Below are 563236 nucleotides of genomic sequence, written 5' to 3'. Positions count from 1 at the left end.
TGGAGGGTAGGTAACCTCTGAGGGACGCAGTGTCATTGCTGGGTTGGTTGGGAAAATATAATGAAAAAACAAAACCTTCCAACCCAGAAAACCTCTCTACAGAGGTGGTAGAGACAGAAAACCATTTTATTATTAAATAAGCATTAAACAGAATGTGATGCATGTCACAGGCAGTCCCCTAAGAGACTGATTGCAAAAGCCGAAAGAAATCTCACACTTTCGTATAAGCCAAGCAGGTATAACCCATTATCCTCTTTTCAAGATGAATATTCAAAACCATATCCTGTTTCCAATGACTAGACCTCAAGAAGGGGACTTGACTTCACCTTTAAGACATACGTAGTAGATCACCCTTTCTCATGGCGATTGGCTTTTATCCAAGGGTGAAACAAGCTTCTAGCATCTTTCAGATGGTAGGTGGTTTTGTATATTGCAGAAGAGCTTCTACAAGTTAGGCTGTTAGTCTCCCGTTGGAGCTGGAGCTATTTCCCCTGACACTTGGCTTTCAAAAAGATGGCTCCAGAACTTATTTACAGAACAGAAACAGACTCACAGAAGAAAAAAACAAGTTCATGGTTACCAAAGGGGAAAGGGTGCGGGGTGGGTTGGGATCAATTAGGAGTTTGGGATTAGCAGAAACAATTACTATATATAAAATAAATAAACAACAAAGTCCTATTGTATAGCACAGAGGACTACAATCACTATCTTGTAATAAAGTATAATGGAAAAGAATTTGAAAAAGAAAATATATATAAAACTGAATCAAGGACTTCCCTGGTGGCACAGTGGATGAGTCTGCCTGCGTTAGCAGGGGACATGAGTTTGATTCCTGGTCTGGGAAGATTCCACATGCCACGGAACAATTAAGCCTGTGCACCACAAATACTGATCCCATGAAACCCATGCCTAGAGTTCTGTGCTCTACAAGAGAAGTCATCCCAGTGAGAAGTCTTGGCACCACAAATGAAGAGTAGCCGCCAGCTCCCCCCCTCCCCGCACTGCAACTAAAGAAAGCCCGCACAAAGCAAGGAAGACCCAGTCCAACCAAAAATAAATAAATAAAATAAAATGTTGATGTAAAAAAGCTAACCTTAAAAAAAAAACACACAAAACTGAATCACCGTGTTGTACACCAAAAACTAACACAATGTTTTAAATCAACTCTACTACAATTAAAACACATACACACAGATTTACAAATTTTTAAAAGTTGCAAGAAAGAAATTCTGAAAGAGTGAAGAAGTCATGATCCTTATTTTCAACAGGGAGAATTAAACCTATTTTTCATTTGTGTTTGCCCTTCCAGGTTTTTTGCGAGGCGGGTGTTCTGAGGTGTATATCGAGGGAGTCTTGCAAGAGCGCATGTTGTGTTGATATGGCCCGTGTAGTGTCTGTCGGGACGTCCTGTGTGAGGAACGCTGGAGGAGGGAATTCGGAGAGTTGTATGGTGTTGAAGTGTGGCTCCGGGTGTGTGTTGCGTGGATTCTGTACATGAGGAGGGGCGTATGCGAGGTTCGGCGTGTAGTGTAATTACTGAGCCCACCCCGCAGTTGGGGGAAAGGAGAAAGCGGACACCCATGAGATCCGCGGTGTCTGAAAGCTATTGTCAGCCCGATTTAGTCTACACTAGCCTGAGGGTTTGCGGACTATAATTCCCAGGATGCCTCACTCCTCCACCAACCAGGAAAAAGACTCCATTCAGTGGGCGGGCCTTGTAGAAGGCCGGTCAGGCCAATGGGTGAGCCGGACCGAATCGAAACCTACGACGATTGTGCCAAGGTTGATTGGAATATTTGGCGCCTTGGTTTCAGTGGTGAATACGTGATGGGCGGATGCAGCGACCAATGAAAAGGCGGAGAGGTGGAGCCAGAGGGCGTGGGCGGAGAGAGGTGTTGACTAGCAGGCGATTCGCCCAATGAAGGGCGGAATCCGCTGGAGGGGGCCGGGCGAGTTGACCAGAAGCTGGCTACTGTAGAGTCCCGGTGTGTGCCATGGCGGAGCCGCTGAGGAGACCGGGCCGTCCCAGAGGCGGCGGCGGCGGCCGAAGGACTCGGGGATCCCGGGGCGGCCGGAGCCGATGTCCTGGCGCCCAGCGATCCCCAGCTCGACGCACCTTGGACTCGGTGCTCGTGGACTTGGTCAGCGACAGCGATGAGGATGTCTTGGAGGTCGCAACTGCGCGCGACGCTGCGGCGGCGGCCGAGGTCCCACTCCCTGAATCCCCCGTGCCGGCCGCGTCCCGGGACGACAGAGACAGTGACAGCGAAGGGGCGGACGCAGAGCCGGGTGGAGCCCCTCGGGTCTTGGTCAGGCGGCGGCGGCGGCTGCTGCTGGATCCTGGGGAGGCACCGGCGGTTCCAGTGTACTCCGAGAAGGTGCAGCCGGGTTCCCGGGAGGGTTAGCGCGGAGGGACTGGGTTTAGGAGTGCTGAGGTAGAGTTCTAGGGTTGGTCTTGGGAGACGAAATGGAAGCAGGGCCTAGGGAACTGGGAGGCAGAAAGATGCAAATTGGGGAGGCTGAAGGGGTTTGGAGTGTGCTTGGAGTTTGGGATTGCCAGGAGCTGGAGTGTCGCGGGGGGGCCGTATAGGGAGCCTAAGGGGTTGGGATCCCTGATGGTTAAGGGAAGAGCTGGAGGACCTAGGGCTGGGATTTGGGGCATGTTGGGTTTCTCGATGCTAAAGATTCAGGAAGATGGGGACGGGGGTCCATGGAAATTCAGAGAGGACTGGGGTCCCCACATGGTATGGTGAGCGAGGGGCCTGAAATTGCCAAGGATCCTAAGACAGCAAGATGGCTAGCTCCTTCCTAAGAAAGGGGAATGAAACTTGCATCCTTAGAGTGCATTAGGAAAAGGGTGCTCCTCATCAGAGTACTCCTGCATTTTTTAAATTGAAGTGTAGTTGATGGACAATGTTGGATTAACTTCTGCTGTACAGAAATTGACAAAGTGAATGTGGCAAAGTGACTCACATATATGTTCAGTTCAGCTCAGTCGCTCAGTCGTGTCTGACTCTTTGCGACTCCATGGAGAACAGCACACCAGGCCTCCCTGTCCATCACCAACTCCTGGAATTTACTCAAACTCATGTCCATTGAGTCGGTGATGCCATCCAACCGTCTCATCTTCTGTCGTCCCCTTTTCCTCCTTCCACCTTCAATCTTTCCCAGCATCAGGGTCTTTTCAAATGAGTCAGCTCTTTGCATCAGGTGGCCAAAGTATTGGAACTTCAGCTTCAGCTTCAGTCCTTCTAATGAATATTCAGGACTGATTTCCTTTAGGATGGACTGGTTGGATCTCCTTGCAGTCCAAGGGACTCTCAAGAGTCTTCTCCAACCCCATGATTCAAAAGCATCAATTCTTTGGCATCAGCTTGCTTTATAGTCCAAATCTCACATCCATACATGACTACTGGAAAAACCATAGCCTTGACTAGATGGACCTTTGTTGGCAAAGTAATGTCTCTGTTTTTTAATATCCTGTCTAGGTTGATCATAACTTTCCTTCCAAGGAGTAAGCGTCTTTCAATTTCATGGTTGCAGTCACCATCTGCAGTGATTTTGAAGCCCCCCAAAATAAAGTCTGCCACTCTTTCCCCATCTATTTCCCATGAAGTGATGGGACCAGATGCCATGATCTTCGTTTTCTGAATGTTGAGCTTTAAGCCAACTTTTTCACTCTCCTCTTTCACTTTAATCAAGAGGCTCTTTAGTTCTTCATTTTCTGCCATAAGAGTGATGTCATCTGCATATCTGAGGTTATGTGTATGTATATATATTCTTTTCCATTATGGTTTGCCCTAGGACATTGACACTGTGCTGTACAGTAGGGCCTTGTCCGTCCATTCTATATGTAATATGCATCTACTAACTCCAAACTCCCAGTCCATCTCCCACCCCACCCCCAACTTCCCCCACCTCCCTGCTTGGCAACCGCAAGTCTGTTCTCTAAGTTCTGCTTCCTAGATGGGTTCATTTATGTCATAGTTTAGATTCCACATACAAGTAATATCATATGGTAGAGTACTCCAATTTTGGATCCTGGCGAAGCTGAGCTCCTGAGTTCCTCTGGGAGAGTGGTAATATCTACATCCTCGGGGTGGACTTGGGAGCTGGAGGAGGCTGGGTGTGAGAGAATTGACCCCAGTTTTCTCTGTAAGTCGAGGGAGCATTTGGTACTGATCTACTTTTTCTTTGCAGGTGAAAAGCAGCCTCCATCTTATCCCAGATAACGTGTCCCTCCTGAAATTATGTCCCCCAGAGGCTGAGGAAGGTAAGGAGGGCTTCTAGGGAGAGGTGTCCACCGCTGGCCTCTCTGAGAAGACTTTCTGGAGTTTACATTCCTGCAGTTAGTTGTTTCCTGAGGCTCAAGAGGAGGACATGAGAGAGGCGACTTCTGCGTCCTAGCCAGAAAAACCTCCAGTCCTGAAAGGAGCTGGCTTGTTAACCAGAAGACTCAGAAAGTGTTGTCCAGACACTTTCCCCTAGCTCTAATAAGCATCACAATGTGCTAAAATTTTTTTGGCCACATTTCGTGGCTTGTGGGATCTTAGTTTCCTGAGCAGGAATTGAACCTGGACACTCAGCAGTGAAAGCAGCGGAGTCTTAGCTGCTTAGCCGCTGGACCACCAGGGAAGTCTCTCACAGGTTTCCAGGTGTTATCCCCAGAGACTCTGATTGTATAACCTTGGGAGCAGTGGAAGGGAGAAGTGTTGAGAATTTGTAACATCTTTTTACATCTGTAGCAAGTTTCCTGGGAACACTCTAAGCCAGCAGGGTGTTCTCTGAATCTTATCAGGGCTGCCCAGCCTTTGTCCTCCTGCAGTGACGTGATTTTTTGCAAACTGCTCAAGGGCAGTGAATAGAAATCAGGTCTACTAGGGAAGAGATCCAGTGAGCAAATGCAGACCTTGGACTAAGACTTTTGTGCCATGAGGGAGTATGGCAGGGTGATGAAGAGCTGATTTAGGAACCAGCTCTCCCCCTTAGTAGCTGTGTGACTTTGTGCAAGTTAATCTTTTAAGGCTTCAATTTCCTCATCAGCCAAATGGGGATAAATAATGGACCTGTGTCAAAGGATTCTGGTGGAAGTTAATTAAAGAGAATATATATTAATAGAAAGCCCTCCTCCCGTGGGCTACATATATGGTTTACATATATGGTACTTGAAACTATATATGTATGTGAAAGTCACTCAGTTGTGTCCAATTCTTTGCCACCCCATGCCACCCCACTCTTTGCCACTATACAGTCCATGGAATTCTCCAGGCCAGAATATTAGAGTTGGTAGCTGTTCCCTTTTGCAGGGATCTTCCCAACCCAGGGATCGAACCCAGGTCTCCTGCATTGTAGGTGAATTCTTTACCAGCTGAGCCACCACCAGGGAAGCCCAGTTAAAGAAAATATGTGTTAATAAAATGTTCCCCCTCCCACCTTGGGCTGCATATATGGTTTACATATATGGTACCTGGAACAGAAGTACCAAGGCACCTCTGTCCTTGCCACTCAAAATGCAGGGCCCAGGAACTTCCCTGGTGGTCCAGTGCTCGGGATTTCACCTTCCAATGCTGGGGGTGCAGGTTGAATCCCTGATCTGGGAGCTAAAATCCCGTATGCCCTACACGGAAAAACCAAAGCGTAAAACAGAAGCAATATTGTATCAGATTCAGTAAAGACTTTAAAAATGGTCCATATAAGAACAATCTTTAAAAAAAAAAAATGTGGGCCCAGGAGTGTTGGGTATCTCCCAGGAGCTTGTTAGAAATGCAGAGTCTCAGGCCAATGGCAGCTCCTAGGACAGGGTTTCTCACCCTTGGTGCTACTGCATTTGGACTGGATCCTTCTTTGTGTGGGGCTGTCCTGTGCCCTGTAGGGTGTGGAGCAGCAGCCTGGCCTCCACCCAGCAGACATCGTCATCCCCCGCAACTCCTTCCTCCCTTGGCTGCGACAGCCAAAATTGTCTCCAGACACGGCCACATGTGCTCTGGGAGGCAAAACTGCCTCTGGTTGAGAACCACTGATCTAGGATTTATCATTGTTTTGTATTCACGGTATTTATTTATAAAAATAAATAACGATAGTTAATGATCTGGTGGCAGGCAAACGGAAAAGAGCTTCTATGGTCTAGAATAATATCTGGTTTCCTTTTCTAAGACATATGAGTGAAGATGAGTGATTTAAAGAAACATCACGTAATACGGAGATATGGCAAAATAAAACAATGACACTCACATGAATGCCATTTGAGAAGCCTGGACTTAGAGGGCCTGTACTTAACTTCTTTACCAAAGACCCTCCCAGCCCCCACCCCAGACACATCTTTGTGCCCACCAAATTGAGTAGGGGCAGAAAACAAGAGAAATAGTCGGGGGAGAAAAAAATCATCCTTTGATAGCATTTGTTTTAATGTATGATTCGTAACATATATAATGGTTAGTACATGTATAGTAAGTGAAAGTGAAAGTGAAGTTGCTCAGTCATGTCCGACTCTTTGCGACCCGATGAACTGTAGCCTATCAGGCTCCTCCGTCCATGGGATTTTCCAGGCAAGAGTGCTGGAGTGGATTGCCATTTCCTTCTCCAGGAGATCTTCCCGACCCAGGAATCCAACTTGGGTCTCCCACATTGCAGGCAGACGCTTTACCGTCTGAGCCACCAGGGAAGCCCATAGTAACGTGTATTAAGTACATACATGTTTCTGGGTTGTGTGCTCAGTGTTTTTGATTTGTGAGGTGCAGGTGATCACAATGAGAAGAGCACGCGTTAGTTGCTGAGCCACTTTCCGTGAGTCCACTCTTGCCCCGTGTCATGCCCTAGTGCGAGGTGTGGACACTTTCCTGGTCTCATCTGTCAGACTCCAGTTCACGCCTCTCTCTAAGGCCCCCCTTCCTTTTTTTTTGGCCACACGCATGTGGGATCTTAGTTCCCTGACCAGGGGTCAAACCCATGTCCCTGCATTGGAAGGCAGAGTCTTAACTGCACCACTGCAGTGTTGCTGGGGAAGCTCTCTAGGCTTTTCTCTTGATTCATGCCCCCAAACCCTTCCCCAGTGGTCATGTGTGTCCGGGGTCCCCTAATCTCCTCCTTTTTCAGAACCTTCTGAAGCCCCTGCCTTGTCTCTCCTTGGTCTCCCACTGCCTTCTCTTGGCTAACCCTTTCCACTTCCTCCTCCCCTGTCCCCAGAGGCAGATGTGGAAGATGCCAGCAGTCCTCATACAGTGGATTTTCCATGTCCCAGTTCCCCCTGGAAGAAGAAGCTGAGGAGTAAGGATGGAGAAGAGAAGAAACAGATGTTACTGTGAGTGAGGCAAGAGCACTGGGGCCACAGGAGCAGAACGGGAATCGGAAGGGTGGGCTGAGGCAGGCAGGACCCTTGGGTGGCTCCTGGAAGGGTAAGAAGTTTCCCAGAAGGCAGCCTGAGGCTTGGATGAGGAATGAAACTCTTGGGAGAAGCAGTGAGTCCCACTGGAGGATGACAGCGGATTCTCTAGACTGGCCAGGAAGTGGAGGGGCTCCACTTTGTGTCTAAGAAGGTAGTGATGCAGAGCTGACGGGTGGCTCTGGAGACTGCCCTGTGCTTCAGACCCTGTCTTTGGGCCAGCCTCTCTCTCTGTTTTGGCTGCAAGGGGTCTTCGTTGCAGTGTACACGCTTCTCTAGTTGTGGCATAAGGGCCTAGTTGCATGTGGGATCGTAGTTTCCCAACCAGGGATCGAACTTGCGTCCCCTGTATTGGAAGGCAGATTTTTAACCACTGGGCCACCAGGGATTCCCTGGCCATCCTCTTTGTGCTCCAGTTTCCTCTTCTGTAAAATGGAGATAATAGTGATACTTGGGTTAGAATTTTAGGGTAAATGAAGAGTTAACCCTTAGCATGCAGTGTTTGGTGTCATTTGGATTTTATCAGATATTCACCTGGAAACCAACTTATCTTAAAAGTGAGGCATTCTCCCTCATATTTGGGCCATATAAGTATAAAAGTCATGACTCAGGTTTTCCCTGTCCTTCCCTACCCCTCCACCCCTCCCCACGCCAGTCTTCCAATAAGATGGATGTCACCAGAAGTGCTCCCAGTTGATCCCCCTGGTCCCCCTCTGGTGCCCAGGGGTCCCTTGGAAGGAGAGGTGTGGGTGGGGCTGGGGTCTCATCTTATTTCTGTCCCTCTCTTCTGTCTGCAGGGCTCAGGACACCTCGCCTTTGCCCTCACCTCTGCCACGGACCAAAAGCAGGAAGCATACTCAGGCACTCCGGAAGCTAAGGTACCAAGGGCAGGGGTAGGGGGCTGTGCTCTGCTCTGGGCTAGATTGAAGAAGGGGCAGTCGGGAGGGGGCCCACCCTGACTGACGCACAGTCCTTTCTGCACCCCAGGGAGGTGAACAAGCGTCTCCAAGATCTCCGTTCCTGCCTGAGTCCCAAGCAATCCCAGGGCCAAGCCCACTTGAGCCAAGAGGATGAGGTGGTCCTAGTGGAGGGACCCACTCTCCCAGAGCACCCTCGACTTCTGCCACTCAAAATCCGGTGCCGAGCTGACCTGGTCAGGTTGCCCATCAGAATGGTAAATGCCTGAAGAGTCTGGGAGCAGGGTCCCAGGAGCTGCCTGTGGAGAGACGAGTGTCTTCCTTTGCGCATCTTGCTGTCTGAAGCTGCCCAGCGCGCTTTCAGCCCTCTGCGCCTTTGCACTCGCTGCTCCCTTTGTCCGGATCTTTTCCTCCCTCTGCTCTCTCTATCTGGCAAGCTTCCCACCTATTCTTCAAGGCTCCACTAAAACATCCTAAGAAACTTGGCTTGGTAGGCCCTCCTCAGGGGGCATCCCTCCCTCCTTCCTTCCCTTGAACCCTGTACTTCCCTCCTGTGCTTGTTCTGACTGCCTCGGACACCCGGGGGTCACTTGGTCCTTCCAAGCTCCCCTAGCTTCCTGGTGAAGACTACTATTATAGGGATGACCCTCATTCCAAAAGAGCAGAAATGACTACTTATTGAGTAGCAACCGTGCATCAGACAAGCAGCTAAGCCAGAACTTGCCAACTAGCAGCCCCTGGCCTTGCCAACAATGCATCTTCTTCTGTTTTTTTTCTGTCCATGCGAGATCTTAGTTCCCCAACCAGGGACTGAACCTGTGCCCTCTGCATTGGGAGCACCTGGCCCACCAGGGAAGTCCCATGCATCTTCTTTCGAGCTGTATGGTGATTTTAAAACCAAATAGTTCATTGCCAACCTTTGCAATGGGTGACTGGGGACTGAGGTCCAGATTTCTGGCTTCTCTTAAATAGGAAGATGCAGTACCTGGCCCATATTCCCACCTGGTACCAATTAGCCAGAGCTGCGGAACAGCTGCCCAGGCTTAGATGGGGCATATCCGGTTCTGGTTGGCCACAACCCCCACCACTCCCTTTTTTTCCCTCTTAACTCATGGCTGCTTCGTGTCTGTGTCACTTGCCTGAACCTCTTATTGACGTGATTTTATTTTGTGCCTTTCCAGGTAAATATGATGGAACTCACTGCTGAGGAATTCAGCGAGTGGTTAAGGCCAGAAATTGGGGGTGGGGGTTGGGAAGCAAGTCAAGGCAGGAGTGCCTGCTTTACTTTCTGTCCCCCTCCTAGTCGGAGCCCCTTAAGAGTGTGGTGGACCACATGGCCGCCCACCTTGGGGTGTCCCCAAGCAGGATCCTCTTGCTGTTGGGAGAGACAGAGCTGTCCCCTACCGCCACCCCCAGGACCCTAAAGCTCGGCGTGGCTGACATCATTGGTGAGGGGAAGGAGGCCTGAGGAGGCTTTTGCCACAGGGAGGGGATGTGGGAGAGGCCCAGAGGGGGCCCAGCTTCCAACCCTCACTTAGGCCTGGCTTCCCTGTCCTGCCTGCCACAGACTGTGTGGTTCTAGCAAGTTCTCCGGAGGCCGCAGAGACGTCGCCACTGCTCCAACTTCGAGTCCAGGGCAAAGAGAAGCACCAGACGCTGGAAGTCTCGCTTCCTCCCGTGAGTGGGGGAGCCGGCTGGCCACGCCCCTTGCCCTGTTGGAGTCCCTGCCCTCTGCGGTTGATCCTAGAGAGTTTATAAAGTTCAGTGTTCAGGTTCCCTCCCCCTTCTTCTGGGAAGCTGGCACTGGTCTCCTAACTCCTGGTTAAAGCGGAAATCATCCTTGAATAGTGACCAGTAAGACCAATCAAAAGCACAACAGAAGTGACAGTCCCTGTGCTAAGGCTAATTACTTCACATTCAGGATATTGAAATTCACAGCAGTCTTGTATGAGAAAGCACCCTCATTTAACAGATACGGAAACCAGCATCTGTAGAGGTGGAATAACTTGCTGTATTTGTTTCTGAGAGCTGCTATAACAAACTACTACAAACTAGGTGGCTTCAAACAATAGAAATGCGTTCTCTCCCAGTTTTGGAGGCCGCAGGTTTGAAATCAAGCTGTCAGCAGGTTCTTGCTCCCTCGGAGACTCTGGGTCCTTGCTTCCTCCTACCTTCTGCTGGTGGCCAGCAGTCCTTGGCTTGCAGCTGCATCCCGCCTCTTTTGTCATAGGACGTTCTCCCTGTGTATCTCTGTGTGTGTCTGTTTTCCCTTCTTACAAGAACACTAGTCCTGTTGCCTTAGTGCACACCAAACCATGACCTCATTTTTTTTAAGAGGATTAAAAATGTTTTTTTAATGTGTATTTATTTATTGAGCTGCACTGGGTCTCAGTTGTTGCAGCATGCAGGATCTTTAGTTGCAACGTGTAGCATCCAGTTCCCTGACCAGGGATTGAACCTGGGCCTCCTGCGGTGGGAGCGTGGAGTCTTAGCAGCTGGACCACAGGGAAGTCCCAGCCTCATCTTATCTTGATCATATCTTCCAAATGAGGTCACATGCACATTTCTTAAGGGTTAGGACCACACGGTATGTTTTTCGGGGGATACAGTCAATCCACTGTCGTTCAGTCACTAAGTTGTGTCCCAGTCTTTGGGACCCCATGGACTGCAGCACACCAGGCTTTCCTGACCTTCCCTATCTCCCGGAGTTTGCGCAAACCCATGTCCATTGAGTCGGTGATGCCATCCAACCATCTCATCCTCTGTTGCCCGCTTCTCCTCCTGCCCTGAATCTTTCCCAGCATCAGGGTCTTTTCCAATGAGTTGGCTCGTCTCATCAGGTGGCCAAAGTATTAGAGCTTCAGCATCAGTCCTTCTAATGAACATTCAGGGTTGATTTCCTTTAGGACTGACCTTGCTGTCTAAGAGAATCTCAAACCCATAGCACTTGGCTAAGGTTACACATGTAGTTTAACACATGTAGTTTAAGGCACCTGGCCCCCAGCTTGGGTCATGCTTACTCCAGAGCCTGGCTGGCTTCCTCCGTGTGCTTCACGCCTCCACGTTACATAAGGAGACCGGCTCTGGAGAATGTATCCGATCCAGAGCCAACATCTCAGCCCTGGGCTCCATGGCCCAGCTCCCTAGAGAAACGAACCAGCTAGCTGCTGGCTTCTTCGTCCACTTGTGTTCCCCTCGGTGGGCTGCAACTTGACATGTTCCCTTGTCCTCCCTGTCCCAAGCTCTCTGTCCCTACAAGTTTTCCACAGTCTCTCTTTTCAGATTCTCACGTCTGTGTTTTTTTCTTCTCCGCCCAGGATTCTCCTCTCAAGACCCTCATGTCCCGCTACGAGGAGGCTATGGGACTCTCCGGCCACAAGCTCTCCTTCTTTTTTGATGGGACGAAGCTTTCAGGCAAGGAGCTGCCGGCTGACCTGGGAATGGAATCTGGGGACCTCATCGAGGTCTGGGGCTGAAACCCCTCCCTGTTTGGAGGCCCAGCCTGGACTTGAGGAGAATGGGCTGCCCCCTTTTGGCCCGTAAGGGCTTGCTAGCTGCAGCTGAGTTAGAACTCGTCTTCAAGCTGAAGCAAAATCCAGAAGTGATCTTTGACTCCCTCTCCTTTGACCCCAGTTTCAAGCTGTTAGCTGCTGCTGCTGGTTTAATTGTGTGATGGTCTTTGCTGCCTTAGGTGGACTGTGGCTCCATCCGCAGGGTGTGCTGAATTTTACCACCCTCTGGGACATGGAGAAAGGTATCCCTCACCTTCACCTGTCCACCATCACTCACTGAAATGTCTCGTATATGAAACTTCTCATACTGAAAGAGTGAGTTGAAATTAGTAAGGGTTGGGTAGGGGACTCCAGGCTTCGGAATTCTGCCACATCTGGGACCAGCCGTGGCCTCAAGGTCATCGGGGGATGGAGGTGAAGTTGACTTGAGGCACATACAAGGGTGTGGTTCCTCTGCCCGGCCGGAAACTAAATGATCAACCTCACAAATGCATTAGCTTCACCAGAGGCAAACAGTGGGTTATTACTTTGAAGAGTACAGTAGATTCTCAGGCTTGGGTGTCTTCCACACCCTAGGACCCTTTTGAGCCACCTTCCCGATGCACACGTGTTGTTTAAAGCATAATTGAGCACCTTGAACCTTTTGGTTTTGATCTCAGGATCGCAGTCCACACAAGGCTTCTTTGGTTTTATGGCTTTTTCCCTTCACGTCATCCTCTCCTGTAAGCATCCATTCGAATGTGTTGATTCCATGTCTTTGAATATGAATGTTTCCTTGAACATCCTGTGCTGAATGTGTGCGTCTACTTTGCCCACATGTAGTATAATGCTGTCGATCTTGTCCTATTGCTTCTCTCACTCAACATGGGTTGCTTAGGCTACATCAGCTTTATTTCTTTGAGCTGCTCTAAGATATTCTATGGTGGGTGTTAAGTGCATTTTTTTTAGACATTTGGTAAGTAGTAGACACCTGGGTTGCCTGCAACTCCTTGGCCCATATGCACGGCCACGGTGAACATCTTTTCCTATGTCTCCTCCCGTACTTTATGGACAGTTCTCCAGCAGAGGTACCCAGGATGGGATTATGCATCAGACAGCTTAATTTCTCTATTGTTTTTTTAGAATGATTTTTGACTCGCCCGCTTAAAGCTTCCTATTTCTGCTCACCCCCACCAGCATTTATTACTGCCCAACTTTCTAACTTTTGCCAGTCTCTTGGTTAGAAAGTGGTGACGTGTTTTAATGTACATTCATCTAGTCACCAGTAATTTGAGGAATTTCATTTTCCTGTCCGCCTTTCTGGTGCCCCTTTCTGTGAATTCCTAATTTATCTTTGTTCCTTTTCTCATGGGGGCTTCGCACCTTTTTTTTTGTTTACTCTCAAAAGTTCCTCGTATATTCCTGGGTAGTTGCAGAAACTCTGAAGATGGCGCTTGTGTTTGTATAACCAGGGGTCTCCTTCACTGAACAGACATTCTTAATTTTAATGTAGGTGGATTAGCTATTTTGTTATATCATTTGTTGCTTTTTTATTTCTTATTTAAAAATAGTTAACAATATTTTGCAGTTTCTTCTATTAGTTTTATTAGCTTTTCTTTCACATCTAGGCCACTAAATATTGGGCTGAAGTCCAGCCAGTACATGCTGGTATGTGTACTGGCTAGCATCTGCCCTGCGTGGTCAAATATTTGTTTTCATTGCTTGATGCCAGGCTGAAATGTTGAATATTAAACTATTTAAAATTCACCTTTGTGTATGAGATCCAAGTTTTGGTTTCACTGTATAATGAGCCAGTTTTCTCAGCGCCATCTACTAATAAAGCCATGAATTTTCCACTGATATGTGGTATGATTTTGGCAAAAGCACATCACTCTCTTTAAAAAGTTTTAATTGTTGTTGGAATGTAGCATTCGTTTGAACTTATAATGTGGGAAATATAGAAAGACAATTTTTAATATTTAAATAATCCATGGTATGGTATAGCTCGTTTTTTCAGATATGATATGTCCATTAATAAGTCTGAATACATTAAAATGATAGGTTCAGTATCAACAGAATAAACGGGAATATATTAAACTTGTGTATATTTGAGGATTTCTGTCTCTGCCCCCACCATGTGACCCACCGCCCCCCATGAATCCCATGGCTGAGACCATCAGTTGTCCCCTCACATCAGTTCTTCAGAACCCCCGGTTTTTAGCAGAGCACAGAGTGTTCAGGGTGAAGACGGTGCCTGCCAGCCTCCATTGTAGCCTAGTGTGGCCAAATGCCAATACAGGGGAATGGGGTTTGACTTCCAGGATCAGTCCTAAGTGGGCAGCGTGTACCCTTCTCTTTGGCTTTTTTCAAGCTGCTGACTGGAGGTGGAGCATCCCTGTGGACACCTGGTGACCCTGGGGAAGGAAGCCACGCAGGGCAGGACAAGGAGAGGAGGCACCTGGGTCTCAACTTCCATACGGCATCTTACTAGCCCCGCACCACTGACCTCTGGATTTGGCAGGAAGGGGAACTTCCTGTCTTATTTAAATCACTGCTATTGGATGGGAATTCTCTGGGAATCCAGTGGTTAGGACTCTGCACTTTCACTCCTGGAACCTGGGTTTGATCCCTGGTTGGGGAACTAAGATCCTGCAAGCCATGTAGCAAGACAAAAAAAAAAAAAATCCCTGCTTTTGGAGGATTTCTGTCATTTGTAACCAAACCCCATCCTAGCCCCAGGGTGGTGCTATTGCTAGCAGTGTTGTAGTGACCCTGAGTGGGATTTCCTCAGGTTTATATCCAGGAATGGAATCACGGATCCTCAAATGTGCACCTACACATTTTCACTTGAGTACAAGTGGCTGGACCTCTTCATGATAAATGCATTAGCAGGTACTAGAAGGTTCCGGTTTCTTCTTTTCTTTCTCAGCACTTCATCTGGGGAGGATTCAGGAAAGATTCCTCATTGTAAAAGGATTTGCAGTTCTTCTCTGATGAGAGTGATTATTCATCCTTCTAATCAAACAGATTGATCACCTTTCTAACACTTTCCCAATGAGAAAACTTCACAATTTGAAGGAGCCCTAATCTGGTACCACATACCAAGCTCAGCACTTTTCCTAATCACATTCATCCTCAGGGTGATCCTGGGAGGTAGGTGTGATACTTCCCACTTTACAAAAGAGGAAGAGAAGCTTGGATGAAATAACCTGTCCCAGGCCACACAGCCACAGAATGCAGAACAAGATGGAAAACCAGGTGGGCCTGTTGATGACTCAGTTAAGGAGCTATGTGCTTTTCACACTTCCGTGTGCATGCAGATCAGGTGGGGAGCTTGTCATGATGGAGGTGGGGGACCCACAGTTTGGAGGTGGGGCCCGAAATGCTGCATTTCTGGTTTAAAATTATTTATTTTTGGCTGTTCTGGGTCTTCTCGCTGCATGCCACCTTCTCTAGTGGTGAGCGGGGGCCACTTCTTATTGCAGTGCTTGGGCTTCCTATTGTGGTGGCTTCTCTTGTGGAGCCACGGGCTCTAGGTGCGTGGGCTTAGTTGCCCTGTGGCATGTGGGATCTTCCTAGACCAGGGATTGAACCCATGTCCCCAGCATTGGCAGGCATATACTTATCCACTGGACCACCGGAGAGGTCCGATGCTGCATGTCTAACAATGCTCCCAGATGCTGCCACACCGCTGAGTGGCAAGATACCATTTTCCTTTTTTGTTATAGCTTCACATTTTTAAGGTGACCTGGTGGCTCAGACAGTTAAGAATCTTTCTGCAATGCAAGAGACTTGGGTTTGATCCCTGAATTGGGAGGAGCCCCTGGAGAAGGGAATAGCAACCCACTCCAGTGTTCAAAATCCCATGAACAAAGGAGTCTGGCAGGCTACAGTCCATGGGGTTGCAAAGAGTCAGACACGACTGAGTGACTAACACTTTCACTTTCACAACTTTAAAGCTTCCCATGATCCACCCTTCCCATTTCCTCCATAAAAACCCCCACAGGACTGGTCATGTTCTCTCCTGTGTCCCACCTTAGCCTGGACCAAGGATCTAGCTCAAAACTCCTGAGCTGTCTTTCTTGGTCTATGTCTTTCATCCCTACTAGACTGTAAGTTCTTGAAAAAAAATACTGTATCTTGTTTTTCCCAAAGATTCCCTAGCTCTGTGTCTGGCACACAGAAGTTACCTAACAAATGTCTGTTGAATAAATATAAATCCTTTGTCTCAAAGAATCCCATTACCATTCATGAGCCCAAAACCTAAGTCTCACTCTTTTTTTGGGCTGTACTACACGCTTCCCTGGTGCCTAAGACAGTAAGGCGTCTGCCTGTAGTGCGGGAGACCCAGGTTTGATCCCTGGGTTGGGAAGATTCCCCTGGAGAAGGAAATGGCGACCCACTCCAGTACTCTTACCTGGAAAATTCCATGGACAGAGGAGCCTGGTAGGCTACAGTCCATGGGGTTGCAAAGAGTCGGACACGACTGAATGACTTCACTTCACTTCACGCAGTATGTGGGGTTTTAGTTCCCTTGACTAGGGATTTAACCCAGCCCCCACTGCAGTGGAAGCATGGAGTCCTAGGAATTTTAATCACTGGACTGCCAGGGAATTCCCTAAGTTTTGTTCTTTTTTTTAAGATTAAAAAAAATATATGGACCATTTAAAAAGTCTTTATATTGAATTTGTTACAATATTGTTTCTGTTTTCTGTTTTGGTTTTTTGGCCACAAGGCATGTGGGGTCTTAGCTCCCTGACCAGGGATTGAACCCCAACTCCCTGCATTGTAAAGTCTTAACCACTGGACTGCCAGGGAAGTCCCTCTAAGTTTCATTCTTGATACCTCTTTCATGGAGCCACACTCAGATGGTAAAAAATCTACCTGCAATGCAGGAGACCGGGTTTGATCCCTGGGTCAGGAAGATCCCCTGAAAAAGGGAATGGCTACCCACTCCAGTATTCTTGCCTGGAGAACACCATGGACAGAAGAGCCTGGTGGGCTATATACAGTCCATGGGGTCTCAAAGAGTTGGATACGACTGAGCGACTAACACACACACACCTCTTTCATTCCCATAGCTTCTCCATCACCAAATCAACTGCCCCAAAGCAGTTCACTTCCCTGCCTCTGTCCCATCCTGGTACAGGCCATCACAGCCTGCAGCCTAGTGCCACGGGTTGCTGCACCTCTGAACCCTTCCCATCCAGCCAGAGTGATTTTCTCAAATGCAAATCTGACTTCAAATGAAGGAAATCCTTAAACATGGCCCAGGCGCTGCCCAGCCTGCTCCCCACCTGCTCCCTAGCCAGCCTCCCGCTCTCACTGCCCTCCACACTGCCCTTTCAGATCCTTGTGTTCATTGTGCTTCCTTTTGTGACAGGGCCTTTGCACATGCTCTTCTGCTGCCTGACTCCTCCCCAACAACTGAGGTTTTATTCAGGAGCTTACTGAGAAACTGCTCCAAAGAGTGAGCAGGCAAGGTCAATTTACATGTATATATTTTGGTCAGGAAATACAAGCTGTAAGTATGCTTTTTGGTAAAAGATTACTGCCAGTCACAAAGAACACTTTGCTATTTCTCAGGGATTTCCCTGGCGGTCCAGCAGTTGGGACTCCACGCTTCCACTGCAGGGGGCACGGGTTTGCTCCCTGGTCAGGGAACTAAGATCCCGTATGCCCCAAGGTGTGGTCCCAAACAAACAAAAACAGAAAACAAGAACAACAAAAAACAAAGAACAGTTTTCTCAAATTAATGATTATAGTACTTTTCTATGTAAGGGAAGATGCAACAATCAGGGTTCATTAAAATTCTTCTTGAAATGAGAAGAAGCATACCTAACAACCTGTTTATTCAAATCACAGTGCATCTTATTATCCTCAATTTCCTCTGTCTGGAGTACAAAGCACTTCACCTGACTATCAACTTAATCTCTTCATCTGAAGCACCGAGTGTGTTGTTGGTCAGCGGCTGCAGCAGCTTAGACTTTGTAAGATGTTGAGCAAAATGCCTTTTTTTTTTTTTTTGTACTTTTTCCCCGCTGCAGTAGGTCTTCAGAGTGGCCCACAGACTTTTCTCTAGTTGAGGCACACGAGGACTTCTCAAGTTGTGGAGCATGAGCTCTAGGCTCGAAAAGTGAAATCAAAGTGTTAGTCCTTCAGTGCTATCTGATTCTTTGTAACCCCATGGATTGCAGCCCATCAGGCTCCTCTGTCCAGGGGATTTTTCAGGCAAGAATACTGGAAAGGGTTGCCATTTCTTTCTCCAGGAGATCTTCCCGACTCAGGGATTGAACCCCGCTCTCCCACATTGCAGCCAGATTTTTTTTACTGTCTGAGCCACCACGGAAGCCCAGGCTTGAGGGCTAAGTGCTCTTATTTTGTTTGCAGAGCTCAAGAACCACTTCCTCAGAGAGGCTATCAAACTTCCCTGACCAGGTCAAATGCCCCTGTTATCAGGTCCTTATAACACCATATGCCAGACTTTTTTGTGACACTTGTCATAGATGAACTTTTTTCCCCCCAAAATTCCACATGTACTTACATTTCACAAACCACAATTTCCAGAGCAAAAAGTTGGGGTCCAGTTGAAACCAATAGACCTGTATGGATGTATTTATTTATCTGATCTTAAAGGAATTTTAATCTTACTTATCTGACCTTAAAGGAATTTTAATCATGACATCCATAAAATTAAAGGACAGCTGGGGGAACTCACTGGCATCCAGTGATTAGGACTCCTCGCTTTCACTGCAGGGCATGGGTTCACCCTCTGGTTGGGGAACTAATATATCCCACGGCCAAAAATAAAAGGTACCTGTACTTGGTGAAGAATCAAATATTTTTCCCATTTGCCAAAACCAATTAGCATCAAAATATTTGACTTTATAACCAGAAAGTTTTATTTTCATTCATGTCCAGAGGTGCTTAATGGGATTTAATTTACAGGTCTAAGCGTTTACTTATTTTAAATCTACAGTTCAATGAGTGTTAACTTCCTGGGTAGCTAAATGGTAGAAAATCCACCTGCAATGCAGGAGACTCCGGTTCAATCCCTGGGTCAGGAAGATCCCCTGGAGAAGCCCCAGTATTCTTGCCTGGGAAATTCCATGGACAAAGGAGCCTGGCTGGCTATGGTTCATGGGGTCACTAAAGAGTCAGAAACAACTTAGCAATTAAACAACAAGACTAGTTTTACTTAGAGTGTATGTTTATTAACTGTAGCTTGGCGACTGGGGTGAGCAGATGCTTAACAACCAGGCTGTTTTGGTGCCAGGGCTCTGTTGTGTTCAAGTCCCCTTGGGGCTAGGAGTCTCCTTGTTGTTGTTTATTCACTGAGCCGTGTCTGCACTTTTCGACCCCATGAACTGCAGCACGCCAGGCCTCCCTGTCCATCACCAACTCCTGGAGTTCACTCAAACTCATGTCCATCGAGTCGGTGATGCCATCCAGCCATCTCACCCTCTGTTGTCCCCTTCTCCTCCTGCCCCCAATCCCGCTCAGCATCAGAGTTTTTTCCAATGAGTCAACTCTTCATATGAGGTGGCCAAAGTATTGGAGTTTCAGCTTTAGCATCAGTCCTTCCAATGAACACCCAGGACTGATCTCCTTTACAATGGACTGGTTGTATCTCCTTGCAGTCCAAGGGACTCTCAAGAGTCTTCTCCAACACCATAGTTCAAAAGCATCAACTCTTCAGCGCTCAGCTTTCTTCACAGTCCAACTCTCACATCCATACATGACCACAGGAAAAACCATAGCCTTGACTAGACGGACATTTGTTGGCAAAGTAATGTGTCTGCTTTTGAATACGCTATCTAGCTTGGTCATAACTTTTCTTCCAAAGAGTAAGCGTCTTTTAATTTCATGGCTGCAATCACCATCTGCAGTGATTTTGGAGCCCCCCAAAATAAAGTCTGACACTGTTTCCACTGTTTCCCCATCTATTTGTCATGAAGTGATGGGACCAGATGCCATGATCTTCGTTTTCTGAATGTTGAGCTTTAAGCCAACTTTTTCACTCTTCTCTTTCACTTCATCGAGAAGATTTTTAGTTCCTCTTCACTTTCTGCCATAAGGGTGGTGTCATCTGCATATCTGAGGTTATTGATGTTTCTCCTGGCAATTGATTCCAGCTTGTGCTTCTTCTAGCCCAGCGTTTCTCATGATGTACTCTGCATATAAGTTAAATAAGCAGGGTGACAATATATAGCCTTGACGTACTCCTTTTCCTATTTGGAACCAGTCTGTTGTTCCATGTCCAGTTCTAACTGTTGCTTCCTGACCTGCATATAGGTTTCTCAAGAGGCAGGTCAGGTGGTCTGGTATTCCCATCCCTTGAAGAATTTTCCACAGTTTATTGTGATCCACACAGTCAAAGGCTTTGGTATAGTCAATAAAGCAGAAATAGATGTTTTTCTGGAACTCTCTTGCTCTCTTGCTTTTTCCATGATCCAGCAGATGCTGGCAATTTGATCTCTGGTTCCTCTGCCTTTTCTAAAACCAGCTTGAACATCTGGAAGTTCACGGTTCACGTATTGCTGAAGCCTGGCTTGGAGAATTTTGAGCATTACTTTACTAGGGTGTGAGATGAGTGCAATTGTGTGGTAGTTTGAGCATTCTTTGGTATTGCCTTTTTTTGGGATTGGAATGAAAACTGACCTTTTCCAGTCCTGTGGCCACTTTTGAGTTTTCAAAATTTGCTGGCATATTGAGTGCAGCACTTTCACAGCATCATCTTCCAGCATTTGAAATAGCTCAACTGGAATTCCCTCACCTCTAGTAGCTTTGTTCATAGTGATGCTTTCTAAGGCCCACTTGACTTCACATTCCAGGATATCTGGCTCTAGGTGAGTGATCACACCATCGTGATTATCTTGGTTGTGAAGATCTTTTTTGTACAGTTCTTCTGTGTATTCTTGCCACCTCTTCTTAATATCTTTTGCTTCTGTTAGGTCCATACCATTTCTGTCCTTTATTGTGCCCATCTTTGCATGAAATGTTCCCTTGGTATCTCTAATTTTCTTGAAGAGATCTCTAGTCTTTCCCATTCTGTTGTTTTCCTCTATTTCTTTGCATTGATCCCCGAAGAAGGCTTTCTTATCTCTCCTTGCTATTCTTTGGAACTCTGCATTCAGATGCTTATATTTTTCCTTTTCTCCTTTGCTTTTCGCTTCTCTTCTTTTCACAGCTATTTGTAAGGCCTCCCCAGACAGCCATTTTGCTTTTTTGCATTTCTTTTCCACGGGGATGGTCTTGATCCCTGTCTCCTATACAGTGTAAGGAACCTCTGTCCATAGTTCATCAGGCACTCTATCAGGTCTAGTCCCTTAAATCTATTTCTCACTTTCACTGTATAATCATAAGGGATTTGATTTAGGTCATACCTGAATGGTCTAGTGGTTTTCCCTACTTTCTTCAAGTCTGAATTTGGCAATAAGGAGTTCATGATCTGAGCCACAGTCCTTATCCCCTGCCTATCTCAAGTGAGACCATCTGAGGGCGCAACGACCTTGGTCCCGCTGGGAGGTGAGGAAACACTGGCTCCAGAAGCCGCGGCTGGAGTGTGGGGACGCTTTCAACATCCGCTGGGAAAGTTCAGGGGTTTACCGGTAGCTGGGTTGGGGAACTGGAAAAGTAGGGACGGGGTCGCGCTGTTCACCGCTCATTCATTCATCCAACAGGTATGAACGCCCCAACCTGGACACCGTGGGGGAGAGAGTCAGAGCTGTTTGTTGGCAGGTCTGGAGGCCATGGGGTCGCAAAGAGTAGGACACGACTGAGTGACTGAACTGAAATGTGAGATGTTTACTATTTCCAGAAGCTTTTAAGGCTCCATTATCTCGTTAGATCTCCTTCTACAAGAGGTCTGCCCAGTAGCGCTGCAGATAAGGAAGCCAGAGATTCAGAGCGGGGAGGCGCTGCCCCAGTTCACCCAGACACCTTTAGGTCGCTGGTCACGGCGGGAACGCAGCCGGCGGAGGACCCCAGCGAGCGGCAAGAGTCACCTGATGTGGGAGAGGCTGCGAGGCCGCAGGGGCGCGCTCGGCCTCCGTAGCCGCGTCGGGGCGCCAGAGCGTCTACCGCCCCAGCCCCTACTCCAGGGTCACATGACCGGCTCTTAGGCAACATGGCGGTGGCCGTATTGCAGCACCCTGGCTGAGTGACCGCGACTGCAAGTGGGCTCCTACCCGGGGCGAGGGGTGGCCTCAACCGGGGAGCAGAGGACCACAAACTCTCCTCAACCCGTTCCTGTCTCCGATCTCACCCGAGTTCCACTGGTCCCCTCCGCGCGGTGTGTCCGCCGGCGCGGGGACGCATGATAGAGCCCGGCTGCCATCCCCCGGCTCTGTGCTTCGGGGCAAGCTCCTCTTGTGTGTCCAGGCACATCTCCTTCGCCTGGGTTCCCTCCTTTCTCCAGCCTCCTCCCCTCGCAGGTGGGATCGTCGGTGGGACCGTAGCGAGGGCGGGCGCGGCCCACCGGGGCCATGTCCGGGTCCGACAGCGCGCCCTTCCTCAGCCAGGCGGATGACACGGACGACGGGCCGGCGCCCGGCACCCCAGGGTTGCCGGGGTCCATGGGGAACCCGAAGTCCGAGGATCCCGAGGTCCTGGACCAGGAAGGACTGCAGCGCATCACGGGCTTGTCTTCGGGCCGTTCGGCTCTCATAGTGGCCGTGCTGTGTTACATCAATCTCCTCAACTACATGGACCGCTTCACCGTGGCTGGTACTGACTCTTGGGAGAAAGTTAGAAGAGGGGAAGGGAGCGGGGTCCTGAGTGGGGCTGCCTCGGACGGCCCATCCTGAGTCTTCTCCTTCCCAGGAGTCCTTCCGGACATTGAGCAGTTCTTCGACATCGGAGACGGTAGCTCTGGCCTCATCCAGACCGGTAAGTGGAGGCTAGGCACAGGCAGCAGCTCTTCTTTCTGTCCTGCCCTCCTTGAGGCCACATGTTGGCCTGCCTGGGGCCTCATTTTTGGGAGGTACTGTGACCAGAGCTAGGGGAGATGGCCTCGACTCTACCCTGAAGCTGTCTTGTTTGAATAGGACACCACATTTAAAGAGATTTCAAGAGGGAGTCATTTAGTGTGATGGTATTTAGGCAGACATGGGTTTAAACATCAGCTTTTCACTGAATGTGATGGTAGGTAAGGCCCTCAGTTTCTCTAAGCCTCACTTTCCTTGTGGGTGAGATGGAACTCATAATAACCAGACTCACCTCCTAGGGCTGATGTGAGGATTAAATGTGGTAATGCCTGTGAAGTGGCTTGTGCAATGTCGGCAAATGGTAGGCACCCAGTAAATAGTGGCAGGAGGGGAAGAGGTGAGTGTTACTTGTTCAGAACTTCGGGATTCATGGGAGAGGCAAAGCCAAGACCTACTCCTCTTTACCTTCCTTCCCTCCTTCATTCATTTCTGAGCACCTACCTGTGCCAGGCTCTGGAGGAAGTGCTGATGACATCCAAAGAGCATGGCAAGACCTCGTACTCTCATTGTCTTCTAATCCTTTTTATCAGCCAAAGAATCTGGGTTATTATTCTTATTTTATAAAGGAAGTAGGTAGTATTTTTATAAAGAAAAAATATTTTTAAAGCTATACTTTTATAAAGAAACTGAGGCTTGGAGAAAAGTTAAGACTTTCCTAGGGTCATACAACAAGTTTGAAGCAGAAGAGGAGTTTGAAACAAGGTCTTGCAGTGTTTCTTGCTCCACTCTGGGCCACTAAGGAAATGGAGATATCTAAGCCAAAGTTGGATGGAATGAGAACGGGATCACAGGTCCAGTTCTGCCCAGCTCTAAAGAGTTGTTGAGTTAGAGAAGAAACAGGTCTTTCTTGGCAACCGTGTTCCCGTTTTCATTCAACTCATGTTTGCTGGGCACCTGTTTTGTGCCAGGCATTGTGTTAAGGGATGGAAACACAGTCATGCCCATTACAGGCAAGGTCTTTTTCTTCCTGGAGCTAACGTTTTGCTGCGCATGAGGGGGCAACAGTCCCTAAACTACAATGAGATAGTGTTCTATAGGAATAACTGTTATGTCAAAGAAGACAGAGTAGATGAGATAGAGAGAGATTGGATATGTGGTGGTTGGGAAGGTTTCTGAGCCGAAGGTAAAGGAGCTGAAGTCTGTGAAGCTCAGGCGAGAGGGAGATTGTTCGAGATGGAGAGGACAGCATCTCCATAGCCTTCAATACCAAAGCCTTAAGTTGGTACTGAACTTGGCAGTTGGACCATTGGGGTGCAGAGTGGAAATGTGGATAAGCGTGAGTTTGGAGAGGTAGGGAGGGGCTGGATCAGATAAGATTTCGGGCCAGGGTATGGAGGATAGGATAAGTCAGCTGGGCCATCCATTCTACAGTGGACGATTTGAAAGACATTACAGATGGGGTTGGACGACTACTCCCCCTACCCCAATCCATCCACACCCCAAAAGGAAGCTGTGATGGTTTCAGGATCGGGAGTTATTCTATCCCTCTTCATCCTCCCAAGCTGGGGTGGAGGGTCGGGTAGGGGTACTGAGGCTGGGCTGTGACTCTCTGCTTCCCCCCAGTGTTCATCTCCAGTTACATGGTGTTGGCACCTGTATTTGGCTACCTGGGTGACAGGTACAATCGGAAGTATCTCATGTGCGGGGGCATTGCCTTCTGGTCTCTGGTGACACTGGGGTCGTCCTTCATCCCCAGAGAGGTGAGGTCCCATGCTGGTTCCTGCTTCCACCCCCATCCCCACCCCCTGCCCCAGCCCTCGCATCAGTCTTTGCTGCTGCTCTTTGGAGTCACTGCAGAGTGGGCTTGGGGAGCTTGTGTGCTTCCCTTGGTCCTTACCATCTTTTATCCCTTGCCTGCCTAAATCATCTGCCCACCCCATCCTCTCCCCTGTTCTTCCAGAACCTTCTTCTGTCCGTCATCCCCTCTCGCCCTTTGACTGGCGATTGACTCCTTCCACTGCGTACCAAACGCTCCCGTTCCTCTGCCATGGGAAAAACCTTACCCAACTGCCCTCTGTTTGTCTTCCTATTCCTAGCCAGACTTCCCCAAAGGACCCCTTACCCCAGCTCCAGTCTGGGTGAAGGGGCAACCGGTCAAAGGCTCTGCTTTGCCTGTACTTCCTCTCCTCACACTCCCGCCTTGAGCACCGCTGGCTTACCTGCCCCCACCACTCCATTGCCAAAGTCAACGGGGCCCTCTCAGTTGCTAACTGTAGCTCCCAACTTCCTAGGCCTGTTCTCCCTTAATCTCCTGCGAGCCTCTGGCTCTGTTGACCCACTTCTTCCTTCCAGAAACTCTTCTGACTTCTCGGACTCCCCTCTTCTGGTTTTCGCCCCGCCTCCCTGGCTGTTGCTTCTTTACAGAACTCTCCTCTGTCTGTCGTCACTCTCTGCCCTGGGACTCTGTCTCCTCAGCCCCAGACACTATGTACTCTCCTTGGGTGATCGTGCCTTGTCCTTAGCTTCTGGTGTCTTTGGCAGACAAATAACCCCCCCACCTAAGATCATTATTCATTGCCGCGGTGTCTTGGATGGGTGGATGAGATAGAAATAAAGATTTATTTTGCACCAGTAGGTGCAAAATAATGAATAGACCTTTTGTGGTCCAGTTCTCACAGTAGTTATGTGAACAAGTTGTTGTTATTATCCCCTTTTGCAGATAAGGAAACTGAGGCTCAGAGAGGTTAAGTTGCTTTCTCACAGTCACAGCTAGTAAGTAGTGGAGCCAGGATTCAAGCTCAGGTCTGTTTGCTTCTGAAACCCAGGCCTCTCCTGCTATCCCCGCCACCTCCCCAGAGCGGGCTGGTGAGATTGGCGGGGAGGCTGGCCGCAGAGCAGGGTGCCACCTCCCCCATATCTCATTCCCCAGCGATTCTGGCTGCTCCTCCTGACCCGGGGCCTGGTGGGGGTTGGGGAGGCCAGTTACTCCACCATCGCGCCCACCCTCATCGCTGACCTCTTCGTGGCAGACCAGCGGAGTCGGATGCTCAGCGTCTTCTACTTTGCCATCCCAGTGGGCAGGTGAGTGGACCTCGAGCCTGATAGAGAGGCAGGAGGGCCTCACCTGTGATGTGACTGACCAGCTGTCTCCTCCCCCACCCTCTTTCCCCAGCGGTCTGGGTTACATTGCAGGCTCCAAAGTGAAGGATGTGGCCGGAGATTGGCACTGGGCTCTGCGGGTGAGTTGGGTCACAGCCTGGGAGAAGGTCAGCAATATGCTCACTGATTCACCCTTTTTTACCTTCAGGCACCCCCCCTTTTAAGGCATTGCTCACTCTGCTAAGCCTGCGGGAAACCTGCCCTCACCATGAAGCCACATACTAGATAAAACTCTTGGTTACAGGTGACAGAAGCCACTGTAAACTGTAACCCCCTTAATGGGACTGTATTGGAAAGTCCCAGGGTGAGCTTCAGATAAAGCTGGATCCAGGACACCACACTGTCCCAGGAACTTGCTCATCTTTTCTCTCAGCTCTACTTTCCCCTGTGTTATCTTCATTCTCAAGCAAATGAAAGCTCCACATGTTTATCTTCCCATTTAGAAACTTTAGCAGCCTGGGTCCTTGAGCAGTAGTCCTGGATGGTGTCTGATTAGTTGAATGCAGGTCACATGCCTTCCACTGAATCAACCACCAAGGCCTGGGAGGTTAACGTGACTCTTGTTGGCTAAGTCTGGGTTTCAGGCCCCACCCTGTTTGAATCAAATAGGGAGTGGTTTCCCAAAAGAAAGTTAGGGAAAGTCCGTTGTTACCAAGGAGGGAGCAGTTAGGCTTGAAGAAACGGGGTCCATTGACAGTGACAGTCATCCCACCCCTCAGTCACAGGTTTAGCTTCCTTGAGCCAGCACTCACTGGTTGTTTGAGGTCTCGGGCCCTGAGTTGCCTTTACACACGCGTATGGTCTCTCATTCCCCAGGGTTGAGCACCTCCCCGCCTGTTCCCTTCCTAAAGCCCACTCTTTCCCCAGGTGACGCCAGGTCTAGGAGTGCTGGCTGTTGTGCTGCTGTTCCTGGTAGTACGGGAGCCACCAAGGGGAGCTGTGGAGCGCCACTCAGACTCGCCGCCCCTGAACCCCACCTCGTGGTGGGCAGATCTGAGGGCTCTGGCAAGAAAGTGAGTTTCAGTTCAGTCGCTCAGTCGTGTCCGACTCTTTGCGACCCCAGGGACTGTGGCATGCCAGGCTTCTCTGTCCATCACCAACTCCCGGAGCTTGCTGAAACTCATGTCCATCGAGTCGGTGATGCCATCCAACCATCTCATCCTCTGTCATCCCCTTCTCCTCCTGCCTTCAGTCTTTCCCAGCATCAGGGTCTTTTCCAGTGAGTCATTTCTTCAAATCAGGTGGCCAAAGTATTGGAGTTTCAGCTTCAGCATCAGTCCTTCCAATGAATATTCAGGACTGATTTCCTTTACTGGAAACTGACTGGTTTAATCTGAGTTTAGTTGGAACCTAACATCTGAGGCCCCCAGGGAGGCCCTGGGGTCGGTTTTGAGATTTACATGGGTGCGGTCTTTGTTGTGTTCTATCCGCTGACCCTACCCCAAGGCAAGGAATGCTTGGCCCCTTTGTGGCAGCTGCTTGAATTACAGGCCCAGATCCTGGAGCTGGAACCACCATTATACCCAGTGCCCAGGCAATTCAAATAAGCCAGAGAAGGAGAACAGAGGTCTCTGACCCTGATGCCTCAGTGGAGTCTAACTTCCTCCCTCCCAATTGTCCGCAGTCCCAGCTTCATCCTGTCTTCCCTTGGTTTCACTGCCGTGGCCTTTGTCACGGGCTCCCTGGCTCTTTGGGCCCCTGCTTTCTTGCTGCGTTCCCGTGTGGTCTTGGGGGAGACCCCACCCTGCCTTCCTGGAGACTCCTGCTCTTCCTCTGACAGGTACCCGGATGGGGACTGGGCTGGGGGCCCCTGCAGGTGGCAGGGGATGAAGTGGAGAGGGTCTGTGATTCAGACTCAGGCAAGGAGAGTCTGAATCCTGACTTCACAGCTACTTCCTCTCGCAGAGTCTCAGTTTCCTAGTCTGGGAGTAGGTGTCTTCCTCTTGGAGCTTTGTGCGCCATGGGGTTCTGTGCCTAGATAGACCTGGGTTGTGAGCGTGGCTGTGATGGACCATCTCTGGGCCTTGGGGGTGAGGCTAGGGGGCTTGGCAAGCAGAAGGGCTAGCCCCCCTTTTCCTCCCCGTCCCCTAGTCTCATCTTCGGACTCATCACCTGCCTCACTGGGGTCCTGGGTGTGGGCCTCGGCGTGGAGATCAGCCGCCGCCTTCGCCGCACCAACCCCCGGGCTGACCCGCTGGTTTGTGCTGCTGGCCTCCTGGGCTCTGCACCCTTCCTGTTCCTGGCCCTCGCCTGCGCCCGTGGCAGCATCGTGGCCACCTATGTGAGTATCCAGCAGGTGTCTAGGGGGGTGGTCTAGGTCCAGGGTGGAGGGATGGTGCACTGAGGGGCAGAATTGGGGTCAGAGCCGACTCTGGAGCAGGAATGCCTGGATTTGCATCTCAGCTCTGGCCATTCTTAGCTGTGTGACATTGGGCAAGTGACTTAACCTTTCTGTGCTCAGTGTCAACTGCTGTAAAATGGGAATGCTAGTAGCACCTGTCTCCAAGGGGTGTTGTGAGGGTCAAAGGAGTTAATAGAGGGGCCTGGTACCTGGTGAGCCCTCCACATGTCTGCTCATGTTGTGGTGAGACCCACCCCATCCCCCCTCCTTCACCACCTACCTCCCATCCTTCAGATTTTCATTTTTATTGGAGAGACACTGTTGTCCATGAACTGGGCCATCGTGGCTGATATTCTGCTGGTAAGTAGGTGTCTGGCCCAAGGTTACCCCAGTGGCTGATGGGAGTGGGCGGTGGGTAGGAAACTTCATGTGTGCTAAGTCACTTCAGTCGTGTCCGATTCTTTGCGACCCTATCGACACTGTACCCCTCCAGGCTCCCCCGTCCATGGGATTCTCCAGGCAAGAATATTGGAGTGGGTTGCCAGGCCCTCCTCCAGGGGATCTTCCTGACTCAGGGATTGAACTCACGTCTCTTATGTCTCCTGCACTGGAAGGCGGGTTCTTTACCACTAGCGCCACCTGGGAAGCCCCATAGGGAACCTCACTTGTCTTGAATTGTAGTGGTCATCCCTTTTTCAGAACCTAGCCCTGAGACTTGACTTCCAGCCCCAAGTGGGCCTGTAGTTTGGGCCTGCCCTGCCCTTCATCCCAGCCACACCTCTGAGCTGTGGTTCCCCTGATGTCAGCCTAGGGTGTGCCTTGCTCCTCTCCTTACCCTCTGCCTCCTGCTCCTCTCTCCCACCAGTATGTGGTGATCCCCACACGACGCTCCACTGCTGAAGCCTTCCAGATTGTACTGTCCCACCTGCTAGGTGATGCTGGGAGCCCGTATCTCATTGGTTCGGTGAGCAGGACCTCTTGGCCAGGCCTGGGCTGGGCTTCAGGGGGACCCTACGTTCCTGGCACCAGCCAGTCACCAGCGGCCGAATTAGAGGGTCCAGTCCAAGTGAGGCATCCGAGTCCCTGTGCCACGCACCCCTCACCTCGAAGCCTCAGCTCGGCCGGCAGGATTTTGTCTTGGTAGATTTCCACCGGTGAGGTCCTGGCTTAAGTCTTCTTCGTTCTTCTGGAGTTTGGGGGTTTCCTTTCCATGCCTTCTTCTGACTTTTCTTTTCCTTTTTTTTTTTTTTTAAGATTTTTTTGATGAAAAATTCTGCTAAGTCTTTGTTGAATTTGTTACAGTATTGCTTCTGTTTTATGTTTTGGTTTGTTGGCTGTGAGGCATGCGGGATCTTAGCTCCCCGACCAGGGGTCAAACCCGCGCCCCCTGCACTGGAAGGCCAAGTCTTAGCTACTGGACTGCCAGGGAAGTCCCTCTCTTGACTTTTCTTTCCCTGTCTCCCTGCAGATCTCTGACCGCCTGCGCCGGGACTGGCCCCCCTCCTTCTTGTCCGAGTTCCGGGCCCTGCAGTTCTCACTCATGCTCTGCGCCTTCGTGGGGGCACTCGGGGGCGCGGCCTTCCTGGGCACCGCCATCTTCATCGAGAGCGACCGCCGGCAGGCTCAGCTGCACGTGCAGGGTCGGTCGGGCCTCCCCTCTGTCAGTCCACAGTTCCCTGTCTAGCTTCATGATGCTGCCTGCTTGTCTGTCTGCCTGCCCGCCCAGCCCTGTGTACCTGGCCTCTCTCAGTCCTCAGCCCTCCCCTTCCTCGGCTTCGGGGCTGCCTGACCCATGAGCTCATGCCCTGCTGTGTGCCCATCAATGCTGCCCTGTCCATTTGCCACTGCTTGTTCGTCCCCTTCCTGGGCCTGTGTCTGTCTGTCCATCCAGCCCTGGCTCTGATTCTCTTCCCTGGCAGGTCTGTTGCCTGAAACCGGGCCCACCGATGACCGGATTGTGGTGCCCCAGCGAGGACGCTCCACCCGGGTCCCTGTGTCCAGTGTGCTTATCTGAGGGATCACCGCTTGCTATCTGCAGACCTATCACAGCTGGCCCTGGGCCCACCCCAGGAGGTGCCCAGGCCCCAACTCCTCGGCTAGCCCGTTTTCCGGGAGGGGCCTTGGGCCGTGTTCCAGCTCCCACACACTACATGGGTAGCCAAGTGGGGACACTGGGGGCTCGGGACGGGGGAGCCCCTGCCCCTGGAGCAGCCCTGGGGGCTCGGTGCTATTTGTAACTGAATAAAATTTGTAGCCAGAACCCCAAGTGCCTGCTGGAGTCTCTCTGGGTTAGGGACCTCTGATCTCTGGATGGTGGGGGATGCCCCCTCTCTAACCCCAGGGTCCCAGCGGCTGTCGGGTGACCCCCGTGGGCCCTGGGGCAAAGCCCTGTCCTTCTGGGCCGGTGAGCATTGGGGTGGAGTGAGCTGGCTTTGTGTGACTGTGAGTCATGCCCGTGTCTCCCCTAGAGCCCGCCCTCCGCGGGCCAGCCAGGGCGAGGTGGGGGTGGGCACACCCAGGGGCCCCTCAGAATTCCCGGTGTCGGAGCCTCTCCTTGCTGCCTCCGTGAGCCACAGCTGTGGAGGCCGTGGCCACTGACTGGCCTGGAAGCATCTTTCCCTCCTCACCCCCGCTATGAGTTGCCCCTTGCCAGGGAGACCAGCTGACCCTTCTGGAGGGCCCAGGGTGGCTCCTGAGGTGGCCTCCTCCCCCTCCTCACTGGCTGAGTGGGGGTGGGAAGGGGGCGGGTGCAGCTGGCTGAGCCCCGATGATTTCCTGCCCTCACCCGGCGCTCACCACAGCTTCCTGCCACAGGCAGGCAGGCGCTGAGGAGAGGCGGGCGCGGAGCGAGGGGCAGGTAGGGCTGGGGCACAGGGTCTGTGTAGGGGTGGCTGGTGCCCCAGACTCCAGCCCAGGCCCTGGCCTGACCACCCTGGGGTCCAGGGTCTTCCAGAGCCAGCGCTGACACCCGCTCAGCCCAGCGAGGGGAGGGGATCCAGAGGAACCCCTGCCTTCAGGCTCTCAGCCGGCCGCCGGTACCCTTCCCGGCCTGGCCCTTGCCCGCTGCTTCTCTGTGTGGAGGGGTGTGCAGCGAGCAGCTGGGCCTGGTCCAAGCAGATGGAGGCGGTCAGCCTGCCTGTCTACGTGCTGGGGCCCCTGCTGCTGCCTCTCTTGGCCGTGTTGCTGATGGCTCTGTGTGTCCGTTGCCGGGAGCTGCCAGGTGAGTGGGTGCCGGTGGGTTGACCAGATGCCCAGACACACTGCTAGGGATCCTCACTCCATTCTCTGACCTCTTCCTTCCCTTTAACTGTCTGTAACTCTTTCTTGCACGCGGAGACGCTGAGAGCCCCATACTCCATCACCCTCTGCCCTCGTCACCCTCTTTTCCTGCCTCACGGGCCCTCTCTTCCCCAGGCTCATACGACACTGCCGTCTCCGATAGGTGAGTCTGCCTTGTCGACCCCGTTTGACTCCCTCAATGCCCCGTGTGGGGCTGGGCCCCTGGGGGCCTGGGGTGGGGTCCAGGGCCTCTCCCAGCTGCTGACCTGAGCTCTGTCTCTCCTGCCAGTTTGACCCCAAGTAGTATCATGATCAAACTGCCTCGTGAGTACATGAGTGTCCCCTCCCTTGGGTGCGGGGAGAGGGTCCCCTGGCCTGGGAGAGCGTGTGCTTTTGTTCATTTCCCCGCTGTGGCCGCCCACATGGCCTGAGCTGGGGGTGGGGAGGGAGATCGTGTCTGCCCGCCCAGGACTCTCCAGGGCCCTGGGGGTGGCAGGGGTCAGTCTGCCTTTCGAGGCCTTGTCCAGGGTAGGGGTGTGAGGTGTGGAGTCATTCCTTCAGCTTGGTCCTGTGTCCTCAGCCACACTCGTCCCACGACCATCGACCACTCCCTACCCGCTCCCGAGCCAGCCAGATCTGCTCCCCATCCCGTAAGTACCAAATCCCCTCTTTAACCCCTCACCTCCTTGGATTGGGGGCCTCTTGCACTGTTGCAAGCCCTCTCCCCCTAGAGCCCCACCCTAGTATGACCTCTGACCTTTGACGCCCAGAAGGTCCCCGCAGCCCCTCGGAGGCTCCCACCGTATGGCGTCGTCCCGGCAGGACTCAGATAGCGGTAAGCCTGGAGCGGGACCCACAGGGCTGGGACCACTGGGCAAAGGCCCCCTTCGAGCTGATCAGTCTCCCTCTTGCGTTCTCTCTGCAGCCAACAGCGTGGCCAGCTACGAGAACGAGGGTGTGACTGGGACCCCTGTGGCCCCGGCTGGGAGGCGGCTGAGACCCGTCCTGGGCTCCGCTGACCCTGTGTCGTTACCCCCAGAGGCAGCCTGTGAGGATGCAGACGAAGATGACTATGACGAAGACTATAACAACGAGGGCTACTTGTGAGTGGCCAGGTGGGAGGTGGGGGCCGAGGCCAGGGCTCCTCGCTCACCTGACCCTTGACTCCCGCAGGGTGGTGCTTCCTGACAGGGACCCGGCCACCAGCACTGGCAACGCCGTCTCACCAGCTCCTGCGTCCAGCAAACCCGGCCTCCGAGACAGCGCCTTCTCCAGTGAGTCGGCCGTCTGACCACTCCCTACCCCTCCATGCTGCGGCCCCTCGGTCTTCCCTCTCCTCCTGGATCCTTGCGCCCCTCCATCTTCTCGCTTCTCTCTTTCTAGCCCTCCTGTCCTTCAGCTAGGGGACTTCCGGCTCCAATCTTCTTTTCTTTTCTCTCCTCTTCCCTCTTGATCATTTGCCTTTTTGTCTGCAAGATTTCCTTGACTCTATTTTTTTGGCTCCAAGCTTTTGTCTTTCTTGTCCAAAAGCTCTTTCTTCATCTCTGAATATTCCTTTCTCAGAGCCTCCTCTCTTGTCTTATGAAGGTGATATCATCTTGCAAATCTCGAAGGATAGTGATGATCAGCTGTCTTTTTTGGGTTTCTTTGGAAAGTTTTCTTCTGCTTCCAGTGTTGTTTCAGTTTCCTTTGGGCTACTTTTCGCTCTTCGTTTTGGTTTCATCCTGCCTCTTGGAGGCTTTTATCAGTGTCTTGTGATCTTCAGTGTCCGTTACTCTTTTCCTTCTATGCTTGCTCTGTGCCATCATATCCACACCCTGGCTTAATTTGCCATCTGCATCATCCCTAACTCATGGCCTCTCTCTTGGGCCCCAAACCATCTGTCCAAGTGCTTATTTTCATTCATTCATTCACTCACTCATGTTTGTCCATCTACTCACACAATTCAGCCATCATACTTACTGGTTGCCCCTGAAATAATCACTGCTAATGAGTCTGAGTGAACTCCGGGATATGGTGATGAATAGGGAGGCCTGGCGTGCTGCGATTCATGGGGTTGCAAAGAGTCGGACACGACTGAGCGACTGAACTGAACTGAACTGAATGAGAAAAAGTCATGATTAAAGCAGCTCGCATTACTGAGGACCTCATACATTCGCAACTAAAGAGTTTTATGTGTATTTGTTGTTGTTATCTAGTCACTAAGTCATGTCTGACTCTTTTGCAACCCTGTGGACTGTAGCCCAGCAGGCTCCTCTGTCCACGGGATTTCCCAGGCAAGAATCCTAGAGCGTGTTGCCATTTCCTTCTCCGGGGGATCTTCCCAACCAACTTATTAATATTAAACCTCACAATTCCCAGGGGCTTTTGAGCTTCTCCCTTCCCCTCCTGCCTCTCACTTATCCCATCTATACAATGATTTGTGTATTTAACAGAAGCTTGGCAGCACTTACTGTATGACAGACCTTGTTTTATTTAACTCACCATTTTCACAACACCCCTCTGAGGTGGGTACTGTTCCTCACCCTATTTTACGAAACTGAGGGCTGGAGTGGTTAGGTAGATCATCTGAGGTTAGTTAATGCTGAGGCTGGACTTGAACCTGGGCAGTCTGGCTCCGAAACCTGCCTGTCCACAGCCTCATGGAGAAAATAAGTCAACCCCTGAAAGAATAAGATGGCGTCAATGGCGCGTGGCACCAGGAAGGGATGAGGACAGGGGAGGGGGTCAGGGCAGGCCTGGCTGAGGAGGAGGAGCCAGTGGGGCTGATGACGCCCCTGACACCACCCAGCCTTGCGTGCTGTCTCCTTCTCCACACGTGTCGCCCTGCCCCGCCGCCCCGAGCTGCTCCCTGTGTCCCTGCTCACCAGCCTGGGGGATGCGCTGGGATCTGTTGCCTTTCCTCCCACAGTTCTCTTTCCTCTGATCAGTTCTGGTTAAGTTGCCCAGGTTCTTTCCACGGCCATGGGCGTCACAGGGCCGGCCTCCCTGTACCACTCCGGGCTGACGGTGGGCGTGATCTCTGGTCAGGGGGAGTCTGTGTGCAGGAGTCTCGGTCTGGTTACGTGGGAAGTTTTGGGTATCTGCATTTGGGGAGTCTGGGTAACAGTGCCCGGGGCGCCCGTGCTTTTCCTCTAGTGGAGTCGGGGGAAGATTACGTGAATGTTCCTGAGAGTGAGGAGAGTGCCGACGCATCTCTGAGTGAGTGTGGGCGGCCCTCCTGATGCCCTCCTGGGGTCTGCCATCCCTTGCTCCCTCCCTCTTGCCCCCTACCCCATCCTTACTCCCATGCCATCCTGGGGTGGGTGTCTCCAGTCCCCTGCCCCCCTTGTGGCCCCCTCGCCCTCTGCCTGGGTGTCCTCTTGCTCTCGCATCCTCTGTGTGACCTGTCCCTCTTTGGGTGTGGCTGTCCCTCCTTCTGACCTGTCCCCACAGATGGGAGTCGGGAATATGTGAACGTGTCCCAGGAGCTGCAGCCCGGGGCGAAAACCAAGCCTGGTGTGTGTCTGTGTGTGTGTGTGTGGAGCGGGTGGGGGAGGTGGGGCAGACCCTGAGGGAGCCGCCTTGGAGATAGGGGTGGGTTCGCTTTAGGAGCTGAAGAGGAGCCTCCCCTTCCTCACAGACACCCAGAATTCCCAGGAGGTGGAGGACGAGGAAGCTCCGGATTATGAGAATCTGTAGCTGAACTGAGGGCCTGGTGAGAGGTCCCATCCGGCCCAGCCCTGCCCTGCCCTGGGCCTGCAGGCCCTTGATCCTTCCCACCCTCTCAGCCCTCTCTGTCTGACTCTGGGGACCCCCTCTGACCCCACCGATGACCTCCCCCCTGACTCACAGCCCCTCCCCATATCCCCGTCCTCTTGTGTTTCAGCGTGTGGCCGTGCCTGTTCTGGAACCAGCCTCGCCTGGGAGTGCTGAGCTAGGAGGCTGGCGGTGGCTCTGCGGGGCCCTGCTTGGCACCCTGCCCTGGCTGCGGGCTGACAAAAGCCTGAGAATTTTCCCCCTAACTTATTGTCACTTTGGGGTCCAGTCTCTGTGGCCCCCGAACTCTGCACCTTCTGACGCAGCCTGAGAGTGAACGACCCCGGCCCCAGCCCTCCTCTGTCAGAGAATAAAGGCTGGTGTAGTCTGCAGTGCTCTTGGCTTTGGCTGGCCAGTGGGTCCGAGTCAGGGTTTGGGTGGGCTGTGTCTGAAGGCTTGTGTGGTTGTGTGAATGCATGTGTGTTTCTGGATCTCCATTCTCACAGGCCCTTCGTGCTCCCAAGGGTCCCGACTGCATGTGTGAGTGACTGCATGAAGCCTGGGGCTCGTCGCCTTCTGAGTGAGGCTGTTTCTGACCCCGGCTGGCACTCTTGGGGCTCGGACATGTCTCCCCACAATAGTCCTTGGAAGGGGCTGGCGACGACCGTGATGATGGGAGAAGGGGGTGTGAGGAAGCACTGGGTGGGCGTCTGGAGCAAGACTTTCCCCGCTGGCTCCCAGTTTCTCCATCTTTAAAACAAAGGAGTTAACTCACTGACCTCAGAGGACCTTCTTAATTTTTGTGGTTCTTAATAAAACAGAACTTTAAAAAATTGTCTAAGTGCCTGAAAATGTTAACGGGCAGCACAGTCTTCTTCAGGCTTGGATGTACAAACGGGGGGTTTTGCTAAAATGCAGATTCAGATTCAGTCAATCTGGGATGGAGCCTGGATGGACTCTGCATTCCTAAGGAGCTCCCAAGTGGTGGTTCTACGACTGCTGTTCTGAGACCCTGTTCCAAGTCGCAGGGTCTGGTGGATACCCTGGTTGCTGTGACTGGCTTCCCTGCGCGAGCGTGTGACAGCCTGGCCAGAGTGAGGCCCAGCGCTGGATGTGGGCGAGAAGCATCAGGAAGGAGCTTTCTTGTTCATGGCAGTCGTGGAGCAGGGAGAACGTGGCCCTGGAGCCCCCCCGCCCACCCTGGAGAGTCTCCCGAGAATGAAGCCAGCGTGGAGGGGAGAGACAGCCTGGAGATGGGCAGGGCTGGCTTCCTGGTGGTGTCAGAATGCTTGGACCCAGTCAGAGCTGAAGCAAGACATCCCCTCCAACTGCCAGTTACTTGGGCCAATAAATGACCAGTTTCCTTCAACCGGCTTGATGGGGGGTTTCTGTCTCACACAACTAGAGTAGGCCTGAGTGAGATGCAGAGTCGTTGGCATCCTTTGCAAAGCTGTGGGCTCCAGATGTGATAGTCACAGCTCCTCTATGGAGCGCCTGCTTCATCACCAGGCTTATTTTATCATCATCACGCCCCTGTTGTCAGCGAAGGAGCCTATCCCGTATCCCCATTTTGCAGGTGAGGAAAGGCAGGCTCAGAGAGGAAAAGTGGTTTGCCCAGAGGCACACAGCCAGAATGGCAAATCTAGGGTGAGATGTTTGCCTGTTGGTCTTCAGAGTCATTGCTGGCAACACCTTTGCTCTGGGTGTTATACTAGCTGCTGGCTGCCCCAGGCGGGGAGGTTGTGAGAGGCCCATTATAAAAGTGGAGGAAGGAGGTCTGGGGAGGGGCTTGACAAGCTAGATGTCAACAGGTGGTATTAAGTCATTTTGTTTGGAGATAGTTAAAAGGAAGAAGGGTACTTCCCTGGTGGGCCACTGGTTAAGACTCTGGATTTCCACTGCAGGGGGCATGGGTTCGATCCCTTGGTCTAGGGACTAAGATAACCACAAGCTGTTTGGGGACTAACATCCCACATGCCATGCGGCATAGCCAAATAAATAAATGAAACAACCCAAACCTGAAATAATTCCAAATGCCATTAAAGGGCAGAGGCACCTTCCTGCCTGGGCTGAGGCACAGAAAGAGTTTACCAGAAGGTTATGTTGGTGCGGTCACCCTGAGGGTCATCTAGCAGCATCTGTCAAGCTGAAGACTGTGTGTCCCCTTGCTGAGCAAAATCCCTGGATATAAACCTGCACAAACCAGCACGTGGGCTAAGGGGGTGGGCCCCAGGGGCTCAGGGCAGGTTGTAATGGCCCACAGTGGACACGGCAGAGGCCATTACTGGGGGAGTGGACGGTGGAGGTGCAGTCTAGTGACACGGTGGAAACCCACCAGCAGAGAAAACTGGATTGGAGAAACATCTGTCAACTCCAATGAATATCACCAACAGGATGTGGAGTGGGCAAAGGAAAACATTGTTTTATTTATATAAACTTAAAAATGAAACATGAAAGATCTGTATATGTTGTCCAGAGATACACATATATGCAAAGATACCAAGACAGGCAAACGAGGGAATTCTTGGGTGGTCCAGTGGTTAAGGTTCCATACGTTCACTGCTGTGGGCCTGGGTTCAATCCCTGTTCAGGGAACTAAGATCCCACAAGCTATTCAGCCCAGTCGAAAAATAAAAGATAAACAAAGGAATGAGGAATACCAAACTCAGGAGAGTGGTTGTTACCACAGGCCAGAGGGGGAGGGTTCCTGGGAAGGGGTTCAAGAAGGCCCTCATGATATGTATAATGTCTTGTTTTGAAACAAGGTTGGATACATAGGTGTACGATATGTGAGCCTCTGAAGTGTTTGCATGTCTGAATGATTTTATAGTAAGAAGAGAGACCTAGGCTTAAGGGGGGAATGGATGGGGGCAGGAAATAGGGCAGCTTTAGGAGGCAGAGAACAGGAGGCTGAGAGGCACCAGTCTGTGCCAAGTAGGTGAGTTGCATATGGCACTCCAGGCCTTACGGTCAGCGAAGGCAAGGCCCTGACGTGGGATCAGTGAGGCGGCTGCTGGATTCATCTACATGAGAAACGGCGGGCCAGCTGAAGAAGCGGCAGGGACAGTGGTGAGAGGAGGTAGAATAGGAAATGTTTGAGAGGCAGAGGCAAGGGACGTGGTGATGGGTTGGTCATGGGCTGTGAGGCTCAGGGAAGCCCAAGGTGACTCTGGCCCTTGGCTTGGTGGATTGTGGGGGGCGGGGGTAGGTGTTCCTGGAGGGACTGAGCAGCTTCCCGTTGATGTTTCTTGGATCAGCAAGAGAATGTGGCTTTGCTTCCACCAACAGGTGAGCCGGGAAGAACAGACAGTCAAGGCCAGGAAGTCTGCAGCGCTGAGGCTAGGGTTCCCACTTCACACCGTGGGGGTGGTCAGGAGGTAGAGTCCTAAAAGCTGGGAAGCAGAAATAATTTTTTTTTTTCCTTTTAACTCTGTTGGAGGAAAGGTAGATTTAGTGATAAGTCAGAGAATGTTTTCTAGAATTGCTGGGGAGACAACTGGGTGTTTTAAAGGCCTTTGGGGACTTCCCTGATGGTCCAGACTTCCCTGATGACTAAGACTCCAAGTTACCAATGCATAGAGCCTGGGTTTGACCCCTGGTCGGGGAACTAGATCCCACATGCCACAACTAAGATTCCCCATGCCTGAACTGGAAGACTCCGAGTATTGCAGCTAGAGATCCTTCATGCCGCAAGGAAGATTAAAGAGGCTGCATGCCGCAACTAAGGTCCGGCACAGCCAAACAAATATAATTAAAAGTCTTCAGGGAAATCCGGCCATCAGGAAAATATATAAGATCCACTGGAGTAGGGAATGGCAACCCACTCCAGTATTCTTGCCTGGAGAATCCCATGGACAGAGGGGCCTGGCAGGCTACAGTCCATGGGGTTGCAAGAGTCAGACATGACTCAGTGACTAAACAACCACCACCATAAAATTAAACATTAAAAAATAATAATAATAAATTAAAAGAAAAAAGGCTATCAGGAGGTAACAACTCTCTTGATTTAGGGTCAGAAGCAGTCCTTGAGACAAGGGTCCCAGTGAAATAGTTTATTTGGGAGGTGGTCCCAAAAACAATGACAGGAAAGTGAGATAGGAAAGAGATGGCAGCTAACAAAGGGTGCATGAAAGAGCCAGTTACCCCTGCAAGTCACAGCCCGGTGAGAAGAGGAGCGGGGGCAGGCTGGGAGCCTAGTGGAGTGGGTGGGTGTGAGCCATGCTGCCCCGGGAGGGAGCTGCGGTGTTTGACAACATCTCCCACTAGTTACCACTGAGGGAAGTTCCAGGAGAGGCCAGGGCTGTTTGTTCTCTAGAACTTCTGGCCTCCCACCTATGTGGACACAGTGGGCTCCATGGCCCCAGCAAGCCTGGAACAGAGGAAGGCAGTTTCTGGCAGGTGCGTGGGCCACTGCACCCTGAAATGGTGAGGAGGTGCAGACCGACAACGCATTGTCAGTGCCTGCTACAAGAACTTGGGCTGAGACGTCCCTGGTGGTCCAGTGGTTAAGAATCCACTTGCCAATGCAGGGGACACAGGTTCGATCCCTGGTCCAGGAAGATCCCACATGCAGCAGAGTAACTAAGCCCATGCACCGCAACTATTGAACCTGTGCTCTAGAGTCTCGTGCCCTGCAACAGAAGTCACTGCAGTGAGAAGCCTGCTCACCTCAGCTAGAAGGTAGCCCCACTCAACTAGAGAAAGGCAACTAGAGAAAGCCTGCGTGCAGCAACAAAGACCCAGTGTAGCCATAAATAAAGAGCTTGGGGCAATCCCGTTTTTCTCAAAATGCACTGTGTGGCCCATGAATCCTGGGAGAATCTCCTCGAGAAAGTATTCTGCATTCAGAAGAGTTTGGGAAAACCGCCTTCTCTGAATCCTTCTGGCAGGGTCGGATGAGTTCCTGGCTCTGAGGGCGCCTATGACTCTTTGTCTAACTTAGTACTCCCCAAATATGCTTACCTTCAGAACCTTAAAAAAAAATTATTATTAGCATTTTGCTGGCCACCTTTTTAATGTCTATAGAAGACCTCTTTTGTTTTCCTTGTCTGTATCCATGCCTTCTTCTTTCAATGATGCCACCTGGATTTCAAATGTCTATGTGGCTCAGGTGGAACTGAAGTCTTAGATGTGCCTATGACCCAGAACTGGCCAATCATTCATTATATCCCACCCCCGACCACACCCATTGGTTGATAGAAGGGCACATGCCCAAATTTAGGCCAATGAGACACATTCCTGAGACTTTGGGTAGAACTAATGGGGAAGAGTTTCTAGTAGGTTGTCCACCGGGGATGTTAAGCCCATAAGACATAGACCTAGAGTTTTTGCAGGCTTCCACTTGGAAGGAGCCTGCCTGAGAATGAAGACTCCGGAGAGGAAAGCAGAGTCAACAGAAATAAAAATAGAAAAATTGAGTCCTAACAGCTGTATAAACTCCCACATTCAATGATCCATTGTGCCTGAAGGCATTACTCCTTGATGAGTCTTTTTTTTTATTCAGTTAAGCCAGTTTGAGCCTGGCTTTCTTTCACTTGCCACAAAACGATTCCTAGTGGATAGCCATGGCTCCTCTCATTTCCACCAAATCCCAACCACAATCAGGCCAGCCTGGGCTGGTGATCAATGTGTGAAACTCACCTTTTTTGTCACCTTCTAACTATCCCTCAGAGACACCTGGGTGCACACTTTATGGCTGGTAACCCATCTGTCCGTGCCTATCTCCCTCCTCAACCCTGCAGGGAAATACTTCTGTATTTTTCTGAACTTTTTCTTTACTTACTTGGTATTATTAGTCTTAGAGCTGATGAGCAAGAATTCCAGAAAAAGAACCAAGTTTGGTGGCAAGAGCACTGGAACACAAGTGAGGAGACTGAAGTTTGAATCCTAACTCTGCTACGAGATTTCTGGGCTTTGGGAATCTTTGAGGATGTTGAACTTAAGTTTTGGGTTTTTTAAAATATAAATTTATTTATTTTAATTGGAGGCTAATTACTTAAAGCATGATTTTTTTTAAAAAAAGAACTTATTTATTCATTTGGCTGCGCCAGGTCTTAGTTGTGGCATGCAGGAATCTTTTTAGCTGTGTCATGCAGAATCTTTAGTTGCAGCAGGTGAGATCTATTACCTGACCAGGGATCGAATCCAGGCCCCCTGTGATGGGAGTGAGGAGTCTTAGCCACCAGGACCACCAGGGAAGTCCCGAACTTAAGTTTTAAAACATTCTCATTCTGGGGTCCCTAGCCCCACAAGGTGTCCCTGAAAGTAAAGAATGGAATCCCTTGTTGCTGAGAAGGGCTTCCCTGGTGGCTCAGACGGTAAAGCGTCTGCCTACAATGCGAGAAGGTTGGAACTCAGGTATGGCTGGAGTCAGAGGCCTAAGTATCACCACTAACTTCTAGTTCCTCTTCATCTCTCCTTTCTCCACTGATTTTGTTTTATCTTCCTTGTGGTCATGCGATGATTCGAGCAGCTGCAGGGAATATGTCTTTCCAGTTTCCAGCCTTGGGGCAGTGGCAGGGTGGGGGGAGGGGAGGGATGTCCCAGTATCTCCAACAAAAGCCGTAAACTTACTCTAATGAACTTAGCTTGGGTCGCAAGACTCCCTGGTCTTCCCAGGTGGCACTTAGTGGTAAAGAACCTGCCTGTCAATGCAGGAGACCTAAAAGACATGGGTTCAATCCTTGGGTTGGGAAGATTCCCCTAGAGAAGGAAATGGCAACCCACTCTAGTATTCTTGCCTGGAGAATCCCATGGACAGAGGAGCCTGGCAGGCTACAGTCCTTGGGATCTCAAAGAATCAGATATGACTGAAGCAACTTAGCGCACACGTACGAGACTGCCTGAATCAATCATTGGCCGGGAGAATGCCATAAGCTGACTGATTTGGGTCCTATGCTCCTCTCTGAGGGATTGGAAATGCAGAAGGCGCCCAAAGAAAATTAGGGGCTATTGCTGGTAGAAGGGAAGATAGTGGTTGGGATGACCTCTCACATTTAGGGTTCTCACATTATTTTGAGAACCACACTCATGATTTCACTGAGTCTCCCAACACTCAGTGAGGAAGTAAGGTATGAGGTATGAGGAAGCCCCTCTTGTAGAGAAGAGAAATAGACTCAGGGAAGTTAAGTGATTTGCTTCAGGTCACACAGCAATCCCAAAGTTACTTATGAAAGCATGGCCTACTTTGGAAGGGAGGGAGGGAGGCCATATTAGAAGTTCATGTCTGAGCCACCAGGGAAGCCCCTAAAAGTTGATGCAGAAGGTGAAAAGAGAGAGGCAAACCAAAGGAGAAATTCCACAGAGAGTAAATTCTGCTTGGCAGGACTTCCCTGGTGGTCTAGTGGTTAAGGATGCACCTGCCGATGCAGGGGACATGGGTTCAATCCCTGGTCCAGGAAGATTCCACACGCTGCAGAGCAGCTAAGCCCCACAGCTACTGAGCCCGAGTCCTGCAAGTACTGAAGCCCATGTGCCCAGAGCCCGTGCTCCACAACAAGAGAAGCCGCCGTGATGAGAAACCTGTGAACCGCAACAAAGAGTAGCCCCCGCTCGATGCAACTAGAGAAAACCTGCTCACAGCAAGGAAGACCAGTGCAACCTAAATTAATAAATAAAAGTAATCATAAAAATCATTGGCGTAGGGACTTTGGCCAAAACTTTTGGAACTAAGGCTGTCTCTTTCTCTCTCTCCTGTGACCCCTCAACAGGGAGGATGTGGGCTTGGAGCTGCCAGGGGCCACCATGTGAAGGGCACCTGTGAGGGAGAAGGCAGTACAGAGGTGAGCAGCACCAGGCAGGGGGAAAAAGACTTCTGAGACTGTGGGTTGAGGTCCTGGATCCATTCGTTCCTGAAACTGGCGCCACCCATGAACTGCTCAGTTACAGGAGTGAATAACCACCCCTCACTTGGCTCGGCTCCAGCTGGGTTTCTGTCATTTGCAAATGAAAGGGCCCTGACTCATCTAGACAGGATGCTGTGGATCATCGACCTTCAACAAGGCCCACCTGCAGGCACTGAATAGGCCACGCGAGATGCCACACACTTCACATATGTTCGGTGGCTTCTGTGACCCTGAGTAAGTTCTGCTCATTATCACCATTTTACAAATGAGGAAACTGAGGCTCAGAGAAGGCAGGTGGCCAGACCAAGCAGGGGATTGGCCAAGTGGTCCAAGCAACCCCTGTTCCCGAGTGCCTCCATCTGTACCCACCAAATGCCCCCTCGGCCTCTCTGTCCACGTCTGTCTCTCAGCGGGTAGACGAGGCCACTCAGAACTCACATCCTGGCAGGACTTCAAATGGGCTGCTAGCTCTGGGGCTGTGAGCAGCTGGGCCTGAGCTGAGTCCTCTTCTCGAGGACACGCGGACTACTTGAGCCTGAGGAGTGGATGCTTGGAGCATCTGTGGCCCTGTGGAGGCTGGGAGTCCTCTGAGCTCTGCGCGAGAGGGGGGCTCAGAGCCCCTCCTGCCTCCAGCGTCCTCGTGCGCCCTGGCAGGGCCTCTGAGCGCTTCTCACCCTCTCCCACTGGCTCTCAGGCCTGCCTTGTTGTTCTGTTTCCGGGTCCCCCCCAACACCCTGCACCCCAGGCTCTGACTCTGGCCCCCTGTCTGCCTGTGCCACTTGCCACTTTCCTCTTATGCCCTCCCGTCTCGTCTCGGGTGCTTCTGGGTCCCTGTCCCGTGTCTCTGCAGGCCTCAATCTGTTTTTCTGTCTTGAAGCTGTTCTCTTGTCTGTCTCTCTGCCCTGTCTCTCTCTCTCTCTGGTTCTCTGTCTCCCTCCTCCTCTCCCTGCCCCTCCCTCCCCACATCCTGAGTTGTCTTTGGGGAACCGGAAATTTGGGGGATCAGAGAGATACCAGGAGGCTCAGCTGCTGCCGCCTAGAGATAAAGTGCGTGTGGGGGGCGCGGGCTGGATGGGGGATGGGGGATGGGGGAGCCCAGAATCCACCGCGTCTTCCTCCCGGCCCTGCTGCAGAGACTGACAGGAATTATATCACCCCTTCAGGGCTCAGCCCTACCCTCTGGGGACTGGGCCTGATAACCCGCTCCCCTTTCAGGGTTCCTGTGAGAATTCAACCAAGTCTCCTGGCTGGAGCAGGGGCTTGGGGTTGGGGGGCGGGAAATGGGGCCAGTGAAGGGGAGAGAGAGGGCTCGGGGTGGGGTGAGGCTGGCTGGGTCTGGTGAGGGGCTGAGGGAAGGGGGCTTCCAGATGCTCTGAGCTCCTCCATTCCCCTACCTGCTCCTCAGGAGTCCTGCCTATAACGCGGTGGGCTTATCTATTTCACAGGGATTTCTCAGCCCTTTCTCTAGCGCAGGTTTTCCTATTCATGGCTTTAATCTTCACAGCACCCTGAGGAAGTGGGTTCTGTTATTTACCCTATTCTAGTGAGGGGGAAACTGAGGCACAGAGAAGTTGAGTGACCTGCCCAAGGTCACTCTGAAGGAACTGTTGATGTGACAGGACTCTGGTTGGATTAGACTGGTCGTTGCCAATAGCTAGGTGCACTGCATACGCACCTTTTTAAACAGTGGCAGCATTGTCCTTGTTTAGTCCCTAAGTCATGTCAGACTCTCTTGCAACCCCATGGACTGTCACCTGCCAGGCTCCTCTGTCCATGGGATTTCCCAGGCAAGAAGACTGGAGTGGGCTGCCATGCCCTCCTTCAGTAGCGTCATTAACTCACCTTAAATCCTGGGGAAAGAGAGTAATTTTCTTCTCAATTCTGATTATGGCTATGGAGAAAGGTTAATTATCCTTAGACACTTGATTTGTTTGGTCACGTTGGAGTCTTTGTGACCCCATGGACCATATCACGCTGGCTTCCCTGTTCTTTACTATCTCCCAGAATTTGCTCAAACCCATGTCCACTGAGTCGATGATGCCATCCAACCTAGACACTTGCTAATCTCCCTTTTGCAGTGAGAGGAAGCCTCAAGCTCCATGCCCTGTGTAGACAGCTGGATAGAATTTAATCATTTTGATGGATTTGTCTTTTAGGGTTTCCTTTTGTTTGAGGAAATTAATACAGGTTTTCCATTTAGGAATATAGCACATAGTTGACTTTTAAATGAATTTGAGTTTTTTGTTTTGTTTGGGCTGTGCTGTGCAACTTGTGGGATCTTAGTTCCCCAATCAGGGAATGAACCTGTACCCCCTTGCAGTCCAGTACCCCTTGTAGGGAGTCCTAACCGCTGGACCACCAGGGAAGTCCCTGAAATTAAGTTTTAAAAGGAAGTCATTTTAAAGCAAAATGGGAAGACTGAATCCAGGCAGTTCTGGATACGGTAAAGATCCTTAATGTGGGTTCAGAATTTTAGGAAACCCAGAGCCAGTCAGTGACTGAGAGCCCTTTACTTGCTCTGCCAATGTCCCTCCGAGCCTGGCAGAGCCCGAGGTTGCCTGTCCCAGACCGCATAGCCAGTCAGTAACAGAGCTGAGACCCAAGCAGCCGTTGAAGGGGCTACAGGACTGATGATGGAAGCCCAGCAGCTTGGGAGACCCTCTAGATCATGCAGAGTTCCTGACAACAAGCAACAGAACCCAAGGGAGAATCTTGGCTTCAAAGAGATGCACTAGACGGGGTGCCAGGCCCAGAGGATCACGGGAGAGGGCCGAGGCGGGCTTGGAAAACCAGCAGGAAGTGAGGCGAAGGTCTAGGCACAAGTGGCTGTGCTCAGACACTCCCAGCCCTGCCAGCAGGCCACTAGCTTGACGCTCAGCTGTCCTTCCCAGGCCCCACACTCGTGCCCAGGCTGTGGGGGTAGGTGAGGGAGAGGTTTCTCCCCATACTGGAAGTGGGTTCAGGGCCCTCCAGTGTCCCACCACTCGTGGCTCCTACCATGAAAGTAAGGGTCATAGGCTGTGGCCTGCGTCCTCTCCCGTGCCCACCGAGCCCACACTGGGGAGAGGTGTGCCTCACCTTCAGGCCTAACTCCTGCTCTCCCCTGGCCTTACTTGGAGTTCCTTCTCTGCTCCCGGCCTCAATACACCCAGCGGTTGACTGGGGGCAATGGGACCCACACAGATCAGTGGTTTTTAAATTTTCCCAAGGAACTAGTTCAGAGATTCAGCAGACGGTGGATGTATTGAGGTAAACAGCAGACTTTGAGGGGTGTCTGTTGACCCAGTCTTTCTCTAAGACAAAATTATTGTTATAACTTATTTTTGCCTGGTATTTTTGTTGTTGTTTTAAATTTATTTTTAATTGAAGGATAATGGTTTTACAATATATATTTTTACCATAAAATTTAATGATATATCTGAACTCCCAAATCAAGTTTATGCTGATTTTTAAAAAAGCATTTATGCTGATAAAACGCTGCTTTTTCTCTGTTTCGTATACGTGGGCTTGCTGCCAGTACTTTAACCATTCACCTCCCCCTTGCTCTCTGAGTCAGTCACGCAGCCTTCCTGCCTCATCCTCCCCAAACAGGCCAGGCTCATTTCTGCCCCTGGGTCTTGGCACTTGCCCTTCCTTCTGCCAGGAGCCCTTCTCCCATGTCCTCACATGGCCCCCTCCTTCCATCATTCAGATCTTCAGGTAATCATGTCCCCCCTCAAAGTCACCCTGGTTCCCGTCATCCCCCTGAATTGGCTGAAAAGTCAGTAACACTGATCTTTTTATGCAGTTGGCGTTTATCATTTGTCCCCTCTCTAGACTGTGAGCTACTTCATCTCTGTCACTCCAGGGCCTGGCATAGATATTTGCACAGAATAAGTGCTCAATTAGTACTGTTGAATGAATGAATTAAAAGGGAGCTTAAGGGCCTTCCCTGGTGGTCCAGCAGTTAAGACTTCGTCTTCCCACGCAGCAGGTGTGGCTTCAATCCCTGGTCAGGGAGCTAAGATCCCGCAGGTCTTGTGACCAAAAACCCAAAATATAAAACAGAAACAATATTATAACAAATTCAATAAAGACAGACAGAGAGAGCCTCAGACAAGCATATGCGCCCCTAAGAGACAAGTTCCCCATGGCTCTTGCAGTCCTAATACATCCAGCCTCAGGGAAGCACTATCTAAGAGAAGGATGGCAACCTGCTGACCCTTTACAGTGTTTATTTTTTTTTTAAACTTGTAGTTATAAAAAAATAAACATGTAACAGAAGGTTCACCATCCTAACCATTTCTAAGTGTACAGTTGAGTAGTGTTAAATAAATTCACGTTGTTGTACAACAGGTCCCCTGAACATTTTCACCTTGTAAAACCGAAACTAGGCCCATCAAACGACTCCCCATTCCCATTCCCCCAGCCCCTGGCAACCGCCAGTTTACTTTCTGTTTCTATGCATTTGACTTGAGCGATCTCATATCAGTGGAGTCATACAGTATTTGTCCCTCTGGGATGGTCTTATTTTACTTAGCGTAATGTCCTCGAGGTTCATCCACGCTGTAACATGAGACATGATTTCCTTCCTTTTTTTTTTTTCAATAATTGTATTTATTTATTGTTGGCTGTGCTGGGTCTTGGTTGCTGAGAGCTCTTTTCTGTAGTTGTGGTGAGTAGGGTCTGTTCCTCCGTGTGGTGTTCGGGCTTCTCATTGCGGCGGCTCCTCTCGTTGCACAGCACAGGCTCTAGGGTGCGTGGACTTCAGTAGTTGCAGCACGGGGGCTCAATAGTTGCAGCTGCTGGGCTCTAGAGCACAGGTTCAATAATTGGGCCTATAGGCTTAGTTGCTTGAGGCATGTGGGATCTTCCCAGACCAGGGATCGAATCCATGACTCCTGTATTGGCAGGCGGATTCTTTACCCCAGAAGCCCTTGATTTCCTTCCTTTTAAAGCCTGAATTATATTCCATTGTATGTATACACTACATTTTGCTCATCCGTTCATCTGTTGATGGATGGTTCCTTCCCCCTCTTGGCTATTGTGAATTGACGGATCATATGCTAATTCTTGGAGAAGGCAATGGCAACCCACTCCAGTACTCTTGCCTGGAGAATCCCAGGGACCGGGGAGCCTGGTGGGCTGCTGTCTATGGGGTCGCACAGAGTCGGACACGACTGAAGTGACCTAGCAGCAGCAGCAGCATGCTAATTCTATTTTTAATTTTTTAAAGAACTGCCATATTGTTTTCTATAATGGCTGCACCATTTTGCATTCCTACCAACAGTGCACAAGGGTTCCAATTTCTCTACCTCCTCCCCAACACTTATTATTTTTTATTTGTTTGCTTTCTGGCTGTGCTATGTGGCTTGCAGGAACTTGGTTTCCTACCAGGAATTGAACTGGGGTCCATGGGCAGTGAAAGCACCAAGTCCTAACCACTTGGACTGCCAGAGAATTCTCTATTTTCTGATTTTTTAAAAAAATCTTCTTTATAGCAGCCATCTTAATAACTGTGAGCTGATATCTCATTGTGATTTTTCTGCATTCCCCTAATGATTAATGATGCGTATTGGCCATTTGTGTGTTGTCTTTGGAGAAATGTCTATTCAAGACTTTGGCCCATTTAAAAAATCTGGCTATTGTTTTTTTGTTGTTGAGTTGCGGGATTCTTTATATATTTTCTCCCATTCTGTAGGTTGCCTTTTCACTCTGTAGATTATACCTTTTGAGACGCTGAACCTCTTAAGTTTGATGTAGCCCCTTTTATTTTTTTTTTTTTTTGCTTTTTATCTTTTTTTTTTTGCTGTGCTTTTAGTGTCACATTCAAGAATTCATTGCCAAATCTGATTCATGAAGCTTTTCCCCTATGTATTTTTTTTCTAGGAGTTTTTTCAGTGTTAGGTGTTTTACCCAGTTTGAATGAATTTTTGTATATGGTGTTATGTAAAGGCCCAACTTTATTCTACTTCTTAAAAGATTGGTGTTTATTTATTTTTGACTGTGCTGGATTTTCACTGTGGTGGCTTCTCATTGTGGTGGCTTCTCTTGTTGCAGAGCATGCACTCTAGGCACGTGGGTTTAGTTGCCCCTTGGCTTGTGGAATCTTCCTGGACCAGGGATCAGAACTCTGTCTCCTGGATTGGCAGGCGTATTCTTAACCACTGGGCCACCAGGGAAGTCCCCAATTTTATTCTTTTGCTTGTGGACATCCACCTTTCTTAATACTATTTGTCAAAAAGACTATCCATTTCCCATTGAATGGTCTTAACAACTTTGTTGAAAATCATTTGCCCGTATATCTGAGGACTTATTTTATTTCATATATATGTCTGTCTTTATGGCAGTACCACACTGTTTTGATTACTGTAGCTTTGTAATAAAACTTGAAATCAGAAAGTATGAGTTTTCTAAATTCGTTCTTTATCAAGATTGTTTTGGCTATTCAGGGTTCCTTGACATTTCATATGAATTTTAGGGTGGATTTTTTTCTATTTAATTTTTAAAAATTAGTTGCTGGGTTAGTTGGATTTACAATTGATTGAGACCTGACTATAGTAGCTTAGGCAAATAAGAATCTAATTCTTTGTGCAAATTAGAGAAAGATACCCCATTCTCCAAGACTGTTTTCCACTTGTTGAAAGACATTGTTGTGATTATGCTGATTTTGTTCAAACAAGACTTTCCACTATTGTAGTCTAGAAAATGGTGACATGCACATGTGAACGTGCCATGTCTGCTATGTGAATGTGCCCTACAAGGCAAGTAGGCCCAGTCCAAGTGTGTGTGCCAGCTCCACAGTATTATCAAGAACCCAGCTTCCTTCTGTATTTCTGTGTTACCATCCTCAGCTCTTGGCTCCATCCTCAGAGTCACAAGATGGCTGCCAGTGCTCACATCTGTGCTTCAGCAGGAAGAAGAAGAGCAGGGTGAGGCAAAATGGGCATCTCTCCCACCAGCTCAAAGCCCCTATTCCAGATTTTGTGTATCTCCACTCAGGGAGACCACAGATTCTATTTCACTAGCTAATCCTAATGGCAGAGGAGGCCAGGAAATACTTTTTTTGTTTAATGTGATCATATCGTGACTTCAAATCAGAGGTCTGTAACTAAGGAAGAAGCAAGTAATGAGAGTGTCATAGTGGGCTCTGCACTGTTGCCACCATGAAGAACACAGGTAATTTCCATACGAAATTCAGTTCCAACTTCTTCTAGAAGCATGACAGGTCTAGCAAGACTGGCTTTGCGTTACTGTGTGGCAATCACAGGCCAGAGTTGGGTAGAGCCTGCCCTGTTTATTTTATTTTCAAAGTTTTAAAATAAAAATTTAATATGTTTTAAAAACTAGGTATTAGATACATATACATGTAGGGCTGAGTCCCTTCTCTGTTCACCTGAAACTATCACAATATGGTTAATCAGATATGCTGCTGCTGCTGCTAAGTCGCTTCAGTCGTGTCCGACTCTGTGTGACCCCAGAGACGGCAGCCCACCAGGCTCCCCCATCCCTGGGATTCTCCAGGCAAGAACACTGGAGTGGGTTGCCATTTCCTTTTCCAATGCATGAAAGTGAAAAGTGAAAGTGAAGTTGCTCAGTCGTGCCCGACTCCTAGCGACACCATGGACTGCAGCCTACCAGGCTCCTCCGTTCATGGGACTTGCCAGGCAAGAGTACTGGAGTGGGGTGCCATTGCCTTCTCCGGTTAATCAGGTATGCCCTAATACAAAATAAAAAGTTAAAAAAAATAGGTATTAGATTTCTGTGCTTCAAAATCCCAAAGGTACTAAAGGGTATACAGTGGAAAGTCTTCCTCTTTTGCCCCCATACCCTGCCACTAAGTTCTTGACACAAGGCATGGTAGGTGTTATGTTACCCGGAGATCTTTCACACATATATAAGCAAATACATGTATGTGCATATTATCCACCCCTCCTTTTTAAAATAAAGGGTATAATTCTATATGTTCTTTGTATGTTGCTTTTTTCATGCAACAGTGTGTTAGAGGTTGTTCTGTGCATATCCCCAAATTTTGCTCATTCTTTGTTGTTTTTTTTTTCTTTTAACAGATCCATAGTTTGTCACTATATAGATGTACTTCAGTTGTTTAGTGATAGCCACTTAGATTGTTTCCAGTAATTTACTTTACACACATTGAGAGGCAATAACGATCTTATTCCTGGGAGTATCTCTGCATAACAAATCCCTAGAAGTGGAGTCATTTGATCAAAATGAACTAGCAAGTGTGATTTTGATAGATATTGCCAAATTCCCCTTTGGGGGAGGAGGGCAGTTGACACTCCCACAAGCGGTATCCACAGCGCCTATCTCCCCACATCCTTGCCAACTCAGTGCGATAGAACCCTTTCATCTTCTGCCAAACTGTCAGTTAAAAATTGGCATCTAACTGTAGTTATAGTTTGCATTTCTCTTATTATAAGAAAAAGCTGAGCATCTTTTCATATGTTTAAGAGTCATTTGTATACTCTTTTCTGTGACTTGTCCATTGCCAAATTTTGAGTAGTCTTTCTTATTTATTTCTCAGAACTTTTTACATATTGGGGAAAGACACTTCACCTATGATATGAGGAGCAAACATGTTGTCCCAATTTGTCATTTCCCTTTAAAAAAAATAAAAACGTACAACATATTGTGCTGTATTGGGCTTAGTCACTCAGTCGTGTCCGACTCTTTGGGACGTCATGGGCTGTAGCCCACTAGGCGCCTCGGTCCATGGGGATTCTCCAGGCAAGACTACTGGAGTGGGTTGCCACGCCCTTCTCAATGTATAAAATACTTGGTGTTAAATCAGAAGTGTGCAGCTTGATGAACCTTCACAAAATGGGCCACCTGTGTCCCCAGTTGTTTATGACATTCATCATCATTTATCCTAGGCTTTGCCATGAGAAGTTTCTTATTGTTACACAGGTGAGTTTATCCATCTCCTATTTTATGACCTCTAGGTTCTGTGTCATAGCAAGATCTTTCCTACACTGAGATAAAAACATTTTTTCTGACGATTTATTTTAGTATTGTTGATGTTTTATTGTTTCCACTCAAATCTTGGATGTAATTCATGCTAGTGTAAGGTATGAAGTATGGAGCAGTCTCATAATTTTTTTCCAGGTGGCTAAATCTTATCCCCATGCCATTTATGAAATAATCTATTTTTTCTGTCTATGGATTATACATATAATCTGAAATTGTGCCATATCTTATACTAAATTCCCTGGGCCTGTTTCTGGATTTTTGGTCTACTTGTTAACATCTTTCTTTTCCTGGGCCATTTCAGGTGGTGATTCCTGATGTGGAGGTGTTTTTGAGCACTTCTGTGCTATGCGGTTTATACATAAGAGCCCTGAGCCCTGAGCCCTGAGAATTACTGTGACCTCAGTGACCTTGAGTGAGTGACTTCATCTATCTGCCTCAGTTTGTTTCTTTCCTTTTTTCCGACCATGCTGCACAGCTTACAGAATCTTAGTTCCTCAACCACTGATTGAACTCAAGCCGACAGCAGTGAAGTGCTGAGTCCTAACCACTGGACCACCAGGAATTCCCTCTGTCTCAGTTTCTTCCCAGATCCTGATGCTGGGAAAGATTGAAGGCAGGAGGAGAAGGGGACGAATCTGCATCCCCTGCTTTATAAGTGTGGGGTCTTAACCACTGGACCTCCAGGAAAGTCTCTATTTATATTATTTAAGGCCATTTTTAACCCTTCCTTCAGCTCTGTGATGTAGCAAGTATTGCTGATCCTATTCGGGATGAGAAAACTGAGACTTGGAGTCATGAAATGACTTTCCCAGGACCTTGCTGAGTGGCGGCACTGCTTCCAAAAGGGGGCTTGTCTGCTCCTGAGCCCCACACACAGATTTCTCCAAGTTCCCATGGGTGCAAGGGGCCTCTCTTCCTCCCTCTCCCCCAGCCCCAAGGCGGAGGCTGATCCTCAGAGAGGAAATGTCACTCGAGGCCCCAGCTGCAGGGGGTGGGATGAGGCTTCACCAGGTGGCTGCAGCACCAGCTCCTGTGTGAACAGACCTCGTGGGCTGAGGGGCTGGGAGCCTCAGCCGCTCAGCCCCTCCCCTCAGGGCTTGGTCACCTCTGCGGGGAGCCTAGCTCTCCGAGGAGGTGAGAGCATGCTCTGGGCAACCCTGAAGTCCTTGAAAGTGACCTCGGCTCACCACTCACCAGCTGTGTGACCTGGGGCGAGGCCCTGACTGCTCTGAGCCTCAGTGTCCTCATCTGTCAAATGGGGACAGGTTGTGGGGAGACTCAGAGGAGAGGATGTGTGCAGAGCAGGATGGTGTGCAGGGGTTGCAGGGGTTGATTTGTGGCGGCCTGCTCATGTGAGGCATCAAACAATGTGTTGATTTCTACCCCCACCCCCCCAACAAAGGCAGCTGGGAATGGAGACTGAGCGCAAACTGCCAGTTCAAAGGACTGTGCCAGGTGTGGCCCAGAAGGGATCGGGGAGGGGAGGCCAAGTGGGAGAAAAGGTTTTCTCCTTGCCGGCAAGTGAGGAAATGTATCCGATCCAGAAAGGGGATGGACAGGGAGAGTTTGAGGTGATGGGGAGCCTTGGTGGGGTTCTTCCCTCCCTCTCCTGGGGAACCCATCCAGGGGTGAGGATGGGGTGGGAAGAGGGCAGCCCCCCAAGGAGTTTGGGGTCTTTGAGGAAGAAGAAAAGCAGCAACCTTCTCAACTGGATTTTCTGGGCCGGGTCCTTCCAGACAAATCCAGTCCCTTCCCTCTGAGTTGTGCTGCCAGGGGTGGCAGATAAAAATATAATATTTGGGCCACATTGACACAAAAACATTATTGATTTCCTGAACTTTGAATTATTTAACAAGTCTACCATGGGCTTGAAAGGAACAGGAGGGCATTTCTGGGGGGAGGGCGTATCCCACGGCCTATGCCTAGAGAAAAGGCCTTCCAGAACTTTCTGCGGACTCCCAGGGGGACATAGAGGAAGCTGGAATGAACAGCTTGGGTGCTTGCCAGCAGGGAGGCTCTTGCTTCTTGGAGGTGATGTGACCGTGTAGCTGAGGGCTGGTACCAACCAGGTATCGAGCAGAGGGTTGAGAAGCCTCAGCAACAGTGAACCCAAAGAAGAAAGCCTTGAAGCTGTAGGGGAAACCACAGCGTTCCTGCTCATCCTCTCCCCAGGGCAGGTGGGAGGGGGTGGGGCAGAAGCACCAGCCAGGCCCCAGCTCAGCCCGACCAGTCCTAGAGGCAGATGATGGGGGAAGAATCTCGTGACCACTGTCATAAAATGGCTGAGACTCAGTCTTCACCATGATTGAAAGTCACCAGTCTACACTGGATTTCCCTGATCCCGTCTCCATTGTGGTGTCAGAGGTGATGCAGAGGGTGGGGCATGGGAGGGTGGGAAGGGTCCAAGTCAAGAAAATTAGGTCCAGAAAACAAAGTTATACTTTCTTCATCTGCTCCAGGATTCTGTGATTTTCGCTTCTGCAGGGAGCGCCTGGTATGGAGCAGAGCACCCAGCCCCGGATCTGGGGTAGAGGGTCAGCTGGAAGCAGGGCTTTGAGGGTGATGGATCAACCAGGGTGTAGTGTGAAGGAGTAAGCGGCCCGGGAAATAAGGGCCCTGTGACCTAGACCTTGAGGTGGCTGGGGCAGGGAGTGAGAGCTGGCCAAATGTGGACCCTTGAAGGGGATGTAGTGGCTTATTTTTATTCTGACAACCCTCACGCAGCATTGCTGTGGCCAGCCCTGCCTTAAGTGCTTTATAAATAGCCATTTGTTAATCCTGGTTGGAGCCCTTGGAGGTAGGACGACTGTTACCCCTACATGGCCAGTGGAGACACTGAGTAACTGAAAGGTTAACTTAAGTGACTTGCCTGAGGCCCAGAAAGAGATAGTCCCCCTCTCGTTGCAACATAAGCCCAGCCTGCCTGTTCAGGCAGCTCTGGGCCCCAGCCTCTAACTGCCATTCACCACCAGGGAGCTGGACCTCAGTCATTCATCCAATAAATCAGATAAGTGTTGAGTTGGCCTCCAGCGAGGGCCTTGTGCTGGGCTCTGGAATTTCTGCTCTTGGGGTGCACTCGGCCCAGTGGGAGAAACAGACAAACACAGTGTCCACAAATCAGTGCCATAAAAATGAGCCTGCTGTAACGAACATTCACCGTGGGGCAGGCCCTGTCGTTAAGCCGGTTACCCAGCTTATCTTTTCATCTTTGAAGAACCCCTTGAGATGTTGTTGGCCCCATTTTGTAGATGAGTAAACTGAGACTTAGAGAGATTCAGTAATTTGCCTAAGGTCATAGCAATAACGTGACAAATTTGGGACTCACTAGGGGAAGTTTGGAGTTCTATAAGGGCATATCCCAGAGGGCTTCCCAGAGGAGGTGTCCTGCTCTTGCAATGTACCAGAGAGGGAACTGGTCCAGTGGAGAGAAGGAGGCAGGTGATTCAAATAAAGGAAACTCTCTGCAAAGGCCTGGAGGCTGAGCAGCCTGGCATTGAGGGAAGCTGCAGGCCATTCTCAGGAGCTCTGGCTGGTCTGAGCTGAAAGAACCGGATGAGGCCCCAGGGCAAAGACCCAGCCTTGCTGGGCCCTTGGGCAGTGTTGGTGTTGGTGCTGATGCTGATCATGGAAGGGAGGGCCAGAAAAAGTCACCAGGCCAAAAAGGCAGGATCGTATATTGAGTCTGTGCCTGGACTCGGGTCATGGGCCGCCTGAGTTGGATTCCCTCCTGTGTCCTTGTCTGGCTCTGTGACCTTGGGCAAGTCGCTTCCCCTCTCTGGGCCTCAGTTGCCTCATCTATCAAACAGGGACCATAGTACCTCATGGCCTTTTATGAGGACTAAATGTCTTCATGGATGCAAAGGGCTTGGAGCAGAGCCTGGCTGAAGTCAGCACTCCAGAGGTGTCAGCTGTTATGAACACCGAGGCTGCATTTGCCTGGCGGGTTCACTGCTTTCACTTAGGGGGAAGGAAATGAAGAGTTGTTAGAGAGCCTGGTGCACCCCGACCCTCACCGGCCACCCTGCCCACCTCTCAGATCCCGGCCTCACCAGCCCCACCACCGAGCCCCCACCACACTTGGCACCAGAACCCACTGGGGGTGGCCCTGGTGGCCCTGGGGCCCTGGCGGCCCTGGCTGGGGAAGCAGAGGCTCCCGGCTGTCGGGGGAAGGGTGGGAACCAGAGACCTGGTGACTAAGACAGAACCCGAAATGCACTCTTCTGTGGGGGGTTGAGGGGAGGGGAGGCTTCTTTCACTCTGGCTTGGGGCGAGTGACTCATGCGGGGGCAGGTACGGGAGGTGCCAGGGCGCAAGGGGTGATGATGCATGTGCCTTCCAAGAAGCTGGGGGTCCAGTGGGCTATGGAGGGCTGGGGTTTCTCCCAGATTCTGGGGTTTGGAGGCTGGATAGATCCTGTGACTGAGAGGCCTGGAGCTGGAAAGACCTAGGTTTGGATTTGGGCCGTTGCTTTGTGGCCGGGTGAACTAGGGCAAGGGATTTCCCCTCTCTGTGCCTCAGTTTCCTCACCTGTAACATCACGCTAATTAAATCCACTTCCCAGCATTAAGCCTTTTCTGCTGTGCTTTTATTGGGGACTTCCCACCTCAGAGCCCTGCAAAGGCTCCCTGGTCCCCACACAGCAAAGTGCAGACGGGGCCCAAGTGCAGCCTTCCATCAGGGGGAGCTTGGGACAAGGGGGAAAAGGAGGAGGCACATTTTGGAAGGTCTGCAGACACTCACAGCCTTGTCTTGGCTAAACTTCACACACATCTATTTACAACTCAGAAACCCACTGCCAAATGTGCGTATGCTGAACCTTGGGAACACCGAAGAGTAATTTATAAATGTACCTTAACTTGGCTCTTGGGTCTTCGTTCTGTCTCCAAACTTAACATTTATGTTACATTCCCTTTTTTGAATGTGTAAAATTGTTTGTAAAGGCACTAGGCCCTGGCGATTTCAAAGATGAGTCATCAGACAGTTTAAATTGATGAAATTAAAGGTAATTTCAGTGTTACTTAAACTATTCTAGGTCAGAGAAAAAGATGGACACTCTCCATTTTATTTTATGAAAGGAACATGACATTAATATGAAAATCTGATAAACATAGTAAACCAGTAAACAGATTACAATAATAAAAACAGAAAGACAAAACCCAAGCCAATAAATTGTAGACCAATCTCTCCACAATTTGGATGCAAATCTTATAAATAAAAAGCTAACATGCAAAATAAAATTATATATCAAAAGAATAACATAATTTGAGCAGATAGAACTTTATTTCAGGAATGTATGGCAGGTTTAATCTCAATAACTCAGTTGGTAAAGAATCTGCCTTCAATGCAGGAGACCCCAGTTTGATTCCTGGGTCAGGAAGATCCGATGGAGAAGGGAAAGGCTAGCCACTTCAGTATTCTTGGGCTTCCCTTGTGGCTCAGCTGGTAAAGAATCTGCCTGCAATGTGGAAGGCCTGGGTTCAATCCCTGGGTTGGGAAAATCCCATGAAGCAGGGAAAGGCTACCCACTCCAGCATTCTGGTATGGAGAATTCGAACACAACTGAGCAACTTTCACTCAAGCCAACTGATCAATGTAATTCTTTACATTACATTAAAGGAAAGTAACAATGTGATCATATCAATTGATGTAGAAAAGTCAGTTGAAGAAATTCAATAGCTTCTTCAAAAAATTACTAAAAAAAAAAAGAAATTAAAAGAAATAAAACTACTTAAAGATGATAAGTTTTCTCTGCCAAACATTGACAGCAAACATTATTCTAAATACTAAAGCCATTCCCTTGAAATCAAAATAAAATAGTATTTTGGAGACTCTATCAAATACACCAGGATTTTATTATCATTATTATTTTTACCTGCTGGGAAATGTTTATTTGCCACTAAATCGCCCAAGCATGCTACAATTATAAGAAAGGTACAGGCCATTTTTCCTTTCCATAACAATATCCATAGCATCTCCTCAATCATAAATATTACAAAAGAAAGTAAAAAAAAAATCACATTTTACAGATCTTAGACTTGTCTTTGGAGAAGGCAATGGCACCCCACTCCAGTACTCTTGCCTGGAGAATCCTATGGACGGAGGAGCCTGGTAGGCTGCAGTCCATGGGGTCGCTAAGAGTTGGATACGACTGAACGACTTCACTTTCACTTTTCACTTTCATGCATTGGAGAAGGAAATGGCAACCCACTCCAGTGTTCTTGCCTGGAGAATCCCAGGGATGGGGGAGCCTAGTGGGCTGCTGTCTCTGGGGTCGCACAGAGTCGGACACGGCAGCGGCAGCAGCAGCAGCAGACTTGTCCTTAGTATTTAGCTCAGATCTTACCATCTCCAAAAAACAGTTCTGTCAAACTCATCAGCTAAAAGCTCTATCCAAGCAGTGAGAAGATGGCCTTTCTTAGCCCGTGGCAATTTTTTTCCGATTTGTCCTAGCTTGTTAATGCTGAACGGCAGAATGAGGATTAGATTGCAGGGGTGGGGGTGAAGGGGTAGCAAGAGTTAATTTCCCCCAGTACAAGATGGCATCTGAAGCTTGAATGGGAGAGCTGAACTGGAGAGAATTGAGGGAAGGGTCCAGGCCCTGTATTCAGTCAGAGTTACTGCTGGAAGAGGAGGAGGAGGAATGCTTATCATGCTTGTGGTGTTTCTGCTTCTTTTTATGAGCTTTCTTCATTTTCTTGCGCACCTTCTGGTCAATCACTATTCCTGGTCCTACTATACCCGGAACCAATGGATTCACAGGACGCATGCCAGGGCCAGGTATGGAGAAGGGTAGGGACCTGAGGGCTGGCATCCTGGATATCCTGGCTGTGGCACAGGATGACAGGGCCCACAGGGGGAAAGGCTGGATTCCCCTGGGGTGCTCCTGGGGGAGTGGGAAAGGGGCCTGGAGGAAAGGGAGCTTTGGCAGGTGGTGCATGGCTAGGATTGCAACCTCCAGGATGCCCAGTGTTAGGGGGGTGTGGATATGGTCCTGGATGCCTGGCATTGGGATTCCACATGTTCAAATGTTTCCTTCAGCCCAGGAATTGAGAAAGGAGACTGGGGTATCGAGATGACTGGTCACCCTTACACCCCATACCAGGATTTTAAAACATGAAATGCTCACTCTGGACGAAGTAATTTGATATTGTAAAAAATTATTGGTAGAAATGGGAAAAGAAAAATATTTCATTCACAGTTATATTATCAGAGGATGTAGGATCTCTATGAAGGAAAAAAATGTCTTGAAGGAAAAATAAAGAGGCGATATCAGAAAACAGGATTTTTTTTTTAAGAAAATAGGGTTACTTAAAACATCAGAAAATATGAATGCTCCCACATGCAGCTCCCATTAAAATATAAATGGGGTCTTTTCGAAATTAGGTAACATAATATAAACTTTAATATAGAAGTTCACATGGAACATGTTAAAATCTGCAACCAGGACAACTAAAGAGACAACCCAGAAATGGATCCCATTATCTATAATAATCATTACAAAAGTGGAACTTCACATCAGTCAGAGAGGGCAGTTTGTTTATTTTTAACTTTTTTTTTGGTGCACACTGGTGGCCTGTGGGAGCCTAATTCCCTGACCAGGGATCGGAAATCGAACCCTTGCTCCCTGCAGCAGCACCTCGGAGCCTTAACCGCTGGACACCAAGGAAGTACCAGAAGAGGGCAGTTTATATAGTAATATGTTCCAGCACAACTGGCTGTTTGGAAGAAATAAAGAAATAAAATTGAATCAATATCCCCTTATATCATAGGCAAAAGTAAATTAAAGATGAATTAAAATCTTAATAATAGTCTTAGAAGAGGGACTTCCTTGGTAGTCCGGTGGTTGAGAATCCTCCTGCCAATGCAGGGGACGTGAGTTTGACCCCTAGTCCTGGAAGATTCCATATGCTGTGGGGCAGGAGCCACAACTACTGGGGCCTGCGTGCCCCAGAGCCAGTGCTCTGCAACAAGAGAAGCCTCTGCAATGAGAAACCCAAGGACTGTAACCAGAGTGGCCTCTGCTTGCCATAGCTAGAGAAAGCCTGCGGGCAGCGACGAAGACCCAGTGTAGCCCGAAAAAAGTCTTAGCGGAAAATTCAGGAAATTAGATTTACAATCTAGGGCTTGGGGGACATATTTTCAAACCAAGTCAAAAAGCCCAGAGGCCGCCAAAAATCTTTAGATGATTCTATGTTAAAATTAGAGGGAAATGTATGGGAAGTTACCATCAGCAGAGTTAAAAGAATAATTAGGGACTTCTCTGATGGCTCCAGGGTAAAGAATCTGCCTGCCAACGCAGGAGACAGGGGTTTAATCTCTGATGCAGGAAGATTCCACATGCCTCAGAGCACCTGAGCCGGTGCACCCTAACTAGTGAGCCCCAAGTGCCCTAGAGCCTGTGCTCTGCAACAAGAGAAGCCACCTCAATAAGCCTGCACATGGCAACTGAGAGTAGCCCCCTACTCATCACAACTAGGGAAAAGCCTGAGCAGCAAGGAAGACCCAGCACAGCCAAAAATAAAGAAATAAAAAAAAAAATTTTTTTTTTTAAAGAAAGGGATGATTTGTATTTACAAAGATGGTCCAGGCTTGTTCCACTCAGACAGTCCTTATAGGTAGACAGCAAATCCAAATGGCAAATCCATAAACTATAAATGTTCAATCTCATAGGCAACAGGGAAAGGCAAATTAAAGCTCCAATGAGCTGGCAATTTATACCCAGCAGGTAGGCAAAAATGAAAGAACTGGAGGGGTCTGGGGTTCCTATATTGCTGATGGAAATGCAAACTGTTAACAACTCTTTTAGAAAGCAATTTAGCAACATCCCATAACAATTTTTGCAAGATTTTATGCACACTTTATTGAGCAACTGCAAAAGAATGTGCTCCACCAAAACAAGAGAGGAAATCAAGGAGGCTAAACATAATTTCATATAGAAATAGGAGCTCCAACATAGAAAAGAGGGAAGGGACTCCTCTGGGAAATATTGAGAGACAGACCCCAGGATGACATGGCAACAGGTTCAGAGAGTGGTCAGTCCACCTTGGAGCAGGGCGAGGGGCTCCAGCAGAGATTTTCTTCAAGAAGATTAGATTTGTAAACCAGTTAATCCAACAGAACATCTTGAGAAACAATTTAAACAACTGGTGGAGAGTCTGAGGTTGAATTAACACATGCATGGCTTTTTCTAAGCAGATGGGGAAAAAAGAAAGAAAATTACTAACACCAGGAAAACCAAAAGTGCAGAAAGGGAAGGTAATTATGATTTACTACTTCGCTCAGCACTGAGTAGTGTTTACATGTCTTAGCGACATTGGCTGAGATTCTTGGATGGACAGATTAATATCTCTTTCATCAAGTTTAGGAAGTTTTCAGCCACATTTTCCCTCCCTGCCCCAATATGTTTTTCTGTTTTCCCATAGTTTATTTATTGATTTTCGACTGCACAGGGTCTTCGCTGCTGCTCACGGGTTTTCTCTGGTTGCAATGCTGGGGCTTCTCGTTGCAGCGGCTTCTCTTGTTGCGGAGCACCGGCTCTAGAGTGTGCGGGGTTTCAGCAGTTGTGGGGCAGGGGCTTGCTTGCTCCACCGCACGTGGGATCTTCCGGCACCAGGGACTGAACCTGTGTCTCCTGCCTTGGCAGGCAGATTCGTTACCACTGAAACCACCAGGGAAGTCCCTTTATTATTTTTTGGCTGTGTTGCATGGCTTGTTAGTTCCCTAACCACAAATTGAACCGGCACTCTCAGAGGCGGAGGCACCAGTCTTAACCTCTGGACCCCCAGGGAAGTCCCTGTGTTATTAATAATAAGTTATATGTAAGTGATTATGAGATTTTGTTTTCATGCAGCTTTGGGGAACCCAAACCCTAAACCCAATTTAGTTTTATTCAGAATGATGAACACATGCAGTGTCTTCTGGTTTATAATTTGATAATTATGCTTTCCTGGTGCAAACTGGCAGCTCTCTGGGGCTTGGCCATGAACCATTTTCTAGGTCATCCATTTTGCCAAGCCTCAAAAGGAAAACATCTTTTTTTAAAACTATAAATTAAAAAAAATAAAATCAGATCATGTCACACCCTGCTTGAAACCTTCCAGGGCTTCCTCACGCACTCAGGATAGAATCCAAGGTCCTTAAATGACCCAGAAGGGCTGACAATAGCAGCCTCTACTCAATTAGGCTGCAGCCATACCTTCTCCCCAGCTTTTTATTTTTCAAATATTCAAACACGGAGGAACTGAAGGAATGGTATAACAATCACTCATCGTCTGATTCAATAATTACCAATAATTGCTTTACTGCTTGGGCCATGTGTCTGTATTTTGCTAAAACATTTTAGTTAGTTGCAGGCAACATGACGTGCGTGCATGCTAAGTCAATTCAGTCATGTCGGTCTCTTTGAGACCCTATGGATTGTAGCTTGCCAGTCTTCTCCGTCCATGGGATTCTTCAGGCAAAAATACTGGAGTGGGTTGCCATGCCCTCTTCCAGGGGATCTTTCCAACCCAGGGATCGAACCTGAGTCTCTTACATCCCTTTCACTGGCAGGTAGGTTCTTCACCACTAATGTCACCTGGGAAGCCCAGAGCTCATGACACTTTACCCTTAAAGACCTCAGCATAAATCTGCTAAAAACAAGCACATCTTCCTTCACAGTCCCATGCCCTCATCATATCCAAGAAAATTAACAGTAATCCTCAAATATCTTCTAATACTGAAGGAGGAAACAGAACAGGCTCTATCTTGAAAGCATGACTCCATCTTGGGCCAGACTGTGGACTTTGAGCTATATGTCCAGTATCTATGGAAACGACATACCGACTGGAAAACCAGGCCTCCAGAAGGAAGAGCCCCAGGGCTCTCCATAACCTAAAAGAATACCCTAATTATCTGTGTAATTGAATAGAATCATACATTCTATTATGCTTACTGGGGTATGACCACAGGCCTATTGATAATTGTCCACTGTTAACTACTTAGGCTTAAGGCATATGATCGTGGGTTAACTTTGTATCTTTCTTTTTCCTTTGTTCAGACTAGTTTCGGGGAACCTTATACACTTAGGGTATATAAGTTTTCACAAAAACTGGTCAGGGTCCTTGGCTAAGAGGAGACTCTGTCTTGGGCCCGCTGGTGTGAAAAACTGCACTCCACCATCTGCATTGTCCTTCTGAGTGAATTTGTTTCCCGGAACCCATGGCTACAACAATACTGAGTCCACATTCAAATGAACCCAGTTATTTTCCAAATGAGTTTACAGATGTTTATTTCTTAAATCAGGACCCAGTAAGATTAACATGTTGCATTTTTCCCAGTCTCTGGTAGTCTAGAACAGTTACGTGTGGTGAGGTTTGGGACCGCAGATTAGAGCACCTGGAACCTGTTAGAGATGCAGCTTCTTTGGCCCTGCTCCTGACCTCCTATCTCCAAACTCGGAGTGGAGCCTGGGAATCTGTGTTTCAACCAGCCACGTGATTCTTATTCATGCACAAGTTTGCGAATCACTGATAGACCAACCCAACTTTTCTTCCCCCTGCTTCCTTGTCCTTCACCATCTCCTGGAGATTGCTCAAACTTGTGTCCATCAAGTCGGTGATGCCATCCAACCATCTTGTCCTCTGTTGTCCCCTTCTCCTCCTGCCTTCAATCTTTCCTAGCATCAGGGTCTTTCCCATTGAGTTGGCTCTTCACATCAGGTGGCCAAAGTATTAGAGTGTAGGAATTTAGAACCAGAAAATTGTTAAGTACCCAACCAGTTGTCTTCATGATCATTTCTGGCCATTTCGCTCCGCTTTACTCTATCAGTTTCCTCCCTCTTGCTCTCTCTCTCCAGTCCTGTAGCAGAGAAATGTGGCTCCTTTCCTCTTGGGCATCTATTTCCCAGCCTCCCGTATGGTTAGTTATTGTTTAGTCGTTCAGTCATGTCTGACTCTTTGCAACCCTGTGGTCTTTAGCCCATCAGGCTCCTCTGTCCATGGAATTTTCCAGGCAAGAATACTGGAGTAAGTTGCCATTTCTCCAGGGGATCTTTAGGTGTGGTCATATGACCAGTTCCAGCCAATGGGATGTGAGTGGAAGGTGTGTTCCATTTCTGGGAAAAAGAATTTATCCTCTCTCTATATTGTTTGCCATCTCCCAACTGAGGCCCCAGGGGGAGCAGAACCACAGACAGAGGTCCTTAAATCACCATGCAGAAGACCAGCCTCAGACTGTTCGGTGAGGCAGATATAATGTTTGCCACATCAGTTATGATGTTAAGCCACAGAGATTTAGAGTTTCATGTGTTACAGCATCAGTTTAACCAACACATTGACTGTTCCTGCTGCTCTAGGCTCAGATTAAACACAGCTGCCCCATGACTTCTACGCACTCATATTTTATTGAGATATTGAAGCAGGTATTGATCAACTTCTCAGTTTCAATTCTACACCTCTGGGAGAAAGACTCAAACTGGCCCAACTTGGGACAGCTTGAGACTACCCATAAGTTACCAGCTATGGCACAAACATGGCAGCGGACCCCTCCATTGCCAGTGGAGGGACAGGGCCATTCTTAAAGAAGATAACTATTTCAATACTTTCTAGTCCTTAAAAACATATGCGTATGCAGATAAGGAGTAAAGAAAAACAGGGGGTGAAACTCCCTGGTGGTCTGGCAGTTAGGACTCTGTGCTTTCACGGGTTTGATCCGTGATAGGGGAATTAGGATCCTGCAAGCCATGTGGCACAGCCGAAAGATAATAAAAATAAAAGATGACATTCTGATGTTAGTTTGCAGGCTTCCGTGTGTTGTGCTGTGCTTAGTCACTGAGTTGTGTCCAACTCTTCGCGAACACACGGACTGTGAAGTAGTACTTAAAAAAAAGAAAAACGGGGAAAAATACAAAGGCAGTTATCCCAGATCCATGAAGAAGAAACAAACATGGTTTCGTTGCAATAGGAGAAAGTAAGAGACATTGAGCACCCAGGAGCAAACCCCCTTTCAAGCCTCAGGATCACACCTGGGCTCACATTGGGCTAATACCTCATTAACTGCAAGTCATGTGCTTTGACCCCAGATTCAAGAGAATGGGAAGGTCATCCTGCCCGTGGTTGGAAGGCACTGCAAAATAATCTGGCAAAGGACGTGGGTGGAGAGAAGGGTGAAGAATTGGAGGCAAAGGATACATTCCCCACACCCCATCTGAATTTTCCCTGGAAGAATACACCCTCTCAGTCAGTTCCTTGAGTGAGGTTCCACCTCCTGCTCAGGGGTGGAGTAGCTGACAAGGCGTCAGCCAATCAGAGAACTTCATTGCCCTGGCTACTGGTGATTGGCTCATCCATGATACAGGATCCATTCAGGACCAACCAAACGCAATGCAAACACCAGCCAGGACAAGACTGAGAGGAAGGGGACTCACACTGTTTCCAGCTGGGAATCACTCTGAGATGACGCTGGCTGGGGGGACTGGCAGCCATCCTACACCACCGGCAAAGAGGAAGTCCGGAATAAGTTGACACAGAGGGGGCTGAGCTGGTGGAGAGGGAAATCCATCGCGGTGTTGAAATTGAAGCCTCTGCATAAGCTGACCCTGATTTGTGCTTCACTTTTACAAATCAGTTTCAAATCAGCCAGTCTGTGTTGGTTTATCTATTCCTGCTGCTGCTGCTGCTTCGTCGCTTCAGTCATGTCCAGCTCTGTGGGACCCTATGGACTGTAGGTCGCGCCAGGCTCCTCTGTCCATGGGGTTCTCCAGGCAAGAATACTGGAGTGGGTTGCCATTCCTTCTCCAGGGGATCTTCCCAACCCAGGGATCGAACCTGGGTCTCCTGCATCGCAGGCAGATTCTTTACCACTAAGCCACCAGAGAAGCCCCATTTATCTGTTATTCCGGATCAAATAGATCCTGATGAACACTCAGGTAATCTCAGCCTGAGAAGTGAGAATCTAGACCCAGAAGGGCTCAGTGGCTTCTAGAAATCAGTGTTACCTATGTTGATCCGTGGCTGCTGTGGGACAGGACCCCATAGATACTGGTGGTTTCAGGGGTCTTACAGATTAGGTTTCTCTGCCTACCAGTCAGAGCTCTCTCTCTCTCTCTTTTTAAACTTATTTGGCTGCATTGGATTTTAGTTGAGCACACCAACTTAGTTTCCCTGTGGCATATGGAATCTTCTCGGACCAAAGATAGAACCTGGGCCCCATGCATTCCAAGGTGGGTTTTTTACCATTGGGCCCGCAGGGAAGTCCAGTTAGAGCTCTTTGTTTGCAAGGGATAGACAATGAACTCAAATAGATTTGTGAGGATATGTTGGCTCATGTAACTGCAAAACCTATTTTGATCTAATTTCAGTCATGGAAGCATGCTAAGTTGCTTCAGTTGTATCGGACTCTTTGCAACCCTATGGATCGCAGCCCGGCAGGCTCCTCCGACCGACTCTTTGTGAGCCTATGGACTATAACCTGCCAGGCTTCTCTGTCTATGAGATTCTCCAGGCAAGAATACTGGAGTGGGTTGCCATTTCCTCCTCCAGGGGATCTTCTGAACCCAGGTGTTGAACCTGTGTCTCTTATGTCTCCTGCACTGGCAGGCAGGTTCTTTACCACTAGCGCCACCTGGGAAGCCCATGGATCATTCATGGATCCTTGTATTCAAATAATGTCATCAGAGTCCATCACTCCTTGTCTCAACTCCGCTTCACTCACTGTGTCGGTTTCATGCTTAACGAGACTCTCCCCAAGTGGTGGCAATGATGGCCACCAGGCTTACATCTCACAGGTTACAGCTCTAATGAAAAGAGCATACTTTCCCCCCTAATAGGTGCGGAGAAGAGCCAGGAGCTGCCTAAACGTAGTTATACAACCTGGGCTGTATAACCCAGTTCTGTAAACCTGAGCCAATCGCTGTAGCTCATGAGTAGGAAGACGCTGCTTGACAAGACCTGGGTCATGTGATCATCCCATGGAGCCAAGGGATGGAGTAAGCCCCACTGGAACCACATAGATCAAGAACATGCAAGGGAAACTTGGGTTGCTGTCACCCAGAGAGGGGCAAATGAGTGCTGAACAAGAAATAGCAGATGTCCACTAAGTCTTCTGTTATTCTTAGCATCCCATGGTCCTTATCACAGCTGTAATTAATTATAAGCCCCAGTCCTCTACTTTCTGCAGTTGCCCCCATTTTCCTTAAATATCAGAATAAAATGTCATGAACCTCTCACCACATGCTAAGGATATCCAGGCCGCTCCATGATCTTTCTGAGGATTCCCAAGTTGGGGCTCACTGTCTCTTTTTTTTGGTTGAACCACCTGGCACGTGGGATTTTAGTTGCCTGACCAAGGATTGAACCCACATGCCCTGCAGTGGAAGCCGAAAGTCCTAGCCACAGAACCACCAGGAAAGTACCAGGGCTCACTGTCTCTTGAGTTGGGCCATCCTAGTTTATTACTTTTTTCCCCTTAGCTTTATTGAGGTTTAATTGACAAAATAAAATGTGTACAATGGGGCTTCCCAGGTGGTGCTAGTGGTAAAGAATCTGCTTGCCAATGCAGGAGATGCAGGAGACATGGGTTCGATCCCTGAGTTGGGAGGAAATGGCAAACCCACTCCAGTATTCTGGCCTGGGAAATCCCATGCACAGAGGAGCCTGGAGGGCTGCAGTCCATGGGGTCGCAAAGAGTCGGACACCACTGAGCAGGGACACACGCCATGTATGCTGTACAACTTGATGTTTTGAAATAGGAGTATATTATGAAATGATTACCACCATCTAATTAATATATCCTTCAACTCCCATAGTTCAAATTTTACGTGGTGAGAACACAAGGTATACCTTTGTGGCAAATGTCATGTATACAATACAGTATGTTAATTATACAGCCTACTCTGTGGCTGTCCCCATATGCTCTCGGGCTCTGAAGCCACCATCCTCTTTCTGCCCTTTTGTTTCCACATGGAAACCCCTGAATTCCTCCACTGCCCCAAAGCTCTGTTAACCCAAGGCTGGGTGATGAATATTCTCCTCCCCTCAACTTCTAGTAAATACCTCAAATTTACTTTTCCTCCACCCACATTTCCACCCCAATCCAGGCACTAGATGGCTGGGTAGGGCTTGACATTTTTGAGACAGAGATGCTGTGTGGGGACTGTCTTCCTGAGTGATGTAAGTTGAGTAGGCATCCACTGTCTGGCATGAAGGGTATACTGGGAGCTTTGAGGTTGCCCCCGCCAGTGCTCCTTGTCTTGACAGCCTTAACTGTCACTGGCGAGAACTGGGGAAATTTTGCCTGGGATTCAAGGAGCACCTTGGGGAAAAAGGAACCAAAGAATAAAGTCTCTTCTCTTCTAAAGTTCAGTGTCATAGGAAATCTTTTGAGGGACTAAATTAATCTAGACTGAAGACTACGGGCAGGAAAGGACACTAAATGCTCTGGAGAAGAAACTTTTCACGATCAAGGGGAGGTTCAGTTCAGTTCAGTTCAGTCGCTCAGTCGTGTCCGACTCTTTGTGACCCCATGAACCGAGTGTGCCAGGCCTCCGTGTCCATCACCAACTCCCGGAGTCCACCCAAACCCATGTCCATTGAGTTGGTAATGTCATCCAACCATCTCAGCCTCTGTCATCCCCTTCTCCTCCTGCCCTCAATCTTTCCCAGCATCAGGGTCTTTTCAAATGAGCTAGCTTTTTGCATCAGGTGGCCAAAGTATTGGAGTTTCAGCCTCAACATCAGTCCTTCCAATGAACACCCAGGACTTCAAAAGCGTCAATTCTTCTGCACTCAGCTTTCTTTATAGTCCAGCTCTCACATCCATACATTACCACTGGAAAAACCATAGCCTTGACTAGATGGACCTTTGTTGACAAAGTAATGTCTCTGCTTTTTAATATGCTGTGGCCTGGGCTAAACAGAAGGATCCAAGGGATTTCCGGGGGTTGATTGGGTTCTGAAACAGTGTGATGTTTTTATGGAAACCCTTCTTGTCAAGCGCCTTTGAGCTGGCAGGACGATGACTTCTATCACCCGGAGGATGCCTGAGTTCAGCAGTGACACTGAATGGCAGACAGAAGCAACAGCGCAGAAAACCAAGGCCCCCTAGTGGCAAGTCCTGGCATTCTCTGACACATTGTTCAGTAGCTAAGCTGTGTCCTACTCCTTGGGGCCCCATGAACTGCAGCACACCAGGCTTGACACATTGGGGGTTACAAAGAGGGGATATTTGTACATTAGTAGATTTCCCTTCCATCTCCATGTTGTTGTTGTTTAGTTGCTAAGTCGTGTCCAACTCTTTTGCAATCCCATGGACTGTAGCCTGCCAGGCTCCTCTGTCCATTGGATTCTCCAGGTAAGAATACTGGAGTGGGTTGCCATTTGCTTCAGGGGATCTTCTTGACCCAGGGATCGAACCCATGTCTCCTGTATTAGCAGGCAGATTCTTTACCACTGATTCACCAAAGTGTTCTGTTTTGTAGGGGACTATTGCCCCCAGGTATCCACCTTTATCATTGCAAACAAATAGCAGACATTTTCAAAAAATTCTTGGGTAGGATTCCTTCCCCATCTGATCTAGTCTGGGTGGATTTTTTTTTCCCCTCGCTGTCTCAATTTTTTTTTTAATTTGTTTTTATTTATTTATTTGGCTGTGCCAGGTCTTAGCGGTGGGATCTTCCATCTTTGTTGCCTCTTGTGGAATCTTTGGTTGTAGCATGCAAACCCTTTAGTTGTGGCATTTGGGATCTAGTTCCCCAACCAGGGTCCGAACCCAGACGCCCTGCATTGGGAGTGCGGAGTCCTAGCCACTGGACCACTAAAGAAGTCTTTTTTTCCACTTATTTCCCCCCTTTCTCTTTTACCTCCATGCCTCTCAATTTCATAGATAGTTTTGTAACCTATTTAATGCCTGTTTTTAGGAAGTAAGCTTCAGGAGATATGGATTGTATATCTTGTTTATTGCTATATCCTCAGCCCGTAAAATAGTATTAGGCATTCATTCACTCAGTTGACAAATTCTTATGGAGTGTCGTGTGCCAGGCCCTGTACTAGGCATTTGGTGGGGGTGGGGAGGGGAGTAGCAATTTGCCAAATACTGACTCTGCTCTTATGGAACTTATGTTCTAGTGGGGAGAGATGGAGAACAAACCAATACTTGGTATCCGGAATGGTGGGGCGTGAAGCAGGGTGAGGAGCATCTGCTCCAGGAAGTGGACTCTGATCATTGGCATTGGAGCAGGGACCTGAAGGAGGGGAAAGGGAGCTACAGGGAGATTTGGGAGAGCCCAAGGCAAGGATTCAAGCCCTGAGGGTAGAGTGTACTTGGCTGACCTAGAGGCCAACAGGGCCTGAAGGCAGCACAGGCTTGGAGTAGGGAGTGGGACCTTTGAAGGCCACTGTAAGGACTTCAGCTCTGATTTGGAGTGAAGTAGGGAGATTTTCTGGGGCTTCCCAGGTGGTGCTGATGGTGAAGAATCCCCAGCTAATGCAGGAGATGCAGGAGACACAGGTTCGATTCCTGGGTCAGGAAGATCCCCTGGAAGAGGGCATGGCAACCCATTCCAATATTCTTGCCTGGAGAATCCCATGGACAGAGGAGTCTGGTGGGCTGCCATTCATAGAGTTGCAAAGAGTTGGACACAACTGAAGTGACTTAGCATGCATGCATGCAGGGAGCTTTTGTAGGCTTTCCAACAGGATGACAGGTGTCACCTATGTGCAGACTCATTCTGGCTGCTGTCCTGATAAGACCCTGAAGAGGCTCAGGAGAGGAAGCTGGGAGTGAGTGAGGAGCACCAGGCAAACGAGGGGTGCCAACTTCCTTGCTGGCAGTGCACGCACTCAGATTCTGGGTAGAGCTGTGGCTGAAGGCAGAGCCGACAGAACTGTTCTGTTGTCACGAGTACGTAATTAATAAATATTTGCTGAATGAATGTCGAATCATGAAACTCCTCATCGCCCGCCTGACTCCCCTGCGTTAGAATGTCCATTTGCCTGCTGCCTCGAGTCTGCAGCCTCAGCCAATCAGCTTTTTTGCACCCGCTGTGCCTGCCACCCAGACAACAAGCCTCTGGTCTCCGTCTTTGGGGAGTTCCTGCCGCCTCCGAACTTGACCGGCTTCCCGGTTACGTAATTTCGCAGCCCCCAGCCTTCCACGTGGGTGATGTCTGCTACATCAGTAGACCACTGGCTGCCCGAGGATGGGGCCCCATCTGTCCTGTTTACTGGCACATCCCCAGGCCCATCTAGGAAGCCAGGTGCACAGAACGCGCCCCAGTAAACATTTGCTGCTGGGTGGCTGGCTGAGTCGCCTATTCTGGTCCTCTGGGCTTTTTGGCCGCTGTTTCCTGCCCAGTCTGTAGGGCTCCACGCTGAACCTGGAGTCCAGTTCAGGGAAAGCTCCCTACTTCTCCCCCACAGAACCCAGGTCCTTGTTCCTTTCATGCTCCATCATCCCTGGCTGGGGCCTCCTCTAGCTCACACAAGAGGTCGCAGGAGGCCTGGGGTGGCTGCCTTTGGACTCTGCAGACCCCACCTTAAACCATGTGTTGTCTTGTTTCCAGAGTTAATTCTGTGTATCTCCCTCTCTAGGCCCTATCTGAGACAACACAAGACACCCAGTGGTAATTTTTCTAAACTTTTCTTTATTTTATAGCAATTGTCATGATTAGAGAAGTAAATAACACATTTAAAAACCTTCTCAGGGCCAAAGGATGCCAGAGTATTTACAAACACATGGTGGAGGACGGTGGCAACGTGAGGGTCTGGGGCTGCGGGGCTGGGATCCCACCCAGGCCCCGAGTCAGGCTGGAATGCTGACACCAGCCACCAGGACGGTCCCACCGCCACAGTGTGGGCCCGGGGAGCATTGGCAGCCTTAGGGCTCTGCTCAGCTGGCCTGGTGGCAGACGGCTTAGCTAACCTGTGGCCCTGCCTCCTGCCCAGGGGCTCACCACACCCCACAGGCCAGCTCCGAGGGGCCTCTGGGAAGCACCGAAGGACAGGGGGCAGTGTAGGGGGCGCGGGGCTGGGACAGAGGTCGGGGATGACCCGGCCAGCCCCGGGTGGGACAGAGACACGTGCGCGTGTGCGCACACACAAACACCTGCACAGAAGAATCGCGAGGGTTTTTTTTCCTAAGTCTTCAGGTCTACGGCGTGATTCATTTTTTTGCTATTTACTTGTTCTTTGACAGTGACATAAACTGAGGTAAACATCTGTGACCAACACCTCTCCTAAGGGGCAAAGGGTCCCAGCCCCCACAGCAGAGGAGGTGGTGGTGGTGGCGGCGGCAGCAAGGCCCCGACGTGGAGGGCGGGCACAGAACCGGTTCCAGTCCTGCTTCGCTCTAGGCTGCCGCTGCCCCCCTCTGTGCCTCTGACAACAGGGGCTGGGCTACAGAACTACGGTCCCTTCCCAACTCTAACATCCTAGATACTACGACAAGGGAGAGACTCTCAAACAGGATCTTAACAGAGAGAGAGAGAGAGAAAGAGGGCGCACGCGAGGGGTGTCTACTTGGAATCTCGCTTCCGTGTTATTGCAGGAGAGACGGGATGTCGAGAGGCCTAAGGCAAAAGGAGAAGTTGTGGCTGGGAGAGGTGCCCAGATGGGCTCCAGGTGGGCTGGGGCAAGGGCAGTGATGGGGAGGCAGGCCCTGCTCCAAGGCTTGGCCCTTGGTGGGGGGGGGGGTTGCTACTTACCTGGCATGTGTTGGGCCCCCATGCCCGCCGGGGAGGTGGGTCTCTAGATGGGCGGGCACACTGAGGAGGGAGGGGGACCAGGCCCTGGGGCAACCACACACTGTAAACTGGACCCGGGCAGGGCGGGGGGACCTATAGCCCTTTTGCGTGGTGGGAATGAGGGTGAATGGAGAAGTGGGGGCTCCTGGCCAGAGGGTCCCCTCTGGTCAGCGTGGCCCACTAGGGAGCCCCCTCAAATGGCCGAGAACCCTGGAAGGGACCCTGGAAGGTGTGGCCTGGGACAGCGGGTAGGGTGCTGCCAGGCAGAGGGAGCAGCCTCTCCCAGGATGAGGTTATTGCAGGGTCCCAGGCCTCCACGGACAGGGCAGGAGTTGTGAGGGCGGGCTTTGTGAGTCTGGGCTCCTCTGGCCTGCGGGTGCCTCCTTGCCAGGCTCCCTGAGGGGTGTGCTGAGCCGGGGGCCTGAGCGCCCTCTGGCAGCTGCCCGCTGAGAATCCTGGGGTGGAGTGACTGGGGTGTCTGGATGCAGTCACTGAACACACGAGGCTACACGCACACAGGTGCCTTCTGCATGTGCTCACACTGCACAGGTACCTGTTCACACGCTCACTCCCTCCCATTTCCAGGGCCTCTGTTCTCACACCCACACCCCAGTAGGAGAAACTTGGGAGACATGGGGATGGAGTCAGCCCCAGGCTCAGATGTTGGACTCCAGCAGAAATCCGGGAGAAATTCCTGGCACAAGTAACCTCGCCGCCTGCTCAAAGTCCAGGCCACTGTCTGGGCTGGGGCAGCGAGGATTGAGAGGATCTGAGCAAGGTTTCCCTGGCCTGGGGAAGGTGCGGCCGGGCTCTGAACTCATTCCCCGGGCCTGGTGATGCAGGGGCATGAGGCCCCTGGCCTCGGGGACCAGTTGTCCTGAAATCCCTGTAAGGGGAGGGGGAGGGCTGCGGCCTCTCTGGCTGTGTGTGATCTTGGCCGGCCGCCCTCCTTTTGGGCTCTGTGTCCTCATGGGTTGGGGGGAAGGACTGGGTGGTGTGAGAGTCACTGGATTCTTGGGGCCTGTGTTTACACACACACACTGCTGTGACATCCAGACGTTTGCTACATTTTTGCAGGGGGCGTGGTCCCTCCCCTCTAACCCTCCCTGGAAAGGGGCCGGTCTCAGATGAGCAACACCCCTGCCCTCGGCTCACCGCCCTCCTCCCAGCCAGTGAGTGCCTAGACGCCCTAAGCCCTTTCTCGGCCCCAGCATTCGAGTTCCTTTTCGTTCCCAGGGTGGGGGTGGGGGCGGGATGGTTGGGAGGGGGGCAGGAAAAGGGGTAGGGCTGCTGGATGGTCTGCCAGGGGGGTGCAAAGGGCCCGGAGCCACTAGGGCCCTAGGTTCAGGGTCCCAGGTTCAGGGAGGTGTGGGGGAGTCTGCCGGCAAGCTCCCTTGCTCCTGGTGTCGGGGGTGGGGGGTGGGGTGGGGGCCTCTGAATCCTCGGGTCTGTGGGGCTGGGCTCCTTTGGTGGCATCTCACCGGCCCGCCGCCGGGCCGGGCGCCTGCCTCGCCTACCACTACTCCCTCCTGCCGCCGCAGGGGGCTGGCCGCTTCGGCCAGGGCGGCTCCCTGCGCCCCGGCCTGGCTGCTGCTCGGCGCCCGGGCCCCGAGGGCGGCGGGGGCGGCTCAGACGCAGATCTCGATGGCCGTGGCCAGCACCACCTGCCCTTTGCTTTTGTCCGGGCGGCCGTCGGTCCTGCCGGGAGGCCCCGGGGGGGCCAGGCCGGGCTCGGGCACGGGGACCGGCACGGGCACGGGGACGGGGACCGGCACAGGTCCGGGCCCGACGGTGGGAGGCGCGGGCCGAGAGCCGCTGCCGCTCTCGGTCAGCACCGTCCGCTTGAGCGGCCCGGGCGCCTCGAGGCGCAGCGGCCCGGCGGCCGGCGGGCGGTCCCCGGCGGGCTTGCGCGCGCGGTGCGAGGGCCGGCGCCGCAGCTCGGACGTGAGCTCGTGCTTGAGGAAGCGGAAGACCTCCTTAGCCGGCCCGCGGCGCTCGGGCTCCAGCGCCAGGAGCCGCTGGAACATGCGCAGCGCTGGCTCGGTGAAGCGGCGCCACTGCGACGGCAGCCCCGGCAGGCGGCCCCGCTGCCAGCGCACGAACTCCTCGAAGAAGGCGTCGGCGCCCGACGCCGCCTCCCACGGGAAGTTGCCGGTGAGCACGCAGAAGATGAGCACGCCGAAGGCCCACACATCCACGCCAGTGTCCACCGCGAAGCCGTCGGCGCGGCCCGCCTGGCACACCTCGGGCGCTGTGTACGGGATGGTGCCGCTCACCCGCTTCACGCGGCAGCCCACGCGGCGCGTCATGCCGAAGTCGGCCAGCTTCACGCGCCGGCACTCGCGGTCGAACAGCAGCACGTTCTCCGGCTTGATGTCGCGGTGCACCAGCTGCCGACCGTGCATGAAGTCCAGCGCCAGGCCCAGCTGCTGCACGCAGCGCTTCACGGTGTCCTCGGGGAGCCCCACCTGCGGCCGGAGGAGAGGGCGGGAGGGCGGCTCAGGGGCGCGGACAGGTTCCACCCGGCCCTCTCCCTCCACCCCCGCCCCGCCCGGCCCTCTCCTCCCAATCCCCGCCCCCCAACCGCCCCCTCCTTCCCATCCCCGCCCCCCAACCGCCCCCTCCTTCCCATCCCCGCCCCCCAACCGCCCCCTCCCTCCCATCCTCGCCCCTCCCTCCCATCCCCGCCCCCCCAACCGCCCTCTCCTTCCCATTCCTCCGCCCCTCCCATCCCCGCCCCCGCCCCGCCCTCTCCTTCCCATCCCCGCCCCCGCCCCGTCCCTCAACCCGAACTCCTTGCGGGGTCCCTTTCCTGGGCAGATCCGGGGCCAGCCGCCCTTCCTTATCCTACTTGGGCATCCGCGGCTCCCTCCCTGGCCCCCGGGTTTTCACATACCCCTCGAACCTTCCCCACCTTCTCCCCCAGCACCTGTACGGAGCGCCTGCTTTGGGCCAAGTACTGGGTTAATAAGGACCCTATCCGGCATGGTCTGCTGTATGCCCATCTCACTTAAACGGCAGCTCTGAGAGGCCTTGTCACTTAATCCGGTGAGCGGCAGGGCAGTGTTTCATCCTGGCCGACTGCAAAGCCAGGTGCCGGGAATCCCCGGGAGCAGTCTCCCCATCCCGGGCACCTCCTCTGGGAAGGCTAGTGGCCCTGCCACCTTCCCTCTTGGGTCCCCACCTCCCATACAGCAGCGGAGGAGGGGGCTGCTGGACTTCATCCCATCCACCGGCTGGTCCTTATCGCAGTACGGTGCCTAAGTCAATTCAGTCGTGTCTCTTTGCGACCCTGTGAACTGTAGCAGGCCAGGCTCCTCTGTCCCTGGGATTCTCCAGGCAAGAATACCGGAGTGGGTTGCCATTCCCTTCTCCATCATCTTAGTGCCTCATGTGGCCAACTGTGAAGTGTGTTTCCCCCACTAGGCCCATAGCAGGAGCTTTTGTTCACTGTGTATCCGCAGCCCTCCAAACAATGACTGATACACAGTAGGCGCCTAATAAATGATTTAAGCGAGTGGCCTGACTCCTCTTCAGCTCTCACACTCGGGGACCCAGCAGAGCCTCTCCCCTCCCTCAGCCACCCCCCCAGTACCTGAGGAGGAATAATGTCGAACAGGTCCCCGGCGGGCGCGTACTCCTGGGCGAAGACATAGCAGTCTTCCGTCTCAAACACGACGTCGAAGACCTTGATGATGAAGGGGCTGGAGGAGAGGCTGTTGGTAATGCTCACCTCCCGCAGGAAGTTCTTCAGCTTGGTTTTGCTCTTGTTCACAAACTTCAGCGCCATCTTCGTGCCTAGCGGGGCGACAGTGAGAGCGGTGAGGACCCCTCTCCCTGCGCCCCTGCGCCTCACACAGCCGGGCCTGTCTGTGCAGCCTGTCTGGGCCACAGCGCATGACTTGACGGGAGCCCCAGTGGGCAGGCTGTCATTTCACAGGTAGGAAACTGAGGCCCAGAGAGGGGAAGGCCCTGCAGCAAGTCAGGCGTCAGCCTGGGTCCTCTCTGCCCCGCCTGCAGCCCTCCATGAGGCGGGCCTGCTGCTTCCTCCACCCTCTTGTTTTTCTCCTGACACACTGTGTACTTACGTATCTTGTCTGTCTGCCCCTGGTCAGAAGGCCCTTGAGCACAGGAAACTATCTGGTTTTTTTTTTTTAATTTTTTTGTTGTGGACCATTTTTTCAAGTCTTTCATGAATTTGTTACATTATTGCTTCTGTTCCTTGGCTGTGAGGCATGTGCCATCCCAGTTGCCTGACCAGGGATGGAACGGGCACTCCCCTGCACTGGGAGCTGAAGTCCCAACCACTGGACCACCAGGGAGTCCCAGGAACCTGTGTCTTGTTTGCTCTTGTATCTCCAGTGCTCACAGAAGAGCCTGGTGCACTGCAGGTGCTCCGAAAACGTTTGTTAAGCAGACGAATAAATAAGAAGGCAATAGACACACAGAGGTGAGGGCCTGCAAGGCACGTGTCCCCGACTCTGAGCTTGAGCAGCCATCTGTACCCATCTGGGTACAGAGCTGTGTGACACGTGTGTGTTCACAGAGAGCTTACACATTGCGGGTCTTGCCTTCTGCATTTCATGTTCGCAACTCACTTTTTATAAAAACCCTATCAACTGGGCATTAATACTCCTCTATTTCACAAAGGAGGAAATCTAGGCACAGAGAGGTTAAGTCACTTGCCCCAGGTCACACAGCAAGCAAGCAGCCAAGCTCAGGTGACCCCATGTCCAAGGTTCCTCCTTCTGGCCCGGTCCCCTCTGAATGCAGCTGTGGGCACCTATGAGCCCCCATCCCTGGCTGGCTGATGGGCACTGCAGTGAGCTTACACTGTGGGGAAGGCATCAAGTTTAGCAGTTAAGCGAGAAGGCCCTGGAGCTGATGACTGGGGGCTCATCCTAGGTCACACTTTCTGTAGCTGCATGACCTGGGCTGAGTGATTGCATCTTTCTGGGTCTCAGTGTCCTTGGGATCTGAGGAATGGAGCAGCCACATGGACCTCACAGGGCCCTCTCCCACCTGCTGTTAAGCATGGTGCTCTGTTCGCGAGGACCCCAGTTCAGTTTGGTCCACCCTCCCGGGGACAGCTATCACATATATGCTGGTCATCCCCCAAACACCACTGCCAGCCCTGACCTTTCCCCTGATTCCACACGTCCCCAGGCACACCTCCTCGACTGTCCTGAGGGCACTTTTGTTCAGTTGCTCAGTTGTGTCTGACTCTTGGTGACCCCATGGACTGCAGCATGCCAGGCTTCCCTGTCCTTCACTATCTCCCAGAGTTTGCTCACACTCATGTCCATTGATTCGGTGATGCCATCCCACCATCTCGTCCTCTTTGGCTGTCCTCAGGGCACTGTGGATGGCCCCAGAGCAGCCCACTTTCCCCAGAGATTCCTCCCTTGTCCCCGCTTTCCCGGGCTGCTTCATGCCACACTCTCTCCACTGGTAGCACAGACTCTCCTTCCCTGCTGGCCTCCTGGCCCCTACAGAGAGCCCCCACCAGGTCCCCACTCCTGTCTTACAGCGGGCCGCCCTGCAGATACTCACCCGTGCCCTTGTAGGCCACGAGGTCGACCTTCCCATAGGTGCCCTTGCCCAGCTCCCGGACGAGTTCGTAGTGCTTGGTGACGTCGCTCGCGGCCACTGTGCGGAGGGTCAGCGCCTGCATGTCTTCGGTGAGGAGGGGAACGCCGGCACCCAGCCCGGGGGCGGTCCCTGGCCCGCAGCAGGGCAGGGAGTGGGGCGGCTCGGGCTCTGGGCAGCCCACGCTCATCTTCTCCCTGGTGTGGGGGTGGGGAGAGGGATGGAGTGTGACATCAGACCCCTCCACTCCCCACCTCCTCCCCATCCAGGGCCCAGGATGTCTGGGGCTGGGCCCGATGCCAGGCCTAAGATGACCACCAGGCGGCGACAAGCATCTTTGCTGCAAATGGTTGGTTGTTTAGTTGCTAAGGCGTGTCCAAACTCTTTGAGACCCCACAGACTCGTAGCCCACCAGGCTCCTCTGTCCATGGGATTCTCCAGGCAAGAATACTGGAGGGTGTTGCCATGGCCTCCGCCAGGGATCTTCCTGACCCAGGGTTCAAACCTGCATCTCTTACGTCTCAGGACAGGTAAAGCGGGTTCTTTACCACTGAGTCACCTGGTTCAGTGGTAAAGAAGAATCACCTGGGAAGTCCCCATCCTTTCCCTGAAGCTTCAGGGTCAGGCCTGAGCCAGCAATCCCCAGAGACACGGCCATTGTCCCACCGCTCCCTACTTGGGCGTCTCATGCTATCATCCAGACACAGTGTCAGGCAAGGCACACGTGTTTATGTCACACAAAGACATGCCACATGCTGAGTTCACACGGGTGCTCCCATTCACAAGTATTGATCAGCACCTGCTGTTTGCCAGGTGCGGTTTGGAGCCCTGGGGACACAGCCCTGAACACACAGACTTATGTTCAAGGTGGGGAAATGGACAATACACAGTAAGCCCACAAATTATATATTGTGATAAAAGGTGACATTGGCTATAGAGAAAATAAGGCTGGGGAGGGGCAGGGGGGGTGTGAGGGGAGGTTGTTCAGTCACACAGTCGTTTCGGCTCTTTGCGACCCCATGGACTGCAGCACGCCAGGTTCTGCTGTCTGTGGGGTTTCTCAGGCAAGAATACTGGACTGGGTAGCCATTTCCTTCTCCAGGGGATCTTCCCGACCCAGGGATGGAACCCAGGTGTCCTGCATTGCAGGCGGATTCTTCACCGACTGAGCCTCCAGGGAAGCCGTAACAGGGGGCAGAAGTCTCAGATAAAACCCTGGCAGGGCGGCGCAGGCTGGCCACATCCCCACCAAGGCCTTATAATCTGTCCCCCGACCTCAGACGATCACACACAGCCCAGCTCAAGTACACAGCTGCAGCTGTAGCTCCTGGGTCCCCGCCCAGGCTCCTCGGATACAAGGACAGAATGCCTGTTCCACCATGACCCACCCTCCACTGTCACCGCTGGTCCCCTTCCGTGTTCACACAGGCTGGGGGAGGGGGCTTCCTGGACACACCCACCCCTTCGGGGGGTACTGAGTTTGCCTCCTGATGGTGCTGGGGGCACAGAGAGCTGCAGTGGGAAGCGTTCAGGGGTGGGTGACAGCGAATGCTTATCTGGGGGTTGCATTTCTCGTCCGTCTAACGGGGGGAAGCTTAGACCAAGGAGCCAAGCAACTGGGAGCAAGTGTCTGTGTGCCCATGTCTGCCTATGCACCAATGAAGGAGGCCGCCGATGAACCCCCTCTGGGCTGAGCCTCAGCAGCCATCCCCGGGTGCAGCTCCTCCGCCCTCGCTCCCTTCTCCCTCCTGTAGGTGGACCACCAGCGCTCTCAGTACCCACAGCCTGCCCCTCAGCCCCCAGCCCTGCCCTCGTGGTTCAGAGTGAAGGCACAGACTTGGAGCCAGACTGCCTAGTTGGAAGCCGGGCTCGATGACTTGCTAGCTGGATGTCCTTGCGCAAGTTACTTCCTGTCTTTGTGCCTCGGTTTCCCCACCTTATAAAAAGAATACAATAGTATCTTTTCCCTGAGGATTATAGGACATGAAGTGGTTGGTCCCTGGTGCACAGTAAGCGCCCCCCAAGAGGCAGGTGTGGTTGGGTTCTCATTCCGATGATGCTCGCCTGCTCAGCTGGGGTGAGCCCAGCCCGGGAGCCTGGTGTCTCTACCCTGGCCCGGCCGCTCCCCTTCCAGGCCCAAACCCTGTTTTCCTCCTCTGCTTTCCCCTTCCCCCTCGGCACGACCCAGCCTCCCACTTCACGCGGAGAAGAAGAACATCAGGAGGGAACTTCCTGCCTCCCACCCAGCCCCAAACAGAGCTCCATCTGCACGTCCTCCTGGCTGGCTGCGGGGCGAGGGGGGGGGGCGGGGGACGGTGGCGGGGACAGGGAGGGCAGTGCAGGGAGCCATCCTCCCCTCCTCTGCTCTGGCTCCCACCCCCTGCTTCTTCCTCGGTATCCGGCTTCCCCACACAGGCCCCTCCCCTCCATTCATGAAGTCCCATACGGTGCTCTCCCCACCGAGTCTCCAGCGAGAACCTAGGACTCCTAACCCTGCTCCCTCCACCAGCAACAGTGTGTCGAACCCAGCCCTGCCTGGCATGGCCACCGAGTCTATGCAGTGCCTGCTCAGGGCAGGACAGCACTGGGCATCTCCCTGCTGCAGGGCTAAAGTAGGGTGACATCTCCCCATGACAGTCTCCGGGCTAAAAGGGTCAGCTCTCCCGATCCCGGTCACATGTCCGCCCACTGCCTAGGTGGAGAGGACTCCAAGAGGGAACAGCCAGGTCATGGGCTCTGGTGCAGCTTGGGGAGTAGGGGGGTCAGGCTGTTCCTGTGGAGTGAGTGGGGCTCCCCCTGCCCCCTGGGTGCTGATGAGTATGCATCCTCTTCACCTGGAGCTCTTCCCCCCTGCCCATCAAGAGACCCTGGGCTGCTCTGCTGACCTACTTCTGATGTGTGTGGACTCCCCAAGGGCTGCCTCGTGTGTGCAGGCACCTGTGTGCACACGTGTGGCGATTCTCCCGCTTCGGGCTTTGGTCCTGTCAGGTCCCCTTGGGGCTGTTTTCTGCATCCCCTGGGAGCTTGGCAACTGCAAGTTGCTAGAAGCCCTTCTTCCCTCCCCCAGGGACTGTGGGGTGCCTGCTTCTCTCTGCCACTTTGGCCTCAAGAGTTGCCCTGGGCAGGTTCCGCGGGCTGGGTGGGGGCCACACCAGCTTCCTCATCCTCAGGGTCAGCCCAGGCTCTGCCCACTGCCCAGCAATGCTGCTCATCAGCTTGAGTGTGCCTCTCCAGCGCCCTCTGCCATTCCTGCTCACCTGGCCTGCCCTCCCCGGCCCCTGCCCCTTCCCCTTATCTCATTATCCTCAGGTCCCACTCCTCCAGGAAGCCTTCCCTGCTGCCCCAGGTATCAATTCCTGTCTCTGAGGGGCCCCAGGGTTCAGGCAGGGTCTGTATGCCTCTCTCTTCTGGCCCCTGTTGAATATCTTGGGTGGTCGCAGCTGTATCCTGTCAGTCCCCATCAACAGGCCAAGACTACCCTGGGGGCTAGTGCTACATCAAACCCAACTCTCCATGGTCCCTTCCCTTGGTTCTGAGGGTCCAGGTTGTGGGACCTCCATTTCTTTCCCCCACTCACTTCTTCAACCCCTCTTCCTCCAGGCCTGTTCTCTGCAAGGTGTCAGCAGGAGACAAGGGACTGACCTGCACCCATGCCTGATTGATGCTGCCGCGTCATCCCCCAGGTACGCTGCCTCTGACCCAGTTACTACGCATGTGACTTCAGAGGCGCAGTGGGGAAGCGATGGAAAGAGCACGGGCCTTGGGGCTCAGCAGGTTTGGCCTTGATCCTAAGGTGTGCCACTTTTTAGCTGGGTGACCTTGAGTAAGTCACATCCCCTCTCTGGGCCTCAGCTTCCTCATCCGTAAGATGAAGAAAATAACAGTAGTAACGGGGTGACGGCTGACACTTAAATGTACTCACTGCATGTCAAGCCCTGTTTGGTTGGAGGCTGACCTCATCTCTCATTTTCACAATTCCAGGCGTGCATGCATGCTGAGTCCCTCCAGTTGTGTCTGACTCTTTGTGACCCTGTAGACTGTAGCCTGCCAGGCTCCTTTGTCCATGGGATTTTCCAGGCAAGAATACTGGAGTGGGTTGCTATTTCCTCTTCCAGGGGATCTTCTTGACACAGGGACTGAACCTGTGTCTCTTATGTCTCCTGCATTGGCAGGCGGGTTCTTTACCACTAGCATCACCCGGGAAGCCCACAATTTCATGAGGTAGCTGGTATTATCATTATTATTGTTACTACTACTATTATTATTTTTGGCTGCACTGCACAGCTTGTGGGATCTTAGTTCCCTGACCAGGGACTGAACCCATGCCTCCTGCAGTGGAAGCATGAAGTTTTAGTCTCTGGACCACCAGGGAAGTCTTCAAGGTAGGAATTATTAGTATCCCCATTTTAGGGGTGATGAGCACGAGGCACAGAGACTGTATAACTCGCCCAATGTCATCTCGCTAGTGCTGGCACTGGCTCCAAAGTTGGTGCTTTTAACCACCTCTATTTTTTGCCCCAAGACAGAATGTGGGGACATCACCTCCAGCTCCCTCAGTATCCGAGCACGGAAATGGAGGCCCAGAAGGGGGCACGGCCTCAGCCAGGGAGCACATGCCCTCCTGGAGCTCCTGTGGCGAGTCGACTGGGGGCCAGGCACTGGTCCAGATATTAACTCACTTAGTTCTCACAACAGTCCCTGCGGCAGGTGTGTGTGCTTGCTCAGTCGCTAAGTCGTGTCCAACTCCTTGGGACCCCTTGGACTATAGCTCTCCAGGCTCCTTTGTCCATGGGATTTCCCAGGCAAGAATACTGGAGTGGGTTACCGTTCCCTTCTCCAGGGGATCTTCCCGACTCAGGAGGTTGAACCATGCATCTCCTGCACTGGCAGGCGGGTTCTTTACCTCTGAGCCACCTGGGAAGCCGAGGTATACCAGCTCCTTTTTTCAGGTGGAGACTTGAGCCCTTCAGCCTCGCTGGGTGGTTGAGGGCATAGATGTCTGGTATCATGGGGAACTTGACCTTGAGCTATTTCACCTTCAGCATCATCACTTCCTCCCCTTGGAGGAGCAGCTGAGAACTTGGTGGCCGTGAACTTCCCAGCACCAGGCGTGGAGGCCCTGGCTGGCCTCCGTTCACCCTGTGTAGCTGGTACTGCATCTGTGCACACTTGAGGGCTGTGCTGCCCTTGGGGACCCCATGTGACCTGTACCTCCAGTGTGTGTCCTTGCTGATCCCAAGGGAGGCCCTCAATTCTCCATCTGTGGTGAAGGCAAGAGGGCCTCGCCCAGTCTTCATGGCAGCGGTGGTGGCCCTGACCACAAAGGCTCCAGCCCTGTGGGCTGGGTCTTCCGCCACAGGCTGGGCGGGCCACGGTGGTGGGGGAGAGTTTCCTAAGCAAGACCGAACCACCTACCACTTCCTGTTGGCAGGTGGCTCGAGCTGGGTTCCACCTTTGTGAAAACAACACCCAGTGTGTAACCCAAGTCAGGTCTACACTGGGACCCCCTTCCCTACCATGCGTGCGTGCGCACGCACACACACACACACACACACACACAGTGCCAGACTGGCAAAATTTCACTCACTGAGTCCTCATAAGTGCCCTCAGAAGGGGGCAAGATGCCTCCTATTTTTAAAAATCTGCTCAACTGAGGTGTAACTGGTATATCTAGGCTTCCCTGGTGGCTCAGTGGTAAATAATCCACCTGCCAATGCAGGAGTCACGGGTTTGATCCCTGGGTTGGGAAGATCCCCTGGAGAAGGAAATGGCAACCCAAACCAGTATCCTTGCCTGGGGAATCCCACGGACAGAGAAGCGTGGTAGGCTATACTCCGCGGGGTCGCAGAGAGTCAGACACGACTTAGTGACTGAACAACAATTGGCAATCACAAAATTCCCCCATAGCAAGTGTACAATCCAGTGATTTCAGTAAATGTACAGAGCTGTGCAACCGCTGCCTCCATCAGGTGATCTCCCTCATGGATGAAGAGCAGAGGCCCAAGAGGTTGATGACGTATTGTGGTTATCACAAAGATGGCCAACTGCCTGTCAGAGCTTTGTGCTCCCTCCTGTGATACAGAGCTGTTCTGGAGGGTGGCGGTCAACAGGGAGCTACGTCCCTCCCCTCCCTTGCATCCAGCTGTGGTCACCTGTGGCAGGTTTTCCCCAGTGGCATGTGAACAGAAACGAGGTGTCACTTCTAGGCTGGGGCTTTTAAGAGTGGCTAAAGTGTCTCTCTTCTTCTGTGCCTTGATGCAGAGGACCCCAAGACTCTAAAAGATGGTGGTGGAACTAAAGATGGGAGGAACCTGGGTCCCCAGGTGTTGGAGGCCCGCTGCTGACCAGTATTACCTGCTCTGGTATTTTGTGAGCTGGAAGTAAAATGCTGTCCTGTTAGGCTGCTGACGTATATGAGATTTAGTTGTTAAAGCAGCTGACATCACCCTGACTCAAGGGTTATGCTGCAGGTAAGCAAAAGAGCTGAGATTCACACTTCAGTGTTTGGACTCCTGGGATGTGGCCAGAGAAGGGAACCCAGATGGTGGTAACACTGGCAACCAAGCGACAAGAATTCAGTTACTGGATTAGGTGGAGGGTGACCAGTCTGTGAAGGTAAGGGAATCTGCTCTTCTCCTGTCTTGTGGGAGAATAATCATCCTGGCAAATATTTACTGAGTGTTGACTGTATGCCAGGTGGTATGCAAACAGTGGATTAAATCATTTCATCCCAACAAATCTGTGAGGTGGGTGCTACTCTTATCTCCATTTTATAGAAAGGGATACTGAGGCACAGATGGGTTGAGTAACTTGCCCCAGAGCTAATAAACAGCAGAGTGGGATTTGAACTCAGGCTATGAGGTTTTAGATCCCATGCTCTCATGCGCTGTGTCCTGCGAGGCTCCTGTAGGCAGACAGCAACTCAAAAATGAGACAGTTCTCACAGTCTCACAGTCTCACAGCAGGGAGGAAGTGCGTTCTTCATCGCTGGGAGCAGAGAAGCAGATACTGGAAGCCCATCTGTTGGGGGGAGTTGGTGGGGGGTGAGATTGGACCGATCCAGCCCTCTCTAACTGTCAATCTGGGATTCTGAGATTCTCAGTCCCCATGCCGGGGCCCCTTCACTCAGGTCACTGGACCCATGCTCTGCCCTTTGCACAGGCAAACCCCAAGGGTGTCCTTACAAAGCCCTGGCCTGGAAGGATGCCATCAAGCAGCGACTGTGCCTTGGGGGACGGGTCCCCTCTCTGCGTCTGCGCTACCACTGAAAGTTCCCGTGAGAAAGCAGCCGCAAGGTGGAATTTCAGGTGATGAATCGGGATGGAAGTTAGCCTCTCTCACCTGCTTCACTTTGCTTCTGTGTCAAATGAGAGGCTGGGCTTCCCTGGCGGCTCAATGGTAAAGAACCTGCCTGCCAATGCAGGTGACCTGGGTTCGATCCCTGGGTCAGGAAGGTTCCCTGGACAAGGAAATGGCAACCCACTCCAGTACTCTTGCCTGGAAGACCCCATAGAAAGAGGAGTCCGGCGGGCTACAGCCCAGGCTTAGAGACCAAACAACAATAACACCAGCGAGCGGCTGTCACTTCATTCCTTCAGCCTGTGTGGCTGAGCCAGCTCGCTGCACCCCACATTCTCCCCTAGCCTGTCTCCAGGTTTCTCCCCTCTAGTCCTCCCGACCTGTGGGGTCAGATAAATTGTCTCAAGGCCAGAGTTGACCTGATCCTTGCCTCGTTCACATTTTTGGTGGTTTCTTGTGTTGGCTTCTAGTGTGGTCTCCTGTTCAGCATCACTTCCCCTTTCTCTGGGGAGTGGTTCCCTCCTTCAGTCCACTGGTTCAGTAGGGCTGTCCCCACCCTGACTCTCAGCGCAGAGCTGGTCCAGGGCCAGTCAACCACGGGGTGCCTCCCATCTGCAAGGTCACTCTGGCAGGTTCTAAGATGAACATGTGCTCCAAGGTGACCCACTGAGATCTCACTTTAGGACTCTTGCTTAAGTTTTGAGAAAAGAGATACCTCTGACCCCTGGCCTACAAAGCTGGAGAACACAGGCCTGGAGCTGCTGGGGGCTGGCTTGGCCAGCATGAGGGTAGCCTGAGAAAGAAAGCAACAAAGAGATAAGCAGCGCTGAAAGATGGAGAGATTTCTGATGACTCTGAGCATCTGGCTCCAGATATGCCTAAAGTCAGTCATACTCCTGAAAGTTTGTTTCCTAAATCAATACATTTCCTTTCAGCTTAAGCCAATTTGAGTTGAATTTATGTAGCTTACAGCCTAAAGCCTCCAGACAAGTACATCTGTTCAAGGCCAGGCACTGTGCTGGGTACTGGCACTGGGTGAGTAGGTTAGATAGAGGGTATGAGCCTACAAATCAAGGAGGCAAACCAAAGAAGGACTCAGATAATCATAAGGCCAGGAAGGCCATGATCAGTGCTCTGCCATTTCCAAGAAGGACACTGGCAGTGGGGATCAGGGTGCCTTCCTGGAGGAGGTGACACCCAAATGGGCCTTGAAGAGGACTGACAATCTAGCAAGAAACCCAAGAGCTCCTTGAAAGCAAGCCCCATGCCTTAATCATCTTGCTATTCCTAGCTCTTAGCCAGGGTGTGACAAATGCTGGGTGAATAATTCTTTACGTGTTTGGGAAGCTGTAACTTTTTATATCTTGGCTTTCCTGAATGTGACCCTGCAGGCACATAGCTATTTTCTCAAGGGTCTGCATGAGATATCATTAGCCCCATTTTACAGGTGCAGAGACTGATGGCCAGAAGAGGACAACGATTTGCTCAAAAATCACACAGAGTCAGTGGCAGGGCTGGACTAGAAGCCAGGGCGTCTGCAGGACAAGGTGCTATCTCCCTATAACAGCCCCCAGCCCCAAACACAGCAGAGATGGGAGTGGCGGTGAGCGACACTGGTCACTGTGAACAGAGAGGCTGGGGTGCCACGATCAGAATGCTGCATACAAGGGAGAGGAAGTTGACAGCAACAGCTAACACTTAAGGAACCCCTGTCCTGTGCCAAGTCCCTCATGTAAATGAACTCATCTACTCTATTATTCACTCCAGTTTATAGACAAGGACACTGAAGCATAGAGCAAGTCATGTCACTTTATCAAGACCATCCATCCAGTAAGTGGTGGGGCCAGGATTCCAATCTAGGCATTATCACTGCAGTGTCCAAACGCTTCTCCACTATGCATTACAGCCTCTAAAATGATTAATAATCAAAATGACTATTTATTTTCTCAATTGCCAATGCTTTACATTGCTGCTGCCATTCAATCTTCACAGCAACCCCATTTTACAAATAAGGATCCTGAGGTTCATAGAGGTTAAGCAGTTTGCCCAAGGTCACCTAGCTGGTAAGAGGAAGAGCTGGGAATTGAACCTTGAATGCTTCCTGCTCTGTCTCCCTTTTCCTATCTTTGGTCTCTGGTTTGCAGCCCAGACCTCCCTCCAGCTCCATTATCTTCAGCACCACAGGTGTGGACAGCACCCGGGCTGGCATTAAATGCAAGGCTAGGGGAGGTCCAAGGAGGCTGGACTGCAGGACAGAGGAACTGCTGACAGACCAAGGCCCCCAGGGCATGAAAAGGTTTGTCTGAATATAGGTTGTTGCTGTTGTTTAGTTGCTAAGTCATGTCCAACTCTACTGCGACCCCATTGACTGTAGCCCGCCAGGCTCCTCTGTCCACGAGATTTCCTAGTCAAGAATATTGGAGTGGGTAGCCATTTCCTTCTCCACGGGATATCCCTGACCCAGGAATCAAACCCACATCTCCTGCATTGCAGGTGGATTTTTTAACCACTGATTCACCTGGGAAGCCCATGGATATAGACACTGCCATTTATTTAACCAACTGATAGATGCTGACTGTGTACATTCAACCTTTTGCTGCCACAAACAATGAGCAGCCTTGTACACAAGTCCTGTGGCAGTTGGCAGGTGTGTCTGTAGGATCGATTCTAGAAGTGGGTTGCCAGGTTAAAGGATGAGTGCACCTGGGATTTCTATACAGAGCCTGATGTCCCCCAGGGGGCTGTGCCACTGGCCCACCCCAGTCATCAGGAGAGGGCTGTGGGACACAGCAGCTGCCACCCGCTTCCTGGCTCTCTCTGGGCCTCCATATCACTTTGTTTAGTATGTTATTTTGAAGTGAGGGGGGAAACAGGAATAGGTTTCTTATTTGCTTGCATTTGCATAAAGTAACTCTGGATGCAACCAGACACTAATGAAGGTGCTTGACCATCCTCAGCACTCACTCCTACTGTTCTGAGCCATCATCAGGGCTCAGCTACTGTTCCCCACCCCCTCAACCTCTCCTGACACAGCACCCAGGGAGCCCATCAAACACCAATCAGACCACATCACTCCCTGGCGCATCACCCTCCAGGGGCTCCCAATCTCAGTCCACGTCCTTACAACAGCCCTTGATTTACCCCTCTGACCTGTCTCATCCCTCCTGCTGCTCCAGACACACTGGTCTCTCTACTGTTCCCTGAACACGCCAGCTCCCCACCCGGGAGCTGTTCCCTCTGCCCCCAGACATCCACGTGGCTCATTTCCTCCAAGTTCTGTTCCAACAGCATCTTCTCAACTAGCGCTATCCTACCGCACTCCCCTTTTCCTGTTTTACTTTCTCCCCCAGCAGAGCGTAGCCCTGTCTAACATAACGTCTATTGTGGATGTCTCTCTTCCCCACCTGAATGTAAACATCAGGAGGGCAGGGACTCTGTCAGGCTGGTCTCGTTCACTGCTGTATCACCAGCTAGCACAGTGCGTGGCACATAGTAGAAAACTTAATAAATTTTGGTGAACGAATGAATGAACGTCTGGGGAAAGAAGTGGGAACTGAATGACCAGGAGCAGGGTGAGAATTAAATTTTCACTGGGTACAGTCCTGTTGGATCTAGGGGGATATAAGGAACCAGGCATGGTTAGGGAGCCAGACAATCCCAAGGGAGAGTGTGAGGGGAGATGGTGCCCACTCACCCAGGCTCAGCACCCTGGGATGGGCATCCCCAGAGAGGGGCCTGGTAGGGAGGAGTGGCCCAGCTTGGTTGCCCTGAATCACCACATGGAGCTGGCCCAGGCTCAGGAAGGTGGGGGAGCTGGGAACCCCCCTGACACTCACCCCCAAGGGGAGCCCGCCCCCCTCCTCCCCCACGGCCAGTGCCCCAGTCTGGTTCTCTGTCACTTAACATCTTCTCAGAAGGGTGTCCCTGACCCTCCTGGTTTTTACCCCAGGGTAGAAATCAGTTCACACGTGGGCTCTCCCATCCACTGCAAGTGAGGCGGGGGTGGGGGAGGTGGTCCAGAGCTGGGTCCTCTCACCCCAAAAAGAGAAGTGTGAATTGCCTGGGAAAGCTCTGGCCTTTGCTGCTCATGCCCAGGGAACCTTGTGCAGCCCTGCCCCCAGACCCTTATCTGCACAAGTTTCCAATCTAGGAAACGAGCTATTTCATGTTCCTTCATGGGTCACCAAAGTCTCGGTTCTCTTTACCCTGAAAAATGTCCCCAGCCACCACCTACACACTTCTGCATATGACGTCAGGGCCCTGAGAAGCCCGTAAGAGAGGCCAGGCAAGTCCTCTCCCTCTCCTTGGTCCTTTGACACAAATAACAGACTCCACCAAACATTCCGTTCTGGCTCAAGAGGAAGAGGAGAATATTCTCAGATCTTTTCATCTTCCCCTCGTGGTGCATATTCTGGCTGTATCCCCTGCCTAAGCCTGACTAAGCCTCAGTTTGTCCATCAGTAAAATGGGATGAGAATGCCCATTTAACGTGATGGGCTTCTGTGAGAGTTAAAGGGGCACTTCCTACAGTGCTTGGCACAGAGCAGATGCTTGGTAAGAATTTGCTGCACGGAGGGGACTGAGACCTTGGTTCCATCCTGGACCCTGAAGACGCTGTACCGTCTTGAGTGTCTTGGTTTTCTAGGCTGGACATGGGGGCCATACTAGCTCTGCTAAATCTCACCCCCCAGACCTGCCTGAGCCAGGAGGGACCTTGGAGATCACGTAGCACAGCCCCCCCCGCCCCTCGCCACACATCTCCCAGGTGAGGAGACCGAGAGGGAGAGCTGAGACTGACCCGAGATCAAGCAGCAGAGGCTGGCAACGGCCTGCTTCCCGCTGCCCTCCCCACCAGGGGCAGCCTGGGGTTCCCTGTGCTGCCAGGTTGCTTCTGGCTCCAGCCTTTGCCTCAGCCTCCTGCCCAGCTGGCGCAGTCTGCCCCTTCCCCAGGGCACAGCCTTGGTGGTTATTAATAGTCTGTGCTACGCCTGCCTGCAGCTGGTGCCCAGAGCTGGGATAGGCGTTCTAGCCAGGCCCTGAGGGGAGGTGGGAGCCCTGGGCCTCCTTGTTCCCAACCTGCCTGTGGCAGCCCCTATGGGTGCGGGAGGAGGCATGAGCCTTGTTGCTGGGTGATGTGGGCAGCCTGGCCCTCAGGGTCCTTGGCTGATCGGCCACCAGTGGAAGGGGGCAGTCACTGGGTGGGTGAGCAAGAGGCTCCCTGCAGAGCGGAGCCCTTCCCCAGCCCTCTCTGCGGCCTCCTGCCCTGACCCCTAGCGAGGGATGGAAGGGGAGATGCAGCCTAGCTTGGGAGCCTGGAGCCCAGTTTCAGTCCCCCCTGGGTGGAACCAGGTCACCACCACATCCTGCCATGAAGAAGTCACTTGGGTAAGTCACTTGCTTTCTCTGTGCTTCCATTTCCTTGTCAGGAAATAGGGTTAATAGTGGTCTGGGTTAAAGTGTTATTAATAATAGCTGACATTTATGAACCACCTAAAGTACTTTAGACATATTGACTCATTCATACTTCACAACCATTTTAGGAGAAGCTGCTCTTGCTGTTCCCATTATATCCCTCACTGCGCAGGAGACTTGAGACTCAGAGATGGGGCAGCTAAGTGACGTGTCCAGTGGCACGCATTTAGGGCATGGCTTACAGAGCTCTGCCTGGCTCCAGAACATTCAGCAGATGTTTGCTGAGCACCTACTATGTGCTTGGAGGTGGAATACATTCATGAACCAGACGAACAGCCCTGTCCTCAAGGACGTTACATTCTTATTTGGAGACAGACAATGATAAAGATAAGTAAGAGGATTTTTTTTTTTTTTAAAGAGGATGTTCTAAACAAAAAAACAAAGCAGGGAGAGGCAAGGAAATGCTGGGGGTGGGGAATGGAACTGTAGGACAGGGGACGAGGGGGTCAGGAAAGGCCCTACTGAGAAGGGTGTAAGCACATGGAGAACTGTAGGCCTGTGAGTCTTTTTTAATATTTTATTTGGCTCCACTGGGTCTTGGTTGTAGCACACGGGGTCTTTAGTTGCAGCCTGTGGGATCTAGTTCCCTGACGAGGGATCGAACCCGGGCCCCCTACACTGGAAGCTTGGAATCTTAGCCACTGGACACCCAGGCAAGTCCTGTGGAGACTGTGGATCTTGTAGGGGAAGAGTCCTCCTGGCAGAGGCATGTGCTGTGCTTGGTGTGCTCAGGGAACTGTGAGGAGGCTGGCATGGCTTGAAGTAGTGGGTAAGGGACAAGGGCCAGAGGGGATGGCAGAGGTAAGGGGTGGGGGGCAGTGGACAGGGCCTCGGAGGCCGCAGTGAGGACCTGCCTTTCACTCCAAGTAAGATGCGTGCCAGTCTCTGAACCTGAGCAAACCTTTCCTGAAGCCAGCCCATGCGCCAGGCCCCGAGAGGCCAAGAGACAGCAGGAACCTGACCCTGCTGCACTCAGAGACCCCTTCAGGCCAGCAGCATCCCACCACTGTCCTTGGAGGGGCCAAGAGAAGAAGGAGTGGGGAGCCTTTCAGGCTTCCTTCGAAGATTCCTCGGTGCTGCAGCTCTCAGCTGCTGTGGCCCCAGGTGAGGTGTGAGGGCAGTATGTCCAGGAACATGGCCAGAGCTCAAGTTAGTGTCTGCCGGTTCCTTCTGTCTGGCCATGCCCTGTGGGCTGTGTGTGAATGATGGAAGGATGGATAGAATCCTCTCTGAATCCTAGATATGGACGCTTGAGTAAAGACCTTTAGCCCAATCATCTTTTTTTTTTCCCCACCTGTAAAATGGGGCTAACATTCCCCTTCTGCTCAGGGCTTCAGGGGGCTGATATTAACAGCAAAGCATAGAGGGTACTTGGTGCCATTCACAGCACTTTACACAGCTTCATCACTGAGTCTTCACTATGACGCTACAAGTCAAGGACTAGTCTCATCCCCTTTTTTTGTAGCTGAGGGATCTGAGGCACAGAGAAGCTAAGCACCTTGCCCAAGGTCATACAGCGGGTCGAGAAGTTGTGCTTTTGGCCACTAACCCTGTTAACTGCGGGTCCCGCTGCACTTCCTGGAGACATGTAGGATCAGGGCTGGCAGGTACCTGAGCTCTCAGAGTGGGATGATCTGATCTGCCTTAGGACTGTGGGCCCCCAGTTCGAGAGAGCAAGACACCTTCTTGCTATGTTGTGGGCCCATCAGATGAGGAGCTATCCTGGGGTGGAGACTGGTACAGCCTCTACAGGGCCTGACCAGGAGGAGGCTCTATCCTGTCCACTAACCAGTCCCCATCCCTGCCCCTCAGGGTCATCCCAACATGCAGAGGCAGCTGGAACATTCTCTGCCTCTCCCAGGACTGGCTAAGGCCACAAGGAAGGGAGTCAGAGTGGCTGGATCCACTCATCGCGGACCCTGCAGCCAGTGGCAGAAGTCATAAGCAAATACTTAAGTAGCAGGTGCCATTATAAGTGCTCGATCATGTAAACCTCCCCACACTAGGAAGGAGCTTGTACTATTCCCATTCTTCATCAGAAGAAATTGAGGATGGAGGAGACTGCCTCATCCAAGGTCACACAGCTGGAGAGGGGTAGAGGCAGTTCTGATGTCAGTTTCACATGAACCTTTGGGAGTTCACAGGGCTGGGCTCAAATCCCCACACTGGGTTAATGAGGTGCTGTTCTTCGTGCTATGGGAGAGGGGATGTCCAGAGACCGACGTGGGACACTAAAAATGCTTCCCTGAACCCTGATATTACATGGCTCCCTGAATCGGGGCAGAGCTGGGAGTCTAGACCTGTCCCCTCTCAGGCTGTGGCCAAGCTATACGGTGGGGGGAGAGGAGGATGGGGAGAAGGACAGGAGAGGAGAGGTGCTCTTAGGGCCCCACCAGACTTTATGCCACAGCTTTCTGAGACCGAAGAGGGACTAAGGAAGTCGGGGAGGGAGGGGGAAGCCTGGAGCAGAACACATCTGTTGGAGATGCTGGTCTGGCTCTGGCCAGAGGCCCATCTGCCTGGACAGGAAGTCTGGGGACACAAGCCTGGCAAGTACCTCACCTGGAAAGCAGCTCTGGTCAGGAAGAGGACCTCAGCTACAGCTAACATAGATCCCACCCCTCAGGCTTGACTTTCACCCTACCCCCACCCATAGCAGGGGCATGTCATTAAGCACCACACAGAACTACTCAAACACCCACCTCCCCTTTCCTGAGGGGAAAAGCCCTCTGGCTTCCCCAGTAGGAAAATCAAGAATAGTTTCTGAGCACAACTGGCTCCTATTGGAAAGGGCATTGGCAAGTGGATGAGTAACCCTTGGTGGTAATGCCACCTGGCAGATCCTGTCCAAAGCCCTTTTCATGCTTTAGTTCACTTAATCCCCCTGCTGACCCTGAGGTAGGTATTATCCTTGTTTTCCACATAAGTAAAATGAAGCTCAGAGAGGTTAAGTGACTTGCCCGAGGTCACACAGTGGCGATTCAAACCCCAGAAGTCCAGAGCTCAACTACAGAGCTCTGCTGATTCCTTTGGCCTCAGGATGCTGTTGACCTTTATCCAGGAAGACAGCACACCCTCTTCTAGGGACATGCCCTGTGCCTGGGGCCCACTACTGATTCCTGACCCCTGTGCAGCTACTTAGTATCACCCCTTGGTTTCCTCAATGTTTAGGGTAGGTTAATATTTTTGCATGACTTTGAGACCCCCCCCCCCGCTTCTGCCTGACCAAAACTTAGAGCACTTTAGATTCAGTCCTAGAGTGTTAGAACAAGGAGGAAGATTATAGCTGACAGAACCTCTAGTCCAATTCCTCCCTGACACATGGGGAAACTGAGGCCTGGAGGGCAGTCCTCCCCCACGAGGCCTCAGCAAGACCTTGGTCTAGCACCTGGGACTTTTGCTCCTGCGTCATGTGGGACAGTTAAAACAGGATTTTGCTGGCTGAATCCTTCTAGAAGAGGGGAAGGGGCATAAGATGGGGCCCAGAGTGTAAAGTGAGACCAGGGAAGAGATGCTTCTGGCTAATGGAGGAATTCAGGCTCACTTCATCTCTTGGCCTAAAAGACCTTGGAGAGCTGCTGCTCTGTGGTTGTTCTAACCTGGCCACACGGGAGGCAGGGAAGACCTGAATGCACAGATATACAGAGACAAAGGTCACCCGCTGAGCAAACATTTTCCGGCCTCTACCTTAGGCCTGCAAAGCTAGATGCTACAAGAGGGACCAGCAGGTCATGTAAATGAGTGAACAGGCCAGGTGGGGCCTGGGGCCAGCTAGATGATGACAGCTTGCCTAAAGGAGGTCATCATTCTTCAGCTCTGGTCTGGGCTTGTCACAGCATTTGATTTTTCAAGAGGACCCCCAGATCAATATTTGTATGTGACACTGCATGTTTGTTTAGCATTGGCAACAAACAGGAGAAAAACACTGTTTGGATCAACAAAATGTGTCGAGAAGTTGTGTTTGACAACATGTGCTATACAATATGCTGGGCTCTGGGTTAGGCAAAGCCGATGCTGCGGGGAGTGGGGGACAGACCTGGTCCTGTCTCCTGGAGTTCGGAGTGTGGAGATGGAGATACACTCTCACAGCCACCAACCATCACCCAGCCCAGCTCTGCTCTCCATTCTGTGCCAGCCCAGGTCAGAGCCAAAGGGGAGGGTGGAGACAGAGCGCTGCCCGTGAGCCATCCTGCAGTGGGGCTTTTCAGGTCAGGGAAACAACACGTGGTGGAAGGAAGGAGCTGGGGGACAGAGATGAGCCCGAAGTAGAGGATGGAGAGTGAGGAACGAACAGGAGGTGACGCTTGGGAGGTGGTTTCAGGTCACACTGCAAAGGGCTCATTCCAGACTCAATGGGGAGCCATCGCAGGTGAGCCTGGAGGGAAGAGCTTACTCTCTGTCTCCCTCTGGTCTCTTGGTGGTTTTCCCTAGTCACAGTGACTCAAATCTCCACTCATTTAGCCACCGACTCCACTCCTTTGCCGGTGAGTTGTCTGACAAGGCCCTGGGCTCTTGGGAAGCCAGTGGGGGAAGAGGAGCTCCTTTAGAGATGGAGAGGGCACACCTGGATACTTCTGCGGGCCCAGGTGCGATCCACATCCACCCTGCCAGCTGCAGAGTAAATGGCTTGCTGTCGTTCTCTCTGGGAGATGCCACTTGCTTGCCCAAGGTCACCCAGTCTTCAGGGCAACTGGCTCCCCCACAGCCTGAGCTGAGGCTGGGGGCTGTCTCAAATGTCCTTGAATTTGAAGGCGGGGCCGCCAGGGGTCTGACCTGGAGCCCCCAAGCCTCTTCTCCTGCTGACCACATCCCACCCTTTAAGTCAACACCAGTAGCACGTAGGGATGGGGGCACTTGGTACTGGGAAGTGGGGAGAAGAGGAATCTGCTACCCAGGCTCAGACGCTTCAGGTGTGGGATCAGAACTGACCAGACCCACCTCAACTGGTCCAACCAAGTACAGGCAAATTGAGAACAGCCCAGAGACGTGATGAACAGGAAAGATCAGGAAAGGGGATGAAGTGGGAAAAAGGACCTTGACTCCAGTACCTGGTACCTCACAGACACTAGCTAAAAGGTTTGTTGAATGAACCAGTGAACAAAGGAACTCCTGGTGGGGCTACCTGTACCCAGAGTCGTACCTTCTTCAGCATCACTGTTCGCATGCAGAGGGCTGAGAGAGGAGGCTGGTGGACACCCCAGTGGCTCCGTGTGTTCCCTTGCATGGTCCCGTCCCTTCTCAGGACCTCTGATCCAGAATTCAAGGATAAAACATCCCCTGGGCCTCTCATCCTCCCGTGAGCTGCAGGGGCTGGGGTTCCGGACCTCACTGATGGCCGGGCGGGGATACTGCTTTGTACACCACCTGTAAAGCTGAAGCCGGAACCTAGAATGGTTCCTTGGTTGTCCAGGACACACTGACCCCACCTGCGGTTTGGCCCTGGGTGTCCCAGAGGTCAGGAGGACAAGGGAGAGCCTTGGCTTTGCTGCCCCTGGGGCAAATGGGGACAGAAAGTTGCCCTGACCTGAAATGGCTCCTTGATCCAGACTTCTTCCCCTCCCCAGAAACCAGAGCCTCACTTTAGAAAGGGCTTGTCCCCTCCTCCTTGTCCTGCAGGGAGCACAATGTATGGCCTGGGTGAAGATCCCCCCACGCCCCCTGTAGTTTGGGTGAGGGGAGGTGCAATGGGATCATAGAGAAAAGAAGGGGATCCCACTCATTCTCTCAAACACACCCCTTCCTTGACTTTCACAGACAAAGACACACACCCAAAGCCCCAGCCATCACCCTAGGGCCACCCACTGCAGGCCCCCTCACCTGTGGACACCCCAAATCTTCTCTTCCCAGGAGAGGACTTCACTTGAGAACTCAACCTGGCCTTGGGAGGAGGGGTGTATATCCTCCAAGGACCAAGGGTCCCAACAGCTCCAGGCTCACGATTTTGGGGGTGGACTCCCCACCCTCTTCTCCCTTCTTCGCGGCCGAAGGGTCTCTGCCACCACTCCCCCGCGGTCTGGGGAGCTGTGCCCGATCCCCAGGGATAGGGTGGGGGGTGGGGGAAGGGAGAGGAGGAGGGGGCGGCTCCTCCAAGCGAGACACAAAGAGACGTCCTTCAGCCTCGGCTCCATGGCGACGCTGGGGAGGGGGCCGTGCGCACCCCATACTTCCTTCCCCACCTGCAGGACTAGGGACCTCGGAGGCCACTCACCTGCTGCCCCTCACCTGGGCCCGGCTTACCTGAGCTGGGGCCGCGGGGACGCCGCGGCAGGGGGCCTGGGCGCCGTCTCGGTTTCCGTCGTCAGCCCGGCCCGGGGGGCTCAGGGCGCCACGATCATGGGCCGGGATGAGAAAGGGGCTGCGAGGGGCTCAGTCGCCCCGGTCCTGGAGCTTTCAGTGGGGGTCCCCGAAGCCTCTTGCTGGTGAGGGATAGCTCTTGCTGTCCTCGGGTCCCTAGATTTGGGGTTTCTGTGCGCCGGAATCGGGGGATCTAAGACCCCTGATCTAGGGGCGTTCTGAGCTGGATCTTCGTGTCTTGAGGTGTGGAGTTGTAATGGCCAGGATCTTGAGAAGGGGTCCCCACAATCCCGGACAGGGGGTCACTGCGTTCTAGGTCTTGTGGGGGCCCAGACTGAAGAGGGGGAGTCCGCGGAACCGCAGGGAGGTCGCTGTCTTCTGAATACGGAGGTAGTCTCCGCTTTCCCCGGGTGGGGAGTCGATCTCTGTTGGAGCTGGGGGGCCACTCGCTTTCCTAAAGGTCTCTGGGTCCTGGATGTGGTGGTGGGGGATCCCCGCGCTCCCCGGCTGCGGGGGCTTGCTGAGTCCCGGCCACCGGCAGGAGCTGGGAGGAAGCCCCTCAGCCGCTGGGGGGCTCCGTCGCCGCCGCTACGAGCAGCCCGGCCCTGCGGTCCCGGACCCCGGCCTGGTCCGGGCTCCGGCTGTGGCTCCGGCTCGCGCTCCGCCCGGTGCTCGGGCCCCGGCCCCGGCGCCCGCCCGGGCAGCGCTCCATCGCGGCATCGCGGCTCCGCCCTCCGGCCTGCGCGCACCTGCCCGCCTAGCCCGCGGCTCCGCCCTCCGGCTCGCGCGCCACCGCCCGCCCCTTTGTCCGCCCCGCTTGGCGCGCGCCCTCGCGCACGCGCACTATCCCCGGCGCGCGCTCGCCCTCCCGCCGCGCCCTCCTGCCGCGCGCCGCGGGGCGCAGATTTTCCCCGCTCGGAGGGAGTGGCGCGCGGAGCCCCCACCCCGCCTTCCGGCCGCGCTGGGTCCTAGCGCCCGTGGGCTGCTTCTCTCCTTCATCCCCGTCTTTTCTAGGTCAGAGCCCACAAGGGGGCGAGAATGAGGTTAGAGGGGACTCGGGGGAGTCTGAGAGGGTCACCTGGTCCACCCTCCAGGCCCCTGCGGGACCAGACTGTCTCAGACTGTCCCAGTCTGTTGTGGGGCGGAGCCTGTGTCTTTTTCAAGGAGGGAAACATCTAAGCTCTGCAATCCGATATAAATTCATCAATCCGTCCATCCATCCATCCATCCATCCGAGGAGGACCGCAGAGAACTAACTCAGGAAATCCTACTTAGGAAAGAGGTTGTAAACTGGGGCTTTCAGGGTCAAGTCAGCCCAGGTTGCGTTTTCGACCCCTATTGTAAACAGGCAGTAGCCAGTCATGAGATGCAGCTGGGATTCACAGAGTTCACCAGACAGAAGGGAGGGAAGGGGATTCGAGGCAGCAGCATGTGCAAAGGCACTACCCAGGTATGAAGGACCACTGTCTGGTAACTGGAAATTGATGACCTGGAAGGAAGCGGGGTGAATGAGGATGGAGATGAGATGGGAACAGCTCACCCTCCCAGCCTCTATTTTCCTTTCTTTCTCAGCCTCATCCATGCAGCCTCACCCACACTGTTTCCCTAAGGAGAAAACCCCTGCACCTTTCCTGTTTGTCCACCCAGCACACTCTTTCCAACCACACCTCTCCGTTCTTCTAGAAGCTTGAGTTTGTTTCTGGCTGTGCCACACAGCTTGTGGGATGTTAATTCTCTGACCAGGGATTGAACCCTCCTAATTACTAGTCTGCCAGGGAATTCCCCATTTCTAGAAGTTTGAGAGCCATTGATTGCAAACTGACTAGGTTCAGGTGTGACAACATAGGGAATGGTGGCGATGAAGCAAACTGAAGTATCATGGGCCCTGTGCGGACAGATGACTTTTCAAGCAGGGAATCCATATTCTAAAATACAATTTTGGCCATGCCACACAACTTGTGGGATTTTATTTTCCCACCCAGGGATTAAACCCAGGCCCTCAGCAGTGGGAGTGTGGAGTCCTAACCACTAGACCACCAGGGAATTCCCCAATTGTCCAACTTTTAAATGTTTGAGACGAATTCCCCAAATTCAGAAATACTGAATGGGTCAAATGAAACACTGGTATTTTAGTTGCTAAGTCGTGTCTGACTCTCTGTGACCCTGTGGACTATAGCCCACGGGGCTACTCTGTCCATGGGATTTCCCAGGCAAGAATACTGGAGTGGATTGCCACTTCCATCTCCAAGGAATCTTCCCGACCCAGGGATCGAACTCTGGGCTCCTGAATTGGCAGATGGGTTCTTTACCACTGAGCCACCAAACATTCTTTGGGACCAAATCTGGCCCAGGGCCATCAAACTTCTGCCGGGAAGAATATTGCCTGACTTTCTATCTTGTCTCCCTCCAGCTTCTATCGAAACTTTAAAAAAATAATCCAAGTCTATGTGACCATCAGCTCCGTAAAGTACATAGTAGATTGGGTTAGTCCCCTTCATAAAATTACCAGTAACTTCCTGTTACCTCTGAAAATACTTTCGAATTGTGATGCTGGAGAAGACGCTTGAGAGTCCTTTGGACTTGGAGGAGGTCAAACCAGTCAACCCTAAAGGAAATCAACCTCGAATAATCTTTGGAAGAACTGATGCTGAAGCTGAAGCTCCAATACCTAGGCAAAGAGACAATTCACTGGGAAAGACCCTGATGCTGGGAAAGATTAAGGGCAAAAGGAGAAGGGGGCAGCAAGGGATGAGATGATTAGAGAGTGTCACAGACTCAATGGACATGAATTTGAGCAAACCCTGGGAGATAGTGAAGGACAGGGAAGCCTGGTGTGCTGTAGTCTTTGGGGTTGCAAAGAGTCAGACACGACTTAGCAATTGTACAACCACCACCTCCGAAAAAATCTAACCTTATCCTGGCATTCAAAGCCCTCAGCCTTTTGAGTCTCCTACTTTTGCCTCTTCTCCATTTGGCCTTGACCTCAGCTGGTGTTCCTAGAACGTCCTAGAACCCCTCTCTGTTTTTCTGTCCCCTCTGTCTAGAACATCTTCTCTTCCTTGTACTACAAACAGCTTTCCTCCAAGCTACCTCCTCTGTGGGGATTTCCCTGGTTGCCCAGTGGTTAGGACGTCACGCTCCCACTGCAGGGGCACTGATTCGATCCCCAGGCAGGGAACTAAGATGACCCCACACGCTGTGTGGTTGGGGGGCGTGGGGATTGAAGATGTCTCCTCTGTGTCTGTCTGCTTTTCCTCTCTCCTCCCTGTCCTGCCAGTGTTTCAGATTTCATCCTAACTGTGTTCTAATCCTTTCCACCTGTGGCCTTATTGCCAAAATCAAATGAATGGAGGGGTTTGAGTTACTGGGCAGCTCATAGAGGGAGACTAGAGAGGGAGGAAGGGGGAAGGGAATAACTTCCTGGGTCTAACACCTGAGTCCCAGAACATTAGCTTTTAGAGAGTACTTCCTCTTTTTGCAGATGAGGAAACTGAGGCCTACAGAAGGGCAGAGGTGGAATTGAAATGTTCCCAGCCATGGTTATCAAGGGTAGTGCTGTTCAAGGCCACTTTCAGCAGAAGCCATCCCTGATTCTTCAACTGGGGATTTGATTCCTACCACTGTGATTAGTGGGTTTTCCAGGTGGTGCTAGTGGTAAAGAACCCACCTGCCAATGCAGGACACATAAGAGACATGGGTTCGATCCCTGGATGAGGAAGACCCCCTGGAGTAGCAAATGACAACCCGCTCCAGTATTCTTGCCTGGAAAATTCTATGGGCAGAGGAGTCTGGCAGGCTACAGTCCTTGGGGTTGCAAAGAATTGGACGCAACTGAGCGCGTGTGATTAGTAAGTTTGCCAAAGTGCATTGTGGGTAATCGGCCTCCCTACCCCCCAGCTCTGCAGGGTTGGAAGTCCTGGTCCCTAAAGGGGGCAAACTCTTACTAGGGGACACAGCATGGGTCTCATTAAAATTTAAGCAGCTATGGTTGCTGCCAGGACACTCTGGAAACTCTGTGTTGTGGGACCAGCAGGTAAGAAGAGAAGTCACTGTTCTGGTGGTAGACACCGACCCTGATTGTTTAATAGAAGTTACTAGAAGTACCCTGGCCAATTATTAAAGTTGGTAATTCTAGTACCAATTAGGTAAAAGCAGGGCTGCTTTTACAAAGTGGGAGCAGGAAGATATACACGTGGAACCCAGTGAGCCATCAGAGTGATCTATTGGTTATGCTAACCAAGAGTTTGGGTTTTTAAACTTTTTGTAACTTTTGTTTTTGGTTGTGCTGGGTTGCTGCACGTGGGCTTTCTCTAGTTGTGGCACACGGGCTTAGTTGCCCTGCAGCATGTGGGATCTTCCCGGACCAGGGATCAAACCTGTGTCCGCTGCATTGCAGTGTGGATTCTTAACCACTGGACCACAGAGAAGCCCCTAACCTGCCTGGGCTTCCCAGGTGGTGCTGGTGGTGAAGAATCCATCTGCCAGTGCAGGAGATGTAAGAGACCCATGTTCGATCCCTAGGTCAGGAAGATCCCCTAGAGGAGGGCATGGTGACCCACTCCAACATTCTTGCCTGGAGAATCCCACGGACAGAGGAAGCCTGGCAGGCTACAGTCCATAGAGTCAGACATGACTGAAGCAATTTTCCATGCAACCCAGAGTTGAGACCCTTCAGGACTAAAGGTCACACCACCAGGTAACCCACCAAGATCTTCCCAGGTGACAGTTGAGTGTTCGGATAATTGAGAATGGGTGGTGGTGGGGGTGGGGGAGATGAGTACCACTTATGTCCTCAGGTCAAGGGCAGCAGAGGGCAGGGGAGCTATAGTTCGTTCCACCATGCTCCCTCTTGAAAGTTTCTGCTTGGAAAGAGAGGCTCACGGCCCCCATGGAAGAGCTATGCGGCACAAGGGGCGGGATGGGGCAGTCCTGAAGACGCACCACCCAGAGCTCTGACGGCAGGGCTGCTGACCCTGGGGGCAGCAGTCGTGGAGTCTGCAGAGCTCACACAGGAGGTGCCTTTGATCCCCTCCAGCCCATCCCAGCTAATGACTGAGTGTGGCAGGGACTCTCAAACGTCTAGTTCTGGGAGACACAGGGCTTCTCTGATGGGCCCCTTGAGATCAAGGACTCTCCATTGGCTTTGTGGGAGCTTTCTTAACCTTGCACTGCAGTTAAAGACTCTTCCTATCCCCTATTCCTTCCTTCTTTCCCTTTGCCAAATATCGGCTGTCTTGCAGTCCGATGGTTCTCCCAGCTTCCTCTGGCTCCTTCTGTATGTTCCTTCTCAAGCATTCCCTGCCCCGTACTGTAAATCCCTTGCACATCTGACCCCATCATGGCTCGCTTCTTGGAAGGCTGAACCAATACAGTGTATCTGAAGAGAAGAACTAGAGCATCTGTTTGAATGCTGCAAACATTGTTTGACATTCAGAGACAATCCACCTTGGCCCACTCACAGTTTTGTATCCACAGCAAATGCTGCCTTTGCAAGAGAAGGTCTTGATGGCTGCGGTTTTCATTTATTTATTTAATTTTATTTTTGGCTGCACTGGGTCTTCGTTGTTGCGCTCAGGCTTTCTTTAGTTGAGGTGAATGGGGGCATCTCATTGTAATAGCTTCTCTTATGGAGCACAGGCTCTAGGGCGCGCAGGTTTAGTGGCTCCGCAGCATGTGAGATCTTCAGGGACCAGGGATCAAACCGGTGTCCCCTGCATTGCGGGATGGATTCTTCACCACTGGACCACCAGGAAGTCTGATGGGGGTGATTTGAACACAAAGTAAACTTTGACTGTGACCTCCATAGCGACACAGAAGAAACACTGGAAAACAGAGATCTCCATTTAGATTTCCTTGCCCATATCCCTCTCCATTGCTGACATGTCCTCATTCTCCTGGGCGGTCACTTGCTGATCTCCTTGCAGGGAGGCAAGTGAGACCAGGAACTTCAGGATTTCTGATGATTTATGCACCTTCCCCCCAGTTGGCTGCATTTTATATTCATTGATGTGTCAGAAGTTCCTGTTACCACTGCGGGAAGCAGAGAAATCGAAATAGAATCCTTGTCCTGTAGTAGGAGGAGGGTCTTTGTGGCTCAGATCATAAACAGTCTGCCCGCAGTGTGGGACACGATATCGTGTTTCAAACTGTATGAGTTTGGGTCACTCTACCAGCTGTACTGAAAGGGCTCTGTTGGGACAGTGTCTTGGCCATATCGACCGTCTCCATCAGTGGAACAACGATGGCCCTTGTGGTCTGTGTTCTGCGGTGCTCCTTATCACGTCTGGCCCCCGTCAGGATAGGGAGAGGACATTCCTGGCTTGTTGATCTGCATTGTGATCGGCTTGTGCAGAGACAATCTCCTCTCCTGGATGGCCACCATCGAGTCCAGGACCTTGCTGGTGGCAACTGGCTGGTGCCGCAGGATCAGGGACCCTGGTGGCATTGGAGGCCGAGTAGCTCAGAGCTGATCAGGCTTAGGATGCTGAAGACAACGGCATTTTAGGCAAAGGTCCAAAAGCTTCTGGGGCTTCCCTGGTGACTCAGTGGTAAAGCATCGGCTGCCAACGCAGGAGACACAGATTCAGTCCCTGGGTCGGGAGGATCCCCTGGAGAAGTAAGTGGCAACCGGTGTTCCAGTATTCCTGCCTGGGAAGTCCCACGGTGAGAGGACCCTGGAGGGCTACAGTCCATGGGGTCTCACAGAGTCAGGCACGACTTAGCAACTGAGCATGCGCGCACCAAAGCTGCTCACAGCCAGGAGTGGGAACATTCAGGGCCACTGGGAGACACAAGTCAATTTGTAGCTGATAAGGAAAACCATGAATCCACCAGAACCCACGATGGATCAGAGAGAAGGCGGCGGGGCAGCCCAGGACATATGGCAGTTGGAGGCCATGGATCTTTGAATCTCTCATCACCTTTCGGGAGAATATATTCTGAAGTGAGAAACACTGTGTTCAGCAACAGTCCTGATGGGCTCCACACCTCCCCGGTGGAAATACAACTCGGTGATGGCGGCCAGCAGGATGCCAAGGATGACGGGAAGTACAGAGAGGAAAGAACCCGCTTTTTATGACATCGCAGAGCTACTGAGTTGTACTTGGAGCTGCTTTGAAGGGAATTCTGTCCCTTGCAGCTGAAAGCATGCCAGCTGATTTGAGAAGACATCTGTGGTTGCCCCTTAGGGATGGAATCCAGGAAATGGGACTGGGGCTGGGGCAGATCATGGGAGTTCACTTTTATCTGTTATATTTTAGTCTTTTTTTGTTCAAAACATCTGACACAAATACAATAAAATGTTACCATTGATTTTAGTTATGGATAGGCACAGGGTTACCCTTTTCTCTGTTTTCTTTTTCTTTTTTCAAAATAAAAATTACTAACTGGGAATGCTTTTAAATGGGATCTGGGAAAAAGAGAGGAAGGGGACTTCCCTGGGGGTCCAGTGGCTGGGACTCTGAGCTCCCAGTGCTGGGGGCCTGGGTTCGATCCCTGGTCAGGAAACTAGATCCCCCATACTGCAACTAAAGATCCCACATTCTGCAGCTAAGACCTGGTGCAGCCAAATAAATGTTTAAAAGAGAGAGAGAGAGAAAGAGAGAGGAAAAAAAGAACTTTTTCACTGGGGGATTCTGTTTTCTAAAGTCAGGTCTAAGAGCTATCTGAAATGATCTCACCTCTTGCTCTCTGAAGGCAGAAGAGAGTGACAGAGGATGAGATGGTTGGATGGCATCACCAGCTCAATAGACATGAACTCAGGCACACTCTAGGAGATGGTGAGGGAAAGGGAAGCCTGGTGTGCTGCAGTCCCTGGGGGTAGCAAAGAGTCAGAAACAGCCTGGAGACTGAATAACAACAACTCGACCTCTGAGGATTATAGGAATGGGTAGTATTGAATTGGCCAAAAAGTTCCTTCGGGTTACAGAAACGCTCGAATGAACATCTTGGGCAACCCAATACATTTGGCTCCCGGGCCCCCAATACCAGTCCCTACTGCTCACGGGAGATGAGGACACTCAGGCCCCTTAGGGCTGGATGTGGCTGCTTCCCTGGAGGTTGTGACCTGAGGATCTGAGAGGTCTTTGCCCCTCCCCTGTCACACTTACTGCAGGGGGACCAGGGAGCATCCTTGGAGCAGAGGCTACTCAGAGCCCATTCAGTCTCTGCTCCTGCCTCAGGAACGTGGACATTCTGAAGGAAGCCAGTGCGGTCTGGTATGCATCCCTGGGGGGCTGGCTTTGATGATGTCCTAGTTTGGGTTTCCTAGAAACAGACCCTGAACCAGGAATTTGAGATCAGTTTTTTTTGTTGTTGATGTTAGGTGATCCCAGGTAGAGGGGTAGAGAAAAGAGACAGGGAGGCAGGGAGGCACCTCAGGTTACCACTGCGGGCAACTAGAGGTGAACCCACTGGAGAGCTCTCAGAGATAGTGTAGAACACACACGGACACACACTGAACACGTATGATATCCCATCTCGTGTCAGTCATTGGTGAGAGCTGCCGGTTGGGGGGTGCAGACTGGAACAGAGGAGGTACTCAGGAAGAGAGGCAAGGATGCATGTGAGTAGAAGTGGGGAAGGGGCCCAAGGAGATCTGAGGCTCCCCAGGTGGCACAGTGATAAAGAATCTGCCTGCCAAGCAGGAGACCTGGGTTCGATCCCTGAGTTGGGATGATCCCCTGGAGGAGGAAATGGCAACCTACGCCAGTATTCTTGCCTGGAGAATCCCATGGACAGAGGAGTCCGGCGGGCTACAGTCCATGGAGTCACAAAGAGTCAGCCATGACTAAGCATGAGCATGCATGAATTCCAAGGAGACTCAGGCAGAGAAAGGACAATGCCTGCCACAAATAACGAGCACTTAGAACAGGGCCCTGGGGTTGACTTGATGCTCACCTGTTCCAACTGGAGTGGAATTCTGGTACCCAGTATCACCTGTCCCTCATTTTTACCAACAGAACCCCAATTTTCCTTTGGGGACTCACATTCCTTGACATACCTTTCCCTTCTCACTAGGGGTTCTGAAGGTGGGGCTTACCTCTTCGGCTCTAGGGCTAGGCTTGTGACCCCAGCTCCCATCAGTTAGCATATGCCAGCCCCCTGGCCACAGTGATTGTTTCTGAGATGGGTCTGTGATCCACACCAGGCTGATGTGCCAGAACTTACTATTGCACTGAAAGAGGGTGGGATGTCAGCCTGGAGTGGCTTCCACCAGGGAGAACCTCCCAGAGGAAGAAGCCGACATAGCAGAGAGCAGTCAAGAGATGGAGAGTATCAGAAGCCACATGCCATCATTTGAGCCCCTGGATCCAGCCATGCCTGAAGTCCCTGGACTTTTCAGTCTTGTAACCTGATAAAGTCCCTTTCGTGCTGAAGTCAGTTGGAATTGGGTCTCTGTCACTAACACCTCCAAGTGTAAACTATGTGTAAATGGGGGTTTCTAAAGTGTTTAAGGATGCAGGTGTAAGTGAAAGGTTCTCCTCTCTGTCTGCCATAATCGCTATTTGCTCAGCACCCCAGGATGTCTGGGGAGATTCTCAGAGGGAGCTCAGTGTGTCCAGGAACAGGGGTTTGGAAGCCTGGGAGTTTCAGCTCCTGTCTCCTTAGGGTATGGTTCTTGGGGTCATGTGAGGAGCATGCAGGGTGGGAACCTGGGCTGCCATGTGGCCCACTTCCCTCTAAGCATCAGGAACCTCTGGGTTCCTGCATGCACACATGAATTCATACATTCACACTTATTGGTGGGCACCTACTGCATAAAGGGGGCTTCCCCGATGGTTCAGGGGTAAAGAATCCACCTGCAATGTAGGAGACCCGGCTTCAGTTCCTGGGTTTGGAAGGTCTCCTGGAGAAGGGAATAGCAACCCACTCCAGTATTCTTGCCTGGCAAATACCATGGACAGAGGAACTTGGCGGGCTACAGTCTATGGGGTCGCAAAAGAGTCGGACCGAGTGACTAAATAACAACTGTAAAAGTGTACCAGGATAAAAAGGTGGGCTAAACAGACAATCCTTGCTTTCAGGAGCTTCCAGTCTAGTGGGGGGTGGGGGTGGGAATCTCTATACTAATTACACCAATAAATGTCAGATTCTGAGCTAAGTAGGTAAAGGGCCATGCCAGTGTTCAGGGCCTCATCTTACTCCCTTCTGATCCTTGATGACTGCCCATCTCTCCCCTGAGCCCTCTCAGCAGCTCAGACACACTTTTTCTCCGTCACACCTTCCGGATCTTGTACTCCTCAACCCCGGAAGTCCCACCTCAAGTCTAATCTGCATCCTGCCTGCTGCCTGCTCAGCCTGCTTTCTTTGCTTTGGTCCCCAGGGAGGTGAAGGCCATTGAGCATCTTTTTGTGTCACCTCACTGCTCAGGGATGAGTCTCTAGACATTTATCAAGCATCGAGGGTGTGCCAGGTGCCTGCAGAAGGCTAGACCTTCCCCAGATGGAGAAACTGGGGCATGACCGTGGCAGTCCTGCGCTAACAAGGCCAGCCTCTCCCGTCCCCTGGAGTAGGAACGGGACACCCTGTCCTGTGCCCTTCTTGCTACTTGTCCTCTTAACCTCTCCCAGGCCAAGAGTTTCTCTAGATTGAGGGCAGGAGGAGAAAGGGGCAACAGAGGATGAGACTGTTGGATGGCATCACCGATTCAATGGACATGAACTTGGGTAAACTCCGGGAGATCGTGAGGGACAGAGAGGCCTGGTGCACTGCGGTCCATGGGGTCGCAGTCAGACACGACTTGGCGACTCAACAACAACAACAGGCCAAGGGTCCCTCCCAGTTGGCAGCCCCTGCTTGCAGTTCCCAGGCCCAGTCCACTGCCTGCACCCCAGAGCCTGCCTGAGGGTGGGGGGTCTCCCTGGCCCCTGAGGATGGCCCCTTATGCCTGTCTCCTCCCCTCCTCCAGCCCCTCCTACTTATTTAACAAACACACATTTGGCCAGATTTGAAGCATTAACTCATTTAAACCTCATAATATACTTACTGTGTGGGTGAGTGACCATTTTGTATCCGAGATGCAGGGAGGGGAGAGGTTGCCGAGGCTGACCCATTAGCTGGGGCTCGAATCCAGGCCGGCTCTGGAGTCCAGGCCCCTAACCACCTGGCTGCCCAGCCCCTCCAGCCCCCACCATCCTGGCCTCCTCTCACCTGATTCCACTGATCTCACCTGCATCCCTCTTCCCACCCACCTCTCACTCTCGATTTCCAATCCTTTGGTCCTGGGCTGCAGCCCGGGGAGAGGCACTGGGCTGGTCCTACCAGAAGGAGGGACACTGGGTGGAGGCCTGAGAGCTGGGGGGCCCAGCCCCGCCCCCACCGGTTCCCAGTCCTGAGTGGATGAGAGGATGGGCTGTGCCAGGGCCCTGGAGGAGGTGGGCAGGGTTGCAGCAGGGAGGGGAGGCTGGGTGGAGCCAGGCCTGCAAGCCCTAATTAAGTCAGTTAATTAGGTGGGGAGGAGAAGCCTGTGGGAATTAATGAGCTTGGCTAATTAAGTGGATCTGGCAGAATAGCTCCGATCCTAGCGGCTCCAGAGAGATGGGGGCTTCAGGCAGGACACAGGGTCGGAGGCAAAGTGCTGGGCACCTCCCCTTTCCACCAGATCTGCAGCCTCCACTGGGCTAAGGCCACTGCCAGGGCCCGCACTGACCATCAGGGTCTGCGGCCACCTCCTGAAGGTACGGGCCATGCATGCTACTAATGCTTGGGTTAAAGTCCCCATCGACAACCTGGTGCCCTGTTACCCATCCCTCAGGGGTTAAAGCTCTATCCCCTCTTTGAACATTTCGGAGATGGAGGCTGAAAATGAGCCCCCACCAGGCTCCTAGCAGAGCAGCCACTACAATCCCTGACCGGGAACCATGACTGCCACCCACATGTCCCCCAGGTTTCAGAGGGAAACCTGCCTGGTGCTCTCCCAGCTCACAGATGTGGCAACTGAGGCCAAGAGGGAGGGGCGTGGCTTGTCTTCCACCCATTGCTTACAGCAGCGGCTGGCCCCGGGAGCCTGGGGGCTTTCTCTTGCTGGGCACTATTTCCCTCTGCTCGTGGGCCGTTGAGTTACAACAGCAACAGTGCCCATGGCTGGAGTACATACTGTTTGTGAGGTGTGTGTCCTTGACACAAGGGCCAGCTACAGAATGTGAGGCTTCTTATCTAGAAGGCAGGAGAGAAGCTTTTCCTTCCTATCCAAACCTCTCTCTCTGCCTGCCACAGTGTTCTATATTTGCTATTGAACATGATGCTGCCTTGGGCATCACAGATGCCTGGGGCCCCCTGATGCACACCCAACGTGGAACCTTCCTGGTATCCAGGCCGCTGCTAGACCAAGCACATCAACCTTGACTGTGGCATGCAGGACCGTAGTTCTTTGACCAGGGACTGAACCTGTGCCTCCTGCAGTGGAAGCACAGAGTCTTAACCACTGGACCTCCAGGGAAGTTTTGCTTGTGCCACCGTTACTCAGACTTCACTTACACTTGAAAGATGATATGATGAAGAATGGCAAGCTGCTGGGAATACCCGGGCAGTCCAGCGTTAGGACTCTGTACTAACCTGAGGGCATGGGTTCAATCCCTGTTTGGGGAGCTAAGATCCCACAAGTTGCATGGCACAGACAGAAAAAGAAAAGAAAAAATTCTAAGATACCAACCACAGAGCATTAGAGCCCAAGTTTGGGGCCCTGAGTGATACATATTAACTGAGTTCTCACAGCCACTCTGCTTACTGGGATTGTTACTGCCCTCGTTTCACATATTTGTTCATTCATCCATTCAATTGCTAAATATTATCAAGTGCCTCCTATGTACCAGGCAACATTTTCAGTGAACAAAACAGAAAAATCACTGCCCTCATCCATTGTAGTGAGGGGAAAAGACAACAAACAGGGTATGTGAAGAAAGGACTTCACAGGATTTATGGAGGGAAGACATAAAGCCGGGAGGTCTTCACAGAGAAGGTTCCTTTTGAGCAGAAACTTGAAGGAGGTGAGGGAGGAAGGGAGCCATGCTGAAATGAGGGCAGGCAGGCAGAGGGAAGAGCCAGTGCAAAGGCCCTGAGGCCAGAGTCTATGCTTGGGGATGCTCAGGAACAACGAGGCTGATGGGGCCGGGGAGGAGATGAGAGGTGATGGGGACAGTTCATCCAGGGCCACAGTAAGCCTTTGCCTTTGACTCTGAGAGCAGTGGCAGTCCTTGGAGGGTTTTGAGCAGAGGAGGGAGAAGGTGGATTATAGGTTTTAACAGGCTCCCTCTGGCGGCGCAAGAAGGGAAGTGAGCAGGCTCCAGTACCCAGTGAAGTGAAACAAGATAGCAAGGGACCAGGTAGTAGGAACAGAAGTGATGAGAAGTGACAGGATCTGCTGACAGACTGGACAGTGGGGTGGAGTGTGTGTATGTGTGTTATTTGCTTTCAGCCTCTGGACCGTGAAATTCCACCAACAGCCGAGGACACCAAGCAGCTCTCTGGACCCTGGATTCCTTGCCCCTGAAGGTCTGCTCTCAATTCTGGGACCCTACCCCTCTCCCTCTGCATTTCTGCCTGCCTGGGGCCAGTGGCTGCAACATGGACAAGGTACATGAAGCCTCTCGGGCACAGTTCTCCTTTCATGGAGTCAGACTGAGACACTGAGTCCCCAGGGAGGGACTGTGAATGGGGTGCATGACCTGGGTGGGGGACAGTGGTGAGCGGGAGAGCCCTAGCCCATCTGAGTGGTGGCCTCCCCTCCCCTGGGGCCATTGCTGTCACATGGGAATGTGAACTCAGGTTTTCAGAGCTTCTTATTTTCCAGGAGAAGTTAGAAACCTGGATCTGATTTGTAAAATGTTAGCAAATCATTGATTAAAAAAAGTCAGGAAGGCTAGACCCCCTCTGAGGGACCAAGGATAAGACAAGGGGGGCTGCTTCTGTGGGTCTTCTACACATCGCGACCTCCATACCAGTGGCCTCGGCCAGCCTGGGAATACAGATACACGAAGACACTTCTCCCCGAGGTGTGGCCTCGTAGGCCAGCTCTTGGCTGGTCTGGGCAGGATCCTGGAAGGACTGGGGCAGTTAGGATGGAGCACCCCTTCTGAGCCCTTGGTGGGGGCACCAGACAGTGACATTTCTCAAGGATGATATGGCTGCCAGGCAAAGGCAACTGCTGGTCCCCTGGCTGCCTGGAGGAGCAGGAGAAGGCCTGGGGTCAGAAGGAGAAGACCATGGCCAGGAATGAGCCACAGGGTGAAGTCTGCTCCCAAACAAAGAGAACCAGCAAGACTAACAGGAACGGGAGGCACCCAGGCTTGTTCCTGCCTTACAGGCCGCCCTTAACTCTGCCTCTGCTCTGGAACATTCCAGAAGCTGACCTCTGTTTCTTCCCCTGGATCTAGGCTGGGCAGGGCTGGGCTGAGGGGCTGCAGGAGAAGCAGAGAGAGACAGAGGCGGTGGCAGAACCTCCGGCACTGTCAGATCGGGTTAGCCATCGCCCAGTGTGGCGCAGCGCTTCACACGCCTGACCTCATTCATCCTCTGAACCGTCTCAGGTCAGAGTTACAACTGTACGGAGGACGAAACTGGGTCACAGAGCGGTCGGGTAACTGGCTAAGGTCACGCAGCCTAAAAGTAGCGGGACCTGGAGTTAAACCCAGGGGTATCTACCTGCAGAATCTGAGCTTGGACATAAACTCTGTCAGAAAAAGACCGAAGCAGCACGGACAGACGGACGGAACGAGCGGTGCCGTCCCTGCATGTGAGGGCGCGGCGCTCCCTCTAGTGGCCAACTCGCCGCAGTGCAGGACAGAAGAGGGGCTCGCCGGCCGCCGGACTCGCTGTCTCTGGGTCTCTGTCTGTCTCACAAGCCTGCACGCACGCACGAGCGCGCACACACATTCAGTTTTCCAGCGGGAAGACCGCAACATCTCCACCTTCTCACCTGCCACAAGCGGCCCCTACCCGGCTTCCCCTTTCCCCCTGGTCAGGCTCCATCAGCGATGCCAGCCCCAGGGAGCCTTCCGGTTACTCCCCTGTGTCTCTTTCTCTCTGTCAGAACCTGGGTATCCTTGTCTATACCCGTGGTTCTCAAACTGCTGCACATTCTAGTCTGGCCGGGAGCTTTCAGAAGTCCTGATGCACGGCCACGCCCAGAGCAAAGGAATCAGCCTCTTCTCTCACCATCACTAGACCTTAGGAGTTCAAACCTCAGGTGGAGGGTGGAGATCTCAGCCTTTTGGTTCTCTGGCCTTTCCTGACACCTTTAACCCTCTCTGCTCCCTTCCACCTCTGAGGCTCACATCCCAGACCATATAATTACCCCACACCCCACCCGCTCTGGGATTCTGTTTTGATCACCTCCCTCTGTGTTTCCCTTCCATTCTCTTCATCTGGTACCTATAAGCAACAGTTTTTTGACCCCATCGAGGCCACCAGTCCGCGGGCCCCATGCCTTTCTCACTGCCCATCAGCCCCCTTCTGCTATGATGGTCCACCGTGCCCTGCTTGGGCTCTGCACACCATCACCAGGGCTGCTCCCTGGCACCTTCATCTCCACCCCGCTGTGTCCAGCTCTCCTGTTGGAGAACCTGCCTGGCAAAACCCCAACCATCACCTGCTTTCTGCCTGCACCATACAAGCCAGCACTGGTCCGAGGGTCCCCCACTAAGTAGAGAGTTTCCCTTCATGGTCTTCAAGGGGCACTCGCTGCCCCCCACAACCCCAGTATGCCTGCCATGGCCCTTCCCCACTCTCTCTGACCAGGCCTTCTCAAATTTTAATTTGCTTGCACCTCTCCTAGGAATCTTGGTGAGGCCTGAGCTGCATGTCTAACCAGCCGCCCAGGGGTGCTGATGCTGTTGGCCTCTGCACCCTCCTCTGAGCGGCAAGGTCCTCCCACCTTCTCCTCACTTCTCAAACCACGGTTCCCATTTCACTGAGAATACAGGTGGACCGGATGCAGTTTCATTGGCTCCTTTTATCAAAGCACAAAGCCACCCAGCCCCTCACTCTCACTTCTTCCAGCAGCTTCAGTGAGGGTGGGGAGGCCCTTCTCCCGAGGCCAACCCCTCCTTTGGGCCCTGGACTCTTCAGGACTCCCCTCTACCACACGTCTCCATCCATTTCTATCAAGAAACACGGGCAGCTCCCACTCCCATTTCCCACTGCTTTGGGACAATCATTTCCATCCTTTTAGCTGGGTATTAGTAATTTTCATTCCTATGTTTCCTGCGTAGCATGTTTTAGGTTATGCTTTTCATCTCCACTTCTCATGCTGGAAGATGAAGATGGAGCCACTTCCTGTCTCCCACCCTCCAGGAACAGTTGCATCATAGTATTGATAAGATTGGTAGTGTTGGCGGGACTTCCTTGGTGGTCCAGTGGTTAAGAATCCACCTGCAAATGCAGAGGACATGGGTTCGATTCTTGGTCCGGGAAGATCCCGCGTACCGCGGGGCTATAAAGGCCATGTGCCACAACGACTGCACCCTCCTCTAGTTTAGACCTCCTTTAGACCGTGCCCTAAAGCCTGTGCACCGCAATCAGAGAAGCCACCAAAGTGAGAAGGCTGCATCTCACTATGGCATCTAGAGAGTAGCCCACACTTGCCATGACTAGAGAAAGCCCTCGTGCGGCAACGAAGACCCGGTACAGCCAAAAATAAATAAATAAATAAAATTTAAAAAAAAACGATTGATAGTGTTGGGGACTTTCCTAGTTGCCCAGTGGTTAGGGCTCCGTGCTTCCACTACAGGGGGCGTGGGTTCAATCCCTGGTTGGGGAACTTTGCCGCACAGCCAAAAGGGGGAAAAAAAAAAAAAGATTGGTAGTATTTACATAGTGTGGAAACACAGCTTTCTGTGGGATACTGAGTTCTTTCCCCCCTTTTCCCTTTTATGATAGATTTTCTGTTTTAGTTTTAGATTTATAGAACAACTGAACACGAAGTACAGAGACTTTTCATGTATACCTCCCCCCTCTGCATTTTCCCTGATTATCAGCATTTTGCATTAGTGTGGTGAGCTTGTTACAATGGATGAACCAGTGCTGATAAACTAATATTAACTAAAATCCATAGTTTACATGAGGGCTCCCTCTGTCGTACAGCCTATGGGTTTTGACAGATGGATGGGGTCACGGACCCATCTTTCCAGTATTGTACAGAATAGTTCCACGGCCCTAAAAATCCTCCGAGCTCCACCTACTCACTCCCCGCTCCCCACCAGCCCCTGGCAACCACTGATCTTTTTCCTGTCTCTAGTGTTGACTTTTTCAGAATGTCATAGAGTTGGAGGCATACAGCTCATAGCCTTTTCAGACTGGCTTCTTTCACCTTGTGGGGTGGTTGTTGTTTAGCCGCTGAGTCATGTCTGACTCTTTGCAACCCCATGGACTATAGCTTCTCTGTCCGTGGGATTTCCCAGGCAAGAATCTTGAGTAGGCTTCCTTCTCCAGGGGACCTTCCTGACCCGGGAATTGAACCCCCGTCTCCTGCATCAGCAGGCAGGTTCTTTACCACTGAGCCACCAAGGCCATATGCATTTAAGATTCTTGTATGTCTTTTTGGGGCTTCATGGCTCATTTTTATCAGCAAATGATATTTCATTGTGTGGATATATCATAGTTTGTTCATCTATTCGCCTGTTGAAGGACATTTTAGATGCTCCCAAGTTTTCAGGCAATTATGAAAAAGAGCTTTTATAAACATCCATGTGCAGGGTTTTGTTCAGACATACGTTTTCAACTCATTTGGGTGAGTACCAAGGAACGCTATTGTTGGATCATATGGTAAGACTATGTTTAGCTTTGTAAGAAACTGGCAGACCGTCTTCCAAAGTGACTGTATCGTTTTTGAGTTCTCACAGCAATGAACGAGAGTTCCTGTTGCTCCACATCCTCCCCAGCATTCGTAGCTGTCAATATTTTGGGTCAGTGTGTAAATGTATCTCACTGTGGTTTGAATTTGCCATTTCCTGATGACATCTGATGTTGAGCATCTTTATAAGCTTACCTGCTGTCTGTATATCATCTTTGACCTAGTGACCGTTCAGATCTTTTGCCCCCTTCTTTAATGGGGCTGTTCCTTCCCTTTCTTCCTTTTCTCCTTCTTTCTTTCTTTCAGCTGCGCTGGGTCTTCATTTTGGCACGTGAGCTTCTCATTGCGGCGGCTTCCCTCGTTGCAGAGCAGAGGCTCTAAGCTGCTTGGCCTTCGGTGGTTGCTGCGTGTGCGCTCAGCAGTTGCAGTTCCCGGGCTCTAGAGTGCAGGCTCAGTAGTTGTGACGCATGGGCTTAGTTTCTCCTCGGCATGTGGGATCTTCCTGGACCAGGGATCGAACCCGTGTCTCCTGCATTGGCAGACGGATTCACCGCTGAGCCACCAGGGAATCCCTGTCCTAACTGTTTTAAATGTTTTCCATTTCTGCTCTGATTTCCTTTAGGATTGACGGAAATCAGTCAGTCTTAAAGGAACATCAATCCTAGAGGAAATCAGTCCTGAATATTCATTGGAAGGACTGATGCTGAAACTGAAACTCCAATACTTTGGCCACCTGATGCAAAGAACCGACACGTTGGAAAAGACCCTGATGCTGGGAAAGATTGAAGGTGGGAGGAGATGGGGATGACAGAGGATGAGATGATTGGATGGCATTACTGACGCGATGGATGTGAGTTTGAGTAGGCCCTGGGAGTTGGTGATGGACAGAGAAGCCTGGCATGCTGCAGTCCATGGGGTCGCAAAGAGTTGGACACGACTGAGTGAACTGATCTGAACTGAAATCTGCTAGGATACTTTTTTTTGAAAATTGAAGTACAGTTGATTTACAATGTTGTGTTAATTTCTGCTGTACAGCAAACTTATTCAGTTATACATACATATATATGTACATATATACATTATAATATATATCCTCTTTCATATTCCTTTTCATTCTGACTCACCACAGGATATTGAAGATAGTTCCCTGTTCTGTAGAGTAGGACCTGTAGTTTATCCATTCTATGTATACTAGTTTGCATCTGCTAACCCCAAACTCCCATTGCTATAATATTCTTAAATTTTAAGAACTTTTTTGTTTTGTTCATCCTCGGAGGTTTGTTTTCTTTCAAAATAGCATCTAGTTTTCATTTCATAGTTACAATATATATTCCTAAATCTCTGAGTATTGTAGTCGTTTTTTGGGGGGCGCTCTCCAGGTGGCATTAGTGGTAAAGAACCGGCCTGCCAATGCAGGAGACGTAAGAGACACAGGTATGATCCTTGGGTTGGGAGGATCCCTTGGAGGAGCTCATGGCAACCCACTCCAGTATTCATGACTGGAGAATTCCATGGACAGAGGAGCCTGGCGGGCTACGGTCCACGGAATCTCACAGAGTTGGACAAGACTGAAGCAACTTTGGGTGCGTGCGGGGAGAGAAGAGAACTAAAACCGGAAATAAGAGACCAGCAAGAACAAAATACCCATTGTCAACATATTCCGAGGCTGAAGGGAGTGAACTCTGCTGTGTCCTGCCTGGAGAGTCTAGACCAGATTTCACTGTGCTGGGAGCCAACGGGGGAAGGACGCTCCAGGTGATGGGGGCAGGGGCAGGACACCCCGCATTCAAGATGCAAATATTCAAATAATCCCTCCAGTAGAGCATAGAACTCCTCCTTATCCTCATGGTGCCCTGTCCTCCAGTTCACAGACCCTGTGTTTTATCCTCTCTGGGGAATAAGCCTTCAGTCTTTCAGTCACGGTGGGGGAGGGGCAGCTGCCCTGCGGAGCTGAGCAGAGAAAGAAATCTGAGAATTAAAGCCCTTCTTAGACCAATCCTCCTGGTTTTGGCCCTAGCTTTACTCCCCCTTCCAGAGGTACTTAGTCCATTAACACTAGGGCCTTTTGAGGTTTTGTGGTGGAAATTGTGGTGCCCCTTGTTTTTTTTTTTCTCATGCCCAATTTAGGGTTCCCTTGAGGTGCCACGTCACCGGACCGCTATATCCCTCACCATGTTCATCTGTTTTCTAGATTCCAACGTCGTGTTGCTCTTGTCTCCTTTTTTGCTGTTTAAGTTCTTGCTGATTCATGCTGTGGGAGGCAGAATAATGCCCCACCTAATTCCATTAATGTCTATGTCGTCATCCCCAGAACCTGGGAGTATGTTACCTTAGGTGACAGAAAGAGGCTTTGCAGGTGTGATTAAGGTTAAGGACCTTGGGATGGGAAGATAATCCTGGCTTGTTCAGGTGAGCCCAAGATAATAGCATGCAGCATTAAAAGCTGAGAACCTTTCCCAGCTGTGGTCCAAGAAAGATGTTGAGAAAAGCAGGGCCAGAGAGATGCTGCCTTGCTGGAAGGAGGGGGGCCCTCTGGAAGGCGGTACCTTGGAAAAGATAAGGGGGTGGATTTTCCTTGGAACTTCCAGAAAGTTCTTCCAGAAAGAGTTCCCAAGAGCAGCCCTGTCAACATCTTGACTTTAGCCCAGGGAGACCCATGTTGGACTTCTGACATATAGTCAGTAAGATAATCAATTTGGTTTTAAACAACTAAAGTTGCAGTAGTTCGCACCTTAAAACCCACTCACACGTGGAGAAAAGGGCTTACACTGTTGGTGGGAATGTAATCAATGCAGCCACTGTAGACACAGTATGGAGTTTCCTTAAAAAGCTAAAATAGAGTTGCCCCACAACCCTACATTCCTACTGCTGGGCCATATATTCAGGGAAAACCCTAGTTTGAAAAGATGCAAGTGCCCCCAATGTTCGTAGAAGCACTGTTTACAATAGCCGAGATGTGGAAACAATCTCGATGTCCACTGATAGACAAACGGATAACTAAGAGGTGGTATATTATGTGCAGTGGGATATTACTCAGCCGTAAAAATGAAATAATGCCATTTGCAGGAAAATGGCTGGATCTCGAGATGATCGTCCTAAATGAAGTAAGTCAGACAAAGACAAGTATCAGATGATGTCACATATGTGAATCTGAAACATGGTACAGACGAATTTATTTGCAAAACAGAAGCAGACTCACATAGAAAACAAATTTGTGGTTACCAAAGAGGAAAGGAAGGGGGAGGGATAAATTAGCAGTTTGGGATTAATTGATACACACTACTATATATTAAATAGATAAGCAACAAGGTCCTGATGTATAGCACAGGGAACTATATTCAATATCTTGTAATAAACCATAAGGGAAAAGAAAAAAGTAAAACCCACTCGTTTCTTTTTCATGAGGTTTCAGGACGCAGAGAACTTAAATCTGTGTATTCAATCCACCATTTTTAACCGGAAGTCTCCACTCACCCCTGCTCCCGTCTCCACCCCGCCAGGAACTGTAATTATCCAGGTCACTTTCGACTTCTGTGCTGCTAGATCGATTCTCCTTTTCCTTGGCTGTTCAGCATCTTTGAAGCCAGTTGTCCACCTCTCTCTCTGCCTTGAGACACTCGTCTCTTGGTTTCCATGGCTACCCACGCTCCTGGTTTTCCTCCTACTTTATTTCTCTCCCGCCCTGTTAGCATCTCCTCCACGTGACCTCACATTGGTAGTGTTCCTCCGGGCTCCATCCTGGGGCCTCTCCTCTGTCCCTCCAGTGTGACCTCATGGCTTTCAAAGCCACCTTCATGCCACAGTCTCTGATATCTCCTAGGTGGCCCACAGACTCCCGCTTTGAGCTCCAGTCTCTTAGTACCAACTCCTCCTTTGACATCTTCACTTGGGCGTCTCATGTGCTTCCAGGTTGAAAACCTCTATGGCTGAATTCCTGAATTTCCCGTTCTCTCTCTTCCCGCCCTTGAGCCTTCCCCTCATCCACGCATTTATCCAACCTAGAAACCTCAGATTCATCCTTGATTCCCTTCGTTTAACCCATCAGCAAGTTCTGTCTCCTAAATCTATCTAGAAAGTGTCTATTTCTCCCACGCCCTAGGGACACCTTGGTCCAGGCCGACACCACGGCCCCCCTCCGTCACCACCGTGACTTCCACACTGATTTCTGGTGTCTGCTCTGGCCTGGCTGCCACGGATTCTCCCCAGAGGAGCCCAAGTGATCGCTTAAGATGGCAATCAACTTATGCCACTTCCCCCCTTTCCAGTCACATTTTATACCAGAATAAAATCCATCCTCCTCATGAAGGCCCATAAGGCCTGTATGATCCAGCCCATCCCTGTCTCCCTTCATTGCCCATGTCTCTCTCCCCATCACTTACCTGCCCTGGCCATACTGACCTGATATTTCCTCACATTCCCCAAACTCTGACCTGCCTCTGGGCCTTTGCCCTCCCTATTCTCTATGCCGGGAATACCTCTCCCTCAACTCTGCTTGGCTCCTTCTCTTTCTTGAGGTCTCAGATGAATTGTCCCTACCTCCCCTCCCCCTTATGCCAAGTGGTGTTTCCCTACCATGACTCTGGTAATTTCCTTAACAGTATCTTTTTCTAAAATATATAATATTTGTTTACTTATTTGACTGCATTGGGTCTTCGTTAAAGAACGCAGGCTGTTCGTCGTGTCACATGGGGTGTTTTTGTTGCGGTGCGTGGACTCAGTAGTTGTGGTACCCAAGCTTTCTTGCTAGGCGGCGTGTGGGATCTTAGTTCCCTGAACAGGGACTGAATCCATGTACCCTGCATTGCAAGGGAGATTCTTCATCACTGAACCACTAGGGAAGTCCCAACAGTGGGTGATTGCATTTGTTTGTTTACTTGTGTTTTGTTTGACTCCCACTTTGATAAAAGCTCAGTGAGAGGGAATTCCCTGGTGGTCCAGTCATTAAGATGCCATGCTCCCAATGCAAGGGGCATGAGTTCAATCCCTGATCAGGGAACTAAGATCCTGCATGCTGCACTGCAGGGCCAAAAAAAAAAAAAAAATCCAATGAGAGCAGTGAGATGTGTTTTCTCTGTCCAGTTTCTAGGACTAGTCCACTGAGGGTGCTCAGTGAAGTCTGCAGAATTTCCGCGCAAACATGCTGGGCACCTCTTCTGTGCCAAGTGCTTTCATGTATACCAAACATATCATCTTCACAACAGGATTATGTTCCCGAGGTTTCTCTTGTAATTAGCTGCCCTGGCCACACAGCGTGGGCAGGAGTGAAGTAGGCCACTTGCAGCTTTGGTTTGGAAAACCCTTCCATGTGATCTCCACCCTTCTTTGACTGCCTGTGAAAGCAGAGAATCCAGTGGATTCTAAAGCCCTGGGTGATGACGGCATCACAGGTGGGCGGAGCCTGGGTCCCCAAAAGACAGAGTGGAGCAGAGTCTCCCCCGGCCCCGCCCAGCCCTCTCTGGACCTTGCCTGAGCAGCCAGGGAGGGTCTGCCCTTTGAAGCACATGTGGTTTCAGTGGAGCCTCACCTAATCACGCATCAGACATCAAATAGAGATGGCTGGTGGGCGACGCTTTTGTTGACAAGTTCTCATTAAATGCAGATGAGTTCTTGGTGGGGGCGGTTTCTCACTTCAGCCCCAAACAGAAACGGAGTTCACACCTCAACGGCAGCACGTGGCACTGCAAGCCATTGTTTCAGCGCGTGTTCCCTGGCTCTTCCAGGGAAATGCCTGATTCGTATTCATCTCTTTGGCCTCAGCCTCTAGTCCTGGGAAGCCTTGGGGAATCTTTGTTGAATCCACAAATGAGGGAACTGGTCTCCCTACATTCCTTCTTGCATCTCTATCCCTAAAAGCGCCCCAGCAGCTCTTTAATTTTACAGAGGCTCAAAGAGAAGAAAGGACTTCCCCGGCATCCCAGAGAAGCAGGATGCTGCAGAATTAGCACGCCCTGGGGCAGCTAAACACGGCAGCAAATTGGGAGTGAAACCTGGCGCCTTCCAGGGGCTGGAGAAAGGCTGAGAGTGGTGGGGGTGGGGAGCAGGCTCCTCTAAACCCCCAAGGTGACCCCACCAAACCTCACTGCTCACTGCCCCTCCTCCACTAGGGAAAAAAACACTCCAGAACTTCCCCCCGCCAACACTACCCACTAGCACTGCCTGGCTCCTGCAGCCTGGGCGTCCACATCACTCAGTATTTTTAGCTTCACCACCTGGCACCTGTGGTCACTGTCTTTGCCCAGCCTGGTGGTGTCCCCTCTCCAGATCTTAAAGGGCCAGTACCCACCAGCTGGAAAGGAGACCAGATTCTGCCAATGCAGGTCACCATACTGCCAGGACAAGAGGCTGAGGGGCATGCCCTACAGGAGGAGTCCCCAGAGTTGGAGGAGGAAGATGGGGAGATGAGGGAAGAGGGCAGGATCTCATGACTGCCTGACTCTAGAGCCCATCCCTGTCTCATTCTGGGGTTTCCCAAATGCTGGTTTATTCAAGCTGCCCACCTGGTGGGGGTTGGTTATTGTTTAGTCACTCCATCCTGTCTGACTCTCTGTGACCCCATGGACTGTAGCCCCACCAGGCTCCTTGTCCAAGGGATTTCCCAGACAAGAAAATTGGAGTGGGTTGCCTTTTCTTTCTCCAGGGGATCTTTCTGACCCAGGGATTGAAACTGGGTCTCAATCAGGTGGATTCTTCACCACTGAGCCACCAGGGAAGCCCCACCTGGTGGGGGGCTGATTAGAAATATATATTCATCCCCTCTGAGACGTGAGGCCACGAAGTCTCCAGGGCAGGGCCTGGGAGTGTGTATTTTTTTTAACAATCAGCTCAGTGGTTCTGATGTTCCATCTCCTCACATCTCATCCATCCATCCATTCATTCAATCATTCAACGAGAATTTTGAGTTCCTATTATGAAAACAGTGATGCTCTCAGGAGTCCATTGTTTTGTTCAGGAAACATTTCCACACCTGTGGTCTCACTGAATCACCTAACTCGTTCCATTTTGCTTCAACACCCTCCCCACAGCTCGCTCTATCACCTATAGATCAAGTCCTGGGCTCAGCAGTCAAGACCCCTGGTGACCTGACCCCTGCAGACCCTGCCAGCCCCATGCCCACCATGCCCACACAGTTTCTTTCTCACGCCACTGGGTCTTTGCTCTCTCTCCATCTCCGCTGTCTGGAATGGCCTTTCCTTAACTTCATTCCTAGACTCACAGACGTGGAGAACCATCTTATGGTTGCCGGGGTCGGGGGAAGGATGGGGGGAAGGGATAGTTAGGGAGTTCGGGGAGGTCACGTACACACTGCTATATTTAAAAGGGATGACCAACAAGGACCTACTGGGTAGCTCAGGGAGCTCTGCTCAGTATTATGTGGCAGTCTGGATGGGAAGGGTGTTGGGGGAGAAAGCATGCATGTGTATATATGTCTGTCCATCAGAAACTAGTACAATTTTGTTAACTGGCTATACTCCAATACAAAATAAAATGTTTTTAGAAAACTTCACTCTGTACCTGGAAGAGGACCTGTCCTTTAAGACAGGCCTGCAGGGGCTCCCAGGGTTCCCGTGGGCCGGGGTGGTCCGGCTCTCCCCCTCACTCCCTGAGCACAGTGCACTCATGCCCAACCAGTGCCCGTCACCGCCAAACTGATCCGTGTGATCGAGGTCTCTCCTAGCAGGCTGGACCCCAAGAGCCCTGGGGTCCTGGCGCTCTGAGTGCCCAGTCACTGCTGAAGGATGAACCGACCACCATGCACCATGCACAGAGGAGCCCACTGTTCCACACGTGAGAAGACAGAGGCCCATGGAAGACAAATGACCCACCCAGGCCCACCAGTGAGATTTAGGGAGGAGCCTGTCCCAGGCTGCAGGAGCCCCCGCCCTCCTGCTAGGGGCCAGGAGGGCACACCTGGGCTGGCACTGAGCCTGCCCTTCTCCCCACCCAGGGCAGTGCTGACTCAGGTGGTGATGGAGGTGTGGGCGGGCTGGGCTGGAGCAGAGGTGACCCCTGTCTCCCCTACAGATGTTGCATCTATTCCCGGAGCCTGTGGTCACAGCTTGGGAAATGCACTTGGCTGGAGCCTGGGTTTCCCTGAACGTGGGGGTGGGAAGAGGTGGCCAAAGAGACGCTGATCTGTAGGGCATGAATCCCTCACCCCTCCGGGCCCAGTGCACACCCTGCCCCATACCATGAGTACATAGAACTCACACCTAGTGCCACAAACATACACACACACACATACACACTCACCCCCAAATACCCAATCACCTAGACACACAAGCCTTCCATCCCCTCCCCTCCCTTTCTTTTATACAGACACACACACACATGCGTGAGTACGCACATGAAGACATTTCCACTTATTAATTCAACAAAAACCTAACACTAAAAAGTGTCAGTGCAGTGTAGGTAGGAAAGGTGACTCTCAGCTTGGGATGGGGCAGGGGCTTCCTGGAGGGCTTCTTGGAGGAGGAGGTATGGCAGCTGGGCTTGGAAGGAGGGGAGCTAGGGGAAGGCAAGTCTGGGCAGGGTTTCATGGAGGGTGAATACAGGGGAGAAGAGCGAAGATGAGGTGGGTGGGGCTGATCTGATCTCACAGGCCTTGAATGTCCAGCTGAGTGTTGACTTCACTGTGTGGGAGCTGGGAGTCACAGAAGACTCTGAGCAGAAGGGGCATGACCACAGGGGGAACAGACAGGAGAGTCACTGTGGGGGCAGGATGGGAGAGACAGGGAGGAGGCTGTGGGGTACCCTGGTGAGAGATCTGGGAGTCTGACACAGGAAGGAGGGATGGGCTGGTAAGCAGTGGACAGAGGAACTCAGAAGCAGGACCCCCGGCCCCCAAGGGGCCCCTTCCCAAGCCCTGTGCCCTCACCTTGCCCACCCACTGCCCACCTCGGGCACTGACCTCTGCAGTGGGACCTCTTCCAGCAGCTCCTCCTCCTCCTCCCTGTGGAAACAGACGAAGCAGAAGGCTGGCACATCCTCCTTCCCACAGCGCAGGGGCCAGGCCGGAGGCAGCTCCAGGACGGGGCAGGGGCGGCCGGTGGCGGCCTCGACAGCATCGTCCCTCGCCTGGGCAGGGCTCCCCGAGCCAGCGTGCTCCAGGGTCAGTAGCCTGTTGGCCTCGGGACCCTGTACCTGTGCTTGCCCACCTGCCACCTGTGCCTTTTCGCTCAGGTTACCCGTCGCCTCGGTGAGTGGGAGAGCCCGTGGCTCTGTCTGATGAGATCGGCTGTCCTGAGTCACGGACCTTCCAGCCCCGCGGCTGGGCCCTCGGAAGCAGCTCCCGGTCGCCTGGACTCAGAGGCAGCTGGCCGGTGGACAAAGGTCCAGCAGGGCCCCTCGCCACCCCTGGTGGTGCCTGAGGCTCCTCGGCTGCCTGCTCCACTGCAGCTGGTCAGAGGCGTGACCCGGAGGACAGGCTCACAGATGCCCTGTCCATCTGTTCATCTGGCTGTCCGGCTGTCTGCTCCTTCCCGGCCAGCCAGCACAGGCGATAGAGGTGGTTTCTCCAAGAAAGTTTGTTCTCCCCGGGGGGGTGGGTGGCATGGGTGGCCTCCAAGAGGGAGGGTCGGGACCTGAAGCTGAAAGGTGGGCGAGGACCAGATGAGGTTGGCACGGTGCCCACGCTGTCCACGAGAAAAGTTCTGGTCCCTGGACTCCTGGCTCCAGTGCCAGCTCGGACTGGAGCTCCCTGGGCTCAGGGCTCCTCCGGCTCCTCCAGCGGCGGCTGCTCTGGCACACCGGCTTGGCTGTGGGTATTAATAGCTCCACATTCACGCTGAGAAGCCGGGAGGTTAACTCCTTCTCTGCCGGAGCTGGGAGGCCAGTGGGCGGATGGCCATAGGGAGCAGAGGGAAGGCGGTGCCTGAGATCTGCCCGCGCAAAAGCCTAGCCTGGCCCCCTCATCCCCCCTGCGGGACCCTCTGATGCCACCTCCTGCCCGTGAGTGACTATGCAGCGCTCAGCATCTGGATTTCGAACAGAATGCCCTGGCCGCCTGACCCCACCAAATGCGCCTCCAGGAAGCTGGATTAGACTGGGGGCTCAGGGCAGAGTCCCTGGCAAGGTCAGGGCACTGAGTTCTAGGGAGCATTGCCAGGACTCCTTCATTTACACATCCCACTCCTGGGGCCCCTTGGCATTCTCTTAACAAACAATTACCGTCACCAAGTCTGGGGCCAGTTTTGTCCCTGGCTTCCTGTGGGATCCCCCGCTAGATGAACCATACACAGCCCCAGAGATGGACCACATGCGTGGTGCATTCTACTGAAGAGTGTAAGGAGTGGATGGGAGTGGAGGAATCTGAGTAAGGTTTGTTTGCTTGAAAAATGTTTATTGCAGGACCTCCCTGGGGTCCAGTGGCTAAGACTCCACGTTCCCAATGCTGAGGCCCAGGTTCAGTTCCAGGTCAGGGAACTGAAACCACATGTCACAACTAGGAGTTCACAGGCTGCAACCCGTTGCAGCCAAATAAATAAATATTTTTTTTAAATGAAAGAAAATGCTTGAGCACCGGCTATGTGCCAGGCACTGTGCTGGGCACTGGACATACAGCAACGGAGACAGCAGACACCTGTCCTGTCACAGCTGGAAGCCACTGGGGCTGAAATTTGTATACCTGGTGGCCTGGCAGTGTGTGAATTAGGGAGGGCGCTCCCGCTGGGCAGGTGCAGCCTTTTCCACAGCCCCCAACCCCTCTCCCCAGCACCCAGCTTGTAATGTGAGTCGCAAGGTGGCCTTTAGCCTCACTCACCTCCTCTGCAACTTACAACATGCATAGCCATTCATTGTGGACCTGGAATCACCAATAAACAAAGGAAAAATTCAGCTTGTGAAAAGGCTTATGAAAACAGAAATCAAGGAGAGGTGAGGGAGACTAACCAGGAGGTGGTTGGATAGGGTGTTCAGGGCAGACCTCCCAAGGGGTGACACTGGAGCTGTGACCAGCGCGAAGAGGAGCCAGTGGAATATCTGGATGGAAGAAGGGTCAGCAGCTGCAAAGGCTCAGAGGCAAGAACTAGCTGGTATGTTTAAGGAAGAGAGTGAGCAGCAGCGAAGGTCTTTAAGCTGAGTTTGAGCGTGAATAGAGTTTCCCCAGGGGCTCGAGAGGTGGGGTATCACCAGCAGAGAGGGCAGAGTCCCTGCAAAGACTCATGAAAGGATGCATAGGGCTTTCTTGGTGGTCCAGTGGTTGAGAATCCACCTGCCAGTGCCAGGGACATGGATTCGATCCCTGGATTCGATCCCTGGTCTGGGACGATCCTGCCTGCGATGGAGCGACTAAGCTCATGCACCACGACTCCTGAGCCTGTGTGCCGTAAGTGCTGAAGCCCGCACTCCACAACAAGAGAAGCCACCACAATGAGAAGTCTGCTCGCCGCAACTAGAGAGTAACCCCCATCATTGCAACTAGAGAAAGTCCATGTGCAGCAACAAAGACCCCGCCTAGCCAAAAATAAATAAATAAATCTTTAAGAAACAAAAAAGAAGGGGGGATGCATGGTGCCTTGCAAGGCAGGAAGAAGATGCAGGCACGGTCAGAGATGTAGGAGGTATTCATTCCCGAATTGCTTCTCCTGGGGCTCTGAGGAGGAAGGCTGGGTGGGAGGAGGATGGAAGCAGGGACCTGGGCCAGCCGAGGGGCTGAGGCGGTGCGTGGGAGATGGAGCAGCTTAGAAGGAAACATCAGTTCAGTGAATTGAATTATGCTGGCTGGGAGGACAGATCTGGGTCTCCCTGGCCCAAAACGGTGGAGCCCCCACATACAGTTGTTTAGGCTCCACACTCTGCACAGGGCACCCTGGCAGACGGTGATATCCAGCCCTACCTCTTGCTCTGCCAAGCCTTCCACCTTTAAAACTGTGACCTCATTGTGGGAGGGCACCTTTTTCTCATTGGTCCACTCAAAAGAGTTCCTGTTTCTTATTGGTCAGCCTGAAGAGGGTCTTTTTAAAAGTTAGTCCAAGGATCTCCCTGGTAGTTCAATGGCTAGGACTCTGAGCTCCCAATGCAGGGGGCCGGGTTTCGATCTCTAGTCAGGAAACTAGATCCCACGTGCTGCAACTAAGCGTTCGCATGCCACAGCTAAAGATCCTGCATTCCGCAAAGAAGAACGAAGATTCCCAGGTTCTGCAACTAAGACACCAGTGGAGCCAGATAAATAAATATTAAAAAAATAAAGGTTAAAAAAATCAGTCCACTTAGAGGGATCTCTTTTGAACTAGCCTCTTCAGAGGGCACACTTTCATCTAATTGGTTCCCCCAGACAGGTGCCATTTTCCAACTGGTCAATCCAAGGGGAGTGACCTCTTTTTTTGGGGTTTGCATAAAGGTACCCTATAGGCTGGACTGGGAGCGAGGATGACTGGAGGCCCCAGGTCCTAGTATGGGCTCTGTTTGCAGACCTGCTGTGTGTGTGCTTTGGGCCAATCACTGTCCCTCACTATGGAACCACAGATCTATAGACTTAGCCAGAGGAATGAGCCCAGAAAGGGGCAGACTCCCCCGAGGTCACACAGTGACACACAGCAGAGCTGGGCAGACCTGACTCTCCTCTCAGCACTCCTGTCTTCCTAGGTCGCTTGCCTTGGAGACTTGTTTCTTTGAGACAGGAAATGAGAGGGGACAGGAGGACTAGTAGAGATTCATGGAGGAGAGGAGGGGAGGTCAGGCCAGGCCAGGACTCCCGGGGGGTGGGAGTCATAAGGGGTCAGGTGCCCCAGGCCTCTGGGCACCCCTTCTCCCTCCCCTGGGCCCCCTGGGGTTGTCATTTGTGGATGTTAATTATTCATGATGCTGGTGCTTTGCCTGGTTTTAATGCACTCTGATGGCCTTCTCTAGCTAATGGGGAAAATCAATAGGTTTTAATTCTCAGTGGCTGTGAAGCTCTGTCTCCTGTTTGGGTGGCTGGGTCTGGCTCTTGGGCTGAGGGTGGGGGATGGAGGCTCAGACCCAGTTCTCAGGAGCCTGAGACTCTGGGTCCCACCCGCTCTGACTTCAGCCTGGAGAGAGAAGATTAGTCATCAGGCATCTCCAAACTGCCCCGGGCATCCTGGGAAGAGTCTGAGCACTACATCTAAGCCATTTAACCCCCTCCCAGAGAGACTGCCCCGGCACCAGACTTATGGGCCAAAAATGCATCAGCAGGGGCAGTCCCACCAGCTCTGGGGGACTGGAGTCAGGCCTGCAACCCTTGGTACTTAGGGTCAGCCCCAGCCATCCTCCTGGGCTCAGGCTCCGCTCACAGAACTGTCTCAGGCGTCAGAGGAGTCTGGCCCAGGCTTCTGAAGAGACTTAAATGTAAGCTTCTGCTATGGTTTCTAGATGCAGTTATATATTCAGGCATGACAATTTTCTGATGGGGTTGATAACCAAGAACATTTATGGAACATTAAGAGCTTGTCCCATCTCAGATTACACTCTCCCCTGACCTCATGGGTTATCCCTGAGTCAGTGTCCTTTATGAACCCTGTCGTTGTCTTGTGAGTGGAATATCTGTCTTGCACTCTATTTGTGCGTGTGTTAATTAGGCAAGTGTAAACATTTATGATGGGTTTCCCAGACGGCGCTAGTGGTAAAGAATCCGCCTGCTAATGCAGGATTCATAAGAGATGACAGTCGGATCCCTGGGTCAGGAAGATCCCCTGGAGGAGGAAATGGCAACCCACTCCAGTATTCATGCCTGGAAAATCCCATGGACAGAGGAGCTGGGCAGGCTACAGTCCATGGGGGTCGCAAAGAGTCAGACACAATTGAGTGAACACACACACACATAAACATTTACGATATACCGCGGTCTTCATTATACTGTTTTTGGCATTTCTGAATGTTTCCAGGACACAGTGAGCCTCCCAAAAAGAAGGAGTCCTGGCACTTCCCTGGTGCTCCAGTGGTTAAGAATCTGCCTGCCGATGCAGGGGACCCAGTTCAGCCTCTAGTTGGGGAAGATCTCACGTGCTTCGGGGCAACTAAGCCCGTAAGTCGCAACTACTGAAGTCAGGGCTCTGCAACTACAGTCTGTAAGCTGCAATGCAAGATCCCATGTGCTGCAACTAAGACCCGACACAGCCAAATAAATAAACATCTAAAAAAAGAAGTGAAAGGAGAGAGGCTTGCGATGTGTTCACCTTGGAGAGGCCCTGCCTTCTTCTCTGAGAACCTGGGCCTTTTCTGATGGACTCTGGACCCACGTCTTGCTGTCTGGAAGCACTCAGACAATTTGCTGGGTTCCCAGCCTAGTACCCTGGCCTTTGGAAACCAGGAACCAGTGTGAATAGTGAATGCCAGGCCTACAACCTGTCCTGCCTATCCAGGCCCCATGCCCCGTATTTTCCATTTGGACCCAGGTATTCAGAAGGCAGAGTTCGTTCTTCCCTTCAGTTCATGGTGGGGACTTCCTTGGAGGCTCAGATGGCAAAGTCTGCCTGCACTTCAGGAGACCTGTGTCTGATCCCTGGGTGGGGAAGATCCCCTGGAGAAGAGAATATCAACCCACTGCAGTATTCTTGCTTGCAGAATTCCATGGACAGAGGATCCTGGTGGGCTACAGTCCATGGGGTTGCAAAGAGTCGGACACTACTGAGAGACTAGCACTTTAATTTTCCCTTTCCCTTTTCAGCGCATGCACATTGTTATTCTGTCTATGCAGACCCCCTTCTCCCTTGTTTTGATTCAGTTCTCATTGTCTTTCACCCCCAAGGATGGTGAGCAGGCAAAAGCTGCTGGGTTTTTTTTCCAAACACCCACCTTGTGGGATTGTGGGAAGAAATGTATGAGCCAGTCAAAAAGAGGCCTCCAACTACAGTGGCTCAAAAAATCTTCTGACAAATTAATTAAGAGCACATGCCAGAGTTTTACTTCAGGTTTGCCATGGAGAAAGAGGCTTATGGCCAAGTTGATTCAAGGAGAACTTTCCCTTTCAGAGGAAAGAGACTGCTGAGATATTTGTTGTTTGATTTGTAGAAGCAAGGAAGAAGAGTGTCTGATATTAGAACATTAGCTCCCTGAGTGACTGACAGCTGAGTAGATAGGAAGTTCACTTCCTAGAAGAGGTCTTACTCGAATTAAGGTTTATCAGAATATTGCTTAAGCATTTTGCCACAAATGCCAATGTTTTCTCAGAAGGATCTTGAGAATTATATCACATGGAGAAAGTTATATCTCAAACCCAAGTTTGTTCCGGGTTTTGTTTATTACAAGTGAATTTTGTTTCTCTTTAGGTAATAGTCTAGAGATAGGTGGTCCTCTGGGTTGAAGCTGGCTCATGGGCATCATGCTGAATTTTTAGTCCTCAAGAAAGAGGAAAGATAAAAAAAAAGAAAGAAAGAGGAAAGATGGAGTGATGCAGAAGGGGCTTTCCTCACCTTCACTGTATTCTGTCAGCAAGCAATAGGTCCTTTAGCTGCAAGAATGACTGGGAAATTTAGCCCTGAACTGCACAGTCATACGCATTTTTAAAAACCAGGGCAGGGGTTGGGTATTACGAAAAGGGAGAAGGGAATCCAGTTTGAAGTCAAGAAGGACTAATTCATAGCTGAGGCTCTGAACTTTCCTTTCTGCTTTCTGCCATAAACTCTGTTTACCAGTCCACCTTTTGATCTTTTTAAATGAAAAAATAGAAGGGGTAATCAGTCTATATTGGTCCAAGAGGACAAAGGTGCCAAGATGTAGATTATATGATGTATGTTTGGATCTATTAAGAAGAGACTTTTCATTTTGTCAAAAGGGTTTGAGTATGCATTAAGGAAGGTGAAATGGAAAAAAAATGAAGAAATTATTAACTCCAGGGAAAACAAAAAGTTGCACAAGAAAGGAAATGTAATCAAGGTATATTATGTGACTGAGCTGTGAATATTATCTATGAAAGTAAAAGTGTTAGTCACTTAGTCTTGTCTGACTTTGCGACCCTGTGGACTTTAGCCTGCCAGGCTCCTCTGTCCAAGGAATCCTCCAGGCAAGAATACTAGCGTGGTAGCCATTTCTTTCTCCAGGGGATCTCCCTGATCCAGGGATTGAACTTGGGTCTCCCAGGTTGCAGACTCTTTACCATCTGCGCCAGCAGGGAAGCCCATCTATAAATAAACGTAATGTAAATAACAAAACTGTTTTAAACAAAAAGGTACCTAACTGTATTGGGAGGATGGGGATAGGATCCACATGTGTGGGAACAGGGGGAGAAGAGAACAAAACTTTCACTTTCTATATTAGGAAGTAAGATCAAAAACAAAACATCAAGAAATAGCTATATTAGCATGTTAGTTAGAAAAACGCCCAAAGAATGATCCATGGACAGGTAGCATCAACATCATCTGGGAGAGCTTGTTAGAAATGCAGAATCTTGGAGCTCGCCTCAGACCTGCTGAATAAGAACCTGTATTTTAACAAGATCCCAGGTGATTCATGTGCTCCTTGAAGTGAGAAACCCTGACTTAGAGAATGGAAAAGATAAAAAAAAAATTAAAAAAAGAAAGAAAGAGCGGCAACCAGAAGGGACAGCTGAAAGATTTGAATTCATCGCCTTTAGGAAAAGACGTGGAATACAAGAAGGGGGAGGGTAGGTGACTGCTAATTTTTGATATAATCCCTGTAGCTCAAACTGTGTGGAAGATTTGCATTGCTGAAAAAGGTAAACCATGTGTGTAATTTAAAATCCCCTAAATATCAAATGGTATACAAAAGTTTTCTCCCGCATGAGACCCCAGGCTCCCTTTTGCCTTGTCAACAGTTTCTAGAATATTCATTCAGGACATTTCTCTGCACATCCAGCCTGTGTGCATCTGGTCATCCTGCTTATTTCGTACAGATATGAGCCCATGCAATGCACTGTTCTGAGTCTTGCTATTTTTACTCAACAATACCTTGGAGGTCATTTCAAATAAGCACATATAGATCTGCTTAATTCGTTTATAGGTTGCTTTTATAGACTATTACAGGATGCCTAATACTGTAATTTATTTAACCGCTCCCCTACTGATGGGAAATTAGGTTGTTTCCAGCCTTCTTCTGTTACAGACAGTGTTGCAATATAAGCATTTTGTAACTGCAATAAGGGCACAGGCCCTGGATGAAGAATGCCTGGGACTGGAGACAGGCTGCTGCTACTAAAGCCAGTTATTTAACCTTTAATTTCTGTAGCTGTGAAATGGAGATAAAAATACTGGAAAAAAAAATATATTGGGATTTCCCTGGCTGTCCGGTGGTTAGAACTTCACCTTCCAGTGCAGTGGGTGCAGGTTTGATTGCTGGTCTGGGAGCTAAGATCCTGCATGCCTCGTAGCCAAAAAAACAACCATAAGACAGAAGCAATATAGTTACAAGTTCAATAAAAACTTTTAAAATGGTCTACATAAAAATATTTTTAAAATTTAAAAATAATGCTTCTGAAAGTGGTTGGGAGGAATTTGGTCAACAGATATTTTTTGAGCACTTACTTTGTGGCAGGCACCGTCCTAGACACAAAGGACTCAGTCATGATCAATGATAAACATATAAGATAAAGTAAAAAGCAAGATCAATTAATAAAATAAGCATATAAGCAAATAATAAAATAAAAAGCAAATCAGCAAATAATAAAACAAGCATAAAAGAAATAATAGGCTTGTATTCTAGTGGTAGTAAGCATATAAGAAAGATAATAAGCAAGATCAATTAATAAAATATATGATAAAATGTTCTAGGGAAGTGGCGCAAGGAAGAGGGATGCAGAGGGAGGTTTGCAATTTTAGATAAGGTGGTCAGGAATGGCCTCCCTGGTAAAGTGACACTTGAGGGACAGACCTGAAGGAAGTGAGTGGTGAGTTATGTTAATACTTGGGAGAAAACCATTCCAGAGAAAGGATCACTGATGGGGAACTCACTGCCTCCCAAGATGGATTCTGGAAATGGGAAGGGCCCCTGTGCCTTCTACCCACTAGTCCTGTCTACCCCTGGGGACTCAAGCTAAAGAAATAAAATCCTTCCCCTCTGTATAGCAGCCCTTCCAGCAGATGCCAGCTAGAGAGCGGCTGCCTCATGCTCCTGTATTGTCATGAGCTGTCCAAAGAACTACCGTAGTATCAGCCATAGCTGAAGAAGTCTGGTGGCCTTAGAGATGTGACTGGATTCCCAGCCCAGCATGGTCAGTCCCTGGCACCAGTGGACTCTGCCTTCAGGTCTAGGTTCTCCTTCCAGAGTGGTATGTGGTGGGGAGGAGGAACCAGAGAGTGGGAGGCAGGGAATGTTGTCTTTGGGTCAATATACTGGGTGGGCTCAGCTTTGTGGAGAAGTTTCCTGGGCTGGGTGAACTGCCGGCAGGTCTCAGCAAGGTGGCGGCTTCCCAGGTGGCGCTAGTGGTAAAGAATCCGCCTGCCAACGCAGCTGATGCAAAAGACGTAGGTTCAATCCCTGGGTTGGAAAGATCCCCTGGAGTAGCAAAGGCAACCAGCTCCAGTAGCCTTGCCTGGGCAATCCCACGGACAGAGGATCCTGGACCGCTACAGTTGCAAAGAATCGGACACACTGAGTGACTGAGCACTCAGCAAGGAGGGTCTTGGACCTGGGAGAGCAGCCCCCTTAGATCTTGATGATCTCTCCTTCTGAACCCAAGTAAGGTCAGTTTCATCATTTCTCCATAGACATCTTTGGGAAGGCAAGCTGATTACAAGAGAAAGAGGAGCTTGTTTAGAGGCAGCGATGGAGAACCAGGCTGCCGCTGAATTTTGTGTTTATTTGCGATGACTTTGTAGGGGGTGATTGATGAAGTGGTGGGAGAGTTTAAGCCCCTCAGTCACCCGTAATCATCACCATTGCCCCAGGATCCATGTGGGTCCTCTGTCCTCCAGTCCCAAAGTGTGCCTCTAGCGCCCCCTATGGGCAGAGTTTACCACAGCGCGCTCACCCCGGCAGGACTGCAGCACGCCACGCTTCCCTGTCCATCACCAACACCCGGAGTTTACTCAAACCCATGTCCATTGAGTCAGTGATGCCATCCAACCATCTCATCCTCTGTCGTCCCCTTCTCCTCCTGCCTTCAATCTTTCCCAGCATCAGGGTCTTTTCAAATGAGTCAGTTTTTCATGTCAGGTGGCCAAAGTATTGGAGTTTCAGCTGCAGCATCAGTCCTTCCAATGAGCCTCAGCCTCTGCAAATAACTTCCCAGGTGGCTCAGTGGTAAAGAACCCGCCTGCCAATGCGGAGAAGGCAATGGCAACCCACTCCAGTACCCTTGCCTGGAAAATCCCACGGACAGAGGAGCCTTGTAGGCTGCAGTCCATGGGGGTCGCTAGGAGTCGGACACGACTGAGCGACTTCACTTTCACTTTCATGCATTGGAGAAGGAAATGGCAACCCACTCCAGTGTTCTTGCCTGGAGAATCCCAGGGACGGGGGAGCCTGGTGGGCTGCTGTCTATGGGGTTGCACAGAGTCGGACACAACTGAAGTGACTTAGCAGCAGCAGCCGCCAATGCAGGGGATGTAAGAAACACAGATTCGATCCCTGGGTCAGGAAGATCCCCTGGTGGAGTGCATGGCAACCCACTCCAGTATTCTTGCCTGGAGCATTTCATGGACAGAGCAGCCTGGCAGGCTACAGTCCGTGGGGCCGCAAAGAGTTGGGTACGACTGAAGGGACTTAGCACACACGCATCCTACGCATTGCAAAGTCCAGTACAGCAGGGGTAGATTTGAGCTCAATGCCCGGTCCCTGGGACATTTCAAATTAGTGAAAAAAGATGGCTTATTAAAAAAAAAAATGGGCTTTTTGATAGTCTTTGAAAAATAGAAATCTGGGCCCTCACTCATTGGATAGCTCACTCGTTAAAGCATAGGAAACAACAGATGGATCAGAGATCTCAAAGTTAAAAATAAAGCTATAAACGAATTAGAAAAAAAATACGAATGAATTTAAAAAATAATCTCAATGGGAAAGTGTTTTCAGGGTGAGAAACCAAGTTCAGAAATTATAAATTTGACTACCAAAAAAAAGAAGTTAAAATTTCTACACAGCAAAAACTACCACAGAACAAACAAACACAAATGGCCAACTATTTTTAAAGTATAGTACAAATGACAAATAAAAGCTAGTGTCCTTAATAGAAAATTCACTCTTACAAATCAGAAACAAAGGACCATGAACCCAATAAGAGCAGGAGCACAGTCTGTAAACTGGCAGTTTCAAAACAAAGAAAAAAAGAAACAGCCAATAAGTACATGGGGGAAGATATTCAACTTCTCTCATCTCCGAAGGGGCTCTGCATTTCCTGTTCATTTACCTGGAACACTCCTCTAGGTAGCAACATCGCTTTGCCACAGGGGCCCTCAAGTAACAGTATTTAAGCTGGGGAGGCCCCTGGAAGATCATCTTTGTGAATTAAGGCCAACAGGGACCAGGCTGTGCGAGCGGGTGAAGGGTTTCGATTTGATCCTAAGAGTAAAGAGAGGCTAGTGACGGGGACAGATTTGTGACTTGAAAAATTCCCTCTGGCTACTGAGGGCAGGATGGGGGTGGGGAACTCACGTGGGAGATGCTGTGGTGGTCCAGGTGACAGTGGCCTGGAGCGGACTGGAAGATGTGGATGAATGTGAAAGCTATGTTGAGGGTAAATCTCGGGGTATGGTGAGGTTGGAGGACAAGGGGCACTTCTGGGCTCCTGGCTCATGTATCTAGACTGGCAGTTTCGCCAGTCACTGAAACAGGGAACGTGGAAAGAGAATTGGTAGGAGCATCAGGTGGGCAAGCTTAGCCTCATGGGCCCTGCGGGTGTGGGAAACATCCGGGTGGAACTGACGAACAGGAAGTTAGGTGTGCAGAACCAAACCTCAAGGGTGGGTTTGGCCAGATGGTGATTAAACTCAGGGAGTGAGTGACATCAAGGAGGGTTGGTGCGGAGTGAGAGGAAAAGAGGGGCTAGGACCCCATCTCGGGGAACGCCCACGTTTAATTGCCACATAGAGGGGGATGAGCCAGGAACGGGAATGAAGAATGGGAAACCTGGTCACAGAAGTCAGCTTTTCAAGATGCAGGGAGGGAGGGTGAGTGTGAATGCTGCTGAGAGGCCAAGAGTGATGAAGACTGAGAAAAGTTCCCCTGGATTTAATATGGCTGGCAGAGGCAACCTCAGGGCTGGGATTCTCAGCCTCGGCCCTGTGGATGTTTGGCCTGGACAATTCCGTGTTGTGGGGCTGTCCTGTGCCTTGCAGGGTGTGTAGCGGCAGCCCTGGCTGATGGGGTGGCAAGTTTTTGACCGTCCTTTGCCACTCCATTTTTGGCGGTGGGGGGCTGTGCTGGGTCTTACTTGCAGTGTGCTGAATCTTTGATCTTCACTGCAGCACATCGGCTCTTTAGTTGTGGCCTGTGAGATCTAGTTCCCTGCCCAGGGATCGAACCCGGGCCCCCTGCACTGGTATCTTGGAGTCTTAGCCACTGGACCACCAGGGAAGTCCCTTTGCCACTCTCTCATAGGTGAGAAATAGCCTCTCAGTGTGATTTTGATGTACATTTCTCTTATTATGAGTGAACATGGCATCTTTTCATAGGTGGAGGGGAAATTTCTCTTTAGAGATTCTCTTTGTTTTTTACATTTTTACCCATTTTTCCTATTGGTTCATTGGCCTTTTCTTATTGACTTTAGGAATTCTACAGATTAGGCAGAAAGTCCCTGCATTTGTGATATGAATTGCAATAGTTTCCATTAGTATGTCATTTTTCTTTAAACTCTCGTGAGACAAAAGAGACATAGGCCCCTGTGTATATTTCCGATAGGCTGTGCAAATTGGTACAATTCTTGTGATCGGTAATTTGTCATTGTCTATCAGAATTAAAGATGCCTTGGCTGGGGGACAGAAGGATTGGGAGTTTGGGATTAGCAAATGCAAGCTATTATACATAGGATGGCTTCCCTAGTGACCCAGGTGGTAAAGAAGCTGCCTGCAGTGCAGGAGACCAGGGTTCGATCCCTAGGTTGAGAAGATCCCCTGGAGAAGGAAATGGCAATCCACTCCAGTATTCTTGCTTGGACAGTTCCATGGACAGAGGAGCCTGGCGGGCTACAGTCCATGAGGCCACAGAGTTGGACGTGACTGAGTGACTAACACACACACACACACACACACACACACACACACACACACACACACTCACACTGTATAGCAGAGGCAACTATGTTCATTCTCCTGTGCTAAAGCATAATGGAAAATATTATAAAGAGAATATACACACATATAACCAAATCATTTTGATATATAGCAGAAATTAACACAGCATTGTAAATCAACTATAGTTCAATAAAATTTTAAAAATTACGTGCGCTTTCATCCTTTGATAAAGAAGTCTCACCTCTGAAAATTTGTGCTATTGAGCAACTTGGCATGGATAAAAATATGTGTGTGTGTGTGTGTGTGTGTGTGTGTTGGTTACTGTTTCTGTTGACCATTTGTCTTACAAGACTGGAAATAGCCCAAGAAGCCATCAATAGGGGACTTATTCACTGCGTAAGAATTTTTGATAAGAAATAAAAACACTTATCAAGCTTTTAGAAATTATAGCAGAGGAAGAATAAGATAGTATGAAATTTGAAATGATAAATATTATCATAGTTTTAAGCAACTTGGAGGTTGTTGGATTGAAATTATTAGTCATTCATTCAAATAATAAACATTTTATGAATACTTGCCATAGACTTTTCAAAAAGACTGAATCACTGCTATAAAAAAATGAAAGTTTCTATGTACTGTAGTGGAAAGATCGCTGGGATACACTGTTATGTGAAAAAAAAGCAAGAGAAGAAAGAGTATATTTATAGTGCCATCTTTTGTGTAAGACACGAGGGAAATGGGAAATAAGAAAATATATTTTATTTACATTAAACAAAACGCTGAAGGGAAATAGTAAAAAGTGATTACCACAAAAGGTTGGGACACAGGGAGGGTGGAAAATAGAAATGACAAATGGAAATTTATTTTGTGTTTAGCATTTTTTTTAAACAGTAAATTATTTACTCAAAAAAATTAATGGGATGGATTTCATTTGAGAGAAAGTGTTGGAAATATAGAAGAGATGGGTTCTCAAAAAAGTAGGAGGGTTGGGGGACTTCTCTAGTGGTCCAGGGGCTAAGACACTGTGCCCCTTATGCAGGGGGCCCTGGACTTGATCCCTGGTCAGAGAACTAGACCCTGCATTCTGCAACTAAAGTTCCCACATGCTGGAAGAAAGATCGACGATCCCACGATCTGGAGCAGCCAAATAAATAGATTAATTAAAACAAATTTTTAGAAAATGTCTTAAAAAAAAGAAGGTAGGAGTGTTGGGATTCAAGGCCCAGGTGTAAACGTAGGGGTTTGCCTCAGTTTCTCCATCTGTACCATGAGCTAACCAGGAAGAGCACTTAGCACTGAGTTTATTGAATGGAACTCTTGCTTCTTCTCTGAGGCCCTGAGTAGGCCAGCTGCAGATGCCAGGTGCGGGAAGAGACCTTGTCCATACCTCCTCCAAGTGCATCCTGGGAGGACAGTCAGCAGTCAGTGCGGGGCCTGAGCCGGTCCCAAGCCTCACTGTGGGAGAGGGAGGGAGACCGTGAGTGAGGATGAGGGGCGGGGAGGCTGCAGGCCTGCAGCCATCACTTCACGAGTCCACCCACACCCTTCTCCAGCTCCACAAGCCCACGGTGGGGACAGATTGGCCCTAAATTTAGCTAAAAAGCAGCCCCAGGGGGAGCTTGAGAAGCAAAACGCACAACGGCAGACATCAGCAGGTTAAGCCCCTTAAGAAAGGAGAAACCTATGGTTCACAAAAGAAGAAACTGAGGCTCAGAACGGGCAGAAGGCCCAATTACCCAGAGCTGCACAGCAGGGTGGGTCTGGCCCCTGCTGGCAAGTGTGTGTTCTGGAGTGCTGTCCCTCTACCCCACTTCATACGTGGTGTTGGAGAAGACTCTTGAGAGTCCCTAGGACTGCAGGAGATCCAACCAGTCCATCCTAAGGGAGATCAGTCCTGAGTGTTCTTTGGAAGGACTGATGTTGAAGCTGAAACGCCAATACTTTGGCCACCTGATGTGAAGAGCTGACTCATTTGAAAAGACCCTGATGCTGGGAAAGATAGAGGGCAGGGAGAGAAGGGGACGACAGAGGATGAGATGGTTGGATGGCGTCATTGACTCAATGGACATGGGTTTGGATGGACTCCAGGAGTTGGTGATGGACAGGGAGGTCTGGCATGCTGCAGTTCATGGGGTTGCAGAGTCGGACACGACTGAGTGACTGAACTGAACTGAACCCCAGAACCTTAGACTGTCACAATGTCTGATGCACAGTGAGGCCAGACAAAGTATCGGAGTTTGGAACAGAAGAATATTTATTGCAGGGCCATGCAACAAAGGAGATGGCTCGTGCTCCTCAAGCCCCCAATTTCCTGAAGGTTTTCAGGAAAGCATTTTTATTTTTATTATCATTTTATTATTTATTTATTTTGGCCAGGCTACTCGGCAAGTGGGATCTTAGTTCCCTGACCAGGGATCAAACCCATGCCCCCTGCAATGGAAGCATGGTGTCTCTTTTTTCCCCCTTTAAAAAAATTACTTATTCTTAATTGGAGGATAATTACTTTACGATGTTGTATTTGTTTCTGCCATTCATCAACATGAAGCAGCCGTAAGTACACCCACGGCCCCTTGCTCTTGAACCTTCCTCCTACCTCCCATCCCTCTAGGCTGTCACAGCGCACCAGGCTTGGCTCCCTGTGCTCTACAGCAATTTCCCATTAGCTATCTTATACGTGGTAGTGTATATATTTCAATGCTACTCTCTCAATTCACCCCACCCTCTTTTTCCCCTGCTGTGTCCGTAATTCTGTCCTCTGAGTCCTTATTCCTGCCCTGCAAATAGGTTCATCAGCATCATTTTTCTAGATTCCATATATAGGTGTTAATATATGATATTTGTTTTTCTCTTTCTGACTTACTTCATTCTGTGTAATAGGCTCTAGTTTCATCCACCTCACTAGACCTGATTCAAATTGGCCCCTTCTTATGGTTGAGTAATATTCCATTGTATAAATGTACCATAGATTCTTTATCCATTCATCTGCTGATGGACATCTAGGTTGCTTCCATGTCCTGGCTCTTGTACATAGTAATGCAATGAACATTGGATACATGTGTCTTTTTCAATTCTGGTTTTCTCAGGATATATGCCTAGTAGTGGGATTGCTGGTTTTTAAAGAAATCTCCACAGTCTTCTCCATAGTGTCTGTATCAATATACATTACCATCAACAGCGCAAGAGGCTCCCCTTTTCTCCACATTCTCTCCAGCACTTAGTGTTTATAGGGAAGCACAGAGTCTTAGCCACTAGACTGCCAGGGAAGTCCCAACAAAGCATTTTTAAAGGCAAGGTGAGGGAGGGATGTGGTTGGTTGTTGCAAACTTCTTGGTGTTGGAATCCTTTCTTCTTGCAGTTGTCCACATAAGTCAACTCAAGGTGTTCCTGTAAACCTCATGAGACAAATATTATTCTCTGTCTACAACTTTTTATGTCTGTATGAGTGGAAAAGTGTTAAACTCTTAAAGGTCAGAGTGTTGAGAATGGGCTGTTCTCTATATTTCAGGCAATAAGCAACATGCTTAACTGGAAGTAAAGGCTATAGAACACAAAGTTTAAAGCAAAAGAAACAGGTCTAATATGGAGTCAGATTTGTTCTTCCCTGTTACAACTGTATTTGGAGATGGTGTCTTTAAAGAGGTAATTAAGGTAAAATGAGGTCATTAAAGTGGGCTAATCCAATGACTGGTGTCCTTATAAGAAGAGGAGATTAGGACAACACACAGAGGGAAGACCAAGTAAAAACAGGGAGAAGACAGCTGTTTATAAGTCAAGGAGAGACAATCCTAAATTTCTAGCCTCCAGAACTGTGAGAAGATACATTTTGTTGTTTAAGCCACCCAGCCTATAGAACTTTGTTATTAGTCAAGCAGACTAATATAGTTCATTTTCCATTCATGTCAAATAAGCCTGGAGTAGGGCAGTCCAAGATGGTATGGCCACTTTTACTTCACTGTTCTCCACTTTTACTTCCACGGTCTATTTTCAAGGTTACCTCTTGGACCAAGATGGCTGCTGCAGCTGCTTTATTCCAGGCAGCATAAAGGAGGAAGGGATAAAGGATGGGTCCCTCCCTTTTAAGGCAACTTCCTTCAAGTTCCATGGGGCAGTTTTGATTACATCTTATTGGCTGTTTCTTAGTCACATGATTATACCTTGCTGCAAGGGAGTTTGGGAAGTATGCTAAAAGCCAGGGTTTGTTCCTAAGGAGCAAGGGGAGAATGGATGCTGGGGGAAGCGACCACAGACCGTGACCTCAGTCTGTGTACTTACTCACGGGTACATGAAGAGCTTTCTTTGCATTTTCTGTATCTTAGCATAATTTCTATTGCAAGCCAGAATGACACTTAATGTCACTGTGTGAATGTCTAATTTCCTGGGTGGTTTTTGAAATGCCCAGCAACGCTGGATGATATCTGTCCTGAAGTCCTCTATCTATGTTGTTTTTGTTAAGTCACTGAGTCGTGTCTGAATCTTTTGCGACCCCATGGACTATAGCCCTCTAGACTCCTCTGTCCAAGGGATTTTCGAGGTGAGAATACTGGAGAGGGTTGCCATTTCCTTCTCCAGGGGACCTTCCTGACTCAGGGGTCTGCACTGCCAGGTGGGTTCTTTACCACTGAGCCACCAGGGAAGCCCTCTGTCCATGTCAGTGTGTCCAGACATCAGCTCTTAGGTATCTGCCGCTGACTTGTTCAGGTTCTCTTGTTTCTGTCTGTGAGTTCTTCTGGACCGTCCTCCAGGCTCAAGGATCATTCTGTTGCTCACATGCCTGCATTCTTTCCACCTGCTCTCAAAATCTCTTTCTGGGGTACTTCAGGAAGTAGTTCTCCTGGGTTTCCTTACCCTACTGCCCTCCACCCGGGTACCCTTTCCCAATAAAATCTCTTGCTTTGTCAGCACATGTGTCTCCTTGGACAATTCATTTCCGAGTGTTAGACAAGAGCCCAGTTTCGGGCCCTGGAAGGGGTCTCTCTTCCTGCAACAAATGGTGACTCTGGTGGGACTCTTCTTCGCCAACACTGACATCCTGACCACTGGGGGTACTCAGGGGCCAGCTTGCCTGCCAATGGACCAGACCCAGCAGCCGCAACTGGGACCCTTTTGTCCCTGGTCTCCTCCTGATGCGGACAATCGGCCAGAGTGCCCTGACCGGTAAGGAGCAAAAGACTTTATTGCTCTCTCTCCCCTTCCCTCTCTCTTCTCCTTAACCCTTCCTATCCTTCCCTGTTTTTCTAGTCCCCTGGTCCTGGACGCAGGAATCTGGTTGAAGGGCCCTCAGCCTGAGCTGAGGACTGGAGACTGATCATCTCCTCTTGGCAGAGAACTCAAATTCTGGTTCTGGTCTGGTCTGATTTCTGGTAGGGCCGAGTTCCAGTCCTCCCTTCTCTGGAGGCCCAGGGAAAACTCCCATAACGCCTGGGTATCTGTAGGTGGCAGGAGATGTCTGTAAGGCCACCCCTTTTGCCCCCCTCTCCCGTCTCCCCTCTCCTGTCTCCTCCCCCTTCTTCTTTCAACCTGGCTTTCTTTCCTCCCTTGAAATCTTTGATGTTAGTACTTGGATCTGAAGTTCTGTGTCTCTATAGGAGGTTTTCTGAGAGACTGTATTCTTGTATTTAAGGGCTTCCCTGGTGGAGCAGAGGTTAAAGCATCTGCCTGCAATGTGGGAGACCTGGGTTCGATCCCTGGGTCGAGAAGATCCCCTGGAGAAGGAAATGGCAACCCACTCCAGTATTCTTGCCTAGAGAATTCCATGGACGGAGAAGCTTGGTGGGCTACAGTCCACAGGTCGCAAACAGTCGGACACGACTGAGTGACTTCACTTTCACTTTCAGGAAGTACAGTTCAGGGCCTCATCCCCAGAGACTTCCCAAACTCTCTCTTTTTCATTACCTCTCTTCTGCCTCTCTCTCTTTTGTCCCATACCTCAGGGGAATATTTCTGATCTGAGGTTGGCAAGCCTCTAGGTTTCTCCAATTAGGACTTAAGCGACTGGGACACAAAAGCCAGATTCATGACTTTTTACTGCTTTCTACCTGCTCACATTCCTCTCTTGAGGTGACAAGCACAGGTTTTGACTTGACAGCAGGAAAGAAAAAAGAAAATATCAAAGGACAGAAAAAAAAAAAACAGGTTAATATCGCCAAATATTATCCTGCCACATGTTCAGTAAGCTTTCCTGTGCTTGACACTATTTGGCATTCTTCACCTCCTTCTCTCTTGTCACTACACAGTCTAGAAAGGCGAAATGTTTTCTCTCCCAGCCTCTCTTACAGCTTAAGGAAGTTGTATTTCTCAGTTCTCATCAATAAGATGAGAGCAGAAGGCTGTTCAAGGTTTACAGGAAGGCTTTAACTTTATTAAAAAAAAAAAAAGAGGCAGGGGCAGATGTGGCCGCCACCACCATCTCTTTCCCTCTGCTTCTTACTTAGGATGTGAAGACAATACCTGGAGCTGCAGCAGCCTTCTTACCACCATGAAGGCAAATCTAGGAGAATCGGAGATGCTGTGGAGCCATTGAGCAGCTGAGTCTACATAGCATCACTTATTTACTGTTAAGCAAGAAAAATGTCTTTGTATCTTGCTGCTGAAAGCACTTCTAATGTATATACTATCGCTTCCTTCAAGTTAGCACAAATGAGCTTCTCTTTGTTGTTGCAGCTGGTCCCTAGGCAGTGACAGCGTCTTAAATTCTGGGCCATGCGGATACACGAGAATTCCTAGCCACCTTCCATCACGTTCAGCCCAGACCCAGCCAGCAGTTCTGTACTCTGGTGTTCCCGACACTGGGCTCTAGGTTTCAAAGGGAGTCACATGGGTAACTAAATGCTGCCCAGCAGTAATGAGTGGACAGTCTTGGTTCTTCAAGTAGGCTGAAGGGTAGAGATAGTCCACCGACTACTGTCAACCTTGGGACCCACCACACCTCCTTGGCCTTCCTTCTGGGAAACAGAGGGCCCATTCAGTGAGTATCCGAGGAAAATCCAAGCATTTCTAATAGGGTCTTCTCTAGGGTGTGTCATGATATGTCAGGCAGGTTCCTGACTGCTCTGGAGAGAGGTCCCAGCCTGAGGTCTGTCTCCCTTTCTGAGAGGGCAAGTCCTTTTTCGAGCCCCTTCCTTCTGCACCTTCTCTCAACTGAAGTCATTAAGGCCTAAAAATAGAGGGGTGACAGAGTACAGATATGGTCAGCGTGTGAAGCCTGTGTACTATCTAGAACTTAAATCTGACTTCATACAGCTCAAGAGTGATGGCCCAAGCCTAGCCAATCTAGAATGAGCTCTCAGACTCTTCCAAGAACAATTCAGGAGGAAAATCTTTCTTTCCTTTAGAATTATTCCTGAGAGGATAATAGTCTGGAGCAATCAGGGTCCACAACTAGAGGAGACTGTGGCCAAGTGCAAAGCAAAAGTGAAGTAATAGAAAGATAATTGATGCTTTTGAATTGTAGTGCTGGAGAAAACTTTTTGATAGTCCCTTGGACAGCATGGAGATCAAACCAGTCAATCCTAAAAGAAATCAACCTTGAATATTCATTGGAAAGACTAATGCTGAAGCTGAAGCTCGAATATTTGGCCACCTGATGCAAAGAGCTGAGTCATTGGAAGAGACCCTGATGCTAGGAAAGATTGAGGGCAAGAGGAGAAGGGGGCAAGATGATTGGATGGTATCATCAATTCAATGGACATGAGTTTGAGCAAATTCTGGGAGATAGCAAAGGACAGGGAAGCCTGATGTGCTGCAGTCCGTGGGGTCACAAAGAGTTGGGCATGGTTGGGCAACTGAACAACAACAAGAGAAACCAAGGATGTGGGAGGAGCCCCTGGATCAGGCTATGCCTGGTCACCTGCACCTAAACTTTTAAGAATATATGTGAGTCAGAATACATCACTATTTTCTTAAAGCCAGTTTGAATTGCTTTCTCTCATACAAACTAAAACCATCTTGAGAATTTCAGCTCATGATGAACAGTGTGGCATGTAGGCAGCTAGGCTGAGACTTAAGGCCCACACTGTCTGCTGTCAAATCCATTGCAATGCAGTGATTGACCAGAGCTTGATTCTAAAGTGTCCCTGGGAGAATTTGTGAGCACAAAGCTTCTCCTGATGTTTGAGCTCTGCTTTGTCCCTGAGGATTCCCCAGGCCATTGGTTCTAGCCCAAAGTGCATCCCTTAGCCCTCCACACTTATCTGTGCAATGCATTTGGCACTAAAGTGTATACCACTGCATTTGTTGCTATCCTGAATGAGTCTTTGAAAGTGAAAGTCACTCAGCTGTGTCCGACTCTTTGTGACCCCATGATTCTCCAGGCCAGAATACTGGAGTGGGTAGCCTTTCCCTTCTCCAGAGGATCTTCCCAACCCAGGAATCGAACCCAGGTCTTGTGCATTGCAGGTGGATTCTTAACCAGCTGAGCCAAAAGGGAAGCCCAAGAATACTGGAGTGGGTAGCCTATCCCTTCTTCAGTGACCCTTCCCGACCAAGGAATCAAACCAGGGTCTCCTGCATTGCAGGCAGATTCTTTACCAACTGAGCTATCAAGGAAATGTCCAGGGAACTGGTCTTTAAATCTTGACAAACTTTGGCTGCTCTTAGCTTTTCTCTTTTTATGTGAATTCCTCCAGGCCAGGAACTGGTTTAGACAGCTTAGGGCTCTGCACACAGACGAAACTTTTGGATGACAGCATGGAACAATGAAAGATACACTGGCTTTGAATCCTGGCTTTGCCACATACTAGCTGGGTGACCTTCAGCCAGTTACTTAACTATTCTGAGTCTTATCAGGGTTACTGTGAAGACTAAATAATATAAAATATCATTCATTTTTTTCGCCATTCAATAAATACTTATTTGAGTGCACACTCCGTATCAGGCATGGGGCCAGGGGCTAAAAATACAGCGAGTGAGTGTACCAGTCGAGCTATATTTTGAAAAATCTTAAAAAAATATTTGTTTGTTGCTGCGTGTGGGCTTTCCCTAGTTGTGGCAAGCGGGGGCTACTCTCTAGTTGCAGTGCGCAGGCTTCTCATTGCAGTGGCTTCTCTTGTTGCAGAACATGGGCTCCAGAGCACACAGCCTTCAGCAGTTGTGGCCTATGGGCTTAGTTGCCTTGTGACATGTGGAATCTTCCTGGATCAGGGATTGAACCCCGCGTCCCCTGCATTGTCAGGTGGATTCTTAACCACTGGACCACCAGGGAGGTCCCAGTCAAGATATACTTTGTTTGGTAGTAAGTGATGGTGGCTAGCACAGTTTCTTTGTTCATCCTGGCACAGAGCTAGACTACATTTCTTAGTTTCTCTTGCAACTGGGTGGGGCCATATAGCTAAGTTCTGGCCAAGTTTGCCAAGATTTAAAGACCAGTTCCCTGGAAATTTCCAGAAGTGATATATGACACTTCCAGGGCTTTCTTCTAAAGTACCTCCAGTGGATTCCTCTACTGTCTATTTCTTTTTGCCAGCAGATGCAGAGGATCTGAAAGACTCCAAGTTCCTAAAGGTGGGTTGAACCCCAAGATGCAGGAAGTCCTGCTACTGAGATTTTAGATTATTTATTACAGCAGCATAGCCTACCCTCACATCACCTGTGGCCAACTTAAGGAAAAGTGAATTTCTTGGAAGGAAATGGGCTGCTCATGGAGTCAACAGGAAGCTTGGAGATGGGCAATTCCAGAGACCAGGAAGGGGAACTTGTTACATGAAGTGGGCACCGTATCTGACGTCACAGTCCAATCATTTCACTCTCTTTGTCCCAATATTCAAATTCCCAGGAAGAGGGCTCCTTCTGGCCTGTGTGTGTGCTCACGTGTGCTCAGTTGCTAAGTTGTGATCCTATGGACTGTAGCTCACCAGGCTCCTCTCTCCATGGAACTTCCCAGGCAAGAATACTAGAGTGAGTTGCCATTTTCTCCTCCAGGGGATCTTTCCAACCCAGGGATCGAATTTGTGGCTCCTGTGGCGTCTGCACTGGCAGGTGGATTCTTTACCACTGAGCCACCTGGGAAGTCCATCTGGCCTACTTTTAACCATATGCCCCTTCCCTTTGCTAGAAAAGAGAAACCTTTTCTTTAAAATTTATTTTTGGCTGTGCTGCGTCTTCACTGCTACATACCGGCCTTCTCTAGTTGCGGTGAGCAGTAGCTACTCTTGTTGCGGTGTATAGGCTTCTCACTGCAGAAACTTTTTTTGTGGTATAGCATGGGCTCTTGGGCCCTTGGGTTTTAATAGTGGCTCCTCTTGGGCTCAGTAGTTATGATGCATGGGCAGCATATGGAATCTTCCTGGACCAGGGATTGAACCCATGAACCCTGCATTGGCAGGGGTATTCTTAACTCCTGGACCCACTAGACCACCAGGGAAGTCCAGAAAACCTTTGATTTCAATCCCTATTAATTGTATTTGTTGCCAAGCAAGGGCTCATGTATCCATGGCACAGAAAGCCAAACTCTGAGAGTGGATGTTTGCAACAAAGTAAGGGTTTGTTTGCAGGGTGCCAAGCAAGAAGAAGAGGTGGTAAGAAGACACAGAAGAACTATACAAAAAAGATCTTAATGACCCAGATAACCACGATGATGTGATCAATCACCTAGTGCCAGACATCTTGGAGTGCAAAGTCAAATGGGCCTTAGGAAGCATCACTACGAACAAAGCTAACGGAGGTGATGGAATTCCAGCTGAGCTATTTCAAATCCTAAAAGATGATGCTGTGAAAGGGAGGCACTCAATATGCCAGCAAAATTTGGAAAGCTCAGCAGTGGCCACAGGACTGGAAAAGGTCAGTTTTCATTCCAATCCCAAAGAAAGGCAATGCCAAAGAATGTTCAAACTATGCACAACTTCACTCGTTTCACACCCTAGCAAAGAAATGCTCAAAATTCTCTAAGCCAGGCTTCAGAAATATGTGAACCGAGAACTTCCAGATGTTCACGCTGGATTTAGAAAAGGCAGAGGAACCAGAGATCAAATTGCCAACATCTGTTGGAAAAGCAAGAGAATTCCAGAAAAACATCTACTTCTGCTTTATTGACTACACCAAAGCCTTTGACTGTGTGGATCACAACAAACTGGAAAATTCTTCAAGAGATAGGAATACCAGGCTACCTTACCTGCCTTCTGAAAAACCTGTATGCAGGTTAAGAAGCAACAGTTAGAACCATGCATGGAACAACAGACTGGTTCCAAATTGGGAAAGAAGTACGTCAAGGCTGCATATTTAATTGTCACCCTGCTTATTTAACTTATATGCAGAGTACATCATGAGAAATGCCGGGCTGGAGGAAGAACAAGCTGGACTCAAGATTGCCAGGAGAAATATCAATAACCTCAGATATGCAGATGACACCACCCTTAGGGCAGAAAATGAAGAGGAACTAAAGAGCCTCTTGATGAATGTGAAAGAGGAGAGTGAAAAAGCTGATTTAAAACTCAACATTCAAAAAACAAAGGTCGTGGCATCCGGTCCCATCACTTCATGGCAAATAGATGGGGAAACAATGAAAACAGTGAGAGACTCTATTTTCTTGGGCTCCAAAATCACTGCAGATGATGACAGCAACCATGAAATTAAAAGATGCTTGCTCCTTGGAAGAAAAGCTAAAATAAACCTAGATAGCGTATTAAAAAGCAGAGATGTTACTTTGCCAACAAAGGTCCGTCTAGTTAAAACTATGGTTTTTCCAGTAGTCATGTATGGATGTGAGAGTTGGACCACAAGGAAAGCTGAGTGCCAAAGAATTGATGCTTTTGAGCTGTGGTATTGAAGACTCTTGAGAGTCCCTTGGACTGCAAGAAGATCAAACCAGTCAATCCTAAAGGAAATCAACCTTAAATATTCATTGGAAGGACTGGTGCTGAAGCTGAAGCTCCAATACTTTGGCCACCCGATGTGAAGAGCTAACTCACTGGAAAAGACTCTGATGCTGGGAAAGATTGAAGGCAGGAGGAGAAGGGGATGACAGAGGATGAGATGGTTGGATAGCATCAGCAACTCAAAGGATCTGAGTTTGAGCAAGCTCTGGGAGTTGGTGATGGACAGGGAAGTCTGGCATGCTGAAGCCCATGGGGTCACAAAGAGTTGCACACGGCTGAGCAACTGAGCTGAACTGACATTCCACAGACAGAGTATGGGACATCTTGGAAGGCAAGAGGCCTTAGGAGAAACACATTCCACAGAGTATGGGCCATCTCAAAAGACAAGAGAGGCCTAAACTTTCATGTTTTGAGACAGTGAGATTTGGGGGTTGGTTTGTTACTGCAGCATAACCTGGCCTTTCCTGACTGATACACATGACCATGTGTGCAAAGATGAACCCCCATTGAATCATATCTATCAGTATTCTCAGCCTTATGTAGTCCCCTGCCCTAGAACCTGGACTGGCCCTGTGAATTCACTTCTGACCAATGAAATGAAGTAGAAGGGAGCATGACTTCCAAAGTTAGATCTTCGAAAGCCTACAGCTTTTGCCCAGGAATATTTCCCTTCAGAGCAAATCAGCCACTGTGTAAGAAGTCCGGTTACCAAAGACGGCCATGCTGTGAGGAAGTTCTGGCAAGCCACATGGAAAGGCAGTGGGAAGAAGGAGACAGTTGGCTGACCAGCTTCCAGCCATCACAGCTGGCCCAGCTGAGGGATGAGGCCATCTTGAATGGTGGAGGCCAGTCAGAACTTGGGAAGACTTCAGGCCCAGCACCTCTCTGACTGCCGCTGCATGAAAGACCCCAAATGGGCCGTCGCTCTCCAACGCCAGTGCCACCTCAAGCTCGCCGAGCTCCAGCCGAAGGAGAAGCGGGGTAAGTAAAGAGGTCTCTATACCATGGCTCGTACAAAGCAGACTGCCCGCAAATCGACCGGTGGTAAAGCACCGAGGAAGCAACTCTCTACAAAAGCCACTCGCAAGAGTGCGCCCTCTACTGGAGGGGTGAAAAAACCTCATCGTTAACAGGCCTGGTACTGTGGCACTCCGTGAAATTAGACGTTATCAGAAGTCCACTGAACTTCTGATTTGCAAACTTCCCTTCCAGCGTCTGGTGCGGGAAATTGCTCAGGACTTCAAAACAGATCTGCGCTTCCAGAGTGCAGCTATGGGTGCTTTTCAGGAGGCAAGTGAGGCCTATCTGGTTGGCCTTTGTGAAGACACCAACCTGTGTGCTATCCATGCCAAACGTGTAACAGTTATGCCAAAAGACATCCAGCTAGCACACTGCATACGTAGAGAACGTGCTTAAGAATCCACGATGATTGGAAACATTTCATTCTTTAAAAAAAAAAAATTATCTTCTTCCTGTTATTGGTAGTTCTGAACGTTAGATATTTTTATTCCATGGGGTCAAAAGGTACCTAAGTATATGATTGCAAGTGGAAAATAGGGGACAGAAATCAGGTATTGGCAGTTTTTCCATTTTCATTTGTGTGTGAATTTTTAATATAAATACAGGGACATAAAGCATTAATGAAAGTCAAAATGTTTCAGTGAACAAGTTTCAGCAGTTCAACTTTATAGCAATTATAAATAAACCTGTTAAATTTTTCTGGACAATGCCAGAATTTGGATTTTTTTTTAAACAAGTAAATTTCTTATTGACTGCAACTAAATGGTGTTTGTAGCATTATATCATGCAGTAGATTCCATCCATTCACTATACTTTTCTAAGTTGTCCTACATGCAAGCACATGCTTTTAATGTTGTCTGTCTTCTGTGCTGTTCCTGTAAGTTTGCTATTAAAATACATTAAACTAAAAAAAAAAAAAAAGAAGGACCCTAAATGATATCCAGCTAGGGCTGGTCAATCCACAGAATTGTGACAGATAATAATAAGCTGTCTTAAATCATTTACATATTGGAAGACAACAGTATATACCCAGTACCTGTAACAATCCGGAACCAGGACGCTATAGCAAGGTCTGCCCTTTAAGGGAGCCCTTAAGGGGCCATCACAGCTCCTTGCTTTTCAGACTATGAAAACCAGTTGACCATAACCCCAATCAACCACCAGGCAACCCCTTGACAGGAGACCTGGCCCATTTTTTGTTGACTGTGTCCTTTCAAAGACAGAGAGTGCCTGAGGCTCACATCTTGGAAGATCAAGACCATCCAACCTGGAGACACTCCCAGGTCTCCCACAGCTTCACTGAGCCCCAGGCAACCTTCAGATCAGAGCCCTCCAGCTCAAACCCAACCCCCCACCTTCACCATCAGCTACTTGCTGACATGGATTTCTCTTTGAAAGAATGAAGCAGGGCATATGTATTATTAATTTAAAAAAAAATTGTGAGGTTGCAATACCTTGATCCTGAGCAGTGTATGGAAGAGATATATTTTTTTTGTAAGAGATATTTTTATCTAAATTATTTCTTCAACATCTAAATTTAAGAAACCCATAAATAACTTGCTTTTTTAAATGGCAAATGAACATGGGGAGGGTGGTAAAAGATCGCAAATGATTTCCCAAAATATGGTGCTGACAAAAGAGAGGATGAGCCCTGGTCTGTAGACGGGTAAGAACAAATTGTGTGCAAAACACCTCTATTTTATATGCAGATTAGACCTAATGGGGGGGAAAATGTACAATGCAGAAAACTAAAAGGACAAGTTACGGTAATTCCCTGGCGGTCCAGTGGTTGGGACTCTATGCTGTCACTGCCAAGAGTGTAGGTTTGATCCCTGGTTAGGGAACTAAGGGTCCACCAGCTACACGGTGCTGTAGTCAGAGTTTTTTTTAATTAAAAAAGAAAAAAAACTTATTATGAAGCAGATGACAAAGAGGAGATAAATCTAGGGCTGTAATGAAGGAAGATATAACAAGAGAAATTAAGTGATGTAGCTACAATATAATCAAAGTCTTAAACACAAGTGTAACCCAAGTGCCTGCTGTGTCTTTGTCCTCTGACTCCTGTGTGCTCTCCTTTTTTCCTTACATCAACCTGGATGCAAAACCCAAAACATCTTCAAATTTTCCCAGACAATTCACTCACACCAAAGCAGTGTTTCCAGCTGGGGGTGCAAACAGGTCATGTATGAGAAATATCTCACTAGATGGCATGATCCTGGCCACGGAGACAGTAAGGATCATGCCCTCACTCCTGGCAGTCACCGTAACCAGTAAAAAAACCAGCTCCCAAGTTTTGGTGGCACTAGTGATAAAGAACTCGCTTGCCAATGCAGGAAACATAAGAGACGTGGTTTCGATCCCTGGGTCGGGAAGAGCCCCTGGAGGAAGTCATGACAACCTAGTCCAATATTCTTGCCTGGAGAATCCATGGACAGAGGAACCTGGCAGGCTACAGTCTATAGTGTTGCAAAAACATAACTGAAGTGACTTAGCATGCACAGGGACAGTACCATCCTCAAAACAGCAACTGTGCACCAGAGCCACGAGGACCCATCTTTACTAAAATTTTCATAAGAATTCAGAAGAGGGGACTACATCACCCATCCCAATGCAAAATAACCTAAGACCTTCATTCACGCTTTCTGCTTTTTTTTTTTCTACAATTCTTGCATCAGCAAAACTGCTACTGGATTATTTTTTCTTTAGCTCATATCTCTCATAGTGCCTGGCAGTCTAGTTTATTTCTCTCCCTCCAGAATTTCATTCCAAATCCCAAGTTTCTCTTCTTAGTATTACACAGAGACGAGACATATCACTGCCCTGGATGCTACCCCATGTTTACATATCCATGCTCATCGTTTGCTCAGCAAAGCAAAGGACCCTCACGTCGAGAACCCGTTATTCTTAAAAGGTGTTTTTTTTTGGGGGGGGGGTGTTGTTTTTTTGGCCACACTACCCAGCTGGCAGGATCTAAGTTTCCCAATCAGGGATTAAACTGGGCCCCGGCAGTGAAAGCACCCAGTCCTAACCACTGGACCAATAGGGAATTCCCTAGAAGGTGGTTGAGCCACTATCACTGGTTACCTGAAAACATCTTGAAATCATACCACAAGTGCCATGTCAGCTGTGTTTGCTCTGGAGCATTCTGACAAAGGCAGCTGTTTGTACCTTGTTACACAGGAAGAACATGGAGGGTGCAGGACTGTCATTTTCTTCCTGTCCCTTGCTCTGATAACCCCAATATTGCTCAGACGGTAACTTTCCTCTCCTCTCAGTGAAGTATGGCTGGACTGATCCCACTCCTTGGTGTCATGTGACCTGAGGGGTAAGCATGTGACCCTAGATAATATATTTTCCATTCTTTTAATAACAAAACCAATGCTGTAAAAAATAATCTTGTGCATCTATGCATGTAAGTGGACTAGAGGGTCTATAGACTAAATTCACCAAAGTAGAACTGCTGGGTCAAAAGGTGTTTTTGGTGGACTGTGCCAACTCACTCTCCGGAGTTGTGGACTCCTACCAGGATATGTGCGTGCTAAGTCGCTTCAGCTGTGTCCAACTCCTTGCGACCCTATGGGCCATAGTCCTCCAGGCTCCTCTGTCCATGGGATTCTCCAGGCAAGAATACTGGAGTGAGTTGCCATGCCCTCCTCCAGGGATTTTCCCAACCCCACATCTCTTAAGTCTCCTGTGTTGTCAGGTGGGCCCTTTACTACTAGCGCCACCTGGGAAGCCCCCTACAAACTACACAGAGTATCTATTTCCACACAGATTGGCCAAAGGCTATGTTGTCAAACTTTTGAATTTGGAGCTAAACTGGGAGGTGACATCGCAATTTTTTGGTGAACTATCAATTTACGTACTTTACCCCACTCTTTCTACTGAATTGGTGGACTCTTATCTACATTTCTAAGAGTTCTTTTTGTAATTAGGAGATGATTACCTCTTTGTGACATTGACTTGCAGATATTTTCCCCAGATTGTCATTTGTCTCTTGACTTTGCTTATGCCTTTACTTTGCCAGGAAGTTTTAAATTTATTTTTTACAGTTGAATTAATCAATCTTTCATTGTTTCTAGATTTTGAATCATTTTAGGTAATGTCAATGTTGAAAGTAATTTGCTCAGGCTTTCTTCAAGTACTTTTATAGCTTTGAAAAAACAAACCAACAATAACAGGTAAAACTTTGGTCTGAGTGAGCGAGTGAGTGAAGTTGCTCAGTCGCGTCTACTTAGAGTTTATTTCTGTGTACAGTGTGAAGGTGAGGTATGAAGCCAGATCTGGCTTGAGAGAGGAGAAATAAAACCCAAACCAGGCACAAACTAAGGTGACCTCATTCGCAAAAAGAGACCAAGCCAGTTGCCAGGACCTGGTATACAGAATGAAAAAAGTGCCCAGAACTGACCAAGGTTAGACTCTAGGACAGCAAGAGCCAACAACAGGTCCCAGTAGGAAGATGGCAAGAAGTGGGATCAGATGGCACGTCCAAGGTCCCAGGCAGCAGAGGAACAAGGAGGCCAGGAGAAGGCCTGGGTAGCTGCCTCTGGAACTCCAGACAAAGCCTGCATGTAGCATGATCCCCGGGAAAGCCTGTGACTCCAGGCCTCCCCAGCCTCATGGTCAACATCAGCTTGAACCCTACTAACCTGATACATGAAGGGAGGTGGGAGAGAGTCCTTGCCCTCAGTAAAGTCCCCCTTAGGGGCATCCACAGGGAATTTCCTGGTGGCCCAGCAGATAAGACTACAAACTTTCACTGCGGGGGACCCAGGTTCAATCCCTGGTTAGGGAACTAAGATGCCAAATGCCTCCAGGTGCAGCAAAAAATCAAAGGAGAGTCACAGCTGTCTGCCACTAATTCTAATAAAGATTGAAAGCAGAATAAAGATCAAGGAACACTGATCGGGTCTCTGCTGGTGGTCCAATGGCCAAGACTCTGAGCTCCCAACGCAGGAGACTGGGTTCAGTTCTGGTCAGGGAACTAGATTCCACACACTGCAACTGAAGATTCTGTGTGTTGTACTTAAAACATGGCAAAGCCAGATAAATAAATAAATATTGGGGGAAAAAAAGGAACACTGAGCAGTGCATTCTGACCAGGGGTGCTTCTTGTAGGAAGGCATTTGAACTGAGACTTAAAGAGTGATAAAGAATCTGCTTGCCAATGCAGGAGATGCAAGTTCAAGTCCTGGGTCAGGAAGATCCCCTGGAGGAGAAAATGGCAACCCACTCCAGTATTCTTGCCTGGAAAATCCCATGTACAGAGGAGCCCGGTGGGCTACAGTCCACGGAGTGGCAAAGAGTCAGACACGACTGAGCACACATGCAGACACATTAAAGAATTAGTGAGGTCTGAGCAGATGGGATGGAGAAGGCAATGGCACCCCACTCCAGTCCTCTTGCCTGGCAAATCCCATGGACGGAGGAGCCTGGTGGGCTGCAGTCCATGGAGTCGCTAGGAGTCAGACACGACTGAGCGACTTCACTTTCACTTTTCCCTTTCATGCATTGGAGAAGGAAATGGCAACCCACTCCAGTGTTCTTGCCTGGAGAATCCCAGGGACGGGAGAGCTTGGGCTACCATCTACGGGGTCGCACAGAGTTGGACACGACTGAAGCGACTTAGCAGCAGCAGCAGCAGCAGCAGCAGCAGAACAGATGGGAGTTTTTTTTTTAATTACAACAATATTTACTATATAGATCATCTTAGGAAGAAGTGGCATCTTTATGCTGTTGACTTTTCCTTCAAGGAAAAGTTTGTCAAGTTTGTCAAGACCTGACTTCAGTCTTCTTTAGCATCATTCAGCAATGTTTTAAAGTTTCCTTCATAGAGATTTTATTCATTTCTTAGTAAGTCTATTCTTAGGGTCTACCTTTTGCGTTGCTGTTGCAAATGGGGGTCACCACTTCCATTATATCTTCTAAGCAGTTGTGGTTGATATAAATAGGGAAGTTATTGATGTCCTTAGTTTAATTTTGGACCCAGCCAAGTAACAGAAGATTTTTATTATTTGTTTGTTCAACAGATTCACCTGGATTTTCCAGATATACGACTGTATCATCTATAAACCATGTTTGTTTTACCTCCCTTTTTCTTTTCTAGAGATGACTGAAAATCAAAGAGGGCATTCCTCCTGGTTTAAAATCCTGTAAGTTTGATAGTGAGGAAGACAAGAGAAATTCACATCTTCTGTAGTACCTCATAGCCTTTACATACATTTTTTCCTCTGCCATCACCTCTCCTTTTACATTGGAAAAGGAAATGGCAACCCAGTCCAGTATTCCTGGGCTTCCCAGATGGTGCTAGTGGTAAAGAACCCACCTGCCAATCCAGGAGATATAACAGATGCAGGTTCGATCCCTGGGCTGGGAAAATCCCCTGGAGGAGGGCATGGCAACCCATTCCAGTATTCTTGCCTGGAGAACCCCATGGACAGAGAAGCCTGGTGGGCTATAGTCCATGGGGTTGCAAAGAGTTGGACATGACTTAGCAACTAAAGAACAACTCTTTTACATAGGAGATTCTGATTCCCATTGAGACAGGAGGGAAGGGGGTAGGGCCCAACTATTAAAAGAATAACATAGTTGTTGAGGATACCACAAAAACTGGTTAGAACCAACTAGCTCCAAGATGGCAGAAGATCTGACTTCTAGTAGACCTTGAGCTTCACTATACATTTATTTTAATGCATTAGTATCTAAATGATATCAGCTTCCCTGGTAGCTCAGCTGATAAAGAATCTGCCTGCAATGCAGGAGACCCTGGTTTGATTTCTGGGTCAGGAAGATCCGCTGGAGAAGGGAAAGGCTACCCACTCCAGTATTCTGGCCTGGAGAATTCCATGGAGTGTATAGTCTGTAGGGTCACAAGGAGTCGGACACGACTGAGCAACTTTCACCTTCAGTTTCACTAAATGACACAACCACAGGTCCCATGACAGTTCTGAGGCTAACCATAAAAGGCCAAAAAGTGGATGGCGACCCCCAAATCTCTCTAAATACACTTGGGCTTTCACTTTACTGTGTCTCATTCTTGAATTCTTTCCTGTGTGAAGCTATGGACTGTCACTTGGCAGCTGGCCCCAGGGACTCCCCTGAGACCTGGGAAGTGACCATCCCCTCGCACCCCATTTTTTCTTGCAACACCATCACTCTTCAAGCCTGAGATGAAGTGTTGCCTCCTCTGGGAAACTCTCTCTGACTACATAGCCCAAGTCTAGGTGGCTTGTACTCCTCCATCATGGAGCTCACCCCAGTCCATTGTACTGCCCTATGGGAGGATGTGATTAGCTTCCTGTAGGCTGGGATTCTTCAAGGGAAGAGAGTGCTCATTTGAGGAGCACTTGTTTTCAATTTACTGAAAATTCATCTCCCCCTCAGTTTCCTTTTGACGTTTTCTTCCTCTTACTGAATATGAAACTGAATCTCCCTCAAACTAAGTTCTGCTGAGTTTCTGATTAATCTCTCTATCCAAAACTGTATTCCCTTTCTTGTCCCAACCCTGTTCCCTTCAGAATTGAGGAATATCGAAGAAAAGGCAGGGATTGAAGCCAAGCAGGACCCTGCGGGCCTTCTCCGGCACAGAAGTCCCTCTGTGACCTCCATTTCTTTCTTTTTCTCTTTTAAATACTTTTATTCATTTATTCTTGGCTGTTCTGGGTCTTTGTTGCTGCACGGGCTTTTCTCGGGCTGTGGGACGCAGAGCCCACTCTCCGGTTGCCGTGCCCGCAGGCCTCTGATTGCAGTGGCTTCTCCTGTTGCAGAGCACGGGCTCTAGGGCTCTCAGGCTTCAGTGGCTGCAGTGCGTGGACTCCGTAGTTGTAGCTCCCAGGCCCTAGAGCACAGGTTCAACAGTTGTGGTGCACGGGCTTACTAGCTCCGCAGCATAGGGGATCTTCCCGGATCAGGGATCGAAACTGTGTCCCCTGCATGTGGCAGGTAGATTCTTTACCACTGAATCACCAGGGAAGCCTCCCCTCCCAACCTTTTTAATGTAATAATTTACTTGGCTGCAAGTAAGTAATTTGCAGCTCTTAGTTGTGGGTCTTTGCGGGATTTAGTTGCAGCAGTTGGGATCTTCGGTCTTCCCTGCGGCATGAGCTCTCTTAGTTGCAGCTTGTGGGACCTAGTTCTTGATCAAGGGTTGAACCCAGGTCCCCTGCATTGTAAGGTGGATTTTTAACCATTGTGCCACCAGGGAAGTCCCTCCATTTCTTGTTTGTAGGAGAAAAAAGGCTTCAGTCTCCAAGGCCTTCCCTGAATTTCAAAGAGCAGGCTCAAGCAATCAGTGATTAGGACAAGAACCACAGGACTCCTAGTTCCTTCTAAAAGGAAACAGATAACAATTTGATGCATATCTTTGGGTTGTTCTGCAGAAACTAAGACCCCCCCCACCCAGGTGGAGGATGGTGAGTTCATGCCGCTTTACAACAGACCCCCTGCTGACTGGAACCAGAAGGTTGAGATTCCTGAAACATCACAATGTTACCTCACCACCAACCAGTCAGAAGAATGTCCACAAGCTGTCCACATACTATGACCCTCCCCTCACCACCATCTTTAAAAACCCTTGCCACTGAAACCACTGAAAAGTTTGGGTCTTTTGAGCATGAGCTACTCATTCTCCTTGCTTTGTTGTCCAGTCACTCAGTCAGACTTTTTGCAACCCCATGAACTGCAGCACACCAGGCTTTCCTGCCCTTCACCATCTCCCAGAGTTTGCTCAAACTTATGTCCATCAGTCAGTGATGCCATCCAACCATCTCATCCTCTGTTGGGCCCTTCTTCTCCTGCCTTCAATCTTTCCCAGCATCAAAGTCTTTTCTAATGAGTCAGTTCTTTGCATCAGGTGGCCAAAGTATTGGAGCTTCAGCTTCAGCATCAGTCCTTCCAATGAATATTCAGGACTGATTTCCTTTAGGATTGACTGGGTGGATCTCCTCGCAGTCCAAGGGCCTCTCAAGAGTCTTCTCAAACACCACAGTTCAAAAGCATCAATTCTTCAGTGCTCAGCTTCTTTATGGTCCAACACTCGCATCCATACATGGAAAAACCATAACTCTGACTAGACGGACCTTTGTTGGGAAAGTAATGTCTCTGCTTTTTAATACGCTGTCTAGGTTTATCAAAGCTTTTCTTCCAAGGAGCAAGAGTCTTAATTTTGTGGCTGTAGTCACCATCTGATTCTGGAGCCCAAGAAAATAAAGTCTCTCACTGTTTCCATTGTTTCCTCATCTATTTGCCATGAAGTGATGGGACTGGATGCCATGATCTTTGCCTTTTGAATGTTGTTTTAAACCAGCTTTTTCACTCTCCTCTTTCTCTTTCAAGACGTTGTTTAATTCCTCTTCATTTTCTGCCATAAGGGTGTTGTCATCTGCATATCTGAGGATATTGATATTTCTCCTGGCAATCTTGAGTCCAGCTTTTGCTTCATCCAGCCTGACATTTTACATGACGTACACTGCATATAAGTCAAATAAGCAGGGTGACGATATACAGCCTTCATGTACTCCTTTCCTGATTTGGAACCAGTCTGTTTTTCCATGTCCGGTTGTACCTGTTGCTTCTTGACCCGCATGCAGATTTCTCAGGAGGCAGGTTAGGTGGCCTGGTATTCCCATCTCTTGAAGAATTTTCCAAAATTTGTTGTGATCCACACAGTCAAAGGCTTTGGTATAGTCAATGAAGCAGAAGTAGATGTTTTTCTGGAATTCTCTTGCTTTTTCTATGATCCAGCGCACGTAGGCAATTTGACCTCTGGTTCCTCTGCCTTTTCTAAATCCAGCGTAAACATTTGGAAGTTCTCAGTTCACATACTATTAAAGCCTGGCTTGGAGAATTTTGAGCATTACTCTGCTAGCGTGTGAGATGAGTGCAATTGTGTGGTGGTTGAACATTCTTTGGCATTGCCCTTCTTTGGGATTGGAATGAAATCTGGCCTTTTCCAGTCCTGTGGCCACTGCTGAGTTTTCCAAATTTGCTGGCATAGTGAGTGCAGCACTTTCACAACATCACCTTTTAGGATTTGCAATACCTCAACTGGAATTCCATCACCTCCACTTGCTTTGTTCACAGTGATGCTTCCTAAGGCCCACTTGACTTCACATTCCAGGATGTCTGGCTCTAGGTGAGTGATCATACCATTGTGATTGTTTGGGTCATGAAGATCTTTTTTGTATAGTTCTTCTGTGTATTCTTGCCACCTCTTCTTAATATCTTCTGCTTCTGTTAGGATACCATTTCTGTCCTTTATTGTGCCCATCTTTGCATGAAATGTTCCCTTGGTATCTCTAGTTTTCTTGAAGAGATTTCTGGTCTTTCCCGTTCTATTGTTTTCCTCTAATTCTTTGTGAAATGTATTTCTCTCTAAATAAATCCATTTATTACCTATCACTTTGTCTGAAAACAAAATCAGCTCATTCTGCTGGTCTCGTGTGGGTCAGGAAGTGGTTCTGTCCTGTGCAATCACTTCATTTCATGGTGCCACAGTTTCAACATGGTGCCTCAGGGTTCACTATGGTAGGGGAGAGCAGAATGGAAGAGAATCACCCACGCAAAGAAATGCTCTGGCCCAGCAGTGACACAGGTCACTTCCACTCAGTCAACTGCAAGGAATGGGGAAGTACAATCTGTCCTTGACATGGCTGGACATTAGAGGTCTCTCTTGCATAATACTGTACCCATGGATGATTCCTGTTGGATATTTCCAGGGGCTGTTACAACCAGGTAAAGCTGCAGGCAATATTTCTCCAACGTCATATTAATGATGGTTTATTAACTCCTTTTATTCAGGTGGCTCAGATGGTAAAGAATCCGCCTGCGATCCAAGAGACCGGGGTTCGATTCCTGAGTTGGAAAGATCCCCTGGAGAAGGGAACGACAACACACTCTAGCGTTCTTGCCTGGAGAATTCCATGGACAGAGGAGCCTGCTGGTCTACAGTCCATGGAGTCACAGAGTTGGACAGGACTGAGCAACTAGCACTTTCACTTTCATTTTCTTTTACTCCACAGGAAGAGGACGCTCTGTGGGGGACATCTGCTTTTGGTCTTTGGGATGAATAGGAGATTGAAAGGGGTCAGGAAAAGGTCATCCTAAGATGGAACAACATGAGCATAGGCGCAGAGACATGAAAGAGCCTACTGTCTTCCAGGAGCCATGAGGATTTGAGGAAGAGGAGTTTGAAAGGAGGGCTGGAACTAGGATGGAAATAGTAATTGCTAGCTAAAATGATTGAAAATCTTTAGGGACTTTCCTAGTGGTGCAGAGGTTAAGAATCTGCTTGTCAATGCAGGGGACGTGGGTTTGATCCCTGTTCCAGGAAGGTCCTGCATGTCATGGGGCAGCCAAGTCCGTGAGCCACAACTAAGTGTACACCCTAGAGCCCATGTTCTGCCAAAAAACAAAACCAAACCCAACAACAAAAAACTTTAAAATTTTAAATGCCAGGTTTTGTTCTAAACACTTCATGGTACTCTGCTCGTTCTCTTCTATTCCCCTTCTCTGCCTAGCCCTGGGTCTAAGAGGTTGGTCTCTATGAACAGTATCAGCAGCATCCCTTGGTCCCTGGCTTCTAGTTGGATTTATGCAATGGGGAGTCCCAGCAGGAGAGAGGGGGAGGGAAGACAGTGAGGTCAGCGTATTTATTCCACTGGCTTCTTCCCTGCAGGATCACCTTGGCTGGATGCTTACTTCAGCTGCTTTCACATGATTCTCCCTTGTCAGAGTCTGGCAACCATCCCTCCTCTTGCCCTGTTAGGTCTAGAGGTGCAAGTTGTCCTACTATTGCTAGACTTGGGGTACTGTATTACCCTTTGTAGGGTTTCCTTACCCACCTTTGAATTACACCCTTGTCAATCCTTCAAATCTAAACTAGGGTTTCCTGATAGAATCTGACTCACACAGGTACCTGTACTGATGTTATTCCCATTTCATGGATGAAGAAACTGAAGTTCAGAGAGTTTAAGTGACTTGCTCAAGGCCACACAGCTAGTAAAGGGCAGAGTAGAGACTCAACCCAGAGAGTCTGGTTATACAGTTTCAGACTGTCAAAGGCCTTGAATGACAGGCTAAAGACAGTTTTTCTATCACCTATAGAGAGTGCACACACTTACCCTTTTTTTCACCCCCTTCTTTCACCAAGTCCATACTGAGTGTTACTGTTAACACACCTTTTGAGAAACTAACATGTTTCCTCATCTGCAAAATGGGAGAATTCTCCAGGTTCTAACAGCCTGGCAGAATTGTGGTTGGGCTCAGACAGAACTTGGCCATTCCCTTGAAAGAGACATTGTGGAGCTTGGGGTGGAGCGTGTGACCAAAGTCCAGCCAATCACAGCATCATATTCACCCCTGGTTGGAATGATTGGGTCATAGTGAGCCAACGAAAGCCAATGGGATTATTTTCCTGGAACCTTTGTAGGAGAGGCATACTCTCTTTTCTACCAGGCTTCCATCTGGGAGAAGATAAAGCCTGGGTATGCAGGGCCCACCACATGGGTCTTCAAGCAGAACCAAGAAGTGGGGAAAAACTGAGTTCTGTAACATCATTTCAGACCCAGAATTCAGTTGTGACTGAAATCCATGCAACCCGTTGGATCTCTCCTAGAAACAATACAGTCCCTTTTTTGTTATATGATAGTTGAGTTCCAACTCTAGGGTCCCGATGTTGTCACTTGTAGTGGAAAGAGTCTTGTCACAGTAGAAGACAGCTTCGAGTTGGAATAGGAGTTGGGGACACTGCTGCATTCAGGTGAACTTCTATTCATCCCAGAAGATCCAACTGAAATGTTACCATTTTTGTTTAGCCTCACAACTGCTTCCCCTACTATTGCTAGAAGACTTATGAAAGTGTGTGTGCTCAGTTACTCAGTTGCTTAGTTGTGTTCGACTCTTTGCAACCCCATGGACTGTAGCCTGCCAGACTCCTCTGTTCATGGGATTGTCCATGGGAGTGGGTGACCATTTCCTACCCCAGGGATCTTCCCGACCCAGGGATCGAACTTGCATCTCCTGCATTGGCAGGTGGATTCTTTACCACTGTGCCACCTGGGAAGCCCAGAAGGTTTGTATCTATCTCTATTATAGCATCTCTCACACTGTGGTAATTGTTTGGTGGCTGTTTCTACCACGAGGCAGTGAACAGTTTGTCTGAATCTTATTCATTTTGGAAATCTTAGGTTTTGCAAAAGGTCTGGCAGAAAGTTGATACTAACCGAATATTGAACAAATAGCAGAGTGAATGAGACCAAGGTAGTGGCAATAGGAATGGGCAGAAGGAGATGGATAGGGGCCATCCCTGCAGTGCCAACAAAAGGTAAGAGCAGCCTTAAATCTTCTTTTGGAATAGACACGCTTGAGATTAATATTAATAACAAAATGTTATTTACTTGACTTGGACAAAATCCCTGGAGTAAAATTAATAATAGCTGTGATGTATTGTCTGCCTTATGTGCTAGATGTTTTGTGTACATTAAATTTAATCTTCACTCTAGCCTGGCAATGGAGGTATGATGGACATGGCGGTGACGCCAACAAATCCACTTTATTCTGGGGAATTGAAATCAGCCCCAGGGGAGGCTTCTTTAAGTCAGTCTTAGCAATTCCATCTTCCTCTACATGGCTAGTTCAGGGATGGGCAGGCCTGGGTCAATTAGGACCAGAAGTGTAAAACTTACTGCCATGAGATAAGACATGGGAAAATATGCTCTCTCTCTTTTTAAAATATGCATTTATTTGGCTGTGCTGGGTCTAAGTTGTTGGACGTGGGATCTTTAGTTGTGGCATGTGGGGCATAGTTCCTTGACTAGGGATTGAATTCTGCTCCCCTGTACTGGGTGCACAGAGTCAGCCCCTGGACCACTAGGGAAGTGCTCTCTCTTACTGGATGTGAACAGGGAATTGCGTGGCCCTGGATGGCACTGGCTGCCATCTTGAGGACAAGGCTGATACACCTAGGATGGCAAAGCCAAGAAAATCCTAGATTAATGGATCTGGGACACCCATTACTCCCAGCCTGAAGCTGACTTATTTCTGGTTGTCCAGGTTTGCGAATCATGTGAGCCAAAGGCATACGTCTGTTCTTTTGCCATGTGGCATACGGGATCTTGATTCCCTGACCAGGGATTGAACCCACAGCCCCTGCATTGGAAGCACCGAGTCACGACCGCTGGACCGCCAGGGAAGCCCTGGAGTACTTCTTGTTGAGAGTGAGTTGACTTCCTGTTGTTTCATCTAATTACACAGTGAGATAATTGAGACTTTGATAGTCTCTTGCTCAATATACCTCAGCTAGTGATTAAGAGCGGAGAAGGCAATGGCAACCCAACTCCAGTACTCTTGCCTGGAAAATCTCATGGATGGAGGAGCCTGGTAGGCTGCGGTCCACGGGGTCGCTAAGAGTCAGACACGACTGAGTGACTGCACTTTCACTTTTCACTTTCATGCATTGGAGAAGGAAATGGCAACCCACTCCAGTGTTCTTGCCTGGAGAATCCCAGGGACGGGGGAGCCTGGTGGGCTGCCGTCTATGGCGTCACACAGAGTCGGACACGACTGAAGCGACTGGCTCAGATGGTAAACCGTCTGCCTACAATGCGGGTAGATCCGGGTTGAATCCCTGGGTTGGGAAGATACCCTGGGGAAGGAAATGGCAACCCACTCCAGTATTCTTGCCTGGAAAATCCCATGAAGGGAGGAGCCTGGCAGTCTGTGGGGTCAAAAAGAGTTGGACATAACTGAGTGACTTCACTTTCACTTTCAGTGATAAGAGCTGGGTTTCCCACTCCAAATCTCTCATTCCAAAGTCTTGGCTCATTTCACTACACTGAGCCAAGACAGGGCAGGCCACTTGGCATCCATCCTGATTCATCTGTTTATCTTCTGAGATGGCTTCTCTTGTACATACAGTTGGAGATTCTTTCCCCTCACTTTGCCTAGCTAACTACAACATGTCATTCAAGCCACGGGTAAATAAATGTCACTTCCTGACTGCCTCCCCATCCAAACCCCCAAGATTAGCTTAGATCCCTTGGCTATTAACCCTCAAATGGTTTGTATTTTTCTTCAATGCTCTTATTGCAATTATAAGTGATGACTCATTTGGTAATACTTTTAAAATAATTCATCTCTCTATTCCATAAAGGCCCAAGTGTGTCTGTTTTATCAGCACTGAATCCTCAGAATAGTGGTTGTCACTTAGTGGGCAACAGTAAATATTTAATGAAAGAATAAATGAGAGCCATTGCTTTCTGTGGCCATGAGTTATGTCAGCAGTCCCCCAAGGGTGATGTCCGGACCTGGAGCATTAGTATCACCCAGGAATTTTTTAGAAAAATTTATGAGCTTCTACTGATTAGAAGCTCTGGGAATGGGGAAGGACAATCAGTGTTTTAACAGGCCCTCCAGGTGATTCTGATTCATGCTGGAATTTGAAGGCCACTACACAGATTTCCACAATAAACTGTGGAAAATTCTGAAAGAGATGGGAATACCAGACCACCTGACTTGCCTCTTGAGAAATCTGTATGCAGGTCAGGAAGCAACAGTTAGAACTGGACATGGAACAACAGACTGGTTTCAAATAGGAAAAGGAGTATGTCAAGGCTATATATTGTCACCTTGCTTCTTTAACTTCTATGCAGAGTACATCATGAGAAACACTGGACTGGAAGAAACACAAGCTGGAATCAAGATTGCCCGGAGAAATATCAATCACCTCAGATATGCAGATGACACCACCCTTATGGCAGAAAGTGAAGAGGAACTAAAAAGCCTCTTGATGAAAGTGAAAGTGGAGAGTGAAAAGGTTGGCTTAAAGCTCAACATTCAGAAAACGAAGATCATGGCATCTGGTCCCATCACTTCATGGCAAATAGATGGGGAAACAGTGGCTGACTTTATTGTTTTGGGCTCCAAAAATCACTGCAGATGGTGACTGTAGCCATGAAATTAAAAGACGCTTCCTCCTTGGAAGAAAAGTTATGACCAACCTAGATGGCATATTCAAAAGCAGAGACATTACTTTGCCAACAAAGGTCCGTCTAGTCAAGGCTGTGGTTTTTCCAGTAGTCATGTATGGATGTGAGAGTTGGACTGTGAAGAGGGCTGAGTGCGGAAGAATTGATGCTTTTGAAGTGTGGTGTTGGAGAAGACTCTTGAGAGTCCCTTGGACTGCAAGGAGACCCAACCAGTCCATTCTGAAGGAGATCAGCCCTGGGATTTCTTTGGAAGGAATGATGCTAAAGCTGAAACTCCAGTACTTTGACCATCTCATGTGGAGAGTTGACTCATTGGAAACGACTCTGATGCTGGGAGGGATTGGGGGCAGGAGGGGAAGGGGACGACGCCAGAGGATGTGATGGCTGGATGGCATCACTGACTCGATGGACGTGAGTCTGAGTGAACTCCGGGAGTTGGTAATGAACAAGGAGGCCTGGCGTGCTGCGATTCAGGGGTCGCAAAGAGTCAGATACGACTGAGTGACTGAACTGAACTGAACTGAACTGAACACAGATTTGGTTCAGCCCATGACTAGCAGCACCTCTGCTGCTGGGCATTGTTTCTTGCTTCTATTTCTTAAAGTCACTTCTTTCACAAGTAAAGTAGGTTGGAGGATAGAAACAGGAACCAGAACCCACCACGTCTTTGCCTTGTTAGAATCTCTGCAGTTGCTGTTCCTTAACTTTGATCACGCTGGCGGCTATTGACTTTATCCTCAGGCTTGTTTACATTTCCATGCCTCCCTTCCATGTTTTATCTGGGCATAACACTCACAACTCCTCGTTTCTTACAATTAATTTATTCACTTGGTTGCTACTTGCTGCTTATCTGCCTCCTTGAGTGCAGGGACTACATTGATCTTCTTTACGGTACTAGTCCTGGCATCCACAGCTGAGCCTGGTCCACAGCAGCTAAAATGTCTATGGGCTGAATGGATGTAAATTCCACAAGGGAAGAGGCTGCGTGCCACCGACTTCTAGCCGGGTGCTGGGCAAATAGAAGGTGCTCCTTCAAGATGGGTGGAATGAATGAGCTCAGGAAATGAAAGAGAAACCGCCCCTTTACCAAGATGGCAGGGCCAGTTCCCTTTACCAACATGGCCGCTTGCCCTCGTGGACCGGCGGAGAGCGGCGGGCGTGGGGCGGGGCCGGGCGGGGGCGGGGCCAGAGGGAGCCGTCAGGTGCGGCCCCGCCCCGCGCCCCCCAGCCCCCGCCCGCTCGATTCCGGATTGGTCCGGTTCCAGCGCCGCAGCCCGGCGGCCGCGCCGTGGGGCCGCGCCGAGCGCTCGCCACTTCCGGCGCGTTGGGGCTGTTGGTCGGGGGCGGCCGCGCGGCGCGAGCGGGCAGCTCCGGGGCGGGCGCGCGCAGGGATGCTCCGGGGGGCGGCGGCAGCGGCTGTGTGGGCTGAGGCGGCGAGGATAGCGTGGGCTCCCGGGCCTTTCCCCTGAGTCGGCCGCTCGGACTGCGCCGCCCAGACCCCTTCAGCCTCCGCCCCTTCAGCCTCCGGGCCGGGCCCGCCGCCGTTTCTGAACGCGGGGGCCGGGGAGCCCCTGCCTGGGCCCGGAGCCTCCCCTCGGGGGTCGGGCCCGGGCAGGGGGCCCCGAGCCGCTGCCCTCCTCGTCAGCCCTCCGAGCCCCATTTCCTGCTTTTTTCAGTTTCTTTGGGGAGGGGCGGGTGGGTCTGGATGAATTGTTCCGGGGGTCCCCGATGAGGCAGGCCGGGGGGCCGCACTCTTTTTAGAGGGTCCCCGCGAGGCTCGGGGGTGGGGAAGCGGTTGTCTTTGCATGGGCGGGGGACTTCCCGAGCCTGCGGGACCATGACCTGAACTGTGCAAGCCGGACGTGTCCGAAGCCCGAGAGCCAGCTCACCTGAGCCGCCCCCTCCCCCGGCCAGCATGGTAAGTGGGGTCGAAGCCCCTTCCTTCCCGGGTGCCAAGTCTGAGCAGTGGGAGCGGGCCCGGGACTGCTGAGCCATCGCTTCTCCCTGGGGCGGGGAGAGGCGCGTGCCGAGTCCGGCAGTGACACATGCGTGCAGGGTTTGCAGCCGGGCTCTGAGCTCCCATCCCCCCCCCAACCCCCCCTCCACCCCGCCTCCCGCCCCAGGGATGGTTTAGGACTGGGAGGGACCTGGACGCGGAGCAGACACAACCCTTGCATCTGTTGTTTGCCTCTCGTACATTGTAGCTCATCACGACAGTAGCTAACAATTCTGTGCTAAGTGATTGACGTGTGTTATTAGTACACCAGCCCTGTGTTCTGAAGTAGGGAGACTGAGGCACAGAGCAACTAAATATCCAGCTCAGGGTCACTCTTACGTGACAGTGGCGAGGTTTGAACCTAGTTTGATTTCAGAGCTCCTAATAGAACACACGTGACAGAGCTGGAGTGGATCTTGTTTTAGCCGGTTCAGTCGTGTCCGACTTTTTGCGACTCCATGAACTGCAGCCCGTCAGGTTCCTCTATCCATGAGATTCTCCAGGCAACAATACTGGAGTGGGTTGCCATCTTGGTAGAAGCTTATATACAGGGCAGCTGAGAGGGTTTGTGGTTTGCAAAGGTCACTTAGCTAGATGATAGCAAAGTCAGGAACAGTACTCTGTTGACACTCACCCTGCCTGTCTTTCTACTACATGCCCTGACCTTTGCCCTGGAGTGCCTGGAGATCGCTTCATCTTTCCAGATCTGGTTCAGAAGCCACCTCTTCTGAGGATAACATTCCACATTTTCCAGGCCCAAAGGCACTCTCAGTACTTCCTGAGATTTGTTCACATCTGTTTTTAAGCATTTGTCTTATTGGAGTGATTATTTCTGAGCCGTAGTCGTCCATTGCGGTGAACTCAGTTTCCTCAAAGGTGAAATTGTCAGAATTTTTATCTTCTCTGGCTCTTGGTACATAGTAAGCCCATGGAAGGTGGTTGATCGTCAAGTCTGTGTTTGAGCACCTCCAGTTATAGGGTGCCCATTTTATCTCTGTCACGTTAGGGGTTTAGTAGAGAAAAGGAGGCCATGACATCGTCTGTGATAATAGCTCTTCAGGCCAGTGTGGTTTTCTGAACGTTGGAGTGTCCTATGGGTGATGTGTTAGGTCTGGGGCAGAGAGAGGAGACGTAGGCTGTAGCCCGTGTCTTCATAGTGCTTCTAACCAGTTAGATAAAATGCACTGTTAATGCCAGGCAGCACTGTATAGTGTTGCCTGTACCAGGTGTAGGTAGGATGGATAGTGGCAGATCAGTTAAACTTTTTGAGTCCCGGGGTCCTCAGCTGTAGAATGTGGAGACAGGAATTCTCTAATGAACAAAGGTATGAGGTGTAACACTGAGTGAATGATGAAAGGCGTATTCAGTGGTCCTTCACTGATTCTTTCAATGAATTAAAAAAAATGGTAGTAAAATATAGGTAACATGAAATTTACCATTTTAACCTTTTTTTTTTTTAATCTTATATGCACGGGTTTAGTTGCTCTGTAGCATGTGGGGTCTTCCCAGACCAGGGATGGAACCAGTGTCTCCTGCATGGGCAGGTGGATCCTTTACCACTGAGCCACCAGGGAAGCCCCATTTTAACCATCCTTAAGGGTACAGTTCAGTCACATTAAGTACATTCATAGTGTGTCCATCCCCAGAATTAGTTTCATCTTGTAAGACTGAAACTATACCCATTAAACAAAAACTCCCATTCCTTTCTTCTCTGTCCCCTAGTGACCACTCTTCTACTTGTCTCTGAATTTAACTACTGTGTAAGCCTTCATATAAATGGAGTCATACGGTTTTGTTTTTTTGTGACAGGCTTATTTCACTGAGCATAATCATGTCTGCAAGGTTCATCTGTGTTGTAGCATCTGTCAGGATTTCCTTCCTTTTTAAGAATGAATAATATTTCATTGTGTGTGAAGCCCACGTTTTGTTTATCCGTTCATCTGTTGATGGACACTTGGGTGTCTTCCACCTTTTGGCTATTGTGAAAAATGCTGATATGAACACGGGTGTACACAACTTTTAATGAATTTAAGTAGCCACTGTATGTGAGGCTCTAGCAAATGTCAGATAAACAAGACAGACAGGTACCTTCTCTCAGGTAGCTGACAACATTGCATTAGAACAGAATTGCTTTTGGGCAGAATTTTACTGTTTATCGACTTAGCTGGCCAAGCACCCTTGTATTCAGGTTTCATTTTAATTAAGAGTCAGGAGACCGTTATGAAAATAACCACCTTTGAGCAATTAATTGTGAAGTCGTTGACTTCATCATCACCATTTACAATTTTTTTCTAGGATAACTTGTGAGTCAAGTTTTGTAATCTTCCCCTCACTTATTTTAGCACACAGTGGGTGACCACAGCGGATGTAAGGCCAATAGGACTGTCAAATCATGTCCTCTTTGCAGCACTGATCCCAGGGGTTTGTCTCCTTAGATGTCCCAGGTTCAGGGGTGTGGCTGGGGCAGGCCTTGCCCCCAACTGCAAGGAAGCTGTTGCCTGGTTTGTGTCTCATTTGAGGGGAGGGATCACAGTTCTTTATTTGTTCCAGAAACTCTTTTTCCATTTCGTACTGACTTAACATTTTTGCTTTAAAGAGCCTTGAAAGAGTTGACAAATAAGTTGGGGCCTTTGTAATATCTTTTTAAAATTTCAGTTTCCTTATAAGATGAAAATGGGGTAATATAGAACTACCATTGATTAAGTATCTACACTAAGCTAGCTGTGTTTCATTTATTTGTTTCCTTTCAGTCATTGAGTATCAGTTACGCACACCAGTCCTGCTAGGTTGGTTACCGTATTGCCATCACTACTAGAGGAGGAGGTGAACACAGCTGGTGTAGGATACCTGTTTAACAAGAGGTGGAGCTGGCATTTGGACCCAGGCTGCCCTTCTCCAAAGCCTCTGCTGCTTAAGGCCAGATGCTGCCTCACACGGAAGATGGTTGGGAATGTCATCCAGCTATAGTTTATTTGGTTCTGAGATAGTGATGTGGGCAAGGGACCATGGGAATTTCCTTTTAAGTCTCCCTCTAGGAAGAGTTTTGACCTGCAAATTTAGAATTAATGAGAGATTTGTAGGTTCAGCATGGAATACCTAGAACAGTGAGACTGTAACTACCTTTGATGAAATTATTTTGGGTTGAATTCTCATGAGTTCTCAAGTGATGTAACATCTCAGAGGTTCCCACCACTTCTCTGAAAAGTTCTTACTTAATGTCAAATTTGCTTATTATGGAAATTTTGTGCAAAACTGAACCCTTGCTTAAATTAGTGGGTTTTTTTTTTTTTTTTCAGTTGCCTGGAAGATTGCTTTGGTTACTAAGCCTTCTCATTTTTGAATGTCCTCTTCTGTGAACAGTCCCTGTAATGGAGGGAAAATCAGACCTTAAAATTGGCTCCTCACTTGGTGTGCCTTGCATTAGTTTAGCAACTGTATTGCATTGTGCACTGCAGGACTGGAGGCGTGAAGAAGCTCTGGTGGTGGAGGGAGACCACAGGGCAAGGTTCAGTGGTACTCAGGTTCTCTGTGGCAGTCATGGCACAGAGGTTTTCTGGGAGATAGGTTAACTATCGAGAAATGACTTGAACATCTTTTGAAAAAATTAGGAGATGGTATGGTTCAAATGATAAAATGACCTGCTAAACAGATCCCCAAAACACTATTAACGTGGTGTCGAGAAGTTATTCTGTACAGCAGGCCAGAGCTTTGTAGTGCCTCAGTTTATTCCTCTGTTTATTGACTTCCTGCATCAAGCTTAAAATCCTAGGATCTGTGGATACATTATCATCATGAAAGAGTCTCTATGAAAGAAAGTGAAAGTTGCTCAGTCATGTCCAACTCTTTGTGACCCCATGGACTGCAGCCTGCCAGGCTTCTCGGGAGGTCCATGAAGTTCTCCAGGCCAGAATATTGGAGTGGGTAGCAGTTCCCTTCTCCAGAGGATCTTTCCAACCCAGGGATTGAACCCAGGTCTCCTGCATTGCAGGTGGATTCTTTCCGTCTGAGTCACTAGGGAAGCCAGAGTAGCCATTCCCTTCCCCAGTGACCTTCCTGACCCAGGGATCAAACCCAGGTCTCCTGCAATGCAGGCAGATACTTTACTATCTGAGCCTTTCAAACAATGCCAGGAGGCAGAGACTATTTTTATTTCCCATTTTATAGATGAGAACATTCAAGGCCCAGAATGGTTAGGCAGCTTCTCAAGGTCACAGTGCAACCAAGTGATAGAACTGGCATTCAGAGCCTGGCAGTCTGGTTCAAGAATCAGTGCTCTCAACTGCTACACTTTTACCCCAGGAAGGGTTATATTGCCCCTGACCTCTGAGAGTCAGTTGAGTGAGGAAATGGGACATATATTCTGGTAATTACGAGAAGCTGTGTGATAAGGTTTAGCATAGTAGAAGAATAGGGCTTCCTTGGTGGCTCAGATGGTGGAGAATCTGCCTGTAATGCAGGAGACCTGGGTTGGATCCCTGGGTAGGTAAGATGCCCTGGAGAAGGGAATGGCAACCCACTCCAATATTCTTGCCTATAGTCCATGGGGTTGCAAAGAGCTGGGCGCGACTGATTGACTAATGCATAGTAGAATAATTCACTGGTACAGAGGTAGCACACCTGAGGGAGGTTAGTGGAGCAGAGTGGCCAGGGAAGAGTTCCCAGGAGAAATATTTGAGTCGTGAGGGATTCAGAAGAGTTAGACAAGGAAAGAAAGGGCCTTCTAATTGAAAATTTGCAGATAGTTACAAAGATTAGATATGGATCAATAAAAATAATAGAAAATGAGGGTGGAAGTGAAGGAAGGAATTAACATCTGTTGAGTGCTCAGGACTTTGTAGGGCCCAGTAGCTGTGGTGCACGGGCTTAGTAGGGGCTCTGTGTGCCCGTGTGGACACAGTACACAAACATGCTGTTTTTTCTCGTCGTGAATACCTTTACTGCTACCTTCCTGGCCAGCTGCTGCTCTATTTCCTTGTTCCTCTGCAGCAGAACTCCAGGAAAGAGTGGTCTTTAATTCCTCACCTTCCTTCCATCCTCTCTTAAGCTCGCTTGTCCAGGTTCCGCCCCACAGTTGTTGAACATCGAGGTTAGTCCTCATCTTAGTCTGTTGGTAGCACTGGACACGTTGAATACGCCCTTCTCTGTTAAGTCTTTCTTCACCTGGCCTCCAGGATGCTAAAATGTGCTTTTGGTTCCCCCCATCTTATTGGATATTTCTTCTTTATCCCACGATCTTTTAACAGGTGGAGTGCTCTAAGCCTTGGGTCCAGTGAGCTCCCAGGCCGGACCTGTCTCCCCAGTTGCCTTTCTCACATACACAGCTGCATACTTGACATGCAGGCTTGTTTGTCAGGCATGGCAAATGTAACCTGTCTAAAACTCCGCTCCCGATCTTTGCCTTAATTCCTTTCCACCCACAGGGTATCTCTGTCTCAGTTGGGGGCAGCTCCATCCGTTTAATTGCTTGTGCCAAAAACTTGGAGTCATCCTTGACCTTTCTTTCTCTTCTGTCCCACATCTGGTCTGTATCAGGAAGGCTAATTGTTTTCTACCTTTGAAATGTAGCCAGGATTTTCACTTCTTGTTCCCTCTACTGCTGTCTCTCTAGTTTAGGCCTTGAGCATCTCTTGCCTGCATTATTGCAGTTGTCTCCTAACTGTTCTCTTAGCTTCTGACCTTGTGCCTTTATAGACTGTTTTAACACAGTAGCCTCAGTGGTCCTTTGAAAAATCGAAGGCACCTAATATCTTTGTTCTGTTTCCTTGGCTCCTCAGCTCACTTAGAGTGCAGGCCATGGTGCGCCTCCGTGGCCTGCTGTGCCCTCCATATTCTGGCTGTGATTACTCTCTGAACCCATCTCCTGCTCTTCCCTGCTTGGCTCACTGTTCAACTGCCCTGGCCTTCTTGCTGTCCTTGAGAAGCTCCAGATGTGTACCTGCCCCCATCTGTTGTCTCTCCTTGGGCTGTACTTTCCCCTAGATAGCTATAGGAGCAGAGTGAACTTCTTCAAGCCTTCTCAAGAGTAATCTTCCCAGTGAAGCCAGTCCTTACTGAAAACTGTGATCCCATCTCAGAACTCCCATTCCACTTCTTTTTGTAGCATATACACTTTTAAACATTTTACAAACTTAATGTTATTTATGAGGTCTATTTTTTGTTACTTCTTTCTGCCAAAATATTAACTTTCTATGGCTTTGCTCTGTTCACTGATGTATCCCAGGAGCATAGAACAATTCCTGCTGTAGTGGTGGTGGTGGTTTATGCGCTAAGTCGTGTCTGACTCTGTGACCCTATGGACTGTAGCCTGCCAGGCTCTTCTGTCCATGGGATTCTCCAGGCAAGAATACTGAAGTAGGTTGCCATTTCCTTCTCCAGGGGCTCTTCCTGACCTGGGAATCAAATCTGGGTCTCCTGCATTGCAGGCAGATTCTTTGCTGACTGAGCTATGAGGGACATCCTAGACAGTTATGTTGTAGTTAGGAATGATGTGGCAGTCTTGTGTGTGCAAGGTTTTTAGAGAAGGAGAGTGAATAGAACTTGGAGAGACGGGGCACTTCAGAAGAGAAGGGTATAACTGAACGTGTAGTGTTAAGATAGCGTCTGTAATAGACTAGTTTGGCAGTGGTGGAGATTTTTGTGAAGCAGCAGTTAGAAAGCTTATAAAAGCAGTAAAAAGCTGGATAATGGAGGGCCTCCAGCCCTACCCTAGGGAGTTTGGCTTCATTTTTTGGTTATTTTTTTCCTTGAAGGAACGTTGATTCATCTGCTGTGTGTAGGTTAGATTGGTGTAGGAAACCAGATAGAACACCTGTGTGGACATGACAAAGGCTTGTCTTTGGATTTGGAGTTAGGTGTGGAGAGGAAAACTTGACCAAGAGAGTCAGCACTTATAACAGATGGACTCTAGATGCAAGGGACGAAGAAAAGGGAGGAACTCAAGCTGATTTTGGAAGCCTCTAAACTGGCGATTGGGAATGGTGGGAAATTGTAATTAATTGGTGATTGGATTTGGTAGAGATGAAAGAGATGGCAGGTGAACAGATAGGAAGATGACAGGAGATAGGCCATGGACTGATAAAATAAGGAATTTGGCTCTGTCTGTAGATACAGAGTCACTGCTCTGTCGAGATGAAGGTGATTGTCTTTGGACACGACAAGGATTGTGACGATTGTAGGTGGTTGGGTTGTCACCGTAAGTGTCCTGTGCAGTTACAAGGGAGATGTAACTGCACAGGCTGGGGTGAAGAGGGACAGAATTCTTGAATGTGTAGCTGTTATTATTGCTTCTTTTTCCTCCTCCCTTTTTCTCTCCACCAGTGGTTGGTTCTGCAACCCATTGCAGACTGATTTGTCGTCACTACTTTCTAAGACCACCAGTGACCACTGTGTGCTGAATCCAGTGTACAGTCATCCCTTGGCATCCATGGGGGTTGGTTCCCGGAGCCCTGAGTATACCTAAATCCACAGATTCTCAGTTGGTGTAGTACAGTGAATACATAAATAGCCTCTTTTCAGTCCTTATGCCCTCTTTTGGCTATTGGCAACCACTGGTCCCTTCCAGCCTCCTGCCCGCCCTTCCCCACTGCCTGCCCCAAAACACTTTTTCTTGGTTCCCATGATATAACTCTTGTTTCAGTCTCCCTTGATCTTCTTTCTTATGACTTCAGCTATGGCCTGTGAACCAGTGAGAACTCAGTCACCCTCTCTTGCCTTGGATGTCCACTGGAGTGTCCTGTAGACATCAAATTAAATGTGTCTTAACCAAACCCATCGTCTTCCATTTAGGTTAGCGCCTCCTCCCCTATACCGTAATTCTCTTAGTGATCTTGTTCACCGGATACTCCAGTGATAAAGCTGAGTCATCTTTAAATTTTTCTTTGCCTTCAGTCCCCCATTTATGGACTTGTTGATGCTGTAGCTAACTTACGTCTGACCTCAGCCTTACCCTCTATTCCCTCTGCCTTGGTGAGGCTACTGTCATCTCTTGCTTTCGTAGTTGGTGTCTTGACAGCTTCCAGATTCTTCCTCCACCAATCCATCTTCTTTCCATGTTCCTGCCAGAGCTACCTCATGGACCTCAGACGTGGTCATGTCACTTGACCCCAAAGTGTTCTGAGCGGAGGGTCCCCAGTGTTGTCAAAGACCAAGTTTTATCACAACAGAGTAGTGGAAAGCACATTGGCCCTAGATTTTCACAATTTCTCTTACTTTTAGTCCTCTCAGTAAGGATGAAGATGATTTATTAAATGCTTATAGTGGTTTGTTCAGAATATCTTTTAAAGACTTCTCAAATTATGTCTTGTTCTATAGCCTCTGCGAGCCAGTTGTCATTCCCAGAACACTGAGTACACTTTGATACGTCTCTGCCTTTGTTCAGTGCTATTCCCTCTGCTTGAACATCTTTTTCTTCTTTTTGAGACCTTACCTACCATGACCGTGACCCCCTTGAGGCTTTCCAGCCACTAGTTTAACATTTATCATCTTTGATTATAGTTAGTTTTTTTTTACTTCTATTATTTTGATTTGTTTTTATAAGAATTTGTTTTATAAGAATTACAAGATTATATTCTTGTAGTAAGTGTCAAATAATTCATAAGTTTGAAGAGCAAAATGGGAACTTCCTCCATCCTTTCCTTAGCTTTCTCTCCCTTCCTTCCCCTCCAAGCCTGGGGGTGGGGAGGATTGATTCCTTCTCTTTATGATCCCATAGCAGAATGAGTCTCACTCTTTACATTTCCAGTGCCCAGTAAGCATTCAGCAGATATTTAGGTAATTGAAGAAGTCAGGTGTGATGGGCCTTCCCTGGCGGTCCAGTGATTAGGACTCTGCTTTTGCTGCTGCAGGCTCGGGTTCAACCCCTGGCTGGGGAGCTAGCTGAGATCCCACAAGCTGTGTGGTGGAGCCACTCCCCCCGCAAAACAAAAGAAAAAAAAGAGGTGTAAAAACAGCAAATCCCAGAAGGTCATTGTAGGCCCTTGAGGTTAGTAGTTGATGGTAGCAGCATTCAAAGAGTGTAGTAAGATTGAAATAGAGTATGAGTATAATTTTTCCAAAAGCCATGTAGCCAGCAAGCTCAGGTAATTTTTTGGGCAGGTAGAGGTGAGGAACAGGTGAGCAAGAGGAGTTGTCAGAACAAATGCTGTGTAGATGGTACACTTCCTGGGAGGCCTCCAAAACTGATTACTCCTGGGAGAACTGCTGGGGGGTGGGGTGAGGTGAGGTGAGGGCTGTGGATAGTAACTGAGGAAACCCACAAGGCAGAGAGATGGTGAGAGAGGCTGATGGGAAGGGAAAGAAGCTGGGGGTTAGAGGGAGGAAAAGGTCTGAGTGTGTTTCACAATTACACTCCGTGCTAGCTTCGTTTAGGGCCCTCGTGTACTCAGTACCTCATTTTGTCTCTTACAGGTGTTCTGCAAGGTAAGTATGATTGTTTGTTCCCATTTTACAGTTGAGGAAGATGAGGACCCTGAGGCTCAGGGAGGGTAATGTAAGTACGCAGCTTGTCCAAAGTTACATAGCAAGTTGATAGAGATGGGGTGTAGACACCAAATTCTAAACTCACAGCCCATGTTCTTTCTGTAGCACTAGGTTTCTTCTTAAGCCTGTGCACATTTACATAGGCATATTTACTTGAAATGTAGCCTAAGTGGGTATGTTGTCCCAGGAAAAACAGTACATACAGTGACAATAACCTTAAAACTTGCATAATTTACCTTTTATAATAGAAAGGGCAATATGGTAAAAGCTTGCTGATAACAAATGAGAGAAAAGAGATTTCTGCTTATTCTCTGATGTGAGAGAATAGAGAAAATCTGACTCGTGAGGGTAACGTGGTAGCTGGAGCACGCTACAGAACAACATAAAGGAAGGCTCTTTGACTTTATGTGTTTCAGTTCAGTTAAGCCAATTAGGCTTAGCATATGCAGTAGTTCATTTATCAGAGCAGTCTGGTGCTCTTTTATATGAAGGTTGTAATGAAAAAGGTCTTTGGTCTCAGACTCCCTGGAAAGCTAAAGGTATTCTATGAGTTAAATGCAGTTAAGATAGAGGGGAATCCTTGGTTTTTCTTTCCCTCTGCCTTGTGAGGATATGCAGGCAAGAATACTGGTGTGGGTTGCCATGCCCTCCTCCAGGGGATCTTCTCGATTCAGGGATCAAACCTGTGTTTCTTATGTCTCTTGCATTGGCAGGTGGCTTCTTTACCAGTAGCCCCACCACCTGGGAAGCCCTCATTGGTTCTTAAATTGGCTAATAATCAGACTTGGGATAAGTTTTTTTATTTTTAGAGTAACAACTGGGTAATTTTAATAAAAATTATGTATGCTCATTCAAAATCTAGCAGTATCAAAAGGTGTAAAGAACATGGCAAAAAAAAGAAATCCTCTAAATTCTCGTACCCTGAACTATGATTAATAGTCCATATATCTTTGTTTCTATCTGTCTATAAGATGAGAATAGATGCCTAAAATAAGTACTTTTATTAAAAAAGTGATCATGCTGATTTTTTGGGGTCATGCTTGTTTAAAATAAAAATCATTTTATTATCATTTGCATTTAAAAAAGTATATTTTTTTGCAATGTGTATATCACTCAGAGGAAGTTGCAAAATGAGTGCAAGGCTTTCCATTGTACCCTTCACCCAGATTCCCCCAGTGGTGACATTTTACATGGCTGTGTGCAGTATCAAAACCAGGAAATTGACATTAGTACATGTCAATTATTGACTAGACTATAGACTTAATTCCCTTTTTATCATTTGTAACCTGCATTTACGTGTATGTATGTGGTTCTGTGCAATTTATTCCATGTATTGATTCATGTAACTACCACCACAGTCAAGGTACAGAGCTGTTCCATCACCACTGAAGGTCTGACTCATTCCTAATATTTTTTCCCCTAATACCCTTTGTAACATTCCTCCTTGTCTCCTGGCAACCAGTATACTATCTGTTCTCCATCTCTGTAGTTTTGTCATTTTGAGAGTCGTGTGAATGTAATCTGCAGGCTCTAACCTTTTGGTATTGATTTTTTTTTTCCACTGAGCACAGTGCTCTTGAGGTTTCTCTATTTCATTTCAGTTTAATAGCAGAAAAAGGAACAAATGAAACTGAAAGATGATTTGTTAATTTCAAACATATCTTTGCTTCGATAATTATTAGCTCTTGATAAATTTCGTTAGGTTAAGGATAAAAGGTTATGGAAGTGGAAAACATTTCTTTGTAATGGAAACCATTACAAAGATGGCATAATTTTTAATATGTTCCATGTTTCAGTTCTAGGCAGCATCAGTGAACTTCATAATAGGAAAAAGAAGATGTGTAGTCTTTCCACTTTTCCCTCTTTACTCTTGTTATTTTACTTTGTCATTGTCTTTAGAGCCTTTATAGTCTGTTCTATAACCACAACACCTTCAGTGTTTAGTCTTAGTTTTATATTTTAAAGAATCCAAATGTCCCCCCACTAGTTCTTTTAACTATGGTCTTTCCATGTCTGAAATTTTTGATTCATTTCCCTGTAAGCTAGATTTTATTGTCACTCTTAAGAAACAGTGCCTTATTTGGTGATTTAAGAATGTCTCTGCCTTTATATATGAAGGACATCTTGGCTGGGTATAAAATTTTTGGAATGCACTCTTTCCCTTAGATCTTGTAGACATTGTTCCACCATCTGGGATTGGGTGTTTTCTTGAACCTTTTAATTTATTTAACATTGATGAGCTGATATATAATGTGTGTGTATACATATATAATTTTTTTTCCAAAAGAGTTTATGGTTGCTCTGTTTCCTGAATTACTCATTTTGAAAGTTTCTGTTGTCCTTACTCATAAATGACAGCTTGGCTGGGTGTAATATTCATGGGTCATACCTTTTTTTTTTTTTAGAATTCTTTGTATATTTCTCCATTGTTTCCTTCCATTGAAGGTTCAGTTCAGTTCAGTCCAGTTCGTTTGCTCAGTTGTGTCTGACTCTGCGACCCCATGGACTGCAGCATGCCAGGCCTCCCTGTCCATCATCAGCTCCTGGAGTTTACTTAAACTCATGGCCATTGAGTCGGTGATGCCATCCAACCATCTCATCCTCTGTAGTCCCCTTCTCTTCCCGCCTTCAATCTTTCCCAGCATCAGGGTCTTCTCAAATGAGTCAGCTCTTCACACCAGGTGGCCAGAGTATTGGAGTTTCAGCTTCAATATCAATCCTTCCAATGAACACTCAGGACTGATCTCCCTTAGGATGGACTGGTTGGATCTCCTTGCAGTCCTAGGGACTCTCAAGAGTCTTCTCCAACACCACACTTCAAAAGCATCAATTCTTCAGCACTCAGCTTTCTTTATACCAATGCTCACATGCATACATGACTACTGGAAAAACCATAGCCTTGACTAGACGGACCTTTGTTGGCAAAGTAATGTCTCTGCTTTTTAATGTGCTGTCTAGGTTGGTCATAACTTTCCTTCCAAGGAGTAAGCGTCTTTTAATTTCATGGCTGCAGTCACCATCTGCAGTGATTTTAGAGCCCCAAAGAGTAAAGTCAGCCACTGTTTCCCCATCTACTTGCCATGAAGTGATGGGGCCAGATCCCATGATCTTAGTTTTCTGAATGTTGAACTTCAAAGCCAACTTTTTCACTCTCCTCTTTCACTTTTATCAAGAGGCTCTTTAGTTCTTTGCTTTCTGCCATAAGGGTGGTATCATCTGCATATCTGAGGTTATTGATATTTCTCCTGGCAATCTTGATTCTAGCTTGTGCTTCATCCAGCCCAGTGTTTCTCATGATGTACTCTGCATATAAGTTAAATAAGCAGGGTGACAGTATACAGCCTTGACGTACTCCTTTTCCTATTTGGAACCAGTCTGTTGTTCCATGTCCAGTTCTAACTGTTGCTTCCTGACCTGCATACGGATTTCTCAAGAGGCAGGTCAGATGGTCTGGTATTCCCATCTCTCTCAGAGTTTTCCACAGTTTATTGTGATGCACACAGTCAAAGGCTTTGGCGTTTGTCTTGAAGGTTGTTGTGTGGGAAAGCCTTGTCATCCTGATTCATGTGATGTCCCTCTCCCTTTACTTCGGTGAGAGAGAACGTGCCTTTTTTGCGTGGTTTGCTGGCAGAACTCCGCATAACTAAAGTTCAGTAACTCAGTTAGGTTGTCTCTAGTGTGGATCACTCTTTTATGACTTTTCCTGGGAACATGGTATGCCTACCACATGTTTATACCTAGTTTCCTAATGTTGGGTACTTTAGATTTCTAGTGTGTTTTGCATCAGAACTACAGTCAACACATTAAATGTATCTTTATCCATTTTTGTGAGATTGTTGGATAAGTTTCTAGAAGTGGAATTGTGGGGCAAACAGTACATTTAAAAATTCTGGGATTTAGTGCTTCTTCTACAAAATGATTATATCAGTTTATATTATCACTAGTGGGATTCTGGCTGACACCAGTAAACTTTTTAATGTGAAAGGTGAAAATGACACTTTAGGAATTTATATGTTATGTTTGGTTTTGAGTGAAGTGCAACATCTTTGGATGTTTTATTTCCATGTGTTTTTTTCCTCTGTCAGCTGACCATTCCTGACCTCTATTCATTTTTCTGTTGAGTCAGCCAACAATGTTTTGAAAAATGTAATTTGGCTGACTAGTTTCAGAATGTTGATAAAATTAGGTTTGGAATAGCCTGTACATTTGGTTGATTAATCTCATGCCACTAATTTTACTCAGATTAAGAACACTATAATTTCTTGTACACTGATACTGTAGACTTGAATAAAATGATTGTCTTGGGATAGGACTGTATAATCTGGTAGTTTTGGTAATTTTATGAACCGTCATACATTTACCTTTTGTCTGATGATCTGTGTAGTTTAGTTGTGTATTCCTCCCCACTTGGTTTCAGGTTTATTTGTTACAACATAATGTAAGAACAGGTTTAATTGCAGGAAAGTGGTTCCATTGCCAGAAAGTTGCAGAACTCACCCTGGTGAATGGTTTTTCTGGTAATCATTTGTTGCTGATCCTGTTAGTTTGGTGTATTAATTTAGAATGTTAAAGCATACATGAAGTAACTTCATAGGAGAGTTTATCAGTCACGCTTAGGATTTCTCTGATTTTCTGCTGAAATTCCTCAAATGGCAGAGAGCCTATACTTGCTTAAGAGAAGGCCCTGTCCTGGGGCTTTAGGTCAAAACAGCTCTCTTCAAACCTGAAATTTCTTGCAAATCTTGAACTGTATGTTAAATCTTTATTGTTTAGAAGTCAATAATATTGTTTAGAAGTCAATATATATTTTTCTTTCTTCCTCTCTCCCTCTCCTTTTTTCTTCCCTTTCCTCCCTCCCTGATCTTTACAAAGATCCAGGCATATATATATATGTGTGTATATGTGTGTGTATATATATATATATATATTTTAAGTCTTTATTGAACTTGTTGCAATATTGCTTCTGTTTTATGTTTTGTTTTTTTGGCCACAAGGCATGTGGCTTCCTAGCTCCCCAATCAGGGATCCAACCTGTGCCTCCAGTATTGGAAGCTAGGAGTCTTAACCACTGGACTGCCAGGAAAGTCCCAGACACATACATTCTCTTTGAGGAGCACTCTGTGTCCACCGCCACGTTTTTCTTTTGGGATTGACTGATCCATGTCTCCAGAATTCTTTGGATAGACATACTTATCTGAGGAGTGCTGAAAAATCATATCATGGTGTATCTGTGAAGACTTCTTATGAAGGGAAAAAACTTGAAGACTTGAAAAGACCTCAGAAATAGAAACCATCCCTCTTTACACTGTAAGAGTGAACAGATTGAAAGAGAACTGTTGGCATACTCAGTAGACTCTTGATATGTAATACTTGTGTTTTTGGTTATTTGTCAGTAACTTTCAAAGCCTTTGATAAATCATTTGTTGTTTTAGAGGAGTGTGACTTGCAGTGCCTTCAGGTGTCTGGAACAAGTCTCTTGGCTGGCATATAAGTGGGCCTGTCTGATTGCCTAGCTCAGTACAGCCTGGGGGGTTCTTTACTCTTCAGGGTTATGGCTTGAGAGTTATGAAAATCTTCATTACTTTATGAAAAGTAATCCCCCAAAGAAATTCAACTTGTAGAACTGAATGAAACGATCTGAGGAAGTTAAAGTTCTTAGTTAGCATAGAAGAGTTATGGACAAATTAGAGTACAGGGTTAAAATCTGGTGTCTTCCACACTCTAGTTGTGGAAAGAAAGGAAAGCAATTCGTAATACTAGGTGAATGCTGGGCCATGGCAAACATTGCTGATTGGAGAAAGTTGAAAAGACAGTTAACTTGTGATGTTACTTTGTTCACCAGTATGTCTGTAATTTTAATTCTTTACTGAAATGCAAAGTCAGGAGTCGGAGGAAGCACTGTTGGTGAATTTGGGGCCTCACTTGCAACAGAGTTCCAAAATAATTGCAAATCAGCTGGCCTGCAGCTATTGAATGTAAACATGGGAAAGGCAACTAGAAAGTATGGGTGTGTGTGTGTGTAGGTGTGTGTGTAGGGGTGTGTGTGTGTGTAAAGATGGGAAAGGGTGACTAGAAGGTGTGTGTGTGTGTGCGTGCACATGTGCACGCTCAGTCGCTCTTTGTGACCCCTTAGACTGTAGCCCGCCAGGCTCCTCTGTTCATGGAATTTTCCAGGCAAGAATGCTGGAGTGGTTTGCCGTTTCCTTCTCCAGGGGATCTTCCAGACCCAGGGATTGAACCTGGGTCTCTTGCAGCTCTTGCGTTATTGGCAGGTGGATTCTTTACCACTGAGCCACCTGGGAAGCCCTGACTAGAAGTCATAGAAGTTTTTAACTTTTGGAAGATGAGATGTGCATGGCGGCAAGTGATTACAGTGCTGGGGGAAAAGTACAGAAATAGGCAGCAATGGTGGTGTCTCCAAAGGCAGCTACTCTTGGAAAGGCTTTATTTAATTACTGAGGAAAGGAGCTTTATTATTGTCTAGGAAATTATTCCTCTATACTCTGAATTCTGTTTTTAGATAAAGAAATTTAATTATTATTAGTAGTGGTAATTTTTTTTTGGCTATGTCATGTGGCATGGGGCATCTTAGTGTCCCAGCCAGATACTGAACCTGTGTCCCTTGCAGTGGAAGCATGAAATCTTAACCATTGGACTACTAGGAGGTCCCTAATTTTTCTTTTTTATTGAAGTGTAGTTAATTTATAATGTTGTGTTAGCTTCAGGTGTACAGCAAAGTAATTCAGCTGTATATATATGTATAATATATATCTTGCCTGGAAAATCCCACGGGCAGAGGAGCTTGGGGGTCCATGGGGTCGCGAAGAGTCGGACACAACTGAGCGACTCCACTTTCACTTTTCACTTTCGTGTATTGGAGAAGGAAATGGCAACCCACTCCTATGTTCTTGCCTGGAGAATCCCAGGGACTGGAGAGCCTGGTAGGCTGCCGTCTATGGGGTCGCACAGAGTTGGACACGACTGAAGTGACTTAGCAGCAGTGTAAGTTATATATATATTTTCAGATTCTTTTCCATTGTAGGTTATTACAAGATACTGAATATAGTTTCCTGTGCTATACAGTAGGCCCTTGTTGTTTATTTTATATATAGTAGTGTGTATCTGTTAATCCCAAATTTATCCTTCACCCTCTTTCCTCTTTGATAACCATAAGTTTGTGTTCTATGTCTGTGAGTCTGTTTTATAAATAAATTTATTTGTATCATTTTTTAAGCTTCTTCATAAATGATATCACGGTATTTGTCTTTCTCTGTCTGGCTTATTTTATGTAGTATAATTTCTGGGTCCATCCATGATGCTATAAATGGCATTATTTCATTCTTTTTTAGTGGCTGAATTGATGAGTATGGTGTGTCACTGGACATTTGTGCTGCTTCCATGTCTTGGTTATTTTAAGTAGTGCTGCTTTGAACATTGGGGTGCATATATCTTTTCTAATTAGAGGGGTTTTCTTTTCTTGGATATATGCCCCAGACCAGGGTTGCTGGGTCACATGATAGTTCTATTTTTATTATTTTTAAGGAACCTCCATACTACTGCACCAATTTACATTTCCCACCAAGAGCGTAGGAGGTTTCCTTTCGCTACATTCTCTCCGGCATTTATTAACTTTAGACTTTTTGATGATGGCCCTTCTGACCAGAGTGAGGTGATACTGCATTGTTGTTTTGATTTGCATTTAGAGAAAAAACAAATTAAGTGATCTATCCCAGATTTATGTATTCAGTTTAAGCATCTGGTTTTGAGATATTTTAGACTTTCAGAGGAGTTGCAAAAATAGTACAAGGAGTCTCTTTATACTCTTTTTTTCATAGGAATTTATTAAAGTCAAAAACAGAGTCACAATAGCCCAGTCTTCCAAGATTTGTGGCCAGTAGTTTAGCTCAGTTTCTGCACCTACTTGCTTCTAGTACTGTTTGGCAGTTAAAGTTGGTACTAATGTGATCACAAAGTCTTCTCCACCATTTTTTGTTTGTTTGTTTTTGCTTATTTTTTCCTGATTATAAAAGGTATTTTGAACTCTGTAGACTATTTGACAAGTATAAAATAGGCAAGAAATTACCACTATCTGATTCAGCCTCTAATAACATTTTTCTTTTCTTCCAGTGTGTTTTTCTATTTACTTTTAAAAAATGGTTGAGATCACACCGTAAATGTACTTTTTTCTTCTGCCTTTTCCACTTAATATAAGTAGTTTTTTCAATCATTAAATACTTCATAAGTATTTACAGTGGCTCTATAATATCACATTGCATGGATTCTTAGATAGTTAGATTGTTCCATTTTTCACCATTGTAAATAATATGTGATTAATGTTTTTGCTAAAAGCTTTTTCTGTGTTTCAGAAAATTGCCTTAGAATAGATTCCCAGAAGGACCCAAAGGGTATGAAGTTTTTTTTTTTCTTTTTTTTAAATAAATCTTTTAAAGGTATGTCATTAGCCTTTCTCCAGAAAGCTTATACTAATTTATTCTCCCACAAGCTGTAGAAAAATACTCACCAGCATTGCGTAGCCTTCAGAAAAATTGTTGTAGAATTAGTAGGTTTTAAAAATGGCTTTTAATTGTTCCTCAGTTTCTTTTTTTTCTTTGGTAGGAAAAGTTTTTACCAAGTTAGATTTTATTTTTGTTTGTTTATAGAAGACATCCCTTATGCTTACTTTACTTACTGTTTATCCTTTACTGTCATCTGTTGGAAGTGGTGCCTTAAGCATTTTTTCCCCGTCGTCTTAAGTAGATTTTTATTATTATTTTTAATTGTGTTAAAGTACACATAACAGAGGAACTAAAAAGCCTCTTGATGAAAGTGAAAGAGGAGAGTGAAAAAGTTGGCTTAAAGCTCAACATTCAGAAAACTAAGATCATGGCATCCGGTCCCATCACTTCATGGGAAATAGATGGGGAAACAGTAGAAACAGTGGCAGACTTTATTTTTTTGGGCTCTAAAATCACTGCAGATGGTGATTGCAGCCATGAAATTAAAAGACGCTTACTCCTTGGAAGGAAAGTTATGACCAACCTAGATAGCATATTAAAAAACAGAGACATTATTTTGTCAACAAAGGTCCGTCTAGTCAAGGCTATGGCTTTTCCAGTGGTCATGTATGGATGTGAAAGTTGGACTGTGAAGAAAGCTTAGCGCCAAAGAATTGATGCTTTTGAACTGTGGTGTTGGAGAAGACTCTTGAGAGTCCCTTGGACTGCAAGGAGATCCAACCAGTCCATTCTAAAGAGATCAGTCCTGGGTGTTCTTTGGAAGGACTGATGCTAAAGCTGAAACTCCAATACTTTGGCCACCTCATGTGAAGAGTTGACTCATTGGAAAATACTTTGATGCTGGGAGGGATTGGGGGCAGGAGGAGAAGGGGATGACGGAGGATGAGATGGCTGGATGGCATCATCGACTTGATGGACATGAGTCTCAGTGAACTCCAGGAGTTGGTGATGGACAGGGAGGCCTGGCGTGCTGCAATTCATGGGGTTGTAAAGAGTCGGACACGACTGAGCGACTGAACTGAAAACGTAACAGAAGGGCTTCCCCACTGTCTCAGCAGTGAAGAATCTGCTTATAATGTGGGAGCCGCAGGAGACATGGATTTGATCACTGGGTCGAGAAGATCCCCTAGAGGAGAGCATGGCAACCCACTCCAGTATTCTTGCCTGGAGAATCCCAGGGACGGGGGAGCCTGGTGGGCTACAGTCCGTAGGGTCGCAGTGAGTTGGACATGACTGAAGTGACTTAGCACGGCATGATACATATAACAGAAGGTTGACCATTTTGAAGTGTACAGTTTAGTGACATTAAAACTACATTCACCATGTTATGCAACTACCACCACTCTCTAGTTGTAGCGCTTTCTGACTCTCCTTTGGAAACCCTGTACCCAGGAATAGTCACTCCCCGTTTCTCCCTCTTCCTAGCCCCTGACAACCACAAAGCTGCTTTCTGTCTCCATAGCTGTGCTTATTCTGATGTCTCATATATATGGAATCATATTCAACTTAAAAGAGAGTCACAACCTAAAAGTTGAGAATTATGTTTTATTTGGTGAAAACTTTAAGGACCTAAGCCTGGGAGACAGAATCTTAAGTAGTTCTGAGAGAACTGTTCCAAAGAGGTGAGGGAAGGAGTCGGGTTATATAGAAGTCTTAACAACAAAGGGCAGGTAGTCTGAACATCAAAGGATTACTGTTAATTAAAGAAAACCAATGGACGTGAATTCGAGCAAACTCTAGCAGATAGTGAAGGACAGGGAAGGACAAGGAAACCTGGTGTGCTGCAGTCCATGGAACTGCAAAGAATCAGACATGACTTAGCGACTGAATAGCAAAGAAAATCTGATACCCCAAGTTAAGAAATTTAGCAATTTTTTTTTTCCTGTGTATGGTAAGATGCAGGAGTCTCGGCTCACGGAAATCATTCCTTTCAAATGCATCTCAACTATCCTGCGGCCAGTATCCTGTGTTTTCACATGCTGACCGCGGTTGAGCTCACCAGAGGGAGTGGCTGCAGTCTAATGACTGTTAGATCACAGGTACTCCTCTCCTTCCTGAGGGCCCTGCAGGGCTGGAATCGCTGATGACTGTGACATCCTTGCTTATTGATATGGCAGGAAGTATTCCAATTCTCACAATATATATGGCCTCACAGTATCTTTTAAAGCAGGAAAAAAGATGAATTCGATTAAGTAAAATTCAGATTGAATCTATGTGTTAATATTAGAGTTTGCTAATTGACAGTCCATCTATTAAACAGTCTTAATTCAGCATATTTACTGGTCAAGATTTCCCATCCCTAGTTTGTGATTGTTGGTGGTGACAGAGGGCCACAGGCCTTCTGGGGAGGAGGGAACCTAAAGTAAGGACAAAGATAGAAAGAGTATGGTGCTTGGAGAGTGAAAGCCAATGAAGTGAAAGCACATTCCATGGCTGGGAATATACAGGAAGCCCGTCTCAAAGTTAACCTCTACAGCAGCATGATTTGAAGAACTTTAGGTAAGGTGCCTCCCTCTGTGTCATCCAAAAAAAAAAAAAAGGCAACAAAATAGCCTAAAAATGAATAAGTTTTTGACAGTATCTAACGCACAAGAACTCAGGAAATGGGTGAATTTTTGCTTAGAAGTAAGATTGGTACTGGGGACAGCAAGGACAGACAGAGAAGGGCCAGGGCATCTGGTTTTCATGTTTGATCTCTTCACTGAAAGTCCTGGGAAGTGGGGGAAGTTTTGTGTGTCTGGTTTTTCATTTTTTACATGGAAGTTTTTCCAAGGGCCTTCAGAGTTTGATCAGATGCTCACTGAGATGGAATGCTTGGTGTAGATGGAGGATTGTATTTATGGAACCATATATAGCTTCTGTGGTAAATTCTTCTGTAGGCAAGTCAGTGTCTTGTTTTCATTAGTCAACACGTTAATCACTTTCCCAGAGTGGGTGGGGTCAGTGTGAATCAGCAAAGCCAGTGATCAGCACTTGGGTTAGAGATACCTCAGTCCCCCAAGTAGGCAGTGACCTCATTTTATTTCAGCGTTGCTTATGATTAAGCAGTTAAGGACCGATTTTTGCAGCAGGTATTCAGAAAGGAGTACATTCAGTGTTTAGTGATTTTAATACATTCCTAGATATCTGAAGACTAGTATAACCTCTTGTTTAACAGCATGGGTTTGGGGCCTGAGTTTGAATCCTGGCTCTTCCACTTAACCAAGTATATGACCTGGGACAAGTTACTTAATTCTTTTGGGCTTCTGTTTCCTGTCTGTGCAGTGGGATTGTGTACGAGGATTAAAGGAGTTGATGCCAGTTCATTAGGACACTCTGGGGAAGTGATTAACTTGTTTACTAATGAAAACAAGATACTGACTTGCCCACAGAAGAACTGACCACAGAAGCTGTATATGGTTCCGTAAGTACACCAAGCACCAAGTTAGGACAGGGCTTCCCTGGTGGCTCAGTTGGTAAAGAAACTGCCTGCATGTAGGAGACCCAGGTTCGATCCCTGGGTTGGGAAGATCTCCTGGAGAAGGGCATGGCAACCCACTCCAGCCTTCCTGCCTGGAGAATCCCATGGACGGTGGAGCCTGGTGGGCTGTAGTCCGTGGGATGGCAAAGAGTGGGACACGACTGAGCAACTGACACCTGTAGGACAGTGCCTGGTGTGTACCAAGTGCTAAGTAAATGTTAGCTTTTTAGGTTATCACCATTGGGTAACTAGTTTACAGCTTCACTTAACGTAAGAGAAAGAATTAAAGTAACTCCTGTGACAAGTGTTTATTAAGTGCCTGCTGTGTGCTTAGGTAGACCCTGGGAATAGAGATGAATCGGAAGTAGTCTCTGCCTCTGCACTCCAGGCCACTGGAGGGACCTAGCAAGAAATTTCTTTTTTCTCCCGTTCTCTCTTTCTCTTTTTAAACAAGTGAACAAGGTGCAAAATTTAAATGATGCAATAGAGTGTACAGAGAAAAGTCGGCCTCTTTCTGTTCCCCTGCCCCCAGTACTCCATTCTCTTCTTCAGAAGCATCCACCATTGCCAGTGTAAATGAGAGAGAGAGAGAGAGTGTGTGTGTGTGTGTGTGTGTGTGTGTGTGTGTGTATTTTTCTCTTAGCCATTCTACCTCTACTAATGGCTAGCATGCTATACCTACTGGTATATTGTTTCACAGTTGCGTAGTATTCCATGATGTGGATGTACCTTATTTAACTAATCTTGCTTTGATGGAATTTTAGGTTGTTCCCAATCTTTTGTTTCATAAAGTGTTGACCTGAAGATCTTTCACACATAAACTTTGGGCGGGGGTGGAGGGGGTGTGGGGTGGGGGAAGAAACTGCTGAAAGTATACTTGCTGGATGAAGCTATCTGTGCATTTAAATTTTTGTAGATGTTGCTAAATCATCTTCTGTTGTGGGGGTACTGGTTTTCAGTCTCACCAGCGTTATATGCAAGTCAAAGAGGTCATTTCAGTCCACTGTCTTCTGTATAATGTTAGGAAGCCCACAAACAATGACTGGCCCAGCTGGGGGAATTTCAGTAGGTTTCAGGGAGGTGGTGCCGCTTTTCAAGGAGTCTTGAAAAATGCGTAGATAGGAGTTCCCTAGGTAGGGAAGGTGGGAACGGCATCTGAGAAGACGTGGAGGTGTTGTGTGGAGAAGATGGGTCTAGCTGGCGCCCAGGATGGGTGAGGAAACTGGAAGAGGGAGTGTGGGCCCGGTGAGGTCCAAGGGGCAGGTCAAGGCCAGGTGACGGGGTGACTGGATCAGCTGTGATGGTCAGATGGCAAAGACCCTGGGTGGTGGTGAGAGGCTTCCAGTTGAAGGATATTTAGAGAATTTGTAAACCAGACTTTAGCAACCATTTATTACCTGAAGAAAACTTGCCATACTTGGTGGAACCTGAATCAAAGCTGGAAGGGCTTTAAAAATGCTAGGAATTTTAGTGTGGGGGTTTCTTGGAGAGGTCCTGAATGCTGGATAGGTGTTTCAATTCTCCTGTTCATCCCTGTTAATTCAGCAGTCTCTGATTGAGTCTGTATTATATTGGGATTCTGTGTAATATTATTTCCTTAAAAAAACAAAAGCAAACCAAACAGCTTTTGCTGCTGCAGTTGTGGATTTGGTTCCAACCCGTGTTGTCCCAAACACAAACAGAAGCCTGGAAGAGAACGGCACCATTCTTATAGTCTTTGTTTGTAGCCCTGGTGAAGATGGTGGCATTCTTGGAATTTTTTTGAGCATTTAGTTGACTCTTATTTGGAATTTTTGTTTCTTTGGTGTCTTCCTTTTTTTAAAGGTTACTGACTCATCAATGAAAAAAACAGTGAAATAGTTTTGCTCCTTTATGGTTAAGGGTGCCAGTGGATTTGTATGTTATGTCATTGACTTCTCATAACTACCTAGAGTGGGGGGAGATTGTTGTAAATCCATTTTGCAAGTGAAATACCTGAGGCTCAGAGAGATGAAGTCATTTGTTCAAGGTCATGCACCAAGTAAGTGGTGAAGTTAGAGGTCAGACACAGGTTAGAGGTCAGACACAGATCTGGAGAGCCCATACCCCTCGTGGTTATGCTGTGACAATTCACTTTTAAGGCGTTCCCAGGAACAGTAGTGTCCAGCCTTCCCAGTAATGGTGGAAGGGCGCACACAGGTGCAGTGGTGTGGAATTTCTGTCCCTTGGCTTTGGACTGTTGCCCGTCAGTTCAGTTCAGTTCAGTCGCTCAATCGTGTCCAATTCTTTGCGACCCCTTGAATCGCAGCACGCCAGGCCTCCCTGTCCATCACCAACTCCCGGAGTTCACTCAGACTCACGTCCGTCGAGTCAGTGATGCCATCCAGCCATCACATCCTCTGTCGTCCCCTTCTCCTCCTGCCCCCAATCCCTCCCAGCATCAAAGTCTTTTCCAATGAGTCAACTCTTTGCATGAGGTGGCCAAAGTATTGGAGTTTCAGCCTTAGCATCGTTCCTTCCAAAGAAATCCCAGGGCTGATCTCCTTCACAATGGACTGGTTGGATCTTCTTGCAGTCCAAGGGACTCTCAAGAGTCTTCTCCAACACCACACTTCAAAAGCATCAATTCTTCAGTGCTCAGCCTTCTTCACAGTCCAACTCTCACATCCATACATGACTGCAGGAAAAACCATAGCCTTGACTAGACAGACCTTAGTCGGCAAAGTAATGTCTCTGCTTTTGAATGTGCTATCTAGGTTGGTCATAACTTTTCTTCCAAGGAGTAAGCGTCTTAATTTCATGGCTGCAGTCACCATCTGCAGTGATTTTGGAGCCCCCAAAAATAAAAGTCTGCCACTGTTTCCACTGTTTCCCCATCTGTTTCCCATGAAGTGATGGGACCGGATGCCATGATCTTAGTTTTCTGAATGTTGAGCTTTAAGCCAACTTTTTCACTCTCCTCTTTCACTTTCATCAAGAGGCTTTTTAGTTCCTCTTCACTTTCTGCCATAAGGGTGGTGTCATCTGCATATCTGAGGTTATTGATATTTCTTCCAGCAATCTTGATTCCAGCTTGTGTTTCTTCCAGTCCAGCGTTTCTCATGACGTACTCTGCATATAAGTTCAATAAGCAGGGTGACAATATACGGCCTTGACGTACTCCTTTTCCTATTTGGAATCATAGTGAGGAACAAAGCCGAGAGGTAGGAATCAAAAGCAGCACTTTCTCTTTCCCTCTCTTCCTCTCCTTACTCCAGTTGAGAACTGTGAAAAGGGCCATAATGTACTCCTCTTTCCAGCTAGTTGTTCCTGTTATGTGGAATTGGAGGCTGGTGGAAAGCTGTTGAGTCATCCCTGCCTTACCCGGGGATATGAGCAAGGCCAGGGTTCCTGGCAGGTCAGACAATTGGACAGGAGCTAAGTATCCATTTCCTTTCTCCTGTGTACCTCCCACCTCCACTTCCCCCACTCCCCTCACCCCCCAAAAAAACACCCCTGGAACTGCCACTGTTCTGCCTTTGTAACCCAGTGAATCTTCAAAGGGCTAGAGGCACAGGATCAGTATAGTTTCAATATTACAATAGCTTTTCCATATTGTAAAAGTTACAGCTTTTAAACAAAATCACAGTTGTGAGTACCAAGCTTATTCTTGAAAGTAAAACTTAAAAGACAGCTGCATTGACTAGTAGAGCTGTGCGGAACCCAGCTCTTACAAGAGCACACGGTGTCTTCTTTCCTGGTGGCTCGTGGTCATCTGTGGTGACGGGAGGAGCATCTAGAGCCCCCAGCCAGGAAGCGTCGCTTCCTACTGAGCGCACATCTCTGCTTGTGCAGCAGCACCACACTTCCTGCAGCCTGCAGCGCCCTCAGAGGTCCTCCGGCAGCTGCTCTCATGGACATCATGGTTTATGTTGTGTGGGATACATCAGCACCCTTGGGCGCTTGGCAGTGGTCCTTTGAGAGCCTTAAAGTAACGTGACTGATTGTAAATAAAGAATTACAGTATTAAGGTGGTGCAGGGTGTATTGAGAGGGACAAGCTGACGACAACTTTAGAGGACATTGTCTTTATAAAAGCAAATCCAAACATGGAGGGTGGGCTGAGAGTAACATACAGTGAAAGAGGGATAACTTATTAGCTAACATTTACATAGTGCTTTATCATCAACTTATCTGGTGGCTCAGAGAGTAAAGAATCTGCTTGCAGTGCAGAAGATCTGGGTTCAATCCGTGGGTTGGGAAGATCCTCTGGCGAAGGGAATGGCAAACCCACTCCAGGATTCTTGCCTGGAGAATTCCATGGACGGAGGAGCCTGGCGGGCAGCAGTCCATGGAGGGTCGCAAAGAGTCGAACACGACTGAGCAATTGAACGGTTTGCATTTTCCTTTTATCATCTACTGCATGACACACACCTGATTGCATTTAGTCCAAGGATGCCTGTCCAGCAGCTTGCAGGATTTGCTCAAAGTCATGTAGGCTGTACTTTGGAGCAGGGCCTGCCCCTCACCTGGCATTTTCTCTGTGGCCAAGGACCTCTTAGTGTTAGCACTGGCTTGCATGAAGCCTGTTCAGTCATTTCTCATGTAAAGAGCTCCTTTTCTGTGTCCCTTCACTCCTGCTCTGGTGCCCACTTGGGGGATTGTCGTCTGTACCCGAGGTGGGAGTTGTACTGGAGCAGATTCTTCTGGGCTGTGTCTCCCACCTCACTTTTTTTCCTTCCCACAGGAGAGATTGATGACTGATATGCTTATGATGAGTGCGTGGTGGTGGGGAGCCTAGTAACATGGCCCGCATCTACCAGGTAGAAAGTCATTGCATCAAAGCTACCCAGCTTTCAAGCCTTTCACCTGTCTCCCCGCAGGAGAAGCTCATGTTGCTCTGTGTCCTGCCTTCCTGTCGTGGCTGGACCTGGGCAGGCTGGGGCAGTTCAGAACAGGAAGGCGGCTGCAGCTTTGCCCATCCTGAGGAGGACATTAGACTTTGATCTGTACTTCATTTCTTGAGATTATGTATCAACAGATAGAACTAGGGTGAGGGAAAGGAAATGATTATATATCGATGGATAGAACTAGGGCGAGGGAAAGGAAGTGATTATGCTCTCCCAGATTCCAGCACTCTGTAATACAGCCTGGAGATGTTTGCCAAAATTTCAAACATTATTTTAACTGTTATTTAGAAAGGCAGTTCTGTTCCAGAGTAATTTAGGAGGCATGTGGTATGGGATTTACAGGAGACTTGCTGCTAAACAGTTCCAGTGGCAACAGCAGTGAGATGAAATCAGTTATGTTTGAGCTGCAGTGGTAATTGTGATTCACGTTTGCTGCCTGTTTTTACGGTGGTTCATCAACCCTGCACCCATCCACTTCCTGATTTCATCAGAGGCAGGGTAACAGCAGGTCATTCACCATCCCTAGCTCTTGGAGCAGAACACTTCTACCTTCTGGCAAGGGGTAGAGGAGCTACGGCTGGGAAGGGACTCTGGTGGCCCTGCCCAGTGACTTGACCAGTAGCTTGCCGACTTTGGGCAAGATGCTCTCTCTGAGCTTTATTTTCCTGATCTATAAAAGGGGGTTGAATTGCTGTTCTTTGGGGTTTGTTTTTTTATTTTTATTTTTATTTTTTTCTTTTAATGACCAATTTAATTCTAACTATTATTCAACATGTGGGGGGTTTGTTTTATTTCTCTCTCAAGATTCCATGGTCCTGATTTAGGAATTTTTGGTAGCATGCCTTGTGTTAAAATGTGCTCAGTGCATATCTTTTGAGTTTAATTGACTCTGCATGCAGATGTAAACATTGGTCCTCCTGGGATATGTACCTGGGAAAGAGCAGCAGATGGGATTGTGAAGAGAGAGCCCAGTCTTGGCTGTGTTACTCATTTATTTTAGACAGTTTCTTGCAGAATAACTATTTTTATCATTTACTTTTTTGGCTGTCTAATTAAAGCCTTCTGACTAGAATATGAATAAGTAAGGATATAAATTGTATGTATTTTAGCTCCTAGTGGGATGTGGTTATAGTCCAGTCAGCAGATGCAAAATTTTTAATGTCTGACCTAGGTATTATCCTTTTTCAGAAACAGTGTGAGATAATAAATCTGGCATCTGAGAAAGTAAAATAATTTCTTCCTTTATTGTATTCTCTTCTCACTTTTTCTTTCCTCTTTGACCAGCTAACTTGGAGCAATGTGGAGCAAGATGGAATGTACCAATCCAACAGATGAGATTTTAAAAAACTTCACTTGGGAAAATTTCAAATTGGCAAATCTGGCAAAGAAAGAGTAGTACCAGGAACACTCTTAACACTCTTTCTACAAACTCACCTTTTGTTAACATTTTGCCGTGTTTGCTTTATTATTTGCACTTCCTCTCTGTATCTATTATATATGTATATATATGCATATACGTCCATGCACATGATATTTTCTGAATCATTTGAGAGTAAGTTGCCTATGTCATGGTCCATTGCCCCTGTATAGTGTATTTCCTGATAGAAATATTCTCTTACATAACCATGGTGCAGCTGTCAACTTTAATTAATTTAACATCGATTCAGTAGTTTTAGCTGATCTACCATCTGTATTCCAATTTTGTCAGTTGGCCAAATTAAGTTCTTTATAGCATTTTTTTCCCCCTCCAGTGTAGTATCTAGTCTAGAATCAGGTATGAGTTACTTGTGATGACTCTGTAGTTTTCTTTAGATTTGCTGGAAATTTTTGAAACCAGTGCACCTGTCCATTCATAGCTAATTGGTGCTTCTTGTTTTTATAGCTTGTCCAGTAGTACAGGGATAAGGTTTTCCCAGCATAAAACACAGTGTCTTCTGGGTACGAGATGTTTCCTCTAATTGGTCCCTGTGGGGACAGAATACACTGCTTTGACTTTCTCGTGGCCGCAGTGGGACCAGTTGGGCTTCCTGGCTCAGACGCTGGGCTGTCATACTGCTCCTCACTCCCAGTCCTCAGCTGTCAACAGAGCCTTTTGTTCATGGAAGAAACAGAATCTGACTGGGCACTGTCTGCAGACCCCAGAAACACTGGGAGCGGGAGGTGGGGATGTCTTGCCGTTGATCAACTTTACGGTAGATTTAGACTAAAGCAGAAAGGTGCCTTTTTATGGTTAGAAATATGTTTAGATGTAGCCGCAGTATATGTTTTAATCAAATATTAAGTATCTGCATGATGATATCATACAAAGTTATGTCTGTAGTTACTCTCAAAGGGCAAATATCATTCAGATTTAAGCTATAGGCAAGACAGCCAGGAGCCTTTGTAGGCACATGTGTAACTTCAGTAGTTAGTTGCAGACACATGTTCATAGAGTTGTGATAAGTACATCTGCCTGGGCTTTGTTTTCCCAGAACAAGGTGTGGCGCTCCCTGTATTTCTATCAGTAGAAAACGTGTTCCGTGCCCCGTGCCCCCCGTCCCCGACCACTCCTGCCCTGCAACTTTTGTGTATAACTTAATTACTCCTATGTATCTGTTGTCTCAGCATTCAACAACCCAAGTGTTGGACTTTGAAGATTCAACTGGTTTCACCAGTTTGCTTTTAGAGAAATAAAATGAGTTTTCTAGTTCATCATGGTTTGTTTAATTTGTGTCTCAATCTGCAGACACTGTCCTTTGAAAAACAAAGAGCAGTGATGGGAAGGGTGAGAAGTCTTGTTCTGCGCACCCTTCTCCTGCCTGGGTCTTCCCTGATGTGCTTCCTGGCGTTTTGAACTGCCTGTAGGAAGGGATGGACGGATGGATGTCACATTGATTTCCATTGTGTGTTATTTTAAGCTTAGTATTTCATCTCATATTTATACGCAGGCCTAAAGGCCAAGGAGATTTTCCTTCATCAGTTTTCTTTGCAGCGGTGAAGGGTGCAGGGAAGAATGTGAATTTTCTTTTGAGAGTTTAGACATCCGTGGTAATCCTCTTAGCTTCCAGAGTTTACATGAGGTTGAATTTCTTTGCTAATGAAATCTCTTATTAACACACCAGGTGTCTTTTGCATACTTTTTATTTTTAACCTTGGTCAGCAGTTAGTATAGAATCATTTTTCTCCGGAACCTTCTTTAGATAGAAGCAACTGGAGTAGTAAAATGTTCTGGATCTGCTGTAGGAGTCTTTGAGCTCAGATTCTGCTATATGCTTGCCCTCGTATTTAGGTTTACTATCAAGGAAGCATCAACCTGAGTACAGAAGGCTCATGGGATTCATCTCATTGAAAAATAGACAAAATGTAGCGCTTGGTGAAGGTGATGAAAAGCTTGATTAGCAACCTTCTTTTAAAGAAAGAGTCTTTTTTTTCCCAGTACCAATTTTATAAAAAGGTTTTGCATTACAGAGGGGTGTTCTAGAGGTAATTAGGTAAAACATTGCAGATTAATCAGGATTTGAGAAAACTGTCGTCTAGGTGTCCTGTCTTAGGAGACAAAGCACAGTAATATCCATTGTCAGTCTCAGTGTTTTTACGATAAATTGTTAGCAGTCTCCTGGTTTTCAGAACCTAATCATTGAGTGTTTGTGAGCAAAAGTCATTGTGATTAGAGCTCTTCAAAGGGGGAAATTAAAGCACAGTCATATGTATCTTGCATTTGGAGGAATTACCATTACTCCTGAGAAACGATATCAGCAGTCTACTTATTCCTTTTACTCTCCTGAATTTGGTCTGTAAAATAATTGAGTGCCAGTCAACACTGGCTTCCCTGTGGCTCAGATGGTGAAGAATCTGCCTGCAATGAGGGAAACCCAGATTGTGTCCCTGGGTTGAGAAGATCCCCTGGAGAAGGGAATGGCAAGCCACTCCAGTACTCTTGCCTGGTGAATCCCACGGACAGAGGAGCCTGGTGGGCTACAGTCCGTGGGGTTGCCAAGAGTCGGACACGACTCAGCGACTGACACCCCTCCTACCACCATACTGGCTGTTACAGGAAATAGGAACGCATTAGGCAGAATCTCTTTCCACATAGTTTCATGTTCTCATTAGAGAAAGAGGCCTGGTATCTGTGAATTATTAACAGGTACAGATGTGACGTCACATCCTTACTTTATTCCTGGCATTATGTTTACTACATGCTTTACACAGATTGTTTTCTTTAATCCTTAGAACAGTCTCATGAGTTAGGTTTTCTTCTTATTCCCAGTTGTGCGTAAGAGGAGAGTGACAGGTTAAATAACTAGGCCGAGGTTGAGATGTGTTCTGATTTGAACCCAAGGAACCTGACACCAGAGCTTGTGCTCTTTAATGGTGCCATTCTGAAGTGAGCAGAGAACATTGCCATGGGCAAAATTCTGTGATACCGCTTACGAGGAAATACAGAAGATGAAAACAAGGGAGGGATCTGTACTGAAAACTTCATAAGAAATTTCATGAAGGTGGAACAGTGAATTGCCGTGCGTACGTGCTAAGTTGCTTCAGTTTTGTCTGACCCTGTGTGACCCTATGGACTGTAGCCTGTCACGCTCGTCTGTCCATGGGATTCTCCAGGCAAGAATACTAGAGAGGGTTGCCATGCTCCTCTTCAGGGGATCTTCCTGACCCAGAGATCCTACTCGAGTCTTATACATCTCCTGCACTGGAAGACCAAGGAGCAAATGCAGGATGGGAATAGCTATTTGTTCTGGAGACCATGAGTATTCAGACCGGAGTGATGGCTTCCTGTCTTGAGTAACAGTGAATCAGGCATAGGCATGCTTTCCTGCTAGTAAACGTTGTCTGCATTCTTCAAATCCCAAAGTATTTTGTCATCTCTGTGAAGCTTTCCCTGTGTCTCTCAGAGTTCTGTTTGGGCTCCTAAAGCTATTTATCCGTATGTCACTACTGTAGGATATAAACCGTCATATTCTACTTTTCCGCCCACCCCCCCCATAGTCTCTACCCCCGCCCCCCAACCTGGACTCCCCAGGCCATCTCCAGTTCTTGGAAGTCAAGGACAGTCTTTTGTATCTCAAGGACCTAATGCAATATTCATTACTTAGTGAATATTGAGATTGTTTCTTGAAGAGTTAACTGAACATCTCAGTTGGTCCAGATAGAAAGTCTCTTGAAAGCTAGATTTAGGTTAACTGGGGCAGAAAATGGCTATTTAGAAGCATTTATCTGGTAGTGAAGTAGAGATGGAATTGGAATTGGGAAAGCTGACATCAGGATGACTAGGTAAAAAGTTCCAATAATCTAGGCAGGAGGGGGTTAGGGCCTGGTAGAAGTGGTAGTGGGGAAGAGTCAGAAGATTTAAATTATGTGGACCTTCCCCTTCTCTCAGTTTGTTTTTTTTTTTGGGGGGGGGTAAGTTTTTAGGTAATTGTGAGTCTTGGTTGACTTTAATAAATCAGTCATATAGTATAGTGTCTGAGCTGCTAGACCATGAGCAGTGCTATAAAAAAGCAGATAAAGTTAAGGCAGGAACAGTTGAAAGCTCCACTTGGCAGATTTTAACTCTTTCTGGAACAGAAAAGAGTTTTTAGATATGTACATAGGTCTCTACGAGCATATTATGAGCCACATTTAATTCACCATCCTGTCTAAATTTGCTGTTGAGGGAAGTCTAAGGGAAATATAGACTTTGGGATTGCAACTTTCTGTTGTCATCCTTGCAGCTTTGAGGAGAAATAGGTGATGATTCCTAGGAATTTAGGAGTCTCATGCTCAGACTTCACCTCTGGGTCCCCAGACTGCTCTTAATAATTGTGCTATTAGAGGGAAAAACACAGTTTCTAAAATCAGAGTCTGCAGACACCAACCTGAATGTTGAAAATAAGTATTCTTTTTAAGTTTCAAAACTTGTGTGTATGTACTTACAAAGGGCATAAAGCAGTCATCCTTGTGTAACTTTCAGATCAAGAAAATAGAATATTACCAGCATCCCAGAATCCCTCCTCCCCAAAGGCTAATAATAATCACTTCTGATTATAGGGCTTCCCAGGTGGCTCAGTGGTAAAGAACCTGCCTGCTAATGCAGGAGACCCAAGAGACATGGGTTCGATCCCTGGGTCGGGAAGATCCCCTGGAGTAGGAAATGGCAACCCACTCCAGTACTCTTGCCTGGAAAATTCCGTGGACAGAGAAGCCTGGCAGGCTACAGTTGATACAGTTGATGGGGTTGGAAAGAGTCGGACGCAGCTGAGCATGCATGCATTCTGTAACATCATGGATTTGTTTTGCTCATTTTTAAAAGTTAGCATAAAACAAATAAGGTTGGATGTGTCTTGGCTTCTTTCATTCAGCTTTGTTTGTGAAACACACCCATGTTGTTGTATGAAGCAATATTCATTCGTTTCTACTGTTATAACATCTTCCTGATGAATGAACCACAACTTATCCATCCCACTGGTGGTGGACATTGGGTTCTTTGGACTCTTTGGATATTATGAATAGTGGTATTGTGAACATTTGTGTACATTTCGTGGGGTACAAATTTCTCTTGGCTATATTGTCAAGGAGTAGAATTACAGGGTCATAAAGTATGCATGTGTTCATTTTCCAAAATGATTATACCCGTTTATAGTCCCACCAGCAGCATCTTCAGCAATTCCTGTCACTGTCTTTTAAACTTTAGCTGTTCTGATAGATTTGTGGCATTATATTGTTTTTAATTTACATTTCTATGATGATTAATGAGGTTGAGTACTTGTTCTATGTATCAGCTTTTGGAGTATCCTCTTTTATAACTATTAGCCTGTTGAAAAAAATGAGTCATTTATCTTTTCCTTATTGATTTGCAGAGGTTATTTTACGCTGAGTTCTCTGTTACCCATATTGATGATATCTTTTTCCATTTTGCGGCTTTCTTTTACACTCTCTTCATGGTGCCATTTGATGACCATTTCCATTTATCAGTCTTTTTCTTTATGTTTAGTGTTTTCAACAATTTTTTCCCTACCCCGGGGTCATGAGGATGATCTATATTTTCTAGAAGCTTTGTTGTTTTACCTTTTATATTTTATATCCGCCATGTAACTGAAATTTTATTGTGTGTGGAATGTGCCTTGCTTGGTTTTTAGCTGACCTCGTTTTTTTGTTCTGTAAGATCTGGGTCTTAAATCGTGTCCAGGATGGGAAGCAGTCAGGTGTGTCTGAATTCTGAATGTTCTTCATCAGTTAATCAGTGCAGTGCTTGAATAGCCTTTGGGAATTGAAACCTCTCTTCCTACCACATCAGGGCACTTGGTTTTGTTTTATTTCTTTGTCCTTTGATTACTTGAAAGTGTAGTCTCCTGTGCTTACTTATCACTGATTTCTTAACCCATTGCTGTCTGAATTCTGGCTTCACCACCTGCTTAAAACAACTGGCAAGGGGTCCACTGGTCATCTTGCCAATTAGGGATAGTTCTCCAGTATCCCTTCAACCATTTGCAGGTCTTGAATGTTATCCTTTATATCTCTGTTCTGACTGTGTGACCTTAGTAAAGTCTCAGCCTCCTTTCCTTCCCCTCAAAATAGTTGCGTTTTGAAATCCAGTTAGAAAAGCCCCACTAAATTAAATATGTTTGGGACAAAGCCCTTAGGGTGTGAATCTCCAGTTTCAAAGGAGGCCTGAGTACTTCTATTGTTTTGCTTTGGTCTGCTTTCATTTGGTATCTGGGACTAAATAAAAACGATAGCAGCCATACTGTGAATTAGATAGCTCCTAGGAGTTTACCCAGCAGCTTAATGTGGAGTGTTTCATTTGATCCTCTTAACACCCCGTGGGGTAGGTATTCCTTTTGCAGTTAGAGAAGTGCTTGAAAATGCAAACAGAACGTTATTTGTTCTTGTTGAGAAATTCCTGGTGATGGCACTAGGTTATTAGGTTTTGGAGGTTTCCTTTTTCATATAGTGACCATCATTTGGTAAGAAGCACATCCTATGGTTTTGGTGGCTGTTCATCTTTCCCCTTTCTGTGGGAATGTTAGCTTCTTGGGTTGGACCTGTGAGGTTGGGTGTGATGGGACTGGAGTGGAGATAGAGATGGATTTTCTGTGGAGGCAGAAACTTGCTGCAGCAGCTATGACCAGTGATTGGCAAGTTCATGAACTTCTGCCTCAAGAACCCATCTGAAATAAACCTTGACAGCCTGAATGTGATGAGTTCAAGTTTTTTCTAGTCTACGCTGGTGTCGTTCACTAAGAATAAGTTGTGGAGGGACTCCCTGGTGGTCCAGTGGTTAAGACTCCATGCTTCCACTGCAGGGGGCCCAGGTTTTATCCCTGATAAAGACCCCATATGCTGCATGCTTCGGCCAAAAAGTAAAGAATCACTTGTGGAGCAGGTGTGACTTGAAGATGTGTCTTTAGTGTTCAGGAACTTATTTTGGCTCCTGAAAACTATTGATTTATTTTAGCTAAATAGCTGGCTTTAGTTCAAGAAATATGTCTTGATTTATGGTTATTATTATTATTATTTTTTTTTTGCCAAAAAGTTACTTTAACATAGCAGATTTTCCTTTGGTTCTTTCAAATCTTCTCACAAACTTTTAAAAACCAAAAATCATTTTTTCAGATGAAATGGTACACCAAGTTGATCTATGAGGCAGACCAAAGCATTCTTTTATTTATATAATTCATTTTGAAATTTGAATTTATAACACTTAGAAAATCTGTCCGAACAGTGAGACCGTTTTGATCAACACAAACACACACACAAAAGGATTGCAGTCTTATTTTTGTCCCACATTCTGGTTATTTCTGCATTAAAAAATTGTGTAGTTTAGAATTAAGCAGCTTGCAATCCAACAGTTTTTCTTGGTTGAACTGATGTATTGGTTTGAAAGAGGAATAGAGGGCTAATGCTTATCGTGAAATTCAGACAGGAAAGTCCTTTGGATTCACAAGTGCTAGAACTGTTGAGCAGTAATTCGTCACCCCACATGTCAAGAGTTCAGCTGTCATTGCAGGGCTGTCACCGTGACCGCGGCATGGGAGGGACAGCTGTGCCTGGCACTGCTTGAGTGTGACCCCCGTGTGCGGAGGCGTGTTTACATGTGCTGGTTGGTGTAGATGGGCTGGCGCAAGCCTGATTCAGCCTGTATAATTAATACCAGTCCTAAAAAGTGCTGGTTCACCCACAGAAGTGTCCCAAGTTCCTCGGTCTCCTGAGAAGCCAGTTACCAAGTAGAGGCCCCTGCTAATACTACAGTTTGATACGTGACACATTTGAATGTGGACTTGTTTTAAATGCAGTTTTTTAGACAAATGTCTATTTGTTTATTCGGCTGTGATGGGTCTTATTTGCGGCAGGCGGGATCTTCCATCGTGGCGCACAGACTCTCTAGTTGTGATACAAGGGCTCCAGAGCCCACGGGCTCAGTAGTCGGCGACCCAAGGGCCGGCAGCAGAATCTTAGTTCCCTGACTAGGGATCAAACCTGTGTCCCCTGCATTGCGAAGTATATTCTTGACCACTGGGCCACCAGGGAAGTTCCCTTAAAATGCAGTTTTAATGGTCAGCTCTCACTCTGGGGGTAGTGGAGAGGATATGGGGAAGGTGGGTGGAAAGGAGGAAATTAATAGACGACTAAGAAATCAGAACTGCTGTTGTCTCCTGATCATCTCATGGTAGATTAATGCCAGTGAAGATTCACAAAGGGCCTGCTAGTGCTCACGTTGTCATAGACTGGTTGGCTATGTGAGGAGTGTTGACTCAAGTTCATTGCTGTGCTTGATGTTCCTGCCTTCAGTAAGAGAAGAGGAAGTGGGTTTGGGGCTCCGCATGGAAAAGGGAGAGGAGGAACCCTGGGGCCCCTCTCTTCTCATTCTCCGCTGGCGTGGTTCAGCTGAGAGTAGGGCTCTCTGCGGGTCTGTGGTTGGGAGGTGCTCTTATTTTGAGTCCTTGCTCTGCTTGGCTCTTAGCTACACCTTAATCTCTGTTGGCTGCTCATGTAAGATTGAGAGTTGAGGGATCATGTTTGGCTCCTGGAGTCCCTTTGAAACCCCCCAGAAATCCATGCGGCAGTTTGACTGCAGTTGTTCTGAGTCAGAATATGGCCAGTAGTCTGCTGGCTCATATTACGGTAAAGAACCCACCTGCAATGCAGGAGACCTGGGTTTGAGCCCTGGGTCAGGAACAGCCCCTGGAGAAGGGAATGGCTACCTACTCCAGTATTCTTGCCTGGAGAATTTCATGGACAGAGAAACCTGGCGGGCTACAGTCCATGGAGTCTCAAAGAGTTGGACACAACTGAGCGACTATTATTAACACACGCTATTCAGACAAGGGGCAAATATATTGTTGACGGATAGTCTATAAAGCACCCTAACCTCTCTGAATCTCTTCATTCTACCTGTTCAGTCTAAAATAAATCAGGGACTGTTAATTTGCTTTTAATATGTTTCCAGAATTTTAAATTATCGCTCCCTTTTTCCTTAGCATAAATAATTGAAAATTAATTGCACAGTAACATGAATATATACAGTATTCTAAAGCTTCGGGCACTGAGCCAAGTGGGAAATTCCCTGCAATTTTTCTGGCTTATATCATGCATCTGAAGAATGTTGACAAGATGTTTTGAGGAAGTAAATTACTATGACTGTTGAATGTGACCTGGACGGAACTGAGGAGCATAGAACTGAAAATACAGTTGCTGATTTTTTTTCAAATTCCTTTGTTAGGCATCTGAAGAAGCCTCTCTCAGGGCATTGGAAAGTCTGATGACAGAGTTTTTCCATGACTGTACAACCAATGAAAGGAAACGTGAGATAGGTAAGTGAAGTGTTGAATTCTAAAGAGTCATTTATAACGAACAGACCCCAGAGGGGAGGAAGGAGTTGGTACTCTGGACTGGTCAAGCCTAAATGTTTCCCCTTGAGTTCTGGCTTTTTTTGGCTCCAGTGCTGCTGGTCAGTGACTGGTGGGGTCTACAGACCTAGCTGCGATGGATGTCGTCAGCAGAGCCCACTTTAATCCAGAGTGATGGATTTTCTTTCCTTTGGCCGTATGTGGAAACCCCTCCTCCTGCTTTGCTCTTAATTTCAACAGTGTTGAACTTTTACAAGAAGTCTGTGACTTAATAAAAAAAAAAAATCTCATAAAAAGCATTAAAACAATCATACTTTTGGTGTGTAGAAGTCTAGCTGAAATCTTATCTAGTGCCCAGAGATCCTTTAACCGGTGTTACCTCCAGTTCTTGCTTTTTCCTTATCGCCATTGTTATTCCTCTCCTTCTGAAACTTTTGTTGAACAGAAGCTTCAAACAACAGAGAGATGTAGGTATGATAACTTCAGGTATTCTCAGCACCGTCTAGAACCTCTTTGTGAATTTTATGTTCATCTACATGCACGATATTCATTAAAGCATGCTTTACATTAGAAGGGTGTTCAAGTGTGAGATCTCTGCTTCAGAGACATGCTGTACTTTGGTCCTAGAGTAGTCTTTCTCTCTGTGTCTCCAAGTCTTCACTTAACCCCTGAACTTGAAGATGAAAACTGTTTTTCCTGATCCAAACTGGCAGGCCTGCCCCTGCATGTCTGGCTGCTCTGCACTGACCTTCATTGCTTTCACTTCCTTGGAGGCCTTTTTCTGTGTCTGCAGGACTCTGTAGAGCCATTTCTCTGGCCCATGTGGCTTCTCTAAGTTATGTTAGCCAGCTAAGTGGTATGGCTGATCTCTCCCTTTGGTCCAAAGCTTGATTAGGGTTTGGATTTTCAGGTGGCCAGTCAGTAAAGCTTTGGCTGCAGCATCCTTTGAGCATCACAGATCCTGGGGGATGTACCTTCTTATCGCTTTTCATTTTAAACGTGATGGTCTCTTTTGGGCCTCCCATGTTTATGCCTTTTCCAAGGGAGTGTGCTATAGGGAACCAGAGCATTTATTAGTGGGGGATGCTGACAGAAGCTGGGCCCACTTGGATGATCAGGCATCTGGCTCAGAAGACACCCTTTGCTTGCTCCCCTAGGTTCCCTTATTACTCAGTTGTGTTGATGCAACTCCTGCTCCCAGAGTGAGCCCCTTATTAGTTTTATGCTACCAAAGTACCTTACAGTAAAAACATCGTTGGTGATTTTTACCAAAGGAGGTGAAGGATCTTCCCCTTAAATCAGTCTGTTAAATATTCCAACACAAATTTCTCTGGAGTCCTGTTTTTAGCTTATAATGGACATGCTTTTGTTTTTCTCTTAAATTTCAGTTTGCAGTGCAAATGTTATTCATCTTCAGTGTTCATGCATTAAAAGTGGTATCATTTTAGCATGTTTGTATTCTAATCTGATTTTAGAGTAGTTTTAAATAACCAGATGCTACAAATGTCTAATTTGAATGCTAGCTAAAGGGAATCCGGGGGCTCAGTACCAGGCGTGCCTTAGTTCTGTTCTCTTTGTACCTAGTCTCCGTAGCTTTATTTGAGTGTGTGGGCTGGAACCACTTCTTGCTTCTTTTTTGACATCTTAGAATAAATTACAGTCTTTCCACGCTAGGTGGGGGAGAGGAGGGAGACCTTTTATTATAGGGGCCCCACCCATCCTCCACCAGAAATGTGTTATTAGTGCTCTAGAGACAGAGCTGATAGCAGGGAGCCTCTGGAGACGGATTGGTCATTTTTAAAAGTGGAGAAGGATGGAGCATCAAAGAGGAGCAGGGATTCGCTTGGGCTCAGACTCAGTGAGTTAGTGATAGAGTCTAGAACAGAGCCCAGAGCTCCTCATTTCCAGTCAGAGGTCATTGTCTCTGGTTGGGCTTCGCCTCTGGGGTCCATGGAAGGTTTGCCCGATTATTGTAAGAAGGCACCGTGCGCTTGCTTCTCTGGGATTCGTAATGAGACTGCCCTGGTGCGTTTAGCCTGAGTGGTGGGGCTCTGGCAGAGCAGTAGGATCAGGATGGGCTGCTGTGCTCGCTGCTTTTCTGGGGGCTTTCGAGAATCTCTCAGGGTCACGGCCTTTGTATTTTTACCCACTTTGTGTTACATTGTATGACCCATGCAGTATAAAATATGACTTATGGGCAGCATGTCTGGAAGCACGGTGATAGACTCTTAATGCTGCTGTCTGTCCAGCAGTCTCAGGAGGAAGAAAACCATTTCCAAGTGATTTGAGGTAGACAGGGTTGCTGGAAATCCCACAGTTGCTACTCTTTATTTACCGACTTCCGACTCTGGGTGGTGTTTTAAAATAAAACCAACTCACATGAAAGGAGTTAACCATCTTGAATTCTCTTGCATTTTTTTCCAACTCTGTATTTATAAGATTAGTCTTAATTTTTTCCCCTACTTTTCTAGCCGTCATTGTGTGTGTGTAATTGTATGTAACAATAGTGTTGAGTGAGTGGCGTGGATATATCTACCTTATCTGTCTGTCTATCTATCTAGATATATGTGTGTATAGCTGTACCCCAGAGGAAGTAAGTTGCCAATCAGCCATCATAAGGCAAAAATGACATTCTTACAGCTGTCCATCCACTCATTAGGTCCAGCACTCCAACAGTGACAGTTTCTCTGCCTAGGAAGGTGTCCATAGCTAGGCTATGTATTGGTATTTTAGACTCAGTGTTCATGGTCACCTTAGGTCAGAAAAATACTTACGCTTTGTCCTTTCTGTCTTGAAGAGTCAGCTGGATATTGTAGGTTTTTTTTTTCTTTTTTTTTTTTTTTTGTGTCATTGCGTTGTGTGGCGAGAAGGATTTAAAAAAATAATAATAAGACAACCCAGCTTTGTATTAATTTCATGTATTTTCATAGCTTTTTTGTTGCTGTTTAACTTTTCCAGAGGAACTTCTTAATAACTTTGCTCAGCAAATAGGAGCCTGGAGATTCTGCCTGTATTTTCTCTCCAGCACTAGGAATGACTATGTAATGATGTACAGTTTAACGGTTTTTGAGGTAAGTTGTCGGATACTTTTATACTATTCTGGAGAGTACTTTGTAGTCACATTGCCTTGTCCTTGGCGCTGGACTTCACTCTTGATGTGTACATGGTTGGGAAATAAGCACAGGGACTTCTTCCCACGTGCTGCCTTTGTCAGGATTCTCTCTCCTTGACACCAGAAGGTAAGATGGGGTAAGGTTGGGAGGGCTTCTGTGGTAACATATAATTTTGTCTTCCCTGTTATTATTTAAAAGAGATAATGAAAGAAAAGCAGTTTGGGAGGAGGGGTGTTACCATTATACCATCCCAACCACAGAAACCTTCGTTTATGCCAGCTCTCCTCCAGTCATTGTCTTCCAGTGCATACTTTTAAAAAATGGAGTTATAAGCTCACATTGCCCATGCCACGTGCATTCGGTCCCTCCCTCCCTACGCTTACCTTTATGTAATATTCCTGTAAGTGGTTGTACCTTTACTCACCAAACTGTTCTCCTGCCCCTACATTAAAGTTGTTTCTGTCATTATTTTTTAATAGAGACAATAGTGCAATAGAAAATTTTTGTACCTGCCCTTTTTTGTTTCCGTTAGATTATGTTGCCAGTTTTCCCAGAAATGAAGTTGTTGTATCATAGAATTTGAATATTTCATTATTCTCATTGCCAGATTGCTCCAAACCTTTGTTTGAAAGCAGAGTTTCTTGTTTGGGAGGTAGCTGCTGGTGCATGAAAGCCAGTTTGTTTAGTGTTAGATCGTTGTTGTTTAGTCACGAAGTTGTGTCCGACTCTTGCGACCCCGTGGAGTGTAGCCTGTCAGGCTCCTCTTTCTGTGGAATTTCCCAGGCAAGAATTTTTGAGTAGGTTGCCATTTCTGTCTCCAGGGGATCTTCCCGACCCAGGGATTGAACTCGCATCTCCTGCATTGACAGGTGGATTCTTTACCACTTAGCCACCAGTAGATTGTTAACTTAAAAGATATGTGCTTGTTTTTCAGAACCTGATCAATAAAATGTGGCTTGGGGTCCCATCTCAGGATAAGATGGAAATCCGTAGCTGCCTGCCCAAACTCCTCTTGGCTCACCACAAAACCTTACCTTACTTCATCCGGAACAAGCTCTGCAAAGTGATTGTTGACATTGGCCGTCAAGATTGGCCCATGTTCTACCATGACTTTTTTACTAACATTTTACAGGTAAGGAGATACTTAGGGAAACTTGATCTTGCAAATAATTTGTTTGTAGGAGTGATTCTTTTCTGTTTGGAAGAGGCATTTTAAGACTTCTTTAGACCTGCAGTGGTGAGGGCTCTGTGGGGTTGATTAGCTCATTCACTTAAGCTTTGTTTTCCAGATGGGTTGTACGTTGGTGCAGTGGAGAAGGTGGGGGATGGGGAACCCCAATTGCTGTGGTAACCTCTTGTGAAATTTTGTCCAGCAAATATTGGAAGCCCTGTTGGGTGCCGCTCTAGGTGTTGGGTGCCAGGATGAAGTTATAGTTAAGTGGGAAGATTGCTGTGCAAGTAATAATTACCCCACAGTATGTAACGACTGCAGTGGAGTATGCAGATTGTGGTGGTGACACGGCATTTAGACTCACGGAGGTGAGTGTTGCATTTCCAGTGTTGCTGGTAATGCGAGGTGGTGAAGTGGTAGAATGAGAGGCTGGGCTGATGGGCAGGGCCAGGGAAGGAAGGGCCTTGCTCTCGCAGGGGGCATCGGTGTTTGATTCACAGTCCTTTCTTGAGGACTGAGGAAAAGTTTGGAAAAGGGAGACAGTGTGGTCACAGTTTTATACTGGAATGACAGTTCTAGCAACAGTGTGAACTCTGGGTGGCAGAAGGGCGAGGTAGGAATGGAGGCTAGGAAGGCTGCTGCTGGAGACATTGAGTGAGCTGAGGGGCCTGAGCCGAGCTGGGGCCTGCCTGGTGAACCTTGGTGGGGAACAGAGGAGGCGGAATCGCGAGGCTTTGGGCAGGGACTGGGTTGTGGGGATGGGGGGAGGAGGAAGCTAGACTGCCTTCCAGGTTTCTGGCTCAGATGGTAGATTTTCCAGTCCAGGGATGGAGGAAGAAGAAATGGGTTTGGATAGAAGATGGTGTGTTCAGTTTCATAGAGAATACATTTAAGATTTGTGTGTTGCTTCTGCGTCCATCAAGTGAGACATTAGGAAATGTGGATCTGGGTTCAGGATTTGGAAATCATCAGGGAATAGGTGGGACCTAAAAACCAAGGGGGAGATGCTTTCATTCTTTGACTCCTGTGATAAAGTTGGAAGTGTTTTTATATTATTGAGGCAGTCTTGGGTGTGCAAGAAATGGGTATCATGTACAGATTATAGCAATAACAATCTTTGAAAATTGATTATAGTCTCAGTGACTGCAGGTTCAGAATTTTCCTAAACAGTACCATTTTCTAATGTTTGGCTGCTTCTCCCTACAAACCATTTGAATGATACAGCAATTAAAACAACAGCAGCATCCATCTTGCTTTTCTCAGATTGCCTCTCAGAGTGGCACAGCAGTTCTTCATTCAGTACTATTTCGTTTTATATGGTGATTCATGTATCTAGAGATTTATTGCACTGATATTGTAAAGAAAATTAATGCATCTATTAAAATTTTTTTTCTGAGATTAGCATTTGTTTTATTTTTGGCCGCACTTGGTCTTTGTTCCTGCATGTAGGCTTTCTCTGGTTGCAGTGAGTGGGGCCTACTCTCTAGGTGACGATGTGTGGGCTCCTCATTGCAGTGGCTTCTCTTATTACTGAGCATGGGCTGTAGGGTGTTTGGGCTTCAGTAGTTGTGGCACATGGGCTTAGTTGCCCCACAGCATGTGGGAATCTTCCCGAAACAGGGATCAAACCTGTGTCCCCTGCGTTGGCAGGCAGATTATTAACCACTGGACCACTAGGAACGTCCAGATGCATGCATTTAGTAAACTATTTGTTGAATACCAGCCACATATCAATACTAATAACTAAGCACGTCGTGGGGGGATATAGTAGTGAACAAATACCCACCTTTATGGAGTTTATAATCCCAAGGGGGAGGTATCAGTAAGCAATAAGCAAATAACTTCTTTCAGGTAGTTAATAAAAGTATTGTGCAAAAACTAAATATAAGGTGAGGAGGAGGAAATACCAGGAGTATTATTTAGCGGGGATAATCCTGAAAGCCTTTTCTATGAAGCAGGTATCTGAGCAGAAACCTGAGTGGAGGTGATGGAGGGAGCCATGTAGACATCCAGGGAACAGGAACAGTGTTGTAGGCAGAGGGAATAACCGTGCAAAGGACCTGAGGAGGGCAGGAGGCAGGAGCCTGGAGTTGGGGGTTAAGAGGCGAGAGGCTTGCTGGCTCTCTGACACAGTTCCCTTCTCTCCAAGTTGGAAAGAACTTGTGGTTACTCTCCATGTTCTCTAAGAGGGAGCCGGGAAGTCCACGGAGATGGAAAGGATCCGGAAGGTGTGGGTCTGAGTGGTTCTCTTTGTGGGTTGGTCAGTGGTGTGTCTTGTGTGAAGCAGCAATGTAAGGTGAGGCAGACAGAGAGCTGAGTCCTGTCGGCAGCAATGAGGATGGCCCCTGGCGCGAGGCAGTGCCTGTGGGATCATTTCCTTTGATGAAGAACAGACATTACTTATCTGCCCATGAGATTTAATTAATGATTGTAAATGAGAATTTGGAAGAGCACTTTTAGGTTCAGGTGCTCATGGAGATTCCAAAAGGGTAGCTGTCTTTCTCTCTTTCCCACTACTTCCCTCTTCCCACCCTTCATAAATGACTCCTTTCACTTCTTGCAGTCCTGAGGGCTTCAAAACACCCCTTTGTGGAAGGGACACTGAACCAGGAGGTGGTGATTTTTGTTCCAAATCACCTTGACTTTTAGCAACTCCTGCCACTTCTGTGAGCTTCCATTTCTTTCCTTGTAAGATGTGAGAATTGGACTAAGTGTTCTTTAAAATTCTTTCCAGTTGTCTTATTCTCTGCTTATCCTTGAATGACAACCAGTCAGTGGTATGAAAGCCATGTCAAGAACCATTGGTGTTCCATTGCTGACATTTCTGATAATGATGATAAATTTCTTCAGGTATGAGTAAACAAGATCAAACTGGTTCTGGAATCAACTTCACCATTATATGATCTTCTGATTAAATCATCTGAAAGGTTGTTTTTTTTTTTTTTTTTTGGCTTAGTATCCACAGGGGTCCTGAAACCAGTCCCCTGAGGATACCGAGGAACAACTGTACTTCGCTGGTTTACCATTAGTTAGCCTTCTTTGTGCCTTAATTAGCCAGACACTGTGCTCAGAGCTGACTTTTTCCTGGCAGTTGATCCAGTCCCCCGTGACAACTCCCCTTGGGCTGATCATGTTGAAGACAACTTCAGAAGAGTTGGCTTGTCCCCGTGAGGACCTCAGCGTGGCTCGGAAGGAGGAGCTGCGGAAGCTACTGCTGGACCAGGTGCAGACGGTGCTTGGGCTGCTGACAGGTGAGCGGTTGGGTGGCACCAGGAGGCAGAGTTCTGTCTGCAGATGCCTGAGTGTGGCCCTGGAGCTCAGAGTTCTTGAGCTTTAGCTATTACCGAGACGGTGCGTGAAGACAGAAAGAATATGATGCCATAGTCCCAGCACCCAGCCCAGTGTCTGGCACATGGGAGGAACTAAAAAAAATGTTTGTAATTTATTTTCCTTTTAAAGTCTCCCCTTATTTGAACCTGACGATAGCTATGATTAATGAGATATAGACCGGGTCATGGGAAGGTGATTGAAATACTGATGACTACATTAAAAGTAAGGCAGATGGCAGGCACTTTATTTAAGACGATTTGCATTTAAATCACTAGAAGTTGGAGGAGGAAGACGTGAACGTTTCAGATACGGAGCGGGGAGGTGAGCCCAGGTGTGGAGTTGGAGCTCAGTGCGCCAGGTTGGAGCTGTGTATAGCGTTTGTTTTGTCATCTGGTCTGTTGTACTAGAGCCTTGTGATGATGAATGAAGAGTAGCAACAACTCAAAAGCAAACTGCAGAATGAGAGAGGATGGCAAGGAAGAGAATGGAGCCCCTGTGTCTTGAGGGCAGCAGGGCGGAGGCCATGCCTGCTGAGCTCCTGGTGGAGCTGCAGGTTCTGAGACACCCGAGGCTCTGGGCTGTGCCAGGCAGTGAGGCCAGGCCACGCTGCTGGAGAAAATAGTGTAGGGAAGGGAAGGGTTTTATCTCCAGCTCTTTGACCGAGGCTGCTTTTTGGATGTCTAGGAACTTTTTTTTTTTTTTGCATGTGTTAACAGAAGTGCTTAGCATGTGGTGGGCACTTAAAATTGGTTGTCAGAGTGCTTGATTAAAAAGTAAACTTGTCACTCCTCCCCTACCCCCCCGCCCCCTCATCCTTCCCCAAATCTCTAGGGGGAAACCCAGACCTCAGAGCATTTATTTATTCAAATCATATTTATTGACACCCGCAATTAGATGTTAAATTTCTAAAGTTAGGGACCATGTCTGATATCTGTGTCCTACTTGTGTGGACATTGACATTTTTTGAATCAAGATGTCATTCATGTATCATGAAGTCTACCATTTTAAAGTGTAGCAAGCAGCTCAGTGATTTTGAATAGAGTCTCAAGGCTGAACGACTAGCACACTGTCTAGAACATTTTCGTCACCCCCAACCCTGTCACCTCTCAATGGATTTTCCTATTTAGACTTTTCATAAAAATGGAACCATAGAATACGTGATTTTTAATGTCTGGCTTCTTTTGCTTAGCATGATATATTCAGAGTTTTCCATGTCGTAATATTAAATATTTTGAGAACAAAATATTTTTGAAAGCTTTTATGATCTAGTTATGTACCACGTTCTGTAAGGAGATACAAAGAGTGCTGAAACATAGTCCCTGCCCTCTTGTACTGTGTACTCTACTAGGGGAGAAGGATAATGTGCTAAGAGTTAGGGTAGTCATGTTTCATGTGCAGGCAAAACTGAGCAGGGAAGACTTCTTCGAGGAGGTGACAACTGAGTAAAATTCTGAGAGATAGGTAGCAGTTAGTCTGGTGAAAGGTCAGGTTGGATTGGAAGGAGAGCAGGTCAGAGATTGAGAAGGAGGTCACATGAGGAAGGAGCAGCTAACAGTGCAGTGTGATGAAGCCTGTGCGTGGGGTGCAGGTGAAGCCAGATTTGGAGAGCAAAGGCCCATGCCGAGATTGCGTGGGATGGTACTTATGTCTGGTAAGGAACGTGAGAAGATTGGTGGCAGCTTTGTGGGAGAGGATACACTGAGTTTGGAATATCCAAGTGGTGGTGTTCAGAAAAAGCAGTTGGAGAGAGAGACAGATTTTTAAATACTGATGTTGGGTCAAAGATATCAATACATCGTTTTTCTAAATCTGACTTTTATATGTTGGGTTTTATTTCTCTGTTCAACTCAGTTTCTCCTTTCTTGGTAGGTATCTTGGAGACTGTCTGGGACAAACACAGCGTGACTGCTGCCACCCCACCACCATCCCCGACCTCAGGAGAAAGCGGTATGGCCTGCAGCACACACGTGCTCCTCTCTTAACTGCACTCGGGGTCTCAGCAGGGTAACAAACGTTTATCTGTGCCATATACAGATGTAGATTCTTCCTTAATCTATTTTTGGCCTCTCTGCCTTTGTCTTCTGAGTAGCTGTCTTTCTTACTTCTTAGTTCCTTATAAGTACTTTCTAATATAATATTCTAAACAACATAGTTTGTTTTTTCTTGCCCATTAGGGAGATGGACTTTCAGCTTATGACTGCTGTCCCTCCTGGCTTTTTCTTTTTGCTTTTTCTTAAATTCCTTGGCTGTCTTGTTCCTGCTGAGGTTGGCGTGAACCTGTGGGCGTGACAGGTCTGCTTTGCAGGCCTGCAGGGGTCAGGTCATAGGAAGTGGGTGGCAGCCTGAAGGAGCTGAAGTGAGCCTGTGAAGTGTTTTCTTCTCCATGGGCTCAGGGAAAAGTCATGTTGGTCTGGGTGGACTAGGGACCAGTGTGCAGAGATCAGCACACCTTACTTCAGTTCAGATCCATTTGATAAAGTGTGGATGTGTTTGCACTGCCCATTAACTAGTTTACTGGTGGCTTAGTATTGTCCCTGGAGAAGGCAATGGCACCCCACTCCAGTACTCTTGCCTGGAAAATCCCATGGATGGAGGAGCCTGGTGGGCTGCAGTCCATGGGATCGCTAGGAGTTGGACACGACTGAGCAACTTCACTTTTACTTTTCGCTTTCATGCATTGGAGAAGGAAATGGCAGCCCACTCCAGTGTTCTTGCCTGGAGAATCCCAGGGATGGGGGAGCCTGGTGGGCTGCCGTCTCTGGGGTTGCGCAGAGTCAGACACGATTGAGGTGACTTAGCAGCAGCAGCAGCAGCAGCATTGTCCGCAGTATTAATATCTGTTTCAAAAGTCAGAGTGCAGTTCACCTAAAAATGGCTCTTTTCAAGGATGGATGGAAAGAGGAAATTGTGTCTGAGCAGGAACTTTTAGTTTCTAAACGGCTTTTGTTTACACCAAGTGATCACAAATGCTTTTCAAGTAGAGGACATCCTGTGAAGTGGCGCACACTTCTTCCTCTACTGTAAAGGTTGATGTGGCTAATGAGAAATGTTTCCTCATCTTTCTCTTCTACCTCGGGAAATAGGCTGTTGAAATTGGACAGCTCTGAGCTCCAACGGTTTCATGTAGCCTGTTGTTAATATGTGGAAGTTGAAATTCTTGCAGTTACTGTAGAATTGAAAATATATTGAGGGTGAATTGAAAATGTAATTGAAGTTCTGAGGACTGCTCACAGTTTACTAATTTATTCCAATTCTATTTATCATACCTGGATTAAAAACTGTTAGAGTCTTTTGTCATACTTCTTAGATAAAAACTGTTAACAGAGTTCTAGAGGATATTAGAAGCCTACAAGAAATTGAATTTTATTTTTATTTGGTGGCAAACCTTCATTTTCAAAGTGGATATCTGAGGTGACTTAGCAGATTTATATTTTGAAATATTAAATGATTAAAGAAATTGCAAAGTTGGAGAGATTTGATTTTATACCTTGAAATCTCTTGCAATTTGGCTGATCTTAAAATTTGACCTTTTGGGAATTCCCTGGCAGTCCAGTGGTTAGGATTCTGCTCTCACTGCGGAGGACTCAGGTTCAACCCCTGCTTGGGGAACTAAGATCCGATAAGTCTCGAGGTGCGGCAAAAAATAAAATCTCATTTCAATAGTAATTTGCTAAAGTCAGTTCTTTAGATGGTTGAATACTAGCTTAGTGTCATGATTAAGAGAACAGCAGCAGTTTAGTAAAACTTGTTGTTTTCCAGTACCAAAAGCTGTGAGTTTTAGTTGACTTCTTTCAGGTACATACTCTGAGCTAACTCAGTTTATACTTTGATAGACTTATTTCCTGGAGGTCAGGTTGGGTGATATTAGATAATACAAACAATAAATGCTTGCCTAGGTTTTGTTCAGGCTTCCCTGGTGGCTCAGAGGTTAAAGCATCTGCCTCCAATGCGGGAGACCTGGGTTTGATCCCTGGGTTGGGAAGATTCCCTGGAGAAGGAAATGGCAATCCACTCCAGTATTCTTGCTTGGAGAATCCCATGGATGGAGAAGCCTAGTAGGTTACCGTCCATGGGGGTTGCAAAGAGTCGGACACAACTGAGTGACTTGACCTTCACCTAGGTTTTGTTTATGAGGTTAGGTGAAATAAAATAAGAACTCAGTTAACATTTCCATATAAATAAAACCTTAAAATATGATGCATACTTTTTGAGAGTTGCCTCTTAGGCACTACTACAATTTTTGAAGTTTTGAATTTTAGTATTTGAGACAAAGCAAAATAATTGAGACTAGTGGGAGGATGGACCAAGGAGTTAAGTAAACTTTTAAGCTGGCACACTTCCTCTTCAAGGGAAAGAAAAAAAGAATTACATGTTCACTTGTTAACTCTTTTTCTCTTTATGACAGTTGCAGGTGAAGTCATCAGGTCTTGCTTCACTGTTTGGGCAATACTGATGATTTAATCAACTTCTGTTTTGCTCAACTGCCTTTGTGCCCTTAAGACCCAGTTAAGTGGTAAAACTTTTAGAAAATTCTTTAGCTCTCTTGACTATCAGTTCTGTTTTATGGAGGAAATTCCTTCTGCGAAACTGTGAGGCCCAGTGAGTAGACCAGATAATTCCTAAGCACACACGGTGTGCAGTCCCTGCCAGACTCTCACTGCCCTGCCCAGCTGCCCGTCAGACTTGGCCCTGTGAGCTTTTGGTCTCTTTTTTCACATACTTTCTTGTAATATCATTTTCTGTCTGATCATTTTGAAAGAGTAAAACCCAGGTACTAGTCCCTGCAACAACTACTGTTAACAGTCTGGAGGTAGAAAAAGTGTTGACGAGTATATGTAGTTAATTTCTCAGAGTAGTTCCCCCAAATTGTTGACTCATCTCCTAAGCTCACTTCACCAGGCCATAATCCTGTGAAGTCAATGGTGGTTTTATATCTCATTTACTAAAAAGGAAGCTGGGGTTCATGGTGGTGGGGGGGTAACTTGCCAGAGGTCACATCACCAGTGGAGGGTTGCAGTGACGTGAACCATCATTCCAAGTTGAGGTGTGCCGTCTCCTGAGTTTGCTGTCTCAGTCACTCTCAGCACTTCTGCCCGCCGCCTCATTCCCCGGTGGAGTCCTGGCTCTGACGCTTACTCAGTTTACCTTCTCTGCCCTCGGATGTCCTCGTAGAAGAGCGCCTGTGCTCTGGGGAGTGAGGGAGGGGAGGTGGGTGTGCCCCATCTGCGTGCTGCGGGTCAGCTTCCTTCTGCACTCGTGCAGCCTCAGCCCTCTCCCTTAGGTACTCTCCTCTTGTCCTCGCTTGGGGGTGGGGAGGAAGTGGCCGAAATGGAATTACATAAATACTGTAGTTTTGAACTAGCTTTGATTGTTCTGTAGTAAAAATTAGGAGTCCATGTTGTCCTTGCCCACATGGTGTTTAGTTTTAAACATGTGTGTTCAGTCGTGACTAAGTTGCTTCAGTCATGTCCGACTCTGTGCGACCCTGTGGACTGTAGCCCGCCAGGCTCCTCTGCCTATGGGGATTCTCCGGGCAAGAATACTGGAGTGGGTTGCTGTGCCCTCCTCCAGGGGATCTTCCTGACCCAGGGATTGAAGCCAGGCCTCTTTTGTCTTCCGCATTGGCAGACGTGTTCTTTACCGCTGGAGCCACCTGGGAAGCCCAGTTTTAAATATAGACTTGGACATAGACTGTTGATGGAAAGGTTTTAGGTAAATGTGTTAGAGAGCCTGAACTGATTGCGAGCACTTTACACCTTCCTGTTTTTTTTTCCCCAAACTCTTTACAAGTTGCACAGGTTCATGCACTTACATATCTTCTCACCTGTAGAAAAAATGGGACTTGTTATCACAACTCTTAAGATCTTGTTTCCTCCTCCCAAGGGTTTCTTGAAAAGAGTTCCTCCCCATTTTACTGGACTGAGGCTACAGTTAGGTCAGAGGTTCTCAGTTGGGGTGGTTTTGCCCTGCAGGGGATATTTGGCATTGTGGAGAAATTTTTTTTGTTTTTTGTTTTTAAAGAAAAAGAGCATTACTGGGATCTGGTGAGTGGAGGCCAGGGATGCTGGTAAATATCCTACAGTACATAGAACAACAAAGAATTAGTCAACCTCAGATGTGAGTAGTGCTGAGGCTGAGAAACACCTAGTAAAGGTAGAACGGAATAGAAAATGTGGAATTTCAGTAGGGAAGAAAATGAAGAAGCTGAGGAGATCTTTTCATAAAAGCCCATTTACGAGTGTTCCAACCATGTCTGAGGTACTCCCAAATTAGTAAATGCCCCAGAGTAGCTCACATACTACTTTGGGCCTGAGTGCCTGTTGCTGCTGGTGCCTGGCCCATTTCAGGGATGATGAGGTCACTGACATGTTTTTGTATAATCAAGGAGGTAGCTTGTTAAAGGAGAAGGCAATGGCACCCCACTCCAGTACTCTTTTTTTTTTTTAATTAAAAAAATTTTTTTTAAATTTTTATTTTTACTTTATTTTACTTTACAATACTGTATTGGTTTTGCCATACATTGACATGAATCCACCACGGGTGTACATGCGTTCCCAAACATGAACCCCCCTCCCACCTCCCTCCCCATAACACCTCTCTGGGTCATCACCGTGCACCAGCCCCAAGCATGCTGTATCCTGCGTCGGACATAGACTGGCGATTCGATTCTTACATGATAGTATACGTGTTACAATGCCATTCTCCCAAATCATCCCACCCTCTCCCTCTCCCTCTCCCTCTGAGTCCAAAAGTCCGTTATACACATCTGTGTCTTTTTTGCTGTCTTGCATACAGGGTCGTCATTCCACTCCAGTACTCTTGCCTGGAAAATCCTATGGATGGAGCAGCCTGGTAGGCTGCAGTCCATGGGGTCGCAAAGAGTCGGACACGACTAAGCGACTTCACTTTCACTTTTCACTTTCATGCATTGGAGAAGGAAATGGCAACCCACTCCAGTGTTCTTGCCTGGAGAATCCCAGGGATGGGGGAGCCTGGTGGACTGCCGTCTATGGGGTCGCACAGAGTCGGACACGACTGAAGTGACTTAGTAGCAGCAGCAGCAGCAGCAGCTTGTTAAAGCTCTTAGCTTTGCTTTGGAAATACTGCGGCATGAAGCAGGGTATCTGTTCTGTGGGGACTCCTACACTGGGATTCAAGTAACAGTTTTGTTAAAAACTCTTCTTTGATTTACTAAAATTCCCCTGAAGATTGAGAGTTGAGTAAAATATTTTTATCGAGAAACATTAAAAGGTACTTGTTTTGAGAGGGGAGAAGAATCAGAGATCACCCTGTATCATTATCAGTAGGTTGTATTTTATTTACCTTTGCATAATCCTGTTCAGTCTTTGTCCTTGTGCCGGTATCTTTTCTATAGTTTCGGTCATGGTGGACACACACTATTCTACATATGACTTTAGATCTTTGGTACTTTTCTATATTTGAACATTAGTTTTCTGACTGTTCATTTTTCCTGGCTACATAATCTTTCCTGACCTGGCTTCTGGTAAGGAGCATAGGCTTTGTGTATACTAAGACCCAAAGCCTTAGTTTTAGCTAGACCCTGGTTTTAGTTTCAACTCTGCCTCTGACTAGCTGAGGAACATGGGGGAAATGCCTAGTTTATCTGTGTTTTAGATATTCTAAATCCCCCTGGAAATCCCACTGTGGAAAAATTCTGAACTGAAGAAAAGGGCTGCCTTTTTTGTTTTGAAAGCCAGGATTTCTTTCTTTTCCATAAGGTTCAAGAGGCTTTAAAAAAGGCCCAGGGTCCCAAAGATGTCTGGGTGTAATTAAGATCATACTGAGGTGGTGTTGATTGGTTCCTCCATTGCGAAAGCCTCAGTTTGATCCTGGTTGATAAATGCTCTGATAATTTTAAGAGTTGGGTAATGGTGATTTCCTCTGACTTTGGCATCTTTTATAAAGGGCTGTTCCATGATCCATGTTCCATGTTCCATGATGAAAGAAGCAATACCAGAAATAGTCATTGATAGAGAATAGGTTGTGTGACTTAGGTGGATAGCTGCCACAGCAATCAAAATAATTAATCCAGTAACAAACTGAAATGTTTGCAGAGTCTTCTTGAATATCCTTCTGCATTATTCTCTGAAGCCAGGTTTTCTGATTATCAGCTTGGGTAGCTGAGATCATGATGAGTCTCATCTGGTATCAGATGTAGCTCTTTCAGAACAGAAACCAGCAAACACCTTTCAGGATAGATGCCAGGGGACAACTGTTTAATCTGGTTTTAACAATGGAAATTAAAGTCCTTATTAATAAATCACAAAAGCCTCATTTTAATGGCTGAGGAGATTGAGGCTGAGAAAGGTTAACTACTTTGTTCATATTAATCCAACATTAATATAAGGTGGCAGGTCTCAGTAGGTCTGGGGACCCCCGGAGGTCACCCCCACACCCTTTCAGGTCCGAGAGGTCAACCATGTGTTCATAAAAATTGCTAAGACATGGTTTGTCATTTTTATTCTCACTCTCAGGAGTGTACTGAAAAACAAGTGCATTCAGAGCCTACATTGCAGTTAACCTTTAAGAAATTGGTACTTTTCAAATTTTATTATTAGAATAGCTGCCATTATCTGAAAAGGCCACTAAAATACTCTCTTTCAGTTTTATTATCTGTAAAGCTGGGTTCTCTTCATGTCAGTAAAACAACAGATGGACTACAGAAGCAGATGAGAAAATCTGTCTTCTTTCAAAAGTTTGTTAGTCACTCAGTTGTATCTGACTCTTCGCGACCCAGTGGACTGTAGCCTGCCAGGTTTGTCTGTCCATGGAATTCTCCAGTCAAGAATACTGGAATGGGTAGCCATTCCCTTCTCCAGGGGATCTTCCCGACCCAGGCTCAAACTCTTATCTCCTTTATTGCAGGCAGACTCTTTACTTATCTGAGTCACCAGGGAAGCGCCTCATTTTCTTTTAAGCCACACAGTAAAGAGAGTTCCAAAAATGTAAAAGCAGTGCTATTCTTCACATTAACGTTTTGTAGGGCAAAATATCTTTTTCATTTATAAATGTTATTTATGATAACAGGTAAATAGGCTTAATTATTATTAAATGAATTAAATATTTGAACAATTTCCAGTTTTAATTTCTAATGACAAATATCAATAGAAATAACCAATATAAACATGTTTTTGGTGTCTTCAATGATTTTTAAGAGTGTAAAGACTTCTAAGACCCCAAGATATGAAAACTGCTGCTAAGGTAAAAAAATATTTAAAATGTAAAAATTTATCTAGTATTCCACCTTCCAGAAATAGCATCATTTCAGACCTTTCTTTCTACGCAGATGTAAAGGTAGAGTAAGCTGAATAAAAGGACAAAATAGCATCATAACACGTATATTTATTTTTTAAAGAAAAGCTGTTTATTTTTTATTTTTTGGCTGCTGGGTCTTCATTGTTAAGCTCCAACTTCATCTCGTTGTGGTGCTCGGGCTTCTCATTCTCGTGGCTTCCTTGTTGCGGAGCATAGGCTCCAGGGCGCACAAGCTTCACTAGTTGCGGCTCACGGGCTTAGTTACTCTGCAGCATGTGGGATCTTCTTGGACCAGGGAGCGAACCCTTGTTCCTTGCATTGGCGGGTGGATACTCAACCACTGGATCACCAGGGAAGTCCTATTTTTATTTTTTTATAAAGACTATTAAATTTTAGTTTTACTTGAATTTAACAGAAAGTACTAAATGGAAGTAATTGCTGACTGTGAGATACTTTTTCCACAAGGAATATTAGTTTGTAACAGATATCTCCAAAGATAAGAAAAGAAAGATTATGAAAACAAATTTCTGACTACATGTTTTAATTTTAGTCCATATATTTTGAGACTTAATGCTTGTGGAAGATGAGAAAGTCAGCTAGCACGGCCTTCTATTATTCTTCCGTTTGTTTGGTCTTGATTCTATATTTAATTCAGTACTTGCAGTAGTCCCTTTGCCACAGCTTCTCCATTCCGTAATTCTTCATTTTTATTTATCTCTTTATGTACATGGTTTCTTGTTCATTATTCTCCCAAAGAATTTGTGGGCAATATATTATTTGAATTTTTGCGTGTTTGAAAAAATGTCACCTTTCTTTATACTCAAAGAGACCTTTGGGCTTGAGTCATTCTTTGCCCCAGAACTTGCGACAGTGCACCACTGGTTTTCGGCTTTGAATGTTACGGTGCAGTTGGACTTCAGGGTTTTCTTCTTTGTGTAGGTGCTTTTGCTGCCTTCATTCCTTCCTTATTCCTAAAGTTTTTGTATTGATTACTCCTTATTTTTTTCTTGGGGCAGAATAAGCCCTTTTGTTTTACAGTCTCATCTTTATTTCAGAAAGACTTCTTGTTACAGTTACTGAATGTCTTTTTTTTCCGTCTTTTCTAAAATCGTTTTATAGCCATCTCCCCACCCCCAGTTTCATTTTGTGTGATTTCCTTTGGTGTTTAGTTCAGGGCTCTTTAAAACTAATGAGCAAGCATAAGAATCACCTGGAGAGCGCAGGCGCAGCTACAGGCGCAGCTTCCTGACCCTCCTAGCTTCTGGTTCAGTGGGAGTGAGTGGCACCTGAACATTGGTATCTCTGACCAGCTCCCAGGTTATGTTGATGCAGGTCCACAGACCTCACCTTGACTAGCCCAGTAGTTTCACATTTTGGTCCTCGGGCCTGTTTATTCTCTCTCTTTTTAAATTGAGATATTTAATATAACTGACATGTAACACTGTTAGTGTTAGTTTCTGGTGCATAACATTATAGTTTATGTATATTTTGCAGAATGATCACCACATTCTGATCTATCAACAGTAAATTTATTAACACCCATTACCACACATAGTTACAAATACTTTTCTTGGGGTGAAAACTTGTTTTATACTCTCAGCAGCATTCAAATGCTGTATTGTAAACTATATTGTACATCACATCCCCTCCCCAGGGCTTATTTGTCTTATAGCTGGAAGTTTGTACCTTTTTAATGCTCTCAGCCTGTTTGACCCACCCTCAGCTTTGGTACTCTTAAGGATTATTGAGGTCCTCAAAGAGCTTTATGAGTTTTATCTGTTGATATCAAAACTGAGAAAATTTAGAAATATCCTTTTTTGGGAGGTGTCATTTTATTTCTCCTCATATAATTCATCTTGGTTTTATAGTGTATTGTTGTAGTAGTACTACTGTTATATTTGTGCACATTTCAGAACAGTATAAGATTTTATGACGGCTCTCCATTGTGGCCACAGGCTTTCTCTGGTTGCAGTGAGAGGGAATAGAGTCTCTGGTTGCCATGCATGAGCGTTTTTTGTTGTGGCACGAGGGCTTCTCTGGTTGTGGAGCATGAGCTCTAGAGTTCACGGGCTCAGCAGCTGTGGCCCTCGGGTTCTTTGTTTGTGGTTATGTAGCCTTAGTTGCCCCGAGGCATGGGGTATTTTAGTTTCCTGACCAGGGCTTGAACCCATGTCCCCTGCATTCTTTTTTTATTGGAATATAGTCGATTTACATATTAATTCTTTTAAAAGTAACTGTACTGAACTCAGTACATATAAACAAATAATATATCTTAATGAAAAAATAACTTTCCAAAGCAATCAGAAATTTTTACTTAGAGTGGAGTTATTTTATAGTTTGTAAATCTCTAACATGTAGCTTAATGATAGATAGCTTTTGCTTTTTCTTGCTTGTGGAACATAGCCTCTGGAGAGCTCTGTTTTACACTTGAGAGATAATAAAAATGAGAGGGGAAAATAGCATTAAAAAAAAAATATTGTGAATTTGTGAACCTCCAAAGGGAGTTCCTGGGGACTGTTAGGGGTCCCCGGACCAAACTTTGAGAACTTCTGCTTTGCACTAATGCTTTGTTTTTTTTTGTTTTTTAAGGAGAATTCTTTCTTAAGTTGGTCTGTAAGAGATTTGATGGCGTGTATCTTAAAGTCTTTTGTATTTCAGGTGACTTACTGAGTAACCTGTTGCAGAGTCCTAGTTCAGCCAAACTGTTGAATCAGCCAATCCCCATTCTTGATGCGGAGAGTGAGTATATCTGTTCCCTGGCGTTGGAGTGCCTGGCCCATCTCTTCAGTTGGATTCCTCTGTCTGCCAGCATCACCCCGTCCCTCCTTACCACCATCTTCCACTTTGCGCGCTTTGGCTGTGACATCCGGGCCAGAAAGATGGCATCAGTTAACGGCAGCAGCCAGAACTGTGTGTTGGGTCAAGAGCGAGGCCGGTTGGGGGTCCTGGCCATGTCCTGCATCAATGAACTCATGTCCAAGAACTGTGTGCCTATGGAATTCGAGGAGTACTTACTGCGTATGTTCCAGCAGACTTTCTACCTCCTGCAGAAAATCACCAAGGATAACAATGCCCACACAGTGAAGAGCAGGCTAGAAGAACTCGATGAGAGGTAATGAAAACAGGTGTGGCTTCGGCTGTGCCCCAGAACGGGCCTTGGCTGTTGATCACGTTGTGCTGCCTAGTGTCCATAATCCTCTTTGGTTTCAGAACCTGGGGCTCCTGGTGAGGAACGGAGAGGTAGGTATGTGCCAGTAAGTTTGAGCTTAGCCAGGAGGGCTCGGGTGGTTAAGGGAAATAAGTTGAGGAGGAAAAGCGATTGTACGTTGTACAGGTTGGTTGTCTTCTTTGCCCGTCCATCTCCTGTCCTCCCTTCCTCCCTCGTCCGCCCTCTTCCTCACTCTTTGCCTGCAGGTCTGAGGTGGTGCAGGAACGGGGACCGCTGCTCAGGCAGAGCCAAGCACAGGAGAGGAGGCCCGTGGAGGTACAGGAGTTACACTCGCCTTTCCTCGCTTGGTGTTGCTTGTTGGTTCTCACTGTTTGACTTTTCCCAAATGAACGTCGTGCAGTGTATAGGAATGTTGTCACTATTGTAAGTTTTCTGTTGCTGGCAAGGTTTCCTCAGAAGAGAGGGGAGATGTTCATGTGGGCAGACATCTGTGTTTCTTGGTTACTTTCCTCTTGAAAGCAGCCTAAAGTCACTTCGCCTGTCTTTGTTAAGGACTCAGATGACTCCGCAGTGAGCTGAGGCACAGTCTCATTGTTTATTTCCCTTAGAGATGATGTCATTTATGAATCTTACAGTGTTCATTAATGTGATGCTACTGCTGTGTAAAAACAGGGGAAGATTGGAAGCTTATATATCAAGAACATTATGTTGACCGTTCAGAAAGTTTCAAGCAGATAAATTGTATTGAATTAGTAAATATTTCTAGATTGCCTGGGAGAAAAAGTCATTAGTATTTCAATCAATTTTCCTTGGTTTTTTTTTGTTGTTCTATACAGAATTAAGCCGTTTCCTTTTCCTTAGAGTAAGCAGTGGGATATAAAGTCAGGTGCCTAAAGTCAAGACAGTTCTAGTCTTTTTTAAATTTAGCGAGTTTGACAAGTTTTTCTAAAGTTGAAAAAAATTGGTATGTAAGATTATTTTGGTTTGGTTCATTGTGAACAAGCTTTCTGTGAAATTTTCTTTGTATATTCACAAAGGAACTCATAATCTGATATGGTAATATGTGGGTTTATTTTGCATTATTTGATAATGGCTTTCTATCTGAATTCAAAGGTATCAGCTTTCAAACACACAACTGTATATGTTTATATCCTTTGTAGCTTTGGTTAAGTAAGGCTGTATCTTCGTATGGTTTAAAAAACCCAACAGTTAACCTAGCAGCTTACACTAAGCATCAAATAGATATCAGTTGTTTTGACTTTTACTTGTAGTCTAATGTCTGTTATGGCTTACATTTGGGTGGTATAAAAATGTCGTCATGGATGATGTATACTGATTTTGTCACATGTAACTTTTGTGCTCTTGGTTTTATATTTTAATCCTATGCTTCCTCTTGCCCTGTGAAAGCTGAGAGGTGCCTGGAAGCAGAAAGGTGACATGAACAATACTGTGTGCTTGCTTCCTGGCTCTTGGGTCCCTTCCCCCTAATTCTAAACAGCTAAGTCCTTTCTCAGTTGTTTAGGAGCTACTTAACCCCAGGTTTCTTGCCTCTCTTCTCCTGCTTTTTTTTTCTAACTTTCTACTGCTCATTAGCACCTGTACCAGAAGGTGGACAAGGGAAAGAAAATGAGGTGAAATAAAATCTGAGTGTTAGCTGCCAAACAGTCTTGCCTGTGTTCTTTTTAAAAATTGAGTTGGAGATGAAAATAAAATTGAGATTGTGTGTTACATGACCTACGACTTTTCCTTATTCTTTTATGGGTGGTAGGGAATTGAGTACGGCTTCCTAAAGAGCAGCAAAATGGTTGACAGCTTTGAATAACCACGTCAAAATGTAATAAGCAGAGCAAGGAATGAAGAGTTCCTGCTCTTGAGTCTTAGTGATTGAAGGCTTCAGAGAGGAGTTCTTTTGTACTTTCCCATCTCTAAGTACAGTTGATTGGTGCCTTACTGTTTTTAAGTGTTTGGCCCCATGATCCTTATCAAACAAAGTAATTTTTTTTAAAAGCTTCAGATAAACTTACCTGTGTGTGGCAGCCACACAGACCGATTGGTCACCCTCAGGTGCTAGGTCCCAGGAGCAATTTGGGACGTTTATTGATGGGCCAGTTTTGCTCTTCTCAGGACTAGTCGTCTTCCCCTTTATTATCTCGTATATCTTTGCTTTAAACAAAAAGGCCAGCTTTTTGCAGTTAGGACTGTCAGAACTGCTTTTAGCCAACATATAATTTTTGGCTAAGACCAGGTTTACCTTTTTTTAATCAGTCTCAAATGTGATTTATGGAGGTACACCCATCTCATTTTCTAATCACCTTTTGGTATTGAGGGGCTTATAATGACAGTTTCTGAAATGTGAGAGTGATGATGTGCTGTGTGTTTAATAACAGACATCTCTTATCCTTACAGCTGTGACCCACACTCCTCTGTGAAATGATTTTTGAATACAAATGAATTGGGAACTCCCTGTGATGTGAAAAGAAAGAGCACTGGATTGGGAGTGGATGGTGGTCCCATTCTTCCATGAGCTGGCTGAGTGACCTTGGGCCAGTCACTTTGTCTCCTCTGGGCCTCATCTGTAAAATGAAGCATCGCTAAATTGTCCCTGAGTCTTGTCCAGCTCGAACAGCCCTCCTCCCTTACTTCTGAAATTTTTTAGAATGGATTGGGATGTGCTATGTTTAATTAGCACCAGAGCTAGAGGGTGGGAAAAAACACGAACATTGGGTTGCAAGCTTGAATAGATCTTACCTGGATGCCACGCCTTTTGTATAGCCTTGTTTTATTTTGGGGTTTTTAGCACATTTGTTGTAATATTTTGGCCTCTTAGCAAAGAAAACCAGCCCTCCAGACGTGCCACATTGAAATGACAGCCGATCCGCCCATCGACCTTTTTAGTACCATTTCCTTTCCCTTTAATTGGGTCACTGAGTTAGCAAATGTGAGGATGCTAGCTTATAAGGTGCCTTAGTAGATGGTATCTGAGGATTAAAGTTGCTTTTCTGCTGTGTTTCAGGTGGTAATGGAATGAAGGGTTGCCTGAGCTGTAGGTAATTGTTGCAGGCCTTTATATTTTTAACTGAAAATATGTTATAAATCTGTATAGTTCTGTACTGAAAGAAATTTGGATTGAATTGAATTATCCTCTAAGGAGGTAACTGAGTTTCTCACTGTTGCCTTTTGTCTTCTTGTCTTCTCTAGCTACATCGAGAAGTTTACTGACTTTCTGCGGCTCTTTGTGAGCGTTCACCTAAGGAGAATCGAGTCCTACTCCCAGTTCCCTGTGGTGGAGTTTTTGACACTTTTGTTCAAATACACATTTCATCAGGTAAAACACTGGAATGACCCATAACCATCCCTTTCCCACCCAAGAAGCCCACTTTGTTATTTTGGGGAGAAAGAACTTTTCTATTTTATTTTGTGAACATTTACATAGCGCTTACTATATGAAGATGAACACCTTTATCCTTCATAACAACCCTATGAGGTAGGTATTATTATCATCATCCCCATTTTACAGATAAAGAAACTGAGGCACAAAGAGTAACTTGCTGAGGGTCTTAAGAGTTGGTAAGCAGTGTAGCCAGAATTTGAATCCATAGGGCCTTTAGCTGTAGTCTGTAGCTGTCGCTAAGCCTTCCCACAAGGAGATGGTAGATAGTACAGCTCTCAAGAGTTCAGTTTTGGTGGTCCAGTTGTTCCCCCCATTCAGCAGTTGTTTTTTGAGCTCCTATTGTATTTCCTCTTAAGCCAAGTCCTTTCTTTTCATTAGAATTTACATTCTGGTGACCCAGTATTTTTGTTTCTGTATGTATTTTAGCAACTTTATTGAGATAGAATTTACTTGCTAAGAAATTCACCATTGTAATTGTACAATTCAGTGGTGTTCGGTAGACATACAGACTTGGGCAGCCATCATCACAGTGCCATTGTGGATCTTTCAGTCATGCCCTTTCACTTGTGCTCATTTGCATGTCTTTTTTTCCCCCTTTTATATAATTGTCTTTATTTTTTTAAACTTTATTTTGTTTTGGGGTATAGATGATTAACAATGTTGTAATAGTTTCAGGTGGACACGATAGAGACTCAGTGATACATATACACGTATCCATTCTCCCCCAAACTGCCCTCCTATCCAGGCTGTCATGTAACGTTGAGCAGAGTTCTCTGTGCTACACAGTAGGTCCTTGTTGCGTGTCCTCTTTAAAATAAGCTTTTTGGGGAGTTCCTTGGTGGTTAGGATTCTGGGCTTTCACTGCCATGGCCTGGGTTCAATCTCTGGTCAGGGGAATTGAGGTTCCGCAAACCTCAAGGTGCAGACTGCCCTGCTCCCCTCCATAGCTTTTTGTTTTTGGGTTACACACCTAAAGAAGTGTGTAAATCATGCGTGTACAGCTTCATGAGGTTTCCCAAAATGAACAAAGATTTCCCAGGTAACCACCACCCAAGTCAAGAAATAGAACGTTACCAGAATCCCCAGAAATCCCCTCCTGTCCTTCCCAAATCCTCCCCAGTTCTGACGTCAGCAGCTCAGATTAGTTGTGCCTGTTTTAGAACTCCTCTAAATGGAAGCATACAATGTAGATTTGTTTGACTTTTTTCATTCAACATTATGTTTACGAACTTCATCTGTGTTGTGTGTGGCAGGATTTTGTTCTCACTGATTTATAGGAAGTCATTAGAAAAGCCGCGCCCCTGCTGATTTGGGCTACTTCCAGTTTCTGGTGGCCTGAACCATGCAGCAGATGCTCTCGTGCCTGCCTTTGGTGACATGCGTAGCTCCTTCTGTTGGTGTGTACTAGGAATGGAACTGCTAGGTCAGGGAGGGCAGCTGATTTTACAAATAGTCATTTTGGTAGTTTGAAACATGTAACTTCATGAGGCTAGAGGAGAGGCAAGGGTGGAGGCTGGGAGGGGTGTGTGAATGTAATAGGGGGTTTGGAAGGGCCTGGGTGGAGGAGGAGGAGGTTGAAGAATTGATGAGATGTCTGATAGAGGGGCCAGTGAGCTCAGAGCGAGGAGGAAGCCAGCTAAGCTCACCAGGGCTAACATGGGACAGAGAGGTGATGCGATATAGGAGGGTGAGGATGCAGGAGAGAAATATCAGAAATGGGAGAGTTTTGACATCGATCTGGAGAAACTGGAAAGAGAATTAGGAAAAAAGGAAGGCTTTGCTTGATACTTTAGAATAAGTGCAGTAGATGTGAGAGAGAAGGAACCCGTGCTGGGGGCAGAAAGAAGGGGTTTATTTGGGAAAACAGAATGAAATGTTATATAACTTTGCTCTCTATGTAAAATGGGATCTTTTAAAGATGCATGTTATAGAAGAAAGCTTAAAAAATGTTTTAAGTATGCATGTCTAATGACTACTTCTTTGGGTGTTTGAGCTCTGGTTATTTCTAACAGGCCTCTGTCCTTGGACAAGTCTTTTAAATTTCTAGGGATTTAGACTGCAGGGGGGCATCTTTTTTTTTTCTTTTCCCCTAATTTTTGACTGAGCAGGGTCTTCCTTGCCACACGAGGGCTTTCTCCGCTTGTAGTGAGTGAGGGCTACTCTCTAGCGGCGGTGCAGGGGCTTCTCGTTGCACAGCACGGGCTCTAGAGCATGTGGGCTTAGTAATTGTGGCTCATGGGCTCAGTTGCCCCATGGCATGTGGAGTCTTCCTGGACCAGGGATGGAACCTGTGCCCCCTGCATTGGCTGGTGGATTCTCAAACATCGAACCACCAGGAAAGTCCTCTAGTTCTCTTTTTGTTCCTTATCTTGTCACCTTAGCAGGTGACTTTACTTCTGAGCCTTGGTTTCTTTAGTCTGTAAAATGGAAAGAAGAAAAATTTCTCTCCGTTTTCCAGGACTATTGTGAAGGTCAGATAGACCAAATGCAAAAGGAAACAAATCCCCTGGAGAAAGAAGTAGTGGTATCATTAGTTTCTAAAGGCGCTTGCCAGTTAGTCTTTATTGACTAACTGGCTTTGGAATCTGATGAGTAAATCTGAGTATAGATACATTTTAGAAAGGAGTCTGTGAGGGCTCTGCAGAGTTGACACCAAAAGTGCGGTCAACCCATCCAGCTTTATGACCTTAGCCTTCTGTGCCCAGAGCAGTCATCAAAGGCCAGATTGTGGGCAGCACAGGAGGCCTCACAGTGGGGCCTGTAGATGTGGATGTGAACCGTGGTGTTTCAGGTCCTGAAGAGGGTGTATCTGCCCAACTTTCTTCCAGCCTCAAGACACATAGTAAATCCTCAATTCAAAGGCATGAGAAAGACATGTGTAATCCTGAAGCACTTTGACTTAGCCATTAGCTCTTGGCTTTTCTCAAAAGCCACATGCATCTGATCAGTTATGTTTTTTGGTGAGGGAGCTGGTAGGTATTGCTTTTCAAATCAAGGAAAGGCGACTAGGCAAGCTCCTGACAGGAAGCACAGCACACTGCAGCCAGGACAAGGCTACATCTCCTGGCTGCCGGTACGGTGCCTGTCCCCAGGCCACCCGTATTATTCCCACATGGCTTACTGTGGTTTTTTTCCTGCTTATTTTTCTAATTCATTTTGTGCTCTGAAGATGGCCCTGCCGGTGGTCCTGATGGAGCTGTTAGCAGTCTAGTTCCAGGGCTGCCCTGTGGATTATTAGTGGAGTCTGCCGCTTTGAAAAATAAAAGTTGACATATTTGGCTGTGTTGCGTCTTGGGTGTGGCACGCGGGCGCTCCGCTGTGGCACATAGGCATCCCTAGTTGTGTAGCGTGGGCTCCAGAGCCCCCGGGCTTAGTTGCCTCACAGTATCTGGGATCTCAGTTTCCTGAGCAGGGATCAAATCCAAGTCCCCTGCATTAGAAGGCGGGTTCTTAACCACTGACCACTAGGGAAGTCACTGCCACATTTTTTAAGTTTATAGCTTTTCTGTCTTAGACTCAGCCTGGGTTTAGAACTCTCACTGTACACCGCCACCATCGTTGTAAGTTACCTCTTAGGCAAATTCCATACCTGCCCATGTAAACTTCTGGATTTTCTTGGATCAGAAATGGAAGGAAGCTGATCTAAGAAGATAGTGTTAGTATTTCTTGCCATATCTAATCCTGCTACCAATGATGTAGTTGAATGGAGCAGTCACAAGTAAAACCAAGGAATTCTTGTAGGTAGCAAGAATTTGAGGGGATACATAAGGGCTTGTGGGGCGGGGGTGCCACAAATGAAACCTAATGTGTATGAGGAGGACTGGATACTGGAGAAAAGAGTGCCTGGATTTTACAGAACTCCTGAGAAAGTGCAGTGGTCCAGTTGCTACGACCCTACAAAGACTTGCTCTCTTCTCACTTTGTCCTTTTTAAAACTCAGGCCAGAGGTTGCTGTCAGCCTGTTTGACACATCTACTTTGCAGATGAGCCGGAGCCTGCGGGTCAGACTTAATGCGCTCACTTTGTCGTGTAGGAAGACTGCAGGTGTTTCTTTCCTAATGTTCAGATGTATAAACTTGTCACTTAGAAGCCGCTGAAACTTAGTTTTGGTTTTATAATAGTACATAGTGGAAAGAGCGTTGGCTGGGGGAGTAAAGAGACCTGCTCCTATCCCTGACATTGAACGTATCTCTGGATCTCAATTTCTTTTTCTCTGAAGCAGATTTGAATCGGAGGATCAGTGAGAACTCTCCACATCGCAGTCTCAGAGTTCAACATAGGTGTTCTCTCGGCTTATTTTGTAAATTGGTTTGTTCTGCATAATATCTCCTTAATAATATGTTCCATGGTAACCTTGTCTTGTTAGTTCAGCAGGGCCCAATCGTGAAGACCAAATAAAAGACACCAATTGTGGTTATTACTAAGAAGTCGAGGGAACCTAGGCTTATGGTTGTAGCGTTCTGGTGGAAGTAAACACTGGTGGGTGTGTTTCTAAGGAGTAGTTCCATTAAGTAATTTCATTGTCTGGATTTCTTTTGCACCATAGCCTACTCATGAAGGTTACTTCTCTTGTTTGGATATCTGGACACTCTTTTTGGACTATCTGACAAGTAAAATTAAAAGCCGTCTGGGAGACAAGGAAGCAGTTCTCAACAGGTAAACCACAGAAACATTAATAACTAGAAATAGACATTTTGGTCAGTTTCTCTTGTGGCCTAAAGAGTCCGCCATGCAGTCAGACTGCTTTAGTGAAACGGAGTCGCAGAAGCTGTTCAGGTAGTAATGCCATTGAACATTGTCTTCTTCTCTTCCCCTTAGATACCTCATTTTTAAAAAACATTTTTCTGATTAAAAAAGTAACATGTATTAAATTTTTAGGTATGATAATGCTTTTGTGGCCCCTTCTCCCCCATGATCCTTACTTTAGAGATATAAGTTGAAGTATTTATTGGATGAAATGATATAACATCTGAGATTTGCTTTAAAATAATTCCCTGGGGCTAGTGGGGGAAGTGGGTTGACCATGTGTTGACAATTGATGTTGAACTCAGTTGATAGGAACTTGGAGTTCATTGTATCCTCACTTCTTTTGTATGTGCTTGAAAATTTCCTAAATAATGAATACTTGTCAGGGAAAAAAGTATTTATTTTAAAAACTAGCAAAGATAGAAAAATATAAAGAAGATAAGTTTTCTATAATCCCGCTATCCAGAGACGATTAGTTTTGTACTTCTTGTTATAGTTTAGAAACAGAAAATGGGGAAATGTTTTTCCCCCACATTTCTCAAGACCATTTTTCTTGTTTGCAGGCAGAAAGTATGTTTCCTGTACACTGTGGTCCTTATATATCTAACTATTTGAAGCTAATATATCTAGAGTGTTCAGCACATTACAAATGCTCGGTAAATAGTATCAGTGGTGGATGGTGGAGATAGTAAATACGTCTCTTCTAGAGAGTGCCAAATGGAGGTGGTGAGAACTCCCATCTGGGGAGAGTTGGACTGAACCTCTTAAAACCCTTTCCATCTCTGAGGTTTGAAGAGTTTTTAAAATTCTAAACGGTATTTGCATTCCAAGTTTAAGCATTTGCACTTTCATTTCCCAAACTATTTTTATGATTGCAAAATAGCTTCCAGCTTGTTAGATGTCAGGTCACATGTGGTTCTGGGTAGTATATTTGTGTATCAGAAACCTTCTTACACAACAGTAGATCCTGTTTTTGGTGAACTTGCCAACTGTGAGTAATTGTGTTGTTGAATGAGATTCTTCAAAGAAAAGGCGCTTCCGCCAGATTCTCTTTCTTGTATGTTGAGCAGTCGCATCCTTTGCTTCTGGGACTGTGCCTGATTTTGCTATATTTAAGTGGTTAGATGGTCTTTCACATCGCTCAGACTTTTTGGAAGAATAAGCTGAGGACATGATCAGCACGAAAATGCTTTTAAAAGCACAGTACAAATGTGCTTTAGGTGGGGAGAATACGGTATTGTTCCACTGAGAAGTACTTGCGCTGATTACTGCTCCAATAGAAGGAGCAGTGGTGCAGTTTAAATTCCTTTTCTGCTTCATGGTAGCAGTGTTACTGTTGGTCAAGTCATATGGTAATCTCATTTCCTCTTGCAAAATGAGCATACTAATATCTCTCTTGTAGAATGGCTAGGATTCAAGGAAATCGTGTATATAAAATACCTGACATAGTATTGATCACATGTTAGGCACTCAATGGATGGTCACAGTAATGACCACACAGTAATAGTAAGTCATAGAAGATGTTGCTGTTGTTTGACTGAGGTGGTGACTGTGGAGTTAAATGACAGGACCCCTGGACAGCAGAGACTCCTCAGCCCACTTGCAGATGGTGGCCTGCCTGCCTGCCCAGGCATCTGTCGTCATAGCTGTCAGCGGTCCTGGCTGACCACTTTAAACACTAGGGATTTTTCTCATTGATCCTTTGATTATTATCCTGAATAAGGCTTTCTGATTTTTCATGACTTAAAAAAATACACACATAACACTTTCACACTTTAACAACCCAAACGTCCAAAGCTCGTCTGTGGTTTATGCCGTTAATGGTAACCATCATCTGGGGGAACAGCTTGTCAGTCTGACACCCCCTAGTGGTCAAAGGTAGTAGACGACCAAGAAAGATGTACAATGGCGTCTACTGCCTGCTCAAAGAAAATAGTTGAACTCTGTGTTTCCTGTCACCTCTCACAGAGCATATTTATAGAAATACATACTCAAAAAACCTTAAATGAAAGTTTTGAAAGTTTGGCAACCACAGCTCTGGGTTATCTTAGAGATCCCAATATATTGAAGCAGCTGATAAAGAGCACTGGCTACAGATAATTACTGCATTGATTTTTAGTGAAGAGCTTGTCAATGCAGTCAAATGTTTTTCAACTGATAAAATATATCTGAAAGAAGTCAGGGGGCTTTTGTGACTTGAACCAGAATTTCAGAAGCAACTGGTCTTGCAGGAAGTAGTCAGATGTTTTCTTGGTGTCTTAAATGGGAGACGTAGGTGTGGTTAAGTTGCAGAGACAGCATTCAGTTCCTGTCTTGTGGTTTATAGGTTTTGCATCATTCCTCACAACAAAGTGGTAGGCTTTGTAGGCTACAAATTTAGAAGTACAAATGTACATAGAATTATTTTTGGTCCTAGGAGTTTGGAAATTGGAGCTCCACATGTTCCTTGCTCAATGAAGATGCTCAAGAATTTCTTGTTCAGAGCTGGCGGGGACTTGGAGAACTTGAGTCCCATTGTTAACAGATAAATATTCTATAATGCACCCAACTGAACTAATTGCTAGTGGGGTTCACTGTCCAGGTTTGCCATTTTGAATCAGTGGTGTTGGAAGACCTGAATTTCGGTCTCCATTTCCTCTTTGTAGTTTGGGAATGGTTGTGCCTACTTTACAAGTTCTTGAGCAAATTAAATGAACCAGTGTGTATAAAGTACCTTGGCTGATGGTAGATGTTCAGAAAATAAGTATTAGTTCTCATTCTTTGTCTCTCTTTCTCTAACTTCCTTCTCTCTGTGCTTGTCAGTGTGTAGGGAGACACCTGGGTAGAAACTTATTTTTATAGGAGGATGAGGAAACTTGCAGTGTGTTAAGCAACCTAAAGTTACTGAGTCATGTCCTGTGAACCCCTTTGTCATGAGAGTACTGGCAGGTGCTGGCCACAGACCTGCCAGGGATTCTGGGTGACATTAGATTGGACTGTAAACAAATGTGGGCAGGCGTGAGAAAACTTGCTGCCCTTTTCTTGTGAGTGGGTTTTTCTGCTTAGTAAAGAGGAAGTGCCATTGTGACACACAGCATTTTGATACAGTTAGTAAAAGGTATTAACTGGTTTATGTCAGGGCTCCAGTAGCTTTCTAGCTCTTGATACATGAAATCCATGCTGTTGACTGCCCCAGAGAGCAAGTGAATAGGAAATATTCACTCAGAATATTTCACTGAGTTGCAAAAGCTACCCAGGATTATGCTTTGGTGCCTTGTAGTTATCTGACTTGTAGGTTTGTTTATTTATTGCCTGCATATTGATTCATTTGTTCTCTTTCATTGATCACACATTTACTAAGCAGCTGCTATGTAGTTGCCTTAACATAACATTTCATTTAACTCTCAGAAGAAGTTGGGGTGCTTCTGAAATCACATTTGTGGTTTGAGCACACCGATCTGTAGGTTTATTTCCATTGTATATTTAAGCATTTAATGCTCTAAGTTTCCCTCTGAGCACTGCTTTAGCTTTATCAAATTCTAATAGGTATTGGTTTCCTTTTCATTCAATTTATTTTGTAATTCCCCTTGAGAATTCCTCTTTGGTGTTTAATTTCTAAATATCTGAGGATTTTCCCTGTGTCTTCTTGCTGTTGTTTTCTAGTTTATTATGATCTGCAAACATATTCTGTGTGGTTCCAGTTCTTTTCAGTTTGTCAGGACTTGCTTTATGGCCTGCTCTTCTTGGGGCTCACTCACTGTGCTTGAGAGTGTGTGCTCTGCTGTTGCTGGGTGCAGTGTTACCGGTATGCCAGATCAGGTTGATTGAGAGAGTTCTACAGGTTATCTTTTTATCCGGTTTGTTCTGCCAGTTACTGAGAGAGGGGTGAATTCTCCCAAGTAAAGTTGTGGATTTGTCAACATCTCCTTTCAGTTCTATCAGTTTATGCTTTGTTTGTTTTGAGACTCTCTTTGTTAGTTTCTAGAGAAGGAAATGGCAACCCACTCCAGTATTTTTGCCTGGGAAATCCCATGGACAGAGGAGCTTGATGGATTACAGTTCATGGGGTTGCAAAAAGTTGGACATGACTGAGCAGCTAAACGACAACTGTTAATTTTGCACAAATTTAGTTTTCCCTTTGAGTGTATCTACTGAGTGTTTGACTATATTTATGAGTTTTTAAAGTCATTGCTCTGTATATTAAAATGCATATATATTTAACTTTTCTAGTTGACGTATTACCACGTCAAGTGTAATATAGAAGCCTCACTACTTTTTTGCTCTCTCTTCTTGCATTGAGGTTGCCATATATTTTCCATCTGTGAGCAGTGAAAATGCCGTCAGACAGTGTTCTGTTTTTGCTTTCATCCAGCATTCATATTTTAAAGTTCTTAAGAGAATCAACAGAGAAGCAGTTGTATTTACCCAGAGATCTGCCAGTTCTCTTGCTTTCCCTTCATTCTGAAGTTCCATGTTTCTGTTTTAAAATTAATTAACTAACTGATTAATTTTGGGGGGCTGCACTGGGTCTTTGTTGCTTTCTCTAGTTGTGGTGATTGGGCGCTGCTCTTCGTTGCAGTGCGCAGCCTTCTCATTGAAGTGGCTTCTCTTGTTGCAGAGCAAAGGCGCTGGAGCACACAGAGTTCAGTGGTGATGGCTCGTGGGCTCAGTAGTTGTGGCGCATAGGCTTAGTTGCTCCACGGCATGTGGATCTTCTCGGACCAGGGATTGAGCCTGTGTCCTCAGCATTTGCAAGCAGATTTAAAAAAAAAAAAAAAAACCTTAAAAAAAATTTATTTATTTAGTTTTGCCTTTGTTGGGTCTCTATTGGCGCGAGGGCTTTTCTCTCGTTGCGGCAAGCAGGGGCTGCCCTATAGTTGTGGTGCGTGAGCTTCTTGTGCGGCTTCTCTTGTTCCAGAGCACAGGCTTCAGAGCATTCGGGTTTCCTTAGTTGTGGCATGTGGGCTCAGCAGTTGCAGTATCCTGGGAAAGGCAGGTTCTTAGGCACTGGACTACCAGGGAAGCTCCCAGGTTTCTTTCTGATTATTGTTTACCTTCTCGATCAGCCAGCTCGGGTTGCCATAACGAAATACCACTGACTGGGATGGCTTAAACAATAGAAATTTATTTTCTCTTACATCTAGAGAATGGAGGTCATAGATGAGGGGACTGGCGGATTTGGTTTCTGGTGAGGGCTCTCTTCCTGGCTTGCAGATGCTGCCTTCCCTTCATGTCCTCATGTGGCCCCTCTTCTGTGCTTGCACGGGGAGGAGGGAGCGTGAGCACACTCCACTCCCTCATGTCTCTTTCTCTTCATGTAATTACGGCCCGCCCCGCCCTTATGATCTCACTCAACTTTTATTGCCTTTCATAGGCCTGGTCTCCAAATACAGTCATACTGAGAGTTGGGGGCTTCAGCATACGAAGTTTGAGGGGACACAGTTCAGTCCAAAACACCCTTCAGCTGAAGACCCTCAAGAAGGATGCTTATAATAGCTTGCTTTAAAAATCTTCGATGATTCCAGCATCTGTGTCATCTGTGACAGTTTGCTGATTGTCTTTCCCTTGACAGGTGTTCAGTGTCGTCTCATTTTTTGTATGTCAGCTAGTTTAGAGCCCTGTACATGTGTGTTCTACCAGCTGTAGGCATGACTTCCATCTCCACAGTCACTGTATGGTCAAAGGTGGGTGCTGAATCTAAGGCGTCGCACCCGTGATTCAGGCAGCAGGAGTAGAGGGGAGAGGCTGGGCAAAAGCAGCTTTCCCAGCGGCCCCACCAAATCACTTCTTTTAAAATTTCCTTGACCACTCCTGTCTGCAGAGGAAGACTGGGAAACGTAGTCTTTCATTTGGCATCAGGGCCTCGTGTTCTCTTCCTGGGGAGGAAGGGTGTTGGGTAGGCAAATGACAAATATAAGCTCTAGGCTCAAGTGTTTGAACTTAGCCTTTTTCTAAAGTCTACTGAAGTGGGATTTTGATTCTGTTTGCAAGTTTTCCCACAGATGTTGCCTATTTTATTAGTGATTTTTCTCTGCTAACATTCTCCTCTGGGCCATCATGCTTAATTACTTATCTTGTCTAGCTTGTTATTGGCAAATAATGAAGGACTCTTTGAGGGATTGAGGGGGGACAGTGTCTCTGTTTCTGATGAAGAAATGAGCTCCTGTGCCCACAGAGCTCTGAAATGTGACATTTCAGGAGGATTTTTAAGTAGTCTTTAGACCGTATCTCGGAGAAGGCAATGGCACCACACTCCAGTCCTCTTGCCTGGAGAATCTCATGGACGGAGGAGCCTGGTAGGCTGCAGTCCATGGGGTCGCTAAGAGTCGGACACGACTGAGCGACTTCACTGTCACTTTTCATTTTCATGCATTGGAGAAGGAAATGGCAACCCACTCCAGTGTTCTTGCCTGGAGAATCCCAGGGACGGTGGAGCCTGATGGGCTACCATCTCTGGGGTCACACAGAGTCGGACACGACTGAAGCGACTTAGCAGTAGCAGACCATATCTACAGTCTCAGTACAGGGGTTGTAACTCTTAGACTGAATGAACTGTACTTGGTCTTGGTATTAGATACCTTTTGGCTTTGATTGTCTTGTTGTCCTGATACTCCCGGTATAAGATGAGGTGACTGATAAGTTAGAGTCTTGTCAGGAAAACAGAAATTACACTTACTTATTTTAAGAATTCAGTGTAGGAAATTGCTTAAACAAGTTTTAGAGGAGTGGAAAGCAAAAAGGGAACACTGAGACAACACAGATAATAGCTACAGGAAGCAGTTTCATCCCTAGGGCTGGGGTACCACGAAGAGGTATCGGGGACATTGACTATCAATGGCCCGAGAGACGGCCTCCAAGCAGCTAGAGGTCAGATCTCTGAGGGGAGGGAATCCCCCAGTTGCACAGCTCAGAAGAGGGCCCCCAGGGAGCTGGGACTTAATCCTTTGAGGAGAGGTTGTGACCTGGGTCCTGTTGGCACCTCAGAGAGGGTGTGATTCAGCTGGCTTGGGGAGTGTGGAAGCTGGAACCAATTATTGCTGCTGTTACTGCCTGGGGACCATTGTTGGGGTGACACTGCCAGGACAGCAAGCCCACAGGAAGAGTGGGGTCCCTTTGCCATTCAGTTTTCCTCCAGTGTTTGATCGAGTCCAGCAAGCAGAGATGAAGCATGTTGTGTGCAGTCTCAGCCCCAGCATCACAGAATATGGAGAGCGGACTGGTGCTAGGAGCTGGACCACCAGGGTGGGTGCTTTGCTCTGTGTGGGCCCAGCCCTGAACTTCTCGTAGAAACATTTCAGGAAATGTTTAAGGCAGACGTTTAGGCCACATGATTTGTTCTTGAAAGTTAGTGGCTTGTTGGCCCTTGTGGTAGCAACTATTACATATAACTTTGGTGCTGAGTTAGATTCTTATCACATGTGGGAAATATCCAAGCCTCCGGCTCCAAATGTTTCTTTGAGAAATTATTTTTAGACAGATCAAGGGGTCAGGGTGTCCCTAGACTTTTCCCATGTCTTCTTTTCGACTTTAAGTGTTGTTAAAAGTTGACTAAAATTGAGGTTTTTGGGGAATGGGTGGAGCAGGCTCAAAGCCTGTTGGTGGTTTATGTGTAGAGAGAACATGAGGCGTTGAGTTAGGGAGCCCTGGGTTCAAACCAGCTAGCTTTGTGACCTTGGGCAGTTGATTTAACTTCTCTTAACTATAATTTCCTCATCAGAAAAGTATCAGTAATACCACCTACCTCTCACAGTTGTTGACAGCATTGAATCGTTGGGTTCCCTGGTGGTCTGGTCCTAGGGTTCTGGACTTTCACTGCCATGGCCTGAGTTTAATTCCTGCTCAGGGAACTGAGATCCCACAAGCCATGTGGTGCAGCCCCCCACCTCCCCCCCCCCCCCAAAATTAAACCATTGAGTTAATTGATATTTATATATAGCACGTATAATCCTCAGGGCAACCACTGAGAAAAAAAAACTTTAAAATATATGGTAAAAGAAATGGCAAGGGAATTAAAATAGTACACTCAAAACTATCTATTTAACACAAAAGGAAGCAGTCCTAGCAGAAGTAAGGAATAAAAGATGAAACACAGAGCAAACAAATAGCAAAATGGCAGAAGTCAGTCTTTCCTTATTGGTAATTACATTAAATATAAAGGCTTAACTTCCCTAGTTAAAAAGCAAAGATTGGCAGAATGGACTGACGTCATGTTGTTTACAAGAGACTGACTGGAATTTTAAAGGCACAAATAGGTTTAAAGTAAAAGAAATAGGAAAAGATATTCCATGCCAACAATAACCAAAATAAAGCTAGGGTAACTACACTGTGTAGGGGGGTATTCTTAGTCACTTATTCGTGTCCAGCTCTTTGTGACCCTTTGGGGTGTAGCCCACCAGGCTCCTCTGTCCATGGGATTTTTCAGGCGAGAATACTGGAGTGGGTTGCTATTGCTTCCTCCAGGGGATCTTCCCAGCCCAGGGATTGAACCCATGTTCTATGTCTCCTGCATTGTAGGTAGATTGTTCACCCACTGACTATACTAAGTTAGACAGAATAGACTTTTAAGACAAAAATTGCTACCAGAGACAAAGGATATTATACAAGAAGGTTCTGGAACATCGTTGAGTAAGTCACACCCCTGCTCCTGTCCCACTGTCACGTAGCATTTGCCAAACCATAAACTAAGTTTAGTTTAGATGCTTCCTGTGTGTGGTAATCCAGTGTAGACACCATTCCCTTCAGAATGCAGGGGGCCTTTTTGAAATCCTAGGCTAAGAGCCTGCTCTCACCTGATGCTGCATTTCTCCCTGCCACGCAGGTACGAAGACGCCCTAGTCCTCTTGCTGACGGAGGTGTTGAATCGCATCCAGTTCAGATACAACCAGGCCCAGCTGGAGGAGTTGGATGATGAGACTCTAGATGACGATGTAAGCAGCATAGCCTCGTTGGCCTTAATCCTTGCCATCCTGTGGTATGAATGGAAATGGAGACTTGGAACCCATAGCTTTTTGCTCTGGAGACCATCTTTAAGCCAGAGCAGTCTTACGGTTTGAGTTACACATTTGAAATTTGTATTCTGCTGGTCGATTTGGGTTTATGAACTGTAAAAATATTTTACAGGCATATACCTATATGGACTAGAGATGTAAGTAAAGCAACCATATGTACAGTGAAAAGTGGTTTAGTAAGAACTTGGCATCCCACCTATTTTCCCCTGCCTTGCATCCACATTCTGGGCAACAAATATAAGCCAGCTGGATACTGGTAGAGATAGTTAGAGATACTTAAATGATAAGGCTAAAATAAAAGGACATCTCTTTTGACTATATGTTATTAATATAAACTGATATCTCAAAGTTAACCTTGAGTTTATTGATGCTGACATGCTTCACATTGGTAAGAAAAACGTCTTAAGGATACAATTCCAGTGTTCCTTTTTCTTAACCACCATGCATTTAAACATTTTCAAGTCACTGTTATGGCTCTCAGAATAGCAGCCACTGTGCTGTGGTTAAGACCTTGAGGGTAGCCATATCTGGGTTAGAAACAGCCTTCTGCTTGGAACCAGATGGCCTAGATTTGACTGTGCAGCCTTGAGTACGAAGAAGGTAGCAGTCTGGTCACTGAATTTCCCTGAGGTTTAATTTCCATGTCTCCCAGAAGAGGAAGGCTCTCTAAACCGACCTGTGTTGACGGTTACCTGTGGGCACCACACGTGGATACGGTGGCACGTGCCTGGTGGGTAGTAGGTGCTTGGCAGCACTTAGTAGACTTTAGCTTCACATCTGTTACCTGTCTGATGTAAGCCAGTGCATCTCATAGTTTAGCCTGAATAAGAGGCGCTGTGAGACAGCTTGTTAAGCAGACTTTGATTCAGGCAGTGTGTGGGGGGAGGGGTGGGGGAAGCATGGCCAGAATTTGCATTTCTGACAACCCCCCACCCCGGAGATGCCGATGCTGCTTGTTCATCAACCATACTTTGTGTAGCACTGGTGTGGCCGGTTATGTAAGCTCAGGAACGGGCTGTCTCAGAAGGTAATGAATGACAAATTCCTATAGCTGGGATGACGGAAAGGGGACTCGAGCATTTATTTTACCAGTCACTTTTTAAAATCTCTTATTCCTATGACAGAGAGAAAAGTAGGTCATTTTATGTGAATCGTTTCCTTTTTGAGGAACCAGGTCCTTATGACATTAATTTATTGGATCAAAAATTTTTTTAGCTTGGCATTTTTAGAGTACCAAATAACCTGGTTTACTATTTCTCCACATACTTATGTTGGAGAGTGGGCTTGAGGTGGAGGGCAGGCTGGCAGGAAAGCTGATGAGCCTTTGCCATTCTGGGAAGAGCTGATCCTTCTGTGTTTGCCCCACAGCAGCAGACAGAGTGGCAGCGGTACTTACGCCAGAGCTTGGAGGTAGTGGCCAAAGTGATGGAGCTCCTTCCCACACACGCCTTCTCAACACTGGTAACTCACCGTTTGGAGGGGAGTGAAGAGCCTAACTATTTCCCTGCATATAGCATGAGTAGTAAGGCTTTTGTGCTCACCAGTCTTATAAAATGGATATGTTTTAAACAGAGAATAATAATTATGATAACTGACCCTTGAATTTAATGTGTTTAACATTTCCTCCCAGTATTTTAAAATGAGCTTTTGGAAGCTCTGTTTTTCTTTCCTAAACTCTTGGGTGTAATATAAATTTTACTGATGCCTTTATGCTTTCACCAGTGGCTTACAAGTGGCCAAGCCAAGTGGAAGATTTATTTATAAAAATTACACTGTTGGAAAGTTAGCGTTCGTAAAACTCACAAAACTGTTGGCAGATTATTTACTGGGCACTTTGTGTCTGTATTTATGTCATAAGGACTGATTGCATTCGCCAAGTGATGCTTGTTATTTGAAGGGATTTCGTTAAGTCCACGTCTCCTCTGAAGGCAGGATAGTTCACTGGGGTCGGGTTTGCACTGCACCGCCCAGCTGTCTTGTGTTCTCTCATGGAGAGTGCCATCTTACTTTGCCATCTGCCTTTCGTGGGGACCTGTCACAATAACGTCTTAATTTTATCTTAATGGTGAGTTAGCAGCTTTAGGAAGAAAAGATAGAGCTCTGATTATGAAGGTCCTGTCTGCTAAATGAGTAAGGCAAACTGAGTACAAATAATTTGGCTGTCTCTTCACTCTATCAAGCACTTAAATAAGGCTTAACTGTGCTTTTTTTCAAGAGCAGGGTTTTCCTTGGACTTGAAGGGAGGTGGGTCCTGTGTTAGAGCTCTAGAAAGTATAGATCATTTGGGGGCTTGATATCTTCCTTTAAGGACATAATTGTCATAATAATCGTAGAGCCTTATTTAGAAAAGTATGGAACTAGTGCGTTATTTTCTTTCTTATTCCAAGTATTAACTGGTGGTTTTAATTGTAGAAGACTTTGGGGGTGGGAGGTGCTGAGGGGTGCCACCTCTTAGCTGTGTGTAAAGGCTCCCAGAGAAAAGTTTTTTACCCTGCTCCTCCCACTACAGGTACTTCTTTCAATGTTGAAATGCTGTTAAAATTCGCATTTATGTTTTTTTTAATCTTCTGTTTCTTTGTTTTCAGTTCCCAGTTCTTCAGGACAATTTAGAAGTTTACCTGGGGTTACAGCAGTTTATAGTTACTTCAGGGTCAGGTAAGCTGTCTTTTATTTTCTAATTTAATGTTCAGAAAAAAGGTTCTGAAAAATCATCCTCCCGGGAGGACTTGGGAGCAAGCTCTGCAGCAGACGACCTGGTAGAGCCGATCATGGCGATTGTCAGCTCTCTTGTGTCAGCGTTGTTGTTTAGTTGCTAAGTCGTGCCCAACTCTTTGTGACCCTGTGAACTACAGCTTGCCAGGCTCCTCTGTCCATGGGATTATTCTGGCAAGACTACTAAAGAGAGTTGCTGTTTCCTTCTCCAGGGGATCTTCCCGACCCAGGGATCGAACTTGTCTCTCTTGTGTCTCCTGCACTGGCAGGCAGATTCTTTACCGCTGCGCCACCTGTTAAGCCCTCCTGTGTCAGTGGCCCTGACTGTAGCCATTTGGAAAGGCTTTGGCCTGCTGTTGGCAGGTTTCTCCAGTTGGGGGTTTAAGGTTAGCATTTTGGGATTATTTTGTTAATAATAATAGCTTGTTTGTAGAAGAGGTATTGCATGCCAGGCACCATATTATTTGTTCTTGTTATTTAATTCTCTCAACTCTCCTGTGAGGTGTAAGTACTAATCACAGTTCTCTTGTTTTACAAAAGAGGAAATTCATGTTCAGAGATGTTAGTTTACCTAGGGTTACATAGCTTGTGGCGCTAGTCCCAGGAGGGTATACTAGGAAGCGATAAAAAGTTGAATTAGCCAAAATCTGATATTCATTCTGCCAGCCGAAAGCACCAGGAACATCATTCTTGCAAACACATTTGTGCTACAAACACACACACATAGACACAAGCACAGACACATAGGAACTTAACCAAGTGCTTGCAAACACTTGTGCTGCACACATGCCCACCCACCCATACGCCCGCACAGTTTTCCTTGCAGGAGTTACCCTGGCCCTGGCCAGCTGCCCCTCTCGTATAACTGCTGCTTCAGCCTGGCACACAGCTGCCCGGGGTACAGCCTAGCGCCTGGATGAGCTTGTTATTTGTGGCAGAGCCTCCCCAAGAGGCTCTTTACGAGGCTGCCCTTCTTGGTGGCCTGTGACTGCTTGTTTCCATGACCAGATTAGCTTCTACCAATAAACAACCCACTGGGCCCCAGGAGGTTGACGGGCTTGGCATGCCTCAACTCTAGACCCTGATTTGTGTAGATCGAGTAAGAACAACTTCTGTAGAACTTTAAAAAGACTACTTTTCACAGCAAATGTGCCTGTATGATATGCCATCAACATTCATGGAAGTCTTTGGACTGTGTACAGATGCTGCAGATATTTCCAAAATCTAGGAAAAAATTCTTGGGGAAAAAATCATACTGTAATGTTTTCTCCCTCAGGGCTCTTGTTCAAATTAGAATATACTCAGGACCCTAAAGTCGCACAATGGTAAAGAATCCACCTGCCAGTGCAGGAGATGCAGGAGACACAAGTTTGATCCCTGGATTGAGAAGATCCCCTGAAGGAAGAAATGGCAAGCCACTCCAGATTCCTTGCCTGAAAAATTCCATGGACAGAGGACCCTGGTGGGCTGCAGTCCATAGGGTTGCAAAGAGTCAGACTGAGCACACACACAGGATCCTAAAAAAGTTATTATTGATCTTAAAGATAAAATTGAGCATGTACTCTTTTCCTCCCAGAATAGATACCTAAAGTCAGTATTAGTAGCTGACTTTTTAACATTACATTGAGTCTGTCTTCAGGTGGCAGTCTGCAGTGATTCCCAAGTCCTTTATCTCATAACTTAGATTTTCTCGTCCGAGAAGGATAATCTGATTGATTTTTCCCTAAATGAAGTATTGTAGGCCTGCTCTCATCGCAGCCCGTTTGCTGTCAATTTCACAGTACACTTGGCTCTTCCAGGTCATTTCTAAACCTCATCCCAAGCACTGATCCTTGGGGCATATACTCAAGGGGCAGACCCTCTCAGGCCAGAGAAATACTTATTTCCTGTTTTAAGATGAGCTTTCTTATCCATGATGAAGCAAAAGCCAAGTTTCCAACGCAAAGGCTATTAAAAAATGGAAACTCTGAGTACGATTTGTTCCTTGGTTCCCATGGTCGTTTACCCCTCACATAACCTTCATGCTATATTATATTAGTCAGCCTTACTGCCTCTTACCAGAAACTGCGTTCTTTTCCCCAGTGGGTTTGGGCTCATTCCTTTCATTTGCATTTACCTTCTCCTGGCGTGAATTCTGGAGTGATGGAAGCCTTACTTTTTTTTTCCCCTGGCTACGTTTGTGAGGCAGATACAATCTTAGCCCCCTGACCATGGTTGAACCCAGGCCCCCTGCATTAGGGGCTCCGAGTCTTGGCCTCTGGACCTCCAGGGAAGTTCCTGGGAGTCTTACTCTTTACTCACTTCTATTGATCCCCCTGCTTCCGCTTCCTTGGTAAAGTCCAAGGCAAAGCGTGCTGTCGCTGCGCCTCCTCTACCCTGGCAGTCATCTTGGCCCTGGCTGGCTGTCTTTTGCACTGCTTGTGGTCTGCGTCACCCCCTCATCAGTCATTGTGCCCCTGGTGCTGCGTTTGTGTCCTTACATGTCCCGAAGGGTCTGTCCTGTAGGTGTTTGGCTTCTGCCGCTGTTCACCGAGATCCTCCCCCATTGGGGCAATATTTCTGCTCCAAGCAGTCCTGCTAACTTTTTTGTTTAACTGTGCAGGCTTCCCTGCCTAAGAGATTGCTTATGATACAGACTTTTGGACTTAAATTCTTGGTTCTGCTTAGGTTCATTTATGACTTGTTTGTTCTCTCTGAATGGAATACCTTAAGTGCTAAGTTTTATATTTTTATTGCCCAGTCCACCACCCCCGCCACCAAAAAAAGACTGAATTTATTTTTTTAAGTTTTTTTTAAAAATATGGACCATTTTTAGTCTTCATTGAATTTGTTACACAGCTGCTTCTGTTTTATGTTTTGGCTTTTTTTTTTTTTGGCCCCGAGGCATGTGGACTCCTAGCTCCCTGACCTGGGATCAAACTGACACCCCCTGCTTTAGACAGCAAAGTCTTAATATGTTTCTTTACAGGGCAGTAACTTTCCAGTGAGCTGTTCTTTGTGTTTTTTTTTAAGGTTTTTTTTTTTTTTTTTAATGTGGAACATTTTAAAGTCTTTATTAAATTTATTATAGTATCGCTTCTATTTTATGTTTTGTTTTGTTTTGGAGGGGGGGCTGTGAGGCATGTGGGATATTAGTTCCCCGACCAGGGATTGAACCCACATCCCTTGTTTTGGAAGGTGAAGTCCCAACCACTGGACTGCCAGGGAAGTCCCGTGGGCTGTTCTTTGGTGTGGCTTAGGGGACATCTGTCGAGACAGCTGCAGGGTAACGTGGTTTATGGAAGGTTGGACTTTGGTGTGGCCCTGGTATCTTCTGTCTCTGAAACCTACACGTCTCAGTGTCCTCACCTGCAGGTTCCACTGTGTGGATGTTCTGTGTTGTTGATGGGAGCGAGGAGGAAACTAAGCCTCAGCCAAACAGAATAAAATGTGGATTGATCTGAACAGCCTTTCACAGTGGGAACTCTGGCCTTCCCCTCAGGTGGCAGTGTGGTTACCTTGCATGATTTTGTGGTGATGGTAGTATGAGGTTTCCAGGCTGGGGGTCAGGGCTAGAGACTGATCTGGGGTACTTACTGCCTGTGTGTTTGGCTGCGTTGCAGACACATCAGCAAAGAAGCAGCTGCCGTTTTGATTGATCTGAACCTTGGATGGCACATAGTGTTGAGTTGAACTCTATGAATTACCATGGTTCTGTAGGCCAGAAACAGTCAAATAGCAGCAAATTAATGTGGTTCAAACCAATAGTTCAAAACACACACAGGCTGTTTCTCATTCTAGGACTGCTTTTTTATCAGAAAAATTAGGGCAGGTTTAAACAAGAGTGATGAGAATGGCCAGGATTCTGCAGAGGGGCTGAGCACAGAAAACAGAAGGGACCAGGCGTGTATTTCAGCCAAGAGGAGATTTGCAAGAATGTGACCCTCCCTCCACATCTCCCCAAGACTGCCATGTGTCAGCAGGCTTAAATTAAGCTTGTGTTTTGTTCTCCCCTGAAAGGGTGGAAGGGCTTCCCTGGTGACTCAGATAGTAAATTGTCTACCTGCAATGCACGAGACTCGGATTTGATCCCTGGGTCAGGAAGATCCCCAGGAGAAGGGAATGGCAACCCACTCCAGTATTCTTGCCTAGAGAATTTAATGGACAGAGGTGCGACCAGGGGATGATAGGAGGAATTATCAGGGAGACCCCTGTGTTTCTGGCCAAGCTATCCAAAGGTGGAAGACTCCCTCAGGAGACATTGGGCCCTAGCATTCTATTGAGGGGTCCGGGAAGAGGCTGAGGGGCCATTGCTGGGGAAGGCCATGCGCCAGATGTATGTGTGGATGAGGGGGAGAGGGGAAGAAGGCTGGCCCCTTGAGGATGACTTTGAAGCTGTCTCATGCCCATCCATGAGGGAAACTTGATGTAGGCTGGTGTTTTGGTTGGTTTTTAATAGAGAAAAAGGCTCTTTCCCTTCATGCTGAGAATTAGTACAGTGAAAAATTTGAAAACAAGTTACTGGGGTAGAGCTGTGTGGGTGATGAGGATGGGTGTGTGCAGGGAGAGCGAGGGGCCCCTGATGAGGAATCGGAACCCCTCTTCTGGCAGGTTTTAGTTGACCCTGGGCTTCGGTTGCATAGTGGTGGCCCTGGACAGCCTTGACGCCCGGAAGGTGTGTGCTGGTGGTGCTTTTCTTAACCGGGAGAGGAGGGTGCAGAGGCCCCGCTCCCCTCACATGACTGCACACGACCACAACCACTGCTTGCTCTGTGTGTTCTGTGGGCTCCTCTGGCTGGCAGTGTGGGGTGCTCACCCCTTTGCCCTGACCCTGGGAGCTGGCCCACCCTCCTTAGCCACCCATCTCATGGTCTTGGCGGGGCTGCCTGCAGGCTGATAATCCTGCTGGGGGACGTTTCTGCGCCAAGGCTATGCTCTCCGTGGGGAGTGCTGCAGGGGGGCAGGTGGTCTGGCAGGTCGGGGCCGCTTTGTCACCGGCTCTTCCTCCTTCCTTTTGTCCTCTGGCCCCTCGGGGCACGACCCACTGTCACAGTGCCCTGGCCACAGTGTCCCCCATTCCAGGCTCCTGTCCCCCATTCCAGGCTCCTGTCCCCCTTTTGGGGCTGTCCTGGGCTCTGTTCCAGCCTCATCACTTGGAAATCTATGTGGCGTCGAACTTGTTGACTCATCCCCCCAGCTCTTAGGTGTCAGTCTGCCTTCTTCCTCTCTACTGTGTTGCCTGTCCATGTGTGTGTGCGTGCTCAGTTGTGTCCGACTCTTTGTGACCACCGTGGACTGTAGCCACCAGGCTCCTCTGTCCATGGGATTTCCCAGGCAAGAATACTGGAGTGGGTTGCTATTTCCTTCTCTGGGGGAAATCTTTCTAACCCAGGGACCGAACCCGCATCTCTGCATTGGCAGGCGGATTTATTACCACTGAGCCATCAGGGAAGCCCCGTTACTTATCCTTTGTTGTTGTTCAGTTGCTAAGTTGTGTTCGACTCTTTGCGACCCCATGAACTGCAGCACTCCAGGCTTCCCTGTCCTTTACTGTCTCCTGGAGTTTGCTCAAACTCATGTCCACTGAGCCAGTAATGCCATCCAACTATCTTATTCTCTGTCACCCTATTCTCCTCCTGCCCTCAATCTTTCCCAGCATCTGGGTCTTTTCCAGTGAGTTGACTCTTGGCATCAGGTGACCAAAGTATTGGAGCTTCAGCTTCAGCATCAGTCCTTCCAATGAGTATTCAGGGTTGATGTCCTTTAGGATTGACTGGTTTGATCTCCTTGCAGTCCAAGGGACTCTTGGGAATCTTCTCCAACACCACAGTTTGAAAGCATCAATTCTTTGGTGCTCAGCCTTCTTTATGGTCCAACTCTCACATCGTACATGACTACTGGCAAAACCATACCTTTGACTAGAGGGACCTTTCCCTTGAGAATCCCTTGAACCATATGGAAAGGCAGTTATCTGTAGTGGGAATTAGAGCATGTTCTTCCTGTTGAAAAACCACCTGAGGCGTTCTGTTTCAGGGCCCAGGCTGAACATCACAGCGGAGAACGACTGCCGGCGCCTGCACTGTTCCCTGAGAGACCTGAGCTCCCTGCTGCAGGCTGCGGGCCGCCTGGCCGAGTACTTCACTGGGGACGTGTTCGCCGCGCGCTTCAGCGACGCCCTCACAGTAGTGGAGAGGTGGGTGGGCAGTTCCAGCATGCAACTCAACTTGCCTGCTTGTACGCGGTGCTGTGGTGGCCAGGCAGCTCTGCCCTGTGCAGGTGACTCGAGGCTCCGCCGCACACAGGGGTGTGGAGCGTTACTGCCCTTCTCTGAACTTCATTCAGGTCCTGGTAAAATGGAGTGGACATAGTATCCTGTGGGTTTATTGTGAGATTTATATGAGGTAAGGCCCTGAGCCTGGGGCTTAGTATGTAGCACATGGTAAAGATAAGCTGCGATTTCATGGAAGAGCTTCTATTTAAAGACAGGAGTAACCTCAAGAGAAACCAGGTGTGGTCATAAAGAGACGTTAAGACAGCCCTGTTAATAAGAGGACAGACAAGTAGGCAGTCTGCACTCTTGACCAGGCAGCCAGATGCCGGAGCGGTCTTCCTCTGCTCCTGTTAGAGTGGGCCTAGTTCTTGCAGTCCTCTTAGGGCCCTGAGGAGTGGAAGCAGGGCAGCCGCCAAGCCTGACTGCGGGGCGGACCCCCGCCTTCCCTGCACGGAGCCCCCATTACTGCTGCTTCCTCGAGGGGCCCTCACAGGCTTTACGGCTGCATTTGTTGAGGTCCTCCCTCTCCCTTCTTATGAACTCAGGCACCTACAACGTCATTTGCTGAAAATAAAAGGGACAAAACGTTCAGGTCATTTCATGGTAACCAGCAAGTAGATTAGATCAAAACCAGGTGGGTGTGGATCCAGCCCAAAGTTGAGACACCTGGTTCTTTCGTCGGCACAGTGGCTATGTCACTGGTAACACACTAGGGGGAGCTAGGGCCCAGGCCAGCTTACTTGCATGCCAGACTTTTCTTTGTTACTCTTGGCTTAAAAGCAGACATGACTGAGAATTTTAGATAAATCTGAAAATCCAGATTAATGTTAATAAGAAAAGCAGTTTACAGTAATAGGAGATTTTAGAAAGTAATTGTGTCCATTTTCTTTCTATATTTTGAGGGACAGGTATTATCACTTTATCTGAGTAAACTGTGTCCCAGAGGGCGAGTGCCTTGCCTCAGACCGTGCAGTGCATGAGAGGCTGCACATGGACTTTTACCAGTTTCTTGAGCCCAAATGCTGAGCTCTCTCCAGACACAAAGCTTCTACTTCAAGCTCTTTTTCCTCTTCTTCCTACGCTAGGCCTGTTTCCTCTGATAGTAGAAACAGAACATGTCTTTCTGTCTGAAGTCTATATTTTTTGAATTTAAACTTAAGCCATGTATTGTGTCCATCAGTCATTTCGGCTTCATAGGGAGGTGACTGTTCAGAGATTCTGGGTTGTTATTTTATAGGTCCTTATGTATATACATCTTTCTGCATTGCTTAGGTTTGCAGGCTCAGTAGTTAAACACACTTGGCTCTTTTGTCTTCACTTAGAATAAAGTGTGAGAGAAGCCTCTTTGTTATGGCTATAGCCACTGTCATCAGTAGCATTTTTACTTGTCGGTTACAGAATATTAGTATCAAGAGTGCTAAACATAGAAATATTAAAAGACACATTTAGAAGTTCATTTTTAGTGTGGAGGAACATTAAAGAATGCTGTTGAATGTAAGTGAAGAGTATCAAGTCACAAGCTGTATGATTTCACTTCTATGAGGTACTTAGAGTTGTCAGAATGATAGAGACAGAAAGTCAGTGGTTGCCAGGGGTGGAGGGGTTGTGGAGAGTTACTGTTTAATGGATACAGAGTTTCAGTTTTCTAAGATGGAAAGAGTCATGGAGATAGATGATGGGGGTAGTTGCATGTTATGAATATATTTAACACCAGTAAATTGTACACATATTGTATGAGTGTAAACCAATTTAAAGAATTAAACACTGGGCACTCATTGGTGTATTACTTACTGATGGTGACTTTTTTGATGCCTACTTATCACCACCACCATACCCCACTTCCTAGAACTTCAGATGAGAACCCCTGACTCTTTTACTTAGTTCCTGGCTTACTGGAAATACCTCTTTCTGACTGCTCTCCAACCCTGAATAACTTGTGACTCAAGCTTGTGGTTTTTTATAATAAAATCCTTCTTTCTGCCCCTATCAGAGAGGAATATTTTTCAGAATATGGACCCCATGCATCAGAGTCCCATGGTTGCTCTTAGAGATGCACATTTCTAGACCCCCTCAGAGCTGCAGTGTGCGTCTGTAGGGCGGCACCAGCAAGCTGTATTATAACTAGTTCCCCAGTTGATTCTTCGCTCAGTGAAGTTTGAGACCTTCTGCGCTGTTGGGTTGAGGGAGCAAAACACACACCATCTTCCCTGGCATGCCCTGCAGACCTGAGTCCAGGGTTCCTTATAGAGCAGGCACGGAGGGAACTTAGCCAAGTCTCTAGGTTTTTTTTTTAATGTTTACTCAGAAAGGAGTATCTCTAATGGAAGAGCAGTCTTCCATTTCCCAGTAGAGCTGGCCGTATTTAATGTTCATTTGTATGTAGTGAGCCCTTGGGCAACCAGTGGGCTCAATAACTTGCTTCTTAAAGAATTGTGCTGAAAATTAAACATACCTTAATCTACGTTAAAAGCTTTTGTGTCCTCCCTTTCCCAACCCCATCACAGTGTTGTATCATGAACATTTCATATCTTCAGAAAGTTAAAAAATTGTGTAGGTAATACCCATGTACCTATCACCTAGATTCTACAGTTAAATTTTGCTGTATTTTCTTTATCATATGTCTATCTACCTGAAACATTTGTTTTTCCATTTTTAAAATTGTGATAAAGTACACATACAATAACAATTTCCATTCTAATCATGTTGTTGGATGTATTATGTTATGTTGTCTATTGGATATTTATATTGTTCTCAAAAAGTTTGAGACTGTAGGTAGTGCTTTAGACTGTGTCTTAGTATATAAATCTTTATGCATATCTCAGATTACATCTTTGGGATAAAATTGAAAACCTGGTCTTGATTCTTTTTTGATTGGAAAAAAGTGCGTCCTCAAGACCTTTGTTGATACCTTGTCCATTTTGTCTGCTTTAGTCCACAAACTGAGCGTGGCCTCATTCGTACAATTCTTCTTTGCCAACAGATTGGTCAAAGTCACTTTGTATGGATCTCAGATAAAATTGTACAACATTGAGACTGCTGTGCCATCAGTATTGAAGCCTGATCTCATTGATGTGTAAGTATAGTTAGATGTTTGTGTATTCTCAGAAAGACTTGTTCTCTGCCCCCAAATGGCTTTATAGATAAAAAGGGACTGTAGTGGCTGTCGTGAAAAGATGAAAAACTCCCGTCTCCAAACCTCAAAAGAGAGAAAGCTTGTTATATCTGGGGACTGGGGTGGCTGGAGTGAGTGGCATTCATCAGGCAGATGAGAGCTGGGAGCAGAGGGTAGGTGTATGGAGTAGGCATTTCAGGAGGAAAGAATAGCACATGCCAAGACACAGAAGTGGTGCAGAGTCGCACAGGTAGGGGTGTGGGGAGCAGCTGGTGTGGTGGGACGTGAAGCTGGATAGGCATGTTAGGACTGCTCACTGTGAATGCCACGAATTATGTCCTGGAGACCAGTGACTGAAACTGCCCCTAGAGATTCTGATGACAGCAGGATGGTACAAGGCTTGGGTGTTTGCATATTAAACAAGAACCCTAAGTGACTTTGAAACCAGGCACCCAGGGACCACACTGAGAAACATTATCGACGGTGGGAGGCCATTAGGAAAGTGACATAGAGATGGGGTGAAGGAATGGGGACTGGAGATGGGGCCCTCTCCCAGAGGTCACTGCCCGGAAGGCCTCCTCTCGGCTGGAGAGGCATTCTGCCAGATTCAGCCCTGTGCTAGCTTTTTAAAATACCTTTATTGGAACAAAGCCCTGCCCATTCATTTACATATTACCTATGGCTGCTTTTGCACTGTAGTGGCAGAGTAGTTGAACAGTTCTGGGTGAGAGTGGATGGCCTACAAAAACAAACATTTATATTCTGACTCTTTTGCAGAAAAAGTCTCTGATCCCTGTTCTAGAGCATTCTGGAGCTTCAAATTAGATACATAGAAAAAGAGTCTCATTTACTATGGTGGTTAAAAAAAATTTTTTTTTAAAATATTGCTCTCCTGTTTGAGAATTTAGAGAAAGCTTCTTCCAAGAAAGAGGCTAATTTGCTCATAAACACGCCTTGCACACAATTTTGGGAAGTTTCCTTCAGGCTTAAGGAACTGTATAAATGTAAAAAGATTGGCAGAAATTCTTAGACACCCCTTTCACAGGACAGACTTTGATGCCTTTCTCCTTTCTTTTTGTACTTTTTGATCAATGGATTCTTAAGATAAAATACAAAATAACTGTTTTGTCACTGTGAATAGCAAAATCCCCAAATTTATAGTTTCTTACTGTAAGGTGTTTAGAACCTATTCTTACCTACCTTTTTAATTTGGAAAAGCTCAAATTTATAGAAAAGAGGGTAATAGGATGAACACCCATATACTATACTCTGAAGCTCGATTCGTTATTGACAAGTATTCTGCCACATTTGCTGTATGTGTTTGTTTTTCTGTTTTTGCTTCTCTCTGTATACATATTTGCATGTGCATTCTCAGCGGCTCAGCTGTCTGACCCTTTCGTGACTCCACGGACTGTAGCCCTCCAGGCTCATCTGTCTATGGGATTTTTTCAGGCAAGAATACTGGAGTGGGTTGCCATTTCCTCCCGCAAGGGATCCTCCCGACCCAGGGATCTGACGTGTGTCTCCTGCACTGCAGATGGATTCTTTACTGCTGAGCCATCAGGGAAGCCCTGCACACGTGCACACACACACATGTTTTTTGTGTGAACTATTTGAAAATAAAGGGCAGGCAACACATCATTTCACCTTTATATCCTTCAGCGTTTATCTCCTAGGAGCGTTCTTCTGTATAACCATAATACATTATTAACACTCAAAACCTTCCATGGGGGCAGTAATGTCATCTCCTGTTTTCAAGCATATCTATTTGGTGGTATATTCCAGTTTACCTAATTGTCCCAGGAATGTCCTTTATACGTATGTATCTATAGATGTATATATTTTAGATCCAGGTTCTAACTAATGAATCTCATTATGTGTTTCTCTTATAGTCTAAACAAGTTAGTTCCCCAAATTGTGTGTTTGGGAGGGGTAGGGTGGGGAGAGAGACTTACTTTTTGGAGATTCACATCTAAAATTTTTTTTTTTTTTTAAGAAAAACTTAAAAATCTTGATTTGTCTAGTTTTTGTCTGTGTTAGATCAAGGTTAAACATTTTAGCAAGAATGTTATATATGTGATGGTGTGTCCTTCTTGCGTCATGTCTAGAAGCCCTTAGAGGTTGGTTTGCCCTGGAATTACTGATACTGAGTTTGATTTTTAAATAGTGTCTGCTGTGTCCTTGCTTCTCCACTGAAAGATCCTAGAAGCAGTGACACCACAGAAACAGTGCTCCCTTTAGTATTCAGGCTCTTGGTTTCTGAGATACATTCTCCACCAAAAGGAATCAGGGCTCCTTGGAGAAATGCTACAAGTCTGGGGCAGGCTAACCCTGGAAAATCTTGTTGGGCCAATTGGGAAGGTTGGGAATGTATGAAAAGGACATGGGAGCCAGCTAGAAAGGGTGCTTCCTGGTCAACTTGATGATGTGATCATCAAGAAAGAATAAGAATGATAAGGAGTTATAATATATTGAATATACAGCATCCATATGATTAGAAAAGAAGATCGGGAGAGAAAGTTCTTTTTACAGAAGAATATAGCTAATGAAAAGAAAAAGAATTAGAAAAATCCCTCGTTTGCAACCACCAAGTTTTAAGAATGATTTACTCATGGATTCTCAACAGGTATTTGTTGTGGAGGGTGTTAATTATTTATGGAGTCTCAAAGTATCACCCCATCCAAAAAATTACTTAATAATTTTTTCAGAAAAGGGAGAAATTACCCATTTGTGTTTATTAGAAGGTCTGGTGTTTTGTAAGCTCTGGGACAACTGCCTCACTTTTTCAAAGATTTATTCTCTTTGGTGAATTGTGAGCTTTTATGATGTAAAAGAATACACAAAAGAACTGTACAGAAAAGATCTTCACGACCCTGATAATCACAATGGTGTGATCACTCACCTAGAGCCAGACATCCTGGAACGTGAAGTCAAGTGGGCCTTAGGAATCATCACTACGAACAAAGCTAGTGGAGGTGATGGATTTCCAGTTGAGCTATTTCAGATCCTAAACGATGATGCTGTGAAAGTGCTACACTCAATATGCCAACAAATTTGGAAAACTCTTATAGTCTAGACAAGTTAGTTCCCCAAATTGTGTGTTTGGGAGGGGTAGGGTGGGGAGAGAGACTAACTTTTTGGAGGCCACAGGACTGGAAAAGGTAAGTTTTCATTCTAATCCCAAAGAAAGGCAATGCCAAAGAATGCTCAAACTACCGCACAGTTGCACTCATCTCACACGCTAGCAAAGTAATGCTCAAAATTGTCCAATCCAGGCTTCAACAGTATGTGAACCATGAACTTCCAGATGTTCAAGCTGGTTTTAGACAAGGCAGAGGAACCAGAAATCAAATTGCCAACATCTGTTGGATCATTGAAAAAGCCAGAGAGTTCCAGAAAAACTATTTCTGCTTTATTGACTATGCCAAAGCCTTTGACTGTGTGGATCACAATAAACTGTGGAAAATTCTGCAAGAGATGGGAATACCAGACCACCTCACTTGTCTCTTGAGAAATCTGTATGCAGGTTAGGAAGCAACAGTTAGAACTGGACATGGAACAACAGACTGGTTGCAAATAGGAAAAGGAGTACGTCAAGGCTGTATATTGTCACCCTGCTTATTGAACTTATATGCAGAGTACATCATGCGAAATGTTGGGCTGGAAGAAGCACAGGCTGGAATCAAGATTGCTGGGAGAAATATCAATGACCTCAGATATGCAGATGACACCACCCTTATGGCAGAAAGTGAAGAAGAACTAAAGAGCCTCTTGATGAAAGTGAAAGAGGAGAGTGAAAAAGCTGGCTTAAAGCTCAACATTCAGAAAATAAGATCATGGCATCTGGTCCCATCACTTCATGGCAAATAGATGGGGAAACAGTGGCTGACTTTATTGTTTTGGGCTCCAAAATCACTGCAGATGGTGACTGCAGTCATGAAATTAAAAGATGCTTACTCCTTGGAAGGAAAGTTATGACCAACCTGGATAGCATATTCAAAAGCAGAGACATTACTTTGCCAACAAAGTTCCGTCTAGTCAAGGCTGTGGTTTTTCCAGTAGTCATGTATGGATGTGAGAGTTGGACTGTGAAGAAAGCTGAGCGCTAAAGAATTGATGCTTTTGAACTGTGGTGTTGGAGAAGACTCTTGAGAGCCCCTTGGACTGCAAGGAGATCCAACCAGTCCATTCTAAAGGAGATCAGTCTTGGGTGTTCATTGGAAGGACTGATGCGAAAGCTGAAACTCCAGTACTTTGGCCACCTCACATGAAGAGCTGACTCATTGGAAAAGACTCTGATGTCTGGATTGGGGGCTGGAGGAGAAGGGGATGACAGGATGAGGTGGCTGGATGGCATCACCAACTCGATGGACATGAGTTTGATGAACTCTAGGAGTTGGTGATGGACAGGGAAGCCTGGTGTGCTATGATTCATGGGGTCGCAAAGAGTCGGACACGACTGAGCGACTGAACTGAACTGATGATGTATATTTTGTCGTGTGTATGGTGCAGTACAACATCGGCAGAAACTGTAGTCTTTGCTCCTTTAAGCCTCAGCCAGATACCATGTATGGTGTGATGGAAGCTTAAAGCTGAGAGTCTTGTATCAAAGCTTATTTGTAAAGCTCTAATTCCTGGTAGTTTTCTACGTCCCGGTCTGTAGTTAGGGTATAAAATTTTTACTATTTCCCAGTCTAACACATTATCACTTGAATTCTTGGATTCTGGTTTTATTATTTATATTCTCTTACCTGACCCCATGTGTGTCACAGAAAGATTGAATGAGATCTGATAGACGTTTGCTAACTGCCTTCTGGGTTCCAGGCAGTGGTGGCAATATTTAGATGACGGGTTTTAACTTTAGGTCCTTAGGGCACAAGGAGAAGATTTCTAGCCTGTCACGCGTGGTGTAGATTGGTAAATGTGATGGGTGGAATTCTTTCCTCCTGTGAAAGTAGATTTAGTGCTGATGTATTCTGACCTTAACCTGTAACATCGCGTCTTCTCTCTCTTCGCAGGCATGCTCAGTCCCTGGCTGCCCTACAGGCCTACTCTCACTGGCTCGCACAGTACTGCAGCGAGGCGCATCGGCAGAATACCCAGCAGTTCGTTTCGCTCATCTCCACCACCATGGATGCAATCACACCTCTCATCACCACCAAGGTCTTGAAACAGCGAAGGCTGCATCTCTTCTCTAACTCCCCATCTGTCCTCCTCTTCATATACCCATTTATAATGCCACATAATATGAGACCCAGTCTTGCCGCCGTGATAGAACTGTGCGCCATTTCACGTTCCTTTTCAGTTCTAGCCCATATAAATTCAAATATACCTATTCGTGCAGTTCTCTAAGTCTCCCGTGAATACATGCTCATTGTCTAAAAGTAAAATACTATTCAAATGTATAGGCTAGAAAATCATGGTACTCTCTAATTCCTTCCTCCAAAACATTTTCCTTTCCAGGGTAAGCACTGTTAGCCGTTTGTTGCATAGCCTTCAGACTTTTTCCGGGTCTCATACACATAGGTAAATGTTTGTAGACAGCTGGAGATAAATTAATATCTTCTTTTGTGTCACAGTGTGCCTTGGAGACCTTTACATGTGGCAAACAAATGTAGAGTGTGAAGCTGGCCAGTGCTATTCTGTAGTGGGGGTGTATGATAGCTCTTCTTTTGTTGGAAATTAGACCCTTGTATGTACATCCTTGGAGGATAGGTTCCTAGAAGTGTAATTGCTGGGTCTAAGGTTCTATCCATGTAAAACTTGATAGATTCTAAGCTGTCCTCTAAGGAAACCACCAAGTTATATTACTAAAGCATGTAGATACTTCTTTTCCTTTTTTCTTCTTTTTCTGGTAGTTCTACTCATATGGCATTCTGTACCACTGTTAACAGAACAGTGTGCTGTTTTCTATAAATTTTTGTTGTGTTTATAATTGTAATTTGTAAATGAGTTATGATAATCCTGTGAGGGGTTGGTTTGAGAATTCACCTATCCATCGCTGATCTTTTAAATTGTGTCCCATTTGTTAACAATTCATTACAGATAGTTTTGAAATGTGTGTACTCATGACTGTAGCTTTATCCTTTTAGGTAATTTGGTTAGAATAACTGGGATTATAGGGTTCAAAGGTTAGGGATATTTTGCGGTTTTAGGAAATTACGTAATTTTTCCCAATTATTCCGCATACCACTGGCTCTTTGGTGTGCTGTTGGACTGTAGTCTTACTAGCATCTGGTCCTGTTTTCGAAGCATCTTCACTTTTGCTAGATAACTTGAAAGGGATAGAATGGTACTTAAACCATGGGTTTGATTGGTCTGTTGAAGTGAAGGAAGTAGGCAAGCCTGGTGTGATTGATGGACTGCAGAATGGGAGGTTACGCGAGATCTCTGCTTGACTAGAGTAAGAAGAGTCAGATGAACGATCCCCAGTTGTTTGGATGATATGCCAAGGAGTTTGCCATGTGGTTTAAATGCTGACAGGGAGCCACTGTAGATTCAGGAGCTGAGAAGTGACTGAGTTCGTGGCTGAGAGCTAGAAAATTAGAGACGATGGTCTTGGCTTGAGGGCAGCAGCTGTGGATGTGGCAGGGAAGAGGAAACCTTGTTACTGGGCATCATTATAGGAAAACTTCTTTGAGACAGAGTCTAGTTGTGGCTTCCCTGGTGTCTCAGGCGGTAAAGCGTCTGCCCGCAATGCGGGAGACCTAGGTTTGATTCCTGGGTCAGGAAGATCCCCTGGAGAAGGAAATGGCAATCCACTCCAGCACTCTTGCCTGGAAAATCCCATGGACAGAGGAGCCTGATAGGCTACAGTCCATGGGGTTGCAAACAGTCGGGCACGACTGAGTGACTTCACTTTCTAGTTGATGTAGTTTGGCATCAAGCCCCCGTATTCAGCTCATGGTTGCCTCATCAAATTCTTCTAATACCAGTCTCACAGGAGATGTTGTGAGCTGACATGTCTTCTTCCCTCCCCAGGTCCAAGATAAGTTGCTGCTATCTGCGTGCCACTTACTGGTCTCACTGGCTACCACTGTGCGACCTGTCTTTCTGATCAGCATCCCTGCAGTGCAGAAAGTATTCAACAGGATCACTGATGCCTCTGCCCAGCGACTTGTCGATAAGGTGAGGCCTCAGGGCTCTCCTGGGGTCCCCAGAGCCATGTGGCTCAGGCTCAGAGAGGCTGAGGAAGAAGAATCTAACTTTTCGTCTTGTACTTAGAGCTTACAGGCCATGCCAGCGTATGTGGATTTCTTACATGTATGACACTGATGCAGCCTCAGTGCTCTCTTGTTAAGACCTTCCTTCTCAACACAGTCAGTGTGCTGATTCAGATATAAAAAGTTCCTCCCGACAGGCCTGGCGATTATGGTGCTTTGAGAACTGGCAGTTTGGCTGGTGCTGGGAGAGTCCTCTTCGTATTCTTTGTGGTTTAAACAGTCTGTTTTTATTGTTAAATGTTTGTTTTCTTGGGGTTGAGACACTCCAGACAAGTATATTCTCTTACAATCATCTGGGAGGCTCAGGCTAGAAGTTTAAAGCAACGAAATGGGGGCAGGGTCATAGGGGCATCAAAGCAGTTACTTAAAAGTGCCTGGACTGTGAATGTGTTGCTTCTGACTTGTCCCTAAGGGCACATTGAGTGTAAAAGACTCGACAGCAGTGTTCTGAGTAGCTTCTCGGTGGAGGGTATCAGGAGCAGGCGGCCGAGGGACAGGTTAGACTCAGTATCACTGATTTCTCCCCCTCTTAACGCTTCAAGCAACGAATTAGAGGGAAAGTGCCAGCAGTAAGAATGATGATAGAGGCTGGCCTTCAGATGTGCTTGGCCCAGATTTGGTGTTGTTTCTTCAGTTTTTCTCTGCTTCCTGGATTGTTCAAGTTGGACCCAAGTCCCAGGCCCAGGTTTTAAGAAAGGAGCCCAAGGCCTGAGCTCAGTGTGTGTGGTCAGTGTCAAAGGTCATGTCAGGTGCAGCCGCTCTGCTGTCCACGTTGGTTGTAAACTTATGCTGGATGGATACCCTTGGGTCTGTTCCAGGCTCAGGTGTTGGTGTGCCGAGCCCTCTCGAACATCCTGCTGCTTCCGTGGCCAAACCTCCCAGAGAGTGAGCAGCAGTGGCCTGTGCGCTCCATGAACCATGCCAGCCTCATCTCTGCGCTGTCCCGGGATTATCGCAATCTGAAGCCCACTGCTGTCACCCCACAGAGGAAGATGCCCCTGGATGACAGTAAGTGGCCCCAAGGCAGGGGCAGCCTGGGGAGATAGGTAGAGCTGGCATCATTCTTCCTTTGTAGCAGATGGGCTTTGCATCTGGGGCTCATGGGTGAACTAATCTGCCCACTGTCACCCAGTTGCTCAGCCACAGAGTTGACTAAGGTAGAACCGTGCTTACCTGTGGAATTCAGTGAACACATCACATGGACCTATTCCCTGAATGCAGGGTGCCCGTCTCTTATTTAAAATGTCAACAGTAAGAGATACATCCATTTGAAGACCCTATTTGATTTGAAGACCCTATTTGATGATGACTTCTGTGGGTAAAAACCCTTCAGTGATTATTGATCCATCTCAGCTACTTGTATAAACAGTCAAAGCAGTTGACTTCTCCACACTGGGAAACAGGAAACTATCTTTTGACTGTTTTTAACCTTTCTCAAAATATAAATGTTTTAGAGGCTTTGAAAGAGCTTTTTGTATCTTTAAAAGTGATTAAGCTTGGTATCTTCAAGTTTAGTTGTTTATATTAAATAAGGAGGAAAAAGAGAATTCAGTTGTTCAAGTAGAAGGCATCAGATTTCTCTGAACAATCTTCCTGAAATAACAAATATTACAGAAATAGTTTGAAAATTGTCTCTTTTCACAGTGAGAAAATAATAGAACATTAGTGGATAATGTCAACAAAAATGCTTTGTGACATATTAGTAATATATACTGAATGTTTTTTTTAAGGTACATTACTTTTACAGTTAAGAATATTAACACAAGCTCATTATACAAAAATACTAGAGTGGTATACAGATGGAAAAGGGAACTCTTAAATCTCATCATTTTTAGTATTTTGGAAAGTAACCCTTTTCACCATTTTGTCATTGTCAGCTTTGGTAATAGTCAATTATTTTACCAACAAAAGCAAGTTTATTCAGGAATAGCCAGAGGAATTGCAATTCTCAGGTTATGAGGACTGTGGCAGACCATAGGCAAATTCAAAGAGCTAGGAAGGGGCACTTTCTCTTTTAGGGCAAAGGGAGGGGTTGAGAGGGTCTGTAATAACCAGAGTCCATTGAAAGAAGCTGGGAGTCCAAAATTTGAAGGCTTCTCATTGGTTGGGCTATTAACAGTCTCTGATTAGCTGGCTTGTCTTCAGGAAGAAGAGTAGTTTTCTTCTTTCTGCTGGGTGAAGTGGGTAACACCTGCCTGTTTGGAGTGATTGGCAATGCATGGAAGGGCATAATAGCTCCCCCTGCAGGCCTGTCTTGACTCTTGTTGTCAGTTCAGTCCAGTCGCCCAGTCGTGTCCGAGACTGCCACCCCATGGACTGCAGCACGCCAGGCCTCCCTGTCCATCTCCAGCTCCCGGAGTTGACCCGAACTCATGTCCACTGAGTCGGTGATGCCATCCAACCATCTCATCCTCTGTCGTCCCCTTCTCCTCCTGCCCTCAATCTTTCCCAGCATCAGGGTCTTTTCAAACGAGTCAGCTCTTTGCATCAGGTGGCCAAAGTATTGGAGTTTCAGCTTTAACATCAGTCCTTCCAATGAACACTTAGGACTGATCTCTCTTAGGATGGACTGGTTGGATCTCCTTGCAGTCCTAGGGACTCTCAAGAGTCTTCTCCAACACCACAGTTCAAAAGTATCAATTCTTCGGCACTCAGCTTTCTTAATAGTCCAGATCTCATGTGCACACATGACTACTGGAAAAACCATAGCCTTGACTAGACAGACCTTTGTCGGCAAAGAAATGTCTCTGCTTTTTAATATGCTTTCTAGGTTGATCATAACTTTCCTGCCAAGGAGCAAACGTCTTAATTTCATCTCTGCAGTCACCATCTGCAGTGATTTTGGATCCCCCCAAAATAAAGTCTGACACTGTTTCCACTGTTTCCCCGTCTATTTCCCATGAAGTGATGGGACCAGACGTCATGATCTTCATTTTCCGAATGTTGAGCTTTAAGCCAACTTTTTCACTCTCCTCTTTCACTTTCATCAAGAGGATTTTTAGTTCCTCTTCGCTTTCTGCCATAAGGGTGGTGTCATCTGCATATCTGAGGTTATTGATATTTCTCCCAGCAATCTTGATTCCAGCTTGTGCTTCTTCCAGCCCAGTGTTTCTCATGATGTACCCTGCATATGAGTTAAATAAGCAGGGTGACAGTATGCAGCCTTGGCGATATCAGTAATTACATATATTTTCAGCCCCAGGAGACCGAGGTCTGATCAGGCAGTCGATTAGCGCGGCAGCAGCAGGTGCGCTCAGCGGGTCCTGTATGGGCCATCAGGCTGGAGTCAGACTGGGAGGTGAAGGGGAGGGCTCGATCTGCATGTGTCCATTCCCACCTGTGCCCTTACGACCCTCACATCCTCACTAGTCTGTTCACCATCTTAAAGTCTCAAGTCCAGGACACCAAACCCGAGGGACATTCCATCTTCTCTCTGGAGATGTTTCATGTGGTAAGAGGCAGAATAGAGGCAGAACACTGAGCAGGCTGGCTGGCAGGCAGTTGGAGTCCTGACAGTGAAAAGGGAACAGAAGAGAAAGAAGATACAGAGAGATCCAGACAGAGATTGAGAACGCAGTCGAGAGAAGCTTCTGTGCGACTGTCCTTCAGAGAAAGACCTTTGCAGATTTCGTCCCCTTCTTGGTGTTCCCTCTTACTCTGCTTTTCTCCTCAGACAAGTCATAACCTGCCGCTCACTTTCGGTTTGCAGCCAAAGTGATCATCCACCAGACACTTAGTGTCTTAGAAGACATTGTGGAGAATATCTCTGGGGAATCCACCAAGTCCCGACAGATCTGCTATCAGTCGTTGCAGGAATCCGTTCAGGTCTCCCTGGCCCTCTTTCCAGCTTTCATCCATCAGTCAGGTAGGAGCTGGCTGCGGGCCCCGCTGCTGGGTGGTACTGACAGGGCCCAGAGTCCTGCCTAGCTCTGTAGGGCAGGCTGAGTCAGTCGGCTGTGCAGACTAGAGGTGCGGGCTGAGGGCAGTGACGTCATGAGGTGCTCAGTCACTTGGGAACATAGCAGTGGATGGGGCGTTATTCCAGGGCCGACGTAAAACTTTCTCTGGGAGTTCTACTTATTTATTATGTGGCAAGATGAGTTTTGCTGAGATGCTAATCCTCCCTGCACTCTGTCACCATCGCTCAGAGAAGCTCTCTCTCGGTCTCTGGGTATGCTGGCCTGGCTCTCCTGAGCAGTGACTGTGGTCCTGTCAGTCTTGTGAGAGAAATACTAGGGCTTCTCAGTCAGCACATCCTCACTAATTGCCCCCAGGTGTATGTGGTTGAAGCCAGAACATACTCTACAGATGATTTTAGAGATCTGGAAGTGCAGCCACACTAAATGTAACCAATATTTTCAGCAGTTAGTCCATTTAACGGCCCAGGGCATGCAGTCAGAAGTACACCATTATCCATTTTCAGCGGCTTGACGCTGGACCCAACTGCAGAGAGAAGTGGCTGAAGCCTCCAGGTGACCCAGTTCAGTAGTTGCATCCGCGAGCACAAGATGGCCCAGCCACAGTGAGCGCTCTGCACAGTGCTGGATGCTGGGCAGTGAGGGTGGCTTCAAGGTGACCTTCATTTCCTATCATGAGCCACTGGGTGGAGTTGTCCATATTAGGGCTGTTTTCTCAGCATGTCCTTAATCATTTCCCACTTTCCGTCACTGGCTGTGATGGTCCTGGCTGAATTTCTTCCAGCAGGAAGCCTTAGAGCTGGAGAGGATAGTACAGATAGCAGGAGGCAGTGCGTCCAGCCCGGGGCTGCTCTTCACGTGGGTGTACGTGCCTCTGATCACCCGCTTTGTCCCTTTATTTAGATGTGACTGATGAGATGCTGAGCTTCTTCCTCACTCTGTTTCGAGGCCTTAGAGTCCAGATGGGCGTGCCTTTCACTGAGCAGATCATACAGACTTTCCTCAATATGTTTACCAGGTAACCACTGACCTGCTCGCTATCCGTGGTTTTCCGGCTCCACGTGAGAAGTGGTGGGACCTGGCTGCTAAGCATGGGCCTTTTTGCTCCCTTTCTTCTCTTGCCACGTGCTGCTCCCAGAGAACCGTTTCCTTGGCTATGGTGTGCTTTCTCTTGTCTTCAGAGAACAGTTGGCTGAGAGTATCCTCCATGAAGGCAGTACTGGCTGCCGGGTGGTCGAGAAGTTCCTGAAGATCCTGCAGGTAGTGGTCCAGGAGCCCGGCCAGGTGTTCAAGCCCTTCCTCCCCAGCATCATCGCCCTGTGCATGGAGCAGGTGTATCCCATCATTGCCGAGGTACGAGGGGCTGGGTGGTCTCCCATGCTGCCTGTGACTGGGGAGGGAATGAGATATTGAGAAAGAGTTGTTGTGTTTTAAACTGAATTTGTTAGTTATTTTATTTTTCTCATAAGATAATATTTCTGAGAATGCTACTGGCTTGGTACACTGGCTGAGTTAATTAGAACTAATCTAGTATAAGCATAGCAGGTTCATTGTCACGAGGTTGCTTGGTTGGTAAGATCAGCCTCCCATGGGAAACAGTTTATAACTTTAGGTGAGTATGTGGTTTTCTCCAGGAGATATAACAGACGTTATAATAACAAAATTTTATAATACTTCCCTATTAAGAACTTTCATAATCTCAAGCATACAAAACAAGTTCCTAGAACCATTCAAGGTTTTCGTCATTAGAAAGCTCCTTGTCCTCCTTAGAAAACAGCCACTCAGCATGACCAAATTCAGAATCAGTATATTTTTACTGAAGTTTTCTATGATAGTTTCGTAAACAAGGGCTGTCCTTTCTAACTGCCCAAGCTAAGGCGTAAGTCACTCCAGTTGCTCTGTGTCATTAAACACATCTTGGCCCTCTGAGTGTTCTGTCATGGAAGCTGGTGCCCACTGGTCTTGATTTCAGTCGAGGCTGGATTAAATAGATCTGGGCCTTATAATGTTGACTTCTGCCAAGACACGTGGAATAATGTGACCTGTCATGATCTTCCACGACTTGGAGATTTTTGGATAAATCAGAAAATTATTGCTGAGCCTGCCTCCCTTTCCTCCTCCTCCTGCCGGTGAAAGAGGAGACAGACTTGGAGAGCAGTTAGCACCAGAAGCTGCCTCCACCGTGAGGTGCCACTTCTACCTGGAGGCCCTCTCATGCTGCTTTCGGTGGTTTCTGAGTGCTTTTTAAACTCCTTTTCTATAGAGGGCAGAACCTCTGTTAAGCCTTTTCATCTGTGTCTATCCTCAGAGGTTGCATAAGACCAATAGGTTAGCCGGGACACTTTTTTAATTCTGGCAAAGGAACATGACAGATCAGATCAACTGCTTTCTAAACAGGAAATCCATAGTCCTAATTGTTTTTCCACTTAGGAACCTTTTTTCCGAGCTTGAAAAGCTGTGAGTGCTTCCATCAGAAAAAGGGCCCCTTGGCACTGACCCAGGCATTGTGTGTCTCAGCTCTGGCCCCGTCTTGGCCTAAGTGCTGCTTGTTTGAACTGCAGGCCTGTTGGGGGGCTAAATAGGATGAGATCGAACTCCTTGTTTCAACTGCTGAGAGCCACGCGGAAGGGGGCATATTGCTGACTGTCAGCAGGGATCTCTCAGACCTCTTGCCTGCGCTGGGACCAGGCTGTGGGTGGCTCCTGAGCCTCAGGAAGGGAAGGTGCGAGGGTCTGTGTGTGTCTCCACAGCGCCCCTCCCCTGATGTGAAGGCAGAGCTGTTTGAGCTCCTTTTCCGGACGCTCCATCACAACTGGAGGTACTTCTTCAAGTCCACCGTCCTGGCCAGTGTGCAGAGGGGCATGGCTGAGGAGCAGATGGAGAACCAACCGCAATTCAGTGCCATCATGCAGGTAACCTGGAGAGCTGGTGAGGCTGAGTGGAATCCACGAACAGGCAGGCCCCATTCCGGACGCCAGTGCATCTATTGGCTGACTGTCCGTCACGTTGCTTCTCCGGCTCACGGTCCCACTTCCTCTAACGTGGCCGCTTCAGCGGGTGCCACAGAGTGGTGCTTTGAAGCCTCGCAGTTTTGGATCTGAAGCTCAACTCTCGCTCTATACTTGTGACGTTAATTTCCTGGAGCCTCAGTCTCTCCATGAAGTAGGGGTAACACTGCCTGATTCACGGCTTTGTTGTGGGTTACATGAGAGCATACATCGTGTTCCTGGCCCTGGGAGTGCTGGGTCTACATGAGCTCCCCCTGCCTTGCAGTGGAGTTAGCCCGCGTGTGGGCAGCCCCCTGCGTCGGGTACCCCTGGGCCTCCTCACCCGCAGCACTGTGGCCGTTGATCTGCATTTTTCAAAGATAGTTCTGGCTTGTGCGACGGTGGGAGAAGCCCTGCCCTGGGAGTCAGTCTCCCTTTCCGATCAAGTGTGATGCTTGTGAGCCCTGGGGGCCGAGCACACAGAGGGTGGCCAGCTGCTCCCTGACTGCTTTAAGGCACGCTCCTTGTTCTGCACTCAGCTGTACAACTTTTTTATTTTAAGTCTCGGTCAAAGTAGAGGGTTATTTTTATTTTCTGATTTTTCAGTGCTAGTTTTTCCTCATAGAGAACCCAAAGGGGTTTCTACTGTTCTTCACTTTAGCTCTGCTCCAACACACACGCATGAGACACACTCCTGGTGTGGAAGCGCAGTTGTTGCACCCCTGGTCTCGCCAGTTATTTTGCTGTTCTTCCATCTCTGACACCACATGGCTGGCCTGGCTTTGGAGTATTCAGGTGCCTTCTCCCCTCCCCTCCTACCTCCTTCTTCAACTCTGTCCTTGCTTTTAAGGTGCTTTTGGTAGACAGACGGCTAGTCCTCCACTCAGGACTGGTGAAAGCCACTTTGGAAAACAGCTTCACAGTTTGGCGGTTTCTTACAAAGTTAAACATGTAGTTACTCCATGATCTGGCAATCTCGCCTCTAAATTTTTTACCTAAGGTAAATGAAGACATGTTATTCCCACAGAGTGTACAGAGATGTTATAGCAGCTTTTTTCCTAATTGCCAAAAGCTGGAAACAATCCAAATATCCATCAGGTGGTGACTAGATAGCCTGTTGACACCTGCCCCTCCACAGTGAAAAGGCACGTTCTCACCGATGCAGCAATGCCGTGGCCTCCCGGTACATTGCACCCAGTACAAAGGAACCAGCTCCAAAGGGTTGCTTTGGAAACACTGCCGATTCCATCCCATCATATGACACATGTTTTGGAAAAAGCAAATCCCAAGGAGCAGAGAGTGAGCAGTGGTTGCCTAGGGTAGGAGGAGAGGAAGGCCATGAAATTAAAAGACACTTGCTCCTTGGAAGGAAAGCTGTGACAAGTCTAGACAATGCATTAAGAGACACTAAGAGACAGCCTCTGCTGACAAAAGCCGCACAGTCACAGCCATGGCTTTGCCAGAAGCCACGCATGGGTGTGAGAGGGAAACCATGAAGACAGCTGAGGGCCAAAGAATTCATGCTTTCGAACTGTGGTCATGGAGAAGACTCTTGAGAGTCCCTTGGACTGCAAGGAGATCAAACCAGCCAATCCTAAAGGAGATCAGTCTTGAATATTCATTGGAAGGACTGATGCTGAAGCTGAAGCTCCCAATACTTTGGCCACGTGACATGAAGAGTCGACACGTTGGAAAAGACCTTGTTGCTGGGAAAGATGGAAGGCGGGAGGAGAAGGGCAGCAGAGGAAAAGATGGTTAGATGGCATCGCTGACTCAGCAGACCTGAATTTGCTCACACTCTGAGAGGTTGTGGACAGGGAAGCCTGGCATGCTGCAGTCCATGGGGTTGCAAAGAGTCGGACACGACTGAGGGGCTGAACAACAGCAGCAGCAGGGGGTGAGGACTGACCGCAGCGGGGGCGTGAGAGGACTTTCTGAGGAGGGGAAATCTTTGTTATTGATGATGGTGGTGGTTAGATTCCTCTGTGTGTTGCTTAGAACCACATGATGGTGAACATCAAAGGGGTGAACTTTACTCTGTTACACTTCAATAAACATGATTAAAAAATAAAACCATTGGATGTCGTAAAGGTTTCATCACGGCACAAGGATTATAAGACCCCCTTATAGTTTAGGAGCCCAGGGACAGAATGATGACGCAGTCAGCTGGCCTGTTGTGGGGCATGTCCTGCCCGCCGATGGGTTTGCGTTTCAGTGGCCTACCCTGCTCCTCCTCAGTCAGACTGCTTTTGTAATCTGTACATGTTGTTCTCTTTGGCTGTGCTGGGTCTTCATTGCTCTGTGAGGGCTCTTCTCCAGCTCTCTCGTGGCGAGCGGGGACTGCTCTCTAGCTGAGGCACACAGGCTTCTTGCCACGGCTTCTCACTGCGAAGCGCAGGGTCTAGGGCGCGCGGGCTTCAGGAGTTGTGGTTCCCAGGCTCTAGAACACAGGCTCAATAGTTGTGGCCCGTGGGCTCAGTCACTCTGTGGCCTGTGATCAGGGATGGAACCTATGTCTCCTGCATTGGCAGGCGGATTCATTACCACTGAACCCCCAGGAAAGCCCCCTCCTCAGTCACTTCCTGTTGGAGCAGGCCTCTTTGTACTTAGAGTGGGGAGGGTGAACGAGTAACGGAATTCCACAGCCTAGATCCTGCAAAGCAGTTTAAAGATGAGCTATTGCTTAACCCCAAGGCAGAGGCAGCTGGTTGTACAGGAGCTTCAAGGATTTGTGGTTTATGAGACCTGGGATGCCATGGAGAGGGTGGCTTATGGGTGCGTAGTTGGCATGAGCCGGGGGTCGGCAGCCTCTGGTGTGTTTGCCTTGGTATTTGCCTTGAGGTGTTAGCTTCTTCCTCCAAAGACAGACTCTGTGAAGGAGGTTAGAGGTTTATTACAAAAGGGTCAAGATGCAACCAAGTAAGTGAGGCCCAGTGGGGAGTTCTTGGGGGCCCAGACTACACAGGAGCATTCCAAAGATCTCACCAGATGGGCCAGGAGAGCGAGGCAGCAGGCGCCTTCACCCTGTTTTGACATGGGGAGCCGCCAGCGAGTATTGGGTCTCTGGGTGTAGGGAGGTGCCCTGGAAGGGCTGGATCTAAGGGTGTGTAAAGGTCGCTAATAAAACGGTGGTCTTACTTCCTAGGCTTTTGGACAGTCCTTTCTTCAGCCCGATATCCACCTATTTAAACAAAACCTCTTTTACTTGGAGACTCTCAACACCAAGCAGAAGCTGTACCACAAGGTGAGTGCCCCGCCAGCTGTCAGATAAAGGCTTCATTGTCAGCGGTGTCATGGGCCCAGGCCTAGCCCCCCGGTCAGTGGCTGCGGAGCCTGCCGGCCTGCCGCTCACCCCGCTCGTCCGTCTGTCTGTCTGCAGAAGATCTTCCGGAGCGCCATGCTCTTCCAGTTCGTGAACGTGCTGCTCCAGGTCCTGGTGTGCAGGTCCCACGACCTCCTGCAGGAGGACATTGGCATCGCCATCTACAACATGGCCTCCGTGGACTTCGACGGCTTCTTCACGGCCTTCCTCCCGGAGTTCCTCACCAGCTGTGACGGTGTGGATGCCAACCAGAAAAACGTGCTGGGGCGCAATTTCAAGATGGATCGGGTGAGGAGAGGAAGGCCCGGCTGAAGGGAGGAGGGCAGGCGTGGGCGCTCAGGCCCGGCGCCCGTTCCGAGAGGCGGAGCAGGCTGCCTCGGGCATGCTCCGCTGTAGCTCGTGCGGCTCCTGGGGGACTCGGTGCTGTGACCAGACTGAGGGGCACACGCTGTCCCTCGGGGTGGCCTCTGTGGCGAGTATATTCTTTGTCTCTGCTGCTCAGCCCCCAATCCCTGTTCTGGCCCCAGCCATCCACCTGGTTTGTCTCAGCTTCTTTGCACCCTGTCGAGCCCACTTCTGAGTAGGGCCCAGCTCTTGTTTCCTCTGGGTCGTGAGCTGGCACAGCCTGGACTTGTGACAGACCGAGAAGATTGGTGCTTGGAAGGGAGCCCAGGGTTAGAGGTGGGGCCTTGGGCACTTCTCAGATGCTAGGCACAGAGGGGCTGACCTGCTGCCGGGGCCTGGGAGGAGCCTCCTGGCGTTCACACTCTTCCCCACGCTGTTCCCCTGGAGACGGTCAGGTGGCTGGGCAGCCGCTCAGGTGGGAGCTGGGGTGGTGAGGTCTCTGGAGTGTGGGAAGCCATTCCTGCTGGTGTGTCTGGGTCCCATGGTGCCGGCCTCTTCTGCCCTGGGGCCTCCTTGCTGGGCCCTCACCGGCCCTCTTCCTTCCTGTTTACCCTGCCAAGTCTTCGCTGCTCGCCTGCCAGGAGGCTCTTCCAGGACCTTTATGTGTCCAATAATTTTTTGTCTTCCGCCTCCTCACCCTTGGCGCAGTGACGCCTGCTCCTTCTGTGTGCTCTCGGTGTTGCTGATCTGACCCGTGTGCAACAGCCTGTCCACCTACCTCTTCAGGGGCACGTGTTGCTCTTGCTGGGGAAACTCCACATGCTCCTTGATCGTCTCCTCTGTGATACGTGGCAGGATCATTCTTTGTTAGACTCAGCTCCTGTTTTCCCTTGTCTTGGAGTCTTTCTCTCCCTGGGATTGATCTTGTTTTCTCCTGAGCTTCTTGAAGTTCACTTCAGCTAGTTGGGTCTTTCTGTCGTCCTTGTCCTGGAGGCCCTAATGTTCAGTGGTTGGTTTCTAGTGGTGCCATTGTTAGGTCGACTTCTGGATTTAAACAGTGGCTTTCAAATCTCAGTATGCATCGAGCACCTGGGGTGCTTTTGCAGTACTCCTGTGTTTCACTCAGGAAATTTGAACTTGGCATTCAGGAGCCATTGATTTTAAAAACATCCCTGGATTTGTTCTCATGAGGATGAAATAAGTAGTCAGTGCCTTCATTCATTCATCCACTGTGTAGTTGAAGCTGGCTGCGTCTCAGGCCCTGTGCCAGGGTTTCCGGGAGCGCCACTCACCCTGCCTGCAAGCATCTTGCTGGGAAGACAGGCAACAGCGACCTCTGTGGACCTCGCTGAGCCAAGCACCTTATGTGCTTCGTTTAAAAAAAAACTTTATTTATTTATTTTTGGCTGGGCTGGGTCTTTGTTGCTGCTCAGGATTCTCTCTAGTTTTAGAGAGTGGCGGCTGTTCTCTAGCTGTGGTGCGCAGGCTTCTCGCTGTGGTGGGTACTCTCGTTCTGGAGCACTGACTGAGACGCACTGGCTTCAGGAATCGTGGCTCACTGGTTGGAGAGCACAGGCTCAGTAGTTGTGATGCACGGGCTTAGTTGCTCCACTGCATGTGGGATCTTCCCGGATCAGGGATTCTGCATTGACAGGTGGATTCTTTCCCACTGAGCCACTAGCTCAGTGGAGCTGGTGGAGCTCAGCTCCATTGACTTCTTTAAGCCTTGAAACAGCCTTCTGTGAAGGGTAGGTCCTGTTGCCAGCCCTGCTTCACAGAGGAGCCCAGGCTCAGAAAGGTCAGCAGTACAGAACTTGGGATTGGTAGATTCAAGAAGCAGGATCCAGAGCTAGGGGTTCTGGCTCCAGAACCTGTGCTCTGTCCACGGGCAGGGAGAGCCACGGGCCTCCAAGAGCTCGGAGCAGAGGCGCTGACCTCCCCGGTTGAGGCCAGGAAATAGATCGTATCTGAGTGGCCTTTTTGGAAGAGGCAGCCTTTGAGAGGAGGGAGGGTAGCCAGGTGGCCTTGCAGGTGTGGACAAGCACTGTAGATGTTCCTCTGTGTGTGGACCTGCAATCCGGCATTACTGATCCAATCCCCAAGTGAAGAAGACGACCTCTGGTGGTCCCATAGTGGTCCGTGGCTGACTTTGGGCTTCCCGTGGGAGGCTTTCTCTGTTTGCACTCGGTGGCCAGCAGGCTAGGTGTCGGGTGGCATGTAGGCCGCTTCCGGTGTGTGACGCTTGATTGGCAGGGCCTGCCTGGAGCCCTGGTTGGAGACGGTTCTGCAGAGGGGCCTGGCTGGCCGTGGGGAAGTGACTTCCGTCTGGACGCCCTCCCTTCCGGCCTGTGTCACCGGGCAGGTTCCCTGACCTCTCTGTGCCTCACTCTCTTCCCCCTTCAGTGGCAGTGCTGACAGTCTGTGTCGCAGGCTGGCCGTGAGGATTGAATGAGTTGTCTCCGAATTGCTTGGGGACAGGGCCTGGCACGTGGTGGGCACTAGGGCCATGCCAGCTGTCATTCTTTTCCTCCTTCCGTGCTTTTGCTCACGTGTGGGGCAAAGAATGAGGACAGTTTCGAGTCTGGTAGAGGGTCCGCAGAGCCCCGAACACCCCGTGGGAAGCAGTGGCTGAGAGGTGTGGGTGGTTGGGGTGTCGTGTGGGGCTGGGCTGCAGCTGTGCCCCTGCCTTCCAGGACCTGCCCTCGTTCACCCAGAATGTGCACAGGCTGGTCAACGACCTGCGCTACTACCGGCTCTGCAATGACAGCCTGCCCCCTGGCACCGTGAAGCTCTAGGTGTGGCCTGCTCACTGCCCGAGGGACCCCGACTCCTGCTGCTGCCCCTGCACCACCTCCGCCTGCGGCCACCAGTGTCTCCTGACCAGCCTCGGCCGCTCCTCTGACGCTCACAACTCCTCCGTGCTCCTGTCTTGTGCCCGCCCAGCAGAACTGGCTCCGGGGCATCTCAGCACCAGCTGAAGGGCATGGGGTGTTTGGAGCAGGCGGGGGTCACGCGGCCAGGTACCAGGGCAGCGCCCGGACGCCCTGTAGGGTGGTCTGTGCCGGTCATGCGTGTCAGTCACCAGGCAGCGACGCCAAGGACAGCTGCGACGGTGCCACCTTCCCACCATTCCACCCCCCTGGCCCAGCCCGCTCAGGAGAGGCATGACACTGGGGCTGCATTGGCGCTTCCGTCAGGCCTCTCCTCCCTCCCCCTAAATTGCCTTGAAGTCTCTGCTTTTTGTCAGAGATTTGCAGACTCATGGGTTTTTTTTTTTTTTGGTTGTTCTTGTTTTCTCATCATTCCATTGTGATACTAAGAAACTAAGAAGCTTAATGAAAAAATAAAATGCTTATGTTGTTGTTATATAAACGTTGGTTAGGGAGCTTCTTTTCCACTCAAAACTTTCTCAAGAGGAAAAAAAAAACACCACCACTTCCTCAGGGTCCAGCATCCAGGTGAAGGGTCAGGCCTGGCGAGGAGCGGGGCCATGAGGGGTGGGCCCTGCATCGGTGCCCTGGGAGAGCCCTTCCCAGGACTGGCTTCCATTCTACCCTCTTCTCGACAACGTCTTGAACCACAAGAAAACTCGGGCTCTTTTTCTCATGTTCAGGAAGGGCGGGGGACTTGGTTCCACTGATGGTTTCCCTAGTGGAGCGGGCTCTGGCGTCCGGGTGGTGCCCACCCTGTTGCTCATTGAGCCATATCCACTCCTCTCTCTCCCAGGGAGTGGGCCCCTTGGGGTCCCAGGGTCTCAGCCGAGAGTGGCAGGGTGGCGGGGGTCTCCTGATGGACTTTCTGAGAGGTGTGGCTGGAGAAGGGAAGCAGGGTGTAGCCATTCATGTGAGGGGCGAGGAGTGGGTGGGACTCGGGCTCACTGGTGTGTCAGGGAACAGACACATGGGCAGAGATGACACTTGTCCTGAGAGTTTCTGGGCTAATGGACCAGTGCAACTCCTGCTTCAGGTGTGATGGGGAGTGGATGACAGAACTGGGTTGCTTCTCATGAGGAATACCACGCCTGGCAGGAGGAGGTATGCTCACTTGAAAGTAAGGGTGGGTTAAGGGTCAGGGTCAGGGTTGTCGATAGAACTGGAGAGGAAGGGAGCTGGCTGATGGCTTCTCCTTCCAGGGCCTTTCTTGATCAGAATCGCTTTGGTGGGAGTGGGGCCCTGGGCCGGGTTTGAGCTGGGTGTGTGTTTATGCACACAGTCCCCTGTTCCTTGTCAATCACAGCCTCCCAGCTGCAGCTAGCCCCACTTCTGAGTTCATAGAGGAGGGAATTGAACTTCAGTCACTCTCCTACAGAAGGGAATTAGCATCCAATTATTCTCAGGCTATAAATACTACCTCACCTGTCTGCTTGGCAAGGCCGGGAGCAATGTCTATGCCGGCATTATGAAAGGGCTTTCTGACCGCCTGGAGATGGAGTGGGGATGGGTTTGGTCCCCTGTGAGCTCCACTCATGAAACACAAGGCAGGACCTGGGATGGTAGAAGAAAGGCCCTGAGCAGTGAGGTGGGTTGGGATGGAGGATTTTTGTTCCAACACTGACAGGCACGGCCCCCGCTGTGTGGATTGTAGTGAGCTCCCGGGCCTTGGAGGTGGACAGGAGGCTGGATGACCTGCAGAAAGGCAGCCTCCCCTTGGGGGAGGTGCGACAGCTCTGATCTGATGCCTCCTGACTGCAGTGTACCGCAAGGAAAGATCCTGCGTGTCACAACAAAGACCCACTGCCACCAAATAAATATTTCAGAAGTTATTTCTGTGAATTTTCTTTCCTATATGTGTGTAGAAATGAACAATTTTCTCATTCTTCCTTTTTTTAAAAAAAAATTGAAGTCCCATTGTTTTTATAGTCTTCCTTTTATTTACTTAACATCACCATTTTCTCATGTTATTAAGTGTTAATCGCTCAGTTGTGTCCAACTCTTTGCAACCCTAGGTACTGTAGCCTACCAGGCTCCTCTATCCATGGAATTCTGGTGCAGTGGGTTGCTGTGCCCTCCTCCAGGGGGATCTTTCTGGTCCAGGGATTGAACCTGGGTCTCAATGCATTGCAGGCAGATTCTTTACCATCTGAGCCAGCTGGGAAGCCCCATTATTAAGTATTACACTGAGTGTTATGTATTATACTAAGTCATGATTTTAAACCTTGGTATTGTAATTGGAAAGAACAAATCTGACTCCATGTTTGAGCTGTTTTGCTTTAACCTTTGTATCCTGTTCCTTTTGCCTGGAGTTAAGAATATTGCCGATTGCCTAAAATACACAGGATAGGCCATTCACAAGGCTCCAACCTTTAAGGGTATAACATTTTTCTACTCATATAGAGATAAAAAGTTGTAGAACAGAGAATGACATTTGTTTTGCTGGAGGTTTACAGGAACATTTTGACCTAACCTACGTGGATGGAAGATAGCTGCATCAAGAAGTTTGCGACAACCAACAGCACCCCTCTGTCACCTGGCCTTTAAAAATGCTTTTCTGAAATCCTTCAGAGAGTTCAGGGTTTGGCGGGCATGAGCCTCCTGTCTCCTTGTGTGGCCCTGCAATAAACCTTTCTCTGCTCAAACTCCAACATGTCGGTATTGTGTGGTCTCACTGTGCGTAGGGCACATGAACCTCAGTTCAGTAATTGTATTCTTTCATATGGTGATGACCATGATTTGCTTACAGTTTTTTTTTTAAATTTTATTATAAATGAAGCTGCAGTGAACATCTTTGTACATAAATCTTGGTGCACTTGTGTGATTATTTCCATAGGTTCAGTCCTGCATGTGAAATTGCTGCATCAAATATTTTTGAGGCTTACGATAGGTATCAGTGGGGCTTGATTTCTATTTCAGGAGAAGGCTGAAAGTTACAGATTTCAGAGCTGCAAAATGTCTGTGCTGTAAGATTCCAAGTCAGCCCCTGGCTTTGTGGATCTCAGGGCCTCTGAGCCCCCGGGGGCGCCTGGCTGGTTAGTGGCAGCCTAAACAGGCCTCCTGCCCACTTCTGAGCCACATTGTTGTCCCTGAGGGACACCTCTGCAAGGCGGCTGGGACCCGGGGGAGAAGAGGTTACAGTTCTAGTCCACTCCTTGGGCCTTGACAGGAACCATAACTGATGGTGGTTCATCAGTTCAACAAACTTACCATCTGCCTTCTTAAGCCAGGTGCTAGGCTGCAACGAAAGGAAAGATTTGGAGACAAGTAAGACACGGCCTGTGTCTGCAAGGAACTCACAGACCATTAAGAAAGGCAAAGAGATCATTGCAGAATGTGTACTAGACTTCCCCGGTGGTACAGTGGGTAAGAATCCACCTGCCCGTGGAGAGGACACGGGTTCAGTGCCTGGTCCAGGAAGATTCCACTTGCTGCAGGGCAGGTAAGCCAGTGCACCGCCACTCCTGAGCCCGCAAGCTGCAGCTACGGAAGCCTGCTCCCCTAGAGCCCATGAGAAGAGCCAACAAGAGAAGCCACCGTGATGAGAAGCCTGAGCACCACAATGAAGTGTAGCCCCTGCTCACTGCTACTAGAGAAAGCCCACACAGCAACGAAGACCCTGCACAGCCGAAAAACAGAATCTTAAGTATTCAGGACTGTTGGGGGTGATGGGGGTGAAGAGTCTAGGAAATGGACAGAGAGTTGTTGAACTAGGGGGTCAGGGGAGGCTTCGTTGCAGGTGTCACCTGAGCAGGCTCTCACCTGGGGCAAGGGGTGGAGGAAAGGTGAAGACCTAGGTCCAATAGCATCTTCAGGCTGGTGAGCCAGGCTGGAACTAGCTGGAGACGTTTTGAAGACTGCCACGAAGCTTTGGTGGACAGATGGGTGGGGTGACTAAAATCTTCCTTCCAAACCAGGATGTGTTGAGCGAGAAGAGACATTATCAATAGCAATTCTGGGACTGCAGGTGTCAGCTGGGGCTTCTGTTCTTGGTCCTGGAGGATAGTGTCGGCCCTGGGAGGCTTGTCTCACCATAGCGGATCCTCCCTAGTGGGTCACGCATGAACAGTCGGCCTGCAATGCAGGAGGTCTGGGTTTGATTCCTGGGTTGGGAAGATCCCCTGGAGAAGTGGATGGCAACCCACTCCAGTATTCTTGGCTGGGAGATCCCCATGGACAGAGGAGCCTGGCGGGCTCCACTCCATGGGGTTGCAATGAGTAGGACACAACTGAGTGACTAACACAAAGACAGATGACCCCCGATGTCCTTCCATTCAGCTTCAGGTGCAGCCTCCTGGCTCATTGGGAGGGGTCGACTCTGAGCTGGTCCCGAGCCCTGAGACAGAGGATGCGCAATAGTGTATTCCGCTGCTGCAGTCTGACCGGTTTGGGTTGTCTCCCCACCAGCTCGGGAGGAGGGGCAGGGGGGTGGGGCGGGAAGCAGGGCTCCTCCCTGACCCTCTGGATGAGCCGGCTGCCCTCCCCCAGGCCCTCCCCTCCTCAGGAGCTCTGCCCGCCCCTTGACTCAGGCTTCCTCGCTGACACTGACCCCGCAGCGCCTGTGTCCCCCACCAGGGTGAGGGGTCCTGGAAGGCCGGGGCGCATCTGTATCCCCAGTGCTGTGTGTAGGGCCTGGCCTGGGACAGGTGCCCCCAGAACACTTGAGTGTGCGAGAATCTCTCCAGATTTATCCAAATGGGTTTTTCCTCACAGGAGGAAGCTGGAGTCACACTGGGGTCTCTTCTGGCTGATTTCTCACATAATGAAGCTGTATCCTTGGTGTCTGCTCGGATCGCCTGGCCTTGCTTTCAGGCTCCTCAGGGAGAAGCGCTCGAGTGAACGGCTCTTCAGTGAAGGATTTCTTCAGTTCAAGGACTCCCTTTTCCGCTCTCCCCTATCTGCATCATTTGGAGACATCTTTTAAGAGCCACTTTAATTAACTGGCTCAGGCCCTTGAGGGAGGTGGTAGATTTCACTGCCGACCTGCGTTTTGTAGCCCCTTGGGTCTAAGCCAAGAGCCTTGTGTGGTGGTGGTGGTGGAGGGCAAGGAGAGAAAGACTAATGGTTTAAACACCTCCAGTAGCTCCAGTGTTTAAAAATATATTTGATTTATTATATTTGTTACCTGCACCGGGTCTTAGTCGCAGCTTGTGGGATCTAGTTCCCTGACCAGGGATTGAACCTAGGCCTGCACTGGGAGTGTGGAGTCTTAGCCACCGGACCACAGGGCAAGTCCCACGGCTCCAGTTTTCCTTCTCTTTATTGTACAAATAATGCATGTTCCTTTCTGATAAAAAGAAAATAAAAATCTCTTAAGGCATTATGATGACCCTTTCCCTGTGTGTCTGTATATCCACACATCTCTTTCAGGGTGAACCAGACAATGTTACATGCATGGCAGGGTCCTAGCCCCTTAGGCCCTTAGGTGCATGTACACACCTTTTGGTACAGGCCCCTTAGAGAACTCAGCTGTCTTTGGCTGTTTCTGCCAAGACATGACTGGGGCTGGTGAGAGAGAAGCGGCCCTTGGAACACTGTGAGAGGTAACCTGGGCCCTCATTTCTCTCGGACCCACATGAGTGTCTGGAGTTAGCATGAGGCCTGAAACAGGAGGCTCATCCAGAGGCGCAGCTCCTTCCAGAGAACCCATCAGATGCTGTCTACTCTTGGAGCCCTCGAGGAAGGCTTACCTGCCATTTTTGCCGAGGTGGGGCCTGTGGTCCACAGGCTGCCATCAGCCCACCCCACCTCTCCCCGCCAAGTGGATGACTCCTGAGCTGACGGGAATCGCTGCGACCTTGCTTCCAGCCTCTGAAGGGCACTGGAGTAGAAGTGATTCAGGCTCCGGAGAAGGACGTGCGCAGCATCTCCAACTTCCTTCCCCGGAGCCTGCCCGGGGAGGGGCTGGGAACTCTGACGAAGCTGTGAAAAAGCGAAAGTGTTAGTCACTTAGTCATGTCCACTCTGCGACCCCATGGACTGTAGCCTGCCAGGCTCCTCTGTCCATGGGATTCTCCGGGTAAGCATACTGGAGTGGGTTGCCATTGCCTTCTCCGGGGGATCTTCCCGACCCAGGGATTGAGCCTCGATCTCCTGCGTTGCAGGTAGATTCTTTACCATCTGATTTGTGTTGTGCCATTTTCAAAAATGGTTCCCACCTGCCGCTGGAGACAGGCTGCCTTCCAGATCCTGTCCAGGGCTTGCCCTCTGCAGGCACCCACCTCACCCCCTTAGGATTCCTTTGCTCTTAGAGCACACGCTTACAGAGGAGAAGACTGAGACTCAGAGAGAGAGGTGACTTGCCCAAGTCACTGGCAGAGCTGGGGTCCCATTTTAGGGCTGTGTGCTCCCCTGCCTGCGTTCTTTCTGCTGTGCTAGTGCTCATGGAGGCGCTGGCCTCGGCTCAGCCGCGCTGCGGGCGTGGCATGCACAGGGGCCTGGAAGGTTCTGTGCTCCTGTCAGTCATTCCTAAGCCCATATTCCCTTTTTTCGGCCACACTGGCACGTGGGATCTTAGTTCCCCGACCAGGGATCGCACCTGTTCCCCTGCAGTGGAAGTGCGGAGTCCTAAACACTGGACCACCAGGAAATTCCTCCTAAGCTCATATTCCAGTGAGCTGGACATTTGTCATTATTCCTCTTAAACCTGAAAGACATTGGGGCCCGGAGGGGTTATGTGGCTTGCCCAAGGTCACACAGGCTTCCCAGGTGGCCCAGTGGTAAAGAACCCGCCTGCCCATGCAGGAGACGCAGGAGACCTGGGTTCAATCCCTGGGTCAGGAAGATCCCCTGGAGGAGGAAATGGCAACACACTCCAGGATTCTTGCCTGGAGAATCCCATGGACAGAGGAGCCTGTGGGCCACAATCCATGGGGTCGCAAAAGAGTTGGACGTGATTGAAGTGACTGAGCAGGCTTATAAGGTCACAGAGCTGGCATGCGGCAGGGTGGGAAACCAGGTCTCCAGGATTCCGAATACTGCTCCCTAGCAGAGGTGCTGCGGCTGCCATGCTCTGTATACTGCTTCCTGACGGGCCCCGGAGGAGAGGCTTTGTGGGTGGGGCTGCGGGGTTTCCAGAGCCTGAGCTGGTTGTGGGGAGAGCGGGAAGCTAAGAGCTCTGAGCCTGGGTCCCTGGGGGCTCAGGTTCACCGTGTCTGCCGGGCCCCATCCCTCTCTCTCTTACCTTCAGAGCCTGTGCGTGTGAGGAACAGAGCTGCTTCCTGACGCACAGCAGGCTTCATTCCTAAGTTGGTTCTGCTTTCCCTGGTGGCTTTGAGAGTAGTTGGCAGAGTCCAGTTTGTGTAGGTGGCCCAGGTGGAGTATACTTCTGGGAGGCCCATCCCTGAGCACAAGGCTCCTTGGGGTTTCTCTGTGTGCAGGGGTGCGGAGTCAAGCCACAGCGGTGTAGGTTTCCCTTCATGGGACGGTGCGTGTCACGCTCAGTCTTACTGAACGTGTCACTCACTGGTTCAGTCTGCCAGGCTGTCACCAGGCACTTACTGCGCGTCTACACTGTGTCCATTGCTGGGTCGAGGACCCATGCATGGAAAACCATGGGTCCTGCCCTCAACAAAGTGGACTGTGTCCTTTTTCAAAAAAACTTTTAATTTTGTATTGGCATGTGCGCTCAGTTGTGTGTGGCTCTTTGCGACCCTAGGGACTGTAGCCCACCCGGCTCCTCTGTCCATGGGATTTTCCAGGCAAGACTGCTAGAGTGGGTTGCCATTTCCTCTTCCAGGGGATCTTCCTGACCCAGGGATTGAACCCAAGTCTCCTGCGTCTCCTCCATTGCAAGCAGATTCTTCACTGCTGAGCCATCAGGGAAGCCCTATTTTATATTGGAGTATAGCCAATTAACAGAGTTGTGATAGCTTCAGGTACACAGCAGAGCAGCCGTGGCTGTACATGTATCCATTCCCCTCCACACTTCCCTCCCATCCAGGCTGCTGCATAACAGTGAGCAGAGTTCCATGTGCTACGCAGTAGGTCCTTGTCGGTTATGCATTTTAAATAGACCACTGTGTACATGGTGGTCCCAAACTCTCTCTTCCCCCATACTTCCCCTCTGGAAGTTCTTTAAGTCTGTGAGTCTGTTTCTGATTTGTAATAAGTTCTTTTGTATCATTTCTTTTAAAGTTCCACATATAAGAGATATCATGCATATTTATCTTTCTCTCTAACTTGCTTCACTGTATGACAGTCTTTAGGTCCTTCCAGGTTGCTCCAAATGCAAACTGTTCCATGTCCTTTATATCATCATACTTACTCATGAGAGAGAGAGTGTGTGTGTGTGTGTGTGTGTGTGTGCCTGTACATGCGTACACGCACACGTGAGGGATGGTGGGCAAAATGAACTCTGATGTGACTCAGGTGTCCACAAAACGTGCCTGTTTCTAGAAATGATCTCATTTTATGCTGGAAAACTGGTGGCTGGAGAAATACATTTTTAAAAAATTTGCCCATTAGGAATGATTCTCTCCAGATTTAAAACAGACTCTTCTGGATAAAATATTCAGTTAAAGTTCCAACTTTAGACAAATTCTGTGAGAGTTTCAAAAGGCACTCTTCCCCCATGCAGGTTCAGCTCCATACCAGGAGAATGCAGGGTAGACACAATTTTAACCCACACTTGCTCCCTGAGCCAGGCCTTGTTGGACAGTGAGCAACCTGCATAGCTGTCCATGGTGAACTTGTCAAAATCCCCACTGAAACTCGTCTCCAGAGGCCTCCTTTCCCCCGCATCCCTCTTCTTTCCAAGGTGGCTTTCAAGGGGAGGGGGCTTATGTGTTTTGATGAGGCTAGGGGAGGGACATCTAGCTCTTATTTTGGATTTTTAATCCTCAGACCAACAGGGCATGAATATCCATCACTGACTCAATTCCGTGTCTGGGACTAAGTGTGTCTGGGTGCCACTCCCTTGCCTGTGGCTTTTGGCCTTAACTGTCCCCACCAGGACAGAGCAGGTGAAATATTGACGTTGTCACTGGTGTCTGGAGTCTCCATTTCCCTGTCACTCCACCCAGGCCCTGTGGGTTAGGGCTTCCCCCTCCGCCCTCAGCCACCCCCTCCTCCCCCCGCAGCGTCCAGTCCCCATCACTCTGCCAGAAAACTCTGGACAGGCCACGACAGTAGAGAAAGGAGTTGGTGACAAGAAGTGACGCCAGAGGGGGACAGAGCCAGAGCTCAGGACAGACGGGCGTCAGTCCTGCTGGTCAGTCGGGCCTCACGCAGGCCGCTGCCCACACGGAGGCTCGACTCGTGTGGCTCCTGGGGGTCTGCCGCTCACGGACTGGTCCAGCAGTTTGGATGTGGTGACAGGTGGCGGTCCCCTTCCCCAGCTTCTTGCTCCATCTTTCCTCTTTCTGGCCCCTCCGGCCTCCAATCCAGCCTCCCGGGGACAGAGTTTGGGGTCAGCCATGGCCTCGCATCCTTGAGGGGGTCAGCAAGGAGAACTAAGAATATTTGATGTCCTAGGGACGGGGCCCTTCATGACCGCATCCAGACAGTCTCACCTGTCAGTGCTGAGCAGCAGGTGAGAACAGGAGGCTGCCCAGGGAACCCTGATCAGGCTTGGTGCTCCACCCCAGGGACCTAAACCCCAACCACTGGTCAGGCTTATCCTCTGAAATCTTGGTGTCCCCCACCACGCTCTGCCTCCTACTCCAGGAAGCGACTGGACTCTCTCCTAAACTGGAATCCTAGGTGGGGGCAAATGATGGAGGCAGAGCCTGGGACAGGGAGGCTGGAACGCGAGTATTGCCTTCTATGCCAGGAGATGGATTCCCAATGCGAGAATGGCCCCCAGACACAAAGGCTGTTTAAAAGACGGTGGGCGGCTGCGTGTGTGACCTTTGGCCACTAGATGGCCACACAGGCATTTCTGGATCCCTCGGTCTCCTCCAGCTAGGACTTCCCTGACTGCCAGTGAGAGAGGCGGGGGTTTTGATCCCTAGGTTCAAAAGATCTTCCTCTTTGGAAGATCCCTTGGAGGAAGAAATGGCAACCCACTCCAGTATTCCTGCCTGGAGAACCCCATGGATAGAGGAGCCTGGCAGGCTACAGTCCACGGGGACGCAGAATCTGACATGATTTAGCAACTAACACAGATAATCCCAGAGGACTCTTCCTGCTAGACGACCCCACAGGCCCTTCCTTCAGGTTGGGGAGGGGGCAACAGTGCGTGTGGGGAGCTGGGCCTGGGCCTTCCTGGGGATCCTGCCTTCCGTCTTCCCCTCCCAGTCCCAAGCCCCTCTCTGAAGGCGAGGACGCAGCCAGAGAGGCGGGTGTTTGGGAGCATGGTGGCGCTCAGAGTCTGCCAGTTCTTGCCAAGATCTTGAGAGTCAGATTCGGAAAGATCTGGGGTCAAGTGCACACGTTACCACTTCCTACATGCAAGGCTAGATCTTAAACACTGGAAACAGTGTAGGACCAACTCCCCTGCCCCCAACCCCAAAGTAATTAAAAATAAAAATGCTAAGTCAATTGTACCTCAGTAAAACTGGGGATAAGAAAAAAAATCTGTCATAGAACTAGATTTAATATTGCAAAGTGATGTTACACTTGTCTATGGGCTGATTTCTCTCTTGTGCTTCTAAGCACAAGTCAGTCAGCCCAGCTGTGTGACCTCAGGCAAGTCGCTTGGCCTCTCTGCTCCTCAGTCCTCAGCTGTAAAGGGGAATTAGTATGAGTTCTTCCCAGGGTTGTTGAAGGACCACGTGAGGTGATGGATGTATTCAGCTTCAAGCCTGGGTTGCCGTAGTTGTGATAGAACAGTGGTCCTTTGGGTTGTTACTGATATAGACTCCTTTGGGCTGTTGGGGTGTGTAATCCACAGAGCATGAGGCCTGGCTTTGGCCAGTCAGGTTGGGGGATTGGGAGTTCAGTCGATCTGTTGTTGTTTAGTCACTTAAGTCATGTCTGACTCCTTGCCAACCCCATGGACTGCAGCACGCCAGGCTCCTCTGTCCTCTCCTATCTCCTGGAGTTTGCTCAGGTTCATGTCCATTCAGTTGGTGATGCTATCTAACTATCTCATCCTTTGCTGCCCCCTTTTCCTTTTGCCTTCAATCCTTCCCAGCATCAAGGTCTTTTCCAGTGAGTTGGCTATTCACATCAGGTGGCTAAAGTAGTGGAGCTTCAGCTTCAGCATCAGTCCTTTGAATGAGTATTCAGTGTTGATGTCCTTTACGATTGACTGGTTGGATCTCCTTGCTGTCCAAGGGATTGTCAAGAATCCTCTCCAACACCACAGTTTGAAAGCATTAGTTCTTTGGAGCTCAGAGTTCTTTATAGTCCAATTCTCACGTCCATTCATGACTACTGGAAAAACCATAGCTTTGACTCTATGAACCTTTGCCAGCAAAGTGAAGTCTCTGCTTTTTAATATGCTGTCTAGGTTCAGCTGATACGTGATTGTAAAGGATAGAGTCAGCCTGAGAACACTGTCAGACACATGGGCTAGGTGTAGACGTGAGGCAGGTGTCAGGAGAGGAGATAGTCCTGGGCTGGACATCCCCCCAGGTCTCTCATGCACTCCCCAAACATTGGCCCCTGGGAGAGGTTATTCTCACTTTTTTTGCCTTAAATTTTTTTTATTTATTAATTTGGCTACCCCAAGTCTTAGTTGCAGCATGCAGAATCTTTAGTTGCAGCATTCGAACTCTTGTAGCATGGGAGATCTAGTTCCCTGACCAGAGATTGAACTCGGGCCTCCTGAATTGGGAGCTTGTTCTGCAGATACTAAAACCCTCACCAGCTGTAAAAAGTTAACTGTACACGATCTATAAGCATGTGGACCCCACACCACTTGGAACCAGGAGGGTGATGATGCTGACTCCTGATGACCTCACCACCAACCAATCAGAAGAATGTCCACGAGCTGACCATGCCCTGCTCCTTGAACACTGTCAGACTCCCCACTGCCTCCTCCAGAGCAGGACACAGGATCACAGTTTTGAGGGCATTAGCCCAATGGGGCCCCCTTTGTCTGGCAAAGCAGTACAGCTATTCTTTTCTACTTCATCCCAAACTCGGTCTCTGTGCTTCTGTTCGGCACCGGTGAGCAGAGGCCAAATTTGGCAACAAAAGTGACAGCATGTCACTTTGACCTAAGCCTTCAGAGGCCTCATGCTCACTGCCTTGTACCTCTGCCATTGTCATGAAAAGAGAAGGCCTGGGCCACCTTTCCGGCCCCAGGAGGAGGATGAAGAACACACAGAGAGGAGCTAAGACCAGCCCAGATCACCAACACAAGTCAGCTGCTGACACCTGAGCGAGCCCGCCAAGCTCAGCAGAGCCGTCCTGCAGAGCCCAGCCTAGGTTACCCCCAGGTAGGCGGGCAAGCCGGGCTGAGATCAGCAGACCTCTCCCAACTCTCTGACACTACAGTGAGTTCGACTGGATCATGGAGCAGCCCAGATAACCTAGCTGAGACCAGCTGACCCCAGCCACCCCCTGGACGTGTGAGCAGGCCCAGTGGAGATCAGCAGAGCTGTCCTGGCCAGTTCATTCTAGATCATCCAGCCGCACATGCCCCAGATGGCAACTGAGATTTTGTGGCTCCTTGTTACATGCTGTTATCTTGGCCCCTGGTTAACTGCTATACCATCCCCCCACATTTGACCCCACAACGGAGGAGAAGGGCTGAAGATGAAGATGTGTTATGCACCTCTGAGGGCCCTAGGAAGCTCTCTGCCCACGCTTCTCTCCTGTAGGGATGCCTGTCAAGCCTCCAGCTCAGCCAACACCCAGCTGGCAAACAAGATGCCCTTCCTTGTAGGCACCCCCAGTCTGTCTACACAAGCCTCACAGAGCCTATGTCTATTTAGAATGTGGGATCCTTGACAGCTTTTGTCCTGGGCTTCAGATCTTAGCTGCTAAGCACGTACAAAACAGGAAAAATAAATCCCATGAGGTGGCCTGTTACCAGCATATTATCTGAATGAGCGTCTGCAGCATCGGAGAGACTGCCCCCAATTTACAGATGAGGAAAGGGAGAACAGTGATGGTCAGTGTCCGGCACAGGTTGTAAGTGATGGATCCCAGACCCAACACACGTATCTGACATCAGAGCCCTGCTCCTAGTTCTGCCACATCCCCAGGAAAAGAATCTCAGCCAGGTGGATGGAGCGAGCAGCCCTCTCTGGCCACATCATGGAATCTGGGCTGAGATGGGCCTGCGGCTTTTGGAAGAAGTTCTTCAGGGTTCCTCTCTAACTTTCCACCGCTGCTCGCCCAGAAGGGAAACTGCTATACTTGGGTCAGGTTCAAGGGTGAGGGTTGAGTTCTGTTCGCCAGAGGCAGAGTGAGAAAGGACAGGGGTGGGTGCCTGTGGCTGTGTCTGCCTCTCCCCGTCCCCCTGATTCCTCTTTCTTTCTTTCTTTGACCAACATTCAGTGAGAATCTGCTACAGCCCAGGCTCTGTTCTAGGCCCACGGGACTCGGCAGTGAGCCACAGCGCTGGTCTTGCCCTCGTGTAACTTGCATTCCAGTGGAGGAGGCAGAACAGCTCGTAAATGAACAACAGTTATAAATGACTAAACGTGGCCATTTGGGATCATGCAGAGAAATGCAGATGGCGCTGGGGCAGGGATGCATGCGCAGTCGCAGGGTGAACGGTTGTGGGGTGACTCACGGAGGAGCTGACCTGGAGCTGAGACCCAATGAGACACTGGAGGGGTCCTCAGGCGGGAGAAGCAGCAGTGCAAAGGCCCTGAGGCAGGAATCAGCCGGATGAGCTAGAGAACAGAAGGAAGGCCAATGCGGATGGAGTTTAGAGGGTCAGGGGCTGGAGTACTATGAGATGTTATTTGATTATTTAAGTCTGTACATCTACTACTCTGATATGAATTTTAAATAGTAATTGAAAATCAACAACAGGACAAACCAGGGTCTTCCTTGGTGGTTAGGAGTCTGCTTGCCAATGCAGGGGACATGGGTTCGATCCCTGGTCTGGGAAGATCCCACATGCCAAGGAACAGCTAAGCCCGTGCACCTGGCTACTAAGCCCCCGCGCCTAGCACCTGTGGTCTGCAACAAGAGAAGCCCCCACGGTGAGAAGCCGGCACACTGCACCTAGAGAGTGGCCCCCGCTCGCTGCAACCGGAGAACAACGAAGCAGCAGCCAAGACCCAGCAAAGCTAAAAATAAACTAAAAAAGAAAACAAACAAGCAAAAACCTCACCATAGTACAAACCATTACGCCCCAAGCCCCAGCACAGCCCAGGTCAGGTCAGAGCTGCTGTCTTGTCCCAGCTGCCTCATATGGTGGGGACGGGGGTCTCAGTCCATCGTTTCAGCAGCCCTTGCTGAGGCTTGTTTTCCCCCCAACCCCAAATTTGGGGCCCTGTAAACTCTTGGGCCCCGCGAACCAACCCCACATGTACAATAGCAGAGAGGGTGTGTCCTCTGGTGCTGGCCAGCCTGGCAATGCTGCACAGGAGACAGGCGCGCACACATCCGCGCTTGTGCCCTGGGGCTCTGCTTGGGAAGGCTGTGATTCTGTGATAATTGACCTCCTTGAAAGTCAAAGCAGGACACCCGCTGCCCGCTCCCAAGCACCGCTGGAGCCTCCTGCCGCTGGAGAAAACACGTCTGCTCTGCAATCTGGGTGAGGCTGAACTCTGTGAAACCCAGCGTCCTCCTTTTGGCTCCTTCTTTTTACAGAAAGGCCCTGCGATGGGCTGTGAGAGAACCATCACCCTGGCTCTCAGCTCTGCTGCCACGGGGCCAAGAGACCTCGCACGGGTCCCCTGCCTTGGTTTACTCGTGCACATGACCAGGGAGGGATGTCGATCATCAGAGCTCCCAGTTAGGGCTGTGAGGGAACTGACGGCGAGTGTGCACGTTAAGTGCAGGTACATAGGATGACATGTGGGAGCGCTGAGTCCTTCTTATAGGGACCTGGAACTCAAAAGGGATCTCGGCTCAAGCGTATATAAACAGCCTCTTTGTCTGCCTCACCTCCTTTACTCAAAGCTGCTCTTCACAGCTCTCATCAACATCTGATCTGTTACTTTTTTCTTTTGGTGGGGGCTGCTTATCATCAGTTTCTCTTCAAAAGAATGGAAGATTCTAGAAGGCAAAAACCCCCCACTTGTAGTGGTTCAATGATGATGCCTTCCATGTCTCAGAACTGGTAAATGTAACCTTATCCTATTGTACTTATTTTTTAAGTATTTATTTGTTTGGCTGTGCCAGGTCTTAGTTGCAACACTCGGGATATTACAGTTGCGGCCTTGAGGGATCGTCCATCTTCACTGGAGTGTGTGGGCTCTTTAGTTGCGCCATGCAAACTAGACTCTTAGTTACAACATGTGGGATCTAGTTCCCTGATCAGGCATCCAACCCAGGGCCCTGGCCTTGGGAGCTCGGAATCTTCGCCACTGGCCCACCGGGGAAGTCCCAAGGCAACCTTTTTAAAAAGGGGTCTTTGTAGATATAATTGAGCATCTTGAGATGAGACTACCCTGGACTATCCAATGGGCCCTAAACCCAATGATGAGTGTCTTTACAAGAGAGGAAGGCAGGAGGCAGGCAGAGACCAGAGGGAGGCAACAGAGGGGAAGACGGGAGGCAGAAATCGGAGGGAGGTAACCAGGGCTTCCTGGGTGGCTCAGTGGTAAAGAACCTGCCTGTCAATGCAGGAGACGCAGGAGAGCCTGGTTGTGATCCCTGGCTCAGGGAGATCCCCTGGAGGAGGAAACGGCAGCCCACTCCAGTATTCTTGCCCGGAAAATCCCATGGACAGGGGAGCCTAGTGGGCTACGGTCTGTAGGGTCGCAAAGACTCAAACATGACTGAACAAGCACACACAGATTGCCACAAGGAGTGTCTGGAGCCTCCAGAAGCTGGGACAGGCAAGGAAGGACACTCCCCTGGAGCCCCCAGAGGGAGCATGGCCTCACTGACACCTTGACTTCAGAGGGAATCCATTTCCGTGGTTTTAAGCACCCCCAGCTTGTGGTTTTTGTTACACAGACCAATGGAAAGAGCCCTGTAGCGCCAACCCCCAGAGCAGGGCTAGAACAGAGCAGAACAGGGGCTGCAGGCTTTCCCTGGAAAGGGCTGGAGAGCAAACATCTGAGGCTCCGTGGGTTACAACAACCCAGCTCCGCCCTGGAGCCTGAAGGCAGTCACAGATAATATGGAAATGAATGGCTATGTTCCAATACAACATTATTTGAGGACACTGAAATTTGCATTTCATGAGTTCCATGTGTCACAAAATAGGATTCTTATTTTGATTTTGTTTTGACCATTGAAAAATGTAAAAACCCTTCTTTGCTCATGGGCAGAAGGCAGCAGGTGGAGGGCCGTGTTTGGCCTGTGGGCCACGGGTCTCTGCTCCCTGTGGCGGATGATCGATGGGGATTTGTTGAGGATTCAGGGAATAGCAGATGTGGCAGCTGGTGCTTCAGTCAAAGAGCCCAGAGACAGAGATGAAACCGTTTGCAGACTGAGTGCCCGGAGGACGAAAATGGACTTGGATTCTGGGGCCCTGTGAGCTGCCGAAAGCAGAGGCCTCACCCCACTATCTTCAGCCACAGGGAAGAGTCAGGACATCTGAGGGCTCATCAGGGCACTCAGATGCCTGGCTAGGGAGGTGGTTCTCAGGTCCTCAGTGCCGGTCAGTTCCCTGGTGGCTGGAGCAATGGAGGACGCAGAGGGAGGCCACGACTGCTCTCTGCAAAGGTCAGACGTTGAGCCATGTGCTTAGTGACAGTGGATCCTGGGATAAAGACCTGCTGGAGCTCTGAGGACGTGCTTGCGTTCTAAGTCACTTCGGTCATGTCTGACTCTTTGCAACCCCATGGACTGTAGCCTGCCAGGCTCCTCTGTCCATGGGATTCTCCAGGCAAGAATACTGAAGTGGGTTGCCTCCAGGGAATCTTCTTGACCCAGGGATCAAACCCACATCTCTTATGTGTCCTGAATTGGCAGGTGGGTTCTTTACCATTAGCGCCACCTGGGAAGCCCAGCTCTGGGGACAGTGGAATTAAAACTCTAACCCAGTGGTGGCAAACTCTAGTGCCTGCTGGGTTTAGGCTAGGGATAAAAATGAGCAAAGTAGAGCTGATGTGAGCCAATAAGGAGTGGTGGGGACTGTGGCGAAGTGGGACACTCTCCAGTCTAAAGCAGTTACTTACCTTCCAGCCAGTCCTGTTGCCTGGAATACAGGCCCAGTGCTGCTGAGTGGTTTAGACTGTTTTTAAGAAGCTGGAGAACACAATTGTTTGTATGCAATCTCCTGATTTAAAACCTTGGCTCACATTAAAAAAAAAAAAGTCAGGGGCTCCCCTGGTGGCTCAGTGGTAAAGAATCCGCCTGCCAATGCAGGAATGCAGGGGGCACGGGTTCAGTCCCTGGTCTGAGAGGATCCCACATGCCTCGGGCAGCCTAGTCTGTGTGCCACAACTACTGAGCCTGTGCTCTCAAGCCCTGGAGCTGCAACTACTGAAGCCCACGTGCCCTGGGGCCTGTGCTCTGCCATAAGAAAGGCCATGTCAATGAGAGGCCTGCATAGCACAGCTGGAGGGTAGACCCCTTCCCACTCCCCGCAACTAGAGAAAGGCCCGTGAAGTACTGAACACCCAGCACAGCCAAAATAATAAATACATATTTTTTAAAAAAGTCATGCTGGGAGTTTCCCATAGGCTAAGGGATCTTGTTGCACCCATCTTTAGGTTCAGAGGGGCTAAGTTGCTTGGGCAGCAACACAGAGCTATGGGATGACCAGTCTGGGTGCTCCTGCTGCTCAGGCGCTTCAGTCGTGTCCGACTCCATGTGACTTCATGGTCTGCAGCCTGCTGGGCTCCTGTGTCTGTGGGATTCTCTAGGGAAGAGTACGAGAGTGGATTGCCATGCCTTTCTCCAGCGGATCTTTCCAACCCAGGGATCAAACCTGGGTCTCCGGCATTGCAGGCAGAATTTTTTTTTTTTTTTCACTGCTGAGCCATCAGGGAAGCCCGAATCTGGGTATGGGTGACCTCATAGTCTTCCACGTGGGGGCCCTGCGTGGCCCCATTCCCTGGGTGGACTGGGGAGGGGCCCAGAGGATCTCTCTGGCTGGGAGGGCTGGGGCCCTGATGCCTTCAGTCAGAGGGGTCAGGAGGGGCTGTTCAGGTTCCTGGATGGGTAAGGCCACACGTGACCCTCCTTCTTGGCTGACAGAGCAGTGGCTGGGCACACACCCCTGCGTCCGATGGAAGGAGCGTCACTCGTGTCTGTGAAAGAGGCAGCCCTTCTGGGAAGGAAACTTGGAAAACTGGATGTGGCTGTTGTGCCCGCATTCTCAAGGGCCCGGGAAAGCACTCTGCATGCGATTAGCGGACTCACAGCCCCTGCTGCAAGGAACGCCCCCCTCCTGTCATCGCCCTGTCACTTCATAATTCCATCTGGACCAGCGACGGCGAAACTGGAGAAGGATTTGCCCTTAATGGGTCTGCCCAGAATTGCCTTGTTTTCTTGACATTGACAGACTATATCCCTTAATAAAAGTTTCATGACTCAATTTAGTGAGGGAGACATGTAATCCCAGCCCCTTCTGTCCTGATCTCAAAGATTATCCCTGGGTGTAGGTCCCAGGGACATGCCTGTGACTGACACAAACGCTGTCTCTGGGGGCGTTGCCTGCTGCGATCGCCAGGGCACGCCTGGGCAGAAGCAGCCCCCTACTCCCTGCCCTTTCGTGGTGGTCCTTGGCCGTTTTGATGCCCAGAATCCATTCTCTTGTATCTGCCCTAATCAACTGTGGGGATTGTTTGCAGACCTACCAGCTCTTCGCAATTCACCCCTCCCATTAAGAGGCGGGGTGCCCTCCCTTTAGATCTGGGCAGAGATTCTGAGACCAACAGAATACATGGAAGTGACTCCATGTGAGTGCACAGGGCAGAGCTTGGGAGGCCTTGCAGCTTCCACCTGTGCCTTCTAAGACCCCAAGAAGCCATGGAAAACAGGGGCCCTGTCCAGCTGACTGGAGGGGAGGGCTCATGAGGAGAATGGGGCACCCTGAGCAGCACAGTACAGATTTCCAGGTGTGCAAGTGAGCTCACCAATGATTTTACAGCCCCGGTCGAGCCATCAGAATGGTGTAACCCATGAACGGTGCCAGGAGAGAGAAATGTAGCTGTCTAGATTCCAGCCCATAAAATCATGAAAAACAGTAATTGCTGCCGAGTGTTGCTAGTATTTTATGCAGCAGTAGATAACTGTTCTGGCCACCTCTCTTTCTGTCTCTGTCGTGATGTCTGGGCAGGGACTGACCCCAGACACAGCTCCAGGGGTGGGTCCTGTCTTAAGTCACTTGGAGCCTCCCATTTGCCTTGTCTACAGTGAGACATCAGGAACCATTTGCTGGGGCTTCTGAGAAAAAGAAACTCCCTCACCATCTAAGGAAGAGCTGGTGAGGTTTGAGAATGTGAGATCAAGAATCAAGAAAGCAATTTTGTTGGCCTGGAGCTTCTGGGAGACTTCCATGTGGAGCCGTAGATTGGAGAGATGAAGCTAACACTGTGGAAGGTAAACCAAAAGACTGGAGACGACCCAAGTTCTTGACATCTTTCAGCTGCTAGATCAAGCCACACCTGAAGCCAGACTTTCCCTTGGTTTTTCAGTGAGTGCCCTTTGAATGGATTAAGCCAGCCCTAAATTACACACTTCCCTCCAATGTGTGGCACAAGTAAACCCAGGGGATGAGTTTACAAATTAAAAAAAAAGAAGTTGATCAGAACTGTGTTAACAAATGTGCATTAGAGCATCACTTCTATTGAAAAACATAATTGCCAAATGATTTGTAGCTGTTGAGTCGCTAAGTTGTGTCTGAATCTTTATGACTGCATGGACTGTAGCCCGCCAGGCTCCTCTGTCCATGGGATTTCCCAGGCAAGAATACTGGAGTGGGTTGCCATTTCTTCCTCCAGGGGATCTTCCCAACCCAGGGATCAAACCTGCCTCTCTTGCATTGGCCAGTGGATTCTTCCCCACTGAGCCACCAGGGAAGCCCCTGAGCCTGCTTACACACCGCCTGACACAGGGTTGGTGTTCTCTATATAGTGTTTATGATTTATATTATTACTGCTAAGCACAAGACCTTTGCATAGAAGACTTCAGTGATACTCGGTTACGAGATGAGGCGGGATCCTGAGTGTGACTTCAAGCAGCTGCTAAGCCTGAAAGTGAGATTCACGTGTTTCTTTTGTGAAAAAAACAAGTGCCCACATTCGCTGACCTCTTCTGGGGTGACACGTGACTGTTGACTATTTGTTTCACCCCGGAAACAAACCACCTCATCTGCTCCTCCAAGAGGAAGGTAATTTTTAAACAATGTGAGAGAATGTAACTGATTGTTTTACATTTTTGGAAAGAGCATTTTGAAAGCAGATGTTCAGAAATGTTTCCATTGTTATGAGCTTTTATTGCCCCAAAGCAAAGTATGTTTCCCTTAGAAATTCTCCAAGTCTGCATACTTTAAGAACTTGCAAACAGAAGATTCCAATCAATTTCAAAAAAAGCTTCCCAGAAGAAAACTTTCAGGGAGTTTTGAATCCCATTTGTTAAAAATACATGAATACTAATCTTCCGATTTGTTTGCAGGACTTAGCGCTGGTTATCTAGGAAGATGGAAGTAGATTATCCAGATTTCACCAAAAATGGCTCCCTATTTTGAGAATGCGACTAAATATGAATGTTGATATTTAGAAAGCACAGCCCATAAAGTGCTTCTTTCATTTGGATTTAGAAATCTTTGTATAAATCCAAATTAAAGTCCTGTTTTCAGCTCTAACAGCCAATCAAATCAAGTATGGAAATAACCACATAGAACCAGACCTCTGAATCATGACAGCACAGTGTTAACCCATGCTTTTCAAAAAATTTTAAAAAGCATATGCTATTGCATTGCTCGCTGTAAAAGTATATTATTAAGAATGTTTAATGAAGGCCAAAAGGTCTGCTATACTATTAGTAAATAAAAATATTTCAATGCAGTGGCTATTTACTCTTTATGTTCCCCCTTTAAAACTTTTTAGTTTTTAAAATATTTATTTTAATTTCATTTATTTGACTGTGCATTTATTTGACTGGTCTTAGTGGCAGCATGCAGGATCTTAAAACTTCACTGAGGTATGCAAGAACGTTAGTTGCAGCATGTAAACCCATAGTTGCAACATGTGGGATCTAGTTCCCTGACCAGGAATTGAACCCAGGCTCCCTGCCTTGGGAGAGTGGAGACTTAGCCACTGGGCCATCAGGGAAGTCCCCTCTAGTTTTTATGTATGCTTTAATATGTTTGTAATCTATAATGTACTGCTTGTAATATATTTGTGCATCCTTATGTGACTTATAAATATTTACACCCAGTTGGAGACCTCCGCTCTTAGTCACTAAATCGATTTCCAGGGTGTCGGTCAGGTGTCGTGGCAATTTTAGCTTCTTGGTGGGTGGATGGGGAGAAAGGGGGCTTTCTTCCTGGTTAGGGGAAGCAAAGCTGGCATTCCCACTTGTATCCTCTAGGGGGCAGAAGAGGGAAGCAAAAAACAACTTGGATTTAAAAAACAAATGGTCGCACAAACTACCCAAGCAGGGCTGGTTCCAGGAGACACTTCAAAACGTGTTTTCTCCCCAGCCTTCCTTGTTGTCCCTCCTCAATATAGGGGCGAGACAAACCAGCTACAGCTCTTGAAGACCTGGAAAAATCCCACTGAGTGCTAAGCACAGTCAGTGGGCTGTGGGGCTTTTACCAGGACCCCTGATTTCACCCGAAGACAACAGTGTCAGGCCCTGGACTCCGGCCTCTGTCCTGCTACTTCTTGAGCCTTAGTTTCTCTAGCTGAGATCAAGACTCCCATAAGAGTTCAGGAGTTCCCTGGCGGTCCTGTGGTTAAGACTGCACTTTCACCATCCCTGCTTGGGAAACTAAGATCCCACATGCCATGTTGGCAGGGCCAAAAAAAAAAGTAAGAATTCCAAAAGGGTTCAGTGACATCCCTTTGACCAAAGTGCCTGACATGCCCTTGGTCCTAAATAAATGTCCCCAGACTCCTTCTCCTGCTCATTCACGCTCTGTCCCCTGAGATCCTCCCTGGCTGGTCATCCAGAGGAGGCCACAGCTGATGGCTGGGACCAGTGTGAGGTCCTCCTGCCCTTCTCCCTCTTCTCTCCAGGCCTGACTCTCTTCCCTCCTGCCCTGGACGCCAGAGCCGTGGCTGACTTGCTGGTCACCTACGGCTGTGGTTTCGTAGCACACCTTTGAACAGATGCCCCTACAGTGCATGTGTGTCCTGGCCTTGTTCTCCGTGAATTCGGCCAGGTAACTAGTCTGGTCTCCCATCTCATCGCCAGAGCAGGCGTGGAGCACAGTATGAGCCTCTGACACATCTGCAGGACTCCTCACCTCCCAGCCACTCACCCTGCCAGTCCCCGGGATGACCTTCTAGAAACACAGCCCTGAGTGTGTCATGCTCCCGGCTCCACAGTCATCAGTGAGTCTTCATCGCTGCTGGGGTAGGATCTAAGCTCCTGGTTGATGTTCCAGGCTGTGGCATGGGAGCTCTCTCCCACCCTTTACACTCCAAGCTTCTTCTCTCTCCTCTGCTTCCTCAGTTTCCCCACCTGTCAAGTGGAGATGACTAGCCCCTTGAAGGTTGAGAGTGCCCGGAGGTGGTAGCCTCCTCCCATGGTGAGGACACTTAGCACCTGTTGTCCTCTGCCCCACCCTATCTACAAATGAGAAAGTTGAGGCTCTGAGAGGCAGGGGCAGCCCAGATGTGGCAGAGTGGGGATTAAAATTTATACCTTCCACCCTCAATCGGGAACATGTTCTCAACCGTCCCTCCTCAGCGAGGCCCCTGGTTGCTTCCTCTTGCATCCTGATTCCCCATCTGCAATTATTGAACTGATGAGTGGCTTCCTTGTTCATGATTACCTTCTTTTCTGGACTATAAGTCCCATGAAGGCACAGAGCTGGTTGGTCCAGTTTGCCAAAAGCCTGACACAGAGCCAGGGCCTGACAAACTCCTCTTGAATAGTTGTTGGAAGAGCTAAGACAGTTTCAAAGAAACTCCAGTTTGTCACTGGCTAATGAAGTGGGTTCCTTTCTCCTCCAGAGAACCCACCCCCTGGGACTTCTTGGATTGTCCTGAGCACCAGGGTCCCTCCTGCCCCTGGGAACACCGACCCTGAGCAGCAGGCAGCCTCATAAACACACTAGCAGCGCCAGGCCGGCTTTCACAGAAGCCCTGGAGAAGCATCTTAAGCAGGAAGTAAAGCGTGTATTAGGCTTAGATACCTTGGGAGTCTATGTTTAAAAAAACCTCACCGGTAATTGGAAATTGGCTAATCCCTTGCTATCATGAGGAGGTCCTGGAGGCCGGGGATGCGCTGGTTCCTCAAGCTTTATTTTGAAGGCTTAGAAAACAGGAAGTGACTGAGGAGGTCCAGAAGCTGCTGAGAATCCCTGCAGCAGCTGACTCCAAGTGGAAAGCGAGATGCATTTGGGTCATGTCCCTTCAAAGCATATTCACGTTTCCTGAAAAGTATGAATTTCATTATTAATAGCAACGATTTTTCTGGTAAATTTTGTTGAATATTAAAAAAGGCACAATTCCCAACTGTAGGGCTTTGATGAGTTTGCATAAACCAATCCCCAGCCTCCCTCCCTACCTCCTGCTCCCCCAACCCTCCCCCGCCCCCCTCCCTCCACCCCAGGGCCTCTCCTAGCCACTATGCCTCCTCCTGAGAGTAACCATCACCTAACTTTTAGCACCATAGATGGGTGTTATCCAAAATGTCTAGAGCCTTGACTCCAGGTTCTCAAATTTGAATGCCCCCCACAGGTATCCCTAAGATGGAAGCGCCTAGTGGGCCTGTGGCCCCTCGGGACTTCCTCTGTGGGGACATTTGCCAATAGTTTCCAGGCAAAAATGCAGGTCCGGTGTCAGCAGGTAATTTGATCTTGCAAAAGAAGCTGGAAGCCTAGATTTTTTATGTGAAATCATGATTACTGAATGTTGGCCACTCATGAAAATTTAACACCCTGTGGAGGCCAATTTCATCCAGGCCAAACAAAAGAAGCTCATGGGCCAAACCTGGCCTGCAGGCTGCTGGTGGGGGTGACCTTGAGGGACACCGCTCCCATCCAGGGCCTGCTGGGGAGAGGAGTGTGAACACAGACATCACACCTCCGAAGAGCGGTGACAAGGGCCGGATGGTGGGTTGCGGGGCCAGGGAAGGCTCTGCCGTGTGTGGAGTGATGTGTGACCACACTTGGAGGAACACACAGGATAAGCACAGCAAGGCCATCCAGGCGGAGGGAGGGAGGTAGGGGGGGCCGGGGGCGCGTCTGAGCCCAGAGGGCTCAGAGTGACGTGGGCCAGGCAGGCCCAGCTGCCTAGGACCTGCAAAGGCAAACTTGGGCATGTAGACTCTGTCCTGGGGCCGGCAGAGGCACTGGGGAATTGCCTGGCGGTCCAGTGGCAACCCACTCCAGAGTGCTTGCCTGGGAAATCCCATTGACAGAGGAGCCTGGCGGGCTGTAGTCCATGGGGTCACAGAGAGTCGTACACAATTGAACAACAACCAGTGCTTAGGACTCGGTGCTTTCACTGCCGTGGGCTGGGTCCAATCCCTGGTTGGTGGTCCTGGGAGACAGCGTCCTTGACTCTGTCTAAAGAGGAGAGAACAGGGGATTCCCTGGTGGTCCAGGGGCTAAGACTGCATGCTCCCAATGCAGGGGGCCTGGGTTCCATCCCTGATCAGGGAACTAGATGCCGCAACTAAGAGTTCTCATGCCACAACCAAAAATAATCCTGCATGCCACAACGAAGATGGAAGAGGCCATGTGCAGCCAAATAAAAAAATAAAGAGGAGGGGACAGGGGTATGGGCCTACATTTCTGGCCTCGTAAACAAGCTCCACCCCCACCATACCCAGACAAAGCCTCTCCTCCGCCAAACCTGAATCAGGCTCCTCTCAGCTCTCTTCTCAGCTATAGGCCCTGACCTTGGGTCCTGTCCTTGGCCTGCCTACGTCAGTTTTAGCAAGAATCCTACTGGCTTAGTTTAGCAAGAATCCCTCATCCTCGAAACCTGATCAAGCCCCTTATTCCCCGCTCTGGAGCTCTTAGTCTTCTTCAGCAGGAATCTTGTCGAGTCACTTTAGCCAGAAGCCCTCCAGCCTTCAGGTTTCCTCCATCTGCTGACCCCCACCCTCCTTGGCTCTAAATCCTCTATTGTTCTTGTATTCAGAGTTGAGCTTCATTTCTCTCCTGGGGCAGAACTCCTTTTGCAGCGGCCCCTGAATAAAGGCTGCTTTTCTGCCTTATCAAGTGTCATGAATAATTTTTCTTTAACACCTGTCCATTCCCAGGGTAATTCCAACTGCATCCCTATTTGAGGATAAATCCTATCCAAGGTGCTTGCTCTTGAGTTTGGTTTTATTTAAGGAAGGGTGTGTAGACCCAAGCAGCGGCTCCCTCCAGTGGCACAGACTCTATCCCCTTGTTCCATCTTCATTTTGAGTGCAAGCGTGTGTGTGTGTGTGTGTGTGTGCGCACGCGCGCGTGCGTGCATGCGCGTTGCTCAGTCATGTCTGACTCTTTGTGACCCTATGGACTATAGCCTGCCAGGGTCCTCTGTCCATGGAATTTTTCAAGCAAGAATACTGGAATGGGTTGCATTTCCTACTCTAGGAGATTTTCCTGACGCAGGGATCTAACCTGTGTCTCTTGCATCTCCTGCGTTGGCAGGCAGATTCTTTACCACCGTGCCACCCAGGAAGCCCCCAGACTACTTTGAGTGCAAGGCCTGGGACAAAATCAGTGAGAACTGTGGAGCTACTCCTGCCCCCAGCGTTTCCAACTCAGCTGCCCCACCTACGATGAAATGCTGTTCTCCCAGGACCTCCCGCCAAACACCTCGAAGGCATCTTATACATCCCATCTCAGATCCTAGTGGAACTGCTTTTTTTCGGATGTGGACCATTTTAAAAGTCTTTATTAAATTTGTTACAATATTGTTTCTGTTTTATAGCGTTTTTTATTTTGGCTACAAGGCATGTGGGATTTGGCTACAAGGACTGAACCCACACCCTCTGCCCTGGAAGGTGAAGTCTTAACCACTGGACCACCAGGGAAGTCCCAGGATCTGCTTCTAAAATTGAAATAGATGCAGAGCCCTATCGTCACTGCATGGTCTGGGCCACTGGCCTTACTTGCCCTTTTTCACTCACTAGCCCCCAGCTGCTCCTTTCTTGACCTCTTTTTTTTTCCGTAATTTATTTATTTATTTTTGGTCACATGGCAGGGCATTTCAGGATCTTAGTTCCTCAACCAAGGATCGAACCCTTGCTCCACTCTGTGTTGGGTGCACAGAGTTGTAACCACTAGGGCACCAGGGAATTCTTCCTTCTTAATCCAGCATCCTGAGTGGTCCTGTTATACTCTGAGCAGACATCTCTCCTCTGCTCAGAACCTCCCCAGGCTCCCTCCCAACTCAGGGTAAATGCTGGAGTCCTTGTAACAGATTCCAGGTACCATGACCTGCCCACCCCCCGCCGTTTCCTCTCTACTCTTCCCCTGCCCCCTCAGCTCTGACCATACTGCTCTCTCAGTTATTGCCTACCCCAGGGCCTTTGCACTGGCTGCTCCTTCTTCCTGGAACCTCTTTTCCTGGGATGTCTCCACAGCCAGCTCCCACCTTCCTTCAAACTTTTGCTCCCATGTCACCTTCCCTTGAGATCTCCTTGCAGCCCTGATTTAAAGCCACAACCTGCTACCCTCGCCTCTGCACCTCCCTGCCTTGTTGTTCTCCCAAGCTCATGACGCCTGCTGACTCTCCAATGTACTCATTAATGCCATCATGCTTTTTTCTCCTTGGTGCTGTATCCAAGGATAACGGAAGAATATCTTAGACGGAAATATCAGACCCCTCTGTGCTTTCTGTAGGTGTGTCTTGAGAGAGTGTGGTCTCGGAGACATATGTCCCCTGGGCTCTCCTCGCTTTGGACAACCGCGACAGGGTTCCCAGGCTCTAGGTCCCTGAGTCCTGCACATATGCACGTGCCACTGTCTCAAGCCAACATCCAAGGAATTGATTTTCAAATGTGTACAGATGCTCCTCTGATGAATATTGTACAGCCATTTAAAAGCGCTACTGAATTCCTTTTAGCTGCCTGGCCATGATTTATTTTCTCTGTCGACCAATATTCTCAATGCCACCATTATTGAATGGAAGTCCTCCTTCTCAAAATAGTTGGGAACGCCTTGCCTAAGGCCAGAAAAGGGATCTAATAAACAAGTCTGGGGACCCTTGGCCATCCTTCATACAGGGTTCCTGCCAGGAACGTTGCCCACAATTACTCTCACCTACCCCCAGGCAGAGTAGCAGCAGCTTCCAGGGAGCAGGGGCTCACTCACCAGAGTGAGGCAATTCATAATCCGTTAACCTTGAATTCTGCAAGTCCTGCCACTCCACGAGCTGGGGCTTGTGAGAGCCGTTCTCAGCTTGGGAGGAATTCAAATGAGCTCTTGCAAGCAGCACGCACCTCATTGTTGCACATCCCGGGCGTCTGGGCACCGTGTGCTGTACAGTGTGGCCAGAGTTCTGGGAATGTGGTTATCTGAGAGCAGAGGTGCAGGAGTGCTCACAGTCAGCCATCCCACCTTGCACAAGAGATCCTGAGAAGGTCTGTGCAAATTTGATCTCATGATCTTGGTTCAGATGTTAATAATAATGTGTGCTAAGTTGCCTCAGTCATGTCCAACTCTTTGTGACCCCAAGGACTGTAGCCCACCAGGTTTCTCTGTCCATGGGGATTCTCCAGGCAAGAATACTGGAGTGGGTTGCCATGCCCTCCTCCAGGGCATCTTCCCCACCTAGGGACTGAACCTATGTCTTCATTGGCAGGCGAGTTCTTTACCACTAGTGCCACCTGGGAAGCACGTTAATAATACTGGGCAGCATTTACTGAGCACCTACTATATGCCAAGTGCTTTCTGCAGGCACAATCTCATCACAACAGCCCAGTATTCCTCCCTGTTCCTCCTCCCCCCCCCCCTTTGTAAAATAGATAGGGAAGTAGAGAGGTTTGGTAACTGGTTCAGAGCCCACAGGTGGTCAAGCCCCAGGGTTGCCTGACCTCCAAAGTCAGTATTCTTGACCTTTCTGTCCATCCCCAAACTTGAAGATTCTGGGTTGGCAGCCTCTGTGGAGACACCCCTGTCTGATAACTGCAACAGGTTCCTGTCTGGCATGGTATCTCCTTGGGTCATACTGCTAAGGATCTGGGCTGGGTGGGGATGGCCTGCGAGGGGGAGCTCCATTTCTGTATCTAACACCTGGGCACCTTGTGTGGTTCATTCCTGGCAGTTCCATGCCTTGATAGGGAGGCTTCATTCTGCTGGGCGAGCCTGTCCTATTGGTTCATACAACCCAAATCTCCATGGGAGAGAGACCCCCCCAGGGGAAGCATAAGCCCTTCAGACTAGTGCCTGGTGAGGTACCCCTCCTGATAGGTCCTGTAACTCCAGAATCAGTAATGAAGCATCCGTCCCAGTGGGTCCAGCAGCTTCCTTGGTGTGTGAAACCCAAAACTCTGCAGCTCAAACTCTTTGGGGATCCTTCCTGGGGTTCCCTCTTGGGGCGAGGGTGCTGAGGGCCCCTGTTCTTCGTGGGGACCCCAGCAGGCTTGCTCTTCTCTCTAGAGGGCGGGACTTCTTCGGTTCCTGCGCGAGATGACCCCTCCCGGCTGGTTTTGTGGCTTCACCTCCCTCTTTCTCTGAGAGCGCCTCTCTGGCACTCTTGCTTTTCAGACCCTTCACTCGGGTGCCGGTGTCTCCACGCCGCCCCTTCTCTGCCGGGCCCCCCTCCGCCCGCGCCCGGCGAGGGGCGCCCCCTCTCCCCGTGAGGGCGGGAGCCAGAACAGCGTCTCCGGCCGCCTGCAGGTGTCTCCCCACGGAGGGGCGCGCGTCCCTGCGCCGTGGCCGCTGCCAGGCGCCCGCGGCTCCTCGCCGAGGTGCACTCGCGCTCCGGGCTCCGGGCGCGCCGGAGCCGCTCCGCCGCCCGCCCCGCGCGTTTCCCCGCGCGCCCCCCGCGCGCCGCGCCCCCACCCCCGGGGTAGGGGGGCGGGTCATGGGCCCGCGCCGCGTCCGCCGCCGCCCATCGCAGGCGCCCGAGCCCCGGGGCGCGGCGGGCAGCGGCCGCTGACGCGGGGCGCCGGCTGCCAACTTCGCGCGCGGAGCTCCCCGGCGGCGCGGTCCCGGCGGCGCGGGCGGCATGAAGACGAGCCGCCGCGGCCGAGCGCTCCTGGCCGTGGCCCTGAACCTGCTGGCGCTGCTCTTCGCCACCACCGCCTTCCTCACCACGCACTGGTGCCAGGGCACGCAGCGGGTGCCCAAGCCGGGCTGCGGCCAGGGCGGGAGCGCCAACTGCCCCAACTCGGGCGCCAACGCCACGGCCAACGGCACCGCCGCCCCCGCCGTCCCCGCCGCCCCCGCCGCCGGGAACGGCCCCCCTGGCGGCGCGCTCTACAGCTGGGAGACTGGAGACGACCGCTTCCTCTTCAGGAATTTCCACACCGGCATCTGGTACTCGTGCGAGGAGGAGCTCGGCGGGCTCGGTGAGTGAGCGGCGGCGCCCCGGGGCTCGGCTCCCGGCTCCCCCAGGGCTGCGCGCTCCCTCCTCGCGCCGGGGCTGGGGGCCCCGCGCCGCCGCTAGGACGCCGTGCCCCGCGCTCCGCAGGCGCGGCCGGCCCAGCGTTCGGGCGCGGGGAGCGCGGCGGGCAGGTTGCCGGATGGTGTGGTGGTGGTGTCTGTAAGATGCTGTGCTTTCGGGACTCTCCACCGTTTCAAGGTTCAAGAGGAGCTCCTGCCCCTTCCGAGCGCCAGGCGCCTTTAGTGGGGGGCGGGGGACGTCGCCGCGCCTTGGGGAGGCGCGTCTCCCGGCCACCCGCCCCGGCTGCCGGTCGGCGGGGCGCGCGTTCCTTTCCGCGCCAGAACTCATCTTCACGCTCGCCCCTTCCCCGCTTTTCCTTCACGGGGCTCTGGCTGCCCCCGTCCCTCCCGGGGTGGTGGGGGTGTTGCTGCAGGGACTGTTGCTATCAGCTGCCCCCTCCCACCGCAGATCCACAGAGCCCGGAGCCCAGGGGGTCATTCTTCCCCGCACCCCATTTCCAACCCGCGCTCATCGGCTCCCAGCCCGGGTTTGGGGAGTGAGCAGTGGGGGCAGTCCGGTTGGTTCCCTGCAAGGGGCAAGGAGCGCTTCGCGTCAGGCCCCCCGCCCGGGGAGAAGATGAGGCGGGAGGCAGAGAAGGCAGGCGGGAAAGCTGGACAGCCCCGGGAGGATCCGATCAAAATTGAGGCGGGGGGCGGGGGGGGAGTGAGGTTTGTGGGGGAAGGGGGTGACTTTTCAGAAGACAGATCCAACTGCGCGCGCGGCCTCGCACCCTTGCCTGTACCCGCAGGAGGCGGCCAGGGCTGGAATAAGGGTCCCCGAGGGGAATAAGGGTCCCCGAGGCAGGCAGCGAGGCCAGGGCAGGCCCCCGGGGCCCCATGCTGGGGACGCTGATCCACACCACCCGGAACCTCCCGGACGCTGGAGAGGATGTTGCTCCAAGTTCAGGTGAGGGGACCCTCTTGAGTGAATTGACCTCTCTCCCCAAGGTTAAAACTCTCCATCTGTCGCTTAGCTCTCAGATGTCAACGTGGGCTATGTGTGCAGTCACACGGAGACACGAGTGGGCCACAAACCTCCAGTTTGCCCTGAGTTAGGCTTTGGCCTGACTGGTTGAAAGGACCGAGGGAAGAAGGTGTGAGATAAACCCGGGGAGGCTGCAGTCCCTGCAGGGAATGCCCTTTCCCATGTCTTCCCTGGCTGGCTCCTCCTCTGCTCCAGGGGGACTTCCTGGCAGGGTCCCCTGCAGAGAAGACCTCCCTCTCCCCCTCTGGAGGCAGAGTCTTCCCATCTTTGTATTGATAGCTCATTGCCACTTTTATCTCCCCCATCACACGTGGCACAATCTGAAGTTTTCTGGGGGCATGCCTTCGGCCACCAGCTTCTTGTCCCCGGTCCCCATAGGCTGGCACTCTATGAGGGCATGACCCTAGCCATCTTGTTCATTGCCATGCCCAGTCTCTGGGTATTGTCTAGTGCATAGAAGGTCTTCAGTACCTATTTGCAGGATAAATGTTGCATGAGGCCTCGGGACCATGGACTGGAGGTTTCCTGGGGTGCTGCCTGCTCTGCCTCTGGGGGTGGCCCACTGAACTTTTATGGCACCACTTGCTTGATACTGGCTGCTTGCCAAAGACCATCTGAATAGGGTCATGCCCTGACCAGTTTCACCCCATCAGACTTACTTCTGGCGTGCACTCAGGACATGAGTATTTTACTCTGGGATGTAATAATAATAATAATAAATTAACCTTAAAAGACATCTTGGCTAAAATTCCCTGCTTTCCACTCATCCTAGTCCTCTCCCACAGAGGCCCTGGAATGCCTTATCCTGGAAAGGATCTGCACCCTTTTGGGGGTAGAAGTCCCTCCCCACACTTCACCTCTGCCTCTCACCACGTTTCTCCTCATGGAAACTCTCAGACCACCTGCTCCTTCCTTTGTGTACACACTCAGATCCAACACTGTGCCTGGCGGTGGCGTGGTCCCGTCTCTGCTCCATGAAGTGCCAGGGTCTTCACTGGCCAGCTTAGCCTCTCAATTGTTGGAGGTCCCTCCAGGCCTCTTCCTGAAGGTCACGCCCCGAACTGTTGCTGTTATTTCCCTGTAGCTCATCCGTGCGGCTCATTCAGGGCTTGACACAAGATGTTAAGGATTTTTTGATTGGAGTATAGTTGCTTTACAGTGTGTTAGTTTCTGCTGTACAACAAAGTGAATCAGCAATATGTATATGCATAGCCCCACACAGGACGTTTAAATTCTTTAAGCTTTAAGGAATGTTAATTAAAAAAATTGAAAACAATACTAGCTCACAATTATTGAGCCCTTGATGTGTACCAGGCATTGTGAAAACGTCTCACCTGCGAAATCTTGTTGAACACCCTTGCGCGGCAGGCACTTCTATGGTGCCCATTTTTCAGATGAGGAGTTTGAAGTTAAGAGAGGTTCTTGTCTGGCCTCACACCTGATGAGGGGGCCTGAGTTGTCTTCCTGGGGCAGAAAGGAATCCAGATGAAGAGAACCGTGCAGTTGGGGGTCGGAGAAAGGGGCAGTTTCAGAGAGGGCTCAGCATTAAGACCCTCACCGGCAGTCCTTTCTTAGTAAAAACGTGAATGGTTATAGTTTGTTGGGTAAATAAAACAAACCCACAGTTTTTCTCTTTCCTCTTAATCACTGTTGGTTAGCGATCACCCCTCCCAGAAAATCACAATTTTCCTCCCTGGGAGCTTGGAAAATAGTTATCAGCCTGTCACTGTTGGTGAGAAATTTGGGAAGTCTGAGCCAAACTTGGATGATTTTCCCAGCAGATCCTATGGTGCCCAGATTCTACCCCTCCACCACTGTGGTACTGAAAGGGTGTCACGAGGTACCTGGCCTCAAACTTTTGTTGCTATGACAACCTTCCTTCTGGGTTCTGCGACCATTTTAAAATTTCTTTCTACTTAGAGAGGGGGAAAAAAACACCCTAACACACCCCTCCCGCCCACCCCCCAGGAACAAAATCCTACTCTCCACGCAGAACATGGCCAACCAACTTCCTTCCCTCCCACCATGAAACTACAGCAAAGGTTTTCTTCCTTCCTCTGGATTTTATGTTCACTCCAGTGAAAACACCAACCACGAAATCCTAACCTCTCCATGAGAGGCAGCTGTTAAATGTTCCTTCCTCTCAAACGCCTGTTCGGTAATTTCTTTCTGTGCTCAGGGTAAAAACCTCTCCCCACTCTGGGCAGCCACAGGGAAATCTAATAAGCCCCTTTTCCCACACTAAAAAAAAAAATCTACAGGGTTCACAAAGAAAACTGCAGCCTGTCCTGAACAGACACAATCTCCCCAGACCCGGCACAAAGGACGCTTTTCTCTTTCCTCTAAGAAGGAGCATCAGCCTCCTTCAACAGGCAGACACGGAAGCATGGCCTCGACACAGAATTACCCCAACCCCTTCACGCAAATTGGATTTATCTTCTGGCTGAGATGCTCTGAAGGCGCGGATGGGTGCAGACGCGGCCCTTGGAGTGGGAGGGGCGGCAGAGAAAGGCCTGGAAGAGTGATGAGGGAAGGTCTGGCGGTGGGCGGGAGGGGGTGGCAGGAAGGAGGCTGTGCTGACGGGAGCGCAGGTAATGTTTGACTTCGGCTCGGGGAGTGTGTGTTTGAGCCTCAGGAGAAGGGTGACTCCGGAGGATTGATGGGGTGGCCAGGTCTAGTGGGGCTTGTGAGGGTGTCTGGAGGGAAGTGGGACTGGGGTGGCTGGTGAGAAGGGAGAGCTGAGTCAGGGGAAGGAGAAGCAGGATGGTTGGTGTCCTGACTCTAGACCCATTCTGTCCACTGTCATGGGTGGACAAGGTCCAAGAAGGATGGATGCCTCACGATGCCTCTTTATAGCCCTGTGGTTTGGGCAAGGGCCTCAGTTTACTGGCCTGTAGAATGGGGTTTATGGGGATCAGAGCAACTAGCAGCTGCTCAAGGAGTAAGGATTCAGTGAAATAGTGAAGGGATGTTCTGGGCACCTGTTGGGTGTGGGACGCCTGGTCACTTCTGTGCTGCCCCTTGTCTGAGCCGTATTGTGTGTCTCTCCTGTGGACTTCTGCACCTGTTCCATGATTGCCCCCATCCTTGCCCGTCCCTGTCCACTCTGCAACTGAGTAATCATCGGATCCTGTCCCTCCTTTGCACAGGCCCCTCTGACAGTCCCCTTCTCACTTAGAGACAAAGCCACATGGTCCCCGAAGCTTGAGGTCCCACATGAGGGTGGCCCTCAGCCTCCCCCAGCTCTCTGGGTCCTCTCCTTCCCACACTGGTCCCTGACTTCTGCTGCACTGGCCCCCAACACCAGACAAACGCAGCCTCAGGGCCTTTGCACTGGTCCTTCCTTCTGCCTGGAAGGCTCTTCCAGCAGATGGCCACAAAGACTGTTTCAGCAATTAAAAAAAAAAATTTATTTATTTGGCTGCACTGTTGCAGCATGTTGGATCTTTCAATTGTGGCATGTGGGATCTGGGCTTGCCAGGTGGCGCTAGTGGTAAACAGCCTGCCTGCCAACGCAGGAGACATAAGAGACACGGGTTCGATCCCTGGGCTGGGAAGATCCCCTGGAGGAGGGCATGGCAGCCCACTCCAGTATTCTTGCCTGGAGAATCCTGTGGACAGAGGGGCCTGGCAGGCTATAGTCCGTGGGGTTGCAAAGAGTCAGACACAACTGAGTTACTAAGCACACATGCATGTGGGATCTAGTTCCCTGACCAGGAATCAAGCCTGGGTGCTCTGCTTTGGGAGCATGGATTTAGCCACTGGAGCACCAGGGAAACTCCTGTTTCCCAAAGCTTGAAATCAGCTCTCTCCCACACCTGATTCAGCATTGATCTCCCCACACTTTTCCTGTTGATTTCTAGCCGCTCGCCACCATCGACCTTTGCTTAGTCTTCCTTGTTTGTTTCATGTGTGGTCCATGGGCTCTGTGCAGGTGGGGCTTGGGTTTATCTGGGTTCTCCACACTGGTCCCCAGTGCTGGCATGTAGTGGGGTTCCATCACCTTTTGTGGGATGGATTTCGGTTGTTATAACTGTTGTTTTCTGGGTGCAGTTCTCCGCCAGGCTCCAAGTGTCTTCTTATGCTGCAGTGAATCAGGGGGCTGGCCGGGGACCCCTCCCCTTCTGCTGAGGTTTCTGCTCCACCTGCCCCTCATTATGCTCACCAGTGAGCATGGGGTGGGACCCTTGCTGGGGAGGAGAAGCCCCCTGCTACGCTATGCCTTCTTGCTTCCCCTTCATTTCTGCAGAAACCTCAGCCCTTCTGTCTGCCCCTTACATTATGCTGCTCTGTTTTCACAAGTATAAGGAGGCCTGTGATGTCCCCAGCCTGGAGCTTCCAGTGCTTGGGAATACATCAGTGTAGTATTACACAGGCCAGGAGCAGCTGATGGGTGAAGAGCTGGACTTTGAAGGGGGTGGCTTGGGCCCCCCATGTGTTACTTCCTTTGGTTCCCATAAGAACCCTGTGAAGTAGGTACCATGGTTATGCCCAGTGAGGAAACTGAGGCACAGAGAGGGAAAGTGATTGGTTCAAGGCCACACCTTTCCAGGTGGCAGAGCTGAGATATGCAGGAGGCCCCAGAGCCTGGCCCTTGTCTGCTGTGCCATGCTGTGCCCCATCTCCCCCACCCCAGTTAATAAAGGCTCCCCCGGCGCCTCCCAGAGGCCTTGTTGGGAAGAGCACTGTGCCAGTGGTCCTGAGTCCTGGGTTCGAGTCCAGCCTCCAGTGCCAGCTTGCAGAGGGACTTTAAACAAGTCACACACTCTCTGGCCTTGTCTCTCCTTGTGTGTAAAACGAATGTTTCATTTTGTTTTTTGTCTGCATGATGGAGGCGGCAGAGCACCCTGTGACCACAGGCCTTGTGGTTGCACTGTCCAGGCTCCAGCCCCTAAGCCACCACTCATATGCTGTGTGACCTCTGGCAGGGGCTTGCCCTCTCTGGGCCTCAGTTTCCTTGGCTGGGACAAGAGGATGATGATATCTGCCTCACGATTGTGTCCTTGGAGTTCGGGTGGATAACACAGATGCTTGGCTGGTATACAGCGATCACTCACTAATGGAACTTGTGGTCATCTGACCTTGGGTTAGAGGCTGTGGACGTGTGGCCCTTGGGTCACCTTCAAACTGTCCATTTTTTAAAAAAATAGGTATATTTGGTTTATTTATGTATTTTTGGTTGCGTGGCATGCTGGATCTTAGATCCCCAACCAGGGATCGAACTCTCGCCCCTTTCAGTAGAAGTGCGGAGCCTTAACTGCTGGACCACCAGGGAAGACCCTGTCCATCTGTTTTCTTGGCCCTGCAGTGTTTTCAGCATCTTTGAATAAGTTGCCAGTGTTTGAAAACTGAGACACTTCACAGAAACAACCAGATTGATGGCTTTTCTCAAAAACTTGGCAGGTCCATCAGCACTGGGCCCAGGTTCCTGTGGGGGTGGCAGTTGCCTCTTCCTGTGGTCCACCATCCCCCCCACCCCCCACCATCCGCTCTCCCCCATCCACCCAGGCCCCAAGCCTTGGGGTCCTCCTTGGTTCCTCATGTTCTCACATCCCATGTCTCATCCATGGGCAAATCCTGCCTGCTCTTCATTTAGACTCCAGCCCCTACCTGACCATGTCCTGACCAGCTCTGCCCTGGCATCTCTCCCCTAGACTAGGGCAGTCACCCCTCCCTGGGCTCCTGCCCTTGGTCCCCACCCTCTGTCTGTTCTGCATCCGGCAGCCAGAGGAATCCTGTTAAATCTGAGTCCCTCCTCTGCGCAGGGCCCTCCCGTGCATCCTGTCTCACTTGATTACAGCCAGGCATCCTCCAAGCCCTGTGGGCCCTTTGAAATTTGCCCCTTGTGCCTCTGACCATCTCTCCCCAAATTTGCTCTGCCCTGGCCACACCAGCCTCCTTGCTGGTCCTCCAACAGGCCAAGGCCCTCCTGCCTCAGGGCCTTGGCACTTGCTGCTCCTTTAATGTGGGAACTCTTTTCCAGGTACCTGCCAGGGTCCCTCCCTTCTTAGGCAGGGCTCTGCTCAGATGTCCTCTTCTCAGTGGACATGGTCCCAGACCACCTTCCCAGACCATGTGGTCTATATCAGTGACCTCACGACCTCCAAACACCTCCCCCATTTATTCCCCCATCACTCTAATTATTGTCTTACCCACTACCTATCACTCATTTATCTCTGTCCTTCCTTTCTTTCAAAAAATTTCATTGGAGTACAGTTGATTTACACTGTTGTGTTAGTTTCAGGCGTATGGCAAAGTGAATCAGTTACACATGTACATATCTCCCCTCTTTTTAAGATTCTCTTCCCATATAGGCCATTACAGAGTATCGAGAAGGCTTGCCCGTGCTATACAGTAGGTCCTTGTTAGTTACCTACTTTATATATAGTAGTGTGTATATGTCCATCCAGGGCTTCCCAGGTGGCGCTAGTGGTAAAGAACCTGCCTGCCACTGCAGGAGATGTAAGAGATAAGAGACAGGAGTTCAATCCCTGGATTGGGAAGATCCCCTGGAGAAGGAAATGGCAACCCACTCCAGTATTCTTGCCCGGAGAATCCCATGGACAGAGGAGCCTGGCGGGCTACAGTCCATGGGGTCACACAGAGTTGGACACGACTGAAGCAACTTAGCACGCACACATGCATATGTCCATCCCAACCTCTAAATTTATCTCTCCCCCTTCCCCCCTTGATAATCATGTTTGTTTTCTACCTCTGTGACTCTATTTCTGTTTTCATTTATCTTTATTATGTCTCTCCCTTGCTCGGTTGCTGTCTTCATGGGGGCAAGACTTGGTGCGTTTTACATAATACTGGCTTTGAGTGAGGATTCGGTGAATATGTGCGGAATGCATGTGGGGTTCTAGGACCTTCTCAGGACTCTTGTGTGCAGCAGGAGGCCCCCGGTTCTGTGCCTGCTGTTGCCTTGGACTTGTCAGATGTCCTTTCTTCCCTCTTCCCTTCCCTGTTCTGCTTCTGAGAAGAGGTATTCAGTGGGGGTACTGTAAGGGGCTAAGGGGGTTCATGCAGTCATTCTGTTTAAATCCTGGGGCCAGACTTGGAACCTTGTGGGGATATTGTGACCTCAGGCCTCTGTGTTTCCTGTGGGGCCATCAGTGGTCCAAACTGACAGGAGCAGACTCAAACCCACTTAAGGATAGGGTTTCTTTCTTTCTTTCTTTCTTTTTTTTTTTTTAAGGAGGATGCTGCTGCCTGCAAAATCCAGGCAAAGGCCTTGGAAGTCAGAGCCAGGACTATCTGCGCTCCTGGAGGCCAGAGCTAATAATCTTCCTGCAGGTCCAGAGTCACTGACTAAAATCCTACTGAGGCCAGACTGGAAACCAAAGAGAGTTTGGGGAATGGAGGGGCCAGTGGGGAACTGGGAATGGCTGCCCCCCTAAAGGGGCAGCTACTGTTCAGCTCCAGTGCCCATTATTATTGGAGAAAGGGGGACCCCGTGGGACCAAAAGTTGTCCATGTTATCAGCCCTCCAAGTAATGGTTGAAATTTGGCAATGAATTCAGTTAATAAGAAGTGTGCTCTGCAGGACTGGGCCTAACACTTATGAGGGGCGAGCAAGACTCTGTCCCACCAGTTTGCAACTTCTAGGCCAGAGCTCTGCTGCTCATGTGATTGGAGTCCCAGCTCCTTGTTTCCATGGCTATCGGTTCAGTCTTGAGAAAGAATCTGATTGGACGGCGTGGCAGCCTTGATGGCTGATCCCGTTTGCTCTGTCCAGGAGTGGGGGGTGTAGGATCTACACAAGCCCGTCCTGTGAAGAGAGGAGAGCAAGCAGAGCTTCAAGCCAGGGGGATGGGTGGGGGCTTGGATGGACATCCCTAAAGGAGGTGACCCATTAAGCAGGACTCCAGGACTCACCACATGGGAGACAAAATCACCTGAAATGGGCTTAAGAAAAAAAACCAAACAAACAGGAATTTATGGTCGTTCTTGATAGAAAGTCTCCTAAGAAAAGTCCAGGTTGTGGCGAGGCTGGATCACAGTGTAATTGGGAATTTCTCTTTCCTGCCCTTGGCTCTGCCTTCCTCTGGGTTAGCTTCATTCTCAAGTCCACTCTTCCCCTGTGGACATCCCCCAAAACTTTGGACTTAACCTCTGTCCCTTCAGTAATTTCAGGGGCAAAAGAGATCATCCTCTCCAAGGTTCCAAACAAAAGTCCCAGAGCCGGTTCTCATTGGATCAGCTTGGGACTGTGTCTCCGTGTCCTTGAACTGATGGGCATGGCCAGAGGGGTAGATGGTATTGATTGACCATCTACCTCATTGGAGATGAGGACAGGTTCCTCTCCACCATGAGGCCTGAGAGTGGAAGAGGGCTGTGCCAGTCAGCACTTGCCACAGTGATGCTGTGTAACAGCAGAACCTCAGGGGCAGACAGCTGTAAGCTCAGCTTGACTGTCTGCGGGTCCACATTAGTTTGGGCCTAAATATTAGGTGGCTCACAGGTATGCTGGTCACTGGCTGTTTGCTTTGCTGACATCTCATTGGTCAAAGCAAATCACGCAGCTGAGCCTGGAGTCACTGTTGCGGGCACCACAGAGTTATAATGGCCAAGGGCATGGATATAGGTTGTTGCTATTATTTAGTTGTTAAGTCGTGTCTGACTCTTTGTGACCCTATGGATTGTAGCCCTCCAGGCTTCTCTGTCTGTGGGATTTTCCAGGTAAGAATATTGGAGTGGGTTGCCATTTCCTTCTTTGAGGGAATCTTCCTGACCCAGAGATCGATCCTGAGTCTCCTGCATTGGGAGGTGGATTCTCTACCGTCTGAGCCACCAGGGAAGCCCTCTATGGATACCGGAGAGAATGAAGAATTGGGGCCATTAAAACAATCATTGGATTGACATATACACCTTGCTCTGTTTAAAATAAGTAACCAACAAGGACCTTCTGTTTTAAAAAAAGGGAAGGGGGACAAGAGAATGATATAGATGAGATGACATTGGCCAGGTGCTGATAATTCTTGATGGTAGTCGATAGATTCATGGGGATTTATTACACTACTCCTTTCACTTTTGTATATGTTTGAAATTTTCCACAATAAAAAAGTTAAAACAATCACTGTATTGTAGGTGGTTCTTCAAAGTTGGGACTTGTCCAAGTAAGAGGGACTTCCCAGGTGGCTCAAAAGTAAAGAACCCACCTGCCAACACAGGAGACTCGGGTTTGATCCCTGGGTCAGGAAGATCCCCTGAAGAAGGTAATGGCAACCCACTCCAGTATTCTTGCCTGGGAAATCCCTTGGACAGAGGAACCTGGCAGGCCACAGTCTATGGGGTCACAAAAGAATTGAACATGACCGAGTCACTGAACAACCACCACCCAGAAACAGATGCTGGGCAGATAAGGACAACAGATGCCCCCTACTTACACAGCAAAGGTACATCTAGGAACTGAAGGAGTCTGTGGCTGCGCCCTCCATCCCTGGCCCAATTCCTTTTAGCCAAGGCACTGCAGCTGTGCCCGAGTCAGAGGTTCTTGATCATGTGGCCCTCTGGGCTCTGTGATGCTGAGATGGAAACCTGGAGCCTCCATCCAGAGAACCGGGTCCCCCTAAACACACAATTTGGCTTGTGGTTTCCAGAGACCCACACTGGAGACCACCCCAAGTTGAGGACCTCTGATCCATCTGGTGTTTCCCAAACCTGGCTGTGCCCAGGGCCATCTAGTTGTTGTTGTTGGTGTTCAGTGGCTAAGTGGTGTCTGACTCTTTGCGACCCCATGGACTGTAGCCTGCCAGGCTCCTCTGTCCTCCACTATCTCCCAGAGTTTGCTCAGATTCATGTCTATTGAGTCGGTGATGCTGTCTAAACTGAACTTGCTAAAAGACAGATTCCCTAGGGCCTCGCCCTTGGACCTTCTGCTGGATAGGTGGGGGGTAAGGCCGAGGGATCTGAATTTCTTTTTTAATTAATTAATTAATTGGCTGCACTGGGTCTTCATTGCTGCCCTAGGTTTTTCTCTGGTTGCACTGAGCAGAGGCCACTCTTCCTTGCAGTGCATGGGCTTCTCATTTCAGTGGCTTCCCTTATTGCAGAGCACGGGTTCCAGAGCTTGGGCTCAGTAGTTGTGGCACACGGCCTTAGTTGCTCCTCAGCATGTAGGATCTTCCTGGGCCAGGGATTGAACCCATGTCCCCTGCATCGGCAGATGGATTCTTAGCCACTGCTCCACCAGGGAAGTCCCAGGGATCCACACGTCTAACCAGCTCCCCAGGGATTTCTGAAGCACAGCAGGTGTGGGCCCCAGTGTTCCTATCCAGGCCTCTCATTCTGCATCTGACAACGGGGCAGCAGGCCCCGGCCACGCCCCTCACTGCCAGCCCACCTCCGCCTCCTGCTCTCTCAGCTTCCGGTACGGTCTTCCACTTCCGGTTCTGCACCATGCTCTCTGCACTTCCTGCCACATCCAGCGTATCTGCGTGTTTGCTCTCGCTTGGCCCTCAATCGGATTCCTTTCCTTTAAATATGAAGCTGTCACGTCCGAAGACCCTCCCCAACCCCCCCAGCCCTAGATGCTGTGTTCTCCCACAATCTCCTCACAGCACGTACCACTCGCTGAAATGATTTTTTCCTTTTTTTTTTTTTTTTCAAATTTCCAAGCACATTTACCTCTCATCCTAAAGTGAGCAGCTCAGAGCAGACCAGAGACTGCGTTCAACTTCTGACCATGGTGTCCCTCGGCCAGAACGCCGTGGTCCTTAGGAAGTGGCAGAATCCCTTTGGATGGAGAGCTGATACCCAGGGTCTCAATGTTGCAGGATGAGGGTCTTTCCATGGGATGTACATGTTACCTTGGAAATGCAGAAAGCAAAATTGAGGGCTGCCAGGAGGGTCAGTACGCGCGCGTGTGTGTGTGTGTCTTTAAAGGGGGTAGAAAGTGACAGGCAGGATCAGCCCAAGTGCAGAGGCCCTATTGGCTGGTGGGGAGCGCCCCACAGCCCCCCAGGACTGTTCCAGGGTGGTGAAGCCCAGGGCTCCAGGATTCCCCAGGTCACGATAGGAGCAAGGGGAGACCCTGAGCATCCTCAGAGTGGAGGCCTGGGCAGACGCACAGAATCCCAAGGAAGAAAGATGTGATCCCACACGGGGTGGGGTCACTGCTAGAGACAGTAGTTTAGAGCAGAGTGAGTGGGAAGTTTTCCTCTCCTGAGTTTTCAGAGGAAATGTGGGTCTCAGTTTCCCCACCTGGCAAGTGGGGTGATTATCCCGAGCTCCGGGTTCGGCTCCTTCCTGTGAGTCAGTTCAGTTCAGTTGCTCAGTCTTGTCCTACTCTTTGTGACCCCATGGACTGCAGCACTCCAGGCTTCCTGTCTATCACCAACTCCTGGAGCCTACTCAAACTCATGTCCATTGAGTTGGTGATGCCATCCAACCATCTCATCCTCTATTGTCCCCGTCTCCTCCCACCTTCAATCTTTCCCAGCATCAGGGTCTTTTCTAATGAGTCCTGGTGGTTTAAATATATTCCAATGGGGAGGCCAGAATTGCTGACAAAAATTGAAGATGGCAGCGCTGACCTCTATCACTGGATTCCAGCTGGGTGGTGACTCAATGAGGTGTGAATGGTGGCCCGGCCCCAAAGTGCCCATGCAGAGGCTGCCTCCTCATCGCTTCTGGATAGTGGGCTGCAGGGTCCTCTCCCAGGGGCTGCCCCCTTGCTGCTGGTGGACACCAGCCAGGGGATGTCCATGTTCCATGTTCCATATTCCAGCTTCCGGAAGCAGATCTGGAGCCTGGGGGAGGGGCAGTGGTGGGGAGGGGCCTTGTCCTGCATCCCAGCCTCCCAGGGAGGTGGTCAGAGAGGGCAGACACACTCCAAATATGAGAGGGACCCAGGGCAAGGCTGCGATCAGACAGAGGAGCCAGGAAGGGAGGTAATGAAAGAGAGTGACAGAGACAGAGAGAGAGAAAGACACATACAGAGGGGACGAGGGCAGGAGAGGGGAGCAAGGTAGAGACGTGGAGACAGACAGAGGGATGTGCAGTTACAAACCAGGGACACACACACATAGATGGAGAGACACAGAGAGAAGCAGAGGCAGCAATTAGGAGGGAAACAGAGTAACTGAAAGGGAGACACCGAGAGGGAGAGGGACACACACGCACGCATGCACGCACACACAGGCACACACACACACACAGGCAGGCCTGAGGAGCTGGGAGGAGAGGCAAGTAAGGGGAGCCTGAAATAGCCCGGGGGAGGCGGGAAGGCTCACATATGGCCCCCTTCTTGCTGCTCTTTTCCAGGAGGGCTGAGTCCATGGTGGGAGAAGGCGGCACTGCCAGGGGTGGGCTCGTGGGGCCTCAGCCCTGGGTGCCTCGGGCAGGAGGGGAAGGTGCGGCAGCCAGACCAGACCCTCCCCTTCCCCAGACTCCCCCCTCCTCCTCCCTCCATCCCTCCCCTGCTGGGGGGAGTGGGTGGGCTTGGTGTTGTGCTACTGGGGGGCTTCTGCCCATCGAGGCTCTCCAGCCCCTCTCCAAACTGCCGCAGGTCAATAATAATAAGGATGGTGGTGACTCATATATGAGGAGAGTAATAAACACATCTTAGCAAAACTATGGTTTTTAAAAAATTTTTATTTTTACTTTATTTTACTTTACAATACTGTATTGGTTTTGCCATACACTGACATGAATCTTTCATGTTTGGAAAACTATGGTCTTTTTATTAGTCATTCGCAGCCCAAGTAAACTCAGTGTGTAGGAGGCAGCTTCTCAGTGAGTCGACCGGATCTGTGTCCTGGTGGCCACTGGGACACACTTGTGGAGCCTCCCCTGCCTCTGTCCTTGTCTCTCTGTCCCTCCTTCTCTCTGGGCCTCTCTCCATCCTGCTTGCTCTGTCCGAGGGTCGAGCTCCAGAAGAACTGTCTCTCCCTGCCATCCTTGTCCCACGCTCTCAGCTGCCGGCTTTGTCCCCTGCTGGTTCTGGTGGCTCAGATGGTGGAGTACACCTGCAATGCAGGAGATGTGGGTTTGATCCCTGGGTTGGGAAGATCTCCTGGAGGAGGAAATGGTACCCTTCTCCAGTATTCTTGCCTGGAGAATCCCATGGACAGAGGAGCCTGGTGGGCTGCAGCACATGGGGTTGCAAAGAGTCGGACACGGCTGAGCAACTAACACTTGCCTTGCCTAGCCTCAGGAGAAATCTGGGTGGTCCTGGGTGAGGAGCAGAGGGAGGAAGACCCTCCCCAAACACAGTCAGGGTTGGGGGTTGGGCACAAGTCTCAGTGACTCCCCTCAGTTGAGACCTCTACTCAGAGGTCTGTCCTGCATCTCCAATGAACAAGTCCCCAACCCACTGTCTGTTCTGCTGCCATCACTGACCGGGGGAGGCTGGTCACTCTGCCCTGACCATCTACAAGTCTGAGAAGGTTCAGACACCCCCAGGGGCTATGTTCCATGTGTCCCCATCCTGGACTCAGGTAAGAGAAGCCCTGTCTCTGGGTTCCGAGGCTGAAGAAGCAGGAAAGAGGGGCGAGTTTCTGCCCAGAAGTAGCTTATGCCATTTGGCTTGCGTTTCATTGGCCAAAGTAAGTCACATGGCATTAGCTAATCTCCTGGAGGCTAGAGCATGGCGCTCCTATCAGGTGCCTAGACAGCGGAGCTTGGGAAGACTGGTGACAACCGTGATTGGATACCTCATCCTCACCTGCCCTCTCAGCTCCATCTCAACAAGCAATAAAGGACAGCACCATCTTTCCCAGGTGAAACCTTGAAGGTCTCTTTAAACCCTTCTCCCTGCTCTCTGTCTGTCTCTCACACATATATCAGCATTCGATCCATCAGCAAATCCTATCGGCTCCTTTTCAAAATACATCCAGGGACTTCTCTGGTGGTCCAGTGGCTAAGAATCCACCTTCCAATGCTGATGCGAGTTCTATCCCTGGTTGGGGAACTAAAGTCCTACATGCTGTGGGGCAATGAAGCCCGTGTGCCACAAGAAAGATTCCCACATGCTGCAAGGAAAACTCCACGTGTGTCAACTAACACCCGATTCAGCCAAAAGTAAATAAATAAATATTAACAAAAATAGAAATACATCCAGAGTCCAACCATTTCTCCCCCTCCCCTCTGCTCCCCTGGTCTGAGTGGCTTGAGTAGAGGAATACATCTAATGTGTAGTAAGGTGCCAGGCCACTCACTGCTTCCACCTGTGTTCTTAACTGCATAAACCAGTCATGTCTCTGTGACTTTTCTAGACTGTCTTTTTTTTTAAATTGAAGTATCATTGATTTACAATGTTGTGTTTGTTTCTGGTGTACAGCAAAATGACTCAGTTATGTATACATATTCTTTTCCATTATAGGTTATTATAAGATATTGAATATACTTCCCTGTGTTATACAGTAGGTCCTTGTTGTTTATCTACTTTATTTTTGAATCTCTTGTACATTCAGATACTCACTGTCTTTAATGGAGGTTTTTAAATTGAAGTGTAGTTGATTTGTGAATACAATATCATGTTAGTTTCAGTTTCAGGTACAAAGCACAGTTACACACACACACACACACACACACACACACACACATATACTTTGCAGACTCTTTTCCCTTATAGGTTGTTACAAAACATTGAGTATAGTTTCCTGTGCTATATTGTAGGTCCTCCTTGTTGGTTATCTATTTTATATATAGTAATGGTACCCCACTCCAGTACTCTTGCTTATCAAATCCCATGGATGGAGGAGCCTGGAAGGCTGCAGTCCATGGGGTCACTAGCAGTCGGACATGACTGAGTGACTTCACTTTCACTTTTCAGTTTCATGCATTGGAGAAGGAAATGGCAACCCACTCCAGTGTTCTTGCCTGGAGAATCCCAGGGATGGGGGAGCCTGGTGGGCTGCAGTCTATGGGGTCACACAGAGTCCGACACGACTGAAGCGACTTAGCAGTGTGTATCTGGGGGCTTCCCTGGTGGTGCAGTGATAGAGAATCCACCTGCAATGCAGGAGACATGAGTTCCATCCCCGGGTCAGGAAGATCCCCTGGAGAAGGAAATGGCAACCCACTCCAGTATTCTTGCCTGGAGAATCCCATGGACAGAGGAGACTGGCAGGCTACCCTTTTCCATGGGGTTGCAAAAGAGTCAGACATGGCTTAGTGACTAGACAACAACAGTGTGTGTATGTGTTAATTCCAAACTTCTAATTTATCCCTCCCCGACTTTCCCCTTTGGTAACTTAAGTTTGTTTTCTATGCCTGTGAGTCTGGTTTGTAGATAAGCTCGTTTGGGCCATGTTTGAGATTCCACATATAAGTGGCATTGTATGGTCTTTGTCTTTCTCTCTCTGACTCACTTCATTTAGTCTGGTAATCTCTAGGTCCATTCATGTTGCTGCAAATGACGTGAGTTCATCCTTTTTACAGCTGAGTAGTATTCCATTGTATATATGGACCACATCTTCTTTATCCGTTCATCTGTCAGTGGATGTTTAGGTTGCTTGCTTCTCAAGCCGGTTCTTCATTCTCCCTCTGATTGTGTTGGAGTAGGATTTTGAGACCTGTGGTCAGTCATCTTCCCATATACAACTGCCGGCCCAGTTGTTCTGACACTTACTGGGTAGTTATTTCCGTCTTGACAGAGTTGTCTTCCTTTGCAATAAGAGATCATTTGGAATGATTATTTGGAAGCTATCTTCTTGTCTTCTTTGGTCTTCATTCATTCAGACATGTTTTTTGAGCACCTACTCTGTGCTGGGTCCTCTCCTCTGTACCAGGAATATTGGGTGAACTTGATGAATGAGGTCCCTGCTCATGAGGAGCTCATATTCCAGTGGAGAGAGAAAATAAATAAGTTAAGCAGACATAAATCAATAATTTCATATGAAAAGTAAGTGAAAAGAAAGCTGAGTCATGTCCGACTCTTTGTGACTCCATGGACTGTAGCCCACCAGGCTCCTCTGTCCATGGAATTCTCTGGGCAAGAATACTGGAGTGGGTAGCCATTCCTTTCTTCAGGGGATCTTCCTGACCCAGGGATTGAACCCAGATCTCCTGGATTGGAGGCAGAGTCTTTACTGTCTGAGCCACCAGGGAAGCCCATAATTTCATATATTTTCAATCACTGTAGACCTAAGTGCTATGAAGCAGAGTCATGAGATAGCAGGGGAGGGTGGGGTTCTTGATTGGGTGCTGGGGAAACTTCTTTCAAGGGGTGACATTTGGACTGAGATCTGAATGACCAGGATGAGGTGGCCACACAGAGTTCTGGGTACGGGGGCAGTGTTCTAGGCAGAATAAGTTCATCCATTTTCTACTTCTTGAGTCAGTTTTTAGAGAATTGTGTTGTCTCCTAAAATAATTTATTCATCAAGAGATTCAAACTTATTTGCATAAAGTTTAGCAAAGTATTTTCTTGTGATTAAAAGGAAAAGTCTCTGTTTAATTAGTTTCTTCTTTACACTCCTAGTCCTATATATTTTCCCTCTTTCTCTTGATTTATCTTGCTGAAATCTGCTGAGGGTGATATGGGTCCTGGTGAAAATTGCTTTTCAGACCCTCCAGAAAAGAGCAGACTGGCTTGAAATCTTTACATGGGATCTGTACCGAGATGTCACATTCTCAAGTTGAAGGCTCCGGTAATTTGTTCCTGACTTTTCTCTTGTTTTTGGTCCAGGTCTTACCAGCTAGGCTGTTTAATTGTACCCCACCCTCTTTAAAAAAAAAATAAAGAAAGAAGCCATACTCTTGTATTTATAAATTCAGTTTAAATTTCCTAATGCATCATTAATTTCTTTTGGCTTACTTTTGTGAGGGTTGTTTTATTAGCGTTTTCAAGTATTTGAGTTGAAAATTTTGTTTCCATAGTTTTAAAAACAAGAATGCATTTAGTGCTGAGTTTGCCTATCAGCACCACTTTGCTCAAATCTTGTGAGCTTTGAAATGTAGTGCCTTTTTCAAAATGGTTTTCTAAAAGTTCTGAAATTATAATTTTGTTTTCGGCAGTTCTGGAATTTCAGTTTTGTTTCCTCATTGAATTATTTGCTTGTTTATTTTGGCTGCACTGGATCTTTGCTGTGGCGCACGGGCTGCTCTAGCTGGGGAGCGTGGGCTTAGTTGCCTGCCCTGCAGCTGGGGGTTCTTAGTTCCCTGACGGGGTATTGAACTCATGTTCCTTACATTGGAAGGCGGATTCTTTACCACTGGACCAACAAGGAAGTCCTTTTCATTGAGTTTATCTTCAAGAATAATTTAGTGGAGCATTAAAAATTTCCTGGTGCTTTGCCTTATTCACTTAAATTTTTTTGTCATTAATTTTTAGCTTTACAGAATGTTGAAGGAGGTGGCCTGTGAAATTCTGCTGTGTACTTTTTTGGGAAAAATTATTTGACAAAAGGAATGTTTTATTTAATTTCCCTGTGTGTAAGGTAAAGCAGCTTTATAAAATTTAGAACTTCAATGATGATTTTGTTGTTTATTTCTCTTTGCTTTCTTGATCTGTCAAAAACTGGATGCAGTAGGTCAAAGTCTTTCTCTTCAATAGAATTCTTCCCATTTTTACTTGTGTTTCTAATAGTTTTTGTTTTTATAAAGTTTGATTCTTTGTTATTCATCACAAAAAGATCTGTGACAGTTATATTTTCATTGTGGAATTGTGGATTTTATCTTTTGTCAAGATAAAATGACTGTTTTCCCCTGGTAAATGCTTTTTGCTCTGGCTTCTGTTTTTTCACATTTTAATATCAGTATCCCAGCTTTCTTTTGTTTGTGTCCTCTTGATATCTTTCTAGCCAACTTTTTTGTGTCTTTCTGTTAGGTGCACATCTGGTAAGAACAGCGTAGTTAGAGTCCGTCTTTTGGGACACCTGGGGGTCTTAACCAAATGACGTTTATTTCTGTAATCAGTACATCTGATTTCATGTCTTTTTGTAGAATGTTTCAATTCTTTATTCCTTTCTCTTTAAGCATGTTCTTTGTTTTTCCTTTTTGCTTTTGTTTCTATTTCCTTTGCTAATGACTTGAAAAGTATACACATTGCTGTTAATTCTGTTTTTAAAACCTAGATTTCTATTTCTCTAATAATTATGAAGAGCTGTTTGTAGTACATCTTCTGTGGTGGGATGAGATTGTGTGCTAAGTCACTTCAGTTGTGTCCGACTCTTTGCAGCCCTATGGACTGTAACCTTCCAGGCTCCTCTGTCCATGGGATTCTCCAGGCAAGAATACTGGAGTGGGTTGCCATTTCCTTCTCCAGGTGTTCTTCCTGACCCAGGGGTTAAACCTGTGTCTCTAACATCTCCTGCATTGGAAGGCAGTTCTTTACCATGACTGCCACCTGGGAACCCAGTTGTTGTTGTTGCTGTTGTTTGGCTGCCTCATGCAGCATGAGGGATCTTAGTTCCCTCACCAGGGATGGAGCCTGTACTCCCTGCAGTGGAAGCCCACTGGCCTACTGGAGAAGTCCTAGGATGAGATTAGTGGCTCTTGAATTTTGGTTTCTACTCATATTTATAATAATAATTGCAACTTGATTTCTTGCATAACTGGTTTCACTAATTCTAAGTCCTTTTAGTTACTTTCCACCCCTACCTCATTTTAGTTAAATGTCCTGGTTGACTTTTGACTTTGAACACTAGATATGATGGTGTATGTTCTGGCCACCAGCTGTGGGCTGGATCCCATGCTTGATGCTGAGATGCAGTGGAGATGAGGCCAGTGAGGTAGTTCCTGCCCTCCTGGAACTTCTAGTGGTGTGTATGTGTTCACACATACATCTGCTCAGGTGTGAATGTGCGTATATTAACAATACATGAAGCAGCAAACCCATCTCCTTCTGAGGAGAGGCATTTAAGTGGGGTTTGAACAATGAGAGGAAGCTAGCCTGGGGCAGGCAGAGGAAACAACAGTGAAAAGCCTCTGCAGAGGGACAGAGCTTGGCGAGCGAGAGGAATGGAGAGAAGCTGGATGTGGCTGGAGGGTAGTGAGCTAGGGAGAGTGGTGTGGGGTGAAGTAGGGCAGGGAGCAGAGACAAGATCAGAGCTTTGTAGGCATGGAGGACTGTGCTTTATCCCCAGGGCACGTAATCTGCTTCTTAGCTCTTGTTTAAGAATGGCTCGCTGTGACCTTTGGCTATGAATGACACCATAGCTGGGTATAGAAGACACAGGTTTAAACCTTTCCCCTTAGTATCCTGTGGGCATCATTCCATGTTTTCTGGCATCTCTCACGGAGGAAGAGATGCCTGAAGTCAGTCTATTTTTCTTTTGTAGACAACTTGTTCTGTTTTTCCTTGATTCTTATATGATTTTCCCCATTCATCCTCAAAATAGAATTTCATCACAGAATAAATAAATATCTTTTTAAATTGGCCAAGTACCTGCCATTATCAGCTTAGGAAGGCTTGATTGTATTGTATTTTCAACTATTTCTACTGTTCCGTTTCTTCTGGGCGCTTCTTCAGAAACACCCACCTCTTATGTATGGGATTGTTTTCTGCCCCCTGACCTCTATGGCTATTATTTTCTGTCATATAGGCTAAACGTTCTTTTTGGCATTCTCTGAACTTTCTGGATCTGTCTGATGTTAATTTGGGGTGTATGTATATATCCCAAATAAATTAAATGTAACATAAATGTGTATATATATCATATCTCATATTCTTTGCCATTATGGCTTATTCTAAGATATTGAATATAGTCCCCTGTGCTATAGACAGTGGCACCTTGTTGTTTATCTGTTTTATATATTAGTGCATATCTGCCAATCCCGAACTCCTAATTTATTCCTCCTCCTACTTTCCCCCTTGGTAACCATAAGTTAATTTTCTGTGTCTGTGAGTCTGTTTCTGTTCAGTAAATAAGTTCATTTGTATCATGTTTTAGATTCCACATATAGTGGTATGATGTGATATTTGTCTTCATCTGGCTTATTTTCTTAATATGTTAATCTCTAGGTCCATCTATGTTCCTGAAAATGACATTATTTTATTCTTTTTATGGCTGAATAATATTCCTCTATACGTATTTTAATTACATCTTATTTATCCATTCATGTGTTGATGGACACTTAGGTTGCTTCCTTATCTTGGCTATTATAAATAGTGTTGCTACAAACAGTGGGGTGCATGTATCTTTTCAAAGTAGAGTTTTCTCTGGATACATGCCCAGGGGTGCAATTCCCAGATCACATGCTAGCCATACTTAGTAATTTTTTTCTTAATAGCTGGATGTGGTGTGCTGGGTAAAAGGAACTTCTGTCGATAGGCTTCAGTAGTGTGATGGTAAGGTGTGGGGCAGGGCAAGTGTCCTGTGGTCTAGTGACTTAGGTCTCAGCCTTTTGGTGAGCCTGTGCCCCTGGGTTGTGAGTTTCCCATGTGCTTCTTGGTCCCCTGTACTATTAGGTGGCATAGGATCGCTGGCATTGGGTATTTCCCTTCCTCCAGGTTAGTGAGGCTCTGATAACACCCCAGCAGGTTAGACTACTCTGCTTCCCTGGTAGCTCAGATGGTAAAGAATTTGCCTGAAATGCTGGAGACCCGGGTTCAGTTCCTGGGTTGGGAAGATGTCCTGGAAGAGGAAATGGCAACCCACTCCAGTATTCTTCCCTGGAAAATCCCATGGACAGAGGAACCTGGCAGGTTAGAGTCCATGGGGTTGCAAAGACTGAGCAGCTAATATACAGGTTGGACTCTGGCTAACTAGTTTGTCCTGAGGGTGAATCTTGTTGAGAAGAACAGAATGCTCTGATGAACTTCATATGGTTCATTACCCCTGTTCCCTCCTGAAGTATGAGGGTTTTTTTCTCTGATATTCACTGTGAAGATGTGGTAGACTTTCTGCAGGTAAAAATCACAGAAGTGTGAGGACCCTGGATGACGGAGTCCCCCGCAGGAGTGTTCATTGCTCAGGCTTGTCCACACTGAGCCTCCAGCAGTTCATCAATTACAATTCAGGATGCCTTCACCCAGCACTGGTTCCCACAGCGGTTTCTGCTCTGGGATGTTGTGTTTCTCTGAATCCGCCTGAGCCTCCACCAATTTTGGGGACAGCCGTTTGCCTTGTGACCTCACTTCTATTGGAGCTCTAAAAAGAGTTGTTGAGTTTTCAGTTTGTTTAGCTTTTTCTTTTACTTGTTCTTAGGATGGATTGGGGGCTTCCCAGGGGGCGCTAGAGGTAAAGAACCCACTGGCCAATGCAGGGGACATAAGAGACACGGCTTTGATCCTTGAGTTGGGAAGATTTCCTGGAGAAAGGCATGGCAACACTGTCCGGTATTCTTGTTTAGATAATCCCATGGGCTTCCCTCATAGCTCAGTTGGTAAAGAATCTGCCTGCAATGCAGGATACCCTGGTTCAAGTCCTGGGTTGGGAAGATCCTTTGGAGAAGGGATAGGCTACCCACTCCAGTATTCTGTCCTAGAGAATTCCATGGACTTTATAGTCCATGGGGTCGCAGAGTTGGATGTGACTGAGTGACTTTCACTCACACACTCATGGACAGAGGAGCCTGGTGGACTACAGTCCATAGGGTCACACAGAGTTGGATACAACTGAAGTGATTTAGCACACAAGCACGCAGGGTGGACTGGTGACTTCGAAGCCTCTCACCTGCCATAAAGAAAACCAGAAATCCCGTTCCTTCTTTCGTATGCCAGAATAGTTTAGAAAGTTTGTTCTCCAGCTTTTGGTATCTCTGAATGCTCAGAAGCATGGATTCTGGCCCTAAATCCTTTATGCTTTTCTACTCCAGTGATTATGGTTAAATTGTGCTTGGGCAGCTCTGAAGGTGCCTTGGTCTAGTCTGAGAGATCCTCTCGCTTCCCCTTCCCTGTACTCCAGCCTGATTCTGCTGGGAGCTTTAGGGTAGGAAATGTGGTGCTTCCATCAAAGCAAGAGATTCTAGGCCCCAGGTTTAAAAATAATTTTTTTTTTTGGCCAGGCCACATGGCATGTGGGATCTTAGTTCATTGACCAGGGATTGAATTTGTACTCCTTGCATCAGAAACTTGCAGTCTTAACCACTGGACCACCAGGGAAGTCCCACCAGGCCCTAGTTTTAATTCCAGCTCAGAGGAGCAGAAACACAAGAGAAGATTCTCTCTGCTCCTCGAGCTGTCCCTCCTGGTGTCCCTGACTCATCAGAGCATCTCCTCCTGGGCAATGGTGTAAGTTTTTGGAGGTAAACCGCCATGCTGCAATGTTGATTCCATTTTCTGTGGGGTTGAGTCTGCTCTTCACTGCTTCAGATATGTATCTGGACTCTGTTTTTGCATTTTTTGGACTCTGATGGTAAAGAATCTGCCCACAATGTGGGATACCTATGTTTGACCCCTGGATTGGGAAGATCCCCTGAAGAAGGGAATGGCTACCCACTCCAGTATTTTTGCCTAGAGCATTCAGTGGACCAGCTGAGCAACTAACACTTTGAATCTTTGGTTCCTTAAAGTCCTTCCTTTCACCTAGACTGCCTTCCTGGCAGCTCTTCCCAACTAAATCTGTTGTCTTATTCTCCAATCTGTTGAGTCTCAGTTATGGAGTTTATATTTTCTCAGGGACAGGAACAAATGCTTCCACGAATTATCTTAGAATAAGTGCATTTCAAAGATGTGCTTCTGTTCCTCTTTTTAGGTTGTAGAATGATCCCCAATGCCCTATTCATGATTGTTTCCCTCATCTCTGGGTTCTGGAAAGGTCTCTTCTGGCCTAATGTTTATTCCAAAATAGGATGTGTGGATTCTCTCTGATCTGCCTCATTTTTCACCTGGTGGCTGTTAGATTCTTCCTCATGTATCTTAAGTGGTACAGAAGTCTGGCACTTATATCACTAAGCTGATTTCTTTTTTTTTTTTTTTTTTTCGGGACTTGTTTACATTTTGTGACTCAGCTTGCTGGAGGTAGGACCTCCCTCTCTCCCTGCTGGTGCTTTGATATGGAAAGGAGGGACGACCTCCTTGTTCTGTGCACTACTTTCTAGTTATTTGTTGTCGTTGTTAATATTTATTTACTTGGCTCTGTTGGGTCTTAGCTGCAGCATGCAGGATCTTCGTTGTGGTGCGTGGGCTCAGTAGTTGTGGCTCCTGGGGTTAGTTGCTCTGAGGTGTGTAGAATCTTAGTTCCCTGACCAGGGATGGAACCCACATCTCCTGCATTGGAAGGTGAATAGGATTCTTAACCACTGGACCACTAGGGAAGTCCCCTTTCTAGTTCTTTTCTTAACAGACATGGCTGATGTAAAACTATGGTCCCCCCAGCATTCCTATATTTCTTCTTCTTTGCCCCTTTTACTTCAACTCAAGATGCAATGCATTGTTGCACATCCTTTCTGATCCTTACTGTGTGCCCTCACTGGGCATCACCGATACTGGGTGGATGGAGGCCGGGTACTGAACAGTCCTGGTCGCCTCAGAAAGCAGCTCCTGGGCTACGGAGGGTGGGCACTGCCTCTCCCAGATCTAGTGATGTCACTGAGCTAGGGCAGTGGAACCCCTTTGGTCTTCCTTCTTGGCTGCAAAGATAAGTCAATGAATGGAAATTCCTTCTCAATCTGGCAGAGATCATTGACTGTAGGCCCAGTTGCTAGTCCCCTTGTAATACTCCACTGCTTCATGTGTCTTCCTGAACGTTTTGATTGAAAGAGGGGTGTGTGCTGAGTCACTTCTGTTGGGTCTGACTCTTTGTGACCTTATGGACTGTAGCCTGCCAGCCTCCTCTGTCCATGGGATTCTCTAGGCAAAAACACTGGAGTGAGTTGCCACGTCCTCCTCCAAGGGGGTCTTCCTGACCCAGGGATTCAAGCTACGTCTCTTACATCTCCTGCATTGTCAGGCAGGTTCTCTGCCACTAGCCCCAAGGGGCAAGTCATATATCCCTGGCCTGCCACCACCCACCAGTATTTTTTTTTAAACATTTAATGTATTTGGCTGAACTGGGTATTGGTTGCAGAACACAGGATCTTTAGTTGCGGCATATGGGATCTAGTTCCCTGACCAGGGATTGAACCCAGACCCCCTGCATTGGGAGCATGGAGTCTTAGTGACTGGGCCACCAAGGATATCCATGTGCTGCCTGTCTTAACCCAGAAGCCCTTCACCCTCTACTGAGTGTAGGTTTTGATAAAGATGAGGGGAGCCCTCAATCTCTCCTGGATTTACAAGAAGAAGATATGAGTTGGAACTGTGGCCCCGTTATCAATTCATTTACTCACTCATTTATTCCATTTATTCATGGTCCATTTATTCATTTATTCACGGTCATTCATGACCATTTATTAAGGTCTGGATTGTCGTTCAGTCTCTAAGGTGTGTCTGACTTTTTGCGACTGTGCAGACTGCAGCCTGCCAGGCTCCTCTGTCCTCCACTGTCTCCTGGAGTTTGCTTATATTCATGACCTTTGAGTCAGTGATGCCATCTAACCATCTCATCCGCTACTGTCCCCTTCTCCTTTTGCCTTCAGTCTTTCCCAGCATCAGGGTCTTTTCCAATGAGTTGGCTCTTCGCATCATGTGGCTGAAGTATCGGAGCTTCAGCTTCAGCATCGGAGCTTCAGTTTCAGCATCGGTCCTCTGGATGTTTGCTTATATTGCATCAGGTGCTTACCTAATAGGTTCTAGAGGTAAAAGATGACTAGCAGTGGGTCTTTGTCCTGTGAGGGATTCTTCCATTACCAGCTCTGTGTGATCCTGAATAAATAACTCAGCTTAAAGTTCCCTCATTGTACCCATCAATAAAATGGCCACCCCCCAAAACATCTGAAGGGTTGTTGGGAGGTTGAGAGAACGCAGGCAAGACCTCTCCCATAGCACTCAGCAGAGGGGGTATGTGCTCTTTAAAGTCCAAATAAACCACTTGGAATTTAGAGAGGGGTTCTGGGATGGGGACGCTGTTGAGGAAAGAGAGTCTAGTTAGATCTTAACTGGTTCCAAGAAATGCCTGGGTAGCCAATCAGCACTGTCCTGGCTGAGCGGCGGGGGGGTTGTGGGAGGCCCTGGAGCCATGTGCAAACCCCTCATCTGCCTGAGTGCCCACAGGGGCCCCAGCTCAGCAGAGGGAAAGCTCTCAGTTCTGGAGCTGTGAGACTGTCTTCATCTCCTGGGTCCTGCCCCACTGAAAAGGGTCTCTTTGTAGGTTGCTGGGAGGGCATCTATCCCTGCAGTTTTATTCATGCCTTTATTAGAAAAAAATTGAAGTGCATGCTGAGTGCTGTGTGTATTTTGTTTTGTGTTTGGGTTTTTGGGAATCAACAAGGAGGATACAGTGATGAAAGAGATGAGGTCTCTACTCTTATGGCCTGTAGTTTTCTTTTGGGGGAGTGATAAGGCAACAAATGAATAAATAAGATGGTTTCAGAGAGTGAAAATTACAATAAAAACAAAAATATACAGAGTGAAGTAATTCAGAAAGAGAAGGACAAATACTGTATGTTAATGCATATATATGGAAACTAGAAAGATGGTACTGGTGATCCTGCATGCGGGGCAGCAAAGGAAACACAGCTGTAAAGAACAGACTTTTGGACTCAGCGGGAGAAGGCGCGCGTGGGATGATCTGAGAGAATAGCATTGAAACATGCACGTTACCATGTGTAAAATAGATGACCAGTGCAAGTTTGATGCATGAAGCAGGGCTCTGGGACAATCCAGAGGGATGGAGTGGGGAGGGGCTGGGAGGGGGGTTCAGGATGAGGGGACACACGTGTATATCTGTGGCCGATCCACGATGATGTATGGCAAAACCCACCACAATATTGTAAAGTAATTATTCTCTAATTAAAATAACTAAATTATTTAAAAAGATTAGTGATTGGATGGAGGGTAACCAAGAAGCAGTGTAGTTCGATGGGTCAGGGCAAGGAGGCCTCTCTGAGGAAGTGATGTTCTTCTTGAGATCTGAATGTCAAAAAGGAGCCTCGCAGTGAAGATCTGGGGAAAGCAGAGCAGGCAGAGAGAAGAGCAAGTGCAAAGGCCCTGAGGTGGGAGCAAGGAACTGAAAAGAGGCGGGTGTGGCTGGGGGGCTGCAGTTAGCAGGCAGTTCTGGCGGTCCGCACAAGGTGGTAGATGGAGCTGGGGTGGGGGGCCTGGAGGAGGGGGTGGGGGTCTGGGAGCTGTTTCACAGGAAGAACCATCAGGACTTGATGGTGGGGCTCACAAAGGAAGGAGAAGAGTCAGGAATGAACCTTAGGTTTTGGGCCTGATGAACAGGTGGTGCCATTTACTGAGATGGAGGAAAAGGTGGGGGAACAAGTTAGGCAGAAAATCAGGAATCTGGGGTTTTGGCATATTAAGGTCTAGGTATTCCTGTTGGCATCTGACTTGCTGAGAACAAAGGAGAGAAGTCCAGACTTCTGTGAGTGTGAGTGTGTGTGTGTGTGCATATGAGAGTGGGTGTGTTCTGTAGAGGGCTTCTCAACCTTGATACTGCAGACGTTTCGTTTGTTTGGTTTTTAGTTAATTAATTAATTATTCGGCTGCACTGGGTCTTAGCTGGGATACACCTGATCTTCCCTCTTTGTTGTGGTGTGTGGGATCTTTAGCTGTGGCATTTGAACTCTTGCTTGTGACATGTAGGATCTAGTTCCCCAACCAGGGATTGAACCCATGTCCCCTGAACTGCAAGGCAGATTCTTAGCCCCTGGATCACAGGGAAGTCCCTGACATTTTGTAGAGTGGTGAGAAATCTCACTGGCTTCTACCAAATAGGTACCAGTGGTACCCATTCCAGTGGGCAGCAACCAAAATGTCTCCAGGCATTGTCAAATGTCCCTTGGGGGCAAAATCTTAGAAGATTTTGTTCTCCTGGTTGAGAACAAGCGTGACATCTTCCCAGGGACATTTACCACTGTCCTAGGAAGAAATGGAAAATACGCAGCCCAGGTGCCAGCACCATCCCCTCCCTCACCCATGGTCAGCATCCTTAACAGATCACATCACTTTGGAAAACAGTTGATTTCTTATTTATGGCTGCACTGGGTCTTTGTTGCGGCGAGAAGGGTTACTCTCTAGCTGCGGTACTTGGCCTTCTCATTGTGGTGGCTCCCCTTGTTGCAGAGCACAGCCTCTAGATGTGCGGGCTCAGTAGTTGCAGGCATGTGGGATCTTCCCGGACCAGGGATTGAACCCGTATCCCCTGCTTTAGCAGCCAGATTCTTTTTATTTTGCATTTCTACTTTAAAAATTTATTTATTTATTTTAATTGGAGGACAGTCACTTCACAACACTGGTGGCCCCTGCCACACATCAACATGAATCAGCCATGGCGCACATGTGCCCCCCTCGTTCCTGAACCCCCTCCCATCCCCCTCCCCACCTCATCCCCCTCCCCACCTCATCCCCCTCCCCACCTCATCCCCCTCCCCACCTCATCCCTCTGGGTGGTTCCAGAGCACTGGCTTTGAATGCAGCAGGCAGATTCTTAACCACTGGGCCCCCAGGGAAATCCCCAATCACATTACTTTGTCCTACAAACCTCAGATACTGCCTTAGAATCCTTAACACAGCTGACCAGTAACTCTTATCAATGATGGAGATTGGTAATGAGATGAAACCCATTTATTCTCCCTTGTTGTTGTTCAGTTGCTCAGTCTGGTCTGACCCTTTGTGACCCCATGGACTGCAGCATGCCAGGCTTCCTTGTTCTTCACCATCTCCCAGAGTTTGCTCAAACTCTGTCCATTGAGTCGGTGATGCCATCCAACATCTCGCCCTCTATTCTAGGGTTAAAAGAAAAAAAACAAACAAACCCAGAATGCTCTTTGTGGCCCTGATTTACAGTAAAATCCTAGACAGCAGCCTTTATCCATCTGTACCTCAGTGTCCCTCCAGGTCAGATGAAAGCAATTCCACCTGCTTTCTATGGATCTGACAGAACCTTAAGTGGGAGGATCAATGAGATAATCTTGGTAACTCAATTTGAGTTTTTGGAGGCGGGCAGAATGTTACAGAAATGTGCAGCAGGATCATTATCTCATGGGGTGCTGTGAAGGTGAACCTGTAAATAATTAGAAAACATTTAGCTGTTATAAAGTGACAGATTTAATAATGGGAATAATGAAAAAGGAAGGCTCTCAGAAGCGGCAGGCAGGTTGGAAGTCCCTGCGGTCGGCTGTCTCAGGCTATCGCTGGGAGGAGGAGTGGCAATGCTTAAGGCTACGGTAATCTGTGTGGTGTATGATGTTTTGTTCAGTTCCGCGTAACCATGGAGACAGACTCTCCCCCCCCCGACCCCCCCCCCCCGCCCCGACCCCGCCCCACCACTCCTGCCTTCTTTCTGTGGAGCTGATTCCTCACTCCTGCATGTATGTATACCACACACATGCACGTGTGCACACACACACACACACACACACACACACACTGCCCTCCCTCTACCCCGGCTCCTTCTGGCTTGGGCAGAAGTGGGGAGTCAGAGGAGACCCTAGAGTGGGTGGCATTGTGGGATCTGGACCCCAGGATTGTGGGTTCAAATGCTGCCTCTGCCTGCTCCTGTGTGAATCACATAATCCTATGCGATGTGGGTAAGAGGCTCAGCCTCTGGGAGCCTCCGTCTCCTCATTTGTAAGATGAAGATAAAGTACTCTCCCCTCCCCACAGGGCTATGGGTGGGGGGGCATCAAACTCCATCTCCAGTGGGAAAGAACCCTGTGAACTCTCAAAAACTCTTAGAGTGTGCCCTCACTGACTATATTGTTAATATGGATCTCAGGAACCCAGAATGATAGGGCTCCTTGATTAAAAAAAAACCACACACAAACAAATGAACAAAGTCAACCAAACCGAAACTGTGGTTCACGTTGTTCTCTCACCAAAGAGAGGACATGGCCTCGCTGTGTTTTATTTATGTGTTTAATAAGAGCCCTTGAGGACGAGATTACCTGAGAACTAGATCGTGACTCTGGCAGCCTGTGCTGGTGCCAGGCTGGGCAGCCTGCCTGGGCTCACATCTCACTTCTTGCCTTATTCGATGTGTAACCGCACATTATTCAGCTTCTCTGTGCCTCAGCTCCTCAGCTGTAAAGTGGGATAATAAGAGGACCTACCATAGAGTTGTTGTGAAGATTAGAAGGATTGATATTTGTGAAGCTTTTAGGACCGTGTCTGGCGGCATAAGTGTTTGTTAAGTCAGTGAACTTAACAAGCCTGGTGCTTGATATCCACTTTCTGCAGAGCTTGGCAAAGCCATGGCAGGATAGGGGAGAAGCACATCAAGTGTGTGTGTGTGAGTGTCTGGACGTCCAGACGAGAGGACCTGGGCGAGGGCGTGGGGTGTCTAGAGGGCGTGGTGAGGAGCTGTCCTTGGTGCTGATGTGGACACATTTAATCCATGACCTGCAAGGGGGACTGGGGGCACTCTGATCAAACATGTAGCCATCAGGCAGTAAGGGGGAGGGGGAATATAAGGTGCAGAGGTTTGGAGAGAGACTGGTGGTGCCTGCATCCCACTAGAGGAAATCTTAGATGGAAAAACGTAACGTGGGGCACTCAGGTCCAGAGTGCAAAGGACAGGATCTAATGGTCAAGTCCAGCAACACATGAGAGATTCCGCAAGGCATTGGTTAACTGTGTACTTGGTATAAGAACAGTGCCTGGCTCATCATATATGTATATTATTGTTATTGTTGCTGCTGCTATTGTTGTTACTGTTATTTTGTGCCAACAGTGAAAAATGGCTTCCAAAACCCAGAGTGTGACCATGGGTGGTTGCTGTTCAGTTGCTGAGCTGTGTCTGACTCTTTGCCACCCCATGGACTGCAACATGCCGGGCTTGTTTGTCCTTCACTATCTCCTGGAGTTTGCTCAAACTCATGTTCATTGAGTCATTGATGCCATCCAACCATCCTTTGTCGGACCCTGGTTACATCACTTAAAACATTATATATATAGCACGAGGGAGGTGTGGTCCCTCTCTGTCGCAGCTGAGGCACACCCAAAGCATTTGGTCTTCGAGGGACATTAATGAATGATCATGGGTCTTCTGGAGAGGAACCAGGAGGGTGATTTATTCATAGGGAAGCGGAGGCTGTGTTTTATTCACCTCTTAATGCCTTGCAGTTCTAAGAATTCAGGAATATGCCAAGAGAAATTCTGCCCTCATGGAGTGCACACTCGTCTATGAGTTTAAACCAGACACATGACTCTCATATACAATGGGAATGCAATTAATACTGTGTGTGTGTATTTCAGCTCTGGGAAAAAGCATTTTAAGCCAAGGAGAGAGAAGAATGCAAGGGGGGAGTGGCCTGGGGGCATCTGAGAGCTGCTCTAAAATGTGTCAAGGGCTTCTGTGGTGGAGAGAGTCCTGACTTGTTCCAGGAGACCCCAGAGTCAGAGTGAGACTGTGTTGGCAAGAGCTTATGGAAGGAAGTTTCGCTCAGACCAGCCAGGGCTGCTTGGCTCCTGCCTTGTAAGCCAACTCTGAAATGAGGATGTGAGGATTTGTGTGCCTGCAGTTTATTTGGGGGGATTCCCTGGTGGCTCAGAGGTTAAAGCGTCTGTTTATAAAGTTTATTTGGGAGGGGGTTCCAGAAGTCCTGCTAAAGAGAGGGGCCATGATTCTTACATGACAGTATACATGTTTCAATGCCATTCTCCCAAATCATCCCACCCTCTCCCTCTCCCTCTGAGTCCAAAAGTCCGCTATACACATCTGTGTCTTTTTTGCTGTCTTGCATACAAGAATCGAATCGCCAGTCTATGTCCGATGCAGGATACAGCATACTTGGGGCTGGTACACGGGGATGACCCAGAGAGATGTTATGGGGAGGGAGGTGGGAGGGGGGTTCATGTTTGGGAACCCATGTACACCCGTGGTGAATTCATGTCAATGTATGGCAAAACCAGTGCAGTATTGTAAAGTAAAATAAAGTAAAAATAAAAATTAAAAAAAAAATAAAAAAGAGGGGGGCCATGAGACAGGGTGGGGAGGAAGCTGGGTCTCTGCATGTTCCAATGTGGAACCTCGCTGAGAACTCTGGGGGACAAAATGAGGTGTGGGGGCATCAAGCATTTTCCCACCAGCTGCCACGGGCCATTGGCTGAGGGCATCACTGACCTCCTCCCCACGCTGGGCGCTGGCTGAGCATACTCTGGGGCTGGAGGAAGCACTGGAGGATGTTGGGTGTTGAGGCACAAGGGTGGTACTGGAGAGCTGGCAGGGAGCCTCCTGTCTGGGGTTGGGAAGTGTGTCTGGATGACTGTTGGTTGGGAGCTGGGTCTGCCCTGCTCGATGTGGACTCTTGACAGTATTTGGTGCGTGTTTCCCACCTGAGAGATGCTGTCACCCCAGCTCACTATCCCACAGGTGACTGGGGGAGTTTGGAGGTGGGTGGACATGAAGGAAGAATAACTTTTTAAGTGTTTTTTTTTTGTTTGTTTTCTTCCCCCCTAAACCACCCACTCCAGCTTCACTCTCAGGCTAAATCCAAACATGGGAACCCGCTCAGCTGTTGGTCAGAAGTGCCCAGTGTACTGACCCTGAGGACTCCTATACCGATTAAGGGTGTTTTCCCGAGGGAGTAGGGTTGGGTGGCCGTGAAGTAGCCCAGTGAACCAGGGGACCCGGGCTCTTTTCACAGTTTATGAGCTGTGAGACTTCAGAAGGTCACCTCCCTTTGTATGGAAAGAGCTCAGATTTCCCATCTGAAAAATGAGGCTTGGATGAGGAAATATCTAATTCTAGAGCTGACATTTCAAGTCTCTGGAAAAAGCTTGAATAAGACATTAAAGCAATTTATTATTTGAGCTGCCGTTAAACTACAAAGACCCTGTGTGGAAATTGGGGCTATTATCATGGTGTGGCAAAGTGATTCCTAATATTTTATGAATTAATCGTGGCCCCATTAGAGCCCCCGTGTGAGGGAGCACCCGTGTGCTATAAAACCAGACCTGTATGTGTGCGGGGGTGAGAGGATGATAAATAATTACTGTCACTGAGACAGGCTACTGAAAAGCTCTCAATTGGGCTTCCCACGATAAAAGGATTCCCACCTATTTTATTTAAATTTAAAAAGCACCATATAAATCCATTTAATATACATCTTCTTTAAAAAATACAGCTGTAATTAGGGACTTCCCTGGTGGTCCAGTGGTTAAGAATCCACTTTCCAATGCAGGGGACGTGAGTTTGCTCCCTGGTTGGGGAACTATTGATAAGATTTCATGTGCTGCAGGGCAATTAAACTCTCAAGCCACAACTACTGAGCTCGCGTGGTACGATGAGAGATCCTGCATGCCGCAAATGAGACCTGGTGCAGCCAAGTAAATAGATAAATAAAGATTAAAAAATAACATTAAAAATATAGCTGTAATTGGGCCTTCTCCTGTGGCTCAGCAGTAAAGAATCCTCCTGCAATGCAGGAGCCGCAGGAGACGCAGGTTCAATCCCTGGGTTGGGAAGATCCCCGGAAGGAGGAAATGGCTACCTACTCCAGTGTTCTTGCCTGGAGAATCTCATGGACAGAAGAGCCTGGTGGGCTGTGGTCCCTAGGGTTAAAAAGAGCCAGACATGACTGAAGCAACTGAGCACACACACAGGGGTTCTTGACTGAGGGTGGGGGCTGCTACTGACATCCAGTAGGTTGGGGTTGTGCTGCGTGCTCAGTTAGAGACTCCATGGACTGTAGCCCGCCAGGCTCCTCTGTCCATAGGATTTTCCAGGCAAAAGTACTGGAGTGGGTTGCCATGCCCTCCTCCAGGGGTTGAGGTCAAGGATGCTGCTAAACGTTTTACAGTGCGCAGGTCTGTCCTAACAACAGAATTTCCTATCCCCAGATGTCAACAGTGCGGAGGCTGGGGAACCCTGGCCTGGTATCACCCTGCTAAGGTCTCCTGGAGCCTGAATCCTGGTCGCTCACTGCCTTTGTTGCCAACCCAGTCCTGCATGGGCCTCCTCAGAGCCTCAGTTTCTGATCTCAAAGATCAGCAGGGAGCCGCATCTCTTGGGGTTTCAAGATGCACAGGAAAGAGGAGAGACGGCTCCGGCTCTTTGCCGGAAGATTCCTCTCCAGTGAGCACCTCTACGTTCAAGGTGGAAATGGCTGGAGATGCTTGAACTCAATGGGAAACCTAGAAAGTCCTTTTTTCTGTTATTTTAAAATTATTTATTTGATTACATCGGGTCTTAGTTGTAGTGTCTGTGATCTTTGTTGTGTCTGGTGGAATCTCTTGATGGGGGGTATGGACTCTCTAGCCCTGGAGAAGGAAATGGCAACCCACTCCAGTATTCTTGCCTGGGAAATCCCATCGACAGAGAAGTCTGGTGGGCTTCAGTCCATGCGGCTCACAAAGAGTCGGATACGACTGCACGACTAAACAGCGGCAGGCTCTCTGGTTGTGGCGCATGGGCTTAGCTGCCCCACCATACGGGGATCTTAGTTCCCCAGCCAGAAATTGAACCTACATCATCCCCCGCATTTCAAGGCAGATTCCTAACCACTGGACCACCGGGGAAGTCCTAGCTTTTTTTCGTCATTTGGGTACCCAGCCGACTTTGGTTCTCCCCTAGATTAGGTAAAGCAGGAAAGTCCTTAAAATCCAAACTCAGGCTTAGAGCTGAGATGTTACCAACAGTTTTTCATGTCGCACGCTCCCTGGAGAAAGTGATGAAAGCTGTGGGCCTTCTCTCTTCAGCAGTTTCCCGTTTTCACGACCCTATTTTCCCTTCTTAGTGTACTCCCTTAGAGTCTGCTTCTCCGTTAATGATTGTCATAAACATTCCTCCACATTCCTGCAGGCTTAATAATGATCATTATTGAGAGCTTCATACTACTCCAGCCTCTCCACAAAGCAGTATTTCCCGAGTCCTTCCTGTGTTGCTGGGCATTTATTTTATTTTTAGTTTTTGGATTCCTTGTAGTTTAACACCACAGTGATTATTTTCTTACATGGGACATTTTTTGTTTGTGGAATTATTTCCTTAGGACAATTTCCCAAGAGTATTTCTCCCTCTCTTATTCTCTTTCCCTCTTTTCTTCCTTATTTTATTTGATTTATTAACATTTTGGAATAATAATATATGCACATGATTTTAAATTCAAAGGCATTAAACAATGCACGGTAAAAAATCTCCCTGTTCCCAGCCACCCACTTCCTCTCCTAGGGGTGACCTCTGGTATTACTCTTCAAGTATCCATTTCTTATACTGGGGTCTGCAACTCAGCCCACCATTCTGCTTGTGGACGTGTATGGGAACAGAGCTCCTCTGGATGGGAGGCGAAGCAGACAGGGCCTCTCTAAGGAGGTGACATTTGAGTGGAAACCTAGAATATGGTAAGAATGGGAGGAAGAGTGGTACAGGATGATGGGGCAGCATGTTCAAAGGCCCTGGGGTAGGAATGGACTGGTAGATTTGAAGACCTTAAAGGAGGTCAGTAAGGCTGCTGCAGAAGGCAGATTGCTTGGGAGGGAACAGGTCATGCAGAGCCTTGTTGGCTGTGGTATAAAATTTAGACTTTATGCTAAATACACTGGGATGCCTTTGAGGGCTTTTAAGCAGAGAAAGGATATGATTTCCATTGAACAAAGGAGTGCTTTTGACTGATGAGTGGAGACTATTGGATGGAGGCAGGAATAAAAAGCTTAACAGGTGACAGGCCAGGTGAGAGATGCTGGTGGCTTGGCCTCTGGGGAAGATGGAGACAACTGGATGGATTCAGGAGGCAGCCTGAAGGTACAGCCAACAGGATCAGCTGACAAATTGAAAGTGGAGTGAGGGAAAGGAGCCACTTGAGGCCACCTCCTCGAATTTTGTTCTATTGATAAACACAGGGTTGTGTCCATTACTGAGATGGAGAAGACTGAAGTGGGAACAGATTTTTGTTTTCTGCTATTTGTCATTAATTTATTTAGCAGGAGGGGAGGGAATCTTGAGTTCAGACTGGCCAGGTTTAGTTTGCTGTGTCTGTGTGACAACCCAGAGGCAATGTCAGTGTCAGAGGGGAGCAGGGTAGCGATGATGGGGTAAGGATGGCAGAGGTGGGGGAGGATGGGTTGAGGTTACCTAGGAAGCATTGAATGCACACTTCAGTGTATGAATCTGTTTGTTTCAAACCATCTGTGGTCTTCCCCGGTGGCTCAGTGGTAAAGGATCCATCAGCAGTGTAGGCGCTGCAAGAGACGTGGGTTTGATCCCTGGGTCGGGAAGATCCCCTGGAGGAGGGCATGGCAACCCACTCCAGTATTCTTGCCTGGAGAATCCCATGGACAGGGGAGCCTGGCAGGCTACAGTCCATGTGGTCACAAAGAGTTGGACACAACTGAAGTGACTTAGCATGCGTGCATACCAGCTCTGCATGTTATCATTCATTTTTGTTATTTATTTTGTAACTTTCTAATTTTCCAAAGCGAATGTGGCCTGTAGTGAATTTAAAGATGGTTGGCTGCTAGTATTTGGATTTTTGAAACTTTCCTGCTTGTCTCAGTGGCTTTACCTAATCCAGGTGAGAAACAAAGTCTGCCCAATACCCAAATTAAGAGAAAAAGACTTTCTGGGTTTCTATTGAGTTCATGCATCTCCAGCCATTTCCACCCTGAATGTCAGCGGTGCTCACTGGAGAGGAACCTCCCTGTAAAGAACCGGAGCTGTTTCTTCTCTTCCCCGTGCATCCTGAAAACCCAAGAGACACCGCTCCCTGCTGATTGTGGCATAATGCATTCTAGTTGATATTTTCATTATAAATCCTAATTTTCTCTACTTCTAGATTCTTTTCCTTCTCAGTGGGGTTGTAATTCTTGCCAAGGCTCAACAAGTGCCAGGATGCATTTCTTGGTCTCCTGTGATGTCAAAGCTCTCCTCAGAGAGGCTGCTGATAGAGACTCGTGTGGAGTTCACCTTCTGTGCTCTGCACACCCAGAAATCGAGTTTCATGTTTATGTTAACATTTACATGAAAGTGAAAGTCGCTCAGTCGTGTTTGACCCTTTGCAACCCCATGGACTGTAGCCCACAAGGCTCCTCTGTCCATGGAATTCTCCAGGCCAGAATAGTGGAGTGGGTAGCTGTTCCCTTCTCCAGGAGGTCTTCCCAATGCAGGGGTCAGACCCAGGTCTCCCGCATTGCAGGCAGATTCTTTACCTTCTGAGCCACCAGGGAATCCCATTTACATAAGGCAGCATTAACTGATTCATTGGATAGTTATTTATGGCGCACTGTCCACGTGCTGGAGTTAGAACTGCAATTGTTTCTCAGATCACATCAGGTTGCCACAAAGAATCTGGCATATAAAAGTAGGCAGGAAATTAAATTCACCCCTTTGGTCAAGCCTCTTATAAATGGACAAATGGACTCATCCATGTGGAATCTAGAGGGGCCTCATGCTCTTGGACACCCTGCTTTGGGAAGTTAATGGGTAGACTCAAGTAATAATGTTCATATTAGTGAACAACTACAGTTTGGCCTGTGTGCAGTTACCATAAAGGGCCAGGCTGACTCCTATCCCTCCCACCCCATCTCTTCCCCATGTCCTGAGTTCCTGGTGTGGATGTTGGGATACACAGATGAATAAGGCAACTTGTTTGGTCACAAGTGACAGAGTCTAACTCAAACTTGCTTAAGCAAAGAGACTTTGGGGGGAAGAAAGTCTTAAGCGACACAACACAAAAGGGATGGCTTCAGGCTCAGCTGGATCCAGGTGCTCACAGGATGTTGACATGGTTCAGTGTCTCTCTTTCTCTCCACTTCCTCTGTTTCTGTTTTTTTCCCCTCGCCACTTCAGAATTCTTCTTTCTTTTTTGTTGGATTTACTCTATAGTAGGGTCTTCCCAGGTGGCTCAGCGGTAAAGAATCCACCTTCCAGTGCAGGAGATTCAGGAGATGCAGGTTCCATCCCTGGGTTGGGGAGATCCCCTGGAGGAGGAAATGACAACCCACTTCAGTGTTCTTGCCTGGGAAAATTCCATGGACAGAGGAGCTTGGAGGGCTGCAGTCCCTGGGATCACAAAGAGTTGGACACAGCTGAGCGACTGAGCAGGACAGACGCTATGGTAGCCCCAACAGCTCCATGCTTATATCCCCTCCAGTTTAGCACCAGCAAGCCTCCCAGGTGGGGCTCATTAGCCAGGTTTGGATCACGGGCAACCCTTTACCCTGCCATTGTAAAGAATGCAGCCCTGTAGTCTAGCTCTGGGTCGTCTGCTCGTTGCCAGAGTCGGCCTCAACACGATCTCACACACTGATGGTGGTGGTCCCTGAGGGAGAGTCCAGATGCTGCTACCAGAGTTGAGGGGCATGGGGCTTGGCGGGCAGAATCACCAGCAAGCCCCTTGCTGCCTTGTTCTCCAAAGAGCTGCTTCATGCCTCTGCGTCTTTTACAAGCCCTCCCCTTCTGAAATGGCTCCCATCCGGTCCTCCTGGGGTTTTCCTTCCTCCTCTTTCTTCAAGGTTGTGCAAGCCAGGCACCCTCCGACTGTGATCTGGTGTGCCTCTTTGTGGTCTGTTCTCTGTCCCCTTAGCTTGTAGAGATGTGCAAAGTCATCTCTCTATGCACGCTCAGTCGTCGGGATCTGTTCATCAGTGCATGTGTGGTGTGCGAGAGGAGGTCCCCAGTAGCGTGGACCAGGCGCTCAGCCAGCCGCTGTGAGACGTCTGCGGGTCTCCTGGCATCCTCCGAGCCTAACTCTAAGTCAGCGCTGCTTTCCTGCTGAGGTTTCCTTGGCCTCTGTAGGCGGGGTTACTTGCTCCCTCTTTGCGTTCCCATCAGTGAGGTACTGAGTTAATGTGTTAGTTGCTCAGTAGTGTCTGATTCTTTGCGACCCCACAGACTGTAGCCCGCCAGGCTCCTCTGTCCATGGAATTCTCCAGGTAAGAATACTGGAGCGGGGAACGATTCCCTTCTCCAGGGTATATTCCCAACCCAGGGATCGAACCTGGGTCTCCTGCTTTGCAGGTAGATTCTCTACTGTCTGAGCCACTAGGGAAGCCAGAGTATTGTAAGGGGCTGGGAATTAGGCTGCACCAGGTCACTACCTGCCGGTCCCACCTCTGGCTCGAGGAGTGCTTGAGAGACCAGTGGTGAGTCAGACCAACACTGAGACTAACCCATCATAGGTAGGTGGCCTAGAAGATGGGCCACTCGAAGTAACTGAGAATTTTGGTGAGAGGAGGCCGGAGCGCTTGGTCCCAGCCACCCTGGAAAATTCGTTTGAGATAAAATCAGTGCCCCTTGGCGCTGGACTGTGCTGAACTACATGAGAAATGCCTGTTTGGGGTCTTTCACCTTAACTGGACTCACCAGCAGGCTCCTGAACACAGACCTTCCTTTGTGTTGGTCTGGATGATGTAGCTGGCATAGGAGATTGGGGAGCAGGCAGACTCTCAGAGGGCATATTCCAGAAGTTGTTTTAAAAGTATTATACATTTTAGGTAGCAACCAGGTGGTACCAGGACACTTGTGTGTGTCTGTTGGTCCTTTCATGCCCATGCTGGAGACCTGTCATGGGGCTGCCTGGCATTTTTTAAAAAGTATCTTTTAATTTGAACATTTTTTTCCCCAAAACCCACATTCTCTGCCTAATTCTCCCTCAGGACAGCACAACACACAAACATACACACATATATACACGCTCCTTGTGGTTTGAGGGTTTGGGGTGTTGGGATCTAGTACCAGAGTAAGATTCTGGCCTAGCCAAGAGTTGCATCCTAAAATTTCAATTTCATCACCCATCCATCCTCCATCTATTTATTCATCTGGTATACATCTGTCACCCATAAATACATCACCCACTCATCCACCGTCCATCCATTCATTCAACCATCTCTCATCCATTTATTATATACCCATCATCCATCATCAATCCTTCATCCTTCCATCTATCCATCACCACGCGTGCATTCATCCATTCACAGTCTGTCTATCCATCATCCATCCCTTCATTCCACCCATCCATGCCCCTATACATTCACACATCCAGTTCTCCATTTATCCATCAGCCATAATCCATCCATATAAGAAATATTTGTTGCTGCTCTGCTCTACCAGGTATTGCCTTAGGCAGTGGGCTGCCCAGATGGGAAAGAAGATCCCTGCCCTGGAAGAAAGCGACAGATGCAAAAACAAAGAGAATTCGGAAAATTACAGGTGATTCCATCTCACCCTTGTGTCAGCCCTTGACTTTGTGTGCATGATTCCTACATGGAAATAGTACATGTGTACTCAGAGAATAAAAATGGCAGTAGTTTATGTTTATTCAGTTCCCTACACAGTGTGTTCTTGTGTACGGCCTCGTTAGTTTCTTAGGATCATTCTGTGGGGGTAGGTTTTTTTTTTTCCTTTTAATTTTTCTTTATTTTTGACCATGCTGGGTCTTGGTTGCCGTGTGCAGGCTTTCTCTAGTTGTGGCGAGCGGGGGCTGCTCTTCGTTGCGGTAGCACAGGCTCCAGGCCCCCAGGCTCCAGTAGTTGCGTCTCTCAGGTTCAGGAACTGCATCTTGCGGGCTCTAGAGCGCAGGTTCAGCAGTTGTGGCGCACAGGCTTAGTTGCCCCGAAACAGGTGGGATCTTCTCTAAGGTCAGGACAGGGTTCAGACCCGTGTCCCCTGCTTTGGCAGGCGGATTCTTACCCACTGTACCACCAGGGAAGTCCGGGGGTAGGCATTGTTATGTCTGTTTCTCAGATGACAAAACTGAGGCTCAGAGAAGGGAGGGACTGCCCACAGACCCTCAGCCCGGTACTCAGATTGGGGCGTTTGGCTCCTGATCACATGCTGTGAGGTGGAGTGCTTTTTGCAACTCTACTCACTGCAGGTCGAGAATCTGTCAGCTAGCTGATGCAGGCTGGGTGACATTTGGTGGTCATGGAAGGCTGCTGGCCCCCCAGTGCCCTGCCATCCACCACCCTGTGAAACTTACCTGGGCTGCAAAGGAGAGCCTTGCAGACTGTGGGTGACCTCCGCAGGCTCCGAGAGCTTCCTGAAGCCAAGTCCTCCCCTCTCTAATCACTGCCTTTCTGGCTACCAGGAGCCATAGCAGGTCTGCTGCTGCCGCTGCTGCTAAGTCGCTTCAGTCGTGTCCGACTCTGTGCGACCCCATAGACAGCAGCCCACTAGGCTCCTCTGTCCCTGGGATTCTCCAGGCAAGAACACTGGAGTGGGTTGCCATTTCCTTCTCCAATGCATGAAAGTGAAAGGTGAAAGTGAAGTCACTCAGTCGTGCCGGACTCTTAGCAACCCCATGGACTGCAGCCTATCAGGCTCCTCCGTCCATGGGATTTTCCAGGCAAGAGTACTGGAGTGGGTTGCCATTGCCTTCTCCAGAGAGATGGAATTCCTGCCTCTGCCTGAGGCATAAAGCAGAGAGCTTAAGCACAGCGCCTATTAAATCCCCTCCAGATACTGGGGTCGGCTTTGAGCCTTAGGCTGGCTCTCTCTGCACAAGTACTGGAGAGGCATTAAAGATACATTGGCACTGAGCGGGGACTTTCTCCTTGGCATTAACAGAAGGACAGGAGGAGCATTGAAAAGGGAATCGTTTTCTTTCTCTGAGAGTTAAAAGCTTGGGCTCCGAGGCAAAACTGCCTGGGATTTATATTCTTGGGCATACGATTAGTGCTAATACTTATTCATATTACTTTTCTCATGTCCATGGACAGAGGAGTTTAAAAGCCACAAACAGAATGATGTGGTGGTAAAGAGTTTATATTCTGGAATCCTATAGGCTGATGTTTCAGTCCTGGTTCTTTGTCACCTGTTAGCTTCATCACTTTGCAGAATCAGGATGAGAATAATGAAAAAAAAAAGGGTTAACACCAGAGAGCATTTGCTAATGCCTGGCACTGTTGTAGGCAGTCCACGTGTAATAACTCACTTGGCCTTCACAGCCCTGCGAGGCAGGGACAACGCCAGCCCCATTGGGCACAAAAGGAAGCTGAGGCATCAGAAAGTGCATTCCCTGCCTGAAGCCCCTAGCTGGTAATTGGTGAAGGTGGGATTCAAGTCTAGGCTGTCTGGCTCTCCAAGTTCCTCGTGGGCCTATTTAGAAAGATCACTGAGATGCATATCAGCTGAATGCTTGGCATGTAATGTGCAACCCCATGGACTGTAGCCCACCAGGCTCCTCTACCCATGGGATTTTCTGGGCAAGAATATTGGAGTGGGTTGCCATTTCCTTCTCCAGGGGATCTTCCTGACTCAGGGATTGAACCCGTGTCTCCTGCATCTCCTGCACTGGCAGGTAGATTCTTTACCTCTGTGCCACCTGGGAAGCCCCCTGGCATATAATAGGGCACAATAAATGGAGGTGATACTGTTGCTGATGGCACTGCTTAAGACTATTTCCACTTCTTTTTTTTTTAAACATCTGATTTATTTATTTGGCTGCCTCAAGTCTTGGTTGTGGCATGCAGGATCTTTCGTTGTGGTGTGTGGGCTCAGTTGCTCCGTGGCGTGTGGGATCTTAGTTCCTCAACCAGGGATCACACCAGCGTCCCATGCATTGCAAGGAAGATTTGTAATTGTTGGGCCACCAGGGAGGTCCCTAGACTCTTTCCACTCCTGATGTTGGAAACCTTATTATCTTAAGCAAAGATACTTTTGTTGTTCAGTTGCTAGGTAATGTCTGATCCTTTGTGACCCCATGGACTGCAGCACACCAGGCTTCCCTGTCCTTCACTGTCTCCTGGAGTTTGCTCAGATTCAAGTCTGTTGAGTCAGTGATGCTATCTAACCATCTCATCCTCTGCCACCTCTTTCTCCTTTGGCCTTCAATCTTTCCCAGCATCAAGGTCTTTTCCAATGAGTTGACTCTTTGCCTCAGGTGGCCAAAGTATTGGAGCTTCAGCTTCAGCATCAGTCCTTCCAATGAATATTCAGGGTTGATTTCCTTTAGGATTGACTGGTTTGTTCTCCTTGCTGTCCAAGGGACTCAAGAGTCTACTCCAGCACCACAATTTGAAAGCATCTGTTCTGTGGCACTCAGCCCTCTTTATGGTCCAACTCTGACATCCATACATGACTACTGGAAAAACTATAGCTTTGACTATACTAACTTTTGTCTGCAAAGTGATGCAAAGACACTTACTTGCTCTTATAAGTGACAAAAGGCGTTAGGGTCAATGGGACACAGGGACTCCAAAAAAATCATAAAAGACTCTATACTGATTGCATCCAATATGTTAGCCACTAGCTATCTATGACTATTAGGTTGAAATGTAAATGAATTAAAATGAAATTTAAATTAAACCCCAAAGGAAGTGTGAACCTCAGTAACTCATTTGCACCAGCCATAGTCATGTGTGGGCAGCATAGAACCTTTTCCTCATTGCTGTCATACTGGACTGTGCCTTTCTGTGGAGACCAGTGTGGCTACTTAGAAGCTCTGCACTCACATCCTACCTGCTTAGCAACCCCAGAGAGAAGAGAGCATCTTTCCCGATAGCTCTGGCAGAAAGATCTCAGGGAAGAGCTCTCATTGGCCTGTTTATATCACATGTCCATTCCTGAGCCAATCGTCGTGGCCTGGGAGGTGTCAATACAGTACTCCAGTTGGCTGGCCTAATTCATCTGCCTACTTAGTGCTAAGGATGATTAGATCTGCTCATACCACATAGAATATGTTTCTGGAATGGAGGAGAGGGAAGGCTGGAGAGTGAAAAATAATGTATTCTGCTCAGTGGCATTATTTGTTCACAATTTTTCATTTCTTCTCCATCATTCCACCCCAATTGAAAGGTCACACGACTCACTTTGACCATAGAAATGCAAGCTGATGTGATATGCAAGCATGGCGAGCCTCTGCCTTCCTTTAGCTTCTGACCCTTGTCATGAGAACACAGAGCCCCAGATTTTGGCTCTTTCTTCTGCCTGGTCCTGCAGAGAGGGCACGTGGAACCCAGTGCAGCCAAGGCCCAGCTGAGTCCAGCTGAACTGGCTTGAGCTGTAGCCAGCCTACAGCCCTTGTGTACCACGCTCAAGAAAGCAGTGTTTGGTACTGAAAGTGGCTGAGATGTTAGGAATATTCATTGCTGCAGCAAGAGCTGCCTCATACACACCCTGACCCTCTTCCCCTAGTCCCATCCAGCTTCCAGCTCTCATACAGTTTGGGATCTGAGGTCACACAATCATGACAACGTCACACTCTGGTGAGGACCAAACGTGGGCCAGGGCAGAAGGGGCTCCTCTCCTGATTGCTCTTGAGCTTGCTGCCTTTCTTTCTTTTTCTTTCTTTTTTTAAATTTATAATTTTATGCATTTATTTTTGGCTGGGGTGGCTCTTTGTTGCTGCGCAGGCTTTTCTCTAGTTGAGGCAAGCAGGGGCTACTCTTTAGTTGCCGTGTGCGAGCTTCTCTTTGCAGTGGCTTCTTTTGTTGTGGAGCACGGGCTCTACAGCTGTGGGCTCAGCGGGCTCTAGAGCACAGACTCCATGGTTGTGGCGCACGGGTTTAGTAGCTCCACGGCAGGTGGGATCTTCCCAGGAGACTCCAAGTCTCCTGCATTGGCAGGCAGATTCGTTACCACTGAGCCACCAGGGAAGCCTGAGCTTGCTGCCTTTCATTCGGTCAGAAGCATTTAATGACCTCCTGCAGGGAGCCGGCACTGCAAGATCTTAAGGAAACTCAGTCCCTGCCCTCTAGCCAGAGGGGGAGTGAAGGGCAAGCAAGTGACCGGGTGCAGCAGGACCAGGGCTCTGGCAGACCCAGGTCCAGGATGACCTGGGAGCTCAGCTCAGTTTAACACCAGGCTGCCCTTGGGTCCAGAGCACTGTGTTTGTCTGATCAATTTCTTTAAAAATGACCCTGGATTAGAAGTGCGGTCCTACAAGTGCGGGTGGGCCCGCAAGAGTGGAGGCCTCCAGAGATTCTTCTTTCTGTAGCAAGGATCATCCTTCCCCAGCTCGTTATCCTGCACACAGAGCCTGCCATGGCGTGTCTCTGCCTTGGCTGTGGGTTACATTTTACTCTGTCGAAGCCCCTGGGGCCGTCAGAATGACAGGCCCGTCACACCCAACTGTCAGCCCTCTCCTGTCCTAACACACTGTTCTCTGACTTCAGACCTCACTGGTCCTAATTATAAAAGGACAGGCCAGGATGGAGGGGGAGGTCCCTGCTCTTTCATAGCGTCCTAGAGGAAGGCCGGGCTCTCTCTCACTCGTTTATTCATTAACTTATCAGACGGAGAGAAAACCAATTATGTCCAGTTGTGGGTGGGTGTGTGGATGGTTACAAGGATGCATAAGCTTCAGTTAGTCCTTCTAGCCTGGGATGGGGAGTACAGGGATCTGGGGAGGGGAGCAAGGGAGTGGGCATTTGAGCTGGGTCTGAGAAGAGACTGACAAAGCAGAGAGCATTTTAGGCAGAAAGAAAAACACAGGCAAAGATCTGGAAGTTGTCCATGGGGATGGCCCTTGGGAGTTGGGGCTCTCCCCCCCCCCCAGGCCCTCCCCCTCTTGGAGCGCTCGTCTCTACGGAAGTGTGAAGCCGCACAGGGCATGGCAACTCGTTTTCCATTTGCACTTCCTGGAGTCCCAGCCTTTCCTGCGTGGGCTGCGGGGGGAACACGGCTCATTCCACTCAGTCCTGCAAGGTTTTCTTTCAGGACCTGCATAGGGGGTTTCTCTTGGTCCTAGGAGAGGAGCTCTTGTCACAGCCACGGTCAGAAAGGCCTGCACCCCCAGCTGGGGAAAATCAGGTTGCTGTGATCCTAATGTTCCCATTTATTGATCACCTACTATGTGCCCAGCACTTTCGAGGCTGATACAGTACATGGCGGGCTCGGGCAAATTTGAGAAAGCCTCTTGCTTGGGCATGGAGGGTGGGTGCAACTGTAACCCCACTCACAGCTTCAGGTAAATGGCCTTGTTGGTGCCCGACCTGAACAACTGTGCTTGGCGACCCTGGGCCCTGTCTAGTTGATATCTTGTTTAATCCTCATAACAGTGCTGGAAGGTAGTACGTGCTCTTTCCACTCCTATTTTATAGTCAAGGAAGCTGAGTCTCTGAGAGCTCCAGGAACTTGTTTAAGGTCACCTAGCGGGCAAGTGTGGGAGTCGCTTCACACCGAGACGTCTCTGACTGCAAGCCCTCTTTTCTCTGCCACACTTCACCATCTCACGCTACCAGCTGCTCAGGCCTCCCATCTGATGGGCTCTTGGTTGATTTTCCAATAATTCTCCCTTGCGGCTCTGGGGCCTGTTATCATTCATTATTGCGTTTTGTAGCTTCAGATTGTCTTATTTTTCACTCCCAGTGGCTTGTTGCTCCGGAGCAGCTGAGGACTGCTGAGAACCTCGCGCTCCCTTGCTCTAAATGCATAGTGTCAGATGCAAGTTTATCTAATTTACTATCAGAGTTGGCGGCGGCAACTTGTCAATTCCATTTCGAGCTCATTTCCTCTCCAGTGATTTCCATGCAGGTGGTGGTCTACCTGCCAGCCCTTGGGCCAGGTTCCACGTGCATCTCAGTTAGTTGTGACCTTGGGGACATTGGGTTGCCTTTAGCCTCTCGCTAGGGGATATCCATGGGTTTTTTGGGTGGCTCATTGGTAAAGAATTCACCTACCAAGCAGGAGACGTGGGTTTGAACCCTATGTTGGGAAGATCTCCTGGAGGAGGAAATGGCAACCTACTCTAGTATTCTTGCCTGGGAAACCCCATGGACAGAAGAGCCTGGTAAAAGAGTTGGGCATGACTTAGCAACTAAACAACAATAGGGGGTATCCATGGTTATGTCTCAGGAGCACCTGTTCTTTAAAGAGCAAAACCCTACATCTTGGCAAGAGCTTGGATTTGGAGACAGAAGATCTGAATCCAAGTCCTTGAGTTGCTGCTTCCTTGCTACGTGCATGCGTGTGTGCTGAGTCGCTTCAGTCGTGTCTGACTCTTTGTGACCCCATGGACTGCAGACCGCCAGGCTCCTCTGTCCATGGGATTCTCCAGACAAGAATGCTAGAGTGGGTTGCTGTGCTCTTCTCCAGGGGGTCTTCCCGACGCAGGGATCGGAACTTTGCTTCTTGTGCCTCCTGTATTGGCAGGCAGGTTCTTTACCACTAGCGCCACCTGGGAAGCTCTTGCTGCGTTGCCTCAGGCAAAGTGCTTCAGTTGCCTGACACTCTGTTTCTTCATCTGTGAAATGGACAATTAGGAGGCAGTATTTTCCTTCCCCCAGATGGCTCCCCAATGGAGCACTTGGATGATATCATGAGTCGGTGAGGATGTAGGAATATGAGAATCCTTACCTGATGCTGGAGAGAGAGGAACCAGTATGTCTACAGTGAACACTATTTTGGCAATGTTTACTAAAACTCTCAGAGTTCAAAAAAAAAAAAAAAAGATAAAAAGAGGGGCTTCCCTGGCAATCCTGTGGTTAAGACTCTGTATTTCCACTGCTCGCGGTGTGGGTTCCATCCCTGAATGGGCAACTAGGATACCACAGGGCGTGGCCAAAAATAATTAAAAAAAAAACTACCAATGTTCATATCTTTGCCACAGCAATTCCAGCTGCTGGGGTCTTTCCTAAGAAAATGCACATGTCCACAAAGATGCTCACAGCAGTCTTGTTCAAATTAGAAACAAACCGAATGTTCATCTGAATGGGATGACTAAGTAAATCTGGAATTCCCACTCTGTAGAGTATACTGTAGCTGTTAAAAAAGAATGAAGTACATTTTCAGGTGACAAGTGGATAGACTTATTGGAGAGTGAACAGAATCAGTGTTTAGAAAGGTAGAATGAGAAATCTGCTATAAAACAGAAATACAGAACACGTATTTTCTTAAACTAGGCCTTTTACAATTGTGAATTATATTTATAGGAAGGTACACAAAAGGAAAACGCCCTGTTTAATGATTTATCACAAAGCCTACCTCCTGGAATCACCTCAGAGGTAAATGTGAAACAGTGCCACCCTCTCGAAACTCCGCTGACACCTCTGCAATGACCCCCGCCTTTATCCTGAGAAGTGCTCACGGTCCTGGCATTTATGGTGGTCACTGCTTTGATTCACTTGATCATTTTGTGGCTTAAACCTACAACCCTAAACACTAGTATCATTTTGCCTGCATTTTGTATTTACATTAAAGGAGTCACACAGTGTATTCTATTGTGTCCTGCCCAACATTATTTTGTGAGACTTAATCCCATAGTTTTTTGGCTATGTAGTTTTTTTTTTTGGGGGGGGGTAGGGGGAACATAAGTATGAATATAGATAAATGACTAGGAAGAAATATCTGAAAACGTACCCACCAAACTGATGATGTCAGCTTGGGAGAGGGACCTGGGTGTAGGGATGGGAGTGTTCTAAGGAGATTTAGGGATCTTATCTTCTAATTGAATTTTTTTAAAAGGAGGAATGCATTGATGCATTACTTGGCTAATTACATTTTAATAGAAAAAATAAAATGCAGAGAATATTACGTGTTTGCCCGAGTTGTTGGGAGAGTGTGAAATAAGTTCATATAGGTAACATTGGGAACACAGAGTAGGCACTCAGCAAAAGGGAGATGGATACAGCTGGACACCAGCTGGATCCCTTTTGGAAGCGGCCAGAGGGGCAGTGCAGTGGGGTGGTTAGATGCACGGGCTCCAGATGGCCTGGGTTCAGCTTTTGGCTCCATTAGTTGCCAGTTGGGCAAGTTATTTAGCTTCTGTCTCCCTTTCTGAGTGTTTTGTTTTGGTTGCGCTGGTCTTCGTGGGGGCATGCAGGCTTCCTCTAGGGGCCCACAGGCTCCAGTGCAGGCTCAGTAGTTGTGCTGCACGGGCTTAGTTGCCCCAAGGCATGTGGGGTCTTTGTTCCCCGACCTGGGGTCAAGCCCGAGCTCCCTGTACTGGAAGGTGGTTTCTTAACCGCTGGACCACCGGGGAAGCCCCGCTGCTGCCCGGGTTTTACCGCCTGTTCTAGTTATCCAACAGCGTGCGTGCGTGAGTGCTCAGCTGTGTCCTACTCTCTGCAACGCCAGGGGCTGTAGCCTGTCAGGCTCCTCTGTCCATGGGATTTTTCCAGGCAAGAATACTGGAGTGGGTTGCCATTTCTTCGCCCAGAGGACCTTCCCGACCCCAGGACTGAACCTGCATTTCCTGTGTCTCTTGCATCGCAGGCGGGTTCTTTACCTGCTGAGCCATCAGGGAAGCGCTGTTTACTGCCTAATAAATCACCTCCAAGACTTAGTGATTGCAAACAGTAATTGTGGGTTATCTCCCTTGGTTTCTCGGGGTTAGGAATCTGGTGGGTGATTCTGAGTTGGGGTCTCTCATGAGACTGCAGGAGGTGAGGGTTGAGACTGAAGTTATCTGAAGCTTCCCTGGAGCTGGAGGGCTGGCCTCCATGGTGCCTCACTCTCTCGTTGCCAAGCTGGGACTGGCCAGTGGGTTCCTCTCCACACGCACCTCGCCACGGGGCTGCTTGAGGGTCCTCAAAACATGGCGGCTGGCTTCCCCCAGCACACACAGTCCAGAAACCAAGTCAGAACTCACAGTGCCCTTTGTAACCTGGCCTTGGAAGCCACACACTGTCACTTCTGAGGTATTCCATTAGTCACCTGGGCTATCCCTGACTGATGTACACAGCCATGAAGAACAGGAGGTGAGGATCCCTGGGAGTGATGTTGGGGCTGGTACTGCATCCCATTGAAACAGGGATAGGAAAGGCAACCCACTCCAGTATTCTTGCCTGGAGAATCTCATCGAAAGAGGAACCTGGTGGGCTACAGCCATTAGCATTGCAAAGACTTGGACACAACTTAGCAACTGAACAGCAGCAACAAAACAAGTATCCACCTCCTAGGGTTTGTGTGAGGATTGAGTGAATTAATCAGTGTAAAAGCACTTAGAACAGGGGCTGACATGATAAGCTTCACGTGAGCACTAGTTTTTATTTCAGAAATGTTACCAAGTGCACCGTCTTTCATGAAATTTTTTGCCGGGCTTCGTTTTATTTCCTGGTTTTGTAGCTGTAAGTCGGCGCTCAGGTTTCCTGGAATGACACACCATGTCACAATAGTCAGAAGAGCCGTGCTTTGGAGGAACCGCCAGAGCAGTGTTTGAGCCACTGAGCAGAGATGGCACCCCACATGGCCGTTTTGCATGTCGGCTTCACCGCAGGGACTGATGCTCAGCGAGATGGTAGGGCTGATTTTCATCTCTTTGGGAACAAGCCTGGAGTCTTTGACTTCAATCACTTACCACATCAATGCCCCAGAGCGACTGAAGGCATTGATGTGAGAGTAGGCTTGTTACTTTCACCACAGAACAGGGAACTTGATCGTCTTCAGTGCTTTAGTTCAAGGATCCAAAACTCAAGTGTCTATAAGGCCGGACGGGTGACCCAAAGTTTGGGAAGTGGCCAAGGGTAAGAAGAACCACGTGAGCGTGATGATAAGCAGTAGTCAACCCTTGGCTTCAGCGTTGGAGAAACAGAAGGGAGTGGTGGGGACTGCGGCAAACAGGACAGCAGATGTCCTGTCTCAGGGTCACTGTCTTTCAAGTGCCGGGCAGTCATCGTTTGCAGGACTGTAGGCCAGCACGGCCTGGATTTTTGCCCCCTCCCACCAGCCCTTGGCTGCCAGGGCCCACCACGATAGTGAACTGTTGGGTCCTCGAAGCTCAAGTTTCCAGTTGATTTGCAACCAGTGCATAAAGTGGCTCATGACCCGCCCCCCTGCCGCCCGACTAGCTTCTCCCTTTTCTATAGGCTTTAGCATTGGGGTTGTCACTGTGACACACCAGAGTCCCCGCTGACCAGATCACAACAGCAGGAGGACTTGCTGACTTCAGTCATCTGATAGCGTCCGTCGATTGGCAAAGTGAGGTTTATCACTCTGTGTCGGATCATGAGCTGGGGGCTGGAGAGCCAAGGCTTTTCAGAGCACAACCCCTCCCCCACCACCAGGCATCTCACGGAAGAAACAGACATGTCTCACCCATTCATTCTGGGGCTGTGTGGTACCCACTCCAGTTTCCACGGAGGCATGGGTTACTTGACAGATTTGAAGGCATCAATGGTAGAACAGATGTACTCCACGTGCCTAGAGGTGGGGGCGGACTGGGATAGGCATTATGCTTTCTGGCCCAGTGGGTAGTCCCTCTCCTTCCTTTTCTGTCTGATAGGGAGGATGAAAAGGGCAAACATTTCCCCAGCCTCCCCTGTGGCTTGTTATTCAGTCGCTCAGTCGTGTCTGACTCTGCAACCCCATGAACTGCAGCACGCCAGGCTTCCCTGTCCTTTACTATCTACTGGAGTTTGCTCAAACTTAATTCCGTTGAGTTGATGATGTCATCCAACCATGTCATCCCCTGTCCTGTGCCTGGCAGTGGTTAAATGATCCAGTTCTGGGACTTCCCTGGTGGTCCAGAGGCTAAGACTCTGTGTTCCAAATGCAGGGCACCTGAGTTCAGTTCCTGGTCAGGGAACTAGATCCCACGTACCGCAACTAAAGATCCCACATGTGTCAACTAAGACCCAGGATAGCCAAATAATAAACAAATAAATCAAAGAATAAAGATTAAAAAAAAACGACCCAGTTCTGTCCAGTGAGATGTAAATGGAACTCTGCTGGGACTTGTTGGGAAACATTTTCCCCCTTGATGAAAAGCCTATGAAGGAAGTCTTTCTCACTATCCTGGCTCCTTTCCTACTTCTGGAAGTGGTTGGGTGAAGTTGTGTTGTCCAGAGCTGCAGCAGCCATCTTGTGCCTCTAGGAGAATTTCTGAAATGCATCACTGAACTACTAGATCAACCCTTAAACCCTAGCTTTCCTGTTATGACAGATCTTTGAATGCCTGTATTATTTAGGTCACTGTTGGGGAGCTTTTGGTTTCTACTACAAGCTGCATTCCTAATACTATAGAGAATGTTTGAGCATGTTATCTGAGGCTATGGAGAATTGCTGCTGCTGCTAAGTCGCTTCAGTTGTGTCCGACTCTGTCCGACCCCATAGATGGCAGCCCACAAGGCTCCCCCATCCTGGCTGGGATTCTCCAGGCAAGAACACTGGAGTGGGTTGCCATTTCCTTCTCCAATGCATGAAAGTGAAAAGTGAAAGTGAAGTCGCTCAGTCGTGTCTGACTCCTAGCGACCCCATGGACCACAGCCTACTAGGTCCTCCGTCCATGGAATTTTCCAGGCAAGAGTACTGGAGTGGGCTGCCATTGCCTCCTCCCATGGAGAATTGGGTGCCCCTTAAATATCCACGGATTTCCCTGGTGGCTCAGACGGTAAAGCGTCTGTCTACAATGCAGGAGACCTGGGTTCAATCACTGGGTCGGGAAGATTCCCTGGGGAAGGAAACGGCAACCCACTCCAGTACTCTTGCCTAGAAAATCCCATGAACGGAGGAGCTTGGTGCAGGCTACTGTCCGTGGGGTCGCAAAGAGTCGGGCACTACTGAGTGACTTCACTTCACTTCACTTAAATATCCACAGGGTCTTGAATTTGCTCTATCCTACCTCTAGACCATTCTCTTCCTTTTCTTTTAACTGTAAATCTAAAAAATTAACTTGTGAGCTATATCACTTATGCAAAAGAGTGTTTGAAACTTAAGTGTATAGTCTAATGAATAATAATAAAATATTCATATAGTCACCGCCTAAGTATTAGAACATTACCAAACTGTAGACACTCCCAGTGTGTCCCTCTCCATCACAACCTATTTCTTCCCAAAGCCCACCACTATCTGTAAATCTGTGCTGATCATTTTCTGTTGTTCTATACAGCTTTATCACCTGTGTGTCCCCAAACATATGATATTTAATGATGCCTATCCTTGAATTGTATATAATCATAAGCACTTGGGATGCTTGCTGTTCTGTCGCCATTGCCAACAAGGTTGCTCTGTCTGTGTCTCAGGGTGCACATGGGCAAGAGTGACTCCGGGGCACATGCTTTTGAGTGGATTGTTGGGTCGTAGGGATGCACACGCTGCCTTGGTTAGGTAATGCCAAGTGCTTTTCCAAAGTGGCTATACCCGTTTATACTCCCCCAGTAGTGACTGACGGAGAAGGCAATGGCAACCCACTCCAGTACTCTTGCCTGGACAATCCCATGGACGGAGGAGCCTGGTAGGCTGTGGTCCATGGGGTTGCTAGGAGTCAGACACGACTGAGTGTCTTCACTTTCACTTTTCACTTTCATGCATTGGAGAAGGAAATGGCAACCCACTCCAGTGTTCTTGCCTGGAGAATCCCAGGGATGGGGGAGCCTGGTGGGCTGCCATCTATGGGGTTGCACAGAGTCAGACACGAGTGAAGTGACTTAGCAGCAGCAGCAGCAGTAGTGACTGAATTCTTGTGTTGCCTACATCCTCACCAACATTTGGACCTGGATTTGTTCTCTTCTGAATGACCCTGTGGTCAAGGACAGTGATCTCTGATCTTTAAAGGTGCTTTGCCTCATTTGCCATTAAATATCACCATTCATACTTCTTTTTTCCTGAACATTTGTTTACTTATTTGGCTGTGCTGGGTCTTAGTTGTGGCACAGAAGATCTTTGATCTTTGCTGTGGCATGTGGGATCTAGCTCCCTGACCAGGGATCGAACCCGGGCCCCGTGCTTTGGGAGCACAGAGTCTTAGCCACTGGACCACCAGGGATGTCCTGGCATTCATACTTCTTTAAATGATCACCCCAGATGATTTTAGGGGGCTTAAGGCCAATGCGTCACTCATGGCTTTATCTCTGGGGTCTACTGATTTTAGAGTTCCCAGTAAGGGGAAAAACTGATCTGACATCTCAGTCATCAAAACTGCCCCGATTCGATTTGCCCACACATCATCAGCAACTGCTCTTCAAGGTCAGCATCCAATTTCCCTCCCTTGGTTCTCTCTATGTATTTTGAATAATCAGCTCTATTCAATAATCAGGTGAAGGCAAATTTAGGATTCTCAAGGGTGCCTGCTGCAGGGAGATGAGGAAGTGGGGTGGGCAAGAAGACTTGAAAGGATGCAAGGGGGGCCCTCCCTGGCTCTAATTCCTGACTTGGACAGCTCCCCTACCTTCTCTAGGCTTCCGTATTCTCTTCTATTAAAGTGGGGATGTTAGGGGCGTCCTTGGTGGTTCAGTGGTTAAGAATCCTCACTTCCACTGCAGGGGGCATGGGTTGGATTCCTGGTGGGGAGCTAAGATGATAATATAGGGTTATTGCAGAGAGAGGAGGGATATAACTTCTTTAGCATAATGTCAGCCTTTAGCAAGTGCTCAGTAAATGTTAGCAGCCTCTATCGGTCATAGTTCTCATCCAGAGTGGTGCAGGGGGGTCGAGAAAAGTTGCGGGCGTCCCTCCTCTCTTGCTGTGAAGGTGTTCCTATGAGACTTTGTGATTAGACTTGTGCACTAATAAGAACAGGGCCGATGAGAAAAAAAGAGTTAGGGTAGATGGTTGAAAAATTTTCCAGAGCACCACAAAATCAATACCAGTTCTAATAAACACTTGAGCACGTGTAGACTCTTGTCAGGGTCTCTGGTCAGAGAGCTAAGATCCCTCAAGCTGTGCTGCACGGCCAAAAAAAAAAAACCCAAACTCTTGTCTGCACGTGCTTAAGGGTGCCCAGCTGCACACTTGTCCACAGGTTCCAACCTTGAACTCTGAGGCTCCAGCTGCCTCTTGAGAGGGCGGTCCTGGGGGGTGGTGGCTTCTCACCAGGACCATCTTGATCAACAAAGATATAATTGAAAGGATAGCCTTGGGCGTTATTCCACTGCTCCAGGAGAGGAGAGGTAGGCACGACTTTGTAGCTTCTTCATCTCAACTTGCCATGTCCCCAGATGGTTTAATCCTGTGACAGCACAGAGGTCCTTGGAGCCACTGATCCAGCCACTACTTACAGCAAGGGAAGGCAGAATTCCACTCTTTTTCTTCAGTTCTTTAAATCCTGCTAAGGGAGAAATATCAATAAACTCAGATATGCAGATAACACCACCCTTATGGCAGAAAGTGAAGAGGAGCTAAAAAGCCTCTTGATGAAAGTGAGAGGAGAGTGAAAAAGTTGGCTTAAAGCTCAACATTCAGAAAACGAAGATCATGGCATCTGATCTCATCACTTCATGGCAAATAGATGGGGAAACAGTGGAAACAGTGGAAACAGTCAGAGTTTATTTTTTGGGGCTCCAAAATCACTGAAGATGGTGACTGCAGCCATGAAATTAAAAGATGCTTACTCCTTGGAAGGAAAGTTATGACCAACCTAGATGGCATATTCAAAAGCAGAGACATTACTTTGCCAACAAAGGTCCGTCTAGTCAAGGCTATGGTTTTTCCAGTAGTCATGTATGGATGTGAGAGTTGGACTGTGAAGAAAGCTGAGTGCCAAAGAATTGATGCTTTTGAACTGTGGTGTTGGAGAAGACTCTTGAGAGCCCCTTGGACTGCAAGGAGATCCAACCAGTCCATTTTGAAGGAGATCAGTCCTGGGTGTTCTTTGGAAGGACTGATGCTGAAGCTGAAACTCCAGTACTTTGGCCACCTCATGCGAAGAGTTGACTCATTGGAAAAGACTCTGATGCTGGGAGGGACTGAGGGCAGGAGGAAAAGGGGACGACAGAGGATGAGATGGCTGGATGGCATCACTGACTTGATGGACGTTGGTTTGAGTGAACTCCGGGAGTTGGTGGACAGAGAGGCCTGGCATGCTGCGATTCATGGGGTCGCAGAGAGTTGGACATGACTGAGCGACTGAATGAACTGAACTGAACTGAAGGATATTTTAAAAATCGTGCTTGTTTCTGGCTATTTAAAAATATTAGCGTGCTGGGGAAAATCACGTATGGGCGTGATTTCCTTGTTATCACAACATCCTTTCCCTATTTACCAATCATGGGTGAGGTGTGTTTGTTAAAGAAGTCTGCCTTAGAGCAGAAGAGACTGTCCTCAGAGAGTCTTTCCAACTCTGATGTTCTAGAACAGGGGGTTGGCAAACTACAGCCCTGGGGTCAAATTCAGCCCACTGCCTGTTTTTATGTTTTGTTTTTGCATTTAAATGAAAATTTTAACTTTAAAATTTATATATTTATATTTTTGGTTGCACTGGGTCTTTGTTGCTGCGAGGGGACTCTCTCTGGCTTCAGAGAGCAGGGGCTACCCTCTAATTGCGGTGCGCAGGCTCCTCATTGTGGTGGCTTCTCCCATTTCGGACTATGGGCTGGAGACCGTGCAGGCTCAGGAGCTGTGGTCATGGGCTTAGTTGCTCCACAGCATGTGGTATCTTCCCAGACCAGGGATCGAACCCTTGTCCCCTGCCTTGGCAGGAGGATTCGTATCTCACTGTACCACCAGGGAAGTCCCAGAAAATTTTAATTTTTAATTATTGCAAAAAACAAAATGTACCATCTCAGCCATTTGTCAATTACAATTCCATAGTGCTAGGTATATTCACATTTTTGTGCCCACTGCCTGTTTTTGTAAATAAAGTTTTATTGGAACATGATCATGCTCATTTGTTTATATATCTTGTATGGCTTTTTTTTTTTTTTTTTTTGCTACAAGGTGAGTGTTGGATAATTGTGACAGGGACAGGATGGCCCACAAAACCTAAAAACCTAAAATATTTGCTCTCTGGCTTTGTACAGAAAACGTTTTCTGACCTCTGTTCCAGAACTATGAGAATGGTTATCTTCCTGGGTCTATAGCCTCTTCCTGCTCTGAGGTCTCAGCCCTTTCCCAGAGGCCAGACTTAGCTGTGATAGAGATGTGCTGCTGTAACAAAGGGGCTCTGTAATGCAGTGGGTCCAAGCTCATCATCGTCAGCTGGGCTGCCTCAGTTTCTCCGTGGTGGCTGAGGACAGATACGATGTGAGGAGTCACTAGTTGAAGCAGCTGGGATTCATCTGGCCACCTTTCATGTGGGTGGGCTTCCCCCACTGAGTCACTGTCCCTCCTGTACGCCAGGAGAGAGGGGACCCACCCTGCCTCTACCAGGATGTTGCCCAGGCCTTCCCAGGATAGCCGTGGCCAGGCCCTCTGAAGTCACATTTCCTCACTCCTGGCCCAGGCAGACAGGGCAAACTCCCTCCCTCTGAGACTTAAAAAAATTTTTTTTCCGCATGTGAGACCTTAGTTCCCTCATCAGGGATCGAACCTGTGCCCTCTGTATGGAAGCACAGAGTCTTAACCATTGGACTGCCAGTGAAGCTCCCTTCTAAGACTTTTGTCTCAAGGAAACCACTAAGCTCAGACTTGCCTAACTGGAAAGTGAAAGTGTTAGTCGCTCAGTCGTGTCCGACTCTTTGTGACCCTCATGGCCTGTAGCCCACCAGGCTCCTCTGTCCATGGGATTCTCAAGGCAAGAATATTGGAGTGGGTAGCCATGCCCTCCTCTAGGGGATCTTCCCAACCCAGGGACTGAACCCAGACCTCTTGCATCGCAGGCAGATTCTTTACTGTCTGAGCCATCGGGGAAGCCCTGACTAACTGGAAAGTGATTCTTAACCTCATTGCTCTGAAACTCCTGCGTCCCGCACTCTTGAGGACTAGTAATTATACCAAGGCCTCCTTCCGAATGAAGCTCACGTCCTGGCCGGGCAGGGCAGGACAAGCACATTTCTAACTTGCTTTAGAAATACAGGAAAGTTTTACTATAGCATGATAGGTATTCATTATCGAAAGACACAATAGCCCCACAGGACAAAAAAAGTGAAAATTAAGAAAATCCCTCTTCTTCTCTTGTGCTGTGGCCCCACTCCTCAGTGTAGCCTGTATTTTTCCCTTTGTCTTCTCTCCATATACAACCACGTTCTTCTGTACAGCAATGGAAGTGTGTGACTGTACTTGTCTTCTTGAGAAAACAGAACTCAGGCATTGCTTCCTGTCTGCACCTGGGGATCAGTCACAATGTCTTTAACAGCTGTTTAGTAATCCTTCAAAGGGTATACGCTTATTTATTTGGAATACAGACTTCCTTAAAACTTAGTGCAAATGCTGTCTTCCTCCAGGAAGTCTTCCTTGATTCCTCCAGTCCAAAATGGCCACTTCCTGCTCCAAACTCCTAGAACCCTTTCCCTTATTCACATGTAAGGTTATGCTGCTGTAACAAAAGGTGTGTGTGTGTTGTATCATGCTCAGTTGCTCAGCTGTGTCCGACTCTTTGCGACCCCATGGACTGTAGCCCACCAGGCTCCTCTGACCATGGGATTCTCCAGGCAATAATACTGGAGTGGATTGCCATTTCCTCCTTCAGGGGATCTTCCCGACTCAGGGATTGATCCCACATCTCCTGTATCTCCTGCATTGGCAGGCGGATTCTTTACCACTGAGCCACCTGGGAAGCCCCATAACAGACCCCCTGCCCCTCATACAGAGGCTTACGGATCAGAGAGGCTATTGTCTCTTTTAGGTGCTAGTCTTGGTTAGTGGAGCTGCGCCACCCCTGCCTGTCGTCTCAAGACCTTGGTTCCATCCAAGTCATTGCTCTGCCAACCCTTAGGACAGCCTATTGTCTGCCTGGTTGAAACTGAGCCACCCAGGGAGCTGGGAAAGAGTGTGGGGAAGGCCTGCCTGGTGTCTTCATCCATGACGTGGAGTGCCGACTCACACGCCATTGGCAAGAGCTTTGCATGGCTGTGCCGACTGCCCGGGGGTCTAGGAGACATCAGTACCAGGGAAGAAAGGAAACAGGTTTTGGTGGGCAATGGCTAGTCTTTACCACAAGCCTTGACAGCTTAACCTCATATCTGGGGGTCCCCTGTTCCTGCTTCCTGGCTTTGGAAGTGGCCAGGCGGAGGGCAGGATCCTGGACCGGTCCATCTCTGCATCTTTCTTCAGTCCCACACAGCACCTGGTGTGTGGCGGGTGCCTGGCAAACACCCAGCCAGTGCGTGGTTAATGTAGTTAGTCACTGAATTGGAGGCGGGCGGACTCAACAGAATCCCTCATTCATTTGGCAGATATCAGTGAACGTTTGCTGTGTGCCAAGCACTGATCTGGGCCCCAGAGACCCAAAGACATAGCTACTCTGCTCACAAGCATCATTATCGTTATCCTGTCTGGTTCCTGGTAAAGGACATTCTCTCCCTGTCTCAGGGCCTTTGTATATGCTGTTCCTGCTTCCTGAGACGGCCTTCCCCGCAGCTGTCCTCACCAGCCCAACCAGCTCCTGCTTTCTGTCTCTTCATAAATATCACCTCCTCATGGGAGCCTTCTCTGGCCTCCTCTCCCAGACTAGACTGGATTCTCTTTTTATCCACACGTGGTACTTTTCCTTTATAAATTTTATCACAACTGCACTGAGGAAACTTAAAAACATCTATTTATTATTATTTAAAAAATATTTATTTTGTGCAAGTTTGTAAGGAAGACTTACACCCATTTATTTTTCCTGTTTATTTTTTAATGTTTACAATGTTGTGTGGATTTCTGCCATGCAACAATGCATGCGTGCTAAGTTGCTTCAGTCATGTCTGACTCTTTGCAACCCTATGGATTGTAGCCCACCAGGCTCCTCTGTCCATGGGCTTCTCCAGGTAATAATACTGGAGTGGGTCGCCATGCCCTCCTCCAAGGGATCTTCCCAACCCAGGGATCGAACCCACGTCTCTCATGTCTCCTGCTTTGGCAGGTGGGTTCTTTACCACTAATGCAACCTGGGAAGCCCCAACAACTAGAATGAGCCGTAATTATACGTATATCCCCTCTTCCTTGAGCCTCCCTCCCTACCCCTGCTCTGCTCTAGGTCGTCACAGAGCACCAGACTGGGCTTCCAGGGTTCTACAGCAACTTCTCACCAGCTATCCACTTTACACATGATGGTGTATGTATATTGATGTTACTTTCTCCATTGGTCCCCCTCTCTCCTTCCTCCACTGTGGCCAGAAGTGTACTCTCAGCTGCACTGGGTCTTTGTTGCTATGCGCGGGCTCTCTCTAATTGAAATGAGCGAGGGCTACTCTTTTGTTGCTGTATGCGGAGATTCCCAGGGATGGGGGAGCCTGGTGGGCTGCCATCTATGGGGTCGCACAGAGTCGGACACGACTGAAGCGACTTAGCAGTAGCAGCAGCAGCGGGCTTAGTACGGTAGCTGGGATGGGGGAGCCTGGTGGGCTGCCGTCTATGGGGTCGCACAGAGTCGGACACGACTGAAGCGACTTCGCAGCAGCAGCAGCAGCGGGCTTAGCACGGTAGCTTCTCTTGTTGCAGAGCTCGGGCTTCAGTAGTTGCAGCACGTGGGCTCAGGTATTGTGGTGCATGGGCTTGGTGGTTCAGCGGTATGTGGAATTTTCGCAGACCAGGGATCGAACCCGTGTCCCCTGCATTGGCAGATTCTTAACCCCTGGACCACCAGGGAAGTCCCTGAAGTAACTTTTGTTGTATATGATTTTCTTTCAAGCCAATCCTCTCCCTGGGTTTGTAAGCTTCACGATGACAGGTGCATTTCTGTACGCTCAGCACTTACCAGGACACCTGGTAAACCAGTATTCTGTCTCTACTTATTACATGTCACATCGGTTCACAGATGGGGAAATTAAGGCTCAGAGGGGCTGAGGAACTAACGAGCCTCAGATCATACAGCTTGTGAGTTTGTGCACAGGGATTTCAGTCTGTCTGCCTCCAGAGCCCTGGCTTTCACAGCTTGATGCAATTAGAACGCCACATGATGTGTGCTATAATAGGGTATTAATAGGGTATGTTTAAGGGGTGGTGGGAGGGCAGAGGGGGGCGTGACTGACTCAGCCTAGGGGCGCGGGTGGCTGCCTGGAGGAGGCGGTGACCTTGGAGACTTAGAAACTGTGGGTAGTTTGGAGTAGCTATAGCTATAGCTACTACGTGGGCGTGTAAAAGATGGAGCCAAATGCAAGGCAGGGTGTGCAGGCCCTGCTTTGGGGTCTCAGGGAGTTTGGGCTTAGTCGAGTTGATGGGAACTCTCAGAGGTTCTTCAAGGAGCCATGTGAGACCACAGGGTCCGTTTGGAACATCACCTCAGGTCAGGGCTACAAGCTGGCACTTGCTGGCTGGCAGAGTTGGCTGGACTCACTGAGCATCCTACTGTGGAATCTGGGGCCAACTGTATTAGTTAGGATTTATATTAGTCTGACCGTGGAGCCAAACACCCTAAAATAGCAGTGGCTTCGGTGTGATAGAAGCTTTTTTCCTCTCTCACGTAAGAGTCTGAACTAGTCAGGCATCTCAGCTCCACACTGGGGACCCAGGATTCTTCTCGATAATCGCTGTACCATCCCCAACATACTGCCCGTGTCCACATGGCCCTAGATAGTCCACAGCCATGGCCAGGTTCTAGCCGCCAAAGGAGGAGAGGGGCTGGATCCTGGGGCCGAATAAGAGTCTCTCTCACTTCAAACTGGGAAGACCAGGAGATTTCAGGGAAGCATTGGGGTTAGGAAGAATCCAGCAGTGGTGGGTCACACCGGGCCACAGGGATGTGAGTTGAGTAGCATCTACCCTTCTGTATGGGACCAGCCGGCATGTGGGCTCTCAGTTCTCCACAGCCCCCACCACTCCCTCGTGGGTCCCTGACTCTGTTGGCGTCAATCATCTTATACCTGCTCTTTCACTCACCTGCATCTGAGGGGACCACCTGATTGGTCCCTGAGGCATCTGAGTTCCTTGTCCTGGGAGTTGGCTCTCACTGGGGGTCCCCATGCAGGGCTGAGCGCTGGCAACCCAGCAGAGCCTCCCCACTCAGCCTGCCCTCAGAGGCTCCCAGACCTGCTTTCTCTTCCCAGAAAGGAGGTATACCCAGTGCCTTTTGGCCTGGGATTCTGTGCAGAGGCAATTGTGGGCCACTAGGCTATGTATTGGAGAAGGCAATGGCAACCCACTCCGGTACTCTTGCCTGGAAAACCCCATGGATGGATGAGCCTGGTAGGCTGCAATCCATGAGTTGGGCACGACTTGAGCGACTTCACTTTCACTTTTCACTCTCATGCATTGGAGAAGGAAATGGCAACCCACTCCAGTATTCTTGCCTGGAGAATCCCAGGGACGGGGGAGCCTGGTGGGCTGCCGTCTATGGGGTCGCACAGAGTCGGACATGACTGAAGCGACTTAGCAGCAGCAGCAGCAGGCTATGTACAGATTTTGCAGTCAAGGCCCTGTGGAAGCTCTAGATGATATTTTCTTTCCCACTCTTGCTGGGGACCAGTTGCCAAGGAGTGATTTCCCATGTTGGGATACTTGCCGCCATCCATCCGTATCCGTGATTCCTGACACCAGCACCTCCATAGCTGAGACTGTCAGGCAGGAAGGAGATAATAAGTCTCCTTTTAGGGGGCGAATATTGATTGAGACACGCCAGCTGGAGCTGGAGAGCAGAGAAGCTTGTCTCCCAGGGGCTGGGGGACTCCTGGAAACCAAAGGCCCCTGTGGGAAGGAAAGGGCATTGCCACCTCTAGGTCAACTCAAGTGAAGTCACTCAGTCGTGTCCAACTCTTTGTGACCCCATGGACTGTAGCCCATCAGGCTCCTCCATCCATGGAATTTTCTAGGCAAGAGTGGATTGCCATTACCTTCTCCAGGGGATTTTCCCGACCCAGGGATCGAACCTGGGTCTCCCGCATTGCAGGCAGACGCTTTACCGTCTGAGCCACCTGGAAAAGGCTCTTCCGTACCAGTAGAGGTCTGGTCTTATTTGTTCTTCCGGAGCGCCAGCTCTCAGCTGGGACCTCTACACCCTTGGAGACCCAAGTCCGTCTGGCACAGTTCCCTGTAGAGCATGTGGTCTCTGGGCCTATGTGTGTGCTCAGTCACTTCAGTCGTGTCCAACTCTTTGCAACCCCATGGACTGTAGTCTTCGAGGCTCCTCTGTCCATGGGATTCTCCATGCAAGAATACTGGCGTGGCTTGCCACTTCCTACTCCAGGGGATCTTCCCAACCTAGAAATCGAACCTGCGTCTCCTGCATAGCAAGCAGATTCTTTACCCACTGAGCCACCTGGGAAGCCCCCCCACCCCCAACCCCCGGCCCACTCCCTACTATTTCCAAGTTTCCAGAGGCTGCCTGTGCCTTCAGGGTCTAGGTTTCCTACAACTGACTCCCCTAATGAATGGGGTTAGCTTCAAGATGAGATGCTGTCCTTTCTTTGGTTTCCATGGTGACAAACCCCTCTTCAGAGAGCCTTGGGGGACTTAGTTGACTTTACTGAAGATCCGTGGGAGGCTACGTCGCACAGTGCAGAGCTTCTGGCACCTGACGGGCCCCTCCTTCTACCCGGGTTTCCCACGATGTGTCTGATGCCTCTCCTCCGAGGCCTTCCCAGTACACAGTGTAGGTATGTGTGACGGGACATCACCTTCTACTCCAGCACTTGTCCAGACATTTTTCTCAATGGAGTCATTTCTGTCCCCCCGAGGAATTCTGGTACTGGCAGCCAGGACAAGACATTTTTTCCACCTGGTCATGCTGCTCACAGGTGTGAGATGGGCTGAAGTAAGTCATCACCCCCATATTACAGATGAGAAAACTGAGACTCAGAGAGGGACAGTGAATCTCTCAGGGTGACCCAGCTGGATGAGGTGTGCCCTGGGACTCAATTCTAGGCCCACTGACTCCCAAGTCCAGTGCCCTTTCTGGGGCATCTCTAACTTTTGGAAGCCTCTTTGCTGCATGGTGGTGCTGAGTTCACTTCCATCATGAACCTTCCTGGTATGACCAGAAAGTGAAAGTGAAGCTGCTCAGTCGTGTCCGACTTCGTGAACCCATGGACTGTAGCCTGCCAGGCTCCTCTGTCCATGGGATTCTCCAGGCAAGAGTACTGGAGTGGGTTGCCATTCCCTTCTCCAGGGGATCTTCCCCAACCCAGGGATCAAACCCAGGTCTCCCGCATTGCAGGCAGACTATGAACCATCTGAGCCACCAAGGAATCCCTGGTATGACCGGAGATGAGGTTAATAGCAAAACGTTCATTTATTCATTCAATGGATACGTGATGAGCCCATGCTCTGTGTCAGGAACTGTACTAGGGCATCAGTGGTGAATAAGACAGAGGGGACTCTTCTGCCCTCATGGAGCTCACGGTCTGTGGAGACCAATGATGGGCGCACACAGCACAGGAACCAAAGCGTCTGTTCCCAGTCAGGGTTAAGGGTTGCCAAGGCACATCCAGCAGGGTCAAGAGGGCAGGGGCAGAGTGCTCTCTTATTATGGGGGTCATGTATTTGAGAGTGAGAGCCCCATGGATACCTGGAGGAAGAGAGCAAGCAGGTTCAAAGGTCTGAGACTGGATGGTGCTGGGGTGTGTGTCGGTTACAGCATGGAAGCCATAGGATTTAGAGTACAGTGAGTGAGGGGGTAGGGGGGAAGCTGTGACAAATTGTCACAAGTGCAGAGGCTTAAAACAACATAGATTTTTTTAAATTTTACAATTGTGGAGTGCAGAAGTCCTGTATAAATTAGCCACCTAAAATCAAGGTGTTGGAAGGCTATTTTCTTTTCTGGAGGCTCTAGTGTGGACTCTATTTCTGCTTATTTTAGTTGTTAGAATTCAGTTCCTTAAGGTTGTAGGATTGAGGTGACCGTGCTGCTGCTGGCTGTAAATTGCTGACTCTTCTCAGCTTCTATAGGTCATGATGTTCTTGGCTTATGACACCTTTCTCCATCTTTAGAGACAGCAATGGTGATTGAGTCTTTTCACAGCAGGGAAAGGTTCTCTGCTGTTAAAGACTTGTGTGGTTACATTGGGTCCGCTTGGATAATCCTGGATAATCTCTCCATCTCAAGATGTGCAGTTAATTACATCTGTAAAGTCCCTTCTGCTGTGGAAAGTAATATCCTTATAGGTTCTGAGGATTAAAGCATGGATATCTTTGGGGGCCATTATCCTGCTTACCAAGCCAAAAAATGAAAATAAAGATTGTAATGTGACTCACATTTATTAAGCATTTACTGCTTGCCAGGTTTTATGTTTAGAAACTCACAAATCCTCAGAATGAAGGTAGATGAGAGAATGGAGGTACAGAGAGGTTATGGGTTGAATTGTGTCCTTCCAGAATTCATATGTTGATGTCCTAAACCCTCTAGTCCCTCAGAATGTGACCTTGATTGGAGACAGGGTCTTACAGAGGTAATCAAGTTAGAATGAGGCCATTAAGGTGGGCCTTAATCTAACATCACTGCTGTGCTTATAAAATGGGGAAGTTTGGAGAAGCACATGCTTACGTGGAGAGTGCTACGTGAACATGAAGATGGCCATCTACGAACCAACGAGTGAGGCCTGGAACAGATTCTTCTCTCACAGCCTCAGAAGGAACCATTCTTGCCAACACCTTGATCTTGAACTTGATCTTGATTTTGCCTCCAGAATTGTGAGGCAATAGATTCCTGTTGTTTAAGCTGCCCAGTTATTGGTACCAACAAACTAATACAAGTGACTTCATTCGCTGTGGTGCCTGGATTTGAACCCAGGCAGGTCTCCCTCTTTGACTCTTCAGTGGTTTTTCTCCTTGTTTCTGTACCCATCTCTCTCTCCCTTTTGGCTCTTTGGCTCCGATTACGCTGTCCTCATCTTCCCCTCTTCTGTCTTTTTGTCACTCCCTATCCCTCTGTCTCCTCAGGGCTCACCCACTTAATCTCTCTCCGTCCTTCCCTCCTGGTCTCTTCCTGGCCCTGCAGACTGAGAGAGGGCTGCTTCAGCTCCCTGTCCCCCTTCAGCCACCCGTTCCTCCCAGAGTGCCCCTCTGTAATTGCTCCACTGACCGATCAAGGTCCAGACATGCCCGGGGCTCCAGGATGCCCACACGGTCTCTGCTTCGGGCCCTGGTGGCAGCAGCATTGAGCTGATAATGGAGACCCCTCCCTACCTGGGAGAGGAGGCACTGAGCCGCAGAGGAGCCAGGCTGAGTCCCACATGTTCTCTGTGCTCCCAGTGGACTCCGTCCTCTCTCCTTGGCCCTGCCATGCACACAGGAGCCTCTGGTAGAGCCGCTGTCAGCCTCACTGGGCCTGGCTGGCACACGATACTGACTGTGGGCACCAGCGGCTGTTCTGGCAGTCACCCTGACCCTGCTGCACTGACTGTTGTCTGCTCCTGATTTCTGATTTCACGATCTGCAGAGTAGCCTTTCTCCTTGCCAGACCCCAGCCTCAGTCTTTCAGATTTGGCCTGTCCCCTCTGTTGCCCTTGCATCTGCAGCCCCCTGATGCTCTGAATGGGAAGCTCCCCACTTCCTAAACCCCAGGGAACTCTGGTGATCTGGCCAGCCCATAGTCTCCTGGAGAGCTGAGGGTGGGGACTGAGATGGAGACAGGCATTCAGGAAGTCAATGAAGGCTGCCTAGAGAGAGTTCTGGGAAACGGCCAAGCAGAGGGCCCTTGGAGGTGTCTTCCCAGCCCAGCCCAGCCCAGCCCAGCCCAGCCCAGCCCAGCCCAGCCCTGCTCTCCGGGGGGTTCCCCATCTACAGTCACAGCCACTGCCGGCGGCCATATTTTCCTGGGTTGCCCCGGCCTTACTGGGCTGTGCTGATTGGCCACTAGGTTGGACCGGTGATCTGAGCTGGGCCAATCAGCTTAACTCACCTGGAATTTGGAGGACTGGTCAGGCTCTGTTGGGCTGGGTTCTGAGCAGGGGCTTGAGCACTTGAATTGGGCCTGTGGTCTGAGAAGCAGAGAGGGACTGAGACAAGAGACCTTGGAGCCAAGATGGCCAGAGAGAGGCTGCTCTGGTTCCCAGTGGCTCTCGGATCCCTGTAGTCTCTGCATTTGGGTTCAGTAAGATACTGTTGTATTCTTCCGAGTTAACAGGCTTCCATGTTTAAGCTTGTGAACTGGTTCAGTTGTTTGCAACTACTCAGCCTCCAGACAGAGCTTTTCAAAAATGCAAATCAGGTAACAGCATTCTTCTGCTTGGCTTCCTCCAGGACTTGCCAGCACCCCAGCTTATCTCCTTACACCTGTCCCAGCCTGAAGCCTGTAAGACAGCCCTGCCCATCCTGCAGCTTCTGGTGCTGCTGTTCACTCAGGACCCAGTTGGCCCCAGGCCCTCCAGACTCTTGGTTGCTTCCCCAGCTCACCACGCACATTCCTGCCCCAGGGCCTTTACACTTGACGAGCTTCTTTTTGGGATGGATTCCCCCTGGATCCTTACGTGGCTGGTTTGTCCTCATCAGCTTGCAGCTAGAATACTCTTTCATCAGAGAGGCCCTGATCACTCTGTCAAAGATGTCTCATGCACCCATCACTACATCCTGTTTTGTTGTGTTCAGAGTGTATACGACCATCTGTTATTTACTTATTTCTTCACTTATTCACTGTCTTCTCTGCTGGAATGAAAACGTCACGTCCTGTTCAGTGTCAGCTCCTCAGTGCTTTGAATAGTGCCTGGCACATAGTAGGTGCTTAATGAAGATTTGTTCGATTGAATGCAAGAAATGGTAAATGGGCTGAGAAATCACCTGGAACTTGGCTGGGTTTGCAGGGAGAGAGTAAAGGACCCCTCTCATTCTCATGTAGGACCCCTCCTCTTGCCCACTGGCTGCTCTTCCCAGTAGATGATGGAAAGTTCCCAAGTGGTGGGTGAAGACCAGGCTGCCAGGCTGCATGGAGGTTGAGTGCAGCAGAGGTGGCCAGCTGTGTCTGGACTGACCTTGGGTCCCCTACTGGGCTGATGTGCACACTGTCCACTGGGCGGGTGTCTGTTCCTTCTCTTATGAGATGACCTCCTGTGGCAGGTCCCCTGTGTTTCCTAGAGTCCTTCAGTAGGGGACCATGGTTCAGATTTCTCAAGACTTGGGAGGCGGGATGGCTTGGCCTGGGGAAGGGCCTTATGTCAGGAAACAGGCCCCGTCTTGGGGCAGCTGGCAGCAGCAATTCTTTCATGTGAGGGTGAGTTGCCTTCCATCTGTCTCTCTCTGCTTTGTTTTTAAAAAATTCATTGCATTTATTAGATAAGCCATCACGCAATGATCCCTCAACATATTTCATGCTGTAAAGAGACAGCCCCTGCCATCAAGCTGTGCGCTGTAGCTGACAACAGGCTCACTGCTCACCCTGGCACGCTTGTTGCGAAGTGTGCCGATGTCACAGGCTGGTGGGAGCAGCCATGAGCATGGGAGATCCAGCCTAGTACCGGCCATAGCTCCCTTCTCCTTTCAGGAAAAATGGTCGTAAGCATCGAATTATCTGTGTGACTTGGGGAAGAGGCAGCATGAGCAGATGAGGCCAGTGTCCGAGTTGTCTCCTTGCCAAACAGAAATGACTGATCAGGAAGTGGACTTAAAAAAAAATAATTGTTAATTTTTGGCTGCACTGGGTCTTCGTTGCTGCTTGAGGGCTTTCTCTGGTTGCAGCGAGCGGGGGCTACTGTTGGTTGCAATGTGCAGGCTTCTCATTGCGGTGGCTTCTCTTGATGTGGGGCGTGGCTCCGGGTGCACAGGCTTCATTGGCTGCAGCACGTGGGCTTCAGTGGCTGTGGCGCACAGGCTTAGTTGCCTCAAGGCATGTGGAATCTTCCTGGATCAGGGATGGAACCTGTGTCCCCTGCATTGGCAGGCGGATTCTTAACCACTGGACCACCAGGGAAGCCCCAGGAACTGGTCTTGATGGCTGGGAGTTTGGCAGACTCTTTTCCTTGCTTCCCTGCTGATGGAGGTGCTAACGAGCAGTGCCAGGTCGACAGAGAGGAGGGAAGCAAGAAGCCAGAGGAATCTACTCCCTGCATAATCAGCGCTGAATAATTGCGAATTGACTTGTAATTGCAGTTGTGTCAGCTGAGTTGCTGACGCTAAAAGACAGGAACAGGCAGACAAGAATGATGGGGTCTGGAAAGAGGATGCAGGATCTGGGATTGATGCTGGCAAAGCAACTCAGGGGAGTTAGGGGAAATTTTTTTTGTTGCAATTTTAAACTGCAAGGGCAGAGGGCTAATGCCATGGGAGAAGGTTACCGGGAGGAGAGGAGAGGCATACAGGAAGGAGTGATGTTTCTTTGCAGACAATAAACAACTGCCAAAGAAATGCCAGAAATGACACTTGGAGAACGTATGTGGGAAGCTTAGAGAGCTGCTCGTCCTGAAAGAGTTATTGGTTTTGTTCAAGCGTCATCTGATGCTCACTTAAAAAAACGGATTTTATTTCCCCTTTTGCAACAGTCTGGAGGGGAAAATCAAGCACATAACGTCTGCCTCGTGTCAGTATTCAGATGCTTATGAATAAACTGACACCGGAAGGGTAAGGGAATATGGTGGGCCCGGACCTGGCCATCTCCCGATGTTCTCTTGTGTGGATTTATCCACTGTGGGGATTGTCCAGAGGAAATGCCCATTCCAGGGTGGGGTCCTTCCTGCCACTCATCGGGGTATCAGGCCTCTGTCCTTTGTGGTGAGCTGTGAGCAGGCAGTGGCTAAGAGGGTGGTCTTGCAGGCAGATAGACCTGGGCTTGAATTGGTCTCCCACTCACGCTAGCTGCAATGTCTTGGGCCATGTCTCCATTCCTCTGACCCTCTGTTTCTTCAACTGTAAGATGAGGCAGATAATGACTGTGGCAGTGGCCTCTATACTTATCAGTATCTGTGAGCTCCTCTGAATTTCCCAGCATCCTTTGCAGTGGGATTGACCATGTGACTGATGTGGCAGGTGGGATATGAATGGAAGAGATGCAAGTCCTTTCTGGGCCAAGGTGGGGAAGTGTCCCATGTGTTCTCTCCATCCTTTCTCTTTCTTCCCATGGTGCATCTGCGCCATGGAAGCAGCCTGGGTCCTTGAGTCACCTCATGGATGGGAGGCATGCAAGAGAGACAGCTGAGAAATAAGCCTTTCAGATTTTGAGATATTTGTAACAGCAGCTAGTACTCATTACCCAGATACAGTAGTGCTCCCCTGGGAGTTGTTGTGGAAAAATTAATGAGGGAGGCAGAGATTATAAAAAGCTTAGCCAAGTGCCTGGAATATAGAAAAAGTTCAATAAACATTAGATATGCTTATTAATTGATTTACTTGGCAAATATTTATTGAACTCCTGTCATATGCCAGGCACGTGGACTGACAATAATAACAGCATACATTGTAATAACAACAGACACATAAAAACATATTCTGAATCGCAAATAATAAAATCTTAATAAGTAAATATATGTATGCATATACATATATACGCATACATATATATGTATTAAACATATATGTATATACATATATATATATACCTAATATATGTATTTTATACATATGTATTTTGGGACTTCTCAAGTGGCTCAGTGGCAAAGAATCTGCCTGCCAAGCAGGAGATGTGGGTTCGAGTCCTGAGTTGGGAAGATCCCTTGGAGAAGGAAACAGCAACCCACTCTGGTATTCTTGCCTGGGAAATCCTGTGGACAGAGGAGCCTGGTGGGCTACAGTCCATGGGGTCGCAAAGAGTAGGACATGACTTAGCGACTAAGCAGCAACAGCGATATGTATATTTTGCACGCCGCAGTAAAATAGAAGGGCTTAAGTCATTCATTCCTTCAGTGTTTGCTAAACCTATCGCATGCCAGACATCATGCTGAATGGTGGGGATGTGTGGTTGAATAACTTTTCACTCTTAAGTTGCTTGCTGGCACATAGAGGCAAATCATTCAAATGCCAAGTGACAGGTGGGGTCTTATGGAGGGGTCTTTCCAGAGTGCTAGCTGTGTCCCTAATTCTTCTTGTGGGAATCAGGGAGGGCTTCACTGAGGAGGTGGCTATGGAGTTCAGTCTTGAAGGTTTGAGTAGGAGTCTGGCAGGTGAGAAAGAGCCTTTCAGGCAGAGAGAGGGATAGATCATCACGTGGTCTTGAGTTTGATGAGATGTGATGAGTGCCTTGGCTTGAGTCCAGGGTAGCCATGGTGGGCAGACAAGGCTGTCTCTCCAAGAGGTCCCCGTGAGAATCTCCATAACCTTGAATATGCTGCCTCAAATGGTGAAAGAGATTTTTTTTCAGATGTGATTCAGTTAAGGATTTTGATTGGGGAGATTATCCTGAATGTTTCAGATGGGCCCAATTTAATCACATGGGCCCAATTTAATCACATGAGTCCTTGAAAGAGGAGACCCTTTCCAGTTGTCAGCAGAGAGGGAGCTTTGTCTATGGAAGGAGAGAGATTCAACATGGCTGACTTTGCAGATGGGGGAAGGGACCATGAGTCGAGGATTGTGGGCAGCCATGAGAAGCTAGAAAAAGGCAAGGCTGGGGAATCGTCCACAGAGTCTCCTCGAAGACACATAGCCCTGCCAGTGCCATGATTTTAACTCAGTGGGACTCTTATTGGAATTCTGACTTAAAGAATTACAAGATGAAATTTTGTATATTTTAAGACTTTAAGTTTGTGGTAGCTTGTTATAGCAGCGAAGGAAACTAATACAGTGTCTGAAGGAGAAGGTGGAGACTGCACTGGAGAAAAGAAGGGGCAGAAGGGACTTCCTTGGTGGCCCAGTGGTTAAGACTGCACTTCCAATGCATGGGGCAAAAGTTCAATCCCTGGTCGAGGAACTAAGATCCCACATGCCACGTGGCATGGCTTAAAAAGAAAAAAAGGCAGATGAAATGCTCAGATTTATTCTGTAAGGGGAATGAGGCTCAAACTTCAGTGGGGTAACCACTTTTTCTTTGAATATTGATATCCTGTGTTTTGTACTGATATCAATTAATATTAATATTCTATGTTAATGTTCTGAGAGAGAAAGAGCTGCTTTAATGGATGTGCGTGCATTCATGCTACGGTGCTTCAGTCATGTCTGACTCTTTGTAACCCTATGGACTGTAACCCACCAGGCTCCTCTGTCCATGGGATTCTCCAGGCAAGAATACTGGAGTGAGTTGCCGTGCCCTCCTCCAGGGGATCTTCCCGATACAGAGATAGAACCCGTGTCTCTTACGTCTCCTGTATTGGCAGGCAGGTTCTTTACCACTAGCACCACATGTGAGTTTTCCATAAATCGAATGTGTATTTCTGATTTACTTCTTGGGAATTTAGATTACTTCTAGTCTTTTGTTATTAAAATAATGCTGCAATGAATTATCTTGACCTTCTGTAATTTTGCACATGTGTGGGTATGTCTGTAGGAAGAATCCCAAGGAATGAAATTGTTGGGTCACAGAGAATATACATCTTTGGGAGTCTACATTTTTAATAAATGTCTGAGGACGTGATGATTCTGATGAGAACTGAAATTAAGTGAGAGTTCCTGAACGGAATTTCAGATTGGGGCTCCATAAACATCCTCGTGACTGACAGTGTGGAGGCAGGGAGACTGGACCTCAAGAGAAATGAATGTGTGTATATGAGAGAGATAGAGATGTTTAGGACTGACTTGGCACAGGTAAGTATAAGTTGATTTTCTTTCTTTCTTTTTTTTTTTTCAATCAACCTGGGAAATTCCTACAACATGAGAGGCTGTTTCTCAGTGACCCTGGGTCAGAGAGCCATATTGGGGTTGCTGGAGACAGGTGTTCACATGTGAGGACTGAGTTCTAATCTCCCTTCTCATCTGCCCAGGAATTTGACTCTAGGTAGATAGTTACCCTTGTAATGGGAAGGGGGGTTACAGTCCATGGGGTGTCAAAAGAATCAGACACGACTTAGCAACTAAACAATGAGTTTTACAAGGTCAGGATTGCACTACAGCCTTTGACTTGTGACCCTTAATATCTCCAATAGTTTCATTTTGTTTGGGTGTTTTAGTTCAGTTCAGTTGCTCAGTCATGTCTGACTTTTTTTGTGACCCTATGGACTGCACCATGCCAGGCTTCCCTGTCCATCACCGACTCCTGGAGCTTGCTTAAACTCATGTCCATCAAGTCGGTGATGCCAACCAACCATCTCATGCTCTGTCTTTCCCTTTTCCTTCCACCTTCAATCTTTCCCAGCATCAGGGTCTTTTCCAGTGAGTCAGTTCTTCCCATCAGGTGGCCAAAGTATTGGAGTTTCAGCTTCAGCATCAGTCCTTCCAATGAATATTCAGGGTTTATTTCTTTTAGGATTGACTGGTTTGATCTCCTTCAGTCCAAGGGACTCTCAAGAGTCTTTTCCAACACCACAGTTCAAAAGCATCAATTCTTCAGTACTCAGCTTTCTTTGTGGTCCAACTCTCACATCCATACATGACTAATGGAAAAATCATAGCTTTGATTAGATGGACCTTTGTCGGCAGAGTAATGTCTCTGCTTTTTAATAAGCTGTATAGGTTGGCCATTCTATGGGGTTGCACAGAGTAGGACATGACTGAAGCGACTTAGAAGCAGCAGCAGCAGGTTGGCCATAGCTTTTCTTCCAAGGAGCAAGTGTCTTAATTTCATCGCTGCAGTCACCATCTGCAGTGATTTTGGAGCCCTCCAAAATAAAGTCTCTCATTGTTTCCATTGTTTCCCCATCTATTTGCCATGAAGTGATGGGACCGGATGCCATGATCTTAGTTTTTTGAATGTTGAGTTTTAAGCTAACTTTTTCACTCTCTTCTTTCACTTTCATCAAGAGGTTCTTTAGTTCCTCTTCGCTTTCTGCCATAATGGTGGTGTCATCTGCATATCTGAGGTTACTGATATTTCTCCTGGCAATCTTGATTCCAGCTTGTGCTTCATCCAGCCCAGTATTTTGCATGATGTACTCTGCATGTAAGTTAAATAAGCAGGGTGGCAATATACAGCCTTGACGTACTCCTTTCCCAATTTGGAACCAGTCTGTTGTTCCATGTCCAGTTCTAACTGTTGTTTCTTGACCTGCATACAGATTTCTCAGGAGGCAGGTAAGGTGGTCGGGTAGTCCCATCTCTTGAAGGATTTTCCACAATGCCTTCTTTGCCTTGCTGATTTTACTGTGACTTCTCCATTCTTGAGTTGACTTTGGTTCATTCCTGGGTGAGCTAAATTTCAGTGTCAACTAGCTTTTCCCAGAGTGGTTCATGGACACTCTATTCTCCAAGTGCCTTCACGTCTGAGGATGTCTTTCCGCTGCCTTTGTAGCTGAATGTGCAGCTCGCCTGCCATTTATCTTCCTGCCGGCTCCCCTCAGGAGAATCCCATGCCCTGGGTTCTGGTTCTTCCATTCATCCCTGAGGATGGATTGGGTGCCAGCAATGCTTGGGCAGCCTGGTGGCCCGTGAGCACGGTGGGGGTGGGGGGGGGGCGGGTACATGGTGGGAAGATCAAAGATTGCCATAATTTGGAGTGAGGAACTTTGACTGCCAATTTCAGTCTAGCTGAATAGCAGATTAATTCTCTTTTGTCCTGTGTTTGGGGGTATGTGTTACTCTAAAAATATCCATGGCTGCTGTGTACAGCCATACAGGCTGTGCACTGCAGGACTCCAGGGAGCCTCATTTGTATAAACTCTCGTGTGGATGGTCCTCCCACCCTTGTGCAGGACGGTAGCCCTGCAAGCTCTGGGCGTGGAGTGGACCTAGAAGCACAGAATGCTTTTATCCCAGGGTTTGCCAGACTGCAGTTCTTCTTTTAACACCTTTTTGAATTTGTTCTTAGTCACATACTCCTGTTCTACTATGGATTTTTTTTATGCTGCATATTGTCTCACATTTTCCTTACAGAAATGAATTTAAAAGGAGAGCTTTCAATTCCAATTGGAAATAGAAAGTCAGCATGGCTTGCCAAAAATAGAAGAAATATATACGTGCGTGTGTGTGTATGTGTGTGCATACAAGAAAACAATGCAGTCAGATTCTAACTGGTATTTTTGCTGTTTCTCTCTTTTTGAAACAGAAGATTACAAGTGTTAGAGCCATGTTTAGGACAGGCTAGCACAAAACTGATTTTTTTTTTCTGGAAGTAATCTTGAAGTGTTGGAAGGGAAAATCACTTCTCGTGATGTGACAGTGTTATTTAGTGTCACAGCTCCCATCATGAACCACCTGTGGGACGTGAGGCAGCACCGCCCAGTCTGATACCTCACTGGCTGCTTGAATCTCCTGGCAACATCTCCATGTGGGAATCCAACCTTTTCTTACATCCTCTCAGCTCCTGGAAGTCTGAGGGCTTTTTGGCTTGTTCGTTTTTGTTTTGTTTTGTTTTGGCGGATCTTAGTTCCCCGACCAGGAATCGAACCATGGCCCCCTACAGTGGAAGTATAGGGTCCTAACCACTGGACCACCAGGGAAATCTCTCACTCCTGGGAAGTTTAATGCCACCGGGGAAGGACTTTTTCTGTGGCTGGACTCTTCTTTGGTTGTGTTGGGTAGGGCTGCTCCTTGGGCTCACTTTTTTCTGTGGCTGGACTCTTCTTTGGTTGTGTTGGGTAGGGCTGCTCCTTGGGCTCACTGCATTTAGTTCTGGTCCTAAAGTCAAGCAGAAAAAAAAAAAAAAAATCAACTGCTTCCTACAAGTTCCATCCCTCCAAACATGATTAAAACCGAGGCCTCAGGGACTTCGCTGGCAGTCCAGCGGTTAGGGCTCAGTACTTCCACAGCTCAGGGTGCAGGTTCTATCCCTGGTTGGGGAACTAAGATCCCCCAAGCAGTGTGGTGTGGCCAAATTAAAAAGAAAAAAGTGAGGCCTCTGAAATTAGATTCCCTGGGTGGGATCCTGGATCCAACCACTTACTATCTTTGTGGGTTTGGGTAAGATACTTAACCTCACTGGGCCTCAGTTTCTTCATCTGGTAAATGGGAACAGTAACAGTGTCTCCTTCTTATGGTTGTTATGAGAATTAGACAAGGTAGTGCTTATGGAGATTTAGAACAGTGCCTGGCATCTTACGCTCAGACGGTAAAGAGTCTGCCGGCAGTGTGGGAGACCTGCTTTTGATCCCTGGGTTGGGAAGATCCCCTGGAGAATGAAATAGCAACCCACTCCAGTATTCTTGCCTGGAAAATCCCATGGATGGAACCTGGCAGGCTACAGTCCATGGGGTTGCAAAGAGTCGGACACGACTGAGCAAGTTCACTTTTACTTTTGTGAAAGTAAAAAAAGTACTTTTACTTTTGCACCTCATATGTGTTGATTTTAAGGGTTGGCAACTGTTACTTTCTGTAGCCACAGACAGTGAGGCCCCTGGCCTCTCATACCTTCTTCTGGGTTAGAAGACATAGGACTCAAGTTCCAGCTTCAGCTCAATATCTGCCTGATGACAAGGTCATAAGCAAATCATGAGCCCTCCCTGGGCTTTCGTTTCCATGTCTTGAAACTGAGCATGGTGGGCTCTATGGCCCCAAGTCCCTCCTCCCATTCCCAGCCAAGGTGGAGACTTCTGGGCTGAGGGAGCAGAGGAGAAAAGTGAGGATATTAATACAAATGATTGTGAGCCATAACGTCTGTGTGTGTCAGCCACAGGGTACCACAGGAAAACTATACATACTCTCTCCTTAATTTCTCTCTCAGAACATCATTTTGAGGAGTGAGATAGAACAGAGGATGAAAGATATTCGATAGTATAAAACAAAAGGGCAGAAATAAGACTGAGGTATTGAGAAAAGCAGCTTTGCTTTAACCAAACCCAGCATATGGGATGACATAAAAACACCACAAATCCTTTATTTATCAAGCTCCCTTGAAAGAGGACAGTAATAATAATTGGGAACACTTGCTGAGTTCTTGTCATGCACCAGCTGTCTCGCATGTATGTTTTCATTGGATCCTGAACTATGTATAAGGCAGTAACAGCTGCTGTAACAAATAGACCCCTGAGATGGCAGGGGACTAACATAGTAGCTCATGGAACACAGCTGATGCTGGTGGGTGTCAGCTCTCCTCCACACAGGGATTTGGGGATCTGGCAACTTCCATGTTGTGCCTCCACCATTTCCTAGGGCCTCAGAGCCCTTTGCATCTGGGCTGAAGAGGAAAGAAAAGGCACGCCCATTTCATAAACGCCCGCCTCAGGAAGTGCCATACATCACTTACACTCACATTTTATAGGCAAGAACCAGTCACATGACCCCAGCAGGATGTAGGGGTGCTGGGAAATATTGTGCCTGGCGGGGCAGCCACTCTGTAGCAATAACTCCACACTATAAAAGGGGTGGCACATTTTTTGGATGGATAGCTAGCAGATTCTGTCACAGCTTATGTGGTGGAGATGACAGTTACACCCATTTTACAGATGAGGAAACTAAGGCCCAGAGAGTCTGGGGCTGGGTCTCAGAGTTTGTAAGTAGCAGGGGCTCTTTGAGTTCAAGTGTTTGTCGCTCAGTTGTGTCCGACTTTTTGCGACTCCATGGACTGTAGCCCACCAGGCTCCTCTGTCCATGGAATTCTCCAGGCAAGAATATTGGAGTGAGTAGCTATTCCCTTCTTTAGGGGATCTTCCTGATCCAACTGCAGGCATTTCTTAACCATCTGAGGCACCAGGGAAGTCCTTGAGTTCATAGCTCTTGCATTTAACCACTATGGTGTTCATCTGAAATAAGCAATTAGGTTCTTCTGGCTGTACAGTTCTTCAGAACAAATTCTTGCCTTCCATTTTTAATGGCCCCAGGTGCCCGAGCAAGGTGTGTCCGGGGGTCAGGGTGACACAGTTGTGATGCCAGGCAGGATTTCAGTTTCCAGTATTTCATCCACTTGGAGAAACGATTATCCCCAGAAAGTTGACCCATATTTTGAACTTCTGCCAGAAATCAAGGCCTGGTACCATCTGTAAGAGATAAATAAATCAAAATATCATCAGCAGATAAGTGTATGCCATCTGCTGCCCTGTCAGTTGAACTGGCAGAGGCCTCCAGAGAATTCCAAGGAAGGGCTTGCCAAGGCTCTGCTGCCAGCGTGGAGAGCGAGAGGAAAAGCTTCACTTAGAATCTGCTGGCATGTTTCTTTACTTTCTGCTCTTGGTGCTGAATGCCTTGAATCCAGCCCAGCGAAGGTGTGTGAATTTTCGCCCTTGTCAAACAGCTAAAATCGTTTCTCTTCAGCCACATTTGTTGGGGGTCCAGGACTGTTTTCCTCTGCTCTCCCAGCAAGTCAAAGACTCCTGCTATACAGACAACTAGCCAAGTGCCTGCCCAGGGGTTGGGCTCCATGGAATCTGGGTCTCAGAACCAGAGGTAAACTCAGAACCAGCCATGTTTGGGCATCTGGCCCAACTTCTTGAAATGCAGCGCCATCCTGATGGATGCTGATTTTTTTCCTGGAGTCCTTTTGGAGGGCATCTGAGACTTCCCTTAGAAAGAATAGATTTTTCTAGAACCAGCTTATTCTGCTCGGGCAGCACAGAGTAGTGGCTAAATTCAAAGGATCTGTGATGGGCCATCTCCACTTGAATCCTGGCTCCACTTTCCACTGTGTAACCTTAGACAAGTTACTCAGTCTGTCTGTGCCTCAGTTTCTTCATCTGTACAATGGGGGTGGTAGTTTGTAAAGCAGATTGGACCTGGCCCCTCACCCGTGGGGCTCCCTCCAGATGCCCTCTCCCTACCCTGCAAGTCCCTGAAACCTCGCCTTCACCATCAGGTGGAACATGGAATTAAGTCACGATCCTCAGACCAGGATCTGGGGACCCAGCCAAGGACTCTGGGACCGCCCCCAGAGCCCCTTCCTCTTGCTGCTCATCTTCCTGCTGCCACGCAGATCTGGTGCCTGCGTGTTCATGCCAAGGGTGACTTGGCTGACCCTCAAGGCTCCTCACGCCTTCTGCCAGCCTTGGGCATCTGCCTCTCACCACCTCCCTGGATTGTGCTCGTGGCCCTGCCAGGCTCCCCTCACCTGCTCGGGCTGAGGCGGCACCATTACAGCCTCCTGCTTCTGGCTTGAGAAGACATCCAGGTTCTCTCTCCTTTGGAGGAGCGCAGTGTGACTCTAACTTGGGATCCAGGGACCGAATCAAAAATAGCACTTCAAGCATGGGGCAGGCATCTTCTCACACTCCCTTCTGTTTTCATCCTTTTTGGCAAGCCTAGAGGGCAGATCCCAAAGGACTTTCATCTGGCTGCTGAGGCAAAGGCTCAGACCGATGAAGCCACTTCCTGAGGTCACGGGGCCAGGAAGAGGCAGAGGAGGGATGTGAACTCACGTCTTACGGTTTTGGAACCCAGACACCTCCGTTCACCTTTCTCGGAGGGCGCCCTGGGAGCTGTGATGAATGACAGAGGGATGTGGGTGTTGATGCATCAGGCTGATCCCTCGCAGGTGTTGCCTGATTTAAATCCTAACTGAAGACATCTTGTTTTGTACCTGTTACCTCGTTTAGCCCTTTAGCAACACCATGAGGCCTTTTCCTGGCCAAAAAACCCAATCAAATAAATGAAAACCATTGTTCCCCCAGTGTTCCCACAGCTGGCAGGTGGCAGAGCTGGGTTTTGAACTCCTGGGAAGTGAGAGTGCAGGCTTTTCACTGGGGAGCACAGCCTGCCTGGCCCCCATGGGCAGGACACCCGTCTCCCCTGGCCGCCTCCACCGTGAGCTTCTTTCTCAAGAAGATCAGACCTGGAGGAGGGACCTCGGGGTAAGATTCCTGGAATCATGCGTGCGTGGTGAGTCAGAGAGGAGGTGGCTCTGACCCACCGATTGTCTCTGGGGTGGATTCTTGGAAGCCTCGTTTCTACTGTTTCTGCTGAGAACCTGTGCCAGGCGCTCCCCTTGGTGGCAGGATCAGAGCACCAGCTGACAAACTGAAGATGTTGTGTTGAGGGCAATTTCTGAGCCACCCTCACCCTTAGCTTAGCCAGGTCCCACAGACAGTGGGTCAGGAGGAGTCAACAGCTAGAGCAGGTCAGGACCTCTTGGGTTGCGTATTTTATTCCTGTAATGCTAAAAGTCAACAGCCCCAGTAGGGTGACACCACAGGGTTTAAGAAGAAATGACTTTCCATTTGTCTTTTCTGAGCAAGGAAGCAAACCTTTCAAAGAGACATTTAGGATTTGTTTCAAGATAACCCCACTAGTAGTCAAGTACAGCTGTGAGAACTGGACAATGAAGAAGGCTGAGTGCCAAAGAATTGATGCTTTTGAATTGTGGTGCTGGAGAAGACTCTTGAGATTCCCTTGGACAGCAAGGAGATCAAGCCAGTGAATCCTAAAGGAAATCAACCCTGAATATTCATTGGAAGGACTGATGCTGAAGCTGAAACTCCAATACTTTGGCCACCTGATGTGAAAAGTCAACTCTGAAAAGACCCTGATGGTGGGAAAGATTGAGAGCAGGAGGAGAAGGGGACGACAGAGGATGTGATGGTTGAATGGCATCACCAACTCAATAGACCTGAGTTGGAGCAAACTCCAGAGCATAGTCAAGGACAGGGAGGCCTGGCGTGCTGCAGTTCATGGGGTTGCCCAGAGCTGGACACGACTTACCGATTGAACCACAACGGCAGCTCCAATAGTGGTGGGGGTGGTGGGTGCAGAGAGAAAAGACTGATCATGGGGTGACAGTTTCCAAGCTGGGATGGGGACATGGGACTCTCATACTAGCCTCTCTGCTTTTGCAAAGGATAGGAACTCCCCATATTATGATGGTTAAAAAGTGTATTTCAGAGACAGTGTTGAATTGCTGGAGTCCAAACAAGCTAGTCTGCCCTTGGTCCCCACCTCCTCTGTGCAAGTCAGTCTCTTTCACGATGGAAAGCACTTTGGAAAGATACAGACCTGGGTCCAGCTCCCAGTCCTCCTGCTCCCTGGCTGTGTAACCTTGGGTAGGTCACTTTGCTTGTGTAAGCCTCAGTTTCCTCATCTGTAAAGTGGAGATGAGTACTGACTTCATACAGTTGTGACGTGTGCCAAGTTCTTAGCATGCTGCTTGCTCTGGACTCTTCTTGGGTCACTGGGCCCTCTAGCTTCTACCTGATGGTGGATAGATCTGCTGTTGACAGTGCCATAGGGGCCAAGCTGTGCCCGAAGTAGAAGGGGACAGTGTCTTGGGAGGTGAAACACTGGAAATTCAGGGAGATATCCCTTCAGGGTGGGGCAGGTGGTTGGTGGATAATACTTGACTTGTGGTGGGGGAGCTGGTGAACTTGAAGGCTAGGGATGGGTCAAATATGGCCAAATGGAGGGAGAGAAGATGTTGAGATTGAGAGGTGGGAAAAGGGAGGTTGTAAATCTGAACTACCAGGCAACAAGCAGCAGAAAAGGAGGTGAAAGGTGGCCATTAAAAATATCACCTCCAGGCTGATCTCCGGGCTCCAAGCCCTCTGTGTCTTGGCAGCTGTGAGGCTGGAATGCCTCTCTGATTGCCTCTTTCCTCTCAGGTGGGCCCTGAGATGCTCTAGAGCTCAGTTTCTTGTCTCACCTTGACCTGCAGGTGTGATGGCCACATCCGTAGGATTCTGTAGAGCTGCCCCCATATGGTGTAATCCTTGGCAAAGGCCATTTGTGAAATGCTCTTCATGTACTCATTCCATCACCACGTCATGTCTGGAGCACCTGTTACTGTACAGGCTATGAGGACACAGCAGCAAATGAGATGCGTGGTCATGGAGCTTCCACTTGTCTCAGAGACGCTATCTGGGCACTGTTTATTTACTAATTTTAATTTTCATATATTTGATTTACACTGTTGTATTTATTTCTGCTGTACCACAAGGTGATTTAGTTATACACATACACACATATGTATGTAGATTCTTTTTATATTCTTTTCCATTATGGTTTATCACAGGATGTTGAATATGGCTGTCTGCGGTACACAGTGGAACCTTGCTATTTATCCATTCTACATATAATAGCTTACACCTGCTAACCCCAGCCTCCCACTCCAGCCCTCCCCCAAGCCCCTGCCCCTGAGCCCTGCCAGTTTGCTCTTTATGTCCCCAAGTCTTTCTGCTTCATAGATACGTTCGTTTGCGTCATATTGTAGATTCCATGTATAAGGGATCTATGGTACTCGTCTTTCTTTCTGCCGTACTTCACACAGTATGATAGTCTCCGGTTGCATCCATGCTGCTGCAAATGGCGTTATTGGCTTCTTTCTTACGGCTGAGTGGTATCCATTGTATATATGCAACACCTCTTTATCCGTTCATCTGTCGACTGACATTTAGGTTGTTTGCATGCCTTGGCTCAGAGAAGGCAACGGCACCCGACTCCAGTACTCTTGCCTGGAAAATCCCATGGACGGAGGAGCCTGGTAGGCTGAAGTCCATGGGGTCACTGAGGGTCGGACACGACAGAGCGACTTCCCTTTCACTTTTCACTTTCATGCATTGGAGAAGGACATGGCAACCCACTCCAGTGTTCTTGCCTGGAGAATCCCAGGGACAGGGGAGCCTGGTGGGCTGCTGTCTATGGGGTCACACAGAGTCAAGCATGACTGGAGTGACTTAGCAGCAGCAGCAGCAGCAGCAGCAGCAGCAACGTGCCTTGGCTATTGTGAATAGTGCTGCAATGAACATAGGAGAGCATGTATCCCTCTGACTTAGTTTTGTTTGAATATACACGTCTAATACTGTTCAGATGAGCTGGGACACGTCCTCTTTTGGTGCAAGGATTCTGAGCGCTCGACACATACACTTTAACATTAGATCAGCGGCTCCATGAGGGCGGGCACTTGCTTCCAGGTTCACTGCTGTGTCCCTAGCACCTTGAGTGGTGCCTGACACATAGTAGGTGCTCAATGAATGTTCACTGAATATAACTGCATGAATATCACACACTGGTATTGGGAACCAAAGAGAAGAATATTTTTAGGGATCAAAATTAATCCAAACATCCTCAAGTATCACTGCTGGTTGTGATTTGGATTCCTAGGATTGCGACAGAAAGAGAGAGAGAGAGAGAAGGAGAGAGAGAGCGAGTGATTTCATCTGCACTCTTGAATTGTTTTCAGAATGGTCCAGAATGTGGTCAAGCCCACAGCCCAGGCATATCTATGTGTATATATAACCCATGTAGAGGAAAAGTCCACACGCACCCCGTAGAGAACCCAGACGATAAACATATGACCGCATGCATACACAAGATCATTTTAGATGGAGATTGTGATAAGATTATGAAAGAGAAGCATGCAGGGTGAGGGGATGAGGGTGATGGCTAAGGAGGGGTGAGGGCCACCTTGGGTAGGGTGGCATACTGGTCACTCGCTGTTTACCCCTCCACGTCTGTCCTCTGCCCCCTGTGCGGTGAGAGACTGCCCTACTCAAGTGCAGTGTCCAGACTCCTGCGTTCTCTTCTTTCTCTTTGGTTCCAGCCAGCCGGAGGCATCGGCAGGAAATCAGAGGGCAGAAGGGGGAGATAGCTGGGGTTGAGACTTCCCTGTTGGTCCAGAATCTGCCTGCCAGTGCAGGGGCATGAGTTTGATCACTGGTCTGGAAAGATCCCACATGCCGCAAGGCAACAAAACCTGTGCGCCACAACTACCAAAACCCACTCGCTGTAGAGCCGGTGATCGGCAGCTGGAGAAGCCACCGCAAGGAGAAGCCCGTGCACCGTATTGCAGAGTAGCCCCTGCTCGCCCCAGCTAGAGAAACCTCAGTGCGGCAGTGAAGAGCCAGTGTGGCCAAAAGATGAAAACAAATCAATTTTTTAAAAAGTTGGAGTGGTCCTCCTCCCCTGCCTAGTTCTCACCCTGTTGAGGTTTGACAGTGACCACATTCCTCTAAGGACTGTGTGGTCCCCAGATCAGCAGCATCAGCAGCCCCTGGGAATTTGTCAGAAACGCAGCTTCTCGGTCCTACCCCAGAGTTTCTGGTTCTGATACCTGTTTGGGTGCGGCTAAGCTCCAAGGGGCATGTCCTTCTCTGTGGCTTCACCTCTCGCAGCCTCCTTTCCCTCCTCAGCCCTTTCAGGCTGGAGCTGAGGGCTTTCCACATTGCTGGCCCCTCATCCCTGTCCCCGTGTCTGTGAATAGACCCTTCGCTCAGCAGTCTGCGGTGAGCCCCTTCCAGGGTGCCATCTGTTTCCTGCCGGGACCCTGACCAGTCCAGACGGCCAGGATGTTAATTCATATTCCTTTAGACAGAGCACACACCCTCTAGGTTACCCAGTCCACACAGGCTTCCCCAGTCATTCCTGGGTATTGAGAGCTCATGAATTGACTACCCTTGCGTTGGGGTTGGGTTCCAAGTCCCATCCGTTGACCACAGACCTTGGAGCAAGAGGCGAGGATGAAGATCCTCGTGCAGGATGTTTCCCTTTGAGGCTACGGTGGGTCTGAGTCACTGCTTACAGGCGAAGTGCTTCCCATGAGTTTATTTCTCTGGTCCTCATGGGACTGAATATCCATTTTCTGGGATAGTAGGAAATTCAGACTTCACATAATGCAGGTTCCTTCCCAGTCCCTGGGTGCTGTGAAGTTTTCAGGACTTTTGGGAGAACCTCTGGTCTTCTTCTGGGAGAAGGAGGTCAGAGGGGATCAGAGGCGGAGGGAATGATGGGCCAAAGGGCTTCTTCAAGGGGGCACAAATGAGGCAGCCAGCAGGCAGTGTCCATGGGTTTGAGGGGAACAATGGAAGGCATGGGGCCATAGGGGGACCCCTTTATCCCTGTAACTACCACTTGGCTGGACTCCTGGCTGCTGAGCGGTCCTTGCCTTGCCACCTGGTGTTGGCACTGAGCCCTATGGGTCCACCCTGTAATAAGCACTATAGAAACACTAGCATTCATGATCGTCATTTTTCTAGGTAGGGAAACTGAGGCACCAAAAGGTTCATGTTGATGTTGCACGTCTAGTAAGCGATGGAGCCAGGTTGGAACCCAGGCAGGTCTGGCTCCGTGGCCACGTGCCACCAGCTCCATGGGGGTGGGCCATAGGGCAGTCTTGTCTTTCACGAAGTCCCATGGCTTCTCTGACCCCTGTGTGGAAGGTGACAATGACGACAGTCACCATCTCCTAAGCTCCTACTCTTTTTTTTTTAAAAAAGCATCTCATTTATGTATTTGTTTGGCTGTGCCAGGTCTTAGTTGCGTCATGTGGAATCTTTAGTTGCAGCACGTAGGATCTTTTTTAGTTGCAGCATGCAAACTCTTGGTTACAGCATGTGGGATCTATTTCCCTGACCAGGGATCGAACCCGGGCCCCCTGCATTGGGAGCGTGGAGTCTCAGCCCCTGGGCCACCAGGGAAGTCCCTAAGCTCTCACTCTGTTCCAGGCGCCCTAAGTTCTTTGCCCATGTTGAGCCTTTCTAACACCCCTACAGATCTGTGCCTGTTCTACAGACTGGGAACTCAAGGTCCAGAAAGACTGGGAACTCATGTGACAGGAAGTGATGGAGTCAGGATTTGGGCCCAGCCTTACTGATTCAGCATCTTTCTACAATGCGGGAGACCTGGGTTCAATCCTTGGGTCGGGAAGATTCCCTGGAGAAGGCAATGGCAACCTACTCCAGTACTCTTGCTTGGAAAATCCCATGGACAGAGGAGCTTGGTGCAGGCTGCTGTCCATGGGGTCCCAAAGAGCCGGGCACGACTGAGCGACTTCACTTTCTACTGATCCCAGAGCTCAGGCCTTGGCCACCCTGCTCTCCTGCCCCATAAACACTGCTGCTTGAAGGAGTGTCCAGTGCAATAGCACCAACCACCACTAAAATGACTTACTATTGCTTTTCTAATGCTGAAAATTGATATTTTTATTTAAAAATATATATTTAAAATAAGATATATTTATTTTTAAAATATAAAATAAATATATGTTTATTTTTGGCTGTGCTGGGTCTTCGTTAACGTATGCTGGCTTTCTCTAGCTGTGGCGAGCGGGGGCTTTTCTTCCGTATGGTGCACGGGCTTCTCATTGCTGTGGCTTCTCTTGTTTCGAAGCACGGGCTCCAGGATGCATAGGCTTCAGTTGTGGCTTAATTTCCCCGAGGCATGTGGGGTCTTCCTAGATCAGGGATTGAACCAATGTTCCCTGCATTAGCAGGCAGATTCTTGACCACACTGGACCACCAGGAAACCTTCAAAAATAGATGTTTTTACAGATCAGATTAGAGTGTGAATCTTACCCTGGTTGTCTGACTAGAATCACCTGGGGCTTTGAAAACCCACTGATGTTTAGGCCTCCTGCTGACCAATTACATCAGAATGTCTGTGGGTGGGCTTCCCGGGGCTGAGAACCACTTACACTAGGTGACCTTTGGGATCCTTCCTGGCTTCCCTGGTGGCTCAATTGATAAAGACTCCGTCTACAATGCAGAGCACATCTTGTGAAATGCCGGGCTGGATGAAGCACAAGCTGGAATTGAGATTGCTGGGAGAAATATCAATCACCTCAGATATGCAGATGACACCACCCTCATGGCAGAAAGTGAAGAAGAACTAAAGAGCCTCTTGATGAAAGTGAAAGAGGAGAGTGACAAAGCTGGCTTAAAACTCAGCACTCAAAAAACTAAGATCATGGCATCCGGTCCCCTTATCTCATGGCAAATAGATGGGGAAACAATGGAAACAGTGACAGACTTCATTTTTGGGGGCTCCAAAATCACTGCAGATAATGACTGCAGCCATGAAATTAAAAAACACTTGCTCCTTGGAAGAAAAGCTATGATCAACCTAGACAGCTTATTAAAAAGCAGAGACATTACTTTGCCGACAAAGGTCCACCTAGTCAAAGCTATGGTTTTTCCAGTTGTCATGTATAGATGTGAGAGTTGGACTACAAAGAAAGCTGAGCACTGAAGAACTGATGCTTTTGAACTGTGGTATTGGAAAAGACTCTTGAGAGTCCCTTGGACTGCAGGGAGATCAAACCAGCCAATGCTAGAGGAAATCAGTCCTGAATTTTCATTGGAAGGACTGATGCTGAAGATGAAACTCCAATACTTTGGCCACCTGATGGGAAGAACTGACTCATTGGAAAAGACCCTGATGCTGGGAAAGATTGACAGCAGGAGGTGAAGGGAACGACAGAGGCTGAGATGGTTGGATGGTATCATCGACTCAATGGACATGAGTTTGAGCAAGCTCCGGGAGTTGGTGAAGGACAGGGAGGCCTGGTGTGCTGCAGTCCATGGGGTTGTAAAGAGTTGGACATGCCTGAGCGACTCAACTGAACCGAACTGTACTGCAGTGCAGGAGACCCAATTTCAATCCCTGGTCGGGAAGATCCCCTGGAGAGGAAGATGGTGACCCATTCCAGTATTTCTTGCCTGGTTCAATCCCTGGTCTAGGAAGCCCCCACATGCCTTGGGGAGATTAAGCTGCGACTGAAGCCTATGCGTCCTGGAGCCTGTGCCCCGAAACAAGGTCCCATGGACGGAGGAGTCTGGTGAGCTGCAGTCCATGGAGTTGCAAGAGTCAAACATGAGTGAGCGACTAAACCACCATCGTCACCAGCTTTCTGCTTCCGTGGTTCAAGGAAGGTATGCAGCTATCAGGTGGCAGTAACAGGCCACAGCTCCATGATCTAATTGACAAGCCTCAGTGCCAACAGATAAGCACACTTGTCTTCAGTTTTATACCCAAACGAGATCCCTTGTTCCACATATAGACTTAATAATGATTGTAAAAAGCATTAATGTTTTAAGAACTACTTCTAAAAGCAGTTAGCCAATATGCTAGTTTGATACCTTTCTCACAAATGGTTAGCTAACTTTTATCATGGAACTAAGGGTTTAGAGCCAAAAAAATCTCTTCTGAGTTTGGATTTTCATCATTAGACTTGTTGACCATTGATATATCCAGGCTTTCTTACGTCATCACTATTATTTTTCCTTAAACCTCAGCTTTGCCCTGCACAGTCAGTGTGGGCCAATTTTGACCATCTCTGCTCAAACATCTTCTGTTTGGTCTTGTCCACATAGTTGGAAATGGAAGCATGAGAGTCATTTTATTTAGCCCCTAGAGGATTTTCCCCATGTATGTGGAGGTATGTTCTCAGAGAGTTGCTTTCAGGACCCCGAAGCTCTGCAAATGGGAATAGATAGCTGGAAAAACTTTAGGGCATGGAGTTTGGAGCCTATGGACCTGGGCTGAATGTGTCACTTACTGCCTATGTGGTCTTGAGCAAGTCACTGGAAGTTCAGCACCTCAGTTTGCTGGTCTCTAAAATAGGGATTCTCAGAACTACATTACAGGCTATAAAAGGATTAAAAAGAAAGCAAACATACTTTTACAATAAAACTACTCAACAAACTAGGAATAGAAGGGAGCTCTGCCAGTTGATAAGGAATATCTATGAAAGGAAAATCGATGTGTGTGTGCTCCATTAGGTCCGATTCTTTGTGACCTCATGGACTGTAGCCTGCCAAACTCCTCTGTCCGTGGCATTGTCTATAGTATATATACATTCTTGTATATAGTACTTTATAAGAATCCACTAAAAACTACTAGAATAAATGAATTCAGCAAGATTTCAAGGTACACGGTCAGAACCAAAGTCCATAAAAATATTTTCTTTTATTTGTTTTTTGATTAAAGATGTGACTTTAATATTTGGTCTTGCCATAAATGAACTTATCTACAAAACAGAAACAGACACACAGACATAAAGAACAAATTTGTGGTTGCCAAGAAGCGGAGGGGGTAGGGGAGGGAAGGAGCGGGAATTTGGGATTAGAAGATGCAAACTAATCTATATAGGATGGATAAACAACAAAGTCCTACTATATAGCACAAAGAACTATATTCAGTATACTGTGATTCATCATACTGGAAAAGACTTTGTAAAGAGAGTATATGCATGGATAACTGAATCATTTTGCTGTTCAGCAGAAATTAACACAACAGTTTAAATCAACTATACTTCAGTAAAATATAAAAATAAAAAAATTAAAAAATAATTTGTCTTGCGTATTTAGAAAATCATCTATTATCTTATTTGTGTATATTTTTCCTTCTCATTTGTTTTCCAAGCTTTCCTATCCCTCTATTATGTGTCCTAACTTATTTCTTATGAGAAAGAGAAATGTGGCCTCTGACAGCTAGAAGCTGCTCTTGAACCATCAGTTAGACCCGAGTCTTGTTAGCTGCTGATCTCATGTCTTGGTAGTCTCCTGCTGATTGTAAACAATTTTATAGGATACCAATCAGACAATGACAAAGATGTCACTAACATATGTTACTATAATGGATGAAGACAAAATAAGACCATTCCATACATATGTCTAAGCACAGATTAAAAACATGAACATAATCAAAAGGACAGAAATGAGCAAATATCCTCCTTTTCTGAGTAACATGAATAAGTGCTGCTTCTATACTAATCAGAATTTTAGCCGCATTCTACTCTTCGGTCATTCCAGATAAGATTGATTAAAATACCTATAGCAGACCCACTCCAAAATGGCCCAGTTATCCTACCTTCTAGTTCTCACCCTTATGTATTTCTTCTCTTGAATGTAGGCAGAATCCCTAACTTTCATTTAACCAGTGTAACATGATAAAGATAATGAGATTTTATTTCCATGATTACATTTTATAAGATGGTAAAAATCCCCATCTTGCCAGCAGACTCTGTTTACTACCTGTCCTTGCTGACTTTGATGAAGTAAGTCACCATACGGAGAAGCCTGCATTGCAAGCAACTAAGGTGGCCTCTAGTTGACAACCAGCAAGGAACTGAGGCTCTCAAGTATCAGCCAATTCAGTCATTCAGTCATGTCCGACTCTGCGACCCAATGGACTGCAGCATGCCAGGCTTCCCTGTCCATCACCAACTCCTGGAGCTTGGGCAAACTCATGTTCATTGAGTCAGTGATGCCATCCAACCGTTTCATCCTCTGTCATTCCCTTCTCCCGCCTTCAATATTTCCTTACTGGTTTTTCCAGTAGTCATGTATGGATGTGAGAGTTGAACTATAAGAAAGCTGAGCACTGAAGAATTGATGCTTTTGAACTGTGGTATTGGAGAAGATTCTTGAGAGCCCCTTGGACTGCAAGGAGATCAGGAAGCTGAAACTCCAATACTTCAGCCACCTGATGTGAAGAACTGACTCATTTAATTTCTTGTAGAATCAAATAAAAAGAGAAAAATTTCAATACACTGAGTTGGGCAAAAACTTTATTCCAGTGTTTCCATAAGGTATTATGGAAAAACCTGAACGAAATTTTTGGCAAACCAGAAATAATGTTAATGTGTTAATCTTTAACCAATGCATTTGTTAAAATATAATTTCTAGTTTAATTTTTTATTGAGGAAGAGACCCCAAAGGTGAAAGCCTAGGGTCCACATAGTCTTAACGGGGCCCTTGATGCTCGTATGAATTTGACGGTAAAAATTTTCCCTCTCTAGTTTTGAGAGGAAAAATATAACAAAGAAAGTTTAAGGTGATGCATTCAAAATCCATGCATTCTTAAAGTGTTAGTCACTCAGTTGTGTCTGACTTTTTGTGATGCATGGACTGTGGCCTGCCAGGCTCCTCTGTCCATGGAATTCTCCAGGCAAGAATACTGGAGTAGGTTGCCATTCTCTTCTCCAGGGGATCTTTCCTGACCCAGGGATTGAACCCAGGTTTCCTGCATTGCAAGCAGATTCTTAACTATCTGAGCCATGAGGGAACCCTGGGAGGGGAGGAGGAAGGGATGGAGTGTGGATGGAGAGGCCGATGGCGGCCAGTCCTGGCTCCACGTGAAGGAATCTGGGCTTGATTTGGGGATGGTGTTGAGAGCAGGAGTGTGTGTTCTTGCGTGTGTGCCTGTGACATAATGTATGGTGTGAAAATATCCCTCCAGCTGCAGTGTGGAGAGTGGATCAGACAGAGGCCTGGGGAGCCGAATGATGGCTTCTGCCCTCATCCTGCTGGGCCTGGATGGGGTGGAGGCTGAGGAAAAGGCCACAGGGCTTTGAGGAGGTGCAAGCGACAAGGCTGGATGAATTGTGCTGGGAGGTGACAGGAGGTGGCATCACAGCGGGGGTTGTTCATTGAGTTTGCATCTTTGCCATCCACATTCCTCAGGGCATTGGCTTTCTGGGAATTAAGGTTAGAGAAAGAGGCTGCTCGGGTTGGACATGCTTGGGTGGCGGCTTAGTCTGGGGCTCCTGGAAGGGGGAGAGGTGAAAGCTTGAAGCTCTCACTTCCTCCCGTATTCTGAAAACCTTTCTTTTCTTTTTCCCCTCCAAAGGTGAAAAATGCCGCAGCTTCATTGACCTGGCCCCGGCTTCAGAGAAAGGTAGGTGTGGCCCAGCTCAGGCGTGCCAGCCTCACCCTCTGGGACACTTCCTGCAGCCCTGGGAAAGCCTGTCCGTTAGCACCCCTGGGTGGTGGCGCCCCAGGGGGCCAGGATCCTGCAGCAAAGCTCTGAGTTCCTTGAGCAGCCAGAGCAGTGGGAGAGGCAGGTGGAGGGTCCTCATCTTGCCCCCTGCCACGCTCCCTCCCCACAGTGGGCGTGTGGTCCTGAGAATCCTTCCACTTCCGTTACTTCTACAGCATGCTGGGACTTTGGGGGAGGTGGAATGGGTGTGTGGAATTTGGGGTCAGGCAAGACAGCGCTGGGGGCATTGCCTCCCAATGTGGGATTTGTCCTTGGAAGGGAGGGAAGCCAGATGTTCTGTCTCTGTCATCTCACAGGTGTGGGGAGGGCCAGCCTGATTGGACCCTTCCTTTCAGAGAGGAGCCATTGATGTTCAGGGCCGGATATCAGAGATTCTGAGCCCAGTGACACTCAGATAGGACGACAGGGAGTGGGCTGCAGCATATGTGAGAGGCAGAGTAGTCAGGATTACATTTAGTTGGAAGTAATGGCACCCCACTCCAGTACTCTTGCCTGGAAAATCCCATGGATGGAGGAGCCTGGTGGGCTGCAGTCCATGGGGTCGCTAAGAGTCGGACACGACTGAGCGACTCCACTTTCACTTTTCACTTTCATACATTGGAGAAGGAAATGGAAACCCACGCCAGTGTTCTTGCCTGGAGAATCCCAGGGACGGGGGAGCCTGGTGGGCTGCCGTCTGTGGGGTCGCACAGAGTCGGACACGACTGAAGTGACTTAGCAGCAGCAAAGTATAAGTAAGTGTTAGTCGCTCAGTTATTTCCAACTCTCTGTGACCCCATGGACTGAGCCCACCAGACTCCTATGGAATTCTCTAGGCAAGAATACTGGAGTGGGTAGACATTCTCTTCTCCAGGGGAACTTTCCTGACCCAGGGATCAAACCTGGGTCTCCTGCACTGCAGGCAGATTCTTAACCATCTAAGCCACCAGGTGACTCCAAACAACTGGCTTCAGTGGAGAAATGTGTTTATAGCTTTTATAAAGGTTTGAATCCAAAGTGGGTCTGCTCCATACAGTCCTCAGGATCCTAGCACTTGAGGGCCCTCTCCATCACCCTTTGTCCTCTTGGTCTAAGCGGGTGGTTAGAGCTCCAGCTGTCACATCTGTACTCCAGGCAATAGGATAGAGGAAGGGGAAGAAAGAACGGGCAAATCTTGCATGTCAATTGGGTTCCCAGAAGTTGGCCCATGACATGGGCTCATTTTCTCTTTGCCAGAACTTGATTATAGCTGCAAAGGAGTCAGGGAAGTGAGGTCTTAATCAGCAACCATGGGCTCCGCTAAAAGTCAGGGGTTCTATCATTGTGGGGGAGCAGGAGAATGGATACTGGAGGCTGTGCCGTCACAAGAACATAGGGCGTGGCTGCTTCCCCTCCCGCCTACTCCCCCCATCCCCCCACCAGGGAGAAGCCCTGCCAAGAGAGAACAGGTGTGCAGGTCCCTTTAAACAGCCTGGATATTAGGAGAGGGCTCTGGTCCTGGGAGTTGGGATCGGGAAACAGGCAAGAGTTCAGTCCTATACATTGGAGTCCTATATTTGTATACATCTTATACAGATATGGAGGGCCTTGGTAGGCACTATTGTTGTTCAGCCACTAAGTCGTGTCTGACTCTTTTGTGACCCCATGGACTAGAGCCCACCAGGCTCCTCTGTCCATGGGATTTCCCAGGCAAAAGTATTGGAGTGGGTTGCCATTTCCTCTTCCAGGGGATTTTCCTGACCCAGGGATTCAACCCATGTTTCCTGCATTGCAGGAGGATTCTTTACCACTGAGCCACCAGGAAGCCCTTTGCAAGCATGGGTCAGGGAAAATTAAGTCCAGGACATGTGGCCACCCACACCCCCTGCTGGTAGGGCTGAATTTGGGGTTTCCTTGCAGTTTCAGGAGGTTTAAAAGCCTGGAGGGCTGGGACTGTAACCCCTCCAAGGTGTTGGCAGAGATGGGGTAGGCAGGGGGTGTGGGCCATTGAGGCTGATGACATTCCTATCTTGCACATACTGTCCCCTTGGAGAGCTCTGGCCAAGTGACAGCTGGTGAGACTGAGGGGCCTGTGACAGGAGGCCCGAAGTGCCCTCAGGCCCAAGAAGAGGCTGGGCTCCCCTGCTGAGCAAGCTTGTGGCCGTGGGGACTGCCGCCTCTGTTTCCTTTGCTTCCTTCCCACACTCTGTACCCGGCCCTTGTACTGCATCTTAGAAGTCGACTCCTGCATATGGCCAGGGCTGAGCGACTCAGACTGTACCTCTCAAACTGAGATCTCCAGAAAATACTATGAATACTGCTGCCAATAAATGACTGAAATTTGATTGATTGGGTACCATGTGCTGGGCACTGGGCCATGCACGTTGAATGTATTAACTTGGAAATCTCCCCACAACCTTGTGAAGAAGGGGCTGACTTTCTCACCCTACTTGACAGATGAGGAAACTGAGGCTTAGAGACATTAAGCCACTCACATCTCACATCTCATAAGCCAGGGGTCCCCACCCCTTGGGCCATGGATGGGTGCTGGTCTGTGATTAGGGACTGGGTCACAGCAGGAGGTGAGTGGCAGGTGAGTGAGCAAAGCTTCATCTGTATTTATAACTGCTCCCCATCACTCTCATTACTGCCTGAGCTCTGCCTCCTGTCAGATCAGCATCAGCATAATAAATGTAATGCACTTGAATCATCCAGAAACATCCCTCCCCTGGACCCTTGGTCTGTAGAAAAATTGTCTTCCACGAAATCAGTCCCTGGTGCCAAAAGGTTGGGGATCATGTCATAAGGGGTAGAGTACACATTCTACACCCCACCTTGTACTGCATCTTAGAAGTCGATACCTTTAGGCAACCTCTGTGATGCCCATCCCACAATCCCCTAGGCCTTGGAGTTTCTGGGTCACCTCTGCTCCAGATCTGACTTCCAGGAAGCATGACCCGTGTGGTGGTGTTCAGTTCATGTCTGACTGTTTGCAGTCCCATGGGCTGCAGCACTCCAGGCTTCCTTGTCCTTCACTATCTCCTGGAGCTTGCTCAGATGCATGTCCATTGAGTTGGTGATGCCATCCAACCATCTCATCCTCGGTCTGCCCCTTCTCCTCCTGCCTTCAATCTTTCCCAGCATCAGGGTCTTTTCCAATGAGTCGGCTCTTTGCGTCAGGTGGCCAAACTACTGGAGCTTCAGCTTCAGCCATCAGTCCTTCCAATGAATATTCAGGGTTGATTTCCTTTAGGATGGACTGGTTTGATCTCCTCGCAGTCCAAGGGAAGCTCAAGAGTCTTCTCCTTGTGTGCACATGTAAATGTGTGTGCATGGCTGGTTGAGGGTGAGGCTGTATATGCATGGGCAGGTGCTCCTGTGAGAGTGTGCACATGGGTTTTGTGTGTGTGCCTGCGTGTACACTGGTGGGTGAGTGTGGGCAGGGAGGCAGGTATGCGTGTGGGTGCACATAGGAGTGTGTGGATGTGTGTGCATAGGCATGTGGGTCCACGCACAGCAGCAGGTGGCTTTCTCTTGCCTCCTGCTGGGGGCATCAGAGCTTTATTGCTGCTTCTTTTACGAGGACCCAGGGCCCCAGAGAAGTTGTTTCTTTGTGTTTACTAGCCTTGTGATTTTACTTTCAGGGCTTGGCGGCCACGCAGAGGACCTTCCGTCTGTGTATATGAAAGTGTTTATAAGGAGGCTGAGTGGGCTGGTTTTGCAGACCAGTTTTCATGGACTTGCCGCCTCTCAAGCACTTAAGGTCTCCCTCAGGGCTGGAGGGGTTTGGTTGTGGCAGCTCGGTGGCCAGTTCCCAAACCTCCTGGCCCCTCCCAGGGGCACCTGCAGGAGCGTAATGCTCCCTAACCCTCCGTTATGCTCACCGAGTCCTCACTGTGTTGACTGTCCATTTCACAGATGAGGAGCCTGAGCTGCAGAGAGGGAGGGATTGGTTCTGGGTCACGGCAATGTTGGAGCCCACGTGTGTTCTCTCCCTAAGCGCACTCTTCTGCTAGATTGTGACTTCAGCCTCATTCCCCTGTGACTTCCTGCCTGCTCTGCAAAATCCAATCATAATCATTAGTGTTAGGTGACACTAACAAGGACTGGCTTTCCTGCAGTGCTTGCCACATGCCAGGCACTGTTCTGAGAACTTTACACCCCTTGGCTCATTTAATCCCCATTTTACAGATGAGGAGACTGAGGTCTAGAGAGTTAATTGACTTGCCCAAGGTCACATAATTAGGATGCTGGGATTTGAACCTGAGCCATCTGGCTTTTTAATGCCTGGTTCTTCTGCTGAAAAGCTAGGCCTTTTGTGCCTCTGTGTATGTGTGTGTGTGTGTGTGTGTGTGTGTGTGTGAGTGTGTGTGATTGAGGCCCTTTTCAAATGGCCCCCGTCTTTGCCATTTTCTCCAATACTCTCCTGTCTTTTCCCCTTCTGCTCTCTCCCCTGGCAAAATATGTGCCTGTCATCAGTGTTTTTACCATGGCATATTTTCGTTAGTTCTCCTGATCATTCTAGCTTTCTGCTTCACGTGGGAAATCACTTTACATTTTAAACCAGCCTAAGCCACATCCACTTTTCATCTGGATTCCTGCCACAGTCTCTTAGCAGGTTACGTCTTTTTATTTTTGCCCCATTTCACTGGTAGCCAGAATGATCTTTTGAAAGCATAAATCATCTCGTGTGGTTCCCTGTTTAAAACCCTCCTTTGGCTCCCATCTCACTCAAAGGAAAAGTCAGCATCCTCATTGTGGCCTGTGCGGTGTAGGGGGATCCAGCCCTGGACATACAGGAGCCTTTCTCCTGAGATCTCCCCCTGTTACCACACTTTAGTCTCCAATATCTTTTTTTGTCCAGTCGCTAAGTCATGTCTGACTCTTTGTGACACCATGGACTGCAGCACGCCAGGCTTTCTTGTCCTTGACTGTCTTCTGGAGTTTGCGCAAACTCATGTCCATTGAGTTGGTGATGCTATTTAACCATCTCATTCTCTGTCTCCCTCTTCTCCTCCTGCCCTCAATCTTTCCCAGCATCAGGGTCTTTTCCAGTGAGTCAGCTCTTCGCATCAGATGGCCAGAGTATTGGAGTTTCAGCTTCAGCGTCTGTCCTTCCAATGAATGTTCAGGATTGTTTTCCTTAAGGATAGACTGGTTTGATTTCCAAGGGACTCTCAAGAGTCTTCTCTAGCACCACAAAGTCTTTACTGTTCCTTGAGTCAGCCAAGCTTGTGTGTGCCCCAGGGCCTTTGCACTTGTTTCCTGTCCTGGGAACACTGTTTTCTCAGCTCTTGGCACAGCTGGTTCCTTCTCATCACTTGAATGCCATATCTTCAGGGTTGCCTTCCTTTAACATCCTTAGAGCAGCCCTTCCTCTTGCCACATTCTTTGCCACTCCCTTCTCTGTTTAGTTGTCTTTACATCATATATGAAATGTGTCCAGTGCTTCTTTGATTAACAGTTGTCTCCCCTGACAGACTGTCAGTTCCATGAGGGCAGGAATTCTGTCTTGTTTGTGACTCACAAACATCTGCAGGGCCCAGAGCAATGCTGGCAATATTGAATTAATCAAAATACGAACATTGATTTTTTTTTTTACTGTATACACTTGTTATCAAAATTATAGCAATTCTTACATGTATAAATGAGAAATGAAAGTCTCTTATAAGCCCACCCTTAGATACTCACTGGTAATGGTTTGATTTATTAGTCCTTGAAGAAGGATAGAAGGATGAAAGATAGGTAGGTAGATAGGTAAATACACACGTATGTGCGCACACACACACACACACACACACAGAGGCTTCTCTGGTGGTTCAGACAGTAAAGAATCCTCCTTCAATGCAGGAGACCCGGGTTTAATTCCTGGGTTGGGAAGATTCCCCTGGAGAAGGGAATGGCTACCGACTCTAGTGGGTACTCTCATATTCTTGTCTGGAGAATTCCATGGACAGTGGAGCCTTGTGAGTTACAGTCCATGGGATCGCAGAGTTGGACACGACTGCACGACTCACACACATACACACACACGCACACGCACAGTAAATCTCCTACATATGCTCCTTCAAGTTTCAAACTTTCAAAGATGCGAACATGCATTCCATCAACGTCAGGCAGGAGTGAAATTGCAGCCTGCCCTCTGTCTCCTATTGCTGACCATCCTTCAGCTCCACCGTCTCCCACCTCCTCTCCCTGCTCCAGTCAATAGCGCCTCTTGCCTGTTCACTTGATGCCAACCCCTGTGTGCCAGCTGTTGTACTGTACTTTACAAGGTACTGTACTGTGAGATTAAAACTGTTTTATTTTCTGTGTTTGATTTTTGTGTATTATTTATGTGAAGAGTATTATAAACCTATTACAGTACAGTACTACATAGCTGCTTGTGTTAGTTGGGTACCTAAGCAAACTTTGTTGGACTTATGAACCAATTGAACTTAGGAATATGCTTTCAGAATGAAACTCATTTGTATGTAGGGGACTTACTGTATACTTATATACCTGTATAAAATTGTAGATTGTTTTTTATATCAATACATAGAACTCATGTTCATCTTTTGGAACAACTGTGTCATAGCCCATCACATAGAGACAATTTATTTAATCAGGCCTTGTAGCTGGACATTCAGATTATATCCCCGGTACACTTTGAGAATCTTGTATCATAGCTGAATAATAGCAACCTGTACACACATCTTTCTCCCTTACAAGAACGGGGCCCTCCAGGGCTCAGCCCAGGAGGGCTCAGGAGCCCCGCTGGCAGAGCAGAGTAATAGGTTCTCTGACAAAGATCTTCCCAGCAGGCTATGGGAGGCAGAGGAGGAGGAATGAAAGATGCTTGAGCAGGTTATGAAGATGAAGCATGCAAATGCAGATAAACAGCAACGTTTGTGTGCTGTGAACTTGATAGTGAAAATGCAGAGGAAAAACTTCCTAATCTTTTGCTTCAAGCTTCCTTTATCTCTCCAAATCTCAGTCTCTTATTCCCTGAGGCCAGATTCTCCTACCAAATATTGTGACCAACTGGATAATCGTCAAGCCTAGCACATTTGTCAGCAATAGCCACCATAATGCTGTATAACTAACCATCTCCAAACTTGGTGGCACTTGGCTTTTTTTTTTTTTTTGCTTGCATGTCTGGGGTTGACTTAGGTTTAACTGATGCAGACTGTCTGAGTTCCAGGATGTGGACTGGGCTCAAGTCTGTTCCATGTATGTTCATCTTAGGGACAAGGTTGTTGTTCAGTTGCTCAGTTGTGTCCAGCTCTTTGTGACCCCACGGGCTGCAGCATTCCAGGCTTCCCTATCCTTCTCCATCTCCTGGAGCTTGCTCAAACTCATGTCCATTGAGTCAGTGATGCCATCCAACCCTCTTGTCCTCTATTGTTCCCTTCTGCTCCCGCCTTCGGTCTTCTCCAGCATCAGGGTCTTTTCCAAAGAGTTGCCTCTTTGCATCCGCTGGGCTTCAGTCTCAGACTAGGGGCCAGGTAGAGGGAACGAAAATGCAAGATGGCTAATTGCACAAGCACGTTTAAAACCTTTGCTTGCATCCTATCTGCGAACATCCTGTTGGCTAAAGCAAGTCATGTGGTTGCAAACAACATCAATGGGGCAAGAAATGCATGACGCATGCGGAGGGGAGGATGGAGCGGGAATAAATATTTGCTGAATGATAGTGTAATCATCTGGGTCACCACCCCTGGGTCTGACCACAGGCCTTAAGGATGATTGGGAGCTGGTTGTGCTGAAACTGGCCCAGCTGGATTTCTGGATGAATATGTGTAGGGATGACTCATTTAAAATAAGTTTACTTATTTTTATTTTTGGCTGAGCTGGGTCTTTGTTGCTTTGCACGGCTAGTTGCAGTGAGCAGGGCCTCCTCTCTCGTTGCAGTGCTTGGACTTCTCATTGCGGTGGCTTGTCTTGTGGCATACAGGCTTTAGCTGCATAGGTTTCAGAACTTGAGGCTCACTGGGCCCTAGAGCTCTGACTCAGTAATTGTGGCACACGGGCTTAGTTGCTCCACAGCACGTGTTATCTTCCTGGACCAGGGATGGATTCCATGTCCTCTGCATCGGCAGGCAGAGCCACCAGGGAAATCCTGAGGGTGACTCATTAATTTGCTTATCAAGGTCTCCTCTCTTTATTGTCATCCCAAAGTGACTTATTTATTTGTCCCAAAGTGCCCCAAATGCTTGGAGGGAGGTAACGGCTGTTCATTCCCCCAGCAACCAACCAGTCGAGCTGCCCCTCTGTGCCAGTCACCTGCACACAGGGCTTCCAATTCAACACAGATTTTCTGAGCACCTACTGTGATCCAGGCTGTGGGCTAGGCTTTGGTCAGGGGAGTGTGGGGATGAATGAAGTGAAAGTCCCTGCCCTACAGGAGTGGGAGACAGCTATGTGCATGGCAATCAGGCATCGTGCAAGGGCTCCAGCCAAGGGACAAAGAGGATGCCACCTTCCAGTACAGAAGGCTGGGGACATGATGGCTGCCACCTTTGATCCTGTCACGGGGGGTGGGGTCCATAAGGATTCTGTGCTTTTCTTATATTAACTGCTCCCACCCCTCAGCAGAGATCTATCCTGTCCTTTGTCAAGGTGTGGTGTGGGGAAAATTCCCAGTTCCTAAATCTGAAGTTGGAGCTGCCACTCGAAGGTGTGTGGGTTCTCACTGTGAATGAACGAATGAAAGAAGAATGAGAGAAGGAAGGAAGGATTTGAGCCTGTCATGATTCATATTTGCCATCAAGGCTGCACCAGTAACCACGCACTGTGATTCTTCTATGTCCATTCATACACACCATGGAGTACTGTGTAATCTATAACTGCTCCCAGCAGCATAGATGCTGGGCAAATGAAGCCAGATTCACAGGAACCCATGGTACATGATTCCATTTGTATAAAACTGGAAAATAGGCAAAACAGATCTCTGCTGTCAGAAGCCAGGACAGAGATTGTCCTTGAAGGGCAGGTGTGACTGAAAGGGAGCCTGTGGAGGGCTCTGGCAGCTGGTGAGGTTCTGTTTCTTAATCTGGGTGCTAGTTACATGGATGTGTTCAGTTTATGAAAGTTCATCAAGCTGTACTTTTGTGACCAATGCACTTTTCTGTATATGCGATACTTCCATAAGAAGTCAAGGAAAAAATTCTCACACTGAATTCTAAATTATCTTTCTAAAGTGAAAATCCAGCTCCATCAGCCTCCTGCTTAAAAGCCTTTCCTGGCTCCAGACATACACCATGTAACAGGACCTTCGTGTTCTAATGTGTGCCTGTTCCTCTCCACCTCCTACAAGTCTTGTACATTTCTCCCCAAACTCTGCATCGTCTCTCATGCCTCTGTGCCATGGCATATTCTCTTTCCTCTGCCAACCTGGCAAACTTCCATGTATCCTTTAAAACCCAGTTGAGACATGACATCTTCTGAAGGTACTCAGGCTTCCTAGATGGCTCAGCTGGTAAAGAACCCTCCTGCCAATTGCAGGAGACACAAGAGACACGAGTTCGATCCCTGGGTCAGGAAGATCTCTTGGAGAAGGAAGTGGCAACCTGCTCCAATATTCTTCTTGCCTGGAGAATCCCATGGATGGAGGAACCTGGTGCGCTACAGTCCATGGGGTCACAAAGAGTTGGACATGATTGAGTGTGCGTGCGCACACGTAGGGCTCATCTTATTAGAACCCATCAGTCTGCCTTGTGCTGATCTCCTCTACCAGACTGGACACTCCCTGAGGACAGGCAGTACATCTCTGGACTTCTGGTGGTTCCTGTGCTGTCATGGAGTTGGCACACAGCAAGCATTTAATAGAGGTTTGTTGAACGAAGGAAGAAAGGAAGGGAAGAGGGAAGGAAGGAACGAGGGCCATGTTCTAGACACTGGGTGTCCCATCTGGTTTTGGAAACCTGGATCTCTCCTCCATCCTGCCTGGGCTGAGTTGTGTTTTAAGGCATCTCTGTCTGCTCCCTGCTTGTGTTTCCCAGAGAGCTGGGATTTCTGGCAGCCACCAGCTGGCAATTTCTGTGAAACAATCTCCAAAGCTTGTAAGTTTCATTTGTTTAATATTTCAGGGATGTGTAACAAGGTGGTAGCTCTGCGACCACAGTCCCGAGTCTTGCCTGAGTCATTTCTCACTTGAGTTCCTATAATTGTCTCTTGTTGGTTCCCTCAACTTCTCTGTTCTCCGTCTGAAATCGATTTACAGTTCTGCTGCTCACTTAATTTATTTAGTGCGTTTTATTGATTTATGCCATAGAACTGAAACATGCATAGATCAGAACATGCTGAAGGGAAGGGAAAGAAGAACCAGCTTCCACAGCTGCCCAGACTCTTGACACTGGAGCTGCAAGCGGGTCACCTGCCAGCTGCAGCCTGAACAGAGTCGCTGGTGCATCCTGGCGCCTGTGCGTTAATCCTGGGTGATCTTTTCACCCCGGCTATTTGGGGACCTCCCTGTGACCTTCACCTCTCAAAGATCCTGACTCTGTGAAGTCCTCTCTGGCCCCCAGACTGAGTTAGTTACACCAGCTTTGGTTTCCCATGTTGCTTCAGTTGTGTCCAACTCTTTGCAACCCGGTGGACCACAGCCAGCCAGGCTCCTCTGTCCATGGAATTTTCCAGGCAAGAATACTGGAGTGGGTTGCCGTGCCCTCCTCCAGGGGATCGAACCTGCTCTTAGTCTATCTGCACTGGCAGGCAGGTTTCTACCAGTAGTACCGCCGTGGTGGCTCAGACGGTAAAGAGTCCTCCTGCAATGCAAGAGACCCAAGTTTGATCCCTGGTTTGGGAAGATCCCCTGGAGAAGGAAATGGCAACCCACTCCAGTATTCTTGCCTGGGAAATCCCGTGGACAGAGGAGCCTGGTGGGCTACAATCCATGAGGTTGCAGAGAGTTGGACACGACTTAATGATTCAACAACTGGGCTCCTCCAGAGCCTGACAAACTGGGAACTCTGATTCTTTCATCCCAGTGAGTCACGCTTCAGGAGACAAAGAGGCAGGAGCCCAGCCCGAGTGGCTCACACGTCCGTTTTTCCCTCTCACCTGCCATTCCCAGCCAGCATGGAGCTAATTCTAGGAGCCCTCTGACTGCGGGTGGGAATCATTGTCTGTCTGAAAGGTCCTGCTGCTTCCATGGAGGCAGGAAAGGGATGGAATATTCCTACAGGAGGAGATCGTTGCCTGGCAATTCTCAACAAACTCACAACACGGGCCACCTCACCTGGTGCCATTCCATCCTTGGAGCCAGGCTTCACCCTTACTTTCAGGGAAGGGCTGTGGGGACCTTGTCCCCCTTGCCTCAGGCCAGTGGCAGCGTCCCTTGGTGGCAGGCTATATGCCAGGAGCTGGGACAGCGAGGAGAACCCCCTTCCCCAGCTTCCGATCTCTAGGAGCTGTCTAGTGGGGTCGGCACATAAAGAGGTAGAGAATCATCTGTGAATCAGGGACCCAGAGTGGGTGGCCAGAGGGCTGTGGAAGGAACGATGGCGGTCTGGGGAGGGTCCCATGTGGGGAGGGCCCTGGAGGATGAGTGGCATTTTTTCTACTGCATAAGGGGCACTGCGGTGGGGGAGGGTGTCATTCCTGCCAGAATGAATGGCCTGTGCCAAGGTGTGAGACCAGTGTCCTTGTGCCAGGCATGTGGCAGATGTGCAATAGACGTTCGCTGAATGACTGAAGAGTGGAAGGAAGGTCGAGCCCAGAGAGGTTAAGTGTTTTGCTCAAAGTCACACAGCAAATTTAGGTTAGAGTCAGACTCATCCTCCAGGCTCCTGAGGTCTTTTCATCAGGATCCTGCCCACCCTGCCCACCCCGCCCATCCTTTCTCACCTCCCCTTCCTTCCCACCCATGCCTCCAGCCTCATTTTTTCTAGCATCACACATGGTCCTCCCACCTCCTTCATTCTGCCACTTTATTTTGAAATTCTGGATTCCTCTAATTACGTGCCCTTATTAAAAGTGATTGAATCCCTGTGCCGGTGGAGGATTTCTCCCGGAGATCACAACATCCAATAATTGCTTTAGTTGCTCTAATTCCAATTATTCAAGATTATCTTTTCAGGTAATTAGGTGTCTGGGTAGTCTCGCCTGTTCACTCTCTCTGAAAGTGTCATATTAACCCCAAACAGTGACCAGCTTTCTTGTTTCATAATTGGAAACAGTTTCTTCTTGGTGAGAAGACTCTGTTAAGTGTAAACAATGGTAATTTACATTTTGAAATGACTCCTTGGTCTTATCATACTTTGGTGTGAGAAATTAGCTCAGATGCTTAAATCCAGCCCTTTGCCCTTCTGAGCAGAGGTTTCAGTAGCACTGGGGAAATAGGACTTGCTGAATTGCATAGAGTTGGAGGAATCTGAAGGATGGCTCCTTTGCACATCCCAGGAAAGTCTATCCATGAGCTGGTTCCTTCTAGATTTCTGCCTGGATGGGAGGTCTTAGGATAGTATTTGCAGTAAGACTCTTTATTTGGTTCCAATCTTGCATTCAAACAGGATCTTCCCTTGAGACAAATGATGAGTTCTTCAAATGAAGTTATACAGTCAAGGCTACCGTGGACAGCTGTGTAGGTTACCCACTGTGCAACTCGGGGGTGGGAGGGGATCATGATTTGTCTGTGTGAATGGCATAGGATTGGGCAGTGCACGTCCTGTACAACTGTACACAGGGATCAGGGATACACAGACTATGTTACAGATGACAGCATTCAATATACAGGTCTATACCTGTGCCTCATTGCAGAAGCACACTGCCCGTGAAAAGCAGGAGATTTATAACCCTATTTTATCACATTTCTTTTTAAATTGATATAACTTTACTGATACGACATACAAACAGTAAAATGCACAGGTTTTAAATGTACATTCAATGAGTTTAAAAAAATGCATGAAAGGCATGAATACATCCAAGGATGTAGCCCATATCCTTGCCAAAACCAGGGCCAGCTTGGTGGACACGTGACCTTACAGTCACATGGGGTTCCATGCATAGAAGGGCCCTCCATTTGGTTTAATGCTGCACTGTTCCTGTCTTAAAATTATTAATAACTCTTGCAAGAGGCCCTGAATTCTTATTTTGCACTGCCTTCCCAACTTGGGCTGTATACGGCTCAATATCTATATTATTATTCACTTATTGTTTTGCTTTACATTGATTCACTTATAGAGTCAAATTATTTTCACCTCATCCTGAGCAGTAAGGTCTGTCATTTGTGGTTTTAGTGTGCCAGGATTTTCCCAAGATGCTTTAAAATAAATAATAATAATAATCCCAACAACTTATTTCTGTTTTGCTAACATGTCAGACCCCACTGGTCCCCCAACAACTTGATGAGTTTGTGCTATCTTTAAGCTGGTTGGTGGGTGGGGAAACAGGCCCAGAGGGTTATCTCGCCCAAGGCCATATGGGTTGTGACGATGGAGCTGGGTTGGAACCCGGACCGGTGGGCGGCAAAGCCCTTGTGCTTTTGCAGTTCCACTTGCTGCCTTGATGAGTGCGTGTATACGCTTAGTTGCTCAGTTGTGTCTGACTCTTTGCGACCCTTTGGACTGTAGCCCATCAGGTTCTTCTGTTCATGGACTTTTTTCCGGGCAAGATACTGGAGTGGGTCACCATTTCCTCCTCTAGGGGATCTTCCTGACCCAGAGATCAAACCTGTGTCTCCTGCATTGGCAAGTGGATTCTTTACCCACTGAGACATCAGGGAAGCTGTGTTGATGTGAACTATTAAAATGGGAAAAGAATCCCTGTAACTAGGGGAGGACTAAAAGGTGGCTCAGTGGTAAAGAATCTGCCTGCCAAGCAGGAGATGTGGGTTTGATGACGTGGGGTGAACCTTGGGCATGCTTCTCGTCTTCTTTATGGTTCACGTTCTTCATCTGAAAAATGGGGATAGTGTTCACTTTGTGGGGTTCTTCTGAGAACCAAATGGGATGATCCATGCCAGGGGTTAGCACAGGGTCTGGTTCAGTCAACGCCAGCTTGAATGACTGATTATTCCATTGTATTTCCCCTATCTCCTCACTTTGGCTCAACCGGCTAGAAAGCTAACTTGAAATGAAACTCAGTTGGTGTTTCTCAACCAACCTTCGCTGAATCACGCACGGAATTCCACTCACCGCTAAATACTTCCACATCTCTTGGTTCGTTTAACTCTTTTGACAGCTATTTGAGGACTTGTGGTTATCTCTGGTTTACAACCAGCTAAACGGATTCAGAGAAGTTGAGCTACTTGTCTGAGATCACTCAGCAAAGCGATGTATCCCATTCCTTTGCTGTCTCTGCCACACCTCATGGGTCTTTCCATCCTGCCAGGGGGCCTCCTGGCCCCTCTTCTGCTCCTCAGGCCCAGGAAATTCTTTGGTTGTCTTTGCTGTGTGTTTTGACCCAGCGAGGCAGCCCCATTGGCTCAGAGCTGTCAGAGGCTGCGTGGAGCAGAGGGAGGTGGCAGCTGAGGGGACCCACGGTTGCTCCTGGCACCCTCTGCTCCTCACGCATCACATCTGCTGGCTCCTGCAGACTCGTCATTTGCAACCATCTGCCGGGCTCCCTAGAGGCGTGAAGTCTGGGATGTGACTTCCCCAAACATGCTGCCTTTAGCCTGTGTGAGGAGCAGAGGGCTTTAAGTCCCTGAGACCTTACCTACACCTTGAACTCACTAGGAGAAATGGGCTTAAGAGAGAAGCCCTTTCAGAAGGAGTGTCCTGGGAGGGCTGAAGCCCCTGTACCAATTTGCTACCCAGGGCTTTGCTCCCCCAGGCCTGGCGTGGGTTCTACAACCAGCCTTTCTCCAATGGGCTCTGCTTCACTTAGGCATTTGCTTAAAATTTAATTTTGAGTTGAAAGAGTCCTGTGTCTCTTGGCAGGAGTGCCCCGGTCACCTACTTGTCCAGAGGATCTCTGGCCTCATGGGCTTCTGGCATTTAGCATGAGTTTTGCCAAAGGCAGGCAAAGCCCCGGGGTGTGTGTGTGTGTGTGTGTGTGTGTGTGTGTGTGTGTGTGCGTGCACACCCATGCATTATAGAAACACCAGGAAGGCATGTGGTTTCTCCAAATTTGGTGTCTCCCTCCTTGGTTTCATTACACACGCCCCTTGCCTGGCTCATCTCTGGTGGCGAGGGAAGGGGCTGTTGATTTTATTCATTAGTTTAAATTTTTTTGTTTTGGGGGTAACAGCTTTATTGAGATATAATTCACTTACTGTACGTTTGTCCCCTTAAAGTTCAATGGTTTTCAGTGTATCGACAGAGTTGTGCAGTTACCACCACTATGAATTATAGAATATTTTCTTTTAAACATTGTTATTATTTTTTGGCTGTGCAGGGTCTTCATTGCATCACATAGAGTTCTCTGGTTGCGACACAAGGGCTCAGAAGTTGTGGTGCGTGGGCTTAATTGCCCTGCAGTATGTGGGATCTTAGTTCTCTAACCAGGGATCAAACCCCTATCTCCTGCATTGGAAGACAGAGGCCACCAGGGAAGTCCTCAAATTGTAGAATATTTTCATCATCCCAAAAAGAAACACTGTTTCCTTTAGCCATCATCCCTCAATCCTCCAGACATAGACCACCAATGATCTCCTTTCTATAATTGTAGATTTATCAATACTGGACATATAAGAACCACCCAGTATGCAAGCCTAATCACAATAGAGTTACTTGTTTTTGACCTTTCTATATCAATATGATTATATGGTGGATTTTTTTGGTATGTATGGCTTCTTTTGCTTAACATTATGCTGATCACTGTCTTAGTCTCTTCAGGCTGCTAAAAACAACAGAAATTTATTTCTCACAACCTTGGAAGCTGGAAGTCCAAGATCAAGGCACTAGCAGGTTCAGTGTCTGGTGAGAAGCCACTTCCCTTGTCTTCTTGGTGTGTTCTTACCGGGCAGAAGGGATGGAAGCTCTTTGGGGTCTCTTTCATGAGGCCTCCACCTTCATGATCTAATCAGCCCCAATGCCCCACCCGCAAGTACCATCACATTTGGAGTTAGAATTTCAGCATATGTATCTGGGGGGCAGCAGAATACACGTATTCAGTCTACAGCAATTGTGTGGCTGTAGTTTGTTTCTTTCTGTTACTGTATAATATTCCATTGCATAGCTCTATCATCTTCTGTTTGTTCATTTTGCTCTCAGTGGATATTTGGGACATTTTCTGTTTTGTCATCAGTAGTACTGTTGGTTCTTTTAAAATAATTTTTATTTATTTTATGTATTTTTGGCTGTGCTGGGTCTCGGTTTCCGGATGAGGGCTTACTCTAGTTCCGGCAAGAGGGAGCCCCGCTTCGTTGCAGCGCACAGGCCTCTCACTGTGGTGGCTTCTCTGTTGCGGAACACGGGCTCTAGGCGTGTGGGCTCAGTAGCTGAGGGTGTGCCACAACTTTAGCTGCTCCACGGATGTGGGATCTTTCTGGACCAGGGATCGAACCTGTGTTCTCTGTATTGGCAGGTGGATTCTTAGCCACTGGCCCATGAGGGAGGTCCCTGTGTTGTTGATTCTTCAAATGTGGACCCCAGACCAGCAGCAGCAGCATCACCTGGGAGGCTATCAGAACTGTAAATTCTCAAGCCCCACCCTAGACCTCCTGAACAAGAAACTCTGGGTCTAGGGCTGGCAATCTGTGTTTAACAAGCCCTTCAGGTGATTCTGATGCATCCTCCAGTTTGAGAATCTGCTGTAGTATTTATCTGGACTCAGAATTGCTGGGTCAGCTTTGCGTAGCTTTAATTGCACTAAGTAAAGCCATCTTGTTTTCCAAAGTGGGTGTACCAATTCATCTCCTGCTCACGTGGTATGGGAATTCCCATTGTTCTATTCTCGGCAATACTTATCTTTTGTCAGATTTTTAAAATTTGCCAAATGAATGATGAGAAATGGCATCTTATTGTGGCTTTCAATTTGCATTTCTGCAGTTATTAACAGGATCGAGCATCTCCTCATGTTTATCGTGATTTGGATTTTCTCTTGCATAAGTACCTGTTCACATCATTTACCTATGCTTCTATTAGATGGCTTGTCTTTTACTTACTGCTTTATAAATTTTTTTTAAAGCATATTATAACCCTTTGTTACTTATAGGTATTACCCGTTTCTTACTCTGGGGGCTTGCTGTTTCACAGATGTCTTTTGATGAATGAAGTTCTTAATTTTGAAAATAGTGGTAAAACATCTATAACATAAATTTACCATTTTAACCATTTTTAGCTGTACAGTTCAATGGTATTAAGTACATTCATCTTGTTATGCAGCAATCACCACCATCCATCTCTATAATGTTTTTCTCATCCTCCCAAACTGAAACGTGATGTCCGTTAAACACTAATTCCCATTCCCCCCTCGCCCATCATCATTCTCCTTCCTGTCTCTGTGGATAAGACAGCTCTAGGTCCCTCATATAAGTGGACTAAGCAATATTTGTCCTTCTGTGCCTGTCTTCGGGCTTCCCAGGTGGCGCAGTTGTAAAGAACCCACTTGCCAATAAAGGAGACTCAGGTTTGACGTCTGGATCAGAAAGATCCCCTAGAGAAGGAAATGGCAACCCACTTCAGTATTCTTGCCAGGGAAATCCCATGGACAGAGGAGCCTCGCAGGCTACAGTCCATGGGGTGGCAAAGAGTTGGACACGACTTAGTGACTGAGCGTGCATGCCTGTCTTATTTCACTTAGCATAATGTCTTCAAGGTTCATCCGCGTACCTCGCTGTAGATGCATCAGAAACAAAATGTTCTGGTCTGGTCTGGTATATATACTGTACTTTGTTTATCCACTGGTTGATGGACATTTGAGTTGTTTGTAACTTGTGGGCGTTGTGAATAATACTGTGCTATGAACGCTGGTGTACAAACAGCCATTCAAATCTCTGTTTTCACTTCTTCCTCCCAGAAATGGAATTGCTGGATCATATGGTAATTCTATGTTTAATTTTTTGAGGCCCCATCGTACTCTTTTTCCCAAACAGCTGTACCATTTTATGTTCACAATGCACAAGGGTTCCAGTTTCTCTGTGTCCTCACCAACACTTGTTAGTTCCTGTCTTGACAGTAGCCATCCTAATGACTGTGAGGTTGTAGCTCATTGTGAATTTGATTTGCATTTTCCTAACAACTGGTGATGGTATACATCTTCTTGTGCTTTTTGACCCTTTGTATATCTACGTTGGAAAATGTCTTTTCAGGTCCTTTGTTCCTTTGCTCCTTTACGAATTGAGTCGTTGGTTTTTGCTGTGGAGTTGTAGGAGTTCTGTATCTATTCTGAATATCATTCTTTTTCAGGTGCATGCTGTGCAAATATTTTCTCCTGTTTTGTGGGTAGCTTTTTCCACTCTGTTGATAATATCCTCTGATACACAGAAGCTTTCAACTTTTATGAGGTCCAATTTATTTGTTTTTTTATTTTGTTGCCTGTGTTTCTGTCATTGCACCCAAGAGATTATTGCCGAATACTGGGTTGGCCAGAAAGTTCCTTAGGTTTTAAAGTAAAAATAAAAGACACATTTTTCATTTTAACCAAGAAGTTTATTGAACACTGTTTATTCACTGTTCTGTTCCACTACCTTCTGCCATTTTTCAGGCACCTTGGTAATTCCATCTTTCCAAAACTTTTTTCTCCTTTTGAGCAAAGAACTGTTCCAGGTGCCTTTTACAGTCTTCTGGGGAAGTGGAATTTTTCCCTTTAGTAGAATTTTATAAAGACCAAGATAAATGGAAACCTGAAGGTGTAATATCTGGTGGATAGGGGAGATGAATCAGAACTTCCCACCCAAGCTGTAACAGTCTTTGCCTGGTTATCAAAGAATCAAAGAAACAAGTAGTCTTGCATTATCCTGCTGGAAGCTTGTGGGCTTTCTGTTGACTAATTTTGGACACTTTCTGTCAAGTGCTGCTTTCAGTGGGTCTATTTGGGAGCAGTACTTGGTGGAATTAATCATTTGGTTTTCTGGAAGGAACTCATAATAGAGGACTCCCTTCCAATCCCACCATGCACACAACATGACCTTCTTTGAATGAAGACTGGCCTTTAGTGTGATTGGTGGTGGTTCATTTCACTTGCCCTGTGATCTCTTCTGTTTGACATTATTGTACAGTATCCACTTTTCATCACTGGTCACAATTTGTTTTAAAACTGGAATGTTTTCATTACATTCAAGTAGAGAATTGCATTGGAAATAGGGTCAAGAAGGTTTCCTTTTTTTTTTTTTTTTTTGCTTAACTCATGTGGAACCCAAACATCAAAGTGATGAACATAACCAAGCTAGTGCAAATGATTTTCAGCTCTTGATTTGGATATTTGAGTATGTTAGCTATCTCCTGTGTGGTATAACATTGATTGTTCTCAATTAATGTCTCAATTTAATTGCTATCAACTTCAACTGGTCTACCCATCCATGGAGCGTTGTCCAGTGAGAAATCTCCAGCATGAAACTTTGCAAACCACTTTTGACACTTTTGATCAATCACAGCACATTCTTCATGCATTGCACATATCTTTGGTTTTGTACTTCGGTTGCATTTTTACCTTTCTTGAAATAAAGCATAATAAACCAGCTTTTTCCTTTCCAGCTCCAATATTAAAATGGCTATACAAAAAGTCACCAGTTTTGATAAATTTGTTATAAATGTATACTGATATGATAGCTGTCACAATACAATCTAACAAAATTGTTTCCAATGAAGTTAAAGACCACAAAGCGCTTTTAAAGCCATCTTGCGGATATAACAGAATGAATGCTTTGGCCAACCCAGTTTGATGTGAAGTTTCCCCCTACGTTTCCTTTTAAGAGCACAGGCACATCCAAAACTTATTTATCCATCCACCCCTCCATCTATCCATCCATCCATCCAGGAACTCTGATTCTCCAGCCGCTTGCACATCCCTTTTGGCTTCATGGAGAACACTCCAAGGCTGTCCCAGGCCCATTTGTCCTTCGCACACATTGTTTACTCCTGCTCTGTACTGGCTGCAGGAGAACTCTTGAGTCTTGCTGTTCTCCTTGTCTTCCTTGGAAGGTTGGATGATTCTCTGCTTTAAGATTTCCTAGTCTATCATTCCCTCCCTGGAAGGATGGTGTGTGTGTGTGTGTGTGTGTGTGTACACGCGTGCTGGGGAAAGGTGCCAGGGACCCCTTCAGTGATCTCCTCCAGCATCTATGCTTTTTTGCGTCCCTTGAGTTAGTAGCACTAGCTGCTGTAACAAAGAAATCTCCAAATCTTAGTTGCCTTCCATGATAAGAGTTAGTTTTCTGATTCTAGGAAGTGCTGTGTAGGTGGTCCCATGGCAGACCCCCTTCCTCATTCCCATCCAGAGCTTCATGCTCCTTCCCCAGCAGGCGTTGGGGTCTTCTCCATCCAGCCAGCAACTGGGGAGAGAGGAGAGTTGGGAGGTCCCCATGGGCCGGGCTAGGCCAGGAAGTAGCTCCTTTCATTTGCACCCACATTCATTTGGCCAGAATTCAGTTTCATGGCTGTATTTAACCACAGAGGCTATAGGGAAATGTAGTTTATCTAAGTGCCCACGAGGAAGAGGAAATGGGCTTTGGTGACACATGGAAGTCTCTGCCATACCTGTTATCTTTTCCCTTCTTTGTCCCCCAGGTCAAGGGGGACAGTTTTATTATTATTATTTAAAGTATTTCTTTTGAAAAATTATTTTATTCCTCTTATTGTTATTTATTTTTATTTTTTGGCTCTGCCACCTCACATGTGGGATCTTAGTTCCTCAACCAGGGATCGGACCCATACCCCCTGCATTGGAAGTGTGGGGTCTCAACTGCTGGACCATCAGAGATGTCCCTGGGGAAGATTCATTAAGTGTGGGATGTGGGGGAGAGGGGCAGGAGAGGGGAGGGAGCCCAGACTTTCTTCTTTTCTTCTAAATACAATGTTTATAGTTAAAACGGTGGCTTTTGAACTTAAACTGTGGCTTTTGTAGCTCAGAAGCCTTGCTCTTGTGTCCTGAGATCTGGGCCTGATTTCCCCTGGACTCTGTCCCCTGCAGCAGTGAATATAGCTGAGGAAGGAAGGGGGCTCAGGAAGGCTGTGGGAAACCTCAGCTAATGTCTCAAAGTATCACTCAGCTGTGGGTATCTCAAGAATCTGCCTGCCTGTCCACCACATTTTAGTTTGCAGGTACTAGTGTTGCAGGAAGGCAGACCCTCTTCCAGGGCCAAAGAGTTGGTCCTTGTCTAACACTCAGAAATGAACTGTCCGCGGAGACACACGAGCTGACAGGGCAAGGGACTTTATTGGAAAGGGGCACCCAGGTGGAGGGCAGGAGGTAAGGGAACCCAGGAGGATTGCTCTGCCATGTGGCCCAAAATCGCAGGTTTTATGGTATTTGGGTGGGTGTCTTGGTTGTCTCTAGCCAATCATTCTGACTCAGGGTCCTTCCTGGTGAGTTGCGCCTCGCTCAGCCCAGATGGATTCCAGCGAAGGGGATTCTGGGACATTGGTAAGACATACGGACTAGAGTCTCCTCTCTCCTTTTGACCTTTCCTGAGTTCCTCTGGTTGGTGGTAGCTTCTTAGTTTCACATTTCTTACTAGTGAGACGGAAAGCGTTAGTTGTTCAGTCATGTCCGACTCTTTGTGACTCCATGGACTGTATCCCACCAGGCTCCTTTGTCCATGGAATTCTCCAGGCCAGAATATTGGAGTGGGTTGCCATTCTCTTCTCCAAGGGATCCTCTCAACCCAGGGACTGAACCTGGGTCTCCCTCATTGCAGGCAGATTCTTTACCATCTGAGCCATGAGGGAAACAGACCTCCTATTTAAGATAACTCGTGCAAGTGGCTACTATGGTGGGCAACTTCAGACAGTGGTTCCCCTAACACTAGTTTTTGGAATTAGAACACCCATTACCTGCTTTCACATCCTTGATTCTCCCCTGCACACCAACAAAGGGCTGCTGATCCCCAGTAGGGGGTCCCCACACCCTGGACTGTGTTCATTTGCCCTAGAGGCTGGAACAAATTCATAAGGTACAGAACCCCACAGGGTCAGAGAAGAGTTATTTGCAGACCAGTACTTAGAACGTGAGAAGGAAACTCATCAGGGGTCTTACCGCTATTCTTCTGCACATCTGTTTCTTTTCTTGTGGCCTCTCCGGCATGATGACCATAGGCCTATAGTAGTCTTCTGACCTTTTATCTTCTGACCTAGGTCCCATTTTGAAAAACTTGAGGATGGAGAATGATTGGTCCAGCTTGAAGATGGGAACAACTCAGGTTGGATGAGCCGAAGCAGGGGGTGGGATCACCCAGGACAGCCCCAGGGTTGTGGTCAGTTTCATTATGAAGGGGGTGTGGTCATGGAGATGACTGACAGGGCTACTGTGGCTAGGGGATGAGGAGTGAACCATTGTTTGGATTAGGAGAAAGAGGAGGGCTTTGAACCAGAAGAACCCAAGACTTGGGTTCAAATCCCAGCTCTGATTTGCATGTCAGGTGACCTTACCTCAGGTCTCTTATTTGTAAAGTGGGCAGGATCATCCCCAAGTAAGAGTATTACTTATGAGTATTACTCTCTGCCCTTATGGCAGAAAGAGAAGAGGAACTGAAGAGCCTCTTGATGAAAGTGAAAGAGAAGAGTGAAAAAGCTGGCTTAAAACTCAACATTCAAAAAATGAAGATATGGAATCTGGTCCCATCACTTCATGGCAAATAGATGGGGAAACAGTGGAAACAGTGAGAGACTTTATTTCCTTGGTCTCCAAAATCACTGCAGATGGAGACTACAGCCATGAAATTAAAAGATACTTGCTCCTTGGAAAAAAAGCTATGGCTAACCTAGACAGCATATTAAAAAGCAGAGACATTACTTTGCTGACAAAAGTCCATCTAGTCAAAGCTATGGTTTTTCCAGTAATCACCTATGGATGTGAGAGTTGGACTGTAATGAAAACTGAGTGCCAAAGAATTGATGGTTTTGAACTGTGGTGCTGGAGAAGACTCTTGAGAGTCCCTTGGACTGCAAGGTGATCCAACTAGTCCATCCTAAAGGATATCAGTCCTGAGTGTTCATTGGAAGGACTGATGCTGACGCTGAAGCTCCAATACTTTGGCCACTTGATGTGAAGAACTTAGTCATTGGCAAAGATCCTGATGGTGGGAAAGATTGAAGGCAGGAGGAGAAGGGGACGACAGAAGATGAGATGGTTGGATGGCATCACCAACTCAATGGACATGAGTTTGAGCAAGCTCTGGAGTTGGTGATGGACAGGGAGGCCTGGCGTGCTGCGGTCCATGGGGTTGAAAACATCTGGACATGACTGAGCAACTGAACTGTACTGAAGAGTATTACGAATGTTAGCACCTCCTTTGCCCTTGTCTGGGTTGCAGTGGCGCTGACCACGTGAAATGCTTAGTGTCCTGGGCAGGCCCCTGGCTGAAGGTCTGATGGGGTCCTGAGTGGGTGGGGTTGATCCGTGGGTCCTAGAGCTACGTGTGACCGTGCTTGGGGGAGGGATCAGATGATCAGGTAGGGGTTACTGAGCAGTATCATCTCGATGCGTCTTGGAGGCTAAATGGTTAGGGCAGGGAAAGACATTTCAGCTGGAAGGACCAGCATGTAGAATTTTTTATTTTTGGCTGCACCGTGAGGCATGCAGAACTTCCCTGACTAGGGATCAACCTGTGCCCCCTGCACTGGAAGATTAGAATCTTAACCACTGGCCCACCAGGGAAGTCTAGCATGGGCAAATTTCATATTTTAATTTTGAATTATTTGTTTATTTGGTTGCGCTGGGTCTTCACTGACATGCATGGGCTTTCTCTAGTTGCAGGGAGCGGGGCTACACTCTAGTTTCCGAGCATAGGCTCTGGGAGCATGGGCTTCAGTAGTTGTGGCGCAGGGGCATAGTTGCCCCAAGGCATGTGAAATCTTCCCAGACCAGGGATCAAACCCGTGCCCCCTGCATTGGCAGATGAATTCTTATCCATTGGACCACCAGGGAAGTCTGGCAGCATGTGCAAATTTGAGATGCCTGTGGCCTCTTATGTCTGCAGCAGCTGATGGCTCTAGCTAGACACCGACAGTCGGGGAGCCGTGAGGAGCCAGGCTAGAGGGGTCAGCAGGACTAGGTTGCCACAAGCCTCAAATGTCATATCAAGAAGCTTGGTCTTTATCCTGGAGGCCACCAGAGGGTCAGCAACCAGTAGTGGCAGATCTGATCTGAACTCTGGAGACTGATTCATAGCTGCCTCTAGGCAGAGAGGTGTCATTGGAAGCAGCAAGCTCTCCGAACTCTGGGGGAGCTCGGGGAGGGTCTGAGAGGAGGTCTGTCTCTCTGAGATAGCCGGACAAATTCAGGGTAGAAAGAGCCCCAAACCAGAGCCTGTGTCATGGACTCCAGATGTCACTGGGAATAAAAGCCCAAGTAGAGCCCCGCCCCCGTTGCTGACTCTGAAGCCCTCCTTTCCTCCAATAGGTTGTAAGGAGCTGGGGAGGCGGGGCCAGGTATGCTTTCAAAGGACCGGTGGGCGGGGCCTATCTCAGCAGCCCTCCTAGCTGCCCTTCCCAGGGCAGGGGAGCGCTGTTTGCCGGTGGGAGTGGGAGCCTCTTCCTGCGCCCTGTTTATACCAGCACTGCCCACGTGGCCGTCTTTCCAGCTTATGGTCTCACCTCAACGAGAGATGTCATCTCCTCGGAGAAATCTGGTCCTGCCAGCTTGTCTGAAACGGACTCCCCTCATCTCTTAATCACTCTGATTTACCACTTCTGCAAATCCCTAAAATGATCTTGTCAGATGCCTTTAGTTTTCCGTCTTGTTTCCAAAACACCTGGAGATCCATGTGGGCGCAGCCTCGCCTGCCTCATTCGGCGCCGAATCCGGCACAGTGCTTGGCGCCCAGCTGGAGGTGAGCCAATATCAGAGCTGCATTTTGGAGGCTCTGCAGAGCCAGGCTGTGTGCACAGACCATCTCACTGAATTCTCCCAACAGCCCCACAACATAGGGGCAATTCTTGTCCCCATTCTTCACACAGGAAAACTGAGGCTCAGAGAGGCTGTTCGCTCTGCTCACACTCACACAGCTGCAAAATGACAGCATCAGTGTTCAACCCCGGAGCTACTTGGACTCCAGAACCAGCTCTTTGGTGGTTTCCAAGTCATTTGCTTTGGGTTTCCTCTACTTGTGGCTCTCTTCCGAATCTAGTTTCCTTGGAAATGAAAGTCACAGCTCACTTAAGCCTTCCTTCCCTCTCTGCACCTCAAGGGCCTTCCTTCCTGAGGTTAATTTAGAATTAAATAAGCTGGAGGTGGCTTCCCAGATGGCTTAATAATAAAGAGTCCACCTGCCAGTCCAAGAGATGGAGGAGATGTGGGTTAGATCCCTGGGTCGGGAAGATGTCCTGGAGAAGGGTATGGCAACCCACTCCAGTATTCTTGCCTGGAGAATCCCATGGACAGAGGAGCCTGGCGGGCTACAGTCCATGGAATCGCAGAGTCGGACACAACTGAGCAATTGAGCACACACACACACAGGCTGGAGGTGGAGGGGCCCTAACAGAGGACCGGCGACCCACTGGGCATGGAAGGCCGCCCTGCCTCCTTGGCTGCCACTTACCTCCCCCTCTGCCGTCTCATTATTTCCTGTGGAGTTCTCATCCACATCCCTTTAGGACTGAAGTTGACAAATAAACTAGCTGCGAAGGTGAGGAAGATTTAATTTAGTTCAGCCCTGGCCTTTCTCCCTCCCTGCACTCATGCCAGTGGAAGGAGCACCATGGGTGGGGCTCCAAACAGGGCTTTCTCCAGCAGAATCTGGCACCATGCAGGGCCAGCTCCCAGGGGACCTTGAGCTTGTTTCTGAACCTCTCTGAGACCTGCCGGGTAAAGGTGACAAAGACCCTCCCTCCAGTCACTTGAGTTCTGCATTCTGACAAAATTGTGTGAAACCTTTCTTCTGGAATAGAGGTTCTGGGGTTCTGAGAGTTAAAAAGGCTTCAGATTTTTCATCTTAGTCGTTGGTTCAAGGAGTCTTTACTGGGCACCAACTGGGGACCCTTCCAAGGTTATTTTAGGTCCCTGCCCTCCTGGACTTGACTTTGGTGAGGCAGAAACTCCGGGAAAAAGATTAAGCTGATGTTACCACTCTAATCAAGGCCCTGACCATCAGTGGTCTATGCGAGTATCTAACTGATGGTTTGATTTCTCTTTCTCCCCCGTTCCCTCCTCCCATTCCTCTCCCTTCCATACTGGCAACCCTCCATTCTGTTTAAAGCACTTGTGTTTGTATATGTTCTTACAAATGTGTCACTTTCTGCATCCTTTACGTCTATATAAATAGTACGCATATTACTATTTCTGCAATAAGGCTGTACTAGAACAAATCACCCCCAAACTCAATGGTTTATAAAAGCCAGCTTTATTTTTCTTGCTCGTGGGTATGAGGGTTGGGTGGGGTGACTGCTGTGGGTTCTGGGCTCACTGGGCTTGGTTCCTGGCTGTGCATTGGTTTCAGGTCTGTCCTGGGCTTGTCTTGTCATGCTGGGGCCAGCATCTACCCAGAGGATATTCTCATGGCAATGGCAGAAATGCAGGAGGGTTGAGAGGAGTCTGTGATGCCAGACACAGAAAACAGACTTGCGGTTGCCAAGAGGAGGGGTGGAGGAGGGATGGATTGGGAGTTTGGGATTAGCATAGACAAACTGGTATATATAGGATGGATGAACAACAAGGTCCTACTGTATAGCACGTAGAATTATGTTCAATATCTTGTGACAAACCATAATAGAAAAGAATATGAAAAATAATACATATATATAACTGAGTCACTTTGCTGCATAGAAGAAATTAATATAACATTGTAAATAAACTATACTTCAATAAGATTAAATAAATATCCCATTTGCAGATGCAAAACATCAAGAATAAAAAGAAAATCCTTAAAAAAAAAAAGAAAGGAAAGGAAATCTGTGATGCCTCTTAAGTCTTGGCTAAAGAATGGTACATGGTCACTTCTGCCTGTATTCCAGTGGACAAAACAAGTCACATAGCCAGGGCTAAAGTTAGCAGGGTGGGGAAGTGTGTTCTGCCCCAAAAGAAAGGAGTGTGAATGTTGGCTGAACAGTAATCCAGTCGATTGCAGTATACATTATAGATCTCACTTTGTTTCTTAAGTTTCCATTGAGTACCATGTGTTTAAGATCCATCCATGCGGCTGTGTGCACACCTAGTCCAGCATCTGCCTGATACTCCACCTTGAGCATCTCCTCGGTGTGCTATTTATTCTCTTAGAGATGGACACTAGGGTTGTTTCATCACAAATGATGCTGCAAAGAACATCCTGAGGTCTGTCTTTGTAAGGACCTAAGTGAGAATGTTCTTGAGGTATACACCCAGGAGCAGGGTTGCGGGGCATCAGGTAAGGTATACTTAATTTGCAAAATTAACACCAGCCACCGCTGGAGGGTCCTACACTCCCTACGTTGGATCATCCGGACTCACATCCCGGTATCAGTCAGCTCTCTAGAATGTTTACCTGTGTAATCAGTAGAAAGCATAAAGTCATGTCTCATTGCCTTAATTTGCATTTCTCTGATTAGTAATGCGTCTGAGTGTCTCTTCACGTGCCCCTCGGGTTTGAGTTTCTGCTTCTGGAAGCGGCCTCTTCATATCCTTCATACTGTGTGCTTTCTGCCAGGAGTGGAGGGCCTGGGAAGGGGGCTGGGCTGGGCCCAGTGGCCTGCAGATCACCTGCTTGGACACGTTGGGCAGGGCATCCATGTGGCTGAGTCCTCAGTGGACACGGCAGGTGATTTCATCTGGAAACAAGTCCAGGCTCATCTGCTTTGTCCTGGTGGCATCCATTATTTAACCTTTTTTAGCAGCTCTGAGACAGGACTCCTATTGTCCCTTGTTTGGCCCTGTGAAGAACCTGAATGAAGAAGCAGATGTTTCATTTTATTTGCTGTTTTATGAGTGACTGAGAGGCACCCCCAAACATTTCTTTCTCAGGGTGCTGTGGAAATCATGAAAATAACATTTTGGAACCATATCAACCATGTTAGTTGAGGACCTACTGTGTGCAGGGGGGATGAAAGACTATAGTATCACCTAGGGAATGATAATAGAACCTTGTAAGGACTGAACTCATTCATTCAATCAACAAACATTGCTTGAGCACCTACTATGTGCTGGGCATATGCCAAGCTCTGGGAAATAGCAGTGAATAAAAGGAAAACAATTTATCTTCCTGCAGCTCACCTTCTAGTATGGAGTCAGACAAGAAATGGATCGTGTGGTGTGTTTAGGTGGTGTTGAGTGCTAAGGTGGGAAATGGGGCAGGGTAGTTGCACTTGCAAATAGGGCGATGGAGGAAGACTTATTTGAATAAAGGCCCAAAGGGGATGAGGGGACCAACTGTGGGGTGTCAGCAAGGCATTACAAATAAGTATTGAGAGCAGCTCCTGACACCTAGGGACCTTGGGTATAGAATATAAGGAGACCCTCATTCTTGGAGGCATGCAAGTTCCAGACCTGGTCAAGAGGTGCAGTGGGGCTCAAACCCTCGTCTCTAACATGTAGCACAGGGTACCCAGTAAATCACATACATGTCAGGGTGGCCAGCTATGCAGGATTTGGCTACTGCTTCATCACAGAAAATCTTTTTTGGGGGTGTGATCTGGGCTGTAGGAGACCCACAAGAGCAGGAAAGAAAGAGAGCAGGATGGAGGCGAGCAGAGAGATGGGACCCTGCCCCACAGCCCTCATTCTCTCTCTTTGGGCCGGGTGCCTTGGGCATGTGAGATGGAGTGTGGTCCACAGCCTTACCTCGCCAAGCTCACCAGGGAGCAGACAAAACAGTCCCAACTCCAGCCATCAAGACTTTTAAACACAGATATTTCACAGAAACACAACTCAGGCAGGCTGAAGGGAAAAAGGAGATTTTGTCGCCCAAGTAACTTGAAAAGCAACTGTCAAGCGTGGCTGGAACCAGGACTCACACTACATCTCTGGAATCTATCTTCTTTTCAGCTACTGGTTTGCAGTTCCTCTGCTGTGACTTTATTATAAGGCCAATTCTTTCCAGGAGGTGGCCCAGCGACTGCTGGAGGGTCCATACATAGCAACCCCAGAGGAAAGACAGCTTTTCTATGTCAGCAGCATCCGCAAAAACCCCAGGTTGTTTCTCTGTGGAATGACTTGAGCTACTTGCCCTTTATGAATCAATCACTGTCACTAGGGAGATGGAGAACTCTGGCCAGGTTTGGGTCATGTGACCATCCCTGAGGCCAGCGGTGAGACTGTCCCAAACCATAGGACAAAGGTAGTGGAGGGATAAGGAAAACCAGGCAACTGTTAGCAGAAGAAAGGAGAATGGGCTGGGTGAATCCACTGGGATATCATCCTCTGTCACCTCCTCCAGGGAGCCTTTTAACCTCTTGGGCAATGGTTCTCAAGTCTGGCTGCAGGTTAAAGACACCTGATATTAAGAAATATGGGTCCCCTCCCTCTTGAACAGGGTATACCTATGGCTGATTCATGGTGATGTTTGGCAGAAACCAACACAACACTGTAAAATAATTATCCTTCAATTACAATTGAGTAAATTGAACTACTAAAAAAAAAAAAAAAAGAAAAGAAATACAGATATCTGAGCCCCACCTGGATAGATTCAGGTCTGAGGTAGGACGCCAACATTATTATTTTTTAAATGCTTCTCTGGCAGCCAGAACTGAGAACCACTTTTCTGGGTCCCCACACCTTAATTCCCTCCATGTATTATCATTCTGTGATTATTAAAGATTTTTCAGTCTCTCAGTTCAAAAGGAAGGAAGTTAAAAGGGACAGAAATCCATAATCAGACTTGAAACCTCTTAGCCAGTCTCTGGCTTGTATTAAATTGAGCATTGAGCTCCGGGCAGGTGTCTGGGTCTTCTGGGATGGCGGTCATCAATTTGAACCTCAACTGAGCGTGGCTTCTGATGGGCATCAAAGCCACTGAGGTTAAAGTCGCACTGCCTGGGCTGAGGGCCACTCTGAGGACTCTCTGCCCCAGGTCTTTATCATGCCCTTCACCACCAGCAGCCAGATGTCAGCAAGAAGCTCCAGATCGGCTGAACAGAGCCCAATTAGACGCCTCTGCCTGGCGCGCCACGGACCTGACACACAGAGCCCCGGTCTTGGTTTTGTTTTCTCTCCACTCACAAGGGTTTCATTTTCCTTAGAACCAGGCTCAGGGGGTGAAGAGGCTGGGAAAGAGCGACTCAAACACTTAATCAGCATCCCCTAAGGGGCGACAGCTTCACACTTGTTATTTTTTTACCATGTCCTGAGGAGATGGGCCGGGTTGGATAAGAAGAAAGTCCTGGAGTCCTGTGTTTGGGGTTGGAATCCACCTTCTGGGACTTGCTTCTCTCGGTGACTTTTTGAGATAATTTGATCTATTTATTTATTTTTGGCTGTGCCAGGTCTTTGTTGCTGAGCAGGCTTTTCCCTAGTTTTGAAGAGCGGGGGCTGCTCTCCAGCTGCGGTGCGTGGACTTCTCGTTGCCGTGGCTTCTCTTGTTGAGCTGCATGGGCTTAGTTGCTCTGAGGCATGTGGGATCTTCCCAAATCAGGGATCGAACCCATGTCTCCTGCGTTGGCAGGCAGATTCTATACCACTGAGCCACCAGGGAAGCCACTCTTTTTGTGACCTGGATTCTGGCCTCTGGGCCTCAGTTTCCCCATCTGTGAAGTGGGGCTATTAGGGATTATTACCTGATAGCATTTTTGTGAGAATGAAATCGGATGGTATATGTGAAGACCTGGCACACGCTGACTGCAATAGTGATCCTCACCCACAGAATAATTATTGTTGAGTGCCTGCTTTCTTAGGAACTGTGAGGCATGCTTGGGGAAACTTTCTGCCCCCATAGAGCTTATAGTTTAGTGGAAGGGACAAACATGAATAAGATGATGGCTTGCCCATTGAGAACATTATGATAAGGCACTGATTCTCCACTGTGGCTGTCCTGGGGTGATTTCCCCTAGACTGGGAAGGTGACTGGTGGGCTGAAGGATAGGTGTAAGCCAACTAAGGAGCTTCATGAGGGTAAAGGAGGGATAGAGTGTCAAAGGCAAGGGAGGAGCATGAGCAAAGGACCTGTGGCATGAATGAAGTTGGCATTGGGAGGATGTCTGCAAAAGGCCAGTGTGGTGGGAGCACAGAGCAGGTGAGTGTGAAGACATGGGAGGGGCAGACTTTACAGGGTCTTGGAGTCAGCCCATGGCGAGGAACCTTTCTTCCATCTCAGCAGTAAGGGAAGCCTTGGAAGGATTCTGGTGGGACAAATTGAAAGATGCTTGCTCCTTGGAAGAAAAGCTATGACAAATCTAGACTGCATATTAAAAAGTAGAGACATCTCTGTTGACAAAGGTCCATCTAGTCAAAGCTATGGTTTTTCCAGTAGTCCTGTACGGATGTGAGAGTTGGATCATAAAGAAGGCTGAGTGCCGAAGAACTGATGCTTTTGAACTGTGATGCTGGAGAAGACTCTTGAGAATCCCTTGGACAGCAAGGAGATCAAACCAGTTGATCCTAAAGGAAATCAACCCTGAATATTCATTGGAAGGACTCATGCTGAAGCTGAAACTCCAATACTTTGGCTACCTGATGCGAAGAGCTGACTCCTTGGAAAAGACCGTGATGCTGGGAAAGACTGAAGGTATGAGGAGAAGGGGACGACCGAGGATGAGATGGCTGGATGGCATCATTGACTCAATGGACATGAGTTTGAGCAAGCTCTGGGAGTTGGTGATGGACAGGGAAGCCTGGCATGCAGCAGTCCATGGGGTCACAGGGTCAGACACGACTGAGCGACTGAACAAGGAAATAACAAGGTCAGATTTGCCTTTTCCAAAGATCCCCTGACTGCCGTGTGGAGGGTGGACTGAAGGAGGACAGACCTATGGTCCAAGTAATGGTCTCTGCCTTAGAGGAGCTCATGGTCAGTCCAGTGCAAATGAATAGAAGATAAACTGATGCAATGCTTTGGCAGGGAATCCTAGTGGAGAAGCAGTGAGCTGGAAGTCATGCCATCTGTGGTGACGACTGAGGAATAAGAGGGTAGCCTAGAAGGTTGGCATCAGTGAAATGCACACCATGTACTCAGGTGATTTTCTACCATTTGATGATCATGACAATCCAGTGAGCTGGCTGGTATTACTATCTTCCCTTTTCAGGTGAGGAACTGGAGGCTCAGAAGGATTAAGAAACATGTCAGAGACTGCGCCCAGACCCAAAGCCCTTGGCCACTGCCCTGAGCCACCCCCTCATGCAACCCTCCAGCTTTGCTCACCGGATGAATGTTGTTGTTGTTCAGTTGCTCGGTCATGTCTGACTCTTTGTGACCCCTTGATCGCAGCACGCCAGGCTTCCCTGAGCTTCACTATCTCCTGGAGTTTGCTCAAACTCATGTTCATACAGTCAGTAATGCCATCCAACCATCTCATCCTCTGTCGCTCCCTTCTCCTGCCATCAATCTTTCCCAGCGTCAGGGTCTTTTCCAATCAGGAGTCAGTTGTTTATATCAGATGGCTAAAGTATTGGAGCTTCAGCTTCAGCATCAGTCCTTCCAGTGAGTATTCAGGGTTGATTTCCTTTAGGATTGACTGGTCTGTTCTTCTTGCTGTGCAAGGGACTATGGTAACCTCCTAATGGCTGTTTTCTAGCCTGGCACATAGCATGGACTTAATAAATGTTTGTGGATGCAGGAAGGAATGCAGGAAGGAACAAATAAATGGATCACTCCTCCCACACGCTATAAAACCAGGACTGAGTCCAGACTGTGGTCAGGTGGTTGTGGAACCCTTCAGTGATAGCTCCCCACACTTACAATCTAATGTTTAGGGCCTTTCCTTGGAGAAAATGGAACCGTGACTGTATTAATAGATTAGGCTTTGTCATTCCTTTTCTCTATTTCCCATTTGTGAAGCATGTTTTATTGAAATCCAATTAGAAGCCCCACTTCAATTAATGCAGAAAAACTTTCACAGAGGTTGCCTCTGGAATTTTAACAACACACACACCATTTCATTTAGCTAGTTTTCCCCTTTACCCTCTGATGTTGGCATAAATGCATTTTTGTTTGGATTTCCTGGGCTGCTCTGCTGTCACCATCTGAGGTGTTGGCACGTAGCCTGGAAACCCAGGACTCTATGCAAGCCGCAGGTGGGGTCATATTCTTCATCTTTGCTTCTTTGCTGGCTTGGTTAATGATGCCATCATTCATTCTCCTCACCCGCTGCCCCCTGGCCCCTGTCCTAACATGCAAGCACTGCTGGTTCTGTGGCTCCTGCCTCTCTGGATGAGTGGACCCTCTCACCTCCCTCTCACGACTGCTGCCCTGGGGGAACCTGTAGTATTACCCTTGGATGATTGTAGCTCGTTCTCAACTGGTCTCCCTTCAGCCACCCCTCCCCTACTGTGCATTCTATATCTACACCCAGATTTTTCCCCTCAAAGTTCAGCTTTTCTGTGTCTCTTCTCTGAAACATTCAGTGACTTCCCTTGACCTCCAAACTCTGAGTCCAGCAGGCTTCAGCTAGCATTTAAACATTTACTCCAATTTGGCCTCAATCTAGCCTTTCATTGCAGCTTCCCTGGGACATTCATTCTTCCTGGAGAATGTCCCACAATTTATTGCCCCTTGACTGTAGTCATGCTGGAACTTCAACCAGAAATGTTGGCTCCTCCCACACTGTTGACATTTATACATCCTTCAAAGCCCATATCAAATGTCACTTCCTTTAAGCGTTTTAATCCTGTTACTCAAACTTAATTGTTCCTTCAAGTTGGATGTAAGTGAAGCTTACTAACAAGGAACAAGGCGTATACTGTTAGCTGTCTCCCCAATATCTGTCTGCCCTACTCTCCTGCTTCTAAAGGAATTTGTTTTCTGTTCAGCTCTTCACATGTATCCACTCTTGGGGAATGTGACCCCGCATCCCCAGCCTTGGAATGAAACCCAGTTGGTCTAAATCGACAAGGTGAGCCCATCTACTTGGCAGTGGTTGGCTTAGAAGTAGGTGTGTAAACCAGTTCTGCTGGGCGATTGTGGAAAGCTTTTCTTACTCTTAAGAAGGAAAAAAAGTCAGCGCCTTCTTCCATTTCAGCCTGGATCACTGCAGTCATGTCATGATCGTCAGGGTCAAAATTAGGATAATCCATTTTCTGCAGATGGCAGAACATAACTATAGAAAGGATTCTGTGATGAGATTGTTGAGCTGTCAAATTAATCAACCCCAGACATGCTTTCCTTCCGAGGTTTCTTTTATGTGAGCTAAGAAAAGCCCTTTTTTTGTTTAAAGCAGTTGAATCAGGGCTTCTTATTACTTGCACCCTAAAGCACCCTATCAGATATAAGGGCAGTAGCTAAGTCAATCCAGGTCTCTTTGCTCTTCGGAATATTATACAGCCATTAAAAAGGAACTCTCAGGTTGTGTAGTCACATGAAACAGTGTTTATCACATTCTTTTTAAAATTTTATTTATTTGATTTTTGGTTGTACTGGGTCTTCATCGCTGTGTGTGGGCTTTCTTGAGTTGTGGTGAGCGGGGCCTGCTCTTCATTGGGGGGGTACAAGCTTCTCATTGCAGTGGCTTCTCTCGTTGCAGAGCACAGGCTCTAGCCACACGGGACCTGTCGTTGCAGTTCTCAGGCTCTAGAGCTTGGGCTCAGTAGTTGTGGCACATGGGCTTAGCTGCTCCCTAATCTTCCTGGACCAGGGGTTGAACACGTTTCCTTCATTGGCAGGCAGATTCTTATCCACATTCCTTATGCCCAAAACTCAATACAAACCTCTAAGTCCAGTATGATATAAAATGTACGCAAATGGAAAAAGATTAGAAGAAAATAATTTAAATGATGATAACTCTTACAGTAGCACATTTGTTCATTTCTACCTCCACTTCATGCTGCCTTTAGTAATGTGTGTACAGACACACACACACGCACATGTGCATGTACACATGCTAAGTTGCTTCAGTCGTGTCTGACTCTTTGGGACCCTATGGACTTTAGCCTGCCAGACTCCTCTGTCCATGGGATTCTCTAGGCAAGAATACTGAAGTGGATTGCCATACCCTCCGCCAGGGGCTCTTCCAGACCCAGGGATTGAACCTGCATCTCTTAGGTCTCCTGTATTGGCAGGTGGATTCTTTTCCACTAGTGCCACCTGGGAAGGCCCACAGATACATATTCATTATACTAAATATACTCTATAAAGGATAGTATATAGTGTACCATAATGATATATAATATTGTTTGCAGAGTTCAGTAAGTATATATGGTGTATACTAAGCACATAACATATATAATGATATATTTATGTTTTTCTGTATATATACATAGGTGTATATTCACATATATGTATAATCTGACTCCTACAGATTAAACATTTTATAAATATAAATTTAGACTATATATTTTATTTTATATGTATAATAACAGGAAGGTACTGTTATTATTCCTATTTTACTTGGAGGAGATTGAGGCTCAGAAAAGTTAGGTAATTTGCATAAGGTCACAAAGCTGATATGAGGGGTAGCCAAGATCTGAACATAGATAGCTGGGCTCCAGAATTTGTACTCTTAGCCACCATGGCACTCCTTCTGAATGTCCCTGGACAAATGGTTTCCATGACAGTATTTGCTGTTGGTCTTCTGGAACTTTCCTGTAGCATGCCATGTACCATGGATTTTGGAAGTCTTCGCCATTTGCCATAGGGCAGGGCATTGGTGAGTGTATCAGGAATGTGGAAGTGAGATGTGGTACTTATCCTGGGGGGTGTCTGGAGCTTCTTGGGGACACAGGAACAGAGATGGGAGCTAAACAAGAGCTGCCCAGATGGCTGTGGTGTGCTGAATGTCACACAGAGCCTGATCCTAGCCAGAGGCAGCAGAACAAAGCTTGCTGATCATGTCCAGCCCATCCCCCAGCACTAGGCTTCATCCAGCAAGTAAATACTGGTCCAATTTGTCAAATCTGTGTATGCAAAGAGTATGCTTAAATGATTATATGTTGAATCAGTTGTGGAGAATGAGGGGGGATGAGGAGATTCAAGAGGATAAATATGGGATATCTCCATCTGTCTGTGTTTGTGGAGAAGGCTGGTGTGTAGGATTGAGTGCCATCTACCCTTGGATTTTGAATCCTGGGGTAAATGGTGCTGGGGAGCTGTCCAGTGGGCAGTGCTGAAGGCTTGAATCACAGGAGAAAGCAGAATGCAGAGTGAACAATGGAAAGGACCTAGAGACTCACAGAGACTGGGAATCTAGGCCAGCATCTGCATCAGACAGTCCCATATTCCCCTAGAATTGATGGGTAATGTTAATTGGGTGCCAATCTACTTGTTAAGTAGTAAGTATATAAAAGGTATTTGATTATAGGTATGTGAAGGAAAAAAAGTATAGTTATATGGGCATGTGTGTTGGAAAATATTTTATAGACATGTTTTGTTGGGAGAAATAGAATATATTGGATCAATGGAAATAGACAAATATCTTGTGCAGCAAGATACTTGGAGACACAGGCATGATAAAGAGGGGAAAACTGCAGTTTTGACATTCTTGTGCCCAAGAGAGATGGGGGAACTAGAGTAATGTAAAGGAGAGAGAAATAAGTCATTTTCAGGGTGGAAAGGATGGGTGATGGATAAAGGAGATGTGTACAGGCACGGTCACAACAAGGGTAAATAAATGTAATGTTGATAAATTTGTTTTATATGTTCTGCTCATCAGCACAGCTGATTAGAGGATATAGTGGGTGGAAGGAAGGCAGAAGATACTCTTCTGGTGGTCTTTACGAGGTTGACTTGAGTAATTGGATACCATGACATTCTGATGCTTTGGTTTCCCTTCCTGTCTTTTGCTGCAAAAAAAAAAAAAGTGACAGGTATGATAAAGGCAGAGTCTTCATCGTAGGAGAAGGCTACAGTCTAAGGCACATCACCAAAGCAGGATCCTGGAAGAGAAATCAAGACAGAAATCTGATTAAACACAGAGCAGAATCCAAGTGATCAAGCCAGTTTCTCAACTGGCAGGTAACTCACTTATATGAAGTGAAAGTCACTCAGTCGTGTCTGACTCTGTGACCCCATGGACTATACCGTCCATGGAATTCTCCAGGCCAGAATACTGGAGTTGGTTGCCTTTCACTTCTCCAGGGGATCTTCCCAACCTAGGAATCGAACCCAGGTCTCCTGCATTGCAGCAGGATTCTTTACCAACTGAGCTATCGGAGAAGCCCCCACTTATATGAACTAGGGCACAATTGAGAAGGCTTGTGAATGATGAATAGGAGTTTTGAAGGAAAGATGAGGGAGATAGAAATCTAAGTAGGGAGATTTTGCCTTGTTTTGTCTTTCTTGGGGAATAATGGGGAATTCATGTTGCTGGAATTCATGGTGATTGTGTTGTGGGAGATAAGGCTGGACAAGTTGGTAGGAGTGAGAGTATAAAATAATATGTCAGATGAAAGGCTATGGACTTTGTTTTTTTAAAATTTTAATTGGTGTATAGTTGCTTTACAATATGTTAGTTTCTGCTTTATAGCAAAATGAATCAGTTATGTGTATACATATATCACCTCTTTTTTTAGATTTCCTTCCCATTTAAGTCACCACAGATCGCTGAGTAGAGTTCCCTGTGCTAAATAAACAGGTTTTCTTTAGTTATCCATTTTATATATAGTAATGTATATACTATGGACAGAGGAGCCTGGTAGGCTGCAGTCCATAGGGTTGCTTGGAGTCAGACACGACTGAATGACTTCACTTTCACTTTTCACTTTCATGCGTTGGAGAAGGAAATGGCAACCCACTCCAGTGTTCTTGCCTGGAGAATTCCAGGGACGGGGGAGCCGTCTATGGGGTCGCACAGAATCAGACACGAATGAAGTGACTTAGCAGCAGCAGCAGTGTGTATATGTCAATCCCAATCTCCAAGTTTATCCCCCTTCCCATCTTGGTAACTATAAGTTTGTCCTGTACACCTGTGACTCTATTTCTGCTCTGCCAATAAGTTCATCTGTACCATTTTTCTAGATTCCACATATAAGTGTTATTATACTATATTTGTTTTTCTCTTTCTGGGTTACTTCACTCTGTAGGACAGTCTCTAGGTCCACCCACATCTCCGCAAGTGGTGCTATTTAGTTCCTTTTTATGGCTGAATAATATTCCATTGTCTTCTTTATCCATTACTCTGTTAATGGACATTTAGTTTGCTTCCCTGTCCTGGCTATTGTAAATAGTGCTGCTATGAACACTGGGGGACATGCATTCTTTTGAGTTATGGTTTTCTCTGGATATATGCCCAGGAGTGGGATGGCTGCATCATATGGTAGCTCTATTTTTAGCTTTTTAAGGAATTTCCATTTTGAATTCTATACAAAATTGGAACAAAAATTTCCAATGTTTAAGGTTCTCCATAGTGTGCTTGGGTTTCCCTGGTGGCTCAGTTGGTAATGAATCCGCCTGCAATGTGGGAGACCTGGGTTCAGTCCCTGGGTTGGGAAGATCCCCTGGAGAAGGAAACAGCAACCCATTCTAGTATTCTGGCCTGGAGAATTCCATGGACTATCCATGGGGTTGCAGAGAGTCAGACATGACTGAGCGACATTCACTTCACTTCACTTCATAGTGTGCTAAGTCTCTTTAGTCGTGTCCGACTGTTTGCAACCTTTTTGGATAGTAGCCCACCAGACTCCTCTGTCCATGGGACTGTAGCCCACCAGACTCCTCTGTCCCATTTCTTCCTCCTGGGAATCTTCCCAACTCAGGGGTTGAACCCACATCTCCTGTGTCTTCTGCATCACAGGGGATTCTTTGCCTCTGAGCCATGGACTATAGATTTTAAATAGTGGTGAGTGATATTCAAAGTTTTTTAATAACATTCAGGCACCAGTGGAAGAACAGACATGGCCAGGGTGCTGGGGCAAGTCTTGGAAGGGAAAACTAAGGATCTTAGAGAGGGGCTGGGACAGTGTGTATTCTAGGATGAAGACTGGGGGCGGGGAGGTGGTGCTCCAGACAGCAACTATTTACCTGTATAAACGTATTTGAAATGAAAGTACTGCAGGACTTCCTTGTCAGTCCAATGGTTAAGACCCTGCGTTTCCGGTGTAGGCAGCTTGGGTTTGATCCCTGGTCAAGGAACTGAGATCCCCACCTGCTGCTCGATCCGGCCAAAAAGAAAGGATTTTAGTATTTGAGCCATCAGAATGGGTGAATATCAGCTGACCATCACACCTGAGAAGGGAGCAAGGGAATGATACAATCAGATTTATGCTTTGAAAAGTGGCTCTGGTCACAGCCAATGTTTGTTCGCCAGGTATTAATAGATTGATGGGTTATAGGATTTTAGAATGGGTAGGGACCTGGGCTGATTTCTTTCCACCCAGTTTCCTTCTCAGACTGGGCCCAGCCAGAAATCACTTGCTTGCATCTGGCCCCTCGTTCCCCGTGACTGAACGTATCCCCAGCTCCCCAACGTCCGTCTGCTCTTGGCCCCTGCAGCCCGAGCTGCCTCTGCCCGAGCTAGCTGTCTGTGCTCGGCTCTGTCTGGACACGCCTGCTGTGCCTTGCTCTTTTCTCCCCTTACCAGCAGGAGAACTGGCAATCTTCTGGGATTTAATTACAGGTTCCCTGAGGGCTTTTCAGCCCTTCACAAGGCTCCTGCAGGCTGTCGCTGGGAGGGTGACAGGAGCGTGCAGTGATGAACAGCGGCTCCCCGGCATGGTGGCTGTACCCAGTGGCCAGCCCACGCTCCTCGGGCTGCTCTGCATTTTCCTGAGCAAAACATGTCTCATTCCCATTTTCTGAGATCAGTTTGCAAACGGGGAAAACACTTGCAACGGGAGAGATGATAAAAGGGAGAAAGCCACGCAGCCAGGGCGGAGGACAGAAAGCATAGCTGTTCCCCCGGAGGTGGTACCTGCTTCCAAGGACTTCTGAAAACGCTTTAGATCTGTTAAATAATGACTTGGTAATTCTGCTCACTTTAATTAAGTCAGCCTGGTGTGCTGACAGATCAGGTCCAGGTGGGAATCTTTTTGGCCTTAGGCAGCCACGCGACAGTCCAAGAAAGTTGGTAGACTAGCGTCAGCAAATACACAGCAGGCATACCACTGTTCCCCACTCCTCTGCCCGTGGAAGACATTGCTCACTGATCATAGCTCCACTAAGTCTGAATGCTACAGGGGCATGGATGCAAATGTTGGCTATTCAGGGCTTGGGGAGTATCTTAAAACATGGGAAAGCGCTCGTCCCCTCTGTCTCCCTCTTTTTTATTTTCTTGTGTGTGATCCTTTTCAAGTACAATGATAACGTAAGGCCTCAATAGCTCTCAAAGGAAAACATTCTGATCATGGCTTAAAATGGCCTTCCCCTCCCCCCACCCCCGTCAAGATTCCCCAATATTTCCCCAGTGCAGCCCTCTCTGAATATACCATCTGCAGGGTGTAGGGGTATGAGGGGTAGGATGACCCTCATCCGGAGAGATGGTATAAACCCACTTACTCTGCACCATTTATTCTTGATCCTGGAAAATAAACATCTAAACATCCTGTCTCTCAAGTTCTTCCTTCCAGGTGAAAACCAAATGGCCCAGATTCTCCATTATCCACTAGAGTGTCTATGGAGCCCATCTTCCCTTCCTTTGCCAGTGTGCTTTAATTTCCCCATGGGCAACTACCTCTCCATCCTTGTCAGTCTTTGTGGTCAGGGTGAGGCTCTCCAGGGATTCAGGATCCATGCCTGGCCAATCAGTTTTCCATCTTCTTGGCTGCCGCAGTGGGGTCTGGATGCTAATAGGGTGGTGAGACGCAGGCTTGGGGCTTTTGCTGCACTCAGTGGAAAAGGGGTGATCTCCTTCTGTGGGATTTGTGGGCTAAGCTGGTGGGATATTAGTCTGGAGCTGCGGGTGAAGGTCTTTGTCTCCTCTCAAGGAAATCTCTCAAAGGCATTGAGCAGCGGCTGAGCTTCGCATGTTTTGAGGAACAAAAGGACAGGCTGGCCAAAGCCTGGAGTGCGAAGGGAGACTTGTAGGAGATGAAATCAGAGAGGAAGGCAGGGACCGCCTATGGAAAGCCTTGAACTCTATACTATAGAATTTGGAGGGACTTCCCTGGTGGTCCAGGGGCTAAGACTCCATTCTCCCAATGTGGGGGGCCCAAGTGTGAACCCTGGTCCGAGAACTAGATCCCATATACCACAACTAAAAGGTCCTGCATGCTGCAACTAAGATCCAGTGCAGCCAAATAAATAAACGTTAAAAAAAAAAAAGAATTTGGAGTTTATTCTAACAGAAGTGGGAAGCCATCCCCACTTTGAATATCTCCACACCCTCGAACTTTCTTTGCCCCTGACTCATCCCTCCATATGAGTCATCTTGGATATTACCAAGATTAATTAGAAATTGGAAGACTGGAGGTGTCCCCAAGCTCTGCTGATGACTTGCTCAGTGAAGTGGGGCAGTTGCATCCTTCTCTGCACCTGTTTCCATGCTGGTTCACGATGGAAGTGGGCTAGATGAAGGATAACAAAAGGATTCCATCTTTCATTCCTTCTCTGTTCACTTGGTAGTGCCTGCCTGGACAGCTGTGGGGAGGACTGTGAGCACCTCCTGGGCTCCATGGGAGAGTGCTGTGATCCATTAGCCATGTCTGCTGTGGGTAAAGAAAAAGGAGTGGTGAATCATTCATCTCAAGACCGCACGTTCCCGGAGGTGTCTCCTATGGCATTTTATGACCCTTGAAATCAGATGTATCAGCAGCTTGGAGCACCAGACCAAGAATAAAAATAGCTAGCAAGTTAGGAAAGTTACACAGAGTTTCCCAGTTTACAAAGAGTTCCATGGCTATTTTCTCATGCGAGCTTAGCAATCTTTTATGTTTGACTCACACCCAGCATCCCTTCTTCTGGTAACCATACTCTGGAGTTTTTTCCTTGATACCAATCCCTTCCTGTGTTCAGGCTGTGTGCTTTGAGGCTGAGGCTGGAGCATGAAACTCAGGCCTACATCATCATAGATCATCCCCTCGTCATGGCAGTGGATCAAGAGATGGACCCATGGGACTTCCCTCTTGATCCAGTGGTTAAGAACCCACCTTCCAGTGCAGGGGACACAGGTTTGAGCCTGGTCACCGAGCTAAGGTCTCACGTGACTCGGAGCAACTAAGTCCATGCACTGCAACTACTAAGCACTTGCCACAAATGGAAAAGATCCCGAGTGTCACAGCTAAGACCCAACACAACCAAATAAATAAGTATTTTTTAAAAAGACAGAGATGGACCTAGGACCATATAGAGGTTAATGAGATGTACTGAAATATCTGCTGCAACCCCTGGGGAAGGCTCCCATGCCCGTGGATTTGCAGGTGGGAGGATATAGGCCTAAGTGTGCTAGGCCTGTTTAGATGTCTCTGGAAGCTCCTTTTACACCTCTTCTAAACTTGACATTCAGTGACACTGTACTGGTAGCTCAAAATTAGCCACAGTGGAAGTTGTGGTTGTTGTTCGGTCATCAAGTGGTGTCTGACTGTGAGCACTTGTCCCTCACCATCTCCCTGAGTTTGCCCAAGTTCATGTCCACTGAATTGATGATGCCATCCAAACATCTCATCTTGTCACCCTCTTCTCCGTCTACCTTCAATCTTTCCCAGCATCAGGGTCTTTTCCTGTGAGTCAGCTCTTCGCATCAGGTGGCCAAAATATTGGAGTTTCAGCTTCAGCATCAGTCCTTCCAAAGAGTATTTAGGGTTGATTTCCTATAAGATTGACTGGTTTGATCTCCTTGCTTTCTAAGAAGCTCTCAAGTGGAAGTATTTGCCATAAATCAGGGACCATTTTCCCCTGAGAACTGACTTGCCAATACTCCACTGGCCTGGGGGTAGCCAGCAGCTTTCTTGCTACTGCCAGGAGTCTAAGACCCAAGTCACAAAGTGGGAAGTGGACCATCAGAGAGAGGACCAGGTCTGAAATTCAGTTGTGCCTGAAGCTAGACCTGCCTTTATATTTGCAGCTGATAAATGATTCTTCTGTTTAAGTCTATTGGGGTTTTATTTTCTATCCCTTTCAATTAAAAGAAGTTGTTATAAATTTTGTGTTTGAGTATGCAGAGAACAGATGGTTTAATACTTATCTCTTCAAAACTCTGTGAATAGTTCTGCACTGCCTTGGGTCAAGTTCTTACCCAGCACCCAAGAGTTCCCAAAGTCTGGCTCCACTTCCTCTCTCTGGCTTCAGAAGATTAAGGCATCCTGTGTTTTAGGTTAATTGGACTGTTAAACTCCCTCAACCATCTCCTACTTCTCCATCTCTGTGTCTTTGCTCATTCCGTTCCATCTACTTGGAACACCTTCACTTTCTCTTTGCATCTACATTCCTGCCGCTGTATTTTATGGTCCAGCAGCCTTCCACCCCTAGGCTCCTCCAGGTTTCCCCTTTCCCTTTCTATCAGCACTTTCTAGATTGTAGCGTTCTTTTTAAAAACACATTAAAGTTTTAATTTATTATTGGCTGTGCTGGGTCTCAGTTGTTGCATGTGGGATTTTCATCTGCGGGATCAGTAGTTGTGGCATGATGACCTAGTTGCCCCATGTGATGTGGAATCTTAGTTCCCTGATCAGGGATCAAACCCGCATCGCCTGCATTGCAAGGCAGATTCTTAACCACTGGACCACCAGGGAAGTCCCTAGATTCTAGAGTTCTGATGCCACGCTTCGCTGCCTCTTCTGGACACGACCCCTTGATGTGAGGTTCACCTTTGACTCCTTCCAAATACTTGTTATACTGCCCTGCACAAAACGAGCCACCAGTAAGTATTTGTTAAGCAGCCAACAAATCCATTCTTATCAAGCAGAGTGATCTGCAGTGTAAATCAGATTAGCCTACAAACAGCAACCCACTCCAATACTCTTGCCTGGAGAATTCCATGGACAGAGGAGCCTGGCAGGCTACAGTCCTTGGGATTGCAAAGAGTCAGACACGGCTGTGCGACTAACTTTTTACTTTACTTAAAACCCTTTGAGGTTTCAGGCACACCCGCCTTTCTGTTACAGGAACAAAACACTTAGCAAGACTTTTTCTCACCACAGAGCTTCTGCACTTGCTGTCTGTGGATTTCTCTTAATCCAGCTCTTCACTTAGTTCACGCCTTTTCATCACTCAGAACATAGCTCAAATGTCATCTCCTCATAGACGTTTTCCCTGGACACTTCTAATGAATGTAGCTTCTTAGACACTTATTTTGCTTTGAACAATTTTTTTCATTAATAATTACGAATGCTTAAATAGGACTTATAATGTGCTATTCTAAGACCTTAAAAATATACTAACCTTATTGTGGTAATCATTCCATAATATATGTGTATATCAAAGGGCTTCCCAGGTGGCACTAGTGGTAAAAAACCTGCATGCTGATGCAGGAGACATAAGAGATGTGGGTTTGATCCCTGGATCGGGAAGATTCCCCTGGAGGAAGGCACAGCAACCCACTCCAGTATTCTTGCCTGGGAAATCCCATGGACAGAGGAGCCTGGTGGGCTACAGTCCACGGGGTTGCAAAGAGTTGGACATGCACAGGTTTATCAAATCATCACATTATATATCTTGAACTTACACAATGTTATAATGTCTATTATATCTCAGTAGCTTGAGAGGGAAAAAGAAATATATTGACTCATTTAGTCTTCAACAATTTCCTAGTTAGAAATGCCATTATGGCCTCCATTTACTGATAAGAATGAGTGTCTTTAGCTAGGTTCCCTAGAAACATAGCTTAAGGTACACACTCAGGTGCAGGAGGTACTTTCAGGAGAAGGGCAGTGAAGGAAGCATGATGCTGCTAAGGCTTCAATCTGATCCCATGGGAGGCTTCAGAGCATAAACTGCACCATGGAACTGGTCCCATCTTTAGCCAAAGGGGAGGGCCTTGCCCCCTCATTGGCTGCCTTCAGAGTTAGGAAATGAACGTGATCTTCCAGGTGAGGTGGCTGTAATTGGGTCAAGGGCATCTGCAGAAGAGGGCAGTGTGAAGCCACGTGAATATTTAGTGGTCCACATTTAGGGCAGCCAGTGATATGGGGAGAGTGCAGGTAGCATTCACTACAAAGAACTTCAGTGACTTGCCCAACATCCCCACCTAGGAAGTGACAGAGTCAGGATTTGAACCCAGGCTGCCTGGCTCCAGAGTCTGTGCCCCCAGCCACTCTGCTCTGGTTGGCACTCTCTCAAATGATCTCATTTACTTCTTTCTTTTTTAATTTTAAAATTTATTGGCTCTCCAAGTGGTACAGTGGTAATGAATCCGCTTGTCAAGGCAGGAGATGCAAGAGACGAGGGTTCAGTCTATGGGCTGGGAAGATCCCCTGGAGTAGGAAATGGCAACCCACTCCGGCATTCTTGTCTGGAGAATCCCACAAAGGAGCCTGGTGAGCTACAGTCCATAGGGTTGCAAAGAGTAGGACGTGACTGAGCACACACACCCGTAGTTGATTTACAGTATTGTGTTCGTTTCAGGTGTACAGCTTTAGATTCTTTTCCATTATAGGTTATTATAAGAGTCATTGACTTCTTGTTCAGTTGCTAAGTCATGTCTGACTCTTTGCCACCCCATGGACTGCAGCAGGCCAGGCTTCCCTGTCCTTCTCCTGGAGTTTGCTCTAACTCATGTCCATTGAGTCAACAGTGCTAAAGCTTGTTTATTGTCAGTCTCCCCAAGAGAGCAGACTCATTGTTTTGAATAAAACAACTACATTCCCAGCACCTTGATCAGCGCCTGGCACGTAGTGGGTGCTCAGTAAATATTCTTGGTGCGAATGGGGACTGGTGCAGCCTATGAGCCCAGGTAGTTAGTTGACTCTCTGCTGTGGTTTGTTTGCTCACTACCCTGCCCTGTATGACTGATCTTTATTTGTGACCCCACAAGGCCTCCTGCTGTTCATGGATTTCTTTGCTTTCAAATGTTTCTTTCTTTAACTGAAACAGGAGTCCGGCAAACCCTCCCTAAATCACTAGACCTCCCTGGCAGCAGTCCCCATAGCCAGACCGCACCCCATCCCTCCCTCCTTCCTTCCTGCTTTTGAAACCAACTTGGTGTGTGCATGTAGGCATGTGTGTGTGCACGCGTGCACGCACACACATCCTCTCGGGGAGAGAGAGTCGCCCTGTCACTCAGCTCGGTCTGTCTCAGCTTCGATCAATACCTATGTAGTAGCAGCTCAGTTCTGTCTGTAGTCAAGAGCCATTTGCTTTTGTTTGTTTGTTTGCTGGTGGGTTCTCAACAAAGCCCATTTGCGATCATAGTCCTTCAATTATGACACAAATGGTATGTGAAGAGTCATCACAGGGCTGCAAAGTTGAGCTGGAAAACTGCCTTCTGCCACTTTGCCCAGGTCCCTGCCAGATGCTGGTTATTTTCACTTAGGTGTGGATGTAGCCAGGGGCGATCTTCAGAAATTCAGCAGCTGGGGCCTTCCCCCATAGCTTAGCAGTAAAGAATCTGCCTGCAATGCAAGAGAAAAAACAGACATGGGTTGGATCCCTGAATTGGGAAGATCCCCTGGAGGAGGACATGGCAACCCTCTCCAGTATTCTTGCCTGGAGAATCCCGTTTACAAAGAAACCTAGCAGACTACAGTCCATAGGGTCACAAAGAGTTGGACATGGCTGAAGCGACTTAGCAGAGCACATGAGCACGCAGCACGCAGGACTGACCTATCAGCCTGATTATATCCTTTTACCTGTTTATATACTGTTTTTATTTTAGATGGGTGGATTGTATTTATTTATCTATTTTTTCAATGTGTATTTACTTGGCCACTTCATGAAGCATGTGTGATCTTAGTTCCTTGACCAGGGATAGAGCCTTCACCCCCTTGCACTGGAATCGCAGTCTTAACCACTGGACCCTCAAGGAAGTCCCATATTGTTATTTTTGTGCTAGATGCTTCCAGAGCAGCATGTCCTTTAATCCTCCTAAAACATCTCTGAAAGGTATTATCTCCACTTTGCAGTGGAGGAAACTGAGGCTCTGAAAGATGGCCATTTTTGCATTCTGTATGCTCATCACTCTTAGTCGCTACAGAATATTCCATCCGATGATGTACCAAGTTCAGATAATGATTCTCCCACTGCCATCCCATTCATCTTTTTTCCAGTCTTTTTGCTGGTATAAATAATGCAGTCGTGACAGTCTCTATATCATTCAGAATTCCCTGAAGAATTCATTTTGGATGACTATATAATATTTCATATGGACAATATTTCATATTGTCAACAAAAATGTGTGTACAAGGATACTAATCTCATCATTACTTATAATGGCAAAAATGGAATGTAATTAAGCCACACAGGAAAAAAAATGCTTCTAAGATGATATTGAGTGAAAGCAGCAGGATACAAAATTTTATAATCAGCGTGCTCTTGGTTATGGAGCGGGGAGATGTATAGATGCATTAAAAAAGAAGGGAATATCTCCCAGTTTTCCTAATGGTTATTGCTGGGTGGTGACCTTATATGGAAAAGTGTTATTTTTTTTTCATGCTTCTATATGTTTCAAAATCTTCACAATGAGCATGTATCAATTTTAAATTTAAAAAAAGGGGGGAGGGGAAACATTGAAAATAATTAAGTGTGTGAGTTTGGCTCATTGCTCTAGCCTAGGGTTCAGCAAAAATGTTTTGCAAAGGGGCCAGATAGCAAATATGTGGATATTAAACATTGGCTTTATGAGCCTACAGTCTCTGTTGCAGCTACTCACCTTTGTCACTGCAGTGTGAAAGCCACAGACAATGCATGGACAAATGGACGTGGCTGTGTTCCAATAAAACTTTATTTGTAAAAACAAGACATGGGCCAGACTTGGCCCAGGGAGTATAGTTTGCCAACCTCTGCTCTAACTTACCCTAATTATTGTTTTCCTTGTTTTTTAAAAATTAACTCATATTTATTCAGCACTGTTTTATTTATTTAATTTTGACTGTGCTGGGTCTTTGTTGCTACGTGCAGGTTTTCTCTAGTTCCGACGAGCAGGGGTTGCTCTCTAGTTGCGGTGCACAGGCTTCTCATTGCCATGGCTTCCCTTGCTGCAGAGCACAGCCTCTAGGTGCACGGGCTTCAGTAGCTACGACACAGATTCAGGAGTTGCGGCTCGCCGGCTCGACAGCATAGGCTCAGTAGCTGTGGCGCAGGAGCTTAGCTGCTCCGTGGCATGTGAGGTCTCTCTGGATCAGGGATTGATTAAACCTGTGTCTCCTGCACTGGCAGGTGGATTCTTTAGCACTGAGCCGCCAGGGAAGCCCTATCATTTTCCTTATTAAAAATACCTGACTTTATTAAATATTGGAATAGATACTAAAGACTATTTATGAAAATAAGTTCAAAGTAGTAATAATGAAAATGCAATGAACATCCAATCACCAATTTCTTTTAAAAAATATTTATTTCTTTGAGTGCACTGGGTCTTAGTTGCAGCTCATGGGATCTTCTTAGTTGCGGTATGTGTTCCCTGACCAGGGATTGAAACTGGGTCGCTTGAAGTTGGGAATGCAGAGTCTTAGCCACTGCACCACCAAGGAAGTCCTGCCAATCACCAACGTCATGAAAATTACTGTTAGTGTTGAAGCCCTGGATGCCCTAAATCCAGGTCCCAGCTCCTTCCTTCAAAGAGAACTTATTTCCTGACTTCCCTGTTTAACATTCACTTGCTTGTTCCTTTGCTCATAGTTTTACCACAATTTGCTTTCTCAAGATACATTATGTGGTTTTGCTTATTCTTCAGATCAATTGAAGCGCTTCCCCGATGGCTCTGTGGTAGAGAATCCACCTGAAGTTCAGGAGACTTAGGAGACACAAGTTTGACCCCTGAGTCAGGAAGATCCCCTGGAGGAGGAAATGGTAGCCCACTCCAGCATTCGTGCCTGAAAACTCTCATGGACAGAGGAGCCTGGCAGGCTAGGTCATAGCAAGTTGGACACGGCTGAGTGACTGATTACATATGTACATAGCAGATCAATTGAATAATGGTGTGTGTGTTATTCCATCACTGGCTTACACTTTGATGTTAATATTCATCCATGTTGATGTGTGTAGCCTAACCTGTTTTCCTAATCCATGGTGCATTCCATGGTGTAAATAGACCATAATTTATTTATCTATTCTACCATTGATGGCCATTTGGTTGTTTCTAGGATTCCCACCCCCTTATTTCAAACTGTTTTGTATTATGGTACATACATTTGTCATAGAGGTTTTTTAAAATTAAAAAAAAATTTTATTTTTAATTGGAGGATAATTGCTTTACAATGTTGTGTTGGTTTCTGCCATAGAACAATGTGAATCAGCCAAAAGTCGTAGAGGTTTTTGCAAAGATTAAGTATGTTGAAATAAGTCAATTAATTAGAGTGGCACCAGTACTATAACAAATACTTTATAATATTAGATATTATTATTATGGTCATTATTATTATTTATACCAAAGAAAAGCACTCACTTGTCTTGGAGATCACAGCATTTATCTTTGTCCCAAGTATGGACAGGACAGGAGGGGCATGGAAAGGTGTACATCACTTAATTGCTTTGTGATCATGGGGAATTTATGTTGCTTCTCTGGACTTCGGTTTTCCTTTTTAAAAAATACTTATTTATTTACTTGGCTCTGGGTTGGGAAGATCCCCTGGAGGAAGGCATGGCAACCCGCTCCAGTATTCTTGCCTGGAGAATCCCATGGACAGAGGAGCCTGATGGGCTACAGTCAGTAGGGTCGCAAAGAGTCAGACACGACTGAAGTGACTCAGCACACGTGCATGTCAGGTCTTAGTTGCGGCATGCAGTATCTTTAGTTGGGCCATGCAAACTCTTACTTGTGGTGTGTGGGATCTAGTTCCCTGACCAGGGATCGAACCCGGGCCCCTGGCATTGGGAGTGTGGTGACTTAGCCACTGGACCACCAGGGAAGTCCCTGCACCTTGGTTTTCTTGGCAATGAATGGGACTATTAATGTCCTCTTTATAAAATGAGCAGTGCCAGCTTATCTAGAGCTGGGTTATGGTGGGTTTTAGGTCACTTTATATTTTCTATCTTTTCATTGTCCAGGCCATGGGCAGATAGTGGTGAACAAGGTGTGGGTCTTGACTTTGGGGCCCAAATACATTCTTGCCTTGATGAGGAAGCCAGATAATTGCATTGTCCTGGCCCTGGGAGATTGAGACCCCAGCCAGGCTTCCTGGGGGACTGATTTCTCTCTCTCTTTTTTAAAATAATTGCACAGTTCTGCCCCATGGAGGGCCTTTTTTACACTCCTTTTTTACACATGATGTGATAAGCACCATGGTAACAATAACAACAGCTGGCTGTATGGTGTACTTAAATCTGTGCTCCAGACACCGTACTCAGCCCTTCCTGTGGAGTACCTATTCAGTTCAGTTCAGTTCAGTTCAGTCGCTCAGTCATGTCCGACTCTTTGCGACCCCATGAATCACAGCACGCCAGGCCTCCCTGTCCATCACCAACTCCCAGAATTCACTCAAACTCATGTCCATTGAGTCAGTAATGCCATCCAGCCATCTCATCCTCTGTCGTCTCCTTCTCCTCCTGCCCCCAATCCCTCCCAGCATCAGGGTCTTTTCCAATGAGTCAACTCTTCGCATGAGGTGGCCAAAGTATCGGAGTTTCAGCCTCAACATCAGTCCTTCCAGTGAACACCCAGGACTGATCTCCTTGAGGATGGACTGGTTGGATCTATTAGGCTGGCACTATTTTCATCAGCCCAATTTTCAGGTGCATGGGATGGGTCCAAAGCCCCCAGAGCTGGTGAGTGATGGCTTTAGGACTTGACCCACAATATCCGACTCAAGGTGTTTTTTTCTTGGCTTCTCTGTGCAGTATATGAAATTTTAGTTCCCTGACTAGGGATTGAATCCAGCCCCCCTGCTTGGAAGCTTGGAGTCTTAACCACTGGACCATCAGGGAAGCCCTTGACTCCAGCCTGTTTTAACAGAGGGGTGTTGCAAGGGCACAAAGTAGTGAACTATCTTGTGGTGGGTTGGGAGGAGGAAGTTACTGAAGCCTCCATTGAATGAGACACTTGAACTGAGTATATATATATTCCTACTTTTTGTCTGTGCTCCGTGGCACGTGGGATCTTAGTTTCCTGACCAGATATCGAATCTCTGCGCTCTTCAGAGGAAGCTCCATGTCCTAAGCGCTGGACTGCCAGGAAAGTCCCTTGAGCTGAGTATTGAAGGATGTGTAGGAGTTGTAGATCAGAGTGGGGACGGGGAGGTTCGTTCGCCAGGCAGAGGGAAGAGCCCTTGCAAAGGTCAAAGGTGTTTAGGCGAACTGGAAGATGTGTCAGTGAGCTCTTGCTGCGGTAGTGACATGTGAGTTACGTGTCCCGCGTGTCAGTTGTCTCCTGCGTGTCGCCATGTGTCAGTCATCTCTTGCCGCGGGGCCCGACCTTGGGGCAACAATAGAGGTGCAAGCAGAAGGGCACCCATGTGGTTGCGGCTCATCCACTGAAACCCCATTGGTCAACGCAAATCACGTGGTGAAGCCCAAAGTCCCCGGGCGGGGTGGGGTAGTGTAGAGGACACAGACACGAGGAGGGGTGAAGAGTTGGGGCCATGGCTGCAATCTGTCACACTGGGAGTTTGGAGGATTGGAGAGCTGGGGTGTGGGGAAGCTGCAGACGAAGCAACAGAGGTCATTGGGAACGAGCTTGTGGAGAAGGACTGGAAGGGCGGAAGGGAAATAGCGAGGAGGCTGCTGCAGCCAGGAGAAAAGACCTGGGCTTGGACCACGGCAACAGCAGTGGGGCTGGAGACTGATTATGCTACATTTGTCCTATAAAAACCAAGGCAGTCAGGCTGAGGTACTTGGTCTGTTACACAGATGTCACAGATGGCCCCGGGGATGTAATTGGCCTTGGCCTCTGCAGAAAGGTTAATTGCTCAGATCACGCAGTCTGAAGCTTCTTGGACTGACAGAATGGCTCCCCAATTAAAGACTGGGAGCTGCTGAGCGTTCTGTCTTCTCTGCTTGCTTGACCAGGGCTGTGGAGGGGCGGAGAGACCAGAGGCTCTGCCCAAGGCTATGAGGAGCTCCTAGCCTGGAGGGATACTAGGCCAATAAGCAAACATTCTGTGGGCTGTGACAGACATTCTCACCAGGCTCTTCTTGTTCTGGACAACTCATTGCAACAGGCTTGAGCCAAAGGAGGAAGTTGCTGACTCAGGTAACCCGGCGGTGGGGTAGATCTTAGAAATGCACAGCAGGGTCCACTTTGCTCTTAGGAGGTCGCTTCTGTCAGCTCGTCATTCCTGTGTCAGCTTTGTTCTCAGGTGGGTTATTTAATGACAGCTCCATCTTCCTCAGTTTAGCAATCCACAGTGCTAAAGAGGAACGCGGCTTTCCCAGACATCGCCACAAAGCTGGGACCTGGCTCTGATTGGCTCAGCTTTGAGTCACGTGCCCATCCCTGAACCAATCACTGTGGCTTGGGTCTCAGCCCCACTGGAACCGGAAGGGGTGGTCTGTCCCACCCATCACCAGGACTGAAGTGGGGAGCTGTGGTCCCTGGAAGGAAAAGCTGATTCTATTCCCAAGAGGGATGTGGGGGAGGGTAGTGGGGGTGGGAGTGTGGGGGATGGGGAAGGGGGTGGAGTGCCTATCAGGGTCCTCAAGTCATGTCTAGAGGAAGGGTCTTTAGGAACTGTTGAGTCCAGCTGCCTATTTCACTGGTGAGGAGATCAAAATGGGAAAGCTGCTAGGAAGATGAACAAGATGTCAGCGTGGGGAGGGTCTGGGGAGCGGAAGGTTGGATTAGTGGAGAGACTGGAACTTTTCTGGATCCTGTCTGAAAAGTTGACATCTGAGCTGAGACCTGAACAGAAAAAGGAGCCAGCCACATGAAGATAAGGGGGAAGAACATTCCAGAAGGAATATCTACGTGCAGAGGGCCAAAGGCTGAAGTGTAGGTGGTCTACACACCAACATCTCAATGCATGGTCTCTCACACTCCGGGTTATCAGGAGTGAGGGCTGCAGAGGTCCCACACTGGCTTTGCTATGCATTTCCTCAAAAGTGATCTATATTTCTGCTCAAAGCATGGTGGCCAGGAGAAGTCACTGAGCCCTTCCAGTCTGCAAGGGGTCTGGAACACAGAGGGTGTTGTTTCTCAACTGACATGGTTGTTGAATTAGAAGTAAGCGTTCCTGCAAGAGAAACCCACTTGCCCTTACCATTTTCCCCCTGCAAATCTCCAGGCAAGAATACTGGAGTGGGTTGCCATTCCCTTCTCCAGGGGGTCTTCCTGACCCAGGGATCAAACCCAGGTCTCTTGCATTTCAGGCAGATTCTTTACCATCTGAGCCACCAAATAAGCCCCCTTTCTCCAGAATCTATTACTTGAAAAACCTTTGCTCAGTAGGCTTGTTAGAGGTGTTATTTCATGGATGTTTTCATTTAAATTTTACTACTAATGAGGTTGAATATATTTTCCCATACAATTTTAGCTACAGTTGTTTCTTCTTTTGTGAATTATCTGGAAACCTAACCTTTTGGGTCTCCTTAAAAAACCCTTAAAAAAAAAAAAAAGCCTGAAACATGAGGCATTTGGAAGCTGTGATCTCACAGGCCCTGTCCAGCTTGCATATTCTGTTGGATTCTCTGATCTTTAAAAATACCAAAGGAAATGCCATTTATATTGGCAAAGCTTTGTGGATGCCTCCCAGATGAGAGAATAAACCCCTGAAGTTGGTGAGTTTAGGTATTTTTAGAAGCTTCTGCTAGAGTGTTAAAACCCGGGATCCTTTTGACCATGGTGGGCGCCGGTCTTCTTGCAAAAGAAAAGATGCTGTCTTGGTCCAGGGTAATAAAATAGACATTCCAAGTGCACAGGAGACTCAGGCAGAATCATACATTTCTCCCCCCACCCCCTGCCAAGATGAATGCCTTACTGAGAAGTGCTAGAATAACCTTTCACGCACCCTTGCAGATAAGCCTTAAAAGATCTCTGCCCACAAACATTTTTTTTTTCCATCTGATTCTGTGCATGCCTTAATGGAGCGGATAGGAACTTGACTAGCATCTTCCCCTTTGTGTGGTCTAGCCTGGTGCATTGTAGGAGTTAAAGAAATGTCTGTTAAGGATCAGAAGTCCTGGGACTTCCTTTGTGGTCCAGTAGTTAAGAATCCACCTGCCAATGCAGGGGACATAGGCTCGATCCCGGGTCTGGGAAGATCCCACATGCCTCAGAGCAACTAAGCCCATGAACCACAACTACTGAGCCTGTTCTGTAGAGCCCATGAGCCGAAACTACTGAAACCCACACGCCTACCCTGTGTGACCTTCTTTACTTCTTCCCTCCCTGGGGTGAATTTTTACTATTTGAATAATGATGTGGAGAGCACTCAGTTATGACAGGGTTTTGAGTTCTGTGAAGTATTGCACACTAGTGTCCTTAGGGTCCCACCACCGCTCAGCTGTGTGTGTGTGTGTGTGTTTAATTGGAATGTACTTGTTTTACAATGTTGTGTTAATTTCTGCTGTATAACGAAGTAAGTCAGCTATATGTATATGTTCATCCCCTCCCTCGTGGACCTCCCTCCCCCTGACCCTAATCCTATTCATTTAGGTCATCACAGAGCACCAAGCTGAGTTCCCTATGCTTGAGAGCAGGTTCCCAATAGCTATCTATTTTACACATTTGTGGTTGTTGTTCAGCCGCTCAGTCGTGTCCAGCTTTTTGCTATTCCATAGACTGCAGCACGCCAGGCTCTCCATCCCCACCCTCCCCCCTCCCCTGTCCTTCACTGTCTCCTGGAGTTTGCTCACACTCATGTCCATCGAGTTGGTGATGCCATCCAACCATCTCATCCTCTGTCGTCCCCTTCTCCTCCCACCTTCAATCTTTCCAGCATCTGAGTCTTTTCCAATGAGTCAGCTCTTCGCATCAGGTGGCCAAAACATTGGCGCTTTAGCGGCAGTCCTTCCAATGAATATTCAGGGTTGATTTTCTTTAGGATGGACTGATTCAATCTCCTTGCTGTCCAAGGGACTCTCAAGAGTCTTCTCCAGCACCACAGCTCAAAAGCATCAGTTCTTCTTGGTGCTCAGCCTTCTTTATGGTCCAGCTCTCACATCCATACGTGACTATTGGAAAATGGTAGTGTATATAGTGTATATATGTCAATTGCAATCTCCCAGTCTCTTGCACCTCCCCTCTCCCCTCACCATGTGCACATGTCTGTTCACTATGTCTGCGTCTCTATCCCTGCCCTGCCCTTCTGTACCATTTTTCTAGATTATGTATATGCATTGATGTACAATATTTGTTTTTCTCCTTCTGACTTACTTCACTCTGCATGACAGACTCAGCTCGTGTGGTGTTTGGAAATATTAGAATTTGTTGCTGATGTTTTGGAATGGGGAGATGTCACATAAAAAAAAAATCAGGATTTCTGGTTTCTTTTAAAAAGTTGGAGGATCTGGCAGCCCTGGTTGCAACATCCCATGGGTCTGCTGAGCGGCCTCTCCTTTTACCTGCGGTGGGGCCCTCCAGGTGGTCGCAGTTGCCATCCTGTTGCCCTGTTGTCTTCCTGACATGGAAGCAGGGGGTCAGTTCCACTTATTATTGTGCTTGTGCCTTTACTGAAGGAAGAAAGTAAGAGATTTCTTGTTCCCATGTTTTCTATCAAAAGTGGGGGGAAAACATGTGCAAAGTCCCTGGGGTGGGAATGAGTTTTGTGCATTTGTGGATGGGAAAAGAGACTCAGGGAGGAAGGGAGATCAGGCTAGACAGATGGGCAGGGGCCAGATCATTTAGAATCCTTGAAGGAACTTGGATTTTATTTTGAGTGTGATGGGAAAACATTTGCACATTTGAGGGCTTGAAGAAGCAACATTCCATTTACATTCTGGACTTGGGCTGCTGAATGGTGATAAATGCTAGAGAGAAAAATAAAAAAGGGAAGGGGATTGGGAATATTAGGGAGGGGTGTGGGCAAATAGTGGGATCAGGGAAGATATCACTAAAAAATAACGTTTGGGAGAAACTTAGGGGAGGGGGAGGGGATCCAGGGGAAGGAAGAGGCAAGTGCAAAGGCCCTGAGGTAGGTGTGTGAATGATGTATTTAAGGACCAGCAAAGAGGCCAGGGATGCCTGATGTATTTAAGGACCAGCAAGGAAGGAAGGACAGGAAAGCCTGGTGCATTGCAGTCCATGGGGTCACAAAGAGTCAGACATGACTTAGCGACTGACCAATAACAAGGAGCCCAGTTTGACTAGAAGGAGGTGAGCAAGGGGGAGGAGGGGTAGAGGTGAGGTCAGGAGGTGTCAGCGAGTTAAAGGCTATTGTACTGCTGACCCTGAACAGGCGAGTGAATGCTGAGCCCACTGCAATGCCCTCTCCCAGTGGCTTCATGGAGGACCAAGGAGGGTGTGTGTCTTGGCTGGGACCTCCTGGGACCAGGACTTCCCAAGTGAGAACTTGAGGAGGAGGTTGGAGGTGCAATCTGTCCACCAAGCCCTGAAAGCCTGGCCTGTCCTACAGGGGGCGGTGCCCTGCTGGCTCATTCCAGCTCTGAGGCTGTTCTGTCTGTCTGCAGCCCCCAGGATGGAGTCTCAGCAGCTGAAGTCCCCTCCCCATCTGTGCTACCAGTAGGCTCCGCCTGTGACCCTCTGCCAGCCATGGTGTTGGGGGAACAAGGGTGGACAGAGTTGGGTGGGAGTTTGGCAGCTGCCTCGGGTACTTGTCCTCTTGGGACATGTGTCAGATTAGCACAACCTGGAGTTGTCAGGGGTGAGCCCTGTGCCTGCCTTGGCCAAAGTCTCCACCCTTACCTTTGGAATCATCACCGTTCAGTGATGATCGTCACAATCGTGCCCCCACAGATCAGTGTCAACTCCAGGCTCCCTCCCCCCTCCTCCATCTGCATGGCTCCAGCATGAACTTTTGGACACCAGGTCCCTGCTACCCTTGAGATAAAGTGGCCTCCTCTGCCCAGCCCCCCCCCCCCCCCCCTTGGCCTCTGTGGGCCAGCCACACCTGAGGGCCCCTGTGGTTCTGATTCCTGTTTCCCCAGGTCTGGTTTGCCTTTCCCGGCTCCCTCTCATCCTTGAAGTCCCATTGGATGCAGTACCTCCTACAGAAACTCTTGGGACTCCCCAGTCTAGCCACAGTCCTGGCTTACAGACTCATCAGTGAACCATCTGTGCTTTGCTGCTCTGGCTCTCTTCTTTCTGGCATGTCCTGAGAGTGGCCTTTCATCATGACGTTCCAGCTCATCACGGTGCCGGCACAATTAGGAAATAAAAGAGGACACTTGCTAGGCACTCAGTGTGTGCCAGGCTCTGTTTCCACATAGGTCATTGAATCCCCACTATAACCCTTGATGTGGGTGTTGGAGGCATTCCATTTCACAGATGAGGAAACTGAGGCCCAACAGGATTTAAATAACTTGCCCTGCATCATACAGCTGGTAAGTGGAAGAGGACTGAATCCACTCTGTCAAGGCTCCCTAGAGCCCTGTTCTTGTCCCCACCTTGTCCCTCCCCGCTGAATGGGATGAATGACTTGGGTACTGACCCAGTTCAGATGAAAAACCCTCAAACTTCCCCTTCTCTCTCCCTCTGCAATGAAGCTTGAGCAAACCTCCCATCAGGCTGGCCAGTCTCATCATCAAAACCCACAGCGTCTGCACCACCAGCCTCACTGATCTCTGGGCCTTGGCCTGCAAAGGCTTGGAGCGGGCTTGGGTTCCCAGCCAGAGGTGGGCTGGGTCATGGCAGTGACAGCATCAGATCCTAGCCACTAGACCAGTGGTCAATGACAAGCGCCTTGGTTCTTCAGGTTTTCAGAAAAGAATTTCCACAAAGATGGACACTAGTGAAGCAAGTAAAGTGTTCATTAGGAGGAAAAAGAGTATAGTGTTTGTGGATAGACACATGGGTGGGCTCATGTGAGTCTCTGAGTTGTGCCCACACAGCAGTTTAAATCACTTCCATGGGACATTTCTTCCGGTTTTCTTTTGGCCAATCATTTTGATTTGCCTGGTTTATGGTCCATACTGGTATATCTCAGGTTTTTTCAATGTGTGCGCACGCATCTCTTACCCAAGATGGATCCTACCAAAAAGGCATCTGGGTAGAACATCCCTTGTCATGACTCCCCTTCGGTCTCCAAGGAGACTTTTCTGCGCTTGTGTGGTCAGAGAGGTCTCCTGACTTCGGGAATGAGAAATATGTGGTCTGTGCAGGGTTCAACCTCCTCCCGTAATTGCCCTGTGATTCTTGTCTTGGAGTTTCAGTCACTAGAGGATGAATCTCCAATTGCTTTACCCTTGGGTGGGGGATGTGCCCAGGGCATCTGCCTCCTGCCTCATCACTGCCCACTAGTTTCCCAGTGCCTCAAGTCACATTCCCCTTGGCATCGGCCCCTCCGAAGAATCTGCTTCTCTCCCTGCAAATGTCACCAGAGGGGCTCAAATCTCCAAAGCCCGTGGCCTTTCCCTCATCTCTTGGTCCTCATATTTTCCTGACCTTTGGGTGGCATTCACAGCAGCAGCCGCCTCATCCTTGAAGCAGTTTCTTCACTTGGCTCCTTTGCTGCTGGCCGTCTCTTCTGTTTCCTCTTGGCTTATGTCCTTTCTTAATTATTTGTTTAACAACTTTTTGCTGAGCATCTCCCGGGTCAAGGCCAGATCTTGTTATAGGAGATAGCGCTGAATGGTCTGATAAAACCCTTGCCTGTGTGGAATTTTCACTGTGGCTGGAGAACCGATCACGTGTGTTGGCCAAAAGATAATGTTACCATTTCAAATAATAAAAAAGAGAACAGGGTGAGGGATGGGAAGTGACTGTGTGTATGTTGTGGGAATGGTTCCTCTAGATGGAGTGGTCCATGGCATCTAAGCTGGAAAGCAACTGAGCAAAGCTGGGGAATGAGCATTCTGGATACAGAGCTCAGCAAGTGCAAAGGCCCTGGGGTGGCTGGAGCATGGTGGGCGAGGAGGTGTCAGAGGATAGGCGGAGGCTCGACAATTTTGGTGGTGGAGGGGGTTGGTTCAAAAGACAGGCAGGAAGTTGGGGCCTATTCCAAGTGCAATGAGAACTCTCCAGAAGGTTGCAATAAGGAGGAGACTTCATGGTATTTGTATTTTTAAAAGACACTGCTCAAAATATGGCCCATGCATCAGAATGACTCAATGGATATGAGTTTGAGCAAACTGAGAGATAGTGAAGGACGGGGAAGCCTGGTGTGTTGCAGTCCATGGGGTCGCAAAGAGTTGGACTCTTTGACTTAGAGGCTAAACAACAAGCAAATCAGAATGACCTGGGGTGCTTTTCATAATGCAGAGCCCAGCCTTTTCCCCCATCTGCAGTATCAGCTTCCCTGGGGCCAGCGTGGGAACTGCACTTTAACAAGCACTTACATATTTGAGAACAACTGCTTCAGGCAGAAATTGTTAACCTGGAAATTCCCAAGGGGTCAGTGGTCAGAATTCAGGGGATCCCAGAACTTGGGTGGCCAAATATCACATCTTTACTCTCCCTGCCTTCTAACTGGCAGTCAGCATTTCCCTCCATGATATGTGGTGTCCCAGCCCCACCTGGGACTTTGTTGCTGAGTGGAATCCCAGAGTTTTCATAACACATTACAGGGCGTGCAGAGGTCTTGAAAATATCACTTTCTTCCTGGCTGCTTCAAAGTCTCAGAAGTTATTAGACTTGCACTCGATCTTGTTATTTTGTGCATTAATAAAGAAGCACGTAGGTTGATATTATACATTTGATTTTTTAAAAATGTCTTGATAACTCCATTTCGGTATATTGGTTTCCTTTACAATCCTGTATGTTTGTCTTATGCATTTAAAAACATTGTTCGGGGAGAAATGTGAAGCTTCATCAGATGCCATAGGCGTCCAATGCCCCAGAAAAGAGGCGGATCCCCTGCAGAGAGCCGGAAGGGGGCTCAGACAGGGCTGAGCATCAGTCTTGACTACTCCCCTCGCCAATGCTGTGAGACCTTGGGCAAATCACTCTCCTTCTCTGTGCCTCAGTGTGCTCATCGGTAAGATGGAGCCTGTGTCAGCTGTTTTGAATGCTTCTTGGAAGGGACCAGCCAGGCCAGCCAGAGGCTATCAGGAGGTGCCCTTTCTTCCACTGACCTTGAGGCCAGCTGGGCTTGTCCTTCATGGGGACCTGGGCTGGCTGCCCTTTGAATCCCAGCTCTGTCATTTATTAACTGTGATCCTGGGCTGGATAATTAACCTGCCCATGCCCAGTTTTCTCTCATCTGTAACTTGGTGATAATCATAACACCTAAGCCATTATAAGGTTGAAATGAATTTCTGTTTGCTAAGGGCCCAGCACAAGGCTTGACACTCCTTAGGTGATGTATGTGCATGTGTGTGAAGTTGCTCATTTGTGTCCAACCCTGTAACCCCAGGACCATAGCCTGCCAGGCTCCTTTGTCCATGGGATTCTCCAGGCAAGAATACTGGAGTGGGTTGCCATGCCCTCCTCCAGAGGATATTCCCAACCCAGGGATTAAACCCGCATCTCTTTTGTCTCCTGCATTGGCAGGCGGGTTCTTTACCAATAGTGTCACCTGTATAGGGTTGGCCAAAAATTTCGTTTGGATTTTTTTTGTCACGTGGTATTGGCCAACCCAATAAACGTGATGGTCATTATTGGGTGTGTGTCTCACCCCTCAGGTTATTTTTTTACTTATTTATTTTTTAAGACATTACAAGGTGGATTTATTTTTGACAGTGCCGGGTCTTCGTTGCTGCGAGAGGGCTTTCTCTAGTTGCAGAGAACGGGGGCTACTCTCGAGCCACAGTGCAGGGGCTTCTCATTGCAGTGGCTTCTCTTGTCGCGGAACACAGGTTCTAGAGCACAGGATCAGCAGTTGTGTCGCATGGGTTTAGTGGGATCTCCTTGGACCAGGGATCGAACCCCTGTCTCCTGCATTGGCAGGTGGATCCTTAACCCACTGGGCTACTAGGAAGGTTCCACCCCTCAGGTTAAATTGGGGGTTTCCAGAGGGCTGGATCCAAATTTATTCCCCTTTGCATTCCTCATAGTGCCTGACGCAGGGTCTGAGTTTGGGAAATGTGGTGCATAGACTGTGAATTTTTCGGGTGAGTTTCAGGGAAGAGGAACACTGTAGGGGCCAGGATCAGGGAGGGCAAGTCAGAGTGCCCTGGATTCTGCAAGAGGGCTACAAAGAGTCTGCAGGCAGAGGCTAGAATGTGCTTCATTTTGGGATCCTGAGCAAATGTTGAATCCAGGTCACCCAGTTGACAGTATCTCCCTAATGCCTGCTCAGCCTGCCTCTTTCAGGCTTGAGACAGATGAATTTTTTCTTCTTTCCAAGTCTCCATGTTCTCATTTGTTAAATGGGGATAGCTGGCATGTATTGAGGCTTATTGTGAGCTGAACCTGGATTATGCCTCTTTACGTGTCTTATTGAATCCTCACAACCTACCACCCTCAGAGGTAGATGAGGGAACAGGCTCAGAGAGGTGAAGTAACATGCCCAAGGTCACACAGCAGGTCAGTAGCAGAGAGGAGGTCTGTCGGCAGGCCATGCCGTTAGAATATAGAATAGAATAGAAAGTTGTTCAGTCGTGTCCAACTCTTTGCAGTCCCACGGTTTATACAGTCCATGGAATTCTCCAGGCCAGAATACTGGAGTAGGTAGCTTTTCCCTTCTCCAGGGGATCTTCCCAACCCAGGGATCAAACCCAGGTCTCTTGCATTGCAAGCAGATTGTTTACCAGCTGAGCCACAAGGGAAGCCCACCGCTATCATCTCACAGCAGATAAACCTTTCCTTCCCCCCACCCCTTGCAGGGAGGGATCCCATGGACTATAGCCCACCAGGTTCCTCTGTCCATGAAGTTTTTTCCAGGCAAGAATACTGGAGTGGGCTGCCATGCCTTCCTCCAGTGGATCTTCCTGACCCAGGGATTGAACCCACGTCTCCTATGTCTCCTGCCTTGTAAGCCAATTCTTTACCGCTGAGCCATCTGGGAAGCCCTTGTTTTTCAAATGTTGGTATCTATTTCAAAATTTTAAAAAATACCATGTATAACAAGAGAGACAGAAAGATAGAATGACAAAGATAAGGGAGAACAAAAACAAACCCAGGAAACAGAACAAAAGAATCTCAAAAACTTGTCTTCAGACCAGTTTGGGACTTCTGACCTCCTCCATCCTGCTTCCTTGGTCTGCAGAGCAAGCCCATTTTAGAGATGGGAGAGGGGAGGCTCACGTGGTGGGAGGGCATACCCGAGTGATGAGAGGCCACGGTGGAGTGGTGGCCAGAGTCAGCCTTCGACTTCTAAGTGCTTCCCATCATGCTCTCCCTCCCAGCCTCCTCCCCAGGACCTGGCATGAGTGGGCCAGAGATTATGTTCAAGGCCAGCTTCTGGATCCTAAAGAGAGAGGACAGTCATTGTAGTCTGATAGGTCAAGGTCACCGTGACACATCTCAAATGCTCGGTGACTATCCCCAGGTTCCAACAGAGCCATTTCTAAAGGGCATGTCTACCAGAGTCATTTCTAAATTGATGGGGACTGTAACCTTGTGGAACTCTGGGGGCAATGAGACATTGTCAGAATCCATTCTACTGATCAACTCATTTATCCAGTTGTGAGCTCAGAGGAGGACAACTCATTTCTCTGGGCCCGGCTTGTCAGCTTGATACACCAACATTTACTGAGGACCTACAGTGTGCCAGGAAGCAGGATGGAGATGTGGTTTGCAGACACCATCTTACTTAACTTGCCCAGAATATGTGTGAGATTGGTAGTGTTGACTCCATTTTACAGCCAAAGAGACTGAGGCTCAGAGAGGTTAGGTAAGGGTCCAAGGTCAAATCCAGACCTGCTTGACTCCAAGTCCAGGCTCTCTCCATCTCAGCCAGGCATTTAACTACCCAGAAGTGATGGAGAAGCTTCCTTCTTTGCTGAGGTCTGTCTGAGGGCTGCAGTGGGGCTGGGTAGTCAGGAGAGGCTTCTTGGAGGTGGTGTCTTGAACTAAGAAAGAAGATATATTAGTTTCTTATCGCTGTTGCAACAAATTAAGCACAAACTCAATGACTTAAAATGACATGGACTTATTATCTTAAAGTTCTGGGGATCAGAATTCTGAAATGAGCCTCATGGGGCTAGAATTGAAGTGTCAGCACTCCTTTCTGGAGGCTCAAGGGGAGAACCTGTTTCCTTGCTTTTTCCAGTTTCTAGAGGCTGCCCGCATTCCTTGACCTATGGTCCCATGTTGCTCCAACCTCTACCTCCATTGTCCCATTTTGTGTTCCTCAGACCTTCCTGGTTCCCTCTTTTTTATTATTTATCTATTTTTGGCTGTGGTGGCTCTTTGACGCTGCACAGGCTTTTTTCTAGTTGTGATGATGGGAGGGGTGCCTATTCTCTGGTTGTGGTGTGCAGGCTTCTATTGCGGTGGCCTCTCTTGTTGCGGAGCACAGGCTCTAGGGTGTGCGGGCTTCAGGAGCTGTGGCTCACCAGCTTAGTTGCTTTAAGGCACATGGAATCTTCCCGGACCAGGAGTGGAACCCGTGTCTCCTGCATTGGCAGGCAGACTCTTTATGACTGAGCCGCCAGGGAAGTCTTCCATCCCTCTTATAAGGACCTTTTTGATTACACTGGGCTCATGCAATTAATCCAGGATAACGTCACCATCTCAAGATCATAATCGTGTCTACATTCCAAGCTGCCACTGTAGGGGGCACAGGTTCGATCCCTGGTCAGGGAACTAGGAGCCCACATGTTGCATGGTGCAGCCCAAGGGTGGGGGAATATCATGTCTGCAAAGTCCCTTTTGGCATGTAAGGTAACATCTTCACAAGTTCTGGAGATTAGGACATGAATATCTTTGTGGCCACTATTCAGCTGACCCTGGAAGAGGACAACACTCCAAGGGCCTGGGCCATGCTGGAGGCATGGGGACGATGAAGTGTTCAGCAAGTAGCCAGTGCTGAGGGTGGAGGTGGGCAGAGTTGCTTAGGATCTGCTGGTCAAGGATGAGGGTCCCATATGAAGACAGATAAACTTCATCTTCTAGAACAGCGCTCCCCACACTTGAGCGTGCATTCAGGGCAGCTGGGGAGCTGAAAATATAGCTGCTGGTCTGCTTTGTGTAGAGAGGCTCTGTGTGCGCATGCGCATGTGCTAAGTTGCTTCAGTCCTATCCGACTGTTTGTGACGCTATGGACTGTAGCCTGCCAGGCTCCTGTCCATGGGATTCTCCAGGCAAAAATACTGGAGTGGGTTGCCTTGCCCTCCTCCAGGAGATCATCCCAACCCAGGGATTGAACCTACATCTCTTACATCTCCTGCACTGGCAGGCGGGTTCTTTACCACTAGTGCCACCTAGGAAGTCCAGAGAGGCTCTAGAAAAGGACAGTTCTGCAAAAGATGGTGACTGACACAGGAAACAGCCTCAGGCAGGCCCCGTGTTTCCAGAGCAGCACCCAGTTCGGCGTTTGACTGGCATTCCAGTCCCAGGGGCTCTGTTGCCGCATGCTTTTGCATCCTGCAGGAGCAGCCATCTAGGGTCTCCACCGGGCACGTCTGCCTGTGCGTGCGTGTTCAGCTGCTCAGTCGTGTCCGACTCTTTGTGACCCCATGGACTGTAGCTCTTCTGTCTGTGGGATTTTCCAGGTGAGAATACTGAAGTGGGTTGTCATGCCCTCCTCCCGAGGATCTTCCCAACCCAGGGATTGAACCCGCATCTCTTGTAGCTCCTGCCTTGGCAGGTGGGTTCGTTACCACTGAGCCGCCTGGGAAGCCCTCTGCCATGACCTGCAGTCAAAGTCTCAAAGTCTCAAAGGTTCTGTCTGACTCCTGAAAAGAAGATTCCCAGTGTCAAGCCCTCCAGCAACTCACCGGCCCTCTCAGGATGTGGGGCTGAGGTAGACAAGAGGACTGTTGGAAATAGATTTCGGATCCATGTGTTTGACTCAGATAAATCAATCCGGGCATATTTTTAGAGCTGAATGCCTTTCCTTTGAAGCTAATTTTTCCTTTGAAACTCAGCACCTTCACGGTGGAGTGTCATGGTGTTTGCTAGAACCCCCGAATCCATGAGGGAGCTGGATAACTGAGAGTTTGATGTCTATTTCACTCCTACATGTATTTATCAGGAAGGACCATACAGGCTCTCCAAATGTTGCATGTCTGTGGAGTGACTGGGATAGACATGACCTTAGACGTCATTGTATGAGGGCTGTAAACTCAAATGGTCATGAGTGCTTGGAAGGAGCCATGAAGGGATGAAGGGGGCTGGCTGGGGCCTGTGCTGACTCAGGAATACATTCCCTGTTGGAGGGGGGCCACAGCACCTCAGCTCCATAGTCATATGGGGGTGTGGGTCCTGCATTCTTGCATCCACCCATTTTGCAAACAAATCCGGAAATCTGGATTTTTTTCTGTGAAGTCTCCTATTTTTAAATGTTGATAATGAATTCAGATATTTTTAAAATACTGTGTGGGCCAAACAAGACAATTTTGCGGGCTGGCTTTGGTCTGTTGGCAGCTTGTTTGAGAAGCCACTTGTTTTACCGAGGAGGGAAACTGAGGCCCCTGGGAAACACCACGGCCTCCCAGAGGACCCATAGTGCTGGGGCTGAAACTCAGGGCTGCAGAAGTGCAGTGCAGCCACCATTTCCAAGGCAGCCTCGTTCCCCTAAAATCTCAATCCCTGTGCCTCTGACAGCATCCCCTCACTCCCTAAAGATGCAACCTCACGTAGCCTGGCAGGTGGAAGACCTGCCCCTGCTCCAGTCTGCCCCCAGCCTGCTTTGTGACACACACACATCCTGACTCTTTTCTGGGCTAATTTCTTATTTGCAGATGGAGAGCTGGGGACTTGGTGACCCTCAAAGCCCCTCACTACAGTTCTTTGAGGCCTCTGGCTTTCTCCTCCCAGCCCCCCATGCATCCCTGCCTCTGAGCTTCCAATATTGACATTTCACGTACAGCAGCTGTCACCGAGCCGTTTCTAGCCTCAGAGGTCCCGAACCACATCATTTACATGATTTAACCTGCTGGGTTTCAGGGGGTGTGTCACCGAGCCCACAGCCAGCGGCAACTGCACCACGACTTAGTGATTTGACATATTAAATGGATGGATTTGGGAAGGAAAAATGTTTTCTCTTAAAATGCCATTGCGTCTTGGGATTTCATGTGATTTTGCCACAATCCCCCTCTGCCCTCCTCGCCTTCCCCACTAGGGTTTTATTTGTCCCGTGGCTGAGATGCACTCGTTCCAGGCTGCCCACTCCTTGGCTCTACCCATGTGAATAACGATGATGACAACAATAATAGTAACAGCGAATGCACGTAACTCTTGCTATGTGCCAGGCACTGCCCTGAGCTCTTCACTCATTGATTGAATTGCTTTATCTTCACAACCATCCATAAGTGCGCTCTGGATCTATCCCCAATTTAAGCGAGAAAACATATACAAACAGATACCATGAGAGACGACACAGTCTCCCGGTTGATAACAGGCAGAGCAGGTGTCAACCTCTGTGGCCTGGCCCACGTCTGGCTCTTCACCCATGTGCCTCCCTGCCTCTTGTAATTATCATAATTGCCAATAATTATACTAATTAGGAAGTAATAGTAACACTTAAAACTCTTGTGAACACTTTCCAAGTGTCAGGCTTGTGTGACTGCAAGATATTGTCTCATTGAACGCTGATGACAAGTCTATTATGGCCATTTTTCAGTGGAGGAAACAGAGGGCAAAGGAGTAAGGCCCTCCCAGCCAAGGTCACCCATCCAAGACACAGTTCCCACCTGTGATTTCCCCTCCGTTAAAGGGCTGGCCCTGGAAACTGTCTTAGCAAGGGAGGGATTCCTGGGCAAAAGGGAAATCGTTCTTCCAAACCCATCAGTTCCATCAGTGGAGGGTCAGAGTTGGCGTCACAAAGATGTTTTTTAAAAAGGCAAAAAGTGCAGCTAAGAGGATTAGCTGTCACCTCGTGGGCCCCACACCCGATGAGACATCATTTCATTGATCCTGCCCCAGGAGGTCACCAGTTCTCAGCTGTGAATCGAGCCATTAGTGGCAAGTTTCAGAGACTAGAAACAATCATCTCTGTGATTATTGAGCCTTTCCGGGCATCACCAAGGCTCCCTGCTGATCCTGCCCGGAGTCTTCCAGCCCACTGTCCTGCCAGCTTCCCTTATTCACACGTACGTACGGTGCGTTCCGTAGCACTAATAATAACAGTGGGCATTGGTTTTAGACCAGACACTACGTGATGATTCCCAATTATTTCATTATTCCCCTTCTACCTTCTCTCTGTTTGCCAGGCGCCAACACCTACGGTCTAGCATTGACTCAGTTTCCCACCCCCTAAAGTTGACTGGCTTTTTTCTCAGTACGTTTGAAAGGGCACTGCAGATCAGTGATGTTTGTATTTGAATATGCATCAGCATCACCTGGAGAGCCCATTAAGACACAGATGGATTCCACTCTCTGAGTTTCCAGATCCAGGAAGGCCCAAGAATTTGCATCGCAGGTTCCCAAGCGTTGCCGCTGCTGCTGGTCAGGAGTCCAGTCTGAGATCACTGGCTTAGATCACTCCTCTAATTGGATCCCTTGCCATAAAAAATGATATGCCGGGGAGCTCTCTGCAGGAAACAGAATCCCCCACATGGTTCAAATGAAGGCTCTTGGATGAAAGCACTCATAGAGGCATGGGAAGGGTTGAGAGAATCTGAGGCACCCGAAGGCTGACAACGGAGTGGAGCTGTTACCAGCTTTGGACAGGAAGGAGAAAAGGGCAGAGCAGAGCGGTGTTCTGGTGCCTGTAAGAGTAGTAGCTGTGACAGCAGAGCTGCAGTCGTGGGCAGAAGAATGAGGTCACTACCAGAAAAGTGGGCAGAGACTGAGAGGGAGCAGGGCAGAAGCACGCTGACCTCTCTCTTCCCGTGGTCCAGTTTCCAGCTAGTGCCCCCCATTGCTGACTCAGAGAGCCAGGGAGCCTGGGGGATGCTGTCTAAGGAGTCAGGCCCCTGGGGCACGGAGCGGGGCAGAGAAGGGTGGAGAGCAGTGGCCTATGAGGGAAGAGAGGGTGGGGGAGATGGAGAGTTCCCAGCACACAAGGAAACTGTCAAAATGTTCTTCGGGTCTGCCTTGATGTTCTTCAGCCGCTCAGTCGTGTCCGACTCTTTGCAACTCCATGGACTGCAGCACACCGGGCTTCCCTGTCCATCACCAACTCCCGGGGCTTGCTCAAATTCATGTCCGTCGAGTCGGTGATGCCATCCAAACATCTCATCCTCTGTCATCCCCTTCTCCTCCTGCCTTCAATATTTCCAGCATCAGGGTCTTTTCCAGTGAGTCAACCCTTTGCATCACGTGGCCAAATTATTGGAGCTTCAGCTTCAGCCTCAAGCCTGCCTAGGAGCTGCTGAAGATCTGAGCATTGTTTCAAACAAAGTGTTAGGAAGGTATTAAGAACATATTGGCAACAAACAGAGATGCTTGGTGGAGCTGATAAAATTTTTTAAATAATGGAAAAATGAATAGTGTTTTCACTTAGATGCAGACAATTTAATGTTGTGCTTCTTCACACTTAACTCCACCTTTCCTCAGGGAATAACGACTTGATTCAGAAGGCTAACAGACTGAGAAAACGGTGGACTAAAGTCCCAAAGAACCATCTTGCCCGAGTTAGAATTCAGGCTTCTTTTATACTAAAAGGGGAGGGGTTGTGGTTAGTGTTGCTAACTTCTTGGTGCAGGAATTCTTTGTTCTTGCAGCTGTCCACCTAGTTCAGGACATAATATTCATGTAAACCTCCAATGAGACAAAGGTTATTCTCTATTCTGCCACTGAAAAAAAAAATCTCTATATGAATGGGAAAGTGCCACACTTGTAAAGGTTAGAACCTTGAGAATGGGCCATCCTGTATATTTCAGGCTACAGGCAACATTCTTAACTTTTAGCAAAAGCAACAGAATACAACTAAGATTTGATGCAGCCAAATAACTAAGTAAGTAAATAAACTGTTGTTGTTCAGCGCTAAGCTGACTCTTTGTGACCCCATGGACTGAAGCACGCTAGGCTTCCCTGTCTTTCACTATCTCTTGGAATTTGTTCAAATTCATGTTCATTGAGTCGATGATGCCATCCAACCATCTCGTCCTCTGTTATCCCCTTCTCCTCCCACCTTCTGTCTTTCCCAGCATCAAGGTCTTTTCCAACGAGTCAGTTCTTCGAGTCAGGTGACCAAAGTACTGGAGCTTCAGCTTCAGCATCAGTCCTTCCAATGAATATTCAGGACTGATTTCCTTAAGGACTGACTGGTTTGATCTCCTTGCTGTCCAAAGAACTCTCAAGAGTTTTCTCCAGCGCCACAATTCCAACACTCAGCTTTCTTTATGATACAACTGTCATATCTGTACATGACTACTGAAAAAACCATAGCTTTGACTATATGGACCTTTGTCAGCAAAGTGATGTCTCTGCTTTTAATATGCTGCCTAGGTTGGTTATAACTTTTCTTCCAAAATGCAAGTGTCTTTTAATTTCGTGATTGCCGTCACCGTCCACAATGATTTTGAAGCCCAAGAAAACAAAATCTGTCACTGTCCACTTTTTCCCCATCTATTTGCCATGAAGTGGTGGGACCAGACGCCATGATCTTAGTTTTTTGAATGTTGAGTTTTAAGCTGGCTTTTTCACTCTTTTCTTTCACCTTCATCCAGAGGTTCTTTAGTTCCTCTTCACTTTCTGCCCTTAGAGTGGTATCATCTGCATATCAGAGGTTATTGATATTTATCCCAGCAATCTTGATTCCAGCTTGTGAGTCATTCAGCCTGGCATTTCACATGATGTACTGTGCATGTAAGTTAAATAAGCATATACAGCCTTGTTGTGCTCCTTTCCCAATTTTGAATCAGTCTTTTGTTCTAACTATTGCTTCTTGTCCTGCAGACAGGTCTTTCAGGAGACAGATAAGGTGGTCTGATATTCCCATCTCTTTAAGAATTTTCCACAGTTTTTTTGTGATCCACACAATCAAAGGCTTTAGTATAGTCAATGAAGCAGAAGTAGATGTTTTTCTGGAATTCTCTTGCTTTCTCTATGATCTGACAGATGCTGGCAATTTGATCTCTGGTTCCTCTGCCTTTTCTAAATCCAGCCTGTACATCTGGAAGTTCTCAGTTCGCATACTGTTGAAGGGTAGCTTGAAGGATTTTGAGCATAACCTTACTAGCATTGGAGATGAGCACAGTTGTGCAGTAGTTTGAACATTCTTTTTTGGATAATTCCCAGATGGCTCTAGTGGTAAAGAACCCGCCTACCAATGCAGGAGACGTGAGATGTGCATTCGATCCCTGGGTCAAGAAGATCCCCTGGAGAAGGAAATGACAACCCACTCCAGTATTCTTGCCTGGGAAATCCCATGGACAGAGGAGCCTGGTGGGCTACAGTCCATGGCGTTGCAAAAAGTCAGACATGACTGAAGCGACTTACCACGTTGAACATTCTTTGGCATTGTCTTTCTTTGGGATTGGAATGAAGACTTACAGATATTTTAAAAACATAAAGTCATGCTCAGAATTCTCCAAGCCAGGCTTCAGCAATACTTGAACCGTGAACTCCTTGATATTCAAGCTGGCTTTAGAAAAGGCAGAGGAACCAGAGATCAAATTGCCAACACCCACTGGATCATGGAAAAAGCAAGAGGGTTCCAGAAAAACATCTATTTCTGCTTTATTGACTATGCCAAAGCCTTTGATTGAGTGGATCACAATAAACTGTGGAAAATTCTGAAAGAGATGGGAATACCAGACCACCTGACCTGCCTCGTGAGAAATCTGTATGCAGGTCAGGAAGCAACAGTTAGAACTGGACATGGAACAACAGACTGGTTCCAAATAGGAAAAGGAGTACCTCAAGGCTGTATATTGTCACCCTGCTTATTTAACTTCTATGCAGAGTACATCATGAGAAACGCTGAACTGTAAGAAACACAAGCTGGAATCAAGATTGCTGGGAGAAATATTAATAACCTCAGATATGCAGATGACACCACCCTTATGGCAGAAAGTGAAGAGGAACTAAAAAGCCTCTTGATGAAAGTGAAAGAGGAGAGTGAAAAAGTTGGCCTAAAGCTCAACATTCAGAAAACAAAGATCATGGCATCCGGTCCCATCACTTCATGGGAAATAGATGGGGAAACAGTGGAAACAGTGTCAGACTTCATTTGTTTGGGCTCCAAAATCACTGAAGATGGTGACTGCAGCCATGAAATTAAAAGACACTTGCTCCTTTCAAGAAAAGTTATGACCAACCTAGATAGTATATTCAAAAGCAGAGACATTACTTTGCCGACTAAGGTCCGTCCAGTCAAGGCTATGGTTTTTCCTGTGGTCATGTATGGATGTGAGAGTTGGACTGTGAAGAAGGCTGAGTGCCGAAGAATTGATGCTTTTGAACTGCGGTGTTGGAGAAGACTCTTGAGAGTCCCTAGGACTGCAAGGAGATCCAACCAGTCCATTCTGAAGGAGCTCAGCCCTGGGATTTCTTTGGAAGGAATGATGCTAAAGCTGAAACTCCAGTACTTTGGCCACTTCATGAGAAGAGTTGACTCATTGGAAAAGACTCTGATGCTGGGAGGGATTGGGGGCAGGAGGAGAAGGGGACGACAGAGAATGAGATGGCTGGATGGCATCACTGACTCACTGGACGTGAGTCTGAGTGAACTCCGGGAGTTGGTGATGGACAGGGAGGCCTGGCATGCTGCAATTCATGGGGTTGCAAAGAGTCGGACATGACTGAGTGACTGAACTGAACTGAAAATTATTTTTATTTTAAAACAATTTTTAAAAAGTAAATGAAACAGATCCAATATGGAGTCAGATTTGTCCCTCCCTATTACAATGGGAAACACAGATTTGAAGATCCCACCCCACCTGGTGGGTACCCAGTGTTACCCACCCCCTGGGTACTTATTCACTCACATTAGGCATCGGTTGAGGGCTGCTCCTGGGGTGGAGGGCAGGGTGGTGTCAATCTCCCAGCAGGTGGGGCATGGGCTCTGATGACCAAGGCAAACCCTGGGGCAGAGAGGTGCTGGCAGGTGGCAGGTGCATTGAAAGCTCATGGGCAGGAATGGGTGGGTCATCCCTAGTATGGCTGCACTGTCACAGCCCCCTCACCACCCTTTTGGTTGAGTCTTCATGTTCCCATGGATTCTGCTTCCCACCATTTTCTCTTTTGCTTGACATACTTTCTGGGGGGCATCCATCCCTGTAACAATCATGGCAAACACTCAGTGCCACGTCTTGCCAATGCCCCCACGTCCCTGTCTGGGCTCCAGCTGCCTTGTGCACATCCTCACCAGAGGTCCTGCAGCAGCTGAAGATTCTGCACCTGTAGGCCTCGACTCACACGTTCCTGTCTTAGCATTGTCCCATTCTCACTGCAGGGCAATGACCGACTGCTCGGATGCCTGGGCTAGAAACATGGCCCCACTCTGGACTCCTCCCTCTCTTTGGCCATCGCATCCATGGGTCAGCAGACCACTGAGCCCATCCCTCTGGAGTTATCAAGCTCCCTACTTGTCCTCACCATCGTCGCCCTGCCGTTATCGTGGTCTGGACCACCAGCATCTCTTCATGGGTGCGTGTGTGCTAAGTCACTTCAGTCATTGCTGACTCTGCGTGACCCTATGGACTGTAGCCCACCAGGCTCCTCTGTCCATGGGATTCTCCAAGAAAGAATCCTGGAGTGAGTTGCCATTACCTCCTCCAGGGAATATTCCCAACCTAGGGATTGAACCTGAGGTCCTATGTCTCCTGTATTGGTAGGTGAATTCTTTACCACTAGTGCCATTCTTCATGGAGCAGGGCTAAAGCCTCCAGTGGATCTGCTAGTCAGGCCCCCTTCCAGAGTGAGCCTCCTGGCAGGTCTTTTCCTTGCTAAAGCCTTTAGGACAACACCTACCTCTGCGTCATGGGTCAAGCCCATCTTTTTCAGCCTGGTTCTCAGTGTTACCAACCAGGGTTCTTAACCTCCTTAATCAACAGAAATTGATACGAGGCCAGACAGGTAATTCAGGCCAGGCTTTATTGGGGGTGAAAACAAGCAACAGTTTCTCTTGCTCGCTCCCCCTGCAGGGTGGAGGGTGGAGGACAAGCTATTTCTCTATACGGGTTAACAGTAGGGAGAGTCCAGGGATCTGGCCACAGAGGTGGCTTGCCCACCCCTTTGATGGTGGTGTGTGTAGGGGTCATGAGCAGTACCTGCTTTTGCTCCCAGCTCTTTAGTGGTGGCAGTTGTTTTCTTAAAGAGTATCTTTTACTGTATATTTTACTTAGATATTTTTTGGCTGTGCTGGGTCTTCCTTGCTGCGCACGGGCCTTCTTCAATTGTGACAAGCGAGGGCTACTCTTTAGTTGTTGGTGCCAAGGCTTCTCATTGCAGTGGCTCCTCTTGTTGCCAAGTGTGGGCTCCAGAGAGCCAGCTCAGTAGCTGTGGTGCACTGGGCTTAGTTGGTCCAAGGCATGTGGGATCTTTCCGGACCAGGGATGGAACCCTTGTCCCCTGCATTTACAGGCAGATGCTTTACTGAGCCACCAGGGAAGCCCTGGGTTTTTGGTCTTTTTGTATCTTATTGTCCATAACTTGCCTTAACTGTACAGGCACACAGTTATTTTTAGTCCCTTATGGTTTCTGTGTGTTTTTGTTGCTTGAAGAGAGTTTTGTCCAGGTGCAAGCATTGCAACCAAGGGTCCCAAGTCCCAGCCTGTCTCACCAGCATCCTTAAGACTCATCCACTTTCCCCTGTGGCCTCCTTCCCCACCATACCTCGTGGCCAGCTGGGCTCAGGGTCGTTGAGAATATGCTCCCCCACTACAGTCCCGCTCTGTGGCCCTCTTCCTGCAGGAATCCTGGCTCAGGAATTCTTAGGGGTGCTGGGGTGCATGTAGATGAGAGCCGTGGTCAGAGAACCCAACTCCCCCGTATGACTTCAAAGGGCCACTCTCTCCTGCTAATTTATGATCTCCCTGCCCATGATGGTTTCTGGAGTCAGAGAGGCCTGAGTCTCAACCCAGACTGACTGTATCACTCACTACCCAGCTGTGTAGACCAGTGGCTTAATCCTTTGGAACCTCAGTTTGCTCATCTATAAAATGGGTGCTGCCTTGCTAAGCAATCAGGAAGACTGGGGGTGGAGGCGGGGAGATCATGCATGTGGATACTGGTGTCTGAGGCCAGAGTCCTGGAAGCAGATCCTGGGATGAGGATCCATGTGCAAGTCATTTATAAAGAAATGTCCCAGGGAAGGGCTTCCCAGGTGGCACTAGTGGTAAAGAACCTACCTGCCAGTTCAGGAGACCTAAGAGATGTGGGTTCGATCCCTAGGTCAGGAAGATCCCCTGGAGGAGGGCATGGCAGCCACCTCCAGTATTCTTGCCTGGAGAATTCCCTGGACAGAGGAGCCTGGCAGGCTACAGTCCATGGGGGTTGCAAAGAGTGGGACACAACTGAAGCAACTTAGCACCCACGCACACCCCAGAGGAGAGTGGTAAGGGAACTGGAGAGAGCAGACCAGGGAAGGGAGGAAGGCAAGCGAGGGGTTGATGTGAGGCTGGAGCCCAGGAAGGGCAGCTTCCACTTTGGCCCAGAGGGAATTTAGCAAAATATGTCAGGTCCCAAAATTGCCTCTGCCAGAGCCACGGGGTGGGACCACCCAGATCAGCCTCTGGCTGATGACATCGCAGAGAGGAAAAAATACAAGTTTCCAGGTACTTTCTGAATGAAGATGGGCAAAACGAAGTCCAAAGACTTCCTGAAGACAATCCTCCAAAGACAGAAACACTGAAAAGAGATGCGAGGACATCGGGTGGAACATTAACACCATCCAGTATGACTTGGCACCGGAAAGATGCCTAAAACCCCTGGCCCTTAGTGCGGCATTGCTGCTACTATTAGCATAACCTCAGCAATGATCCTGCTTCTTACCATTGTTACTAATTTCCTTGCCTCAGGTGGGCTAGAAATTTCAGACAGATGCTCTGAGCCCAGTGGGCAGACAGGAAAATAAATCTGGCAGAAAGAAGCAGCATAACCCCAGTTATGCATCTGAGATTCCAGTGCCTGTTTCTCCGTGGCTAACTCACTCCTGGAGCATCTCACTGCCCCACGCCCATGTCATCTCCCATCCCATCTGAAAGAGCAGAGTTGGGCCCTGCTGGGAGGGGCAGGTGGTGGGGTGCGGGCCTGGCCCCAGGCCCACGTGGGCAGGAGGAGAGCATCCGCTGGGGGAGCGGGGGCGATGTGGGGGAGTTGGCTGAGTCAGTGAGCCTCACTGTGGTGAGGGGCGGCCTCCGCCCACCAGCAGTGCAACAGCAGCTGGAGGGAAAGGCTTCTGGGAGCAAGATCAGGCCTCCCTGCAGGCATCCGCCCCCCTGCAGGGCCCGGCTCGCCCTGCACCTCCTGCCTTCCTCCCCGCTGCCTGGTGGGCCCTGGGCCAGCAAAGGGCTTTGGAGGCTGCAAGTGTTCGGTGCCAGGGGGTGTTTTAACAACATCCAGGCTGCCAAGAGCACATTATTCTCTTACAGAAATCCAAGGGATTGCCCAAGAAAGGTGATATTTTTGTAGCATAAAAAGAGAGAGAAAGAGAAAAGAAAAGTTCTTCAAAGGTCTGAAAGGCCCGTTGCATCAGGAATGATAGTGGATGTATGAGAATCTGGGTCCTTCATCAGCCAATAGATAGGGGATCTGAAATTGCTGTTTGTTTGCTTCCTTCACTGGATGCTGTGTATCGGGGTGTCCCTAGGACATTAACGTGGGAGAACAGCTTGTGCAAAGGCAGAAAGGTAGGGAAGGACAGGTCTAACAGCTTGTGAGAAAAGAAAAGCTGAAGATCAGGACTGTTGATTATAAGAGATGGAAATTCTACCTCTAACCAACTTAGGCAAAGAAAAAGAATTCTTGGTTCCTCATTGAAAGAACAAATGACTGGCAGCTTCAGGCATGTCTGGATCTCGGGGCTCAAACAACATCACAGGATATGATCTTCCTCTGTCCCTCGGTGCTGCCCTTCTTGGCCTTGGCTCTGCCCTAAGGGAGGCTCTTGCTACTCAGTGCAGCCACTTCCATCCTTCCCAATCTCAAACTGAGTGGAAAAAAAGGAATTTTCTTTCCTCGTAGTTCCAGCAAAAGTCCTGTGTCTGACTCATTGAGCTGACTTGGGTCATATGTCCATCTCCTGCTGGTCAGGTCTGGTCCATAGTCCCTTCTCAAAACCTATGGTTAGTGTGGCTTGGAAGGTAGGTGGCTTCTAGAAAAAAAAAATGGAGTGGGGTACAGGGTAAATAAAAATGTAAGTGTCCCTTGAGGGCAACCATGATGTGTGTAAGAGGTGCGATATTTATAGCTGCAGGCAGCAGAGACCACCACACGGCCAGCTTAGCTACAGGGAAGCCTGGGGGGTTGGTGGTGGGTGGTGGGGTATCCCAGTGAGCTTCCCTGGTGGCTCAGTGGTAAAGAATCTGCCTACAATGCAGGAGACAGGGATTCAGTCCCTGGGTTGGGAAGATCCCCTGGAGAAGGAAATGGCAACTCACTCCAGTATCCTTGCCTGGGAAATCCCATGGACAGAGGAGACTGGCGGGCTACAGTCCATGGGGTCGCAAAGAGTCGGACATGACTTAACGACTGAATAACAACGATGAGATCATCTTTCCATCTCTCGGCTCAGCAACTAGTGTCAGCCCTGAGGTAGCTCTCAGCGGCAGTCACTTTACAGATGAGAAGAGAAAGAGAGCCTCTTACCCAGTCACAGGATGGAAGTTCTTGCCTCCAATCTGACTGGACCCGCTTATGGTCCACATGCCTGCCTGGACCAGTAGCCATCACCCCAAGAGTGCCATGATCTGAGGGACTTCAGCTAGGGCTCCTGAGCCAGTCCCAGTGAGGAGGATGGCTGGCCAGGATCTCCTTATCCAATTGGGACCCACCCTAGATCCGATGGTCTTCTCTAAAACAACTTTATCCGCCAACCCAAGGGCGTGGGGGTGGAGTGAACCCAGGGAGAGTCCGCCCTGTGGGTCCTCATCTCACGACCTCCCTCCTCCTCCGTGCAGGGGTCCTGTGGCTGTCGGTGGTCTCCGAGGTACTCTACATCCTCCTGCTGGTGGTTGGCTTCAGCCTCATGTGTCTCGAGCTCTTCCACTCCAGCAATGTCATCGACGGGCTCAAGCTCAATGCCTTCGCGGCTGTCTTCACGGTGCTCTCAGGTAAGGCAGAGGGCCTCGGGCAGTGGGGGAAGAACACACCAGAACCAGCCCTGCCCTCAGAGCAGAGGACAATGCGGGGGGGGGGGTGGAGCCACCTTCGGGCTAAGACCTGATTGGCTCCCCCGGGTGACTGTGGACCAATCACTTCTTTTCTCTGAGCCTCAGTGTTACAATTTGTAGAGTGGGATTTGTCTGCTTCCTTATTCTCTGAATCAGCATGTTTACTGGTGTCTTGTGTGCCAGGTTGGGTGCTAAGAAGTACCGGGGTTAGAGTAATGAATGGAAACAGACAGTTGCGGCTCTTGGTGAAGCTTAACACATGTGGGACGGAGATGGTTAGCTGGAGATGTTTCCAGGAGATGAATGCCACATGGCGAGGTGATGGATGGGATGTGTGCACAAACAAGTGAGAGGGAGGTGGCCATGAGAAAGGCCAGATGGTGGTGCCCTGAAGGATGCAAAAGGGGAACCTGTTGGGGGTGGCGGGCACGTTGATTATCTGCTTTAGCTTATTGCCCTTGAGACATCCTTGGGGAGGTGGCCAGCAAATAGCCAAAGGAACAAACCCATCTGGAAGCTCAAGAGTGGGGGCGGGGTGAGCAGAGATCGTGGGCAAAGGTCAGGGATTTTGAGGGTTTTAGGAAGAATTGGGTGGTTGGCGGCAGCAGCCCAACTCCAGGAACTGGAGACAGAAGACTCCAAGGAAAGGTCATTGGATTAGGTGGCCAGGCGCCCAGAATAGCTTCAGCAGATCCAGGTCATAAGGGGTTAAGCCGGGAGTTGGCCAGAAGGGAGCGAAAGAAGCCTGTAAACCATAACTTCAGGAGGCCTGACAGATAGAGCCGTGGCTTGGCTGTGTACGACAGCTATTCCTCAAAAGCCAAATGTAAATTGAATTTCTATAAATCTAATCCTATTCTTCATGCACTGGAAGAACTCTCTGTTTAATGAAACCGAAACGATGAACCTTTAGGTAAGGGAAATAATCGGCCCCTAATTGAGGTATGTATATATAGCAGAAAGATCTCTCAAAGAATAAGGAGCAGAATTCAAGAAATTATAGCAGATCCATAGATCAAAACATGCGCATCGTCATTCCCAGGATGTGGGCAATCTAACCGAAATAGTAAAGGGAAGAACAGAAAATCAGAGTGAGCCTCTCGGCACAGTGTTGATTTCGGCCCCCTGCTTACTCTGTTTTCAGCTATTCCAGATCGAGAGATAGTTTATTCTTTTTTTGCAGTTGTTAAATGCATTTATTATGCCTAAAATCAGTTTTCATTCATGGTTCTTTTTCTCTTTTAATGTTTTATTCATTTATTCAACTGATGGCCTGCTGGGCTCCAGGGAAAGTACTAGGTTTGGGGGAGTCAAAGAAAAAATGATTCCATTGTTGCCCTCCTGAAGTTTGTGATCTTGGAGAGATGTAGACTCAGAGATACAGACTCATTAAAAGATTGTAACTTGGTGAACTGGGTGGGGTGAGTCCTGTGGGGTGGGGTGGAAGTGGGGTGGAGGGATGGAGGGTGGGGAAGGGGGGGAACATATGTTTGCCTGGAGGTGCAGATGGGTGGGGTGGGGAATGGGCAAGCAACCATTCAAGCTGAGACTTTGGAATAAACTTTGAGTTTGCTTGATAGACAGCTTGTGTGCATGCATGCTGGGTGGCTTCAGTCGTGTCTGACTCTGTGACTCTCTGGACTGTAGCTTGCCAGGCTCCTTTGTCCATGGGATTCTACAGGCCAGAATACTGGAGTGGGTTGCAGTGCCCTCCTCCAGGGGATCTTCCCCACCCAGGGATCGAACCTGTGTCTATTATGTCTCCTGCATTGGCAGGAGGGTGCTTTACCACTAGGTAGTGGTAAAGTACTTTACTATCTGGGAAGCCCAATGGATAGCTTGGGGAGGGCATTCTAGGTGGAGAGAAAAGCACAGGAAAAAGCCTAGTGAGTTGTCATATTCTGGCAACTTCATGTAGTTAAAAATGATGGGAGTGTGGAAAGTCAGGTGAGGAGGAATGTTGAAAGATGAGGCTGGAGAGCCGGGCGAGGGTCTTGGTGCTTTGCAAAGGTCTGTAGAGTTTATCCTGCAGGCAATAGGGAGCCATTGAAGAATCCAGAGCAAAGGGTGATACAGTCAGGTGTGCACTGGAGGATGAGGATTCAGGGTGCAGCACGGGCAGAGTGGAGCAAGAATGGAGGTGAGGAGATGGGAAAGGAGGTGAGAAAGGGTGAGTCCCCAGCCCTGTGCAGTGGCTCTGGGAATGGGAAATGAGCCCCAGCGCCCTCCAGTGAGAAGTCAGCAGGGCTTGCAGACTGATTAGGAGAGGTAAGCGGGAGTGGGTGACTGTGGAAAAACAGAGCCTCTAGGTCAGGGGTTCCTAGTGTGGAGTCCACAGACTTGAGCGAGGCTATGAACCTGGATGGGGGGAAGTTGCATCTTTATTTCTCTTAACTTGTAACTGACATTTAGAATATCTTTTAAATATGAAGGGAGGCAACACATCACAGTCGTGGGCGGCATCTGTGACGTAGCCACCAATAGGAACCCCGGTTTTCATATCATGCTATGGATGTGCAGATATCTTGCAATGCACTCCTTCAAAAGGGCAATGCTTCTTAGAGCTTCTGCTGAATCTTATCTAACATGGTAATGAAGGCGCACGTATATTATGATACAACACATGTGTTTGTGTATTTTGCTAATTGTATTTCAATATAACTGGTTTCTTCTGTAATCTTGTTATTTTATTTTATGCAGCTAAAAACATTATTCTGGGGATGGGACCCTAGGTTGAGATGACCAGACCCCTTGATCTGGGCTGGCATTTGGCTGGGACAGAGTAAGTAGCGATACCATTGAGAAGGCGAAGGCGGGAAAAGAGCAGGTGGAAGAGATGATGGGTCCATTCTGAAGAGGCTAGGTGTCAAAAGGAGAGGAGACATCAGCCCACATGGCCTACCAACCTCCCGGAATCCTTTTCACTGGAATCCATCTTGGCTGAGTGATGCCACCAGGAAGAACCTGAGCTAGAATGATGGGTCAGAGACAGCCCGGAAACTAATCCCGTCATAAGAAAACCTGTGACTGCGAGAGTCACACGGCAGAGCAGTTCCCTGGGTTCCTTTACCCTGCTATTCTCCACCCAGGCGTCTCTTCCCGATAACATCTCCTGCTTGTTAGCATGTGTGTCTCCTCAGACAACTCAATTCTGAGTGTTAGACAAGAGCCCACTCTCGGGGTGGGAAGGGGTCCCCCTTCCTGCAACACCGCAAGATATCCAGCTCTTTTCTTTGTCAGTGGCTTTATCTCTCCTTTTCTTTCTCTCTACCAGGCATCGAAGAATCCCCTCTATTATCCCAAGCCTCCAGCCCTCCCCTCAACCTGCTTACTCCAGCCACATAACAAAAGCTGGTGGCCAGCCCCAGGCAAACGTCTCCAGTTCTACAAGCAGCCTCTTCGTGGGGAAGCAAGTAGGGGGCTCTTGCCTCTACCTTGAAGAGCTTAACAAAGTTTTCACCCCTCAAAAATACCCCAGTTTCCTTTAGCAGGGAGTCCTACTGAGAAAGAAAATAAGATTGTCTTTGTAATTTCAGGCAGATAAACAACGCCGGGCTCAGGGAAGTTAATTGATTTGCCCAAGGTCACACGGCTGGTCAGTTGTGGAGCTGGGCTTAAACCCCACTCCTGCTGGCTTCAAAGCCCTCTGTTTGTTTTTCAGGATTGCACTGCAGGAGTGAACCCACGGGTGGGGAGGGAGAAGCCTTTTACATCCTCAGAAAACAGTAACTGAGAGGGATGTAGCAGCCAGATCACGTGATAAGATGATGTGATAAGCAGTCGGTGTAGAGAAAGGAGTCTGTATTCATGCCTGTGTTCAGTCGCTAAGTCCTGTCTGACTCTTTGCGACCCCAAGGACTGCAGCACGCCAGCTTCCTTGTCCTTCACTGTCTCCCGGAGTTTGCTTAAACTGATATCCATGGAGTCAGTGATGTCATCCAACCATCTCATCCTCTGTCGTCCCCTTCTCCTCCTTCCCTCAGTGTTTCCCAGCATCTGAGTCTTTCCCAATGAGTCAGCTCTTCGCATCAGGTGGCCAAAGTATTGGAGCTTTAACTTCAGCATCAGTCCTTCCAATGAACAGTCAAGGTTGATTTCCTTTAGGATTGACTGGCTTGATCTTCTTGTTGTGCAAGGAATTCTCAAGAGTTTTCTCCAGCACCACAGTTCAAAAGCAAAAATTCTTCAGCACTCAGCAGTCTTTCTTTTTTTTTTTTTTACATTTTATTTTATTATTTTTTTAATTTTAATTTTTTTTCCTTTTTAAAAAATATAAATTTATTTATTTTAATTGGCAGTTTATGGTTCAACTGGGAGAAGATAAACCTAGGAGAAACAGGAGCCCAAGAGGGAGCCAAGCCCTAACTTGCCTGACCCAGAGGGACAAGAAAGCTGGTTTTTCGGGAGTCGCTTGAGAACAAGTCAGCTGGGGAAGGATGTGGAGGTGGGGGTGAGAGGCTTGGAGGAGGTGGGTGGGCTTTTGGTTTGCTCCTCTGGGAGGAAAGAAGCAGGCAAGCAGGATCAGGGAGAATCCGTTGATTGAGGCCATATGAGGTGAGGGTTGGGTTCTGATGCTGCTGAACCAGCTCACATTGAGGGGTGCTCAGGTCAAGGTCAGTGCGTCTAGGGCAAAGGAGAAGGAAGAGGTGAGGCAGCCCCTACTGGAACCAATTATTATAAATAATTGTTATAAAGAACCAGTGGGGGACTTCCCTGTTGGTCAAGTGGTTAAGACTTTGCCTTCCAATGCAGGGGACATAGGTTTGCTCCCTGGTCAGGGACCTAAAATCCCACATGCCGTGGGGGGAGCTAAGCCCATGCACTTCAACTACTGAGCTCACGCCACCACTAGAGAGAAGCCCCCGAGATGGAACAAAAAGCCAGCACATGGCAGCTAAGACACGATGCAGCCAAATAAATAAATATTTTAAAAAATGAATCGGTGGATTAGGGTGAATTGTAATAACCAATACCAACTGAGATGCCAGGTTGCACCAGCCCTGGGCTGACCTGCCGCAAGTGTTAATGTCTTTATGCCTCACTGTCCTTGTGGGAGGGACTAACATTATGCCCATTCCACAGATGGGAAAACTGACTTGCAGTCACATAGCTAGTCAGTGGCTAAACCCAGAGCCTGCCACACCGGGTGCTTTGAGCAGGGCTGAGGACTTCAGATTGTCATTGGTTATTATTATTGTTAGTATTCTTCCTAGCTGTCCCTGAATAAACTGAGGGATAGATGGCGGCCCCAGGGGCCAGCCCTGTTGCAGTGAGGCTGGGATGGAGGGATCTGGACTCTACAGCAAACCGAGAAGGAGTAGTGGGGCCTTGCCAGCAGGGTTGTGTTCAGATCCTGTGTTCCACAGGAGGGTGTTTGTACAGAGCAGACACCCCCTGAGGGCTGGAGGCAGGGGCTGTGATGGTTGGCTCTCTGGTTCAGAGCCCGGCGCACCCCATGCTTCTAGGTACCTACAAAGTGCTTAAATTTTGACTGCTTTTAGAATCAGAAGGAAAAAATAGAATAATAATGAAGACATAAGAATGAATCTAGACTGGATTATATTTTTTATACCACTGCCATCATAAAATGTAATTTTTAATATTTATTTTATGGAGGAACAGGCCCTTGAAGGGAAAAGTGCCTGGGGCCCATGAAAGTCATAATGTGGCCTTCAACTAGGCTATGGCTTTTCTCTGTCTCTCAGGGATGGAGCAAGACTGATTCCAGATGGGGTGGGGGCGGGGGCAGTATGGTTCCGGATGCCAGGTCCCCCTGCCCGCCCGGTCCTGTGGTTTTAGCTGAGGTGCTGGGCAAGATGGAGCTTCCTCGGCCCCTTCCCCCAGTGGCCAGGGTTTTGTATCTTGGAAGGGATGTGAAAGCAGGCTAGAAGATGTCTCTTCTTCCCCAGTTCCTCTGAAAGATGAGGGTGATCTCCTTAGGAAGGAAAGAAAGCCATTTGGAGAATTCCTACATCATCAGGCTAACAAAGGTGGGCTTTTAGTAAAACCTGCACTGGCATGAAGGGAAACATGTCTGTTTCCAGGAAATGATGAGACCTTGTGGAGAAGTCAGCAAGCGTCTATTTTGTTAAGTATCAAGAGAAAGAAATTTTGCGACTAAACAAAAAATGCCCAAGGATGAGGTAGCTCTTTGAATCCGGGAAGCTAGAATCTTGTCTTTGATGTAATCTTGGCGTATTTGGTTTCATCATAAAGTGTATATTTCACTGCACAGTAAGCACATCACTATTACGCCTGTATTTAATTTCTTAACCTTCAACCATGTTTTAGAAATTATTTTGTGACATTATATACAAAACATATGATTTCAAAACAGTTGTTTTAATTTTTTAAAATACAGAATATCTTAAATATGAAAGGGAACTGAATAGGGTATGATGGGAATGGGGATGTTCTGGTGCTTTTGTGACCAAAAATATGCAGAGCCAGTGGACACTTGGGCTTCCCAGGTGGCTCAGTGGTAAAGAATCCGCCTGCAGTGCAGGAGATGTGAGTTCGATCCCTGGGTCAGGAAGATCCCCTGGAGGAGGACTCAGCAACCCACTCCAGTATTCTTGCCTGCAGAATCCCAAGGACAGAAGAGTCCAGCGGGCTATAGTTCATGGGGTTGAAAAGAGTTGGACACGACTGAAGGGACTAAGCATGCACACACTGTAAACGACCACTGTATTTTAGCATGAGTTTCCTGGGACAATAATCCCACTAACTATCCCACCTGTTAGGCCTGTCCTAAAAGAATCCTCTGCCTATAATTCCCTTTGTTCCTTTCTTCTGCCTGACCAGACTAGGTTTCTTGCTCATAGCTGAGAGAGCAAGTATTTTTATGTATTTTTGTGTCTAAAAATGCAGAGGGTCTAAGAGAAATGAGTGTTTCCATATTATTAAACGTTTCTTTTGCTTGCAAGTGACCAGAACCCAATCATATTAGCAGAAGGAAGAAAGGCAGGTGGGAGAAGGTGATTGAACTATATTGACTTCTTGTAAATTGAAGAGTACAGGGTGAGTAGGCTTCAGGCATGGCTGCATCCAGAAGATCATGTCATCAGGAATCTAGCTGTATCTCCAGGCTCTGATTTCTTTTAGCTTCAGTCTCAGTCAAGCCCATCCTTATGGAGATAGGATGGTCACAAGGGGCTCCAAGCTTAGATAAGGCTCCAGAAGCAGAGAGAGCTTCTCTCCAGTACAAAACTCCAAGGGAGACTGTGATTGGACTAACGAGATTCATAGATTTATTCCTGAACCAGTCCTCATGCCGGAGGATGAAATACTCTGGTTAGCCAGATCTGGGTCTCTAGGCACACCTGTGGTATGGGCTTGGCCAAGGACCAAGCAGGACTAGTATGCAATGGTGGACAAGTGGTTACCCAAAGGCACTGGTTGATTACAAATCCTGGTGGTTGGGAGTTGGTTGACTTGTCAAGTTGGGAGATTATCAGCAGTGGAGCTGAAGAACTCAGGGCCCCAGGAATGGCATAGGTCTTTATTTGGGTTCCTCCAGAGCAAACCCTAAGGTTAAAATATGTGTACAAGTAGTTTATTTGGGAGGTGATCCCAGGAAGTATGGTGGGACAGTGGATTTGTAAGACAAGAATGCAGGAGGGCCAGTAAAGGGAGTGTGGGTGGGTGGGTGGCCTCTACAGGCAACTGGGAGTCCCTTCTGTTGGGGACCCTCTGAGAGACTATGTAGGACAAGGGATGAGAAAGCAGTGGAATTTATTCACCGGCTTCCATCCACCACCACTGGCTCTAAGTCACACCTGAGTCAGCACCCCACCCCTTTCTCCCCTGAATTTCTAACCTTCTCCACCTAAGAAAGAAAGTGTTTGAGGAAGGAGGTCACCAACACTCACAGGAGCTGCCAATCAGAGCTGCAGGTGACCTCTGGTATTGGCCAGGGGTAAGGGGAGAGGACAAACCAAGGCAAAGGGGAGTATGCTGATATTAACCTGTGCCCTGCAGTGCAGATATGATGCTATTTGTCATCAGAAACCATGGTCCCAGCAAGACTGCTCCACTGTACAGGTGCCAGCTGTTAGTTCAGGGAATCTTCGGGCCACCCTTACCTCTGACCAGCTGACTGCAAATCAGTCTTCCCAAGACCCCTTTACGTTCGGTTTTCATTAGGACTACTCACAGAACTCAGCAAAGCACTAGGGTTTTGGCATTTTCATAAAGGATACGAATCTGGGACCTCCCTGGTGGTTCAGTGGTTGAGAATCCACCTGGCAACTCAGGGGACATGGGTTTGATCCCTGGTCCAGGAAGATTCCACATACCGCAGGGCAACTAAGCCTGTGTGTGACAGCTGCTGAAACCTACTCACCCAAGAGCCCGGGCTCTGCAACAAGAGAAGCCATCGAAATGAGAAACCCTTGCACTGCAGTGAAGAGCAGCCCCCGTTCACCATTCACCACAACTAGAGAAATTCTGCATGCAACAGCGAAGACCTAGTGCAGCCAAAAATAAAGTGAATTCATTAAAAATAAAATTAAAATGCATTAAAAAAAAATGACCCCTGCCAGGATCAGCCAAAGGAAGAGACATTGAATGAAAGGTCCAGGAGGCTCCCTAGGCTTTGTCCTTTAAAACTAAGCTGGCTTGTGTCGTTCTCACCCCCGAAGCCAGGTGTGTGAGGAACGCTGCAGCTCTTTCATTTCTGGAAAAGAACTTCGCTTGGATTCTGTGCTCCCATCCTCCTGGGCTGGTAGCAGATTTATTGTCATATTTGAGGGGCTACTCTGTACTGGCTGTGCTACAGTTGTCTAGACTCATGCAGTGTCTGACAAAGTGTCTTTGTCATCATCATTTTCATCAAACGGCCCAGACCCTGATCTGAAACCCTTGGGGCTAGAAGTGTTCCAGAATTTAGAACTTTTCAGATTTGAGGAGTTATGGTAACACATAGATCATCCATTGCATAACACCCCAGCAGGGATTAGGGCCATACTCTGTAAGCAAATACAGCAGAACCCATGAGTGTTCATGCTGGGGGCATAAATAAAGATGGTCAACAGCCTCATGTCCATTCAGGTCAGGCGTGACTGCTAAATTAGTTCAGACCATGTCAGATTTTTGTGGCCAAGTGAATTATGAAGAAGGTTTTGGATTTCAGAACGTCTGGGAATTTGCAATTGCAGATGAAAAATTATGGTCTCAATAGCTCCCTTGAATTGAGCACCTACTCTATGCCAGGCACTGTTCTGAACTCATTCCTTCTGTTGAACCCTATGATAGTAGGTGCTGTTATTATTCCCATTTCACAGCTGAGAAAACTGAGGTACAGATTTAGTAAGTGGCGGCTTTGACTTCCAAGCCTATGTGCTTTACTATTATGTGGGTCCATGCAGGTTGCCACTGAGCCTCTAGTGCTGTCCACAGGGTCCCTTCTGGCCCCCAGGGCTTTGTTGCTCAGGTCAGGAGGGAGATGGGAGAAGGGAGCTGGTGACAGTGCCTATGGCCTCATCACTCCTGATCAGAGGTCTCAAGGGCAGAGCGCACAGGGCCCATGCAGGTGACATAAATGGGTCAATCTGTCCCATAACACAACAGTGGATGTGGGCATGATGGCAAACCTGGAAGTGCACACCCCCTCAGCACCCCGGTGTTGCCATGGGGGAAGATGCGTGGCATTCAAGGAAAGCCAAAGTCTGAGTTTTTTATGGAAAAATCGCCTGATTTTTAATTCAAAATGTTTTTTAAAACAGCTTTATTGGGATGGGATTTACATATCGTAAAGGTCACCCTTGTAAGGTGTATAAAGGCTTTTAGTAACCACCATAGAATCCAATTTGAAAATCTTTTCATCGCCCCCAAAAGAAACCCCATACCCAGTGACAGTCACCCCTTATTTTCTACCAACCCCCACCCCAGCTCTAGGCAACTACTGATGTCCTTTCTTACTATCTCCATGGATTTACCTGTTCTGGAAGTTTTGTATACCTGGGCTCACCCACGATGTGGTCTTTTATAACTGGCTTCCTTCACTTAGCATGGTGTTTTCAGGGTTCATCCACGTCGTAGGTTGTATCAACCCTGCACTCCTTTTTGCTGTTGTTCAGTTGCTCAGTCGTGTCTGACTCTTTGTGACCCCCATGGACCGCAGCACCCCCGGCCACGCTGTTTCCCGGAGTTTGCCCAAGTTCATGTGCATCAAATGGATGATGCTATCCAACCATCTCATCCTCTGCCGCCCCCTTCTCCTTATGCCTCAATCTTTCCCAGCACCAGTCTTTTCCATTGAGTTGGCTGTTCACATTAGGTAGCTTCCTTTTTATTGCCAAATGATATTCCATGGCACAGGTATACCACATCTTATTTCTCTGTCTGCTAGTTGATAGACGCGTGTGTGGCTTCCACTTTCTGGCTCGTATGAATAATACTGCTATGAACAGTCGGGTCCAAGTGTTTGTGTACACATACATTTTCCTAGGAGAGACTGTAGTTACCTTGTTTAAATTTTTAATTCAAAATGTTTTAAACCATTGTACCAGCCAACAAAACATCGCTGCAGACCCTCAGTCTCCGCTTCTGCCCCTGCCACAGACCATACCACCTTTCCCCCTGCCCCCGCCCCTCCCAATGAGGACTGGAAGATTGTTCTTTCTTTCTGTCCCCCACTCAGAGGTCCCTGTCCTAATCTCCTCTGTAAATTAAGGCTTCTCAAGATTAAAGCCAGGAGGGAAGGATTTTGCAGATGGATTTTACTTCCCTCTTTGCTGCAAAACCTCTGGGACCAAAAAGTCCAGAGCCTCTTACCCCTTGAATGAAGTGAAAGGAAAAGGGAGAAAAATGCTGGGGGAAAAAACATGAATTACCATCTAAAAATATTTCTCCATGCCTATTTGCCAAGTCATCATTTTGCATACTTAATGGTTGACCTCAAGTTGATACTCATCAGATGTACGGCTCTCCATGTGATGAAGTTTCATCTCCTTTAGAATTTTAAACCTAGCAGGCTTTTTTCTCACTTAGCCTGACTGGACCATTTTAGGGGATTTTTTTTTTTTTTAAACACAGTCTGTTTTTGTCATTTCTAGTTGGTATTTATCAAATGTTACTTTTGTAGAATGAGATCTAAACTCCTTCCTAAGACTACAAAATATGACCTTTGCTATCCTCTCTAACTTTATCTCCTACAACCCAGCCCCTCCTCACTGGTCCTCACATTCTCCAAGCTTGGTCTTGCCTAGGCCTGGGGTCCCCTCCTTGGCGCTGTCTTCCCACCCGCTCCTGGCTCATTTCTTCCCTCAGCCAGCTCTCCACTCAAATGTCATCTCCTTTAGGAGCTTTCACCACCCCCGGCCCCTGTCATTTCCACCCCCTCCTGCTTGTTTTTCTTAATGGCACATAATGCTTTCTGAGCAGCAGCTAAAATGTGGCGGATACTCGATGACTATTCGTTGAGTGGATAAGTGAACTGACACGGTTTGCTAATTCATTTGCATGTCTGCTCCTTTATCTCTCCTCCTCAGACCAGGTTTTCTCAACATTCTTTGCTGAATCATTCTTTCTCCTGTGGGCCTTTGTTGGTGTGGACTCTTCTCTAGTTGCAGGGATGAGGGGCCATTCTCTAGTGGTGGTGTTCAGGCAGTGAACAGGGGCTCCTCTCTAGTTGGAGTGCTTGGGCTTCTCATTGCGGTGGCCTCTCGTTGCTGAGTACAGGCTCAGTAGCTGTGGCCCATGGGCTTAGTTGCCTCATGGCATGTGGAATCTTCCTGGACCAGGGATCAAACCCATGTCCTCCACACCGGCAGGTGGATTCTCAACCACTGGGCCACCAGGGAAGCCCACTGGATCATTCTTTATTGTGTGTGGGGGGAGAGGGGCTGCCCTGTGCATTGTTGACCAGCAGCATCCCAAGCCTCTACGCACCCCCAGATGCCAGGAATACCCCCCGCCAAGTCGTGACAACCAAAAACATCTCCAGACATGGCCAAATGTCCCTTGGGAGGCAAAATCATGCCTGATTGAGAACCACTGCTGCGGATAATGGGTTCCCCAATAGCTGTGAGTGTCTTTTTCACTGCTGTATCCCCAGGGCCTGGCCCTTAGAGCGTTCTTTTTGAATGTAGGCGTGCCTTGCAGAGGGCAGCCCCTCACAGTGAGGTTATTGGTATTGGAGCTTTGGGGTCTGCACCTTGTCCCAGTAGGACCATCAGGGACTCGAACCACACAGACTGGATCAAACCACAGCTGGATCCTGTTGAAATGGTGTGCTCTGGCAAGTTACTTCTAGCTCTTTGTCCCTGTCTGCACCCACACAGGATGGGTTTGGGTGATCAAATGAAATCACCCGACCACACCAAGAGCCAGTGGAGAGGGTGGGCACACAGCCTGTTCTCAGTCTTGTTCGTTGAAAAGTCTGGGTGAGAACAGTGACAGCGGTGGGATCGGAGGGCTCTGCCTGTACGAGGAGGCAACCCTGTGTCCAGGTGTGTCCAGGAGAGTCCCAGTATCATTGTAAACAGGGCCCACTTCACTCTCAGAAGCATCCTGATTCTGCTGAGAGACCGTCTAAACTGTCTGCTCACTCAGGCAGTTTGGTTGGGCTAGGGGGTGGGCATGAGGGCTGGATCAGCTCTTGCCTTATTCTGTGAGTTTCTGCTTAAAAGAGTCCATATCACGGACTTCCTTCATGGTCCAGTGATTAAGACTCCGCCTGGCAATGCAGGGGGCAAGAGTTTGATCCCTGGGCGGGGAAACTAAGATCCCACATGCCTCGAAGCAACTAAGCCCATGAACCACAACTAGAGAGTCCATGCCCCACAACAAAAGATCCTGTTTGCTGCAACTGAGACCCGGTGCAGCCAAAAAAGAGTCCATACCTTTCTCTCCTCTTTCCTAAGGCAGAAATCACCCACCCCCAACGGCAGCCTTTCCTGCTGTTGCTCCTTGTTTGAATTGTTCCTTTTCTTCTAGTCCAGGGCTTGGTCTATTTCTGCTCAGCTTCTCTCAGCTTGCTAGAACCATGGGACCTTTTTTTTTTTTTTTGACTCTGAGTTGCTGACTTTCATTTGGGCTTTGTTTTCCTTGTGGTTGTCATGGGCTGGGCAGCTGGGAGGAAGGCTGGGAAGGGTCAGACTGTTTGGAGCTGGGGGGACGGGCTCTGACAGCAGCCTGTCCCCTGGGTGTAAGTGTTAATTCCACCCTGGGGCTGACAGAAATGTAGAAAAAGACTCTCTGAGCCTTCAAGGATGGGTGGAAAGGTGTGAAAGGCCTTGCCCAGGAGGAAGCTGGATGACAGATGCTGAGGCTCCAGGGACACACGGCATCCATCCTTCATCCATTTCTCCTTCCACAAATAGTCCTGGAGCCTCTCTGTGCCAGGTACCAGGAGAGCAAGCAGGCGAGCACTCTGCCCTTGGGGGCTTGTGTCTAGTGGGGAAGGCAGGGAATTAGCAAGTGGTTGGGACTCTGATGTGAAGAGACAGTCCCAAGGGTGGAGACCATGCCCTGTGGGGGGCTCAGGGGCCTTCCTAGAGGCCCTAAGGATGGGAGGACTCAGCTGGGGAAGGAGGCAGTGGGGGTGATGGGGGCAAGAGAGAGAGAGTGCTCCATCAGAGGGGCAGTACATTCAAAAGCCCCAAACGGGTGGGATTTTGGAGGATCGATAAGAAGGTGGCCGTGGGAGGAGACTGGGGAGCAAGGGGGAGCTGGAGATGAGTGAGACACAGAGGCCAGGGGCAGGGCTTGAGTTTTCTTAGCAGAACAAGAGGGAGGAAGGCAGGCTTTAGGGGTTTTCAGCAGGGAAGTGTCCCTGGAGGGGCCAGACATGGATGCAGGTGCACTGGGCAACAGGAGGGAAGTGGAAACGTGGGTCTGCTGGTGACCTGCTGTGGATGCCAAGCCAGGAAATGTGGGCCTTGCCCGAGAACAGATGCAGCTGGGGACCTCTGAGGCTTTAAGCAAAGATGTAGTAAGGTCCAGGGGCAAGTTCTATGAAGATGGTTCTTGGGGTAGAGGAAGGGGCTTCCCTGATGGCTTAGTGGTAAAGAATCCACCCACCAATGCAGGAGACACGGATTTGGTCCCTGGATGGGGAAGATCCCCTGGAGGAGGGCATGGCAACCCACTCCAGCGTTCTTGCCTAGGGAATCCCTTGGCAAGAGGAGCCTGGTGGGTTACAGTCCATAGGGTCGAAAAGAGTTGGACACGACGGAAGTGACTAAGCACGCGTCCATGGGGAGGAGAAAGGGGTGGGCACAATCCAGGAGCCTCACTAGGAGGCCGTGTGGCCATCTGGGCACAAGGAGATGGTGGCAGTGTGAACAGAGAAGGATGGGGGTGGACTTGAGAGAAGCAGGGTTGGCAAGACTTGGCAGTCTGTAAACCAGAGGGCAAGGGTGGGAGTTGTCAGTGTGCCCCATCACAGCTGACTGTGATGGAGAAGTGGAGAGTTGTGCCCTGAGGTCAGGAAGACAGAGAGCTGCGTTCTGGGTGGGTGAGGGTTGAGACAGGACCTCTCGTGGGAAATGCTTGCTCATCACGTCTCAACCTGTCCAGGGCTAGGAGGGAGGGGACAGGGAACAGAGGAGGGTAGAAAGCCCCTGATAACAAAAGAGATGGAGCAGGAGGCTGAGGGAGGCAGAGGGAGATGAACAGACCCACTAGGATGGAGGGGGGCACACGCAGGGAGAAAGAGACAGAGCAGGGAGGAGACACAGCGAGAAAGCTAGCAAAGACACCAACACTGACTGCGCCTCTGCGTCAGAGCCTTTGACTGCGTGGATCACAGCCAAGTGTGGAAAATTCTGAAAGAGATGGGACTACCAGACCACCTGACCTGCCTCCTGAGAAACCTGTATGCAGATCAAGAAGCAACAGTTAGAACCGGACTTGGAGCAACAGACTGGTTCCAAATTGGGAAAGGAGTACGTCAAGGCTGTATATTGTCAGCCTGCTTATTTAACTTATATGCAGAGCACATCATGCAAAATGCTGGGCTGGATGAATCGCAAGCTGGAATCAAGATTGCCGGGAGAAATATCAACAACCTCAGATATGCAGATGATACCACCCTAATGGCAGAAAGTAAAGAGGAACTAAAGAGTCTCTGGATGAAGATGAAACAGGAGAGTGAAAAAGCTGGCTTACAACTCAGCATTGAAAAAATGAGGATGACACCCGGTCCCATCACTTCATGGCAGATAGATGGGGGAATAAAATGGAAACAGTGGCAAATTTTATTTTCTTGGGCTCCAAAATCACTGTGGATGGTGACTGCAGCCACAAAATTAAGAGACACTTGCTCCTTGTAAGAAAAATTATGACAAACCTAGACAGCATATTAAAAAGCAGAGACACCACTTTGACAATAAAAGTCGGTATAGTCAAAGCTACTGTTTTTCTAGTAGTCATGTATGGATGTGAGAGTTGGACCATAAAGAAGGCTGAGCACCAAAGAATTGGTGCGTTTGAATTGTGGTGCTGAAGAAGACTCTTGAGAATCCATCAGACTGCAAGGAGATCAAACCAGTCAATCCCTAAGGAAATGAACCCTGAATATTCAATGGAAGGACTGACGCTGAAACTGAAGCTCCAATACTTTGGCCACCTGATGCAAAGAGCCGACTCATTGGAAAAGACCCTGATGCTGGGAAAGATTGAGGGCAGGGGGAGAAGGGGACGACAGAGGATGAGATAGTTGCATGGCATCACCGACTCAGTGGACATGAGTTTGAGCAAGATCCAGGAACTAGTGAAGGACAGGGGAGCCTGGTGTGCTGCAGTCCATGGGGTCGAAAAGAGTTGGCCGTAATTGAGCGACTGAATAACAACAACAGTGTCTTGATAAACTCATCATTTGAAGTTGAAAACATCATATGCTGAAAATACGTTCAAGCTACCTAACCGTCAAAGCTGGCCCTGTGCTGCCAGGACAGTGTTTCTCAGCCTTACATTCATTTTTATTTTATTTTTTTGGCTGCATGGGTCTCTGTTGTGGCGCGTGGACTTCTCTCTAGCTGTGGCATGAGGGCTCAGGTGCCCCACTGCATGTGGCACCTTAGTTCCCCCATCAGGGATCGAACCCCTGTCCCCTGCATCGGAAGGCAGATTCTTAACCACTGGACCTTCAGGGAAGTCCCTCAACCTCATATTCATTCTTGTTCCATGTTTTATACCTTTTTTTTTTTCCTAATTGCCCCTCCCCTCATGAAATCTGAACTTCACAGTTATTCTATACATCTGTTTACTTACATTATATACATGTGTGCTCTCTATACAGCTGGATTTTTTTTCTCTTTTGCATCTACTAGGATGGTAGTGACCTTTTAGGCTGAGACTTTCACATACAGCCTGCCTTGAAGTGAGTCAAACCATGGCCCTGGGACCTGGGGGGGGCTGGCATCTACCCTCCTCTCTGATCTACTTGCCGGCTGTGGGTCTTTGCTGACTTAGTCGTTCTGTGCAATTTAATTTCCTTCACAGAGCACCTCCTATGCACTGAACCTGTGCTAGACTGAGGGCTGCTGATCTGAGCGAGTGTGACCCCCCCGCCCAACAACTCCCCCCCAACCCGGTTTCTGTGAACTTACGGCCTGGGAATGGTGGAGGGAGGAGACAGGCATTGTCCGAGTCTGACAATGACTGACGATGACAGAGTTGCCAAAATTCTGGGATCACTTAGAAAGGTCGAGACTTCGGAAAGGTTGGATCCCCAGTGAAAACTCTAGATTTTTGTTTTTAAATGAAAGTCCAATTATCAAGAAAGTTATCACCCATATATTGTTGGTGGGAATGTAAGATAGTACAGCTGCTCTAGAAAATAGTTCAGCAGTTATTTTCAAAAGTAAGAATGGATCACCATAAGACTTACCAGGAGACCCAGGAGTTGCACTCTTGGGCATGGATCCCAGAGAAAGGAAGACAGATTTTCACATGGGAACTTGTATAGGAGTGTTCATAGTGACTTTATTTGTAATAGCCCCAAACCAGAAAATAACCAAATGTCCTTCAGTGAGTGAGTAAACAAATACAGTTAATAAATACTTAATAAAAGTAATAATTGTTTAATAAATTAAAAAGTAAATTAATAAGCAGCACATCCATCTCATGGAACTCAGCAAAAAAAAAAAAAAAAAAGAACCAGTACTGATACACACAATAACTTGGATAGACATCAGGGAAATGATGCTGAGTGAAAGAAGGGATGCATATTGCATGATTCCATCTATGTGTCATTTAATAACATAGTTATGGATTAGGAATTGCCAGGGATTAGGGATGGCAGGCGAACTGGGCGTGTGTAGAAAAAGGCAACTTGCTGGGTCTAGTGATGGTGCAGTGTGCAGTGGAGTATCTTGATCGCGTGGTACTTACGCAAAGTTGCACATATGATAAAATTGCACGGAGCTGCACATATACACACAAGGGTGCGAGCAGAACCGGTGAAATCTCAGTCAACTACGGATTGTGCCCTGGTCAATTTTTTGACTTTGATATTGGACGCTCGGACCATGCAAGTTGATAAGTGTTAACACTGGGGTAAGTATGCGTGAGACTTCCTTGTACATTTCTTTCCTCCCTTTTTTAAAGAAAATTTTGGCCACGCTGGGTCTCCATTGTGGCATGCAAGCTCTTTGTTGCGGCGCGCAGGCTCTCTCTAGTTGAGGGGCTCGGGCTCTAGTGTGCGAGGACTCAGTAGTTGCCCCAAGGCCTGTGGGATCTTAGTTCCCGGATCAGGGGTCAACCCCCGTCCACTGCATTGCAAGTTGGATTCTTAGCCACTGGACAACCAGGAGAGTCCCCGCGTACATTTCTTTGCAACTTCCTGTGAGTCTATAATTATCTCAGAATAAGAAGTTTAAAGAAAAAAATCCAGTAAGAGTTACGAGGTGGCTTAGAGATGATCTGGTTGGAAACCTCCCCTTTTTATGTCCCCTGCACTGTGTGTTCTGTGTCGCCTGTCGCCTCGCTCTCTCCAGTCTGAGGCAGGTCCCAGGAGATCAGAAGCAGAATTGGGACCGTCCTGAGTCAGGAGCCCCATCAGAGCAGCCAGTGCCAAACACAGCAGGACAGGGAGGTCCAAATCGGGCTGTTCCTCTCTTCCCTGCTTTTGCTTGGGCTGTTTACCGGTCCAGGCTGCCTTTCTCCTTCCTCCCCACCTCCCCTTGTTCCCTCTTGGTGAACACATGTTGATCTTTCCTGGCCCAGCTCGAAGCTCAACTCCCCTTCCAAGCCTTTCCCTAAGCCCAGGTAACACTGACCTCTTCTCTCCCTGTGGCTCCTTCCAAGGGTTGAAAATGTACATGCTTTCAGCGACATATGGAAGGAAATGTGGATGCGTGAGTGGGTGGGACTATTACAAGATTGACAGAGGCAGCAGACTGGGCAATGATGGGCCCCACGGGTACCACGTAGCCCCTGAGGCTTGGCCACTGGTCCTCCCTGAACAGCACAGCTCTGATCAGCTCCAGCTGAGGGTCGCCGAGGGGAAATGTGGATCCAGTCTTGCCAGAGTTTCTGATTTTTACAAGAGAAGCCAAAACTCCCATATTTTTAATGGAAATCCTCCAGATTTTTAAGTGTTGCCCCCCTCCAAAAAAAAAAATTCATCATTTTTTACAGCTGTAGCCAACCTCTGCAGGTTGGGTTCAGTCCACGGCCTGCCATTTTTTGATTGTGGATGTACATATTTCTGTTTTCGTATTTGTAATCAAGGATTTTCCTTCACTGTTTACATGGTCCTCCTCATTAGTGTTGGGAGAATAGCCATGCCATAGTCACAGCTGTAAGCCCGGTGGCTGATCCAATGCTTTGTATATAGAGGATGCTTCACAAGTGTTAGCTGAATGAATGAGTTGGAGTGTTAGAAGCAAGTTAGGGGCTTGCAGAGTGGTTGGAAGATTAAAGAAGGGCACCAGGACCTGTCAGCTGTGTTTTCAGTAGGTGGGGCCGAGGGGGCAGCCTGTGCTTGTTTGGCAGCCTGGCCTTGCCCAGACTGGTTGTGGTGATTAAAATTCTGCCACATCCTTGGCATGCCTTTGCAAGCGAGGGTTGGGGGTGTATGCAGGCCACTGGGTCTTTCATACAAATGAGCCTGGCCCCAGGCACAGAGCCAGGCAACAATTGGACTTTGGCAAGGGGATAGGAGGAAGCAAGAATTTTAATAAGTTTAATAAAAATTGGAAGTAAAACCCACGATCCTGGAACTGCCTGGTTCTAGCGGTTTTAACCTACTTATGGAGTGGGTGTGGCAATGGATGCCAGGTGTGCAGGGGATGTCTGGTCTCTGGGGAAACCCAAGGACGGCCAGGTACTGGCCCAGTGGAAGCTGGACTCTGAGGAGTGTGGTCAGGAAGCGTCACCTGGTCCTGGGGGCGCGGCTTTCGCGGAAATCAAATAGGTGGGCGGTGCAGCAGGAGATCCTCCCTGGAGCCTGTTATTCTACTCTCCCTCTGGTGGCCAGGACTGCAGCCAGCCGGGGCTGGACAGGCACAGGGTCCAGCCCTGGGGGAGAGGATTGGGTAGGGAAACTGAGGCCAAAGTCCTGCTGTAGGGAGAAAGCCACACTCTGGAGTCTCTTAGGCGGGGTGGGCTGGGGCTTAGTGGAGGGACTGGAGTTCTCCATTCACCAGAGGGAAGGGGACTCTGAGGGACCCCAGTCACAGCTCTTTGGCGGGGTCCACTAATCTGCACTGTCCATGTCTGATCTACACAGGAGCCAGGCCCCTCGGCTCCCAGAAGTTTCCGTTTTGTCACCAACATGCCAGGCACTCTCTTGCTTTAAGGCAGGATCTGATCTGTCTGGTGGTTCCTGAATCCCTAGTACCTGCTTCAAAGTTGGCCCCCACAAATGCTTGTTGACCAGGGGAGCGTAACAGAAACCTGCCTGACAGTAACCCAGGGGGGTTTCTGTATGTGGTGAGAGATGCTCTGGCGAGACATGGAAATCTTGGAAGCTGCCTACCGCAGAAGTGAAGTGGTAAGATGTGTGGAGATCTCGAAGAAGAATGGCTCAGGTAGAGGGACAGCAAGTGCAAAGGCCCTGAGGTAGAAACTTGATTGGCACATTCAAGGGACAGCAAGGAAGCCAGAGTGTTTCGAGAAGAATGAGAGAGGGGAGGAGGGCAGGGGTAAGGTCAGGGAGGGAGACAGAGATTTCTGTTTCATTCCTGAATCCATCAGCCCCCTGGATTGATGGTGGACTTTTAGGATGTTTTCAGTCCTCCTCTGCAATGAATAACCTTGTCCGTGTATCTTTGCTCACAGGTGCAAATATGTCTGAAGGTAAATTCCTTGAAGTGGAATTACTGGGTCAAAAGGAAGGTGTGCTTTCAGTTTTGACAGCTGACCCTTCGGCTGGCTTCCTCTTAGGGTCTTCCACACCCTTACTTTCCTGGTCCCTGCCTGGGCCTGGTGTCGCATCCTGGCTGTTTCACACTGGAGGGCTCTGCTGTCTCCCAGGCTCCCATCTTTCTTCCACCCCGCCCCCCTGCCCCACAGCTCCAGGTGGCTGGGGAGTCTTAAGAGCCCCTTGGAGGACACTTCCCCTTGATGGAAATTCTCCACGCCTGAGAACTCTTCTCACAAACGTGCTTTCCCCAGGAATTGGAAACTAACTGATGGCTATTTTGAGACACGGAATTGAGTTTGTGCTTGCCCATTATCCATCTCTGGAAAGGGGGCCAGATGGCAGAGCACCTGGCTGGGAAGGAGACCCCACCGTCCCCCCTGCCCCGACCCCCATGCCTCTCCTCTGGATAAAGCTGAGTCACCTCTCATGACATCACAAGGCCTGGCGGCTCTGAGACCCACCCAGTTGGAGACCAAAGAGTCAGCCAACATGTATCCGACACTTGCTGTGTGCTCTGTGCGCTTGTGTATAATATGACTGTAAACGGGAGGAGTGTCACGCCTCCCCCCCCCCCTTATACCTTTCCTATGACCTCCTGCTGTGTCCTGAATGAAATCCCAACCTCCCCATCTCCCTGCACCCTTCACCCCCTTGCTCTCAGGCTCCAGCCACCCTGACTCCTCCCCACTCCTGGGCTTTGGCAATCGTTGTTCCCTCTGCCTGGGACTCTTCCAGGCTTTTTCATGACCAACTAACTCCTTCTTATCTAGGAAGGTTCTAGCTTGAAGTTCCAGCTTGAAGTCACTTCCCCCGATAGTCTAACCTGAAGTAGCTTCCCCCAGGCACTCTGTCTCCTTGCTCAGTTTCTTCCTTGAAATCACATGTTTCATGTCTGTCTCCCCCACTTGCATGTCAGCTCCATGAGGACTGGGACTCTGTGTTGTTTGCCACTGGTTCCCTAAGACTTAGATCAGTATCTGGCACATAATAGCTGCTCGAGGGATATTGGTTGTGTGAGTAAATGTGACTAGGTATTTATTATCTCCGCTTTCCAGATGAAGAAATGGAGCCTCAGAGATGTTCAGTAACTTGCCCTTGGACACACAGCTGGGAAGTGGCAGAACTGAGATTCTGCCTGGCTTCCAGCCAGTGGTCTCTTCCCTGCTGGATGGCCAAATTGACATTGTTGGCTGTCTTGAGATGACCGGCAGGTATCTGGCTGGTGTTTGAATCTTGAAGGCCAGCAATGTCCAGGTAGGTGTGCCAGGGAGTCTGGGAAGACTGGAATGAGGGACTGCTGTCCCTTCATTCTCTTCTCTTTGAATAGAGCCAAGCCATCCACTGGCCATGTGGTATTACAAGTCCTGGAGAGGCCCATTGGGATGGAGCCCACGTAAGAGTCAACCAGCAGGCAAGATCTGGGTCGCTCTCCAGGGCCACCCCTGTGCCTCACATGTGCCCTGATCCTTCTCATCTAGGGTCTTCTGGGGTTCCATCCCCTGTCGCCTGAGCTGCTTCTGATGGCTCTCAGGCCTGCCCCCTCCCCTAGCCAGATTTCTGCTTTTCTTATCATCATGCTTAGTCATAGCTCTTCTCTGAGGTTCAGGCTGCCTGGGAGGCACTGATGGTGTTATATATCTGGAGAACCTGGCTCTCCAAAGGGGCGCCTGGACAGTGCTCAGTACAGCCTCAGCACCTGTAGAGCAGACTGCATGGACCCACAGCTCATTCTCATAACTAGATGGGGAAACTGAGTCATCGACATTTAACAGACTTGCTCAGGGCACAAGGCCAGTAAGTGTTGGGTGCAGGCTTTAGACCTAGGCAAATCCTGGACTGTGTGGAGGCAAATTTGGATCCAGTGTGGACTCTGACTCTGGAGTCCACACTGTCCTGTCTCTCGTGACAGCATCTGAGGTGGTCTGCTAGTTGGGGAAAGGGGCCCAACCAGCAAAGGGGGAGGGCGGAGATGGTCTAGTCTGGGATGCAGGGGTGGGGTGATGGGATGATTTATTCCCAGGGGCCTGGGAGGATAATCAGCAGTTGGGATGGAACTTGGTACTTTGGTTGGGAAGGCCTCTATCAGCTTGGGGGTGGAATGAGGCATAGTGGACACTCCTGGACTTGACTTGGGAAGGGAACCCCTGCAGACCCCACCTCTTGGAGGCCACAGGTCAGGAGCAGGGGAGCCAAGAGTGGATGTGGCTGCATGGCTCAGCCTTGCTGGGACAGGCAGGGGTCCTCTGCAGTGGGGTGCTACCTAGAACCGCCCTTCACTTGCCTGTGCTCCTCTGCAGAGTGCAGATGCAGATGAGCCCCCATGGTCTGAGGACCAACCCGCCCCCCGACCCCAGTCCTAATCTCTGCTCTCAGCACTGGGGAGCCCTGGTGGGGGCACCTGCCTGAATCCCAGATCTTCCTTGGAAGAAAGGCTGGAAAACCCACCCCTGCCTGAGGAAGGAGCAGAACAGAAAAACTGGGTCTTGGGCAGGGATGCCAGGTGGGCAGGAGCAAAGGCAGTGATATCCAGTCCTGCGGTGATGCTCGTGACACACCCTACTCTCCCAGGAGCAACCCCTGGGCCCAGACCATCCCAGCTGCTCACCTGAGGGAGCTCTCAGCAGCACTTGGAGGGGACCAGGGGACAGCCCCTCAACGCCCAGCTCCAGGCTCGCTGCACTGCCCCACTCCTGCTTTGCCCTCCCATCCCCCTGGCTGAGCATGGCCAGGTCCCAGTCTTGAAGGCTTCCTTCTTGGCTCCTGTCCCAGGACAGAGGTGGGCCCCATGGGATCTACAGTCCATTGGCATCTGGGCCCCTCTGAGTCCTCCTGAGTCAAATCAGGAAAAGGGCCTGGGGAGAGATTCCCTGAGCCAGCATCACTTATGGAGGAGCTGCTAGTGCCCTGCCCCCACCTCCATATAGCACATAAGCCCACTTCCTGTAGTCACAGACGAGGCTCCCACCCTCCTGGCCTCCTGAACCAAGCAAAGTGGCTTCCTTCCACCTCAGGGCCTCTGGCTTGCCCTCATCTACCCCTCGGCGTGTCTTCCCCAAATCTTCAAAAATTTCAGGTCTCGATGAACACGTGAGTCGCTGTGCTTCATACCTGAAACTATCACATTTTAAATAGGCTATGCATGCGTGTTCAATTGCTCAGTTGTGTCCAACTTTTTGCAACCCCATGGACAGTAGCTGGCCAGACTCCTCTGTCCCTGGAAATTTCCAGGCAAGAATACTGGGGTGGGTTGCCATCTCCTACTCTAGGGGTTATCTTCCTGACCCAGGGATCTAACCCGTGTCTTCTGCATCTCCTGAACTGGCAGGTGGATTCTTTATCACTGTGCCACCTGGGAAGCCCTAAGTTAATTGTCTATACGCCAATATAAAACAAAATTTTTTTTAAAATTTCAGGTCTCAGCTTAAATGTCACTTTGTTAGATGTGCCCACCCTGACTTCCTTGACCAGACTTACTACCCTATCACCCGTTGCCCCTAGTGCCACCTGGGAAGACCCTCCCAATAACCCTTTTTTCTCATGCCCCCTCTTTACCTTCACAGCATATTCTAAACTCTGAATTTTGCATATGTGCCTATGTTTATTTTGTCTTCCTTCGGGAAGCTATCAGCTCTGTGAGAGCAGGGATCATGCCTGTCTTTTAAAAAATTTTATTGGGCTGTATTTGCTTTACCATGTGTGTTAGTTTCTACTGTGCAGCAAGGTGAATCAGCTATACGAATACAGATATCCTCTCTTTTTCAGAGTTCCTTCCAATTTAGGTCACCACAGAGCCCTGAGTAGAGTTCTCTGTGCTATACAGTAGGTTCTCATTAGTTATCTTATATATAGTAGAGTATATATGTCAAATCCAAACTCCCAATTCATTCCACCTCCCTTTTCCTCCCTCGATGTCCATACACTTGTTCTCTACTTCGGCATTTCTATTTCTGCTTTGCAAATGCATGTGAAGTTGCTCCAGTTGTGTCTGACTCTGTGCGACCCTATGGACTGTAGCCTGCCAGGCTCCTCTGTCCATGGGGATTCTCTAGGCAAGATACTGGAGTGGGTTGCCATGCCCTCCTCCAGGGCTTTGCAGATAAGATCATCTATATCATTTTTTTTTTAAGATTCCAATATATGTACAATATGGGATATTTGTTTTTCTCTTTCTGACTTATTTCACTCTGTGTGACATACTCCTTTATATCCTGAACCACGAAGAGAGCCTGGTATACAGTAAGTGCTTAATAAATATTTATTGACTGAATGAATGAATGGAAGGGGCTGTGATGGAATGGTAAACATTTAGATGGAGTTGGGAAGACCTGGACTCACACTCCTTTCATGCTGTGTTGCCCTGGGTGAGGCGTCACCAAGCCTAGCTTTCCTGGGATGAGGCAAGGACTACATGAGACATGGGACAGTTGAGTGCTTTACACACTGTAGAGTCCCCAGGGAAGGGAAGGGCTGTGCAGAGATTTTGTTCTCTAGAGGTTTTGCAGGAAGGCATCTCACTTTCCTAGCACGAAGGTGGCTTCCTGGGCAATGAAACTAATTGGATGGTATCACAGCTTCGCTGTGGGGAAGTTGGAAGCTCAGAGCACTTAAGATCTCACTGGCCAGAAGAATCAGATTTGCATTTCAGTTAATGCGATAGAGGGATGGAAGGGTAGCCCTGGGAAGAATGTTCTTGAGGCTGCTTATGATGGGCTCTGGTTACTGTGTGCTGAGGCGGAGGTGAAACCCAAGTACAGTGAATATTCCTGCTTGTGACTTGGACACATGTAACTAGATATTCCCAGGGCAGTGAGAAAGTGAGTGAGAGAGGGACAACCAGACATAGAGTGAGAGTCAAAGGCAGAGACAGAGGAAACAGAAAGAGGGAGATAGAGTCAGGCGCAGGAAGAGAAAAAAAACCTGGGACTTCCTTGGTGGTCCAGTAGTTCAGACTCCATGCTTCCAGTGTAGGGGTGTGGGTGCAGTTCCCGGTCGGGGAGCTAAGATCCTGCATGCCATGTGATAGGGCCCCCAAAAAGAGAAAAAGCCAAAGGGAGGGGGTCTGCCTGGTGGCCCCTATGAGCATGTGCCCCAGAGGACAGCGAGACAGGACTGTCCAGTATGCTGGCCCTGTCCCCATCCATTTCAGGGCCCCTAATGCTTCTCGTGGGATTCCCTGGTAGCTCAGACAGTAAAGAATCCACCTGCAATGCAGGAGACCCAGTTCAGTCCCTGGATTGGGAAGATCCTCTGGAGGAAGAGCATGGCAACCCACTCCAGTATTCTTGCCTGGAGAGTTCCATGGACAAGGGAGTGTGGTGGGCTAGAGTCCATGGGGTTGCAAAGAACTGTACACAACTGAAGCAACTTAATACACACACGTGGAATCTTTATTGTGGCATGTGAAGTCTTAGTTGCAGCATGTGGGATCTAGTTCTCTGACCAGGGATCGAACCCAGGCCCCTTGCCCTGGGAATGTGGAGTCCTAGCCACAGGACCACCAGGGAAGTCCCTGACTCAGTATTTCTTACCCCTCAGACCTGTGATTCTTCCTCCGTGACTATAGCCACATCCATGTGCTGTTACATACTTAGCATTTTTTCCCATCTAAATCACCCTTTTTGAAATTTAAATTTATTCAGAAAGGAAGCTTCTGATCACTATTGGGACTAAAAGTCAGTATCTTTTGTAATAAATAGAAAGGAACTGTAAATCTGTAAAAATGAAAACATTACCATTGTAAAGATGTTTATGTAGCATCTAAACCAGTGGTCTCACCCCAGGGGTAACTTGGCCCTCTCAGACCCTCCCCAGACCCCCAGGGCCACTTGGTAACATCTGGGGACATCTGGGATGGTCACAACTAGAGGAGGCGGGAGGGAGGTGACTACTCTTGGCATCTAGTGGATACACATCCTGCAGCACACAGGGCCGCTCACCCCTCAGCAAAGGGTTATCTGGCCCTAGATACCAGTAGTGCTGAGGCTTAGGACTCCTGATCTAAAATAAGATTGAGCACCCCAGGAGAGGTGTGCCCCATACTCGAGCAGGTCTGATCTGGTTAGTTGCGCCTCATCCTTTAGGCTCAGCTGGAACATCCACTCCAGAGATTCCTGCCCTGATCCCCAGGGCAGAGGACCCCAGCCATCAGCTCCCCTGGCCCCTGCCCCTCCCACCTCCCAACACTCTGATCCTTGGCGGTTGTTTTCTGCATGTGTCTGTTTCCACAGGTGGAAGGGGGATCCTTGGAGAGATGGGGGATCATTCCCTCGTTCGTTTATCCGCCATCATTGTCAAGAGTCCGTATCCCTCTTGTCCCAGGGTAATTTTTAATTACATCCCCTTTCATCTCATAGGTGTCCTGGCTTGGGCAATCAATGACGTGGTCCCTGTCACTCTCACCCACTGTTTCTAGTAGGTGGAGAGGTGAACAGGCTTGAGCAGGCTGTCCACCCTGGCTGTCTCCTCTGCCCTGTAATCTGCTCCTTGCTCCCCCCTCTCTGGATCCTGCTTTAAGTGCCCGGGGATCTCTGGTTAGCAGCAGGGCCTGGAGGCTGCAGGAGGGACTGGCTGGGAGCCTCTGAGAAGGTGCCACATAGCAGATAGGGCCGGGAACATCATGCCCAGGTGAAGCCGAATCCTGCCTCTGTCCCCTGACACCAAATTAAATCTCAGAGATGGAGTTTTGGGTGAAGTAGTAAAGAACAGCTGCATTGCTTTGCCAGGCAAAGGGGGTCACAGGGGGCTGTGTGCCCTCAGAACTGTGTGTCCTGACCTGGAGTGGGGGGCTGGGAGGAGTCTGACAGTGTTCAAGGAGCAGGGTGTGGTCAGCCCATGGACATTCTTCTGATTGGTTGGTGGTGAGTTAAGTGGGAGTCAGCATCATCAACCTGGTTCCAACCTGTCTAGAGTCTGTGTGCTTGTGGGCAGTGTTCAGTCAATTTCTCCCACTTGGTGAGGGTTTCAGTATCTGCAAACCAATTCAGAGATATTGTTGTCTGTATCCCTTGATCGGGGAGCAGGACCCTACCCCAAGGACGCACTATGTTTTTTCTTTAATTAATTCTTTATTTTATTTTTGGTTGTGCTGGATCTTTGTTGCTGCAGGCAGATTTTCTCTAGTTGCGGCTAGCAAGGGCTACTTTTTGTTGCAGTACCCGGGCTTCTTATTGTGACGACTTGTTGCAAAGCACAGGCTCTAGGACCACAGGCTTCAGTAGTTGTAGCATGAAAACTCAGTAGTTGTGGCTCGTCGGCTCAGTAGTTGCAGCTCATGGGCTCTAGAGTGATGGCTCAGTAGTTAGGGCGTACAGGCTTAGTTGCTTCACAGCATGTGGAACCTTACCAGGCCAGGGATCGAACCCCTGTCTCCTGCATTGGCAGGCAGACTCTCATCCACTGTACCCCCAGGGAGTTCCCCTCACTATTGTTTCTTGGCTCTTCCTCCCCTGTCTTCACCTTTGTCCCTTCCCTAATTAGCAACTGTTTGGACCTGCCTCTTGGGACTCAGGAAAAGTCACGGAGGGTGAATGAATTCTTTTCCTATAACAAGAAATGGGGGACACAGAAAGGCTTTCAGGCCCAGGAGGCCCACAGGGTTCTGCTCCATTTTGCAGAGTCAAGGCTGTTCCCCACAGAGGCAGCCCAAGTCCGAGGCTTAGATGGAATGTCAAGACCACGAGCTTTGGTATGTGGATTTCCAGGGTGGAGATGTGGGAGAAGGTGGGGAGGGGGCAGGACCATAACTTGGGCATGTGTACCCGTGAAGGGGGCCTCCCGTCTCTGCCTGGATCTCTGTGTGACGTTCCCAGCGGGCTTTACTGAGTGTCCCCCAAGCACAGGCCAGGGGACTTTCTCCTCTTCCTCCCACCATTATCCTCTAGGCCAGAGGGCCTGCCTTCCTTCTCGGGGGTCTTAGGAGCACCCAAGTCTGCCACAGTGGGGTTGTCCACGTGAAGAGTCATACGGGAGTCCAGGGCTGGTACTCAGGCGGACAGCACTCATTCTGAATAGGATGTGCTGGCCCTGTCTGTGAGCATGTGGATCAACACCCAGAATATCCCCTGTCCACTTAGATGGCACAAGACCCTTTGCAGAGGCCAATTCATTTACATGTGCTCCCAGGGATGAAGTGGCAGCTGGGACCCTGGGGCTGCCCTGCTTATACCTCATCATTGAATCCATTCTCTCCTGGTGAAACTGTGGACCTCAGTTTGGTACTTGAACCCACATGTCCAAAACCCGGCCAAAACTCATGGTCTTCTAACTGAGATGACAAACCTGCTTTCAGGACTTAATGAAGCTCAGGTTCTCGGTGTCTCATCATAGAAAGAATTCAGTGAGAGTCAAAGTGGTGTGGGATATGTAAGAAGTGGATTTATTTAGAGAGAAACACGCTTCACAGACAGAGCGTTGGCCACCTTAGAAGGTGAGGATGGCCTCGAAATCTGGGGTGGTTAGTTTTGGGGCTGGGTAATTTCATAGGCTAATGCGTGGGAGGATTACTAAGAGGTGGGGATTTCCGGGAGTTGAGCTACCACCCACTTTTTGACCTTTGTGGTCAGCCTTGGGACCAGCATGCACCTGTGGGTGTGTCCGTTAGCTTGCTGATGGGTTACAATGAATATATACTGAGACTCAAGGTCTCATGGAAGGCGACTTGTCTGCCATCATGGACCTATTTGGTTCTAATTGGTTTATGTCGTGTCCTTTAGTTCAGGGTTTCCCTGGTAGCTCAGCTGGTAAAGAATCCGCCTGCAATGCAGGAGAGCCCAGTTTGATTCCTGGGAAAGATCTGCTGGAGAAGGGAAAGGTTACCCACTCCAGTATTCTTGGGCTTCTGTGGTGGCTCAGCTGGTAAAGAATCTGCCTACAATGCGGGGAGACCTGGGTTCGGTCCCTGGGTTGGGAAGATCCCCTGAGAAGGGAAAGGCTACCCACTCCAGTATTCTGGCCTGGAGAATTCCATGGACTCTGCAGTCCATGAGGTCACAAAGAGGTGGATACGACAGAGTGACTTTCAGTTTCACTTTTCAGTTCAGTTCAGTAGCTCATTTTTGTCCTACTCTTTGCGACCTCACGGACTGCAGCACACCAGGCTTCCCGGTCCATCACCAGCTCTCGGAGCTTGTCATCCAACCATCTCATCCTCTGTCATCCCCTTCCCCTCCTGCCTTCAATCTTCCCTAGCATCAGGGACTTTTCTAATGAGTCAGTTCTTTGCATCAGGTGGCCAAAGTATTGGAGTTTTAGCTTCAACATCAGTCCTTCCAATGAATAGTCAGGATTGAATTCCTTTAGGATGGACTGGTTTGATTTCCTTGCAGTCCAAGGGCCTCTCAAGAGTCTTCTCCAACACCACAGTTCAAAAGCATCAGTTCTTCGGCACTCCGCTTTCTTTATGGTCCAACTCTCACATCCATACATGACTATTGGAAAAACCATAACTTTGACTAGACGGACATATATGGGCAAAGTAATGTCTCTGCTTTTTAATATGCTGTCTAGGTTGGCCATAGCTTTTCTTCCAAGGAGCAAGCGTCTTTTAATTTCATGGCTGCAGTCACCATCTGCAGTGATTTTGGAGCCCAAGAAAATAAAGTCTGTCACTATTTCTATTGTTTCCCCATCTATTTGCCATGAAGTGATGGGACCTGTTGCCATAATCTTGGTTTTTTGAATGTTGAGTTTTAAGCCAGCTTTTTCACTCTCCTCTTTCAATTTCATCAAGAGGTTCTTTAGTTCTTCTTCACTTTCTGCCATAAGGGTGGTGTCATTTGCGTATCTGAGGTTACTGATATTTCTCCTGGCAACCTTGATTCCAGCTTGTCTTTCATCCAGCCTGGTATTTTGTATGATGTACTCTGCATATAAGTTAAATAAGCAGGGTGACAATATACAGCCTTTATGTACTCCTTTCCCAGTTTGGAACCAGTGCGTTTCAAGACGTGTCCTTGGGCTACGTCATTCTTTCAAAGGCTGTGTCCTGCCAGTTTGTTTCCCTCCTGTATCGCTGGGATCCACTATCCTCTCTTTGTCCTCCTCTTCTTCCCGCTTCCCCCAGGCAGACAACTTTACCTGGTCTCCAGGTGGAGTGGGGAGAAACTGGCTCTGCTTGATCATATATGCTTCTAAGCCTTTTCCTGGAACACCTGCATGTAGGCTTTAGAAATCCCCACAGCCAGGGGTCTGATTCTTGTTTTTCCAGTCCTCTGTGACAGCCAAGGCCATGGAGATCTTCTGTCTAGTGACCCAAATAAAGGCGGGTGTGGGGACATATCTGCTAACATTAAAAAAAATCCTCCACCACCAAATTGCCCTGGGCCACTGGGTGGGAAGAGCCGACTCATTGGAAAAGACCCTGATGCTGGGAAAGATTGAGAGCAGGAGGAGAAGGGGACAACAGAGGCTGAGACGGTTGGATGGCATCACCAACTCAATGGACATGAATCTCTGGGAGCAAACTCTGGGAGATAGTGAAGGACAGGGAAGCCTGGCATGCTGCAGGCCATGGGGTTGCAAAGAGTTGGACATCAGCAATAGTAGCAGCAACCCCAAGATCCATTGGGGGCATGGCCTCTGGACTCATTCTAGACTCTCACCTGGGGGACAGGGGTGTCTGAGCCTATTGCAGAAAAGGCAACCCCTTCCAGGTCCCAACAGTGGGCTCTTGTCTAACACTCAGAAATAAATTGTTGGAGGAGACACACATGCTGACAAAGCAAGAGGCTGTATTGGGAAGAGGCGCTGGTGGAGAGCAGGAGGGTAAGGGAGCCCAGAACTGCTCGGCCACGTGGCTCACCATCTTGGGTTTTACAGTGATGAGATTAGTTCCCGGGTTGTCTGTGGCCAGTCATTCTGACTCAGGGTCCTTCCTGGTGGTGTGCGCATCGCTCAGCCAAGATGGATTCCGGTGAGGAGGATTCTGGGGCATGTGGACTGATATCTCCTCTGTCCTATTGATCTTTCCCAAATTCTTCCAGTTGGCGGTGATTTGTTAGTTCTGTGTTCCTCATGCAAATGGTTACTGTGGTGCCTGGCCACCCACCCACGGTGGGTGGTTTCAGCCAGTATTTTCCCTAATCTGAGACTCACCAAGAACTGGGGCGTGGCCTCTGGACTCATTCTAGACCCCCACCTCGGGGCTGGGCTCTCTGAACCCATTTATTCTCTCGGGGCTGGATGGGGGTAGCCAGGTGACAGAGGCTGGTGGGGATTCAGTAAACATTATGTGTGTGTGTGCTAAGTCGCTTCAGTCATGTCAGACTCTGTGCAACCCTATGGACTGTAGCCTGCCAAGCTCCTCTGTCCATGGGATTCTCCAGGCAAGAATATTGGAGTGGGTTGCCGTGCCCTCCTCCAGGACATCTTCCCGACCGAGGGATCGAACCTGCATCTCTTATGTCTCCTGCATTGGCAGGAGGGTTCTTTACCTTGATCCCTACCACCACCTTGATCCCTCCTTAAATGCCAGCTCTGACTTGGGCCACTTCACTTTAAAGGGCAAATGGAGAAATGGGCAGAATCCAAACAGGAGTGATGCTAATGACTCAGGGGGCCTAGAAGGAGACCACTGGAGCAAGGGCAGAATAATTGGAATGGTCTAGTGCCAGATGACAGAGTTGAGGGGTGGCTCGGTAATTGCCAAGCTCTGGGAAGGTTCTTCTCAGGAAGATGCCAACCAGCTCACCCCCATCCCCCTTGTCCTCAGAGGGCAGAGCAAGAAATTAGCTTAAATTGGCGCTGGAAAGATTTAGGTTATGTGTAAGGAGGAACTTTTTAAACCTTGAAATATGCTATCAAGAGAGGCTGTGGGTTCTCGGGAGAGTATCTAAAAATAGCCTGTTCTTTAAAAATAGATCTGGGCAAGCTTTAAACATAGCATCAGCTCGGCTTCTCGGGGATGGTTTTAAGTGCAGGCATGCCCGGTATGATTTCCTCCCCGGGCCAAAGGGCAGGAGGGAGAGTCAGCCTTTAGCCCCCATCAGGGCAAACATCTGGATGTTTCAGATGTGCACAGATAAGGGGTTTCTTTTTCTGTCTGCCCCCACGTTGATTGGTGTCAGAAATACCAACCTTTGGCCTCTCCCAGTTTTCTTTCCGTGGGAGGATGTTATGGGGCTGATGTTAATCGGGTCAGTCTCACCAGCTTCTCCCAGTCCGTCCCCTTTCCTGAGTCAGGGCTCTCCAGGGCCCGAGGCTTTGCTAGGACTCCATCCGTCTCTGCAGTGCCAGGCGTGGCTCCTCCAGACACCTGCCCACCCCGCTCAGTACCCTCCTCCTGGCCTCATCCTCTCACTCAACTGCCCCTCCAGGACCTCCCTGCCTGCCACCTTCTTGCCAATCTGTCCTCCATTAGTGGCAAGAGAGGGCTAGAGGGATAGGGTGGGCAGGGAGGTGGGAGGGGGCTTCAGGATGCGGGGGGAATACATGTATACCTATGGCCGATTCATGTTGACGTATGGCAAAACCCATCACAATGTTGTAATTATCCTCCAATGAAATAATCTAAGGAAAACAGAGAGAGAGGAAAAAAAGGCTGCCTGGTTCTCACCCCCAAACTTACAATTATGCAATTCCTGCCTATTGCTCTCAGGAGAAAGCCTGAACTCCCAGTATGGCTTCAAAACTTTCCACGCAGTGTCTTGTTTACCCCTCCAGCAGTGCTCTCTCCACCCACACGCCCTACCTAACGGCTCATCATGGCCCCACCAAGCCCTGATGCCTGTGGGCTTGGCCAGGGCTGCTCCACTGTCTGGTTCTTCTGTCCCGGTTCTTCTCTGCTTGAATGTCATCCCCTGTAGAAGCCTTTCCTGACCCCCCAGACTTGGTCTCAGAGCCCCAGCTCGGATTCCTGTAGGCCCCCAGCCTTCCCCCATTAACTGCCCTGCCGCACAGGCATCCCATTTTCTCTGTCCTCCCTGAGAGCATTGAAGCCAGGTCACTGATCCCCCATCATATTTCCCCAGCTAGAAGGTGGCCTGGAACACAGCAGGTGCTCAATACATGCTCAGCGACTAATGACTAAAGATCAAGCTGCCCTTGCTGGGGTTTCCCTTTGCTACCTTCCTGCCCTACCTCATCTGATTTCAGCTTCCTCCAGGTCCCCAGGGGCCTGTCTGTCTTACATCTCTGACATGATACGCCCGAGATATTGGCAAGTCCAGATCACGGCCCATGTACACAGAATACTTGTTTAGACATGAACGTCCCCTGAGTGTTCTGAGTAATAACTTGGACAGTGCCTTTAATGGTAAGCTCTATTAAAAATTAATTCATCAGCGGATCCCTCTGATATCTCAATTAAATGGAGCATGCCACTAGCATCATACATCCAAACCCTATGAAAGAGAGGGAGGCTGGAGGCAAGAGGAGGTCTGGAAGTCAGCTGGACATCGTTGCTCTGTATCCTTCCCCAGAGGAGGCATCCTGGCTTGGCCCTCCTGTGTGTCTTCCAGCCCCAGGAGGCACAACTCCATGTGGTCAGGCTGACTCCTATCCCCACCCGCTACCTGCGGCCACACTGCATGGCCTCACTTTAAATTCCTGAGCACAAGCGTCACACAAGCAGCACGGCCCCGCTGGCCACACACACTGCCACACACACTGCCACAGTTTGTCTGCACCTCCCATACTCTGAAAGGACCGTTTCACACCATCTCCTGGTTCCTCAAACCTCCCCCCATCTGCTGTCTCGCTCTGGGCTGGTGGCCTGGCCTCCTGGGAGAGAGGGAGAAGCAGAGCCATTCCTGTACTGGGGCCTGCACACACCTGCTGGCCTTCTCCTTCCCTTGTGCCAGGAGTCCCAGCTTCCTTCAAAAGCCAGCTCAGGACTTCTTGGTGGAGCAATGGATAAAAGTCCACCTTGCAATGCAGGGGACACAGGTTCGATCCCTGGTCTGGGAAGATCCCACGTGCCGTGGAGCTAACCGCTGGAGCCCACGAGCTCTAGGGCCCATGCTCTACAACAAGGGAAGCCACCGCAATGAGAAGCCTGCACTCAGCTAGGGAGTAGCCCCTGCTTGGCGCAACTGGAGAAAGCCTGCACGCAGCAAGGAAGACTCAGTGCAGTCAAAAACAAATAAATAAACTTGACTTTAAAAGGCCAGCTCCTTTGTCTTCCAGAACCTTCTCTCTCCCTGGTTTCTATTGCTGTCTGGCTCATCTGTGCTCTCAGGCTCCCTCTGTCTACTTGGAGTGCTCTGGGTAAAGGTGGGAACATCCTGTATCTCCCCTCTTCAGGAACCCTCCCTGAGCTCCAGGCCCCCTCTGCTATCACCTCATCATTTGGCTTCTCCATGCAGCGAGTTTGGACATCTTCTCTCTGTCCGGCTGTTTTCTTTCCTCTTCTCAGCCTGTTCCATGGAGCATCTGCCCCCATGGCCTCCATGTTGGCAAATCCAGCAATCACTTCCGGGTCTTCATCTCTGACCCAACAAACTGCTTCCTCCTCCTCAGTGTGCATCCTTCTCCTGGCCTTGGCAGTGCTGCCTCTGGTTTTCAGTGGCAACCCACTCCAGTACTCTTGCCTGGAAAATCCCATGGACGGACAGAGGAGCCTGGTAGGCTACAGTCCGTGGGGTTGTAAAGAGTCAGACACGACTGAGCGACTTTACTTTCATTTCTTTCTTTCCTGGCCTCTGGTCCTCACTCTCCTTTGCTGGACCTGCCTACCCTGCTCAGCACTGGACATTTGCCCCATTCTTGACATTTCTTTGCTCTCTCTACCATCTGCGCCCAGGTGGTCTCTTGTAGGCCCACGTCCACATACCAATGGCACATGCATTTAAATCTCCAGCTCTGTTTCCCAGGCCTCAAACTTGTACACCCAACTGCTGGTATGATGTCTCAGCGTGGGTTTAATATAGGCATTTCAAATTAGCTTGGCCCAGGTGGGGTTTGACTCACCCAGGCATCTTCCTCCCGCCATCTTCATTTTTGTGATTGGCACCATCATCCATCCAATTGCCCAAGTCCAACCCCCACGGTCCTCCCAATCGCTGGGTAGCTCTGGCCCTCCACACCCAGCAGGTCTTGAGTAATCCACCCTCAAAACCCGCCCGGGAGCTGGCAACAACTTTAGTTCAAGCAGCAACAGCTGGGCCTGGGCTCCCTTCTCTACCCCCACTTCCTTCATCTGTCTTCACACTGCAACCAGAACGATCTAAAATGTAAATTAGGCCCCTGCTTCAACCCTCTACAATGGCATCCCGTTGTACTTAGAAGAAAGCCAGACTCCCCACCGTGATCTACAATGTCCTTGCTCTTGCCTGCCTTCCTAACCCCTCTTTAATTCCCCCAACCCCCTGCCCCTTTCCCACTCTGCTGCCGAAGGTCAGGCTCTGCTGCCTCCAAGCCTTTGCCCCAGCCAGTCACTCCCTGCGTCTGGAATGCTCTTCCCCAGACCTCCGTGTGGCTGCCTCCAGTTCCCCGCTCAAATCTCTGCTGATTTGAGTCACCTCCTGGGAGAGACTCTCCCTGACCACCCACTCTGGAAAGCCCCCAGCATTTGCCCTATTTCATTTCTCACTCTTCACTGTCTGACATTTTCTTGTTAATCAATGTGCTTGTTGTATGGATCTCTCCACTAGAACCTGAGACCCCGAGAGCAGGGTTCCCCCCACCACGTCCCCAGGAACAATGCTTGGCATGTGAAAAGCATGGATAAATATTCGATGACTGATTGAGTGAATGAATAATAAATAAACAAACGATGAGTCTGACATTTGTTCATGTCTGTAGACAATTTGCTCTCCAGAGTTTTCAAATCTGGCCCTGTCCTAGCTTATCCCCATATCCCAGACCCTAAACCTTTACACCAGCCAGCCCAGTTCCCCAAAGCACCTTGCACTCAGCATTCATTTAACAAACACCTGCAGCACACTTACTATGTGCCGGGCCCTGGGCTCGGTGCTGGGGAGTCACTGGAGAGCAAAACAGGCCTGGACCCTGGACTAGGGTACAGGCAAGGAGCCTACACAGCGAGCTCTAAGCACGTGTTCGTTCATTCATGAAACACTTATACAGGGCTGATTATGAGCCAAGCACTGTTCCAAGTGCTTGCTTTACTGCATAAACCACTTAATCCTCATACCAATCTGTGCACGCATGCTCAGTCGCTCACTCGTGTCCGACTCTTGGCAGCCCCATGGACTGTAGCCCACCAGGCTCCTCTGTCCCTGGGATTCTCCAGGCAAAAACACTGGAGTAGGTTGCCATTTCCTGTTCCAGAGGACTTCCCAACTCAGGGATCAGACCCGAGTCTTCTGCGTCTCCTGAGTTGGCAGGCAGATTCTTTACCTCTGAGCCACTGAGGCAGTTGTTATTATCCCCTTATTACAGCTGAGGAAACTGAGACACAGACAGGTGAGGTAATCCAGGTCACACAGTTGGTGAGAGAGCTGGAAACCAGCCCCTCCCCCTCCCTTTGTTTCACTCCTGCTTTACTCTGGGTTCACCTCTTGACCCTCCGTGCGTGCTAAGTCCCTTCAGTCGTGTCTTAACTCTTTGCGACCCCATGGACTATAGCCCGCCAGGCTCCTCTGTCCATGGGGATTCTCCATGCGAGAATCCTGGAGTGGGTTGCCGTGCCCTGCTCCAGGGGATCTTCCCAACCCAGGGATCTGACTCTCCCAAATTGTCTCTTTATTCTGGCCCCATACCAGCCCCTCTTGCCTTGACAACAGGTTTCAGCTTCCTCGGTCTGACCAGTGGAGGGTGGGCTGGGGGTCATGGCAGCTCTTTTTGTCTTGGGTTCCGGTTCCGGTGGGCACCACACTCAGCCCAGCTCTGAGCCCTTGGCCAGTATCCTTCACCCCATTGCTCTCCCAGGTCTCCCAGAGGACAGGGAGGAGCCATGCTTGCTTCACCACCCTGGCTGGAAATCCCATTTATGGTGTCAGGAGTTGGGAGAAACCACAGGATGAGAGATTTACAGCTGCGAGTTTCCTGGTGTGGGCCCACGCCAGGAAGCAGCGGTCGCAGCAGAGAAAGCCACGTTCATTTAGTTGCTGCTAATTTATAGGAGGTGCCGTAACTCGACAGAAAGTCACTTTTTAACTCAGAATGAATTAGAAACAATTCCTCCTGCTGAAGATTCTTACAGCAGATGTTGGTGGATCGCACTTCACAGAACAAACATGCTTCCTGAAACTTGAGGCCCAGTTTTTTAAGCAGGGTCTTTAGAATGCAACCCGAAAATCTCACCAACCTATCTTTGAATGATTTGTACGCTTCGTTTATTGACTTTTCTTAAAGCATGGCCTTTCATATTTGGGAATAAATGTGATTCAATTGAGAAATCAATGCATTTCTAAAGTAACAATTTGGAGAATTGATTATTCTGTCAACAGGCTGGGTTCAGCTTCTGGGTCTAGTTGGTAGTTTTTGTGTTAAAATACTGTTACGTCCCCACTGTCCTAGTGTGTGGGGTAGTTGTTCTCATGAACATTTTCCTTCTTTAGTGGATGCTTTCTGACATTGCATATGCCTACTACCATTCCCACTTTATAGATGAGAAAACCAAGGCAGTGACAGGTCCGATAAACTCAGAGAGCATCTGGACTGGCATGGTGAGGAAGAAACTGAAGACGTTGCAACAGCTGAGGGTTTGGAGAGCAAGGTCCAGCCCTCAGAAGGAGACTGGGGCAGGGGGCGAGGTTGGCATGGGGCTAAGGACTGAGCCCCACAGAGGGAGCGACAATGCGTGTGCGCGCGCTATGTTGCTTCAGTCCCGCATGACTCTTTGTGACCCTATGGACTGCAGCCCGCCAGGCTCCTCTGTCCATGGGATTCTCCAGGCAAGAATACTGGAGTGGGTTGCCATTTCCTTCTCCAGGGAATCTTCCCGACCCAGGGATTGAACCCACCTCTCCTGCCTTGGCAGGTGGATTCTTTACCATTAGCACCATCTGGGAAGCAAGGCTCTGGGTAGGGTAGCACTTCTGGAGGGAGTGAACAATGGGCTAAAAGGAACAGAGACCTGTCCTTCGAGCCAAAAGACCACCGGAAGTTATAGTGACGAAGACAGTGCAGCATCAAAGAAATTCATGGCACAGAATGATGCTCTAGGAGCAGACATGTCACGTGAGACTTGGCATATGGTACAAAATCATGACGTAAAATCAGTCGGGTATATGTCTATGCACAGTTGACTCACTTTGCTGTTCAGGAGAAACTAACACGACATTGTGAAGCAACTATACTCCAGTGAAAGTCAACTCACTTTTTTTACAGCCCAGAAATAAAATTATAAAATAAAGTCAGTGGGGGAAGAACAGTTCGTTCTATAAGGCTTCAAAGCCATCACCTACTCATTAAAAAAAATTAAGTTGTATCCTTATTTCACACCGCTTACCAAGATAAAGTCCAGATGACTCAACATAAATATTTGTAAGTATGTTAGAAAAATATAGGAGAGTGTTAATTTTCTTAAAGTAGACACAGGAAGCAAAAACTAAACATCAAAAGACTGCTAACTTTGACTATAATAAATAATCAAAGTAGGTGACGAAAACAGCTTTATTCATAATTGTCAAAACTTGGAAGCAACTAAGAAGTCCTTCAATAAGTGAATGAGTAAATAACCTGTGATACATCCATACAGTGCAATATTATTCAGGAATAAAAGGAAAAGTGTAATCAAGCCAGGAAGCACATGGAGGAACCTTAAATCCATATTGTTAAGTGAGAGAAGCCAATCAGAAAAGGCTACATACTATGTGATTCCAACTCTATGACATTCTGAAAGCACCCAAGCCATGGAGACAGTAAAAAGATCACTGGTTGCCAGGGTTTAAGGAGGGAGGGTTGACCAGGTGGAGCATAGGGGATTTTTAGGGTCATAACTATTGGACACAATGGTGGATACATGTCACTTTGCCTTTGTCAAAATCCACAGACTGTACAACACAGAGAGTGAACCCTAATGTAAACGATGGAGTTAGTAATAATGTGTCACCGGGGCTTCCCCGGTAGCTCAGCTGGTAAAGGATCTGCCTCCCACGCAGGAGACCCTGGTTGGGTTCCTGGGTCAGGAAGACCCCCTGGAGAAGGGATAGGCTATCCACTCCAGCCTTCTTGGGCTTGTCTGGTGGCTCAACCAGGAAAGAATTCACCGGCAATGCAGCAGACCTGGGTTCGATCCCTAGGTTGGGAAACTCCCCTGGAGGAGGCCATGGCAACCCACTCCAGTATTCTTGCCTGGAGAATCCGCATGGACAGAGGAGCCTGGTGGGCTGCAGTCCATGGGGTCACAAAGAGTTGTACACGACTGAGCAACTAAGCCCAGCACAGCAATGCATCCCTACTGTCTCATCAGTTGTCACAAATGTACACACTATTGAAAGATGTTAATCATAGGAGAAACTGTGGGGGAAGGGGGGGCGGATTTGGGAACTCTGGAACTATTTTCTGTAAACTTAAAACTGCTCTAAAAAATAAAACCTATTAATTAAAAAAAGATGTGCTATACATGAGAAAAGACAAACGGTAAACTGTTTGGAGTCAATATAACAAATAGGATTAGTATCCAGAACACATAAAGAACTTATATCAGTTGATAAAGAGAAAGATTTTTTTAAAAAAGGAAATTGACAGAGGATACAATCATAGAATAAGAAATATAAGTGGTTAATAAACACATGAAAAATGCCCAAGCTTACTAGTAATGAGGGAAATGTAAAATTTAAAACAATGTTGAGGTGTCATTTTTCACCATGCCGTGGATACGATTTGTAATGTTTTATAATATGAAGTATTGGTGAGGATTTGGGTGAGGACTCTCACAGCTGGCAGAAGTTCCACAAGGTTCTGCTTCTCAGGTGAGCAATTCACTGACATTGATCAAAATTGAAAACGTACACGGCGTTTATGACCCGGCAGTTCCTCTTGTTTTTCACGCTGGAGAAATACTTGCTTGTCTGCACAAAGAGCCTTGTAGAAGTGTGTTCATTGCAGCATCACTTAGGGAGCAAAAAAGCTGGAAATAGTGTCAACTGATTGGATAAATAAAACATGATATATCATTATCAAGAAATCTTATGCGTCAGTTCCAAACAATAAGATATGTCTTATGTACTTTTTGGAAGTTCACCAAGAATTAGGTCAAGTAAAGAAAAATAAGAGGGACGTCCCTGGTGGTCCAGTGGTTAGGCATACCGCCCGCCGGTGCAGGGAGCTCAGGTTTCCATCCTGAACTGAGATCTCACGTGCCTTGGAGCAGCTGAGCCCCTGCACCCCGACTACTGAGCCCATGTTCTAGCCCATGTTACAGACCTACAACAACTGAGCCCACACACCACAACTACTGAAGCCCTGTGCCCTAGAGCCTGTGCTCCTCAGCAAGAGGAACCGCTACAATGAGAAGCCCGCACACCACAGCTAATAGGAGCCCCCACTTGCTGCAACTGCAGAAAGCCTACACACAGCAACAAAGACCCAGCACAGCCAAAAATAAACAAATAAACAAACAGAAAAAGGAAAAGAGAATATCCATATGGCTCAATCCTTGTTTCCTTCCAACAGAGGGAGCCAAGGAAGAGGGGATGGGAGAGGTTTCTGCCTACCTTTGCTGGGGCATGACTACGTATGAGGTCTAAGCCTGGCAGAGACAGCCTGGGGCAGGCTGAGCCCTTAGGAGTCTTTGGGGGCCTCAGCACCTGTCACGATCACCCCCTTCCTTGATTTCCTGGCCCAAGTACACCTTACCAGCCCTGAGGAGCACCCCTTATCTGAGGCCAGAGGTCCATGATAGGCTGGCTTCAGCCCAGAGATACGGGCAGCCAGCTGAGTCCTCTGTCTCCAGGGGACCTAGGGTGAGGTGACTGGAAGGAGACAGATGTTCTGGATCCTGCCGGCTCAGCCCCCAAGCCCCAACCATGCACATCTTTGCTCTGTTCTGCTTTCAGTGACATCACCTTGGTAGCTTGAAACTGACCACAGTGGGATTATCCACACCATGAAAGCTGACAGACACTACAAATCATAGCTTCTTTATTTTTCTGTCTTCAGAGAACCTGTTGTTAAACCTTTACGTTCAAGGGACTTCCCTGGCGATCCAGTGGTTAAGACTCCATGCTTCCACTGCAGGGGGGCACAGGTTTGATCCCTAATCGGGGAACTGAGGCCCTGCATGCCTAGCGGCAAAAAAAATTTTTTTTTACCTTCACACTGTGGGAACACAGGATGTCCACCTACACCCTCACTCCTGCCCCTAACTCTGGATTCAGGACTCAGAGCCTCACTTCCTCTTTACTTCTGTCTTTTCTTATCTCTGCTGCTGCTGCTGCTAAGTCACGTCAGTTGTGTCCGACTCTGTGTGAACCCATAGATGGCAGCCCACCAGGCTCCGCCATTCCTGGGATTCTCCAGGCAAGAACACTGGAGGGGGTTGCCATTTCCTTCTCCAATGCATGAAAGTGAAAAGTGAAAGTGAAGTCACTCAGTCGTGTCCGACTTTTAGTGACCCCATGGACTGCAGCCTACCAGGCTCCTCCGTCCTTGGGATTTTCCAGGCAAGAGTACTGGAGTGGGGTCCCATTGCCTTCTCCTTATTTACTCCTCTCTTTATCTCCATCTCTTCTCTTGCATCAGAGGGGAAAGGGTGACTGGGGCAACAAGAGGAGGAGAGAGACCTTCTCGGCAGCTTGGGAAGAACCTTGGCTTTAAGGGCATTTGGATCTGGGCCCCAGTCACAACTAAGCCATTTACTCTCTTTGTGACCTGAGAGAGACTTGACCACTCTGAGCTTCTGTTTTCTCACCTGTGAAATGCAAATAATCACAGTCAGGACTACTATATTAGAGGTGTGGTTTTGCTTTGACTTCAGGGAGTGACATGCACCTAGACTTTGATGTGAATGGAGCCCTATGGAATTGTGCAGTGGGCAACCTGAACAATGGTATATGGCCCACATCATCTTACTTACTTCAGAGGGTTGTTGTGAAAGTTAATAATGGAGGTGAAAGAGTCTGACGAGTGCCTGGCACACAGTAGGTACACATGCATTATTGGTTTCCTTCCTTCCTCTTGTCATCTACCCCTTCCATCCTCATCAATACCGTATCGCTCCATTTAAACTTAGGTATGAGCCAGTTAGCCACATGCCGTCGCACCCACAGGCTCTAGATGCCATGATCCACACAGTACAATGTCCCCTGTCTTATAATAACCCTGGTAACTGTATCAGTTGCATGCCTGCTAGGCAGCAGACATGGAGGCTTCATTTCAGTCAGTTTTCACCTAATCTGTCATAATCTTCATCTTAGGGTTGAAAGACTTGAGGCTCAGAGGAGGGAGGTACCTCACCCAGGGCCATATGGTAAAAAAAGATTCCCACTCAGATCCTTTGGAATCAAAGTCCTCCCAGCCAGTTCCAAAATTTTTGACATGAGCCACAGAAAAACACTTCATAATTACAATCGCTACACACAGCCGTACACAGAGACACATGTGCATAGAGCTGAAAGTTTCACAAAGCAATATTTACTCCTGCTACATTTGATGTTATCAGATATTTCTATTCCATTCCAATAGCTTTTTTAAATGCTGGTTGCAATCCATGAAGTTGATTTCATAATCCACTTGTCTAATGCATCAAGACCTGCAGTTTGATAAACACTCTCTAAGCAGTTTCTCTCAAATGACCTTCTAACACAGGTATCAGCAAACTCTGGCCCATTGGCTAAACCTGGCCCAACACTTGCTTTTGTAAATAAAGTTTTATTGGCACACAGTCATGTTCATCCCTTTGTGCACTGTCTGAGGTTCCTTTGTGCTAATACAGTAGAGTTGAATAGTTGCAATAGAGACCACATGGCCCAACCCACAGAGCCTAAAATTTTGACTTATCTGGTCCCTAACAGAAAAGCTGCCCATCCAGAAACAGACCTGACTCCGTGTCTTTCTTGCTTAAATTTCTCCAGTGCTGCCCTTTGCCCTCTGGTTGAACTCAAATTTCTTGGTGGGCTTAGAAAACCACTGCCCTCTGATCTTCTGTGCTCTGGTCCCACTGACTGCCCTTTCCTGGGGAGGTTCATGTTCTCCCCAGCACTAACAGGCCTATGGTGGGTAGACAAAGCCCCACCTTGCTTCCTGACACCTTGTCCTGCTCCCCCCGACAGGCCTCCTGGGAATGGTAGCCCACATGATGTACACGCAGGTGTTCCAGGTCACCGTGAGCCTCGGCCCTGAAGACTGGAGACCCCATTCCTGGGACTACGGGTGGTCCTTCTGGTAAGTGGCTTTTGACTTTCAGACACCAGAGCCCTGAGGCATGCTGGGACTTTAGTAGCTCAATTCAGTTGGGAAACAGAGGAAGGTGGGAGTGGGGAGGGGAAGTAGGGGAAACTCAGAGTCCAGAGATGCTTTGTGATCCTAGAACTGAGGTTGGCAAACTCTAGTCTCTGGGCCAAATCCAGCCCATCACCTGTTTTTCTGCAACTAGGGATGATTTTTACATTTTTAAATGCTTGAACATGAATCAAGAGAAGAATATTTTGTGACATGCGAAAACTCTGGAACATTCAGATTTCAGTGTCCATAAATAAAGTTTTATTGGGACATAGCCAGGCTCATCGTTTACATATTGTCTACAGCTGCTTGCAATCTAGAGTAGCATAACTGAGCAGTTATGACAGAGGCTGAATGGCTCACTGAGCCTAAAATATTTACTATCTGGCCCTTTACGGAGACAGTTGGCCAGCCTCTGCCTTAGAGGCTGCTCCAGTAGTAGAGACAGAAGCTGTCAAGAGCCTAGGGAAGGGTGCTGGATGCAGGGAGCAGGGACCAGCACCTTAGAGCTTGGTGTATGAAATAAAGGCAGACTCTGTCAGGATTGTTTGGCTTGGGAGTGATGGAATCCCAGGCCTAAGTAAACAAGAGGAGCTTATTAGTTCATGGCATTGAAAAGCCCAGGTAGGTCAGCTGTGGGGGATGGAGGAAATGGATTGTAAAGAAAAACCCACCCACCTCAGTCCAGTCAATACGGGTACACATTGCTTCCTGTAAATGGAAAGCGCAGCCTGGCAGGGACTTTAGGGAACGTTTGATCCAGAGTTGCTAATGTCATCAGAGCTGAGTTTTCTTCCTCTGTGGTCACCGGAGCATTGCTCACTCCCCATGTGTCCCTGAGTGGGCTTCGCTCCTGGTGCTAAGAAAGCTCCTTTGAGGCTGGTGCTCCTTGCTTCACATACAGGATACAGGAGGAGAAAGAGCTCTTTCCCTAACATTCACTGACGTCCCCCCAACCCTCCCTCTGATGAGCTCAACTTAGGTCATTTTCTCTCTTCTGAATCACCACCATGGCTGGGGGAATGTCATGAGCTGACTGGCTCAGCTCGGCCATTCTTCTGGAACAAGGAATGAGTCCAACACTCCTAAATGGTGAGTGAGTGGAACAGATGCTAAGTGAGCTACCACAGTGTCCGCTTCAGGCACAGCTGGATCCAGGTGGTCGCGTGATTGATCAGGAACCCAGTCATTCTCTCCCCACTTCTGACCCCATTCTCTTTGTGTCAGCTTTACTCATAGGCAACTTTCCCCCAGGTGGTAGCAAATTTGGTCACCAAGCCCAGTTCTAGGCTTATGTGCTGTGCTAAGTGACTTCAGTCATGTACGACTCTTTGCGACCCTATGGGCTATAGCTTGCCAGGCTTCTCTGTCCATGGGATTCTCCAGGCAAAAATCCTGGAGTGGGTTGCCATGCCGTCCTCCAGGGGATCTTCCCAACCAGGGATCTCTTACCTCTCCTGCACGGGCAGGCAGGTTCTTTACCCCTAGCGCCATCTGGGGCAAACTAGTCCTAGGCTTACATGTTACAAATGTAGCAATACCAGAAGAGAGACTGGGCCCCTTTCCAATATTGCCAGCCAAAATCCTGGATATAACTTTCATTGGATTAACTTAAGTCACCTGACCATATTGCAACCAATGATTTAGACCCTGAGGGGACTCAACTGTTCTAATTGGGCTGGCATGAGTCACATGGTGTGGTGGGTGGGGTTGCCCCATCCACACTATTGGACGGAGAGATGGAGGAGAGATCCTCTAATGGGAAACTGGGGGTGGGGCATGAGTGGAGTGAGCTGTTATCAAAAGGAGGACTGTGCCCTGGAAGGACAAGTGACCATAGTCTGTTCCACAGGGTATCCGTGGCCTGGTTCTGGAGCTTAGGGACCATTCATCCACTCAGGCATTTAACACATTAGCTGAGTGAGCACTTATTCAGGGGCAGCTGGTGCTGGGGCTGCTAGCTACTGAGGATACAGCAGTGGCTGAGGCAGCGTTGTAACAGGAGTTCTGGACAGGCAGGCACGCTACCCACTGAACCACGCTATGATGTGGGTGGTTGGGGGGAGTCAGCCAGCCATGGAAGCATGGAAGGAGGGGTCCCTGGCCCAGCTTTCCCTGGGGAGGGTCCTCGGGGAGAATCTGGCAGACAAGCTGGTGGAGGAGGGGATAAGGTAGGTGCTGGGCAGGGGGATGGCAGGTGCAAAGACTTGGCAGTGAGAGGGCATCTCTGGTAGAGATGGTCAGAATAGAGCAGAAAGAGCTATGATTAGGACCAGTGGGGACTCCTGCTGTATTTCTGTCCCTTCCCACTCTCTGCTTGGCCTCGCCCCCTTAAAGCTAAAGGCCTGTGCCTTAAAGCAGAAGTCCCCAACACCTGGGATCGAATGCCTGATGATCTGAGGTGGGGCTGATGTAATAATATTGGAAATAAAGTGCACAATAAATGTAATACACTTGAATCATCCCCAGACCATCCCCCTACTGCCCCGGTCCTTAGAAAACTTGGCTTCCACAAAACCAGTCCCTGGGGCCAAGAAGGCTGGGGCCTGCTGCCTTAAAGGGACCTTGACCGGCCAACACAGACCCCAATACCTTTAAGTAGAACAGTTGTAGGGAATCAGCAGTAGGGAACCTCACAACAGTGTGTGAGGCGGGTGGTTCATGGAGGGGAAACTGAGGCATGGGGAACTTAAATAGCCTGTCCAAGGTAATCCAGCTTATGAGCGGCAGAGCTGGGATTTGAACCCGGACAGTCTGGCTCTGCAGTCTACGGTCTCATCCTCTATATTCTGCCTCTGAGTGTGTGTGTGTGTGTGTGTGTGTGTGTGTGTGTGTGTGTGTGAGCTTAGTCATGTCCAACTCTTTGTGACCCCACGGACCGTAGCCCACCAGGTTTCTCTGTCCATGAGATTTCTCAGGCAAGAATACTGGCTTGGGTTGCCATTCCCTTCTCCAGGGGATCTTCCCGGCCCAGGGATTGAACCTGCGAGTCTTGCATCTCCTGCATTGGCAAGCGGATTCTTTGCCACTAGCGCCACCTGGAATATCAACAACCTCAGATATGTAGATGATATCACCCTAATGGTAGAAGGCGAAGAGGAACTAAAGAGCCTCTTGAGGAAGGTGAAAGAGGAGAGTGAAAAAGCTGACTTCAAACTCAACATTCAAAAAACTAAGATCATGGCATCCGGTTCCATCACACGACAAATAGATGGGGAAGCAATGGAAACAGTGGCAGATTTTATTTTCCTGGGCTCCAAAATCATTGCGGATGGTGACTGCAGCCCTGAAATTAAAAGACGCTTGCTCTGGGGATGGGGTAGAGAGAGAGAGTGTGTGTTTAGCACACAACACACCTAAGTGCTCTGGAAACACTGGTTTTCCTAATATTACCAATACTGACATGAAATTCAACACTCACAATAACCCCCTGTTGTATATGTAGACACTGAGACTCAGAAAGGTTGGGTCACTTGCCCAGGATTCAGCTGGTGCTGGGGTGCCTCTCTTTCCAGCATCCGCTGGCCCTCCAGCCTGGCGGGGAGCCCAGCCTGCTGTGTTGGCCATAGGAACCTTTCTTCCTCTGGAAGCCAGACCTCCTGCCCTGTTCCTCAGCTCGCCCTGGGCTGGCCTCCTGGGGGGCACCCAATTCCCATTTAACTTATTTAAGGCCGGGCCCCAGTGTGAGGCCCCTATTAGGGCTGATCCATTTCTCCTTGTCACCGAGGCCTGCAAGATGGATCAGCCCCATTTTTCATCCCCCGCATCTGGGGCCTTGCCAGGGCCGTGCAGTGTCATCTCGCTTGTTTAATATGTGTGAGGCCATTTGTCAAAATTCTGCCCCACCCCCCACCAGGGAGGAGGCCAGCTCCATGGTGAGACAGCGCCAGCCTCTGTCTCCTGGCCCAGCTGGGGTGGAATAACCCCTGGGCTTGTAGTCCTGCACTTCTGAGGAGCTCAACCGATCTTGGGCACCAGCTTTCAAGCCACACCTGCCCAGGGAGGTGAAGTTTCTGTGGCTGGGTGTCCACCAGCCTGGGTTCAGTGCTTACATCGCTGGCAGTGGTGCTGTCTGGAGCTGGGAGCTTGGCTCAGGCTGTCAGCAGGACCAGCTTCTCAGGCATGGTGGCAGGGTCCCTGGAAGGTGTCCCAAGAGCAGACATTCCCAGAGATTCAAATGCAAGCTGCAAGTGAATTTTCTGAGCCTGCCTCAGAAATCATGCAGTGTCGCTTCTGCTGTGTTCTGATGGTCAAGAGCAAGGGATTGGGGCCAGAGGCAAGGAGAAAGGGCTGCACAAAGCATGAACCCCAGGAGGTGTGGCTCAGGGCAGGAGAAGGGGCATCTTTGGAGACTGCGTGAAATAACGTCCGTGAGGCATTAGCACAGTGAAGGTGCTCAGTGCGTGTTTTGTTATGAAAGGCAAGTGCCCCATCTTCCCTGAGTCTCAGTGTCTTCCTCTCTGGAGCAGGGATCATAGTACTGCGAGTCTAATGGCGTCCTTGTAAGCACCAGGTGGCCCCCAGCTCTCAGAGTGCTTATATACCAGAAGTGCTCTGTAAGTGGCAGTGATTATAAATGGTGATAATGACATGGGGGCCTTTGATAATGCCATGCTGGCTTTTTGAGAGGCATGTGATCCAGATGTCCGAGAGGATGGCATCTGGTGGGCATGCAGGCAATCCCTTGCACTCTGTTCTCCCCAGTCTCCCGGACTTGGTTCCCAGGACTTGAGTGTTTCCTCGAGATCCAGCCCTGACTGCACCCTCTCCTTACTCCCCGACTCCCCTCCCTGAGCCAACCCCCCCACACACACTAAGCAGAAGAATCCGATTCCTGCCCTGTGCCCCAGGCCCTCAAACTCTCCTGCCTGCTACTTTTTTCAGCTGTCTTAACTCTCTGCAGGTTGTCCTGTGACAGTGCCAAGGCAAGCCCCTGAGGACTGGGGTCGTAGGGACACAGGCAGCTGCTTGGCTTGGGGAGCAAGTGGATGAGGCCAAGGTCGGTCAGCACCTCCTTTGTACCCGGCATGGCGGGAGGCACTTTACAAACCCTGAGCTATTCATTCCTGCCATTGACCCCCACTTGGAGGGGTTGCCATGCCTACCTGTGGGATGAGGACACATGCTCAGACAGGGCAAAGGTCCAAGTCACATAGCTTCTGTGTGCTGTGCACAGCCTCAGAAGATACCACGTTACATGCAGCCCAGGGCTGAACCCAGCCTGTAGATATTTTGTTTGACCCGCCATGGTGTTTTTTTTTTTAATTGCATTTATTTCTAACATGCAAATTCATAAGAATTTGACATAAAAATCCAGGTTTCTGGCTTCTCTTGACTATCGGAAGATATGTCCTCGCCTAAGCCACGTTGCCTCATGGCAGCAGGCAGCTTCAGCCGAGTAGAGGCTGCCCCTTTAGATGAATCACCTGCTCACTGCCTTACCCCAGTCCCCACTGCTCCCTACCGCCTTACCCACACTTTCCTCATTGGGTCATCACCTGACTCTGCAGGAATTGGGGTGCATGACCCTGACTTGAAATGTCAACATTTCCTGATGATGATGGGAGAATGGAAAGCCAGGGTCACTTTCTACTTCTGCTTTGCATTTGGTCCAAGTGGAGAGAGATGGAAAAAGAGCCCCTCCTACCCCAGCACACATAGAGTGAGACCCCAGCCCTGAGCATTGACAGAATGCTTGACAGAATGAGGGCTGGGGAACCTACCATCATGGAGTTGTATTATAAACGTGGGATGCCCAGAGAGGTTAAGCAGTTTGTCCTGGGTCACACAGCAGAGGGGTGGCAGGTTAGGCCAGGTCCCAGGAGCATGGCCCCTCTCTGTTTGCTTCTGGGGTCCATCTGTGTGTCATGTGGCCTCCCTACTGTCCTCCTCTCTTCGTCTCCCCTCCTCTTCAATCTCCCTGACCCTGTGGAAACCGTGGTCTAGCCCTTTCCCTCTCTGGGGACCGAGGCTGCCCTGCCCTCTCTCCATTGCAGCAAGTTGATCCCTTGCAGTGGGAGAGGGGTTTCTGGAAGAGCCTTGGCTACAAACAGCCACTGCAGTGGGTGTTTGCTGGTGTTACTGAGAGGCTGTGTTGGCCAGAAGAACGCTCTCACTCTGACTTATATCCCCGAAGCAGGTGACACCGGCCTTGTTTTCTGCAAGACCAGAGTGGGGAGAGGGCAGTGTGGTGCCCAGGCGTGCCCTGCTGCCGTGGTGTGGACCAGCTGGGCCCCCAGAACCTGCCGTCATCATCTCTTGGTCTCTTCATTCATGGGCACCAAGGGTGGCCTAAATTAGGAGCATTTGTGCCTTGTCCTGCCCTACATGGTGACTCTGTGCCCATCTGGCCTGAAGGTGGGCAAGGACTGCCTTCCTCAGTGACCAGGTACAGTCTTTCCACTGAGCAGGGCCTGGGGTAGGTTTCAAGGTGGCATCCGAGTGTCTCTGAATCCGGTCCCCTAGCGTCCCTCCCATTACCCACCCCGGTAGCTCCCAGAGGACAGAGAGTACACTGACAGCCACCCCCACTGCCCGCCCCCCATCAGTGCCACAGTGTCCACTCTGTCCTTGTCTCCAAAAACCAGGTCAACCACCCACGTGCCTCACAGTACCAGTCCAGCCACGTAAGCTGCAAACTCCAGCGGGCATTCCACCCTCGAGGTTTTCAGCCTGTGCCTAGCATGTGGGCCTGGGAGCCTTGAGGTTTGGGCAGTGGGGAAGTTGAAGACTCACAGATGCAGCCCTGAGCCCCTCACCCACATCAAAACCAGAACACGGGCTTCTACGGTGGTCTAGTGGTTAAAAATCTGCCTGCCAATGCAGGGGTCACAGGTTATACCCCTGGTCTGGGAAGATTGCACAGGCCTGAAGCAACTATTGCCTGTGCTCCAAAACTACTGAACCCACGTGCTACAACCACTGAGGCCCACGGGCCTAGAGCCTGTGCTCTGCAACAAGGGAAACCACCACAGTGGGAAGTCCGTGCACCGCAATGAACAGTAACCCTGCTCACTGCAACTAGAGAAAGCTGTGCACAGCAACAAAGACCCAGTGCAGCCAGAAATAAATAAAACCAAAAGAAACAAAAAACCGTCCTGCGGCTCCACCCTACTTGTGCCAAGTTTAGGTTTTCCCTTACCGGACTGTAATAAGGCACCCACATCCAGCTGGACTGGCACCAGAGTAGAGAGCTGTGGTTTTCACCCTGCTTGACTCTAACAAGCCCCAGGCACCTCTGAGTGTCTATAGAGGTCACATGGGGAGCTCGGACTCCCTCCCAATAGGCAGTAACAAGGTGCCCCTCCCCATCCCTGCTGAGGTGGTGTCAGAGGAGAAGTCCTGGAGAGTCAGGGTTGTCACCGCTGCTGGGGATGATGAAGTCATTTCTTCCCCTGTGGTATCAAGTGGAGGGAAACTGGGGAGCCATAATGAGTCACTCCTACCCTTCCTAACCAGAATGGTAGCTGCAGAGGCTTCAGGGGGTCAGAACTAATCACCCCTGCCCAGCAGTAACCAGGAACCTTTCCGCCGTGAATGTCAGTGGTGGCCCAGTGGGAAGCCTTGACTTCTACTCCTACCTGGCAGTTACAAGGCAGTGTTCCCTCTTCCTTTGTCAGAATGGTGTCAGAGGAAGTCAGCTAAAGCAGAAGGTTTAAACAAGATCCAGAGTCTCATAAAAAAAAAAAAATACCCCAAATCTCAAGGTTGCCACTAAAAATCACTGACCATGTGAAAGCCTGGGAAAATCTCAACCTGAAAGTAAAAATGTACTCCATAGATCCCAATACTGAGATAACAGAGGTGTTACAATTATCTAAGAAAGATTCTAAAATAATTATTATTAACATGCTTCAGCAGGCATCCTTGAAACAAATGAAAAAAAATAGAAAGTCTTAGGAAAGAACTAGAAGATGTAATAAAGAAATGAGTGGAATTTTTAAAACTCAAAAACACAATAACTGAAATAAAAAACTTAGTGGGTGGGCACAACAGTAGGCTGGAGAAGACAGAGGAAAGAATCAGTGAACTTGAAGACAGAAGTTACCCAATGTGAACAACAGAGAAAACAGACTTTTAAAAAATGAACAGAGCCTCAAGGATCTCTGGGACTGTAGCAGAGGATCTGACATTGAACTGCCAAAAGGGAAGAGGCACGAGCGTGCTGAAAAAGTACTCAGAGAAATAACGGCTGGAAAATTCTCCAATTTTGTAAAAGGTATAAACCTACAGAGTCACACTGAGTGGATAGCCAAACAGGATAAACTCAGGATAAGCTTGTCAATGAATATCGTAGATAAGCTGGTTTTAAAAAAACTAAAGTCAAAGAAAAAAAAATATTGAAAGCAGCAAGAGTGAAACAGTACCTTAACTGTGCTTTGACGTGCTCGACTCTTTGTGACCCCATGGACTGTAGCCTACCAGGCTCCTCTGCCCATGGAATTTTCCAGGCAAGAATACTGGAGTGGATTGCCACTGTCTGCTACAGGGGATCTTCCCGGCCCAGGAATTGAACCTGTGGCTCTTATGTCTCCTGCACTGGCATGTGGATTCTTCACCACCAGCGCCACCTGGGAAGCCCTTCTTAACTGTGTGTGCTCAGTTGCTTAAGTCGTGTCTGACTCTTTGCGATGCTATGGCCTGTCGCCCGCCAGGCTGCTCTGTCCGTGGGGATCCTCCAGGCAAGAATACTGGAGTGATTTGCCATGTCCTTCTCCAGGGGATCTTCCCAACCCAGGAATTGAACCCACATCTTTTTACACCTCCTGAATTGGCAGGCAAGTTCTTTACCACTAGCATCACCTGGGAAGCCCTTAACCATGGGGAAAACCAATTTAAACAGGGAGTTTTGCATCAGAAACAATGGAGCTAGAAAGAAGTGACATGATGTTTCAAGTGCTGAAAGAAAAAAACCATCAATTTAGAATTCCGTTTCTAGCAAAAATATCTTTTAGGAAAGGGAAGGAGGAATCAAAATATTCTCAGATGGAGGAAAACTAAGAAAAGTTGTTGGCAGACCTATCCTGAAAGAATGGCCAAAAAAGTTCTCTAAATAGAAAAAAAAATTAAGAAGAAATCTTGGAACATTAGGAATAAAAGAACATTTTTACTTTTCCTCTTGAGTTTTCTGTCATGCATAATGATTGAAGCAAAAATTACAACATGGCCTGATGTGGTTCTAAATTACTCAGAGGAAATATTTAAGGCAATTATATTATTAATGGGAGAAGATTAAGGGGCATAAAGGGAAAACAACATGATCGTATCAATCAATGCAGAAAATTTTTTGACAAAATTCAACATCCATTCATGATTTTTTAAAAACTTGCAGAAAGCTAGGAATAGAGAGAAACTACTTCAACTTGATAAAGAGCATCTACAAACAGCTACAGCTCACATTATACTTAATGTTGAAAGACTGAATGCTTTCTCCCCAAGACTGTAAACACCACTGTTGCTCAGCATAGTGCTAGAAGTTCTTGCAAGTGTCATGAAAAGTAAACAAAAGGCTGCTGCTGCTGCTGCTGCTACTAGGTCACTTCAGTTGTGTCCGACTCTGTGCAACCCCATAGATGGCAGCCCACCAGGCTCCTCCATCCATGGGATTTTCCAGAGAGTGAAAAGGAAGAAATAAAGTATGCCTATTTGCAGATGACATGATTGTCTATGTAGAAAAATCTAAGAAATCTATGCCTCCCCAAAATGCCTAGACCTAATAAATGAGTTCAGTTTGGTGTCGGGATACAATGTGAAAAATAGAAAAAAAATTATATTTTCTGTAAGCTAGCAAAAACAGTTGGACAACAAAAGTAAAAAATGCAATACCCTGTACACTTCAAAAAGTGAAAGTCATGAAACATCTACAGGATTTGCATGCCCCAAACCACAAAATGCTAATGAAAGAAATCAAAGAAGATCTAAACAAGTGGGGAGATATACTATGTTCGTGGTAAAGACGTTGATTCTCAAGTTGGTATAAAAATCTCAGCAATATTTCATGTAGGTTTAGACAAGATAATTCTAAAATTTGGTAGGAAAGGCAAAAGAACTGGGAGGGCTAAAACAATTTTGAGAGAGAAGAAGAAAGTGGAAGGAGTCAGTCTATCCAGTTTCAAGACTTACTGTTGAGCTACAGTAACCCAGACTGTGTAGTATTGGTGGAAGGATAGGCACACAGATCAATGGAACAAAATAAGGAACCCAGAAACAGACCCACACAAATATGGCCAACTGATTTTTGACAAAGGTGTAAATCCATTCAGTGGAACAGGAAATAACTTTTTCAACAAATGGTACTGGAGCTATTTGATAGTCATAGGCAAAAAAAAAAAAAAAATCAATCTTTATCTATTCCTTACCTTATATAAAAAGTAACTCAAAATAGATCACAGTCCTCAATATAAAATGTAAAACTATAAAATTTTTAGAAAAAAATATGAGAAAAATCTTTGGGATTTAGACCTGGCAAAGAGTTTTTAGACTTGACATCAAAAGCATCAAAGGAAAAATTGATAAAATGGATTTCATCAAAATTAAACACTTTTCCTCTGTGAAAAAAATCTTGTTAAGAGGTTGAGAAGATAAGCTACAGACTGAAAGAAACTTTTGGAAACCACATATTTGACAAAGAACCGGTATCTAGGGTATAGAAAAACACTCAAAACTCAACAGTAAATAACAACAGCAAAACAATCCAATTAGAAAGTGGGCAAAAAAAAAAAGTGAACAGCCATTTCACCAAAGAGGACACACAGATGGCAAATAAGCAAATGAAAAGATGTTCAACACCATTAGCCATTAGGGAAATGCAAATGAAAGCCACAATGAGATATTTCTACATGTCTCTCAGAATAGCTAACATTAATAAATAGTGACAACACTAAAAGCTGGTGAGGGTGTGCAACAACTCATACATTGCTCTAGGAATGCTGTTCAGCAGTATAAAGGAACACATGCTTAATACTCACAACTTGGATGAATCTCCAGAGAATTATGCTGAGCAAAAAAAGGCAATCCCAAACATACATATTGTATGGTTCCATGAATATAACATTCTTGATGAGTGGTTGCTGGTGGTTGGGAAGCACGTGGGTGTGGCTGTAAAAATGGCAACTGGAGGGATCACTGTGGTGATGGATGAAAACTTTTTGTATCTTAATTGTATCAATTTCAGTATCCTGCCTGATACTATATTTGTAAGGTATTTCCAACCAGTCCATTCTAAAGGAGATCAGTCCTGGGTGTTCTTTGGAAGGACTGATGCTAAAGCTGAAACTCTGATACTTTGGCCACCGCATGCGAAGAGTTGACTCACTGGAAAAGACCCTGATGCTGGGAGGGATCGGGGGCAGGAGGAGAAGGAGACGACAGAGGATGAGATGGCTGGATGGCATCACCGACTCGATGGACGTGAGTTTGAGTGAACTCCGGGAGTTAGTGATGGACAGGGAGGCCTGGCGTGCTGCGATTCATGGGATTGCGAAGAGTCGGACACAACTGAGTGACTGAACTGAACTGAACTGAACTGAGCCATGGGTGGCTCAGGTGGTAAAGATTCTGCCTGCAATGCAGGAGATGCAGGTTTGATCCTTGGGCTGGGAAGATTCCCTTGGAGGAGGAAATGACAACCCACTCCAGCACTCTTGCCTGGAGAATCCGATGGTCAGAGGAGCCTGGCAGGCTACAGGCCATGGAACCACACAGAGCTGGACATGACTGAGCAACTAACACTTTCACTCTTTCACTTTTGCCATTGGGGGAAACTGGTTAGAGTGCACAGGGCTCTCTCTGAATTATTTCTTACAATTGCATATGAATTTATGATAATCTCAAAATAAAACATTTAATTAAAAAACAAAGGATGAAAAATAATAGATAAAAAGACACAAGAGAAGTACAGGGTGTTTTGAGGACTGTGGTGAAATTAAATAGGCATTAAGTGGTAGAACAGGCCTTCACTGATGGCTCAGTGGTCAACAATCGCCTGCCAATGCAGGAGGCTCGGATTTGATCCCTGGGTCGGGAAGATTCCCTGGAGAAGGAAATGGCAACCCACTCCAGTATTCTTGCCTGAGAAATTCCATGGACAGAGGAACTGGGCAGACTACAGTCCATGGGGTCACAAAAGAGCCGGACATGACTTAGTGACTAAATGACAACATGTGATATTAACAGGATTCTATGCTGCACCTCGGTCAGGTCATCACAGTTGAGAGTTAGACATCTTCAGTTAAGATCCCTGGTTATAAAGACTAGAAAATCACTTCTTAAGGAACTTATGCAAAAGAAGGGAATTTATAGAAAGTAATTGTATAAGAACTTTTGTTGCCAATGACAGAAACCCAATTCAAACTGGCTTGAGGGGGGAAAAAATCCAAAAAAGGCATTTGGGCTCCTACAATATAATTGCAAGTCCAGGAATAATGGCTTCGAAGATCTAGCTCCTTTTTGTGGCTCTGCTTCCTTCTGAGTCAGCTTCATCCTCAGCCTGAGGGGTGGGGCCTTATGGACTCCAGCAGCTCCTGACTGAAATCTCACCAGCATGGTACCCCAGGAAAAAAGGTGAACCCTGTTTTCCAATAGCATAAGCAAAAGTCCTGGGGTTGAGCCTCAATAGGCTGACTTGAGTGTTCCAGGCTTGTCCCTGAATTACTGTGGCCAGAGGGAAATGAACTCATTGGCCGGGCCTGGGTCATGCAGGGACCCCTGAAGGTTGGGGGTGAGGCCAGCCCCACACAAATTACATCGCCAAGGAGGAGGGGAGTCATGGTCCCTTTACAGAATGGGTGCTGGTCAGGCCAAACCGGCAGACTCATGGAATCCCAGAAAGAGCCTGCTTCTTCATTCTCCATCCTCAAGCTTGGGTGTCCATCACTCTAGTTCAAACAGACATCCCAGATTAGACTGGAATCTTCAGATTCATTGCTCAGAAGAGAGTATCTGGCTGGACCAATGTTGGTCAGATGTTCAGCTCTGCTTCAGTCATCTAAGAAGGGGGTGCGGTCACTTACTGGGTCCTTTGATGGACAGGATAGGTCTTAAAGGGGCCAGATGGATACTCCAAAGCTGCCTTTTATAGATCCACAGAGTTTCTGGAGGATCTAAATTAGTTCCTGATGAAAGAATAGGGCAATCTACTAAAGCAGGGCTCCCTGACTTCCCGGATCTAATGCTTGATGATCTGAGGTAGAGCTGATGTAAAATAAAGTGTACAATAAATGTAATGTTCTTGAATCATCCCCAAACCATTCCTCCCACCCCCAGTTGGTGGAAAAATTGTCTTCCATGAAACTGGTCCCTGGTGCCAAGAAGACTGGGGACTGCTGTTAACTAAACAGTTTGGCAATAAGGAGAATATGATGATGGGGGTGGGGGGTGGTCCCTGAGAAAAAGGCTGAATCCTCAGGTTCCACCTTGTTTTCCTTCTGGGCACTCCGAGGCTGACAAGAAAAAGAGCAGTGAGTGTGGAAGGTGGACTGCACTGACCTAGGGAAGGCAGGGGTGGTCATGTTGAGACACCATGGTGGCAGGCAAAAGGGGAGGCTGGAGGCCCTGAGACAGTGCAGGCTTGGAAGCAACCAAACTGAGCCCTTGACATGGAGGAAATCAGTTATTAGGGAAGAGACTGGGAACTAGGGACTGGAAGCCACACCAGGTGTGCCTGGAGCAAGGAGGGTACCCCATCCTTGTTCTGTATATTACTGCGTGGTCTTGATCAGAGGAATCGGGCAGGAAGCCATGTCTGGAATGGGCAGGGGGTGCAGAGAAGCCCAGCCCCCTCGCCAGCTGACTCTCCTAGCTCCACACCCCGCTCCCTTTCTTTCCAGATGTGGATAGGACAGGTTCTCCGGCTTTGGTTGGCTCGACATCCGCATCCGATGAACGCAGCCAAGAATCCCCAGCTGTGCACAGAGGGAAGTGTGAGTCAAGAGCCTTCATCTAACAGAGAAAGAACTTGGAAAGCAAGACAGCTAGGATGGGTAGTCAGGATGTTGATAATAGGGATGACAGCGAGGGGGGCAACCCTTTCTTGAGGGCCTCCTATTTCCAGACCCTGTTCTAAGACACTTCCAGTGCATCCTCTCCGTGAATCCTTGCAGCAGCCCTGTGGCGTGGCACTCTATAGGGTACCACTGTGTGGAATGCTTCCTACTGCCCCTTGTCCCAATACCTTAGCACACGCTCTTCCGTCTTCCTGGAATGCTGTTTCCCCAGCAAACTCTCACTCATCCACCGAGACCCAGTGCAAGCGTGGTTGTGTTCTGGTCACTTTCCCTGATGCCAGCCTGTGGGTGGAATGACTCTTGCCTCCCACCAATGAACCCTGTCATGTCTGAATCACAATGTCCAGACAGCCAGACCAGGAGCGGGGACCAAGGCCTACCTCTCTCAGGGCTGGATGTCTGGCAGGTGTGGTCCCCTGTCCCCTGCCCACCCTGACTGCAGTGTCTCTCTCCTCGTCTCTCGGCAGCCTGGCGTGGGGCTCGTTCACCTGCTGCATGGCAGCCTCTGTCACCACGCTCAACTCCTACACCAAGACGGTCATTGAGTTCCGGCACAAGCGCAAGGTCTTTGAGCAGGGCTACCGGGAGGAGCCGACCTTCATAGACCCTGAGGCCATCAAGTACTTCCGGGAGAGGTCAGTGCACATGGGGTCACCTCTGGCCACCGCTGGGAATTGGAAGCCCAAGACCCAGCCTCAGTGGCCACAGGGCTCCAGTTGAAAAACTCGAGTGGTTGGACAGAAGTGTTCCAAGGGGTCATGGGGTGGAAGGGGCAGGCCGGGTGAGGCAGAGTTTGGACTCCACTGAGTTGAAATTTCTGAGGTATTTTAATATTTTATGGGGCGTGAGGTTGCCTTGGTCTGATGTGATCAGAGCTTGAGAAACTAAGAAGGGAATCAAGTTTGAGTGTTTGCCCTGGCTCCATGATTTTTGGAACCAAGGTAGGGTCACAGAGATACTGAACTAAGATTTCCTTCTTGGGCTCTGTCATAGCACTGAGTGAAAATAGCACTCAGCATGAGATTGGTGATGACTGCCAGAGGAGAAGGGCTCCTCAAAGTCAGGGACCACATCTGATCACCTGCGTCCTTATAGACCAGCTGGGAAGAGAGGAGGTGACAGTGGATGGTGGGTGGATGTATGGCTGGCTGGATGACTGGGTGGATGGATGATGGAAGGATATACAGATGTATGTGTGTATGTATGGATGGGTAGATGGTTGGATGGAAATATAGGTGTATGAATGGATGGATGCTGGATGGTTGGATGGATGATGGATGAATGGATGCTGGATGGATGGATGATGGATGGATGCTTGATGGATGAGAGGAAGAACAGGCAAGTCGTTATCATATTTCCTGGGACAGCTCCTTAATAAACTACCTGTACCCAAGTCTTTATCACAGTCTGCTTCGGGGGTGCTGATTGGACATGCACTAAAGATTTTCAGTGGCAGGGAACGGGATTTCTCAGGACCGATGACAGAGTCTGAGGAGGAAAAGAGGGAGGGAGACTGTGAAGCTGGGCAGCGCCGAGGAGTCAGACTCCCCGTGGGGCACATGGAAGGGTTTCAAGCCAAGAAGTCTCAGGGTGGGGGCCACACAGGGACGGTGCTCTGACTGCTACAGACCCCTTCACCTCTCCTTTGCCACCTGAGCCTCCTTTCTGTCTCTGAACACGGCAAGTTCATCCCCACCTCGGGGCCTTTGCACCTGCCGTGTCCCTGCCTGGACTCCTCACTGGCTGGCTCACCAAGGTCTCAGCTCAGATGTTACCTGCTCAGCGTGGCCTTCCTTAGTCACTTAGTCTAAACTGCACACACACAACCATACACCCTGTCCTAGTCCCTCTTTATCCCATTGCTGTTTTTTCATAGCACCTACATAACCTGACATTATTCTGTTTGTTTATCAGGAAGATCCCCTGGAGAAGGGAATGGCTACCCACTCCAGTATTCTTGCCTGGAGAATTCCATGGACAGAGGAGCCTGGCGGGGCTACAGTTCATGGGGTTGCAAAGAGTCGGACACAACTGAGTGACTCACACATACACATCGGTGTAATAGTTTGTAGACCATGAGGTCTGGAGGGTTCTGCTATCTTCTTTCCCACTATATTCTGAGCACCAAGTACTGGACCAGGTACCTAATAGGTGCTCATTTAACATCTGGGGGTTAGTTTGATGTGTGTGTGTGTAATTGACCAGCTTCTCTTTGGAGACCTCAGCCTGCCTGCCTGGTACTCTTTCAGCCTAAGCCCCACCATCATCGGGCAGATACAGCATCTTGTTCCTATATCAAAGTCCCAGGTCACGTGTCCAGGTCCAGGCCAATCGGTTGTCCCCAGGGAGCCCAGGACAGGTTGGCACACAGGCCCACCTTACCATGGCTGTGTACAGAGTGCGTCTGCTAGGAAGGTGGGGGTGACTGGCAGAGCACGGGACTCATAGTAGAGACTCAGGAATGTTTACAGCAGCCACATAAGCAGCCTGGTGTTGAAAGTGGCCCCGTTATCATTGCCTCTGCTGTCACCTCGGCGGTGGGAGAGCCCGGGGCATCCGTAGAGGCCCTCGTTTTGCTGAGGCAGAAGACAGGACCTCTATGCACCTCATGAACAAGAAGCTGCCGTTTGCTGGTCCGTCATAGCTCAGGCCCCAACGACGTGGGAGAAGATAAATGCTTCCCAGCATATGTGCGGAATATCACTTTACACGTTCATAACTTGAACATTATGCAGAGGTTCATCAAATTTTATTTTCCTTCCTCTCCAAGGAGAACATTTCAGCTTAGCTGGGCTGTTCACTTCTTTTTTTTGGTGGCTTCCCTACAAAGCGCTCAGAGCACACAGACAGATGTCTGCTCAGATCTGCAAGGGGCCCGGCTGCAGGGCTGAACTCCTGCAGGGGCCAGAGTGCTTGAGACCAAAACCAGGGACAAGCGAGAAGAGATCCTTGACCCCACCTGCCCATGTTTCTCAATCTCTGGGCCACAAGGGGTGGCTGTGGGAAGAACAGGGGTTTGGGAGTCCCCTAACCTGAATTTTCCTGATCTGTTGCCTGAGTGCTGTGTGACTTGGGGCAAGTCCCTCAGCCTTTCTGGGCTGGCTTCCTCTCAACCACAGTAAGAAAGAGCCCAGAGCTCTCAGCATCTCAGGAAGCTTCCAATTGGATGGCCCAGGAAAGGTAGCTAGCACAATGTGTGGCTTAGGAGAGCATTTCATCTGTGGTTCCTGTCCCTTCTGCTACTGATACAAAGTATAAAACTCAGCAATGACGAGCTTAGGACAGTGCAGTAGACGCTGGGCATCTAATAATCACGTTAATAACCACAGCAAACGGGTGGGTGAGGTGTCAGGTAGGCTGTGAATATAGAAGAGGGGTGTGGGGCCAGAGACGTCTGGGAGAGGGTGCAGGTTTTCTCAGATGATGCCCCCCACCCCTGCCATTCCTGCCATTGGGAGAGGAGCCGCTGACTGAGGACAAGATGGGATCCTGTAGGGGTTGTTGGGGCAGAAGGGCCTGGATTGCTGCCCCTCCACCACCATCACACCCCATCCTTGTCCTGTTGGATTTTTCTTTGCAGGAGCAGAGGTGTGATTGGGCAGATTCTAAACTGTTTTTCAGAGTTTCGCAATGTAGTGGTGTGTGGAAGAAAGGTATGGGCGTGTGTGCACGCGTGTGTTGGGCTTGTCAGAGAGGCTGAACCTGCACGCCCTGACTCTGAGCAGCCTATGCCAACTCTGAGAAAAATCTGGGATTAAACCCTCCCAGCCTCACCCTGCCTGTCGTCCCCAAGGAGGGCGGCTTAATGGGGCCTCCCAGGGGAGGGGAGGAAGCTGCAGGGTGAAAAGTTAAATATTTGCAGATCGGGGCTTTCCTGAATCCTTGATGTTCAGATCAGGTTTAACAGCATGGGAAGGAAATGAGACCCTGTTGGATTGGACTCCAGAGGGAATTCAACTGAGCAAACATCCCACCTTCCTTGGGGAAGCTGCAGTGGGTGGGTTCAGTTCAGTCAGTTCAGTTCAGTCGCTTAGTTGTGTTTGACTCTTTGTGACCCCATGCGCTGCAGCACGCCAGTCTTCCCTGTCCAGCACCAACTCCTGGAGCTCACTCACACTCATGTCCACTGAGTTGGTAATACCATCCAACCATCTCATCCTCTGTCGTCCCCTTCTCCTCCCACCTTCAATCTTTCCCAGCATCAGGGTTTTTTCAAATGAGTCAGTTTTTCTCATCGAGTGGCCAAAATATTGGAGCTTCAGTGTCAGCATCAGCCCTTCCGATGAACATTCAGGACTGATTTCCTTTAGGATGGACTGGTTGGATTTCCTTGCAGTCCAAGGGATTCAAGAGTGGATGGGTGGGAGCGAGCAGAAGCCTGGGGCTTCAGGGAAGGCAGCTTCTCCCCGCTGTCCCCACGCCGCCCCGCCCCAGGATCAGATCTCCCAGTCATTCCCTTGCCCCTTGCTCTGAGGCACAGCAGGCACTCGTCCCAGTCTCCGAATTTCCAAGTTCATTCGTTTACTGGCCTCCTCCCGCGCGTGCGCAAACCGCAGGAGCAGGGCGCTTTCTTGGCTCTCGCTCTGTCCCTGACACCTGGAACCACAGGGGCTCAACAAGTTATTAACTCTCCGTAATAATTATATTGTTAATTATAGTGATGCTGTTCCCCCTCCCCGCCCCCCCGCCTCCCCGTTCAAGGGCCTTGCCTGTACACTCTCACTCAACCCTGTGGAAGACACGAGGAAATAAACCCAGGCTGGAATAAACCCTGCAATTTATTAGCTGAGGGTCCCCAGGTGAATCACGTCACCTTGGAGACCTCCAGCCTCTAACATCACCTGCCCGGCCACCTGGCTCTGGTCTGCGGAGCTTAGCAAAACACCCTCCTGGGTGCGGCTATGGGGTCTCCTGGAGGTCACTCCAGGTGGGGAGCTTGGTACCACCCTGGGGGAGGCAGAGGATAGAAAAGCCTTCACAGGTGAGGTCTCAAACCAAATTTCTGTTTATTTTTATCACTTCTTATTATTATTTAGTCTACTTGTGAGATCTTAGTCTCCCGACCAGGGGCTGAACCCAAACCACCTGCATTGGAAGCACAAAGTCCCAACCACTGGGTCACCAGTGAAGACGTCTCAGACCAAGTGTTTAAAGGCGTGGCCAGCACTCCTGGCCAGGCGGATGTGGGGTGGGGGCGCATGCTTCCAGGCAGAGGCAACAGTATGAACAAAGGCCAGACAGGCAACAAACAAGGGTATTTAGGAAAATGTAAGCAGTTTGGTGTGATTTGAGAGTGGGGAGCTGGTGGGAGTCGGGCCTGGGTGACTCATCTCTCTCACCCTCCTACAGTGTTTGGGGTGGGGCTCTGGCCCAGGGGCAGATTAGATGTTACTGGGGTGAGAAGGTGGCATGGGGACCCTCCCCAAACCTCCTTCCTGGGTGCCAGGCCTCATGGGGCTTCCTACCTGGGGAAGCAGGTGGACATAAATCGTTGTTCACGGCAGAGGGCCACCCCCTCTTTACCCATCCCTGGGGCCAGTGCAGAAAGGGCCATTCCTTGCTGGCTCTGCTCCGGCTCCTGTACACAGGGAAACTTTTCGAAGGGCTGGTCTCCACCTCCTTACCTCCCACTCATTGCTCGACCGAGCTGCTCCCCACCCCCGTCTCTGCAGAAAGAGCTTCCAGCTGCCCGGAGAATGGGCATACCCCCTCCCTCCTGCCCACCCTCTCCAGGCTTCCACCAGCCACTCTTCCAGGCGCTGGGTGCCCTCTCCCACCCTCCTCCCTGTTCCTTTAGATGGTGATGCTCCCAAGTTCAGTTCTAGGCCCTCTTTTGACATTGGCCTTTGTGATCACGCACGCACCAGGACGTATGAGTGCTTGGGCCCCTGCAGACCCCCGGCCCCATATCCAGCTGCCTCTTTAGTGTTTCCACTCTGAATTCCCAAAGGCCTCAAAAATCAACATGGTGGGACTTCCCTGGTGGTCCAGTGGTTAAGACTCTGCACTCCCAATGCAGGGCACGTGGGTTCAATCCCTGGTCGGGGAACTAAGATCCCACATGCCTCATGGCATTGCTAAAAAATGATAAACATAGCCAGGACCCATTTAAGATGGTCTCCCCCAAACTGGGTCCTGTTTCACGTCCCTCTCTTTTGCTTCTCTATGTCCTGCCTGAGTAAGCAGACATCTGCACATCTTACCCTTCATATCCGGACACCCCATATCCAGTGCTTTCCCCTGTGGGTGGGCCACTTCTCTCCATCTCCACTCCCGCCATCCTCATCCAGGGCGGCAGCTCTCACCTACTGGAGGGCACTTTGCCCCTGGCATCTGTCTTCCCCCAGCAACCAAAGTCTCTTCTCTCTGCCGGTGCGATCAGGGTGCCCCCACCCTCATCTGTCTGCTGAAACACCCCAGTGCCTCCCCAGAGCCCCAGGACAAAGGCCCAGCTCCTGTGGTAACTTACAAGCCTCGCCATGGATCGGGCCCCACCCCTCCCTGCTTCAGCCTCCACTCCGCTGGAAGTTCCCCAGACAGGTCATTCCTCTGCTTCTGTTGTAGCCTCAGGACAGCTCTCCTCTTCACATGGGGTGCCCCCCTTCTTTGCCTTGTCGATTCTGGGCCTGCAGATCTTACTTCAAGCATCAACCTTAAAAAAAAATTTTTTTTTTTAATCTTTTGGCCATGCTAAAAGTGGTATTTTAGTTGCCTTACCAGGGGTTGAACCCGCATCCCCTGCATTGGAAGTGAAGTGAAGTGAAGTCGTTCAGTCATGTCCAACTCTTAGTGACCCTATGGACTGCAGCCTACCAGGCTCCTCCATCCATGGGATTTTCCAGGCAAGCGTACTGGAGTGGGGTGCCATTGCCTTCTGGACTGCCAGGGAAGTCCCTTAAGCATCCATTCTGCACTGGATGGAATCCCCCATCCATTCTCTTTCAGCACTGGCCATGTGTGCACAGGGCAAGGATGCAGGTCCACTTCCTTTTAAATTCCCGGCTTGGATGGAGAGGGTGACAGAGGGCAGAAGGGCAGGGGCCTTTGGGGCAGGTCACTAGCCAGTCTGTTGGCCAAGGCGACCTTCACCCTCTGGGAGCTGCCACTGGATTTGCTTGCCCGTCCTTTTCCCCCATTGCTGCCGCCATGCTGAGCGGACCCCGCTCAGATGCACCCACCTCTGGGACTGCTGACCTGGTCTCTCTCATTGTCCCCAAGGCTGGGCTGAGGAAGGCACTTTGGAGATAAGTCAGGTCTAGAGGTTTCCATGTTGTCGGGGGCCCTTGAAGCTCTTGAAGGCAGGGCTGGGGGTGTGGGGTGGGGGCCCCACTAATGCTAGTGATTGTTTTTCTGAGTAATAATTTGTAGCCCATGCAGTTCCGAAAATAATCTCAAGGTGCTAATATCTTGAGGTCTCTTTTTAAAACCCAATTTCAGAGAAATGGGAGGTAAAACTGTCAACTGCACACAAAGATCAGGGGAGGGTTGCTGGCACTGTGGATATTTATCTTCCCTGTATTTTCCGAATGTTCTGTATCATGAGCTTGCTTACAAAATGGCAAGAGAAAAAGAAAAAACCAGAGAGAGGCTCTTTAAAAAAAATCCATTTATTTCCCCCTGCGTAGGAATGGCACTTCTGCTGGGATGTTATAGAATATTAATCTCCTATGCGTGGTCATTTATTTGCCAAATTTTCTTTTAATTTCATCCTTCATCCCATCATCAGTCCTCGTTTAAAAATCATTGTGTTCTTTGTCCCCTGCGATTGTTTCTTAGCCATTTAGCCTCTGAGACGTGTCCAATCATAGCTCCCTCTTCCTTGTCTTTTCCCACTCTCGCTGCTTGAATATTACTTCTCAGTAATGCCTCACACCTTATTTGTCTTTACTGGGGTCTTTTGATGCCACTGTTTAGTCTCAAGAGGAGCGAGATGCCCAGAAATTGGAGAAGGCGCTGTGGAAATTTCTGGGCTCTCCCTAGATTCACCTGATAACCAACCCTTCGTGCAAGGAAAGCAAAGGGCACAGTGTGGGCTTTGAGCTGGGAACAGCCTTGCAGGACAGCTGCTTCCTGACCTCCGCGTCCTCTCCAAGTGTCAGCCCAGTGGAGAGAAATGCGAGGCATGGAGGCTCCGGGGGCGCTCCTGCCCGACCATCACTACTGCCAGTGCTTTTGGTGATTCCCATTTGCAGCTGGAACTCTGGGGAGGGCCTGGGAGACCTGCACCCAGATGACAACCTAGGACACGGAAGGCGATTGAGCTGATGCTTCTAGGAGGCTCACAAGTGCCCAGAGCCCATGGTCTAATGCCCAGTTCCTCAGATGAGATCTGGGGACCAACAGCGTCATCCCACCTGAGGATCTGTTAGAGTTCAGACTCTCAGGCCCCACCCCAGACCTATGGAACCAGAATCTGCAGTTTAAAAAGCTCCTTGTGCCTGTGGTTGCTGGCACATTTGGGGAACGCTGGGCTGGAGGACAGAGTGGATGCAACCCCGGTTATGGGTCAGAAGAGGCCCGTGGATAAAGACGGGGTCTGCACCTCTCTGCTGCTCAAAGTGTGGTCCCCAGACCAGGGCCCATTTGCAGACACATCCGTGATAAAAAGAGAGGAACTGAGACACGTGTTTGGAAACTTTCACAGTGAGTTGACATCACTGGTACACCCAAGCTTGCCTTGTGTGTGTGTGTGTTTTCATTTCATTCTCCAACAGTTCATTTTTATTGTATTTTATTAAAAAGTTGGTCCAAGGTAGGTTGAAAATTAAAGGGGGGGCGGTGTGAAACCTAGCCCTTTATCAGATGATTTGAGAAGCTCAGCACACAGGCTGCCGCCTTGTACCAGGAAGCGAGTGGAGATTTGGGAAACAAGCCAGCCTGGGGCAGTGAGAAAGAGGTGGCTTTGAGGATGACACAGAGAAGGCATGGTGGGTGGGGAGCGGGCTGGGCACTCTGTGCTGGGGCGGCTTGGGACTCTTGCCACAGCAGAGGTAAGACCTGGTGGACCCCTTGCCAGGGTCCCCAGCTGCTGTGGCCACGCTTGTGCCTGGAAAAAGATGTGGAGGTACCAGGAGTCTCCCTGCAGGAAAAGATATGGGTTCAAACTCTCAGACCCTTGAAGCCTCCCTGCTCCATCACTCACCTGCCTCCTTCTCTCCAAAGAGCAAATGCCCAGATTGCAGATCCTGTGGGTCATCAGAGCAGTGACCGTGTGAAAGGGTGGCCACACCCCTCACCACCCTTTTACACACTTACTGGCAGTCCTGGGAGGGGCCAGGCTGGGTGGTGCCCAGCCCCACTTTCCATGGGACCTCCCAGCGCAAGTGTACCCAGGGTGGGTCTGGTGGAGCTTCTGCCAGCCGGGAATCTGCAGGCCACAACGGAAACACGCTTGAGCTCCAGGGACTGACAGGCCTGAGTTCAAATCCCTGCCCTGCCATCAGCCCGCTACTCCTTCTGAGCACTGCTTCAGCCCCAGCGCCCCCCACTGACCCTTCAAAGTGCTTATTTAGATTCGTGGGTCACCTCTCACACTACCATCAAAAAAACCCCCACAAACCTATCTTCAGAAAGCATGTACTGTTCCCTGCAGGAAGCTGTACTTCAAATTAAAGAAGATAGTCACCTAGGGACACTTGAGCAGTTCCTTTTCTTTTAATGCTAAGCTCAGCCTTCCTGGATGAACCCAGCGGGCTGCTTGTAGCCGCAGGTTGCTCGTGCTCACGCTTAGTCGCTAAGTTGTGTCCAACTCTTCTTTCATTATTGTTCCCCCAACGATGAAAGCATGGACCCCCGAGGCTCCTCTGCCCATGGGATTCTCCAGGCAAGAATACTGGAGTGGGTAGCCACGCCCTCCTCCAGGGGATCTTCCCGACCCAGGGGATCTTCTCCGGCATGGTGCTTCTCCCCAGTTCCTTGCCTCCCTACTTCCCCCTCCTTCCCTCCTCTCTAACATTCCTTGGGATACTTTTTGCCGTCGCTGTGCTGGACCCCAACACTACAAGTGGAGAAGGAGATAAACACCATCCTTTTTCTGAGTTTAAAGTGTTTGCGGGGGCACCAATGATGAAACCGATTGAAAGTCAGTAGGGCTACTCTGTTCTGACCCTCCCTCTATGCCGGATCCTCGGCTCCCATCGTCATAGCAACCAGTGGGGCCGTGGTGTCTGTCCTCCTGGTCATTCCCACCACCACTGGTCTGCCCATGGCCATGTAGAAAATTCCAGAACACAGAGATTCAGAGCTTCCGGTGAGCTGCCCGTTCATAGCAGAGCAGGACTCAGCCACGACCCCGCCTCCCTGCAGGGCCCAGGTCTCAGTTGTACCCAAAGCTTCTCTTGCCCTCAGGGGTTTCCTGCCAGGGAGCACGGGGTGGGGGGCTAAGAGTCAGAGCTCTTGCCGTAACTGACATTGCTGGTACACCCAAGCTTGCTTTTTGTGTGTGCTCTCATTTCAATCTCCAGCAATTCATTGTTATTTTATTTTATTAAAAATTTAGTCCTAGGTAGATTGAAAATTAAGGGGGGAAAACCCAGCCCTTTATTAGATGGTTTGGTTGAGACCTCTCCGAGTTGTCCCCAGCCCAGCAAGTGATTTCTAACTGGCAAGTTTTCTCATATGTTGACTACTGAACTCTGGGCCTCTTAGCAACAAGGTTTGGGTGTCCAGGAAGTGGGGTACCATGCCAGGCACAGTGGTTCTCTCCTGAAACATAAGCTCCAAGGTAACTGAAAGCAAAGTGAAGAACAGAGGGATGATGTCAAGACGCAGGGCCACAGAGAAGGGCTTGGAGGTGCCTGCAGTGTGTGCTTTAGGACGTGCAGTAGTGGTTGGAATTGTTTCTACTTCAGGGGACTAGGTTATATTTGTCTAAAGGCACGGCTCAGCGTAAAGAATCTGCCTGCAATGCAGGCGACCTAGGAGATGTGGGTTCAATCCCTGGGTCAGAAAAGCCCCCTGGAGAAGGAAATGGCAAGCCAGTCCAGTGTTCTTGCCTGAAAAATCCCATGGACAGAGGAGCCTGGCGGGCGACAGTCCGAGGGGTTGCAAAGAGTTGAACATGCACGTGTGCGTGTGCACGCATGCACACACGCGTGCACACACAGACAAAGGAACAGCACATGACTGGGCCTCGTGGAGCTCTGGGATGTATTTGGGTTACACATGGGTGAGCGCCATGTGGGCATATGGACCTGCCCGTTCTCCGACTCTGTCTTCAGTAGGATGGGGGCAAGGGTCTAGATCTGGAGCCATGTTGGAGAGTCTGCAGTTGCCTCCTCTCTGACCCTGGCCACCCTCTGCCCTGTGCTTGTCGCCCATCCCCGGCTTTGCCAGTCCCTCTGGAACTGCAGTGAACTTCGGATGCCAGAGGAGAAATTCTCACAGCTGTTGGTAGGAAAGAGAATTGTGGCAGACTTCGGAAGACCAGGGCTTTGTTTCTGTGTAGAAATATCTATGGGAGTTGTTTTAATTTAGTTAAGGAAAGTGACACAGCTAATCAAAGTCTTTTGCCCACAGATCAGAACATAGAGGTAAATTCAAAAAGAAGGCTTTCCAGGAGTGGGGAAAGATTAAAAAAATAAAGGGCTTCAGATTTAATCCCTTTATTCCCATTATCTGGGGTCAATCACCGGTAACCTTTTGGTATGCGTTCTGCCAAGTAATGCTTTGTGCATATCTGTGTGATTTGATTAATGAATGGATTTTTTTACTGCGCTGGGTCTCCATTGCTGCCCGAGGGCTTTCACTAGTTGCGGCAAGCAGGGGCTCCTCTCCAGTCATGGTGCACAGCTTCTCGTGGTGGTGGATTCTCTCGGTGCAGAGCGTGGGCTCTAGAGCGTGGGTTCAGCAGTCCCGGTGCACCGGTTTTGTTGCCCCGCGGCATGTGGAGTCTTTCTGGACCAGGAATCCATCCTGTGTCCGCTGCATTGGCAGGCGGATTCTTAGCCCCTGGACCACCAGGGAAGGCTTAGTGTGTAACTTTTCAAACACACTGCACACTTGCTTTTGTCACTTACCATTTGCACATGATTGAACATCTTTTTGTGAGAGCGCATAGGCTTGCATCCCTATTCTGCCTCCAGTTTATCAGCTGGATGGCACCCGATCGGTCACGTCACCTTTCGATACCTCAGTTTCATCAGTCAGATGGAGGAATGATGCCCATCTCACAGGGCCACAGGAAGGATCCCACAGGGCGATGGTGCCAAGTTGCTTTGCCACGTGTTCTCCGGGGTGGGGGGGTGCTACACTTTTCCAGGTCCTGGGTCTCTGCCAGCTCAGCCTGATCTTTCTTACGCCAGCTTTTGGCTTCTTTTCTTTCCAGGATGGAGAAGGGGGACGGGCACGAGGAGGAGGACTTTCGCTTGGATTGCCGCCACGAGAGATACCCCGCCCGTAAGTGGCCTCAGCTGCAGGAGCTGGTGCTGCGGATTCGTAGGCTGTCTGAGAAGAGAGGACCCTGGAGACGGGCCAGGCCGACCTCTCCCTGCGCCCCTGCATTTCCCCCTAGACACACGCTGTAGAGGGTGAAACTGAGGCTGTGGGCAAGCAGAGCAAGCCTTCTGCGTGCAGCAGCCACAGCCCTTGCAATGGGGTTGCAATGCTAAGGCAGCAAGAGGAACACCTTAAAGACAGAAAGGGGAGCCACAGTTCCGTGCAGGCCGGGTTCACCATGGGCTTGAAGGGACAGGAGCTCTGGGGTGGAACTAGCCAAATCAGGGGAGTCCCAGGTCCCAAGATCTGTTTGAGCCGAGAATGCTCCCGGAAGCTCAGAAGGCTTCACTATATAGGACAGACTCTAGGGCTCCTGTGCAGAAAACAAATGTCAGAAAGCAAAAGAGAGGGCAAAAGAGGAAGGCTTTGCTCTGGACAGAAAAGAAAGGAGCTGATACAAGATTAAAGGGGCAGAGTCTCATCTGAGCCTGCTGCTTGCCCACCTTGTGCTCCCTGCCCACCCAACTCTGTACTAAGGACTTTTTTTTTTGCCTGATCTCCTGTTCTTGCTGACCACCAACCCCGACAGCCAGGATTATTAGCCACACTTTGCAGAAAGGAGGGCTCAGAGAGGTGGAGCCACTTGCCAAAGGTCACACAGCTTAGCTAGTCAGTGGCAGGACTGTTAGAGCAGATGCTCATATGTCTCAGACCTGTTAGGAGACTACAGTGCCTCCCAGCTGCTTGTATCTGTATCTCTGTGCCTGGGAGCTTGCTCCACCTCTACCCACAGAAGGCAGGAAGTGCACAAGGAGGCTGGCACATAGACACCCCGGTTCCCTCGCCCCTTGAGTAGGATCGCCTGGAGGTGTGTGATTTGCAGGATTACCTAAGTGTTACCAGTCTAGGGGCTTCCCGGTGGCTCAGTGGTAAAGAATCCACCTACCAGTGCACGAGACGAAGGAGACACAAGTTTTGTCCCTGGCTCGGAAAGATCCCCTGAAGGGGGAATTGACAACCTGCTCCAGTATTCTTGCCTAGGAAATTTCATGGACAGAGGATCCTGGCTGGCTGCAGTCCATGGGTCACAGAGGGTCAGACACGACTGAGTGGCTAACACACAGCATCATGCCTAGCAGCCGCCTGGGCTGGCCACCTTCCCTCCCTGGGCCATGCTCCCCCTCTGCCAAGGCTGGCGGCACCTCTGAGGTGTCTCCCTTTTGCTTTGATTCCTATCTCAGGATCTGCTTCTGGGGAGCCTGAACAAGATGGCAGAAATTTAAACTCAGGTCTGTCTGACCGCACCCTCTGTGATCCTAGTAACTGAGTGAGGAATGGCTCTGATGGGAGAAAGAAGACGGAGGCGGGGGAAGGAACCTGGGAGGAGACCTGGTTGGGGAGGAGGAGAGGGTCTGGTCTCCATGCTGAAGGAAGAGGCTCCTGGGGGGAGCGCCAGTCCAGGAAGGTGGTCAGAATGCTAACTGCTTGCCTGAGGAACTAGAGTGTGCGGTGGGCGCATATACTGTGGTTTCATGTCAGGTGTCAGGATGGAGGGCTTCCTGGAGGAAGAGGTCAGGAACCAGGGCACGGAGGTGGCTGGGAAGTGTTATCTCCTCTGATAACAGAGGAGAGCAGGAAGCACATGCTAGAGATGGGCTAAGAGCCCTGGCATATTCAGAGCCCCACCCCAGAGCACCACCAACTCCCTGCTTGGATCTAGCATTGCCCCCTCTCAGGGGGGCCCTGCAGAGCAGGCAGGAATCCCTGGGTGGAAAGAGGTCTTGGGGCTTGTCTTGGGGGCAACTGGGGAGACAGGAGGAGGAAAGGCCAGATCTCTGAGGCCTAAGGATGGAAGAAAGAGCTGCAGGAGTGTCTGGCCCTGAATGCAAGCCCTGGGATGGAGAGTGGGGACAGCCAGGCTCAGGGGAGCCGCAGAAGCCCTGCACCCCCAGCCCAGCCCCGGCACCCACTTCACCTCCCAAGCATCAGATGCATTCCCCTGGTCAACAGTTCGTGGAGAATTCCTTCTTTTGTGCCCCCAACAAATACTGAGCTGTGCAGGCCCTCCATCTTGGCGCTAGAGATGCAACCAGAAGCCAGATCAGACAAAGCCCCTGCCTGTGAGGCAGGGTGTCTAGAGGAGAGAATCAAGTGAGATGTGAACTCAGAAACACATAAGACCATCTCAAGAGCTAAGGAACGTGATGATAAAGCTTGTTCCAGGAGACCCGTTTACAGCCACCTCTTTGAGGAGCGGCTGGAACAGGGACTTAAGGAGTGAGAAGGAGTCAGCCAAAGAGCCTTCTGGGCAGAGGGGCGGTAGGTGCCAAGTCCCCAGGGCAGGGACAGCCAGCCCTGGAGGCCTCGTGGCTGGGGTGAGGAGAGCAATGGGGAGGTGGGGATGGATGGTGGGCGGGGGGATGGGGCTGGGGGACCCAGGAGGTGGGACCATGCGAAAGAGTTGGCTCTGCAGTGGGGAGCCCAGGGGCATTTTGAGCAGGGAAGAGACGTACCCAGGTGATTCTTCTATTTTTTTTTTTGGTATTTATTTTTTTATTCGGCTGCACCTTGTCTTATTGTGGCACGTGGGATCTTAAGTCGTGGTGTGCAGACTCTTAGTTGTACCATGAGGGCTGTTAGTGGCAGCATGTCTAGTTCCCTCACCAGGGATTGAACCCAGTCCCCCTGCATTGGGAAATGAGGAGTCTGAGCTAGTGGGCCACCTGGGAAGCCCCTTACCCAGGTTATTTATCTGTATCTGCATCATCTTTATCCATACCCATATCTACCCATCCTCCTTCTATCCATCTGCATTGTGGGAAAAAGGACGGAAGGGGAGGAAGAGAGAGGCCACGAGAACAGCTTGGATGCAGTCGCCATCATCCCAGGAGTGGTGGTGGCCTGACCTGCGGCAGCAGAGATAAAAGTGGGCGAATTCAAAAACCTTTTGCTGGAAGGGTTGTCAGAGTGCCTGTTTGTGTTCCTCCAGAGCAGATCCCAAGATGAAGATTCAACAGCAAGTGCCTTATGTGGGGCATCCCAGAAAAGGCAAATAGGCGCCGGGCAGGCAGGCTCAGCAGGGAAAGGCAGGTGGCAAGTGAAAGTCACCTTCCAAGTGGTCATCAGCAGAGCCTCCGCTGGAGGACTCAGGAAGCCAGGGCAGAGCACGTGGTCCGAGTTATCCCCCGAGCCATGACAGCAGCTGTCCTTGGGCATGTGTGAGGGCTGCTGGAGTGCGGTGGGGTGAGGTGCATGAATCTCCTGGGGTGGATTGGAGGAAGTCTCCACAGGAGGTGAGCAACATGCTTCACTTGGGGGGAGGGGGCGCCCACAACATCAGCTTGTCTGATTGGAGGTGACGGATGGGCCAGGAACCTAGGATATGCTCGGAAGTTTCAAGTCAGCCATCAAGGGTCAGATGTCACCCACTGATGGAAACGGAGAGGATGAGTTTGAGGGGGATGCAATGATATGGCATCTGTGTCAAATTTTAGGGGTGTGTAGGGTTGAGAACAGAGACAGTTGAAGCTGGGGGACTGCTGAGATGGTCTAGAATCGTGTAGGGTGGGGAGAGATGGAAAGGCCACAAGGTCCTAACACCCTGGGGCTCAAAGAGAACCATGGAAGGGCTTCTCTGGTAGTCCAGTGGTTAAAACTCTGTGCTTCCTATGCAGGGGGCGTAGGTTTGATCCCTGGCCAGGGGACACCCACGTGCTGTGTGGGATGGCCAATTAATAAATAAAATAAAATCACTGTAAAAAATTAGGTAGCTTTTAAAAAGAGAATGAGAAGCAGGGAAGCTGGTGGAGAAGGGGCTGCGGCTCCCAGAGGTTTGTCAAACCCCAACTTCTTGGGGAAGAAAGGAACCGTGGACCCCACAGTGCCTCTGCCAGGCGTGCCTTTCATCAGGCAGCCAAGCTAGTGGGTTGGCTATCTTTCCCCTGGGACCAGTGGAGGCTCTGGGGACTCAGAGTTCAAGCAGTGAGGTAGAGAAAGACCCAGTCTGCTGTTGGAGCTGAGGGCAGGGGCAGCAGAGCATGGGCAGGATGCTGGCTGGAGGGCCCTGGTCACTTTTATTGTCCTCAAGTGGGCTGTCTGTGGCCACGTGAAAGTCATTGATTCACTCACGTATTCCACAAATCTTTGCTAAAGATGCTTCTCTGGGCTGGGCGTCGCATGCTGGGCTCTGGAACATGGAGGTGAAGAAGGCGAGTCTGGGCCCAGGAGCTCCCAAAGCTCTGCTGTATTGCTGGCCAGAGCTACCGTGGGGTCAGCGCAGCCGCTGTGACAGCAGAGGCCAGGCGCCTCACCCTGCTGAGGGAGGGAGGGGTGGAGAAGAGGAAAGAGAGGGTGCTTAGTCTCCGGGTGTTCCAGCTTGGTTGAATTCTGCAGCTATAATGATGATACTTGGACTTGATAAGGAAAACAGCCAAGCTGATGACAACATCTCACCCTTGTGGATGCTCTGAGGACTTTACGTTGATCCTCTCCCTCTCATCTAACCCCAAACATATGTAAGAGTTGGATCATAATAAAAGCTGAGTGCTGAAGAATTGATGCTTTTGAACTGTAGTGTTGGAGAAGACTCTTGAGAGTCCCTTGGACTGCAAGGAGATCAAACCAGTCCATCCTTAAGGAAATTAGTCCTGAGTGTTCATTGGAAGGATTGATGTTGAAGCTGAAGCTCCAATACTTTGGCTACCTGATGTGAAGAACTGACTCACTGGAAAACACCCTGATTCTGGGAAGATTGAAGGCAGGAGAAGGGGGTGACAGAGGGTGAGTTGGTTGGATGGCATCACCGACTCAATGGACGTGAGTTTGAGCAAGCTCCAGGAGTTGGTGATGAACAGGGAAGCCTGGCATGCTGCAGTCCATGGGGTCACAAACAGTCAGACACAACTGAGCTACTGAGCTGAACTGAACAGATAGACCCATTTTACAGACAGGGAAAGTGAGGCCCAGGGAGGTTATGGTTGTGCCAGGAAGAGGACGTGTGCCCAGCCTGTCTGGTTCCAGAGCCCATACCCCGAGTCATCAGGGATGGGCTGCCACGTGTCAGTCAGTGGCTCCACATGTCGGGCATACCCCATGCATACCCCAGGCAGCCTTTGGGGGTGCAAGGCCCAGCCACAGTGGACTGGGCCCTCACATGGGTCATGGGCTAGAGAGCAGCCTGATAGCACCATCCAGGGAAATGACACCATCTGCAGAATGCGGCCTCTTAGCTGCTGGTGGAGTTTGGGCCAAGAAAATGTTTTGGAAAGGCCTGGACCTGTTTTGCAATATTTCTGTGCTGAGCAACTGTTCAGATCTGGTGGTGGACTGACTCCCCGGCAGGAGGCACGGGGGAGAAGTGCCAGGGAGCCCGCGTTATTAAACACTTATTGAGTGCAGGTTCTGCTGAACACTTCATAGCCGTTGGCACAGCCCTGGGAAGGAGGGGTGGCTGTTCTTACTATATAGACGGCGAGATGGAGGCTCTGAGGTATGGATTGACTTTGTCAAGATTTCTGGTGGGATCTCTGGGCAGGATGGCTCAGCTTGGCGCGTAACTCTTTCCCTTTATCTTGGGAACCAGGCTGTTCCTGCTCTGGCCCCCAAACTCCTCACCTCATCTCTTCTCTCTCTCCCCTGCCTCAGTTGGCTGAGGCATGGCCTTTCTCTTTCTAGAACAAGCAAAATGCATTCCCCACTCCCCACCCCAGGACTTTCAACATGCTCTTCTCAGCACCTGGAATGCTCTTCCTCTAAATCTTTGCTTGGCTGGCTTTGTCTTCTCTTTAATCTCAGCTGAAGGCCACTCCTCAGAGAAGCTCCCCTAACCTGCACCAGCTTCCCCTGTCAACACTGTATCACTTGTGTCTTCTTCACTGTGTCTGTACCTCTCCAAAATTATATTTACACACCTGGTTCTGGTTCTGTTGCCTTTCTCCGCTGGGTTCCATGAGATTAGGCACCCTGTCTCTTCTTAATGAATAACTTATCAATTAATTAATATTCATATTAGTTAATAATATAATAGTGTGTGTGTGCTCAGTTGCTTCAGTTGTGTCCAACTCATTGTGGACACACAATGGGCTGTATCCCGTCAGGCTCCTCTGTATCCTCCAGGCAAGAATACTGGAGTGGGTTGCCGTGCCCTTCTCCAGGGGATCTTCCCAACGCAGGGATCAAACCTCCCTCTCCTGTGTCTCCTGCATTGCAGGCAGATTCTTTACCCACTGAGCCACCTGGGAAGCCCAATATATAATAATACAATTAATTAATGTATCATTGCTTTTTGGCTGTGCTGGGTCTTGGTTGCTGCGCGTAAGCTTTATCTAGGTGTGGTGAGCAGGGGCTACTCTCTAATTGCATTGTGCAGGCTTCTCTTTGCGATGGCTCCTCTTGTTGCAGAGCACAAACTCTAGGTGCCCGGGCTTCGGTATTTGCAGCTCGAGGGCTCTAAAGCACAGGCTCAGTAGTTGTGGCACATGGGCTTATTTGCCCTGAGGCATGTGGGATCTTCCCAGACCAGGGATTGAACCCGTGTCCTTTGCATTGGCAGGTAGATTCTTAATCACTGGACCACCAGGGAAATCCTAGGCACCTTATCTTCTGTTTTGTTCACACCTGTATCCTGAGAGCCTGGAACAGTGCATGGCACACAGTCGGTGCTGAATTACTGCTTTAAACTTCTCATTTTCTCGCACTGTATCCCGCTTGAGAACTCCCTTTTATATAAACAGTTATGTGAACTTTTGCTTTTCTTAACTGTTCTAAAAGTTGCTATTTTTTTCTGGGGCTACTATGATATAGATTCTGCCTTTTTTTTTTTTTTCTGAGCAAAGTGGTTTTGAAACCTACCTCTGGGGCTCTGCAGTGCCACCAGCTAGCTCAGGAGCTCCTCAGATGTGACATTTCATGGAGGCGATGCTGCCATATGGTCCAGGTGTTTGCGTCTTCCTTTTAGGGGCAACTGGGGTTTGCAGCTGATTGCAGCTGTCAAGTTCAATGCCCGAGACAAGCTTCTGACTTTGCCAGGTGTGTCTGCGAGGCTGGGCTGGCTGAGAGGCTGTCACTCGCCGGGTACAGAGGTGGCTTCTGAGAGCTCTGTCTAGACGTGTCTCTGCCGCCGCTGCCCTTAGAATAGCAGAGGGAATTTCAAGGAAGACTTTTCTGGTCTCGGAGCAACTTGGCATTTTTATTAGATCAAAATCAGGTCCAATGTAGTACTGCCTGAGTTGGCTTCTTTTATTAAAATGGAAACAGACAATATTTCTGAAATAAATATCAATGCCAACTTGCTGGGCACACAGCTTGCAGACTTCTGAGACCCTGGCACTGAGGTAGAGAGAGCCAAGCCAATGTCAGTATCAGAATCCCCTGGAAGGCTCCTTGCAACACGGATTTCCCAGTCCCGCCCCAGAGTTTCTGGCTTCTTGGAATGCAGATTCCCGGGCCCCGCTGGAGTTTCCAGCTGAGGAGGGTGGAGCCTGGAATCCTGCATTTCCAGGGCTGCTGCTTCTGCGGCTCCATGGACCAGACTTCGCCCCGGGCTCCCGCCAGGAGGGAGTCTTCATCTCGTCACCCACTAGGCTTCCCTGGTGGCTCAGATGGTAAAGAATCTCTGCAATGCAGGAGACCTGTGTTCGATCCCTGGGTTGGGAAGATCCCCTGGAGAAGGAAATGGCAGCCCAGTCCAGTATTCTTGCCTGGAGAATCCCATGGACAGAGGAGCCTGGCGGGCTACAGTTCATTGTGTTGCAGAGTCGAACATGAGTGAAAGGACTATCACTCACTCACTGGGCTGTTCAGCAGCTTCTGGGTGGAAATTGCTGCTTCTGGGGTCATGTCTCTTCCCATCCATCCCCCAAAGACACAACCTGAATCATATCTTCTTCACCCCCTCCCAGCCCAAACACTCCAATGAGAGCATCCTTGGTGGGGTGGGTGTCAGGCCTGTACTGACTCCTCCCAGACATTCCCCCAGAAGCCTTCTCCCACCATCCCACCCCTGCTTCAGGTTTCTTTCAGTCACTCAGCACTCTCGGAATCCTTCTCTGCTAACTCTCTCCCCACTAGAATGGAAATGTCAGGAGGACGGGGACCTTATCACCACATTCATGCCTGGAACAGGGATGAATGGTCCTCAGGACCTTTCCAGTGAATGGTCCAGCTCACTTCATCCTCATAAGTTCCTTGGATTTCAGGCAACAGTGTTATTTGTCTTGGCTCACAAGTCTGGGTGACTCCAAGCTCAAGCTGGGTCATTGTTCTTCTTTATGTCCATTGTTGCCCCCCTTAGTTTAGGGCAGGCCAGGAATCTGCATCAGGTAAGTCTGATGATGCAGAAGAAACCCCAGGTACAGGAGGAACCCTGTACTCCCTGGGGGGCTGTCGCTTCCACCTGGCACCCAGCATCTTTGCAGTTGCAGCCCTCTGCTCTGTATCCCTCCAGCCCTGTGTGCCGGGCTTTCCAGCCTTACAGACCATCTTGCCTTCCTCCAGCCACCATCGCTATGCTTTTCACGCCTCCAAAAAGCCTCATTTACCTGCCAACAACTTATTTCACACTCTGTTCCTTCTGCCTGAAGTGACCTGCTCCCTGCCTCCATTTGGCAAAAAAAAAAAAAAAAAAAAAAAAAAAAACCCTACCAGTGGAATTTTGAGCTTCATGGGGCTTTCCAAGTCTAGCTCAGATGTCCAGGAGTAGCTAGCAATCAACCCCCTCTCCAGTCCCAACAGAGGAGGTTGTGTTCACCTCTGCATTTCCCTGCCCTGCCATTTGAATAGATGAGGGAGAGGTTTACAGTGGTTACAAGCCCAGCCTCTAGAGTGAAGCTGCTTAGGTTCAAATTCCAGGGGTCAAACCTCAAGGATGTAACCTGTCTGGACCTGGGTTTCATCTGTATGATGGGCATAGTGGCGGCACCTAACTTCCATTTCTGAGGATCGCATGAGCCAATGAACGCGGGGCACAGTGAGTGGCTCCCTGGCACAGTGAGGACTAGAGGAGTGTTTTCTCCTGTCATCTCTCTCTCTTTTTAAATTGATTTCTGGCTGCACTGGGTCTTCGTTGCTTCACTCGGGTTTTTCTCTGTTGGTGGTGAGCAGGAGCTGCTTTCTCATTGTGGGGCACAGGCTTCTCATTGCAGTGGCTTCTCTTGTTGCAAAGCACAGGCTCCAGAGCTCGGGCTCAGTAGCTGGGTTGCATGGGCTTAATTGCTCCTCGGCATGTGGGATCTTCCCAGACCAGGAATCAAACCTGTGTCCGCTGCACGGGCAGATGGAGTCTTATCCACTGCACCACCAGGGCAGTCCTGCTCTTGTCATCTCTTCCCCCTCACTAGGCTGTGAGCATTCACTCCTGCCTCCAGACCCAGCACCCAGTGGGGAGGCTGACACAGAGTAGGTGCTCAACGAACAAGGAAATGAAGGAATCAGGGGCTCTGGGGAGAGGTGGCAGGTCCCATGGACTCAGCCTGATCTCAAGTGTGGAAAAGAGATGAAGAGAATGTTCTGACCAGAAACTGTCAGTCCCCAGAAGATAGACTCGAATGAAGAGAGGGATGGAATTCCATTTGATCTCCTAGGACAAGCCACTTCCAAAGCAGACCGGAAAACCCAGCCTTCCCCCGCAGCAGGAATCCCACACAAACCTGCTAGTCCTCCATTGTTTATTCTTTCAACAAATCTATGGTCTCAGCACTGTGTGTGAAATTGTGCTGGGTGCTGGGGACACGGTGATGAATAAAAGCAGAGCTAGTCTGTGTCCTTGTGTTGTATACAGCCTAGAAAAGGAAAATGGAAGGAAACAAGTGAACAGATATTACCAAATATGATAGGGTCAAGATAGACAGAGCAGGGTTGACTTGGAGAGGCAGTCAGGGTGGCCGTGGAAGAGGAGTGATGACATCACTATCTAGGAGAGTATCCAAAGCCAAACAGCTCAGTGCCAACCTTGGTCCATCTCCCTATCTCTCTCCCACATCCTATATCTGTCTGGAGGTAAGAGTTCCAGACTGGGCAGCCGGGACAGTAGGCTCTGGATATGACCCATGAGTCCTGGGGAGAGTAAGTCAGCACCTTGGACAGCGGGTGGCGCAGTCCGTCTGGCTCTTCTGTATCAGGCGCGGCTCCTTTGGGGGTCAAGAATGCCAACACCAGACATCTCCCCACCCTCACTGATCCCTTTACCAGCTTCAGAGCACCCTGGACAAGTCACTTCCCCTCTGATTGTCCCCATTTCCCTACCTGCACATTGGTGATGCCATTCTTGGTCTCGAAGGACCCTTCCAACCCAATGAATTTGTTTTGGAACAGTGATTACAATTTCATACATTTCAACAGAGCTAAGAGCTGATCTCTTGGGATCTCAGTGCCTTGGGGAATTTCGAGATGGTGATTCCCCACTGAGGGATTGAGATGTTAGGACTGGAAAAGACCAAATGTTTTAAAAAGTTCATGTTTGATATCTCGACTAAAAAGAGAAAATAAATCACAACTTCTGAGAACCTCCTATGGGTTGACTGCTATGCTGGGAGGTTCCAAGGGGATTTAAAACACAGTACTTGTGGCCAACCGTTTGGGTGAGGTCTTGGACAAATCTCTTCCCACCTATGGACCTTGGCTTGCTCATCTGTGAAGAAAGGTGGCTGAACCTCAACCCCCTCTATCCTGAGCATTCTGTTATTTTTACATCTCTCTGAGGTTGCATAATGGAGGGCTTCTAGCAGGGGGGCTTGCTGGGTCTGCTGATGCCTTTACAACTAACATCCATTTGCAGGCCCAGAGAGGTGAAGCCACTTGTCAAAAGTCAAACAGCTTAAAAAACAAACAAAAACAAAGTCACTCAGCTTGTTATTGGTGAAGCCTCGATTTGAACCTTTGATGATTGGACTCTAAGTACGGTTCACCCCTGCCCCACGAGCCTGTACCCAAAAGAGGAGAGAGGCAGACCTGAGAGCATCTCAAATGTACAGAGAAAATGTCCATTTTATCCGGGGAAGTGGGAGGAGCCTGGGCTTCCAGTGCATGGATCACTCCATCCTCCTCCTGAGTGGTTTCTTCATTTGTCAGCTCAGGACTTGCTCTGGGCCCAGCCAGCTGCTGGGGGCTGCAGACTCTAGGATGGAGCAGACTCATTCCCTACCAGCACTGAGTCTCCCCAGGTTAGTGGCAGAGACCTTGCCAACAGAAAGTGACAATCACAGGGAGAGAACAGGGTGCAGCCTGTGTACGGGAGCAGAGGTCCATGGAATGCTTTGCAGAGGAGGGATTTGGGTGAGGACCCAGGGTCTCAACAGCCAGAGGACAGCAGGGAGGAGCACATGGCCCAGGGACCAGAATGTGCAAAGCCATGGAACAGAGTCAGGCCAGGGAGCAGTGAGAGGTCAGAAATGGCTCCTGTGCGCTGAGTCCAGCCTGAGAGATGCTGCTTGGCCCACAGGTGGTTTTAAATGGTTTTAAAGCCTTGTGTGCATGCTAAGTCGCTTCAGTCGTGTTCGACTTTTTGCAACCCTATGTACTGCAGCCCACCAGGCTCCTCTGTCCATGGGATTCTCCAGGCAGGAATACTTGAGTGGGTTGCCATGCTCTCCTCCAGGGGATCTTCCCAACCCAGCGGGAAGAAACTGTGACTTCTGTTACAGGCAGATTCTTTACCGCTGAGCCAGCAGGAAGCCCTTGAAAAGCCCTTTAAAATCACTTAGAAGCCAGGAGATTTGATTTCAAAATCCAGATTGTCAGTTTCTCTGAGTGTTTTGGAAGATCGGAGCTCACATTCCCTGGGGCAACAGTTGGCCAGAGCTAAGGAAAGGCTGCTTCTGACTGTTTCACCCAGTTATGCCATTGGTTTAGGCCCAGTAGACATGTTAAGGTGGATTACCTGATCTGTAACATACGGATTCCCCCCGCCCCCCGCCCCGGCTGGTGACTGACCCCAGTGTAAAGGGCCGCAGAGAAGGGAAGTGAGTGGGGAGTCGTGGTAGGTCAGTGGGGTGCATGGTGAGGACAGGGCTCCTCCCACTGTAAATGACTCTAGACCCCCGAGCCTCTCCTAGGATCCAGAGAACAGGAGGCTTGATTTTTGTTTTGGCCTCGCCATGTGGCGTGCAGCCCTGAGCAAGGGTGCAGAGCTCTAACCACTGGACAGCCAGAGAGTCCCCTGTATTTGATTTTTTTTTAAGATATGTATTTATTTACTTTGGGCTGCATCAGGTCTTGGCCGCAGCATGTGGGATCTTCTGGTTGTGGTGCTCAGGTTTCTCTCCAGTTGTGCCTTGGGCTCCAGGCTGCACGGCCTCTGCCGTTTACTTGCTCAGTCGTCTCCAACTCTTTGCGACCCCATGGACTGCAGCCCACCAGGCTCCTCTGTCCACTGGTTTCTCCAGGCAAGAATACTGGAGAGGGTTTCCATGCCCTGCTCCTGGGGATCTTCCCGACCCAGGGCTCAAACCCCGGTCTCCTGCTTGTGGGAAGCAGGCTTAGTTATCCTGTGGCACATGAGATCTCAATTCCTCAGCCATGGATCGAACCCACGTCCCCACACTGGAACCCACACTGGAAGGCAAATTCTTAAGACCAGCAAGGAAGTCCTAGGAAGCCTGATTTTGACTCAAAGAAGGATAAGGATCATGGCCCCTCCTTTCCCTTAAAAACACATGATCACTTTCTGTTCCATCAAACTCTCCAAGGTTCTGCTAGTTGGCAACGGTAAGAGCAACTACAATCATTTCTAAATACTCATTTAGAAAAACAATCAAACCTTTCTGTACACCAAATATTTGCTTTTCGATTAAAAAAAAACCCCAACACCTATATCTTGGCAGCAAGCACTTGCAAAGAACGCAACTGTTTCAGCGACTGGGGCCAAAACAAATGTTTTTCCTAAGGCCAAATGATTCCAGAATGTTTGCCGAATGTTTGCCAAATGTTTCCCACCCCTTTTTTAAAATCTAGTAAAATTAGCAAAGCGCCAACATTAAAGAATATTAAAAATAGAAGAAAAGCCAAAGGGTGGGGGGGAATGACGTGTGCACACTCCCCAGCATTGGCACAATCTTCCTCATCTTTGCCTGTTCCCTTGCTGCCTTTGTTATGAGGAAGAGTCTCCCAATAGTCAGAGCTGCTTTGGGGATGTAGGAAGAATAATGAGCTTCCCATCCTTAGAGGTGTGCAAGCAAGAATTCTTGGCGTTAGCAGGAATTTCTACCTCAAGGGGCTTGCTCTGAGGGATGTCTGACCCTAAAGGATGAGAAGTTATCTGAGCAGAACACATTAAAAAAAAAATGCTGAAGTTTGGAATCAAGAAGAAATTAATTCAACCCAGCAGCAGTGGAGCTGTGAATCCTAAGGCAGCTGCTTATGCTGGCTGAGCCTCAGTTTCCTCATCTGTAAAATGGGTTCAGGCTTTTGAGGACAGAACCTAGCATGGTGTGTGGACTATACGTGCTCTGTTGCTGTTAGTTTTCTTCCTCGCCCTTCACACCCATCCCACTCACCATTCCAGGCAGTCTCTCCTCCCCATGTTCCTCTTTGTTCTCATCTTTCTGGTTCTAAGCAGTCACCGTGGAATGTCCTCCAGGGATTGAGTCATCTCTCTCCTGGGCTAATGGTCTCATAGAGACAGGGCTGGTGGAGCACCATTCAGAGTGGGTGCTCTTAAGAGAAGGAGACCCCTGAGGCCAGAAAGAGGATGTCTGGAGGGCTTCCTGTAGGAGGAGAGATTTGAGCTGGGCTTTGAGGGTTCAGTTTGATAGTAGGTACAAGGACATTTTAAGCAGGTCCCAACTTGGAGATGGAAATGGTCTGGTGTGTTAGGAAGACACGAAGGTGGTGCTTGGATGAAGGCAGGGGAACGAGCTTCTGAGAATCAAGAAAAAAGGAAGAGTGAGCGTGCACATTGGATCAGATGAGCCTCCCAGCCCCTCTGCTTGCCCAGGTGGAGCAGAGGCTGTGGTCATAGAGGCTGCCCCCTGCCTTGGCCCAGGGAGCAGCTCAGGGCTGGCTTTGGGATGTCCACATACTCGCTCGCTCAAGTGTCAAGTAAGGGTCAAGTAAGGTCAGGGCTCTGGAGTCATCTACACTATTCTCCTAACCCTCCCATAGCGCCTTGAGCACACTGGGAGCATGCAGTGGACCCCAGGGAAGCCTGATGGGGTCGGGGGGTGGTGGGAGACAGGGGAAGCCTTTGGGTGGGTGGAGGGTGGAAAGAGGGTGGGTGGATGGCTTGAGGGGTAGGTGAAGTGAGGGCAGGTGGGTGTGCAGTGTTGGTGGTCAGGCAGTGGGCAATATTAGATGAGAATGTCTGTGAGTTAAGGGCTGGAGACTTGACGTGTGGGTGCAGATGTGTTGGCAGGTTGGGAAGCAGACAAGTAGGTGGGTGAGGTGAAAAGTGGCCAGGTGGGTGGATGGGTGGGTGTTTTGGGTGGTGGGTAGATGTGTGTGTGGAGAGCAGGGCTGGTGGGAGTGTTCTGGGCTGCTGCCAGGATGGATGGGATGTTGGCGGGTGTGTGATGTGTGGACAGATGGGAGATGCTTGACTGGGTATTAAGGCTCGGGGAGTCATGGTGGGGACAGTATGTGAGCGGAGTGGTGGGTATTTTGGTGGGTTGGTGAGTGGATGGCAGTGGGTGTTGGCAGGCGGATGTCTAGGTGTTGATGGACTGGTGGGCAGAGAGTGGGTGATGGGGGTGTGGCAGAGACGGAGAGTTGGGTAAGTGGATGGTGAGATGCTGAATGGAACAGTGAGTAGGGTGGAGAGTTGTGTGTGGATGGACCGATGGGTGGACGGGGAGTGGGAGGGGCTGTGGGGCATGGGTGGAGGAAGGCAGCTGTCAGCACTGACCGCCCTGTCCCCTTGGCAGGACACCAGCCACATGTGGGCGATTCCTGGCCCCGGAGCTCTGCACACGAGGCAGCAGAGCTGAACCGCCAGTGCTGGGTCCTGGGGCACTGGGTGTGACCGTGAAGAGCCTGGTTCCAGACCTCAGGCCATCATCAGCACCAGCCCCCTGCCGCAGGATCACTGGTCTGGCACCTTTGGAACCTGGCCTGTGTGCTGTGAACTCAGCCAGCCTGTGTGGGAGACACATGGGCTGCCCTGCCCACAGCTGCCTGGGGCTCAGCGTCCTGGAATTGGGCCCAGGGCTCCTGAGGGGCTGCACAGGGCTGCGCAGTGCGACTTGGGGACAGCCACTCCTGCCTCCTGCCTCCGTCGTGTGCAGAGCCCTGCTGAGTGCAGCTGGGATGCTGAGAAGGACACGGACCCTGGCCGCTAAAAGGCTGGGACCCACGAGCCAGCCAGGAGGTCTTGGAGGTCCCCTGCAGGGGACAGGGAATGAATGGGGCTTCCTGAAAGAGGAGCTGTGGCCTTGGCCCCGCAGCGGGGGAGGGTCCCACTGCAGGCACACAGCAGGGACTCAATAAATGCTTGTTGGATCTGTTTTCTTGCTGTGTGTGGAGGCCAGTTGCTCTCTGGGCTGTGGCTGCTCCTTCGTGGCCCACCCTATCAGGTCTCTAAGGAGCCTGAAGATGAGACAGCCCTGAGTGTGCTGGTCAGGGTTAGATGCTGAAGTGTGGGTGGGTGGGAGGAAAGGGGGGCGGTCCTGTCACTGAGGCTGGGTCTGGGGGGGGTGGGGCCAGGATAGAGCCAGGCTGGCAGGCTCTCTTGGATTCCAGAGGGTGGGGAGGTGGGCGCCAGGCGGGTGGGACACTGGAGAGGGCCATAGACAGGCCCTCAAACCCAGGCCCTCAGCCACCCTGACTGCCGTGGGGACCCTTTACCCTCTGTCTAGAGTCACATTTATATCAAACCTTAGGGCTTAGATGCCTGGAGAAGCAGATTCCTATTATAAAGATGAGGGAACTTAGGGTCACAGAGATGAAGCATCTTGCCCAAATCACAGAGCTAGCAAAAGCAGGGTTAAGGGTTTGAATTAGGACTCCTGACTCCAAGAGGCCTTGTCCCTTCCCAAAAGATTTCTAGAGATTTCCCTCAAGGAATGTTGTTCTTCATTCTTCCATAAACACATCATCCAACCAACCATTCATCAATCCACTCATCCACCCATCTCTCCATCCATCCATTAATCATCCATCCATCCATCCATCATCCATCCATCCATCCATAACCCATCCCCCCATCCATTCATCCATCCATCTATCCATTTGTCCATCCATTACCCACCCATCTATCCATCCATCCATTCATCATCCATCCATCCATAACACATCCCCCCGTCCATTCATCCATCCATCCATCCATTTGTCCGTCCATTATCCACCCATCTATCCATCCATCCATTCATCATCCATCCATCCATCCATAACCCATCCCCCCGTCCATTCATCCATCCATCTATCCATTTGTCTGTCCATTATCCACCCATCAGTAGTCAATCTTCCTTTTACCAGACATCCATCCATCCATCCTTTCACGTATCACCCTTTCACATATCATCATTATTCAGCCATCCATCTGTGTATCCATCTACTCAATGATACAATTCCTTGTGCTCCTACTGCGTGCCAAACACTGTGGCAGGCACTCGAGATAGGACGCTAATCCAGAGACGGTGTCTGTCCTCGGAGAGCTCACAGGTGGGCAGGACACGTAACTAGATGGGTGAAGATAGAACGGTGCGCAGAGTGCTCTGGGACCAGGCAGCCTGGGTGCCGATGCCAGCTCCTCCACTTGAGATCCAGGGCATGTTACCTGACCTCTCTGTGCCTCGCCCCCGTGGGCACGTGGGGATTGTCAGTACACATACTTCTTAAAGCTCTTCTGAGGGTTAAAGGAGCTAATATACGTGAAGCCTTTAGAACAGAGCCTGGCACATAAACGCTCTGTCGGTGTTTGCTGTTTTCTCAATGAGGGGAAGTTGGCGGGATGGGGGTGGGGGCTGCTCCAGAAGCCCATAGGCAGCACCTGCTTGTGGGAGGGAGTGGGGGTCATGGGAGGCTCCTTGGGGAAAATGACATTTAAGCTGAGATGTGACGTTGTCTAGATGTCAGGTAGGCAAGAGTGTAGAGGCAAAGAAAGTTGGGAACATCATAGGAACTTTGGGATAGTCTAGATGGCAGGTGTGTGGAGAGAAAGGAGGGCAGAGGATGAGAGGACAGGCAGCAGACGTTAGTGGAGCCGGAGGGACTGACGCCTCTTTAGGAAGGATCTGTGGGACATGCTTTCAGGCAAAGCGGGGAGCGCCCCGCTGAGCATCCCAGGAAGGTCTCCGCAGCTCTGGGCAGAGAACAGATGTAGGGGGACGGCCCCCGTCCTTGTCCTCACCACATGTGAAGGGAGGGGAAAGGGTGAACTGGTTCAGAATGGAGTTCCTGGGACAGCACAGTGAGGGCAGATTCAGGAGGCAGGCAGGAGGGAAAATGAGCTGATGTGGGAGGGTGGGAGGGGAAAGTCAGCACGACGCTCAGGTTAGGGGCTGCGGGGAGGTGGGGGCGGGTTCAGATGTCTTGAGTCTCAGGTGCCTGGGAGACACCCAGGTGGAGGCGTGTGCTTATTCACCCATTCATTCATGCTTTGCTAATCAAGCCAGTGATTCATTCATCTAGCAACTATTGTGGACCTCCTGTGTGGGGCAGGAGCTGGGTCTGGGACAGAGACTGGGACTCAAATAAAAAGGCTTTGAGCATCAGGATGAGGAGGTCAGCTGGGTGAGAAGAAACCGCTGCAGCAGCTCCAGCTTCAGCCTGGGCAGGGGCATGTCCAGTGGGAATCTGGCCCTGGGTACCCTGGAGCTCTCTATTCTCTTCTAGGATCCTTTTGAAGTTGCCAAGTGGATCACAGAGGGCCGGGAGATGATTTTTTTTTTGTTGAAACATGGGCAAAGTTTTTATCTATTTTAATAGTTGTGTTTATGTAAATTGTGTATTAGGAAAAAAATGTATAACGGGCACAGAAGTCCATGATTTCACAGACGTTATTGCTTAGGATGAAGCCAAAGTAGGCATTGAAGTTAAAAGGCAAAAAACAGTTGGCTTAAAGAAAAATATTAAATAAATAATTGTGCAAGTGGTATGTGATGATGGAATGCGGACGCCTCAAGCAAGGGCCATTCTTACCCTCTGCTCAGCCCAGAGAGGGATGGGGAGGACGGAGGAGGCTCATGGGACCACTCACTCAGGCTTCAACTCCTTTTGGGTGCCTGCTGGGCAGGGGGAGAGAAGTAACTGTCATTCAGTCCCATGGAGGCTGTAGCAAGGAGGCTGCAGCAAGAAGGCTGCAGGTTAGACAAAAGGCAGCACTTCCAGGCAGGCCAGGTGAGTGATCCCAGTGGGTCCCTACTGGGAGTTCCTGGAGGGTTGTCTTCATGCCACACTGTCTGCCTGCACCTGGGATGGGGGGAGGACCACCTGGTTTGAAAGCAGGGGTCCTGGGTGAGCACACAGAGGCCTGGATGGGGCGGCAAAGCCCCCTCCTCCCACTCCTGCAGACAACTTTCCCTGCCTATCCCCTGCACCAAGCAGACCATCCCTCTGTCCACAGATAGAATGGCCGTTGGCCTTGGATGCTGACCTTGACCCCCATAGGCTGGCTTGACCTGCAGCCCAGAGTAGCTCTTACACAGCCTGTTCTGCCCTGGACACCTGCTCCCAGCCTCCCTGTAGCCACACACCTGGGCTTGTGTGGACAGACCCACCTCAACATTGCACAAACTTGAGTTAGCAATTGTACATGCACACGTGCTAACCCACCCACGTCTGTGTGCTCCTGCTGATGCTGAGCACACACTCCTGTGTGCACGTGCTGGTGCTGGATGCACGCCAGCCCTGGACCTGGGTCTGCACGTGCCCACCACCCTAAACGGGGCTCTGTCCTATGTTTGCTCAGGTGCGTGTGTGCGTGCTAATTCGCTTCAGTCGTGTCCGACTCTGCGACTCTATGGATTGTGGCCCACCAGGATCCTCTGTTCATGGAATTCCCCAGGCAAGAACCCTGAAGTGGGTTGCTAGGCCCTCTTCCACGGTATCTTCTTGACCCAGGGATCGAACCTGTATCTCATTGTCTTCTGCGTCGGCAGGCAGGTTCTTTACCACTAGCGCCACCTGGGAAGCCAGCCTGTGCTGTGCTCACACTCTCAGTAGCGTCCAACTCTTCACCCCCTTTCTTCTTAGGTGCCCTTGGGGCCCTGGTCCTTCCCCTGCCTGGGGGCTAACTGGAAGGTCCAGGCCGCTGGAGGCCACTGGGCTGACTGCCCTTGGGGGCTGGTGGCTGTGACAAGCCGTCTTCCCTGCAGCCTCCACCAAAGCCCACCCGTGCAGCCACACCCTCCCTTGGGTAATGCTAGTGTCAACTTGATTCATGGCCGTTCATCCGCCGGCAGCCGGGCCTGAGGACACGGTGCGCTGGGAAGCTCACCCCTGGGGGAAGCTGCTGCCACCAGGGTGCCGACCCCTCATTTGGGAGGAAGTGGGGACAGAGGAAAGCACCCAGGGCTGAGGAGTTGTTAAAATCCCGAGACTATTGATGACCTGTGTGGGTCTTCATTCATCGAGAACTATTTGCCAAGGGGCTTCCGTGTGGCAGGCGCTGAGTGTGCACTGGAGCTGCCATGGCGAGTCAGAAAGGCACCGATTCCATCCTCATGGAGGGCATATTCCAGGGAGGAAACAGAGATGACTCCGATAATTTCAACAGCAAGCAAAAGTTTTCAGTTCAGACTGTGAGAAGTGCTGTGTAGGCGAACCGCAGAAAGTCCGGATTTAAACTGCAGGGCTGAGGGTGGGCCTCTCGGAGGAAGGGCCATGGCAGCGGGGACTGAGAGATGAGGAAGGAGGCGGTGAGATGGTGTGGGCTGAAGTCAGAGCATGTGCAAAGGCCCTGGGGCTGACAGAATGCCGCCTGCCTGTCTGCAGCCCTGGGGCGGAACACGTGCCTGGAGCCCCAGGTGAGGGCACGTGGGTTGCTGCTGAGTGGGCGTCTGGGGTCAGCTGGTGTGGGACTTCGTGGTGATGGGAAGTGTGACCTTCATCCGAAGGCTGCGGAGAACTGCTGACAGGAGGGATTTAAGAGGTGGACACATCGGCTTTTCATTTTGGGAAGTGCATCCGGGTCTGGGGGATGGGGTGAGGGGCCGAGGCAAAGTGGCCAGAGAGGGGCTGCTGTGGGTCCTGCTGGGAGGTGGGGAGGGAGTGAGGGGGTGGGAAGCACCGGGACTGGACCGGCCTTTCTCTGAGCCTCCCTCCTGGGCGTCAGTGCTATGCAGGCAGGGATGCTGTAGGCCAG

The 563236-nt window shown here is 48.6% G+C and overlaps 6 protein-coding genes, 2 non-coding genes and 2 pseudogenes across 20 annotated transcripts; 6 read left to right on the top strand and 4 right to left on the bottom strand.

Annotated features, from left to right (window-relative positions):
* The first annotated feature begins 1927 nt into the window (after positions 1-1927).
* NFATC2IP (nuclear factor of activated T cells 2 interacting protein) lies at positions 1928-13553 on the top strand. The gene is made up of 8 exons (XM_069571471.1): positions 1928-2378; positions 4201-4273; positions 7183-7297; positions 8176-8256; positions 8366-8552; positions 9599-9743; positions 9863-9972; positions 11613-13553. Exons 1-8 carry the CDS (start codon positions 1995-1997, stop codon positions 11769-11771), a joined length of 1254 nt encoding a protein of 417 aa, XP_069427572.1. The 5' UTR covers positions 1928-1994; the 3' UTR covers positions 11772-13553.
* A 7850-nt stretch (positions 13554-21403) lies between these two features.
* Positions 21404-30474, top strand: SPNS1 (SPNS lysolipid transporter 1, lysophospholipid). Of its 3 annotated transcripts, XM_069570821.1 has the most exons (14): positions 21404-21469; positions 21636-22222; positions 22306-22514; positions 22611-22676; positions 24338-24474; positions 25644-25795; positions 25887-25953; positions 26741-26886; positions 27498-27653; positions 27965-28154; positions 28509-28574; positions 29080-29178; positions 29683-29854; positions 30134-30474. In XM_069570821.1, exons 3-14 carry the CDS (start codon positions 22364-22366, stop codon positions 30226-30228), a joined length of 1497 nt encoding a protein of 498 aa, XP_069426922.1. In that variant the 5' UTR covers positions 21404-21469; positions 21636-22222; positions 22306-22363; the 3' UTR covers positions 30229-30474. The 3 variants fall into 3 exon arrangements, with proteins under 3 accessions (XP_069426922.1, XP_069426924.1, XP_069426921.1); XM_069570823.1 differs by lacking the exon at positions 21404-21469 and having other exon boundaries at positions 21888-22222; positions 22310-22514; XM_069570820.1 differs by lacking the exon at positions 21404-21469 and having other exon boundaries at positions 22192-22514.
* A 492-nt stretch (positions 30475-30966) lies between these two features.
* LAT (linker for activation of T cells) lies at positions 30967-36009 on the top strand. 7 transcript variants are annotated; one of them, XM_069570830.1, is made up of 13 exons: positions 30967-31071; positions 31158-31434; positions 31629-31656; positions 31783-31817; positions 32074-32143; positions 32267-32328; positions 32419-32448; positions 32533-32596; positions 32667-32767; positions 34632-34694; positions 34929-34991; positions 35116-35190; positions 35362-36009. In XM_069570830.1, the coding sequence occupies exons 1-12, from the start codon at positions 30982-30984 to the stop codon at positions 35172-35174; spliced, it is 942 nt and encodes a 313-aa protein (XP_069426931.1). In that variant the 5' UTR covers positions 30967-30981; the 3' UTR covers positions 35175-35190; positions 35362-36009. The 7 variants fall into 7 exon arrangements, with proteins under 7 accessions (XP_069426931.1, XP_069426930.1, XP_069426929.1 ...); XM_069570829.1 differs by having other exon boundaries at positions 32264-32328; XM_069570828.1 differs by having other exon boundaries at positions 31551-31656; positions 32264-32328.
* Positions 36010-58649: 22640 nt separating this feature from the next.
* LOC138429785 (proline-rich protein 13 pseudogene) lies at positions 58650-59064 on the bottom strand (annotated as a pseudogene).
* A 6765-nt stretch (positions 59065-65829) lies between these two features.
* On the bottom strand, positions 65830-65900 carry TRNAR-GCG (transfer RNA arginine (anticodon GCG)). Its single transcript has one exon. It is a non-coding gene; the product is annotated as a tRNA-Arg (tRNA).
* Positions 65901-71643: 5743 nt separating this feature from the next.
* SBK1 (SH3 domain binding kinase 1) lies at positions 71644-124943 on the bottom strand. 3 transcript variants are annotated; one of them, XM_069571520.1, is made up of 4 exons: positions 124112-124943; positions 78315-78547; positions 76357-76559; positions 71644-75229 (listed from the first exon to the last, which is right to left on the bottom strand). In XM_069571520.1, the coding sequence occupies exons 2-4, from the start codon at positions 78538-78540 to the stop codon at positions 74390-74392; spliced, it is 1269 nt and encodes a 422-aa protein (XP_069427621.1). In that variant the 5' UTR covers positions 78541-78547; positions 124112-124943; the 3' UTR covers positions 71644-74389. The 3 variants fall into 3 exon arrangements, with proteins under 3 accessions (XP_069427621.1, XP_069427619.1, XP_069427620.1); XM_069571518.1 differs by lacking the exon at positions 124112-124943 and adding an exon at positions 97359-98238; XM_069571519.1 differs by lacking the exon at positions 124112-124943 and adding an exon at positions 96262-97166.
* Positions 124944-150012: 25069 nt separating this feature from the next.
* Positions 150013-150502, top strand: LOC138428719 (histone H3.3A-like; annotated as a pseudogene).
* Positions 150503-167330: 16828 nt separating this feature from the next.
* XPO6 (exportin 6) lies at positions 167331-275642 on the top strand. Of its 3 annotated transcripts, XM_069570819.1 has the most exons (25): positions 167416-168007; positions 205093-205183; positions 205665-205690; positions 208178-208290; positions 209267-209464; positions 212595-212754; positions 214703-214780; positions 224768-225221; positions 228477-228603; positions 233216-233325; positions 242213-242321; positions 243771-243863; positions 244988-245057; positions 251127-251286; positions 254345-254437; positions 259495-259639; positions 261458-261604; positions 262518-262707; positions 265409-265564; positions 266520-266634; positions 266798-266969; positions 268367-268528; positions 271749-271847; positions 271983-272213; positions 274964-275642. In XM_069570819.1, exons 4-25 carry the CDS (start codon positions 208264-208266, stop codon positions 275063-275065), a joined length of 3198 nt encoding a protein of 1065 aa, XP_069426920.1. In that variant the 5' UTR covers positions 167416-168007; positions 205093-205183; positions 205665-205690; positions 208178-208263; the 3' UTR covers positions 275066-275642. The 3 variants fall into 3 exon arrangements, with proteins under 3 accessions (XP_069426919.1, XP_069426918.1, XP_069426920.1); XM_069570818.1 differs by lacking the exon at positions 205665-205690 and having other exon boundaries at positions 167331-168007; positions 243774-243863; XM_069570817.1 differs by lacking the exon at positions 205665-205690 and having other exon boundaries at positions 167331-168007.
* Positions 275643-304361: 28719 nt separating this feature from the next.
* On the top strand, positions 304362-558440 carry GSG1L (GSG1 like). The gene is made up of 7 exons (XM_069569535.1): positions 304362-304810; positions 395508-395555; positions 472753-472905; positions 516400-516511; positions 531039-531206; positions 542897-542967; positions 557859-558440. The coding sequence occupies exons 1-7, from the start codon at positions 304468-304470 to the stop codon at positions 557954-557956; spliced, it is 993 nt and encodes a 330-aa protein (XP_069425636.1). The 5' UTR covers positions 304362-304467; the 3' UTR covers positions 557957-558440.
* Positions 379678-379750, bottom strand: TRNAG-UCC (transfer RNA glycine (anticodon UCC)). Its single transcript has one exon. It is a non-coding gene; the product is annotated as a tRNA-Gly (tRNA).
* Positions 558441-563236: the final 4796 nt, after the last annotated feature.

The sequence above is a fragment of the Ovis canadensis genome, chromosome 24, assembly GCF_042477335.2.
Source record: "Ovis canadensis isolate MfBH-ARS-UI-01 breed Bighorn chromosome 24, ARS-UI_OviCan_v2, whole genome shotgun sequence".
NCBI classification, from domain to species: Eukaryota; Metazoa; Chordata; class Mammalia; order Artiodactyla; family Bovidae; genus Ovis; species Ovis canadensis.
The sequence above is the reverse complement of the archived record's forward strand: the minus strand, read 5'-3'. Positions and strand labels throughout refer to the sequence as shown.

Coding starts and splice junctions, on each gene's coding strand:
- NFATC2IP (XM_069571471.1), top strand. CDS start 1,995: ATGGCGGAGCCGCTGAGGAGACCGGGCCGTCCCAGAGGCGGCGGCGGC. Junction 9,744..9,862: donor CGGCGTGGCTGACATCATTG/GTGAGGGGAAGG, acceptor TGCCTGCCACAG/ACTGTGTGGTTCTAGCAAGT. Junction 9,973..11,612: donor TGGAAGTCTCGCTTCCTCCC/GTGAGTGGGGGA, acceptor TTCTCCGCCCAG/GATTCTCCTCTCAAGACCCT.
- XPO6 (XM_069570817.1), top strand. Junction 225,222..228,476: donor CTAGAAGAACTCGATGAGAG/GTAATGAAAACA, acceptor TGTCTTCTCTAG/CTACATCGAGAAGTTTACTG. Junction 271,848..271,982: donor AGCAGAAGCTGTACCACAAG/GTGAGTGCCCCG, acceptor GTCTGTCTGCAG/AAGATCTTCCGGAGCGCCAT.
- LAT (XM_069570824.1), top strand. CDS start 30,982: ATGATTTCCTGCCCTCACCCGGCGCTCACCACAGCTTCCTGCCACAGG. Junction 31,072..31,157: donor GGGCGCGGAGCGAGGGGCAG/GTAGGGCTGGGG, acceptor CCTGGGGTCCAG/GGTCTTCCAGAGCCAGCGCT. Junction 32,144..32,263: donor CCAGATCTGCTCCCCATCCC/GTAAGTACCAAA, acceptor TTTGACGCCCAG/AAGGTCCCCGCAGCCCCTCG.
- SBK1 (XM_069571520.1), bottom strand. CDS start 78,540: ATGAGCGTGGGCTGCCCAGAGCCCGAGCCGCCCCACTCCCTGCCCTGC. Junction 76,560..78,314: donor CGTGGCCTACAAGGGCACGG/GTGAGTATCTGC, acceptor TCGCCCCGCTAG/GCACGAAGATGGCGCTGAAG. Junction 75,230..76,356: donor TCGACATTATTCCTCCTCAG/GTACTGGGGGGG, acceptor CTCCGGCCGCAG/GTGGGGCTCCCCGAGGACAC.
- GSG1L (XM_069569535.1), top strand. CDS start 304,468: ATGAAGACGAGCCGCCGCGGCCGAGCGCTCCTGGCCGTGGCCCTGAAC. Junction 516,512..531,038: donor GACTACGGGTGGTCCTTCTG/GTAAGTGGCTTT, acceptor GTCTCTCGGCAG/CCTGGCGTGGGGCTCGTTCA. Junction 542,968..557,858: donor CCACGAGAGATACCCCGCCC/GTAAGTGGCCTC, acceptor TCCCCTTGGCAG/GACACCAGCCACATGTGGGC.
- SPNS1 (XM_069570820.1), top strand. CDS start 22,274: ATGTCCGGGTCCGACAGCGCGCCCTTCCTCAGCCAGGCGGATGACACG. Junction 25,954..26,740: donor ATTGGCACTGGGCTCTGCGG/GTGAGTTGGGTC, acceptor CTCTTTCCCCAG/GTGACGCCAGGTCTAGGAGT. Junction 28,575..29,079: donor TCGTGGCTGATATTCTGCTG/GTAAGTAGGTGT, acceptor CTCTCCCACCAG/TATGTGGTGATCCCCACACG.